The sequence below is a fragment of the Felis catus genome, chromosome X, assembly GCF_018350175.1.
Source record: "Felis catus isolate Fca126 chromosome X, F.catus_Fca126_mat1.0, whole genome shotgun sequence".
Taxonomy (NCBI): Eukaryota; Metazoa; Chordata; class Mammalia; order Carnivora; family Felidae; genus Felis; species Felis catus.
In genome coordinates this window covers 17,578,227-18,089,228 of record NC_058386.1, presented here as the reverse complement: position 1 = coordinate 18,089,228, position 511,002 = coordinate 17,578,227, and the positions used below count along the sequence as shown (strand labels likewise).

Here is a 511,002-nt window from a genome sequence, read left to right as displayed (position 1 = left end):
TTTTATTTTATTTTATTTTATTTTTTAAAGTTTATTTACTTTGAGAGTGTGTGTGTGTGAGAGAGAGAGAGAGAGAGAGAGAGAGAGCGCAAATGGGGAAAGAGCAGAGAGAGTGGGAGAGAGAATCCCAAGCAGGCTTTGCACTGTCAGCACAGAGCCTGACGTGGGGCTTGAACTCATGAACTGTGAGATCATGACCTTAGCCAAAGCTGGATGCTTAACTGACTGAACCACCCAGGTGCCCCATGCCTCCCCTTTTTAAAGTCTATTATTTTTTAGAAGGCAAGTATCATTTTTTAACCATTTTTATTTTTTAATGTTTATTTATTTTGAGAGAGAGAGCAAGAGCAGGGGAGGGGCAGATAGGGGGAGAGAGAATACTAAGTGCAATGTGGAGCCTGACATGGGGGTCGATCTCATGAACTGTGAGATCATGACCTGAGCCAAAACCAAGAGTCAGACACTTAACCAACTGAACCACCCAAGCACCTGTAGAAGGCAAGTATCATTTTAAATGCATAGTAAGGAAAATACTTCAAGGCCAAAATCAGAGCTAGACCTATAGTTTCACATGGTAAGCAGCTGCTGACACTGTTTCCCCCAGAAGAGGAAGAGAGAACTCCTACCTTTGCAACCAAGTTGGTTTTAACAACTTTTCAGGTCCAGAGAAAAGGGTCTGGGACCAGACAAAATGGGGAACTAGAACTAAGAAACTTGTATAAACTTGGGACTCTGAGAGGGCCACAGTGGAGTAGAAAGCAAAGCCATCCATCAGCTGAGGTAGAAAACAAAGAAGCTTGTCTACCCTTGTCTGAGCTTTGAGTGGGGGTGGGGGTGGAGAATACACATACCCCAACCCCCCCACATACACATATGTACTTACAAATATATCCATGGGAATAAATAATCATCGACTTTCCTCAGGGTAGTTTTCAGTCTGAATTTATATTCTATGGTCTGACAGCCCCAAACTAGGAAATTAGTTTAAGAAATAGTTGCAGACTGGAACATTTTCAGGGCTCTTGGAAATAGCAAATGCAGGACTTCTCATGAGGGGCACAATCAAGTGAGACAAAACCATGATTGTAGGGGACTGTGGAAGTAAGTTAAGCAGAGACCAGGTGTTCCTGGGGTGCTGAATGGCTGAGACAAGATGGACTGTCTAACCTTGGGCAATCACCCTGCTCCCTGCATAGTGACTGCCTTCTCCAAGTGCCACTACTCTAAGGGTTCAAAGGTGTACCCCTAGTCTGAGAATTTGCTCAATAGGGTGAGAGTGAACAGGTAACTCTTTTGCCACCCTATCCCTAGCATATAATATAGTTAGAACCTTGTGTAAGAACTTGCATATAGGGAGTACTCCCTCTTGCTGCTTCCCTTGAACTCTGGAGTTGACCCAGATTAGGGGCTGGCCTTCAGCCATTACCTGTAGATATGAGGTCAAGCAGCCAGTACCTCCATGGGAATATGAGTTCATAGGCCAAAATAACCAGACATCTAAGGAGTACAGATACCTCAAAAGGGAAGCAACAATTTATGCTGGAAATCATGTACCAATTGTAGCAGAAATACTAATAAGCCAATCAAGGGTTTTAAGTAAATATGAAAGGACTTCCCGTTCCAGTTAGAATGTAGAAAGTTGCAAGATACTGCCATTCCCACCCTATCAGGAGATTCTAAAGCAACTGCCTATTGAAAGCTACTACTCTGTTCCAGTAAACTGTAGAGCAGTAAATGCATGGGTAAATGTAGACAGGCTAAGTTTGACAAGAATGGTGATCTTTGGTAATATTATTTACATGCTTATGCTTACATTTTATTCAGTACCATGCAATTTTATCTTGAAACTGCTTAGTCAATTAGGGGTAAGTTGGAGGAGATGTAAAGGTGAATACATCACTAACAGAATTATTTATTAATTTGTGGTTCATTTGGAAGACTAAAGATTGTTCAAACAGACAGCTGTGAAATTTTCCCTAATGCTTTGTCATGGAGGTAAAACCCCAAATGAAAATCAGTGTGTCAGCATTGTAGTACTTCAATTGGCTTTATAAGAAGAGCCATCCAAATTTTAATTTATTTAGCATTATTTACTTCACTTGCAGATTGTTTTTTAAAACTGCATTGGCCTATTTAACCTTTCTGGATTCAAACATTCCACGTGGGAGAGCCACATGGCTTTGAGGTAGGGAATTGTCTTGAAAAGCTTTGTGGAAACCCAAGTGTCAATCAAAAACAAGAATTGGTGAGTAATGGAGCCATAGAAAAAAGCATAGTGCGCTAGGTAAACATGGGTAGTGCCTTTCTGTGCACTGTCCTAGGGAGAGAAGCGTCAACAAATATCCAAAATGCCTGATACCTCAAATGCTGAAATTATGTCAGGCTAATAAAACCTGATTTCATTGTGGGGAAAAGATAGTCTCTTCACTAAAGGGTGCTGGGAAAACTGGGTGGCTACATGTAAAAGAATGAAACTAGACCACTTATTAAAACCACACACAAAAATAAGCTCAAAATTAAGACCTAAATGTGAGACCTGAAACCATATAAATCCTAGAAGAAAACACAGGAAGGGGACACCTGTCTGGCTAAGTTAGTAAAGCATATGACTCTTAATCTTGGGGTTGTGAGTTTGAGCCCCATGGTGAGTGCAGAGATTACTTACATTTTTAATCTTTAAATATTTAAAAATATGTTTTATTTATTTTGAGAGAGAGTGTGTGCATGTGAGCAGGGGGAGTGGCAGAGAGAGAGGGAGAGAGAGAATTCCAAGCAGGCTCCACACTGTCAGCACAGAGCCTAACACAGGGCTCAAACCCACGAACTGTGAGATCAGGACCTGAGCTGAAAACTAGAGCAGGACACCCAACTGACCAAGCCATTGAGGTGACCCTTTTTAAAATCTTTAAAAAAAAAAAGGAAAAGAAAACACAGGTAGTAATTTCTTTGACATCGGCCATAGAAAATTTTTCTAGATATGTCTCCTAAGGTAAGAGAAATAAAAGCAAAAATAAATTACTGGGACTACATCAAAATAAAAAGCATTAAAAAGCTTTTGCACAGTAAAGGAAACCATCAACAAAACAAAAAAGCAACGTACTGAATGCGAGGAGATATTTCCAAATGATATATCTGATAAGGGTTTAATATCCAAAATATATAAGGAATTTATATAACTCAAACCAGAAACAAACAAACCAAAACCACACAACCAAACAATGTGATTAAAAATGGAGGACCTGAACAGACATTTTTCCAAAGATGACATCCAGATGGCCAATAGACACTTGAAAAGATACTCAACATCACTCATCATCAGGGAAATACAAGTCAAAACCATGATGAGATACCACCTCACACCTGTCAGAATGGCTAAAATTAACAACATAAGAAACAACAGGTGTTGGTGAGGATGTGGAGAAACTGGAACCCTTTTGTACTGTTGGTGGGAATGCAAACTGGTGCAACCACTGTAGAAAACAGTATGGAGATTCCTCGAAAAGTTAAAAATGGAACTATCCTATGATCCAGCAATTGCACTAGGAGGTATTTACCCAAAGGATACAAAAATACAGATTTAAAGGGGTACATGCACCTCAGTGTTCATAGCAGCATTGTCAACAATAGCCAACCTATGGAAAGAGCCCAAATGTCCATCAACTAATGAGGGGATAAAGAGTGATTGTTTCCAGTGATGTGTCTAGTAAGAAGTTGCTGCCTATGTTCTTTCTTCTCTAGGATTTTGATGGTTTCCTGTCTCACATGTAGGTATTTCATCCATTTTGAATTTATTTTTGTGTATGGTGTAAGAAAGTGATCCAGTTTCATTCTTCTGCATGTTGCCATCTAGTTTTCCCAACACCATTTGTTGAAGTGACTGTTTTTTTTTTTCCATTGGATATCCTTTTCTGCTTTGTCAAAGATGAGTTGGCCATATAGTTGTGGGTCATTTCTGGGTTTTCTGTTCTGTTCCATTGATCTCTGTGCCTGTTTTTGTGCCAGGACCATACTGTCTTGATGACTATAGCTTTATAATATAGCTTGAAGTCTGGAATTGTGATGTCTCCAGCTTTACTTTTCTTTTTCAGGATTTCTTTGGCTATTTGGGGTCTTTTGTGGTTCCATACCAACTTTAGGATTGTTTGTTCTAGCTCTGTGAAAAATGCTGGTGGTATTTTGATAGGGATTGCATTGTATGCGTAGATTGCTTTGGGTAGTATAGATATTTTAACAATGTTTGTTCTTCCAATCCATGAGAATGGAATGTATTTACATTTCTTTGTGCCCTCCTTAATTTCTTTCTTACGTGTTCTAGAGTTTTCAGAGTACAGATCTTCTGCCTTTTTGGTTAGGTTTATTCCTAGGGATCCTATGTTTTTTGGTGCAATTGTAAATGGGATCAATTCCTTGATTTCTCTTTCTGCTGCTTCATTATTGGTGTATAGAAATGCAAGAGATTTCTGTACATTGATTTTGTATCCTGTGACTTTGCTGAATTTGTGTATCAGTTCTAGCATTTTTTTTGGTGAGTCTTTTGGGTTTTCTATATAGACTATCATGTCATCTTTGAATACTGAAAGTTTTATTTCTTCCTTGCTTGTTTGAATGCCTTTTATTTCTTTTTGTCATCTGATTGCTGAGGCTAAGACTTCCAGTTCTATATTAAATAACAACACTGAGAGTGGTCATCCCTGTCTTGTTCCTGACTGTAGAGGAAAAGCTCTCAGTTTTTCCCCATTGAGGATGATGCTAGCTGTGGGTCTTGTGTATATGGCCTTTATCCCTACTTTGTTGACGGTTTTTATCAAGAATGGATGCTGTACTTTTTCAAATGCTTTTTCTGCATCTATTGAGAGGATTATATGGTTCTTATCCTTTCTTTTATTCATGTGGTGTATCACATTGATTGATTTGTAAATACTGAACCACTCTTGCAGCCCAGGAATAAGCCAGGAATAAGCCACTTGATCATGGTAAATAATTCTTTTAATGTATTGTTGGGTTGGATTTGCTAGTCTCTTGTTGAGAATTTCTGCCTCCCATGTTCACCAGGGAGATTGGCCTGTAATTCTCCTTTTTTTAGTGAGGTCTTTGTCTGGTTTTGGAGTCATAGTAATGCTGGCCTCGTAGAAAGGGTTTGGAAGTTTTCCTTCCATTTCTATTTTTTTTTTTTGGTACAGTTGGAGAAGAACAGATATTAACTCTTCTTTTTTTTTTAAAAAAAAGTTTATGTATTTTGAGAGAGAGATAGCCTGCATGCGTGTGTGTGCATGCATGTGCCTGAGTGGGGGAGGAGCATAGAGAGAGAGGGAGAGAGAGAGAATCCTAAGCAGGCTCCGCTCTGTCAGTGTACAGTCCAATGAGGCTCAATATCACTAACAGTGAGATCATGACTTGAGCCAAAATCAAGTGTTGTTTGCTAGGGGTGCCAGAGTGGCTCAGGCAGTTGAGCATCCAACACTTGATTTTGGCTTAGGTCATGATCTCACGGTTTGGTTTGTGAGTTCGAACCTCACATTGGGCTCCATACTGACTGTGTGGAGTCTGTTTGGAATTCTCTCTTTCCTTCTCTCTCTGTTCCTTCCTCGTTTGCACTCCTTTTCAATCAATCAATCAATCAGTCAATCGATCTTAAAAAAAAAAAAAGAGACGCTTAACTGACCGAGGCACCCAGGTGTCCTGGTTATCAGTTCTTATTTTTTTTTAAATGTTTATTTTTGAGAAAGAGACACAGTGTGAGCAGGGGAGGGGCAGAGAGAGGGAGACATGGAATCAGAAGCAGGCTCTGAGCTCCGAGCTGTAAGTACAGAGCCTGATGTGGGGCTCAAACTCACGAGCCGTGAGATCATGACCTGAGGCGAAGTCAGACACCCAACCGACTGAGCCACCCAGGTGCCCCTCTTCTTAATCTTTTTTAACGTTTTCATCTTTTATTTTTGAGAGGCAGAGAGAAACAGAGCACTAGCGGGTAAGGGGCAGAGAGAGAGGGAGTCACAGAATCTGAAGCAGGCTCCAGGCTCTGAGCTGTCAGCATAAAGCCTGATGAAGGGCTCGAACCCACAAACCAAGAGATCATGACCTGAGCCAAAGTCGGAGGCTTAACCTCCTGAGCCACCCAGGTGCCCCTCAATTCTTCTTTAAATGTTAGTAGAATTCCCTTGGGAAGCCATCTGGTCCTAGACTTTTGTTTGTTGGGAGATTTTTGATTACTGATTCAACTTCTTTGCTGATTATGGTTCTGTTAAAATTTTCTATTCCTATTTCAGTGTGGGTAGTTTATATGTTTCTAGGAATTTGTCCATTTCTTCCAGATTGCCCAGTTTATTGGCAAATAACTTTTCATAAAATTCTCTTATAATTGTTTGTGATTATGTGCTGTTGGTTGTGATCTTTCCTCTCTCATTTGTGATTTTTTTTTTTTTTTTTAGTCCTTTCTCTATAACATGAAGGAAGTGAAGAACTGGGAGCAACAATCCAATCAACCTCACTTTCCTTTGACTTTTGGGTCCAGTTGTAAATGCTTCACAGTCTGTTTTCTTACTTTTACATCTTCTTCTCTTGCAGCTTCTCCACTTCTCTCACTGCATTCTCCTCAGTCTTTTGATGATCAGGGCATGATCAGGTGCAATAATAGGGCATGATGTATCTCACTTGCAAGGCTTCATCCATGCTACTGCCTTCTCCTGATGCACTCTTCTGTCTCTCTTTCTCACCCCTACCTTCCTGCTCCCACTCACCACAGGGGATTCACCTCTCCTGGCTGCCAGTGTAAATGGTACCTCCTGTAGGAATGAACTAGTTACTCCTTGCCTGCATTGCCAAAGCTCCAGCACTTGATTTTATCAGAACCTTTACCACAAGACATTGCTTTTTCTTATGTAATTGACTGTGTCCCGTGATTGACTAGGACCTTCACGAGGTCTGTAACTGTAACTATATCATGAACCTGTCCCCAGCACCTAATACACTTAGTGCCTTGCATATAGTAAGTACTCATTTTGTTTTTAGTCAACGAATGTATACCTAAGTGAGAACAAAGAACTGAGAATACAATTTGGCTTGAGGGTCTGCTCAAAGTAATTTATTCTGAAAAGTCTAAGGTATATGTATTGTCCAAAAGACTCAAGGTAATGAAATGTGTATATGGCCTTTTCATTTTTTCAAATTCATCTCTGGTCTCTGCTGCTTATTTTCATTACACAAATCTCCCCTTTGTTAGACTTTTGTCATCTACATACTAAATTGCAAGGTAGCCTATAGGTGACTCTACAAGTTTGAAGAAAGACTTTGTCCTGTGGCTGTAATAAAAAGACAGAACTGGGCTGATAATGTTTGCAACAGTTCAAAGGATGCAGCCAGAATACTGATCAGCTCTTGTGGCCGACTGTATGCCAAGGGACAAAGCATCTTCCCTAGGAGGGAATGGTGGGATCTGCCTTTGTAAGATACACTGCTCTAAGTTATTTGTTTAGAGCCAGAAGACTAATTCTTAATTGATGCATTTCTGAGTGAAGAGACCCAGATGTTACATGCTAATGTTCTCTTTTAGAGTGTGTCAATTTATGCAATTCTGGCTTGAGGGCTGGGAGAGTAGATCAGTCACACCTGACTACCTGCTCTACATGAAAATATGTGCACTAATGTTTTGTCTCTGGAATTGGAGGAAGAAAATTTCATTAAGGACAGGAGCTATTCCTAGTCCCAAATAAAGGGCAAAGAGGCCAATTAAGGATCTGAAAGTGATTGGCTGGTGGGTGTTGGGTGTACATAGGGAGGATGGTGGAAGTCATGGAAGACCCAAATCTTCCAGGTCCCAGCATATGGGTTTGTTTACTTCGAGAGGTGATTGCTGAGGTCTGTGTTCTTGTAGCTCATTTCAAATTCTGATGATAGAGAAAATTATTCCTTTTTCTGATGATGAGAAATCTGATCCAAGTCGCATAGGCTTAGAAATGTCTATGTTAGTAATTTGCTAAATTTAAGGATATAGGATTTCACAATTAGATTCTCATTTAAGAAAAACCATCTTGCTTATTTAGAGAATTAGTCTTTTATTAGTCAAAATGGATTTGCTTCTGAGGTTTAAACTACTTGGACTCATTTCAGGCAAATGTTTTCTAAGGGCTGAGTTCTTAAATTGAAAGAGATACATAAGCCAACATAATAACATATTTAATGAGCTGCATGAATGTCTTGAAAAATCCCATCCTGGCCAAACAGTAGAACAGAAATCATAACCAAAGCTGCCAAATAGTTTCCCCCAAAGGGCCCAAATCATCCTAGGTTACAGTACAGACCCATGCATTTATTTATTTTTTCTATTTTCTGAATTTCTTCTTATATAAAGCTTGGTCCTTTAAAAATGTAGCATGATTTTTTTTTCTTAGCTAGTTTAAGGGTATTACTGGCAACACTGAATTGTTTCCCAGATGAGATCAGTAATCTCTTTGGAAGAGTGGGTTCGTGTGTGTTTGGGAGCAGTAGGAGGTGGTTATAAAGAGACTGTTGAAACACTTCACATGTCCAAGCAGGGATGTGGAGAACTCTAGATTGTATGATTAATCTCTTCCAAAACATCTCCCATCCTTTGTCTTGTGACACTTTATCTTCCAATTATTTCAAAAGTTGTCATGAAATTCTCGGGGCAGCTGCTTGAACTTCACAGTGGCCTTGGAGACTTCCCCTATTCCCAGTTCATTATTCACAGGACAGTGAACCTCTCAAAGTGCAGGTGGGAATTGTTTCAGTGGCCAGAGAGAGGAGCCCAGCAGGATAGGGCCTGGGTGAGGAGTGGAAGTGAGGGAGAAATGGCTGAGGCTAGAGGGAGGGGCTGTTCCTGGATCTGGAGGACCGGAGGATTGTGGATTACAAGGTGAAGAAATGGTTTCTCAATGTACACATTTCCAGGGTTCCAGGAAGAGGCCCCGGGAGAACTTTCACAGATGGATGATCTGCTGACCATGGTTCTCTGACTCACCTAAATCTGACCTCCTTGGGGTTCTCTCATGGGTATTGCTGCTACCACTACCAAGAACTGTTAGAGTTCTTGTAAAGGAACCCGAACCAGTGTGACTGTTCAGTCATCATCAGGGTTTTTGGTTACTATAAGGAAATACTTAATGATCAGAGACAGATGAGAGTTATAGATCTCCTCCCCCACAACCAGGTGAATATCACTGTAAAAGCAAACCTAATTTTGCTAAACATACAAGTACTTAGAGTGAACAGTCACCAAACAGACAAACTGTTACTGTGAGTTCAGTGACCTCACTGTCGGTTCCTTAGGCATTCTGACAAGCACCTGGTCCCAAATGTTTAACCCAAGGCAGACCCAGCACTGTTCTGAAGACAGATGACCAGGCCTTTTAATGAGATCAGGCCCCACTGTCCTTTTTGAAAGGAGCGGACACCAGATCAAATAGAATGGTGTATGTACACGTTAGGGGGCTCGGTTTAGTAGATTCTTATTTTCTTATTTATGTAAGAGTCATGAGGCTCATATAGTCTTTCTGACCCCTCATATACCTCCAACACCACTCATTTCAGCAATGAGCAATTATTTCTAACATCCGTTGAGTTAATATAAAAGCCCTAGGGAAGATTCAGATTCACATAGCTACCCTGGAATGTGGTTCACTGATGACAGCCCTTCAGGGTTCACTAACTGCCCCTGGGGTGTAGATTAAAGTACATTTTCATTCCTGTAGCAATTCCTGTGCTCCACCCCCCCTGCCACTAATCTCCATAAATGATATTATAAACATCATTCATGGAAATAAAATAACTCAATAAAACCCCTGCCACTCACAGTAAAGCAGAGTGCAGGTTATTAAGCCATTGTTCCTCAATTCCATGCTCTTTGTGATGCTGGGGTGGGGGACTCTGCAAACATTTGCTTTGTCAGCTGTCCCTGCTAGGCTCTGCTGTAGGGGCGCTGGAGGGAGACTGCTCCTTCCTGTGGCCAGCATGAGCGAGCAACTACACTCCACACTTTGTCAACAGTGGCATCTTCCCATGCTTCTGAGGAACCAGCCATCCCAGCACCCTCCACCCCTCTGGTCTGAGTCCCAGCTCTGTGGGACCCCTCCTCTTGGCCTGTAGACTCTGGGAACTGACTTCTTCCCTTTGTTTCTTCAGCCGACTATTTCTTGCAGTTATTGTGTTTGTGTTACCTCATTGTTCCCATTTTATGTTTCCAGGTCTCCAGTAACCTGCTTTACTAAATTCCTGTATTAAATTACTCTATAAAATAACTAGTTTGGGTTCTGCTTTCCAGATTGGATCCTAAATGATATAGTCAAGGGTCTAAATATAAGAGCAGGAGCAGCAAAAAAATTCTAGGAGCTTTGCAAAGAAAATTTCAAACCAAAAGGTTTACAAGGAAAGGACTAATAGAATATGACTATCTTTGGATAGCCCAAGATCTGAAATGTCAGTACGGTAGGCCTATATCAGATAAGTAGAAGATTTTACAAAATCTAGTTATCACAATGATCTGACAGCATGTATTGGGGAAGTGGGCACTGAGTGCCTGGGAGTAGTAGACAGTGTGCTAGCTAGTCTCCAAAGATGGCCCCGATAATATCTTATCCCCCCCCCCCCCACCTTTACACACATGCCACTCTCTACATCAGGGTAGAGCTTCTTTTCCCTCCCTGTGAATTTGGGCTTGCTTTGAGACGGGCTTCATGCTGACATTCTGGGAATTCTGAGCCTAGTCATTCATAGAACTACCAGCTTATGCTTCTTCCTCTTGCATTGTGCATTCTGACACAGTTCCTCCCATAACCCAGTCACCATGGTATGAGAAGCTCGAGCCACATGGCAAGGCCACATAAAGGAGAACTGAGGTACACTGGTCAATAGCCCCAGTTGACATCCCTGCAAACAACCAGAATTTGCTGCCAGCCATGTGAGTATGCCATCCTGAATGTTCCAGTTCAGCTAGGCCCCAGATGACTGCAATCCTAGCTGATATCATGTGGAGTAGGAGAACCACCCAGCTGAGCTCAGTCAATCAAGGGACTGGTGAAAAAGAAGGAAATGGTTGTTTAAGCCCCTAGGTTTATGGAGTATGTTGTATGCAACAAGAGAGAACCAAAATAGACAGGAAGCCCAGTTCCCAGATACTGGGAGGCTAAGATCACTGATAGGAAACCTAGAGACATAGTTACTAAGGTTGATCAAACCCAACCTGCAGTATTAAGGCAGCACAGCAGGGTGAACATTTGATTACATCAGCTGCTACCAGAATTTAGGGAAGGGTCTCAAATCCTTTGAGAGGCTGCTTGGGGGGATGGAAGACGAAGCACATGGACAGAGCAAAAGGAGACAACACAGGTACTGACAAAATTGCCTACAGAAGGATGGATGAGAATTCCTGGAGTGAGTGAAGACGGGAGAAAGGAGAAGAAGAAATACAGAGTGAGCGAGGAAGCAAGGCCCAGGGTGGACATGAAGCAGAGAGCAAGAGTGGGCAAGGCATTGGGCATTGGGCCGTAGGCTGAGTTCATGAGAAGTTCCTGGCAGTGAGCAGGTGGATAACTTTGAGAACAAGGTCATCCAGTAGTCAGTATTTACTATAAACTTAGGCGTTTTTGGAATGTTTTCTGTTGAAACTGATGTGGAAATGAGACCACAGTCTCAAAAGTTTTTGAAATAGCAACACCTGACATTTACTAAAAATATTCATATAAGGAGAAAGGAGGAGAGCACCTACAAGCCAGAGTCACGTGTCACTTTGCCTCGGTTCTCAATACATCAGCTCTACCACTTCTCTTATTTATGTGTGTGGTCCAAGACAATGCCCCTACCCTTCCAGCAACTGTGTTGGGATCCACAGGGAATGGAGACTCTTGTATTCATAAAAAAATTTATGCAATTTTGAAAATCAATTCAAGTACACATTTTGAAAAGGGAGTCAAAGTAAACAGAATGAGCGTTCACTGGGGAAAAGATTCAGGTGACTACTTAAAAAAGACTCTTGATCTGGGGTTATTAGTTCAAGCCCCACATTGGGGCATAGAGATTGCTTAAAATATAAAATCTTTAAAAAAAAGAGAACTGCAGTATTTACTAAGAGCCAAGAGATTTAACATTGAGGGAATGAAGCATTAAGGATCTATTTTGTTTGTTGGGTTTTTAACTGTTGGGACATGTAACATAGAGCTCTTTTGCTTTGGGGGTAGCTAATTTCCCTCAACTAGATGAAGGAAAAGGCCTTTCTTACCTGGACAGAGATGAGATGACAGAATAGGGAGAAATGTATGAGTGAGACTCCGCAAGACCTGGACTTTCTACTAAGAAGAAGTCAGGAAGTCATGAGCTCCTAGCTATTTGCAGACATTTGGGGACAGCATTGAATTTCGCACAAGATTTGGGGAAGCTTGAGCTGAGCTCCTTCAAATCCAAAGAACAGACCCAGGTGATAATCAGAAGAGAGTTCCAAGAGGGAATTAGACCCTGGTGCACATTTGCATCCATTGTATGTAATGAATTAACTTCTTTCGTGTACATCTAGAATGGTACTTGTTCATAGTTCTCCTTGGGAGAATTGAGAACAGATCACATGAATCATTTTCTGTGTTCTGGGGTTCAGAAATGGACTCCCAGTTGGGACATCAGGCTTTTTATAGTCCAAATAAGGTACCTTCTGATAGAGTCAGAAAAGTTTAGAGTTTTTAGAGAAAAACTCTGGCAGAGTACTGAAGGCTCTGACTGGTAAAAGGATCCCTATTTTAGCAATCAGGAACCTCAGGTCTCCAAGCTGGAAGCTACCTTGAGCCTTGAGAGTTATGGAATTCAGTCTCCTTATTTTCCTAATTGTAAAATGAAGCTCAGAGGGGTGAAGTGACTTGTCCAAGGTCAAGAGTTTGTTAGGCAGCAGAGCTGGAAGGGGAACCCCGTTTTTTGACTCTAAGCTTAGGGGTCTTCTGAGATATTTCATGTACTTGTGGCAGATTGTATTACTGTTCCCCCAAATAGTCCCTTTTTTTCTTTCTCTTCAGTACCCCTTCCCTGTGGCTTATGATTTCTCTTTTCCTTCTGCCTCAACAGTCTGCGTGAATATGGCAAGGAGCAGAGCTGTGCTAGACATCTGGTGTGAGTGAGCAATATTTTTTGCTGGTTGTAAGCCACTGAGTTTTGGAGCTGTTTGTTACCACAGGCTAACTTAGCTATTCTGACTATTGCAGTTTTCTTCTGCCTTGTAAGCAGGTTGTCTTGCAAGTGAGGGAATGTATTATCCACTGGTCAGCCTGAAAACTGCCTTTCTCCTGAAAGCTATTAATTTAGAATGCTGCTACAAATTTGTTTCCTCTGAGCCTGGGTTGCCTGAGCAGTATCTGAATAGATCTAATCAACCTGGATAACTGGAACATAAGAGCCAAGAGTTTAGTCAAGACAGTGATGTTGAGGCCTTCGCTGATTATCCCTTCCTCCACTAGAGAGAAAACAAGAGAGAGATGTGGGAGAGTGAGGGGAAGGGGGCCAAGCCAAGAAAAGGGGCTGCAGACAGGCAAAATTTCCTGACCTTCATACATTTGCTTAGGGCCAATCCTAAGAGTTAGCTCTGTAACTGACCCTTAGAAGGTTCTTACTTGGTACCATTCCATGTGGCCAACCCTCTCACAAGAAGATCCCTAATCAGAGGCAGAAGGAACTTCTAAGATGGTGGCTTTTGGACTGTATCCTAAATATTAAATTTCAGTTTCCACTTTAGCAGTACAAAACAAAGTCCTCATTCTATATAGCTTATTTTTTCAAAACCAAGGTTTAAATGATCAAAGAGGTTGAATTAGGGTATTCATTGGTGATTATTTCTCACATTATGTCATTAATGTCACCCATCGTGTAATTAAAGTGAATCAGCTTAAGGTGAGGTAATGGTAGCTCCAGAAATAGATGATGTCATTAGGGAGTCACCCTTTGGCTGAAAATATTATATTCTTGCCCTATAATTAACACAATATCTAGAAGCAAATCCCAAACACCCGATATAGGTGAAATATTATTTTTGAGCGTTTAGAATTTTGGTATTCCCTTCAACAGAGGCCGAGTTACCTAAAGGTTCTGCCAAAGTCAGAGGGTGATTGACTTTAATCATTGCAACCCCCAAACCCAAGGTCATGAAACAGTCTGCATATTTTAACTCAAATTTTATATATTTTATAAAGTTGTGAGTGCCCTTTAAAAAGGAGCCATGGAGGAAATCTGTATATATAAACAAACCTTTTTAAAATGAATTTTACATTTGGTACTTCATGGATAAAAAAAAGTCACAAAGCAATTAAAACAGGAGCAAGCTTTGTGTTTCAAATATTGTTACCTCATGTCTCTGGCAGTTAAGACAAAAGCAATTTCATGCCAGCATTAGGCAGGCAGCCATAAAATCTCTTTGAAGTAACTGCATGAGAAACAAGATGTTTTGTTTATGTATCATAAAAAGTTCACAAAGACTCTATTATGTGGGAATGTTAAGTATAACCCAAGTGACAACTACATTCTAACAGAGGCTGTGTCTGATCTTGTCTGGCCCAGAGTAGCCTAGCTACAGAGACTGCTCTTTACACAAATATTTGGATTAGATACTCTCCATTTAGGTTTCTTGTTTTCTTTTTTAAGTTTATTTATTTATTTATTTTGAGAGACAGTGCATGAGCAGGAGAGGGGCAGAGAGAGGGAGAGAGGGAGAATCCCAAGCAGGCTCTATGCTGTCAGCACAGAGCCCGACACAGGGCTCGAATTCACAAACTGTGAGATCATGACCTGAGCCAAAATCAAGAGCTGAACGCTTAAACTGAGCCACCCAGGCACCCCCACTTAGGTTTCTCACTAACACAGTGTGCCACTGTCGAGATGGAGTGGCCCTCACTGCCCATTGGGTGCCACCACAACCTACCACAATAGTACTGGGTAAAGGCACCAGACCCTGGGTGAAAATGAATGAATGAATGAATGACAGTGCCCAGTATTCTTTCTTCGTCCATATGCTTCCTACTGTCTCTGTGAGCTGCATTTTTGCAATGTTTGGTTCAAAGCACTGCAAAGTTTACTTGGATAAGAGGCGGTGTAGTGGTTAAGAGCATGGATTCTGGGGCTAGACTGTGCTACTTCAACTCCTGGCTCTGCCATTTATTAACTGTGTGACCTTGAGTGAGTTCCTTAACCTCTCTGTGCCTCAGTTTCCTCATGTATAAAATGGGTATGATGATAACTACCTACTCACAGGTTGTTATGAGGGTTAAATGAGTTTGGGCATATAAAGGGGATAGAACATACTGTTCCTGGCTCATAGTAAATGCTACATAAGTGTTAGCTATCACTAATTAGCCATCATTGCCTCTGGTTACAGTTGCTGTGATTTGGAATTACATCTGTCAGGAGAGGGTCCATTTGGTTTATCAGAACACTCAGTTGCCGAGGGTTGATGGGGGGTGGGAGGGAGGGGAGGGTGGGTGATGGGTATTGAAGAGGGCATCTTTTGGGATGAGCACTGGGTGTTGTATGGAAACCAATTTGACATAAATTTCACATATTAAAAATAAATAAATAAAAATAAATAAAAGAACACTCAGTTGCCAAGACATCTAGAAAGCCTATTATAGGCACTAATTTGAGGTCCTGGCTTCCCAAAGGCCACCCAAGGAGGCCAGAGTCTTAGGGGGCAGTTTCACTACACTTTGTCACTGGGTGGGGGCAGGGCAGGCTTGGCAGTTCCTGACATGGGTGTAAAGATGGACAGAGAATTGATGGCAGCAGCCAGACTCCTGGAAGGGCATAAATGATGGACTTTGCCATTATGTCTTATATGAAGAGGGCATTTTACACACACAGTTTTAGGTTAAGAGGATTGTTCCAAAACATATGTCTGTGCTAAAGACCTTGAACCAAAGATTTAGTCTCATACAGGCCCTGTGCCATCTGAACAAGAATATTAGTAGCCCCATCCTTACTAGGAAATGGGGGTCTGGAATTGGTCTGGTTGCCCAAGTCTGGTGTCTGGGATGCTTGGTGGGGAGACCCTGGGCCCCAGCATATCCCATCAACCTGAAGCCTCTCTGCCACACTGTGGCAGGTACTGTTAGCTGGTTATCCTATAACTGTTCCTCTTTTTCCTTTTCCTACCTCACGCTGTAGAAGTGCATACTCAAATACTACATGGTTTTGTAGGTAGTCATGTGATACAGGTCTGGCCAATGAGACATAAGGAGAACTCTTCTGAGAAATATTTTTCCCCTACTTTCTGCCTTTGGGGACAGGTATTTGAGGATATAATGCTTATAGCTGTGGCAACCATTTTGTGACCATTGGGTAGCAAGGCCAAGGGCAGAAAGGCCAATCTACTGAGGAATGGTAGAAGGGAAGGATGGAAAAAACCTGAAATCTCTATGTCCTTGTTGAGCTCCTGAACGAATCTTGAGACTGCTTAAACAATAAATGCTCTTAAGGTTTAAGCCAATGTTAGCTGTTTTTCTGTTACTTATAGCCAGAAGTATTTCCAAATTATGCTTTAACTCTCACCCTGTGTGTCTAGTTTGTGTACCTGAACTGCTGTCTTTTCTCCTGATTTGTGTACCCTTTGGCCAGGAGGCAGGCCCTTGTTTGACCAGGCTTTGATAGCTTTACCAGCTTTTACATTTCTCTCTCTCTCCAAGGTGCTGGAGTTGACTATCTTCAGCCACTGGCTGAGACCCAAGGATGCCCTGCTTACCTGTTCTCACATGCAGAATCTACTCAGATATTCCTGCCATGGTGTCCCATTCACTGTGTTGATGTCCTTCTAGACCTAAGGCTTCCCTATTATTTAGAACATTTTGATTTAAACTACAGGCCACCCAAGGCAAGGTCAGATCCCTTAGTCCCAGTCCTGCCCAGTTCTGCCTTACTCATGCTTCCCTGATAGGCCTTTGGCTGAGGCAACATCCCATCATGTCTTGTAGCTAGGCCCACACTGGCTGGGACCCACACAGCTTGGAAAGTTAAGGTCTAGAAACTGCTCCTCTCCATCCTGAAGATTTTGAGTTCAGGGTGCTTTATCCCTCACTCCTCAGAATTTTTCATGCTGCTGACTTGTCATTTTGACCTTAGCCAAGAAACCTGATCTTAATCCCTGCATTGTATCTGTTCAGAACAGTATTTCTGAAAAGAGGCCTGGATTTTAAGAATTAGGAGGTTTTTGTCTCCAGTCCTGCCTCTCCCACAAACAAATCAAAGCAGGCTGCTACTGTTCCTTCCTAGGTTTCTGTTTTCTGTGTACAAAATTGAGTGTCCATCCTTTGCCTGATACTGCCATTCACATATTTTAGGAAGTGAATTTTAAACTCAGGGACACAATAAAAATTACAGAGTACACCTTAAAGAAATTATTTAGAGCACTGAGGGACATTTCTATAAGCACTCATGGTGTCTTTTTAATTTTGAGGTTTGGGGAGTATAATGAAAATTTCACTGCAGCCAGTCTTAATTTTGAACAAATCACATTAATTTTCCCCTAGGGCTTTCTAACACGCCAGAAATAAATTACAGAAAGGAGAGGAAAAAAGCACTACATAGTAATTCTTCCCAGCTGTAAACCTTGCTTTTTATGTGAATTAAGTCTTTGATCCCTAAAAATCCATTTTGCTCTTGGACAAATTCCAGAGACACTGCCCTCTTGGGGAAGCAACGGTGCCAGGGACAGAATGGCTGTTCAGGGACAAGGTTTCTCCTATGATTGTGCTGATACAGAAGGAAGCTTGAAGAATGAGAGTGGGGCCGTGAGCTCTGTGTTCCTGCTTTCTGGCATATGCAAGGTACCTCCTCTCCTTTTAAATTTACTCTGCCGCTCTTCTCTGCTCTCTTAAGAGATGTAGGCCTTGACTCTTTCCCTTATGAGTACATTTGTCTTTGTAACTCTGCAAGGCTGTGGCAGTCCTGCTGAATAAACTCTGCTGTGGAAATGGCGAGGCCTTTAGTGCATGGTCAATTCTATCCTTAGTTAAGCTCATCTGTTTTTCATATCTGTGCACTTCTATGTGCCAACTACTCTCCACAAATGTACTGAGAGGCAAAGTGGGTGCAGGGCACCAAAAGACGAAAGCCCTTTTGGGGTAACTCATACTGGGCTGCTAATAGAGACTTTTTTAAAAATAGTTTTTAAAGTTGTGGTAAAATGTGCATAGTATTTGTCATGTTAATCATTTGTAATTGTACATTTCATTGGCATTAATAACATTCACAATCCTGTGTACCCATCACCAAAACTTTTCATCATCCCCAGTATAAACTATACCCATTAAACAACAGCTCCTCATTCCCTCTTCCCCCAACCCTGGTAACCTCTATTCTGCTTCCTATTTCTTTTTCTTTTTTCTTTTATTTTTAAAGTTTATTTATTTATTTATTTTTGAGAGACAGAGAGAGAGAGAGAGAGAGATGGACAGAGAGAGAGGGGAGGATGGAGGATCCAATGTGGGCTCTGTGCTAACAGCATGGAGCCTGATGTGGGGCTTGAAGTCATGAACCATGAGATCATGACCTGAGCCGAAGTCAGGTGCTTAACCCAACACCTGGGTGCCCCACTTTTTATTTCTTTTTTTTTTAAAGTTTATTTATTTGACAGAAAGAGAGAGAGAGAGAGAGAGAGAGAGAGAGAGATTGAAAACGTGTGTGTGTGAGTTAGCAGAGGAGGGGTAGAGAGAGGGAGAGATAGAATCCCAAGCAGGTTCCACACTATTAGTGCAGAGGCTGACATAGGGCTTGAACTCACAAACCAAGAGATCATGACCTGAACCGAGATCAAGAGTTGGATGTTTAACTGACTGAACTACACCCAGGCACCCCTCTGCTTCCTATATCTATGAATATGCCTATTCTAGATATTTCATATAGGTGCGATCATACAATATATGTCCTTTGTGTCTGGCTTCTTTCACTCACCATAGTGTTTTCAAAGTTCATCCATGTTATAACACATGTCAGAACTTCTTTTTTATGGGTGAATAATATTCCATTGTATGCATAGACTACATTTTGTTTATTCATTTATCTGTCCATGGACACTTGAGTTGTTCCTACTTTTTGGTTGTTGTGAATAGTGCTGCTATGATCATTCACGTATAGAAATCTGTTGAAGTCCCTACTTTCAGTTCTTCTATTTTTTGATTTTTTTAATGTTTATTTATTTTGAGAGAGAGAGTATGTGTACATGCAGACATGAATGTGCACAAGTGGGGGAGGTGCAAAGAGAGAGGGAGGCAGGGAATCCCAAGTAGGCTCCATGCTGTCAGAGCAGAGCCCGATGCAGGACTGGAACACATGAACTGCATGCAAGATCATGACCTGAGCTGAAATCAAGACTCGGATGCTTAACTGACTGAGTCACCAGGCGCCCCATCAGTTATTTATATATTTATTTATGTATTTATGTATGTATGTATTTATTTATTATTTTTATAAAATGTTTTTATTTATTTTTGAGAGACAGAGAGAGAGAGAGAGAGAGAGAGAGAGAGAGAGAGAGAGAAGAGGGGCAGAGAGAGAGAGGGAGACAGAGAATCCCAAGCAAGTTCTATGCTGTTAGTGTAGAGCCCAATGTAGGGCTTGAACTCATGATCCATGAGATCATGACCCAAGCTCAAACCAAGAGTTGGACACTTAACTGACTGAGCCACCCAGGTGCCACCCCCCATCAGTTCTTTTAGATAGATACCTACGAGTTGGGATGCTGAGTCATAAAGATTTTACATGTAGACATGGTGTCATTATACCAACACAGGCAGTGGAGGTTTGCAAAGATAAGACATGTAGCCATGTCTACAGGGCTGAGGCAAGGATCAGAACATATGAAAGAGAAAAAAAGGTTGGGAAGAAATGGGCCATGTGGTTCTCCTATAAGATGCTGAGATTTAGTTAGGTCCATGGTGAAGACAGAACCAGGGGTCAGGAGCTGGGTAAATGGTCCCTTTGTCGAAAGACTGTAGGAGCTCCAGGGAAGGTATAACAGAGCTGACAACCAGAGAGACTGACTAGCCAGGAAGGCAAGAGACAGAGTGTCAAATAGTGACTTTGTAGTAAAGAACCAAAGAATCCACAGGAGCCAAGTAGCTGGGCAGAGTAGGGGTCGGGGGCCAAACTAGTCATCCTGAAGGCAATTTAGGACCTGGAAATTAACAAGTCTTGATCCTGTGGACACTCCCCCTAAGCTAGAAGACCTCTTGTATCCCTCTTGCTGATATAGGATAAAACCCTGTTGGATCTTGGTTTGTGAGGGAGGGCATCTAGATAAGGGCCCATCCTGACCCAAGCACACCTGTGGGAAAAGATCTTTGAAGCAATTTCCTTTTGAGACCAAAGTGAGCATCTAAAGCTCAAGATTATCCATCATCCTGGACTATAATATGAGTAACTATTACAAAACAGCACTATTTTATTATATGTTGCATCCAAGGGTAAATATATTACATATGTACTGAGCACAGTGTTCTGTTAGGAAGCCAAGAAACAATACTAAATTCTAGGTGATGACTAATTTTCAACTACTTGGCTTAAAAATAACTGCAGAGGTCATTCCAGGCCACTGAGGTCAGTAATTCTGTGAGGGCATAGACCAGGTGGCATCCTAATCCTCCGGTCCTACAGCCTGCTGGGAAGGGAGTTTGCACCTCATTTCCAGGTTTATCCTTCGAGTAGAAGCAACAATAGAAAAGGTCATCTAGCAAAGACAGCCAGGAGAACAGCTGCCTGGGACAAATCCAGAGTAGGTGAGCTATCAGCCCAGAACTGTACAGCTATCCACATTCAGGCTCACCAAACAAGGCAACACACATCTTGGAGGGTACAAAACCTACTTGGCTGGAAACCCCAGGTGGTTTTCAAAGCAGCCTTCTAGACCAAATAATTTCTGGAGTCAGAAGGTGCAAAGTCCAATCAGGCCCTATTTGTGAGCTTCACTGGGACTAATTTATACTAAAACTAGCATCCATATATGATTAGGAGAGTTTCCTCTGCCACATCCCTGCTGCAGAGAATTGCACCAGTGCTTTCAGAAAGCACACAAACGCTGCTCTGAATTTGCACAACGCATAAACCAAGTGGGCAGAACCCACATTATGAGAGAAGTTACTTCATGTTCTTTCTCTGAAGCATTCTAAAATAGGCCTCACTAGTAACAGGCCCAGCTGTAGTCATTCTGACACTTGGAGAAAGGCCTGTGCTTTCTGGCTTCTGATGCGTTCATTTATGGCAGCTCCTTTCTCTGGTGGGGTCTCATACCCTCTTCCTGCATGCAATTCTGAACTCCTCACAGCCTTTCATAAAGGCTCACACTGCCTTTTATGAAAAGCTCCCCAGGACTGCTTGCTACTTTCATAGGCCTCTCCCTCCTCTGAAAACCTAAAGTCAGTTGCCATACTCAGTTTTATTTATGTACCTTAAAATCTCCTCTACTGTGTATGATAATCTTCTTGAGGTCACATGGTTTTCTTCATTTGTCCATTTCTCCAGTGTGTCTTATACTGAAGAAGCATGAAGTAGGTATTTATAGAGATAATTAATGAATAAACTCACAGATATAGGAAATTATATTTAGTACAATTTTTTGGAATCCCTATTCTATAAAGTTGTGCCAGCGCATTTTGGGAAAAGTGTTTTTAAGTATCTGACATTCCTAGTGTTCAATATATCTATTTTTCTTAGTAGAAAAAGCACCATCTGCTATACAGTATGACTATATAATAAATGATCAATTAGGTCCTAAATGCCCCCGTGGCTCCTCCTTCTTCAGGGTGGCTATCTCTCATTCTTTCTGTCCTCCATTTTCTGCTGCCTGTGCCTTACTTCCCTTGGCAGTGGAACAGGTCAGTATGTGACCTCACTGGGTTTTTGTCATGAGGACAAAATAATATGGTGATGCAGAAGTGTTTAGGAAAGTGACCAGTGCCAGGCAAGTGATACTGGACTAGGAACTTTTCAACTCCCCGTCTAGAATGACACACTTGACTGAATGGGAGAAGAGAGCACCATAGAACAAGTTATTTGTCATAGCGAGCTCTGGGGAGATGGTATACATAAGAGTCAAGCGAGGAACAGGCAGAGAACAGGACTAAGGACATTTCCTCTATTAATCATGGGACCGAGAACAGAGGTCTCCTGTGTACCCACTTAATCAAAACAGCATACCTTCCCTCCAAAGCAAGCAATACCTAAACCACACAAGTGCATTATTTCAAAGTCACAGGAGTTGCCTTCCAGAACAAGACAGCCTATTAAAAAATGACTAATGTGCATTTCTTCCTGGAAAGAACAAATCAATACCCCTCAGTGGGCCCAGTGCCACACACTAGCCTCCAGTAGTTTGCCTGTATCCACAAGGAGGGGATGGAAAGGACAGCTCTTTGTCCCCCTCCTTCTGGCCCACCCATATTGCTCCAGTGGAAGCATCTGCACTTTACATCTCCTCTCCCCACAGAGGCCGAGTCTGAAGTAAAAGAAGTTTCCCTCCCCTTAATAATACATTATCCATTTCAGCTATGATGGATACTCTGCGGGCAAATATTTTCTTCTAAACCCACACAGACTTTAGGTTCAGATTACTCAGAGAAGTACAGTTGTTCATACTGTAGATTCAACTACAATCTCGTGACGGTTCAATTCAGTTAAATATTTATTTTAAGGTTAATATTTTTGAGCTTCTACTATGCACTAGATACTGTGCTGAGCATTTTCTATGAATTGTCATTTTGTTCTCTTATTTTATAATCAAGGAGAAGGAGATTGATATCAGAGAGGTTTATGGGCACCTGGGTGTCTTAGTTAAGCATCCAACTCTTGGTTTCAGCTCAGTTCATGATCTCACAGTTTGTGGGTTCGAGTCCCGCATGGGGCTCTCTGCTCACAGCGTGAGGCCTGCTTCAAATCCTCTGTCTCCCTCTTTCTGCCCCTCCCCGACTTGTGTTAGCTCTCTCTCTCTCTCTCTCAAAAATAAATTAACATTAAAAAAAGCTTTAAAAAAGGACAGGTTTAGTTATATGCCCAAAGCCACACAGCTGGTAAGTGGTAGAGCTAGCTTTTTTTTCTTTTCGAATTTTTATTTAAATTCTAGTTAGTTAACATATGGTGCAATGTTGGTTTCAGGAGTAGAATTCAGCAGTGATTCATCACTTACCTACAGCACCCAGTGCTCATCACAAGTGCCCTCCTTAATATCCATCACCCATCCAGCCTATCCCCCTCCTCCCACATCCCTCCATCAACCCTCAGTTTGTTCTCTATCATTAAGAGTCTCTTATGGTTTGTTTCCCTCTCTCTTTTTTTTCCCTTCCCATATGTTCATCTGTTTTGTTTCTTAAATTCTACATATGAGTGAAATCATGTGGTATTTATCTTATTTTGCTTAGCATAATACACTCTAGCTCTATCCATGTCGTTGAAAGTGGCAAGATTTCATTTTTTTGATAGCTAAGTAATATGCCATTGTGTGTGTGTATTATACACACATATATATTATACACACACACACACCACATATTCTTTATCCATTCATCAATCGATGGAAATTTGGGCTCTTTCCATAGGTTGTCTATTGTTGATAATGCTGCTGTAAACATCGAGGTGCATGTGTCCCTTCAAATCTGTATTTTTGTTTCCTTTGGGTAAATAGCTAGTGGTACAGTTTCTGGATTGTAAGGTAGTTTTATTTTTAGCTTTTCGAGGAACCTCCAAACTGTTCTACAGATTGGCTGCACCACTTTGCATTCCCACCAACAGATGCTTTCTCCGCATCCTCACCAACACCTGTTGTTTCTTGTGTTAATTTTAGTCATTCTGACAGGTGTGAGGTGGTATCTCACTGTGGTTTGGATTTATATTTCCCTGATGATGAGTGATGTTGAGCACCTTTAATGTGTCCATTAGCTATGTGAATGTCTTCTTTGTAAAAATGTCTATTCATGTTTTCTGCCCCTCTCTACTGGATTATTTGTTATTTGGGTGTTGAGTTTGATCAGTTCTTTATAGATTTTGAATACTAGCTCTTTATCAAATATATCATTTGTAGGTGTCTTCTCTCATTCTGTAGGCTACCTTTTAGTTTTGTTGATTGTTTCTTTCACTGTGCAGAAGCTTTTTATCTTCATGAAGTCCCAACAGTTCATATTTGCTTTTGTTTCTCTTGCCTTTGGCAATGTGTCTAGTAAGAAGTTGCTATGGCCGAGGTCAAAGAGGTTGCTGCCTGTGTTCTCCTCTAGGATTTGATGGCTTCCTGTCTCACATCTAGGTATTTCATCCATTTTGAATTTATTTTTGTGTATGGTGTAAGAAAGTGGTCCAGTTTCATTCTAATGCATTTTGCCGTCCAGTTTTTCCAACAACATTTTAAAAAAATTTTATATTTTATTTTTGAGATAGAGAGAGACAAAGCAAATCAGTCATTTGAAAAATAATTACAAGAATCGTCATTTTGTTGTAGTTGTGATGGTTCTACAAAGTAAAAAAAAAATACCTTTTAAAATAAACATGCCATTTGTACTGAAACTTTCCTCTTAGGAATTTATCCTTGAGAAATAATCATAGTTGTGCCCAAATGTGTGTACAGGAATGTTCCCTGAAGTGTTAAAATAGTGAAAATACCTCAAAACAACCCAAATGGTCAACAGAGATTGGCTATCTAAATTAACCATTTGGCAAAAACTATACAGTCATTAAAAATCATATGGAGAAAGAAATTGAATGACTTTACAGTGTGATCATAAAAGCAATATGTATATTACCGTCCTGATTGGATAAAACATACAAATGCATATGAAAGTGTAGGAGTAGTCTTCACCAACATATTAATACTGTTTATTTCTCTGGTGGGGCAGTGAGAGATTTTTCTTTCTTCTTTGGCCTTTGTGGAGTTTCTACATTTCCTTTACAATGAATATATTTTAGTTTACTATCCAGAAAAAAAGATATATATATATATATATATATATATATATATATATATATATATCTTTTGAGTGAGCTGATTGAATCAAGCTGTACATCATTTCATAATTGTGTTTAACTGGGACAGAAGACAGAAAATGGAAACTTTAGTCCTACAGGATTTAATAGCTAATTTAAAAAAAGTTAGGCCATGTTTATTCTATATTCACTCCTTATTTGAAACAATTAGCATTAAGGCCAAAAGAAACTTAAGATAAATGAAAAAGATAGCAACCTCAGCAACCTGAGTGGAATAGGAAATAATTGTTTCTTCTGTGCTTGGTTGGGTTTGTCATCATGAGTCAGATTTCTCTGCACAATTTGGCTTTGCAACAGCCACATTTTATAAATTCAGGTGCTTTATAAATTCACAGTAAAGGTATTTAATCAAAGCTGGGATCAGTTCTATTACAAAGATTCAAGGTACCCTTCAACAAGATGGAGGTTACTTGGGCTTTATAAATAAGCTACAAAACAAGAAGCGGTCTCCAGTTTTCACCAGCTGCCTGACACCATGTGGCTCATCCTGTGTTTCAGGGGACCAGGAGTTTGGTTCTTCCCTGTTGTACCTGTTTTTTGGGCTGTTACTTCCATGTCCAAGCAAAAAGACTAACTAGGTCTCCTAATGTGACTGCCCAAGGATTTTGTCTTTTTTAATTTATTTATGTATTTATTTATTACATATAATTTTTTGTCAAGTTAGCTAACATACAGTGTATACAGTGTGCTCTTGGGTTCAGGAGTAGATCCCCAGGATTTATCGCTTACATACAACACCCAGTACTCATCCCAACAAGTGCCCTCCTCAATGCTCATCACCCATTTTCCTCTCTCTCCCATCCAATCAACCATCAGTGTGTTCTCTGTATTTAAGAGTCTCTTATGGTTTGCCTTCCTCTCTGTTTGAAACTATTTTTCCCTGTTTCCTTCCCCCATGGTCTTCTGTTAAGTTTCTCAAATTCCACATATGAGTGAAAACATATGATATCTTTCTTTGCCTGACTTATTTCACTTAGCATAATAACCTCCAGTTCCATCCACACTGTTGTAAATGGCAAGATTTCATTCTTTTTCATTGCCAAGTAGTATTCTATTGTATATATAAACCACATCTTCTTTATCCATTCATCAGTTGACGAACATTTGGGCTCTTTCCATAATTAATGAATCTTTCCATGATGGTGCTACTATGGACATTGGGATACATGTGCCCCTATGAATCAGCACTCCTGTGTCCTTTTGATAAATTCCTAGTAGTGCTATTGCTGTGTCATAGGATAATTGTATTTTTAGTTTTTTGAGGAACCTCCACACTGTTTTCTAGAGTGGCTGCACCAGTTTGCATTCCCACCAACAGTGCAAGAGGGTTCCCATTTCTCCATATCCTCACCAACATCTGTTGTTTCCTGAGTTGTTAATTTTACCCACTCTGACTGGTGTGAGATGGTACCTCAATGTGGTTTTAATTTGTATTTCCCTGATGATGTGAGTGATGCTGATCATCTTTTCATGTGTCTGTTGGCCATCTGGATGTCTTCTGTGGCAGAGTGTCTACTCATGTCTTCTGCCCATCTCTTTACAGGATTATTTGATTTTTGGGTGTGGAGTTTGGTAAGTTCTTTATAGATTTTGGATACTAACCCTTTATCTAATCTGTCATTTGTAAATATATTCTCCCATTCCATCAGTTGCCTTTCAGTTTGTTGATTGTTTCCTTTGCAGTGCAGAAACTTTTGTCTTGATGAGGTCCCAATATTTCATTTTTGCTTTTATTTCCTTTGCCTTCAGACATGTGGCAAGTAAGAGGTTGCTGCAGCTCAGGTCAAAGAGGTTGTTGCCTGTTTTCTCCTCTAGGGTTTTGATGGTTTCCTGTCTCACGTTTAGGTCTTTCATCCATTTTGAGTTTATTTTTGTGTACAGTGTAAAAAAGTGGCCCAGGTTCATTCTTCTGCATGTTGCTGTCCAGTTCTCCCAGCACCATTTGTTAAAGATACTGTCTTTTTTCCATTGGATACTCTTTCCTGCTTTGTCAAAGATTAGTTGGCCATACATTTGTGGGTCCAATTCTGGGTTCTCTATTTTATTCCATTGGTCCAATTCCAATTGGTCTATTTTATTCCATTGGCCTGTTTTTGTGCCAATACCATACTGTCTTGCTGATTACAGCTTTATAATAGAGGCTAAAGTCCGGGATTGTGATGCCTCCCGCTTTGGTTTTCTTTTTCAGCATCACTTTGGCTATTCAGGGTGTTTTGTGGTTCCATTCAAATTTTACAATTGTTTGTTCTAGCTCTGAGAAGAATGCTGGTACAATTTTGATTGGGATTGCATTGAATGTGTAGATTGCTTTGGATAGTATTGACATTTTAGCAATATTTATTCTTCCAATCCATGAGCATGGAGTGTATTTCCATTTCTTTGTGTCTTATTCAACTTCTTTCATAAGTTTTCTATAGTTTTCAGCATACAGATCAATTACATATTGGTTAGGTTTATTCCTAGGTATTTTATGGTTCTTGGTGCAATAGTAAATGAGATTGATTTCTTGATTTCTCTTTCTGTTGCTTCATTATTGGTGTATGGAAATGTAACTGATTTCTGTATATTGATTTTATATCCTGAGAGTTTGCTGAATTCATGTATCAGTTTTAGTAGACTTTTGGTGGAGCCTATCAGGTTTTCCCTGTATAATCTCATATCATCTGCAAAAAGTGAAAGCTTGACTTCATCTTTGCCAATTTTGGTGCCTTTGATTTCCTTTTGTTGTCTGATTGCTGATGTTAGCACTTCCAACACTATGTTAAACAACAGTGGTGAGAGTGGACATCCCTGTCATGTTCCTGATCTCAGGGGGAAAGCTCTCAGTTTTTCCCCATTGAGGGTGATATTAGCTGTGGGCTTTTTTTTTTTTAATAATTTACTTTCTTTTTAATTACTCTTCAAGATACACTATCAGAACAGGAGCTATGGTTCAAAGTGGATGAAGACATTTAAAGATTTTTTTAGGAAAGCAAAATGGCCTCCATTAAGGTTGTACCAACTTATGTTTCTTCAAAACTACATAAGCAGATTCTTTTCACAATGCTGAGTATTTTGAACTTCAAACAAAGAGTTACTTGGGTTACCTTGTGGAACAACAATTCTTTGTCAGGCATTAGGGCAGAGAGTGGTTAGAAAAGCAAACCAAATCCCTGGCATCCTGGAGGCTCATCATCTTTTCTTTATTGATTTCTATGAACTCTTCATACTGCATTGTAGCATCTTTTTTTTTTTTTTTCTTTTTTTTTAAATTTTTTTTTATATGAAATTTATTGACAAATTGGTTTCCATACAACACCCAGTGCTCATCCCAAAAGGTGCCCTCCTCAATACCCATCACCCACCCTCTCCTCCCTCCCACCCCCCATCAACCCTCAGTTTGTTCTCAGTTTTTAACAGTCTCTTATGCTTTGGCTCTCTCCCACTCTAACCTCTTTTTTTTTTTTCCTTCCCCTCCCCCATGGGTTCCTGTTAAGTTTCTCAGGATGCACATAAGAGTGAAACCATATGGCATCTGTCTTTCTCTGTATGGCTTATTTCACTTAGCATCACACTCTCCAGTTCCATCCACGTTGCTACAAAAGGCCATATTTCATTTTTTCTCATTGCCACGTAGTATTCCATTGTGTATATAAACCACAATTTCTTTATCCATTCATCAGTTGATGGACATTTAGGCTCTTTCCATAATTTGGCTATTGTTGAGAGTGCTGCTATGAACATTGGGGTACAAGTGGCCCTATGCATCAGTACTCCTGTATCCCTTGGATAAATTCCTAGCAGTGCTATTGCTGGGTCATAGGGTAGGTCTATTTTTAATTTTCTGAGGAACCTCCACACTGCTTTCCAGAGCGGCTGCACCAATTTGCATTCCCACCAACAGTGCAAGAGGGTTCCCGTTTCTCCACATCCTCTCCAGCATCTATAGTCTCCTGATTTGTTCATTTTGGCCACTCTGACTGGCGTGAGGTGATACCTGAGTGTGGTTTTGATTTGTATTTCCCTGATAAGGAGCGACGCTGAACATCTTTTCATGTGCCTGTTGGCCATCCGGATGTCTTCTTTAGAGAAGTGTCTATTCATGTTTTCTGCCCATTTCTTCACTGGGTTATTTGTTTTTCGGGTGTGGAGTTTGGTGAGCTCTTTATAGATTTTGGATACTAGCCCTTTGTCCGATAGGTCATTTGCAAATATCTTTTCCCATTCCGTTGGTTGTCTTTTAGTTTTGTTGGTTGTTTCCTTTGCTGTGCAGAAGCTTTTTATCTTCATAAGGTCCCAGTAATTCACTTTTGCTTTTAATTCCCTTGCCTTTGGGGATGTGTCGAGTAAGAGATTGCTACAGCTGAGGTCAGAGAGGTCTTTTCCTGCTTTCTCCTCTAAGGTTTTGATGGTTTCTTGTCTCACATTTAGGTCCTTTATCCATTTTGAGTTTATTTTTGTGAATGGTGTGAGAAAGTGGTCTAGTTTCAACCTTCTGCATGTTGCTGTCCAGTTCTCCCAGCACCATTTGTTAAAGAGGCTGTCTTTTTTCCATTGGATGTTCTTTCCTGCTTTGTCAAAGATGAGTTGGCCATACGTTTGTGGGTCTAGTTCTGGGGTTTCTATTCTATTCCATTGGTCTATGTGTCTGTTTTTGTGCCAAGCTGTGGGCTTTTCATATATGGCTTTTATGATGTTAAGGTATGTTCCTTCTATCCCAACTTTCCTGAGGGTTTTTATTAAGAAATGGTGCTGTATTTTGCTGGGGACTTTGTCTTAAGAAATAATCCTGCTTCCTTTCCTCAGATAAAAATACTCATGTTTAAGCAGTGACTTAAAGGGGGTTGGCAACAGCTAAAGAGTGCCAGTGAGGGGAAAGAGTACCAAAGGAATCAGGGACCGAGAACTCAGAGTGCAGACCAAACCAAACTGACTTTCTTATCTGCTGTATTATTAGGATGATATACATTTCTAATTGCATGTCACATGCCGCATGGTAGAAAAATAACTATGGCCCATTGGTCAAATATCTGACATGCAGAGATTTTGAGGACATGTCCAATGAGTGGAGGCAGGGATCAGTAAGGGAACATCATGAAGTCTTGGGCAAAGAATAGCTCACCAATGACAATATTAATTGAATATCTACTTTGAGAGGTTTGCAAGATGGCGGCTTAGGAGGACGCTGGGCTCACTGCACGTTCTGCTGATCACTTAGATTCCACCTACACCTGCCTAAATAACCCAGAAAACTGCCAGAGGATTAGCAGAACGGAGTCGCCGGAGCCAAACGCAGACGAGAGGCCCACGGAAGAGGGTAGGAAGGGCGGCGAGGCGGTGCGCGCTCCACGGACTGGCGGGAGGGAGCCGGGGCGGAGGGGCGGCTCGCCGGCCAAGCAGAGCCCCCGAGTCTGGCTGGCAAAAGCGGAGGGGCCTGACGGACTGTGTTCCCACAACAAGCGCGACTTAGCGTCTGGGAGGTCATAAGTTAACAGCTCTGCTCGGAAAGCGGGAAGGCTGGAGGACAAAGGGAGGGAGAGCTACTGAGCCCCCTGAGGACAGAGCTCAGTTTGGTGGGGAACAAAGGCGCTCGCCAGCGCCATCTCCCCCGCCCATCCCCCAGCCAAAATCCCAAAGAGAACCAGTTCCTGCCAGGGAACTTGCTCCCTCCGCGCAAACACCCAACTCTGTGCTTCTGCGGAGCCAAACCTCCGGCAGCGGATCTGACTCCCTCCCGCTGCCACAGGGCCCCCCCTGAAGAGGATCACCTAAGGAGAAGCGATCTAAGCCTGCCCCTCCTGCCCCTGTGCACCTTGCCTACCCACCCCAGCTAATACGCCAGATCCCCAGCATCACAAGCCTGGCAGTGTGCAAGTAGCCCAGACGGGCCACACCACCCCACAGTGAATCCCACCCCTAGGAGAGGGGAAGAGAAGGCACACACCAGTCTGACTGTGGCCCCAGCGGTGGGCTGGGGGCAGACATCAGGTCTGACTGCGGCCCCGCCCACCAACTCCAGTTATACACCACAGCACAGGGGAAGTGCCCTGCAGGTCCTCACCACGCCAGGGACTATCCAAAATGACCAAGCGGAAGAATTCCCCTCAGAAGGATCTCCAGGAAATAACAACAGCTAATGAGCTGATCAAAAAGGATTTAAATAATATAACAGAAAGTGAATTTAGAATAATAGTCATAAAATTAATCACTGGGCTTGAAAACAGTATACAGGACAGCAGAGAATCTCTTGCTACAGAGATCAAGGGACTAAGGAACAGTCACGAGGAGCTGAAAAACGCTTTAAACGAAATGCATAACAAAATGGAAACCACCACAGCTCGGCTTGAAGAGGCAGAGGAGAGAATAGGTGAACTAGAAGATAAAGTTATGGAAAAAGAGGAAGCTGAGAAAAAGAGAGATAAAAAAATCCAGGAGTATGAGGGGAAAATTAGAGAACTAAGTGATACACTAAAAAGAAATAATATACGCATAATTGGTATCCCAGAGGAGGAAGAGAGAGGGAAAGGTGCTGAAGGGGTACTTGAAGAAGTAATAGCTGAGAACTTCCCTGAACTGGGGAAGGAAAAAGGCATTGAAATCCAAGAGGCACAGAGAACTCCCTTCAGACGTAACTTGAATCGATCTTCTGCACGACATATCATAGTGAAACTGGCAAAATACAAGGATAAAGAGAAAATTCTGAAAGCAGCAAGGGGTAAACGTGCCCTCACATATAAAGGGAGACCTATAAGACTCGTGACTGATCTCTCTTTTGAAACTTGGCAGGCCAGAAAGAATTGGCACGAGATTTTCAGGGTGCTAGACAGAAAAAATATGCAGCCAAGAATCCTTTATCCAGCAAGTCTGTCATTTAGAATAGAAGGAGAGATAAAGGTCTTCCCAAACAAACAAAAACTGAAGGAATTTGTCACCACTAAACCAGCCCTACAAGAGATCCTAAGGGGGACCCTGTGAGACAAAGTCCCAGAGACATCACTACAAGCATAAAACATACAGACATCACAATGACTCGAAACCCGTATCTTTCTATAATAACACTGAATGTAAATGGATTAAATGCGCCAACCAAAAGACATAGGGTATCAGAATGGATAAAAAAACAAGACCCATCTATTTTCTGTCTACAAGAGACTCATTTTAGACCTGAGGACACCTTTAGATTGAGAGTGAGGGGATGGAGAACTATTTATCATGCGACTGGAAGCCAAAAGAAAGCTGGAGTAGCCATACTTATATCAGACAAACTAGATTTTAAATTAAAGGCTGTAACAAGAGATGAAGAAGGACATTATATAATAGTTACAGGGTCTATCCATCAGGAAGAGCTAACAATTATAAATGTCTATGCGCCGAATACCGGAGCCCCCAAATATATAAAACAATTACTCATAAACATAAGCAACCTTATTGATAAGAATGTGGTAATTGCAGGGGACTTTAACACCCCACTTACAGAAATGGATAGATCATTTAGACACACGGTCAATAAAGAAACAAGGGCCCTGAATGAGACATTGGATCAGATGGACTTGACAGATATATTTAGAACTCTGCATCCCAAAGCAACAGAATATACTTTCTTCTCGAGTGCACATGGAACATTCTCCAAGATAGATCATATACTGGGTCACAAAACAGCCCTTTATAAGTTTACAAGAATTGAAATTATACCATGCATACTTTCAGACCACAATGCTATGAAGCTTGAAATCAACCACAGAAAAAAGTCTGGAAAACCTCCAAAAGCATGGAGGTTAAAGAACACCCTACTAATGAATGAGTGGGTCAACCAGGCAATTAGAGAAGAAATAAAAAAATATATGGAAACAAACGAAAATGAAAATACAACAATCCAAATGCTTTGGGACGCAGCGAAGGCAGTCGTGAGAGGAAAATACATTGCAATCCAGGCCTATCTCAAGAAACAAGAAAAATCCCAAATACAAAATCTAACAGCACACCTAAAGGAACTAGAAGCAGAACAGCAAAGGCAGCCTAAACCCAGCAGAAGAAGAGAAATAATAAAGATCAGAGCAGAAATAAACAATATAGAATCTAAAAAAATTGTAGAGCACATCAACGAAACCAAGAGTTGGTTTTTTGAAAAAATAAACAAAATTGACAAACCTCTAGCCAGGCTTCTCAAAAAGAAAAGGGAGATGACCCAAATAGATAAAATCATGAATGAAAATGGAATTATTACAACCAATCCCTCAGAGATACAAACAATTATCAGGGAATACTATGAAAAATTATATGCCAACAAATTGGACAACCTGGAAGAAATGGACAAATTCCTGAACACCCACACTCTTCCAAAACTCAATCAGGAGGAAATAGAAAGCTTGAGCAGACCCATAACCAGTGAAGAAATTGAATCGGTTATCAAAAATCTCCCAAAAAATAAGAGTCCAGGACCAGATGGCTTCCCAGGGGAGTTCTACCAGACGTTTAAAGCAGAGATAATACCTATCCTTCTCAAGCTATTTCAAGATATAGAAAGGGAAGGAAAACTTCCAGACTCATTCTATGAAGCGAGTATTACTTTGATTCCTAAACCAGACAGAGACCCAGTAAAAAAAGAGAACTACAGGCCAATATCCCTGATGAATATGGATGCAAAAATTCTCAATAAGATACTAGCAAATCGAATTCAATGGCATATAAAAAGAATTATTCACCATGATCAAGTGGGATTCATTCCTGGGATGCAGGGCTGGTTCAACATTCGCAAATCAATCAACGTGACACATCACATTAACAAAAAAAAAGAGAAGAACCATATGATCCTGTCAATCGATGCAGAAAAGGCCTTTGACAAAATCCAGCACCCTTTCTTAATAAAAACCCTTGAGAAAGTCGGGATAGAAGGAACATACTTAAAGATCATAAAAGCCATTTATGAAAAGCCCACAGCTAACATCATCCTCAACAGGGAAAAACTGAGAGCTTTTTCCCTGAGATCAGGAACACGACAAGGATGCCCACTCTCACCGCTGCTGTTTAACATAGTGCTGGAAGTTCTAGCATCAGCAATCAGACAACAAAAGGAAATCAAAGGCATCAAAATTGGCAAAGATGAAGTCAAGTTTTCGCTTTTTGCAGATGACATGATATTATACATGGAAAATCCGATAGACTCCACCAAAAGTCTGCTAGAACTGATACAGGAATTCAGCAAAGTTGCAGGATACAAAATCAATGTACAGAAATCAGTTGCATTCTTATACACTAACAATGAAGCAACAGAAAGACAAATAAAGAAACTGATCCCATTCACAATTGCACCAAGAAGCATAAAATACCTAGGAATAAATCTAACCAAAGATGTAAAGGATCTGTATGCTGAAAACTATAGAAAGCTTATGAAGGAAATTGAAGAAGATGTAAAGAAATGGAAAGACATTCCCTGCTCATAGATTGGAAAAATAAATATTGTCAAAATGTCAATACTACCCAAAGCTATCTACACATTCAATGAAATCCCAATCAAAATTGCACCAGCATTCTTCTCGAAACTAGAACAAGCAATCCTAAAATTCATATGGAACCACAAAAGGCCCCGAATAGCCAAAGGAATTTTGAAGAAGAAGACCAAAGCAGGAGGCATCACAATCCCAGACTTTAGCCTCTACTACAAAGCTGTAATCATCAAGACAGCATGGTATTGGCACAAAAACAGACACATAGACCAATGGAATAGAATAGAAACCCCAGAACGAGACCCACAAACGTATGGCCAACTCATCTTTGACAAAGCAGGAAAGAACATCCAATGGAAAAAAGACAGCCTCTTTAACAAATGGTGCTGGGAGAACTGGACAGCAACATGCAGAAGGTTGAAACTAGACCACTTTCTCACACCATTCACAAAAATAAACTCAAAATGGATAAAGGACCTAAATGTGAGACAGGAAACCATCAAAACCTTAGAGGAGAAAGCAGGAAAAGACCTCTCTGACCTCAGCTGTAGCAATCTCTTACTCGACACATCCCCAAAGGCAAGGGAATTAAAAGCAAAAGTGAATTACTGGGACCTTATGAAGATAAAAAGCTTCTGCACAGCAAAGGAAACAACCAACAAAACTGAAAGGCAACCAACGGAATGGGAAAAGATATTTGCAAATGACCTATCGGACAAAGGGCTAGTATCCAAAATCTATAAAGAGCTCACCAAACTCCACACCCGAAAAACAAATAACCCAGTGAAGAAATGGGCAGAAAACATGAATAGACACTTCTCTAAAGAAGACATCCGGATGGCCAACAGGCACATGAAAAGATGTTCAGCGTCGCTCCTTATCAGGGAAATACAAATCAAAACCACACTCAGGGGGCGCCTGGGTGGCACAGTCGGTTAAGCGTCCGACTTCAGCCAGGTCACGATCTCGCGGTCTGTGAGTTTGAGCCCCGCATCAGGCTCTGGGCTGATGGCTCAGAGCCTGTAGCCTGTTTCCGATTCTGTGTCTCCCTCTCTCTCTGACCCTCCCCCGTTCATGCTCTGTCTCTCTCTGTCCCAAAAATAAAATAAACGTTGAAAAAAAAATACACTCAGGTATCACCTCACGCCAGTCAGAGTGGCCAAAATGAACAAATCAGGAGACTATAGATGCTGGAGAGGATGTGGAGAAACGGGAACCCTCTTGCACTGTTGGTGGGAATGCAAATTGGTGCAGCCGCTCTGGAAAGCAGTGTGGAGGTTCCTCAGAAAATTAAAAATAGACCTACCCTATGACCCAGCAATAGCACTGCTAGGAATTTATCCAAGGGATACAGGAGTACTGATGCATAGGGCCACTTGTACCCCAATGTTCATAGCAGCACTCTCAACAATAGCCAAATTATGGAAAGAGCCTAAATGTCCATCAACTGATGAATGGATAAAGAAATTGTGGTTTATATACACAATGGAATACTACGTGGCAATGAGAAAAAATGAAATATGGCCTTTTGTAGCAACGTGGATGGAACTGGAGAGTGTGATGCTAAGTGAAATAAGCCATACAGAGAAAGACAGATACCATATGTTTTCACTCTTATGTGCATCCTGAGAAACTTAACAGGAACCCATGGGGGAGGGGAAGGAAAAAAAAAAAAAGAGGTTAGAGTGGGAGAGAGCCAAAGCATAAGAGACTCTTAAAAACTGAGAACAAACTGAGGGTTGATGGGGGGTGGGAGGGAGGAGAGGGTGGGTGATGGGTATTGAGGAGGGCACCTTTTGGGATGAGCACTGGGTGTTGTATGGAAACCAATTTGTCAATAAATTTCATATATAAAATAAATAAATAAATAAATAAATAAATAAATAATAAAAAAAAGGAAAAGAAAAAAAAAGAATGTGACAATAAGAAAAGTAAAAAAAAAAAAAAATGAATATCTACTTTGAGCCAGATGCTGGCCTGGGTATTTTAAATAAATTATTTCATTTGCATGTTTATTTTCAAAACCCTTACAAGGTGAGTCTTTTTTTTTTTCTAACTTTACAGATGAAGAAAGTAATGTTCATAAAGATTATTAATTGGTATTAATACTGCTATTACTAGTGCTACTACTGTAACTGCTGATTAATTTTATTGAGCACTAGCTATGCACCAGGCACAATCTCTGTATATCTTTATCTCATTTAATCCTGGCAACAACCCAATGAAGTCAACATCAGAATACACACCTAGTAACCTGAAATTTATATGCAGGTGTGTTTGACTTCAGAGTCCAACTCTTACCATTGCACCATACAGTGTCATTCACGACCAGTTATTTTTTAAAATGGTAATTAAATGATATAAATGAAGAACAGCTGATGAATGAAGGTAAACTTAATATTTCTTCTAGTTCTAAATTTGCTATAAGTTTCTTTGGGGGGGTTGCTAATATGTCGTCTATACCACTAATTTTTGTTTTCCTTGAGAAGATGAAATTTAGGGGACTTCCATTTATTGCAGTGTTTATTTTCATCCCATTCATTGAAGTAAGAACCTTTGGCTCACTCAATGATTCTTGGAGCGGATCCTCAATCTATTCCCATACTGAGTCTCCATGCCAACCCAGTCCTCAACAAACATGCAGCAGTGTCATTATTTTCCTTAAGAGCTTGTCCAAAATCAAATAGGAAATTATATTCCACCCCAAGCCATGGCAATAGAGATCATGAATAAGTGTCATCTAGTCTGTTGGGTTTATCCCCAATGAGGTAAAAGGAATTCCCAGATCCAGCCATATGTTCTCTCTTAGGCACATTTGTTCTGTTCCTTCCTCTTGCAGACCTTATCAACCAAATGCTCATTAAAAAATTGTTGAGTCTAATTCCAAAGCCTTCAAGAGCAATTCAGATCTTTTTTTTACATTTTTTTATTAAAATTTTTTAAATGTTTATTTATTTGTGTGTGTGTGTGTGTGTGTGTGAGAGAGAGAGAGAGAGAGAGAGAGAGAGAGAGAGAGAGCACGAGTGGGGGAGGGACAGAGAGACAGGGAGGCACAGAATCTGAAGCAGGTCCAGGCTCCGAGCCATCAGCACAGAGCTGGACATGGAGCTTGAACTCATGAACAGTGAGATCATGACCTGAGCCAAAGTCAGACACTTAACCGACTGAGCCAGCCAGGTACCCCTGCAGATCTTTATTCAGTACTCAGCTAGATTTCCTTTTGTTTCTCCCTCCTTTTCCATTCATTGTCAGTCACTTGCTCTTACAAGTATGCATTTCTACCTATTCCGCTGATCACAAGGATACCAATTATCAGAGCAGCACAAAGTAGGGGTTGGAGGGGCATAAGAGTCAGGAGATTGACTTTGTATATTTACAATGATTGTGTCCCTATTACCTCTTCAACAGTGTCTTTGTCCCTTCAAGGTGGTGGTTCTCAGCCTACTGCACATTTGAATCACATGGGAAATTTTTATAAAAATCAGATACCTCAAACCAAATCCAGATCAGTTAAATCAGAATTTCTGTGTGGAAACTCGGTACTGTTTTTTTTTTTAAATTTTAAATTGAAGCATAGTTGAAGCATATTAATTGAAGCAACTGAAGCATAATTTAAGCATATTAGACTAGTTTCAGGTGTACAAATAGTGATTCAACAATTATACACATTAAGAAATGCTCACCACGGTAAGTATATTACAGTATTATCGACTATATTCCTTATGCTGTACTTTTCATCCCTGTGACTTATTTATTTTACAATGAAGTTTGAACCTCTTAATCCCCTTCACCCATTTGGCCCATCCCCCCTCCCATCCTTTGGCAACCACCAGTTAGTTCTCTATATTTATGAGTCTGTTTCTCTCTTTTGTTGTTGTTGTTTGTTTTGCTCTTTAGATTCCACATATAAGTGAAATCATATGGTATTTGTCTTTGTCTGGCTTATTTCACTTAGCATACTACTCTCTAGGTCCATTCATATTGTGGCAAATGGCAAAGCTGGAAGTATCACAACCCGAGATTTCAGGACATACTACAAAGCTGTAGTAATCAAAACAATATGGTACTGGCAAAAAAAAAAAAAAAGCCCACCAAAAAAACAAAACAAAAAAAAAAAACCCAGACATATGGAACAATGGAACACAATAGAGAGCCCAGACATAAACATGCTTATATGGTCAATCAGTCTATGGCAAACGAGGCAAGACTATACAATGGGGAAAAGACTGTCTTCAATAAATGGTTCTGGGAAAACTAGACAGGTACACAAAAAAGCATAAAAGAGGACCACTTTCTCATATCATACACAAAAATAAACTCAAAATGGATTAAAGACCTAAATGAAAGACCTGAACCATAAAACTCCTAAAAGAAAAGTAATCTCTTATACATCAACCTCAGCTGTATGATTCTGTATCAGGCAAAAGAAACAAAACCAAAAATAAACAATTGGTACTACTTCAAACTAAAAAGCTTTGACACAGCAAAGGAAACAATCAAAAAAACAAGACAACATACTAAATGGGGGAAAATATTTACAAATTATGTATCTGATAAGGGGTTAATATTCAAAATATATAAAGAACCGATACAACACCAAACAAAAACCAAAATAATTTGATTAAAAGATGGGCAGAGGAGCTGAACAGACATTTTTCCAAAGAAGACATCCAGATGACCAACAGGCACATGAAAAGATGCTCTACCTCACTAATCATAGGGAAATACAAATCAAAACTACAATGAGGTATCATTTCACACTGGTCAGAATGGCTAAAATTAATGACACAAGAAACAACAGGTGTTGGCAAAGATGTGGAGAAAAGGGAAACCTTGTGACTGTTGGTGACAATGTTAATTGATACAGCTACTATGGAAAATAATATGGAGGTTCCTCAAAAAATGAAAAATAGAAGTACCATACAATATAATTCCACTTCTGAATATTTACCCAAAGAAAATGAAAACACTAATTTGAAAAGATATACGCACCCCTCTGTTTAGTACAGCATTATTTACAATAGTCAAGGAATGGAAACAACCTAAGTGTCCATGAATAGATGAATGGATACAGATGTGGTATATATACACAATGGAATATTACTCAGCCATAAAAAAGAATGGTTTCTTTGTTTTTGATCTCAGGTTATTTTAACATGCAGCCAAATTTTAAATCCTCTGATTTTAAGGGATCTGTGGTTGGATTCTTCTGTTTCATCTATTCTAGGACTTAACAAGTTTCCTTTTTGTCTTTCCTTCCTTTTATTTTATTTTTCATGTTCACTTTTCAACCTTTCACTTTTCCATTCTCATTTGTGCTCTCACATGTACTTTATTTCTAATCAACATATGGAATGACAATTAAAATACAAGTCATTTCTTTGGGAGGTGATCCTAGGAAATTTCACTTTGGGAATGGGGAAGGCAGATAATAAAGGATGCATTATCAAGGGTGTCAGCTCTGGGCAACTAGAGCTTCATTTGGTTAAAAAGGTAAACACATACCTCAGAGTTATGCCATCCATGGAGGGGGGGAGCTAGCGACTGTATCTACCAATTATTGCCAATCTTTGGTTGAGGACTTCTCCCAGGGGGGTCTTAGTTCCCTGCCACTTCTAGCCTCTAGGCAAAATGGGCAGTAGTAACCAGACAAGTCTCTGAAGCCAAGGACTACAGGTACTGAGAGTTGGAAATCTGGCTAGTACATAGCAGAGTTAAGCCACACCATACTCTTGCTCACAACCACTGGTAATCAGCTTCAGGTTCAGCATGTTTACAACTTCTTTAGTGTCTGCATCTAGTCTGTTCTTTCTCAGCTTTCTTCTCTTTTTTTTTCTCAATGTCTTACTTCATACCAGGATACCTCATATTTTCTCTTTCCTCATATTTCTTCTTTTCTCTCTGGAATTCTCATTTGACATTTAAGGTGATGAGAGTCTCCCTCCTGGGCAAATCTGAAGGACATACTGGTGGTCTAAACACTAGTGTGTTTGCAAAACACATACTTGATCATGTCACTTTCCCAACTGTTTGTCCTCAAGCTCTAGCCTTTATTCTCCTCATACCTTTATCATATTTTACATGTGGCTGACTTTCCTTCAATACCTAGCTCAAATATCACCTTCTCTGTAAAGACACCTTGCAGAGCCAAATTAATCCCCCTTTCCTCAGTGCTGTCACAATGCTTTGTGTAAACCTCAGTAACAGTATAGTGCTCATCCCAAAACATCCTAAGTATTTATTTACATGTTGGTTTCCTCATATGGAACATGATTTTTAGGAGAACAGAAGTTATTTCTCTTCATATTCCTTCCCCAGGTGGAGTGTTCTGTGAAATTATGTGTTTGAAAAATGTTTATAGGTTTATACCAAATTCATATTGATTTGAAATTGGTTTTGAAATATGAACATTGTTTTACAGGTATATAACAAACACATTCATGGAAGACATACCTAATGGATCTAGCCAGAGAAACTTTCATCAAAAATGAGTTTGGGAGTTGTTCTGACACTGGCAGAGTGACAATAAAAGTTAGGAAGTGACTGGAATTTGAGGAAATACAATTATTTATAGCCAAACTACACCCTGGAGGACAAATTATGAGAATATTCATTGTGTTTGAATCGTTGTAAGGGTGAACTCTTACTTGCATGATAAAAACAGAATATCAATCAAAGGTACATGGAGTATCACCGGGTATATGAGTCATAATAGCTTTCTACAGCACAAGTTAGAGATGATGGAGAGAAGTCTCGGGCAGTCTTTTACTGAAAGAATGGCATAAAAGAACCCTAGAAAAGAATTTGAATCAGATTTTCCACTGAAATGAAATTATTTTCATTTCAGTCTTGTTCTGTAATTTTACCTGTGTAATATGACCTCCCTGATTTAATCACCAGCTCATTAGCAACTTAATATAATACTTTACCTCCCTGATATGTCATTGTATTTACATTGGTATCTATTTTTATACATTTTAATTTTAACATTCTTGATTCAGGAGGTGGAAATTGGAGGTGTAGGGGTGGGGGTTCAAAGAGGGGAGGCATTGTGTTGGCAAATGGTTTGGAGGTGGACCAAGTAAAATGTTAGGAACTCCTGGCAGATCTGCAATTTATGAGTTGGGGAATATTTCCTTATAAGGAATGGATAAAAGATTATCTCTGTCTTCTATTTGAATTTATTAGCTACCTTAACCTTCTCCACTTTAAATTAATGTCTTTTGTATTTTTTCATTATTTACTTATTTTTAATTTTGACAGTTTTTTAGAAATATGGAAGAGTATGGAGACCAATATAATGAATACTTTTGTACCCACAAACAAAAATTTGCTAATTACTAACATCTCATCAAATTAATTAATTAATTAATTTGAGAGAAAGAGAGAGACAGCATTTGTGTGTGAGCAGGGGAGGAGCAGAGGAAGGGAGAGAGAGAGAATCTTAAGCAGGCTCCATGCCCAGCACGGAACCTGATGTGAGGCTCTATCTCACAACTGTGAAATCATGACCTGAACTGAAATCATGATTTGGAGGCTTAACTGACTGAGCCACCCAGGTGCCCCAAATTTAGGTTTTATATAGAAGAGGTATTATAGCTAAACTTGAAATCTCTTTCCCCATTTTTTTTCTCCCATTCCTAGAGTCAACTGTTTTCATGCAGTTCATATGTATGCTTATCATTCAATTTTTGGTTTGATATATTTAGGTTTGCTTTTTAAATTTTTAACAAAATTTTGTTTTCTAAACATTCTATATCTCAGAACTGGAGAGTCTTTTTCCAGGCTTCTCCACCTGGAAAACTCCTACTCATCCTTCAGAACCCAATCCAAAAATCATTACCTCTTTGAAGTCTTACCTTAATCCTTTATGCAGATTAATGGTGAGTTCCTCAGTACTTCCACAGCATTCAGCTCCTGTTTCTATTGTACCAGCAGTCTGGTTAGGTCTTTCTAACTGGTCTGGTTAGGTCTGTCTGGTTAGGTCTGTCTTTCTCACTGTGAAACCCTCAGGGATCAGAACATGTCTGATTTATTGTTGCATTCCCAGGTCTAATTCACTGCCTGTCAGAGAGGAGAATCTCAGTAAATATTTGTTGAACAAATAAATTGAAGTTTAGAACATATGAGTAGCTAAGGAATGAATAAACAATTCTTTTATTAGAGAAGAGAGATCGTATGGGAGTGGGAAAAAAGAACATGATGTGTTAGATAGTCTTCAAGAATTAAGACTCGTTTGGGGTGCTTGAGTGGCTCAGTCAGTTAAGTGTCTGACTCTTGATTTTGGCTCAGGTCATGATCTCGCGGTTTGTGGGTTTGAGCCCTGCACTGGGCTCTGCACTAATTGTGTGGAGCCTGCTTGGGATTCTCTCTCTCTCTCTCTCTCTCTCTCTCTCTCTCTCTCTCTCTCTCTCTTTCTCTGTCCCTCCCCTGCTCTTTCTCTCTCTCTCTCTCAAAATAAATAAAAAAATAAACTTAAAAAAACCCTAAAAATAAAAAAAATTGAGACTTGTTTGACTTGAGGTTAATTTGAGAATAAAATATGTTTACACAAAAATCAATGAAGAAAACTAACCCAAGTTTGGTAAAAATTTACATTACCTGTTTGAAATTAACTATGCTTATTTTCTCCATGATAAAGTGCAAATTTTAAGCTATTTCATCTAAGGGAGATGTGTAAAAACAGTAAGAATGAAGAAATTATGAATATTCATGAGGGATTATTACTATATTAATAGAAAAATGAGTCAAGTCCAAATTTGTTCAATCTAGGTCATAATTGCTCGCTGACATAAAGCGCCATTACAATTTTTATGAAAGCACATTATCTTTCAAAATGGTTTAATTAAAAGTACTCAGGAAAACACTTAGAACAAATTCAAAGTTTTTTTCCTCCTTTTTTTCTTGTGGGGTGGTCAGGGAGAAAGCAGGTCAGAAACAACTCTGGAGATAAAGAACAACACATCTTACACCAGGCCCCAAAGTGCCAATTGCAATTAACATCTCGCAAACCACGTAGTTCACACTGTGTTGGCAAGTGATTTTCTATCACTCAATTTTCATATTCCAAATTTGTGGGGATTTTATAAATGTACATGTTCCTGAAAATGCTTTACTTTTAATTTTCAAGGACATTCTGGGCATCTGTCTAGTGTCTGACCTTGTTTCCAAGGGCTGTGAGGTGAACTAGACCCTGAAAGATAACCTTGGGGCTTCCTGGGAGCCAAGTCACTGGTCATGGCATTCAACTTGACGAAATGCAGCACAGAAATGTCTCTTACATTCTGTGTATATGTGTGTTTGTTTGTACAAGCTACCTAGCAGTTTGTAAGACTGACATGATACTCATCTTCTAAATTCTACCTATGCCAGCGCTTCTTAACCTGGAGTTAATTTAGGGGCTTAAGGACTTCTTTCTTTTCATGATCTTCTAACTGAAATTTAGTATTTATCTCTATTATGAATATAGGCAATGAACCGCAGCAATATTAGGCATTGATCTGTAACTTTATCACCAGTGGAACAGGTATTTTCCAAGGACATTATAATTATTGCAGTTGTTGAAACACTTTATGCTCATCAATTGGAAATTATGATAGTTAATGGGACTACCTCTAGATTTTATCAGTGAATGCATTAATAAATCAGCATGTATATCACAGATTTATCTTTAATATTTTGATATAATTGATTAGGTTTGTAGTACTATGTGTTTTATTTTATGCATTAAAAGCATTATTCTGAGAAGGGACCCGTAGGCTTTACTAGACGCACAAGGGTCCATGGCAGAAAAGTAAGAATCCAGGGTCTCCAGAAGGATTCAACTTGCTCAAATGAAACGCTATAAATTCCAGCTGTGGTGTAGACCAGTGGTTTTGAATCTCTGTAAAGTTATTAAGCCCTATCTTCGAACAATAGCTCATGTGGAAGGCCAATTATATACAGTAGATCAAAGCATGGCTGCCTTGTTTGAGGTGGGACCCTTAGCCCACAGCCCCATCTTGTGGTCTGTCATTTTGAAGTTGGCCCTGCACAATGTCAGAAAATGAAGTCCATGATATACTCTATACTCTTGGGTGGAGTCACAGAAGGCAATAAAGAACAGAAGAAGAGAAAAAAGTAATGGAGGTTGAGGAAGGCCACTGTAGAAAGCAGACTAACAAAAGATAGGGGAAAGACAGGGAAGCAAATCTTCATGCCATGAGGGAGGATATCTTTGATGTACCAGATACAGCTAGACCTCCTTCCGATTTTGTATTACAGTTGACCCTTGAACAACATGGATTTGAACTCCGTGGGCCCACTTATATGTGAATTTTTTTACAGTACACTACTGTAAATGTATTTTCTCTTCCTTATGATTTTAACATTTTCTTCTCTCTTGCTTACTGTAACGTAAGAATACAGTATATACTACATATAACAAAATATGTGTTAATTGACTGCTTATATTATCAGTAAGGCTTTTGGTGAACGGTACACTCCTAGTAGTTACGTTTTTGAGGAGTCAAAAGTTATACTTGGAGTTTTGACTGCGTGAGGGGCAGGTGCCCTTAACCCCCATGTTATTTGGCTGTAGTTGTAGAAATCCAGTACTTTTATTATGACAAGCCTGTTGGCTTGCTAGAGTCCAAGGAAAATGCATGAAAGTCTGGTCTTGCTGTATGAAGGCAGACTTAAAAAAATGGGGTATTCTCTCAGACCCACACTGGAGGTTCAGGGTGGCTTCTTGGTGGAAATGACATCTGAAAAGGAACTTGGAGGACAAGTTCTTTAAGTCTAGTGAATGCTGTTGGTGTTCTACCCAGATCTCTTTTACTAGTCAGTGCATTAGCCCTCCAGCTCCTGTGAGTTTGGGTGCTCCTTCTCCAGAGTTGCCCTTGGTTCAATGTAGATTCTCCCATCTCAAATCCCCCAGGAAAGACATGGGGGTGCAAATGCTGTCCCTTATTGCTGTTTTGCCATTTTTAGCTCCACAGCCCTTTACTGCATCAGGCTAAAGTTGGTCTCCAGCTGAGACCACATTCTTGCAAAACATCTACCTTTCCTATCCTGTTTCCCTCCCAGCCCTTCTCCCCACAGCACCCCCACCACAATCATGAGACCAGGAGTCCCATCGCAGGCTCTGCCTCCAGGGAACACAAATTAAGACCTGGATTCGTCTTCTCCCCCTCCCTCCCTCTCTTCCTTCCTAAGGCCAGTTTTATTGAAGACAGGAACAAAAAACAAGAGGCATCAGGACACAGAACCTCAGTTTCACGGGCTTCATAATTTTGCCTCGGATTTGGGACAAGGATTACTCTATTTTTATATAATCAGTGCCTTTGCCTAAAAGCTTATCAGTTGCTTTGAAAAGCAATGAGTCTCTCCTACTTATGCCATAGATTTCCTTGGTACCTGATCTTATTAATGTGACGTATGTACAAAATCTTTCCTTATGGATTCCTCGTCTTTTTTAAAAAAGCAAATAACTCCTACCTCTCAGAATTATAGCAAGAATTTAAAAAGGTGGTGTACCTACAATTAGAACATATGATAATTAATTGCTTCTAAGAGCATTAAAAATCAATTCCCCCAATTCTGGACCCCCAGTGTCTTTAAATGACTACAGGCTTTTGTCTTGGAAACAAATATTGCCTCCAACTTCCCACATGCAGAAACAGAGAGACAAAATATAAACGTGTATGTGCCAGAATGTTGGGAGGCTGTGTCACAGAGAGGTTGGTGTGTGCACTGGGGAGTCAGGCTGCCAGAGCATCACCGCTGCGCCACCAGGCTAGCTCAGGCAATTAACTTAATTTCTTGGTATCTCAGTTTCTACAATTCTAAAATGGGAAAAATAACAGTACTACCTACCTTAAAGATTATGCAGTGGAATAAAACACTTAACCACATTCAATATAGAAACATTAGATATGTTTTAGCCTTATTATGTGTACATTCTTTTCCACTTTATTCATGTCTTACGGACTTGATCATAGCTGAAGTCTGCAAACCATTTTTTCTTACAAAGTTGACTATTATGCTTTTGTGAGGATTCCCCATCAGATTCTACGTATCTGTAACAGCATGGCTCTGAATCTGATGGGGACTCTGTTCATTTGCTAGAGCTGCCAGAATAATGTACACAAACCTGGGAGCTTAAACAACAGGGATTTATTGTCTTCTAGTTCTGGAGGCTAGAAGTTGGAGATCAAGGTGTTGGCAGGGTGGTTCCTTCTGAGGGCTGTGAGGGAGACTCTGTACTGTGCCTCTCCTCTAGCTTCTGCTGGTTGGATGGCAACCTTTGTGGGTTTTTTTGGCTGGTAGATACATTACCCAGATCTCTGCCTTCATTTTCACATGGCGTTCTCCCTGTGTGTGTGTTTGTGTCCAAATCTCTCCTTTTAATAAGGACACCAGTCATATTGGATTCGGGGCTCACCATACTCTTGTAGTAAGACCTCATCTTAACTGATTACATTTTCAATGATTCTCTTTCTAAATAAAGTCACATTCTGAGTTAATAGTTCAACATATGAATTTTGAGGGGACACAAATCAATGCATAACATCTATTAATGGGAAAAGCACCAATCATGGTTTTAAAGCTTGGCTATGCCCTAGAAGTAGATTGCTAATGGCTAAACTCTTCAGATAAAGAAAGTGTGGACATAAAATATATTCAAAATTAGCAAGAATATTTCTAGCATCTTTCTCTAAATAAGCAGGACTCTTACTTCCTTTATCCTGAAGACATTCCCCTTCTTTCCAAAATATTCTCATGTTAATGCATATGTTTCTGTCTAAGGCCTTGCTTGGCCTATGCTGCTTTTTGCTTCTATTTTGGGACAATATCAGCCATGGCAGCAGGTGATCTAATACTCCCCAAAACACTCAATGGATGGTGAGTAGAAGAAACTATTGGAAGAGGAGTCACAGACTACAGGAGTGATATGTCCAAATGGCAGTAATGAAGAGGACTGTGAATATTAAGTATCACTATCGTTGAGGTTTTCAAAGCTAAAATTTGCCTAGTTCTTACTTTTTTCAGGGCCTAAGTTCTAGTTCAAAAATAAGCTGAAGGTTTTTTCCTAAAACTACTTCAAATGTCAAGGGACAGAAAACCTGTTGATTCTAGGTGGAGTGATAGTTTTTAGAATACATAAAAAGTACTACTTGGCAGGGAAGAAGAAAGTTCATGATGCTCTCTTCGTGAGGTCACATGGCTGTGGCTGCAGGGTTTTGATGATCACCAAGGCCTATGTGGGACTAATCCAATGCCAACTGATATGTTAGTTTCTTTTTTTTTTAAAGTTTATTTATCTATTCTGAGAGAGAGAGAGAGAGAGAGAGAGAGAGAGAGAGAGAGAGACTGACTAAGCATGAGCAGGGGAGGGGCAGACAGAGAGGGAGAGGAAGAATCCCAAGCAGGCTCCACACCACTAGCAAGGAGTCCAACACAGGCCTTGATCTCACGAACCACAAGATCATGACCTGGGCTGAAACCAAGAATCGGATGCTCAGCTGACTGAGCCACCCAGGCTCCCCTGATATGTTAGTTTCTCATAGAGTTTTTCACTGCTGGATATTTTCTATATTCAAAGATTAAGTGGTAACTGAAACCAACCTTGGGTTAATGCAGCTGTCCCCGAGTTATATTTCAGTGTTCGTGTGGGCTACATTCATAATACGCTTTGTAAGAGCTTAATATAAATTCTTGGAACTCAGATAATACCTCTATGTCTATTAAAAGCAGTTAGAACTTTGGGATTTAAGATGAGGTTGCTTGGCAATAATAAAACAGAATAAAGCAAGTCACCTTAACACAAAGCAATTATTTCTTCTACAAGACAGACTGTCACAATTTAAGGGGGAAAAAAGCTCTCATTTAAAAAAACCAGAAAAAAGCAAGTTACCACATTGTAGAATACATTTTTTCATTTGTAAAAGCAAAATTTTATTTCTAATAATTCAGTAAGATAGAAACAAACAATAATTATAATTCTGTGTTAAATGTATTACTACATAAATATAATTCTATGTATTTTTGGAACAGTTGAGAACATACCATCCCATGTTTTTCACATGATTATAAAGAATTTGTATGAATGAAGGTGGTCATTTTCACATAAGAAAGCAAATACAGTTATTCCCCACAGGGAAAAGAAAGAAGATTTAGAAGAAATGAGTAACCCAGGGAACATGTGAATGACACTATGTATCAGAAGTCAGCAAACTTTTGCTGTAAAAGGCAGATAAATATTTTAGGCTTTGTGGGCTGCACCATTTTTTAAATTTAAATTCAAGTTAGTTAACATACAGTGTAGTCTTGGCTTTAGGAGTAGAACCCAGTAATTCATCTCTTATATATGACACCCAGTGCTTATCCCCAAAAATGTCCTCCTTAATGCCCATTACCCATTTAACCCATGCCCCCAACTACCTCCCCTCCAGCATCCCTCAGTTTGTTCTCTGTATCAGAATAGTTTCTTATGGTTTGCCTCCCTCTCTGTTTTTATCTTATTTTTCCTTCACTTCCCTTAGGTTCATCTGTTGAGTTTCTCAAATTCCACCTATGAATGAAATAATATATTTGAGTTTCTCTGACTTATTTTGCTTAGCATAATACCCTCTAGTTCCATCCACATTGTTGCAAATGCAAGATTTCATTCTTTTTTCATTGCTGAGTAGCAATGATATTACTGCTGTAAACATTGGGGCTCCTGTTGGTCCATGTCATTTCTGTTACAACTACTCTACTCTGCCTTTGTAGGGGAAAGCATCCATAGACAGTATGTAAATGAATGGGTGTGGCTGTGGTCCAATAAACCTTTGTTTACAAACACAGCCAGCAGGACTTACTTTGCCAACTTCTCCTATTTATCTATTAAGGAGACCATTATGATTAAGTAACAAATAGTAGAAATAATACTATAGAATTTGGTGCTTTATAACTTTTCAAATAATTCCACATACATTTTTCACTAGATCACTCTAGATTTCAATTCTTTTCTCACCACTAAGGAGGACAGCTTTGATCAACATTGTATGAGAGCCTCTATCAGCTGTGAGATCCTTGAAGACAGGTGTCAGATCTTGTTCTCCAGTGCCTGGCAGTATGTGTTGAATCAACTCAGTGCATTTCCTGTGAACTCAATGCATGTATTGTACTTCTCTACTTACTTCATTTTCTCTGACTCAGTGATGCATTTTACCCTTCAAGGCAACTGTTCCTGTGACTCTTGTACATTTGCAATCTTCCATATTTATGCTGTTTGTATTCCTAAAGATATTTCAGTTGATCTAAAGAATTAGGGTGGAGTCAGAGGCTTTTCTTCCTCATATCTAACCTGCCTGTGTGGATGAACCTAATTGAGCATCCATCACTAGACACTTAAAAATGAAAGAAGGACTATTCATATGGGCATAGACAAAGAAGGGAAAGACAGAATCCCTTATTTTGTTATTCTCCAGACCTTGGAAACAAGGCAAGATGCTCTCTTAGTCTGGCCATGTCCTTCAGATACAAGAGACTGGACAGGATGAGATGTTATGGTGATGGTTTTGGACCAAGTGTTGACTGCTACTGGCCTCCACTTTGAGTCATTTGTTCCTAAGCAAGAAGTATTTGAACTTACTAAATTGGCTCTCAAAAGTATCATCCAAATAAGAAGATATACCCTGCAGAAGTTTCCTCATTACCTCAGTAAGCCTTATTATTTTTTGCCTTCATGGTGATTGAAAAATACAGCCACATTATTTTGTAGCTTCTTGCATCAAGAAGCAGAGCTTTAGGGGCGCCTGGGTGGCGCAGTCGGTTAAGCGTCCGACTTCAGCCAGGTCACGATCTCGCGGTCCGTGAGTTCGAGCCCCGCGTCAGGCTCTGGGCTGATGGCTCAGAGCCTGGAGCCTGTTTCCGATTCTGTGTCTCCCTCTCTCTCTGCCCCTCCCCCGTTCATGCTCTGTCTCTCTCTGTCCCAAAAATAAATAAATGTTGAAAAAAAATTAAAAAAAAAAAAAAAGAAGCAGAGCTTTAGGGCTATGAGTTTTCCTGTGAATGTGCATTGCTTTCAATGTGGTTAATTTATAAATGGGTTGTACTTGTAATTTTCATTTATTCTTCAGCCCCTGAGTTATTTGCAGAGATTTCAGAGTTTTCCTAATAGTTTTAGTGTTTTCTTGTTGTTAACTTCTGTTTTTTTAGCATCTGGGTCATACTTGGAACATGCAAGTACTAAATGTGGGAATTTCAGGTTTTATTGGTCTCGTGTACCTTAACACTTTTTAAAATATTTCATTGCAGTAAGAAATGAATATAGAATTTACAAAAATTTGTGTGTGTGAGGGCACCTGGGTGGCTCAGTTGGTTAAGCATCCAACTTTGCCTCAGGTCATGATCTCGCAGTTCGTGGGTTTGGGCCCCGCAGCGGGCTCTGTGCTGACAGCTTGGAGCCTAGACCCTGCTTCGGATTCCGCATCTCCCTCTCTCTCTGCCCCTCCCCGATCACTCTGTCTCTCAAAAATAAATAAACATTAAAAAAATTAAAAAAAATTTATGTGTGTGTGTAACATGTATAATCATGTATGTCGCTCTCTAGTCTGTCTACATATCTATACTATATATAGTATAGATACATAGATATAGTATATGTAGTTTATATAGTATAGATATAGATATAGTATATATAGTATAGATATATAGACAGTTGGGTTTAATAACTGTAATACTACAGTCTTTTGTATCCATTTTTAACATTTTTAAAGTCTTTTTTAATCCATTTTAACATTTTCTCCAATTCCAAAGAGGTGTTTTGTCAGAACTTTTGTGTATTTAAAATAGTCTCTGCTTTCTATATTTTGATAAAATGTTGTCAGTACTTAGAGATTCATGATTGGTATACTTTAGTGGCGTATATTTGTATTAAAAATACTCCTAACTTCTTAGAAATATGTAAAAAATGCACGTGTATAGGGGCACCTGGGTAGCTCAGTCGGTTAAGCATCTACTTTGGCTCAGGTCATATCTTGTGGTTCATGACTTCCAGCCCCACACTGGGCTCTGTGCTGACAGCTCAGAGCCTGGAGCCTGCTTCACATTCTATGTTTCTCTCTCTCTCTCTCTCTCTCTCTCTGCCTCTCCCCTGCTTATGCTCTCTCTCTCCCTCAAAAGTGAATAAACATTAAAAAAAAATTTAAAATTCATGTATATAATACATGAATAAAAGAGGAAATCAAAACTGAAATTACACACTAGTAAGAAAATATTAATGAAAATAATATATCTTCAGATGAAAAGTGATCCTGGTCTCACTTGAAATTTATGACCTTAATTGGGCCCCAAGAACTACCTCACAGCCCAACTATGTTTTCCAGGGCAATTCCCTCTCTCTCTCTAAGAGGGCTATTTTAAACCTTCTTGAAATTCCCATACTTCTTCCTTAGTCCTCACTCTTAGCTGCCAACCTGTTTCTTATTTCAGTGCAAAGTTATTCTCCATCAGAAAAGCACATCCCCCTGGCAAGCAAAGCAACCTGCTTGCCTCCGAATCCCATGCCTCATCCCCTCTTGTCACACCAGTCAGCTGTCTTTGCGCCTACAGAGGCCAGCGCCGCCACCTTGTAAATCAGGTCCCCACCGTTTGGAGCTGCTCAGGGCTTAGCCCCACTGCAAAAAGTGTCCCCTCTCTTTCCTGTTTCATCAGTCTTTCTCTCTCTGTGGGACCATTTCAACCTCAGCCTTGAACTCTGATGTGTTATCTTTTGTGTTAAAATAAGCCTCCTTCTATGGCCCCTGTCCCCATTTTTCTGCTGCCTGAGGAGTTAGCCACCTTCTCCATGTTGCCTAACTCATCCTCCTGATGTCTTTGAGCCTACTTCAAGCAAGCATTTACCTCCACCTGCTTTGTTCTCAAAGTCACTGCCACTCTCCACATTGTCAAAACCAAGGGTTAACTCTTTGTTGATTTCTCAGCAGTATTTGACTTGATTGACTCCTCCTGCCTTCTGGAAACACTTCTTTCATTTGGGCTTTTGTACCCGTTTCTCTCTCTCTCTCTTCCTTTTTTAAAAGTTGTAGTAAAATAGATATGACATAAAATTTACCACATTAACCATTTTTTAAAGTTTTCAAAACTTTTTAAAAATTTATTTAAGTGATCTCTACACCTAACGTGGGGCTTGATCTCATGACCTTGGGATCAAGAGTCAGATGCTCCACTGACTGAGTCAGTCACATGCCCCTCCATATTAACCATTGTTAAGGCTATACCTCAGTAGCATTAAGTACATTCACATTTTTGTGCTGCCATCACTTCCCTCCATCCACAGAACTCTTTCCACCTTGCAAAATGGAAGTGCTGGGCCTATGAAACACTAGCCCCCATCCCTTCCCCAATCCTCAGTCTCCCCTGCACTTCTAAATGTTGTCATGCTCCAGGGATCAGCACTTTGACCCTATCTCTGCTCTAGTTACACTCCTTCTCTGGGAAATCTCATCTAACCACCTGGTGTTAAATACTACCTCTGCAATGGTGATCCCCAGATTTGGATCACAGCCTGGACTTCTTTCCTGAACTCTGTATTTGGATGTCCAACTTCTTTTATATCTCCATTTAGAGATTTAATAGGCGTCACAAACTTAACATTGTCCAAGCCAAACTTTGTTTTCTGCCCCCAAACATGCTTTTTCCATAGTGGCCCCAACCCAGAATTCCCTACCTCATTACTCACTTACTTGCCCAGGCTTGGAGCTGGAGGTTCTTCCTAGAATATAAGATCCAAGAGGGCAGGGATTCCTGTTTTGTCTACTGAGGTACCTACAGCACCTAGAATTGTATTTGGTGCATAGCAGATTCTCTAAGGCTTGACATGATCTAACTGTGGATGTTTTTTTCTAACCCTCTGGCTTACTGCTCTAAAACCATTTGGTTTAGCATGACAAGCATATGCCTCCCTTAGAAACTTTACAGTTATTCTTCTTCTGCCTAGTTCTGAGGTGATTTTAAAAATACAAACTTAAAAGAAAGTTCTTACACGGACTTAGGAATATCCAAATTAATCTTTTAATAGTCGTTATCTCCCCCACCCTACCTCCTGATATGGTCCTCAAGGAAACAGATGCACACAGGAGGCAAACTAGGCTCTATTACATAATGGAGTTGTGGCTTCCAACCAAACTGCCAACTCATGGACATCACAGAAACTTCCTTCACCTCATCCAGGTTCACCTAAAAAGCCAGCCTTCTTTTCAAAGCCTAAACCTACATTGACTCTTGGCCCTTCTAAATGCAGAAGGCCACAACTTTCCACCTGTGGAGTAGGAAATGGGGTGAGAGGGACCCAGCAAATGAGCATGTTTGTTTCAGGGATTAGAGTTGCCTCTCCAAACCTTTAAAACTTAAAGTTTATTTATGTTGAGAGAGACAGAGATAGCACAAGTGGGGGAGGGGCAGAGAGAGAAGGGGGAGAGAGAGAATCCCAAGCAAGCTCCACGCTGCTAGCACAGAGCCTGATGTGGGGCTTGAACCCACAAAACCATGAGATCATGACCTGAGCCGAAACCAAGAGTCAGACGCTCAACTGACTGAGCCACCCAGGCACCCCTCTAACCCAACCCTTTTAAAAAATATATTTTTAAAAGGTTATTTATTTTCAGAGGGAGAGAGAAAACATGAGGAGAGCAAGGGCAGTGAGAGAGAAAACATGAGGAGAGCAAGGGCAGGAGAGCGTGAGAATCCTAAGCAGGCTCTGCACTGCCAGTGTGGAGCCCAACGCGGGGCTCAACAAGGGGCTCAAACTCATGAACCATGAGATCATGACCTGAGCTGAAGTCCAATGCTTAACCAACTGAGCCACCCAGGCGCCCCCCTCCAAACCTTTTAATGCAGGACAAATGGCCCTGGGTGGGATGCCATGATGGAGGGAGAACATAATAAAGGGGGAGACAAAAAATTGGAAGGAATGATCAAAAGTTGGGGAGGGGGAGACAGAGACTGACCGAGAGACAAAAAGTGAAGAGAGACAAGTGCAGACAGAGCCACAGGTAGAGACAACTACAAAGAGACTTGAGAGCAGGTCAGAAAGAGCAACATGGCAGAATGCAGGTCTGGGGAGAAAGGTAGTTAGTGATGCTCACAGCAGGAGGAGCCAAAGAAATCAGGACAATAGCTTAAAGTTGTTTATTAAGCTGTGTGTTGTGACAACCCTCCTCCATTATACACTACAGCCTCTTCCCCACACACCACAGACTTTTGTACATGCTGATTTGGAGGTATGAAGGAAGGAGGGGTGGGTGCAGGGTGGGGCCTATGGCAGGGCTCCTGGATATACCTGGGGGTAAACAAGGGGGCAAGTGGAACTGAAAGTCAGCCAAGCATGTTCCATTTGCTAAGCCCTGTGCCTATGCGGCTGTGTCCTCTGCGAGTGAGGGTGGTATATTTAAGACAGAAGGTTTTCATGGAACTCTGTCCCTTTGCTCACCTAGGTTATGTTTCTTCACATTTCTTTTGATGTGAAGCAGCCTAAGTTTGAATTGAGCTCCTACTACTACACTGGGGGTTCCATCATCAACAAAACAAGTGTGCTTCCAGTCTTGTTTTCCAGTTTTGAAGGGGAATTCCTACTCATTCTTCAAGTCACAGCTTAACCACTGTCACTTCCTGGGGGAAGTTGCAGTGGCTACTGTTGATACTCAGCCCCATGTCCCCACAGCTTACCCCTCATCTCCAGCATCCTTTTCTTCCTCGAACTAAGGGAATGTTCTGGCACTGGAGCTTCGCTCAGCTGCATGTAGACAAGGGGACACTTGACAGTATCTGGAGAGATTTTTGGTTGTCACACTTTTGTGTGTGTGTGTGAATGCTACTGGCATCCAGTGGGTAGAGGCCAGGGATGCTGCTGAACAACCTATAATGTCTAGGACCCACCCCCTGCACACACAACAAAGGACAAATGTCAGTAGTGCCTGGCCAAGAAACACTGATGTTGATACAACTCAGAAGTATGTGCATTAATGCTCCTGGGGGCAGCCCTCAAGGAATGGAAGACAGAGCCAGTGGGTAAATACCTGTGGCTTCCTGTCCTCTAGTGGGGTAACCCTGAGGTGTGTTCCCCACGGGTTTCTTAAAGGGTCCCCACCAGGACTGAGCCTCAGTTGCCCACAAAGGCAAGTTGCTCACTATGGTACCTTTCATTGGATTTTACAAAAATCTTTTCATCTCATTCTCCCTGCTCCCTTGTTCCTGTTCCTAGGGATAGCTTCCCAAAGCAACTACCTGCACCCAATTTCTCCCAGGGTCTGCTTTTAATACAGATTCCTTTTCTGATTCTCCAGTTAGATTAGGTTTCTCTGCCTTGAGTGAAGCCACCCCTCTTCGTAGTGACTTTGTATTTATTGTCTTTTTCATAGACTGTGAACACTATAAGGATGCCTGTCTTGTTCAGTGCTTTATTTTCATGGCTTAGTGCAGTTTATGGCACATGGTAGATGCTCAAAAGATATTTGTTGAATGACTGAATGAACAAATGAGTGAATTTAGGCTGTTTTCTTCCTCTGAATTGGGAGCCTCTTTGATATGTTCTTTCCCCCCTGCTTTTTTAAAAATGTTTATTTATTTTTGAAAGCGAGAGTGAGTGAGAGAGAGAGAGAGAAAAAGAGAGAGAGAGAGATGGGGAGGAGCAGAGAGACAGGGAGACACAGAATGTGAAGCAGGCTCCAGGCTCTGAGCTGTCAGCACAGAGCCTGATGTGGGGCTCGAACTCATGAACTGTGAGATTATGACCTGAGCTGAAGTTGGATGCTTAACCAACTGAGCCACCCATGTGCCTTCTTTCCCCCTGGTTTGAATGGCTTAGTGAAACATCTGGGAAAACCTTCAGAAAGAGTGGGAGGTCAAGCCATGGGTGACTTGATGGCAATATTCCTAAGGTTAAAATGGGGCCATTGTGTCAGATTCTTCAGATTTGGGATTAGGACCTTGGAATATGAAATAGTCTGAGAACATTCTCAATAATTTTAACAAAGCAGAGACTCAAGGCCTACCAAGTAACAAAGAGGATTATCTCAAGGCTTCAAGAAAATAGACAAGTTTGAAACAATGGGAGAGTTTAGTGAAGGAAAAGAGAAGGAAAATAACATTGATGGGTCACGTACTATGTGCCTGGCCCTGTGCTTTATTCCTACTGGCTCACTTGGTGGTAGGTGTTATTATAGCTACCCATTTTTCAGATTAAGAAATAGAAATTCAGAGAGAGGAAATGGCAGAGCCCAGATATGAACGTCAACTGCCCCTTTCCAAGGCTTATGGCATTTTCTGTTATGGCATGGGATATGTGTGTGTGGGGGGATGTCTAGACACTGAGGACATTTGGAGCAACTGTGGTGGGGGGGCAGCTATTGGGCAAGAGTTTGGACATGATGTCCTTCTGGGTTCCTTACTATGTTAGGAATGTCTTACTGCACTGACCGCAAGCTGTCCATCAGGCCTCTTTTGTCGGCTTATCAGTTTTAGCTCAGCAGCAGCAGGCATTTTCCCATCATTTACTTTTCTTTTATTGCTTCTTATTAGCTAAGGCTCCATCTTGTAGATATTGAGTCCCTGGCATTTATTGTATTTCAACTGATAAGCTACTGGGTGGATGGTACACAGTCATCTAATGTACCCTAAGAAAGAAAAAGCAGTGGTAAAAATTATTTTAAGATGTCATAAATTGTAACAAGTGTCAATTTTAGAGATGTTAAAATGTAAAAAAATGTGACTCTTTGAATCCGTGAATTATTGCAAACTCAAATTCCCACAACCACACACTCAGTTATCCTCAAAACAGGAGCAATAATCCTGGCTTCCCCCTCTCCTATCATCAATATACACCTAGTGGATGCCTGCTATGGGTAAGGCTCTGGATCAGATGGCTTGAAAGGAATATAAGATAATATGGAACCAGAACCACAAATCATAATCCTGGTGAGGTGGTTTTAAAAGATGGCCAGATGGATACTGACAGGGGCACTTGTTGGAATGAGCAGTGGGTGTTGTATATAAGCGATGAATCATGGGAATCTACTCCTGAAGCTAAGAGCACACTGTATACATTGTATATTAGCTAACTTGACAATAAATTATATTTAAAAAAAATAAAAGGATTTCAGCCTTAAAAAAAAATAACTAAAATATGGCCAGAAATTTTACGGCATTCCCCCCATAGCAAGGGAGGTCCATGTCCTCTTCCCTTGAATCTGTGCAGGCTTGTGACTACTTCGGCCACAGAATACAGCAGGAGTGATGCTATGTGACTTCCAAGGCAAGACGTAAAAGGTCATGTGGCCTCGGTTCTTTTAACTAGATCACTTGCTCTTGGAACTCTGAATCTCCACGTAAGAAGACAAGTACCCTGAGGGCACCATCCTAGAGAGGCCACATGTAGGCATTCTGGGTGTCAGCCCCAACCGACTTACCTTCTAGCCATCCCTGCCGAAGGGCGCCAGACATGGGAGCCAAACACCCATTCTGGAAATAGGGCCTCCAGCCCAAGCTGGTCCAACTCCCAGAAAGATGGCAATAATCCCTTGTATAAGTTAAATGACCCTAGGCCATGCGAGTTACAAGCCCGAATGTCTGTAGACTAACATGGTGAACATTCATTTGTCATTCATGTCAGAGTCCCATGTGGGTCTAGTGATCCTTCTGCAGTTTGCAGCTATGACATCCAGGAGCAGTGGCTTCTAAGATTGCTACAGATGGGGGAGACAGGTCTGGTTTGCACAGGATGCTTTTAAAGGCCAGGCTTGGGGGGCGCCTGGGTGGCTCAGTTGGTTGAGCAACAGACTTTGGCTCAGGTCATGATCTCACGGTTTGTGGGTTCGAGCCCCACATCGGGTTCTGTGCTGACAGCCTGCTTCAGATTCTGTGTCTCCCCCTCTCTCTACCCCTCCCCTGCTCACACTCTGTGTCTCTCTGTCTCCCAATAATAAATAAATGTTAAAAAATAAAAAAAAAAATAAAGGCCAGGCTTGGAATGGCTTAGAGCAGTGCTTCTTAAACCTTCTCAGGATGAAATTTTTAAATCAATCACAGACCAATACTTTTATAAAAATGCAACAAAAATGAATTACTAGGAAAAAGAAATGCTGATCAGATATAGTGGTAATGTCAAATTGCTATAAAAGTCCCTAATTACTTACTTTAAAATTTCTGTATTAGCTTATTGCAAACTGGCAACAATCTGCAAATGGGCACTGGTGCACAGACCATTGAGTACTGTGGGCTTGTAGTAATTGGGCCCATATCCTATTGGCCAGAACTCAGTTACATCCAATGAGTGAGCCTGGAAAATATAGTGTCCTATGTGCCGGGAAGAGAAGACAGAGTGCTGAATTCACAGCACTGCCTCTGCAACATGCTGTAAGTCAGGGGTTTACTCCTTTTTCTCTCTAGGAGGACCCAGTTGTTTACAAGTATATTGTCTTATTTATGTTCCAAGATCTAGGTTAGAAAACCCCAGTTTTGTAGGACAGGAAGGAAAGGAGACTGGGAAACTGTCCTGAACAGTATATGGTGCAACTGTGATTCTCCCCAGTTTTAAAGGTCCTGACCTTGAATGCAATTCCAGTTGGATAAAAATTTTGTTCAAGGGCACACAGGCTGCAGTGAAGTTTCTGTTACATTCCAGATCTCTGGTACTGTGTCAGGTGACTACTGTTACTGCCTCAGACCCTGGAGGAGGACCCTCCCCCATCTACCATGTAACACCAAAGGGAGTAGAGTTACCTCATATTTGAAAAAGAGCTAGGTTATAGAGGTCTCATATGACAATTCTGGAAAAAATAATTCTAAATACATTTATAGGCAGCCAAAGGTCTGCAAAAATAGTCTCTTTTAACACTCATAGAAAATGACCACTAAGAAACAGAAGTGTTCAAAATTGCAATAATATAACTTTGTACGATGGTTTCTTTTAAAGTTTTTATTTATTTTGAGAGAGAGAACACAAGCAGGGGAGGGACAGAGAGGGAGAGACAGAATCCCAAGAAGGCTCACGCCATCAGCACAGAGCCTGACATGGGGCCTGATCACACAAACTGTGAGATCATGACCTGAGCCGAAATCAAGTGTCGGACGCTCAACTGACTCAGTCACCCAGGCGCCCCTGTAAGATTGTTTTAAATAAACTTGGCTTTTTAGATACAAGATGCCAATGTAGTCAGACTTTGCTCAACTTTGCTGAGGCCTATGTGCCATAAAGGACAGCTGTGTTGGGCAGATAATGATGGAACCCAGCCCAGACCCCCTCAGATCCTGTTTACCCATTTGTTGTCTGCTCTTGGCTTCACCAGGCATTTGCTTCCAACACCTCAATGCTCTTTTTGAGGCCTGCCCTCCGGCCTATGGAGCAGGCCTCTACAGCTGGTAAGAAGAGCCAAAAGCCCTGGAAATTTGTTCCCCTGGGCAGCCCTGAAGCAATGACAGACAGGTACAGGAGTATGACATCCCCACTCCTTTGCCTGGTTTAGAACAACTCTATGGCATAAGTTCTTACACTCCAGATCAAAAGGACGGTACCTTCTATGGGACCTGAGATCTCATCTTTGTTCCCCAGTTTTTCCTGGAAACATTTTCTTCATTAATCACTTGTACACAAATCCTCACATCCAGATTTGCTTCTGGAGAAACCCAACTGAAGACATGTGTCCTTTAGAACTAATACCCCTGCAGAGCAGTCACCTTGTTGACAAAGTAGCCATGTCCAAGGCCGCAAGGTTTCCAACCTCAGCTGGATCCTCAACACTGCTGGGTGCTACTTTCAGCTCTTCCCTGTTCTCTATGACTGGTTTCTTGTTCAAGACTTTTAGAAAGGTGAGGCAGGCTGTCAGGTGGCCTCTGTTTTCCCCGTTCCCCTCCTTCCCAACCCCACAGACCCTCTTACAACCTTTTTTGGGATCAGCTTATTTCCTCCTCAGAGGAAAGAACATGTGTTCCTGCCTCTATGGGCAAGATTTCATCTTCTCCTCTGGACTTTGCTCATCAGTGACCTCCTTTTGGCCTTTATCATCCCCGTCACTCTGGCTTCTAAATATGTTTAAATGTTGTTCTGACTGTTATAAGATACAGGCTCCCTCAAATTCTCTCCATATTGGAAATCTCCAAACCCAACTACGATCCTTTTCCTCCATTCTTAGTCACAGGTCTAGAAGAGATGTGTCCACTCGCAGCCTCAACTCTTCATTGGTGCCACAACCTGCAGTGATCTGGGTTTGGAACCATTCCCCACGGTCTGTGGAAATGCTTCCCTCTGATGCCACCACTGGATTTGTAATTCTTCATGGCCCATCTAAGAGCTTACTATGTGTCAGACTCTACGTCCAGCACTTAAGATGTGTCTCATTACTTCACTCCCACTCCCAAAGCACCACATTTCGCTTTTTTTTCCTCCCACATCCAATCAGTTAGCAAGATTACTTTTAACTCTATTAGTAAAATACATTTCAAACCTCTCTTCTGGTCTTTATCTTCACTGTCAATGCCTTTGTTCAAGCACCATCATCTCTAGCCTTTTAATGGTTCTCCCTTCTTCTCTGCTCGTTCTAGTACGGTCCACTTTCCACATGACAGTGAGAGGGAGTGCATCAAAGCTGAAATCAGGCAACTCCACTGCTTAAAACCTTCTAAGCGTTCCTACTACGTTTAGAAGAAAATCAGCATTTCTTGCCAAAACAGCCGATGAAGTCCCTGCTAGCTTCTGCCTCTCTTTCTCACCTTGCCTGATGCTTTTCTTCACTGTGTTGGGACTGCATTGTTTTTGTTTTTGTTTTTGTTTTTGTTTTGAGTCCTGAGAATGTCCTTTCCCATCCCAGGGCCTTTGCACATGCAGTTCCCTTTGTCTGAAATGTTCTTTTCTTGCTCTATCAATCTGACTTCTTGGAGAGATGCTGCTCCTGCCACACCTCCCCCAACTTATTCTCTAACTCAGCCTTTTGTCTGTCTTCATATCACTTAATAGGATATATAATTACTTTGTTAGTTGTTTACTTAGCTTGGTCTGTACCCTCTTTTCCCCAGTGTAAGTACTGATGGCAGGAACATAGGCTTATTCACTCTTTTCTCCCCAGTGACAGTGGGGAAAGAACGGTGCTGGCATTTAGTATAAGCTCAGGACATTGGGCTGAAACATATCCTTCTCTGTGAAGCCCTCAGCACCATGGGAGAGTTAGGGGCACCGTCCTGTGAATTCCCATAGCAGTTTGAATACAGCACATAAATCCAATAACCACCTTGTTATTTATTGTCTCCTCCACCAGACCATAGTGAACAGAACTATATCTTACTCATTTTTAAACCCTCAACATCTAGCACAGTGCCCTAATCATAGTAAGCACTTAATAAAATAAGTGATGGATGAATGTACGAATAAATGAATGAAATCTTATTCTCCCAGCTGGGAGTGACTGAGAGGTGGATGCCAGCATTTTCTCTGAGGACAGAGAAACAGGCACCATGTTTTTGGAGATGGGGGTCTGAATTTCACTTCCAAGGCTAGATAGCTCTTTTATATCTGCAAGGAAAATACTTTGGGGGGAAAAAGCTGTTGAGCTATACAAAGATGAAATGAAGGTCCCTTTTTGAAATGAGGAGTTTGCAGACAAGGAGATGCTAAACTGTTCTGCATAATTATGTAAAAGATTTTTTCATGTGGGTAGAGTTACAACTCTGCACATTACTTCTTTTTGGAAAAACTGTTTTTCCTCTCTGTGGCTACTCACGGAAGTAAGCTACATTCCAAGGGAAGAGTCATAAACATGGCTGCTGTGTCACTGTGAAGGACCGGGGTTAAGGAGACAAGTGGCTCAAGAAATCACAGAGGGAAGAAGTTATCACATAGTATGCACCCAGGGGACAAACCTTGTCACCTGCTCTCCTGGATTAAAAACAAGCATCGAGGGGCGCCTGGGTGGCTCAGTCAGTTAAGCATCCGACTCTTGGTTTAGGCTTAGGTCATGATCTCATGGATTGTGAGTTCGAGCCCCATAGGAGGCTCTTTGCTAACAGTGTGAAGCCTGCTTGGGATCCTCTGTCTCCCTCTCTCTCTGGCCCTCCCCTGCTCGCTCTATCTCTCTCTCACTCAAAATAAATAAATGAATAAATGAATGAATGAATAAATAAATAAATAAATAAATAAATAAATAAATAAATAAAATAATATTAAAAAAGCCAAGCATTGCTTTGTTCATAGTTATAGTGTCAAAAATTAAAATTTAACATAGAAGTAAATGCTATGGGAAAATAAAGTGTTTTCATAGATCACAGCTACTTTCTTTTTCATAATTCTTCCCAGTTAATCATTTTTCATTTATCAATTTTTCTTCTTTCTGTCAGCATATAAAGTTTTTTTGGGTCACATCTTTATACATAATGGTACAAATATTTATTAACTAACTTATTTAAAAATTTCATAATATGATTTATTTTACTCTTTGCCCAAACTATAGGCAGACCTACAATAGAGCAGAACTGAGGAAAGAGGACCCCGAAAGAAGCCTGTAATTTGGGGCACATGATAAGAGTCTTATCCATGAGGACATTCAGGGGTGGGGCAATGGTATGAGCAGCCTGGCTCTTTCTGTTGGCTTGCATAGTGGAACATGAAAAAAACCTCTGGAATTTGGAGGCTGAAGACCTAGATTACGGTTCTGACTCAGACACTTCTTAGTCATATGACTTTACCTTTTTCAAGGTGTTTTTTATAAAGGTGTCATTTATAAAATGGAGATTTTCTTATTTCTCCTTTGCAACCATGAGATATAATTACAGCTAACAAAATGTAAGGGGAAATCTGCTGGAGCTTCTGGGAGAGTTTCTTTCTTGAGAAGAGGAAAGCTCTTTTTCCCACCATCCCTGCTTTTCCTTCTTGTTTGGATGTTAGTGGAAGATCCTGATTCTTGGAGCTGTGGCAGCCATTTTGAGAACATGAGGTAAGAAGCATGAAGATGAAAAGCTGACTTGTTGAGAGTGGCAGATTAAAGAACTAGAAATTGCCTGGGGTTTTTCAACTTCATAAAATTTCTGAACCAATCTGGAACTACCTCCCTTCAGGTTTCTAGACTTGTGAGATGACTAAATACTGATTGAACCACTGCTACTCAGGTATTCCATTACTTGCAGCCTTGTCTCTGTGTCTGGATTTGAGACAATCCAAATCAAGACAAAGAGGTTCACTGGAGTTTCATATTGTGGCAGGGGTGGAGGGGACCCTCAGAAATAACCAGAACCAAGAATTCAGACCTCCTTAGAGAGTGCCAAATCTATTTCTCCAACTCTAGTTTTTAAAATGTCAGGGTTCTGGGGTTCCTGGGGGGCTCAATCAGTTGAGTGTCTAACTTCAGCTCAGGTCATGATGTCACACTTCATGGGTTCGAGCCCCATGTTAGACTCCCTGCTGTCAGTATCCGAGTCTGCTTCAGATACTCTGTCTCCTTCTTTCTCTGCACCTCCCCTGATTGCATTCTCTTTCAAAAATAAATAAGCATTAAAAAAACCTTTAAAATCCCAGGGTTCTAACTGCCCCCACCCTGAGTCCATCACTCAACTTCTGGCCAGGGGCAAGGTCATCTAACATTGGGGTTCACACCTGTGGATGAGGTTCTTTCCCGAGGGGGTATAGCAGTGAGCTGAAGAGCCCTCCCAGGTGTGGTCTCCCAGAAGCACCAAGAAGCCAAATACTTATCTTTGACCTCTTACCACAGCCCCTTGAAATTTCTACTACTGTTGTCACTTTGTCAGTTTAAGGAACCTATATAACAGAAGAAGCCCCAGGCACACAGTAACACGTAAGTGGATTGGTGAGTGACAATTACCAAGTGGATGGGCACAACATGAGTCTATTTCTTACTGGGAGGATACAAATGAAAGGAGAGGGAAAAGAAACAGTCTTTAAGTATGGGTAATTCTGCTGGGGACCTCTGGGAAACTGTAGATCACACTGAGGAATCATTCCACCGGAAGACAGGGAGGTGGAGCATTTACCACCATCCCCATTACTTGAGGTTTGTCCCTAGGGTGTCTGCTCCCTGGCACTATAGGTCATGCCTGCAGCACACCCAGGAAACCTGTCTTGGAGACAGAGAGAGCCCTAAAGCAGAGAGGCAGAGAGATTCAGGCTTTTGAGGTGTGAGGCTGACAGCGTACTGGGAAATGTCTACAGCTGCAGGGAAGCTCAGGAGGGCACAGGTGATATTGAGAAAGGCATCAACAGTATCTGCCACACCCCCTCTTGGCTGAAACTGGTTCACTTTGGGTTTCTGTCACTTATGATCAAAGGAGTCCTGATAATGCAGCTCGCTTCAGTTCTTCCACAGAAGCAGCCATGCCCAAGTCGGGCCAGGCCTGTGTACAAGACACTGCTGCTGGGAGCACTTTCCTTGACATATATAACACCACTGGCTACTGAGGGGTCACTGAAGGCAAAAGGACTGTGGCAGAATTGATGTACCAACTGCAGGGCAAGGGGTCAAGAATGGCTCACTGTTTTATTTGTCCAAGGAGTGATGCAACCTACTGTTTGGTGAAGAGCTCTAGACACATAAGAGTAGCCAAACATGTAGAGAAATAGTAAGGTGCTGAGTGTATTCTGTTCTCCAGTGATAAATAACTCACTTTTTGTGCCACATGTTCTCAAAGCATGATGCTTAAGCTGAAGTTTAAAGATTCTTTTAAATAGCACATGAATGGAATGGAAAGGTGAGCTGCAAACTGAGATGAACTGCAATTATCTGCTGGCCTTCTAGCTACAGAAAGTTTGTTTTCTTTTAACCAACCTGAAAACAAGCTAGTTGCTTCTGTGTGGAATGCATTCAGCTGCAGGGAACAGAAATGTGACTTCAGGGGCTCATATGAACAGGACCTTCTTTTCCTCACGTAATGAGAGAACTGGGCAGGGATGGTGGCTGGCGGTAGCTCATTGGCTGACTACACTGCCAGGGACTCATACCTTCATATAGTGGATGAATTATAAGTGTGCTTGCTCTGTTTGATCCTTCTACTGAAGGGAGCCTCTGTGTAAAGTTCCAGAGACCGAAGAAACAAAGTAAATCAACGGATTAATAAAAGTAGTGTTGGGGCGCCTGAGTGGCTCAGTCAGTTGAACTTCAGACTTTGGCTCAGGTCATGGTCTTGCGGTTCGTGGGTTCGAGCCCTGCATTGGGATCCCTGCTGTCAGCCTGTTGGCGAGGAGACTGCTTCGGATCCTCTGTCCTCCTCTTTCTCTCTTCCCCTCCCCTGCTTAGTCCCTCTCCAAAAATAAATAAAAAACATTTAAAAATGAAAAAAAAAACGTTAAAATGATGAGCACGAGAAAGAAAATCCAATCCCCCTCAACCCCCAAAACCATACAAAACGAAAATAATGAGCATGTGTCTTAGATTTGGTAGTGTTCTGTTTAAAATGTGTTTTGCCTCCTACCTGGTCCTGTCCCCTGTCATACTTAAAACAGATATTTCCTCTTTGTTTTGTTTTGTGCTGTTGTCTCGTATGGTCTGTGATCAAAGTCATTGTCACCAGTAGAGGCTGTAGAGCACAGAAGGCAAGGACTTAGCCTTGGCACCAAATCTGAGTTGATTGATCTGGGACCATTTATGACCTACAGAAAGGGTGATGTCTTTTTTTTTTTTTTAATTTTTAATGTTTATTTATTTTTGAGACAGAGAGAGACGGAGAGAGAGAGAGAACATGAGCAGGGGAGGGGCAGACAGGAAGACACAGAATTTGAAGTAGGTTCCAGGCTCTGAGCTGTCAGCACAGAGCCTGACGCAGGGCTCGAACTCACAGACTGTGAGATCATGACCTGAGCCAAAGTTGGATGCTTAACCGACTGAGCCACCCAGGCACCCCAGAAAGGGTGATGTCTTATAGTTCAACATAATATTATAATTATCATCATTTAGTGGCCATTTATTGAGTACTGATCATGAAAGAAATTTAACAGCTCCTCAGTGACCAAGCTAGGACTTAAACACTGCTGCATGTCTGTGCCCCTGATAGGCAGCTTGGTGCCATGCTGCTTCTCTCTAATTTTTACTTTTATTGAACACCCCTCATCTTCTGGCCCTGGGTGATAATGCTAAAGATAGAAACTTTTCCTACTTTTTGAACTTCACTGTGTCCCCTCAGAACATGTGAGAAAGTGCTGCCAGCATCTTCTGGAAGATTAGGAGGGCAGTAAGATTCCGTAGCCACCTTCCGGCTGACATTTGAGCCCTGCTTTCAGCATGGTCAAGCCTTTTGGAGGAAGCCAGTATATGGTTTGTATCAAACTCTATATTTAGGAAGAACAACTGTGAGCTATGACAGGAATTCTCTTTAACACTTAGCCTGAAACTGAGTTTCCCTCTAGCCCCGAGCGGGGAGCAGCTCTCAGTACTGAGTGAGGCACCGAACACTTGAGCTATTTCAGCCACATGCAAAGCATCGGAATTGAGATCACAGCTCAGAGGACACCAGGCGTCCCTTCCACCTTCTGAGGAGCCTTGTATTCTTGCATCTGGCTGCTTGGGACTTTCCTTAGGCAGTAAACAAATACATAAAGCAGGTAAGCAAGAGGACCCAGCTCAGGGAGCTGGGGATTTCTGAAGGAGATTTCCTTGATACCTAACTTGAAGTGACTACTTAGAACTTTGTAGGCTTGTGACTAGTGGATGTAGCTTCCGTGTAAATTCACTGTTCAGTGGTATTGTTGCTGATCCTGTTTTATAAGTTGTGTGTGTGTGTGGGAGGGAGCTATTTGAAAGAATATTGAACTAAAACTAGTTTTCACCGATGGTGCCATTACAAAAATTTCCACAGTCCAGATAGGATGACTGTGATCCTGAACATCATGTCATTTTCATTCTTATGGCCAGGATTACAGTCAGTCAGCTGCAGAGTGATTCAGGCTGTAAGCCTAGAAATAATCAGGAGAATTTGCAGCAGAGGAAACCTGTAATGCTAGCTCCTTGATTTACCTAAATGCAAACGATTGCCGGAGTTGTTGCACAGTACAAGTTTAAAATGCTTTGCCCCTCTCCCTAAGCACCGGGCTTGGCCCCAATGATAAAGTTCTATCAACGTACGGATCGATTAACATTCCAAAGGCATCTTTTTGAAAGCGCCGCTTTGGTCAGGTGTTCCCGGTGCCCAGCAGGGTGGAGGGCAGCACTTGTCTGTCTCTGTGGGCACCAGGTTCTGAGACATGGCAATGATGAGAGTGTCTCTTGCCTCTCGGCATATTTCAGGCAAAGTGAATAAGGAGTTAGTCAGTTCAGACAGCTGAACATCTTTCTACACTCTTCTCAGGGATTATTTTTAGCTGCGGGACAGAAGATAATTCCCTGTGAGAGTGAGCTTCAGCCATTTAGTAGACCTTGAAAAAGAACAAACAAAGCCCCTTCTATCCAGATATTGATTTATTTTACTCTGAATCCCTTCTTATTAAATTAGTGATATTAATGTTGACAAATTTTTAGTAAGTGTAAGAGTCTTATTTAGAAGTCAGATATTAGGTGCTGCCCAATCAAAACATCAGCAGTGGTATATTGTATATGACTCAGCATACAGACCATTAAAGTTCCCCCACTGACTTGCAGATCTTCCAGGAAAACCCAACTGTGCTAAGCTGGCAAGCATTTCCATTATAGTATAGGCTTTGTAAAAGTCAATATGTCTTGTCAAACTTTCCGTGTTCCCAAATTTTAGCCAGAACCAGGAGACACAGTAATAGAGTGCTTTAAAGAGTACCTCTTTAGATGAAAAGCTGGGGCCAGCTGTGAGTAGACTTGTGCGTCTAAGGCATAGCTTTCTTTTTTGTTGGTGAGACGAGGCGTGCAGATAAAGAAGGAAGGTGCATTCTACACTGCATCCCTAACGGAGGTGAATGCAGGGCCAGGGAAACAGCCAGGGAACACTGTCTATTTTTATTCATCAGCGTGCTTTGCCCTGATTTCTCTGCAAATAATGAGGACAGCGGGAACGGCTTGCAGGACTGATTTACACAAATGTTATATAGCCTGTCTTCAAGGAATGAGAGCTGGGATCTGACCAATTTTCTAAAGATGCTTCTATTGCAGATTGACATATATGTTAAGAAGGAATTCATATGTAAATGAGATTATACAGAGGCTATATAGGAGACAAGGCCCAAGGTAGATCTATCTTTTAGTCTCAGAGGTCCACAAGAAACAAAGCAATCCGATAGTTTAGTGAAAAAAAACAAAATCAGCCTAATTAAAAAAAAATCAATGTCATATAAATAATACAATCATTCATTGCCTTTTTTTTTTTACATTTCAACATGCTATTGTAATAACAAAAGAAATTTCCTACTTCTCATGTTTCAAATCAATGTACAGTAACTTTTTAAAAGTTTCAAGTGATATTGGTTAGACTGTAGCTGTACACACAGAGAAAACTATATGCGGAGATGTTTAAAGTCCTGTGAGAACTATTGCTTTGCATGACTTCTAATAGCTTTTGAGGAATAGAGACATTAAATATTAAACTACTAAGCTTTTCCTTTTGAAATTGAACTATGTATCCTAGATCCAAAAATTAAAAAGCCTTCATTGAATCTTTGACACTGTAGGAAAGACAGAAATCTACATGAAACATGTCATAGAGAAAAATGCATTCCTAATTGTTCAATTTCTTGTTGCTTTTTAATTTTTTAACCAAAATGAAAATAATTCTAACTAGACTCTTCCGGATGGAGGCCATGTATCTATGTATTACCAAAACATTCAGGTGAAACTTTAAAAAATCTCATTGTTTTCATGTATGTGACTCCAAAGACTTATATTTGGATTAGAGATTTAAAAAATTATGTAATTGTTTGACTTCATATAATAGAACTTAAGACTTTGAAAATCTAAAAGAACATGTTTTTCAGAGTTCTCAGCTCTTTTTTCTTTATAAGTGGTGGAGGCGTCACTACATCAATTCCTTTTTTTTAAATTTTTTAAAAATGTTTTTATTATTTATTTTTGAGACAGAGAGAGAGCATGAGTGGGGGAGGGGCAGAGACAGAGAGGGACACAGAATCTGAGGCAGGCTGCAGGCTCTGAGCTGTCAGCACAGAGCCCGATGTGGGGCTCAAACTCATGGAGTGTGAGATCATGACCTGAGCCGAAGTTGGATGCTCAACCGACTGAGCCACCCAGGCGCCCCACATCAATTCTTTTTTTAAAATGTGTACTTATTTTGAGAGGGAGAGAGAGAGCATGAGTGGAGGAGGGGCAGACAGAGAGGAGAGAGAATCCCAAACAGGCTCCACACTGTCAGCGCAGAGCCCGACATGGGGCTCAATCTCACCAACTGTGAGATCAGGACCTGAACTGAGATCAAGAGTCGAACACTCAACTGACTGAGCCACCGAGGCACCCCCACCAATTCTTTCTCCATACTTGAAGCTGTAGATCAGGAAAGTACAGAAAAGTCACTAGCTGTGGACAGTGGCAATAAAACAATAAATATTTGCATCAAGCTTAAGTGTTCACAAGGTAGTTTGGGGAACATTATGTCATTTTGATTCTCACCACAGCCTGTGAATCAGGTAAAATTTGAGGAAGAGGATAGGGGCCTATAAATGTTGAGTGATACAGGCCAGGTTGCACAGAACTTGTAGGAAATGCCCACGCTGCTGTCTGTGTTCATTTATTCACAGGTTAGTGCGTGCATTTACACCAGTCAGTAGAGGAATGTCACTCAACCCATTTTATACTTTGGGTTTAAGTAGCAGTATGTTTTTCATTCACTCAATTTTCACCTTTTTCCACTGGGTCTGTCAACATTTAATAGACCTAGCTATGACACTACTTAGACTTGCGATAACATGCCAGAGCTGGGCTGTTCCCTGTTCCCCTAGCGCCAGGAAAACCTTGGCCACTAGTCACTGTGCTCTAAGCCAGGTCTCCTGATCTGAAAGAAAGCACAAGTCCTTTGGGAAGGAAGCACTGCTACATCTTGGGGAAATGATATAGTCATGTAAGTCCTATTTGCCTTCTGAGGCTATTTTGTTAAGAGAAGAGACGACACGGCCACCTGGGTGGCTCAGTCTGACTCTTGATTTCGGCATTGGTCATGATCTTGAGGTTCATGGGACTGAGGCCTCCATCGGGCTCTGCCCTGTCAGTGCGGAGTCTGCTTGGGATCCTCTCTCTCCCTCTCTCTGTTCCCCTACTCTGCTCCTGCTCTCTCTCTCTCCCCGCCCCCCCAATATAAGTAAATTAACATGAAAAAACATTAAAAAAAAAGAAGACAGGTGAGGCTTATGGCTGCCTGTGTTTACAGAGCCTGGGGTCTGCACACTGTGTGGGGAGAGGTGGCCCCATCCTCACAGCGTCTCCCAGGGCTGTGCACAGTGAACACAGACAATGTGCACAGTGAGCCGAGGGCGTCACAGGAGTGAGAACGTAGTTGAGGCCATTTCTATTTGGGTGTTCGTGGAGAGGAGGAGCTCCCAGTGGACTGACACACAGCCCCGGCAACAGCTCATTCAGATCACAAGTTCAGTTTCAGGCGGAGAGCTTCTGAGGCCCCAAACAAAGGTGTTTTTTTTCCCACAACCTCTTTGCTTTGCTGCTCTTGGCAGTGGGGGCAGGAGGGCAGGGAAGGAGATGATAGAGCCTTTCAAGTTTCTGATTGCCTATCATTCGATCAGGGGCAAGGCGTCTCAGCATTTCTCCTCCTGAATGATTTATCCGGGCGCTCTAGTGTTCCCTCTCCCCAAGGCATTAGGAAGGAGAGTCTCTCAGTAACTTCGGAAACTGAGACGGAAAGAATATATGGCCAGTGAAAGGGGTGACTGCCCAGTTGAATCATGAGTTAAGTTCTAATTTATCAAGACTGAGAATCTCAATGCCGCCACCTTTAACAGTTTCTCACTTGTTTTTTTAGGGATTAGACCCCGTGAATATGTCGAAACAGCCGGTTTCCAATGTCAGAGCCATCCAGGTAAGTAGGCATATTTCTGTTTTAACATCAGCTCTGTGACGCCTAGCCTGTTTGCTTAATAACTCAGACCTTTTGTGATTGTTCACCCCTAACTTGGTAATTAACTTCAAGAAAAGCGCGACTCATAGGGCACAAATGAGACAGGATATAAGGCTGGTAAGGTACGACTGAGGAGGGAGAAGCTATTTTTGCTCAATTGTGCTCAATTGTAAGACAATCAAAGTTATAACTAAGAATCAAATGATTGCCTACCAAAAAATGCAGTGTTTATTTTTTGGACATTTTTCAATCTATATGTTTTTGACATGCTCATGATAGCCATTAACAAAAATCAATTTCCATTTTTATATCCAATTAAATTTGCTGACCCATGTGTTTAGAATACATCCTTTCCTGTCAAGTGTTATTCCCAAGGTTTGGGTATTTATCTTGTAAAGTCTGTATGCTATTATGTCTCCCCCTGTCTTCCCAGCAAACAAATTCTTTGGTTGTTTCCACTGACTTAAGAGTCACCCCAAAAAGGGGAGGGGGAAACAGGCATTTTGGAACACAAATACAATTACGAAGGTAACTTTCAATATTGTTTTTACTCAATACTTAATTTTTTATTTTTTTGAGGTTTCTGGGTTTAACTCTCAAATGGCTCCCACACTGTGATGCTGGGCACACTGCTTTAGTATAAATTTCCATCTTTCTCTTCCATCAACATGGAGTCATATGTGCTTTCTCTAAAGGAGCTTTTAAACTTTTTTTTTTTCCTGGACTTTTCTGAATCCCACAGGACATGAGGCATAGTTCCTGAATATTTGGGGTCTGATGCACTGTCACAGCATAAACATAAACGATTGACCATATTGTGGAAGGGTGTGCATGTGGCCAGATTGTGGGGTTAGAAATCCTAGCACACACTGGTGGTACACGAGGTGGGTGGGGGGACAAATCTTCACCTGTCATGACTAATGCACAGTCTTAAGTGAATGGGCTTCTTAAGTGGAAAGATGTATTACAACCTCTGGAAACCAGTCATAGAACAGACTACCAAGAAAGAGCCTATTGGCAAGGATCCAACTCCGCATTGCCACGTTTAGCCCTGTTGTGTCCACCTAGTGAGTGTCTGACATACCTTGAATTTATTTTGCCTCCCAGATCTGTGGGCATCCTTGAGCCTTTGAATCTTCTTTACATGAGTTTGAATCCTTAATCCATACCAGTGTGGAATCATGGGAAAATGATTTCATCTCTCTGCCTTTGTTTCCACATCTGTAAAATGGGGATAATTGTTATTATCATGTCCTCATGTCCTAGAGCTACACATACAAGTTGTTTAAACAGCATAGTAAGCCCTCATTAAGTGACAATTATCATAATAATTATCATTCAGGAATGCTCTATGTTAACGTGAAGAGAAATAATACCATTTAACCACTGCATTTAAAGCTCTCAAAGTGCTAAGCAGAAAATTTCCTTTTTATTTTGCAGGACAGAAAAACATAGTCTTCTCTCAGGCTGTCTTTGCTTCTTTTCCTTTTAAAGCTAAAAGTGTGTTGATTTTTCTTCCTTAGCGCTTTCTAGCTTCCCTCACATCTACACTGAAAATTCACCAGTATTTTATCTACTAATTTTGACCTTGATATATTTTTAGGTCTGTAATATTTAAAAAGCTGCTATTGACTATTCTCAGTAGCTGTTATTTTACTGCATTTAAAAAATTCCATCCACTCTACCAACAAAGGCAGTAGAGTGATTTCTTATGGATGTGGTATTGCCTCTTTCAATATACTTTATGCCACTCAAAAAGCCTAATTTAAGGCACCTTCAAATGAAATATTATTTCTTATGGCTAAATAGGATCTGCACTATCTGATACTTTTCTATAATTTCTGCATTAACCTAAAGTAGGGTCTATTAAATAAAATATGAAAATGGTTACACTATGTAAAACGGTTTATAGTAACATTATTTAGGGTATAGTCCTGTCTGGAACAAATAGAAACCCCAAATGATGAGGGAATGCTTTTATTGTTTAAATACCACTTAAATATCTTAAATGTTCTATTCAACACATTCTAGTTGCTTCTTCTTTTTTATTTTAAATTTAAAAAATTTTAACATTTATTTATTATTTTTGAGAGACAGAAAGAGAGTGCGGGCAGAGGAGGGGCAGAGAGAGAGGGAGACACAGAATGCGAAGAAGGCTCCTGGCTCTGAGCTGTCAGTGCAAAGCCTGATGTAGGGCTTGAACTCACAAACCTCAAGATCATGACCGAGCTGAAGTTGGATACTTAACCAACTGAGGCACCCAGGCACCCCTTGAAGTTTTTTTTTTTTTAATTTTAGAGGGAGAGACAGTGAGAGTGGGGGAGAGAGGCAGAGAGAGAGAGAGAGAGAGAGACAGAGAAAGAGAGAGAGAGAATCTTAAGCAGGCTCAATGCTCAGTGTGGAGCCCAATGTGGGGCTTGATCCTACAACCTTGGGATCATGACCTGAATTGAAATCAAGAGTAAGACACTCAACCGACTGAGCCACCCAGGTGCTTTGCTTCTCCTTTTTATCAGGATCTTATTTCCAATTCAACTGTCATTTCCTGGGTATACAATTTGTGACAGGAACTGTGCAAAGTGCAGGCCATACAGAGATGAACTGATATCTGATTCCTCTCTTTGAGGAGCTCATAATCTCCAGGCCTTACTAGCTGTGTGACTTTGGGCAAGTTGTTCATCCTCTTTGTGCCTTGGTTTCCTTATCTATCAAGTGGGGAATTAATAACAGTACTGTTCTCATAGGTTTGCTCAGAGAGTTAAGTGAATTAATACATGTAAATACTCAGGCCAGTATCTGGCTTATTATAATTGCTTAATCAATATTAGCCATTATCATCAATCATCATCATCATCATTATCATCATCATCATATCACCACCATCATCTAGTTCAACAGTTCCCAAAGTCTGTCTCTTAGAATACCAGTTTTATGGATGCTTTTTGTTAATTAAAGGATTCCATGATAAAATGTTTGGGAAATACTACATTAAGCAAAGTTGAATAGGATCTTTATTGCATAATTTTTCAGAGTCTGTAACTTGGTAATGGCTTCATGTATTTCCAAGAAAATGATGATGTATGCAAAGTTTTATACATATTGGACCTTTAATTTTTTATTATATTTTTAAAATGTTTATTTATTTAGAGAAAAAGCATGAGTGGGGGAGAGGCAGAGAGAGAGGGAGAGAGAGAATCCCAAGCAGGCTCCATGCTATCAGTGCAAAGCCTAATGTGGGGCTCAATCTCATGAACCATGAAATCATGACCTGAGCCAAAATCAAGAGTCCGATGCTCAACCAACTGAGCCACCCAGGAATCCCTAAATATACTGGACCTTTTAAATGAGTATTTTGCAGGATAGTATTTTGCAGCACAAACTTCTAAAAAATAATGTCTTAGATCTCCATTTTGTCTGGATTGAGCAACTTAAGCCACTGTCAGCTATACTTACAACAGGTGGGCATTTAGATAGTTGCACTATTGCATCTGTGTGCATCAGACATGTTAAGGATTGTTATAATGAATAGCAAGGCCCTGGTTTATAGCACACAATTCCTTAAAAGATCTCTCTCCTTTTAATTTTTTTTAATGTTTATTTTTGAGAGGGGGGAGGGTCAGAGAGCAAGGGAGACAGAGAATCTGAAGCAGGCTCTGCATTGTCAGTGCAAAGCCCAATGTGGGGCTTGAACCCATGAACCATGAAATCAGGACCTGAGCTGAAGTTGGATGCTCAACCGATGGAGCTACCCAGGTGCCCCAAGAGAAGTCTCTTTTAACTCTCCAGGTAGTACATGGAATGGCCTTGGTTTCTTTTCAGCTGGTTCCATCTCCCCCATGCCCCAGATTAATAAGGGAGGCCAGAATTAGGCCTAACCTCTGAGGACATGGACAGTTGTCTTTCATATCCACATTGAAAAGGTGGCTTTGAATTATAAGGGGATTCTATATAAGTCTGCATTACTTTTCAGTTGTATTAATGCAATCACATTTATTCCAGGGACATAAAAATATCCTGCAGGAGTCAGTTGATCCTTCCCTTGCCTGGACAGGGCCTCTGTCTCCTAAGCAGCTATAAGGCTGTATCCCAGATGTTGGCAAATGTTTTCTATAAAGGGCAAAATAGTAAATACTTCAGGATTTGCACATCATTAGGTCTCTATTCTGACTACCCAACTCTGCCATTATAGCACAAAAGCAGATATAGGCATTACATAAATGAATTGAGTGTGGCTGTGTGCCAATGCAACTTTATTTATAAAAACAGGTGGCAGGTTGGATTTGGTCCATGGGCCATAGTTTGCTGACCTTGGTTCTGTACTCTCCAGGCTGCTTGTTAAACCCCATTGTTGACGGGGATGGAGTTGCAACCAAGGTAACATCAGCACACTCAGCATAGTGGGTCTGGTCCCTTCAGATGAAAGAATTTGAGATGACAGGTGGGGAAAGCTAGAGCTGGTGGGAAATCCAGTCCTATCGGTGATCTGCTCAGCAAGTCTCTCTAATGAGACCAAGTGACACTGGCCACTGGCAGCACCTGCCTGTCCTTCCCCTTCCTTCTGAACACACTCCCTTTGGAAATCACCATGGGCCTCAGCTCACCCAGAGCCAATGTTTTCTGGGTCGTCACTGGCTTTTATCTCCACCATTGATCAAAGTGAGCTGAGTTTTATGTGTCCTTTCTCATGAGATCAGAGAGCTTCATGGTTGAATGGAAAAGAGTCCTGTGCCCTACTCGTAGCTCTGCTCTGTGACTTCACCGCCCCCCCCCCCCCCGGTCCTCATGCTATGCAAAAGGAGGGTGTTGCATTATATGGGCTACCAGCCTCTGTGCAGCTTCTAATACTCTATGAACTTCCTGAGAATAACTTCTAAGGTTTCTTATTAGGATGATAATAATAGTCACAGTTTATTAAGGGTTTACTATATACTTGGCATAGTACAGTGAGATCCCCATGGATTATGATGGAAGGTTTAGAGAAGTGAAAGAACTAACACAGGATCACGCAGCTTGTAAGTAGGAGAGTCAGGACCTGAACTCAAGTCATGTGATCCCAAAGCCCATGTGTGAAAGCTCTCTGCAACATGCTTTTGTCTCATTACTTACCAGCCCAACCCTGGCACAGAGAGTGAGAATGGAGGGGTGGGTGGGACCATCTAAAGGGTAATCATAAGTACCAAGGCTACCTCAGGGGACAATTGCCATTTTATGGATGCCAGGTCTTGCCTTTTAAAGAGCTCAAGTGACATTCAGAAATAGTTTCAGCATTTTAGGGAAGAAGCTAATAGCATACCCTGATTAAAGTCATCTTAAACATTAGTTGGCTAGGAGTGAAAAGTACAAAGTGACTCAGTGACACACATGGTCTCAAAGTACAAACAGCCATGGCCACTGCATTACCACCTCTCTGCTTAATTGACTTAACTAAGCTGCTTGTAAAACAAAACCTAACTCTTTTATTATATATTTTAAAGGAATGATTATATGAATGCTGCATCATTAGTGAGTGTGTGGCTTCTTATGGGAACTTGTCTGTTGCTACCCAACCCATGTGTAGAACAGAATATCATGATGCCCCAAGCTTTAATATTTTTTTACCTTCACCACTGGTTATCATTGCTCTTTCACTCCTCATCGCCCGGGGAATAAAGGCTTCATGGAAGAAAAAAACAACCCAACAAAAGTCTTTACAGACAGGCGTCAGGGACTCTGTTTCCTGACTAGGATTTCTAGTTTATTTTTTTTTAATTTTTTTTTCAACGTTTATTTTATTTTTGGGACAGAGAGAGACAGAGCATGAATGGGGGAGGGGCAGAGAGAGAGGGAGACACAGAATCGGAAACAGGCTCCAGGCTCCGAGCCATCAGCCCAGAGCCTGATGCGGGGCTCGAACTCACAGACCGCGAGATCGTGACCTGGCTGAAGTCGGACGCTTAACCGACTGTGCCACCCAGGCACCCCTAGGATTTCTAGTTTAAAAAGTATTACAGGTACATGACAGTCCTTGGCACAAGGGAGTAAACTATAACCACCCATATTTTGTCCATTAACCAAATACAGCGGTTAAAGCTACAAATAATATGATACATATCTTCCTTTAATATTTTATTTAAATTTAAAAGTAAAAATGAACCTTCATTTGCCACTTGTTTTAATGTATAATCAAGGCCTTTTCTTTGATCATGGATCTACTATTTCTTCTTTTTTTTTGCTTTTATTTTTTAAATTTTATTATTTTTTTAATTTTATTTTTTAAAATTTATATCCAAATTAGCTAGCATATAGTGCAACATTGATTTCAGTAGATTCCTTAATGCCCCTTACCCATTTAGCCCATCCCCCCTCCCACACCCCCTCCAGTAACCCTCTGTTTGTTCTCCATATTTATGAGTCTCTTCTGTTTTGTCCCCCCTCCCTGTTTTTATATTATTTTTGTTTTCCTTCCCTTATGTCCATCTGTTTTGTCTCTTAAAATCTTCATATGAGTGAAGTCATATGATTTTTGTCTTTCTCAGACTGACTCATTTCATTTAGCATAATACCCTCCAGTTCCATCCACATAGCTGCAAATGGCAAGATTTCATTCTTTTTGATTCCATGAACATGCTAGAAATCTCAAAATGTCATAGCCTGCTCCATTCAGAGAGGCCCAGGACACTAAGAATAGGAAAGTGCAGAAAGAAATACTGCAAAATGCAGCCCTGTGGGGTTTCCTCTGCCTGTCCCCTGGGAGGATGACATGGTGGGGTGGCTATAGATTCTGGCAGGAGTGGCTAGAGACCTTTGAAAACTAAAGATAGAATCAGTAGTGGTCATCTAAAACAAATATGCAGTGAGAGGAAACTCCAAAAGCTTCAGCACTAAAAGGAGAAACAGAGTGGGGACCAACAGAGAGGGGTAGATAGCAGAACAATGGCTATGGAAAGCAAAGTGGATAGGGATTGTCAGTACCCAGTGTCAGGCAGCTATCAAAATCCAACCCTCTGAGGAAAGATGTCACTCCATTGTAAGTCACATATGAGTGGCTGTGGAGGGAATACTGTTTCCAGAATCCTCAGGCTCAAAACCTGGAGCCAAGCAGGAAAACAGTACAAATAATTAAGGGAGTAGTGGAATTAACTTACAGGGAATTCTTTCTACTTTTCTTCACCTGGTGAGATCAAGTGTAGTATTCATTTCACATCAGATAGGTCTATTATCAGGGAACTGTATCCTGTTCTGGCAAGAGATGATCTAGTAGATTTTTTTCCATTCCAAACTTCAAGGATGTAACAAATTATGTATAGTTTGGGAAAGCGATGCGCTAGGCTTGCTGTATCGGGGGGCATATTTAAAAATGTGTAGGATGAATAAATGTCAATGAGGGAAAAGAAATGCAAGAGAATGTGTTACAAAAGGAAAAAACAAAAGCCTGCTTCCTTTGCATTTATACAGAATCTTTATAGAGAAGGAAGTCCAACCCTTATAGAATAAACAAAGTCTAATAACATCAATGATATGGAGTCAACTCAACATACAGAAAGTCTAACATCAGTGACTTGGACAGACTCCATTTGCTTTCACAAAAATGTACCTCATACTAGAAATCCATTTTGAATAGCAAATACCATACCCAACTTGCAGATGGAAAAATTAATCATTGAGAAAGTATTTTATTTGTGTTGAAACAGAATGAGTTGGTGAAAAACAAGAATATGACACAATTCTCTGGCTGATGAAATGAAAAAGACAGCTAAGGTCTACATATTTCTATCAAATTAAAGTTACAAGGAATTTTTCTTATGGCTATAATTCAGTGTATAATTTGTCACTCAAATATCACCACCCTACAATTACATTAATGAAACATCTCTAATCATTTACAAAGCACTCTTCTGACACTCCCTTCAGGTGTATGTTCATGACTGGATAATTGACGCATTCTTGGGCTGCTTTGGATGCTGTCTATATCTGCTGTCAAAAAACCCATTTAGGTTCCTGGTTTTTTGAGTGATGCCTTAAAGATTAAAAAGCATCAAGTCAGCAAGTTAATGGCTCATTTTTCAATGTGGCCTTTCTTTGACACCTATTTTTGAATTATCCACTTTGCACGCCCATTTTCCATGGCCATTTTCAAAGTGGAAGCCTGCAATTTTTGTACCAGTTTAGAGAATTTTAGAGTGGTTAGAGCTCATTCTGGCCAAGTAAAAAGAGCTCTTTGGACAGGGCTTGAGAGAGTGAAACTGTCTGTCCCTAAGGTGAGGTGGCTCTGATTTGGAATCCTGGCTTTTCCTCAGACTGTTTGTGTGACCTTGAGCAAATCCTCTAACTTCTTTGAGGCTAAGTTTCTTCATCAGTGAAACAAAGGTGATAGTCTGAACCTCAGAAGTTTGTTGTGAGGATGTAGGACCTAGGCTGAATCGGGGCTTGGGGGTGGCTAAAATAGCGTGTAGTGAACGGTGCGTGTGGGGAGGGGTTACTGTCCCCAACATCACACCAGGTTAAGGTGAAGGCCAGTCTCAGGCCCAACTCTGCCACACGTATGGGCATTTGTTAAACACACATTTGTTACCAAGCAGGCATGAAACCATCCAGGCAGGCTGTCTGTGAGCTCCACGAAGCCTTAGCTCTTTTCGCTTTACGTACTCCAAGTGACTGTCACCTCACATAAAAGACTCATGTTGGAAATCCTCATTATTGATGGCTTGAGACAGGCCATTTAGGGATCACTCGTTGAGCTCTGTCTCTAAAGATGCAATCTACAGGCTATCAGGTTCTTACATTCTGTTCAGCAGGGTGGGGATTGTCTCTAAAATATTTTAACCAATCTACATACCCTAACCTCTAATTTCATCAGTAAGAGCCATTTGTAAAGTTCATGCCTCTTATTTCTGACATTTCTTCAAACATCAAAACCTCAGTGTTGGTGGACATATGACTAACAGAAAGACTTGGGGTAGCAATCATGGGAATGTGGTCTTAGTGATATTCTACCATCCAACCACCACCCTATGAGGATGAACTCTCAGAGCAATAGAATTCTCTAGAGCTGTAGTTTAAACCAAACTGAACATATAAAATATCACATGGTCTATGCTAAAGTAAATGACAGATGACTTAACAATGGGAAGAGCAAACGTTTGAAATACATGTCAGTACTCATCCACTTAGGGATGATCTCTATCAAGGGTTGTCAGATTGGGCCCAACACGTTTGAAAGAACCTGTCATGGCTCAGGGTTTGGGGGAATCAGATAGGGTTCTGGGCTCCCTACTACCTTAGCCAGAGCAGCTCTACCTCCACCTAGTTTGCATTTTAGATGTTCTCACAATACTTTACTTAAGGAAGGGTTCCATAGCTGAAAGGTTTGAAAACCACTGATGAAGCCTGATGTTCATATTACAAATGGGAAAGATGAGACCCAGAACAGTTGTCACTTTTTCAAGTACAGAGAATCTGTAACAACTCCTTGCAGTGGGCTCTTTTCACTAGCATAAGCCACCTGTTTACCATGGAGAGGCTACATGCGTTGCTAAAATTAAACTCTAAGCAGGAAAAGGTGGTTTCCCATAGCATGTGCTTTACCAAATACATTACCCTGGATGACCTTTATGTGTTCCTTTACTGAAAACTACAACCTACTGTAGAGTATACACACTTCATTAAATAGGTTAGTTCAGCAATCAAGTCTTTCAGAAACTATGTTAACTTCAACTCACTATTAGGAAGACACCCTCTGTAGATACTCAATAAATGGGTCAGGGTAGTGATGATATAATAAAACTTTTAACTGGTTAACCTTCTCCCCAAAAGTCCCTATATTGACTTTTCCCTTTTTTCATTCAAACTGTAGAAATGGAGATAGATATTGGTTCAATGTGGATAAACTTCTTCAGGTCTTAAATTGTTTAGATCTTATTTCAGGACCCTAATGATATTTCATCCGATCTAAGACACTATCAATTGTAAAATACCATTATTTTATGTCCTGCTAAAAAAGAAAACAAATGTGCCAATGAAATATTTAAGAAACCATTGGTTATAAGACACATTTTGATTTTGGGGGTATTAAAAGAGGTGCATCTTGGAATTCATGAAGTATGCTACCACATTTGCCACTGCATAAGACATATTTTCCCCCTTGTCATATGTTCCTCCCTCCTCCCACTCTAGGCCACTAATATTTCCAATAAACAGAGGAATAGCATAGAAGGTTCAGCCTTAGGCTTTTAGAGGAAATGGCTTTCTCTAAGATTGTGTTGCATTTATATTTTGACATATATAGTACACACTGATCAAAAATACTTCTTGGCTTGGTGGCCCTAGGAATGGTGATTTACCTCTCTTGATACCTGCCACAAACCTTTGGATCTGTTTCCTTTCTGTGGGATCAGCATTATTCTAGTACAAAAGGAAGTTTTAAAGACCCTAGGGGGAAAACGTCACTTCCTTCTCTTGGGAGAACACAGATCTGCCATGTTCCCTGAACATGGACCCTGTATATTTCCTGTGTCTTGAGTTGAACATTCCCCTAGTAACAGAGCTCACATCAGGCATTTCCAAATGGACCTTACCACACTTTCTAGTAATTTTGTTGGATGTGGTACCCAAATTGTCCAAACTGTATCATAAGGTAGTAAAATATTTTGTTTCCTTCACTCAGGCATCACTTTGATGCATAACATCAAAGTGCAATTTCAACTTTTCAAGTCCATGTATCCAGTTATTCATAAGGCAACACTTTATCTTAAGTGGAAAAAATTAGGTTCTATCTTAAAAAAGAAGTTTTAATGCTTGTTTTATGTGAGTTATGCTCCTGGTTGATCTGCATTAAACATTCTTGCCTTTTGATATCAGATGAAATATGGATAAAATTAAAATTTACAAATTCTTTCCCCCAGATTCAAATTACTGTGTCAGTATATATTCCTCACATAATTTAACATTTAGCCTATTTCATGTTTACTAGAAGATGTTTTATGTTTACTGGGGATGGAGATTAGCATGTTATCTTAATGAAGGACAAGAATCTCTGAAGTGTGATACCAGGGAACTTGGCTTTCCAGCACTCTCCTTATGTGCTGACCCACACAGTGGTGTGCTGGGGAGAAGGTAGAGGAGTGTCAATCACAGAGACCACAGAAGTGCCAGGACAGCCATAGGACATTACAGAAAGGAGGAAAGGGTTCAGGAGGTGTGAGTGCACCCCTCCTAGGGTGAATCTGAAGGAACCTGAAGGAGGGGCTAAGGTGGGATGGCTTCTGAGGATGCTGTTTCCTCCTTTCCTATCATTATGTGTTCCTTTTTCATATGAGGGAGAGGAAAATGTAAAGTGCCACAGGAGGGCAACAGCTAGAACAAACTGTCTTGAAATTCTTCTATCCATTAGGGAATCATGAAATCACTGCACAGACCTAAAGATGAGTACCAGAAATCTGTAATAAATGGAAGTCAAATCTCCCTTTGCATATTTTTGTACTGTCATTATTGCAATTTTCTTGAGGAAAAAAGATTTAAAGATGTACTTTTTGGATGCGTTTTTTATCACAGTGATTACGGTCTCCAAGTGTCAATGCAAGTTCCTACTTTTTTTTTTTTTGAGTTAAATCTTCCCTGCTTTTTTCTTTTAGGCAAATATCAACATCCCCATGGGAGCCTTTCGGCCGGGAGCTGGGCAACCCCCCAGAAGAAAAGAGTGTACTCCAGAAACGGAGGAGGTGAGGAAAACTTAGTGGCAGAGCTCAGCCCTGTCTTTCTCCTCCAGACTCCTGACTAGAGTGGGGCAAAGCCAAGGCGAGTGTCAGCTCTCCAGGACAAGGGAGGCATGAATGGATGTGGGTCAAGGAGTCATCACAAAGTACATACATTTCTTTGAGCCTCTTGCTCACTTAGCCATGGAACACACTGCTCCTTACTTCTCTTTAGCCCTTTAAGGGCTTGGCACAGTTACTTGAAGATGCTGAGTTTAACATGTTGTTTGTTGATAGTGTGTGTGTGTGTGTGTGTGTGTGTGTGTGTGTGTGTGTGTGTGGTGGGGGGAGCATAGCCTCTCACATGCTTTTGGTCTGGCAACAGTCACTAGCTCGGTAAGGTCTCACTTGGAACTTATTCTGAACCGAGCAAGATGTATTTAGTACAGCTTCTGAGGAGTGACAAACCCCAGTGGGAGCATAGGTAATAAGCACATTAAATTACTTGTGATTCAAACAAAAAGCCCCAATCTCTGTGTATTTCCTTTGAAAAGAGGACTTTGCAAGGGAGTCTATCAATTTCTGTCTTTTTTTCCTCCCTCTAATTCTTTACCTTTCCTCTGAATTCAGATGCCCACTTGGCTGAAATGAAGGCTAAAATTCATAACAAGTGCATTAAATAGAGAAGGGTGCCTTCCTCAAGGTCTGTATTTATTCTCCAACTGTGACTTTTCTGATGAAATTTGGAAGGTCTAATTCTGAAAAAAAAATGCAGGTTTTGGAGCATGTCATTAGCAGAAGACAAGGAAAGTGGAATTCAACAAAGCCATAGGGCATAGCCAACTGTATTTTATCTTTCTAAAAAGACTTATTTTTGAACTTTTGTAGGTGACCTTTTTGGTATTTGCCCCCAAAGAACACCTATCACCATTTCAAAGTTTCCTAATAAAACTTTGGTTGTCCCTCATCTAACCTTTCTCCTCCCCCTCCCCCTGCCCCCCGTAAATAATTCCTGATATGGTCCCGAGTTAGTAGTTCCAGATTCCTATCATTAGAAAGGTAAGTTTTCAAAGAAGGAGATGGGAGTATTTGAGTGATATCACCAAGTTCTGGAATTTCAGCCACTAGGTCACCTTTGATGAATAAAAAGTTTGAACTACAAGTTGAAAAAAACCCAGCACTACCCTGTTCTTTTGGTACATAATCTCAAACTCTGATGCTACTGACTTGGCTATCCAGTTAACTCATAATCATGGGCTCTCCCTCTGGGACTTTGGTCAAGTATTTCTGAGCCTATGTCTGCCAAATACGATCCACTCTTTTCCTCAGAGGGTTGCTGAGAGGAGTCGGTGACATAATGGACACAGCACAGCCTACCAACCATTCAATAAATGATTGTTCATCATTTGATCTAATTATCCAATTTTCCTGAAGGACTCCTAGGCCTATTATTTTGCATATTGTAAGAAAAAGCCATGGAGAGGTTGAAGAGAGGGCAGTGGAACTCTTCCCACACTTGCATGTATCTGTAATTAGGTTTTCTTCCTGTGTTTCCCTAAACCGTGTCTGTCACTACCATGGCAGTCATTCAGAAGGTGGCTTGACCCTTTTCCTCACTAAACTGATGTATGTAACAGTGGTTTTGGAGGTTTGCATCTCATCTTCCCCTATGGTACAGATGACCTTCAGTTCTCTGTACAACTGGTACTTTCCTCCTCACAAGTGTCCCAGTTAGGGGTTTGGGAAAACATTTTGCTCTCACTCTTGTCCCCAGTCTGATGGTTCCAGCACATTCTAAAATAGACAAGAACTGATACAGCCTGTTTGTGAACACTTACTTTATGACCAGCCACATGTACAAATGGCTAATCAATATTCTTCACAGGATGGAGGGAGTGAGGTATCCACAGAGATCCAGAGACCCCAGAAGTGTTTCTGGAACTGAGGTATATCTTTCTCATGGGCTATATCCCAGCTCATGGGCTGGAAGGGTGGAGCTGAGAATGGTATTCCATTACTGTATGAGCAGAAATGAGCTCTCAGGACTTGTGGGATCTTAGGTAGGGGGAGGATCTGATGACTCAAGGCCTGGGCTGGACCTTAGAGTAAGTTTCTCATGGAAACAACATTGCAAGGGGAGCAGTTAGGCAGCTTGGCTTGGCTACAAGGTGAGTTAAGTAGGATTTTGTGGGTTTGCCACCTTTTGTCGTATAGTTTGAAGGCAAAAATGGAATCTGAATTAAAAATAACCTATACAGGGGTGCCTGGTGGTTCAGTTGGTTGAGTGTCCCACTCTTTATTTCAGCTCAGGTCACGATCTCATGGTTCATGGGATGGAATCCCGAGTTACGCTCCACGCTGACAGCATGGAGCCTGCTTGGGATTCTCTAACTGCCCTATGCATACACATGTGTTCTCTCTCTCTTAATAAATAAATAAATAAATAAATAGATAAATAGATAAATAAATAAATAACTCATACAACCACACTTTTAAAAAATTACCTAATTTGCAAACCTGGAAATGCTTACTTACCTAGTTTTGGGATTTGTTGCCTAGCCTTGCATTAAGATAAGCACTGTATAAAATGGAGATCATAACATACCAACCCTGAACACAACAGGCCACCTCTATCACAGCCAGTATCTCCCCCATCTCATGTGTGAAGAGGTTGTATCCCAGTAGGAAGCCAGGACTAGCCTTTGGCCCTCTGACAAGGCCTGCGAGTGCTGGCTGGGTCTCCAGCCCACCTATGGTCTCTGGGAGCCCTTTGCTTTGCTCACAGAGCTGGAGTACACCCTCCGTCTGCCCAGCCCAGCCAGAGTTTGGCATGTGCCTGACACAGAGGCCTTGCAGCCAAATCCTAATAAATAAGGCCAATCTTTTGGATAAGACAAGGCAGCTGCATGTTTAAAGCGATTTGAAGGGTACTGACAAGGCTCCACTCTGCTTCCCAAATCTCTCTTTTGACTGTAATTCCATCATTATTAAGCCAGAAAATAGCATGTTGGCACTTTCTGTTAATTATTTCCCTCTCCACCTTGTCCCTTTACAAGATGCAAACACACTACTTAATTCTGGTCTCACACTTCCTAGCCATGAGACTATGGGCAATTTTCTTACTCCTTCCCTCCCTGCCTTAGGCCTCAGTTTCCTCAACTATAAAACAGGGATAATAGTAATAGCAAATGTATAGGGTTGGTGTGAGGATTAAATGAGTTAGCATATGTAACTTAGAATAGCTAGCATTGTGTTTGCTGTTATTAGTAAGTCCTCAGTGTCTAAGCATGAATGAGCACATCAGACTGTATTGCCCCACAGAGATGAGGTTAGGGGAAAACTCAATAGAGTGGTAGTAAAGAGGGAAATGAAGGCAAGATAGCTGGAAAATGGTTCACCATTTTGCCAAATTTTACAAATACTCTATAACCGCCCCCCCCCCCACCCCAGGGGAACATTTCCCTTGACAACAGCCATTCCTGACACTGGTAAAGGTGCAGGGGCTGATAAACCTTCTCTCAAGCTCTCTTTATCTCAGTAAAAGAATATCTTTCATGTCCCTTCTCAGTTCAAATATCTACGTACAAAAGAAAAAAAAGTACCACATATTAGCCAGATGGAGCCATCTGGAACCTTGCTTGTTCATGTCTTTATTTATTATAATTCTTACAATAAATTTATAGAAGAAATGGAATCGATTCCCAATTTTTTAAAAGATGAGAGAAGATTCAGTTAAGAATATGTTCCACCATTAAACCCCTTCCTGAGTCAATGTCATATCTACTTATTGAATATATCCACTATAATTTCTATTATATGTGACCATACCAAATCAAGTGCTGAAAGTCTTACCTTATTAAAAAAACACAGTGCACTGAGGTTTTAATAACTTGAAAGTGAGTAATATTAAATATTATCATCCTTTTTTCTGTGTATGTTCACATAAGTCTTTGCACATAGACATAACTATACACATTGGCTTTACATATTAAATGTGCCAACAGAGCGCATTTTGATATTACAAACACAGTGAAGGTGACATACCCAGGAACTTAACAGAAAGAATTGGAAACATTTTTCTTCTTCATGCTTCTTTATTAAGATCTACCCACCTAACCATCATCAGAACATTCATAAGTTAGGAAACATTTTTCATTTCACTGCTGCACGTATTAAAAAACCCCATTTTATAGCCTTGTTTAAAATCTCTTTCCAAAAGTCTAGGAAAGAACATTTTGGAATACATGGTCCTCCAGGTGGATGTTTAATAGTTTTGATTATTGCTTCTAAATCGCCATTTATAAATGGTGAATGTGTGCGCATGACAAAAGGAAGCTGATTCTATGACTGTGTACATCAGCCTGAGGAAAAACTATTTGCCAGATATTTACAACAGGCACAGTCTACACTGAATTACTTTATCATTTTGTGTGGGTTACATCTTAGCTATTTCATCAGTACTGTGCCAAGGTTCAAAGAAAATGACTATAGGAAAAAACTATCAGCCCTTCATAGAAGAACAGTAGATGTACAATGTTTTATATTTGTACTTACCCCTCAAATAGGCAATTCTATAAAGGATATGCCTACAAAATAATTGGTTTGAGGTTGGGAATCTTGAACAGTCTCTTCCCTTTCCCTTTAGGTTCTAGACAATTTGAGAACTAGACGTAGGAGCCAGATGGGGGCAAAGAACAGCATTAGCTTTAATACCCAAGTCACATCGCTGCCTGATTAGGTTGGCAACAAGTATGGGCTTAGGGCTTGAACCAGAGGCAAATGTGCATTGTTTTACTCCTTTTCCCTAGAACTGTATCATTCATTCAGTTGTTGGCTGAGCAGATGAAGCCCTGCCAGTCCCACATTGTGACCATGTAACAGTGGGTCCTCCAAGGAGCAGACAACGGTGGGCTGAGATGTGGAAAATATTTACTGGGGAAACCATTTGTAAGGAAAAATGGGAAGGTGGTTAGACCATGATGTGGGTGAAGAAGAGTGGGACAGAGAGTTGGAGCGAAACCTCTTAGATCTCACTGCTGTTCTAAGGACAATTCTATAGCCGCAGTTCCTCCTCAAGAGTCTTGTCTCCCAGGAATGGGCTGGCCTTAGGATCCTGTGGCACTCAGTCATTGGCCACGAGCAGCCGTGGGAAGTGTGACCTCAGCGTGGTGCGGCAGGTGGGTTGCAGGGTAAGGCAGCTGGGACTGTTATTGAATTACCCTCCTGGCAGAAAGCTGATCCGACAGGCGTGCTCTCATGGCTGCCACAGTGATCAAATGTTCCTCCAACACCTTCCTTCCAGGGCTGGAGAATATGCTCCCCATGTCTAGCATAGGCGTCTAGCTAACAAGCAATTTCTTCTGCAGTAATGACTTTGGAGTTCTAGGAGCCACACACAGCAACTGATCTTATTGTTTTAGTCACTGTTAATATGTATGTTTGGTGTATGTACACAGAGGCATATATTTGTCATTATGGTACATTCTTGGGATTAACGAACTAAACAAAAATCGGCAAGCATGTCGTCTATACCAGGCTCTGGAGGAGCCACAAAGAAAAGTATAGAATGTGGTCCTGCCTTAAAGCTGCAACAATATAAAAACATTAAATAATAAGGAATTTAAAATAGTTCCCAAAGCAGGAAGAGAGAAGTGGGCCTCCTCTTGCCCCATATGTCCCACCCACATTCGAGAAGGTTTTGCTTATGTCAGTGTCAGTTTGTTTATGCTTCCAGGAGACGTTGTTGGAACAAAGGCTGACAGCTACTGCACCCCAAACAAAGAAAATGTTAAACTCCTGGACGAAGTCATTGCTAGAGCCAACCATGCACAAACATTCTACAAATCTCTGCTGTTCAGGCATATTAGGATCCTAAGATACGAAATTAAATTTGATCTCGTAAGGTGCTTCTCTTGGAAACACAAATCCTAACTAGTCATAATTTTTGTTAGTTATCAGACATTGAACAGTACTCTTGTGTTTTCTAAGTCATGTGGAAGTTACTTGTTTTCTTCTTCCAACTTTATTCCATATTCCTCCACAGACTTCAGGAGATCTTCTTGGGACTCTGAGGGTGTCTCAACAGCACAGGAATGCGGCTAGAATTATCCTTTGACAGAGAGACCAAATGCCTTTTTCAGTGAGCTGATCTCTTTCTCTTTTTTCTCTTCAGGGTGCTCCTCCCACCTCGGATGAGGAGAAGAAGCCAATTCCAGGAGTGAAGAAATTTCCAGGACCTGCGGTCAACCTATCAGAGATCCAGAATATTAAAAGTGAACTGAAGTATGTCCCCAAAGCTGAGCAGTAGTTGAAAGAAGGTGAGTGAAAAATTATTTCCTTCCTCTTAAAAAGACCACTGTAAAATGGATGAAGGAAGTTTTCCACAGGAGTCTGGAATTCCAGAAGCATTGATTAAGCGCGAGGTCCTTCAGTTTAGAGTGGTTTTTATCGTGCAGAGGTTTTCTGGGAAAGCAAAGCTTTGTGGCCATTGAGGATGTCTGCCTGCCAACCCCTTTCTTAGTTGGGGGGGGACAAGGTTGGGGGAGGGGAGATGCTTGGGAGGAGGCCTTGAGGAGCTTTTGATTGTGGAGTCCAGGGAGCCCTCCCTCATTCCATGCCTCAGTTTCCCCACCCAGATGCCACAAAGAGTGATGAGCAAGTCCTGAGGAGGGGATAAGAAGAGCAAGGTGCTGAGGAGGTCTGGAAGTGTAAAGGGGGCAGGGACCAGTTTAGGCCTTGAAACCAGTAACCCAGATGTGTGCAAAGCGGACCAAGAGGACCCAGTGATGACTCAAAATGTGCATGAGGGAAGGGTAGGCGCAAAACTGTACCTGCCATCCTCCCGAAGAGGCAGTGCAGGCAGGGCCTGTGACCTTTTTTTCATTTTAACTGGATCTGCTCAATGATGACCCTTTGGTGAGGGCTCCGCCCTGCCCTCCATCTGCAGACCCGACACATGCGGACCCTCCTGCGAATTCTGCCACCAGGGGGCGTATGGAACTGGCCTGGCCTTCCTTTCCAACTCTCCTGTGAAAGCCTGAGAGCAAATCTAATTTGTCTAACATTACTGAATCCTGCCGTGCACAGTTTGTTCCATTCCTTAAGCAGAAGTTTAAGTTTAGAAGAGAGGAATCTATATTGATAACATAAAACAGGTATTTTTTTTACTTCTACAGAGAAATTTATTTTTATTTTATTTTTTCTAATTCAAGTATAATTAATATACCATGTTGTATTAGTTTCAGGTATGATAAAACAGGTATTTTTCTGGCTGACTGCCCATTCATTCGTTTGTTTGTTCATCAAGTCACTCATTTATTCAACCAATATTTACTGAGCAGCTATCATGTCCTGAGCACTAGAAACATTTATTAATCACATACCATGTGCCATTTACTGTGTGAAGAGCATCATATCCATTGTTTCTGTTGAGCCTTATTGATACCCACTTACTGCCCTCATTCTTGAGATGGATCTTCTAGAAAGACTGATTTTCCCCATCTTTCATGCACCCTAAAGAAGAGGTGTGACTTCAAAGTTAGTGCTGTCACTTACTTGTTATCCTGCCTCACCTCTTCCTCCCACTGCACCTTATGAAGGATGGCATACTCCCTGTGGGTGTCAGGGTGAGGTCCTCTGACCATGTAGCTACAGGCACAGCACTGGGGCCCTGCTGTGTCTTCTCCTGTAGACATAACAGAGGACAGAATGTTCTCTGGGGTAATCCCATGTGTAATGGCAATGTTACTTGTGTCATGTTTATGCTGACTTACAATGACATTTGCAAGTTAGTTCTGGGGAAATGATTACTTTATAGTACAGAGAAGGAGGAGTTGTTTTGAGTTAAAATAAAAGAACAGTATCTAGTGTTTTCAGCATGCTTACATAAAAGAAAAGGAGTAAAAATAAAATACAGTGGACTCTATGACTCTAGAATGAATCCCAGGAACCTGGTTGGGAACAAAGTTACATGAGCAGATTTGACCCAAAGTGTGGCTACACACACTTGTCATTATTTATGACAGAATGAAACAAGTTGATGGAGAACATCATTACACTCAGTCCTGCTTATATAGCCAGGCAGAGATGAAATACTCCAATATGCTTGGGACAAAGCTGCAGGACCTTCTTGTAAGAAAGCCTGGGGAAGGGAAACTAATGTTTTGTAATATTTATCATCATCATCATCATCCAACCAAGGCCAGTTACATACATGAATCTTTAATGTAAACTTTAAAGGGTTTGGTTTTATGAAATCCATGTAGACCTAAATTTAACCCCAGTTACAGTTTCAGAAGAACCTGGTTTCGAAGATTCAAAGGAATGCTGTTTTAAAATTAGCTCAGAGAAGGGGCGCCTGGGTGGCTGAGTCGGTTGAGTGTCCAACTTCGGCTCAGGTCGTGATCGCATGGTTCATGAGTTTGAGCCCCACACCAGGCTCTGTGCTGACAACTCAGGGCCTGGAGCCTGCTTCGGATTCTGTGTCTCCCTCTCTCTCTGACCCTCCCCCACTTGCACTCTCTCTCTCTCTCAAAAATAAATAAATATTTAAAAAATTAGAAATAAAAATAACATAAAATAAAATTAGCTCAGAGAGGATCTTGTACTATTATCTGGCAATGATTCTGCAGCCTTGCATCTGTGGGTACTGTAATGGGGAACAATATCAACTCAATAAAATATTAAAAAGTTACCCAAACATCCAGGACAAATTTTTGTTACTTTATTTTTCCTAGAGAAGACTTTAATGATTATTCTCTCACGAAGCAATTCCAATAATGCAAAACCACTCAGAGAGGCCTATTTTTCCTTATTCTTACAAGAATGTGAGAACCTACATTGTCAGAATAATTGATCTGAATTCTAAATGAGGACATTGCCAAGGAATGATCTTTATTTCTTGTAGGAGAGGTATTAAGTTGGTTTGCTTTTGACTTATCAATTCTTCTCCTGCAAATACGTCAGATTTTGAGACTTCCATGGTCATGGTTTGTGGTCACAGAGGGAGAGCATTTTATTTTTAATACTGATTGATTCAGTGGACTTTAAGGAGTAAATATCCTGGACCAGCCATCATTTAGCCCCTCACTGGTTGGATTGATTTCCTCCTTCTTGGGCTACCATTTTGTTACCTATCCTCACCATGTCCAATTCAATGATTCGATCAAACAGATTGTTGTTTGAAGTTTGAGTGAATAAGTCCATAGCATCAAACACTGTGAACACCACGAGACTCAAGGCTCAAAGTCCAGGTTATAACTATTACAATATTTTAGACATGTAAGATAGACCGGCATCTCCTTCCAGCTGAGATCAATGCCTCCTTTTAAGTAGGATTTCAGATTCTTTCCATGTACTATGCCATGGCTAGAATTTTTCACAGAAATTGGTTAAAAACATTACAGGATAGGAACCAGAAAGGCCGGTAACTAGCTAGTTGAGGACCAGGAATGGCTTTTGGCAAAGGACTTAGGGCCTGGACCCAATCAGGAACCAGAGCCAGGCAACACAGGGACAGTATGTACTGAGTCAAGACCAAGAGACACAGTACTGTCCCAAATGGGACCCCAATCCAGGTTGGTATAGTCATGGGGCACGGGGCAGGGTAGGGTGTTCAGTCACGTACCTCTCAAGATTCCCCTGGCTGTGAGTTAAGGTGGCCAGATGGTAATTTAAGCAAGTCCAGGAGCCAGAGGAAGAGACAGGACCAGCGGCAATGTCTGAAAACCAAGAGCCCTCCAATACTCCCATGCTTGTTGTTTGCTGCTTGATCAGGAATATACCATGTCCATAGTCAGAAGCCACCACCTAGAGGATGGCTTAGGGCTGGTGTCCAACACTCTGTGTCCATTTCTGCTCCCTCTCAATCCTCAGATCAGACCACAGATGCTCAGTAAAGAACCTCTGTACCATGGCCATTTTCTTCATTCTGTGCTAAGATATATAGATAGCAACCTTTGTCCCTTGCTCTCAGGATACTTCAGTCTTGGTGGAAAGATAAAATAAAATACTCTAAAAGGTAAAAGGCAGCAATTAAAGAATTAGACAACAGTTCAGTGATTCAAGATATCCAACAGCTGTTTATGACCCCCTAAGTAGGCAGTTATGTTATGATTTATGAGAGGGAGAACTCATGATGATTTTGGGTCAGGGACAATTTGAAGGAGGTGCTGAAAATGGAATAGTTTAACAGAGGCTTAGAATTAGCCTCTGGACATATGGAATGCCCAGAACACCATTAATAGATAAGTCTAGTGAAAGCAAACAGTTCCTCTAGGGCAATATTCTTTTTTTTTTTTTCCAACGTTTATTTATTTTTGGGACAGAGAGAGACAGAGCATGAACGGGGGAGGGGCAGAGAGAGAGGGAGACACAGAATCGGAAACAGGCTCCAGGCTCTGAGCCATCAGCCCAGAGCCTGACGCGGGGCTCGAACTCACAGACTGCGAGATCGTGACCTGGCTGAAGTCGGACGCTTAACCGACTGCGCCACCCAGGCGCCCCAACTCTAGGGCAATATTCTTAAACTTCTGGAGCAGAGCAAAATAAGATCCCACAACCAGCCCATACCATCTCTTCTCTTTTTCCAGCAATAAAAGAACTCAGTGATAACAAAGAATTGGAGAGGAACAAAATAAATATCAAATAAAAATGATTAATAAAGGTAAAGCCTTAGGTCTACAATTATGTTAATGAACACAAAGGGCAGCAATTGAAAGTCCTGGGACCGATGAAGCACTAGAAAGAAACTGTCGTTCTGAAAAAGCTGCAGGAATTCTTCTCTGTGTTGGACAGTGCAGCATGGCCACATGTTGTGTGGCAGCAGACTTCATGATTAGGTACTAAACCAGGGTTTCAGAAAGAGGCAACATTTTAGTGATTCTTAATAACCCACTTAATAGCTTTTGGACATGCATATAAGTGAAAATCTAAGGGCCAAATCCCCATTTGCTGTTAAGGACTGAGGAAAGCACTTGTGCTTTTGCATCAGGAAGACTTCTGAGGTCAACCAGTGGGCACTGGACCATACTCTGAGAAACACTGTGGTAGGGCTGTGAGAGTGAGTTCAAATGATCTGCAATGCCTACGTAGCCATATACACCACCATGATCTCAAGTTAGCCTCAATCCCATACTCCACATCAGTCAACCAGCCTTGCTTCTGGATTTTGTGTATGTGAAAAGAACTATTATGATGCCTGATAGAGGAGATGTGCCTTCTTTCAGCACTCTGTTCCACCCCCGGCATCTTCTGTTTATGTGGTCACAATAGTTACCAAAGTGATGTATTGGTTTTCTTGTTTATAGCTTCTCAAAGGCTAGGGGGCACCTGATAGATCATGCACACACAGGCATGTCTGTAGAATGTCACAGGTGCTCTGACCATAGCAAGTCTGCGGGTCCCTAGAAATGCGTTCTTGTAAACTTCCCACGTCCTTTTATTATCAGGGAGATTACTACTTAAAAGTAAGACTAGACTTCCTTCCAAGGTCTGAAAGCAACAGTGTTGACCACGATCACTTAAGGGCTCAGAAATTTGACTTTAATTCAGATTATAACATTATTCCTCTGGGAAACCGAAAAATGAAGGAAGACATCAGTTTTGGTTCATAGTCTTCAAAGGGGAGAAAACCTTGTAAAACCAGAAGAAAATCATTTAATTATCAAGAGTTATTTGGTTTTACTTTTCTAAGACTATCTAGGTCCAGATAAGACATATTTATGAGATGCCATTTCTGCTAGAAGAGAGCATAAGGTGTTCATTACTCTTAAATGTTAAGTATTATGCATCACCGTTGTTCATGCTGATTCAAGGGCTAATTTTGAGACTGCTGGCAGGAGGGCAAATTGACGTATCCAGACATTTGATGAAGAGTACATTTAGCACTAGACCCCCAAAGTACATGGCACAAAAACTGACAAAATTGAAGGGAGAAATGGATAATTCAACAATAATAAAAGGAGACCAAGACCCTATTTTCAACAATGGATGGAAGAAAGAGACAAAAATAACAAGGAAATTGTTTTAGTCTTCTGGGGCTGCTGTAACAGAATACCATAGACTGGGGGGGGGGGCTCATAAACAGGGATTTATTTTTCAGAGCTCTGGAGGTGGGGAAGTCTAAGATTGAGATGCCGACAGATTCATTGTCGGGTGAGACCCTGCTTCCTGGTTTATAGATGGCTATTTTCTCACTGTATCCTTGCATAGTGGAAGGGATCAGGGAGCTCTCTGGGGTCTCTTTTATAAAGGCACTAATCTCATTCAAGAGGGCTCCACTGCCCTCATGACCTACTCACCTCTCAAAGGCCCTACCTCCAAACAGCAGAAATAGAAGACTTGAATGATACTATAACCAACTAGATCTAATTGACATCTATAGAACACTCCCACCCAGCAACAGAAAAATACATTCTTCTCCAGTGCACATGGCACATTGTCTAGGACTGGCCACAGGTTAGGCCATAAAGCAAGTCTCAATAAGTTTAAAAGGATTGAAATCATGTCAAGTATGTTGAGATTAGAAATGGGATGAAATTAGAAATTGGTAACAGAAGAAGTTTGGGAAATTCATATGTGTGGAACTTAAATAAGCACTCCTGAATAACCAATGAGTCAAAGAAGAAATCACAAGGGAAATTAGAAAATACTTGGAGAAAAACAAACAAAAAATACAATAAACCAAACTTGTGGGATGCAGGAAAAGCAGTGCTTAGAGGGAAATTTATAGTTGTAAACACATTAAAGAAGATCTTAAATCACTTAGCAACCAATCAAATCAATATTAGCCGTTCCATATTTGGGAAATATGCCCTTTATTCTCTTAAACTTAATTGATATCAATCATGGCAGATGATTAAACTGATATGTAAATGGAAATGTCCTTCCTTTCAAATGGTAAGATGTAATTGTAAGTGTTAAAAATAAATTTGTATAGATACCATAACAACAAAATAGAAGGTGGGAAATAAAAAATAATCACTCATAAGATCACCATTTTACCATAACACTCATTTGGATAGCTACCCTTCCAGTCTTTTCCTCTGAGTTTACATATTGGATACAATACAATACAACTGGTTCTCCTTTTACTTTTTCCACTCTACATTTTCTTGGAAGAGCATTCTTTATGTTGCTTTGTGGCCTTCAGAATTAAGAAGATTTATTTCTCACACTGTTTGGCTTATCATGATTCATAACCTTTTCCCTTTTCCAGAAGACAAAGGATTGGTTTATTGTTTTCCAGATAACTAAATTTAAAAAAAGAAAAAAGACTTCGCCAAATATCTTTTCTGTTGTTTGCCAGAAATTTTTGTCTTCAATTTTAAAATGTTCCCCACTTCAACTCAGTTACAGAAGCTCTATCACTTTTTTTTTTTTAAGAAAATGGCTTTATCCTGAGATTTTTCACTCCCCAGTGAAGTCATATTTCTTTTGATTTGTGATGCTCTTTTTTTTCTCCCCACTTGGTTAGGATAAAGATGAGTTTTGCCATGGTTCTGAACTGCCTCAAGGTTTTATTCATTTGTTTTCCTGCAGAAACCAGCAGAGCTATTGTTCTAGGCCCTGGTACAACCTGTGTGGGTGTAAAGTGCTCTTGAGGGTGAAAGTAAGGAGCCTTTGAGCTGATTGTGGCAGTTGCTTTAAGAGCCTCTCCATAGCAAACACACAGAAGCTATCTGGACGGTTTCTATTTTTTTTTATATAAAATTTTTTTTAACGTTTATTTATTTTTGAGACAGAGAGAGATAGAGAATGAATGGGGGAGGGTCAGAGAGAGAGGGAGACACAGAATCTGAAACAGGCTCCAGGCTCCGAGCTGTCAGCACAGAGCCCGACGCGGGGCTCAAACCCACAAACTGCAAGATTGTGACCTGAGCTGAAGTTGGACGCTTAGCCGACTGAGCCACCCAGGCACCCCTGGATGGTTTCTATTAAAACAGAGATCTGGAGGGCTGAGCAGGTGAGCTGGTGGGAGGGAGTTGGAACTGGTGATAGAGTGTTCAGGGACTAGACCTGAGACCAAAGAAGCACAAATGCTCCAGCCAGCTTGGTAGAAGATGGAGGTGACTCAGGACCCAGATCTGTAGAACCCTGGACACTGGCATGTAGATTTCCATGGGATAAAGGACAGTTACAACTGACACCACTTGCCCTGTTTGCAACACAATGGAACTCATTACCCGGTCTCAGTAGTTTGGGGACTGGTGCAGGGCAGCAGGGTCTGCAGACAGCTTGAGTTGCCACAACTGGAGGGAGGTATGGCTGGTACTGTCATCTAGTGGGAAGACCCCAGGGATGCTAGGAAATGTCCCATAAGGTCAAGGACAGCCCTCCCCCTACAAAACAAAGAATTATCTAGTCCCAAATGTTAGGAGTGCTGAGAGTAATAACCCTGATTTACCTAGTTTAAAGGTTGATGCCAGGACCAACTTTTTGCAAACTTACCTTTCGAACAATCAGTGCATTATATTTTAAAGAAATTAAAACATTAATAAAAATAATTAATTGCCTAATATTTATAATCTCTTTACATTAATCAGAGACTTAGGGATAAAACCCTCTTAAGTAGGATTATTTTGTCAGCTGCTACACTAAATATATTTATGATATATGGTATATATGGAATATCCCTGAGTTATAATATTGGGCCTTAAACACAACTACTTTTTTTTTTTTAATTTTTTTTTCAACGTTTATTTATTTTTGGGACAGAGAGAGACAGAGCATGAACGGGGGAGGGGCAGAGAGAGAGGGAGACACAGAATCGGAAACAGGCTCCAGGCTCTGAGCCATCAGCCCAGAGCCCGACGCGGGGCTCGAACTCACGGACCGCGAGATCGTGACCTGGCTGAAGTCGGGCGCTTACCGACTGCGCCACCCAGGCTCCCCAACACAACTACTTTTTGTAGGTTTTTATCTCAAATGTATCAGAAAGCAGTAGGTTATCTTAGCAGTTCATCAAGTCTTTTAAAATATTAATGTTAAGCATTTGCAATCATCAGCACCAACATCAATGTCATCATTTGTATTGTCCTTGTTAGCACTACCATTTAGTATGTGTTCAGGAGATGCCCAATGGCATGTCTTATGCTTCACATATTTCATTCACTCCTCGTGCTGACTACATGGGGTATATACTATCATGCTCGTTCCCTTATGGGGGAAAGAAGGCTAAGAGACTTTACAAATTTGACCAGGGTCACCCTGGTTGTAAGTCACAGAGGTGAGATGTAAACTGTTATCTGCCATACTCACAGCCACTCCTTCTAATCACTATCACCCACTGCATTGTTTTAAAATGTTCTTAGTCCTATCTTCCAGGCTTTGCAAATCTTTCACTGTGTTAGTTTGGAGTACAACAAGCAAAGGCTAAAGAGACTGCAGAAACTGTCACCTTCACAAAGAGGTGACACTATAATTGTGACATGTTGGTTTGTTCATTCATTCTTTCATTTGCTAATTCCTTACTTCCTTCATGTGTGCATTCATTAAGCATCAAGCATGTGCCTGGTGCTGAGGATATCAGTGTTGTAGACTCCAACACGAATCAGTGTCTAGATGGGTTCAGTTGAATGGGAGAACAATGCATGAAGCACAAATAATTGGCTCTTTTTAAAGGTCTTGAAAAAGAGGAAGGGTAAATATCAGAGAGAGCATAACAGAGAAAAGGACTGAAAGAAAGGCAAAGGAAGAGAAGGGAAGGAAGGAAAGAAGGCGGTGGACGAGCAGTTGATAGCGGCTGGGGACAATGTGGACAGGGCTCAGTGCTGACAAAGCTGCACCAGAAGAAGGAGCACGAGGCCTCTGCAGAGGACGCCTTTGCCACGGAGATGAGAGAGGGCTTGGCAGGCATCTCCGTGTCATCATGAGGCAGCCGGCTCCTACCCGTGAAGTCTTTTCTCTCGTTCCCTCTCATGCTGTGTGCAGCCCACACAGAAAACTGGGGAAATGAATTCCAGGCTGTCTAATTGGGCTTGGCTGCATCGTGACAACACTGCTCATTTTAACTCCCTCCACACATTGTGGAATTTGAGAAGGAGAAGGAATCATGAGGAGTGAATCAAGACTTGCACATTGAGCTCATAGTCCCTTGCCACCGCTCCCTGTGGATCATTCCACACTCTCTGGTTTAGGGCTTTATGCAGATGGCGAGGTGGTCGCTGCTTTAATCCCAGGCGGGGTCGGTCAACTAGCTTCTCACTGAGGGAGATTTCTATTAAGCAGTCGACAGATTGGAGTTGCTTTTGTCCAGGCAGGTGGCAGAAAGGGTGCTCAGAATAATTCATCTCGACTGCTGGAAAAATAGCAGAAAGCAAGCATGTCCTCTTGCCCAAAAGTCATTGGATGCCTTCTGTAGAAAGGACAGTGGCACTTCCTGCCATCCCAGAAGACCTGCCCTGACACGTAGGAGGCACGGCCTAATCCTTAACAAGTAATACACATGTTGCACTGCCTAGCTCTTGCTTCACCCTCAATTTTGGATACAGATGACAGGTATCACGACTGCCTTTGAGGTTCAGATGCAGTGATTAATTCCTGTGAACTTACCAAACAGGTTTCTTAAATTCTGAGTGTTCACACATCCATTTATTCAGACTCCATTATTTTTCATCTTCTAATCATTTTGTACATGAGCTACCTGGAATTTGATTCAGCTGAATGAACCTTTTTCTTCATAATGCAAGGTAATAGCATCAACTGGATTTGAATGCGAAGGATTAAAGCACTGGAATAATTTACTCAGTGAGTTAGTGAACATCTGCACACCTACTACATGCTGGGCACTATGTTAGAGGCAGGCGATACAGGAAGGTGCCCCTCCAGGCACTCCCAGTCCAGTCAGGTTAGGATGTGAGAGGCGACATTAGCACATAATGGCTACAGCAGGAAGGACGAGACAAGACACAGCCTTTGAATATAGGTGACGAAGATTCTAGACAGGATGCTGGAAAACAGATATTCTACTGAAATAAGGTGGAAGGGCGTACACTTTAGAGGTGATTCAGGTGTAGGTTCATGCCCTGGCTTTGCAATTCCCTTGGTCTGTGATTTGGCATAATTGCTCTGTTTCTTTTTCTGAAAAATGACAAAAATACCTAGCTCAGAGGGGCGATTTTGCTCCCTACCCTACGGGATATTTAGCAATGTTTGGAGAAAGTTTTGGTTGTCACCCCTCAGGGTAGATACTGTTGGCATCTAGTGGGTAGAGGCCAGTGATGCCACTGAATTTGTCACAGTGCATAGGACAGCTCCCCACAGGAAATGTCATTAATGCCGAGGCTGAGAAACACTGAATTCCACAGTGTGTATACAGTCCTCAGCATAGTGGTAGCTATTATTACTGATGATAGCATGTTAGCATCAGAAGGAACTTAATTGAAGGCACTGGCTGTACTAGAGTAGGTACATCTGCGCTCCGCTTCCAGCCATATCGCATAGTAATTCTGTTACTTTGGGCAAGTTCCTGGTTACTGTGAGCCACATCTATAAATAGGAGTGGTAATACCTATCTTGAGAGGGAACCATAAAGACACTGAATTGACTCAGATGGTGACCTGGCATGAAACAGCATCCAGAAAGTGTTCATTCCCTTTGTGGTCTCCACGTCTTGCTTATGCCCTCCATCCTCTGACCCTTTCTACCAAAGGCAGGGGTCAGTTGGTTGGTTTTTAAATGAAATAATCTCTAAAGAATAGCTCTGCATCTTTTGCCTGGGGAATACGAAAAATCTCACTGAAAGTGAAACCCCATTAACTGTCTGTGACTAAGATGAGCTCACTGCAGCACTTGTAAGCATCGGAGAGGATCTCTTTCTCAGTTGCCACCCACCTTACATCATTTGAGCTCGAGCCAGTTCGTGAGCTGATTTCTAAGGTGTAAGTATGCTCATTCTCCTGGAGGAGGCACTGCGGTCCCATTTTTCAAAACTGGCAGTCGCTCCAGTATCCAGAGCCCTTGTTTCGACAGCAACATTATAAACATTTCATTTGAGCACTTTCATTTTGTTATGGAGACTTCAAGGGATTTCCACCCCTGACCATTTTTAAGTAGCAGATACATCCGGTTTGTAATTTCAGACTTTTCTCTGAAGGCAATCAGTTTAAGAAATATTTAGAAGGTCAAGCTGCCACACTACTATCAAGGAAAAGTGAAACAATGCATTTGAGACACCATTTTACTGAGCATTTAGAATGGGCTTGATGGCAAAAAGAGGCATATCATCTTTTTAGTAATCTTCTGTGCACAGACTATGTACTACTGGAGTCTGGTCTAGAAACTAAAACAAGATCCATGTCAATCTGAATATCCAGAGGTGTCTTCTCTATGACATCCTGTCCTGGCTCATGCCCCATTCATATCCAACTTACACCTATTATTACTCTCCAGGAGTGTTCTCTCCCCCTTTCTGATGTTACTTAACTTGATCATTAAGTTACATCTACTTTGCAATAAGAGTGAAACAGGTAGGCAGTCATTAATACACACAGGCACCAAGCAACATGGCAGCTTAGACACTGTGATCGGCCGCTTAAGGGGGTATCATGAGCCAGACAATGAGGAAACAGAGGCTTATTTGGAGTTTTAAGACAAAAACTAACTCACATCTTTTAATGAGAGGCTAATAGTAGCAATAATATTAACAAGCCCTTGCATCTGATTTTAAGAATTCCAAATTACTTCTGTGTTGTCTTCTGAGGCCCACAACAGTTCCATAAGACAGGCAGGGCATTGAATTTGCAGTTCATTTTTTTTTTTTAGTTTATTTATTTATTATGAGAGATAGAAATAGAGAGACAGTGAGAGTGAGAGCATGCGCAGGGTCAGGGCACAGAGAGAGAATCCCAAGCAGTCTCCGCACTCTCAGCACAGAGCCTGATGTGGGCCTCGAACTCATGAACTGTGAGGTCATGACCTAAAGCAAAATCAAGAGTCAGACACTTAGCTGACTGAGCCACCCAGGTGCCCCAAAATTGCAGCTCATTCTTATGTGACTTCCAACTTCACACAGCATAGAAGATTGTGGAATATATCATCATCTCCTTCCAGAGAAAGTTCATTTTAAGACTAATTATTAAATTAAGCCTAGATAAGTGCATCTGTAGAAAATGGGTGTGACCTCTTTTAATCAGAAAAGTAGGATCATGACATAGTCTGTAGCAGGCACCAAAGACCCATGCATGGGCCACAACTGAACAGGAGGATTTTTCTCACTGACACAAAAAGAAAGCCAGGATTAATCTACCCACTTCTATCTATAGCTATATGTCAAAGGAAATGTACTATCTCAACTTTCATCTCTATTTACTGTTTTATTGCTGCCTAATTTTAGAAAATCGTATTTTAATCCTTTATTTTATTTATTTTAAGTAGGCTGCATGCCCAGTGTGGGACTTGAACTCACGACCCTGAAATCAAGAGTCACATGCTCTACTGACTGAGCCAGCCAGGCACCCCAAATTGTATCCTTTATACACGTATAAACATACAGCACACACACACACACACACACACACACACACACGATCCCAGATTTGAAAATTGGGTTGAAATGTCTTCATTTCAGGAAGACCGGGTGGCAAACAAATGCCCCAGGGAAAGACCTCCCTTTAAGAAACCCCCAAATCATCACCCTGAAGGTAAACTCTCCTGGAAACCTCTTCATTGTCACCAACAGCCAAGAAACGGCATACTGGATTCCCTGTAGAATCACAGATGAAGTTTACTGCTGGTTATCTGTCAGGGGAAAAAGCCTGGGAGTCATTCTGAGCCAAATCCAATTCAATTATGGGCCAATTATAGACCTGCTTCCATTGTCAGGAATGGGCCATACCACCAACCCAGCTGGTTTCAGAGCCCCTGGCTGGCAGGGACTCCCTGTACAGGGGTAGGAGAGATCATGGCCCAGATAAGACAAAATAGCTGAGACAGTGTTTGGAGACCAGCACAGATGGGAAACGCAACTGCATTATAGTATGACCCCTGAACCTCCTCACCATCTCACTACCATTCTTTCACAACTGACTTCAGACTCACTTTTCCCTCCTGGGCGGCACCCTTTCTAATGAGGTGATCAAATTATGACATGTCAAGAGGTGGCAGGTGGGACTTTGCGCTTGTACCCAGGGTCAGCCTGCTACAGTCTTGCAGCCCTGGCCACAGTGCTAACAAGAAACACAGTGCCTGGATATCCACATCCAGTGGCAACTTCATTGAACATGAAGGAGTTAAAATGCCAAGAAACTTGAGTTAGAAACTTGGGTCAGGTAAAAATAAAGCTATCTCTGTTAAAAATCAAAACAACTTTGTGAATTTTGGCTGACACTGCCAGACGAATGACGTCATTTCAGGTCCATATTCTAGCAGCCAGAGTGCAGCTATTCCTCCAGGCTGGTTTCGCATGTCTGATGTGCCAACTGCAGAGGCAAGCTTGTCCCTATCTTTAACTGAGATCCTGAGGAGAGTGGGGACGAGGCAGCACCAAGGACAGCATCCTGTGGACCGTGGCAATTAGAAACCATTCAGATTGCCCTATAGCAGTGGTTCTCAAACTTTCTCGCACATCGGCATCAGGTGGAGGGCTTCCTGAAACTTAGACGGCTGGGCCACACCCCCAGTGTTTCTGATTCGGTAGCTCTAGGGTAGGCACGAGAATCTGCATTTCTGACAAGTTTCCAAGGGCTGCTGCTGCTGGTTTGGGGACCATACTTTGTGAACCACTGACGTAGAGGCATCAATCTAGATTGTTTAGGTCTGGACATTCAAAATCCCCTAACTAACCTACCATCTGGTCCACAGTTTTATAGCTAGTATCCAAACGTATAGTGAGCAACTTGGTTAAACGTCCTTGCCGAAATTCAGATACACAAAGCATCAATGAAGCAACAGTCATTCATGCTTAGAAAAGTGCTTCCAAGGGTCAGTCACTGTGCCAAGTATTTTACCTTGTGATTCTTGTATGAGTTAGTACACATAAGAGCTCCATTTTACAGGTGACAAACCTGAGGCACAGACAGGTTATGTGACTTCTCCCAAGGTGGCACAACTACACAATGGGGCATACAGGATTCAAATCCAGGTCGTCTTTTTTTTTTTTTAATTTAGTTTTGAGAGAGAGAGTGCGAGCAGGGGAGTAGTAGAGAGAGAGGGGGAGACACAGATTCCGAAGCAGGTTCCAGGCTCTGAGCTGTCCGCACAGAGCCCAACATGGGGCTTGAACCCACAAACAGTGAAATCATGACCTGAGCCGAAGTTGGAGGCTTAACCAACGGAGCCACCCAGGCACCCCAGGATGTCTGAATCTCAACCCATTACCCCATGCTAACTCTCCATGTGGCAGATAGGGTAAGCTCCATAGAGGTGAAATGTGCTGTGTAACTTAAGAAGGACATTCCTAATATAACAGATGAGGAATTCTGCCAGTGGCATCAACTTATACCTGCTAGTCACTTAACCTCACTGATTCAACATTAATTTATGTAATTGTTTATTAAGTTCTGACACTGTTACAATCCAAGGGTTGGCAAACTAGGGCCCATAGGCCAAATACAGTTTACCACCTGGTTTTCTTTTTAAACTTTTTATTTTGAAATAATTCTAGATTCACATGCAGTTGTAAGAAATACACAAAGAGATCCCTGGATGCAATGATTTGGAAGAAAGAAGAAAAATCATTTTTCTAATCTCTGTAGAAATATTTCTCAGGAAGGCCTTGCCATGTTTCAAATATATGCAGAGACAAAAAAGCCGGATTTGATACTCTTTATTCAAGCATACTGTTATGGATATCTAGGGATTGGAAGGAAAACACAAAAGAGGTTCTAAATTTGAACATTTTTCAAGTCCAATACAAGACAGGACCGGGATCACAGCTACTTGGCTGATTGATTGGCAGTTGCATAGCTTTTCCCAAATATTGTGGCATAAGAACTGAAGCCAGTTTCTGAACAACGGAGTTGTCCAGCCTTGGGCTTTCAGTGGGAATCACTTTGTTTTTATTCTAGTTATCGTAGTCTTGGAGTCAGGCAGCAGTGAATTGCTGGATACAGCTAGACCTGTGGTTGTAGGTGCAGACTGCACACTCGGATCACCAGGACTTGCCTGAGACCCACCTCTGACCAATTAATTCTTTGAGGGAGGGGTATGTTTCACAAGATCCTAAGGTGAGTATAACACGCAGTTTGGGTCAGAAGGACTGAGTTAGAGAAGGTTTCTCAGTTCCTCCCAGGACAAACCAAACTGAAATGTTTCTTGCTTAGAAAAGTGTTCCTTTGGTTGAATGTCAAGGTTGCTGGTATGAAAGTCCCTAAATGTGGGAAATAGCTAAGCATTCTTGAAAAGCCATGTAGCATAAATATACACTTATTCATAGGGTGGTCCAGTAGTGAGCCACAGCCTCGTTTGGGATAGCACATAGGGAAGAGATATTGTTATCCAGAATGCCAGAGGAGTCCAGAACAACAGTCATATTGAGCTTAGTAGGGGCTGAAGACACTCTGGTCCCCACTAGTGAGTATGCTGTGCCTTGTCAGTGTTGTGATGTATTTAGCCAGCAATACGTAAAGTCATACTCTAATAGGTCAGGGGACCATCCGTGTCACTTAGTCCAACCCAGTCCAGTAGGTCCTCTCTATATTCCCTGTTTTCCAGATATGTCCCCTACCCTGGAGAGTGACTTGGGTTTAACAATGAACTCAGCAACTTTTTATCTCTATCCCAATCCACCTCACTCTAAAAACTGTCAGGGCTGCTGTCCCCTCCAAATAATCCCAGTCGCACCCTTTGGAGTGACTCATTGAGAGTCCAAGTAAGTCCCATTCCATTGGAGTTTCTTTTAACTAGTTCTACCTTTGGGTATAAACATAATATAAGTGGGTTATATTTTTAGTGTGATATGCAAAGTACTAACTGCTGAGTGCTGAAGTGTTGCACTGTAAGCTTTGGTTCAAGATCAGTCAGCTATGTTGGCCTGCTCCTGCAAAGTTGAATCCATGAGTTCTCAGGATGCCAGATCTCTAATGTCTGGCTATCCACCATTTCAGAAATGCCCAAAGCAATATGTTCCTACCCTGTGGCTAAGGAACTGGTTTTTGACATAAATGCCATTTTTTTCATGATTCCTACCAGTAACACCTATTTATTGACACATAAAATATAAGAGCTGGGCTTGGCTTACAGCAGTTGTAAAATATATATATATATATATATATATATATATATATATATATACACACACACATATATACACACATATATACATATATACACACACATACATATATGCGTATATATACATATATGTATATATGTGTGTATATATGTATATATGTGTGTATATATATACGTGTATATATATACATGTATATATATATACATGTGTGTGTGTGTGTATATATATATATATATATATACACACGTATATATATATAAATTTTTTATTTAAATTCCAGTTCATGAACATACAGTGTAATAGTTTCAGGTGTAGAATTTAGTGATTAAACACTTATATACAACATCCAGCGCTCATCTCGACAAGTGCCCTCCTTAATCCACATCACCTATTTCACCCATCCCCCTCCCAACTCCCCTCTGGTAGCCATCAGTTTGTTCCTTATAATTAAGAGAGTATTTCTTGGTTTGCCTCTCTTTTTTCCCATGTTTGTTTGTCTTGTTTCTTAAATCCCACATATGAGTGAAACCATATGGTATTTGTCTTTTTCTGGCTTTTTTCACTTAGCATAATCCTCTCTAGTTCCACCCACATCATTGCAAATGGCAAGATTTCATTCCTTTTTTATAGCCGAGTAAGATTCTATTGTATCAATATACCACATCTTCTTTATCCATTCATCAGTTGATGGACATTTTGGCTCTTTCCATCATTTGGCTGTTGAACAACTGTCTTACCTATTGCTGTGTAACAAATTTCCCCAAACCCAGCAGCTTAAAACAATAATAAATATTATCTCAGAGTTTCTGTGGGTCAAGAATTCAGCAGTGACTGAGCTGGGTGGTTCCAGCCTGGGGTCCCTTGTGCGGTTGCAGTCAAGACATCAGCTGAGACTACAGTCATCTAAAGCCTTGACTAAGGCTGAAAGATCCACTTTCAAGACAGTGCATTCATGCCACTGGTTAATGGGTGCTGACTGTTATCAGGAGGCCTTGGTGCCTTCCCATGTGAACCTCACCACTAGGCTACTTGGGTGCCCTCACAATATGGTGGCTGGCTTCTCCCAGAGCAAGTGATCCAAGAGGGAGCAAAAGTACAACATGCAGTGGCTTTTATGAGCTAGCCTTAGAAGTTACATTCTGTAATTTCTGTAATGTTCTCCTGATTACCCAAGTTAGCCCTATTTGGTGTGAAGGGGACTATACACGGGTATGAATACCAGAAGGCAAGACTCACTGGGAGCCATCTGGGAGGATGCCTACAATATCACCTTTAAAAAAAAAAAAAAACAGTGAGAACACTGAGGTCCAGAGAAGTGAGGTTTGCCCAAAGTCACATAGCCTTAACATTTCAATATTTGTTTTTCTTTCAACCCCAGTGATCCTCACCACCCACACTTTCTTGTATTTATTTAAAACACCAAATGTTGTTTATCTTTGGGAAGATTAGAAAGATTATTTCCAAATGTGAAGCCAGTTTCCCTGAGGTTTTTTTAACAGAAGAAGCCTTCAGAAACCAGACAACGTGTAAGCAAAGTGCATCTCTGAGCACTCAGGAAAGGTTTTTCTTCATTTCCTTGGGTCATTAGGGAGGAAGTGCTACAGAAGGAGGGAGAAAAAAGCAGAACATCTAAGGGAAGACAAATACAGAAGAGAATCCAGTGTTTGAGGGATAAATTTTACCTTTTTGCATGCTCTTCTCTCTCCTCAGCTTGTTCCCATATTGTGATGGTTTTCCTGCTCTTTCTTTTGATTTCTGAGGGTGAAAGCAAGAAAAAAGAAGACAATAAATAAGAAAAAAAAATCAGAGTATCACCAAAAATCAAAGCATTGGCAAGGCCACCCTCCTTAGGAGTTTGGGTTTCACTAATCCCAGATAAAAGACAGTGATCTGGCCACAAGGACTCCCTAGGAAAATCACAGAATTTTTTTCTGTAAAAACTTATGTTTCTGAAAACACACATACGCACACAAAGATTTTTAACTGCAAGACTCAGAACTGATCAATATTATCAGTTCTTTTCTCTTCAGGATCCTCTTTGAAATAGCCATCTCCTAAGAAAGGCAGCAATAAGAAAGAAACCTCTTCCTTATTCTCTATCCCTTTTCAGTCAGTTAAAAACTGACAAGGCCTGTCATCTCTGATCAATGTAATTGTCAGGAGACACAACGGCTTTCTCCCTGCTTGACCTATTTTGTCTAATGGGGCCCACTCATTTGTCCTCTGCCACACTACCTTCTCTCCTGAGTTTCATTTATAGCAGGGTGTATTAATGGTTAAATCGTTAGAAGTGGATCTGTCTCCCTCCCAAGGCTTATTTCCCCTATTCAATAAATTAAGCCACGGGATTGGAGAGACTGTCCATTTCTGCTCTATTTAAGTTAGATTCTTCCTTGCCCACAAAATACTGCGAACCGACAGGTGAGAGCTCAGTATGAGTTCCCACTGCCCGCCCAGCAGTCTGTGGTCACTTGCTATTTGTTTCCTATTTAGTTCTCTAAGAAATGCTTGTGTGGCCCATGGGAATTTTCCTAAGCCCTTGATGGAAGTCTGATATCTGGAGCTGAAGTGCTTTACTGAGGAGCTCTTGGGCATTTGCGCATACTGAAGGACCTCCTTTCTCAATCCTCAGGCGAGAGCCCTTGGACAATTGGTAGGAGGTTCTGATATATTTGATCCCTCTCTTCACCTTGAAAGAAGGTATGCAAACTCCATTCATCCACCATTCTTGTTGCTGTCACACAGGTGACCTCACTGAACAATTGGAGCATTAATGGCCCACAGCTGTCAAAGTGACCTGTGCACTTCCCTTCTCAAAGCCTTTTCTCACTTGTTTGTAGTTGCCAGAGCCCTGCAGTCAAGACTTTTCAAAAACAAAAGTGATAATGTCACTGCCCTGCTGAACATCCTTCAGTGGCTCCCCATTACCCCAGGAACCTGCATTAACTGGCTCACACTCACCAATTTTTCCCCATCTTGCATTTCTGCCCCTTCAGGGCATTCCTTCTCTAACCCTAGTGAACTTCTCCCAGTCCATGGAGGTGCCACGCTGACACGAGGTCTTTACACATGCTGAGAATTTTCTTTGCAAGTCTTTCTCTCCTCCCCTACCTATTAGCTGGTTCACTCCCACCCCTCATGCAGTCTCAGTTTAAATACACTTTCTGGAAAGCCCATGGCCTTTTAACGGGATAGCACCCACAACAGCACCCACAGCAGCTGTCATTTATTTTATTGTCTTACTTTCGTTCTAGATGTTCAATTCCTTGAAGGGGGTAACTTGTCACTTGTCCCCTAGTGTGCCCACAGTGCCTAATACATTTTCTGACATATGATGTAACCAAATTTAAGCCAGGCATTTAAGACCATTTAACCACCAAGCCACATCCAAAAGAAACCTAAATTGATTTCCAAAAACGGCCTCAAAAATGAATGCAAATCTTCATCTAAGAAAGATTTACATTGTAAAACACATAGTAACACTACCCCAAAAGTCTCTTGATTCATTATCAGCCCAAGATTCCTTCACCCTGGAGACTTCTTACCCCAAATATCTCATTATTTACCTAAAACCCAGCTATCCACTGGTTGCCCCAGCCCTTCTTTTTTTCGTATAATTTTGAGTCAGTTTACTCCTTTCAATTCTACACTCCAGCCCTTTAGACCTCCACCAGCTGTCAACACCACAAAAGCTTCAAGCCAAGATGACAACGACTGAATCTTGCTTGGAAGGCAGAGGTGGAGGAAGGGATGTGTTGACTTATAAGCTTTTTGTGGGACTTGTTTTTTGTTTTTTGTTTTTTTTGTTTTTTTTTTTTTTGCTATATGGGAGGCACTCTGCTAAATGCTTTATTAAGTAATGCTCCCAACAACCCTACAAGCTCCATACTATTAGTTTCCTGTACTTCAAAAGAACACTTGCCCAAGGTAGCACAGCTGGGAAGCAGGAGAGCCGGGATATGAAGGCAGAGTCTGCGTTAAAATGTTTCCACACTAGGCGTTCAGTAAACATTAGTTGAACATATAGACAAGGGTCCCACCTGGGAACCAGTTTGGAGGCTGGCAAGGCAAAGGCTTTTAAAGCATTTTCTCTGGTGAATTGATTGCAAGTATACGTGAACGCTTTATTTCAAAGTTGCTTTTAAAAAGGGGGAATGAGAGATACAGCCTTCCAATTATGGAATGTATAAGTCATGGAGACGAAAGGTGCAGCACAAGGGAACACATTCAATGGTACTGTAATAGTAATACGTGGTGAAAGACAGTAGCTATACTTGTGAGCACAGAATATCATACAGACTTGCTGAATCACTATGTTGTACACCTGAAACTAATGTAACGCTGGTGTCAACTATGATTCAATGAAACAAACAAAAAGTTGCTAAAAGAGGCTTCAAAAAGTGAGTTCTCTGCTACAAGGCTAATTTAGTAAGGCAGGTAAATCTAATTTCCAAGAAGGGGCCATTAATCTAATCAAAGTTGATCAGAAAATCATTCATATGTTTTATCACAAATGCCCCAGAAGGGACTGTTCATCACACTAGAGCACACAGCTGTCCCAGCTCAGGTTTGGGATCATTTTCTTTCACAGAAGCATTTCTCAACCTCAGCAATATTCACATTTGGGCTGGATAATTCTTTGGGGGTGTGGGCTGTCCCAGGCCCTATAGGATGCTTACAGCATCCCTGGCCTCTACCCACCAGATACCAGTGGCATCCCCTCCTCCTGGTTGTAATAACCAAAATGTCTCTAAATATTGCCAAATGTCCATGGTGGGGAGGAGCAAAATACCACCCCACACACTGCGAATGACTCCTCTAGGCCCTTGATTCTCAAAGTGTGGTCCACGGACCAAATGCAATAGCATCTCTTGGAAGGTTGCTAGAAATGCACAACCTAGGCTCTACCCCAGAGCTCCTGAGTCAGAATCTGCAGTTTAACAAGATCGCTAGGTGCTTCCTATGGGCATTAAAGTCTGAGAAGCCCTTCTAGACCAGTGGTTGTCAACCCTACCTGCACATAAGAGGCCTTGGGGAGCTTTAAAAAATACTGATCTCACCCCCAGAGACTCTGAAGTCATTGGTCTGGGGCAGCCTGGGCCTTGGGATTTTTTAAAACTCTCCAGGTGATTGTAATGTGCAGCCAAGTTTATGTTTCTTGTTGTGGATAGTTTAGGAACAACCTGCCCTACAACTTTGGGAGTAATTTCCAAAAGCCTGTAAGCAAGACCTCACATCTCCAGAGTGATGCTTCTTTCCTTTCCATGAACATCCTTCTTTTTTGACTTATTATCACTTTTCAGATGATAAAATGAAGGTCCTTTGATGATAGCTTTGAAAGGTAAATTTGCAGCATCTGGGTGGCTCTGTCGGTTAAGCGTCCAACTTCAGCTCAGGTCATGATCTCGTGGCTCGTGGATTCGAGCCCCATATTGGGCTCTGTGCTGAAAGCTCAGAGCCTGGAGTCTGCTTCCGATTCTGTGTCTCCCTCTCTTTCTGCCCCTGACCTGCTCACGCTTTGTCTGTCTGTCTGTCTGTCTCTCTCTCTCTCTCAAAAATAAACATTAAAAATGTAGGATTTGGCCATAACCAAATTGAAATCATGGTTGGAAAGATTTGGAAGAAAAATGAAGTCATTGGCTTAAGTTTCCCCAGATAGCTTTTTAAAGACGTAAAAGCCATATAGTCAGTGATATTGTAATGGTGTTGTATGGTGACAGATGGCAGGTACACTTGCAGTGAGCACAGCATAATGTGTAAACTTATCAAATCACATGTTGTACACCTGAGGCTACTGTAACATTGCATGTCAAGTATACTAAAAAAATTTTTTAAACCCCTTTAATTAAAAAAAGAAGAGACATCAGAATATCTCAAACTCTTGCTAATTTAAAAAAATGTCTGTACTTGAAAAAATTCCAAACATTAAACAGCAAACTCTATCAGGAAAATTGTTTTGCATGAAATGTGCAATAATATAAAGAGCCCGTGAAAATTGGGAAGCAAAACACTAACACCTTAATAGATAAATAAAGGAAATGAACTCACAATTCACAAAAGTGGATGTATAATTAGAGAAGCATGAGAAAATGTGCAGCCTGACTAGTAATCAAAGGGATGCTCAATGGAAAGAGTTACCAATTTTCTTTTTACAATATTCACAAAGATGAATGGGACAATGATCATGGAACAGGCCCTTGCTCATTCCCTCAATAGATAGTGAGTGTCTTCTGTAGAGTAGGCACTCCGCTAGCCTACACAGGCTGTGGGGCTTACTAAATGGAAAAGTTCCAGCCACTGAATTTCCATCTCCCCCAACCCAGCTGGGCCTTGATGGAAGGCATCCTAAAGAAGATGTTCATGTGGGAAAAGTTTTATTCATTTACAATAGCAAAATTGATTAAAAACACAAATGCCCATTAACAGGATTATGATTAACTAAACTTTGGTGAATCCACCTGATGAAATACTACAGACACTATTTGTTATATAATGAATAATTAATGAAAAAAGAATACAAATAGTAGAAAACTGGAAAAATGGTTCAGTAATAAGGTAAACTTTGAAAATGCTACATGGTGTCATCCCCACAATCCAAAACCCACAATATGCATCTGTATATTTAGAGCTCTGAGGAGCCCTAGGGGTGCCTGGGTGGCTCAGGTGGTTAAGCCTTTGACTTTGGCTCAGGTCATAATCTCACTGTTTGTGGGTTCAAGCTCCATGTCGGGCTCTGTGCTGACAGCTCAGAGCCTGGACCCTGCTTCTGATTCTGTGTATCCCTCTCTCTATGCCCCTCCCCCGTTCGTGCTCTGTCTCTCTCTGTCTCAGAGATAAACAAACATTAAAAAAATAAAGCTCCAAGGAGCCCTAAAACTTAGAAAATGGTTTATCTTTGTTTAACCCAGTATTTCTCCATTTATCTGACCATAGAAAGTTTCTTTTTTTTTCCCTCCCCTCCTTTTCTTTCAAAAGTGAAACTTTATTGTCTCTTGGAGCTACTATTTCTCACACCCACCCACCAACCAACCAACCAACCAACCCAGGATATGCTAGCATATACGGTAGTATTTAAAAGCTATATATACACTGGGTGTTGTATGGAAACCAATTTGTCAATAAATTTCATATATAAAAAAAATTTAAAAAAAATAAAAAAAAACGAAAAAAAAATTTAAAAATGAAAAAAAGCTATATATACTATATATTCTTAACTTAAATTTAAATTAAAAAAATAAAATCTATGTAAAAATAAAAGCCATACATGCTATGTACATAAATTAAAAAATTCATCAAGTTGTTCACTTAAGATTTGTGCGTTTACAAAAAATATTAGAAAGAAATCCTGCTAAATTCTGAGAAAGCAAGAAATATTTTTAAGTTAAATTTTGATGTACATTAGAACAAGTACAAGAATGTTTAAGTCAAATTATTGATACACCACAGACAGGCAAGGTGACTCTGATACTGTCAATATGTACAGATTACTTGTGCCCATTTTATATAGGTTTTGAAAAAGGGGTTAGCATAGGGGAAAGAGCTCCAGAAAGGTTTTAAATCCTGGACTGGCCATTAACTAGTTGTGTGACCTTAGACAAGCAAGTCAATTTATCTGGATTTTAACTTCCTAATTTCTAAAATGAGAAGCAATACTAAAATTTTAGTTCTGTTAATCTTCAAAAATAGTTTTAAAGCTTTGTAGTTCTATCTTTGCCTGATGGTACATCAAAAGCCATATTTTTATTTGAATACTGAATCTTTGGACCTCTTGGTACCATCATTGTTACTGTAAAAACAAACAAAGTCAGTCAGCTCTAAGGTGATCTCAATGGCAATGTGTTTTCCAGGATGCCTTATGGGTGAGAGACAGAGAGGCCTATATTTATTTTACAGATTCTGTTAACTTTATGTCAAGAAATTGGTTTACCATTTGGATGTTCCAGAACCTGTGACTGCTACAGACAGTTGCCAGATACTTCTAAGAGGATGCTGGATATTTCTGATGTAAGCACCATTGTCTATAGGCCTTGAATGCTTAGGCCTGAACAACACAGAAGGGTTTCGCCATCTTTGGAAACTTGGAGAATCTCTTGGATGAGACAGTAGTCTACTCCATTTTGTTTTATCACTTTGTCTACCTTTGATGTTTGTGAGTTCTGTTTTGTGTGGGAAGTCTTGGGTCAGCTTTCTCTAGTGAAGTCACTGGCTCCTTTTGAAATAGGGAGGTCTGTGCTCTGGTAGATGGAGAGAAATTGACCACAAAACCAGGAGATGTCAGTGGTGACTAGTCTTGGATGATGCCCTTTTCTCCACTAAGATCTCCCCAAATTCATTGTTGTCTCAGCTGCTGTCCCAGGCCCTTGACTCTGGCTTGATTACTTAATACAACAAATTCGCAGTACAATAGGATTAAAATAAAACCTTCTGAGCTTGTTTTAATGAGATTTGACCTGGACATGCAATTTTCCTTTTCCTTACTCAAACTTTCCACGTCAAGCACAGAACACTATTTGAATCTGGATTTTAGGTGCAGAATTTTAAAAAAATGTCCTACTCTTTGTGCTTTTTCTCATATTCCCTGCTTCTAATAGCTATTGGTAGAAAGATTTCAATTTTCACTTTATCCACCAAAAGCTTCATGATGCATAAAAGCCAATTTGGGTGGATGTTTCATGGTTTAAGAAAAAGATTTTAAAGTTTTTATTTAGAGTTTTGTTTCTTTTAATGAGAACTGTGGGTTTGGAGTTCACCTGAGTGCAATTCCAGGCTGTGCACTTCCTCTTGTTTCCCTGACCCTGGTGTGGGAGGTTCTGTAGGAGCCATGATTATAGCTTGCACTGCCTCCTCTCTGTGCTGTCATTTACATGACACAGTGTGTGTGAATGTGCTTCATTAACTCTGGAGGGCCCTGCCAATGCCCTCTGACCAATTCCAAAGCTTCAGCTAGTTTTCTCTAGGTGCATGGCTACCCCCTGCACATGGAACCAGACAGAATGTGAGATACACCTTTCTCTTGACTACTTTTGAGTGTCACTGTGTTTATGGCTCTATGATTTAGCACCACGCAGGAGGAAGTAATCATTGCACAGTCCCTGAGTGTCTGGTTAAAGGACTAAATGCAGACAAGTGTTGAGTGGACTCCGTTTCATAAATGATGTATGAGGGGCCACAGCCACTATGACTAACAGAGCTATAAATGGATCATGGCAACGTGTAAACATCACATGCTCCTCAGCCCAGACTTAAGGTGACACAAGGGAGGTATTTGGTGTAGCACCCCTGTACTAGCCAAGGTGTGTCTTTCCCAAATATAAACTAGAAGTGGTGACTCTGTGTCTTTTTGATTTAAGTACAAAAGGAGTGTGGGATACCTGGCGAGTGACTGTTCAGCAGAATGCCTCATGTTCCCCATCGTTCTCACAAGTGTCCCCTATAGGAGAACAGGACACAGGAGAATAGCTGACAGCTGTTGTCTAGGCAGCAAAGCAGTGTGGCCCGGGATACCGCCCAACACACTTGCATTCCAACAACTCGACAAACAAGTGTGCTTTGCGGCATGGGCAATTTTAGCTCTGGATCCTTTCCCATTGTTCCCATTTCTAAAATTGAGCCCTGACCCCAGGTCTCTGAATTCCTGCATTCTTGTATTCTGGTAACCGACAGGTACCCCAAGAACGCACTGAGGCCCAGAAGGCTAAGGATGGAGACTCTGGTCCTTTGGAGGCTTTGCAGTGCTGGCAGAACCATATGTGACCTCAGCTATCAGCAGTGTCCTGTGTCCAGGATTGCTGGGTCCTCTTGGATTCCACTGGGACCTGGGAGGGAGAGGGAAAGCTGGGGGGTTGGAGAGGACAGGGTGGTCTGCAGAAGGACAGCTGCCATAACTCCTCTCTGCTCTATCTGCTGCCTCCTGCCTGGCTCCTTCTACAAGGAATAATCAAGTTCACACTGTAGATTAAATGAACTAATTGTGTAAAGTGGCACATAATAGGAGGTCAAAAAGGACACCACCGCCATCAGCTCCTTCTCCATTCCCCTATGAAGCACAGGCCGATGGTTTGGGCACAGGGGCCCTTCTTTCACCAGGTTCCCCATGCTTCCCATGGCTTGCAGGCACACTAAGTGAAGGGGAAGAGCACAGTTCACCTGGGAATAGTGTTGCATAAAGAACTCCAGACATTTGTTTCTTTATATCATATGGCCATCTTACAGGGCCAAGCGTTATCTAGGAAAACTGGGTCAACATTTCCCTATGTTTCCAAAACTGTCCCAAAGATAGAGGTCTACCATCTGAACCCAGTCATGAGGGGTGCCTTAGGGCTTTTAAATACTCACTGAAGGATCATTGCAAATGGATCATCCTATACTGAGAAGTACAGCCATAATTTCAGGCACCTGGGACGTGTATGTGATGGTCAAAGTCCATATTGAGCCTGTTACAGAAATGGTTCCCATTTCTGGGTTGCAGATGGCACTTCACGGTCTGGACACTTCTTGGAGAGAAATCACACCTCATGGAACATGCTTCAGTGACAATTTGCTATGACTCATCACCCCTCCCACGCTGCTCAGAGAAGCTGGAGGAATGTCTCAGCTTCAAGGGCAGATTGTCATGGGCCTCTCACTTAGCCAGAAAGACTGGCCATATGTCACCCAGCACGGTCACCACAGTAATCACATGGCTTGAGTGTACCACATTAGGGCTGAGGGCAGATGTGACAGCACCATGGGGATGTAGCACATCAAATCAACACTTCTGGTTTAGTGTGTCCCCCCTCACTCTTTCCTGCTGCCTCGCACTGAAGAAGGTGGCTTTGGCTGTAACTCCAACTCCAGTTCTCTTCCTGTTCTCACTTCCCCAGTGGTCCCACTGGTCAGTCAGCAGGCCCCTGCTCTGTGTCAGGGGCTGTGATAGGCAGTAGGATGTAAAAATGAATAGGACATGTTCATACGCTCCTAGAGGTCACAGCCTAGTGGCAGGACAGCTATGTGGGAATGACATGAGAGGAGAGAGGGCACATATAACAGATAATTACAGTGCAGTGTGTTAATGCGGAGAGTCACGGGGAGGGACTTTACTCAAAAGTTATAAGCACAGAGGGCGAGGCCTGACAGCTCTTCTCACATTACAAAAGCAGTGAGGGTCCAGCAAACTCAGAGTGTGGGGCGTGTGAGGGAAAGTGGTTAGATACAGACTGGCTGGAAGGCCCAGATGAGGCTGGGAGTTTTGCTGGCCAACAAAATGAATTTCATCCAGAACTCCTGGGCTGGGAAGGGGTTGGTATCTTGCTTCCTCTTGGTGACTGGCTTGGACAGAAAACAGGAGTTTCTAAAAAAAAAGCTAAAGAAATATGAGAGCCTATGCCAACTGCTATTGATAATGTTTTCTGTTTTATAATTATTCATCTTTTCCCATCTTTCCCTCTGGTTTGAGAATTATCCAAACCTTCCCTGTTAGTGGAGTGGAAAAAGCTCTGGAGTCAAAACACCTGAGTTCGAATCCCAGATTTTCTATTCACCAGCTATGAGACTTTGAGCTACTTTTGACTTCTGACCTCTCTGTATTTCATCTGGACAACGAGTATAGGCATACCTTGGAGACATTGTGGCTTTGGTTCCAGACCACTGCAATAAAGTGACTGAAATGAATTTTTTGGTTTCCCAGTGCTTATAAAAGTCATGTTTACACTATTCTGTAGTCTATTAAGTGAGCAATGTTATATATATATATATATATATATATATATATATATATATACACATTCCTGCCTTAAATAAAACACATTATTACTAAAAAACTGCTAACCATCATCTGAGCTTTCAGCGTCACCATCTTTTTGCTGGTCTTGCCTCCATGTTGAGGGCTGCTGACAGATCAGGGCAGGGCTACCGAAGGTTGGGGTGGCTGTGGCAATTTCTTAAAGTAAGACAACAGTGAAGCCTGCTGCATCACATGACTCTTCCCTTCCCTTTAACAGTAGAGGCCACTGTAGGGTTACTAACTGGCCTAATTTCAATATTGCCATGTCTCAGGGAATAGGGAGGCCCGAGGAGAGAGATGGGGGAACAACCAGTCAGTGCAGCAATCAGAACACACCCAACATTAAGTTTGCCATCCTACATGGGAACAGTATGTGGCATCCCAAAGCAATTACAATAGTATCATCAAAGGTCATTGGTCACAGATCACCGTAACAAATATAATAATGAAAAAGCCTGAAGTATTGTGAGAATTACCAAAGTGAGACAGAGACACGAAGTGAGCAAACACTGTTGGAAAAATGGTGCCGATAGACCTGCTCAGTGTAGGGTTGCCACAAACCTTCAATTTGTAAACAATGTAGTATCAGCAAAGTGCAATAAAGTGAAGCACAATAGAACAAGGGGTGCCCATGTAAACAGAGAGTGCATCACGGCGATGCTATAAGCGTTAAATGACATGACAGGCTCTAAGAAAAAACACCAGAAAGCAAAGCTTTCTAAAAGGCCTCTGCTACAGGAGAGATACCCTTTTGCACTGCTGGTGGGAATGCAAACTGGTACAGCCACTCTGGAGAACAGTATGGAGGGTCCTCAAAAAGTTAAAGTAGATCTACCCTACAATCTAGCAATTGCACTACTAGATATTTATCCAAAGGATACAAAACTACAGATTCAAAGGGGTACATGAACCCTGATGTTTATAGCAGCATTTTCAACAATAGCCGAACTGTGCAGAAAGCCCAAATGTCCACTGACAATGAATGGATAAAGAAGATGTGTGGGGTGTGTGTGTGTGTGCGCGTGTGTGTATATATATATGTGTGTGTATATATATGTATATGTATACATATATATGTATACATATACATATATATACATATATATATCATGGAATATTACTCAGCCATTAAAAACAATGAAATCTTGCCATTTGCAACGACATGGATGGAGCTAGAGAATATTATGCTAAGCAAAATAAGTCAGCCAGAGAAAGACAAATACATATGATTTCACTCATATGTGGAATTTAAGAAACAAAACAGATGAATGTATGGGTGTGGGGGGGGGGAAAGATGGAGGGAAACAAACCCTAAGAGTCTCTTAATGATAGAGAACAAATTGAGGGTTGATGGAGAGAGGTTGGGGGGGAGATGGGTTATATGGGTGATGCATACTAAGGAGGGCACTTGTGATGAGCACTGGGTATTGTATGTAAGTGATGAATCATTGAATTCATCATTGAATCCATTCTACTGTATGTTAGCTAACTAGAATTTAAATAAAAATTTGAAAAGAATAAAAAGACCTCTGCTATAGAATTCTCCTCAGGGCTCACTGGCCATGACTGGATCCCACAGCTGCCTCTAGTTTTAAGAGAGACTGGGAGGTAGAGTATTTGCCTATCAGCCTTTGTAGTAGAGAAAAAACAAGGGTGAAGGTAGTTGAGAATGGATACAGAGAGAGACAAGCCGGTGGGTGACTAGGTGGCTCAGTTGGTTGAGCTTTTGACTTTGACTCAGGTCATGATCTCATAGTTTGTGAGTCTGGGCCCAGTATCGGGTTCTCTGCTGTCAGCACAGGGCCTCCTTCAGATCCTCGGTCCCCACCTCCTTCTTTCCCTCCCCTGCTCACACACACTCTCTCAAAGATAAATAAAACATTTTTAAAAATTAAAAAAAAGAGAAAGAGAAAGAGAGAGAGAGAGCACCAAGCCATAGTGTCTGTCACAGCAGTAGCAGAGCTTTGTTTGTGGAGTTTTCTTTCTCCAGCCATTGACAATTAAAAAAAAATGTAGCATTTTATTTGTTAAAAAAGATGCAACATATTCACATAAAATCACAAGGTATGACACCCAGGAATAATGAAAAACAAATGTGTAAATAATGTCCAAAGATCTCTACATACAAGAGATTTTAAAATAAATGGCACCACATCCATGATCTATTGCTGCACCCACCAAAATCCAATGGGTTAGAACAAAATCATTCATTATACTGGCTCATATGTTTGTGGCTCATTTAGGTTGGGATCACTTATGCACCTCTATTAGCTGGGGCTCTGTGCTAGATGGGGCTTTGTTGGGGAATGTTAGCTGGGGTGGCTCAACTGCACATGTTTCTTATCCTTTTCCTGGGATAAGTAGGCAGGCCAATGGCAGACATACAAGAGAGTTAACAAAAAACATGTGATACCTCTTGAGGCCCAGGGTCATAACTGGCAGATCATTCTGCCTCATTCTGTTGGCTGAAGCAAGTCCCACAGCCAAACTCAGACATGAGGAATTATACCCCACCCACAATAGTAGGAAACAAAAAAGTTACATGGCAATGGAAATAGGCAGGGGTGTAAAATTGGATCCATGATTGCAAATTTACCACAGAGACCAAAGGTCTTCAAGTCATAAATGTAAGGTTAGCCTTATATTCTAATCATTTCAGAGGTAAGCCATCCTAATTTAGTTTGGAATTACTTAAATCACTAGAGCTGAAGTTGATGGTCACAGCTTCTACTCATAGTTCATTTTACATTCATGGAATCAAGAGATGAAGTTTCCAAGTGAAAATAAGGTCTTCAATCTTGACTTGTACCTAACATATTGATTTTCAAGTTATCCCTAAATAAAACCATGAAAACAAAACTAACTCTTCCTTTGGTTTTTATTTTGCAGGTTTGATGTGAAGAATTGAAGAGAAAGAGAATGGATTCAAATGAAAATAGCTCATGAAAAGATTTTATATATTTGTATGAAGATTATGAACCTCCTGAATGCCTGAGACTCTAGCAGAAACGTCTTCTTTGTACATTTATATCTCTTCCTTCTAGTTGGCTGCACTTCTTACTTTATCTTCATGTTTGGCACCTTGCAGAACAAATCAGCTCAAGAAGTCACAACTGGATGGTGTGGTTTTGAGGAAGAGCAGGATTTACTGAGAGGGATAGGGCAATATGAGTAACAATGATTTCCATTGGAAGTTCTCTAAACTACTTCACACACTATTTTGGTCAGTTTGGGGAATGTATTTTAGTTCTTCACGTCCTCAATTATATCAATAAACTTTTTATGAGTTCAAATACTTGAGTAAATGTAAAATGTGAATCTAGACTAAATTAATTTTCATACTTTCAGATAGCTACATATTCTGCCACATGGAGAGAAATGAGATATAAGAACCGACCAAATCCCACATTGCTTAAGTGGGGGTTTCTTCTTTTGAGTAACCAGCTACCATGGGTAAAATTATGGCTGACTGATCACTGCAAATGAAGTTAAATATTGCCCTAAGAACTGGGCATTGTTGATATTCCTCCTCCAAGGATGACCTTTATGTTGAATGCATTTTACTTCCATAGAGGCTCAGAAATTCCCTTTGTTCAGGAGGGAAAGAGTTCATTAAAAGGCACAACAAAATAAAGCAGAAGGATCAGAACAAAAGAGAGGCGCAGGTCATATCTTAGTTGTCCAAAGAAAGACGAAACCTATCTCCTGCTGCTAAGATAGAGAGCCCCTATGAAACTTAATCAGTGGTCAACACCATCATAAACCAAAGAGTTACTCATGTCCCTCCAGAGCCTTCTGATCTTCACAGATACCGGGGCAACATCACAGTGTAAAGGTTTGAGGAAACAGGTTCTGGAAACCACAATGTTTTAAAGGCAAGTGTGTCACCTACCAGGTATACAGAGACCCCAGCATCATGAAATTTTCCTTGCTTCAGTGCCTCCCATTAAAAAAAAAAAATCAGACGTTCTTCTAAACATCCCAAGCAAAAATTAGTCTTTAGCTTTCCTGTTTCTTAGAGATCAGTTTCTAAAAGCAGGATAATTGTGCACAAACACGTGACTGGCTATAGATTCAGGAGGGCCTGATGAGTTTAGGTTTTCCTGAAAGGGCACCCGTCTCTGGGCTGTGGTTTAGCCTGGTGATCTAAGTCTAATATAGATGCATGGGAGGAGACTATCAGTCAGAACAAAACCTGCCAGCTTAATCCTGTTAGCAGAACAGGTCCTAAATAATGTGGCATTGTGTTGCCTTGGGCAATTCCACTCCTTCCTAATTAGGGTAGTTGGGAAGGTTTTTTTTTTTTTTTTTAACCTCAGTATTCCCTTTGTTTATATATAAATGATCCATGTTCGTTTCAAAATTACATTCTGGTTGTATGTTATAAAAATTGTCTTCATACTTTCCTGCAGTCTCCCAAGTCAAATGCGTAGCATAATACAGACCAGAGTCATCAAATTCAATGGATTCGTTGACAGCTTTTAATTTACTATGTGTTTTATTTTGTTAAGGCTCAAATTCACTGTATTTGGGATCTAGCAAGTTCCACATTCTATCATTCATTGGACAGCACATATAAGAAAAGACAGCATTTACTTTCAATGAAGGTATTTAAAAATATTCACAAGCCTCATGCTAAATGGCTCTTTAACAATTCATATTTGGAAGAGCCTTATTTATCTTACTTGTTTGTAAACAACCAATTATTATGCAACTTTTCCATGCGGAAGAAACAAGATACAAGTAGTTGAAGGTTCATTAGGAGAGAGAACACAACCAGACATGACATCAGTTTGAGCAATTAAAGTAAAGCATAAAGTAGAATAGCATTTTCAGTGCCAGCACTCTACATGGTACAAATGTTAGGTATTCTGCTAATAGGTGGGGATGCCCCAGTGTGATCTCAGTAGCCCTGCCCACACTGCCTGGCTGCCTACTCTTGGTGGCAGGCTCTAAGCTAAGTGCTGGGAGGAGTGCACATTCTCCCAGAATATCACCTTGCTAGAAACCCTCTCTCACATCCCCTCTCCCCGCTCCATCCCCATATGGGATTTTCTGATACTACAATACTGTGTTTGAGTGATGAAAGAGAAGACCCCACGGGGTTCAGGGCTGTGTGAGACACCTGAAAAGCATCTCCTTTGGAGCAGAAGCCATCTGGGACACGCAAGGCTCTCCAAAATCCTCTCAACCAATCATTTTTTAGGATCTTTATATTTTAAGAGCACAGATTGGAAGGTAATTAGCTTTGCTTCCAAGGTTACTTCCTGAGTAGATGAATGACAGTAGTAGAATTTTAAAAGTTAGGCCCAGGGTATGGGGGATGATAATGACTCAAATGAATCCCTTATTTCTAACTAGAACAGAGGATTTACAAAAAGCCTCTCATTTTTGATAAGGAACAGTACTAATCTGCATGTACCATCCCATGAAGCTACCACACTTACATTCTTGGGCTGACCTAGAATCAGGGCTTCCCGCTCTGAGATAAGACATGGGAAGGTTCATGAGGAATGAGAAGAGGGCTCATCTGGATTCAAGGACCACAGGTTGATCAATTACAACTGGTTCCCCTGGAGGGTGTGTGGCATTATCCCAGGGCTTTGTAATCAACTTGAGATAGAAACTGCATTTAACCTGGTAATTGATGTTCCTTTGGGATTTTAACCTCTCTCTGAATGTAGGCATCGATGTGGTCCACAGCTAGTTCCTTGCCTCGTATACCATTAATGAAATTTCTCTAAAGGAGAGGATATATTATCATCCCATTCAGACACAACTGTGTATTCAGTCAACAAGCCCCACACAGAACAACCACTTGGGGAGAACATGACCTACCAGCATGTTGCTAGGTGAACAAAACCCTTCAAGTTTATGCACTGAGTTCATTTTCTTCTCAAAGCAAATGACCAAATCTGCTTAGATTCTGCACTGAAGGCAAATCACACTGTCAAAAAATATATATACACTGATTATAAAACAGGGAATTCAGCTGTAAAATAAGATTACAGTGGTAACAACACAATCACCTAAAGGTGTTCTTCAGAGAAAGAAAAACAACCTCAATTAAGTAATCATTTTCAGATTCTGGGATGCACTTGGCCTCATATCCCTCAACCCCATACTTGTTTATTAAAGGAGAAAAATCACTCTCATAACATTTGACTTCTGTGCAAAATAATTCAGTTCCACCCTTGACTAGGAGAGACTGCACCATCAGATAGCAAGGCTCTTTTTTATGACCAGCTCTTTCCCTGGTTCGGTGAGGATACATTCAAGACATGGATTCCACAGGGTAAGGGGGCTTTCCTCTTGGGCTTCAGATGCCTGCAGATGATCTGCAAAGCAAAAGAAGGTCTGCACTCTAAAATCTAATTTTCATATGTGATCTTGAGTTGGGTGGAACAATGATGCCTGGGGTGAAGGGGGATATGCAGGCAGGAATTTATCCCAGTATGGGTTGCTTACGGTCTCTAGACATACAAAATGAGAATTCTAGGCTTCTCCAGAAACTATTCCTCCTTTTAAATATTGCTCATGCATCTATGGTGCACTAGACAAAACAGGGTCCTGGAGGAATTTGTTCAGAAACATTCTGAAACACACAGTTCAATCCGTGCACTCACACAAGCCACGCTGCCTTAAAGCTCATGGCAGGCTTTAGTCAAGTGGAAAAAAAGGGGTGCCTGGGTGGCTCAGTCAGTTAAGCAACCAACTTTGGCTCAGGTCATGATCACTCTGCTTACGAGTTTGAACCCCACGTCAGACTCTGCACTGACAGCTCAGAGCCTGGAGCCTGCTTCGGATTCTGTGTCTCTCTCTGCCTCTCTCCCACTTCTGCTATGTCTCTGTCTCTCATAAATAAACATTAAAACATTTTTAAAAAGGCAGGGGAGGTTTTGTACTTACAGGGGTTTAAAAATTTTTTTAAATCTTTTTATTTATTTTTGAGAGAGAGAGCATGAGTCAGGGAGGGGCAGAGAGAGGGGGAGACACAGAATCCGAAGCAGGCTCCTGGGTCTGAGCTCTCAGCACAGAGCTGGACACGGGGCTCAAACCTACCATGAGATCATGTCCTGAGCCCAAGTCGGACGCTTAACCAACTGAGCCACCCAGGTGCCCCATTTTTTTCTTTTTTTGTTTTTTGTTTTATTTTATACTGTGCCTTCTGGCTCTGACCACACAGAGAAAGATTCCTGGGTTCAGGCAATCCTCACCCTCCTCACCCAGCCTGAGATGAGCTTTCCTGAATTAAGTGGGAGGTGATAAACATTTGAAAAAACTAAAGAAAATATCTCAACTCCTAGGGGCCTCAACACCCATGAGGGCATGGATATTTCTGCTCAGTATTGGCAATTAGGCGTTTGGTTGGCATTCTAAAATCTGAGTGAATCCAACTTTATTATAATCTCTTTAACATGGCATGCTGCATTTACTTACATTTGCAGGCAAGGAAATGGGCCTACTGATTACATAATTGTGCACAGACCAAGACTCCTTAAATTGCAAACAAACAAAAAACACCAAAAACCCCCCACCCCAAATTTATTTTTTCCCAAATCTTTAAGTCATTGCCAGGCATTGTGGTTATGATAATGATGGCCAAGGAGGGGGAGGGGGGCGCCATTTGTAATCTAGGTAAACCCTACACACATGGAGTGGGAAATCTAGAAGGAGGAAAAAGCCAGGAGGGATGTCCCTTAGTGAGACCCACTGGTCTCCAAACTCTGCAGTTAGATCCTGGTCAAGTGCTAGAACACCAAACCACAGAGTAAACATTTTGGCCCTACTTTGCTTATTGCTTATTTCCCTAGACTTTTCCCAATATATTTTCTTTACCAGCTGGGAAAGGAACTCTCTCCTCTCTGTGCTCTGGAACCTTCCCATCTGGATAAGTGGACTCTGCCTGCAGATATACTGAAATGACTGTGGCATTAATTTCCTTGGAGAGTGTGCTTCCACCAGAGGCTTTACCAATAAATGCCACCCCGGAGTCATTCCTTCCATTTGGCCCTGGGTATAAACAATAATGCCTATTGCTGGCTTGGAAAATAAACTGTGGGAACTGGCATGCTTTTCAATGAGAGGTCATTGAGAACAGTGCTGGCAATGACCCATTGTATCCCCCAGACCTTTTGTTTAGAGGCTGAGCAAAGGCAATGATCTCTAACAGATGCACCATTAGGCAAGACCTACATCTGAAAGCTTAGTTGATTCAGACACTCAGTAATTAAGTTGTGGGCCAGCGAGCACATTATCTGCAATCAAACATGTCCCCGATCAGTGATTAGACGGGCAAACATGTGACCTCATTGTCTCTGCCAAAGGATGATTATGTAACAGTCTCTTGTCCTCAGACATCATGGTTATTTGCCAACTTTTCATCCCAGTAAATAAGCTGAAATCACTTGCTATGGTTCTGGGAATCAGATTTTTAGGACAACTGATTCTTCCTCAGGAGACTTGACCCATTCAACCTGATAACTGATGTACTAAGAGACCCAGATGCAAGGAGGGTGGGTGAGAGAGCTGGGAGCTGCAAAGAATGTCTGAGGGGCAGCCTGGAGTCACATGACTTTACCCAAAGACATGTCCAAAGGATGTGCTTTTAAACTTCAGAGCTTTCTTGCTGCTTAAGAAGTAGTAAAGAGAAAGGTGTGTAGGAGGGAAGGAGGGAGAGACAGAGAATGAGAAAAAGGACATGAGAGACCAAGAGAGAGAGCATTTGCTTCCGGAGCCTGGTAGTCAGGTCACTGAAGAAGATTCTGTGGCTTCCCAGGGGTCTGGCTGAGCTGGGGAAGCCTATCTGTTTTGTGCACAATCGAACACTCATCATCTATTTTTTTTCTGAAGGGCAAGGAGGATGCATGAGAGCTTCCAAGTGTGTGTGGGGAGCCAAGCAAGGACTAAAAGATAATCTGGCTTGAGGTGACCCGAGACATCTAAATGTCACATAGTCTTGTACATGTGACCTGGAACTGCCCTGGGGTGACTCAGGCACTGGCCCTTTCTTAATCCCTTATTTGCTCTCCTTCCTCCAGTGAGATTAACACAGCCACAGCCCACAGAGCAGCTCTGAGCAGCACTCCTGCTTTCCGGGACCAGCTCCACAGTTCTGCACACAGGAGCATGGTCTCTGAACTCATATCGATTTGCACTGAAATCCTGGCTGCTCTATTAGGGTAACGGTCACTTACAATGCTGCATGTGTTTTCAAAACTAAAACTACGGCCAAATCAATAGGCAATGTGTCTTTATCTAGCACAGAGCCAGGCCCTACTGGAGGAAAGAACGCTGTATTGTGGAGTCCCTCACCCAGACAGTTACAAAGAAGAGTTGCAAAGACTCTGAGGGTGACAGTGAGGGCCGTATCTGATGAGCATATGGAGAGCTAGATTACAGGGAGAAATTACCAACAATGATTTAAGATGAATCTATATAACTAGTGATTTAAGTCATGATCCAAACATTTGGATTTAATTAAAACCCCCCATAATCCAGACTCCTTTACCTAAATCAGAAGTTATGACTTAGGCAAATGTTCAGGGTAGTAAGCACATAAATAAGCATTTTTTTTTTTTTTTGGTTTGCTCTTTGTTTCTTTCCTTAGTAGCAGACTCTGAGACAAGGATTCAAGTGAAGGTAACTTGTTTCAATAGGGAAGGGGATGCCAATAGCGCTCTGGTGAGGTGAGATAAGGCTGGGAATGCAGCTCAAGAGGGAGGCTGGGAAGGCAGTTATAACTATGGGTAACTGAAGCCCAATTCTACAGGGGAAGCTCTGGAAGTCTGAAGAGAATATTCGCTCCAGTTCAAATGAGGGAGCTGGGGTATTTATGCACCAACCCCCATCCATTGTTAATTGAGGGCTGCCTGCGCACCAGCAGGCAAAGCGCACGCTGCAGGTCAGGGAAAGCCCCAGACAAAGGAATGCGGTGATTGGCAGGTTGGAAGCTGAGTTATGTGTGCTAAAATGTACAAGCCAAGAGGTAAGGCACAGGGCCAGTTACAACTTCTACGTACAAACAGAAAAAATTTTTAAAAATATTATTGAAGATCACAGACACATTTTCTACTGAAGATGTGACTGGCTAAAATATACAACATTACTTTAATTCAGAAAGTGATTCATTCCTGCTATTTTCCCACTACAGATGAGTGAAGGGTCAAACACATGGATAGGGATCCTTTTCTCTTTTTTTTTTCCTACAAGGGTAACCATTTTGAAACAGTATTGATGATGTAAATAATTTTAAAAATAGAAATTCTATAGGACATCTTATCGCAATTTCACAACTATCCCCCTCCCCCCTCCTGCATATTTGTCAAACTACATTTTCATCATAAGGATCTAGAGATAAAGCCAGGAAAGCATATATCTATATAAATACATATGTAAGTAAGTATATCTATATAAATATAGATAATTACTACATAATTAATCTTATTTGCTCTCCATATACAATTAACATACAAAATTACTGTAACTGTGAAGGCATGTTTTTTAAAATAGATAGATGTGTCCCTAGAAAAATAGTTAATCAGACCCAGATTTCTCTTTTCTGTAAAAACAGTTTCATCTCCTAGAATTTTTTGAAAGCTGCAAAAAAATATCCTCATGGTTAAACCCCATGGCCCCAAAGCACCCTTGACTTTTCATCATTCTTGTTTATGTGTCATTGCAAAACTGTACATGACTTGGGGCTTAAGTGTCAGTTCAATAAGAAAGCACCCTTGAATAAAGTAATAAAAAGAGCTAGAGAGAGAAAGATGACTTGAACATAATGTGTAATCGGTATTGATGATCTAGTGGGCTGCTAGGCTTTGCAGTGAAAATGGCAAATGAGATAACAGCATCCAGGAGGAATAGTAAGTGAAAGCACTGGTGGTGGAAATGTGGCTGAGCAGATCAGACGAGGTTCTGAAAAGCCTTGAGGTTGAAGGGTGGCAAGCAAGTCCTTTCCACCCAGTGGCTTCCATGCCACGGTGAGTCAGGGTGATGGGAGTCCAGAAGAGCAAGAGGGCAGTTTCCCAGCTGCCTAATGTAAAAATGCCTTGAGTGGCTGAGAGCGGTAGGTGTCCCTCAAGATTCATTCTTCCCTGTCTTCCTCAGCAATAAAACCTCTGAACTTCACCTGCACAGCCACCCCTTTTGCAGCTCACAGGAGCCCCGAGGTGAAATTCTGGCTAAGGGTCATTAAGCAAAAGCAGTGTCTATAATTCCTCGTAAGTATCCCTGGAGAGGTCAGCTACTTCTTTCTTCCCTGCTCCTCCTTCCTTGTAGCTGAGATGCAGATGTAATGGTGAGGTGGAAGCAGCTCTCCCGGGCTAGGTGCTGGAAGCTGTGTGGGCAGGGGCCCATAGAACCACCACACTCCTCTTGGACTGCCTCCATTTCTGAGGGAAAGAAACAGAACCACTTACTTGTACTTTGAGCTTTTTGTTACTCGCGTTGAACCTTATTTTGACAAGCATAATGATGATTCTTCCATGGAGATGAATATGGGAACCTGTGAGTTATTTGCTGGAGTAGATTTCCTGTTTGACCAGCCAATGTGCTCACTTCTTAACATTCAGAGGTTCTGTCATTCTGTATCTTACCCTACCTGCCTGTACAGAAAGGACAGATACTTGTCTCCATGGAGAGCCAGAGCTTGGGCACATGCATTAAGGTAGGCAGGCCATTTGAGAATGGCAAAAGGAACAGTGGACAGTTCAGAATTTATTTAGATTTCATTCCAGATCGATGGAAGTGGCCTCCCCAGTCTGATGGCAGCAGTGCCTGAGGCATGGCTCAGTAAGGTACACTGGTGTCCTAACCAAACTTTTCTGTGGCATAATTTGGTGACACACTCACTCTTTTCTCTCCTATTCTCCTTCCAATAAAGTTTCTCCAGCACTCCCACTGAATATGTGAATTATCCGATATGCTGCCAGTGATGGGTCAGCATCTACTATGTGCAGTCATAAACCTTGACTCATACAGAAATTTCTATCTGGGCATGAGATGTGACAAATAGCCTTAGAGAAACAGAAGCTATTGGGAATGAGTTATTTGTCCTAGTTGGCTCTAAAGACAGTGTTAAGGGGTAGGCATGTGACAGCCACTGGAAAACCAGCAAATTACACATGTATGGTCACTTGGAATAATGTCTTCATTGAAGACTCATTCCCCCTTGAACAGCCACATCACCACTGGCAGCATCACAAGTGAAGCCCTCGCCCAAGAGGTGGGATCGTTTTCCTCCTGGCAGGAGAGAAGAGGCAAGCAGCTGTAGGTTCTCATCTCTCCCACCTTCCCCTAATACTCACCCCTTCACCATCAGCCTCCTTAAGACCACCAGGACTAGTCTCATTGTGTCCTAAATTCCCTTCCTTCATTACAAGAAGCCCAGACTAACATGTCACCCTCCTATTCTCTGCTAGAGTCCCACAGGGCTCTGTATATCCCCATTCAGTTTCCACCTCCCAGCCCTCCCTACCTCCTTTAAAGTGTTCTCTGCAACCCCTAGCTGGTAATCATCAAAAGCCACTCTGTCTTCAATCTCTTCTGTGAACAAACCCAGAGCACTGGGCATGTTGTAAGGAAAACCTGCCTTTCTTCAGAGGACATTACTTCCTGTTCATCCCTCACAAATGGTGGCTGTTTTTATTTTTACTTCCATCTTTCATAGAGTTGGGTTTAACCAGGGCAGGGAAATGAAATGGTTGACCAAAGAAATAAAGCTAAAAAAGGGGGGGGGGCAATGAGGATCAGAAGGGAAAATATGAAAATATGAAAGATGGCAGGATCATTGGCTGTAGGTCCAGTGAACATCAAGGGATTGTTGAGGGCAGTCCTTTGTTTGGTGAGGTCATTCCTATGCCAGCTATCCATTTATCCACTCATTGCCTACCAGAGCCAGACCTGGGAGACATTTCTCCTTTGCCCTCTTGCATGATGTTAAGTGTTGGCAGTAGACACGACCTACAAGGGCACAGCAGAAGGAAGGGGCCTCTCCTGATGCTGGTGTGCTTTCCCTTGCATCTTCAGCATGTGGCAACCAGGGAGGTGCAAGATGCACAGGGGGACTTGCCGTCCAGTAAGCGTCTGTGCACCCCCAGTGGCGGTTTCCCCGGCAAGTGCTACCAGCATCTCAACAGGGAGCTTCCTGATGAGTTTCACTGATGCTCCAGGAGTTGGTTTCCAGCTTGCCATAGCTATTCTGTGGCACCACAGCAAACTCATCTGCATTCCAGGACTACTGCCTTACTCTCTCTACCAAGGTCTGAATCTCAGCCTTGGTTGATAAGGCTTCTTTCATATTTGTTCCTTCCTTAGGTGTTCTGCCTTAGCCTAGACGTAGTGGCTGCTCCCTATATCAACTATTCCTGTATTCTTTACAGTTGTCCAAAGTATTTAGTACCTAATCTCCTGTTACTAGTTAGTAATCCTTTAAACTTTCCCCAAAATTACTATGTGGTATCTGTCTCCTAACTTCCTAAAGGAAGCAATTCAATAGAAAGCCAATTCTTACTCTCTATGCCCCCCACCACTAGAGTCAGACCAGCATGTTCTGGTAGCCAATCGTTAAGTCACTCCAGAATAAGAAGGCTTATACACCAAAATAATTGCAGGATGTTCACTTATAATCAGCAAAAATCTGGGGAAAATGTAGAAATGAGGGTATTAGACCAAAAATGGAAAAGCACAACTTTATACTGGGCTGAATTAATCAACATGGGTCCACTTCCCAGAGATTTTGGATCTAGTAGGCTAGCTTGAGAGGCTGAAAATATTTCTAAGAGTTGACTTGGCTGCTTCACTGAAACCTGTAGTCAGTTGTGGCTTACCTTAAATGATACAGATCCAAGAAATTCATTTGCAAGGATTCTAAAGACTTACAGACATAGTAATGTTTACATTGATTCATTTATGTGCTTCCACTAATGATGTCACTTGAGAACCCCCAGAAGATGCCCCCCCCCATGGTTTTAAGAAATAAATTTGTGATGGTAGAGCTTCTTCTCTATAGGCCAGAATTACTGACAGGATATGATAATGTAGAAATGGGCTTCCTGATATCAATGTGTTAGAAATACATCAGAGTAACAAAGGCCAGGGGACACTTCTTCACCACCAGAACCAAGATGATCATGGCTACCAGAGTGGGAAGCAGAAGATTCTGAGCCACGAGGATCTTTGGCAGTAAAGGACTGATCATGGGATTTCCAGATATGAAGATCCTGGGTAGTCTACTAAAGCCCTATTTAACTTTTAAAACAACAACAAAACCAGATAAGGAGTTAAGCATGTGCCAAAAACTAAAAAATATCTGGTTGAGGCCTCTCATCCAATTCTTTTTTTAAATGCTTATTTATTTGTGTTGAGAGAGAGTGAGAGAGAGAGAGACAGCAGGGGAGGGGCAGAGAGAGAGGAGAGAGAATCCCAAGCAGGTTCCACACTGTCAGCCCAGAGCCTGACATGGGGCTCGAACTCAGGAACCCTGAGATCATGACCTGAACCAATATCAAGAGGTGGACACCTACCTGACTGAGCCACCCAGGTGCCCCCTCTCATCTAATTCTAAAACTTGAGCCACTCAACTCCCAGAATAGAGCTCCTTGAATGAAGCAAGGAACCTGCAGAGACCTCCCGAGAACCTCTTGGGTCTTTCTTCTGGCCCTCATCAGAGAAACCGTATTGTTTACCATAGTAAATGTGCACTGGAAAAAGGGAAACACATATATCTAATGGATTATTGGACATTGGCTCTAAGACAGCCCTAATTCCTGAGGACCCTGGAAGTTACTGTGGCCCATTAGTCAGAATAGTCAGAAAATAAATGGATGTTGGACAGGAGTCCACCTCATGGTAATGCCTATAGGAATCCATCCCCAGGTTGTTTCCTCAGTTCCTAAGTATGGATGAAATACATTCTCAGAAACAGGCTGTGGCAGACTGTTTTTTCCAAGGATGGATACAGAATCTCCCATCCAACAGTCTTCTGAAATGTGGCCTTGATACTTCCCCAATGAGAGGTAGAGTCTATTTCTCTACCCTCTTGAATCTGGGTGGGGTCTGAGGCTGTTATGATCAATAGAACAGGACAGAAGTGATGCCATACCAGTCTTATGTGTAACCCTTAACTGGCTGCGCACTTCCTGCTTCCCACTTCTTGGAAGACAGCCTCCCTGGAAGAAGACCAACTACCTTGAGACCACCACACTGTGAGAAGCCAAAGTCAGTGTGAGATTCACATGGAAAAAGAGGCAAATATGACTTGATGAACTGGTCTGACAATGAAAATGGGCTTTCCCATACAGATGAAATGGAAGACATTTTCCAAACCTTGAATGATTCAATCTAAAGCTGTGGTTCCAAGCTTTGGATGAAAATACAATTTTTTTAAAAAATTTAATGTTTATTTATTTTTGAGAGAGAGAGAGAGACCAAGACAGAGCATGAGCAGGGGAGGGGTAGAGAGGGAGACACAGATCTGAAGCAGGTTCCAGGCTCTGAGATGTCAGTACAGAGCCCTATGTGGGACTTGAACTCACAAACCGTGAGCTCATGACCTGAGCCGAAGTCGGACACTTAACCGGCTGAGCCACCCAGGCGCCCCTGAATGAAAATATAATTAAAGCACGTGGCAATATACATCACAATTTTGGACTTCAAGCTGTATTCAAAGTTGTAATGATTAAGACAGTATGGTACTGGCACAAAAACAGACAAATAGATCAATGGAACAGAATAGAGAATCTAGAAACGGACCCACAAATGTATGGCCAACTAATCTTTGACAAAGCAGGAAGGAATATCCAATGGAAAAAAGACAGTCTCTTCAACAAATGGTGTTGGGAAAACTGGACAGTGACATGCAGAAAAATGAACCTGTACCACTTTCTTACACCATACACAAAAATAAGCTCAAAATGGATGAAAGACCTAAATATAAGACAGGAAGCCATTAAAATCCTAGAGGAGAAAGCAGGCAAAAATATTTTTGACCTTGGCCACAGCAACTTCTTACTTGATATGTCTCTGGAGAGGAAAGGAAATAAAAGCATAAATGAACTACTGGGACCTCATCAAAATAAAAAGCTTTTGCACGGCAAAGAAAATAATCAGCAAAACTAAAAGGCAACCAACGGAGTGGGAGAAGACATTTGCAAATGACATATCAGATAAAGAGTTAGTACCCAAAATCTATAAAGAACTTACCAAACTCAACACCCAAAAACCAAATAATCCAGTGAAGAAATGGGCAAAAGACATGAATAGACAATTATCCAAAGAAAACTTCCAGATGCTAACAGAGACATGAAAAAATGCTCAACATCACTCATCATCAGGGAAATAGAAATCAAAACCACAATGAGATACCACCTCACACCTGTTAGAATGGCTAAAACAGACAACTCAGGCAACAACAGATGTTGGCGAGGATGCAGCAAAAGAGGAAGCCTTCTGCACTGCTGGTGGGAATGCAAACTGGTACAGCCACTCTGGAAAACAGTATGGTAGTTCCTCAAAAAATTAAAAAAAGAACTACCCTGTGACCCAACAATTGCACTAGTAGGTATTTATCCAAAGGATACAAGAGTGCTGTTTTGAAGGGGCACGTGCACCCCAATGTTTATAGCAGTGTTATTGACAATAGCTAAAGTATGGAAAGAGTCCAAATGTCCATCTACTGATGAATGGAAAAAGAAGATGTGGTATATTTATACAATGGAATATTACTTAGGAATCAAAAAGAATAAAGTCTTGCCATTTCCAACAATGTGGCTCAAACCAGAGTATATTATGCTAGGCAAAATCAGTCAGAGAAAGAGAATATCATATGACTTCACTCATATGTGGAATTTAAGATACAAAACAGATGAACATAAGGGAGGGGAAGCAAAACTAATACAAAAACAGGGAGGGGCACAAACATAAGAGACTCTTAAATACAGAAAACAGGGTTGCTGGAGGGGTTGTGGGTGGGAGGATGGGCTAATTGGACAACAGGCATTAAGGAGGACACTTGTTGGGATGAGCACTGGGGGTTATACATAGGTGATGAATCACTGGAATCTACTCGTGAAATCATTATTGCACTGTATGCTAACTAACTTGGATGTAAATATTTAAAAAATTAATTAAGAAAATGAAAAAAATATATTAAAAAATAAAATAAGGCACGTGGCAATATAAAAATACTTCATAAATAATATTGTAACAACAAATAGCTAAAAGGATTTGCTAAGCTTTTCTGAGTATAAAGGCTAAACAAGATGACTGTTGGAGAAATGGCAACAAGTAATGTTAAGAGTTGTGTTGTAAGTCACAGTAATGTCTTTTTAGTATACTCTCTGAAATGGAGAATGTAAATGATGCAAAGAGTAGATGACAATTTATTTCCTAAATCATACAGTTCTAATTCTTTGCTTTCAACAAAACTGAAAAACCTACGAGCCAGGAGCTGATACCTCACTGAAAATAACATTTGTTGTAAGATTACTATGTCACTTTAGCACATACTTGGAAAGAGTTCAACAAATTGAGGGGCAAAACTATTCCATTCCTGTATACTTATTTATATGAGCAAGACTTCTCAGGACTTACATCTCTAACAATGAAAAAACAGAAATAAACTGTTTAATTGCTGCCGAGCCCTGCCTCATTCATATTTATCCACAGATACATGAACTAGTTTCTAAAAATCATCCCCTTCCATATTCTGAGAAATGCAATTTCCATTAAAATTTGCTTTTTTGTGTTTTATGATTATCAATATTTATATTTATGTCATTTTGATCAATTGTGTACAAATAACTAATGATAACTTAATCTAAAAAACATTTAAAATTTTTTTAATGTTTATTTATTTTTGAGAGAGAGCAGAATGTGACCAGGGGAGGAGCAGAGAGGGGGGAGAGACAGAATCAAAGCAGACTCCAGACTGACAGCACAGAGCCAGATGCGGGGCTCGAACCCATGAACCGTGAGATCATGAGCTGAGCTGAAGTCAGACGCTTAACCGACTGAGCCACCCAGGTGCCCCAATCTAAAAATTATTTTTTAACTCTTAGAAACAGAATTTAAAATCCCTGATGACTGATATATATCATATCACAAAAATCTGAGGAAACAGTCATCTAATATTTCAAAAGTTACTTGATTCAGTAAAGCAGTTGCTCACGTTACTGATGAACAAATACAATTCTGTCATATATCTTCATTTTTTCCCTGCCATCTTCCTTGTTAATGCAAACAGAATTATCAACCAATATCCATGTCAGAAATACACTTATTAATGACTTGAGCAACTTCTTGGCCGAGTTGGAGTAGTCATCATGCCTTTATTTGTAGTCTAGTTTTGTCTAATCATGGTTGAACTGCAACCACAGGTTGGCAAAAGAACCCCAATGAGACATTCCAAAAAACCTAAGCTTTGACAATCAACTGCCAATATGGAATTTTCAATAAAGAGCATTGTGTATTTTATTATTATTTTATTTATTATTGTGCTAAACATCCTTTGTGTCAGTACAATTTATAATGGAGAGCTGATTGTTAAATGCTTACCAGCATACTGCTGCAGTCAGCTGTAGTGGGGTTGAGGGTTATGGGAATATGAGGGAGTAATGGAGGAGGGAAGTCCTAAATACCTAAATACCTCAGGATCAGAAACAAGGACAAGAGCCTCTTCCAGATTCTTTTCATCACTGCGCCAAGTATATATTTACACATTTTAAGTGACTGCACTTTCTTTCCTCTTCCTTTGCTCTGCTACTGCACATAGAGTGGGCTGGTGGCTGACAAGGGATTATATCAGAAATAGATATCCCTTGGATGCTATGGGAAGGGGTAAAGAAGAAGTAACCGAGGAAATACTGGGAAATTCTTTGGGAATAGAGTAGCTTGCATTATTTGAAGGGGGAATGTGTGTGTGTGTGTGTGTGTGTGTGTGTGTGTGTGTGTGTGTGTGTGTATTTTTTAGACAAATGTGTAGATGAGTCTCCACCTTGCTCCTTTTTTATGGGTGAGGAATGGCACACAGTCTAAATTTTAGAGGGAAGAACAGTCCTGCCTCCTACTAAGGAAACTAAAATATGTGCTTGTACTGACCTTTGGTAGCTGGAAAGTTTTATTTTTGCCTATTATCTAAGCTGAGAAAAATTAAATCCTTCCACTTGGGATTTCAGATATGGAAGCAGAAACAGGGAACAGTTTAGAATTCTTAGCAGCTACAGTCACAGTCGCCAGTATCCAGAGGTGACAGAGTCAGGGGTAACAGCATTGGTGGCTCAGAGGTGGTTTTGTTAATCCACTCTTGTCATGATATAATTTTAGCAGTGGATCCAACTGCCTGGCTTCCTTTGTTTCCGGCCCATTTTCAGAGCCAATTCTCCAACCTTCCTGTTAATTCTGTGAGCTATTCAATAAATTACTGCAATAAATTAATTTTCTGCTTAAGGTAAGTAGAGTTGGTTTTTGTTGTTGGAGTTAATAAAATATGCCCAGAAGGAAGCCTTTTAAAGGATCATGCTATGATTCTAAAATGCAGGCATTTCCTAATGATACCCTTGCCTAGGTGCTAGAAATCTGTTGCTGGGAAATTGAGAAAAACATAAAGGCTGCAGGTGCATTTGGCTGCTTAACATAACATCCATGGGAAATGACCAAGATAGATTGCTCAGAAGTCCCTACCGTTCTCCTAGGTCTATTACAGAGGAAAATTGTCTTGACGATAGTCAAACCTCTTTTCCAAATCATGCATTTTGAACATTTTTTTTTTTTTTGCAATCTTCACACCTCTGCATCTTATTTTCACAAGAGGCCTGGCTGGGCATAATAAGTTCCAACACCTATCAGAATTTCCCTTTACTATGTTCAGAGGACTTTGTAGAGAGGAACCTCATCCAAGTTGTCATCATCACAACTCATGTTTGGCCAGTCAACAGTCAGGCTAAATGTTCAAGGGGTAAATTGACCACCAAAGCTTGCCCAGTTTTGCATCTGTCAGCGTGCAGTTTGTGCTGCACATTCACTTAGGTTGTTTATTGGCAGGGCAATAGTTCAAAATGTGTCTTGCAGTTACATTAGGTTTCTGTTGTTGCTTTTTAAAGAATCACTTCAAATTAGTAGTTTGAAACCATATGAATTTATCACCTCATAATTCTGTAGGTCAGAAATCTGGGTGGGCTCCCCTGCTTCCCCTGTTCTAGGTGTCAAGGCTGAGGTCAAAGGGCCAGCTAGCCTGAGTTCTTTTTTGGAAGTTCTGGAGAAGAATATGCTGTTGGCAGAATTCAGTTCCTTGTAGTTAGAGTATTGAGGTCTCCATGTCCTTTCTGGCTGTCACCTGAGAACCTCTCTTAGCTCCTGTAGACCATCACATCCTTATCATGTTGCCTCTTCCATTTTCATTGTGTTGATGGGGCACAGAGTCTCTCTCCTGCTTCAGGTCTCTCCTACTTACCCTCTTGCAGTGTCTTTTCTGCCACCAGCCAGAGAAGGTTCTCTGCTTTTAAGGATTTATGTGATGAGATTGGAACTGCCTCAATAACCCAGGATAATCTATTTTAAGGCCTGTAGCCTCAACTACACTTGTAAAGCCCCTTTTGCCAGGTAAGGTGATGGTAGTCATGGCTTCCAGAGATGAGGGCATGGACATCTTTGGGAGGGGTGAGTCATTCTGCCTACCACAGCAATCCTCTGTCAGTCTTAGCCAAAGATTCTAAAGATACAGCTTCCTACCACTTTTATTAAGCTCTGGCTACTTGGGTTGCTAGAAATATCTACAGGACACTGATCATTTTAATTTATAGACTGTCAAGAAATTGTATGGAAATATGGTGCTATGGACTGAATGTGTTCCCTCAGAGTTAATGTGTTCAAGCCCTTAAGGCCCACTGTAACAGTATTAGGAAGAGAGGCTTTTGGGAGGTAAATAGGTTGAGATGAGGTCATGAGGGTGGAGCCCCCATGATGGGATTAGTGCTCACAGATGGAGAGGAGGCCCCAGAGCTTACTCTCTTGGTCATATGAGGACACAGCAAAAACACAGCCATCTGTAAGCTTGGAAGAGAGTTCTCACCAGGGATTAAATTGGCTGGCACCTCGATCTTGGGCTCCCCAACCTCCAGAACTATGAGAAATAAATGTCTGTTGTTTAAGCCATCCAGTCTGTGGTGTTTTGTTATAGCAGCCCAAGCTGACTAAGACCTATGGAGATCATTTTGTCTGCCACACTGTGAAACTAGAACTGATGGAAATTTTATGGCTTAGCCAAAAAAAAAAAAAAAATGAGCATCCTGAATAAAGCTTATGAAAAAGAATGAAATATCTTTGTCTCTCAAGCCTTAGCCCCTTCCAATCTCCCAGATGAGCCAGAGCACAGTATCACCAGTCAAGGTAGCTGTAGCTGAGTTCTCCACTCTGACTTGGAGACGTCTGTCTTTGAATGTCTCTTCCTGGCTTCTGTGGAAGATCTCTGCAATGTGGGTACTCTGTCCATTAGCTCTGCGGACCTCAGACTTTAACAGATGCCTGGGTATAAGGAGTGCCTCCCTCTCTCAGCAGCCAAAGGGAAATGCTATACAGCAGTGCTTCTCCAACAGCACTTGGCTTTGGAATCACCCAGAGAGCTTTCAAAAAGTACCTATACCCAGGCACCACACCCAAAGATCCTGGTTCACTTGATTTAGAATGGGGCCCAACACCTGGCTCAGTCGGTTGAACATCCAACTTCGGCTCAGGTCATGATCTTGCAGTTTGTGAGTTGGAGCCCCCCATCAGGCTCATTGCTATCAGCACAGAGCCCACTTCTGGTCCTCTGTCCTCCTCTCTCTGCACCTACCCTGCTTAGGTATACAATGTCTCTTTTTCTCAAAACAAACAAACAAAAAAAAAACATTTAAAAAAAAGGGAACAGGGCCCAAAAATTAGTATTTTCAAAAAACTTCCTAGCTGCTTTTAATGTGCAGCCTACGTTGAGAAGCACTGCTCTAAGACAGCAGGCTGCAGGTTGTCCCTGGGTGGCTGTAACAGATGAGCAGATTCCAGTTGTCAGGAAATAGGACATTACCCACATTGGGAGAATAGGGAAGGCACAGTTCTCAAAGGCTGACATTTAGGCAGGGAGCACAAAGTGTCTTGACACTTGTGTTACTTTGTATGCAAGTCCTCTCTGCTTCTCTGAGGAGGCAGCATTAGTGGGGGCACAGGGTAGGGACTCTGATGGCAAACTACAGATGGCCTGAATAGAACTGAGGGAGTGAGACACCATCATACCTTGTGCAGTGTGCACGTGGCATCCCTGTGCCATTGGCTGGGAACTGAGAGACCAATTAAGACAGGCTGACCTAATGGGAGACTCACCAGGCACTGCCTCTGATGCCCTCTGGTATGGATACTTTGGTGAACTTTCTAAGGGCTCCCCCAGGCCACAGGTGAGAGAAGCAATTCTCACCTTACCCACTCCTACTGAAATAGAATCACTACTTTCATGAGTTAAAAAGACAGTCTCAAAGAGTATAATAATATTAGCTAATACTGTTTGAGCACGAAATGCTGTAACAATTTACCACAAACTTAGAGGCTTAAAACAACACAATGTATTATCTTACAGTTTTGGAGGTCAGGAGTCTGGTACAGGTTCCTTCAGGCTAAAACTGAGGTGTTGGCTTGGTTCCTTTCCAGAAGCTCTGGGGAAGAATCTGAAGAATTCAGTTCCGGTGGCTATAGGACCAAGGGTGCCACATCCTCATGGGCTGGCAGCTGAGGGCAGCTGCCAGCTTCTAGAGGTTGCCCAAGTACCTTGGCTCATGGCCCCTTCCTCCATCTTCCAAGCCAGCAATGGTGGATCAAGTCTCTCTACACTTTGACTGTCTCTAGCCTCTTCCTCCACCATCATCTCCCTCTTCCACTTCAAGGACCTGTGTGATGACACTGGGAATCCAGGATGTGCTCCCATCTAAGGTCCAGAACCTTAATTCCATCTTCAAAGTCCCTTTGGCGATTTGAGGTAAAGCTTCACAGGCTGCAGGGGTTAGGACATGGATGTTTTGTGGCCACTGTTCTACCTACCATAGAACTCATCAGGTTTTCCTCCTACCCTCGTGGTTAGTCATTTTCATTCTTTTAGCCCAGTTGCTATTCCTTGCTTCCATTTTCATGTTGGTTTTTCTTGAGGTTCAGTCCTGACCCTGTTTCTTTTCTCTCTAAACTTTCTTCCCAGGTGATCTCTTCCATCCCCACTGCTTTAAATAGCATCTGTATACAACATCTCTAATAAATATCTTCTCTCTTCTGTGCCCCAGAATCTTTTCTCCAGTGGCCTACTTGACAGCTCCATTTAGGTGTTTCATGTGAAACTTCAAAATTACTGCATTTTTGGTCTCCTTTACCCATCTCCAGCCTATTTCACACACCCTATTCCTGGCTCCTTCATGACGTCATTATCGCCCATTTGACTACACCAAACACGTGAGGTCCATCCTATTTGCTTCCATCCTCCTCAGCCACTTACTCATTCATCCCCAAGCCCCCTTTCTCCTTAGCCACAGTCAGGAGCTCACGCCAGGCCACCCCGAGTTCTCCACTGAATCCCCTGCTCTCCCCCCAGCAGCAAAGGAGATCTTTCACAAGCTTTAATTGCAAGTAACAATGCTGAAGTTCTACGAGGTTATTTCTGGATGGTGGAAATGTGGGTGGCTGTTATTTTCTTCTTGGTACTTTTTTGCACTTTAAGCATTTCCATAGAAAACTCAAAACAAAATGTTCCATAAAAACAAAACAAAAAATAAAATATTACCTTCTCAGAAGGGCTCCCCACCCCTTCCCCATCCCTACATTATTATCTCTAATAGCATCCTGTTATTTTCCTCTCGGTCTTTATCACGCTTCGCAGGGGTATACATTTTATTCCTTTGCTGCTTTATTGTCTCGCTCTCTCACTAGCTATAAGGCCACGAGGGCAGTACCATATTTATTGTGTTTATTACTATATACCCAGCACCCAGGCCTATGCCTGCCATATGTAAAGGTTTGATTCACCCAGGTATCCCTCATTATCTGAACTCTCACTATCCAACTACTCACTAAAATGACTTACAAAAATGTTTATTCCAGATTTATTGTCTGAATCAAAAACTTGCTATTGCAAATCAGTAAGCAAGTTCCAGAAAGCCTGTTTACATTGCAAGTGAGTCCAGGTAAGAGGCTGTAGAATGTGTTGCAGTCCTATCTTGGCCACTGCCTGATAGATGTTGTTTAAATGTGTACCATCAACATCCAGAGGGTCAGTGTTCCCAATCATTAAATGAAAAATGTTTTCTCACAAAGTAGTATTCATTCAGCTTCATGTTCATCAGCAATCAGAGGAAAGGGAAAAAGAGCATCCAAATGCTGAATCTTCAAAAGAAATTGTAGCTCACATCCACAAAACCAATGCTGCAGTGAGTGTGTACATGATACCAAAGTAAGCACCGTGCTCCAAAAATGCGATGAGAGGCCCGTCTCATGCTGTCTAGAGCTACATAACCTTAAGCAAAGAGAATATGAACAGATGGCCACTTGGAGAACTTTTGTTCCCTTCACGTTGTTAGATCTACAGCTTCAGACTATGGCTCAAAGTCACACCCACTTCAGGAGTCTCACATGCCAGAGAAAGCTAACCCTGAGTTCCTTGTATTTGGACTTCTAAGATGTGAGGCCTCTACAGCTCCACTGACTCTTTTACTAACCCCCAAATGCCAACCTGACTGAAGCGTCCATCTCCTTCCTCTGGCCACCAGACTCTGCTGAGGCAACTCTTCCATTGGCCAATAACCATCATTAGAAAATTGCCCTTTTATTTCATTTTACTAAGTGTAATTTTCATTCGTTATTTAAAGCATCTTAAAGATATTATTTCCACCCTGGTTATCTATATTTCAGCAATGTTCACTGAATGTGGAAGAAGGATGAAATTCATATATACTCTACATGCAGGCTGCAACAGTATCACCAGAAATCTTGTTACAAGTGATAATTCTTGGGTCCCAACTCAGTCTCCTGAATCTGAAATTCTGGGTCACACGATTGTGTGCTTCAGCAAACTCCCCAGATGATTCTGACATACACCAAAAGTTGAAAAAATGTGAGCCTGTTTCTGTCCTTCTGTTCATTTGTTTTATTTGAAAATCAAACGAAAAATGCATTTTTTCCTCTACCTTACTTTGTTGTTAGAATACAGGATATAATATATATGACATGCAAAATATGTGATAAACTATTTATGTGATTGGTAAGGGTTCCAGTCAATAGGAGGCTATCAGTAAGGTTTTTGGGGAGCCAAACGCTATATGAGGATTTTTGACTGTGCAAGGGGTCGGCGCCTGTAATCCCCATGTTGTTCAACAGTAATACTGTATGTCAATTATGAGAAAATGTAAAAAAAAACAACAACCAGAAAGCATAACAGAGAAAATAAAAAATGTCCACATTTACGCATCCAGAATATACTGCTAATATCTTGGCATGTTTGCTCTCAGAATTTCCTCCCCTCTCTCTTCTCTCTCTGCCTCTTCCTTCCTACCCTCTTTCTGTCCTTAGTTTTTCTGTAAATTTTTTTTAACATTTATTCACCTTTGAGAGACAGACAGAGCACAAGTGGGGGAGGGGTAGAGAGAGAGGGAGACACACAATCCAAAGCAAGCTCTAGACTCCAAGCTGTCAGCACAGAGCCCGGCATGGGGCTCAAACCCACGAACTGTGAGATCATGACCTGAGTCGAAGTGGGATGCTTAACCGACTGAAATACCAGGCACCCCTATTTTTTTCTTTTTTCAAAAGAAAAACTAGCCTTCTTTTGTCAACACAATATGTGCTTATTTTATTTATTTGTCATTTATTATTTTTTAATGTTTATTTATTTTTGAGAGAGAGAGAGAGAGAGAGAGAGAGAGAGAGAGAGAGAGAGAGAGAAACAAGTGGAGGAGGGTCAGAGAGAGAAGGAAACACAGAATACCAAGCAGGTCCCAGGCTCTGAACTGTCAGCACAGAGCCCGATGTGAGGCCCAAACTTACGGACCATGAAATCATGACCTGAGCTAAAGTTGGATGCTTAACTGACTGAGCTACCCAGGTGCCCCAATACATGCTTAGAGAATTCAAAAAGTTTAAAAAAGCACAAAGTTAGGGAAGTTCAGAGTTCCCACAAAACACAATCCAAAACCAATTATCACTGATATTAGGAAGATTCCAGATAAGTGCTTAGCCTCATGCAAAAAGATACAGAAGTATATAGATAGACATAGACATGGAGGCTTTAAAGAGGATGCTATTTCTTAATTAAAATAAGAATTAAATCGTATTTTAATTAAAACGTTACTTTTAATTTTACTTGAATATCACAGAAAAAAAGCAACTGAAGCGAAACTAAAGAATTCCTAATCAATATCTCTTCCCCACCAGATATTATTTCCTAACAGACTCCTGAGTTTAAGAAAGAAGATTCTAAAATATTAAGTGGTTGAACCTGGAATTTTTTTAAAGGTTTATTTATTTTTGAGAGACACAGTGCGAGTGGGGGAGGGGCAGAGAGAGGAGACACAATTCAAAGCAGGCTCTGGGCTCTGAGTTGTCAGCGCAGAGCCTGATGAGGGGCTCGAACTCATGAATCACGAGATCATGACTTGAGCTGAAGTCAGATGCTTAACCGACTGAGCCACCCAGGTGCCCCTGAAGTTGTAAATTTTTAAGTACCTGTTCCAATTTTAGACTTCCTGCTATGAACAATGAGGATGCTCATGTTTTCACACCACCTCACACCTCTCTCCCCCCACTTTCCAGTGTTTGGACATTGTATTCTTTTTAAAAACATTATTTTAAAAAACATTTTAAAAAACATTTATTTTATTTTATTTTATTTTATTTTATTTTCAACGTTTATTTACTTTTGAGACAGAGAGAGACAGAGCATGAACGGGGGAGGGGCAGAGAGAGAGGGAGACACAGAATTGGAAACAGGCTCCAGGCTCTGAGCCATCAGCCCAGAGCCTGACGCGGGGCTCGAACTCACGGACCGCGAGATCGTGACCTGGCTGAAGTCGGACGCTTAACCGACTGCGCCACCCAGGCGCCCCTATTTTATTTTATTTTAAGTAGTCTTCATGCCCAGCATAGAGCCCAATGTGGGGCTTGAACTCATGACTCTGAGATCAAGACCTAAGCTGAGATCAAGAGTCAGATGCTTAACTGACTGAGCCACCCAGGTGTCCCTTAAAAACATTTTTAAACTGAATTATAATTGACATACAATATATAGTTGATCCTTGAACAATGCAAGGGTGCTGACCCTTGTGCAGTTGAAAATCTGCATATAACTTTTCACTCCCCAAAACCTAACTACCAATAGCCTACAACTGACTGGAAGTCTTAGTGAAAAGACTAACAGTTGATTAATGCATATTTTTATGTTATATGCATTATACACTGTATTTTTATGACAAAGTAAGAGACATTTACAGTACTACCCTTTATCAAAAAAATCTGTATATAAGTGGACCCATGCAGTTCATACCCACGTTGTTCAAGGGCCAAGCATATATTAGTTTCAGGTATACAATATATTGATTCAAAATTTTTATACATCACAAAATGATCACATCAATAGTTACTAGTTACTATTATCAAAGTTATTCCAATACTTTGGAATACAGTATTGAGTATATTCCCTATGCTGTACACTACATCCCCTTGACTTATTCTGTAACTGGAAGTTTGTACCTTTTAATTCCCTTCACCTATTTCATCAGTCCTGCCACCACCTTCCCCTCTAGCAACTGCCAGTTTGTTCTCTGTATCTGAGTCTGGATCTGTTTTGTTTGTTCATTTGTTTTGTTTTTTTAGGTTCTACATGTAAGTGAAATCATATGGTATCTGTCTTTCTCCGACTTATTTCACTCAGCACTGTATCCTCTAGGTCCATCCATGTTGTCACCAATGGCAAGATCTTATTCTTTTTTATGGCTAATATTCCATTGAATATATGTATCACAACTTCTGTATCCATTCATTTTTGATGGATGCTTAGGTTGCTTCCATGTCTTAGCTATTGTGAATAATGCTGCAATAAACATAGGGGTGCATATATCTCTCCAGAATGGTGTTTTCATTTCCTTTAGATACATACCAAGTAGTGGTATTACTGGATTGTATGGAGGTTCTATTTTTAATTTTTTGAGAAACTTCCATACTGTTTTCCATGGTGGTTACACCAATTTACGTTCCTACCAACAGTGCACAAGGATACCCTTTTGCCTACATCCTCACCAACACTTATTTCTTTTCATTTTGATAAAAGCCATTTGATGGGTGTGAGGTAGTATCTCATTGTGGTTTTGATTCGCATTTCCCTGGTGATTAGTGATGTTGAGCATCTTTTTCATGTGTCTGTTGGCCATCTCTATGACTTCTTTGGAAAAATATCTGTTCAGGTCCTTTGCCCATTTTTATTTATTTTTAAAAAAATTTTTTTAATGTTTATTTATTTTTGAGACAGAGAGAGACAGAGCATGAACGCGGGAGGGTCAGAGAGAGGGAAACACAGAATCCGAAACAGGCTCCAGGCTCTGAGCTGTAAGCACAGAGCCCGACGCGGGGCTCGAACTCATGGACCGCGAGATCATGACCTGAGCCGAAGTCGGCCACCCAACCGACTGAGCCACCCAGGCGCCCCTCTTTGCCCATTTTTAAAACAGGCTGTTTAGGGTTTTTTTAATTGAGTTGTATGAATTCTTTATATATTTTGGATATCAATCCCTTATTGGACATACTGTTTGCAAGCATCTTCTCCCATTCAGCAGGTTGCCTTTTCATTTTGCTGATGGCTTCATTCGTGGTACAAAAGCAGGTATATTATTCTTTTCTCATTGGCAGTTTAGAGCCTTCACATCCTATCCTGTCATGGCTGAATAGTTGGGAAGTCCTGCACCTGACCCTTCCCAAACTCCTCCTTTGAGGGTTTTCGATGTTCCTGGTGCTCCTGCACCAAGTCCTGTGCTTCCTACATCTTCAATGTGTCACTAAAGTCACCAGTATCAGCCACCTCAGCACCACTACCACTAGCCCCTCATAAGCTGGTGGTCGAGTGGGGACAATTTCCTTAGGATGAAGGGAAACTTATTCCCCTTCCAATTCTCTCCTGTATCTTATGTTTCTCAACCAACCAGATAAAGCACCCTTCCAGATTTTGGAGGTCCCAGCATCCTTTTCTTCTGGCACCTTCCATTACTCACAGCTGTGGGCTTATCTTTTTAAGGAAAAATAGGATCATAAGAAGAAATATACAGCTTAGGAAAAGTGTGTGGAATATTTCAAAGGGTAAAAGCAAGCAATTTGCTTAACAAAGGAGATTCCTGAGGAGTGAGGTACAAAGCCCTTCATCAGAGGAAATTATAGGCAAGTGCTAGGTAACAGGAAAATATGTAAGTAGAAAGCACAGCAGGGGTGGTGGGATAGTGGGAAGGAATCCAAGGAGGATGAGTAACAATATTTTTACACTGATGAGTATTTTATATTTACATGCAGCAAAAATACAGGGCATCCCTCTATCCTTCCCCTGCCTCCCTGCACATATGGTCTTGGGTTGAATAAAATTTAGTCCCTAAAGTCTTTGTTAAATGATGATTAACTTGTTAAAATGTATGTTTTAAGAACTATCTATGCTCAAAAATAAACAAGAATGTTCAGCAATCACAGTTTCCCCAAAGTGCTTATGTTTTAGAAAGTCAGGAAAGAATGGTTCAGGGATACCATGGATCACAGTAAGCCCAAGATTTGTTTTCCATCTCACTGGGAATGGCCATTTTTGAAGGGCTGCCCCAATACTACATTCAGAACAGTGTCCCTGGTGTGGGAGTCTGCCTTCTACGATGGCCCCCAATGATCCCCGCCCTCCTTTGTGCAATTCTCTCTCCATGAGTGAGGATGGGACCTGTTACCTGCTCTTACCAAAAAAATATGGCAAAGGTGATAGGATGTCTCTTCCATGATTAGGTTACAAATGATTGTGACTTCTGTCTTGCAACAGACTCTGTCTACTGACTTCTCAGTTTATATGTTTTGATGAAGTAAGTGGTCATGTGGGAGAAGCTGAGAGAAGCCTCATCCAATAGCCAGCAGATAACATAATATTGCTAACAGAATGTGTCACTGACTGTTGGACACCACATGAAGAGCTTGTAAAGAGGGTGAAAATTCGGATGAGACTGAGGACCCTTGGCCAACACCTTGATCAAAGCCTCATCAAAGACCATGAAATAAAGGACCCAACTAAGCCATGCTTAGATTCCTGATTTACAGAAACTGAGACTTTATAAACATGTATTGTTTTTAAGACACCAAGACATGGGGCAATTTGCTACTGTTTTAAGACACCAAGACATGGGGTAATTTGCTACACAGCAATCAATAACCAATACACCTGGAATAGTATATACTACTACATGCTTCCTCCAGTCAGTTCACCCTCATGGAGAATCACTGAGTCAAGAAAAAGCATATGAGGATGTCAAGAGTAGTTATGGGGGATTTACAAAGAGAGAGTGAAGTTAATGTGGATAAGATTTTTAATTCAATTGGCTGTGAAAAACAACCACCATTTAAAATTCATGTTCTATCTCAGTAATTTACATCACATTTCTTTTTATTCCAGGGTCTTACTGTATTCTCAGTATAGTCCCTTTTAATGATTACTGGTATATCTTCATGAATTTAATATAAAATTCTTTGCAGATAAATGGCCCCTCAGGGACAATTAAGAGATCCTAGCTTTAGATAGTAGCATTTGTATGCTTTTGTTGATTTGGCTTCTTGAAGTGACTACCAAAAAAAACCCCATATTTGGGTATATTTTTCTATTTTTTTTTTGCTTGAGTTTTCAGCACACCTTTTATCTTCAAACAGTTCAGCTTTAATACATGTTCTTACAACATTTACTTCAAATTCCCATCTTTCAAATGAGGAAAATAATACAGCTCTCAAACATGTCAAGGGTATTAAAGATGATGCTTAAAGTGCTATGGAACTGAAAAGTGCTATTAAATTCATTTTCATCCAATCTACTCTTATGAGCCCTTACAACATCACACTTTTTCACAGGCTCCAGATTATCTACTGCCACCCAGAGAACAGGGAATTCAGTCTTATTATGTGAATCATTTGGTGCTTGTATCAATCAAGGTTCTTGGCTATAAGCAACAGACACTCTGGCTCATTTAAATGAACAAGGAATGATAAAATGGTATCAAGTGGCTCATAACATCCTCAGTAGGGCCAGAAAATAAGGCTTAGGAGGCTATGCAGCCAAGAAAGATGCACAAATCACACCCCAGTACCGAAACCACATAAACATCATTAGAACTGCCACTGCATTTGGACATCCTATGTATCACTGACTGTTGGACACCACATGAAGACCACTACCCTCCTTGGAGAAATGGCTGATTCCAGGCATGGGGCAGGGAAGGTACAATGTGAGCCTGGAGCATCCTGTGGTGCAGAAAGCAAGGAAGTGCTCAAGGAACAGTGGGGATGCATCAAAGGGGCACAGGCATTGGCTGGAAAGCCAAATTTGGGATAATTTAAGGGCCACAAAGACTAATGATAGTAATGGATTATAACAAGGAAATCAATGATTCTGCAGTAATACTATATATAAAAGGTGGGAGGAGGAATAGCTCTTCAAGAGAATGTCAGCTTAGACATGTAGAAGAAATGATAGAATTCAAAAATCTCAATTTCACAATCAACAATGTAGTTATTGATTTATGCAAATCATCAGTGGATACTAAAACCAATGAGTGAAATGCTGTTGGATAACAAGATATTCATATAATCTCAAAATGTCACCTTCCAGATTACTGATTAATTTCAAAGGTACAAAAGATATCTTTACAGTTGAGAGATCTGGTAGACCCCACCTTAAACAAATGATCAAATCTAGCACCTCCAGTAATGGGACAAATTGATACCATGTTCCTCCTGATATGATGCAGTGGGAAGGACACAGTATCACTTATGTAGTATTCTGACCAAAAACATGATCTATACCTAAGAGTGAGGAAATAATTAGACAAATCCAGAATGTCAGTAGTCATGAAAGATAAATAAACATGGAGAGACTGTTCTGGATTAAAGGAGACTAAAAAAATCCACAACAGCCACATGCATAAGAGCCATATACAATTTTTTTATTAAAAAAATACAAATGGGGCACCTGGGTGGCTTAGTTGGTTAAGTGTCTGACTCTTGATTTCAGTTCACGTCATGATCTCATGGTTGTGAAACTGAGCCCCGCATTGGGCTCCTCACTGGGTATGGTGCCTGCTTGAGATTCTCTGTCTCCCCCTCTCTTTCTGCCCCTCCCCTGCTTGTGCATGCACCCACACACACAGTCTGAAAAAAAAAGTACAAATAATATTTTGGAAACAATTGGAGAAGTTATGAAATGTATACTAGATAATATTATAGTAGCAACATTACATTTCTTCGATGTGACAATTGTGTTGTCAGTATGCAGGAGAATGTATTTAGTAGATGAATGCTGAAGCATTTAGAGGTAACATACTATGATATCTTCAATTACTTGAGTGTTCTGGAAAAAGATTAAGCAAATGTGGCAAGATTTTAAACAATTTGTGACTATAGATATATGGAATTTTGGACTACTTTACAGGGCCTCACATTTCACTTATTCTCTGTTCCTTTTGTTTTTTTCATTAAATAAATTTCCAAAGAGGGAAGAACCATTCCTAAGTAAGCAGAGAAATGCAACTGCCATCCCCTCCAGAGCCATTTACCAAATGTGGGCAAGTACTGAGGAACAAGCTTACCATATGCAGAGAGACATCATAGGGGTAAAAAGAAACCAAGGAAATTTCTAACAGTTGTATGGGCTGGCACAACTGACTGAAATCAAGAGAAGCCCCAAACATCTAGACAGTTTTCTCCAATAGGCCTTTTGCCAAGATCTGGGGCAATGAGAGAGGTTGGGAATAGAGGCAACTTGGTAGACTTAAACCGAACTATATCATAATTATATTAAATGTAAATGGAATAAACATTTTAATGACAAGACAAAGACAAACAAAATATCAGGGAACAGAAAAAATAAAAATAAAATATGGGAAAGATATACTGAAAAGAAAACTCTCTAACTATATTAATGCTGAAGTAGACTTTAGGGAAAGAAGTATTACTAGAGATAAAGAGGATGACCATAATGAAAAAGAGTCAGCTCAACAGGAAGGCACAGTGATCCTAAATGTGAATGTACTTCTAATAACATAGTTCCAAAATATAAAAAGAAAAACTTCACAGAACTAAAAGTACACCCAGATCAACAATATTATTTGTATGAACTTAAACTTTCTCATTAATTGCTAGAACAAGTAGGAAAAAAAATCAGTAGAGACATAAAAAATTTAAACATACTATCAACCCCCATGATCTAATTGACATTTGTAGCATGCCTGCAGAAATCTCATGAAACATTAACCAAAACAGACCAACGTTCTGGAGCATAAATGAGTCTCAATTAAGTCAAAGACTGAAATTGTATAAAGTAAGCTCTCAAACCAAAGTGAATTAAACCAGAAATCAATAAAAGAAATATACTTAGGGAAAGAAATAAGCAAAAACTTCCAGTTTATGAAAAGCATTTGGATCCCTGATGATTCTGCCACGGACCTGAAAAGAGAGTGGCTGGCTGAATGATGCATGTGGGCTATCATTTTCCTGCCTGCCAGTAAGAGGAGAGTTCCTGAGATGGGATACATGGGCAGTATGACAAGATATATGCCTTGGGGCAGCAAGAAAAGAGTGGACTCTAGGTAGCTCCGTTGGGTAACTTTCTGTTGTGACCATCTGAGAGAACTGGGAGGAAGAGTAGTGATTTCTTATCCAAAGATAAGATCTTACCTTTCTGAAATACTTACAAAGTGGAAGTTCAAAATTTTATGGGAAAGAAGATCTGAATGGGTATACAGATGAGACAAGATCAGCCATGACTTGGTAATCAGTGAAGCTAAGGTGGTTGGGTACGTGGGTGTTTATTACTTTATTTTCTCTGGTACATAGTTTAAATTCTTCCATAATAATTTTTAAAAAAGCACAACAAATTGGTATGGATAACTAACTGGTTTGAACCATGGAGATAATGTCTCTTAAAATCTGTCCTGGGCAGGAGGCAAATGAGAAGGAACAATTCCCTTCTTCCCTTTTCCACACCCAGATAAGAAACCTATGGGAGGATGACTGCACAACAATGGAAAAGTCCCAGCTGGCTCTGAATGAGAATATATGGGTTGCATTCAGGATAAACTTGGTTTCCAACTGATTTACAAATTGATTCCAGGGTCAGGAGTTTTAGAAAAAACACCATAAATAACTTGCATAGTAGAACTTTGTATAATAATCACTCTTTTGACATTTTATCCTTTCCAGTTTTTAGTTTTAAATGTATACAAAATTTCTCAGCCATGGGCCTAATGTTTTTCCCCCTGCATCTGGTGCTTGTGGTACTTAAAAGGCCAGTTCTCTACTTTTAACTTTTGTGGGTTTGAGCAGTACTTCCAAGGTCAAGGGATAAAGATTGCTCATTGATATCTGTTTAGAAGATGAGGCAATTTCACAAACCAAGCTATGAAGACCAACAGTGTATAGAATATGATGAAACTATGAATATCAACTCTTGTGAGAAGCATGACTCAACAGAATTATGCAAAATTATGGGTACATTGATATGATAGACTTTATTAATCTTTTATAAACTGCATGAATTATTGGAGCATGTATATAGCATGTGGGCCATGTTTTAATAAGCACACTGTTGGAGGCATTAATCAATATCAAAATAATGGAGATTTCTCTACTTATATTTGTGAAACCAAGAGATGCATTGAATTTAGTGGCTGTATCAAAACAGCCTTCTATTTATTCGTGCTTTCATTCATTTGATAAATGTTCATAAAGTCTCTAAGTAGGCCTGGGGCACCTGGGTGGCTCAGTCATTTAAACATCTGACTCTTGATTTGGACTCAGGTCATGACCTGCACTGCTGACAATATGAAGCCTGCTTGGGATTTTCTCTCTCTCCCTCTCTCTCTGCCCCTCCCCTGCTTGCACTCTCTCTCTCTAAAAATAAATAATAAACTAAAAAAAAGTCCCTGTGTAGGCCAACCACTTTCTTTTTCTTTTTTTTTCTTTTTTTTTTTTTAACGTTTTTATTTTTATTTTTGGGACAGAGAGAGACAGAGCATGAACGGGGGAGGGGCAGAGAGAGAGGGAGACACAGAATCGGAAACAGGCTCCAGGCTCCGAGCCATCAGCCCAGAGCCTGACGCGGGGCTCGAACTCACGGACCGCGAGATCGTGACCTGGCTGAAGTCGGACGCTTAACCGACTGCGCCACCCAGGCGCCCCACCACTTTATTTTTCAAATTAATGTCCAGTTTGCAAATATCTGATACCCTTCCTGAACCCTAAAGAAAATTTTACTTCTAAGGGGAGTAAAATTTCATCTAGGAAAGAACTGAAAGTTGGGATTCAATTTGGAAGCAAAGCCTTCTACAGCATTTGCTGCCTGCTATCCCACACTTAACTCCACAGTGGGTTCATTGGAGAAGATAGATTATAGCCTGGTCCTTACAGAAATCATGATCTTAAAATTGCACAAACTCTTACATATGCCTGACAAGGTCCTTCACAATCTGGTTCCTGGCACCTCATCTCTCCAAACTACTCATCCTACCATCCGTTACCTTTCTGTACTTCCTTCAGGTCACAAAATATACCATTGTTTCTCTCCCTTCCTAGACTTAACACATACTATTCTCACTGCTGGCAACATTTTGCCCACGTCCTCCTTCCAATGGCTGACTACTTTTTGTCTGTTAGGTCTCAGTTAACTTGTGTATTGGCCAGGATAGGCTATCTTGTGCCACAGTGAGAAACACTCAATCTCAGTTGCTTAAGATAACAAGTGTTTGTTTTTCTCTCACACAAGGTCCTTTGCAGGCCTAGCCCCCTCTCCAGGGCAGCTTTCCTCCTCAGGCTGGCTGAGGACTGTACCCTCATATCAGCATAGGTTTCCACACTCACCATAACAGGGAGAAAGAAGAGCTGGTCTCACACCAACCAAGGATTTCTCTGGCCTAGAAGTGACACATGTCACTTGCATTAACAACCCACTGGCAGAACAGTCACAAAGCCAAGGCCCTGCCTAACATTAAGGGGACAGATATGTAAAATCTTTCCAGGTGCCAAGAATGATGAAAAGCGTCATTATCCATAAGCAGCACTAACATTTATCACAAGGTACCACTTCCACTGATAAGCCTTCCCTTGCCCTGTAAACAGATGCAACTGGTTTGTTGAGGACTCTCAGTCTGTGTGCTTGGTTTTTGTCCAATTACTACCTCCCCCTTCTCCACCAGGTAGCAGGTCCTTGAAAACATCTTGACCAGTCACTTTTGCTTATTGGAACAATTCCCATTCAGCTCAAATATTCAGTCCTCTTCACTCTGAAGTTTCAATCTCAAGGTCAACTGAACATTCATCTGATTCTTCTACCCTTAGGTCAGGCTTGAAGTGGGGGATGATGCATGGTCTGTTTACATACATTCCTTTCCTCCCTGTCACAAAGACTAACTTCTGCATGCGTTAGGGCAGAGGAAAGGCAAAAGAAAAGAGCTAATGTCCCTTTCTGTACTGATTAAGTTGACACTACCCTTCTTTTTCTCCCCTCCTCTGACCAACACTAACACACAACAATAGACACCTGTTTCAGCAGGCTCCTTGCTACCTGAGTCTCATGGAGCACATATATGGCTCCTTCACAACACCTGGGTAAATCTTCCCCACTGCATTCTTTCCTGTCCTGGGAGACCAGCCTTCACCAGGACCACTTTGATTCCCACCCTTTACCACAACAAAGACAGTCTACCCTTTGACCTCTTTCTGCAGCATACCCCTTTGGTGAAAGAGACCAGCAACACTACTCAAGCCCAGATACCTTGCAAGGTGTCCACTAAATCCATAGGAAGCTCCCAAATCCTCCCCTTCTGAAATGGTGGGTAGGCAAGCAAGTATGTTGCCAGCTCCTTTCTTAGCCCTGTCACCTTTTGCCTGTTCTCTTTGCCATTGTTCAAGGAAGCCAGGGACTAAATGACAAGTCCAATGGCTAAGCCAGTATCCAATTGGAGATGAAATGTCAGTTGACCTTTCCTGCCAACACTTGTGTACTAGTGACTCTTTTTGCTTCAACAGATTCAGAGAAGAGAAAATAGCCTCTTTTATGGAATGCTGCACTAACCCAAAGGCCTTCAACATGTTCCACTCTTGGTAGAATTATGCAGACTTGGGGGATAGGATGGGTCTGAACTAATTCCCCATTGGCAAGCCCTAAGATGGCTTTCCCTAACCTGTGAAAATTCCTTGACCTCAGAACGTTGGGTATTCGATGTCTTGTCTTTAGAATGGATACTAGTGGGGTTCCTGGGTAGCCCAGTCAGTTTAGCATCTGAGTCTTGATTTTGGCTCAGGTCACAATCCCAGGGTTGTGGGATCAAGCTCTGTGTGAGACTCAGTGCTGAGTGTGGAGACTGCTTAAGATTTTCACTTCTCTCTCTCTTCCTTTGCCCCCTCTCCCCTGCTTGTGCTCACTTGTGTGTTCTCTATCAAAAAAAAAAAAAAGGATACTAGTAACACTCTGGGACATCAGAAAAAAATCCTGGACTTTACAGAGATAAGTGCCTTTTGCAAGGGCTTGCAGAGACCCTATGCTGCTTGGATCTGGGGACCATTACATTCTGTGGCTCTTGCTTGCTAAACTATCTCTCTCCCTCTGATCTAGCCAATCTTGGGATATTCTGGCCCATCCGGGAGAGCAACTCAGTGTCTACCACATGGTGAGAGCTCAGTAAGTATTTGTCAACAAACCAGGAGAGCTAACTTTAGTGTGGGAAGGTTTTAAGATATAAAACTTAAAAGGACTTGAAAGAGATATACCTGTTTTCAAAAGAAAAAAAAATAGAACATATTCTTTTCTTAAAATGTTTTATTTATTTTTCTGGAGAGAGATAGAGCACTTGTGTGAGTGGGGGAGGGGAAGAGAGAGAGGGGGGACAGAGGATCTGAAGCAGCTCTGTGTTGACAGCAGAGAGCCCAATGCGGGGTTCGAACTCACAAACTGTGGTATCATGACCTGAGCCAAAGTTGGACGCTTAACCTGAGCTACCCAGGTGCCCCCAAAATAGAAGATATTCTACATAAAGTAAATAATTGGAGGGATAAGTCTGCAGACAGAAAAATTCTGTGCCTATGAATAGAGTTAGGTTTATTTAAATAGAACAAATGGTGATTGCATACTGTATCAAGAAATGAGAAGTTGCTTTATAGAATATATACTTTCACATGTTAATTTTACAGAATCAAGTGCTTCCATTGTAGATATCTAGTGAAAATATAGCAATCTGTCAATATGAAAACATACGGCCTCAATTGTTACAACAGGACTAATCTTGGCCCACTTCCAGAATTCCTAGAACAGACAAACTTTTCAAGCAGAGATAAAACAAGTATTGCATCATATTACCTCATTCCTTATAGCTATTGATGCAATCAAGGTTTGCTGAACAGTATAATTTCCACTTTAAAGTTACCACTGATTCCCTCTAGTAACTCAATACATGCTGAGTGAATTATGAAATCATTTAGGCTTACAAATGTGGTCACGGAATAAATGCCCTGACCATGGTATATAAATGCCTAATCAAAAGCATTATTCTTGCTGAAATTCTTTGTTTGATTCTGTTTGGTGTTACATGCCTGGGGTCCTTTTGTGAGTATTTCAAGCCAGATGTAATTTACCTGTACTGGATAGGCATTTGTAAGTTATTCTTACAGAGATTTTCTCAGAGTTAAGGCAAATGTGTGTGTTTTGACCTATGTTTATATTTGAAGCAGAAGGGTAAAGCTGATTTTCTGGATCACCTATCTCCACAAGAAATTTTCTCTTGGATCGCTCTACGCTGTTTGACTCCTTTTGAACTTTACATAATCAGTGGAATTCTTCATGACTGTTGTGAGAAATGTCAAGGCTTGAGTACAGACTTGGTTAATGGAGTCTTCACTTGAACGAAGCCAAGTGGTGCTCCACTAGGACAGGAGTTTTCTTTAGACCTGTCCTTAACTGGCTGTGGCTGGTGGTAACCTGCAAAAATAGGTTATTTGAAGAATCTGGTTCATATCAGTTCTGGTTGCAGACTGTCATTCTCTCTGCATTGTTATTTTTTGGAGTGAGAATCTGAGCTGCTATTCCATACAGCCTTGAGTTTTCCCTTGGGGTTTCCTTGAACTGTTTTTTTTCTTATAATCCTAAAAAATCTTCACGTATTTCCCAAAGTATTTCGTACCACCACCCCACGATTTTCCCCCTTTGGCTCATGTACCTGTTCTGTCATGAGGCAGTTACAAATGAGGCAAGAAAGGGGCAGTTTTTCAACCAGACAGGCTCTTTAATGCTGTGAAGGAATTCTTGGCGGATGCCTCTCAGTCTCTCTACATTAATTTTGTGAATGCAGACCTCCCTTGCTATCTGCATCTAATCCATTCCTGAAAACACGTGGGATAGCAAATGTTCAGATAAAGGAAGCTTATACTCTATTATTTTAAATGGCAAGAACAATGTATTCACAGCCCATCCAAAAGCTGCAACCAATTTTCTCAAATATCACCGGAACACTCTTAAAGCTCTCTGGAACCATGGACCAACGATGTAAATGTTAGAACCTTTAAACATTTAAAACATTGACTACCTAATGTTTTGTGTGCATATGCCATTATATGATGGAATGTGTTTTCCTAAACTGTTTGAATTCTTCAAGCTAAGTATGTATTGTGTTCACAAAAGAAAGCTAGTTTTTCTTTAACAAAAAGAAAAAAATAAGAAATTAAAATAGCATTTAACTATTTTATTCTTATTTTAAATAAAAGCATTCTCTTAAAAAGCCTCTGTGTCGGAAACAATGGCTCTGAATGACACACTGGACCAGATGGACTTAACAGATATATTCAGAACATTTCATCGTAAAGCAGCAGAATATACATTCTTCTCCAGTGCACATGTTACGTTCTCCAGAATAGACCATATACTGGGACACTAATCAGCCCTAAGTACAAAAAGATCGAGATCATACCGTGCATATTTTCAGACCACAATGCTATGAAACTCGAAATCAACCACAAGAAAAAATTTGGAAAGGTAACAAATACTTGGAGACTGAAGAACATCCTACTAAGGAATGAATGGGCTAACCAAGCAGTTAAAGAGGAAATTAAAAAGTATATGGAAGTCAATGAACATGAAAGCACCACAACCCAAAACCTCTGGGATGCAGCAAAGGTGGTCATAAGAGGAAAGTATATAGCAATCCAGGCCTTCCTGAAGAAGGAAGAAAGATCTCAGATACACAACCTAACCTTACACCTTAAGGAGCTGGAAAAAGAACAGCAAATAAAACCCCAAACCAGCAGAAGACAGGAAATAATAAAGATTAGAGCAGAAATTAATGCTGTCGAAACCAAAAAAACAGCAGAACAGATCAATGAAACCAGAAGCTGGTTCTTTGAAAGAATTAACAAAATTGATAAACCACTAGCCATTTTGATCAAGAAGAAAAAGGAAAGGACCCAAATAAATAAAATCAAGAATGAAAGAGGAGAGATCACAACCAACACTGCAGAAATACAAACAATAATAAGAGAATATTATGAGCAATTATGTACCAATAAAATGGGTAATCTGGAAGAAATGGACAAATTCCTAGAAACATATACACTACCAAAACTGAAACAGGAAGAAATAGAAAATTTGAACAGACCCATAACCAGTAAGGAAATCGAATTTGTAATAAAAAATATGCCAAAAAACAAGAGTCCAGGGCCAGATTGCTTTCCAGGGGAATTCTACCAAACATTTAAGGAAGAGTTAACACCTGTTCTCTTGAAACTGTTCCAAAAAATAGAAATGGAAGGAAAATTTCCAAACTCTTTCTATGAAGCCAGCATTACCTTGATTCCAAAACCAGAGACCCCACTAAAAAGTAGAACTATAGACCAATTTCCCTGATGAACATAGATGCAAAAATACTCAACAAGATATTAGCCAACCGGATCCAACAACACATTAAAAAAAATATTCACCACGACCAAGTGGGATTTATACCTGGGATGCAGGGCTGGTTCAATATCCGCAAAACAATTAACGTGATTCATCACATCAGTAAAAGAAAGGACAAGAACCACATGATCCTCTCAATAGATGCAGAGAAAGCATTTGACAAAATACCAGCATCCTTTCTTGATATAAACCCTCAGGAAAGTAGGGATAGAAGGATCATACCTTGAGATCATAAAAGCCATATATGAATGACCCAACGCTAATATCATCCTCAATGGGGAAAAACTGAGAGGTTTCCCCCTAAGGTCAGGAACAAGACAGGGATGTCCACTCTCGCCACTGTTATTCAACACAGTATTGGAAGTCTTAGCCTCTGCAATCAGACAACACAAAGAAATAAAAGGTAACCAAATTGGCCAGGAGGAGGTCAAACTTTCACTCTTCACAGATGACATGATACTCTATATGGAAAACCCAAAAGAGTCCACCAAAAAACTGCTAGAACTGATTCATGAATTCAGCAAAGTTGCAGGATATAAAAATCAATGCACAGAAATGAGTTGCATTCCTATACACCAACAATGAAGCAACGGAAAGAGAAATCAAGGAATCGATCCCATTTACAGTTGCACCAAAACCCATAAAATACCTAGGAATAAATCTAACCAAAGAGGTGAAAAATCTATACACTGAAAACTACAGAAAGATTATGAAAGAAATTGAAGAAGACACAAAAAAATGGAAAAAGATTCCATGCTCCTGGATAGGAAGAACAAATGTTAAAATGTCGATACTACCCAAAGCAATCTACATATTCAATGTAATCCCTATCAAAGTAACACCAGCATTCTTCACAGAGCTAGAACAAATAATCCTAAAATTTGTATGGAACCAGAAAAGATCCCAAATAGCCAAAGCAATCTTGAGAAAGAAAACCAAAGCAGGAGGCATCACAATCCCAGACTTCAAGCTATACTACAAAGCTGTAATCATCAAGACAGTATGGTGCTGGCACAAGAACAGACACTCAGATCAATGGAACAGAATAGAGAACCCAGAAATGGACCCACAAACGTATGGGCAACTAATCTTTGACAAAGCAGGAAAGCATATCCAATGGAATAAAGACAGCCTTTTCAGCAAGTGTTGCTGGGAAAACTGGACAGTGACATGCAGAAGAATGAACCTGGACCACTTTCTTACACCATACACAAAAATAAACTCGAAATGGATGAAAGACCTCAATGTAAGACAGAAAGCCATCAACATCCTCAAGGAGAAATCAGGCAAAAACCTCTTTGATCTTGCCTGCAGCAACTTCTTACTCAACACGTCTCCAGAGGCAAGGGAAACAAAAGCAAAAATGAACTACTGGGACCTCATCAAAATCAAAATCTTCTGCACAGGAATGAAACAATCAGCAAAAAGGCAAATGACAGAATGGGAGGAGATATCTGCAAATGACATATCAGATAAAGGGTTAGTATCCAAAATATATAAAGAACTTATCAAACTCAACACCCAAAAAACAAATAATCCAGTGAAGAAATGGGTGAAAGACATGAATAGACACTTCTCCAAGGAAGACATCCAGATGGCTAACCGACACATGAAAAAATGCTCAACATCACTCATCATCAGGGAAATAGAAATCAAAACCACAATGAGATACCACCTTACACCTGTCAGAATGGTTAACATTAACAACTCAGGCAAAAACAGATGTTGGTAAGGATGCGGAGAAAGAGGATCTCTTTAGCATTGTTGGTGGCAGTGCAAGCTGGTGCAGCCACTCTGGAAAACAGTATGGGAGGTTCCTCAAAAAACTAAAAATAGAACTACCCTACAACCCAGCAATTGCACTACTAGGCATTTATCCACGGGATACAGGTGTGCTGTTTCCAAGGGATACATGCACCCCCATGTTTATAGCAGCACTATCCACAATAGCCCAAGTATGGAAAGAGCCCAAATGTCCACTGATGGATGACTGGATAACGAAGGTGTGGTATACCTATACTATGGAGTATTACTCAGCAATCAAAAAGAATGAAATCTTGCCATTTGCAACCATGTGGATGGAACTGGAGGGTATTATGCTAAGTGAAATTAGTCAGAGAAAGACAAAAATCATATGAGGACTTTAAGAGAGAAAACAGATGAACATAAGGGAAGGGAAACAAAAATAATATAAAAATAGGGAGGGGGACAAAACAGAAGAGACCCATAAATATGGAGAACAAACTGAGGGTTGCTGGAGGGGTTGTGGGAGGGAGGATAGGCTAAATGGGTAAGGGGCATTAAATAATCTACTCCTGAAATCATTGTTTCACTATATGCTAATTTGGATGCAAATTTTAAAAAATAAAAAGTAAAAAAAAGTAAAATAAAAAAAAGGCTCTCTGTGTCTATCTACTTATCCATCTTTTTGCATGAGGCTAGGTAGTCACCTGGAACCTTCTTAGTATCAGTGATAACTACTTTTGGATGGTGTTTTGTGGGGGACTGTCAACCTCAAAATAAGTATGTTTCGTGTTGACAAAAGAAGGCTAGTTTTTTGGGGCACCTGGGTGGCTCAGTTGGTTAAACATCTGACTTCGGCTCAGGTCATGATCTCACGGTTCATGTGTTTGAGCCCCACGTCAGGCTCTGTGCTGACAGCTCGGAGCCTGCTTCGGATTCTGTGCCTCCCTCTCTCTCTGCCCCTCTCCCGCTCATACTCTGTGTGTGTGTCTCTCTCTCTCAAAAAAATTAAGAAATGTTAAAAAAATATTTTAATTAAAAAAAGGCTGGTTTTTCTTTAAAAAAGAGAAAATAAGACAGAGAGAAGGAAGGTTGTGGCGGGAGGTAAGAGAGGAGGAAACTCTGGAAGCCAAACATGCCACGATATTAACATTTTATTCTGGATGTGTAAATGTGAACAATTTTCTCCTTTATACTTTCTCGTTCTGTTTTTAGATTTTCAAAAACAGTTGTTTCTGGCTGAGAACAGGGGAGCTTTTGGTCTCTTTTTCTCCCAAAGGACAACTGTGAAGAGCTGGGCCACTATTAACTGAGGGGTGGTAAAATGTTGTTACTTTGCAAAATGATCCTCATAATGAAAGGCTGGGAATGAATCCATAGTTCAGCCTCCTTTAAAGTATTCATGCGAAATTCCAGAGGGAGTCTATGGGTATGTTTTACGGCATGGGGATATAAATAATTAACTGCTCATACGTGTTGCTTCTCATCGGTGAATCTGAGTACATAGCTCACTCTATAGGCTTCCCCTAGCAAGCAGGTGGCTACCTGGGGTCATAATCCAGCAAAGTTCCAAGGATTTAAGCATATTGATCTAGAAACAGTCATGTGGATACGTTTCTGTTTACCTGTGCAAATGCAGTGGCCTTAAGTTTTGTTTTAGAGTTACCCTTTGAGATTTATACCTACAAAACTTGAAGATGTTCAGATGTAAGCCTTGTGTAAATTTTAAATATTCCTCTTGTAAAAACTAAGTAAATGTCAACTTACAAGTTTCTGGTATTGTAACATTTTCTTTGCAGAAATGTTAAGCTTATCATAAAAGGAAATTTGTGAGAAGAAAAAACCCAACTCTGCAGTATTTTTGGAAGGTCACTAAGAGCTGAGGGAGGGTTTTTGTCTTCAATAGATTTTAGGGCATAACAATGTTGAGAGAGAGAGCCCCTTTTGCATACTTCCAGTTTAACATGTTGCTGCACTATGGAAGAAATTCCTAAGACTCAAAAAAAGAAACAGTAGATTCATAACAGACCAAGGACTGACTAAATGACTAAAACTGTTCTGAAATTTAAAATATCACCATGAGAGGCCACCAAGGAGCTGTAAGGAGTCTCAGAAGTCATCACTGGTGTCATCCAACCAGCATGTTGGGACAAAAAAATCATTTCCAGCTGTGAATGGAAGGGTGGACTTTGGACAAGCTGTCATTTGGGCAAGGCCTTGTCGGAAATATTGGGTTTCCACGTGATGGATGAGGAGTGTCCAAATAGAGGAATAGCTCTTATTTCCTATTTGGTGGAGGAAATTTGTTGTGGCAATCCAGGTATCTAGCAGTTTTGAGGAACTTGGTCTTAGCTCTAAATGCATCAAACAGCAGTGATGTAAGACTCATCTGGATGGCTCTGGGGCCTAATTTACTCCCTACTAATGGGAGTTGAGGGACAATCTGGCTCAGCAGGTCTAGTGAGCTCAAGGAAAGGACAGGCTGCTACCAGCTACTGGGTCTGGAGGCTTCCTTTTTCTACCAAGGCCACAGGAAACGTTCACGATGTTACACGGTTCCTGACCCTGGAACTACAGTATGTAGAGCATCACAGGGAGAGGAGGGCCCTCTCTATTGGAACGTTGGCCATGGTAGCAGTGGGATAATGCCACTTTGGGAGGACTGCACATGCTTTCTACTCTTTTATACATTGTCCCTCAATAAATGCTTTTTTTTTTTTTATGCACACCATGTGTCACCATTGATGTGTGTTCTGACAACAGTCAGATACTAGATTTTTTTCAGAGGCCCATTTTACAGATACATTTATTCATACCATGAAGCAAATGGTGCCTATCCAAGCATACAGAGATGCTCTATGTTCCCCTCTAATGTAGCCTGCTTAAATTTATAGCCCGACTGACATTTCATCTGATTTGTAATCCAAGTAAAGATGGTTAATGGTGACCATGAGCAGGTTTAGGAGTTGAAGTGTTCAAAACTTTATTTCTTTTATCAACACATCCCCAGGCTAATTGCTCACGAATAGGATTGGCTGAGTTTTCCAAAAGTCTAGTCAGAGAAACTGACCCCAAATCTTATAACTCTATACTACATTATAAATCTTGCTGATTTGTTACCAGTAACATCTTTTGTATAATTGATTAAATAAAATTTATCATTTTCTCCCCAATATAAAAGCAATACTTGTCACTTTTAGGAACTTCGTAAATGTAGAAAAGGACAAAGAGAAAAAATATCCCTGTAATACTCTGCTAGATATAACTGCTCTTCTCGTTTTCATGTACATCCTTCCAGCCTTTTTTTTTCCCTCCACATGTGCACAGATTTAGTTAGAGTAATACTGTGATTACTTTTTTGTAACATGATTCTTTCACTTGACAATCATATTACGGGCATTTCCCCATGTCATTAAGTAGTCTTTAAAGGTTGCCTAGTATTCTAGCATTTAAATCTTTCTTGAATTTCATATATTTGAAAAAAACGTTTATAAATAATGTATTAAATATCCTTTTATGTAGATCTTGAATTTCTTTTAAATGTTTATTTTTGAGAGAAAGAGAGAGTGTGAGTGGGGAGGAGCAGAGAGAGAGGGAGACACAGAATCCAAAGCAGTCCTCAGGCTCTGAGCTGTCAGCACAGAGCCCAACACGGGGCTCCAACTCATGAACCGTGAGATCATCACCTGAGCCAAAGTCGGATGCTTAACTGACTGAGCCACCCAGGCACCCCATAGATCTTGAAACTCATCTAATTACTTCCTTAGACTAAGTTCCTAGATATAGAATTATTGAGTAGTGGGTATGAGTAAGTCTGAGGCAGCCTGATTATTATTTAACCCTTGTAGCTATTTTCATTTTCTTCCTGGACACTTGAATTTTTTTTTTAATTTCAAAGTTCAAAAGCTTAAAAAGGAAATGTCTTATTGTTGAATGTTCTGCAACACATTTCGCTGGAATGAAATGTTACCTTTCAATCAGCAAGTTCATTTATTTCTTTATTTTAGGGAGATTTTCTTGTATAATACTGATGAGCATACCTTCTTTCATTAGCGGGCTTCTCTATTTCTAGAACATCAATTATTCTTATGTTGGCTCATCATTACCTGTCTTCCACATCTATCTATCTATCCATCCATCCATCCATCCATCCATCCATCCATCCATATGTCATCCATATTCCTGTGATCTATCTGTCCATCTATCCATATATCATCTATATTCCTGTGATTATCCCAAGTACTTCTCTATAGCCTTACCTAGGTTTTAGCTGACAGCTCTATGAATATTAAAAACAGGAGAAAAAATATCTATAGCCATATAAAATTAAATATATAGATGAGAACAAAATTACCTAGTTCACTCAGTTATGATTACTGATCGTATTCTGGCTCATACCCTCCCAGACTTACATTTGCATATGCAAGTACTTATATACATGCCTCCCTTTAAAAAATGCATTCTTTTGAAATCCTGCCATTTGCAGCAACGTGGATAGAACTGGAGGGTATTATGCTAAGTGAAATAAGTCAGTCAGAGAAAGACAGATATCATATATGTTCACTCATATGTGGAACTTGAGAAACTTAACAGAAGACCATGGGGGAAGGGAAGGGGAAAAATAGTTATAAATAGAGAGGGAGGGAGGCAAACCATAAGAGACTCTTAAATATAGAGAACAAACTGAAGGTTGATGGGGGGGGGGCGGGAGAGAAGGCAAAATGGGTGATGGGCACTGAGTAGGGCACTTTCTGGGGTGAGCACTGGGTGTTGTATGTAAGCGATGAATCATCGGAATCTACCCCCCAAACCAAGAAGATCACACTGTATAGACTGTATTTTAGCGAACTTGATAATAAATTGCATTTAAAAAAATGCATTCTTTCTAATCTAGGAATTACATTTGTGGACTTTATCCCAAGGAACTAATCACACAGCAATTCAAAGAGTTTTGTATAAGGACGTTCCTTACAGCTTAGTTTATAAGAATGAAAACAAGGAGGTAACGTAAATATCTATTAGAAGAGAATTTGTTAAACTGCTACATTCATATAAACAATACTACACAAATATTAGAAAGTGTATGTAGACCCATATACATTTGCTTGAGAATATCCCCACAACGTACAATTAAGTGAAAAAGCTGGCCTCAAAATAGCACATGGTGTGATCTCACTCGTGCAAAATTATTCATCCTAAGTCTACATGAATATGAATATGTTCCATTCAGTAATAACCCCCAATGACAGCAGTGGTTGTTACTGAATGGAAGGACTTGAGGTACTTTTGCTTCCTTCATTTTGGCAAAAAATTTGAAATTTCTATATCTTTGAACAGAGATGGGGAAAATTAACAACATAGTTTATTTAAGGGGAAAATGTGTGTAAGTTAGAAAAATGCTAACAGTATTTATATTATTATGCAATGGGTCAATTTTAAGACACGTGCCTCCATAACCTTAAGCATAGGAAGATGGCTGATATGCACAACCCTTAATCTGAACACTGACTCAGAGTGTCGTTACCAGGCCACCATGGCTTGGGATGCACCCTCCAATTAACAGTCACAGGCTTATATGATGTACTCTGTTTACAATGTCAATTTGTTAAACTATTCAATGTTTATTTACTATTAAACATCTATGTCACACAAGCTCATTCCTTCGAGGTTTGCAGCTGAAAGAAATATTTTGTTAAATCCCTTCGTGCCGTTTAGTTTGATCTGAGAACATGACTACAAGGAAGACCTCACATGCTGCTGTTTTTGTGTTGCAGCACTTCCCATCACATTGCAGAATCTTACTCTAGGGGGCTCTGGAAACCTGGGTTCCAGGTCTGACTCTGTGCCTATGTAAGCTTGAGTGCGTTGGAGTGTTATGGAGGGATCGTGGGCAAAATCTCATTACAGGACATGAACTTACTGATCCCTCCCATTTAGTGATTTTTCCTTCCTACAGAAGCATATATTACTAATGAATGGTTGCTTAGTAAGTTAATATATTGTACCATCAATCCTGGCTATTAAATACCTTAGTTCAAGAGTCACTCTATGCTTTTCGGTAAGATGTTTGTATATTTACACCAAGGTTGCATGAACAATATATATGAAAACTCTTGAGTGAAAGTCATTTTCCTAGAGCTATGTGTATTTCCGTAATGTATTTAGGGAGAGTATCTATGTTTATTATTTATAATGTACCAAGTGCTGCTATGAATTAACACACTCCTTATCCCTGTTCTGTGTACTTCCACACTTCCAGAATGAGAAAGCTGAAACTGGGAAGCCTCATAAATTGTCTCATACTAAATGACTTGAGAATGGTAGAGCCACGATTTGAACCTGGGCACAGTGGCTCCAGAGCACCCTTTTAACACTACATTAAACGTTGTCTCTATTTGTAGGTAAAAAAGCACAGAGAGGTGAGTTGCCTATGGAGTCACAACTGGTTGCCAGACTCAGAGGAATAAGAAATATCAATGAGGGAAATAGGGACAGATGGGGATGAGACAAAAGGAGAAGGGCAGATTTACACAGTCACCCTCAGAAATCTTATTTGGAGAGGAGTGTGCCAAGAGTTTGCCATCATCCTTCAGTAACATTGCTCTATAATGTCCTCCTGAAGAGTAGGGGATGGGGGATGCTGGCTGACCACTGCACTAGTAGGTGGAGAGAGAGGGAGCAAAAGTGAGTGTGTTCCAACCTCCCTCACAACACCTGTCAATTTGGGCCTGTGATGTGTCGCTTTACTGATCTTTGGGCATCAAGCAGTGTCTTTGGGTCACCAGTGCTTAGCCATGCAGCCCCTGAGGACAAATCTGTTCATTGCTTAATGGGCAACCAGTCTTCCCAGTATTTGACATTAAGCATTATCTGGGTAAGGTGTGTCTGATCCTCACAATGTCATCAATAGCTGGTATTGCTGGGACCATGGATACACCACCCATCCAGTGTTCTCCTGGGGTGGGAATGCTGAGTTCTCAGAGCCTCCCTATATATTAGTAGATGTTGCTGACCTGTTAGTTTAACATGGGCATAGTAGATGCAGTCAGTGCTCCACGCATATCACTTGCCTTCCTTCACCATTTTTGTGTTTCATTCCCAACAGTAGCAACTGCATCTCCTTGCTGGAGGACTGTCTTTGGCTGCTGGTCCTTGCTTTGCCTGTGTAAAGAGAGAGCTGGAAGTGTCCCCAGGAGCACTTGGTCCTTGACCAATGACTGATATCCAGAAGTATCAACACTCCAGTCCCTGTGCTCCCAATGGGGACAATTCTGAGGTATGACCTCTATTGTCCCAGGGATTCCTCAGGACCAAACCCAAGTTATCCTTTGAGGGATTTGCTGGCTGCTGCATCCTTGTTTGGCGTCCTTCCATTCCCAGGCCCTCTTCACCTCTACTTTAGTAATTTTTTCTGGGCACACTTCCTACAAAATCACTTCTAAGCACAGGAGTGTATTCAAAATTTAGACCATTTCCAAAATTTCCCTGGTGTTTACTTTCTGCCAGACTGTCACATCTCCTCTGCACAGTGCAGGTTCTGTCAGTCAGGGACATGTGTATAAAAATGCCTTAAAGGTTTCTCTGCATATGAAAGGGAAGGCTGAAGACATAGTCATGGAACAAAACAGGGACTCCTGAATTCACTATTCAACATGAAATTGGAAGTTCTAGTCAGAGCAATTAGGCAAGAAAAAGAAAATGAAGCAAAATTGTCTCTGTTCAAAGATGACATGACCTTATGTGTGAAAAGCCCAAAGATTACACACACACACACACACACACACACACACACACAACCAATAAATGGGTACAGCAAAGTTTTAGAAGACAAAATTAACAGGCCAAAATCAGTTGCTTTTCTATACACTAACAACAAACAGTCCAAAAAAAGGGAGTTAAAAAAGCATTTTCATTTACAATAGCCTCACATATAATAAAATACTTAGGAACTAACTTAACCAAGATGGAGAAAGACATGTACACCGAAAAAACTAGAAAACAGTGCCAAAGGAATTTAAAGAAGACACAAGTATATGGAAAGACATACCGTGTTCATGGATTAGAAGACTTAATATTGTTAAAATGGCTATACTACCCAAAGCCATCTACAGATTCAGTGCAATCCCTACCAAAATCCCAATGATGTTTCTTGTAGACACAGAAAACTTCATCCTATTATTCACATAAAATTTCAAGGGACCCCAAGTAGCTAAAATAATCTTGAAAAAGAACAAAGTTGGGACGACTTGCAATTCTTGACTCTAAAACGTACTGGTAATAAAAACATAAAACAGTCATATAGACAATCAGAATAGAATAGAGAGCCCAGAAATACACCCTTGCATGTGTATATGGTCAAAAGATTTTTGACAAGGGTGCCAAAACAATCCAATGGAGAATACAGTATTTCCAACACATGGTTCTGGGAAAGCTGGATGTGCACATGCAAAAGAATGAAGTTGGACTCTTACCTTATATATAAAAATTAACTCAAAATAGATCAAAGACCTAAATGTAAGAGTTAAAACTATAAAACTCTTAGAATAAAACATAGGGGAAAGTCTTAATGAATTTAGATTTGGCAGTGATTTCTTGGATATGACACCAAAAGCACAAGCAACAGAAGAAAAAATAAACTGGACTTCATCAAAATTGAAAACTTGTATGCATCAAAGGACACTGTTAACAGAGTGAAAAAGCAACCCACAGAATGGAAGGGAATATTTGCTAATAATTTATCTGAAGAGGGATTAATATCTAGAAAATATAAATAGCTCCTACAATTTAACAACAAAAACCCAAATAAACCAATTCAAAAATAGGCAAAGGACTTGAAAAGACATCTCTCCAAAGAAGATATGCAGAGGCCCAATAAGCATGTGAAAAGATGCTCAACAACACGAATCATTAGAAAAATGCAAATCAAAACTACAATGAGATACTGCCTCACACCCATTAGGATGGTGGCTAGAAAAACAAAAACAAAAACAAAAACAAAAAACAAAAAAACAAGTGTTGGCAAGCATGTGGAGAAACTCATGCATTGCTGGTGGAAACTCATGCACTGCTAGTTGCTAGTTGCTGTGGAAAACAGTATGGCAGTTCCTTAAAAAATTAAACAGAATAACCATATGATCCAGCAATCCCTCTTCTGGATATATACACAAAAGAATTAAAAGCAGAGACTGTGAGAGATATTTGTACACCTGTGTTTACAGCAGCATATTCACAAAAGCCAAAAGGGGGAAACAACCCAAATGTCCATCGACAGATGAATGGACAAACAAAATGTGCTCTATACCTACAGTAGAAAACTACTCATCCATACAAAAGAAAGGAATTCTGACACACTCTACACAATTGATGAACCTTGATGACATTATCCTAAGTCATACATAAAAGTCCAAATATTTTATGACTCTGCTTATATGAGGTACCTGGAATAGTCACACTTGTAGAGATGGAAGGTAGAATAGTGGTTGGAAGGGGTAGGGAGAAAGGCAATTGGGGAGTCAGTGTTTAATGTATACAGAGTTTGTGTGACATGATGAAAAAGTTCTGGAGATGGACAGTGGTGATAATTGCACAACAATGTGAATGTACTTAATGCCACTGAACTGTATATTTAAAAATGGCTAAAATGGTAAATTTTGCATTATGTATACTTTAATAAACACACACAGACACACACACACACACACACACACACACACACACACACACACAGACACACACACACCATAATCAGGTCTGGCCAGGACAAAGTGCCTAGAGAAAACAGAAATCTGAAGTGTCCTCAACAATGAAATGACACGCATTTTGGATTTCTAAAACAAGTCTGGGAGACAGGGGTGTGGTGGGGGCAGGGAAGAAGAGGAGAAGGGAAGGAGACCGGGCCCTACACAGCGTAATGGCCCCTGGAGAGAATGAACTGACAGGTGGGAAATTTTAAAAACTGGACTAGGTATGGATTTTATCTGCTACTCTATGCTTTGCTGTTTCTCTGTGCCTGTCATACTCAAGTCTTCAGTAAAAGTTTTTATAGACTCTCACAGGTTGTATGAGAAGTAAAGGGGGAGAATAAAGGCTTAGTGACTGTGTTCCATTGGTGGGTGAGCACAGAGTAGAGAACAGGGAACAACCCCAAGAGGCAAAACATGAATGATATGAAGGCATCAGCAGAAGCAGGAATTGGAGCAAAGAGTTACTAGGAGAGATGTAAGTCCTTTGAGTTTCTTCAGAATTACTGGGGCAATACTGGGTTTTCTGCCATTTTCAGGGAGAGGGCTGGTGCCATTTTTAGTGAACTCCTGAAGGAGGCTGAGGCCAGGGTTACATTAGTTGCATATGGTGGTGCATGGACCTCCTACAGTGGGCAGGTTCTGGAAACACTGCTCTTACCCTGTGCCCTCATAATTCTGATGGTAATATGCCCTTTCTAGGGTGAGAGGGCAGGGCAGATCTGATTGCTCTAGTGGGAAATGTCTCCTGCTTGGAATTCAAACTGAAACTTCGTGAGTGAAAGAATTGAACATTGCTCAGAGAACAGTCACTTGTTTAGTTACTGTTTAATGCCCATGATTGTATAGGTGAATCTTAGTAGATACTTTTGCAGAATTTTTCTTTTTTCAAAAATTTAAAAAGTGTTTTTATTTATTTTTGAGAGAGAGAGAGAGAGAGAGAGAGAGAGAGAGAGAGAGAGAGAGAATGAGAATGAGTAGGGGAGGGGCAGAGAGAGAAGGAGGCACAGAATCTGAAGCAGGCTCCAGGCTCCGAGCTGTCAACACAGAGCCCTACAGGGGGCTCAAACCCACGAATTGCAAGATCATGACCGGAGCCGAAGTCGGCCGCTTAACCAACTGAGCCACCCAGGCGCCCCCTACATTTTCCTTAACAAATGGACAAATGCCACAAAATTTTGAGGCTGTTAAGATTATGAATACCTTTAAGAAGTTTATAAGCACTTGAGAGCAAACTATCTGGTAAGCTCCCTCCTGTTGGCGAGATATTGTGCAGAATTTTTCTATATTAGTCACTGACCAGCATCATTAGAAAAAGGTTCTGAAAATAGCAGAAGTAATTGGTGCAGCTGACATGTTGGCCATGTGTCAGATACAGGAAAAGTTCAGGAAAGAGTACAATACCTCTATAGAGGAGTGTTAGTTAACAAAAAAGCATCTGATGTTCCAAGCTTTGCAACTCCTTTAACAGGCATGGGTGATTGGAGAAACTTACTAACACCCCAAAGGTATTCCATGATTTTATTTCTGGTTATGCTCAAATGACATATCTGAGCCACTTTCCATTATATGACTTGGTTTGTACTCTGCAGCCATTTAAAAATTTTTGTTAATGTTTATTTATTGTTGAGAGACAGAGAGAGACAGAGCATGAATGGGAGAGGGGCAGAGAGAGAGCAAGACAGAATCTGAAGCAGGCTCCAGGCTCTGAGCTGTCAACACAGAGACTGATGCAGGGCTTGAACTCACGAGCTGTGGGATCAAGACCTGAACAGAAGTTGGACGCTTAACCAACTGGGCCACCTAGGCGCCTTGAACCATGCAGCCATTTTGAAAAATGCATAAGAGACCCTGATGTTAATGTCAAAATGTGGTTTAGGGGTACTTGGGTGGCTCAGTCGGTTGAGCTCAGGTCACGATTTCTTGGTTTGTGGGCTCAGGTCACGATTTCTCGGTTTGTGAGTTCAAGCCCCATGTCAGGCTCGCTACTGTCAGTGCAGAACCTGCTTCAAATCCTCTGTCCCCTTTTCTCCATCCCTACCCCACTTGTGCTCTCTCAAAAATATTAAAAAACAAACAAACAAAAAAAGAATGTTGTTTCATCTTTCTGAAGAAGGTCCAACCATCAAAATTCATGGGCTTGGGTATCTGTACACAGCTATAAGTGGTTGACAGCTGGCTCTCTGGGGTCAGATGCTAAAAGCCAACCCACTTCATTGTGGGCCGATTGCAGACCTGGTGCAGGGTGTGATCAGCTGACACAGGATGTTCTATCTTCTTCTGAGAAACCCCTCAGCCAGCCCAAGTCTGCACCTCAGCAACAGTCATTTGGGAGCTGATACTAGATTCTCCTACTTAGATGGCTTATTGCCAAATGAAGTAGGACAGGCAAAGACCTAGTGAAAGGGACAAAGAAGGCTGAATTTTCTTGGCAATCTAGAAGACATACTGAAGCACCAACATGACATGGAATCCATTAAGGCTTAAGTTTTTCTAGGGCAGGACTTCTGACTCATTCTCTCATCATTGTGCCATCAGTGCCTAGCATATCTGGAACATAATAGATATTTTTTAAATGTTTTCTTTTTTTTGAATTTATTTTTATTTTTTGAGAGAGAGAAAGAGAGCACAAGCAAGGGAGGAGTAAAGGGAAAGGGAAGAAGGGAATCTTTTTTTAAATAATTTTTTTAATGTTTATCTTTGAGAGACAGAAAGAGACAGAGCACGAGCAGGGGAGGGAGAGAGGGAGAGAGGGAGAGAGGGAGAGAGGGAGAGGGAGAGAGGGAGAGAGGGAGAGAGGGAGAGAGGGAGAGAGGGAGAGAGAGAGAGAGAGAGAGAGAGAGAGAGAGAGAGAGAGAAAGAGAAATAAAACCTGAAGCAGACTCCAAGCTCTGAGCTGTCAGCACACAGCCGGACGTGGGGTTCGAACTCGTGAACTGGGAGATCATGACCTGAGCTGAAGTCAGATGCTTAACTGACTGAGCCACCCAGGTGCCCCACAGTAGGAAGGAGAGAATCTTAAGCAGGATCCCTCTCAGTGTGGAGCCCATCGTGGGTCTTGATCTCATGACCATGAGATCATGACCTGAGCCTAAATCAAGAGTCGGACGCTTACCCCACTGAGCCACTCAGGTGCCCCAACATCTTTGAATGAACGAATTGAAAATTCTACATGGTTCTTGAACTTGAGAGCAATGTTTCTCAAGTCTTAGTGTACACTGGAATGTCCTGGAGGTCTTGATAAAACACAGATGGCTGGACTCCACCTCCCAAGTTTCTGATTCTGGGGGTCTGGGACAAGGCCTGAGAATATGCATCTTTGACAGGTTTCCAGGTGAGGCTGTGCTGCGGGTTGGCTGACCACACTGTGAGTAGTGCTGCCTCAGAGTGTGTGAGAAACACCCAGGAAGCTCATTACAAGGCTGACACTCTTGCTCTGTGCCTGGGGATTATGATCCAGTTGGTCTGGCATGTAGTCCAGAAGCCTGCATTTTAACAAGCTCTGAGGTTCTGATGGTCTGCAACCACATGGTCAGAACCGCGGATGGTTTGTATCTCTCTTACTGAGAAAGTTACCAGAGTCACCAACTGCCCGTTTGGAAACCAAGTCGGTTGCAAAGCTCAGTGGCAGCCAAGTGTGGCAAGCCACATGCACGAACATGGATGAAAGTGGGACCTCAGGTGTGAGCTGTTGTAGAGTGAAAGAATAGACATGAGGCCATCCCCTGTAGGAAGGAGAGAGAGAAGTATTAGAAGGAAAAAGCTGGGCATAGCTATAAGGTACATGCGATGCAGATGGAAGCTGGAGGTGATGAGGCTCATAGGCAGAAGCTGGCCTGAGGAGGGGGGGCATGATACGGAAGAACCGAATCAATCCTACAGAATAAAGATGTCAGGTAAAGCTCACATTTAAATGGCACCTGCAGATGAGACTTCAGGGCCCAGTGATTCCGAAGTGTGGTGTGCTGGCTTTGAAAGGACCCTGGAGTTCACTCAGTTCCCCACAAGATCCCTGAAAGCCCACCTGGGTAGAGGTGGAGGTGCCCAGTCCCAGCATCAGGCTGTCCTGACTCCCAGGCCTTCTGTGCCACCGGACACACATCTATTCACACAGCACATCTGTCGTGCTCCGTACATGGCTGCAAGCGGATGACAGATGGCTCTTTGTGGATATAATATGTGCCACCACCTTCTGAGAAATTTCCCACTTATATATCTTGCGTTGGGTTTCCCAGAGGCAGGGGTTCGTTCTGAGATGAGGACTCCTGTGAAAGTCATTTATTAGGAGGTATTCCTGGAAAAAATAGGTAGGCAGGCGAGACTGGGAAGAGAAGGAAGTCACCACACAGGATCCGACAGAAGGTGGCTTTGGCTCAATCCCATGCGGGATCTCTAGAAACTGTGGGTCACACCTGGAAAGGGAGCTGTCAAGGGTGGCCCTCAGGAGGTGTAAATTTTCCGGTACTTTTTCTTTTGTTCAGGTGCAGTGGCAAGGTGGGCTCCAGCAGCCTGGGGTGGGGGGTGCTGTCCACCAAGGGACCCAGGTGCTGGTTGCTGGGGAGTAAAAGTGACTGGGATAGATGTGCATGGGTGGGGCCCTGACAAGGTCGGCTGTGTCACTTTGGACGAGTTCCCTATCTTCTCCAAGGCTCAGGTAACCCTTCTAATGGCCTGGTATGTTCTACTTCTACTTCTACATTTTCTTTCAAAGTTCTAAATTGCTAGAAGGTTCCCATTTATGCTGTGGCCAAATATCTCTTTGTAACTTCTACTTACTGGTCCTAGGTCTGTAGCCACAAGACCACCACCTATGTCCCTCCTGCCTTTGAGAAAGTTGACAACAAAGATCATTTAACCTCTAAAAGATTCTTTTGTTTTAGCCTAAAATCTTCACCTCCTTTACCTGATTCCTGTTTGAGAGAAAGAATGTTTCCAGACCCTCCCCTCCTTCTAGCTGGCCTCTTTGGACATTACCTGATTCATCTGAGGCATCTTAAAATGTGGCGCCAGATGGGAACTCAGGGCTTCTCATTTGAGTATTCAGTCAAGAGTTTGAGAAACTGGATTGCTTACCAAGTCATCATCTCATGCTTCAGTGATCTGCTGTTAATGTTATCATCATGTAAAGTATGAAAGGCAAATAAGTCCACAATCTATTTTTGTTAATGTGACCAGTCATATGACACGGGGCCACTAATTTTTCCCATCTGGGTCTCTGACCTCTGACCTTTGGGAGCTAGTGCCTCCTCTCTTCTTTGGAAAACGCTGACATCATACCCAGAACAAGTTGTTACGGAGTATGGTGAATTCAGGATGTAGCAGAACAATGCTCGATTCCAGTGCTTCTCACACTTTTTGAAGAAGGGTTTGGAGAAGCATATTACTGGGCTTCCCACTAGTGGAGCTTCTGATGCAGTAGGTTTGGGGGGGGTGAGAATTTACACTTCTTAATAGGTTTCTAGGTGATACTGCAGGAAGATCACTGAGAACCACTACTCAGTTACACTTCCAGTGTGCTTAGACTCTGGTATTAAGAGTTTTCAGAAAGCTTTAGTCAAGGAAGAAAAAAGAAGGAAAAACGCACATTTATTGTGTGTACTTACATCATGAGCAGTCATAATCTAATTTTAACAGACCTGTGAGTGTACAGTTATCATCCTCTTTTTAAAAACAATAAAACAAAAATACCTAGGAATAAATCTAACCAAAGATGTAAAGGATCTGTATGCTGAAAACTATAGAAATCTTATGAAGGAAATTGAAGAAGATTTAAAGAAATGGAAAGACATTCCCTGCTCATGGATTGGAAGAATAAATATTGTCAAAATGTCAATACTACCCAAAGCTATCTACACATTCAATGCAATCCCAATCAAAATTGCACCAGCATTCTTCTTGAAACTAGAACAAGCAATCCTAAAATTCATATGGAACCACAAAAGGCCCCGAATAGCCAAAGGAATTTTGAAGAAGAAGACCAAAGCAGGAGGCATCACAATCCCAGACTTTAGCCTCTACTACAAAGCTGTCATCATCAAGACAGCATGGTATTGGCACAAAAACAGACACATAGACCAATGGAATAGAATAGAAACCCCAGAACTAGACCCACAAACGTATGGCCAACTCATCTTTGACAAAGCAGGAAAGAACATCCAATGGAAAAAAGACAGCCTCTTTAACAAATGGTGCTGGGAGAACTGGACAGCAACATGCAGAAGGTTGAAACTAGACCACTTTCTCACACCATTCACAAAAATAAACTCAAAATGGATAAAGGACCTGAATGTGAGACAGGAAACCATCAAAACCTTAGAGGAGAAAGCAGGAAAAGACCTCTCTGACCTCAGCCATAGCAATCTCTTACTCGACGCATCCCCAAAGGCAAGGGAATTAAAAGCAAAAGTGAATTACTGGGACCTTATGAAGATAAAAAGCTTCTGCACAGCAAAGGAAACAACCAACAAAACTGAAAGGCAACCAACGGAATGGGAAAAGATATTTGCAAATGACATATCGGACAAAGGGCTAGTATCCAAAATTTATAAAGAGCTCACCAAACTCCACACCCGAAAAACAAATAACCCAGTGAAGAAATGGGCAGAAAACATGAATAGACACTTCTCTAAAGAAGACATCCGGATGGCCAACAGGCACATGAAAAGATGTTCAGCGTCGCTCCTTATCAGGGAAATACAAATCAAAACCACACTCAGGTATCACCTCACGCCAGTCAGAGTGGCCAAAATGAACACATCAGGAGACTATAGATGCTGGAGAGGATGTGGAGAAACGGGAACCCTCTTGCACTGTTGGTGGGAATGCAAATTGGTGCAGCCGCTCTGGAAAGCAGTGTGGAGGTTCCTCAGAAAATTAAAAATAGACCTACCCTATGACCCAGCAATAGCACTGCTAGGAATTTACCCAAGGGGTACAGGAGTACTGATGCATAGGGGCACTTGTACCCCAATGTTCATAGCAGCACTCTCAACAATAGCCAAATGATGGAAAGAGCCTAAATGTCCATCAACTGATGAATGGATAAAGAAATTGTGGTTTATATACACAATGCAATACTATGTGGCAATGAGAAAAAATGAAATATGGCCTTTTGTAGCAAGGTGGATGGAACTGGAGAGTGTGATGCTAAGTGAAATAAGCCATACAGAGTAAGACAGATACCATATGGTTTCACTCTTATGTGGATCCTGAGAAACTTAACAGGAACCCATGGGGGAGGGGAAGGAAAAAAAAAAAAGAGGTTAGAGTGGGAGAGAGCCAAAGCATAAGAGACTGTTAAAAACTGAGAACAAACTGAGGGTTGATAGGGGGTGGGAGGGAGGGGAGGGTGGGTGATGGGTATTGAGGAGGGCACCTTTTGGGATGAGCACTGGGTGTTGTATGGAAACCAATTTGACAATAAATTTCATATATTAAAAAAATAAAATAAAATAAAAACAATAAAACAACACTCATAGAATTTAAGTCACTTGCTGAAAGTCACATGGGGCAGATCTGGAAATGAAGCCCAGGTCTGTCTGACCCCAAAGCCCAGTCCTTCCCCATTGCCAGGCTGCTTCTTAAACTGTCAGCTGGGCCAGAATGCCAAAATCACATGTGATTAACACACACACCCCGTCCCTTGAAATTCTTTTGCTTGAACTGCATGTCACAAAGATAAAATACATTTCCTGTGCACAAAAAGTGGTCTTGGAACAGGGGGAAGATGACACGGGAGTGTTTTTCTACTGTATGTCTTTATTGTTTGTGATCATGTTTTCACAGATAGCTAACTTAAATGTGCCTATTTCTAATAACAGGCTCTCTATGGAGGCTGCCAGAAGCCCTACGTAAGAAGGAAGTATATTGGGACTTAAAGGAGAACTGAAGATAGATGATAAAGAGTTAACCTGCCAAAAACAGTATCCTAAATACCAAACGAGCACAGTTTAGAGTTTTGTGGTTTTGAGAAAAGGTTCCCAATGTTATTACTATACATAATCGTTTTCTTCCTCAAAAGTGCACTACAACGGATGAAGCTTGAAAACATGGTAAGTCACAGAAGTGGGTCACAAAAGATCAGGTGTTGTATGACTGCATTTATATGAAATATCCAGAGATAGAAAGTAGATAAGTGGTTCCCTTGGGCTGAGGCCAGGGCTGCTTGGTGGCATAAAGAAGTGATAGTTTAAAGGGCACAGGGGTTGGTCCGTCCTTCCTTCCTTCCTTCCTCCTTCCCTCCTTTCATTTTTTTAAAAATTTACATCCAAGTTCGTTAGCATATAGTGCAATAATGATTTCAGGAGTAGAATCCAGTGCTTCATCCCCTATGTATGACACCTAGTGCTCATCCCAACAAGTGTCCTCCTTAATGCCCCTTGCCCATTTAGCCCATTCCCCCACCTATAACCCCTCTAGCAACTCTCAGTTTGTTCTCTGTATTTAAGAGTCTCTGAGGCACCTGGGTGGCTCAGTCGGTTAAGCAATATGACTTGGACTCAGGTCATGATGTCATCGTTTGTGTTGAGCTCTATGCTGGCACCTCAGAGCCTGGAGCCTGCTTCCCATTCTGTGTTTCCCTCTCTCTGCCCCTCCCCTGCTGGCACTCTGTTTCTCTCTCAAAAATAAATAAAAACATTAAAAAAATAAAAAAAGAGTCTCTTCTGTTTTGTCTCCCTCCTTGTTTTTATATTATTTTTGCTTCCCTTCCCTTATGTACATCTGTTTTGTATCTTAAACTCCACATATGAGTGAAGTCATATGATATTTGTCCTTCTCTGACTAATTTCACTTAGCATAATACACCCTAGTTCCATCTACATTGTTGCAAATGACAAGATTTCATTCTTTCTGATTGCCAAGCAATACTCTATTATATATAAATACCACATATTCTTTATCCATTCATCTGTCGATGGACATTTGGGCTCTTTCCATACTTAGGCCACTGTCGATAAGAGCTGCTATAAACATTGGGGTGCATGTGCCCCTTTCAAACAGGACTCCTGTATCCTTTGGACAAATACCTAGTAGTGCAATTGCTGGGCTGTAGAGTAGCTCTAGTTTTGATTTTTGAGGAACCTACATACTGTTTTCCAGAGTGGCTGCACCAGTTTGCATTCCTACCAGCAGAAAGGGTACAGAGTTTCTGTATGAGGGGATGAAAATGCCCCCAAATTAGACTCCAGTGTTGTTGCCTAACTGTAAATATGCTAAGAACCACCGAACTGTACACTTTAAATTAGTGAGTTATATGGTATGTGGATCATATCTCAATAAAGCTGTTACCAAAGAAAGCACATTACATTTGCAAAGAAATGCTGTGTCTGTTATACGTGGATATTTGCAATTTTTAATTTTTTTAAAAACATACACAATTCTTTTAGAAACGAGGACTATGAAATGTAGGTTGAGCTAGACAAGACTGATTCAGGCCAAGTGGGGCTCCAAGGCTGACAGCAGTGCCACCCTGACGTGGCAAGTAAGGTGTATGCATGGAGGACTGCGGTTCTAGGTTCTCTCACAGGAGGTTCAGGTGTATGGAAGGGAATGCTGACAGGAGGTCACAGTTCTGACAAGGGCTGAAGGGTTCAGAGCAAATTGCAGGATCCCACCAGGCATGCTGGAGTGCATATCTAGGCCTTCAGTAGAAGCCTAGCCACGTGAACTGGGACCCAGAGGAGCTACTGGGGCACTTGGGGCCCCTCCTCCAGGGAGGAGTAGCAGCAGCATGTCTGACTAGATGCCAAGAGTCATGTGGGACTGATCTGGGTAAAGGAGTCAGGCTGCAGGGCAGTGCTGGCTTGCAGTGGGGGCTGGATGAGGTGGTCTGGCCTTTTCTGAAGAGTCGGGTCCAGTCAGGGGCCACCCATGGTTACCCATTTGATTCTTAGTGTTGTTAGCTCACAGCCTGACCAGGATGTGTCTTCAACCCTAGCTGTGTGAATGCAAGAAAGAGAGCCAGAGAGAAGGAACTAATTGTTCTTGTCAAGTTCCTCTTAATAACCTGTTGCTCCTCCCACTGATGGTACCACCAGGTACCTAGATCTGTTCAACCCAACATTAATTATGCCAAAGATTGTGACAGGGGCTAGAAATAAAAAGACCAAGAAACGGTCCTTGCCCCCAAGGAGCTTATAGTCTAAATGGGGAAGGCCACTCATAGCAGATCATTTTTAACATGATGATAATATCCTATCACATGTGCTCATCACCAAGCATTCAGGTTGGGTTGCAGAGCCTGCTTCTAGGTGACCCAACTTAAGACACACATCTAACACAACTAAAAAAAGCACACTGAAATGTTTTTTAGTATACTTAATATTGCACAAAAATTAAAATTTTTACCCTTTCTGCAAACGTTACTCAAAGGACAAAAATGTTCTTGGATGGACTGATAGTTATATTTTCTAGAGAAAACCTAGGAAACACACCCAATATGAAAATTTCCTCAATTAACACAATTCATTTATATCCCCAATGTCAAAACACATTAAGTTGGCACATTGGGCTGGCAATGAACACAAGCTTATCGTGAACAATTGACTTTTTGATGTCAAGATGTAGAGTCTTCCACAGCATCTCTATTTTCAAGTAAGTGTGACATTTTGGATTCAATCTAAATGCATGATGATGGATAGATCTGACAAGATGTGATTGATTCTGGGGTAAAAAAAAACGTGTTTAAAAATTGTATTTAAACTTTACTATTCTGAAATTTGGTTTCAGTAATCTTTGTGTTGCACTATTTTATTTTTATCATACAGAGGTCACATAATATAGTGGGGAGAGAGCCCTGGATTCTCATCCAGACTCTGTAACTCAATATCCTAGTCACCCAGACAAACTGTACTCTCTCTGGGGCTCATTTGCTACATTTGTTTGAAAAGAAAAACAAGAAGTTGCAGAGGAAAAGGAGAGTTTGGTTAAATGATCTATAATATCCCTTCTACCAAATTTCTATTAAGTCCATTTAATTTCACCATTCAGATTTGTGCACACTGAACCAAACTGGTATCTTATTTTTGAACTAAGAAATTTTAGTACTTAAAAAAAAAAACCCCAAAACACCCAGCACCCTGCCTGAATCCATCTGTAGTTTTAACATTAGGAATTCAAATTGGAGTATTTTTAGCCTCTGGAGTTTAAGTAAGCCCTTAACTTGAGCCTCTGCCTGAATTTTATAATTTGGCTAATTTAAGTTATAATGCAGTTCCATCTCTGACAAAGAAAGCAGGATCATTTTACTAATATTTTTTTGCACTTCAAGAATTCTAATTGGAAACGTTGTAAGTACAATGGCATAAGAGGAAGAAAATGATTCATTTTAATCCTTCATTCGACAGTTTTTCTTCTTTTTTATGAAACACAATCCCAACTGTCAGAAATGCAAGTTATTTCAGATGCTCTCAAAAGGTTCACTTAGAACAGATTGCCAGAGGGGTTGCATTAGAAAACAGAAAAATCAATTCTAGATGAAAGCAAAACACAGAAGCTCCAAATTGGCAAGAAAGAATAGTTATATTAATCATTTAGTTATTTAAGAGGAGGATGGAGGAGATGGAGAAATGCTTCCTAATGTCTCAAGATTGGGTGGTTTTAGTCACCATTTCTGTGCTGGGTGCATCTTATAAATAACTTCATGAAATGGGGCCCTATGAAACTCTAGCCTCTACGGAACTTTGTGACCTTCCTTACTGCCCATTATCTCGTCACAGCGTTGAAGATGTAGCAGGCAGTAATCAGATCAGAGTCTGGAAAGTCAGGGAGAGAAACTGGAATGAATCACTTTCTTAAAGGAAGTGGTCATTCAAAGGCAGAAAATCCAAGTCACCTGCAATCTTCTTGTCCACTTTGCCAAGGGATGGGTTGGGTTGGGTCCAAGAACAGGAAGGGAGAACTCAGCTGGAGTCAGGGAGCGGGGGTAGGAGCAAATTCCGCAACGCAGAATGTGAGACGAGCCAGCCCGGGAGACGCGGGCCGCCTCGGGAAGGGCGCAGAGTAGGCCCAGCATCTCGAAAGGGTGAGTCCAGGTGAGGGGCGTGTAACGAAGCGCCCCTGGCAGGGAGCCCCAGATTCCCCCGGGCGTGGTTCCCGCTAGTAGCTCTCAACTCAGCGGCCTCCTGGGTGTCAGCGCGCAAAATCGCCGCTTAATCCCCGCCCCCGCCAGATTAATTAGGGCCTTCCCAAAGCAGAAAGTTTCGAGCCAGGGGGCTTCTTTCCCAGGCGCAAGGGCACCAGGGGGTCGACATTCCTCCGACCCAGCCAGCCGCCTCTCCCCCAGACACCACCAGGTACAGCGTCCCGGGAGACTGGCGCACCTCCAGTGAACGCTTCCCACAGCCCTAGCCGAGTTCCCGAGACCCCCTGGTGACCGGCGGCTGGTCGGGTCACCGGAGTCAAGTCCCAGTCCCGGGCCGCTTCCTCCAGCGCCCCGGCCCTGGGTTCGCCGCCAGCAGCCCGGAGCGCGGGGCGGGGCACGCCGGGGAGGCCGAGGCCGCGCGCTATTCCTGTCGCTGTGAGCTACCGGCATGTTATGTACGGCGCCCAATCATGCCTCCGACGCGCCGCGCTGACCTGCGCCCCCCCTTCTTAATCCCCCAGGCTTTGATTTGATCCTCCGCGCGGAACAAGTTCACCCCCCTCTCCGCCCCGTACCCAGTTGTCCCCGGCCCTCGCGGGTGCCCGCAGAATCCGTCCTCCTCGTCCACCCCCGGGAGGCCAGAGCCCTCGTTCCGCACTCCCGGGACGCCCGAGGCGGGCCACATCCTTGCATCTGCGCCGTCGGAGATCCAGCAACCCCCACCCCGAGTCAGTCCACCCTCAGCTCGGCCCTTCCAGGTGATGGTGTGTGGCCACTGCGGCCCCTGGCGCGCAGGTGTGGGCTTCCCAAACTGGGCCGGGGAGGGGGCTTCGGGCAACGTGCTGGCAGCCTCGGCAGACGCCGGAACCAAATCCTGCACCCTCCGGAAGAATCCAAACTCCGTGCCCTTTGCTACTAGGAGCTTATGGAAACCGTTCCCCGACCGGGTTTGCTCTGAGAGGGATACAGGGCTATCTGCAGGCCTGGATGAAGGAGCCCTGGGCTTTAAGCTGAGCAGGCAAAAATGGGCCCCTGCTAGGGGCTCTGCGGCTCGCGTGGGGGACCCAGGGGCGCGGTGCCCCGAGATGACTCTGGCCGTGCCCGGCGGCCCCCAGCCCCGGCCAGGCCGCTTTCCACCCTGGACATCATGAGTTACTTTCTATCTTACTGTAAAGCTCATGGCGGTGCACTGCTCACCGGCTACCAGGCCCTGCGCGCGGAGGGCTTCCTGTGCGATGTGACGCTGGAGGCCGAGGGCAGCGAGTTCCCGGCCCATAGGTCGCTTCTCGCGTGTTCCAGCGACTACTTCAGGGCCCTGTTCAAGAGCCACACCCGGGAATCCAGGGCGCGCGTGATCCACCTGCACGTGCCGTCGGCGGCCGGCCTGCAGCGCCTGCTGGACTTCATCTACACCGCCTGGCTGCCGCTCTCCATGGACACGGTGGAGGACACGCTCGAGGCCGCCAGCTATCTGCAAGTCACCGAAGCACTGGGGCTGTGCGGTCGCTACCTGGAGCGCCAGCTGGCTCCAGAGAACTCTTGCTTCGCCGCCAACGTGGCGGCGCGCTTCGGCCTGGCGCACACGTTAGGCGAGGCCGAGCGCTGCATCGTGCGCCACCTGCGGGAGCTGCTGGTGCGGGGCGCGGGCCCCGCGGGGCTGCTGGAGCTGAACCCCACGTCGCTGAAGGCTGTGTTGGGTGCCCCCGACGTGGCGCGGGTGCCTGAGACCTGGCTGCTGGGTCTGGCGTTGGCCTGGCTGCGGCAGGAGCCTGAGGCCGAACGCCTGGCCCACTGCACCTCGCTGCTTGAGCGCGTTCGCTTCGGCCTAGTACCTGCAGACGTGCTGCGGCGCGTGTACTCGGGCTCTGGCCTCGTGCTGCCCGCCCGGGTTAAGGGCCTCATTATCCAGGCCCTCAACTACCACACTGCGCCCTCCCGCCAGCCTCTTGTGCAGGGCGAGCAGACCAGCGTCCGGAGCCCCCAAACTCGCATCTTGTTGGTCGGAGGGCGCAGGGCGCGGGAGGCGGTGACCGAGGAGGTCGCGGCCCCACCGCCAGTAGCCAGGGGCAGGGGCGCCATGGCGGAGCCCGAGGAGGAGGAGGGGGAGGAGGAGGAAGGTGAGTTGGAAGAAGAGGAGGAGGATTGGGAGCTCACCCAAGACGTGGTGGCTTTCGACGTGTACAACCACCGCTGGCGCAGTCTCACGCGGCTGCCTGCACCGCTACTGGGGCACAGCGTGTGCACCGCAGGCAATTTCCTGTTCGTCCTGGGCGGGGAGAGCCCTTCGGATGGCGCTTCCTCACCCCTGGCAGGCGGACAGCGGGCCGTCACGGCCCAAGTGCACCGTTATGACCCGCGCTTCCACGCTTGGACGGCGGTGCCCGCTATGCGAGAAGCGCGGGCCCACTTCTGGTGCGGCGCGGTGGGCGAGGCGCTCCTGGCCGTCGGGGGTCTGGGCGCCGACGGCGAGGCGCTGGCGTCGGTAGAGATGTACGACCTGCGCCGGGACCGCTGGACGGCTGCCGGGGCGCTGCCGCGGGCGTTGTATGGCCACGCGGGGGCCATCGGGGACCGCGGCATCGTGTACATCTCTGGGGGTAAGGCGGGGAGAGGCGAGGGCAGCTCGAGCAGCCTCCGGGACATGTACACCTTGGGCCCTGGGGAGCGAGCGTGGAGCAAGAGGGCGCCCATGAGCACTGCCCGCTTCGGGCACCACATGGCTGTGCTGCGAGGCGCGGTGTTCGCCTTTCTGGGGCGCTATGAGCCCTTCTCTGAGATCGAACGCTACGAGCCCGGCACGGACCAGTGGACTCGACTGCGGCCGCTACCTTATGATCGCTTCTGCTATGGGCTGGCCGTTGTGGAGGAGACGGCGCTGCTGCTGGGCGGCCTCAAGTGGCGGGATTCGCGGCAGGTGTCTACCCGCAACGTGGTGGGCTACGACCTCGACCTGGACCGCTGGGAGGACATTGGCTGCGCGCTACCCTGGGCCTGGAACGGCCTCCAGTGTGCAGTGCTGCAGCTGGCTGAGGGTGGGGATGAGGAGAGGGAGGGAGGGTTCGGAGAAACGCCAGATTTAATGCTGGGCTTAATGGGTTAGTGCAGTCTCCGGGCGACAGGGGAGAAAAAGTCGCGCTTGAGCAGGTTTACAGAGTAATACGTGGGCTTTTCCTAAGAATGGGACTCTGGGAGCAGGGCGGCTTCTGAAGTTTAAATATGCAAACAAGGGCTTGGCCCAACAGGAACATTTCCCCTTAAGCTGAGAATGGGAGACAGGATGAATCAAAACAGAAGGATATATGTATCTGCTTCAGTGAGCTGGAAGTCTAGGAAGACTCACGCTGGACTAGAGATGGACTTTTGCAAAGAAGATATGACCCTGTTTTCCCTCTTAAAGTGTTTCCTTAGGTGCTAGACTGATTACTTGTGCCAAACAAGGCCAAAAATGTACAAGAAATTATATACAAAACCCAGAAAATTGTTAGCTATAAAAGCTGTAATAAATAGTCCGAAAATATGGCATTATCTGAATAAATAGTGAAGGGAAAGTGCCTTCATTAAATAGCATGAAATCACTGTAAGGAGAGCTATGATTTTATGATCCAGAACCATGTTTATAGTTCTGTTCTGTTGGTTTAATGTAAATGTAGAACTGAGAGAGAAAAAAAAAATCTCTAGGAAAGCACTTGTTTTTGGAAAAAGTATACTAGGTTAAGTTTTTGTGTCCCTCATCCTTAATCCCTAGCCTGCTTTTGCCTTGGCTTTAGGCCATTCATTGGTTTTATTTCAGCAGTCCTTAGCCATAATAATCAGGCTCTTTTGGTTAAGCAGCACATCTAGCAAAACCCAAACCTGTTTCTTTCATTTTTAAATATTCATTCTGCAGACATGCCATAGGTTATATTTGTAAAAAAAAACAAACAACCCCCAAAAACAATAACTTATTTTTGGTGGTGCACCCCCCCCAACTTCCCAAGAATCAACAGAGGAAGGAAAGAGGAGTATGTGAAATTTTCAAGTTTGTGGCAGTTAAGTGGGAAACCAGCTTGATTTTGCAGGGTCTCAGAAAACATACTTGCATACACTGAACAGCTGCTGCTTCTGGCTTATACCACCAGTGGAATGGCAAAGTTAGAACTGGTAACTAGGGAAGGGGGTAGGGGGAAGATGGCTCTGTGATTAGGTCTCAAAGAAATGTGGTGAGGAACTCTGCATGAATAAAGTAGGTGCTTTGTAAGGATTCATTAAGAGCTAAATTTATTTCACTTCAGTTTACAGTGCTGCCTCTCTCCTAGATTTGAAACTAATGCAATAAAATGTACAGATAAATATAGTGTTAAAAGGTCTCTTTCATGCTAAGCTAGTCACGAGTCTTTTAAAATTCATTAGTTTAATTTTTACCATTTAAAACAACAGAGCTGACTTTACAAAGGTAAAAGCTGCTTAGTAGCAACACAACTAGTCTTTCCATCAACTGCTCGTTGTTTACAGGGTACAACCTTGCTGCTGTATCCATGACACATCCATCAGGTACAGATATTTTTAAGTGAATGTACACATTTGGTCTAGTAAACATCAACAAGTCTAAACACCTGTAACAAGCACACTTCATTTTAGGACAAGAGGTTTTTGTTTTTTTACATATACAAAATTCCACAAATTTAATGTACGTCAATATCCATGCAGTAAATAAATGTTTTTACAAATAGTTTTTTTAAATGATAAAAATATTACACTAGACCCCAAATTCCATACAAACATTAATACATGATTTCTCATCCATTTTGACTAAATATAGGATTACTGAAAATGTGCTGTAGAAAGGCCACTCTCCTGTACAGTGTGCAAAGTCTGCAAAACGATAGTGATTCAATGTTGATTTCAAAAGCAAAGAAAATGATCCCTGCTGTGGAGTTTTTACTTCCTCCCCTACAGCAAAAAATATTCACTGGCATATATCTGAACTCTTAGAGATGAAAGTACATTCACTGAGCTGTACAGGCAACAGTATAAAGCTGATTAGAAGTAGATTTAGGATATAGAATAGTAAAGGAGGGCCCCTTCCTCCTCCTAAAAAAACAGCAAATTGTGACTTGTACGTTATGCAGCCAGACACTAAAAAGCAGCACAGTCATTATCATGCTGTGATCACTTTCAAAAATGAGATACTTATAAATGGAAATATGTGAAGAGTACTTTTTCGTAGACTTCATCCACTCTACAGAACAATTCATGAAGCTAGGAAGAACCTCTATAAATTCTTTCTCTCATGTAATTCATTGTAATATATCTCTGAATGACCATCATCCTCTTGCTCCTCAGGAGAGAGGCACATTTTTATTTTTCAACATTGTTTTCATATTAGAACACACACCAGCCTGTAACTAAACATATTTTACTCCCCTGCTTGAAGTATAATTATGTAAGTTTAATTAATGGACTAGGGGGAAAATTGGAAAAATAACTGGAAAGTTGAGTCATTTCAGTTTATACCTTGTTTTTTAGGAGCTGGAGTTTAAAAACATGAGTTTGGGCTAAAATTATATATATATATATATATATATATATATATATATATATATATATATATATACATACATACATATCTTAGCTGCCTTTCTGGGTGAATTAGCTGTGTTTTAAAAAAATCCACTCTCAAATTCCTCTGTACACAATCAGCATTTCATCACTACAAAAATAAAGGAAGATTTAAACCAAGAAAATAAAGCAGCTCTATCTTCAATTTTGGTCTTAGTTACAAAAACATCTTACAAAGCTTTGCCCTGATACACCATTAAGTGTCCCCATAGATTTGGAATAATACTTCCATTAACCAGCTTTCACAAGTTAATAGACTATTAAGACGAATATTAGATACCTGAACTTTTCTTATGTTGATGCTCTTCTATTTTGCTTAACTCTTGTATGCACATCTACATTTCACAAAAATAAAACTACAGCATTAAACTTTGTGCAATGTTTAAGAAAATTCTTAGAACATTTTAATAAATATAAAAAAGGTTTAAATTCTTTCCCACCCACAAGGATGTCTGCACCTGAAAAAGTGTGATTTACTTTTGAAGTCTTGTTTATATAAAATTAACTTAAAGGGAGAAAAGATGACCTTATATAGAAAACTGCCTTTTTGTGGTTTTACTACTTGAAGACCACCTGTCTTCAGAGTTATTTGCAAAAGTTAATTTTAAGTCATTGAAGACAGTTGATTTTGCACATGGTAAACATAAGCTGAGCACTAATTGCATATAAAATATACAAATGCTCATTAAAGACAGTGGTATAATGACCATATATGGTTTGTTTCATGTAGTTTGGTAACATTAAAGTATAGCTTGTCAAGTGTCCCACACACTGATATAAAACTACCTCATATACTTATTCAAAGTACCAAAAGGTACCAGATGGCCAGAGGGCAGAATACACTTACACATGAGTTTCAATGTATGAGTGAGTGTGTGCGAGAGAGGAAGTGATTACATCTACTTCAGAAGAAATACTTAATGGGTCATTTGGGGTGGTGTTTTGACAGATATCCAAGAAAAGATCGAGGTACATCTGCTTCCATTGTTGGAATTCTTTAGATGTCAAGTCTGGATTGTCTAGGACTTTATCAATAATGGCTACTTCCCCTTCTCTGGCCTGAAAAGCAAAAGGATTCAACAGTTAAGTTGGGTACAGACTTTTGTTCAAGTTTAAAATAAAAAGTTAATATGTAAATATTAAGAAGCCCATATGACACAGTTCTGGTTTGCTCAAACCCAGCTATTTATAATCAAGTCCTAGTGTACTTTTTTCTACACCCAAGGTATGCCTGTATTGCCCACTGTGTGTGGTTAAATTTTTAATCTTGGCCAGTCTTATTTCCTGTCTCTGCCTATGGAAACCTTCCTCATTCTTTGAGAGCCGGTTCAAATGCCTCTCATTTCTTAAAACTTTCCTTCAACAATGGGAAAAAAAGGTTTTCTCCCTCATTTATGTCCTCCTGACACTTTATCAGTGCCACTGAGTGGACTTCTCTCACATTCTGTCTTGAGTTAGTCTTGCACTGTTCTGTCTCTCCTGCCAGATGGTTAGCTCTTCATCCTTGCATGAGAGAAGGCATGGCCCTTCTGTCACTACAAATACATAATTCTTGTTGTATGAACATCATGACTGCTTTCCTGTAGCAATGGGGGTCTGCGATGCAAAGTAGCCCTCCCTTCTCAGCTGGGGCTGGTTCTCAGCTGAAGAATGAGCTCCATTATGAGAGAACTCAGTACAGCACAGCTATCACCTGTGGGAGAAGTGAGTCTTCCGGGTGGGAAGGGGGATGGAAGATGAGGGAGTGAGACAGTCTGAGAAGCTGAGGCTTGTCTTTAAAAAAATTTTTTTTCAAGCATTTATTGGAACACCTGGGTGGCTCAGTTGGTTAAAGTGTTGGACTTCAGCTCAGGTCATGATCTTGAGGTTAGTGAGTTCGAGCCCCGGGTTGGACTCTGTACTGACAGCTCAGAGCCTGGAGGCTGCTTCAGATTCTGTGTCTCCCTCTCTCTCTGCTCCCCCCAACTCTCTTTCTCAAAAATAAACATTAAAAATTTTAAAATAAAATGTTTATTTTTATTTATATTTTTCTAATTTGTTTTAAATTTTATTTATTTTTAAAATTTACATTCTAGTTTGACATATAGTGGAAAATGTTTATTTTAGAGAGGGAGAGAGCACAAGCAGGGTAGGGACAGAGAGAGAGGGGGACAGAGAATCCGAAGCAGGCTCCACGCTGTCAGCATAAAGCCGGACCGGGGGCTCTATCCCACAAACCATGAGATCATGATTTGAGCCGAAGTCAGAAGCTCAACCGACTGAGTCACCCAGGCACCTGCCAGGCGTCCCATAAGTCCCCCAGGCACCCCGTAAGGCCTGTCTTTTAAGGGCTCAAGGAAGAGATAGGGAAGTCTAGGGAATGTTCTTCAGGAGGTGGGTAGGGAGAGCTGGGAAGGAAAGATAGCAAGGTGCCTAAGCAGTTGTTCCAGTTCCAGGTGGGGACAATGGGGCTGCAGCCAAGGATGTTGGGAGTCATCCTGTGCTTGGGGAGGCAGGTCTGTTACAATTCCAGGGACTACACAGTCTATGGCCATACCACCCTGAACGCGCCCAATCTCGTCTGATCTCGAAAGCTAAGCAGGGTCGGGCCTGGTTAGTAGTTGGATGGGAGACAATTCTAGGGACTACACACATCCAAGGTTGCTTGGGCAGTTATCCTTCCCTAATGGGAGATTTGCATTCTCTGTTAATTTCCCACACTGAAAAGTATAGGGTTTCCTAGTTTGGTTTTATCAATGAGGGGCATTTTTTTACACCGACTTTTCATCATCTTTACCCCAGAGAGTGGAGCACAGCGTCACATACCTAGCGATGCACCAATACTCAATGAACTGAACACTGGCAGGAGCTCAAACTCTTTGCTACTGGAAGTAAATATTTTTAGGGAATCCAGAGCGTAAAAGACAGGGGTGAGGTGCTTAGAAAGAAAGACAGAAGCAGGTCTTTAAAATATGTAAGCCCGAACTGCTTCAAAATGCCTGTCTGCTTTCACAACTAGACAGTTTGGATCTGAATGGGGTGGGGTGCTCTATAAGGTGGGAGGGTGGGGTTATCTTTGGAGTAGGGCTGGTTAGCAGAATTATTCTTATGAATATTATAGCTCTTTTTAAAATTCTGCTCTTAGTTACCAAAAGGCTATTAAGTTGTCCCACGGATTTCCAGTAGTGTTTGCATGAATACCAACTGAAAGCTAATTTACTCTGAAAACTTGGCTGCTTGCTTCTGGAAACTTTTTCAAATCATGCATTTTCTATTTTGTTTCTCTCTTTCGTACTCATCTATGCTTTAAAATCACAAAACCTCAGCAGTATACTATGGATGTGAAATATTTCCCAAAGGAGCCCTCTGACCTTTTGTTTCCTGAGATTACTGTACTACATACTCTGTATGGTAGTTCTTTTCTGTTTTTGATTTTTCAAGGGCGCAAGGCCTGCTTATGGAGAGTTTTTGTACAGCAGGCCCTGTCCCCTCATATACACTCACAGTGAGGGGGCTCTGTTTTCTGCCTCCTTCAATTTCCTGCCTCTCTGCTCCTCTCTCTCCACTACCTCCTCCCCACTATGGGGGTGGTATAATAAAGAGACTGGAGATAATGTAAGCACTTACGGAAATGCAGAATAAGAAAGTAACATGTGAGCTGGGAACTGATAGCATAAACAGAACAATTATAAAATTTCTATATGGAACATGAATCACTGTGGCTTCACTCCAAATGTGCTGCAGGAGATAGGCACCAAATATCTCAAAGCCTTTTAGTGCCCACTATTGCATTCTGCATGCATGCTGTGTTCTTTTAATAACTATATTAATAACTACATGGCAAATTTATCTTAGGAAAATGAAAGACCGAGGAATAACACCAGCCTCACATTTTTGAAAAAAATTTAATTACATCCTGTTTTCTCTGAGAATTAAGTCAAATAACATTTAGCCAATGCTTTGATATGATAATGAAAAGTTAAGGTTACTTCCTCTTTATGCACTTACTACCCTATAGGAACAGCTCAGTTTCAGGTTCTTCCTGTTTACTTGCTGTCCACTCCACCTCCCCATTTAGTATTTCTTCATTTAGAGTATCTGGTAATCCACTGACTTCAAGAATGAATATCTTGAAAGGAATTTCTCTTTCCATTTCATATCTTACCTTTAAAGTGCTTTTGAGAATTCTCAGCCTGTGTAGTTTTTCATTCATCACAGGGTCATTACATCTCTTTATAAATGATAGCTTGTATTCCATCTTGGTTGAAATGCGATGTTCTCCCAGTGGTGACAGACTGGCTTGCTCCAATGCCCTGTATAAATCTTGCAATGAATCTCCTAACTTTTCTTCCCTACTTTCACCTGCAATGTGCAAAAAAAGAGAGAAATGAATCTGGTGTAATGAACACTTATCGGATACTCCAAAAATCTACTAAAAAAAAAATCCAAACCATTTGAGAAACAGAATAATGAATGATTGGGAAAACACTCTATTACATTAAAAAAAAACCCCACAGCTGCTATAGTGGGTAAAATTTTTAAAATGGTCAAATAATAAGATGTTTGATTAACAAAATATCTCTTAATAGCAAATCACCATACATATCTTGAGTCCATTAAGTTCAAAGATAGAGTACAAAAGGTACACAACACAGAAACAATCCTGCACATAATTTAATATTTTAACACATTAGTGAATATCCCTTATCATTATACTGAGAAGCACAGAAGTGCTGATTAATAGAGCTTTCCTGGTTTAGCAATACTGAATCAGCTGGTTTTTACATTTTTCCAGACTGCATAAGATGGAATGGCATTCACTGGAGTATATTTGATTATAAAAATCTTCCAATAGTGTACCATAGAAGATCATTAGGTTTCATGTGACTGCCATAGTAATGCCTGCCACATTGTAAATACAGTAAATTATCATATATTACCATTAAAAATATTGCTTTAATTAAAATGAAATATGAGAATATATTTATGTGCAAATGTAAGGAAAAATCTGGCACATACTAAGAGAAGCTACGTAGCATTTGTAATATCTGGGAGGAAAATACTGCAATTAAATATTTTTGAGAAAAAAAATTAGAGACTGGTTCAGGAAAGGAACTTAGATCTATCTGAATAAATCAAACTCCCATCTTCTTCTTTAATTGCCTGAATATTGATGTCATATCTTTCTCAACAATGATAAAGATAAACTCGGATTTTGCTTTGAGTGGTAGACAGGATTAGGGCTATATCACATTTCCTTTAATAGAGAGCCAAAGAATCCTATTTGAGGAATACTAATTATATTGGCTCAAGGAGTAAATATGGAATGTTGTTCATTCTACCATGGTCCATATGAATATTTTAGGTTTGCTGACCTAGTTAAAAAAATGGACTCTCTAATTGCTAATTGATAACAATACTAGTTAACACTTGTATGTGCCGGGCAGAAGGGTAAATGATTAACATTCATGATCTCTTTTAATTTTCACAATACTGAGAGTAGATGTATTTGGTTTTCATTTTACAGCAGGGAAACACCTTGCTCAAGGACATACTTAGGAAGTGTAAATGGTGGAGCCAGAATTGCAACTGGGTAGTCTGGCTCCAGAATCCATGATTTTAACAAGAATTCTACACTGCCAATTTTGCCAGTGTTCATTTCAACTGTGTATTTAACAGTAGGTGTTGATGAATTTGTGAGTATTCCTTAAAAAGGAGCATTCTAAAAAAAATGTTTGAGAGTGTACCTAAAGTGCCCCCAAAGTCCATAAACACAGTACCTTAACTTGAAAGGATCACCTTTAGGGTTAAAAAATAGCTTCATTTCAGTTTCATACTCAAATTTTGGCGCTACTGCTGAGGTTAGCAACTAATGGTAGGTATGGTTATTGAGTCTTTCCATTAGAAAGTTCCTTGTTATCATCAGCACATGCTATCATTAATTCCTCTATAACAAATTTTTAACTTCCTAATCATGTACCTAAATTAAAACTATGAAAATACAAAAGCCCCTTTAAACAACAGCTTTTTAATTCTCTGTTGGCTCATCCTTGAATGTCTGCAACACCTAGAGGATTTCGAGGGATGGGTGAGTGGAGGACTGCGAAAAGGAGGGAATTGCTTTGTGGGTTAAGAACAAGATGAAAGTAATATGGGGAATTATGACTGAGAATAGTTTGGAGCCAGGAAGGCACAAAATCATAAGGTCATTCAGAGTAACTAAATGGGAGTTGTAAAAACAAGGATATATTTGAACAGCATAATTCCATTTCATAAAATCACAGGCCAGGAAAGGACCCCAAGGAATTAGTTAGTAGTCCTCATTCTTTTTGCCTCAGGGCAAGAGTGCATCTAAAGCCAGATGTAATTTCGTACAGCTGGGGTGAGGGGGGATGGAAGGCCTGACTTATGTGAATTACAGTAGTCAATGTATCAGGTGGCCTACTGTATTATTAGTTTTTCAGTTTTTGAAAGAATATGAAGAAAAAAAGGGATTCAGATGAGAGTTTCAGGATTTAAGGGAGGAAGAAGTATTTTTACATTTTATAGAGTAAATTTTTATTATACAATAACCTTCCATAGTAGCTAATACTATAGCACATATATATTTTCTTTAAAAACATTCTTACCCAGTATTCTTTCTCCCCAGTTCTTAAAGTTTGTGGAATACTGGGCTAGGGAACTGATTTTTTTTTTTGGTAAAATTTCAATGTGGTTTTACTTTAAGAAGGGTAAATAAAGATTTCATATTAAAAAGTGACAAACACAGCTATTAAATAAATAAAAATGGAAAGTTTTTTTCCCCCTTCTTGCTGTTAAGGGGGAAAAAGCATTTAAGCAAAGGACAACATAATTTTGCGAAGAATCTGGTTTGACAGCTGTTAAGAAGAATTGAATATAGATTTATCTTTGGGCAGCACATTTGAACAAGGAATCACAATGAGACGGAACACAGAAACATTTCCAAATATATTAAGGGAATAGTGCGGCTCCTATTAGAGATAAGTAAGGCTCCCCTCCCCCCAGTCCATACACGTCATACACATATGCAACACCACAAGACAGAGCAGTGGGATGAGAAAGGATGAGGGATTGAGATGCCAGGCTACCACAAAATGCCACCAATTACTTAACATTTTAAGACCAGACAAAGAGTCCTTTTATTGTTAAAGGACGGGGGTGAGGAGCAAAGTCACATTATAAATCTGATTCACTGTGCTCAACAGTCAAAACAACACAGAACTCAACATTCAAGACAAAAACAGACCTTTATTTTCTTTTATAATTTTCAATTGGTTTCCTTGATTTTTTTTTTCTCAGATGAATAGCAATTAAGTCAATTGGAGCTACTGTTGCAGCTGAAAATATGAAAGCACCTTTATTTTCTTCTCGTTTTGCCCTCTTCTTCATCTCCTCACTTCTCTTCTGGTTTCTCTTTTTTCAACTTTGGCTTTTCTTATTCTAGAAGAGGCTTGCTTTTGAAGATGAGGCAAGAAGTTGTTGACTTCGGCTTCCCAATGGACTTGCCTTCAGTGTACCAGTTCAGCCATTTGGAGCACTGGCGGAAAACCAGCTCTTTTGCAATTTGACAGAATGTTTTCTGAAAGTTGGCAGAGTGCAGAAGACCTCATGCAAACCACAGGATGCGCATAGGAACCTTCTGCAATTCCTAATGAGGAAGTGTATCAGCTGCTACAATGGAATTTTAATTTGTATCCAATTTACTCAGGAATTCTGGGTCTACGGCAGGAATAAATTCCCTCCCAAATTTTATTTGTGGTTATTTTACAATATGCAAATTGATCCTGTGTCAGATGACATACTCTTCCACTTTTATTAAAAGCAAAGTGAACATATAAATTTCCTCTTTCCGATATAAAATTTCATTGATAGATTTGAGGATCACAATAAAATCACTGATGGATTAAACTTGTATTCTGTGTTTGGGGGGGTCATTTCTGGCTGTGTCCTACTTGGTAGGGTTGAAAGAAGACCCCCTATTGTCTCATTTATACTCTAACTACACTATGAAATATGGTGACTCTAGGAATGTGGTATCACAACAGCTCACTGTCCGGCAGTCTCAGGTGGCATGTGACTTCCAGGTGGTGATAAAGAAAAGTTCAAGGAAAAATATTAGCTAACGCAAAATAATACGTTGTTGGAACTTTCTTGCGAGTGGCTTATTAGCAGATGATAATGCATTTCTCATACACTGAAAGGTCTTTGGGTCGACGTATTTCCCTACATTCATGCTTAGTGGCTTCCAAACTTTTTTCATTGTGCATCTTTACCAGTTAAAACACTTCTATTGTTGATAACCTACATATATGTATTACTGTATGTTAATAGATATGCATGTTATAAAAAAGACACAGAAAATAAATTTGAAAGGACGAATTATAAAACCTGAGGAGAAATTCCAATGTTTTTTCTTCCTGAACCTTAATGGCACTGCATGTACTCTCCTTCAGAGACAGACTGTGACTTTCCCGGAGCAGAATACACCTCCCTCTCATTTGTGTTCCCCATTCTTCTACCTGGCACAGTGCCTTTTGCACCCAACGTTTAAAGTGAAGTACTCCAAAGAGGGCTCCCTATCAGGTGACTGTGTAATTTTTCTGACAGTCTATTGTATAATTTGCTTCATGTTTCTTTGGTGAACGTTAAGGAGAGCATAATATAGACTTGGAGACCTAAAATTTCATGCTGGTGTCCTTCCCGTTTCCCTGACTGTGCAATGGCAATGTTGTAAGAGAGTAAAAAATAAAAATAAAACAAAACGAAATGCATATACCAACTGGGCTCTTGAAGAACCAAGCCAACAACAGATAATCAGTTCTGGTACATGTTTTGGAAGGGAACTGTGCTCTTTTAAAATTGGACAATGATGTCCTCGTGGAAACAGTTGTTCCTTCCGCAACACGGCGGGGTAATACAGAAAGCTGGGAAAAGCTAAGTCACAAGTGAGAGAGAAGGCTGGACATAGCAGCATTAGTCACCAGTCAGATGTGAGAGGCATTCGTTCTTGTACAGCCGCAGAGTGCTCTGAGGCTTCCAGGCTGAGGGCGTCACGTATGTGGAGTACTATTCTTGTCATGAAGGGCAATTAACATTTGCATTGAGACTCGGGAATATTTTCTGTGAATACTAATTTACTACCACGCCATAATAAACAACTTATTTATATGTAGGTGACAATTAAACGTTTAATGGGTTCAATGTAGACAGGTTTAATGCTTCTAGGTTTTATGCTAAAGATGATTATGTATTCAGGAGTTTGCACTGTAATTTGAATTGTCTTATAATTAAATATTAGATCTCTTAATTCATGTTTTTATATAAGTCCACTAGTTATGTCTAGCATTGTAAAACTGGAGGGAGGGCAGTTTGTTATATCAGAAAAAAAAAGGCAGAAGATATTAAAAGCTGGCTTTTACTTGTTGCTCTGTACCCCACCATCCTTTTCATAATTAGAAGTAATTTATATTCTTTTAGGCAAAATAATAATGATGAAAAAAATGATTTCAAGTGAGAAAAAACTTTCTTTTAAAAGAACAGCTCGAGTGAATCCTCTTTTTAAAGAACATGTGAAGTCTATTCCTGCAAGAATGACCTTGTGCTTCATCAGAATTAAGTATAGCCCATATTAGTGTCAGTCAATCCCTTCTGCACAACATGAAAGCTTACTTCCTAAAAGATGTGACAAAAGAGACAGAACTGAAGTTTATTCTACACTTCATTCTCTAAGCATGTAATTTCTGCCAAATTGTGTGGTTTACTGCCACAAATATGACAGTGGTCAAATTTTCAGGGCACTACAGTAGTTTTTATGATGAATAGTACAGATGGCAAAATCTTGGTGTCCTTGGCATTGAAATATTGATCCAAAAGGAAGGTTCTTTGAAGGACAATCACAAACATAAATGACAGATTATAGATTTGCCCATAGGATATAGAAAATTTAACTAGTAGAGACATGTAGGTCAAAGTACCTTGCTCTCAGATGGGAATTCATAAAGGGGACAGTTTAAAAACAAAGCTAAGAGATGATTATATTAAAAAATCAATGTGGAGTCACCATATTCCTTAATGAGAAAAAACTAAAATTTTTCTTATCATAACAATTTACCATGACTTAAACAGAGAGAATGACCCAAGAAAATCCCACTAATATTAGATGCCAACAAAAAGCTTTTCAATGGATTTCTTCATACAACAACCATCCTTTATACATATACTTAAAAAACACATTAAAATGGTTAGAGCACAGAGGCAAGTGTAAGGCAGATCAATGTGATTTTATTCACAACACAAATTCCATTTGTGGGAAAGAAGCATAGATTTCTCCTCTTTGGAAAGATATTTACTATCAAGCATACTTAGCAAATTATTTAGCTATCTAAAAAGATTTGATACCAATTGGTCATATTTTTATTTTTAAGTAATTTATATTTTTACAGGTATTCACATTATGCAATACCACACACTGCGGTGACAGGAAGGAAAAAAAACATTTCCAAATACAATGTTAAATTATTTGTTCATTGCACAGTATGAAATATCCATTAATTAGCATTGAAATTATTACAGAGTGTCTTAATCCAACTAAATTAAGGAAATTTCACATCCACTACAGAAGAAAAATAAGCATTATTGAGCCATAGGGGACCCAGTTACATAGTATTAAATAATATCTGCAGCTAGTTCGAAAGACATCCAGACAAAATACTTTTTCAAAAGTGAGAACCACAGCCTATAGATTTGGAAAATTTTACAGAAAAAGAATAGCTCATGCCTGTCCTATGAGGCAACACCATTTGTATACAAGTGCCAAGAAATAAGGAGAAAGTTAGGATTTTAGCTGAGGAATCTAATAAAGCCTGGCATGAGGAATTTTCTTCATTAGTGTCACCGAAAGCAGTCTCTGTGTTGCACCTGAATACACTTTATAATAGAATAAACATAGTAAATTTCAGAGAAGGTTGTGTATACCTTGCCTTAATAGATTACACTTAATTTAGTACAATACAGCACGTCAAGTTTTAAAAATGCAAAATACACTTAATACACAGAATTTGCTTCCTCACTTTGTCTTAAAGAGGCCACCAAAGAGTCCGTTAAATAGCCAGGGTTGTCTAGTTATCGGAGCTGATCCCTCTCCTTTCCTGGTGTCAGGAGAACACAACTGAGGTGTCACGACACACAGCCCTTCCCCGGTCAGTACCCTTCCCCTTCTGTTCTCCCATAGAAACGGCAGTTTTCTGTCACTGTGCTCCATCTTGATAGGCTTTGATCTTACGCTAGTCCCAGTGTAGGAAGCTTGCATTCTTCTTAAGAGTGGCCTGCCCCTCTTAATATCCCTTTAGGGAGGCCCCCAATCCAAAACACTTGATGATCTAACCTTTTTTAAAAGTCATTTTTCTGTTATAAACAGCAAGGACGAGGCCATTTTAGTTGCTTGCAAGAGGTTGATGTTGAGTCTGCGCCGTGCCGACTCTCTCCGATCTAAATTCTCTAAACATTAGCTTATCAATCTGTGAGTCCAATGGGTTGAGTGCCAACAGAAGTGGATCCGATTTGGCATGGAGAGGTTCTACCAACTCTCGCAGTGTATTAGCCTAATATGATAAAGCAGTGATACAATATGATGAAAGACCTGCGAGTGCCATTATTATTTCCAAAGCACATTAGTATTTGTATTAGAAATACCATCATGCAATACCCATGAAAAGAGAAAAAAATGGCTAGAATTGCATATGGTTTTAATACTATCATGTCTTTCTGTTGGCATGCAAGTCTACTTGGCCATAAATGGGACAATTTTTGTTTTTACGCTTGGTTATTTGGAAATGCCAATCTTATGTATACAAAATAATACACAGCGCAGATACATCTTTTCCCACTTCTATACTTGTATATGCACATATATAATTGTAATCAGAAAAGTTTAGGGTAAAAGTATGCTCCATACACATTTAAAATGATCAGTCTTTCAAGAAAATTCAACTGTATTTCTATATGAGATCTTTCCTCGAATTCATCCAATCAAGAAGCATGAGGAAAAATTTTCTGGTCTGCCTTCTACCTAACTGCCCTAATATATATGCTACATGTGTTCATCAGTATGGCTCCAATGAGGAGGCTGCATGCTGACCAATACAAAGTGGAGAGAAATGAAAAGCTCTAACAGGGTAAACACGATGAAATGGTGACTTTACACCTGAGCATTAGCCACATGCCAAGGAATTAAGAAACAACAAAAGACCAAAATTTCTGAGTGACCTGGGAAACTAAGAACAATAAGGATAACATAAACTGTAGTCTTTTTTAGTTCATTTTATTTTGGGTTTTGGGGAATCCAAATATTATCATCAGGCACAAATCAGCCATATTTTTTCTATCTAGCCTGAGGCAGATTTTTATCTCCAGAATCCTATAGCATCCTTTTTTGAGTTATATTAAGAAGAAGGAACAAAGTGGGAGAGGGAACAGATAAAGCATGTTGCTCATTATTACCTCCCTTAGAATGGGAAGGGCACATGTTGCCCATAGCACAGTATCTAGATAACAGAATACAGCTATTTTTTTTAAGTAGGCTTCACACCCAGCATGAGCCTGAACTCATGACTCTGAGGTCAAGACGTGAGCTGAGATCAAGAGTCAGATGCTTAACTGACTGAGCCACCCAGGCGCCCCAGAAGAACTAATTTTTATTTTATCATATCATACCCTTCTTTTGCAGAAAAGGGCCTTGGAAGTAAGTAATCATGTAGGTCAAATGAAAGAAAAGACAATACTACAATTTGTAGAAATTATAGTACTGGAACACTAACTTTGGCTTGTTTCACTTTATTATGTTATGTCATGGAATTGCAAACAGCAAAATCAGAGGCAATCTAACCTTGAGCACAAGGTAATTTCCAAATTTAAACTGTTCTTAATTTGTCTATGCAATTCAAACAGTTTCTAAGTTGTTGTTTTGAACACATCCTTCTTTCCCCCTCAGAAACAGTGTTACATGACAGGTTCAATTTCCTTGTGCACCTAACTAATAGTTAAATTTAGTTCACACTAAACCTGAACCAGAGTCCTGGTAATTAAGTCACATTTGGTTACATTTGTGACATTGTTTCTATAGGATTGCTGAAATCTACTCCCAGATACTGGAAACACCTCATGGGAGCACCTTGCCACAGTGCAGGATGGTGGGGGAAGAAGGATGGCTACTTCAAATGGTTATAGGACCACCTGGCTGACTCGGTTGATTTTGGCTCAAGTCATGATCCCACGGTCGGGATCAAGCCCCCATGTTGGGCTTGGCTTGGGATTCTTTCTCTCTTTCTTTCCTTTTGCCCTCCCCTCTCTAAAACAAAACAAAACAAAACAAAACAAAACAAAACAAAACAAAACAAAACAAAACAAAAACAAATGGCTACAGCTAGTTCCCAGTCAGTATACATTAGCATAAAAGATAACTCCTTAGGGCAAGATGTTTATTCAACTAGCAGTGGTCAGGACCATTGGCTACCAAATCCTAGGGGTGGAGATTTGCTTATTAAACACAGATTTCTGGGCCCTACCCCTAATCTACTGTATCAGAATTTCTGGGTATAGAACTATGGAACTCAAGAATCTGTGTTTTAAGGAAGCAACCCTGGTGATTCTTGTACCCAGTGTAGTTTGTGACCTCCTGCTTCAGGACAGGCACAGAGGGATGGGCTATACTGTTGGTAGGGCTGTTTGAGTAATGGCAATTTTGTACTGCATATACAAGTAGTCTGTAAGTCATAAGTTCTACAACTATAACACTGTATCAAAGCTCAAACAACTTTAAGGTTTTTGCTGAGGAACTGGATGCAAATGTCTTGGTCTACAGAGAATACAGGAAGATTTGGAAAACGGCTTGAATAAATTCTTTAAAACTTAAATTTTATGTAGTGTCAAATAGCTTATTTTAATTTTTGAGGCAAACAGAACAACTATAAAGATACTTCCAGACTCCAGCCCACTGAATGAACTGTACATCTGTGCATTCTGAATCTCCAGTATAAGAAGCAACGGCAGGCAGATCAGTTATGATGGACTAGTACATGGTTAATCTACATGAAATCTCCAAAATACAAAATGAGCCCACTTCATAAATGATACTGCTCCACATAGGCCTATCTTGGACTTCTGTAAATCTCATACTTTAACTTTTTCAAGTCCTTTTCTGATTCTCAACAGTATTTCCTTTTCTTTCCCTTTGTACTTTTGTGGGGCTTTCTCTCTCTCCCTATTTCTACTCTTCTTTGCAGCTGACAACTTCATTTATCCCCAAATAGTCAAAATATTCAAACCAGTTAAAACTAATTTACTATAATGAGACTATTTTTATTCTTGTTTTTTAAAGAGTAGGTGGAAATTACATGTTCTTGTAAAAAAAAAAAACACCTTAAATTACATGGTTCTTTATTGGTGTTTGTTTGTTTGTTTGTTTGTTTGTTTTTGGCCAGTACCCTAACTATAAAAATATCCCCAGGGATCTTGGGAGGGCTCAGCCAGTTAAGTGTCTAACTTCGGCTCAGGTCATGATCTCGCGGTCTATGGGTTTGAGCCCCGGGTAAGGCTCTGTGCTGATAGCTCTGAGCCTGGAGCCTGCTTCAGATTCTGTGTCTCCCTCTCTCTCTGCCCCTCTTCTGCTCGCACTCTCTCTCTCTCTCTTTCTCTCTCACAAAAAATGAATAAACATTAGACAAATTTAAAAAATATTCCCTACTTCCTGCTCTTAAAATAAACTTCACTATTTAGCAAGTTTTTAAACAATTATACTTTGAAACAACAGCAACACACCTGCATCTATGCTGCTTCAAGCACATCAGTAATATTTCTTTTTGATATATTACTTAACAAATATTTATTGAACTTCCACTCATCACTGAAACCTTCAATTGTGAGGCCACCAGCCTAGCTGTATAAAAAGAAACAGATTCTGTTTTACTGTTACTAAACCCCTTGAGAGATCAGAAAGGTGAACCCAGATGCGATACCATGTTGAGTCATGTATAAAATGACTTATTCCAGTCTGGATCCACCTCCTATGCAAAGCTCTTCACAGATTGTATCTATGTAGCAATTACTGAGGAGGGTATTTCCTTTCCTTTTTGTTTCATAAATTTAAAAATCTCCTAAGGATTATTCAGATAATTAGCAGAAATAGAGATTCTAGAAACATAAGTTTCGGAAATGTAATCAGGCTTCTAATAGTGTACCTGCTAGGAATAGCTGATGATCCTTGAATCAAATGCCTGAGAGTTAGATTATATGGTAAGGACATAGGCACAAACATTTGCGAGAGAATGATTAAGTTTGAATTCAAAATAGGTGACAAAAATCTTTTTCTTAATGAATGAAAGAGAAGAAAATATGTGAAAATGGAAATAAGAAGTGCTTAAGCTTCCCAGCTTCCCAGTACTTTTCTCCTTCTGGGTTCTACGGGAAAATTTGGTTCCATCTATTCCATTATCATTGAGATTGAGGGGAAATTTAAGGGCAAAGCTACTGACTACTGGTCTTAAACTGCTAGCAGATAACAAAGGTCACCAAGTGCAGACATCCAAACAACACTGTAGAGTTCTCAGGAGAGTAGAACCGGTTTGTGTGCTTTAAAAAAATTTGTTTAACATTATTATCTGGAGCCTCACCTTTTAAATGTGTGTTTAGATTTAGGTTTTTCTTTTTGAAAAACAGGAATATCTAACACCATGAATTGATAATCAGTGATACTTTTCTCAGTGTCAGTATTGGAAAGAATGGGCTGACACCTTGGTTCAGAATGTTCGAACCAAGAGACTTGTTCATTGTGGCTTGAGTAAGTAGTATCTGTCCAAATTTTGAGAGCTTATTTTCTTGTAAAGGTTTAAGTTCAAAAAGACAGGATATCAGATTTTTAAAAAATTTCTTTGCTTATTTTTTATTTAATACCATAGGGGAAAGGAACTGGAAAGTCTTTATTTTTATTTTATGATTGAGAAGTAAAATTTTCACAACAAAGTATTCTTTTTTTAAAAAATAAAGTGATAAGTAGTAAAATGTAATACAGTTTGTTTTTATACTTAAAGCACTTATGGAGATCTTTAAATAGCAATTCCAGGTAAAATAAAATATTTGATAAACCTAGCCACAGGCAAAACAGATAAGGAAATACTGTTTCCATATAATTAGAATGTTCCTCTAAATTGCCAAATCACAGTTCTCTCTGTGTATAATTCATCAGAGACAGTATTTCCTTATGAAAGTAGTATTTCATTGTAATGTACCTATTGCTATACTATGACATTAGAGTGCACTTAGGCTTAATTAGTTATTATGAGTATACCACTTATTTTGGCTTTTTATACCTGCATTAAAAACCACTATCTGAAATAGAGGCACATCTAAACTACCCTTTAAATGTAACATATATTAGCAATCACTGAAAAGGTCTTTTATATTTAATAGTCACAAAAGTACCTAATATGTTAATTTAGTTTGCCACCAGTTTATTTTCAATGAAGTGTCCATAGATAGTTCAGAAGAATGTACTCTGGAATTTTACCACATTATATTGTCGTCCTAAATATCACCTATCAGACTTTAAAATAGAAAATGGGAGGAATTCATTTTTATAGATACGGATTATTTAATGAGGATTTAATGGATGCCTATGGGTATGTATACTCTATCAAATGTATGGGTATGTATACTATATCAAATGTTAGGGATAAATAAACAAACATGAGAGTCTGATTTCAAAAAGTTCATGGTGTAGTTGTATGACCTTTCTCCATTTGTCTTAAAATTTTATAGTTAACAATTATCAATAAAATAAAGTTCTACTTTATTATATATATATATACACATATATGTTATATATATATATATACACACACATACATGTATACAGACTCAATTATATGACTATAATTATACAATTGTCCTAATAATGTATATTATATGTAATCATAATATATATAATTACATTAATAACATTGTATGGATATATTAATTTTAATTGATAAATACAATTGGAATACATAGAAAGTAAAAATACTCAAAATTTAGGGCACATTTAAAGAAGACAAATAAAACATAACTGTATATATGTATGTGCTGAGTTCTGATGCTTACAATAGACTTCAAAACTGAAGGGGATCATAAAATGCCAACCCAAAATATGCCACTTTGGCATAAGGATTATTTTGAGCTGAAGGTAATTAAGAAGGAGTAAACATAGAAAGACCTTTGGCTGTTCCCTGATCTGCCTAAAAGCAGGACATAAACTTCCCTTTGTAAAGGTGTTCTTCATCTCCTCTTCCATACCAGGAGAAGAACACCCTTATCATTGGAGAAAAAAGAAAACTGACATTAAGATGGTTTGCACAAACACACCTTACTAAAATAACCTTTATCTTCCATTATTTTCCCCCATATGTTTACTTTTCCACAATTCACAGCCTAGAAGCCCCAACCCCTTTCCTTTATCTTGTCACTTCTCTACAATTTACTGTCCTTTGTTAAAATGGTATATAAGCTTCCACGTCTAACTACCTCTTTGGGTCTTGTCTTCACTTCTTTTCTTTGAAGACCTCTGTGCAGATAAAAATTAAAATGCTAACATAGAATAAAATGTATATTTTCTTCTGTTAATCTGTCATTAGTCAGTTTAATTTGCAGGTCCCAGGCAAAAAAATCTAACAGGACAGAGGAGGAAAAGTTTTTTTCCTACTCTATAAAATATTGAGGTCATTCTTTAACCATTCTATACTAATTCACCCATATTTTAAAATATTTAATAGATAAAATTATTTTGAGATTATTTAAAAATCATGTTGAACTCCAATGAGATAACCTTAATAAAAAGACACCCATTCCTAGCAAATTTTTCTTTACAGCAACGTGGGTGGATGGCAGCTATTGCAACCTATTTTATGACTAATAATTATTTATTTTTGGGACTCATGGGTGGCTCAGTTGGTTAAGAGTCCAACTTCGGCTCAGGTCACGATCTCACGGTCCGTGAGTTTGAGCCCCGCGTAGGGCTCTGTGCTGACAGCTCAGAGCCTGGAGCCTGCTTCGGATTCTGTGTCTCCCTCTCTCTCTGACCTTCCCCCAATTCATGCTCTGTCTCAAAAATAAATAAACATCAAAAAAAAAAATAAACAAATAATTATTTATTTTAGAATAATCTCTAAAATTCTCATTTCCAGATGTAATAGCTACAGAGGTAACAGTTGAAGTCTGAGACATGAACCCACTATAGGAAATAGACTTTTTTATACTAAATATTTTTAATTTGAGATTTTTTTTAATTTTTTTTCAACGTTTATTTATTTTGGGGACAGAGAGAGACAGAGCATGAATGGGGGAGGGGCAGAGAGAGAGGGAGACACAGAATCGGAAACAGGCTCCAGGCTCTGAGCCATCAGCCCAGAGCCTGACGCGGGGCTCGAACTCACGGACCACGAGATCGTGACCTGGCTGAAGTCGGACGCTTAACCAACTGCGCCACCCAGGCGCCCCAATTTGAGAATTTTTTAATGGTTTATTTATTTCAGTAAGCTCTACATCCAATGTGGGGACTGAACTCAACGACCCAGAGATCAAGAGTCATATGCTCTTCTGACTGAGCCAGGCAGGTGCCCCAATTTATGAGAATTTTCAACCTCTACTACCACCTTACATGATTATAGTAAAAGGATATAATTAAATAGGTCATATTCACTCCGGATGATAACTGGTATGAAATAGCTCAGTGGTAAGAACTGCCAATGAGGTGAACAGGTAAATGATACTGACAACACTTCATCTGTTACTATATCTGGTCTGCCAAAATGAAAAGGCAAACTGGGGCCAACTATATCTCAATTGGTTTCTTGTCTATTTCTTTCAGTTGGTTTTCTGTAGTACTTATAACCCTTTTAGGAAATTCTCTTTGCTACCTGATAAACACTCTAAAAAGCAGTTCCAATCTTATCTAAACCTGAACCACTTATGTGACTGGATAGTAAAAAATGTCTTTAGAACACTGGTTATACTTCTGTGACCCAACCTATTTGATTTGCCCATCACATTTGACTTGAATGTTCCAAATTGGACATTTTGGAATGAAAGGTAAGGGTATTAAGGGTATCTGTACCTGGGGAGTGGGGGTTATAAAGATACATTTAGCATGTTCACTCCATCAGAATCTAATCAAAGTAAACAAAGGACTTTGCTCTATGGCTTCTGCCAAGTTTCTGATCAGCAAACATGATTGTTATAGATAAATTTTTATGCTATGCAAATTGTACTATTGTCTAAGCTTCTTTAGTAAGTAGGCAATCAATGGCAGAACTTTATTCTTAAAGATTTGATCCAAAATAAATGAAGACATATATATTTTTAAATTAGTAGTAACAAAGATCTTTGTGAAGTTTTGCTTTATGGAGTCTGCCCTATTCTTATTCTAATACTAAACTAATTTACTATCCTCAAAGTGTTGCCATGTTTTAAAAAATATTTCATTTTATCTTATCTTACTTTGTTTTATTTTAGAGAGACAGATGTGAGCAGGGGAGAGGGGTAGAAGGAGAAAGAGAGAGAATCCCAAGCATGCTCCATGCTCAGTGCAGAGTTCAACGTGGGGATCCATCCCACCACCTTGGGATCATGACCTGAGCCGAAATCAAGAGTGGGACACTCAAGTGACTGAGCCACTCAGGTGCCCCAAAGTACTGCCATCTTGATATTGGTGGGATTACTTCTATTAAAAAATATCATTATCAGTTCCAGTATCATGACATCCCTTGAGACTAAGTGAGGGGAAAAAGAGGTACTGATCTGCCAAGGTGAGTAAAATATTAATTTTGGGGGGGGGTAACCTGGGTGGCTTATTCGGTTAAGCTTCCAACTTTGGCTCAGGTCGTGATCTCACGGTTCATGTGTTTGAGCCACGCACCAGGTTCTCTGTCCACCGCCACCCCCCCGCCCCCACCGCCCCCTCCAGCTTGTGTGCTCACAGTCTCTCTCTCTCTCTCTCTCAATTATAAATAATCATTAAAAAAATAAATTCTTTTCAACCAGAGTACATCAAAGCATGTGTAGAGCTGTGGGGGCGCCTGTGTGCACGTTTTGGAGTAGAGGAAGAAAAAGAGTAATTCTTATGTTAAAAATTTAAAGACCTGGGGCGCCTGGGTGGCTCAGTCAGTTAAGCGTCCTACTTCAGCTCAGGTCATGATCTCACAGTCTGTGAGTTCAAGCCCCGTGGGGCTCTGTGCTGACAGCTCAGAGCCTGGAGCCTGCTTCCGATTCTGTGACTCCTGGATTCTAGGGAGGAAGATGGCGGCGTACGAGGACGCTGGGCTCACCGCGACCTGTGGAACACTTAGATTCCACCCACACCTGCCTAAATAACCCGGATTCTGTGACTCCTTCTCTCTCTGCCCCTCCACCTCTCACGCTCTCTCTCTCTCTCTCTCTCTCTCTTTCTCAAAAATAAATAAACATTAAAAAAAACATTTAAAAATATTTAAAGACCTTATCTCCTTTCATGCTATAACATTGTTTATGATTGTAGAAGCTTGAAATAGACTTCTACTTACTTTTTCTGGGTGAGCTTACAATATTACAAGATTTACAATATTCACTTTCCCTCTTTAATAACTTCAAAATGGCTTGTTACTGACCTCCTTGGCATACCAACCTGATACTTGGGATTATTTCCTCATTAACAACACTGGCAAGAAGAAACTGCTCTAGGGGCCTTGCCAACTAAATTTTGTAGCAATAACGATAACCAAAAATACCTTTCCCACAAAAACAAGTGACAAAAAAGGTCAAAGAGAAAATTCAAGGGACGTAGATAAGAACCGAAAATTGTATCTTGGGGTGCCTGGGTGGCTCAGTCGGTTAAGTGTCTGACTTCAGCTCACGTCATGATCTCACGGCTTGTGGGTTTGAGCCCCGCATTGGGCTCTGTGCTGAAAGCTCAGAGCCTGGAGCCTGCTTGGGATTCTGTGTCTCCCTCTCTCTCTGCCCCTACCACCCCCCTCTCAAAAATAAACATTAAAAAACATTAAAAAAATTGTATCTTAACAGTTACTTATCATAATTCCTATTTTTTTTACCTCAAATCTATCACAAATCTAATTTCCCACCTTAATCAATAATAGTTTCATATTCTCTCTTATTTTTCATTCCATAGTTATTACACCATAAACTATTATCATAAATCCCCATTGTTAAAGTCTTCTGCATATTATGATATTGAAATTATGACATTTAAGTACTCAAAATGTACTGCATAAATGGTAAGAAGAAACATTATTTTGGTAAAAATCACTATCAAATCATGTTTCTTAGAAAAATATAGCATGGATAGGGGCGCGGGGGTGACTCCTGGTTAAGAGTCCGACTTTGGCTCAGGGCATGATCTCACGGTTTGTGGGTTCGAGCCCCACATCGGGCTCTGTGCTGATAGCTCAGAGCCTGGAGCCTGCTTCGGATTCTGTGTCTCCTTCTTTCTCTGCCCCTGCCCCACTCATGCTCTTTTCCTGTCTCTCAAAAAAAGTGTTAAAAAATTTAAAAAAAGAAAAAGAAATATAGCATGGATGTAAATAAATAAGCACAAACATCCATCTTAGCAAAAAAATCAGAAGTTAGAATGAGTATTCAAACTCAACCTTAGTTGTCTTGAAATTATTTTGGATCAGCAAACTCATCGTGCATTTGGGATGGAAAACTATAGAATCTAAGAACATATGAAGAATACTTTTCAAAAATGTCCTATTATGTTCTCTCTCTCTCTCTCTCTCTCTCTCTCTCTCAAAAAACAAAACAAAACATAACAAAACAAAACAAAACAAAACAAAACTTAAAGAAGCAAACACTTGGGTGGCTCAGTAGGTTAAGCATCCGACTTTGGCTCAGGTCATGATTTTACAACCATGAGTTTGAGCCCCACATCAGGCTCTCTGCTGTTAGCACAGAGCCTGCTTCGGATTCTCTGTCCCCCTCTCTTTCTGCCCCTCCCCTGCTCATTCTCTCCCTCTTTCTCTCTCTCTCTCTCAAAAAAAAAAAAAAAACTGAAAATTCCCTATTATATAGGAATTTCATTTTTTTCCCTCCTGAAAAAATTGTATAGCACTTTCCTTTTATTTTATTTATTTAAAAAAAAAATTTTTTTTCAACGGTTATTTATTTTTGGGACAGAGAGAGACAGAGCATGAACGGGGGAGGGGCAGAGAGAGAGAGGGAGACACAGAATCGGAAACAGGCTCCAGGCTCTGAGCCATCAGCCCAGAGCCTGACACGGGGCTCGAACTCAGGGACCGCGAGATCGTGACCTGGCTGAAGTCGGACGCTCAACCGACTGCGCCACCCAGGCGCCCCAGCACTTTTCTTTTAAAGAAAGTAAGTTTTACTAAAGAGTTAGAGATATGCTGACTCTCAGCGTTCTTATGGACAAATACAAATGACTTTATAGTTACTGCAAAAGGTTTCCAGCTATATCTGTGTTTAACATTTAGCATCTCATGTTGAATTCCACACTCATCAGTGTAATTACAGAAAACTAGAATCATACAGGGACTTGATTAGGATGATAGTTCATTTTGCAAGATACAAATGTTTGAAATGTCAGAAGGTTCTCTGTATCATACAACTTAATTTGTATTCAAATACAGGAATAAATTGCTAACTTCCTGCTAGTGAACAAAACAAAAAATCTAATTATACTAATACATTTATTTTCCATTTATAAATTAATGAATTCATAGCAACTTTGTGATGTTAGCTTATTTATAATATCCTTAAAAAATTAAGGACAATTCCATATTTCACTGAAGCCAGGCTTTAAAAAAATTCCTATTTAGTATATTTACATGAAAACAAGGACCATGCTACCTTCTCTAGGGTAAAAAAAAAAAAAAATCAAACAAAGGATAAGAATTTGTAAGGATGTGCAAATCAAGGGGTGAATTTGGGATTCTCAAGTTCCACTTAAGATTCCTTTACCATCTCTTTTGACTGGTGCCACTGGGTGGAGGGCATGGAGCAGCTATGGTGTAATTAGTATCTCCTTAACAAATATGATTATCAAAAAACTCTGTAGAACTTTGGCCCTTTTTGTGATACTGGTGTGTATATAACACACACACACACACACACACACACACACACACAGGACCACATTACTACCACAATAAGACAAAATTGAAAAATTGAAAAAAAGGATACATTACAATACAGTTGTACTGGTGTATATGATATGCCAGAAATAATTCACCAGCTCTATCTGGCTGTGTTATACTGGATTTATAGTGATAAATGACACCAATCCTTTCTTGTTAAATCCATGTATAGTTATGATCAAATTTCTAGAATGACTTCTCACACATATTTTATTGTGAGCAAGTGAAAAACTAATTTAAAAGACACCAACACTGGATTTAGAAACAAATTTGCACAATCCCACACTCAAATTAAAAGCAGCATTTTAAGACGACCATAAAAGTATACATTAAGTGTGTCTATTAGGTAAAACTGTCACATAATTTGAAATGAAACATTACTCTCTAGTAATTGACTATGCAGAATATACACCATAAATAAACACAAAACCAGAACTTGACCAAGGAAAGTGTCATGATGACATTTTCTTTCTCTTTATTGTAAATCTTCAGCACAGGACTAGAAGGCCTGTTTTCTCTTTGTGGAAAATCAATATACTTCAAAGGCAGAAGCAGGAACTCTTCTTCAACAAAACAATGCACTTTAATTGTAGAAGGCCTTGGTTTCCAAGGCCTTAGTTTTAGCCATACTAGGAATGGTTTCAGATCTTAGTTGTGTGGGCAGATCTGGTCTCCATGGTAATGAAAAAGTAAACCTGGGAAGTGTAAAGAACTGTGGTACATTGCTCCCCATAGAAACAGACAAGCTGAAATCAAATGCAGCTTCTGTATTTAGCACTGACAAAGCCTGAAGCTTCAGTGTACTGGTACTGTACCTCAGGAGTTGCCATGGCAATCTTCTAAGGAAGGTGGGTTACAGATACCCACATCAGTTACTACTGAAATGTCAAATCAAAAGCCAGTTCTCAAGTAGTAATTTATTCATTAGTTTCTGAATTTGGTTTTCTTAAATAGCATCTAGGAGTTTGATAGAGACCTTGTTGTTTTTAAAAAAGTCATATAATCTAATTAGAACTCCTTTTTAAAAAATTCTAAGAAATATCCCTGAACAACTTTTACTCTTCTTCAGTTTAGTGTAAACATTCTGAAGGCAAATCAATTTAGCTTGTTAGCTTAGTAATAACAAGGACTGTGATACTAACACATTTCTGGTTTGCTTTTCACTTTGTAAAGTGCTTCTACATACAATATTGTAAAAGAAAATGCAGAAATTGTGAGATTTTCACTAGAGTTCACTTTGGTAATTTCCAAATTTGGTAATTTGGTAATTTGATACTACTTACTGTATAGGAAAAGTGAGAAATTAGAAGTTGGAAACATACGTAAGTGTGAATATTGCATGTGTTAATAGTTCCTTGACTGACTTTCTGGATTCGTAAGTGAATAGGAAGTAATGTTTTATCATGAGAGAAGACCAAGTAACCCACAAATCCTCAGACTTGGCATCTGTGAAGAGGAACTAGGAAAATCAGTGGCATCTCCTGACTGTACCCCCGAATCTGTGGCTTTCCTTCCACTCCCTACTTCCACCAAAAGATTCAAAAATAAATAAAAAGATCCATGAGCTGATTTAAAAAAAGGCAGAAATATTTGGATTGTTTCAAGGAAGATGGATAAAGAGGAACCTGGAAGGAAAAACTGCAATAAAAACTTTGGCTACCGTATGAAATACTTTTCAAATTGGTCTCAAGACTTAATTCTTCACAAGTAGCAATTTTTTTCTAATATCCTAATATTAACTTGGCACAAATTAGCTGTAAAAGGAATCCTGTCAAACTTGAATATATGAAAAAAGAATTTTGACTCAAGTGGTGGACTCAAGTTGTTTCACTGATTACATATGTCATGGTACATGATTTTGGGATACTCATAAGTTAAAAATAGAAAGTACACTAATTACAATTTTTAGTAATAAAAGGTAAAGTGGTACACAGGTTTTGCCTTACTTGATAGAGCATATTAATAATGATTTTGACCTGCTGTAATAAAATGTAAAAATTTTAGTTTCTTTTATATAGATCAAACATGACACATTTTGCTAAGTTTTAACCTGAATTAAAGTGATAAATCTGAGGAGGCAATAAGTGGTTGAGAGCATTCACTCTGCTGTCAGGATGTCTTAGTCTGAATCTCAGATCTGCTATTAACTAGCTGGGAGTCCTGGATCATGTTCTTTAAACTGTTTCATCTAGAAGATGAGGACAGTGACAATATTTACTTCTTAGGGTTGTTGTGAGGATTAAACGAGCTATATTATATAAGGAAATCAGTTACTAGTTAGCTCTCATTTAAATCAGCTATTATTTGGATAGATTACTGTTCACTAAACATAGGAGATTTAAACAAAATGCACCACACTATAGATGTATTGGCTTTACCTCAGGGAAGGCAATTGTATTTTAGTGTTTCTTCCATGTGGAAAGATATATTCTCTCTCTACATGGGAAAATAATGAAAGATTCAGATTTATGAGCAAGCCTAGCTTTGCAGATTGCATTTCAAGTCCAGACTATGTAGCATACCTTTATAGAAAAGATAAATCCCTAAAATGTCTTTCATTCAACAGACAAGTATAGTTCACACGAAGGAAAAAAGAGTTTTCCTGAGACACCATTGAAAGTAGAGGGCAAATACATGTAATCAGTCATTCCATTCAGAATGCCCCTGATATCATCTTTAAAATTATTTTATTCAAAGACTGATCAGTTAATGATGCTGTAAACCTGAATGAAGCAGGTTAATTCAAGACTTACTTTAGAGCTGAGGTAGCAAGTTAAAACATCTTCAATTTTCACTTCCTTATAATAGAAGTTATGTTCATCGAATATATTTCACTTAACAAACTGAAATACATAATGAATCATAATAATATAAATGGGATTTATTTCCTATATCAATGGGTATTTTCCTCTTGCAATTAGATAGCTTACTTTAGATACTAATGTGGCAAAGTATTCTAAGTATTTTTTTCTTCAAGATGCAAACATAAAAGTGAGATATTGAAGACTGTTTTGAAATAAGTGCCCTCTTTGTTGGTTCTTGCTGTAAAATCCTAAAACACTACACATTTCAACTTGTCATCATGGTGAATCACGTCACCTCTGAAGTATTACAGTTTTTCTTGATTCCAGTTTCCTCTCCTTCTATCTTTTCTATTATGTCTAATCTTTGATCTCAAGAACACAGCCCTCTCCTGAATTCACTTCCTTATCCAATCTGGACCGCTCTGACTAGACCCTTCAATTTCCTCATCCTCTTGAAAATGTACTATACATACACTTTCCAGAAATCAACCATCTTCTTTCTTATTCCTGCCTGGCCACTAAACAATGCTAGAGAAAACAGTATATCCAAGCTGACTGGCACCATTCTAAATTTGATTTCTGACTTTTGGTCATTCAGGACTACTTGGCAGACCAGTTGTTAGTGGTTGGTTAGCTCAATTTCCAATTCCCCATTGGAGGTGCTCCAAACTTCCATTAGACTCTTCAAACCTTACTGTCTACCTGTTGATCTTCCAGTAGCAGATACCTTTTTGCCTCCACATTTGTCTCTCTCATCTAGACTGATGAAATAATTTTCTAACTGGTCTCCCTATCACTTGCATTCTCTCACATCAATACATCTTCCACACTGCCATCAGAGTGACCTTGCTGAAACTGGTATCTGATTTTGTCATCTTCCTAAGGAGATCTCCACAGGCTCTCCATCATGTTTTTTTGAGAAACATATTCTCTAAATTACTTTTTTCCCCCTCTCCCTCTCTGTGTGCCTTCCCCCGCTTATGCTATCTCTCTCAAAATAAATGAATTCAAAAAAATAAATTATTCTTTTTTTCCATTTCTGCCCTTGTTGATGTTTTGTGTCTTTTTTTTTTTTTACCACATAGAATGCACCCCTCCCTTTTTTTCCCTCTTGGTTAAATTTTACTGATCCAGCTTAGATGTTATATCCTCCTTGAAGCTTTGTCTGATTTCACAAGATAGAAATAATAAAGACTTCTTAAGAGCTTTTGTGGAACTTAACATGTTTATCTTTGAAAACACTTAATATGCTATACTGTTACATCTGGATGTTTTTCTCTCCCATTAGATGACAAACATTGTTTATGTGATTTCAAAAAAATCTTTGTTTTTCCAGCACTTAGCAGAGTGGGTACTCAAAACATTGTGGCTGCTCCATAAACATCACTTGAATTTAATTAAATAATTAAAATACATTTTAATTTAGTGTCTAAGAATATGAAATGTAAGCTGAACACTAAATAAAGAGCTGTATTGAACAACTTGGTAAGAAGCTTTACCTCACTAGATTTTCAATTCTAGTAAGAAGATCTACATCAAGTCTTTGATGTGAACTATGTGGCAGAGGAGAGAACCTTAGGAAGATAGGTCACTGAGGTTAAAGACTGCTATTTATGGGACTGTTATGTCAAGAAAGAATGATCTAGACCTTATATGAAGTGATAGTCTAACCACTGCCAAAGGGTGTTTTCTTTGAATGACCTAGATTGTCAAGTTATTCACATGTCATTCATACTAGAAGTAGATGAGGTGAGTCAGAATCTCACTGAGGATGAATTTTTAATTATAAATATAGCTACCACTACACTCTCTAAAGGTCCTCTGTTGACAGAGGCTGAATAGAAGGAACTACTGCCAAAAAAAGTCTTATCACTTTGCTACACTAAAGAGATATTACAAGGGCTTGCAGCCAAACTGCCTGATAAGGGTTTATTGCCATGTCTAAAATTTACTCCTTAAGAAGATTTTTTGAATGACTAGGTTTCGGTACCACATGGATCAGGTACAATAGACACAATTATGACATAACCATTAGTTACTATTTTAAAATGCCATATTATACATCTATTCATCTCAGTATTTCCATAAAATATTGAGAATTTAACAGAAAAAGAGTAGCCAAAATTTACCCAAAGATTTGAGTGATTTACCCATTTGTTCATTCCTTTTTAACTTTTAGAATATAACATACTTTTATTTTAATAATCTTTGAAAGCTGGATTGAGATCATCTTAATTCTAAATAAGCATTCTCCAATCACTAAAAATATCTGATTTCTTATATCACTGGATCACTCAAGAGGCTTTTCTAAAGATTCAGTCACTTATTAGAGATAATTATAACATAGTTTCACAAACCTAATGGCTTATATCATTCACACTTTCATTTAATTGGGCAATAACTACCTGAATTATGAGCTATTGGGGGTAATATCCAAGCATGTTAGATACAAACAACCTCTGACTTTAGAAATTGAGCAATGGATAGAATAAAAGCTTGGTTAGGCAAATAAATTAATACATCATAATTGTACTTAAGTTGGAAACCAATGGAACAAGTCACGATTGCAAACTCAAGGGCAACCTATTCCTTTTCTGATATGAATCCTTTTCCAGATTGCTCCCATTCTTTATCCTTAAGAATTATAACTTTATAGGCACAATACTCATCATTTTAACTCTGTGAAAGTCAACTGCAAATATAATAAAGTGTTCTTGAGTTTTTACTCATTGGTCAGATATATGATGTGTTAAAAACATCTGGTTTATGACTGCTTTTATGATTCACCTTTGGGATATTAACCAAGCCCTCTTTATTAGGTTTTTGATGACTGACTGTAAAACAAACTGCATTGTCTTTTTTCCTTCTTTTTTTTTCTTTTTCTTTTTTAAACTTAAGACACAGAGTAAAATAGAAGAGCTTTGCATTTTGTAAAAATAGTGTAACTGGCTTAAAGCTCCTGGTTTGGTGTTAATCATCTCAGTATACTAAAAAGATATTTCTGAATATCAGTAATGCGTAGAACTTCCTCACACATTTCACAAGTTGAAGACTGTGATATGATGTCACCAGCGGAAATATTACTGATGTTTAAATAGTGCGTCACTCATGTTATTTGCCTGTCTCATTATCACTGCTGGAGTGTATTTATTAAACTCTAAAAACCTGGGGTGCCGGGTGGCTCGGTTGGTTAAGCGACCGACTTCAGTTCAGGTCATGATCTAATGGCTCCTGAGTTCAAGCCCTGCATCGGGCTCTCTGCTGTCTGCACAAAGCCTGCTTTGGATACTCTGTCTCCTTGTCTCTCTGCCCCTCCCCTGCTTGCATTCACTTTCTCTCTCTCTCTCAAAATAATTAAACCTTTGAGAAATAAAACTTTCTTTAAAAAAACTCTAAAAACCTGAAAGTGATTTATAAACTCACAGCTCAAATGAATAGGTGGAATTACTAAATTTTGGCTGGAATTATAAAAGAATAGTTATTCCATTCTCTTTTTCATTCTCCTCGTTATAGTTGATCAGAAATCAATTTTTGGACACCCATGTCTTTCTTCCTCCAACAGTATACAGTATTTTGTAAGCCATAAATCCCCCGAATAGTTTTAATCAGCATTTGTTTAGTCTTGGTTCCATGACAATGAGGTACAGGCTATAAACCTTGTTTAATACACGCATGCTCAATGAACTATAGGCATGCAGTTTTTGAAGGGCCAAATCTAGTTTGTTTGCTTATTTTTATTTTTATCATGAGCTACATTAATTATTCATTTGGGAGAGGTATATCACTGGCTTTTCTGAAAAGCTCAAGGAACATGGACAGTGGAACTCAACATTACTTTTCATTAAATCATATGTTATAAAATCTTACCATGTATTCCCTAAAAACTGTAATAAAAGAGATCACCTTCAAGAAATAGCCTTATCCTTTATATATAGGCAGCAAATATCTAGCACTGGATACATTATAGCAAGTAACCTAATAAACAAAAATATTCAAATTTTACCCCATAGGCTTTTTAGAGCAGAAACTGATAGTATAGATTTTTACCACCATTATTATTTTATAAAAAGGGCTTAAGATGAAGAGGTGTGAATGCAACTTGCTTCTTTAATTTGAGGCTATAACTCATAATGGATGTGAGTTGGGTTATGCATAGAAATGGTAATTCTTAGGAAACAGTGAATGCAATTGACCAAGAACTATGGCTCACCAGGGACAGGACACTGATCTAAAATAATAAGTTAGTAGAAATCTCCATTCTTCTTTCCTTATTCCTACTGACTTTTGTAGACAGCCAGGGTCTGTATGATTTTAACACTCTATCTTGACACATTCTGGTACTGATTGAGGGATGTAAGAAAAAAGGATTAAAAATCTTGCAAAATGTCACAATTAAGACACCTGATTTTTATATCCACTTTCCCCTTTATTTGCAGAATAAAAACTGGTGGATCAGTATCTATGAAACCTTCCAAAGATGACAAAATAAAAAATGATATAATTTAAGCTCTAATATTTTTTTGCTTGTCACCAATATACTAAGTACAAGAGTACTGTATTAAAAATGAGATTAATAAATGTAAGTAATTGCTGCATGCATTAAAATTCTGATAATTTCATGAATCAAAAATATAAAGACACTAGTAAAATCTATTTGGGATCTAACACTGAACCACAGGGAAGAAGTAAGCATCACTCTAGATGTGAAGGGGACTAGAAAAAGCCCTATCAGTTTGGGTTTTCTTTTTGTTTTTCTAGTGGTGAAGAGAGAAAACACACATTCAAATATGAATCCTAGATGATAAGAAATACTATTTTAAAACTTCAGACAAATACTAGGTTTTGATGGTCAGTAGTTTAAAAAAATTAAATTCCAGTACTACAAATGTAAATTGTCCCTATAAGACAGGGAAAGGAGATGCAGCTGAAGTCAAGATAGTTACAAGGAGATTTTTCTAAGCTTTAGTTGAAGGAGGATTTCTATAAAAGATGGAAGAAGAGGCTACTAGAAATGAACAAACAGAAAATAATCTAATTCCTTATAAAAAGAGTGTCAGGAAGGCAAATGTTCTGTTGAGGCTTATGAAAAACCTGAAGACAGAGCTTCTTTAAAAAAAAATAACATAAGAAAGTAGAAACATACAGCTTCAAAAATATTTTAGGTTTTTCCTGTATGGAGTAAGTCTTCAAACTGGGAAATTTAAAAAGAAGTGTTTCTTGACATAAGGGATGACTAAGACCCACCTTGTGGTCTCTTTGAATGAGCAGAATGATTTTAGGAACTGAACAAACTTTCTGGAAATTATCTTAGGGTCACTGTCAGAATCCCTCAAGACTTATGGCTTGAAGAGAGGTCTCTTATCCAAACAAACAATACTCCGCATGGGTTCTAAGAGAACAAAATGATAAATCTGTTATAGACACATAGAAAAGTTCTAGAATAGAGTATTATTGGGAGGAGTTTCATTTTTTAATTTCAACAGAAGGACCAACATGGATTCAATAAAAATGAAGCATTTTAAGCTGGCTTTTTCTTTCTGGACGGTATCTCTATTTTGGGAGATAAGAGGAAAGCCAAGAGCAGCATGCCTTGCATATGATGAAATTTTGTATGATATCTTTTTGAATAAAGTATTGTACTAGTTCCCATACACTTGGCAAGGGGACACTAAAAGGAAACAAGGTATACAGTTGAAGGTAACCAGAATAGTGAGTTATCTAGAACTCGTGTCAGAAAGTTAAGGTGATTATGTGCATTCAGTTCAGAGATGAGACACACAAACTATGCTAGATAACAAAATTCCACTGTATAGTTTTGGACATGTACAATGTACACAGCACTAGAGTGAGAGTAAAAGCAAGGCCAGTATGTTGAAGAGAACCATAAAACTTTAGAGATGGAAGAAGCCATCAGGTTCAAGTGTCCAACTAGCTTGGGAAGCCCTGACTGGTAGCTGGTTACTCAGCCTCCTCTTAAGCAATGAGTAATGGGGAACCCACTAAACTGACTAGAAGAGATATTCCATTCATGGGCAAATGCAACCATTGGAAAATTTCCACCTCATATCAGTCAAAAAGCGCCCCCCCCCCCCGCCTGTAGCTTCCACCTATTATGTCCTCTGAAACTTCAAAGACTATCTTAGCCCTCTTCCACATATCAGCCATTCAAATACTTGTGTAGTTTTCTAAATTGCAATGTCAAGGTCCAAGAGTGGAAAACTTACAGGAAGTCAGCTTTTGTGTCAGTACAAGGGAGAATTTTTAACTAGAACTGTTCAACATGAATTGCCCTGCCTGGGGACAGTAGGCTCTGAGTGCCTAAAATATGCAAGCAGAGTCTCAATAATAATTTTTCAAGTGTATAAAGAGTATTTCTCTATTGGGTGGGAAAATGAATATTTAAAACTCTAAGTTCTAGGGTGAGATGGCTAATTATTATGCATATTTACATACAGCATGGCACATATTATATGCCTATGCCAGTAAAAAAAAAAAACCTCCATTAAATGAATTATTTACCTTAATATAAAGCATTTAAAATGGGTTCTACAGTATTAACCAGAGAGATACTGTTCGCTGTAGTATATACCAAAAATAAAAAAAAGAAAACAACAACAACAATCCAGAAAAGGTGTTACACATTTAAAGAAGCATTCAAAGTAAAGCCTAACTTTTCACTTAATTATTCAGCAAATATATTTAGTATTTGTATAGAATTATTTTTGGAATGGTAAACATCTTTCCTACCTCCAGTGCTGGGGCAAAAATCCTTCTAATTAGGTTAATAAAAGAGTCTTAGAACCCAGGATGCTAAATCAAGAGATGGCTCCCAGCAACTCCATGTGGTGTAAGAAGACAATAGAGTACAAAGTGAGGGGTGGGACTTACTGTCAGAGTTGACAGAGGGTTGTACTAAAGCCCCACTGATTCCAAGTTGCTCTCCTCCCTGTTCTTTTTAGAAAAGGCATGAAAAAACCCCTGTGTGTTGGCATTGTTAAAAAACAAGGAAAAAACAGCAGAGATGCTCAAGGAAAAAGATATGAAGTTTAAGTTCAGGGATACCAAGTTGTGGGCTATTTTCTGTCACTGAGAATCCTGAAGTGAATGACTGCTTTAAAATACCCATTTTATAATGTTAGAATAGACTCTAAATTAGGCCAAGAACAACCACAACAATAATTTAAGGAAAAAAATATAGCTAAAGAAGCCATTAAACTCATGGGTGAGAAAGTTTGGAGGTCATTGAATAGATCTTAGGCATTAAGTCAATATATTCTATGAATGATTTACCAAACAAGAAAACAGCACAATAAAAATATCAGATTCAACATCACGGAAGATTAGGGATTATAAATGTGGAATTAAGTGAAAAACTGTTTAAAAAGCTAAGGTTGATATTTCCCTAAAACAGACAATAGAAGTACAACATAATTTTCTGTATTAGGCACTCTGCTAATATTAGATTTTTCCGAAAATTAAACTCCATGTTAGTTTGCTGTAAAATTAGGAAGGATCTTATCAATTATCAAAGACATATTAATCTATGATCAGTATAATACTATGCCAGTATAGTATTAGGGCCAGTATAGTATAATACTGACCATAGATTAATATTGCTTTGATGATAGTACAAATTGATTATTAGTAGCTGAGTAACCAGAATACATTTTCCCCCAACCATAATGTTCAAGGAATGAGCCAAAGCAGAAATAGCTCTAAAAGTGATCTGTTTTATCTATTCTAACCAGTTTTATCACTTTTGCATAAGTGATAAGTACCTTAAAATGAACACAGAATATGATGTGCCATCTCTTAAAGAATCATTTTTATAATATTATTAATTGGTTACTTGGGAAAATGACTGGTACAAGATAACAATGATGCTGCATACTTTAAATTCTTTGTTCTATTCCATGTTATCATAAAGGAATATCTTTCTTATTTCTTTAAGAGAATTTATAAATTTTTGTTGTAAGTAGACTTATGGAAGAGCTATAGAAGAAAGACTCTTAACATAGTACCTGGTATATAGTAAATAAACAATAAAAAATGTCTGTCAAATATATGAATATGAATAAATGAATACATGCTGAGAACTAATTAGACTATACATTGATACAGCAAACCAAATGTACAGTATAAAGGTTTAGTTTACATTTTAGTAAGCTACATATAGATATTGAAATGTTAGAGAATCCATGACTAAGAAAGTTAAAGGATTTGTAGCTCTGAACTTAATCCACGAGTTTAATAACTGTCATCCTTACTTTCAAGTATTCTGCAATTTCTCAGAAATTCTGTGAAATAACTCAGAAGGTTCATTTTATTGGCATACTTTGTGCTTGTAATAGAAACACATGCATATAAAATTGTCATATTACATTCCTGAGGTAAGAACCTTCTAGGAGTCCACAAGTATGAGTTTTAAATATTAAAATACTTTTTTATGACAAGGTGTCACTTTTGCACTTAAAATACATAGTAATAAGCACTGTTTTCTTATGAATGACACATTAAGAGTATTCTTCCATTAAAGGAAAAGTTTTAGAATAAAATAGATTGAGCTATTAAAGCCCAACTAACATGTGCCTATGTCCTAACATAAGAAACACCAGAAGAATGCAGCTAATGAGAACACTGGAAAAAATAAGGAAGATAGTTTAATAGAAGGGTTAACGTTTTATAACTTAAAGCCAAAAGCTACAGGTAAACTCTGATCATCAGACACAGTGGTTGTGAAGCCAATCTCTGAGTTCTACATTCTAGCTCTTAGAGGCTAGACTTGCTACGATTTTTAGCTAGCTGTCTCTCGCTTAGCTGTTTTCAGCACAGAGCTTTGGGATAAGATGACATTATTGGAAGACCTTCATAAAGAAGGGTGGGCAAAAGTCACATGGCACCAAGACATGAGGCAGGTAGGCAAGGAGCTTCTGATCAGTGAGTGTGCGGGTGTGTATAAGGGGGTGTAATTGTGCATGAACAGGCACTATCATTTCTTGCTTCTCACACTTCTCCTATTGTTTTTGAAAAGGTCAACAGGTAATTGCTGCATTTTCTAGGGTGATATATGCTGGGGTTGGGGCTGGGTTCTCAGGTGGTAAGTTATCTCACAAGACTGTTGCTTATATTATAAACTATGATCATATCAAAAAAATTTCTGAGGAAAAACTAACTGAAAACCAACTAAACCATACCTTACCTCCATACTCACACTGAGTGACAGGAAAAAGATACATGAAGAAAACAAAGTCATATGAGAATTAATTTTTAAAACCTTAACTTTGAACAGAAATTCTGTAGAATAAGGAGAGAGGGTAGCTTTTTGCTTTCACCATTGTTTTATTTATTTAGCAATAAGAAAGTTATTAGTTTTCAATTAAAACAATAAAAGAAAAACATGGGGAAATTTAAAAACTTCCAAGCTATGTTTTATGGAACAATCCTGTTATGTATTAATCTACCATCTTCTAGTAGTTGGTGACCATATGAGGTAGATTTCATATGTAGAGAGGAAAAAGGGGAAGCATTGATGATCTTCAGCTTTCTCTGGCAAGGTAAAAGGAGACTGAACTTAGGACAGGTTCTCATGAAATAAAATAGAAAATTATTCCACTGAGAAACTGACAATATGCTAATAATGACCTGAAGAAACGTGGTTTGCTTTTCTGATATGTGAAAATATTAGCAAGTAAAACAGTGGCTGAACCTAATCAAGTTTCTTGGTAAAACAAAGTGTACATCATAACTTGTCCTAACTATACTGGTGAGGGCTCGTCATCCTTTTATGTGAACTTCAACTCTTATCTGGCCATATCTTCTACTGGTGTGACTCTGTAGCATCTAGAATTCATTCTTTTGCCATTTAAATCTGGCTTCATTGCTTATTAACATTCCTGAGTTTATTTTCCTGGCCAATTCAGGGCTATTGGTTATTCATTCAAGTACAAGTTGCAATTTCAACACATTTTACAAATGAATCAGGATGAAGCTAGGCGGCTTCATCTACCAAGGGGGCCAGACCTTCTTTCCACAGACAGCAGATTTTGGTAGGAAAAACAATTGCCTAGGGGTGCTGGAAGATCTGGTTTCCATCAATGAACTGGTTATCTCTCATGTCATTTTCCCATGGCTTTCGTCTTTGAAATGCAACTAAATCAGGAAGAGTATGGTTTCAGTAGGAGAGAAGGTGACTATAAATGAGCCATACTAAAAAAAGCAGTAATTACAGTTATTTGCATCCCAGCTTTGTGATGTCCAGCATGAAGACAGTATTCTGAATATGCAGTCTTGTCCTTCTCTATAAAATACCCAAATAAATTTTACAATGGTTTTATTCATGTCTTAAGTCACATGATGGATAGAACATTAACTTTAGCTTTAACCATTATATACTAAAATGGAAAGGCATTGGTGACAAAAGGGGTTAGCTATTATTTATTCATTCACTTATTTATTCACTCATCCAATAGTGTCTAGCCTACCATGGCCATATATCATTTTAGGCACTGGGTGTACAAAACAGGAATAAAATCCCTGCTCTTCACAAACTTATATTCTGCTAGGCAGAGATGGAAAATAAATCAGTGAACAATATTTGGTATTGTACTCATAGTGATAAAGCTGTGAAGAATATAAAATGGGGTAACATAGCAGAGAAAGAATGGTGGTGGCTATGGTAGTGAAGCGGCATCTGGGTCAGACTGGGTTGTCAGGGGAGGACTCTGAGGGGAAAATATTTGAAATGAGACCTTATTGGCAAGGTGTATAAATACATATTTCAGTAAACATATAGAAGGCTGTTGCTATTTGGAATTCTCAAATGTCCAAAGTCAAAAATGAAAGGAGTAGTGAGTGAGTGATAAGAATGTAAAGTGAGGGACATTTCTGTTTTAGCTCCTAGGATACAGTTAATATATTATGTTGAAATGTACAAAATTGCTGCTATTTCATCATTTTGACCTATAAAAACAGCAATTCATATGATTCAACTCAATAGCTAGAACTGAACAAAGTTAGGGCATGTAGTCAGGTAAATGTTATTTATTGAGGTTTGCCAGGATTAATTCACTATTTAAGTATTATAATTGCTCTCACTGCCCAAATCCAAATATGCATAAAACCTACATAAATTATATAGTTATAAAAAATTTATTGGAAGACCTACAGTGTGTCAGATATGGAAACTAAGTGCTTTCTGGTATTACCTCATTTGACTCTTACCTAACTTCAAGTACTGCTATCACCTGATGTAACAATGAAGACATTGAGGACCAGAGGTGTTAAATAGCTTCATCAATCATACCGCTTGCCAATGGAATACTGCTTGGCAATGAGAAAGAATGAAATCTGGCCATTTGTAGCAACGTGGATGGAACTGGAGAGTGTTATGCTAAGTGAAATAAGTCAGGCAGAGAAAGACAGATACCATATGTTTTCACTCATATGTGGATCCTGAGAAACTCAACAGAAGACCAGGGGGAAGGGGAAGGGGAAAAAAAGTTACAGAAAGGGAACGAGGCAAACCATAAGGGACTCTTAAATAGTGAGTACAAACTGAGGGTTGATGGGGGTTGGGGGGGAGGGGAAAGTGGGTGATGGGCATTGAGAAGGGCACCTGTTGGGATGAGCACTGGGTGTTGTATGGAAACCAATTTGACAAAAAATTTCATATTAAAAAAAAAGAAAAGAAGCAAAAAAAAAATCATGTCACTTGCAAGTGGTAGAGTCACAAAGCAAGGATTTAAACTGAGGAGGAATATCTCCAGAGAATATATTCTAAGTTCCGATCACTTAGTGTTTAGAGGAAAATATGCTTATTCATTTCAAATGTCAATAATTATTATATCTAACTTGCTATATTTTCAGGGCTACATAATATTTATTTTATTATTTTTTTAATGTTTATTTATTTTGAGAGAGAGAGAGAGAGAGCAAGAGAGCATGAGAGAGTGAACATGAGTGGAAGAGGGGCAGAGAGAGAGGAAGAGAAGAATCCCAGGGAGGTTCTTCACTGTCAGCACAGAGCCCAATGCAGGGGCTTGATCTCATGAACTGAGAGATCATGACCTGAGCTGAAATCAGGAGTCAGACACTTACAGGGCACCTGGGTGGTTCAGTCAGTTAAGCGTGTGACTTCGGTTTGGGTCATGATCTCACAGTTTGTGAGTTTGAGCCCAGCGTCGGGCTCTGTGCTGACAGCTCAGAGCCTGGAGCCTGTTTCGGATTCTGTGTTTCCCTCTCTCTCTGCCTCTCACCTGCTCATGATCTCTTTCTCTCAAAAATAAATAAACATTAAAAAATTAAAAAAAAGAGATGCTTAACCTACTGAGTCACCCAGGCACCGCAAGGGTTACATAGTATTTATCCCCTTTTATAGATCTAACATTTCGTTAGTGCCAAGACTTAAATGATGTGATGTGATATGGGGTATATGTTTGCATATATATATATATATATATATATATATATATATATATATATATTAAAAGAGTGCCACACTGCTTGAACAAATATATTTGAGGATATAACATACATAATAGTGGACAGGCTCATGTGGATAGTAACGATAAGCAGTTTGGTACAGTTTTTTCTTTATGATCTTAAATCAAGGTTAGTCTCAACTATTCATAATCATTTCACTTGCTACTTGGGCATATGATGAAACCTTGGACAATGAAATATGGAGCTAAGTCTGCTGGAAGGATCTAGGAAAGGCTTTCCTTGTTCTTACAGAAAAAGGACTACAGATAGGGTTCTTTAGATATTGGTCTTTGGCTCTCTGGATGCTGTCTTATAAGAAGAGATGCTTAGAGCTATTGGCATTACAGAAAAGTTAAGTGACAGTCTTACACTGCAGAGCCACAAAATTCACTCTGGAACAACCCCACCTCTGAACATCCTGTAAGTTAAGGTAATAATTTTTCCTCATCATCTAAGCCAAAACTGAGGGAGGTATGATTACAAATCCAACCTATAATCAGTATCAGCATTATAGCTAGACCCTACTTTCTATCTAGTCTTTAGGGTTTTATGTCTCTGTAATAGTATTTCTTCAAAATCAGAAAATATGGTATTAAGAGAACATTTGTTTACTACTTTCTAGAATTTTTTGTGTTCTCTATATATACTTGTTACATAACCAGCCAAGAATAATGCCCTTAAACTTCACAAAAGTGACAAAGTTAAGGTTCTCTGCTATTTTTTCTGACTTTAATGCATATTTTTTATTCATATTGCTTATATATCTTTTCCATCTGTTCTTTTAGGCCTGAACTATAATTTAGGATAATATTGATGATTATGCCCTTCTAAATTCTTTGTGCATAATTTATCTTGACAATCAATAAAATAGTAAAAAGTGCTGTAACACTTTTCTTTATTTTCAACATGCTCCTTTTTATCCTTTAACACAACTTCATATTCTAGGAATATTTTCGCCTTGCCCACATACTTTGTACCTGAATGTTCTTAAAAAAATAAAATTCATAGCTTTTAGAAACTCTTCAGGAAATTACTCTAGGACCCTTAAAATGATTGAAGAGGATTAATCTATATTCTTCTACACTATATTGGCAGTCATTATCTATCCTCTCTGCCTAGATAATTTAAGATATTAGGCCACTGAGCTGCATACTTTGCACAACTCTTAACTTACCAATGCTATGCAAAGGAGGTTAGATTTAAAAAAATAACTTTAAAAACCATTTCTCAGCAAATCTCATTTTTTTAAAAAATTTTTTTTTCAATGTTTATTTATTTTTGGGACAGAGAGAGACAGAGCATGAACGGGGGAGGGGCAGAGAGAGAGGGAGACACAGAATCGGAAACAGGCTCCAGTCTCCGAGCCATCAGCCCAGAGCCTGACGCGGGGCTCGAACTCACGGACCGCGAGATCGTGACCTGGCTGAAGTCAGACGCTTAACCGACTGCGCCACCCAGGCGCCCCAGCAAATCTCATTTTGAGAGCATCAGTAAGTATCTTGGCCAGATAACCTGATGGGCAATGTAGCTACAAGGTTTTATCCACCCTCCACCTCCACCCCCACAAACCCTATCCCCCACAGCTGTAGGTTTTGCTATACATTCCTAAGACCAAGCTAATACATGTGTAAATTAAGGGAAAATACTGGTAAGTTATCTCTAAGACAATGAAAAAGAGCACATTATAACTTCATTGAGTACATGGAGGCACCAAGAATGTATAGCTAGTAAAGAGTATTCTTACAACTGCCAAGAGGGAAGTCAGCAGGATTAAAGGATAAAGCTTTTGAAAACCTCATCTAAACTGCCTAGTATGGCAAAGAAAAGAGATCTATCCCAAGTAGACTTCAAGCTGTATTAACCAAAACAGTATTTTAGTGTTACAGCAGTTGATTTCAGAATGAAGTATATCTTTATATTTTGTCCCACACTTTAATGATTTATACTCCTTGGAAGTTGCACAGGCTGACATAATTTATAATTTAATATAACTGAGGTATTATAAGGCCCACATCTCAGTAAGCTTCGAAACTGCTAATTGGGATAATAGGAAATTATTTGTCTTCTCCCAAATGCCAGTGAAGTAGGTCAGGATAATTAATATGTAAGCTGGCTTTTAAGTCAAAGGAAAACAAGACAGGTCTCATGTGTGTACTTTTAATACCATCCATTTTACACCAAAATGAGTTCTGCCTGTGAAAAATCATAGTATGATTCAGTTAAATACATGAATTTCAAAATAAGAGAAAAAGTAGTCCAACCATGAGAAGACACAGATTGAAGACTGCTCTAAAGAAGGCTACATTTATACCTCATAAGCAGGGAAATTGAAAAAAAAAACACATCTAGATCACCGATTTAGGTACATTTTGCTTTTTAGATTGCTTTGTAAACTTGTAAGCACTGTATAATATAGATCACATTATATAAAGTTAAGGTAAACATAAACGATAAGACAGGGGTTTGGGTGATGACATAATTCTTCATCCTTAAAGCAGAAGATAGGCTATATTTTCACATTTTCTTCCATTACTCCTTCTGCCCACTTGCCTGATACTTTCTAGCTTTAATTTCTTGGTAAGCTGAGAAAAAACGTGTGTAGCTAGAGACACAAAACTTATGTCCTCTGCAGGTCTGTGCTGGATAAGTGCAAATTCACTATAGTAGGTCAAAGCAAATGCTGGCCTTGAGCATGACAGTTAGTAATACATCCCTGCTTGACTCTAACAAGCACAGGTGCTTGCCAACCTGTGGGCAGCATAGTGAATGCTCTGCGCTGGAAGGCATGTCGTAAGCCTGAGACTGGTGGGATGGCCACAGCTTCTTTTGTGTATATAATTTTTGCTCTGTTGACATAATACCCAGCAGCTTGATTTGAATAATAAGCCTGGAATACTAGGTCCTAATGGCCAACCCAGGGCAGCCATGAACATGACACCCCTTAACTAGACCTTAAAGATTCTTTTGAAAACATGGATTTTAAAGCTGGTGTTTCTCAAGTGAAGTGTTTATCAAATCGTACACTCCTAAATATTAAAAACAGTAATGCAGAAAAACCATCATTAGGAAGGCAGACAGACATTCTATTAAATAGAAAGCATCTTCTAGTAGACAACCATGAAACACATGCTCTGCTGAGAATGGTTTGATGAACATTGACACATCAAGCGAAAGATCTGGGGAAAAATGCCCAGAAAGAAATGGGGCCCTGAAATATAGTGCATGGCCACATTTAGTGAAGCAGATCTGACTGAAATAGCATGAAATGCCCCAAAATATTGAACTGTGAAGACAAAATGTGCAATATTAGATTTATAGACACACTTGCTAAGACTGTTCTGCCTTATCACAGTTATTCCACAAAAAAAGAGACACTGAAAGAGATGGAAAGTACCGAAAAATTGCCCACTTGACTCATTTGGGAACCTGAAGGAAAACCTCACCAATTTAGTAGTGCATGTACAAGGTAAAAATAAATTCAATCAAGAAAACAGCAAAGAGACACTAGAAGAACAAACTCGAAAGCCATCTAACTATAGATGCTCTGTGGGCCCGGGGTTTTCCTTTCAGGCCCTAGGATGCGCCTTCTCCTTTCCAGGACTCCCTCCTGTGATGGCCAGAGGGAACTGGGAAGTAACTGGCTTAAGCGAAAAAGATATCGTCGATGACTTCTACCTGTGGCCATGATGATATGTTTTCTGAACAGAATTCTCTATTTCAGAGGGCTGGGCAAATTTCAACACAATTTATCTTAAAATGGCAGAGTTAAAGTATTTTCCCCAATATGTTTGTAGAATACTGAACAAACTTCACATACTTAGTTACAGCAGTTGTGCAGCACATAGATGACAGTCAAAATGAAGTTTCTAACTCATCTTTAGTTAAATTTTAGAAAACAGTATCCTGATTTTGGTAATCATCATAACACTGAAAAATGTATTATCATGCTTGCCAGAAGTCCTACAGTGACCTCACATGGCTCCTAGATATTTCTTCACCAGTCTCTTCCATAATCTCTGATAAATGTGAATGTTGGGAGGGCTTGGCAGGTAGTAGATGGTAATTACCTTTTCCTGCACCAACAGTATACCTTTTGTAATGTTCCTTATGGAGATTATGGCCAACATACACTTCACATGGAAACTGCTTTAACATATGATTTTTATTACCAGCAACTCATATTTTCATGGTATAAGATATAATTCTCCTTAAATAAGGCAATGAAGACCATAAAAGGAATTCTACTGTATTTTCTTGCTAATAATCTCCAAAGTGACTCTCATTTTAAATGAGCCAAGTTTAACATGGGCATGAGGATACTGACCTGCTGGCCCTCTGTGAGCTTTGAACTGTTTTTCCAATTGTGAAGAAGAACTTACAGTAATATATCCCATAATCAAAGTCTCGTATACTTACAAAATGGGTGGATGGCTATAGTCTGCTTATATCCTTTAAAAAGGGAAGTCTAATGCCCTGGTGGGAACAAATCAGAAACTGTGGTTTCATCAACACTAGCTTGGGTCAGCTGCACTAACTGGCCCAAACTTCATTTTGAATAAAGACATGCAAACAGTTTTATACTACTTCTTTAATACTGTACTTTTTTATTGGGGGGGGGGGAGGGAATTTTTACATTTAGGACTTACAGCCAAACCTAGATTTTCTTTCTAAGTAAGGTAACTGAGTTCTAGCCTTTCCCTTAAACTAGCCTGGGTTTCTGGACTGGTGTATCACATTAATTATAAACAGATGCTTGGTAAGGCATGTTGGATAAAGAACTTGAGAATTAGTAAACATATTCTTAATGCCAAAAAGTCAGAGGATTACTTAATTGACTTTGTCTCTCTTCAAAGTTGATTCACATAAATTGAGTTTTGTAATTAACATATATACCAAGAAAATAAATAAATGCTTTTGGCAAACTGGTTTCTAGAAACAATTTTGGCCATTTGGAGTTGACAGAAATGCTATTTGAAATTTCTTCTTGGAAAACTCTTTTGAATTTTTCCTTTAAATCTTTTAATAGTGAAAAGGGAAGTTGTATATGTATGTGTGCGTATGTGTGTGTTTCTGTGTTCACTTACGTATTCAACCAAGGTTCTGCTAACACCGTGCTTGAAGCATTTAGTTTCTTAACCCAAACTCAGGGGGCAATGACTGTGGACCAAAGGGATGATATATACAAGGGAGAAGAAAGTGGATAAGAGGTAGGAGAAAAAGAAATGACTATCATTAACCTTACAAGGAAAATGGGTAACTGGAGAAAAGCATTTGCTCTAGCTTTGGGTGTTCTGGGATATAGGCTTCATTATCCACCTTTCTCCCCCCCATGTTACTCAATTTCTGAAAGTAAAACAGCAAAGGATACCTAACGTCCTGTGCAGCAAGACTATTATTTTAAGAAAAAAGGGAAACAAAATTCTATTTTCTTAAAATAAGAAGTTTGAAAAGGTTAGGACTCTGTGTACACAGGCTAAGGATCTCCAACATACTTACTTTTGTCTCCTATGTTTTCCCCTGCTGCCTCCCCTTCCTCCTCCTCCTCCTCCTCCTCCTCCTCTTCCTCCACCTCTGTGGGCTGCACGTCATCCTGCGGGTCACAGGCACTAACGGGTGCGTTCAGACAGCAGTGGTTGAACCCGCTATCTCGAGGCAGAGTAAAACTTCGAGGTTTGCCCCCATTTCCATTTAACACTTGCATCCTCTCACTCTCAGCCAAGGGGTACGGCCCATAGTGATCCTGTAGGTGGCACTTCTGAGTTGGAAGGGTGGACTGCCGCCTGTGCTCTGGGGAGATGGCCGCGGAGTCAGAGAAGACAGAATCCTCCAGGGGCAGAGTCTGAAGATAGTGTAATCCTGAGCTTGTCAGGGGCGTCTCGATTAAATCCTGCCAGGAGCGGCGCTGACTGGCTGTCTTGCGAATGGGGGACACAGCACTGCTCCCAGTCACTTCCTGGCGAAACTCTTCATGGGAGGACTGTGACTGAGAGGTCTCTGTGGAAGAGAGCCGGCTGTGTTTTGCTTCCACGTAAGGACTGGCACAACTCATCTGTGGAAAGGAGTCTCTGATCAGTCTCTACAGAAAATAACAGACTACTTCTGTTACCAAGGAACACATTAGATTTCTAACAGTTAACATTTACCAGTCAAGTTAATGACTAGTCAAGTTTACAGACATCTCAAAGTTAGGCCCAGCTGATATTTTAAGAGACTGAGATGTGGAGTGTTGAAATGCACCTATACCAGACTCTCATGAAAAGTCTGACATATTAACATGCAAAGTTGCACAACAGTGAAGCATAAGAAAATTTGAGTGCTTATGTAAGAAATATTCAGCAACTAAGAAAAATCTGAAGTTTAAAAAATCTCTAGGAATTTAAAACCCTGAATAATTGCTGCCAAATTCATATTTCTGGATTTTGTGGAGTTTGGGGGTGAGAGCAAGGAGAGAGGCTTTTGGATGTGAAAAGAAGGTGCCTATAATCGGACAGAACCCCTCCTCTTCTTCATAGGTGAATGAATCCTCCTATGGGCCCCAATGAAAGGTGTTCTTGTGGTCTTTTCAATTTGTGGCACTTTGTAGAGTTAAACATACAGGCAAGGTGAGATTATACTCTGATGGGGATGAGCATCTGCCTTGGGCATGGGCACCTCAGGGTACATAAACACAAAAGAAAAATGGAATATTTCTATTCTTGGAATTTAAAGTTTGGGAGTATATATTACAGTACAAAGTACAACCAAGAAAATGGACTGGCATCAAGTGAATGCTGTAAAAGACTTGCAGGTGCTCCTACTGGGGACAAGGCTTACTCTAGCTCTCGGGGCTAACAGAGCAGCTCTGGCTCCTTTCTGGCAGGAGGAGCTGAATTTGTCTAATGTGATCAAGGCAAATGGGGCTCAGGTGGTGGCCAGGACAAGCCTGGCTGAGGTAAAAGCACACGCTGCCCCTCTGGGTAAAGGAGAAGTTAAATGGCATCTTCTGGGGGCAGTTTATCTTCCCACATGTTAATAACAATGTAAATAGCTTCCTTCTTGAAATTCACAAGTTGCTATGATTAAAGAGCTGTTCCCTGAAGCTGCAGTTTCCCTTTCTTCCTCTTTTATAAATATTTAAAAGGAATTATTCAGGCCCTGATGTTTTAGGCAAAGAGGGAAAATATGATATAAACTGTATCTTGTCACTGACTTCATGATTTCATTTCTATAGCTCATCCTTGCATTCTGTTACACTCAGCATTTATTAAAGAAATGTGCATACATATTAGGAACAATTCTTAGCTAAGAGACATTGACATCAAACACTGTTATTAAAAATGTGGCTTCCCTTTTAGTTATTAGTCAAAAGGACCCATTCATTTATTTCAGAAATATTTATTTATTCATTTCAGAAATATTTATTAAGCACTTAATAAATAAGTGCCAGTGCTGTGCTAAGCCATGGGGATGTGTAGATGAATACAGCAGGCCCACAGTCTAGTCTAGTGAGCTGTTTGTAGTCTCAGATATTCTGATTTAATGTCTGGATAGGGTCTGAACATCTGCATTTCTAAAATGTTACAGAAGTGATTCTTATGCACAGCCAAGGTTGAGAAATGGCCTAGAATTTTATCAACATCTTGTGTAGTGTCTTATTTAAAATCCTCTAGAGTAATATGGAGGTGTAATTAGGTTGAGTGCTGTTGTCCCCTAAATTCAGCTTCCATTTCCTATGTGGAAGACTCAGTCCCAAGATAGCCAGAATTAACTCTTATGACGCTGTAACCATGCAATGTATTGTCAAAACTGGGAGACTACTGAGATGGTCTTAATAGTTCTGATGGGCCACGGGCATAAAGTGGGATAGTCTCAAGCAAACTAGGACAGTTGTTTACCCCATTAAAAGATTATAAACTACAGGCTATACACAGAATCATTTACACAGGTTTAAGAAGTCTGGAGCACCATATAAACACATACATTAAACCAGACCCCATGACTATCTGAAGAGCTATCTGTCAAAATATGTTTAATATAGATATAATATTAATTTTTATGAGTCATTTCTGAAGGATATAGGAATGAACTTTATTAGTGTGGGATACATAAAGCCCATTTATATATCTTTTTCTAAGAAAACTTATTTTTGTTGCTGATATTTCCAGGAAGGCTACTCTGACACAAACAGGATTTTTTAAAATAAAACTGGGCAGATATTATGCCTGGAATCTGTGGTGACTGTTTCTCCTGATTAAATAGTCTTTGCATACTAAATTTTTCCCCTTATTGTTTTTAGACTCCTTATGTTCTTTCCTCTTAGGGAACCTGAGGTCTGACGTGCAATTCACTACATGGGGATATTTTGGGTCAAAGAATCTGATGCTAAATAATGTCCATTCCTGTTGGCAACTTACAGAGGGAGGTCGTGGGTATGTGTCGTAAGGGGGCGGAGGGCTGTCCTGTTTGGGTGTTGATGGAGTATCTGCTTCTTCCTTGTCACTCTCACTCCAGTAATCTGTAAATTCACACACACAGATACAACATTCTATTAAATATTTCTAGCCATATTTTCATTCTATTAAATATTTCTAGCCATATTTTCAAGAACACACACTACCAGCTAACACAAAGACATTTAAATTCCACTCCTATACCCTGTTCCACAGCACCCACTACTCCAGGCCCACAAACTTTTATTTTCAGCTGGGTGTTCAAGAAGAAGGAAGAGTACAATCACTTAATTCCAATAAAGCATGCAATTATACATAGCTATAATTTTAAGGAGTTAAGAAAAAGACACTGCAGAAGTCAAATCAGGTTTAGGGTGCTTTAGATTCCAGGCCAAGTTATTCTGATGCTTGAATTAGTGAATAATAACACATGATGCCTCTTAAAGGTGTATCATTTTACCCTAAAGATGAACACTCAAAGAAAAGCAATATATATACAACTGTAGATCTCTACAGATATAAACAGCTCCAAAAATAATGTTCTCAATTCTCTTTTCTGGCTCCAATTCACTGGTTATCTAACAATCACTGTTTCCAGAGTCATGCTGACATGACTCTCTATAACACGATACTCCCACCTCTACTTGGAAACACATGGCAAATCTTGATTCTTGCCAAATGCAAAAGGGCAAATTTGCTGATGTGGGCTGCAAGTTCCAAACTTCTAGAACTACTTAAAAGGGTAGAAAATCTAAGCCGCTAGACTTGGCAGAACTCAGGCAAGAGGGAAAGGAAAAAATTTTGAGACATAAATTAGTTAAGTAAAATACAGCACAAAGACCAATAATCAGAACCCGTTCCACTAATAACGCAACCACTCTTAACTCTGGGTTAATTCCTTATAAGATTTACGAGGAAAAACCTGTAAGTATTACCCATTTTTATTCTTAAAAAATCTAAATCAAAAGAACCATCATTAGGCTTAACTGATAATCAGATTTAGGTGAAAAAACTATGGCACATACTTTTACAGGAACCTCTTTCCACCCAGGAATCTTTTACTGTAATATTTATATATATTTTCCTTGTGGTGCTTATGAATAAGTATAGTTAATATTTATTGAGTACTTACTATATGCTGCACATACTTTTTTTTTTAATTTTTTTTTCAACGTTTATTTATTTTTGGGACAGAGAGAGACAGAGCATGAACGGGGGAGGGGCAGAGAGAGAGGGAGACACAGAATCGGAAACAGGCTCCAGGCTCTGAGCCATCAGCCCAGAGCCCGACGCGGGGCTCGAACTCACGGACCGCGAGATCGTGACCTGGCTGAAGTCGGATGCTTAACCGACTGCGCCACACGGGCGCCCCAAGCTGCACATACTTTTATAGGAACCTCTCTCCACCCAGGAATTATATATATTCTTATATATAAAAATTATATAATATATATATATATTTTCCTTGTGGTGTTTATGAATAAGTATAGCTAATATTTATTGAGTACTTACTATATGCTGAATAGAAAGTAGTAGAGCTGGGATTTGAGCTAAGAAATAGCCTTGCCCTAAACCTTGGAGGGCTATCACTGGGACTCTTGAATGACACACTGGGAGAGTTTAATTTGACATATATTCATGATGCTTTGAGCCCTCCTCCTCCTGCTGTTCTGTAACTCTGGCTATCATGAAAATAAATTCTTTAGCAGTGGAGATTATTACATTCAGGCCTCAAAATACAAAAACTTTGAAAATGCTATTCCTATTTTAATTATTCCCTTTGACTAAAAGGTAAGCAGAAACTACTTAATCTAAATTTGTGTCTGGTATTTATAATGGATCATGCTGGTGACAGCTAGTATACTAAGCTTCCTCTCAAATATGAATTGATATAGTTGCCCAGCGATGTACACAACAAACAATGGTGGGAAAAGCATGAACTATATACCTGGGCAGATGGAGGTTCAATTCTTGGTTGTACCACTTACCATCTCTGTGCTCTTGTGATGGTTACTAAACCAGAGTCTGTTTTGTCATCTGTAAAAGGGGGCTAATAATAACTGACTTTCAGAGTCGTGTATATGTGTGTGTGGGGGTGGGTACTAAATAAGGTTAATACATATTCAAGTGCTTTGCACCTTGAAAGCACTCGATATTAGGACCCCTGATTTTCTTTGGTGGATTTATAGGTAGCATTCTAGGACAGTCTGACCCAGATCACAGAGGAGGTAAATGCCTTGTGTTTATCTTCTTGGACATCAGTTTTTTTTTTCTTGTAGCAAGTTCCAGCAATGAAAAGTGAATTCTGTAGCTCTGGGATCTGGGTTAGGCAGTTTTGTGGGAGTTTGAAATACTATAAGGAAGTCATTGCTGGAGGTGAATGGAATAAGCACCACCCCATCCCAACCCTAAGCAGTGGTTTGCCAATATCACTTTGTTCTTACCTTTCCCACTATTTCCTGTGTTGAATTTCTCCTTGACCTCTGTACTGATACCTTGGGGGTCTCAAGGAATTAGAACCTCAAGGGACCCTTAACAGCATGCTGAGAAGGAGATGGTCACCATTTTATCAAGATCTCTATAGCTATCACTACAAGTGACAGATGTGGGAGATTCTCTCTGCTTTCCCACCTCAGCTACATTAGGGAGAATTCTAGTCCACTACTTAATGTAATTTTTGGTTTACTAAAAAGCACCATCAATCTATAGCTTATTTGGGTTGCCGAATAAAAGACTGAAATTCCCCTTTGTAAATTAACTTCATTTCTCACAGTAAGTTGTAGGTCTTTGAGAGAGCAGTGACAGAGAAGAACCTACATAGAAAACTCAGTCAGTCTTCTTTTGGGGTTGTGTGGAAAATTACAAGCACATTGTTTGCTCAAGAGGCTGAAATGAGTTTGATTTTCATTCTATGAGCAAATTAATTTATTTTTCTTAGCTTTCCATTTAGCAAAAATAAATGGATACTTTTAATGTCTTGCAGTGATATTCAATATTATATGTAACTAATCATGAATAAATAGTGCCATCAGTAGAACAGGAAGATTTCCACTTTATTCTCATGTTGATACAAAAGGATAATTTGAGAAACTTAACAGAAGACCATGCGGGAGGGGAAGAAAAAAAGAGGTTAGAGAGGGAGGGAGCCAAAACATAAGAGACTCTTAAAAACTGAGAACAAACTGAGGGTTGATGGGGGGTGAGAGGGAGGGGAGGGTGGGTGATGGGTATTGAGCAGGGCACCTGTTGGGATGAGCAGTGGGTGTTGTATGGAAACCAATTTGACAATAAATTTCATACTAAAAACAAAAGGATAATTTGAGAAAAATGACTTTTTCATCTAGAACTACCAAAAAATACAATATATTTCATTCATTTTTATGTGATTAAAGCTTTAGGAAGACATTGTGTGACTGAAAATAATGTGTCATGAATGTCTGACTTGCACGTGGAAAAATATAGAAAAATTATTAATAGGCAATTAGCCAAATTTTGATCTTCATGTAATTTAGTGTAACCCTGTTTTCTCTAAGTACAACAACAAATAATGAAAGAGAAGCCCACATCCTTTACACTTCTGGAGCTAAAGATACTAATTCATTAAACTTTTATTTAAATCAATGAAAGAGTCACTTTGAAGCTGCAATGGATATTTAAATAAAAACAGTGTTTTGGAGTTACTCCTTTGCATGTTTGTGAAATATTCCCAACCCTCAACCACCTATATTTTGTATGAAGCTTAACTTCAGTACTGAGAACAGTACTCGGAAGATGTCAAATAATTCTACAGCAGTGTGGAGTAGACACATGCATACAGTTGTTTTCTGTATAGAATACCATGAGACATAATGCAGAAGGTAGGAAGTCTATTATGTTTCTGACCTATGTTAGAGTGCCTGAGAAATACACACTCTACGTGGAAAACCAAATTATTTCAGATATTCTGGTTGCATTGTGCTAGCAAGGGAGATGTGACTTGTTAACTATTATAAGCTTCTGCCAGTGATGGTCTACTACTGCAGAAGGTACTAAAATATGCACTCACATGCCAGACCAGCGCATCATGAATCCATGCATTGAATACTTATTGGAACCTGTATGTACGGTATAACTTACCAGTTCCTTAATCCATAATGATATATGGCTATATAATACCACGTACAAAGAAAATTAACTAAAATAAAGACCATGCTAAACTTCAAAATAAGAAAGTTAAGCTTGAGAATTCAAGATTCCTTCTTTATGCAAACCGAGTTTTTCAAAGATTCATTTCCTATCAGTATACTGTCTATACTTTTAATTTTTGCATCTTAAAAAAATCAGAAACAAACCTATATGCACCTATAAAATACAGTTTTTTTTATGCCTTTAAAAAATGTGAGAAGGAAGGCTAACAGATTTTTTAGTAGTCTTAACACAATTTTAGGCCTATAAATTAAGTTGAAGTATGAAAAGTTTAAATAAACTTAAGTAAACTTTTAACACTGAACAAATGTGGCTTAATAACTGGCCTGACACCCCATAGTCCTGGCTGGGATTCACCTGTGCACCCTGATTTGATGGAGATTGTTTCCTCATTATTTGTGGAAGTATCCATGCTGCTTCCACTCACAGGAATGTTTTGTCACTTTCTAATTTTTAGACATTTATTATTATTTTTGAAACACAGAAAGAGAGTACGAGCAGGGGAGGGGCAGAGAGAGGACACGCAGAATCCAAAGCAAGCTCCAGGCTCTGTTGATACCAGAGTTCATGGTTTGATGCAGAGCTTGAACCATGAATTGCGAGATCATGACCTGAGACGAAGTCAGATGCTTAACCAACTGAGCCACCCAGGCGCCCCTTTTTGTTACTTCCTATCTACTTCATTCTCATCCTGTGAGAATAGGTTCAAATAATGGAGTCAACATAAAGCCTTTCCCACTCCCTTCCTGGAAGCAATCTCTCCAGCTTAATTTCCACAGAACTTGATTTGTACTTTCTTACATTTCATTTTCTGTATTATTATTAAGAGGATCTTTTCTACTAGAATTCAGTGTAATTTCAGGCAGGATGGGCGCCTATTTCACCTTAAGTCAATCAGTGTGCTAGTTGAAGGCCTTACACAGAAACACTTCATACTGAATAAAATATCTTCTCTTTCTCTCTACTGCTGACTTTACATCAGCCTCACTGATCAACTTCTCCAGCAAGTTATTTCCTCATTAATTCTGCCTCTTTCCCAGGTTTTTAAAAAAATTTTGCATCCACTTAGCAAATTTTTAAAAAATCAGTTTCACATTGTGCAACCATTAGTAGTGATTGACTTTATGTTGTTCTTTAATTTTTTTTCTGCTGCTCTTCAATTTTTCTTAAGCAATTTCAAGTGTGTATCTTTTTTTAAATGTTTACCCATTTATTTTCAGAGAGCATGTGTGCACAAGAGCGCTTGAGTGGGGAGGAGCAGAGAGGGAGAGGGACAATCCCAAGCAGGCTCTGAACTGTCAGCGCAGAGCCGGATGCCAGGTGAGAACCCACGAACACGAGAACATGACTTAAGCCGAAATCAAGAGTTGGAGGCTCAACCAACTGAGGCACCCAGGTGCCCCTCAAGTGTGTATCTTTGATATCCTCAACAAGATGATATATTCCTATTGGCAGGAACCATGTTTTGCTATTTCTTTGAAATCTTCCTACCCTAAGTCCTCACCCTTCACTGCCTTAGTCATCGCCATTCCCTCACCCATGGCTCTAAACCAGGGGTTGGTAAACTGTGGCCTGCAGGCCAAATGAGGCTCTCTGCCTATTTTTATATGGTCTGTAGATCAAGAACAGTTTTTACATTTTTAAATGGTAAAAAAATCAAAGGAAGAATAATTTTTTGAAATGTAAAAAATGATATGAAATTTCATTTCACTGTCCATAAGTAAAGCTTTATTACAGCCCAGTCAGAATCCTCATGTGTGTACAGCTGCTTTCATACTATAACAGCAGATTTGAGTAGTTTAGACAGAAATCTTATGGGCCTGAAAAGCCTAAAATATTAACTATTTGGCTTTTCACAGAAAGTTTCCCAACCCCTGCCCTAAACAGTTGCTGACAGATTGGTTTTGGGATCTGGATATCTACTTTAGATATCTCTAACCTTCAGCTTTTAGATGTTTAGAAAAGTTTTGGCTGAGGTTTTACTTGGAGAGGGAACACAAGGTTTTTAGAATTTCCACATAAACAAATAGTTTATGCCCACTGGAGACACAACTAGAAATAAGTTTGTGTATATATATATATATATATATATATATATATATATATATATATATATATATATAAATCTGTAGAATTCTTTTAGCTTTAGGAAGCCTCAAAAGATTTCCAAAAACTGTTGATGCTTCCAAGGGATATACAATAAACACTTTTTGGAAATGTAAAGCAACTTCAGAATGGTGACCACAGCTTTCATTAAAATTTAAATCTGTATAATGACATTGTGTTTTGTATATCTGAGGTCAATACTGAGGCAAGATCCATAAGATCACAGAATTACAGAGTAACAGAACTGAAGAACATAACCAATTGAGATAATTTATGGAAGGAGGAACCATCCATCTGAGCTCTTTGCATAAAAGTCCACTTAAATGTCTATGACACCACTAAACAGAAAAAAAAAAAAAACCTCACCAACAAGGACCTGGACTCTAGTCGATATTTAGGACCAATTACAGATTTTTAAATTTGTAATATTTTTGTCCTCCATTGGAAACAGACTGAGAGAGACAGCAACAAACTCCACATCAGCTGCTCCAAAAATTTTAGAATTTATTCCCCCTCTGTTTAATTTACTAAACCTCACCTTTAAGATGGTATGGTTTGGATTCAAAGTGCAAAAAAGAAAAATAACTACAGCCTGATATATGCATTTTCACTTAACTGATAGTAGTGAATCACTGTATAGGATAACAGCAGAACAAAACAAAACAAAAACCCCAGAACTGTAAAAAAAAAATTCCTTTACCTTGTTCTTGCTTAATCCTCTCTCTTTCTGCATATCCTGCAGTCAGCATGTTGATTCTGTTAAGCCACCTGAAAAAACAACTATTAAAATCAGTAACACTGCAATTGAATTTCGTATATTTTACTTTTTTTTTTTAAATTTTTTTTTCAACGTTTATTTATTTTTGGGACAGAGAGAGACAGAGCATGAACGGGCGAGAGGCAGAGAGAGAGGGAGACACAGAAACGGAAACAGTCTCCAGGTTCCGAGCCATCAGCCCAGAGCCCGACGCGGGGCTCGAACTCACGGACCGCGAGATCGTGACCTGGCTGAAGTCGGACGCTTAACCGACTGCGCCACCCAGGCGCCCCTCGTATATTTTACTTTTAAAAAATATTTATTTTAAGGATAAAGAAGATGTGGTATATATGCAATGGAATATTATTCGGCCATAAAAAAGAATGAAATCTTGCTATGTGCAACGGCATGGATGGAACTAAAGTATATTATGCTAAATGAAGTAAGTTAGTCAGAGAAAGACAAATACCATATAATTTCACTCCTATGTGGAATTGAAGAAACAAAAGGAATGAAGTGGGTAAAAAGAGAGACAAACCAAGGAACAGACTCTTAACTGTAGAGAACAAACTGATGGTTACCAAAGGGGAGGTGAGTGGGAGGATGGGTAAAATAGGTAATAGGGATTCAGGAGGGCACTTGTTGTGATGATTCCTGAGTAATGTGCCGAATTGTTGAATGACTATACTGTACGCCTGAAAGTAACACTGTATGCTAACTATACTGGAATTAAAATTTAAAACTTAATAAAAATGTTTATTTTAAAATGTTTAAGAATATATGAGATAATTCTACATAAAAGATGTGTTCTTTGCTATTCTTGACACATCGAGCTTTCAATGAGCTGTATAATTTGCTGTGGTATAAATTGCTGCCACACTACAGATGATATTTCGATAGAAAAGTCTTAAGCAAACCTGTAAATATATGTAATATAGAGGGTTTTAAGATGATCGGAGCCCTATCAATTCTGTTGCTCCAAATTTAGAAGCAGTCCAAATATTTCTGCTGTTTGTTTCTTCAGAACAAATGCTCTTTTAATATAATATATACTGATGAGAAAAAAAGTTATGGACCTCGCCAGTCAAAATAAATTTCACTATGAAGTATTAGTTTTGATGAAAGTTATTTAAGTTTAATGTTCCAGGGGGAAACACATCTTGGGAGTACTTTGGAAATTTGTCTCTAAATACAATTTGTTTTCTAAAGACCAAATGAGCAAATACAATTTTAACCTCTATTTAGATCTTAAAAACTTATTTCCATGAACAATAGTAACTTAAAAATAAATCTTAGTTCTTTCCTCTCTCAGTAGTGATGCTATTTCCAGTGTTTTAATCTCTATCTTTTGTTCCACCAGGTCTCTCCCTGTGTTAGTTATTCCAGCTCTTTATACTGTACCAGATGATCAAATCACAAAATCTTTAAATTAACCTGACAATTTCCCATTAGCCTATTCTGAGGTATGATCCATATATAATTTCCTAAATCAGAAATTGAGGAAAAACCCCTCTTCCAAACTACCTCAAGTTTGGAATCAATACTATAGTTAACATCATTAAACTGTGGAATAATCTGATCAAGATATATTTTTAAGAAAAAATTGTTTGAGAACTTTTTCTCCCAAGAGCTTATCTACTGTGTCAAATGAAAGATGATGCTTTTTTCAGTGACTCATATATTTCATCATTTATGCCCAGTAGTATTAACTGTGCAACAGATAGTTAGAATATCTTGGAAAGGGAGGAAAGTTGTGTCTCTAATTGACAAAATCACATCCATGGAAATTTAAACTTCAATGTTAATAGTAAGTCACCTAAAACCCAACTTTATTTTGAGAAAGCCTACAATGTAATTATCACCTCAAGTATTTTGGGGAAGTGAAGAAGGAAGTGGAACATAAAGGAAATAAAATAAAGATTGAACAAATAAATTCAGTAGCATAGTATACAGCCACTCCAAAAAATTACAAATTATAAGTTAATAAGTCAACTTCATGATGAGTAACCTTTAAAAAATGACTCTATTCTTAGTAAAAAGGTCAAAATTGAAATTTAGTCTATAGGTCATTTGTAGTGAGAATGGGGTTGAATTTGTACTACAAGACAAATCTTAGCACTCTTAGGAAAGATGTGCCTGGCGCTTTGGGGGTGAAAATGATGATAACAGTACTACAGGAACATATATTAGTGAATTTTAATGAAGTACCTCAAATTGACTATTATTTTTTAATATAGATAAACCTAGACATTGTTTTATTTTTTATTTTTTATTATAATTTATTGTCAAATTGGCTTACATACAACACCCAGTGCTTCTTTTTTTTAATGTTGATTCATTTATTTTGAAAGAGAAAGAAAGCGTGAGCAGGGGAGAAGGGCAGAAAGAGAGGGAGAGAATTCCAAGCACAAAGCAGGATGTGGGCCTCAATCCCAGTAACTGTGAGATCATGACCTGAGCTGAGATCAAGAGTCTGATGCTTAACTGACTGAGCCACTCAGGTGCCCCCCCCTCCTTTTTTCTGAGAGAGAGAGAAATAGAGAGAGAGAGAGAGAGAGAGAGAGAGCGCAACTGTGCAAGGGGCAGAGAGACAGAGAGAGAGAGAGACAGAGAGAGAGAGAGAGAGAGAGAGAGAGAAGTGGGACTCACTTGGGGCTTGTGTTTTTTTGTTTTTTGTCTTTTTTTTTTTTTTTTTTTTTTTTTTACCCTAAGCGGGACTGGAGCTCATCTGAAACGGGGCGTGAGCTCACATGAAGCGGGGATCATGCTCACCTGAAGTGGGGCTCGTGTTCACCTGAAGCGGGGATCATGCTCACCTGAAGTGGGGCTCGTGTTCACCTGAAGCGGGGATCATGCTCACCTGAAGCGGGGCTCAAGCTCACCCAATGTGGGACTTGAACTCACCAACTGTGAGCCGAAGGCAAATGCTTAACGATGAGAACCCCTCATATTGACTATTATAAAAAATATCACTGAAATTTCATTTTGTCAGAAGTTTAAAGAACAATGAGGTCTTTATGAGATGAATTAGGAAACTAAGAAAAAGGCTTCTTTGATTTTTCAGTTCAACAAATTTACTAAGTGCCTGCTATATGCTGAACAATGAGCTATGTTTTGGGGGCACAAAAATGAATAAGACATAATTCCTGCCTTCAATGAGTTCCAGAATTGCTAAATGTCATAAAACAATTGAAAAATTAGCCTACTTTTAGGAAGAAAAATTCTGTTCATGATAAAAACTCTGCAGAAAGTATGTGGATAAACTCAGGTCAGTGTGCATAGGCACAAAAGGCTGAACACTACACAGTCGTTGGTGCTGTCTTCGGTAAACTTGTCCTCAAGGCCTCAACTAGAAGAGGCTTACCTATATACTTGCTGCAGTATAATTTGGTATTTATAGGCCATTATAAACAGCAGATACATATGCATTAACTGAGTCAGGTAATATTTATTGAGAACCTATGTCTACAAGGTACTGTTATTCTAAGTTCCAAGGATAGTGAGGGTGAGGGCAACAGATAATAAACAGGGATACAAATAAACATATGTCAAGTAGTGTCAAGTGCCATTTACAAAAATAGCAACGTAAAAAATTAGAAAGTCAAAGGTGCTAAGGATGGGGGGGCGGTTAATTTAAGAAAAGGTGGTTAGGGATACAAGCACTGAATTCAGTGATGGGGAAGGGCTTTGATATGAGGTCCACATTCAGCACCTTATCCTGTCACTGATGCTTTAAAACAAGACAATATAGGTAAGGGGATATTGAGCCTTCCCATGAAGCCATCAATAACTAACAAAGAATAATGTATTGAGAGGAAAAAAATGAGTACAAACTATGGGAAAAATGTCCAAAGAGTAATTACCAAATAGAAATGAGTGAATCCTCACAATTATAAAGACCTAAGTGCTGACATAATAAGGAATATATAGGCCAAATGAATTCAGTAAATAAGTCTCAGAATACTTGAGAAACATGATATTTTGTTTTCTTCCCACAGATTTCACAAAGACTGGCAAAAATTTTTTTTTCATGTTTTAATGCTCATTTCTGAGGAGGAAACAGATGGATGGTGGGGGGGCCTCCAAAGTATTTTTGCAAATTACCTCACAATCAAACTTACAGTTGGTCAAAAAATAGAAGGTGAGATTTAAATATTTCATGCTTGTGTATATGTATACATATATATGTATATATATATGCATATATCTGGGTATATGTATATACATACATATATTTGGGTATATACAGGTACATGTAATTAAATTTACTTTATATCTCTTGTCAAAACTTGCACTATATTTTTAAAATGTATATGATAGTTTTTTGGAAATTAAGAAATAACCAGATAAAGCTTATATCTATGATTAGCATAATTATAATATCATAAATATAAAATCTCTGAAGACTTAGGTACATTCCTTTAAAAGATTATATATAGCATGAACCAACACCCAAATTATCTTGCTGTTAAGTAACAATCAGGTTCCTGAACAAAATCTTTGGAGGGGATCTCTCCCAACCTCTAATCCTCTATTTATTTACAGCACTGAGTCCCTCCTGTCTATTAACAAGTAATTTTTAAGAACTTGCCTATTGAAAGTAGACATTGGGAATATGATTATAAAAAAAAAGAAAAAGAAAAATATAAAAGTCCATTATACTTAAAGTTAAAAAAAAATTCAGTATTTCAGGACAATTTAATTCTGAAGTTTCTAGTGCACCATAGCAAGGCTTACACAAAACAGCACTTTTAAATGTATGATGTGGAGATGACATATTTGATCAGTTTCACATTTTCACTTTGACTCATTGCTTAGAAAAAACAACAAAAACAACAAAATGGGTTTGCTTTAGCTTCTATGATATCCTGAATCAGATACATCTACAGGATTATTAGGGAAGAGCAGTGACATGACACACTTTTGAAGTTATTGCTAACACAGGGCAGGTAGAGACCAGGCATGGTTTCGTACTTCATAAAAAGACCATGATTAGCATGTTTCATGAATAATTAAATCATGTTAATTCTTAGAGATGGTTGTATTCTAGTGTATCCATCTTGTAAAATAGGATAATGCTCATTTTTACCACTTATTTTCTGTTTGGTCATGATGTAAACCCCTCATATTCATCCCAAAGGCACTGTGCTCAACATGTGATAAAATAAATAGTGAATAACTAGAACAGTAGAATTATACAATTATTAAAACAAAAAATAGAGTATCACAACTTCTCCTTACCCCATGAACATGTGAATAAACATTTTCATTTTGAGAACAAATTAAGGAGAAAAAGCTCTCCAAATTCCAATTGCCTAGTGTGAAATGTCAAGAATGGTAATATACATCAAAAGAAGATTTTGGGAAGTACAAGAAAGACTCAGTTCCCTTATTAATAATATAACATTTTATCAAGTGTTCTCAACACTTTTGTTTGCAATTTCCTTGTATTCATATCCTTGCTTTAGGACAAACCATGCCTGTATTCCCAAGTGTCAAAACACCAAGATCATTTATAAAAGCATATTAAGTGTTCATTTAGTGTGCTCAAGTACATTTATAAAGTTGCTCAATTTTGTGCTTAAAAATATCTGGATACTAATTTTTTTGAGACACATAAAGAAAGGTAAATGGGGGCAAAAGCCCAAAATATATGAAAGGGATATACATTGCTAGCAAACATTTACATAGCACTTATAATTGAGCAGGGACTGTTGTAAGCCCTTTATGTGTGCTCATTTGCTCCCGACAAAAGTCGTTTGGGTAGAGATTATTATTATGTCCATTTTTCAAGGGGTCAATACCTGGCATAAAGAGGTCCAGTTCTATATCCAGGATCACACAGCTAGTAAGTGTGAGATCTGGGATTTGGACAGTCTGGTTCCAAAGTCTATTCTCTAAATCACTATGCTGTGCTGCCTCTCCCTAACTGTTGGCAAGTTATGTATGTAATATGTACTGCCTGCTAAAGACCTGTAAAAAGGAAACATCTGAATCTTAAACGTAATTTCTATAAATCTAGAAAAGAGAGAGGGGAAAGGAAGGAAAAGGAAGAATCAAATTCATAAATGCTAAAGTGGGAAATCTGAAGCAGAATGTTGTAGATGATGGAAATTTATATATACACATACATATATTTTTCCCCCCACAGGTCCAAATGACCATGTAGCCAACCATCTAAAGTTTATTCATTCATTTTGAAAGAGAGAGAGAATCCCAAGTAGGCTCTGTGCTGCTGGTGTGGAGCCTGACACAGGGCATGAACCTACAAACCATGAGATCATGCATCACCTGAGCTGAAATCAAGAGTTCGACACTTAACCGACTGAGACACTCAGGCGCCCCAACCATGCAGCCATCTAATCACTTGGCTGTATAACCTTGTTCAGTGATAGAAGAAAGGTTACAGAAAGAAATATTAACTTTGTTTAGGACTAAATAATTGAGATGGATGTTATGTCATGAATACCCAGCACTTGGAAGAGTCAGGTTTTTGGTGAGTATCTTTTTTTTTCCCTCCACGTGGGAATACATTTTAAGACATATCTTTAAAAATTTTTTTTTAATGTTTTTATTTATTTTTGAAGGAGAGAGAGAGACAGAGCATGAGCGGGAAAGGAGCAGAGAGAGAGGGAGACCCAGAATTTGAAGCAAGCTCCAGGCTCTAAGCTGTCAGCACAGAGCCCAACATGGGGCTGGAACTCAAAAACTGTGAGATCATGACCTGAGCTGAAGCCGGATGCTCAACTGACTGAGCCACCCAGGCATCCCTGAAGACATATCTTGAAATGGACTTCTAAAAAAATCTTTTATTTTTTACAGTGGATTTTTTTGGTCTATATATGGACTCAGGCATATTTTTGGTAAACCTGGTAAACAGTCAACAAGTTTATTTTGACTTTTAAAATGCTGTTCTCTGAAGTTAGGTATGGCTACATGCAGCAATGCCTGAGTCCATTTTATTTTAAACTGATGTACCACAGTGACATTATTCTCTAAGCATTAATATGGAAAACTTAGAATTCTAAGCCTAACTGACTTTCTAAGTACTTTGAAATTTTAGTAACACTTTACCTGTTCATATCATCAAGATGCTCAGCAGCAAAATAAAAGCTTTTGATTTTAGGATGACAGGCTTTGAATGCACTGCAAAAGGAAACAAAGTATATTTATTTTATTTCAAATTGGAAAATAAGTTAGAACCAAATAATTTTTATAGATAAAATTACCTCAACATCTAACCTGAATTCACATATATAATGCTTATGCCATGATGACAGAAATCAGTAAAAAATTCAATTTTCTGCTCATAAAACTGTTTTGTTTTTACCTCAATTTGAAAGCATTAGAGAAGTGACCCATGATTTAAAAGCTAGAAATAAAAAAAAAAACAAAACAAACACCCTTCCCTTCTCTCCCTCTCCCCAAATAAATCAACTTACTATTTCTTGCGGCATTCACTGGCTCTGTCAATTTTAAATTCGGGCAGACTGATGAATCCTTCTGCCTTTTCATCCTAAAGAGGCAACAATCTTGTTCAGGGTGTTATACACATAGGTTTGAAGCTGATAATACTATAGACCTATACCTTAAAAATATAAACTAATAAATTTTTTTACTTAATGTCTTAAATTTGACATTTTAGAGATTAGAGTTCTACTCTTACTTGTTATATTCCATTAAACAAGATATATTTTGAACATTTAGAATAGTACAAATTAAGATACACACAGAAATTCTGAAAAATCCTTTTTATATTAGAATGAAGATAGAAAACTATTTAAATTTTCAAAATGAAACATGATTTATGAGTAATTTTCTCACCAGAATGTATATATACTTTTATAACGTATAAAAATAACTTCAGTCCACATTCACCATTCACAATTTTCTGTCACTTTTAATGTTCATATGTAAAATATATGGATGTTTACTAATTCAATTCCTTTTCTGTCTCCAAAAAATCCTTTATCAAACCTGAATTAAATATGTTGTATAGTCCAGATTTTATAAATGAAATAAGTTGATTTTATCTTCAAATATCTAGCTTGGTATACATGCTATATATATAAAGATCATTTTCCACTTGGAAAATTGAATGAAATCCTTAAAATCTTCCTCTCTCTAACGTGGGATGGAAAAACAAGATAGGAGAATTATCCAAAATCTTATGTTAGATACAAATTATTCCAAGTAGGCTAAGACTACCCTTGGCTAAATCCTTTCATTGTTGTCCTTTTCATGCTCATGACCAAACTCCTCAGACTTTTATTCTCCCAAACTTTTTGATCTGTGCTGTATCAGTTAATGGCTCCTTATATAACAAGTTCAAGTGAGGTTACACCCCCATCTGCTAAGCTTAAAAAAAAAAAATACAGATTCTCATTCTTTTAGTGTGCGTGTATGTATAAATGTAAAACTTAATAAAAATATGATATTACTGATAGTGACTGAAATGTGTCATAAAAAAGAGAGTATTATAACTTTTTCAATATTTTTTTAGTATTTGAGTATTTTTTTCTTCCAATCTTGGTAAATAAACACAATAGTCTCAAATCTCTTTCAACTTTGATTTCTGTTATGTCAACCTTGATGTCTTTTAACTTAAAAATTCTATATTTCAAACAATTTAAAATATTTCGGGGGATAGATACAATCTTCCCATAATGATGTGATGAGAGATTTCTCCTAAAAAATCACACTAAGTTATTCTTACAGTGTATACTAGGGAATTATTCACTCACTTCTCACAAGGCTAACACAGTAATACCTCTGATCGAAACTTAGCAACTGTTCAATAAAAAAGGGCCTCAGTTTTTAATCACTTGAACTTTGAAAGAATATGATATAGCATACAGCAGAGAAATCTACAAGTGACCTTAAAATAAAGGGAAACAGAGGCTATATTTGGATAATACTTGATTGGCATATAAAAAGTATTTGATATATGTTAAATGAAAATGTTGGTAAAATTGTTTTCTATATCTAAAATAAGATAGACTTAGTGAAATCGAAGATTTTGTAGGTAATTATGTGATTGGCACAAATAATATCAAAAGTGCAGAAAATAACCAAATCCTTTTATATAATATAGGCATTTGTATTAAACAGCGAAAGATTAATTTGAGATTTTACAAATGAAATTAGAGGTCAATTTGAAAAGTATTACTAATAGCATATGTTTAGTGAGTATTGAATGTATGCCAAGCATTGTTCTAAGTGGGCTTTACATGAATTGATTCTTTTCATCCATATGATAGCCCAGTGAGCTCGGCTCCATTATTACTCTCCCTCTTTGCAAATGAGGAAATTGATGCATAGTAATTCAGGTGGGTTAATTTTATTCTCTAAACCATAACAAACATAACTCCTCTACATATTTTATGTTATAATCGTAAGCATAATTATATTGTTAAATTATATTTCAAAAATTAATATTCAAATGCAAACTGATGAATACCTTAACATAATAGTATTTCTGTAAGACTAGTCAGCACACTATATTAAACTATGTACATTTTTTGAGAAAACAAGTTAACAACAGAAATTATTGTTAAAAAAACCTTAATAAGGTGAACTGACAGATGGCTATGGCAAAAGAGTGAAAATGAATGCGGAGTCAAAGAAAATATCAAGGAATAAGGTATACTCTTGTGCCCCTGTTGTGATAGGTGGTAGGTTATAATATAACTACTCTGAATAAAGATTTGTTTACTACAAATGAAACAGAGAACATATATAAGAACAATTTAAATATATTATATATACTCCCCATCCCTATCCCCATCCCTCAATTGGGTCAAATGAATACTTGCAGATTTTCAAAACTAGTCTTCTAGTTCACATATTCTTTAAGAAAAACAAATAAGTTCATGCAATATTAATTTACTTAAATTATTAGAGGACATCTTCCAAAAACAAACAGAAAAAAATAGAAAACTTTGAACAAAAGTGAGACATTTAAAAATCTATTTCAAATTTCCATGTATAATCCTTTTAGTTAAGCTATTGCTGGAATTAGTTTGATATTTCTAATTAGATACACAGAATTTTGTCTGTTTCATATAGGCTGCCACATTAGAATAATTGAGACAACTATCTTTCCAGAACTCCCAAAATGCAATCATTTTAAGAAGGCAGATTAAAAAATAACTAGTGGCACTCTCCTGGATTAGCATTAAGGTGGTTATATGATTTGAAAATCTAAGTCTCAAAATGGTGATTCTTTGGGTTAAAGATAGAAAGTGGATCAGAGAAAAATATGTTTTATCTTACCTCCTCATTAATATACCAATATAGAGATGCATCCTTAAGGACAAACCAATATTTCTTCCATTTCTGTGAAAAATAACTCTTTGCATCTTTCTTTTTCCAAAGCCAACCTTCACAGTCACCTCGTCCAAGATCTTTGCATGAAATTCGTCTTTTGCTCTTGCCAGCTATAGGACCTAAAAATAATAGTAGGTAAAAGTGCTCTTTTAATTTTATACAAGTGTGAAGGTAGAAGATTAATCTATAGCTCATTAAAATAAGTCTGGGTATTTAACAACCTTAAAAATTCTTATTTTTACATTGTATCAGAAGAGAAAACTATGGAAATCTTTAATACCTTCCTCCCCCCAGATAAGTGACATGCAATGTAATCAGAATTGTGTAATCCCAGTGTCAAACCCTGTTGAGACCATTTATTGTAAAAGGTACCCCTAGCATCACAATTGAAGGAGGAGCTGGTCTTCGCAGCTCTTACTAGGGAGCTGTGCTCTTGCAAACCACAATGGTCTCAGGCAAGAGAGGATGGGCAAAGTATGCTGGTGACTATCACGGTGCAAAATAAGCAGCTCTATATTTCATTTCACTTCCTTTCCTTACCTTTGTTTTTCTTCTTTGATTTGTGCTGCAGAGAGGACTGCTGAAATGTCTGAAATCCAAGATATGGAAGAATGTTATTTGATACTCAGGATGCCATCCACAGTGCTAACATGCTGCTAAGAACTCTCAAGAGTTGAACGATGACTCTGAACCCAGGTCAGAGAAAGCATTTTCTGTTTCCAAAGACTCAAAACAAATTCATATATATCATGGCAATTAACTTTCTAATCTCACATGAAGCAGGACAGGTTATTATCACTGTCTTTCTTTTGTAGGTAGACAAATCAGGGCATAAAGCAGTGGTGAAACTCAGGGCTCTTATATAAACACAGTACTACTTTTTACCCCTTTTTAAGGGATTTATTGTGTTTTCTCAGGCAATATCTCAATTGATTCTCAGAAAGTCTTATGAAATAGTCAGGCAAATATGACTACCACTTGTTATTTTGAAGTTCATTCTCTTCCATAAGCCACCAGCACCTACTGATCCTCCTAGGCACTCCCCCTCAGTTGCTAAATACTGCAGCACTTGAATCAATATTTTCTTCTCACACCTACTTCTGTCGCTATTACTGGTAACTAATCTTCATGTAAGTGATGTCAGTACCCTGGCTCCTCAGTCCCTCATCTCCAATGATCTTTACTTCTCTCCTCAGCTACCCATCCTTCTGACAATGTTTGTTATCTTAAGCAGACTCCAACCACTGCTTCTATTACCTACATTTTATGTAGCCCAATAGTTCCAACCCAGTAATTTTTAGCAAATTTTCATTGAGGCATCCATTTCATTAACCTTGCCACCCTTTTGTGACTTTATTATTTCTTTTTTCTCAGTTATCATGAGATACCATTATAATCATTCCCTTGAGCCATGCTCTCTCCATCATACTTGCCTAGCTAAATAGGCAGTTTAGCTGCCTGTTAAATCAGTTAAACCTGCCTGTCTACTCCATGCCAACTACAAGAAAAGCTTAATGTCTTAATAGAAAAACCCACAGCTGTATTGACTGGTCTAGCTTTCAATGACTATAAATCACTGGTTCCAGTCAGATACTAAGTCAGATGCTAAGCTACATTGTTGTTCACTGGTATAATAAGGTTAATTGTGTTCATATGATTAGCTAGCTAACAGAGTATAGAGATAACATGTGTAATTTCAATTCATAGATACTCCTTTGAAATGAATTTTAGGTACCTAGAATCTTCTTTTCTTTACAAAGGTATGCCTGTAAGGGGTAATTGGATTTTGCTTACATAAAATTCACTTGTCTTGGTTTTATACAACACATTTGTATTCTGTGACATACTTTCTTGTTTGGTATCTTTGTCCATAAGATAACATTCTACTTACAATAGCAATTTTCTTGTTTTGCATATGGTTTACTTAATTCTCATGAATATGGTATTATGGGTGGATACCAGTCCTAAAGGTAAATAGCATATAATTTGCTGATGTACAGCATAACCCTGAAATAATCACCCAAGTGTCAAAGCAATAGAAACATGTATGCACGTGGTATGTGTGTGCGTGTGTTTACAAAACTTTGCAGGATACATGGCTATGGAAATTCATAATCAATTTTTCAGAGAAAACATAAAAGATAAAACTCATTATGCTGTGTTGATTTTCCTGAGTGCACTTTGCTCCAAAATAATAACTCAGGGTAGTGTGCTTAAGTAAAGGTAACTTGCATATCGTGATTTCCCCTAAATTGTTAAGCTGTAAAATTACTGATTGGTTATTTTCTTTTTGTGTTTCCACAAGTAGTCATTATAATCTTATGGCTAATAATTTTTAAAAATGACAAAGATGGGGTGGTTTGTTTTTAGGAAGCTACATGGACAAAAGACAGCTTGAAAGAACTGAATTATAGAAGGTACCTCCTATGCCTTTTGCATGCTATTCCTTAGATCCTGGAGGTCTATTTTATTTTATTATTAGTTTTTTAATGTTTATTTATTTTTGAGAGAAGGACAGAACATGAGTGGCGGAGGAGCAGAGAGAGAGGGAGACACAGAATCGGAAGCAGGCTCCAGGCTCTGAGCTGCCAGCACAGAGCCCGATGCGGGGCTCGAACCCCCGAACCATGAGATCATGACCTGAGCCAAAGTTGGACGCTCAACCCACTGAGTCACCCAGGCGCCCCATAGAGGTCTATTTTAAAATCTATACAAAAACGTATTTTATGCTTTCTAGGATTTCTTTTTAATAATATTATCTTTTCTTTCCCCATAAATATATATTCATACTGATTGTGATTACAGTGTACATATTGTTGAAACCCAAGAACTCATACGTACACAATATAGATTTATGCAACATTCAAATAAACAAAGCCATAGATGTCTTTTGTATATACTATATATATATATATATATAACAATGAAATTATCTTGAGAGATTTTATTATTTGTCCAAGTGATTAGACATTTTCTAAAGTAAAAAAATTAACTGAAGTACAGTAGACCCTTAAACAATGTGGGGTTAGGGGCACTATAACTATGGGCTCCCCCCAAACTTAACTAATAGCCTACTCTTGACCAGAAGTCTCATCAATAATGTGAATAGACAAATAACACATAGTTTGTATGTTATATGTATTATATATTGCATTCTTACAATAATACCTTTTTCTTATTTTTTTCCAGTGTTTCTAAGCAATGTGGTTTGCCTGTGAGTTTTTTCAAATTGTCACAAATCTCTAAATTTTTTTCCTATTTATTGAAAAAAAATCTACATATAAGTGGATCCACGCAGCTCACATATAAGTGAACACGTGTTGTTCATGGGTCAACTGTATATGCTCTTGAAAGTCATAAGAAAAACAATGAAAACTACAGCTAAGGAAATAGGTCTCTGCAGAAAAGGTTAATACAGCAGGTTTGAGGCTGCTATCTTAGAAGAGCCTGCTTGCAAGGTTGACCCTCAGGTGCCATCTGGGAACTTGGCTGGTAAACAGTTCCCTAAAATGACATGAGATTCACTAAGCAATAAGACGGTTTTGCCCACCCATGGACTAAGCACCTGTTTTCCTTTCAGGAATCTATAGTTTTCTAGTTGCTAGACAGAGGATGTGTACGTGACCAACCCAATACAATCCCTCAGTGCTGAGTCTTTAATGTGCTTCCCTCGCAGAGACACTATACACGTGACCGCATTTTTGCTGCCTGGGTGAGAATGCCCTCTGCATGATCTGTCACAAGGAAAGAGCATAGGAAGCCTGCACATAGATTTCTCCAGATTTCATAGATGTCTTTTTTCTTTGCTGCTCTGACTATACATCTTTGCTGTGTCACTGCTGTAAATCTTCGCTGTGGGCAGAACTACATGCTGACTCTCATGAGTCTTTCTAGTGAATGTGTGTGATCTTGGGGACTCCTGAAACAGCCTCATAATCAAAAGAGTCTTTACAAACTTATATTAAAAACTGTTCATTGTTCATATGCATAAATAAGTTCCTGACAGTGAAGGTTTTATCATATCATCAGCAAGTGTGATTAAGCACTCCTGAGGTGCAAATTTATAATCTTGTGTAGTCTTTTCTAGTAAAACTGATGGAAATATTCATTCTGAGTGACAAATATTTCACTGGTATCACTTTTTTTGTTTCTAATGACATCATGAAAAATTTAAAATAAGCATGACATTAAGAACAGACACATAACTATAATGCCTAATACAGCAGATCATATAAGATGCTATAACTAAAAAAAGAGAGGGTGAGTGAGAGAGGCCTGGAATCTTTGCTTTCATGATGATGAATGCTTTTCTCCTGACAGTGAAAATTTATATTTTATTTTTGTATTTTTCTTATTAGCTTCAGATCATCCTTCTTCCAGGTTCATGCTTAACTATATCCTTTAGAAGTTCTTTCATAACAGACTGTGAGTACGAAACTCTGAGATTTTTATGTCTGAAAATATAAAAATCCTTCCCTCTTGAATAATAGCTTAGCTGGGCATAGAATACTGGGTTGAAATTAATTTTCCATCAGCACTTTGAATATATTTGATTTATTTTAGCATTTATTGCTACTCTTAAGACAACTGTAGCTACTCTCTCATTTGTTACAATTTGTCTTTAGTCTCTCTGTAGCTTTTAAAATATTTTTCTCTTTATCCCTGATAATCTGCAATTGTACTATGAAGTGTATATGTTATAATTTCTTTTTTTTTTCAACGTTTATTTATTTTTGGGACAGAGAGAGACAGAGCATGAACGGGGGAGGGGCAGAGAGAGAGGGAGACACAGAATCGGAAACAGGCTCCAGGCTCTGAACCATCAGCCCAGAGCCTGACGCGGGCTCGAACTCATGGACCGCAAGATCGTGACCTGGCTGAAGTCGGACGCTTAACCGACTGCACCACCCAGGCGCCCCTGTTATAATTTCTTTTAATTAATCCTATTTCACATTCATTGTATTGTACTTGAAGATATTATTTCTTTAATTCTCAAAATTCTCATGTCTTAGGTCTTCAAATGGTCTTTTTTTACCAGTCTTTTTTTTCCCCTGAAGACATATATTGCCACCTCTCAATTATCATCCTTGTATCTTTCATATTTTTTATCCTTTTATATTTCTGCAATGCTTTTTAGGTAAATTCATTCTGATGTCTTCTAACTTCCTAATTCTCTCACTGTATCCAATTCACAGTTTATTCCACTTACAGAGTGTTTATTTTACGGACTATATTTTATACATCCAGGATGTCTAGTTGGTACTGGCTCTCTAAAAAAATTTTTTTAACATTTATTCATTTTTGAGAGACAGAGTGTGAGAGGGGGAGGAGCAGAGAGAGAGAGGGAGACACGGAATCTGAAGCAGGTTCCAGGCTGTCAGCACAGAGCCCGACATGGAGCTTGAACTCACGGACTGTGAGATCATGATTTGAGCTAAGTCGGATGCTTAATAGACTGAGCCACCAAGACGCCCCAGTTTGGCTCTTTTGAATATCCACTGCTTTTTTTTTTTAAGTTTCTTTATTTATTTTGAGAGGGAGAGAACAAGCAGAGGAGGGGCAGAGAGAGAGGGGGACAGAGGATCTGAAACAGGCTCCATGCCAACAGTAGAGAGCCTGATGTGGGGCTCGAATTCATGAACCACAAGATCATGACCTGAGCTGAAGTCAGATGGTTAACTCACTGAGTCACCCAGGTCCCCCGAATATCCACTGTTCTTAATCATCCTGTTATTATTTCAAAATTTATTTTAAGGGCTTTTGTGGATTTTCCATAATTTGTATACAATTAGGAAAGTATCACCCATGTACACGTCATAGCTCTGGTCAGTGGCTGTTTTTTTATTCAACCTCCTTACTCATGGGTGAGGAAGCTCTGCTTGCTTTTCCAGTTGGTTTCACTTAGTGAGTCAATTCCATTTCCTGAAATAGTTGTAGTTCATTTGTTCTCTGTTACCCATTATGGTAGACTCACAGCCATCTCTACCTCTTTCAGGATGCAGAGGCTCTTAAGTATGTGCCTTAGTTTCCATTTATCACTGAACAATTTTGTTCTTTTTTCTGGTCCTTGGAGACTAGCTCTTGTTTTTGACCATGATCATATCCTTCTATGCTTGGAGTAGGGTGAGTGTGTGACAGTGTGTGTGTGTGTGTGTGTGTGTGTGTGTGTGTGTGTGTGTGTATTTAAAGCATAAACTCATTAATGCTTATTGACCACCAAAAATAGATTCCTTCTGTAAGCATATGTGAAGATTATTTGCCTTAAAAATGTATTTTTATCTTATTTCCTAAATTATCATTCAGTCTTTTTAATGCCCTTGCTAATACTTTCTGTTTATTGTAGTGAGCATCTGGGTGAAAGTTCTTTGAACTTTCTCCCTAAGAATGTCTACAAACTCTGATCTTTAGTAATTTATGACTTCATATCATTAGCTGGGACTTCTTGGCTAAGCTGCAGGTGTCCTAACTCAATAGATTTGATGTATACAAAATGGAGTTTATGATATCCACTATCTGTCAACCAATCTGCTTCTCTCTCAGTCTTCTATACCTTAGTAAACAGCAATTCCATACCTCCTACCCTCATGGTGGCTGACATCCAGAATCTTGAAGTCACCTTAACTCTTACATCCCATGGCCAATCCACCAGCAAGCTATATCAACTCTGTCTTAAATGTGTTTACAATATGACTTCTTCTTACTACTTCTACTAGTAGCATCCTGGTCTAAGCCACCATCATCCCTTACCTGGATTATTGAAATATCTCCTTACTGCTCTCCCTCTATTTTTAACAAAAGAGCCAGAGTGATTCTGTTAAAATATGATTTGAGTCATGTCATTCCTCTACACAAAACTCAAATGGCTTCTCATCCCATTCTGAACAAATGCCAAAATCCTTGCAAAGAACTTGAAGACCCTGTATGGCCTGGCCCCTTTGCCTCCTACCCCTACTCTTGCTAACTTTGCTCTAGCCACACTTGCCGTACCTAGAGCATGCCAAGTAAAATCCCATCTCAGGGCCTTAACTCTTGTTGCCTTTGTCTGAGATGTTCTTTGCCCAGATGTTGTTGTGGCTTATTCTCTAAACTTCTTCAAATAATTACTCAAAAGCTTCCTTTTTAGTAAATTATTCCTATGCTTCCCTATCTAAAATTGTTATTCTCATTGCCCTCAATACTTCCTGTTTTCCATCCTTGCTTTATTTTTCTCCTTAGCACTCAGCATTATTAAAGTACTTAGGGGCACCTGGGTGGCTTAACCGACTGACTCCTGATTTCGGCTCAGGTCATGATCCTGCACTGCTTCAGAAGTTTGGGCCCTGCCCTGCATCAGGCTCTTTGTTGACAGCTTGGAGCTTGCTTGGGATTCTTCCTCTCCCTCTCTCTCTGCTCCTCCCGTGGTAATGTTCTCTCTCTCTCTCTCTCTCTCAAAATAAATGAATAAACTTTAAAAAATAAAGTATACTTATATTTCTTGTTTATTACTCAGCCTTCCCTCCAAATGTAAATGGCATGAAAGAGGAATTCTATTTTATGCACTGTTTATCTTTTGGCTAGGACAGGGCCTAGTACAGAGAAAGTGCTCAATAAATACTGGTTGAGTGCAAACCATCAGTAAAGAGCAAGGATGTAGTATTTATTTTAAAGTTTATTTATTTTGAGAGGGAGAGAGAGAGCACAAACAGGGGAATGAAAGAGAGAATCCCAAGCAGGCTCTGTGCTGCCAGTGCAAAGCCCAATGCGGGACTTGAATTCATGAACCCATGAGTCATGACCTGGGTGGAAATCCAGAGTCCAATGCTTAACCAACTGAGCCACCCAAGTGCCCTGGATGTAGTCTTTTTTTTTTTTTTTAAGCCTTATTTATTTTTGAGAGAGCGTGAGCAGGGGAGGGACAGAGAGAGAGAGGGACAGAGAATCTGAAGCAGGCCTATGTGGGGCTCGAACTCATGTACCACGAGATCATGACATGAGCTGAAGTCAGACGCTCGACTGAGCCAGTCAGTTGCCCCCTCTGCCCCCATGTAGTCTTAATTAAAGTCTTAAAGTGATTGTTTTAACCTGAAGAAGTCCTTCAGCAGGGGATATAAACAAGCTAAGTATCCTTTCTCCAGTAATCCATGTATAGGTCTATTCTTTACTAGGCTTTCTTTTGGTAGGTAAGAAGTATTCCTTTTTATCCACTCTCCTTTAGCATTACTTGCACCGAGACAGTCTTAGTGCACTTAACAGTTTATATTTGAATTCAAGATGTGGCTGGCAAAAAGACATTAAATCTGTGTCAAAAGATATATATGCAAATAATTATATGATGAATTATGAATGGACATGTTGAAATCATAATTCTACCCATAAAAATAGAATGTGCTAAAATAAAAGGCCATTATGAAAGTATTGTTGATCCTCTACTTAACCATGGCGATGCATGCAATAGTATTCTGTTTGGCTATAAAAGATCCCTTTTTCAGACATTTGCCTGAAAAGACCATTTATCTTTCATTTTGTCCACAGATGTTCTGTTCAAACTCCATTCCCCCCTCTTTTGGATGAGGAAATGTGGGGGAGGGTAATTTGGGTCATTCTTATCCTGAAACTTTCAGAAGCACTTATTTTAATTGTGGAAGAAAATGACAGTTTCTGTGTTACATTTTGAAAGCTCAGCTACTATTAAATTCTTCTCAAGTTGCAAATTGCCACACTTATGGAAAAATTTGCAATCAAAATACTCTCTTGTTGCAATATAGCAACTTCCTCTTACTGTAATTTTCTGCAAAGTTCCAACATTTCTGCAGTGACTAGTCAAACCAATAGCTTATTTTCTTATACAGAAGAAAAGAAGGTGCTTAGCAATTTGAAACACTTGGGATAAATGATAGCTACTTTCACCTATTTAATTTTTAAATAACAAAGCCTTTGAGAATTAAATATTTCACAAAGAAAAGTATTTTGCCTTACTTTCTCATTAGTGTCCGTTGGCAGAAAAAAGACCTAAATATAAGGAAGTGGGGTGAGATTTTAATCGGACTGAATATTAAATCAAGAAATCTTCCACTTACAAGAAATAACAGCATAGAATTGAACACGTTTCCTGTCGGTGGTAGCCTCGCATTCTGGTGCTTGAGAGGGAAACTGTGAAGTGAGCAGAAAGGGTAAGAGACACTGCTCACACACGAGGTCTCTGAGTACAGTGGGGTGAGGTTGCTCTCGGTTCCGTCAATAAAGCCAACCCGACTTATGTTGGCTCAAAATGATTCCACATGCACTCAAAAAAATAAGAGTGTTTTTAAGAACATTAAGCATGCTAATAAATTATCAGTCAAGTAACAATAAAAAGGCAGTAATTGGCAAGGGGAATCTAGAGGTCAAACTCATTAGGTTGGGCAGAATCTATGTTTCATCAAAAGAATACACTGTACATCAGCCTGTGAAGGGAGTCTTATACAGGGTCTTATACAGGATCCCATAAGGTGATTCCACTTTTCCTATGGGGTGGTAAGGTGGGAAGAAGAGTGATTAATGGTGAGGAGCTAAGAAGGGTAACAAGAATCACCGCCCTTGGGAAACAGGAACTGTCATTCTTGGATCACAATAATTATCATTTACTGAAGGCTTCTATGTCAGGCATAGTATTAGGGACTCTACATCAGTTGTTGATCTTAATCCTTACAATAAATCTTTACAGTTGTTATCATTAACCCCATTTTAAAGGAGAGAAAATTGAGACACAGATTGTGTAAACAACTAGCTCAGGACCATAGAGATAGTGCAGTTAAAATTCAAACCCAGGTCTGTCAATCCTCAAACCTATTCTCCTAAGCACTCTGTGCAATACTGCCTCCCAAGTAAGTATTCTGTAGTCATAGTAACAATGTGAGAGTAAAGAAAAACTGATTCTGACACGATGACTTTCACTTAAGAAAACCTCTCGTGACATGTGATATAAATACACTGCTATGTGAACGAAAGGATTCTACATAACAGAAAGATATTAAGGGTAACACCTTTAAATTAATGGAGATAATTCAAACTGGAAACATTTTATCAATTTCTAATTTTCATGCTTTTGTCAATTTTAATTAGCAAGTTAGATTGCTCTGTGGATTAAAATAAAGATTTGCAGGGTTTTTCTTTTTTTTCTGGCGACCATTAATCAAAATATTTTCATGAGAGGAAGGCTCATGTTAACATTTTAATTTTGCAAACGAGATAGAAACTAAGGTACAGAAAGGTAATAAGGCTCAGCCAAGTTAGACAAGGATGGGACTGCAATAACATTTTATTCAAATCTATTAACAGTGTTAATTGAGCTCAGTGCAATTAAAAAACCCTATGTCAATACTGATGAGGAAATCAGTGATCCAAATAAGGCAAGCCTGCCTCTCCACTAATTCTTTACCCAGGAGAAATCTCTTGCAGCTGATTCATTGTGTTATGCAATTTTTCACCTGATACACTGCTGATTATTATGCAATGCCTAAAAATTACTTGGTTTACTTTCTCAAGATGTGGTTTTTAACTACTGCATTAGTTTCTATGAAGGCAGAAACCATCTGCTTTAGCTCACCATGCTATACTCAGCTCCTAGCACAGGACGTGACATAAAATTATCTGTTGAAAGCATGAAATCAAACAGTTACTAGTCACCTATGTGTGCAGGGCACTGAGGCTATGCATTATGGCATTTCATATGTAATCTGACAGCACATTCTGTCCACTCTCCCTTCAAAACATATCCAGAGTGCAACCTCTTCTCAGCACTTCGACTTCAGAGCCCAGGGGTAAGCCACTGTCATCTCTCACTGGAATCAACCAGATCACATCTTCACTCTCTGTGCCCACACTTGCCTCAGCCCCTTCAGTTTATTCTCAACACACCAGCTGGAGTGACACACTTGGAAAATTTATATTTCACCAAGAATGGAATGCTTTGTACCACTGGAGCAACAATGTGGTAGGAATCAGGAGACCTGACTTCTAGTTCTTCATATTCTAGCCCATATTCCAGCTCCATGATTGCAGTCAAGTCACTGAACTATTCTTGACCTCTATTTCTTCATCTGCAGTGTTGGGGATTTGGACCAAATGCTCTTAGAATATCTCTTAGATCATTAACTGTACATGATTCTGACTTTAAAATGAAGGGAAAAATAGCCATTTTTCCTTAGTCACTAATGTATATCCAATAACTGATGTTTCAGGAATCATGTATACCCATAATCAGTGTCATTCTTAATACTTAATGCTAGATTATTCATTGAAAGGCGCTTAAGTTTACGCTAAAGCTCCACTATGTATGGAAATAACTTCTTGCCAGCCATATTACATACAGCTATTTTGGGGTGCTTGATTAATGTGTATAATGAACACAGATTTTGCACAAGATGGAGGCAGATAGTCTAAACAGGTGAAAAGCAGAGCTAGGGCAGTTCTTGCTCCTGACACTTCCATTTAACAAACTGTCAACATCTAGGTGTCAAAGAAATCAGGGTAGGCTCACCCATATTTTGTGACAAAGAAACCTTTATGATCAGAAAAAACCGAGAGAACCAGATTTTCCTTCTGAAGACTACTTAGTGACAAGGAAATAAATTACATGTAAAAGAAAAGAGAAATAAATAATATAAAAATAGTCACCCCTGTGAAGATGCACAAAGCCTAAGAATCCCAAATGAAGACACTGTATATGGCATGATAATGATGTCAGCAATATTACTGAATCATAATTATTGAAAAATTTTCCTGGCTATTGACTTACTGGCTTAGAAGAATATGAAACTAACCAGCTTTTTCTGGATACTTTTATTTTTAGGTCTGTTGCTCTGATATATTGTAAGATTTTCCCAACATGAAATTTTTGCCGTGTCAGTGTAATGGATTCCAAGAATGCTAGCTTTTATCTAAATACCTTTATGGCTAACAGTATGTTTTTATTGAGCTCTTATTCTGAGATTGTTGCTTTTATAGACTAGACAAACTCTCCAAGACAACCACTTCAAATGTTTCTACATCTGCTACTTTTGCTGCAGTTTCCTTGATCTGGAGATTTTTTTTTGTATCAGAAAATCTTTCAAAGAGAATACTGGGTAAAAATAAAAATTAAATTTAGAAAGTTTTATAAGTCATTCTATATGATAATAAAATAGTTGAAAAGGTAAATCATACTGTTCCTTCTCTTCCATACTGAACCATCTAGTAGGCCATCTAGTAGCACACAATTTTGATAATAAGAAAGCAAAACTGTTTTTATCTAACAGAAGGGAAAGAAGGACTTGATGGGAATTTTTTTTAATTCTGTGTTTGCAGCAGGAATCAAATCATCATTATGGTATCAATTTAGATGGCATTTTCCAGAGTCCTCTCTGCAGTGTTACACTCATATTGTAAATGAGAAGACTGAGTAAGAGAAAGAAAGCAATTTATGCAAGTTCAGATATGAAAAATTAGATTTCTACAGGGCCTGATGTTTGCTGCCACTTCTCTAGACTGGTTGCCTTAAATGTACCTAGACTAGGTTTGGCTTGTTCTCATCCCACTGGTGAGGACATTTTGGGAGTATGGTTGAAGGAAAGATACTAAGAATATTTGTGTACTGTTGCAGTGCCAGATACTGTATCAGATATTTTCCATACATTGTTATCACAGGGAGCCAATGCTTTTAGCCAATTATAAAAACATATATGGGGGAGGACACAAAGGAGTAGAAAACACAGTATCCTTAAAAATATTTTCATAGTAAACAAAGAATTGGATTTCATATGGTTGTTTCTTAGGGTAGTCATCTGATTACAAAATGAGGACAGGATGCAATGCAACTATGTGACGGAGATTCACCAAGTGGCTAAGGTAACGTGGTCCAGGTATCAGCCTTGTGGTACTCCTCCTCAGAGTATGCAAAGAGATTCTTTAAGGAACTGTTAGACATATTGTATTAAGTACAAACCCCTTCAGGTAGATTAGACATGTTATCCTAATTATTACTTCTATTAGTCAATTTCTTGATTAAAGATAGATAAATGACAATTTGAAGTTGGATTTTCCAGTATATGCTTTGGAAGATTAAGTCAGTGGGCTATAGGGATGATACCTTCAGAGAGGTGGGCTGTCCCTTGAGTTCATTCCAGATTTATGATAATTTAGAATTTTTCACTTTACCACTGATGTTCATACGGGCTGTCCCTAGACAATTTTCAAAGAAGATTTAACCTGGTAGGCACCTACAGTGGCCACAGAAAAGGAAACCTCAGTGTGCTGGCTTCCTCCTGTGCCACTTCAGCAAAGCTGGAAGTATGTGTTTCAGAATTCCCTTCTCTATATGGTTCTAGTTTGGGTTGGCCACAAATAAATTTGTGTGAACTTTGGAGAACACAAGTGAGGCAGCAGCCCTTATGCTCTGAAGGTTGGTGTAGGATGTCAGTCACTGCTGTGGCTCACATACATTGTCACTGTTCAGCTGCTTGTTCATATGCATGAGTCAGCAGCTGAGCCCACAACTTCAGCTCCTTGAAGTGCTGGACTGGGAGCCTGTGAATCTCCATGGTGGAAGGCATCAGCTTTGTTGTTGAAGTTGGAGGCAAGGCTCAAGTTTGTGCTCATGGGTTCTAGTTTATCTTGCTCTCCCTGGCTTCACATCCAGATTTTCTTCATGATCACTGGCTGTGCTGAGGCATCTTAACCAGCTCCTCAAATGAGTAAGATCTAGTCCTTTATTCCATGTCACTTAGTGCTTCTTCCCTGATTTAACCCTAACTGCTACACTCATTACTGTCCAAAGAAAACACACGTTTTAGTCCTAGAAAGCTTTCTGATTTGTTCGACAGGAAGTTAATTCCCTTCCAATGTATACAGATTAATTTCTGTTCCATATGGCATTAAAATAGTTACTATGTACCCAGTGCAGTGAAAAAAACTTTATACACAACATATGATTTAATTGTGAAATAGTCATGTTAGGTAAGTATTATCCTCTTTTTACTGATGAGAAACTGAGGTTCAGAAATGTGTCTAGGTTCATACAGCTGACTTTAAGCTCATGTTCTATATGTACAGCATTATTCTTGGCCATCTGAATCTCAGAAAAAACAATTCTCTTCTTTTATCCAGAGGAGGTTAAATACTAGAACCACTCTCTCTTGAGGCCACTCCAAATTTATAATAAAAGGAAATATGAGAAGATAACTTAATCTACTCTTTCTTATAGGAGGAAAGTTTGTATCTAGTTAATTTAAAATTATTTTCACATTAAGAAAAGGAACTGAAACACTGATATATTTCTCAACATGGTTTTGGGTTCAAGCCTATTAGGATCCTGTTCTTGGCTTAGCCTGATATTTGCAGAGATGTTAAAAAACAGATTTAGCAATATAGTTTACAACTGAGATTCTAGGTTGAGTCAGTGACCTTTGGCCCACTGCCAGTTGCTGCCTGAGCCAAAAGCCAATGAAGAGTCCATGAAGGCTGCAAACAATTTAACACTGTTTTTCAAAAAGTTACCTTCAAGAAACTAGAACGGAACAGTAGTCAACAACTGTGCCTTAAACTTCATTGTCATACCAGGTATGGGCCAAGAGATGCAGACATGTAGTCTGGGATATCGGACAAAGGGCTAGTATCCAAAATGTATAAAGAGCTCACCAAACTCCACACCCGAAAAACAAATAATCCAGTGAAGAAATGGGCAGAAGCCATTAATAGACACTTCACTAAAGAAGACATCCAGATGGCCAACAGGCACATGAAAAGATGCTCAACATCGCTCCTCATCAGGGAAATACAAATTAAAACCACACTGAGATACCACCTCATGCCAGTCAGAGTGGCTAAAAGGAACAAATCAGGAGACTATAGATGCTGGAGAGGATGTGGAGAAACGGGAACCCTCTTGCACTGTTGGTGGGAATGCAAACTGGTGCAGCTGCTCTGGAAAACAGTGTGGAGGTTCCTCCAAAAATTAAAAATAGATCTACCCTATGACCCAGCAATAGCACTGCTAGGAATTTACCCAAGGGATACAGGAGTGCTGATGCCTAGGGGCACTTGTACCCCAATGTTTATAGCAGCGCTTTCAACAATAGCCAGATTATGGAAAGAGCCTAAATGTCCATCAAGTGATGAATGGATAAAGGAATTGTGGTTTATATACACAATGGAATACTACGTGGCAATGAGAAAAGAATGAAATCTGGCCTTTTGTAGCAACATGGATGGAACTGGAGAGTGTCATGCTAAGTGAAATAACTCATACAGAGAAAGATACCATATGTTTTCACTCTTATGTGGATCCTGAGAAACTTACCAGAAGACCATGGGGGAGGGGAAGGAAAAAAAAAAAAGAAAGGTTAGAGAGGGAGGGAGCCAAAACATAAGAGACTCTTAAAAACTGAGAACAAACTTGAGGGTTGATGGGGGTGGGACGGAGGGGAGGGTGGGTGATGGGTATTGAGGAGGGTACCTGTTGGGATGAGCACTGGGTATTGTATGGAAACCAATTTGACAATAAATTTCATATTTAAAAACAAAAGGGGAATCTTTGGATGAGATTTGTGTATACGTGGCGAATCCCTAGGCCTATAGTTTTGTGGAATTGGAGGATGCTAAAACCATCAAGGGGGTAATAGATTTTAGGAGCTCAGTGAAGAAAATAATTTGATATAGATTATGGTCCTTCAACCAGGAGAGGCTTTAAAGAGTTCTAGGGGTAAAATAATTTTACCTGGCATTTTATTAGACTTGACATGTTTGATTAAAGGAGTTATGGTGGTGAAGTAATGTGGGTGAGATGATTATCAGAGCGAAAAAGGCCTACTGCCAACAAAATTTGAGGAAATTTTTCTGTGGCTAGAAAGCTGGACGACATAGGTCTACAACATGAGAGAATGGGGCTTCTTTAACCTCTCTGATCAAGGCAGGTATATCTCCAAATATTGACCTTAACAACAAGTCAGAGACCTCGCCTCAGAATTTAGGTTTTATTTTTCCAAAGGCAACAAGGAATTTGTAATAAGATTCAAATTTAATAAATTTCAACTCAGTAATTCCTAATTCATTTGTTTTGTGTCCTGTTTTGCATGATGCCTCACTAATTAAGCCAGATTTGGTGTTGTGCTTCCTGACAGCCATTATCTAACCAGGAACTAGCAGAAGGAAACCTACATTTGTTCAAACATGAAACCGAAAAGACTGGCTTCCATCTAAAGTAGTGGGTCTTAACAGTTTTTGACTGTGGCCCCCTAAGACAGACCAACAGACTCGATGGTCCATTTGTCCCCACTTTATGACTGTATAAGTACCTTGTGGTCTGGATGATTCATAGTATCATTTTTAGAAAATCGTGTGTAATGTGAATCATATGCTAGAAGGTAAAAGAGCAAGCAACCTAAAACAAAAACCAAAAGTGATGAAATCTAATCATAGTTTATAATGAAAAGGAAACAGCAACCAAAAACTACAGATAACTTAAAACAAATCCTAATGACATTATCAATATAGCATTCCACCTGAAAATGGCAGGAACCTGAACTGTCTACATTTGTTCATGCTTGTATAGTAATAGCTCAATTACACCCTCAGCTGCATGGATACCAGGCTTCTTGGAGAAACAGTGAGTTAGAATATTCGGTAAACTCTATCAATACATTATTTAAGATTATTTAATTTGTAACTTTTTACAATTATATTGTAGGTTACTAGTAAGCAATATCCAGTCACAAGTGAAAATGAAAGTCTGTGAAATGTGTTATTTGCCCATAAGAATCACTGCATCAAGCCTCAGCCCGTAGGAGCCCTTTGCCAAGGATTGCCTGTACTTGAAGAATCACTGCTCTGGTAAAATGGCCCAACAGGAAAGGCTTTTCACAGTCCAGGTTGTTCCTGTGCAGGGCTTTGCTAAAACTACTCTTTAAAATAATTTTTTTTAACGTTTATTCAATTTTGAGAGACAGAGACAGAGCGTGAGTGCGGGAAGGAAAGAGAGAGAGGGAGACACAGCATCCCAAGCAGGCTGCAGGCTCTGAGCTGTCAACACCGAGCCTGATGAGGACCTTGAACCCAGGAGCTGTAAGATCATGACCTGAGCTGAAGTCGGACGCTTAACCGACCAAGCCACCCAGGTGCCCTAAACTACTCTTAATATGACATTAACACTCTATAAATAATCAAGTCATCCATAGGGAATCAAAGAAAACATACAAATGGGAATACAATAATGTTTATAATGTATATCTAACATGTCTGCATGCACCCTGGTGAAGATAACATCATGTAACACTGTACTATGGCTGCTGTCCAAGTGAGTAAAGTAAAAATGCAGAAAAAGTGGTTGTTATAAACAACTGTTAGGTCAGAGATGGCTTTTTAGCCACCAAAATTTATTTGTTTCATTGATCCTGAAACAATGCGGCCAAGTCAGGTAGTGATTAGACAAACTAACCTTTATGAATACAGATAAATTTCATTATAAATGTTTATATCTTGACAATATAGCATAGTTTGCATCATTGTGATAATAGGTCTGTCTTCTCTAATAGATGGTAAGACATTTATGAGTAGAAATGGCGTTATTTACCTAAAAATGTGAAATTTGGAGCCACACTGCTTGAACTCACATCTTAAGTCTGCTACTTTCTAGCTGTGTGACTGTAAGTAAGGTAAACTCTGTGTTTCAGTTCTGCAAAATAGACATAAAAATAGTAGCAACCTCACAAGGTCAATTTGAGGATTCAATGAGATAATGTGTATAAATTCTTAGGATAGGAACTGAGAAAGCAATCAATAAATGTTAGCCCTCATTAATAGCAGCAGTTGCATTATTATTAGTTAATATATATTCTACACTATTTAGATTGAGCTTTACACATGGTTGATACTACTAGAATTGCTGTAGAGTTTCTGCTAAATTATGTTATTTATTTTTTTGAGGGGCAATATAGAATGGTAAGAGGCACAGTGCTAATGTTCAAATTCCAGCTGTACCACTTGCTATTTATTTAATCCATGTGCCTCAGTTTCCTAATCTGTAAAATGAGAATAACACCAGCACCTTCCTCATAAGGCTGTTATGAAGATTAAATAAGTTAAGATTTATAAACTACGTAGAATAGTGTCTGTTTCATAATGTTAAGTTAAAAAAAGTCTTTTGACCGTTCTCCACCTCCTTCCTCCAGGAGTTCCACCAAAAATACCTTCACAAGTTGAAGAGGATGGATAAAAGTAATTATCAGAAATAAAACAACAAATGAATGTTTGCTGTTATATCCTAAGACAAACCATATAAATGTTGGAATGTTATGAAAAGATTATCCAGATTTTTGAACACCTACTCTAAATCTATTTTAAATTAATCAGTTTATGAAAGTATACCTGCATGTTGTCTGGATCCATAATCAAATTTTACTTGTTCTGGCATGTCAGCATGTAGATTTAAAATAAATTATTATTTTGTTTATGGATTTAGTACAGCAGCTTTAATGTGACAGCAAGTTGTCATATGTATATCTTATCAAGGAAAAAAAAGACCTGAATCTAATCATTCTTTATCTAAAGGGTTTTATTTTTATTTTTTTTCAATATATGAAATTTATTGTCAAATTGGTTTCCATACAACACCCAGTGCTCATCCCAAAAGGTGCCCTCCTCAATACCCATCACCCACCCTCCCCTCCCTCCCACCCCCCATCAACCCTCAGTTTGTTCTCAGTTTTTAACAGTCTCTTATGCTTTGGCTCTCTCCCACTCTAACCTCTTTTTTTTTTTCTTTCCCTCCCCCATGGTCTTCTGTCAAGTTTCTCAGAATCCACATAAGAGTGAAACCATATGGTATCTGTCTTTCTCTGTATGGCTTATTTCACTTAGCATAACACTCTCCAGTTCCATCCACGTTGCTACAAAGGGCCATATTTCGTTCTTTCTCATTTCCACGTAGTACTCCATTGTGTATATAAACCACAACTTCTTTATCCATTCCTCAGTTGATGGACATTTAGGCTCTTTCCACAATTTGGCTATTGTTGAGAGTGCTGCTATAAACATTGGGGTACAGGTGCCCCTAGGCATCAGTACTCCTGTATCCCTTGGGTAAATTCCTAGCAGTGCTATTGCTGGGTCATAGGGTAGGTCTATTTTTAATTTTCTGAGGAACCTCCACACTGCTTTCCAGAGCGGCTGCACCAATTTGCATTCCCACCTTATCACTACATTTCAATTTCTCTCTCTCCCTCTCTCTCCCTCTCCCACTCCCTCTGTATCTGTCTCTGTCCCTCTGTCTCTGTCTCTCTCTGTCTCTCTGTCTCTGTCTCTGTCTCTCTCTCTCTCTCTCTCACACACACACACACACACACACACACACACACACACACACACTGCTGTCTGGCTTTTCTTCCTGTGCTCTCAAGGTCAGATGAGGGCTTTGGTAGCTAACAACTCCTACATTTTCAGACAGAGAATCAGTGAGTAGGTAAAATAAAATTACACTCTTTTCAAAAAGTAACATGCTTGGCAGAAAGGTATATTGCGACCTCCATAATGAGATGGTAGTGATGAATAAGAAGCAAGAACCAAAGCAGAATTTAGTAATGTGGACTAGATAAACATGAGAGAGGATATTCAGAGTCCTAGGACTCTCCTCTGGCACATGGGACACTGAGCCTATGGTAATAAGTTCCTGGGAATTCCCATTATGCATACATTCCAACTGAAGGCCTGTTTGTGCTGAGCAGGGCTGGCCTACGACATGGAGGTAGCTGTTTGCAGGCTGAGGACAACAATGGAGATATCCTGAGACAGGCAATGAAGTTATTGTCACATTTACTCATTCATTCATTTATTCATCACATGCTTACTGAGCATTTATAAGTTACTATACCTATATTAGGTGTTGAAATATAATGCTGAACAAAATGGGAAAGCTATCCTTTTCTGTCATGCATGTGGACATGTCCTCCCTACTATGTACAAGGGAGAAAGACACTTGGCAGACAATCACATAACTAGGCATATACTTACAAATCATAAAAAAAGGTTTTGAAGAAAATATAGAGAGTGCTAAGAGATTGTAATAGAAGAAGCTGATTTAGTTTAGGGTAGTTAGTAATCGTGCAAAGCCTCTCTGTAATTTCACATTTAGATAGAAGTCAGCCAGGAGGGGAAAAAGGGGTAAAAACAGTTTCAGTATAGGGCACAGCATGTCAAAAAGTAGATGATCAGGGTGGTTAGAGCATAGTGAGTGATTTCCTTTTAAGTAAGTTTAAGAAAAATATATAAACTGGAATAACAAATATATGTAATTAATAAAAATCTGTGTATTTTACAATACCACAGATGTCTCAATCTTCTCTATTATGAAATAAACATTTCTGCTATAATTGCAAAGCGCAATGAGTCAAACAGTAAAACCAAACTGTATTTGCCTTGTTTTGTGTATTTTTATTGAGCTGCCTTCCAAAACAGACCACTGGGGATTATAATCTGGTTCTGCTTAGAGGGAACCCCGTCTTCCCTCTCTGCCACACACACACACACACCATTCTTTTCGTAAATTGTTTAAAGGGTATTTAAAATTGATACAATCCTGCCATTAAATTCAATTAAATTTTCTCTAAATTTGAACCCAGAGCACAGGGAGTTACTATATTACAATAGAGATAGCAGTCTATGAAACTCAGTACTCAGGTTTCATAGTCCACTTCCACTTCAGCCCCATTCCATTCAAAATGGCTGTGCTATCCAAATGAATAACTGTAAGAATGAAGATGAGTGGTTCATCATGAAGGTGATGAAATACTGATATTGATCTTCTGTTTTAGGACAATTTAACATAAGGAAAAATACTTTAATTTTTAAATAGGTGTGTATAAACGAAAACAACCAAGTATTCCTGCAAAATATAAAAAGCAATCATTTAAGTGTATGTTGTTTTGTCTCCAAGGTCCAGGCAATTTTAATTACAATCTTCCACAGTCTCAGCACTATATCATGCCAAATAACTACTTGTGCTTTATAACAGCAGTGCCTCTGTATGTTTTTTCTGAACTTAATGAAAAATAGGAACACAGAGCAAAAGAGAAATCTGGGTACAAATCAATCCAGGTACTGAAAATGTTACCAAAATCAACATATGAACGCACATGTTTCTTAAACTTTTTGAAAATTCATTCAATTAGTTGTTAAAGCATAAATTCATTTGTGTAAGGAATCCTACCATGCACAGAGAAGCAGGGTAGAGTGTGCAAAGATTACTGGAGTAGGTGATCTGGGTTCCAGTCCTTACGCTCACACTTTTTGCAACACAGTTTTGGGTAAATCATATAATCCTTCTGAGTTTGAGTTTTGTCATTTGCAAATGCGGTTGTTATGAGGTTTGAAAGACAATAAATGTGGAAGCTCCCTTGACAACTGTCCTCAAGGGAACTCAGAGCCTAGTGAAAACCTCACTAATAAATGTTTTCTCCTTTGAACGTTGGTTATAGGCATTTGAACATTGGTTAGGCATACATTTTGGGGCTAGCAATTATTTTAAAACAAGGAATAGAGTTAGAAAGTGTCAGTACTTCTACTACGGGATTAGTGGGTCAGTGTTACAATGCAGGACTCCCCTGCTCCCCACCCCCTGACATAATTAACAATATTCCTTACATGCTGTCCCTCTGTCAAAAGTTAGTTGGGATAAATATCACCTGTCTTGGAAATACCTTCTTACAGACTCAGGACACATTAATAAAAGTAGGAGGCAAAAAGGAGACTGATTTCTTTCTTGGAATAATCTTCTAGAAGTGAAGTTACTAGACCTAGCTCTTGATAACATGTAACTAAATAATGCCCTTCAGAAAAGTGGTAACAGTTTATATTCCTCTACAATACTCAATACTCAGGGATATTCCTGATTACCAGTTTGATTCACTTTTTACTATATTCCATAAGGTAAAACCACAATCCACAACATTCATCTATTTTCTTCCCTCACAGTATACTACTGTCCAGATGTGCACGACAGGATGGCACAGGGGGAGTGTTTAAAAGTGCCTTCAATGGCTTACTGCTGCTTTTAGGATAAATCCAACCTCTTCAATAGTTTACATGCTCAGGGTGAAGTGGCCTCTTCTTCCTTTTTGAGTCTCATCTCTCACTACCAACTTCCTTCTTGAATAGATCAGCTGTCTTTCATGTTTAGGATTTTTGACTGGAGCACTAGATTCTAGAGGGAGCCTGGTGTTCAGACAGCATTTCTGACAGTGAGAGCGAAAGTGGTCCCCTTCATGCAGCTAAGATTCAGACTGACTACGAATGTTTGTGGCAAATATAATCATTTGATTTGTCAGTCACTTAGGGGAGCAGGTTTTGAGACAGGCATTATTCTCTTAGAGGGGAAGACGCTTGGAGAGGGTACAGAATGAATACCTAGGAGTGCTAACTGCTCTCCTACTTCAACCCAAATAAATGAAGATATTTTTCTACACTCTAGTTTTATGAGAGAGCTATAGAATAAGAAGATGATTTAAAAGATTTGCTGAGAAAAGTAATTCAAGTATAAATGATTAAATCTTTCACACTTTATATACCTAGATGGTATACCTTCTACCATGTGACAGATTAAAAATTTTTAATATTCTGATCACCAAGAAGAGTTGTTGAAATTACTTAAAAACTTGTAATCCATGTTTTTTAAGGGCTCCTAGTAAGAAGCTACAGTTACATTGGCACAACAAATTCCCTTTTAATGAAAATGGCATACAATGGGTTGATTTTGTTAACTGAATGTTCTGGCTAACAAGATTCTCAGTTTCCACAGTGCTACTGTCCTACTTTCTCATCATCCACCTAGCCTGGGTATAATGGCTTTGACTTTGGCCTCCTACCTCTTCATTAGTGCTATGCAACAGAGGGATACAACAAGCCACTCTCATCATTTCAGTCCCCAGTTCAAAATTCTTCAATAATTTTTTTTTCACTGCAAGAAAGAGCCTAAGTACTTTATCTTGAAATTCCTGATCTAAGCCCTGCCTACTTCTCTAGGCCCATCTACTGCCCCCTCCTCATGTGCTTTCCCTCTGTTTTTAGTGAACTGGTAATTCTGAGCATCATGAAGTCCCTGGAACATACCATATTCTCACACAAGAGAATGTGGTGCACCTCCATATACTTCTCCCCATACTACTGCTACTTATCTTTCACTCTTCACACAAACACTCCCCATTCTAAATCTTTTCTCACTTTCCCAGAAAGCTAAGGCTGCCCCCCTCCCCTAACCCTCCTACACTTCTTGTACCCACCCATTACAACAATCAATTTACATCGGAACTCTTGGTGTTTCTTTCTCTCCATATAATAATGCGCTATCTATATGTTCTCAGTTTTGCCTTGAGCACCATGCTCCAAGACTAATAGGTAAGAGATGCTCATTTTTATTTTTTTAGTTTTTGAAATTTTTAAATGTTTATTTATTTTTGAGAGAGAGACAGAGAGAGAGAGAGAGAGAGAGAGAGAGAGAGAGAGAGAGAGAGAGAGAGAGAATGAGCAGGGGAGGGTCAGAGAGAGAGGGAGACACAGGATCCCAAGCAGGCTCCAGCCTATGTATGAGCTGTCAGCACAGAGCCTGACACGGGGCTCAAACCCACGAACCATGAGATCACAACCTGAGCTGAAGTCGGACTCAACTGACTGAGCCACCCAGGTGCCCCAAGAGATGCTCATTAAAAAAATTTTTTTAACATTTATTTATTTTTGAGGGACAGAGAGAGACAGAGCACAAGCAGGAGAGGGGCAGAGAGAGAGAGGGAGACACAGAATCGGAAGCAGGCTCCAGGCTCTGAGCTGTCAGCACAGAGCCCGATGTGGGGCACGAACCCATGAAATACAAGATCATGACCTGAGCTGAAGTCGATGCTTTAACCGCCTGAGCCACCCAGGTACCCCGTGATGCTCATTTTTAAATGAAATCATGAATATATTAAAAATCCTATCTTTAATTTGAACTTGATAGCCATCCATTTACTGTTTATTATTTTAGGTGATTAATCAACTAATTAATTATCATTCTCTGTCACTTTGAGCCTATGATTTCATTAAAAAATGGAACCTGGTACAACATATGAACTCACTGAACAGATGCACTAAAGAACAAATCAAGCCATCAAGGTTTTTTAAAAATTTTCTAAACTTAGGATCTTTTGTGGAAATCTGGCAAAGGGATAAAGATACAATATCTGGAATTTACCCCCAAAGAGTCATTTGCCAGGCTCCCAATAAAAGCTGTAGCACAGAGTCTTTGAAATTTTACTTACGTGGTATAGTGTGGTCTCCGGCACAGGCGTGCCCATGATGTCCTGTCTCAGTGCATCCATTTGCAAACTAGGTAGCAGTGAATAGTGAGTTGGGCTATTACTCTTATCACTCTTCTTTTTAGACTTCTTCCCTGTGTCCTTCTTGCTGTTTCTCTGAAACATGTATTCTTCTTGAGCAATTTTTTCATTGCTCATATATCGGAGTAGAGAGTTTTCTATATAAAAACAGATAAATACACCAATATAAATATGCAAATATTCCAAATTTACCATTCTCTCTTAATTGTGCTATTAGATGTCATTTCAGAAATGTAACTGGATTATTTATAAAATACCTATGTAGTGAAAATATAGAGAACCTTATTTGGGATCATAGGGCAATCTGAAATAGCCTATAGATTATTTCTCCAGATTTTATCTCTGGACCAACTACATGAGAATCACTGAAGCTTGAATCAGTAGTTCTGGGTGTGTGGCTCATACAATTTTTAACAACTTCCCCCAGTGGGATTCTGCTAAAATTGATGACAAACACTGACTTCTAACTGACTAGGTAGCATTTTTGGACAACTTAAGGCCCACATTCTGAATCAGGAAACTCAGTTCATAAAATCTATGCTTACACTGATAGCCAGCACTTAGAACTTCATAAGGCATTTTCCCCCCAAGATAGCACTATCATATGAACTCCCAAAACAGTGACTCAGAAATGGCATATGATAAGCATTTCTCTTTTTATTTTTTCTTGATTAATTCTATAAAACAAATGAAGTTAGAAACTAAAGTTTGGAAAATGGAATGAATACATAGATGTAAAGGAATCTGTCAATGTTCCTGTATTCACTAACATTTTCTGAAACACTCACTCCATAAAACCAGTGTTGAATAGACTAATAAAGCAAATATTCGTGCTTGGTTATCCCTGTATGGCAAATTCTGTACAGTGGCTAGAAATAACAGGCAAATGGGTTCAATATTTATGAAGAAAGCTTAGTGAGCTGAGGTTCTATGAATACTTTTTTGCTTTGTTTTATTTTTTATCTACAACTTTATGGCTCTCTATTTCTGAAAGCAGAAGTAGCCTACCATATCCACAGTTGGTCAAATCCCACTTAGTAGTGAGACTTTCAGCGGCTCTCTTTACGGCTCACCTCAATAGCAGGACAAGTGAACATAAAAACTTACTTTTGGTAGATACTTCAAGTGTAGCCCACCCCCAAGTAAGAAGATAACCCTGAACAGCAAACAGAAGAGAAAAAAAAGCAAAGCATTTTTTTTCCATTTCTATATGGTTTTCATTAGAGTCACTGGCCCAGTTTCCATTAGCTTCACTCATGTATGTCAATGCTCATTTTAAGATTTTACTAATACAAAAGTAATGAGTTTGCATTGCGGACCAATGGGGACTGATTACAATCTCTTCCTATTCACTGAACTTAACTCTTTTATGCAGTTTCACACTTCTGACCTTGTTTTCCAAATAGTAACTTTCAAATAACAATCAGATATTTATTTTTTAACAGTGTTCTTATCTACCCTGAATCCCTTAAGAGACATTCAGAGAAGATATCTATTTAATACCATATCAAGATAGTTAAATGCTGGTCTGAGTTGGTTTGGGTGTATCATAAAGTCAATGACAGAATGAAGTTTTCCACTGAAGCCATAACATCCTATTTAAAGAACATTTAAATTTGCTTTTTGTTCCAACAACCCAGCCTACACTGAAATTCTAGAACACTTACCTCTTCTACTATCTCTCTTCATCTTATTTGGATCTTCATAGTCCCCCACCCAATTATATTCCACTGGCATAGATATAGGTCGTAGCTTGCCTAAACACAGAGAACAAAATTCACATCACATTGTTTTTCTTCCCCATGTCCGCTCAAACTTAACACTGATTTTTAGCTACAGTCTGCAAAACACACTCACCCATATGCAACGTTATGGTTGGCATTTGTGTAGATGAAAAATGTGTGTTTTGAGCCAGAAGGTGAAACTGCCTGTAGTAATTGGCCAGATGATAATGCAATCTTAAGGCATTCTTTTATAAATAATTAAGAATAGCCTAGGTTTACTTTCTTAGGAGCCCTTGACTTTAAGTGTATGGTCCTTTACAAAGAGTACATTATTTTAGGGATTTTACTTCATCTTCTGTCTTGTTCTGCAATGCCCAAGTGCCTACATCTTGATAGCCAATCTCCAAGATACTAGCCCCTTGCGTTTAACCTGCCTGCAAGGACATTAATCCACTGTTTCATGTTGAAACACTACAATGCTAACTTCCCATCTTGTCTGCCCCCAACTCCTGTCACAATACATTCTGGATATACCACCATGCTTCAGCAATATGGTTAGATTCCCTTTTATGGCCTATAGCTGTCTCTCTCCCCAAGCATCTCTTTTGCTATTGGGAACAAGTCTAGTTTCCATTTCCAAGTAATCACTGCTTTGGTCTATTCTGCTTCCCCTCTAGGTCTATATTCTTACTAAACAGGATTTTACTTTAAGCAAGCAGAACTCATGGCACAGACTTCAAGGATAACTTTTTGGTGAGGCTTCAGTGTATTATTTTTGACCAACTTGAAATTCCTGAAGCACAAAAGGGCCAAAGAAAATCATACAAAACTTTAAAAAGGATACCGAGCACAATGCCTGGCATAAAATAATTGCTAAATACACTTTAAATGAAAAGCAAAGACACACACAGGACTGGATCATAACAATGATTTTGATGATCATGACAACAGTACTAACTCATATATCAATACTAAGGTGCTTTTATAAGCATTAAATTGTTTGATCCTCATACTTATGAGAAATATATTATCCTTACCCTCATTTTACCAGATGAAGAAATTGAGACAAGTTATGTAACTGGTCCAAGGACACACAGTTGGGAAGTATGTACTGCCAGGGTTGACACTTGTGCCATGATTCTTGGGGACTTCAATATTCACCCTCCAATACTCTGGTCACTGAGTTTCTCGAGGTTCTCTCCTTCTCCCTTTCCCGTAGTCATATGCTTAATCCTGTCCTCTCCCAAGGCTGTAATCCCTTCAAGTATCCCACTTTTCACTACCACCTTCTGTATTTCTAGTGCATCCCTACAGCACTCCAAGTCCAAATATCCTCCCCCTTAGTCTACTGATCTTCTCACCTTGCGACACCTCTGGGTCACTGTATATCTTCTTCATTTCCCTCCTTGCCCAGCTAAATTTCATGATCAATTACTATGATCAGTCTATGTATTAAAAAAAATTCCATTAGGAGACTTCTAATTCTGTTCCTACAGAAAATGTAACCTTATGGATTTATATTATGTACAATGAATGATAGAGTTTACATAGTATATTTTGCTAAGCTCCTGGAAAATCTGAAAATGAACTAGATATGATAAAATTATAAATGAGCCAAAAAAATGTAGTGTTTATTTAATGGCTTCTTTTCAAAGTATGCAAATGAATTTATAGACAGTCATCTAAGATTGCAAAATTCTCATGGAGTAGATCTCTTTACAAAGGGAAAGCTTAGGGAGAGCTGATGCAGGTCGATATATTCTGTCCTTCCAGCGTGGTGTAAAGGTTTTAGGAAAGGTCTCCTTTGTCATGTCTATTCAACTGCTTGGCATATTCAGTTATCCAGATTTTCAATATTCTGAATTCTGTGTTTTCAAAACTACAACTTATTCCTTCAGAATTTGGTTTTTAAAATAAACTCAATTTCATCATGTGCACTGAAACTGAAGCAATTAACAAGTCTAACACTGTTTCTACATGTCACCAAGAAAATCTTTCAGAATGTGAATAATGCAATAAATAAGCAGTTGTTTTATGTGCTCTATATCTTATTTGAAAGTAGTTTGATGCTTTTCAAAGAATTGATTGGTTGTTTAAAGTCAAATATATATGTACAAAAACAAGAAGAAACATACTTCACACACAGAATATGAAATACATAATTGTATTTGTTGTATTTTGGGTCATCTTTTGAGATTCTCAATAAGCTAAGTCATTGAGGTATGTAATTAAACCTTTGATATGTCTGGTTCTATTATTAACCACAGGAGAAATTTTGCAGAAGATTAAACACTTTTTGGTGATTTTTAAATAGAAGTATACTATATATTGCTAACATAAAATTGAGAAAAAGATATTGAATTAAATAAAAAACATCAAAATCTTAATTAAAATGTACTTTTGTAAGACATCAGGCTTTTGCTTTTACTGATCATAAAGCTATGAATTTAGCAATGCAAGTAAAAATAACCATTTTTAGAAGTATTAGTTAATAATTAAGAAATCATATTCTTATAACTTTGCTCCTTTTATAATTTTTTTTATTGTGCTGCAGTATTGAAACAGACTTAATAAGAGAATGAGGTAACATTCTTACATAAATAGCAGTCCTTGGCAAGTTGAAAAAGAAACAATAGCTTAAATTATTTCTAATTCCAAATACAGAGATCTTTGAGTGCAGCTTAGAAATGTTTGCTACTGCATGTATAGCAGTATTTTAATTTCACAAGACAGCAAAGTTCAAATGGAAAAACAACTTTACGGCTTGTTGCTGTAGTACTACTGGCTAAAAATAAAAGGATACTATAAACATCATTGTTAGATTTAAATCAAATGTACACTACTATTAATATATGTATTTTAATACATACAAACCTAAAAGTATTTTTAAATAAAATAAAAGTAAAAATACTTGTAGGTTTGTATGGTTTGTAAAGGCTTATTAAACACATTTGACTCATTCTTTATGTAACTGTACATAAATTAATAATATCTCTAAAAATAATCTGAAAAATTTTAAGACATCTCTTTAGGTAATGACACTTACATTTACTAATTAATGATGAAAATTAATAATTATAGCCAAGAACATAGTAAAAAAAAAAAGAGTCCATTTAAGAATTTTGCTGACCACTACCTCATAATTTTTTTACTCCTCTAAGCACAAAGCATTTATTAACTGTAGAGTACATTGGATACCCTATCATAAGCCTTGTGATATCTCTGTGCTAGTGTCACACAGTTAAACTACTTTGTTACTTGGCTTTCATATCTATTGCACATCTGGACTTTTAACTTGGATTTACAGACAGGTGAGAATTGTGCACTGTGTATCTGTATTCTAATAAATGTAGTAGAGTTGAAAAATCATTATGTTTAGATTTTGTTTGAATTTTATTCTGAAATTAAAGGTAAGCAGTCTTTTTTATTATGAACTATATTTAGCTGTAATTAAACACAAATAGAACACTAAATATAATTTTAAGAACACTGACAAGGATGAAGTACTTTATAATGATCTAAAGTACTTGTTTTAAAATGGAATTGCTATGTTTTAATACTACTGTACAGAATTGCTTGAAAATAAACTAACTTCTTCCTTAGATAATAAAGCATATTTAGTGCAGTTGCAAATGCCACAATGCCCTTTGGCAGAGCTAATTGCCCACTGTCCTGGGCTCCTTCCTAGTGCTTTTGGTATATTTGTATTATTATATATTATTAAACTGTATTATATATATCTGTCTGTTAGAGGTTTTTCTACTTTTTTTTGCAGAAACTAGGTCTTAGGTATCTTTGTTATAAGTGCTCCTGGCAAATACTTTGACCCAGAGCAGGTATCGATTAAAGTTTTTTTTTTTTTTTGAATGCTTGAATGGAAGGATACTAGACATTATGGATATTCCAAATTACTGAGCTGTTCACTGGATCCTAGTCTCTCTTATTTACTCAAAGGTATCTCTTGAACAATGTTCGTTTCTTTCTCCTGCAGCATCAATTTTTCCCTTTCTACCCAATGATTCCAATTAGCAAAGAAACATGCTGTAATTCTCCAATTTTGAAAAACCAAAATGCCACCTCTCTTCACCCACAAACTACCACTCTACCACCTCATTTCTCTGTTCCCCTTTACAGAAAAAACTCCTAAAAGCCTTGTTTATATTTTCAGTCTCTAATTCCTCTACTTCTTTCTTCTGTAGCTTTATTGAGGTATGATTGACAAATAAAAATGTTATATATTAAGGCCATATATACAAAATGATTTTTAAGGTGTGCAACATGATTATATAATATACATATATGATATGAAATGATGACCAAAATCTAGGTAACACATCCTTCACCTCGCATGGTTACCATTTATATGTGTAGTATATGTGTGGTGAGAACACATGAGGACTACTCTCAAATTTCAACTTTAAAATGGAAAACAGTATTGAGGTTCCTCAAAAAAACACAGAACTATCTTGTGATCCAGCAACCCTACTTCTGGGAATATATTCAAAGGAAATGAAATTAGTATCTTGAAGAAATATATCAACTCCCATATTCATTGTAGCATTATTCATAATAGCTAAGATATGGAAACAATCTAAGTGTCCATTAATGGATGAATGGATACAGAAAATGTGGTATATGTATTCAACAGGGTATCATTCAGCCATAAAAAAGATGGAAATCTTCAATCTGTGATAACATGAATGAATCCAAAGGACATTATGCTAAGTGAAATAAGCCAGACACAGAAAGACAAATAGTGTAGGATCTCACTTTTATGTGGAATTTCCTCCTCTTTCTTGAACCTACTCTGATTAGGCTCTTGCCCCCCAAACTATACCAAAACTGCTATTTTGTCAAGGTCACTAGCACCTTAATGTTGCAAAATCCAGTAGACAATTCTTAGGTCCCTTGACTTTTCTGATCTATCTTAGCTTTAACACAGAGGACTACTCCCTTCTTTGTAAAATTATCTTCATATGGCACCCAGGACTCTGTCCTCCTCTGGTGTTCCTTTCCTCTTGCTAAAAATTCACACCCACACCCTTCAGAGCTAAGCAAAAATGTTATTTCTTCAGGGATACTTTCCTTGACTTTACTCTTGGTTGGGTTTCTTTGTATTTGTTCTCATTTTCTGTTGTAGTTTTTCTTCATAGCATGCCATTTATAGTCCAATAAGTATTTATTAAATCAGTTGCTTGAATTCTGCCCCTCTTCTAGAATGTAAATTTCACAAGGAAAATTTCTCTGTTGTTTACTGTGGTATCTCCAGCCCATAGCACAGCGCCTTAAACATAGTAACTGTTCAATATTTACTGACTGATAACTTGTTAAAAGGGAAATGGGACATTCCGCACACACTGGACCGAAAAGGGTGGGAGCTATATCATCAATTTTTTATTTTCATAGTTCCCTTCTCCTCCCTCTTTGTCAACTTTCCATTCCCCTCCGTCATTTTTCCTTCCTTTCCCCTTCTTCCCTCCCTTGCTTCCTTCTAACCAGGGATGTCAACCTGACTAAGCTCCTTCATTTTTAACATATTAAACCTTAGAGAGCTGTTTGGTAATCACGTCAGAACTAGAGAAGTCCTGCCTCTGGATATGTAGAAACATTCCCATTTTAGGCTACCCATGATGTCTGTTGAAATACTATTGAATTGCTGCCTTTTTCAATTGTATTTATCCCCCTATCTTTTAAACTCTCTCTTCAAACATGCTAAAATCATTAAATATCAGGGTGATAAATAGCACCTTAGAAGCAATCTTCTCTCTAACAGTTACCAAAGAGTTTAAGAAAAGACTAAACAGAAATTTCTCCTTAAGTCTGACAAACCCTTTAACACTCACAAAAAAAGTTTTCTCTAGAGTCTAAGGAGAAAAAATATATATACATACATACACACATAAACACATCTGTTTTGACTATTTTAGCCAATATTTTGATGAGAATGAGAGTAGTAAGGAATGTTAAGCTACAAGCATGCCACATACACACATCAAACTCCCTACATACCAGACAGAAAAATTACTTTCAGATGGTTGACTGCATTTCTATGAAAACATCCCGAGGTAATTTAAGGTAGACAATCACACATTTAAAGAGAATAAAAGGAATTGAATGGAAAGTCAGTAATTTTTTAAGAAAAAAGGCAATATATCTGGATCTAATAAAGTAAGTAAAAACAGGCACTTTGATCTTTAGGGCCATATTTTCATTTTTGGATAAAAGAGCTTGAGAAAAAGTTGGATTGTAAACATTGCAATGTGATGATTTAAGTATTGGCTTTAAAGCCTTCTAACAATCTAAATCAAATAAAACCAAATTATTATTAACTTCAAGCCTTTTCAGTTTCATTAATGGAGGACAAAAACAATTAAAATCTCATTTCAAAGAATAAGCTACATCTTATTTGTAAATTTTCCTATTGCTTTCTAAAAGTGATCTAGGCTTTAAATGGGGATTAACATAAAAACTATTGAAGGAGAAAATTTTGAAGTGTTTCAAAAATTATATGGAGCTTTTAACACTTGATTCCAAGGCTAATTATATTTTGAACCAAATCACCTTTTGTAAACATTCTACCAAGAAAGCACATGTGGAATACAAATTGGAGTTTGGAAAGATAGGTTGTTCCAAGTTGAAATGTTTGCCACTGTGCATAGAATCAATTCTTCTACAGTAGAAGGGTATGTGAAGACTAGGAAGGATTCAGATGGTTTAAATATAGTTTAAGTGGCAAAAGAATTCTGCATCCTCCTCTGAAGGCTCTGGTGGGTAAAAAAAAATGAGCTATGCTAAACTCTTCTTGCTCTGTGCTGTGCTCAGAATTAATATAGTAGTGGATAAGAAAGATTACATGAGTATGCAAACATTATTTGGTTTAAAACAATGCATTTTGAAGTTAAACAACTACAAATTAAAAACTATTCCATTTATTTTATTTTTGTAGTTTCAAGTTTCTATTTAAATTCCAGTTAGTTAACATACAGTGTAATATTAGTCACTCTACTTAAAAAAAAATCTTAGTAAAGCAGTATCTTGAAAATCTTTATCAACATACGGAAAAGAGTCAACTTTTTTCATGAAGAGTAAAAAAGACAATGATTAAGACTTGTCACATGAAGACTCTCTTTTGAAATAAACCAGAATGACATCTTGTAATAACTTTATAATTCCTTTCAAATATATTTCTCTTTGGGATTATATTACTCAGTGAAACTAGCAAGAAAGGGAAAAATGAAAATCATAAGACACACTGAAGTTAATTTCTCTAGATTTCACTGGTAGTCTGTATTAGAGTCAGCCCATGAATATACTTAAATTTTTTTTTAATGTTTATTATTTTTGAGAGAGAGAGAGAGAGAGAGAGAGAGAGAGTGAGAGAGAGAATCTGAGCAGGGGAGGTGCAGAGAGAGAGGGAGATACAGAATCCAAAGCAGGCTCCAGGCTCTGAGCTGTCAGCGCAGAGAGCCTGATGTGGGGCTCTGAGATCATGACCTGAGCCGAAGTCAGACGCTTAACTGACTGAGTATACTTTTAACTTCCGATCAGTGTTCTCTTCACTACATGAGATTGCCTTGGTGATGAATTCAAGACCATTGCATTACACAAAAATCCGATTCATTTTTCTTCAAAAATAATTTAATGAGATGTATGATTACTGCTTTTGTTTAAGTGTCCTCTCTGCCAGTTTGTAAGTCTTGTAAAAAAATTCTTAAAAGCTATGTGAAGAGCTAATGGAGGATAAGAACATAAACTGTGGATGTAACTTTGTATTTGCTGTCCATTGCCTTAAACAAAGATGGAAAATACATTGCTGTGAAAAGGTGTGTCAACTTATAAGCTTAGAGACTTATAAAACAATGCTATGTTACCATATGTATACTTGTAAGTGGTTGTATATTGTCTTAATTATTTGCTCTAATGTCTCTAGTCATTAAGCTGATCAATGTACAATTTTTAGTTATCTCTTTTTTAAGAAGATTCAATGTAACAGTTGACATTTTCTACCCCCACCCCCCACCCTCGAGGATCTATTTCCTCTATGATTTCTGGTAAATTGTTTTGCAGTGATACCAGTAATTCTACAAGGAGCCTGGAGTATAGAACACCATGCACTGATCTTTTCAGTTAGTATTTATTACTTGAGTTCGGACTTTTATCAAAAATAAGATTTACTCTAGAAAATGGCTTTTCTGGAAGATAAAAACGAAGATGACATTCAACAATTCGTCTGCTGGGGTAGGCTTCAACTGAAGAATAGAGGCTTTTCCAAATGCTTATCTATTAAGTCAGCTGTTTGGAACTTAAAACACAAAGAGATTTTTATCATTGGTGTATGGGTCTTAAAAAATTTTTTTTAATGTTTTTCAATGTTTATTTATTTTTGAGAGACAGAGACAGAGCACGAACGGGGGAGGGGGACAGAGAGAGGGAGACACAGAATCGGAAGCAGGCTCCAGGCTCTGAGCCGTCAGCACAGAGACTTATATGGGACTTGAACTCATGAACTGTGAGATCGTGACCTGAGCCGAAGTCAGACGCTTAACCAACTGAGCCACCTATGCACCCCTTAAAAAATTTTTTTTTAATGTTTATTTTTGAGAGAGAGAAAGAGAGAAAGAGACACAGAACACAAGTGGGGGAGGAGCAGAGAGAGAGGGAGACACAGAACCTGAAGCAGGCTCCAGGCTCTGAGCTGTCAGCACAGAGCCCGATGCCGGGCTTGAAACCACAAACTGGGAGATCATGACCTGAGCCTAACATAACATGAGACGCCTAACTGCCTGAGCCACCCAGGTTCCCCAGTATATGGGTCTTTAAGAGGAGCTATAAAAGTCTATTTCAGCATTTTCCAAAATATACTCTATCAAACATTAGTTCATTGGGAGGTTAATGAGTATTTTGTGACCCAAACCAAAAAAGATTCAATGTACAAATACATTTGGGAAACAATAAGCTAATCCAAATTCAAGAAGACCTTCAAAGCCTTTAGTATGCTAATGTGGACTTATTAGTTGCCAAGAAAGAGATAAAATATTCTGAGTTTCTCAATTATATTTAACCAGATAACCTCTTTCTTTTACAAACATCCTCTTTCAGAACTAGAGATCTAAAGAACATATTTGGGAAAATGATGGATCCTTAAGCCACATTGTGATGTGAAAGCTAACACTAACCACTCTATTTAAATTTTACCTTGCTTCCATTTATTACATTTTTTTTCCATAGGGGAAAATGCATTCTGATTTCAGCTAGGGACAATAGGACTCCTCCTGCTCCAGGGAATGTCATGATTAGGTTTTCTATGGTACAGCAGGGTAGGTCATCCCAGACACTCACAACATTATACTACTTCTGCCCAGAGAATATGCTAATTGTGAATAAATGTAGGTCTATCTTTCCAGGGCAATAATTTCATTGATTTTTTGAATTAAAAAAAAAAGGCAATTGGCCCTGTGTCATACAAGGGCTCTTTGATTTTCTAGTCTTATATACCTGCTTCTGTATTAAATCTGTCTACAGTTGATTCTTAAATTAGCTAAGGGTTTCTTTTTATTTTATTTTATTTTTTTGCTAAGAGTTTCTTAAGAGCATCACTGTTGACATTGTGGACTGGATCATTCTTTATTGTTGAGAGCTGTCCTGTTCTTTGTAGGATGTGTACTAGCATCCTGGGCCTCTACCTACTAGATGCCAGTAGCATTTCCACACCCAGTTATGACAACTACAAATGACCCCCCCCCCCAAATTACCAAATGTCCCCTGGAGGGCAATACTGATCCAGATGAAAATCACTGAGTTAGATGGTTCTTATTCTTGGCTTCCCATTTTGTCTTTAAGGGATGCACTATTTCACCTTCATATCTTTTTGTCAATTAATTCATTTGAAGAGTTACTTTTTTCCTCTGATAGTTGTTGCATCGGCTTTGTGGACTTGGTTTGTTAATCTTTCCATTTTATCCACATATTGATACTCTGGAACTTGGTTAAGAGCTCCTTTTTCTTAATCTTACTATTTTATCCATTACCTAGTGATTTAATTTGTTCAGGCTATTCTTTTTCTCTTGCCTGGTTTCATTTTTTTTAAGAGTCTCCAACTATTTTATATATTATTTTTGCTCTCCTTTTTTCCCCTAGCAATTAATCTTAAATTTTAAAAAAGGTATGGGGTCAGAACTGTTTTCAGAGTTCTGATGCTGTAAGGTTATATTCAGGCTCTTCTGCCCAGAGTATGAGCTAGTGGTTTCCATAATGGAACTTAAAAGAAGGCTTGGATCAGGGTAGTTTCTAGTGTTATTACCTATTTGAACACTCTTCCTTCTGCTTTTCAAAACCAAACCAAAAGAAACAGATGAACTCTTTTCATATTTATTTTGAAAAAATTTTTCAAAAGTTTGTTTTATTTATTTTGAGAGAGGTGTGCGGGACAGAGAGAGAGAGAAAGGGGGAGAGAGAGAGAGAGAGAGCGAGCGAGCACACAAGCAGGGGAGAGGCAGAGAGAAAGGGAGAAAGAGAATCCCAAGCAGGCTCTATGCTGTCAGTGCAGAGCCTGATGTGGGGCTGGATTCACGAATGGTGAAATCATGACCTGGCTGAAATCAAGAGTCGTATGCTTAACCAAATGAGCCACCCAGGTGCCCCATATTCATATTTCTTTTAATTGCTGGGATTTAAGTGCTCGCTTCGGCAGCACATATACTAATTGCTGGGATTTAAGTGGCTAGTTATTGGGTAGCTAGAGGAACCAAACCAAGGAAATACTTCTAGCCCTGTTGTCCTTTATTAAATCCCTCCACAGGGAGAAGAAGAAGTGCTAATTTGATCCAAAGGCACTTGACAATCTTTGGTATACTTTTATTTATGAGCAGGAGTAATATATTATGGCATTAAATACTATTTCTTGAGCATTTTCCACGTGGCAGGAAGACTACTAAGTACTAGACATACATTATCTCATTTAATCCTCATAAAAATACCACAGGTAGTGTTGCTATCCCATTTTACAGGTAAAGAAAAAACATAGTGAAGCTAAGACTCAAGTTCAAGGTCAATCAGTTATTAAAAGGCCAATCTGTACCACCAAATTCAGATCTATAGGACATCAAAACTCATGCTCTGGTATTTCTATTTGTAAAATTACACAAATTAAAGAAGAGTGCCTTCCCTTGCAGATTACTCTGATTTTTACATTAGGAACAGAAAATTTTATATTTCTCTCAAAATACTGCTGAACTACTTTTCTATCCATTACATGGTCGTTTATCACCATCAGCTTGATACTGAAAATTATTTTGTGAAACTGATCAACATGCAGTCTTTATGAATTGTATTAAGTCCAAAGGAGTAAGAATTCCTATGAGTAGAGTATACATCTCATATTTCTACATTTTTGATTCACTAATTTCTATTTCTACGGTTAGTTCTGCCTTGGAAGTGGTACATTTTACTTAAACAGAAACATTTCCTGTGGTGAGAATCTCAATTTCTTTTCTTTCTAGCATAGCCGATAAATGACAGCTGAACTTTTATCTGATTAGAAAGACAATTTACATTTGAGAATCACAGGAAAAAGCAGTGTATTACATGATCCTTTAAGAAATTTTTTATTTATTTTATCATTATTATTTTTTAATATTTGTTTATTTTTGAGAGAGAGAGAGAGAGAGAGAGAGAGAGAGAGAGAGAGAGAGATTGTGTGAGCGTGTGCATGTGAGTGGGGGAAGGGCAGAGACAGCGGGAGAGAGAGAATCCCAAGCAGGCTCCATGCTGAGCACAGAGCCTGATGCAGGGCTCGATTTCAGGACTGTGAGATCATGATCTGAGCTGAAATCAAGAGTCAGACACTCAACCGACTGAGCCACCCAGGCACCCAAGAAATGTTTTAAATAGTGCTATTAATTATAATTGAAATGGCCAAAAGTTGGAATGATGTTGTACGACAAAGAGAAAGATGATGTTGAGGTATGATAAAAGACTCTGGGGCCTACAAATAATTTCTTTTCCTCACACTGATAAAATAGTTTATAGTGTTATTGCCCATAGGTCCTTCAATGCTATTGTAAGTCATTTCAAGCCATTTGCTATTTATGTGGATAAGAGGGACATGGTAGTTAGTTTTCTCTTGTCCCAACTACTTGAATGGAAAACGTGCAGGTATGTAACAGAAATTAATTTTCCTCAATGCACAATGTGTACAAATAACATTTATGAGGAGCGTTTCTAAAATAACAGCTTTGCACTCATTCGTGTGTTTTTTTTTAGTGAGGTCCTGGATTCTCAGTAAGTCAGAAAAGGTCTAGATTCCTTCAAGCCAATACTATTATGTGATATTATTGTAAAAAATATGTTTTCCTCCTATTATTATAAAATATGCCACATTTTATATGGCACATATTATAAAATATGCCACATATTATAAAATGTGCCACAGCCACAAAGAGCCTCAGCCAACTGTGACTACCTTTCAGCAGATTTCTATGCATAGGAATGTGGTATGATGGAATAGCAAGGGCAAAGAGTCTTGAAGAGTGAAAGAGAAAGCTGATGGGGATTATTACCATTCTGAAAAGTTGCCAAGCAAATGATCTCATCAAATTTGAACCTTTGCCTTTGAAGCATGAGCAGATGAGACAAAACAGTTAAAGTGATTTAATGCTGTCCTCTTTTCCCTTCTTTTAATTTTCTCATTAAAGTTTCTTTTTAAAATTGAACTGTTTATTCACCCCATCTTATTCTTCAAATAATTTCAAATGTCTGATATTATTATTTACTTGTTGGGATCTTTAAGTTATTTTGTGTTTTTTCTCCACCTTTATTGAGGTATAATTGACAAATAAAAATAGTATAGGGGCGCCTGGGTGGCGCAGTCAGTTAAGCATCCGACTTCAGCCAGGTCACGATCTCGCGGTCCGTGAGTTCGAGCCCCGCGTCGGGCTCTGGGCTGATGGCTCAGAGCCTGGAGCCTGTTTCCGATTCTGTGTCTCCCTCTCTCTCTGCCCCTCCCCCGTTCATGCTCTGTCTCTTTCTGTCCCAAAAAAAATAAATAAAAAACGTTGGGGGGTGCCTGGGTGGCGCAGTCGGTTAAGCGTCCGACTTCAGCCAGGTCACAATCTCGCAGTCCGTGAGTTCGAGCCCCACGTTGGGCTCTGGGCTGATGGCTCAGAGCCTGGAGCCTGTTTCCGATTCTGTGTCTCCCTCTCTCTCTGCCCCTCCCCCGTTCATGCTCTGTCTCTCTCTGTCCCAAAAATAAATAAATGTTGAAAAAAAATTAAAAAAAAATAGTATATATTTAAGGTATACAACATGATGATTTGATATACATAGAATTTTGAAATGATTACCATAATCAAGCTATTTTAACACATCTATCACTTCACATAGTTACTCTTTTTTTTTTCCTGTGGGGTGAGAATACTTAACATCTATTCTCTTCACAATATTAAAGCTTCTATGCAACAGTGACAACAATGAAAATAAATACCTAGCACATGCTAGGCACTTTCTAGGCAACTTACAATGCACTGTCATTAAATTCTCACAAAAAGTCTATGAGGCAGGTATTATCATCTTCATTTAACCAAGGAGAAAATTGAGACCAACATCCCCAAGCTCACACTAGAGTAATTAGATAAAAGACAGCATTACCAAGTAGGGCTGATGATACAGCCAAGGCTAGTAACCACTTATCTAGGCTGCTTCCCCTACTGTCTCCATGTTTCCAGAAATTATTCTCATCTATCTTTTTAGCAAAGTAAAACCTATTTTATTTTCTCTGATTTAAAAAGGACATAACACATTGTTACTAATTTTACCCCTCAATTTAGCTACCTTTTCCTAAGGTCTGTCAGGGCCATGTCTTTGTAAAAACATGTTTACTTTAGTGCCACTAAATATTAAACAGCATATACAAGCATAAACAGCACATACAAAATCAGACCTACTTTTGCTTGCCTGAAATTAAATGCTTGGATTTGGAAGGAATAATACAATTTGTGAAAATTATTTCTCTATAATTTAGCAAATTACTTTCATCACATTTAGTTAGCTAGTATCACTAACAGATTCCACAAATATCCATGGGTACTTAATCCAGGCTCTACCACTTACTAGTTAGGTAAGTTACTTAACCCATCAGTAAAATAAGGATTCTGTTAGCAACTACCTCACTGGGTTATTGTAAGGATTAAATGGGTCAATGCCTTTTAAATGTCTAGAACAGTGCCTGGCATATATAAATATTATTTACTTATTTCCAGAAGGGCCATCCACTGTCTATCCATATTATACTTGTCTGATAGCTTAGAGCAAATAATTGTTCTTTTTTTAAACTCACTCTTAGCAACAACTAGTAGGTCTACAATATAAAATGAGAACCTTCATTAAAAATGTCTTTTAAAGCCCACAATTAGGATATTTTCAGGCATTTTTCTTTACATCTTTTCTTTGTCACTGTCCAAAAACAGAGTTTCCCTAAATATTTTTTCCTTAGGTATCTAACTTTATTACTTATTTTTTAAAGTTTATTTATTTACTTTGTGTGTGAGAGCGAGCGAGCAAGCAAGCAGAGTCCAAGCTGGAGCCCGAATTTCAGAAAATATGAGATCATGACCTGAGTGGAAATCAAGAGTCAGACACTTAACCAACCTGAGCCACCCAGGGGCCCCTTATATATCTAACTTTAAAATATGAATGCACTAAGAGAATATGACAAGTATATACATATTTAACCACAAGCACATAATAATAACTGAATCATGTTTCTTCTTTGCTTCTCAAAATCCTATCTATACTCTTACAACGTTAACTCTAAACCTCCTTGAATAAACAGGTAATCTGGGGAGTTAATAGGAAAGAATGGTGGCTAAGCTCACATACTTCAAGATAAGGGTATTTGCGACTAAGAACTAAGTTGAGCACTGTAAGCCTGAAGGACTTATTCATTACATTTTAAGGTATCATACAAGTGCTAACACGTGAAATTACGGTCATTTCCAGAAAATATAAAATATGAACTTTTTTGTACTCTATGTTTTTTTGCAATGTACTTCAGCAGAATCATGTATTTTTATTATCATTACTTTTTAAACCTAAGGAAATACTGTCACACTTGGGAGTGTATGCAATGGGACCACCTTATAGGTTAAATAAAGAAGTTATTGATAATTGCTTATAAAGTTTTGGAGTAATTTGTACTGGAAACATCAGGGTCTGGGCTGAGAGATTTATATGAACCCTCAGATCTCAGACCTATGTTTGAGAAGCTGCCAGGTATTTGGTGGGGATAACTAACATTTAGAAACCATAGAGGATGACTATTCATCATTTAAAACAGCGTGTCACTTTTCAGCTCCTGGGCTATAGGTATTACTTTGCTCACATTTTCCTACTTTCCTAAAGTGATTCCAACACATCTCTTTATTTGTTTCTTCCCTCTAGGTTATGAATGCCTTCCAGAGAAAATTTATGTTTTATTCACCTTTGAATCCCCAGTGACTGGATGACTTTATGTACACAACAAATATTAGCTGAATGAGTTAAAAAAATTAATCTTTGGAAAAATTAAGGACACAAATTCATGTGTGTGACAGGTAGAATTTAATATTTACAATCTGATTTTAAAAATGTTTTAATACATTAAACCGCTAGTGATCTGGAGCAACCTACAGGCTGTGCTAGAAGATCTTCACTGAAATATATCTGTAAGAATCTCCACTGAAGGTTCAGATTATATTTCATGTTGGAAAGTTAAAAAAAATTCTGGATCAAAAGTAAAAGACTTTTTTTTTTTACTTTGTATCAATCTTTTGGGCATATATACATTTCTTTTCTCCTAAGTTGTTTATAAAAATATATCAAATATCTGTAAGATATCTAAATTTTCTAAAATTTAAACAGTATTTTATTTTATTGGGAGAGAGAGGATTTGTGAACATGATGACACTAGGTGGTTTAAACTGTAGCCTGAAGAGACTAACAATTCATATCCATTCAAGTAAGAACCAAGTAACCAATTTTTTATAAAGCTATCAGTAATCAGCTTCATCTGGTGACTATAATTTCCCCTTTAAAATTCTAATCATACTTCAAAATAAGCAGAAAATAGCCAGAGAATTCTAAGACAGAAAAAAAGAGTTGATATACATTACTGCTTATCCAATAACAGGCAGTCAATAAGTATTTGTGGAATGAATGAATAAAAATAAAGATCTTATGTTATAAAGCAGGGGTAGGGATAAAAAAGATGTCAGGCCTCTACACTGCTCTCTACTGCAGAGGTTTATAGTATAATAGGGGAGGAAAGCAACGGTGCAAATACCTTCAAATTATGACAGTTCAAAATAATTGCCACCAGAATGGTATAATTGAGGAGCTATGCTAAAAAATATCATTACTTACTGTTATGATAAAAAAGCACATGTACAGAGAATAACACAAAGTAAAGTAAGTATGGTTCCTATTTTTTAGGACCATTTTGAGTAAAATTTCTCATATATAATTATTACCAAAGAGCTGTAAGGAAATAAGGCATGTGTAGTAAGGTACATGATGACTAATCATTTGGGACCACAGGAGGGAGGCATATGGCCATGCTGGGCAAGTAAGGAGGGCCAGTGGAAAAAAAAGTTAAAACAACCTTCCTTCTGCTCAGCTCCCATTATTCATCTGTATTAATCATCAAAGATCCTATCTTTCCCCTTCTCTATGCTCCTCACTAAAAATGATTAGTTTGAAAACTAGAAAATGAGGAGCACAGAGTTCCAAATAAGTCCATTCTTTCTTGGAATAGGATCATAGCTTTACTATTTTAACTTTAGGCAGCCTTATCTGCAAATCTTTCAGATACAATGTATCAAGTGAAAGCATGTGTGACCAGGTTGCTTTCTTGGTCATGCATGGGAAAACAGAAGTCAAAGATGAAAAATGCTAGGTATGTTGTAACTGTAAGGCCATCTCTGATTTAAATATGGTGTGTACTTCCTAGTTAGAATCCACTTCATTCAAATTTTCTAACTTCTTAGAAAAAACAAAAATTGAGGTGAGATTTTCCCCAGAATGTATATCTAAAGAGTTTTTAATCCCTGAGGAATAAGGAGTTTATTTTATATAAGTCATGTTAAAATTTTTTCCAGGGTTACTTCAATGAACAAGTCAGAGCACACCTCCTGGAAAGTCCCAACCACCACTACAAGTAGGGAGCTAAAGCAACCAGAGTCACAACAGAGAGTACACAACACATTCCAAAAACACCTCCTGAAGGGCCAGGCCCTGGACAGTGTGTGACCACTTTTTAATATAGTAGTGGTCACAGGTGCAGAACACATAGCAAGCTATTATATAAGTAATGTTAGTAGGAAGCATTCATCGAAAAAAATTAATCCTTGAATGATTCCAATTTGGCAAAATCTGACATGATAAAAATTACATGTGATTCAAAAGGGTTTCCATAAATCATTAAAGAGCTAAAATGCTACTTATTGCTCTTACCCATCTTTGGAAATTTTAGAATACTGTTTAATGTCATGCTTCGTATTGTTGCATTAGAAGCACATTAGAAGCACATCAATGTAATTCCATTAGAAGCACATGACAGGCACAGATCAATTATAAAGATTCAAAAGCTATCAAGTAAATCAAGTAATTTTCATAACCCAAAAGTCTATGAAAAGAAGTAGAAGTTCTCATATGAGACATATGTTCTTATGTCAGTGTAAGAAAAGAACTCTTACCATAAGTCGGGGTGCTTTCTCGTCTTCCTTGACTACTGGATCTTCCTTTTTCATATTCATAGCAATACAAGACAGTATCTTCCTCAACAATATTAAACCTCTTTCGATATTCCTGATCCAGAAATGAATTTGGTGATTCAGATCCCTTATGCACCGGCTTGCCAACCATATGTCCTCTGAGGTCTTCACAAGGAAGGTTTCCTTTTTCATCCCTAAAAATAGGGAAATGTAAAGGAGAAGAATGTAGGGAAGTGTTAGGGTGGTAAAATGGCAGAGAGGGTCTAAAAAAGTAGTCATATCCTTTCCATACAATGTGTCCTCTAATCTTTTCAAACTTTCTTTGAGGCTTCTAGGGCAGTTTTTAATTATTGCTATATTGCAAGAAAATAAATGCTGAGGATCAGAGAGGTTAAATGACTTGCCTAAAGGTCACACAGCTAATAAAGGACAATGCTAGACATGGACCATGGATCTTCTAACTCGTGCTCTCGTCCATTTTCACTGTACTATGTCATATAAAGAAAATCATCTTGGCACATAAATTACTTTTAGGGCTCAAGACAGTAGGTATAAGGTAAACATTGCTAACAACATAGCTTTCTTCTGCCACTGTAACTAATTGATTCATAGTAACATTAGCACTGCTTAAAAACAAAGATGTGTTTAAGAACTACCACCTCTGTAACAATATTTGCTGCCTTAAGAACCAAATTAACATGATATAAACTGATACTGTAAGAATTTCAAACAGCTTGTTATTAATTTAAAATAAACCTTACTGAAAAGAATTACTTAGAGTATTTAAACTCTATGCATCTCATTTAATAGTAAAAATATAAATTCACAGAACTAATTCTAAATGGATAGATCAAAATTTCATTACACATCAGCAACATTTCTCGTGAAAAGAGAGTAGAGAAACCTGATAAAATATGGAATTTAAGATGATGGCAAGGTGATTTTTTTCTATAGTATTCTAAAATAGAAAAATACAATAATTTATGGGATCCCTAAAACTGTTACTGACATATAGTATTACACAGTCCAGGCAATTGGGCCCCTTATGAGTGGTATTTTGGTAGAAATACTCCATTAGGATGGGCTAAATTGAACCCTGTTTATTTTATGATGTTTCACTGACTAGCTATGAACTCTTTGTTAGAAAAGCCTGTCTTCTAGAATACAGCTATGAATGTAAATGCAATATTTTCTTCTCTTGAAGGTCATTAATTTTATTTCCTACTACTTCTTAATTGTTTCCAGTTCTACACTGAACAGTGCCATGAATGCTAAAAAAAATTAATTTTATGTTAAGTACCAAGACTGAAATCTTAAATCAATAGAATAAAGTAAATTATAACAAGAAAGATAAAAAGAACAAAATTTTAATTTACACTATGTCTTATAAAATGGTGATGAGCTTATAAATCTAATGTCAATTCAAAAATATGAGTTATGTTTCAACAAGAACACTATACTTCCATACTATCATACTATGGTACAGTACACTTCCGTAGGTATATGGGAATGTCTAGATTAGGTCTCTCCAAATGAGAACTACATTGCCAGTATTTGAAATATATCAAAAGTAGAATAATATTATTGTCAAGACTAACTGAATCAGCAAGCTGTCCCATGTATTTAACTCATCTGAAGTTACGATTGTCAATTACATTGCTAATTCACTCTTCTACTTTTAAAAATAAAAGTATTGCTTATTGCAAAGTTGTAACTGGATAGCTAGGTCTTAGGCAACATGAAGAAAGCATATTAAAAAAATGCAGATAGAATTTTATTGACACTGCAATTAGCTTGAAAATAGCCCTAAGGAACTTGTGGCACTGGATTAAGGTTTTGCCTATCTATAAATGGGCAGACATTTCTATCAGGCCTGTTACGTGAATGTTAATGCAGCTGAGATGAGAAGGTGATTCAGCCCTAGTTAACTCACCATGCTCTATTTATATGGATATTCCTGTGGCAGAAAATTGGAAGGGCTGGTATTATTTACTCTGTAATGATATGAAAGGAGGGACTCATACCAACAAGGAAGATTTATTAAGCATGTATATATGAAACGAATACAAATAAAGCTAAGAAATGTATGCACCAAAAACAATTTTTGCAGTAGAATGAAGTAATACATGCATTGCGTATATAAAGTATGTGCCCATTTGTGTGTGTATCTCTGTATGTGTGCTTGTATGTATGTACTTACATCGTGAGTCCCTGAATAACTCAATGTATTAATTCGTTCTGCTGTACAGATTGAAGGAAAACTTTTCTTAATGTTATGTATGTAATAAATCTACACTTTTACTCTGAAAAGGATTTAAGGAAATGGATGAAAAGTCAGAACACTGCTTTAGTGGACTTTCTTTACATTTAATGGCTCAGAGTAAAATTAATGAGAGAAATTAGTGCTTAAACTTCAGAGTTGTGCAAAGACCTACAAATTCTTGATTTTTATCATAGAAAAAGAAATTTGGTTAAGTATGTAATGCAGTATATACTATGAAAATGAAACTGCATATAGTCACAAGACATATAATAAAAAACTGATGAATTTTCACTCACTCTACATACATGAGTGTCTTTGAGAGAAAAAGGTACTTCTTCTGGAATAAATGTGTTTAAAGAATGGTAATTACATGAAAAAAATTCTATGTAACTTGACAGCTAGCCCTGACATTTTTATGTATTTTTTGGTTTTAAGATGAGAAAGCTTTTATTATTTACAATTAAATTAACACTAAAATGCCTATCCTACATAAACAAAATTTTTTACTATATGAAGAAACAAATGTTCAGATGAGTTACATTAGGTGAACCACATTAAACATCAAAATGAGAAAATGGGACAAAAGTTCTGGGGCTGTATCTATGGAAAGAATGACAACTGCAACAGTTTTATGGCCATAACTTCAAGTCAAACCAGAAAATGCAGATAATTTATACAGGCTGGTGTAAAAAGGGACTCTGATGCATGCGTTGTTCTGATTGTGCTATATCAAACTATTGTGTAACTTGGATAACTAATAATTTGACTCAAAATATAGTTAGAATATTCCATTAAATTATACACTAGACTAAGAATCAATTAAAGTGAGATAACACCTCTAATTATGAATTTTCCTGAAAAGTATGAAGCAATACTGATAAAATACCACCATGTTGATACTTGAACTTCTTATATTTTTAAGTATTTTTAAATAGCATGTTCAAACTTTTCATTGGTCTCAATACATTGCCGTAATCATAAGGCCACCACACTGAGAGGACAGAACCCAATTACTTTATTCTTGTCTTCTGAAGCGTATTTTAAATATTTTACGTCTAGGAAATATTTTCTTTATCATAAGTTCCTCCCTACTCAAAAGAAAAGGAAAAAGCATGAAAAAACTGCAGAGATTTGATAAAAATAATTTTCTGATGTTTATCTGTACATGTAGCCCTTGGAATAAGGTCTCTTAAATAATCATTTGCACTGAAATTAAAAATTTTTCCAATTAAAATGAAAACAAAACAAAAAAGTCACTATTCAAAACACATATTTTTATTGCTCCTCATGCAGGAATATTCAGAAAGTCTGACACTATCTTAATAGAATTAAAATGCAACTTGCGTTTGACTAGGATATCAAATGAATCTGTACATCTGATTATAAATTTAACATAGGACTATAAATTATATACTTGAAAGATTTGTGAAATGACAGCTCAGTAAGTTAAATCTTCTCATAAACCATGTTCCCACAGCTACATGTAATTCTAAAAATTAAAAACTAAAATGTTTATAAAATGGACTACAGTTTTATTACCAGACTATATAGTATTTGCAGACACACCATATTGTCATGTAGCATTTAAATCATAAAATGTCAGTGCCATCATACCTTAGAGAATGAAACATTAGGTGCCCTAAAGAATGATGAAAATTAATTAACACAAGAGATTTCAGTTCTTTTATATACTGAAGAAATTTAATATTAAGTGTGGCTTGAAAATAAGAGACCTTAATCTACTGTTTTTGAATGACTGCACAACTAATTTAAAAATGGAACCAAATTCTTTGTGATTGGTACTAATTATCCCCATTTAGTGTGGGCCCCTTTCCATAATTTTTGTATTCCATGAGGCTGGGTATCAGAATGCTTTTGGACAGAATGCATTATGGCACAAAGTTGTATTCTTTCACACCTGCCAGGAATTTCAAATAGAAATCTGGAAATGAAAAGGAGATATAGCCTCAAGAAATCTAGAAAACAGACTTTAAAGGCAACTCATTCTCTTGCAAATTGTCTCTACTTCCTGACAGAAACATTAATGAACTGATCCGGTAGAAACTGTAGATACATAAGTATTAGGGGAAACAATATTCTCCCTTCTCATCATCTATCTCCCCCCACCAAAAGTTCCCTCACTGCATACATTTAAGAGGGCATAAAAGTTATCTGTAACTTTCTCTTTTAGAAAAAAAAATGTATGAAATGCTTCAAAGTAACTTGAGATTTCCTGGGGCTTCTTAGCTAAAGACCCTCGCTTATTCCTTCCTTATTAAAATAATCCTAATTGTTATTTAACATTACTTTCCTATTGTTTTCTATCATATGACATGTTTATGAGATATTTAATGCATAGTGTTTAATACACATTAGTTATTGTTATTATTATTATTAACCAAAACGCATTCTCTACAATGCAACAATTTTCCAGAATGTGTTCAGAATTCCTATCTAAGAAAATATTCAAGGTGTTCCCTGAGAATTTACTTCACAGTTTACATACGGTTAGGTTAGTCTCTGGATAGAAGTTGCTCACAGCAACATGATAGTTGGTACTGTACCTGGGAATATATGGTTCTGCAGGAGGAGGGGGGATGTAGAGATCCTGGAGAGCAGAACTGTCTCTTTTAGTTGGTGTACTGATGGTGCTGGAAGGCGTGGCAACGCTGCTTGTGGGACTTCTAGGTATAAGAGGCTGGTTAAAATGAAAAAGAAAATACATACACACACAAACAACACACAAAACAACAACAACAACAACAACAACAACGACATATAGTTATCATTTTAAAATTATCTATTTCTGCAAAGTTTCTGAACTTGGCTGAAATCAAGAAGCACGTTATTTAGCACATCGATATTCCTCTGAATGTCCAAAAACAAGTAATTTATTATTTTAGAGGCTTCGCTTAGTTCTCAACTCACCTTATTCTACAGCATAACAATGTAAAAGCTATTTATAAGGTAAAAGCACCATGCAGTGTTTCATAATGGTAAGATTTGTTTTATAGTCAGAAACTTTTTAAATCAAATTTGCTTTGTTGGAATCCCACCTTTGAAAGAAAGATAATAAAGAGGAACTTTCAAAAGAATTAGCTCACTCACATCCTGACTGATATACAAGAAAGATATTTCATTTTTTTCCCCAAAAAGATACACCATACTCTTTAGTTAGCAGAATGTCACACATTCTCAGAAAAGGTTACAAAAATGGAGGATGAAAGGCCAATACAAGAAAATACTTTCTTTTTTTGTATTTTGTTTTTTTAAATATAAACACAATGAACTGTCCTCTCAAGGTCATTTATGGTACATCTTCAAAAGTATGGTGACTAGTGGAACACAATCGTTTCATCCTTCAGAGGTACACACATTTGTCACTGTTTAAATAATGTTTAGATACAGATCTATAGATTCCATTTTCACGCCTGCTTAAGTATTAAATACTTTTAAAAATTAAGATAGCATGTATACTGAATAAAGTGATACATCAGGATGCATTAACTTAAGACCACTCCCAATTCTAAGCTTCACAGCATTTGAAAATGATCTTGTGGATCAAAAAATTATTCTAAAGTGAGACTAAAATTCACAAATTTTCATGTTTATCTTACAGACCTTACTGATTAGCTATGTATACAATAACAATAAAAATAAGAATTTTGGTGCAATTGCAAACACAAACGTAATGATCACAAAATGAACTGTATCTTCACATGACAAGATGTTGCCATTTTAGCCAATATGAAAACACTTTTAGCAAATCTATATAGACCCGCAGTTCTATTACTTTAACATGTATTGCTAGACAAAATGGCATATTACAACTATTTAATATTGTGACAATGCTTTTGTACAGATAAGCAAAATGTTCAAAAAACCAAGCATAAATACAATGTACAATGTAGGCCACTGGGGAAGGCTACATAGTTTATGATTCAGTTCACAGTTTTTGACCTTCCTTATTACACAGCTCACCTTAACAGGTTGAAATCACACATCCTGCCAAAATGACGGTTAAGTTTTAATCTATGTGAAATAGAAATTAAAGAGAGAGAAGTGAAAAAAATTGATAACTTATCTGGGGACTCTACAATATTCTATCTTCTATGATGTAAAAAAAAGTCAGATATTTTACATGTTTAGGAATTTTGAAATATTATGAAAGTATGCAGTAGACTTATGTTTAACTATGCTGATTTTGAAATACTGTCCACTTAAATTATATGTGTCTTTTAGAAACAAAAATCTTGGCAGTGGGAAATTATTAGATTATATAGGCAATCAAGAATCATTTGTATGGATGGACACCATGAAGCCTGAGGAAATGAGAAATTGTATTGTTTCTAGTGATACCTCTACAATAGATCTTTGAATTAATGATAGGTTCTTTAGATAAGTCTTTAGACACACTATTTATATAGTCACTGTGATATGACTATAATTGCTTTTCATCAGGACATCTTGGTATTAAATACAGATGACATAAAAAAAGTCTGACTAAGTTTCATTATTATAGAAATATAAAGAAAACCCCATTATTCAGTGCATTACTTTCCAAAACTGTCTAACAGATGTACTGTGAGAGAAAAACGTATATTCAGTATGCTTTTTAAGTGCTCTAGTATCTTTTATTTTAAAATATTCTAATACTGCAAGTGAAATTAAAAACAAGTTCTGAAAACACAAACAATTAAAAAATAATCTAACAAATTTTTATTCTTTTTCTTTTGTTTTAGGGTCACTTTCTATTCTGAAGACCTCTCTCTCCTTTTATTTTACCATCAATAGAACTAAAGATAATCTTTCTTGGTTAGTACCTATCTCTGCCTTCCCCAAACAAAGAGGAAGAAAGGAAAAATGGAAGGAACAAAGGAGAAACAATAGTGGTTACAAGTATATTTTAAATAGCCGTGAAGTGTGAGGTAAATATGAACAGAATATTTTATTTTGCCTAGACTACTACTAGGATTCTATCCAAATTATTACCAGGATTATTTAGGGTACTTGTGCCTTTCCCCTTCCAGTAAACTTAAATATTAGCCTTGTCAGCTTCCTTCAAATTGCTATTTTCTCTAGGTTTCTATTTTCAGGAAAGAGTTGCTATTAATATCATCAGTTAGCATGATTAGCTAAATTAGCAAATACACAGAAGAAAGACTCTTAAATAAGTTTAAATGGATAACAGGTTTGATTGTGCCAGCTGGTTCAATAAATTGAATTGGTTAAAAAAACACAACTTATTCTTTCAAAGAAAATGGAAATTAGTTAATCCTATTGTTCAATTCAATTGGCTAGTTATTGTATTAACTGATAAATCATAGAAAACATTTCAAATGGTTTATCATGCAGATATCATCTGGATAATCAGAATGCTTTGTACCAAATGAAACACACAGTAAAGATTAAATATATTTGGCATATTTTTGTCTATTCATTGTGTTACTTCTGTCAAGCTAATCCACACTAAAAAAGTAAACATTGTTTTTGAGAATCTTATTTTAAAAAATACACATTAAGCAGTGAGAAAATAAAGTATGGTAAAATAGAAACTTCATGGGAAAATGGCAATAGCTACTTAACCGAAGAGGACGTCTTTGTGATAATTTAAAATTATAATCTCTTAAAAATTTTTCTACCTTTGAACAAGAACTGAAAGAATACAAAATTAAATGATTAAAAGAATGAAAAAAAGGCATTAAAGAGCATTAGAAAGATAGGCAAAATTTGACTAAATCAAGCACAGAATAAATGATGCTATTAGCTGAAATCACCAGCAAGAAATTCCTAGTTGTAACAAGTGGCATTAAAATTACAACCACCACCAATAACAATTTAAGTGTGTGAAAATACCCAAAAAGTGACAAATACAGCTTCCCTCAGATCAAAAAAGGACTTCTTTTGGCATCCAATTCAAATTTTAATATACATATTTCTTAGTTTCAGGAAAAATATCCAAATATGTTGGCATGAAAATGCAGAAAGATAGCTTCTCCCATCTTGACAAAATTTCCTTTCAATAATTGTTCATAACATTGTAAAAGAGCAGTTACCACTGCACTAAGAAGAATTTCCAATTTAAGGCAAAAAGTACAAATAAAGGGTAATATTTTTTATCTTACCATTTTGCTACTTTGCTACTTTGTCCATATTGGCAAAATATGGAAAGAGAATTAAGAATTATCATCATTTAAATACAAGGTTATTTTCTTTTTTTTTTTTTTTTTTTTAATTTTTTTTTTCAACGTTTATTTATTTTGGGGACAGAGAGAGACAGAGCATGAACGGGGGAGGGGCAGAGAGAGGGAGACACAGAATCGGAAACAGGCTCCAGGCTCTGAGCCATCAGCCCAGAGCCCGACGCGGGGCTCGAACTCCCGGACCGCGAGATCGTGACCTGGCTGAAGTCGGACGCTTAACCGACTGCGCCACCCAGGCGCCCCAAAATACAAGGTTATTTTAAGGCTGCATCTTGTTACTCAAGTAAGCATGAAGCTTCTGTATAACTTGGTCGACTACAGTATGTAATCAAGTATGATATGGATCCATTTTGGATTCTATGCAAACAGGTTTATTTCCTGGAAGAGTCTTGCCAAAATATTTAGTTTTCATATATAAATGGTCCTACTGACCTAAAGCTCTCCTTTCACAGATCCAGTGAGTCTCCAGAAGGGAAGAGGCATTTGCATGTATGTCATTACTCTGCTAAAACAACTCTGATAGATATGTGGGGGCACAGGCATGCATCTCTTAAAATATCCAGGTTCTAAATAAAATGATCATATGCATGTCTTTAAATATACATTGATAAACTTAAGTCAATTACTGATAACTTGCTACATCAACAGGACTACTACTAGAAATCTACTAGGTAAAACATATGTACATTTTTTCATATTGTCAGTTTGAACTACATAAAATACTTTCAAATTGTATCCTACAATATGGTACGGCACAAATCTTCCTCTGAATCATGTGTGATGACTTTAGTAATAATACCCTATTCATCCAGTTTAAAAAGCATATGAAAGATTGTGATTAATGTAAAATAAAGTTTTCGGCCTTTGTAAGGGATCACTGAGATCTCATTTTAAATCCTCTGATGGCTCAGGTCTTTCCCTTGTGTCCCCAATTCTAACACGTGAGCACATCTGGAAGGTATACCTCTGAAACCCCTACGGTCTTAAAGATTATGAGAAAAGAACTTCCATACTTAAACTACATTTTACATTGAGGTTTTACTTGAAACATTTTTCATTTTAACAACTTGTGGCAAGCTTATCTTAATTTACTTGTCCTTCTGTCTGGTAAGTGACCTGGCTTTCATAGAGCTATAGAAAGTCTTGAATGATACCAGTGACATAAAGACAGCCCCAGCATTAAAGATTAAAACAGTGTGTTACACATTATGTGGTTACGTCTAAAATTCACTACTGCAAAGATCACAAAGAGCTTGCTTTGCCTTTCGGGGGGAACAGACCCATTGAAATATGCATGATTACATCAAGTATAAAACCTGGCCATTTATTTTATTCACTCTTGGGAATAAGCACAGACTCAGAGGGATCACAATACCCCATTATTCTAGCACAGAACATTCACACAAGTCCTTACTCAGTTCAAACACATTTTTATTATAATTACCAACATAAGTACCAGAATATTGTTTATGTTAGCAACTCTGTTCTTAATCATCTAAACACTCCAGAGAAAATGTATGCTGGATTTTGGGAGGCAAGACAATGCATACATGTTTCTTGACCATATAAAAAATGCTAGATATAATTTGGAAAATTTGGGGCATACTTTTCCCTGGGAAAATTTTTTTAAGTAGTAACTTATCTGAAGGAAGTCTAAGCAAAGGAAATGCATGTATTTAAATTCTCCTACTCTGTGTTTTCACAGTTTTTTCTAGGATCTAAATTCATAAATACAAAAGATTTGAGTCTTCTTTTATAAGCATGTAATCTTTCCTTTCCTATAAGACCACCAAAAAAACAAACATTTTTTCCTGACCATTAATGTGATCAGGAAACCATATCTGTATAGGTTTAAAAATACAAGATATACAAGAAATATAGACTTCACAGTCACACTACAAAATGGCTTTATCCACCGAGTCAACATATTTTGCACATTATACTGAGACTACGACTGTATTTACTCTTGTGCTGTCCAGACTTATTGGCATAGTTAATACTGCAACATTAAAACTGGACTTCCAATTTTTTCAAATTACAGTAAACATCATTTTTAGAATATTAATTAAAGAATAAAAAAGTAAAGAATAAAGAAAATAAAAAATAATTTTTGCATTTTAGGTGATCATTTGTAGTCAGTGTAACACTTGAAAGCATTTGGCTGAAAAACACAAATGTCATTTAGATACTTTAATTAATTTGCTTAAACACTGCTGACCAAAAATTTGATGTGACAATTGCTTGCAGCTATTTACTAATTTGAGCATGTAAAACATATAATTGTTTCTGCCTCTCAGTCAGCACAATTACATTTTCAGTTAAGATTTATTTTTTTCTTTAGTGTCATACCTAATATTGGCTATCTTCCTCTTCAAAAAATGCTTTTAAAACAAAACTCTCAGAAACGTAAATTTTGTTAGTAATGGATTTTTCAGTCACCCTGACCCATAACTTTGATATTAAAATAAATTTTATTATTTCTCATGTTTCGGTTTTTACAGAATGAGTTTAACTATTCATATCTGTAGGTATTTGAAATGTAACACAATCAATTAAGTGTTCTTCAGGTGTTACACCAGTTGATAGACAAAATCGACTGTTATGACTATTTGCTTTCCATTTCTTTTTCTGCTCAAAGTTAAATATCCTGTAAAAATGGCATCAATGTAATGCTAAGCAATAAAATTTTAAATGAAAAGCACAAAACCACACAAGAAAACTACCACATGGATGTATGAGATTTATGGATCAGAATGCAGTTTAGGAACATAATTCTAATGATACAGCTTGATATTATTTCTTATAAAAATGTGTTTAATGAAACCTTTATCAGTATGTTGAATTCAAACACTAATTATAGTGATCATTTGAGATGCATTCCTACCAAAAAAGCTGGGTTCTTTAATGGTTTTAAAAATGCTGATTCTCAGTGATGATTTCAATCAACATTCTTGGTAGTATCCAGTTAATTCTCCCATGCATCTCTTGTAAGAAGAAAATGACACCACCTACACATGCTTGTGACCTATACACACTAACGTAAAACCACAAACACCAAAAATATACCTTGAGATTTATCCAGAGTTCCCTGGGATTTTTTTTTCATTAAATTGTTAAGAACTTGACCATAAGCAATCACCAAGCTCACCAAAATGCAGGACATGAGAAGTGCTACTAAGAACATGTTTTTAAAAACAAGTTATTGGAAAGCAGGGAATCCCTCATTTGCTCTCATAGAATAAACGATTTTATCTCAGGTAAAACATCTCTATTATTTATAAATGGGTGCAGATGACAACAGAATTCAACTCCAGATTAAATCTGTTCACACTATTTGACTAAGGTATCTTTAAGTCTTTCAATTCCATTGTAAAATATTTGACAAATCAGGAATTTTAAAAGAGCTGCCAAATTTCATGAAATGTACTCATGAAATTGCTCTGTGAGCATGAAGTTTAGTTGTATGCTTTTGTTTATTTTTATTTGTTTATTTTGCTATTATTTCATAAATAATTTTCAAAAGAAAATCCAAATATAAATTCATCATTGCAGTTGATTATTAATAGAAGTTACTATCCTTTCACAATATTTTTTAGGAATAAAACTTCTTTCATTACAATGTGGTATTCCATAACAATCTTCTACCTTAGGGTCGATAAGGTTAAATTTTGTGTAGGTACAAATTATTTCCTTGTTAGTTTAAAAAAATAATTATTCCTTACATTAGAATAAAGTTGTTCTTTTTTAAGGTACATGTATTAGTGTCTATTTCCACACTACATAAGCTTTGCCATATTTTATTTGAAAATGCTAGTAGGTAAGCCTGGTAGAGAAGAAAAAGTTGAAATAGACATATCAAATTAAACAAATTACATAAATTATTTCTTTTTGTAATATCTAAATAATTCTTAGTAGAATGTTAGTATGCCCAATGAAAAAAGAAATAACCTAAGGTCCAATTCTTCAGGTGTGAACACTGAAGATTTATACTTAAGTGAGTTAACGGGCATTTTAGTACCAACGTATTTGTACACATACCAGAAGCAAGAATACAGTAACACTGGTACTTATGTCTGCATAGAGGGTTATTCCTACATTAAGCATTTTATTTCACCTCAGGTCCTTTCTCAGCCACTAGGAAAAAATATGTGGCCTCAGGCAAAGTCACAAAGGAATCACAAACTGCCTGTAAGACCTTCTTATCTCATGATTTCTTTGACATTTCCTCCTCTGGAGGCAGTCTACTTTTAATCTACAGATTCTGGTACCATCCGGTTTTGTCCATCTTTGGTTAATCTACAGTTTAAAAATTCTGACCAGGTAGGTCCCATTATGCTTCCAGTGTCTTAGTATTTTAGAGTAGGCCAAAGCTGTACGATCAAGAAACAACTCTGTATTGGTACAATTTCAGGTCTTCAAAATTTCAGGGATATTTGGTGGTGGTGGTGGTATAGTATGTTACAGGACTTATCCATTGCTCTTTAACACCAAGATGTTGTGTTACCACTACTACGAAGTATTTAAAACTAATACTCTTCCTTTTGCTCTGTAAAAGGTCAACCACTGAAGCAATTTGTAAAGAAACAGAAAATAAATCCCCCACCTTCCCAACAGCATTGTTTATCGTTAAGGAGTTGAGCTTTGACAATACATTTCAGTTGAACTAAGTTCAGCTGAGATAACAAATTTACAAAAATGTTGATACATATAAGCACTTATGGAAATGCTGATTTTCTTTTTTTCTGACTTCAGCAATCTGAAACAGTAAATTTATACTGAGAGTAACTGAACAGACAATGAGGAATAAATATAATTAGTGATCTGGTGAGGCATATTTCTTGGCAATTAGGAATGGACCTAGAAACAGTGTGCTAATAACCTATTATAATTATAATTTTAAAATGATGTGGGATAATTTAAAAAATTAAAGTCTTTGTTCTCCAGCACTGAATATACACATCAAATGTGTAGCAAAAAAGAAATGTTGGTCTTTCAATTATTTCAGCATTTTATATGAAAGTGACTAACTGGATACTGTCATTACCTTAATTCTCCAGTTTGTGTTTGTGGAAAAGAATCTAAAAAGGGACCAAATTATCAATTTGTTTCCTAGAGATAGTCCCTCAGTGTCCATGGATCAACAAGAAAACAGTGTCTTTTTTGGCGTTCAAGGTGAAATAGAAGGGATTAGAGAGAAGTTGTTAACTTTAACTACACATATACAGAGAAAAAACCTAATGGCTGAAATTGTGGGACTCTTCTTCAGTGTTCCCACTTCTCAGGATCTTTGAAGAAGACATGCCAATAGGAAAACTACAGGTGGAACAACAAAGCAACTTATAATACAGCAAGAAAATAAAATGATATGATGGTAAAGTCTGTTCTGCTTATCTATGATTTAATGAGTCAAAAAACATTAAACTCTGAACTTTAATGACATTAAAAATATTTGATAATAGACATATACTGCAAGTCAAATATATTTGGACATATTAATACAGTGTACATGTATTTATTTGAAAAATTAAATATTAACATCAACAATTTAAACACCTTAATGTTAGAACATTTTAACGTTTAATGTTAATAACATTTTATGTTATTTAAATATAATGCAACACTGAGGCCAATAAGTAGTAAAGTTTTAAACAATAAGAAATCATTATAATCTATAAGGCCATTCATGTGTAATGGAGAATTTAGGATTTTAGGGGAAAAAAATCTAAGAATGGTATAAGGTACTAATACAGGACTTAGAAATAATTTACAAAGCAGTGATAGCAATGGTACTTACATATATTGCTTTTCTTTTTAATCTGAACAATTGGCAATGTTCTAGTTCAACAGGCAATTAAGTTGTTAAAAAAGTAGACTTCTAAGAAAGCTAATAGTTTCCTATTTTAAAAATGCATGTTTTGTGAAAGACAATTTCTTTTATGATGTGTTTAAAGATTATATTGACTGAAACAGAAGGAAACGTATTACTTCCTTGTCTTTCATTAATCAGAATCATATTTTTATAACTTCCTAGATACTCTGCTTCTTAATGAATGTCATTTACCAACATTCAGAGTAATATTTTAGAGTGGTTTCATGCTGAAGAAAAATGTAGAAATTCTAAAGCAATAACTTCCCTATTTTGCCACCCTACAGGGTGGAAAAGAAAAAAAAAAGATCAGTCAGAAGGAATGTAGTAGGTACATTTTAATTACTAAATAAAACTTTCTTTACCTACTGTTTAGAAATAACTATTACTATCTTATGACTTGATTTAAAAGAATTCTACAAACTGTCATCTAGTTTCTTCAAAGTGTACGAGTATAACTTTGAAATAGAAGATTACATCTACAAATGAAACGTCTCTTTTCATCTCTATTCACATTTTGGTTTGAAATAACTTGTGTTCTTTTGTAATTATGCTTTAAATGTTTACAAATTAAGGCAGAGTTCTTTATAATTTGGGTTTTAGTTAGAGTAACTTACAGATTTCATCACATTAAGCCTATTAGGATAAGCTGTGAAGAGATAATTTCACAAACAAATTTTCAAAAGCATACAAGATTAATCCATATGCTGCTGAGATGAGGCACAATAAAGAAGCATTACGGAGATAATCTATGGCTAAAATGATGGTGTATGACTTATGATTAAGCTTCATTACCTGCAGAGCAAGGGGCTTCCATCTCATATTTTTCAGTAAAGCTGGTGCTGAGGTAAGCATGCTCTGAGGTCGCTTTTTCAAAGTTAAGATAACACCACTCGGGTCCTCTCGTAGTGCATTCACCAAATTTTTCAACTGCCACCCCACCTGGTAACCAGCAAAATCATTACAATAAAATTGAGGTACAGTATTCAAAGATTTAATGTTCTCCCCCTTTAATAAGATTAGTAAAAAAAAAAAAAAGAAAATCACATAATTGGTGTACCATCCTATCAATTTTAAGGAGATATATACTCAAAAGAAATTTTATCTCTGTATTGGTTAACCAACCATGTTATTGCATTAGAGTCCATGTTATTTATTATGAGATAACATAATGGACATTTACCATGTCAAAGGAGAGACTAAAACGGTATTCTACCAATGGAGTAATTTAGAGTTTAAAGAAATTATGTCATTATCAATGCTGTTCAAGGTCTAGATCCAAGCTCTGCTGACACGTACAATTTAAAAATCCACAAGGACTTGGCAATGTCCTGAGCTTACAACCTATACCACATGCTTTCTCATCACCATCTTTTAGAGATATGTGGTACAAGTGTCTCTAAATTAGAGTGACTTTATACTACCATTAGCTGGTACTGACAAACCAAGGCAACATTCTGATGCATGGAAGACAGCATCAGTAAAATCAATCCTTTCCCATGCTATAAGGATAAAAAAAAAAAAATGACAACGTAACACTACTCCCATGCTGCGGCTATTGGACATGTGTTCCAAACAACCCTATAAACTTAAAATGTGCTGAATTTAATGAAGCCATTCTACCTGAATATCACCTCAAAACATAATGTATAATTAAATTGAAGTATTTGATAAATGTCCTGAAACCTGGCTCAACTGTTATCCATGTTAAATTACTTCACTCGTCATCCCTTTAAGCTTTTAAACATAGAATAATTTTAGTTTGCTTCAAGATGGACTAGTTACGCAGTTATCAGGTAACTGAAATCCTCTAACTATGCTTTAAAGAAACATATTAAAAATAGCTATGATTCCAAGATTAAAAAAAACACACACTTCACACTTAAAAGAGAGAACCTTTTATCCCAACTTTAATGGATTAGAAATTTCCAGGATGTTATATAAATACATTGGATCAAAATTTATCCTGGATTACAAGTGGGATTTAGCAAATCATCTGAACAGTACTGTCGTTTTTCCTAGGCACCCAACTGTAAGGGAATGGGTGCCTTTGCCTGTTATTCATCATGTTTTTTGCTGGGAAGATAATGATCAAGCTGAAAAGAATAAGTACTTCTACCAAAAGAACCACAGATCCTGAGACTATGATGAAGAGGTACTCTGGATGGCAGCCACTGTAGGATAATGGGTGACTCTGGCTTATCTAATGAGTGGGCATTCATTTAAATTATAACCTCTTTTGCAGCTGAATGGAGTGATGGTGAAGAGAAAAAGGACAGAAAAGAGGTGAGATGTTACAATGCTTAAAAACTCAGGGGTCTCAGATATGAATCAAAGTGATCATTATGATACTTGCCTAACATGAATAAGAGGCTGCCAGTTAAAAAATCACATTAATGCAGATCACTAAAGTAATGAAACTGGTCAAATATCTCCCATTACATATAAGTGAGGATTATTATGTGCCCAAAGGTATATTACATTGAATCTGATTTCTCTGATAGCCAACTAGTGTCTCTATAAGCCATTTTGATAAGCCAAGAGTCAAAGCAAAGTGAATTCAAATCCAAGTGTTCATTTTGCTTGTCAAAAAATATGTGAACAGATTTTTGAGTTCAAAGTTTGGATGGAGAAAACATACTGTTTATACAAAGAATTTATGAGCAACTTATTAATAATAACCACATTTTATCATTTATTTTTTTCAAAGAATTACTAACTATACTAAAGCACTGAATATGATGGCCATATTTTCCTTTCAGCATATGTATTCTCAACAACAAATTACACATTTCTATCCACCAATTTCTTTCCATTTTATTCTGATATGATCATGGTGACTAGTTGAAAATTTCTAAGGCTAGATGGCGTTTTCCTGTATAATATTCACTGTCATTTGATTCATCCTGTTCTTTTAAACTTTCTCTATGCTCTTTTTGAATATGAAATTCTCCAAAATGGAATTGCTTTTTCATGAGAAATTGGAATTGTTTATTGATGAGAAAGTAATAACTTGGTTAGAGTTTAATTTTATAGCTGAATATTATTTAATGGCAGAAAAGTACATAATTTTAGTATTTTTTTCAGTGTTTTTCCAACTTTTTATTTAAATTCCAGTTAGTTAACATACAGAGCAATATTAGTTTCAGGTGTAGAATTCAGTGATTAATCACTTACATACAACACAAATTTTCTGTTTTAATCAGCCTTCCCATTCTCACTGAAATAACATTAGTAGTACTTTAAACAAAAGTAAACAAATATCCATGAAGACTCATTAAAGTATGTATCTCTGGCCTCCCAATTCTACTTCCACTACCACAAGGAAATGATTTGAATAAAAGCAGAGATAAATGTGTAACATGTGTGTCACAGTACTGTTAAAACCAACCAAAATTTGTACATTATGTAAATGTCCATTAGTAAGGGAAATAAAAATTTTTGTGTGGAAAAAAGTTCCAAGATAGCAAATGTAACTCAACTCTATTTTGTAAAAAAAATTTATATAAATGTAGAAAACATAGATATACAACAGCGCTAACAGTGGTTATGCTAAACGGAAGTAAGGACTGAAATATACATTTTCTTCTTTATACTTTTATTTTCTGAACTTTTAGTGATAAACACAAATTATTATAAACAACAAAATCAGCAAAATAAATGGGCTTAGCCCATGAATATAATATTCCAGTTATAAAATCATGAATTTTATTAATTACTTCATGAGGACTGTTTGTTATGGAGGGACAATTTCCACAAAAAGTATAGAACTAGAAAGACAACACTATTTAAAAAAATGAAAGGTGGCAATGGGGTAATCACGTCTGCTGTTAATTATCCTTTCAGATGATTAGCAAAAAAGATTATTAGCAGTGCTTACTAAGTCAAGAATTATATTATCTGTTGATTTTTGATTCAATAAATGATTTCAGTAGATAAACTTAAGTGTTAAGTCAGGTTCATACGTTATTTACTGAATGGGAATGAAGCTGGCTAAGTAATTCACAGCCTATGTGTGACATTTTTTTCTATGAACACGGGTAGGCTATAGCTGTATCAGTCCCATCCAGTGCTTGCTAGTTGCAACTAGATCTTTCATCTCTCATTCAAATAGTCCTTTTCCTTAGTCCTATCTGGAACTCTCTAATTTGGTTCATTTCTTCATTAGTTTCTATCTTGTCTACTACATACAATTCTTAACAATTGTACCCATTTATTGCATTGTACCATGTTCTATTGAAGGGCAAATATGACATGGTACTACAGTTCTGGGGAAAATGATTCCCAGCTTTGGTTCTATGATATCCTAACATATCTTTAGCCATATAATTAAGTGTAGTGATTTCTTGAAATTAACTTATTTCTCTTTAACTGTTATTGAGATACTTATGGTTGACAGATTATAGGTGGTATGATAAAAAGAGGCAAGCATGTGAGTTACAACTTCAAGAAGTTTGGGGCCTCCATGTTGGGATCTAAAGGTAATGGTACACACATGTGAACATAAGTAAACTATTCATTTTTCAAGATTAGTTTTTCATTTTCTCATTTGTTTCTGGCTATAGTTTTAACATATTGTGTGACAGACCCAAGAAACCATGTAAAGAACGATTGTATTCTTTACATTGGCTGCGATGAAAGCCTTTTTGTACCAGGAGATGGAGCTTTGAAAGAAGGAAGAAGGGATCCTAGTGGTGGCTAACACAAGAGACTAATCCACTAATATGGAAAGGAATTAAATAAGGTACAAAATTTTAAGAGTAATGGGTTAAAGATATATATGAAGAAAAACATTCTAATAATCAAAGACATCCAAAACAGAATCAGCTAACTCATGAAATAGTGAGCTCAACACCACCAGAAATGTTTCAATATTCTTGCAGAGGCTAAATGATTACAACAGATTTCCAAAGCCACGATACATTCCAACTCTAATGCACAGAATGGGTAGGAAAATGGAAATAAATGAAACAACAGATTAGGTACTGGTATATTCTCAGATTGCTCATTCTCCATCTTTTCTTCCTCCTCACAACCAATAAATGTAGGTATTTACCCTAGGCTGTTAGACCCCTAATACTGCATGCTGTCTTCTTACAATGATCTCTTCTCTTCCCAGAGATTCCTTTAACAACTTTGTGTATATGACTCTCAAATCTAATCATCTCTGCTTCCTCGAAGAACTCTAGTGACATACTTGCAAGAGTTCAGTTCATCCATACTAATAGCTACTTACTAATCAAGCAACAATAATTCACTATGCTATATTCTTCATATCTATATTACATTGCTTTTATTTATATTTTAATTCTTAACAGCTCTATGAGGTGAACTATTAAACCTATTTCACATGTGAAAAATCTGAAGCAAAAAGAGATTAAGTTTTCTCAGCTACTATTACAAATATGGTTAAGTGGCAAAGCCCGAATTCATATTCAGGTCAGTTTGATTCGAAAGCACAAAGCATTATGAGAGCAAGCATGCCCCACTCCCTAAATATCCCGCTGGTAGTTCAAGAATGCAACATTTTGAAAATCAAACTCAGTATCTCGCTGCCCTCATTCAACATCAATAAAAAGTTCCTCCTCATCCTCTCAAATTTGGAGTATGGCGTTACCTATGACCACTTCCCCCTTTTTTAATCCATGTGTCCTAACGAATAGATCATAGCAACTAATGTCTTTTCTTACTGCCTTAGTTCTGGTTTGCTTTGCTTGCTAGACTTAAAATAGGGTCCTAACTGGTCTTTCTGTCTCTATACTTTTGCAGCTCCAAAATACTGCTACAGTGAAAAAGTATTCTTCCCTTCTCTGAAGGCCCAACCAAAGAATCAACTCCTCAAATAGTTTCTTTGTCAATATGGCCATAGTTGTCTATTATTTCCCTTTCATGTGGTTCTCAGACTTCATCATGTGTTAAAATCACCTGGATTCTAAACATTTCTAAATAAAACTAGAGTCTTATTTGTCTGGATATACATGCAATCAATAAGGTGCTTTACAAATGGCAGACACTTAATATATGTTAAAAACTCAACTAGTGACATGATATAGTAACAGGAGAATGTGTTTCAGAGACAATAAGGTGCCTTGAAACTCCAATGGGAGTTTAGTTTTGTGTGTAAAACCAAGATGTATTGAATTTTTCTGTAAATGAATATACTTGATGATACTTAAGTTATAAGAGACTTTCTTTACACCAAATTACCAAATAAACTTTCTTATAAATGAACATTTGAAAAAAAATAGCATTTGCATCTTGGATACTCCAGACCTAAAGTCATAGTGATGTGATTATGACAAGAAATGTAACCGTGAATAAAGTATGTATTTGTCATAGAAAGACTCTGCTTTATCATACACATTATAGAAACACTTTTAAGAAGGTTTTTTTTTAATCAGTAAAATGTTTATAGTGGTTGTAAGTAGTCCAAGTTTCTCTTTCTCAACATTAGAATATTTCATTCATATTAACTTCATGGTCTGGAATGAATCTTTTAAAAACCACCATATGCATGTTATACAAATTATGTATTATTATAAGTTATAGATAGTATATTTTTCACATGTTGAACTACTAATATTATCTTCCTGACTGTCCAAGGTAGCACAAGCCAGTGTCTCTAAGCAATGGCAAGTCCTACCACTTACTAGTTTAGATGTAATCTCCAACTTGCACACTGAAATGTATTTTACATGCAACACAAACAGGATTTAAATTTCCCAAGAGAGTCTTTAAGGTATCCCAAGTGTTAAAAGCCAGAGGTTCTGCTTTCTTGTAGATGGGGCTTGTAATTGCTTTGATCAGGCTTTAGCAGACACCAGGGGTTCCTTGGGTGAAGGGCACCATAAGTGGCAGGTCCTTGGACAATGGGTTGCCCAGATTAGGTGCATAAGAGGTTTTGGGGTTGGTGCTGAAGAGATGAGTGGCTTCCTTTCCTCTTGGTACATAGAGGGAAGAAGTAGTCTCTGATCCCTTTAGTACATGACCTAGCCTATCTGATTCCCAAACACCTGGTGAATTATTTGACCAACACATGAAAATAATCTCTATACCAAGAAGCCAAAGTTAAAATAAGCATAAAGGAATAATTTAGGCCTATCAACCCAGAACTTCTTTACCTTTGTCACAGCTGTATTTGAAGTTACAAGAAAGCATCTCTATACCTAGACAGGGAGATAGGACATTTCTTAAACTATTTTTAAAGTTATTATCCTTCACAAGACAAAGTAATAGATTCATTAACATTTACACATGCTCTTGTGTATACACACACTCTTACTCACAAGTTGTAATGTATAAATTATACCTCTTCACAAGGGATATTTCGAAGAGATTTGAGGTGTGCCTATATGAATGTCTGATGACATCAGCCATGCTATACCCAAATGTCCTGCTCTTTTTAAAAGCACTGAATAGACTTAATTCAATACACAATCCATCATGCTGTGACTGATGACACTCTATTTTTACCAAATCTTTTGTTGCTGAGATATTTATTATAATGTTCTATTCCTTTGCATTACTAAAAGTTACTGAAGTAACTTAAAAAATGTTTTTAATGTTTATTTTTGGGAGAGAGAGAGGGTGAGCATGAGCAGGGGAGGGGCAGAGAGAGAGGGAGACACAAAATCTGAAGCAGGCTCCAGGCTCTGAGCTGTCAGCACAGAGCCCAACGCGGGGCTCGAACTCACAAAGTGCGAGATCATGACCTGAGCCGAAGTCAGATGCTTAACCGACTGAGCCACCTAGGCGCCCCATGAAGTAACTTTAAACAAAACCTTAGTATTGTTATTTTTACAAACATTAGTTTAGGAAAGGTAATATAGAGAGAAGATAAAGGGAACAAGCATTTGAAAAGAAGGAATATGGGAATTAAAAGTTTGACTTTTATTAGGGGAAAAAATTCCACAATTTTACATCTTTATTCATTGAACCATGATTCATCTCATGTCCTCCTTAACTTTACAGGTCACTTATCCAGTGAAATAAGATGATGTCAAGGCATTTGTTTTTTATGTGGCTTAATTTTAGTGTGAAACTTGGACCATATTGAGTTGCTCACAATTTGATTTACATGTATGTTTTAGTACCTAGTATTTTCATGTGAATCTCACAGATAGTCATATACACAATGTGTGTAGTATATTTAAGGAGAAAGCACAGAGAACACAATTTCTCACTGCTACAAAATGAACAAGTAGTCCAAGACACAAAGCCAACTTAAGGACTACAATAAACTCGTAGTTTTACCTACTGCACACCACCTTCCTGGAACCTTTTTCTCCATAACCAACAAGTCCTGAGGGCTACATCAGAATTTCTTGGTTGGCTCATGGGGAAGCTCGCGGGAGGAAGAAAAGTCATTTTTTTTCCTGTAAGTTTTACGAATCACCCACATAGTTTTCACCAAGAGTGACTGATTTACATATCCTGTTACTTGCATAATTTCCTGTTTCTATTACATATACTAACTGCAACCTTTCTGTCACTGGTGTCTTTGCTTCTGTGGCAGGCTTATTTGAAAACTGTGGGTACAGTTTAGCATCTTGAGCATAAAGCTCTCTTTCCCCTTTTCCATTTCCATATGGTGTTTGGTAATATTGTGGTTTCTGAAGGCCAAAGGTTTATTTTGGGGGATTAATGGTTTGCATTCATATATGCTATAGAAAATTCAATAAAAGCCAATGTTATTTTTATTTCATTCTAACATAAAATTGAATGAATCTGAAAGCCTCTGCTAGGGAAAGATGGAGGAAGAAGACAAGTCACATTCACTTTGGGGGTGAATAATACCACAGAACCTCATTCTCCCCAAAATCAATAACATATTTTAAAAGAACCAGAATAATATAGGTTTTTAACTAACATTTTAAAAGATATTTACATGAGTTAAATTTTAAACAATTTTATGTTTACATATTAAGAAATTATTATATCAGCCATTCCTTCCTATATTCCATTTCTGTTCTTCTTGTAAAGATGTTGGAAATAGGCATTTTAAAACAAAGAGTCTTAGTCAAGGAAACTAAGGAATAAAACAGAGCATTGTTACCTAAAAATCTACAGCTCCTATTTATAAGAATTTTGAGAAGGAATGAAGAAAACACGTGTATTTATGAAAAATCATGTTTAAATTTCATTTAGGAATCCAAATGGAAAATATAATTAAAAGTAACCAAACCCCTACTATTCAAAAAATAACAGGTTTATAAATGTACAACTTTTGCTATGAATAATGTTTATAATATCATTTACTGTTAGACATTTAACAAAGACACATTTACTTGAAAATATAAGCAAACAGTGCAATAGTTATCTATATGTAGCAAAAAAACCCCAAAGCATGTGTATATATGCAGATATAACTAAATAAACAGCATTTTAAATCTTTATTAATAAAAAATATAGTTTAAAAACTTCCATAATGGCTGTAAATACTTTCACTGCTGCAGTTATCTTTAGAAATAATTTTGTCAGAAACCTAATAACTCAGACAAAAAAGGTAACTCAATGTCAGCTCCAAATGGGGCCAGAGTGAACTCTCTAAGCCATTTGTTCCAATTAAAAAAACTCTTTATTGCCCAGTATTAGGATAGTAAGATGAGTGAAATGTAAAAGTAATCAGTTGTTACATTACCTAACATTTCAGCCACCAGGCTGACCAGAATATTAATTTAGTGGATGAAGTCTACATTTGAATCCTAAGGCTAAGTAACCTAAAAAAGAATTTAAGATTATTATCATTATCTCTTGAATTCCCTATTTTGTGATACTCTAATGTGTTTCCCTGCGATAAGTTTTTCCTTTATCAGGCACTTAAATGTTATCTACTAATTGCCCACCTCTATTACAGACAGACAGTGAATGAGGCAATTGTCACTGGCTGACTTTTGCCTTTTTGCTAGGGGTAGGAAAAGGGCTGCAGGTATTGATACTAATTTGCAAGTGAGTTGCACACTTAGTAAGCTTAGTAAGTAAGAACATCAGCCAATAGATACATTTGAAACACAAAATAATCACTTATAAGAAAATCTCTTAAAATTGCATGTAAAAATAATGAGATCATATTAACTGTATGTTGAAACCAAAGATGTATACTACTAATAAAAACAAACTGGAGTAACCATTTTCAAAAGCAATTATGTTTTCCTGGTGAAGCTAAGAAAAAAATGTCAGGATGTAGAAATCTGCAGAAAAAATAAATTGGTTAACAGGAAGTTATCATTACTAAGGCATCATACAAATTATCTCCTTTATATAAAACTTAATATAATAAATTTCAGTTGGTAATAGAAAACACATAAAGTATTATGTTGGATAATAAAGTAATGAATTAATTTCTCTAGGCAAAATAAAATATATAGCTTAAATCAATATGTGGAACTTTGAAACCAGTTTCCACACATTCTCATCAAATCTACAATGTTTAATGCCAAAAAGAAGAAAAAATCTATTATAACCTCATAAACTACCTATTATATAAGGTGATCTGAAATTCAATATTACTATGAGTAACTAAAATTCATGATGCACTGGATCCTTTAATTTTTGGTAAATGACTCTTCATGATTTTTTTTTTCCCTTAGAAAAGAGAACATTCACGTCCTGTTTTAGAATACCAATTCCTTAAAATCTTAACAGAGTTATTTTATGGTATTATCATAATCATTCATTTAGCAATATGTGAAACACCATGCTAATATATTCAATCTCTGTATTCCAGCAACATCTTGTGTTTACAGGGATAAGACATGAGGTGCACCAGAAACACTACCATTTGAGGTCTCAGTTTTCCATATATTGGGCATAAGGAATTATAAGGTAAATACTTTCTCATCTTAGAAGGAAGAACAGGAGAAAATAGGCAAGAATAAAAAAAAATGAACAATGTGAAGAATGGAGGAGAAACAGTCAAGTGAGAAGTGATGAGGATGGCAAAGGAAAGGAGAAGAAAATGGAATTAGAAAAAAAAACCTTAAAAAATAAAGACAATAATTTGGTAAATTAAAAGATAGAGAGAGAGAGAGACAGAGAGAGAGAGAGAGAGAGAGAGAGAGAGAGAGAGAGAGAGAGAAAGAAAGCACATCTGGTGTTAGTCAATACCATGGTATTGATTTCACTGACTAAGCCACTCCTTGTGGAAGTTCAGGGGCTGGGTGGTAGGGTGAGAGGGAGGAGAAGGGAAAGCTTGGCTTTAATGGGTCACCACATTCTGCATCCGTTCTGAATATGCTGGCTTCCCTTTTAAACAATACTCTCCTGTTGTTATGGGGTTGAAGGAACAAAAGGGTGAGGACAGAGTCAAAAAGGAGAGACTAGAGGTGAGAATAAGATAGAATAAGGGAGACATCTTTGAGAATTATATAAATGAAGTTAGAATGACCTTTCCAGATGATTCAATAGTTCTTTAATATGTTCTCCTTCCCCCAGCCCCCACTGCCACCATCTGCAAATCTTGTTGAGCAATTATTTACCATTTAGGGGGTAACAAAGACCACTAGCTCATAGAATTCATCTTCCATTTCTCACTAATCAGTGTCCAACATCCCAGCTATTTATTAATGTCTATCTTTTTTACTATCCCAACCTAGTTATTTTCCATTCCAGTAGCCTTATAAAGGCCACATATATTATAAAAGCCACATATATTAAACCATTTCTTGCCAGAAGGTAGTCAGGTTCCAGAAGACCTTTCAAAATAATAGTGAATATGTTTGAATATTTACACAAAATGAAAGGAAATTTTCCAAATGTTGGATTCAACCACCACATACCCCACTCCTTTTAACTGATATTTGTAAGAAGAAAATACTTGTTTTTAGTATGGATAGAATCTTTAAAACACTTACACACCAAAAACAGTATTAACATAAAATTTAACAGATTCATTAGGAATATGCCCAAATAGATTTAATAACTATAGTCTCATCAGCTAAAAAAGCGTGTTAAAAGTGCATCATGAGGGCAGAGTTGCTGGTTCAAACTATGCCGAGGTATCTCCCAGAGAGAGGGATGTAGTGGCAGATGAAGTGGAAAAAATCTTGGGAGATTCCAGCAGCTGTGAGGAGTTGGATCTTCACTGGCGGGCAAGACATGCAATAGGACTCAGTCTGCTTTGCTTGGATGTTCATGATTTTTTCTTCTTTCTACCTGGCAGCCACAGTTTCTCAGCCACAGAAGTGTGTTGATTTGAAAAGCTTAAAAGCCATTTATAATAAAGAATATAGCAATATGAAAAAGGACATAAAACTTCCAGTTTCATTTCAAATAAGAAAATATACTTTTTAAAAAAAGAGCAAACTAGAAAACACATACACCTAATTGGACATCTTGAAGATATACCATACTAGCAATTTCAAAAAATAGTATTAGAATTCATCTGTGAGTTATTCAACTTTCTCATATCCTTAGGGAAAAATTTCAAATTGCTTTTCTATGGGTTTTAAAATAAGAAAAGTTGTCCGATTTTATATTGTACATTACTAACTTTAGCAGTAGAAAATTTTAGAATTACAGAAAAATACTAACTGAGGTAATAACATTCAAAATATAAGATTGAACATTACTCTTCATTATTAGGTCTAAATTGGTTTGGAACAATATTGGCAATATCTCACTATACTGGTCAATTAATCACTGGATTAAAAAATAATATTAAATAAGTATTTCCAATGTTTTAGGTCATACCTTAACATAATTATTAAATCATAACCAACCCCGAATATCTCTGTTAATTAATGTAGGGATAGAAGGGGAATTTGTAGACTACAAATAATTTATATCTATTTCAACTAATTTATCTACCTACCAAACCTTTTATAGTAACAAAAACAAGATAACTTCCATTTTATCACCTCTGTATATTATCTAGTAAGAAGTTAAAAGCATTGTATAGACCACAAAGGAGGCAACAGCAAGAGAGGGCAGACTAGGCTGCCTTTAATACAATGCACCATTCTTACATAAATATGCTTCTCATTTGAACGTAAAGAAGAAAATCTGGTAATTGATCACGTTATTAAGGAAGTCTACTTTCAGGGAATTCAACGTATTCTCCTGTCAGGGAATGTCTCTGTTACCCCCCAGAATCAATTTGTAGGCTCTAGTAGCAGTTTGTCAAGAAATATGACTCCAATTGGTCCAATAGCTGTTGTAGGTAAAAGGGAGGAAGGGAGGTCGGAAAGTTAATTTTTATTCAGTTCTTAATGAGTGCCTGGCATTGTGACACGTGTTTACATATCTATCTGAAAGAAAGGAGTGAGGAAGTAACAATACAGTTAAATTTCTTACCTTTCACCCCTGCTTAATCTCTCACTGAATCCTGAGTTTTACTTACATGATCCTTAGAATTCTTCCCCTTTGTTTAATACTTTTATAATTTGAGTTTGGGGAGGGAATGTAACAAAATTGAAGGCCCTGGAGTCAGAGAGCTTTGAGTTGCAGGTGAGTCAAACATTCTGAGTCTCAATTTCCACAAATACCTTCTTCATATAATTATTTTAAGTAGTAAGTGACATAAAATACATGAAGTACTTAGCATGATGCTTGGTACTCTGTAAGAACTCAGTAAGTGTTGGCTATGGTTATTATTATTATGAAATGGTAAGGTGATGCTTAACTAGTTACTATGATTTGCTTAAAGCCATAAGTCAATTTCAGAGCAAAAACTAGAAGCAAGTTTCCCCAACCATCATTCTCTGTCATTTTCAATATTCTAGAATATTCCTGTGATGCAAAGATGTATTTATACATTTTCACAGTATTTACGTATTGCCAATCTATATAGATTTTATTAGTTCACTTGTAGTCCTTTAAAGACTTTCATATTCATTTGTAAACATCAGAATCTTTGCTCCACAAAGAGTATCCTTTGAACAATTTTATTTTTCATCAGAGACTAATTTCTACTCTCTTAGGATTGACCAACTTGATACTGGTCCAAGTATTGAAAAGATGTCATGTTTGTTAAGGTCACATTGCAAGAATGGAGGCAGCATGAACATTATAAGAGGAAGAAGTTGCCTGTCTACTGGAGTACCTGCTTTATCCCACTGCCCAAATCCTCAGTCTAGGGGACAAGAAACTTTAGTTAGGACGGCCACTTTGTATAGTTTCTAGTAATGACAACTTTCTCATTATCAAAATTGTTATAGTGTGGAAAGGTTTGCTGATTACCAAAATTCTGCATTAATTAGTATTAACCTTACACCTATACGTTTAATTTTTTAAACTTTTATTAACTTTTATTCACTTAGTGAATTCATTGAAGAAACAGCATAAGTTTGATTATCAGTGTTCAGGAGCCTCTCTACAATATCACAAAGTTCTCAGTTCACTCAAAGCCAAAAATGAAATGGCTTCTGCCTCGACATTAGTATCAATTAGAAAGACTGGAGTTTTTCACGCCAGTCTTCTTATCCCCAAAATATAGCCTTTCTTTTTAAAAGTTTCTTCTATGACTAGAATAGGCAAAAAAAATTTGGTTAAAGGGTACAATAAGAAATAATTATTAATTCTAAAGGATTAGTGAGCTATAAGTAAATATTTACCACAAAAAACACATTTTTTTCCACATGAAGCTTATTGTATTAACAATTATTATTTTAACTTCATTTGTTTTAAACAATACACTTTATTTTGGCAGATATAGAAGAAGTAAGTAAATCAACTGAGACAGAAAACAAACCAAAGTGAAAAGTCACGATGTTCATTTTCTAAACCTAACATTAAGAAAAAGGCCCTTGAAAGTCTAACACTGACACAAAAGTGCCGCTGTCAAGATCTTAGCCTAGAAATGGATTCATGAGGTTCACAGAGCAAGACAATTTTAGGAACTTATTTAGTTAAGTGCAACAGTTTTAAAACAAAAACTGTAGTCTCCTTCTGGGAAATGAAGAGCCAATTTAGCTATTAATGTTAAAATTAAAAAAAAAATTGACATTTAAAATAAACCATTCTACCAGACACTTCAGTGAACAAATCAATGTTAAAGTAGTTGAATGAATGTATGCTGTTACAAAACATACCTACTAGGTAATTCAATAGTTTGTAAGGTAAAACTTAAAAAGTTTTATCAAGAAAAGGTTGAATTTGTATGCATTTACATTAATTTCTATCCCAAAATTATTATCTCAGTTCATGGGGTGTATAATGTTATCCCATACCTGCCCATGTAGAAATGCATATGTAACCTCAGTCAACACCAATATTTCCAAGCCTTATATTAAAACCATGTTTTTTAAAAAACTATGCCTTACCTTCTATCAAATATGAATATTTATTCAGCTATCTTAAGAAAGGCTGTTCATTTTGTACACAACAGGTGTTTTATTTCAATTGGTATTCTTTTAAAGCTTTAGCAAATATTTATATTAGTTCCTCCCATTGACTCATAAGGTAATTATACATACCACAGTCTGATGGTTAACTTGAATCACTTCATCGCCAGCATGGATTTTCTTGCACCGATCTGCAGGTGACTAAATTTAACATAATGGAAATGATAAAAAACACAAATTTTATCAGTCATTTCCTTTTCCTGAAAATACTACAGTAAGTCTACATCTTTAAATTAGATCAAGACTTCAATTATCTTCTTTAAAAAATTAAGCTAATACAAATGACTACAAGTGTTTAATATATTGTTTGTATTCTATAGATAACTAAAATAATTGAAAGTTAAAATTTACTTGAAAAGTGATATCCAGTTTATTTTTTATTCATTTCCAATTTCCAATTATTTCAAAACAAAGAAGTCTTGAAGTATTACTAACCTCAATTCAACAAATTTTGAAATTCGCAAAAGAATTATCTGTCATAGGCCAGAATTCAAGGTAAGATGATATCTCAGACAAATCCAGTTACTCAAGTTATAATACAAGTAAACTCTTAAGAGGGTAGTTCATCTAGGATATTAACTCAACCCTAAGAATGGTATTGTAACAAGAAAAAAAATGTATTTTTTCATAGCACCTTTAGAAGGTAGGCTTATTACCAAATCAGACAAGTATGATGCAGTAATTCTGACAAGTTTGTAAATCATTACTGTAACAGAGTTGTAACTATACTCAGTTCCTGTGCTATCTGATTCATAACTGATCTTTTTAAAGGAGAGTATAGAAGAAAAACATCAAGCCAATGGCTCTAGTCATGGTGTAAAAAGAAAATGATAGTTGGTATATAAAATTGAAAGAAACTGAACCAACCTCTTTCACAGATAAGTAAAAAAAGGAATAATATAAGTTATAGACTTTCAGTGTTAAATGGGACTCTAGAGATAATTTTGTCCAAGCTTCTCATTTTACCTATGAGAAAATTAAGAAACTAGGGCAGAGCAAAGCAAAGTAACTTAACCACTTTAGTGAGCAGCTCTTTACTAAGACTCAACACAGATCTCCTAATGATAAATGACTAAGGATACCAAAAAGTAAGAAATACTTTCAAGAATAAAGAATTAAGTGATGAGCCATTAATATATGGTTCATATCTGAACTACTCACAAAATCAATCTTTCTGTGATCACTCACCCATTTATCAAATATTACTGAGTAATTAATATGAGCTGTACATAGTGTTTAACTTTTTTACAGACTTCAGACAATATAGAGATGAATTCCTATCAATTTCTTCAAGATATAGTTCCACATCAACATTTCTGTGATTTCTTCTCTGGTTTTATTTGGCAGCATTTATGATTCTTTCCTTTGTCTGTCTATGCAAATTTCACTACCTGTTTACACACATAAACCCCTAGTTGCATTCTTTAGGAACAGCAAGCTAGTTTAGTTTAAAAATTCAATACTTAGCCCCTTGCCTGGAACACAGCAGACATGAAGCAAAAGTTTGTTATAAGAACAAATGAATAAATAAAGGGTCAGAGGAATGTACAAAAAAATGAGAACGATTAATCAGTGACAGGAGTATAGTTTACAGTATATCACTGCATTTAAATTTTTTAAATGGTTGACAATAAGCATATAGCTGATATTTCTGATCCCATATAACTTATACTTAATACCAAATGTGAAACCAGTACAGGAATCCAACTGCAATCTATATAATGTGTTTCACTATTCTCAAGAAACCAAGAGAAGTGAGTAGAAAAAAAAAACCAATAAATGATTAATAAGTGAATTAGATGAAGAGAATGTTGATTTTTTTTTAAAAAGAAAATGCTGGTAAGATATTGAGATCTATAATAATTAGAGATTAACTAACTCCGCCTCAGTCTTTGAAGGAACACAGAATTAATATGCAGTTAGTCAGAATTTCTAAAAGAAAAACAATTCATAGCTCAGCACCTACTTAAGAGTAAGATGGAAATCTGGGACAAACAAATATGGGAATAATGATTTATTACACTATTCAAATCTATTATACTGATAGTGTTCAGGCTCAACACGATCATTTCACATTTCTGTAGCTCTTTACAGCATAGCCTTACACATTTATTAGCTTATTTGATTTTCGTATCAACTTAGTGAGGTATGTAGTGCAGATAATATTTCCAATTTACAGCTGAAGAAACTAAAGCAATGATAGGGTAAGTGATTTGCCAAGAATTACACTGCCATTAAGATGTAGAACTAATTGTGGGACTTAGGTCTAGGGACTCTGACCCATGGCTTGCAGAGGTTCTCAAATTTGAGCATGTCTCAGAATCACCTGTTAAAACATACTCTCTTTTAATAAGAAACAGGGTGGTCTGCAGAATTTGTGATTCAGTAGTTCTAGGGTGGGGTGTGAGAATTTGTATCTCTAACAAGTTGCCAAGGGAGAGTGATGCTGCTCATCCAGAGAGGGACCTCACTGTGAAAACTGGTGAGCTATACCATGCTGTCTCTCCAATGAATTAAGCTGAATTATAAAGCAGTATTCAGAAAGCCTGAATTATCTGATGCTTCTTTCTTACATAAATTTTTTTAACATAACTAACCTATTTGACAGATGGAAGTGGATTCTTTCAGATGTCACAATAACTTGTCATAAACCAGAAAATACTTAAAAAGGCAAATATCTGGTTGTAAACAGAAAACATCTGATTTACTCTAAGTAACCAATTATTCTAAACTAAATGAAATGACTGAAATTCTTTCCAAACCAGCACTTACTAACTCAATGTGTCTTATTTAGTTTTTTCTCCTAATCTGTTCATGTCCTCAGAAGTCAACCTCAATTATGTGTGGTAAGTAAGTTGTTTAACAATAAAAAGAAATACACACACCAAAATCTGAAATGTTACAATACTTACATTTTCTGTAGTTCCAGTAATTACATGGAGCCCATCATATGTTGATTTAATATACATACCCTAAGAAAAAGACAGCATCATAAAAACAAGTGAAGTGACTAGAATATTGGAATATTCAAGTATATTATAACCTCATTTACACACACAAAAAACTTATCCTATCAAAATGCTACAGGCCCAATGAATCCTTATTCAATAATGATGTCTTTAAACTAGTAAAAAATTCCTAACTGAATGTTCTGGTTTCTAAAGTTTGGCTGAAGAAGCCTGTACTCAACTTAATCAAGTAACTACTTGTTAAGTAAATTGCCTGTAAAATTTATAAAATGTAGCATGGTAATTCAATATCCTGAAGAAAGAACACAGCTCACTCCCCCAACGATTCTTACTATTTTTTCTGTGGCAAAATAAAAGTTATAATGGGAAATTCAAATACTGGTTATTAGCATATTGTACTTGAAACAAATTACACAATAAAAAATAGGTTTCTACAGAGCCACTTCAAGTACAACTAACTAGAGACAGATGAGTAATAGAATACTGTTAATGTAAACTTTTTTCTCCAGCTCTTTTGTGGACCCCTGTATTTCCTGCCTTCATTTTTATTGATGAAATTTTAACAATTATATCCAATCACTTCTATATCAATAATTAAGAGGTAATGTGTGGCACATCCTCCTCCAAATAAAGAGGGTGAGATTACATTTTCCATTAAAAATTTTTTTAATGTTTGTTTATTTTTGAGAGAGAGAGAGAGAGAGAGAGCGTGAGGTGGGGAGGTACAGAGAGAGAGGGAGACATAGAATCTGAGCTGTCAGCACAGAGCCCGATAGCCCGATGTGGGGCTTGAACTCAGGAACCACGAGATCATGACCTGAACCGAAGTCAGATGCTTAAGGGACTGAGCCACCCAAGCAGCCCTCCATTTTCCATGTAAATAAGTCCATTTTAGGGATATCTGGGTAGCTCAATCAATTAAGTGTCAAACTCTTGATTTCGGTTTGGGTCATGGTCTCATGGTTGGTGGGATTGAGCCCTGTGTAGAGCCTGCTTGGAATTCTCTCTCTCCTCTCTCTCGGTCCCTCCCCTCATTTGCACATGCTCTCTCACTCTCTTTCTCTCTCTCAAAAAAAAAAAACATTAAATATGGAAATGCTCTATTACAATTTAAAGTTATCTAGGTATCTTGAAATTGTACAAACTGTAAAAACAAACAAAAACTTTAAATTATGGATAGTGATAGAACTTGAAGGGAAAAAATATCACAAGAAAATATTCACATTATAAATGGGGGCACCTGGGTGGTTCAGTCAGTTAAATGCCCACCTTTTGGTTTTGGCTCGGGTCATGATCTCATGGTTGGTGGGTTTGAGCCCCATGTCCAGCCCCGTGCTGATGGTGCAGCGCCTGCTTGGGATTCTCTCCCTCTCTCTCTCTCTGCCCCTCCCCTGCTCTCTCTCTCAAAATAAATAAATAAACTTAAAACAAAATTAAATATTAAAATATTTAATATTTTATGGCCCTTTTCCTCTCTAATGAAGATTCTGTCACTTTTCTCTTTGGGAAAATAATTACATGAAGTTTTACTAATACAAGTGCTTTGCATTTCAAAATATTGATTTCAAAAATAAAAAAAAATACGAATTTTAATGAACTTGAAGTCTAAAATATAATGGACTTAAAAAGAACCAATAGGGGCACCTGGATGGCTCAGTCGGTTGAGTGTCCGACTTCGGCTCAGGTCATGATCTCATGGTTCGTGAATTCGAGCCCTGCGTCGGGCTCTGGGTGGACAGATCAGAACCTGGAGCCTGCTTCGGATTCTGTGTCTCCCTCTCTCTCTCTGCCCCTCCCCAGCTTGCACTCTGTCTCTCCCTCTCTCAAAAATAAATAAACATTAAAAAAAAGAACCAACAATATCTTTTCAGAAAAGCACTTATTCTAGCACTTATGTAGACAGTTACTATATGTTAATTTCTCATACCTTTAGGTTAACTGTGTATTTAGATAACTGAATGTACATGTATTTCCATTGAAAATAAGTACGAAGTAAAAACAAGAAGAAGAAAAGTTCATGGGATAGTACTATTAAAAACTGGGTAGGTTTGGGGGTGCCTGGGTAGCTCAGTTGGTTAGGCGCCTGACTCTTGATTTAGGCTCAGGTCATGATGTCACAATTTGTGAGATTGAGCCCCATGTCAGGCTCTGCACTGACAGTGGAAGCCTGCTTGGGATTCTCTCTCTCCCTTTCCTCCATGTGCTCTCTCTCTCTCAAAATAAACAAACATTAAAAAAACACTGAGATTTGAATTAAGAAGTCATTTCAGTAATGTCTTCTGCCTAAAATGTTGAGGGGCGCCTGGGTGGCTCAGTCAGTTATGTGTCCAACTTCAGTTCAGGTCATGATCTCGCGGTTTATAAGTTTGAGCCCTGCGTCAGGCTCTGAGCTGTCAGCACAGAGCCTGACGCCTGCTTCAGATTCTGTGTCTCCCTTTCTCTCTGGCCCTCTCCTGCTCACACTCTGTCTTTCTCGCCTCAAAAATAAATAAACATTGAGAAAATAAAAAAAATAAAATGTTGATATCTGTTCCAAAAATGGCTGAGCCTGGATCACTAATGTGAAACAAAATGAATATAACTTAAAAGGTATGTATTTACCTGTGAACTCTAGTTCCTTAAATGAAAGTTCATTACTTCATCTAAAATAAATAACTAACCTCAACAGAAGTGCAAATAGAAATTCATTAAGAAATTGGCTAGTAGTTGTTGCCTATGACCATATGGTAATATTCAACCTTACACTGGTGGCAAGTGTATACCATACTCACTTTCTAAGTTAATATTTATCTCATTATTTATGGGAAGGTAAATCTAATGGTGTTATTATAGAAGTTAAAAGAGGACAAGATCCTTGCCATCATTTTTCTCTAGGCATTAACAAAATTACATCAGATTAATAAAGGATCTGAAGTATATTTGTAAGAGATAAACATTAAATTTTGTTTTAGGTTTTTTACATAGAAGTATTGTGATTAGAATAAAGTGGGAAAAGACAGTGAAAGAAATAATATATATTACTTGGACATACAACAGTCATCACTTATCATTCTCTATCACAATCATCACAAATACCTACTTGTTAGCATGTGCCAGGGACTGTTTTAATTGTTTTCTATTCATTTCACAATAGCCTATGTGGTATAAACTATCATTATTTCTGTTTTAGAGATAAGGAAACTGAGGTACAGAGAAGCTAGGGAGTCTGTCTAAGGTGGTGAAGCCAGGTTTCAAGCCTAGGCAGTCTGACTCCAGATGACATTCTCAACCAGTAGGCTCCTGACTTACCGATTTATTAACAGAAGAGTTGTGCACCTTCACTTTTATTATAACATAATATTTGGCAATTGTGGATATTCAATTCAACCATTGACTGTTTAACACATATTCTGAAGACCTCTTTAGCCCACCTGCACAATGTGCAATGTGGTTATAAAGACTAACGGGCATTTTACAAACTTATTTTATTCATCTTTTCTTCTGAAAATGGTAAGCAGAAGTTGACTATATTTATCTCTACACTTCTTTCAATATTGTTCCTTACTGATTACAAATTAAGGTGTCTGACAAGAGCTCTAAATAGTTTCATTAATGGCTAGGGCATAGAGAAAGTCTAATATTCTAAGATAAATGTTTAGAAAAGGCAGTACAGTCATGCAGATAATAAAAATTCATGGACATACTCTAGTTGTGCCTCTGGAAACAAAATTTTGAGCAATTATTACACAAACTAGGAACTTCAAGACTGGCAATTATAAGCTAAAGCAGGTATCTGTTATTTATAGGAAGAAAATCTCACCATTAATTATATATAACTGTTACACGATTTATATTAACGTTCATTTGTTCAGAAGGATAAAAATATATATTTTTCATTTTTAATGATTTTTTCAATGTTTCCTTATTTTTGAGAGAAAGAGAATGCACACAATCAGGGGAAGGGCAGAGAGAGAGGGGGACATAGGATCTGAAGCAGGCTCTGTGTTGACAGCAGAGAGCCAAGTGAGGGGTTTGAACTCATGAACCATGAGATCATGACCTGAGCCGAAGCTGGAAGCTTAACTAACTGAGCCACCCAGGTGCCCCGCAAAATATTTTTAAGATGCTTAAATACAGAAGGATCTAGTTATGTATACAGAGTTTAATTCTAGCAACTTCATGGAAGCAATAGGATACAAATAAAGCACATTTTAAAACTGCCACAAAGAATGAAGATATTGTGTTATGCAATATTTTCATTTCAAACCTAATACGCCATTTGTTGTAACGTCTTTTAATAATAAAAACTGACTTCATAGTTTTTATCTCCCTTTGGTAGTATTAATGAGAAAAATGGCCAAAAAAGTCAGGTGCCCAAAGAAAGTAAAAGAAGCAAGTTGCTTGGATGAGTTTCAAGTTAATCATCTTCCAAATAATGAAGAGTCCACAGAAATACATCTGATCATTTGTTCACCTTTCAGAAAGGGTCAAACAGTAGGAGGACATGTAATTCAAATGGCTCTATTTCTGGAACAGAGACAAATCTGGTCTTCCATTTCATCAAAACCTTCATTCTTCCTTATTCTTTTTTTCTTTTTTTAAAACCAATTAATTAATTCCAGAGCTGACTTGAACAGTTCCCTCTCTCCTGCTTAGCTTGCCAAAGTGACATTTGCTTCACTTGGTCTCCAAATGTCAACCAATGGGAGCCAGAGCAGCCTCACAGTCAAGTCAATGGAGTAGGGCATATTTGAGGATAATCCAAGTGTCTAATAGCAAAAGGACACTCTGAGGCCAAGAGGTTTCCCCAAGGATGTCTCCCCCAAGCCCTTTCTTCTCTGTTCAACTCATCTCTTGGTTCTGATCTAGTCTTGATATGTTGCAATAGTTCTCATTTTGCCTCCTTTAATTTTCTGCTAATCATTGTTGTTTAAAAACATTTTAGAAGCTAGTTTCATGTTTTAATCATAACTAAGTATGTTTCCCATCATTCCTTATAATGCTTATGACTCTCAAAACTAAGAAATCCTAGGGAATTTGACTAATTAGGTATAAAGTTGATGAACAATTTATCTAGTTCATCAGTGGAAGAACCAACCAGTTACCCTTTGCCTATGAAAGATGTTGTTTTGAAACTGGCAGAAGACCTTCTGCAGATGTTGTAAGCTAATTAAACTTCTTTAAATCTTGGTATACTCTCACCTCTTTCTATTTCTCTCCTTCAAGTACCATTTAGACATTTCTTATGGCTAAGCACATGCTAAATGTTACCAAAATTCTTAAATCTATTTATTTCAAATGTGACTGACTAAACTTGTTTATGTGGTGAATGATTTTTTTAAAAATTAAAAAAAATATTTTTAATGTTTATTTAGTTTTGAGAGAGAGAGAGAGAGTACGAGCAGGGGAGGGTCAAAGAGAGAGAGGGAGACAGAATCTTTAGTGGGCTGGGCTCTAGGCTCTGAGCTGTCAGCACAGAACCCGACACGTGGCTCAAACCCATGAACCATGAGATCATGACCTGAGCCAAAGTCAGATGCTCAATCTACCGAGCCACCCAGGCACCCCAGTGAATGATTTTTAAAATGATACCTTGAATGAATCATATAAAATTTATATTTAGGCATCTCTTTAATACGAATCACAAGAAATAGTTTTTACTTAACTTTTTACTAATATTCAACATTTTGGGTTTTTCTTTTCCTCCTTTGGAAATATTTTCCCAATGAAGTGCTGCCAATTGTCCTTTAATAATGATTTCCCTAGGTGCTTCCAGTTTTAAAATTACCCTCTGAGGGGCACCTGGGTGGCTCAGTTGGTTAAGCGTCTGACTCTGACTCTTGACTCTGGCTCAGGTCATGATCTTAGGTTTGTGTGTCCCTCTCCCTCTCTCTGTCCCTCCTCTACTGGCGCTCCCCTTGCCCTGCCATCTGGCTTTCAAAATAAATAAATAAACTTAAAAAAATAAAGTCACCCTCCTAATTCTCTCACACTTCCGTTAAGCAATTTCAGCTTTAAATGTGGGATAATGGAACAAGCTTTGCTAACGTGTACTTCATTGAGATTTACCTGGACTTAAACCCTGGCTCTATTACCTATGTGATATAGGGCAAATTGGTGAAGATCTGTGATTCCATTTTCTCATTTGGAAAATAAAAAAGTACCTACTCTACAGAGTTGTGAGAAAATACTTGGCAAATGGTAAACACTCTTTTTTTTCTCTTCCAGTCTTTCTCAGACTAACTGAATCTGGTTGTTAGCATTTTAAGTTTATGACTGTCCCAAAGAGCAAACCCATATCTACCTCTTTCAAATTTAAAAAATAAAAGACCTGTCCAGGGCTATACCTTCCATTAAAACAAATCAAGATTTTGGGGCACCTGGGTGGCTCAGTCAGTTAAGCATCTGACTTCAGCTCAGGTCATGATCTCATGGTTAGTGAGTTCGACCTCACATCAGGCTCTGTGTGGATGGCTCAGAGCCTGGAGCCTGCTTCAGATTCTGTGTCTCCTTCTCTCTCTGATCCTCACCTGTTCGCTCACTCGCTCCCTCTCTCTCTCGGAAAAAAATAAACATTAAAAAAATTTTAAAACATCAAGATTTCATAATGTCCATTAATTAGCACTGTGTTGACTCACTTCACAAGGTTACTTTCCCCAATGATTTCAGGGGAAATTGGTGGGGGAAAAAATCAGGCTCTTTTCTCCAAATACTGTCCTTAGACCCACAGGCTAATAGAGTTAGAGGAAGCTTTAAAGATGATCTAGTCCACCCTCCCTTTCTTCCTCCAACATTCTATGCATGAAAATAGCAAGGCCAAGGAGGTTAAATTTACTCCTCCACCTCCTCAAGATCACACTCACGGCTATATTTTATGTAAGTGATTTGTAACTAGGTGTCCTGACTCCTAATCTAAAAGAATATATACTAATTCCTAATCTCCCACTCCACAAATCATGCTGAGAGAGCTTCCTTTCTTTATAACTACTGAAAAACGGGGTGCCTGGGTGGCTCAGTTGGTTTAGCGTCCAACTCTTGGTTTTGGCTCAGGTGGTGATCTCATAGCTTGTGAGTTTGAGCCTTACATCGGGCCCTGTGCTGACAGTGCAGAGCCTGCTTGGAATTCTTTCTCGCTGCCCCTTCCCCTCTCTCTCTCTCTCTCTTTCAAAATAAATAAACTTAAAGAAATATAACTACTAAAAAGGGAAACATAAAAAGGAAAATCTTCAATACTACAGGTTGAAAGATGCTTTAAATGAAACTGGACTGTGTAAAGATAGCCAAAGGGAACGGTAAGAATTTAAAATCATAAGTATTACTTCAAATAAATTTATAAATATTAAAAATAAACTCTTAAAACTAATTAAATTTAGATACTATACTTATAGGCTATGATGATGGTATACTTGCTGGCTTTCTGGTATACTGATTTCCATCTTCCTAGGAAAACACTGATAAAAGGTACAAAAGCAGGAGAAACTATAGTTATCAAAAAGTAATTTGCCAAATATCAGGAGAAAAGTCATTCATAATATAGATGGCTTCACAGTGAAAAATCACTATTATGCATTGAATAAAAGCCACATAAAAAGCTAAACTTGCTTATAGATCTTTAAGAATATATTACTTGAATTATATTATTTCCAAGACTTCTATTTTCTAAATATCAATAATTATATCCTATGAAAATTCATCTGCAAGGAGAAAGGAGAAACACTGGAGCACCAAACTAATAATTTACAATTGTGTAGGGGGTAAGATGTTCTCCAGTCAGTTTCCTGTTTTTTGTCTCTCTCATTAATATTAATTTTATATGCTTTATTTCTAGAGGCCCATTAAAGAAATTTAACCTCTGGGTTAAATTTAGAACCAATATAATTTTTAATCAAGTGAATAAAATATAGAAGATGATTATTATTACATAATAAAAATATATCTCTAGATGTCAGCCTAGTTTTGGCAAAATCCACCTGCTTACTCACTCTTTTAAGAAAGAATGGATGTGAGTTATAAACAATATTGGGTTTGTTTAGCTTATACAACCTAAGAGAAAAGAGTCCTATTAAAACCAGTACAAAACAAAGCAAAACAAACAAAACACCTACTGGCATGGGCAGGTACCAACGTAGTTCTTAGTATAAAACTGTTAAACTTCCTTTAAACCTAAGGAACTTTGGTAGGGGGGGTGAAAGAATGTAATACAAGCTAATTTATCACAGGATAATTTAGAAATCGCCATTTTAAATTCCTTTTCATTTTCACTTATCTTCATAAAACTTCTTTTCACAACAAACTCCCACTACTTTAATTTACCTCTGGAAAAAAAATACCAAAATATTCTAAGTTTGTTAGAATTTATGGATTCCCATATTTGGAGGCTACTTTGCCCACATCATTAGCCATCCAATGATGGATGGTGGCTTTGATAAACATGGTAGCTCTTACCAGCCCTTCACTTGGTTTGATGTTTGCCAGCTGAATCACTTCTAGGTGGGCAGACTGTGAAACCAGAGGATCTGATGACAGGGATATGATGTGGTCACAGACTCCAGAAAGAGTTTTACACTGAAAAAAAAATTAGGATGAACACATGTTGTATGTAACACGTGAATCACTTTTTGTTATAACTTTCTTACAAGAAAAAAATAAAGAAACATAAGCAGGTGACTTTTTTTTCTCTAAAATCTGCATAAAATAGGTATTCAGGTGAAAAAAACATAATACATACACAACACACCTATATTCTAAATTATGGATACAAGAACTAAAGATCAAAATACAAGAAAGTTATGGTTTTGTTTCTCTTGTTTGATTCATCAGACCTAAAATCAAATCATTATTCCTAAATAATCTTAATAACCACACAACTTCTTGATAACAACCTCTGGATGTAACTAAACTCAATAATTTCAAAACCACCAATGATATGATCAGAAAAGTTTAAAAACAATCCAGTAAACGACCAAGAAGATGAATGTTCCAAGTCTGCTCAGTGAACTTCTCCTACTTATTTGTATATACTTTACTGTTCAAGGTTACCTTTCTATAAATTTCCTATGTCCTTCAGGTAAAGTTTGCCACTTCTTCAATACTGGTTTCTCAGCATTCTATGAAGTCTAAAATTGCATAAATTCTAAAATTGCTTCATTCTGAATCCCTTGAGGCAGAAGCCATGTCCTACTCATCTCTGACTTCTCTTCCTCCCCCTTCCCCACACCTCCACACCAGGTAGAGAGATCTTACAACATATAAGGTACTCAGTAAATACGAGCTGAATAAACTAAGGAACAAAGGAGCTTTAGCACTTAGTAGAGTGGCTTGACTGAGGACAGAGAGCTAATACTTTAGGTTAGGATAAATCTATTCATGCTGCTATAGAACAGATATAAATATGTTAGAGTGAGACATGGTAAAATCATGAAGAGTGGAACATAAGTGAATGACGCTTGGAGTATACTTTCCTCAAATATGCTAGCCCTTAGAAACTTCAGACTCTCACTGTGCTTACTGGAACCAGGTGTCCATCATTTGGTTTCTTCTTCTTATTATTATTTACCTTTATTGTAGGAAGAGCTATTATTTTTCAGCAGTCAAGGTGTCATTTTCTGTCCATTTCCAACATGTTACATTTGTTCTGTGACCACTACATTACTCAATTGTAAGGGAGACAGTTCTCTCTGTCTGGTCAAGATAATAATGACTCTCTTCTTAGTTGCTACACTCTTTGTACATGGCCCGTGGCCTCTCATTCTGCACTGGGTTCAGCTTCCTCATACCAAACAAACTGCCAAACTAAATTTCCCTTGCAATTTCACTCCTTTTTGCATCTACTTCTCAAGGCTGCACTTTTATTGCAGCTATCAGCCTCCAAAGTGAGACATTAGCTGGTAAGATACCAATAACCATGGAAAGAACATAGGCTTGATATAAAGATAGATGTGGGAGATCATCACAGTGCCAGTTACTTGCTGTGTAACTGTGAGCAAGTTATTTTATATCCTTGAGGCTCAATTTCCTCATGTAGAAAATGGGGTGATAAAAATTGCTCTATATGACAAATCAGGTTAAGGTATAAAGAAAGAGTGTAATATGGCTCCAATCCAAACAAGACACTATATAAATGCTTATTTTTCCCCTGTTGCTTTCTCTACCCTCAGAGGGCTTAATCTTTACTCATGAGATGAATAATCTCATTATTCTTCATCACATGGCCGTGTTGACCATTTTACAATGACCAGTGATCACACTGCATGGCCATAATGGGAGAGTTCACATCTCTTTACTATTTCTGAGGTTCAAATCTCAATGCTCAGATACAATGAAGGTATTTACCCCGAAAAGCTGCTAAACATAGTGCCAAGAGGAATACCACTTCTTAGAAATTGGGAATTCTACAGGGCCTGATGTATTTGACCTGTGCAATTGCATAGGGGGCTGTACTCAGCATTATGCTCTGCTGTTGAGGTCTTGGAATTCTCCATTGTTCTTGAACAAGGGACTTGACATTTTCATTTTGCACTAGATCTCACATGTTTGTAGCACATCTTGGCACCCTAGTTGTGTGTGTGCATGAGCGTTTTAATTCCTCTTGAAAATATTCATCAGCAGCCATGGGGGAAAGGACAGAATGGCAGTACTCAACATACAAAAACTGGCTGCATTTCAAATTGTTGATGTTTACAGGAAAGAAAACACTTTTGGGCAGATTTAAATCTTTTAGCTATTCCTTTCCTCCCATGTATGGCTACATTTTCATTCTTATTTTCTCTTTATCTCAAGAGGGTGATAATATTGTTAATTCTTAAGCATTTCTAAATAGGATACTTGGATTGCATGATAATCTAAAGGAGATATAATCTAAATCAGTACTAAATCAGTATACTAAAAAGAAACCTTTCTCGTTTCTACAAATTGAATTATTTTAAAAGTCCAATGCATAAATAAATAGGAAAGTAATGGACATATTTAAATGGCTCAACATGTGTACATGACAACATTCAGGGCCTCATACGACACACTGGTAATGAGCAATAGCAGCTCTCCAATTCAGGCACTGGAAGCACTTAGAAGTGGGGTAGAAGAAGGAAAGGCAGAAATACTAGACTGTAGACATGTTTACAAAAAAGAAAATACCAATTAAATCCACCGTATTAAGTTGCAAATCATTTTCTCAGATTCCTCTTCTTGAGTAATTTTGTTTGCCAAATACTTGCTATGTGCAAGGTCTGCTGGAATACAAAAGATGAGTAAAACAATGACTTTACCAGAAAAGCCATCAGGATTTAACAGATTAAAGATCTTGAAAAAAATAATAAAAAGACTTAGAAAAGAAACTCCACTAGAACCTTGCTGCCTGTTTTAGAGATAATGTACTAGAACCTTTATATTATAGTATTTGGCACTTGACTTAATAAGCCAATTAGAAGGGGTATAAAGCCTGGTTTTATATGCTAATTCTACACTCATTACTGCATCATACATCAAGCCACTGCAGGAAACCACATTAAAAGTACTAGGCAAAGTTCCAGGGAAGTTATTTGACACATTCTTGTAAAAAGCAAATTTGCTCATTCAGTAAAATCACGAGATATTATGTTGTTAACATTTTAAAACGCAGCATTATCTACTGTTACCTAATTTCTAGAAAAAGAAAATTATAAGATAGCAAGAAAAATACATCTTCTATTATTATAAGTGAACATCAATATTACAGAGCACCTATAGCATATCTGGCACAATGCTAAATAGATGACCTTTGAATGACATGGGTTTGAACTGCGTGGGCCCACTTATACACAGAATTTTTATAGTACAGTCCTGTAAATGTATTCTCTCTTCCTTAGGATTTTCTTAATGACATGTTCTTTTCTCTAGCTTAATTTATTATAAGAATATACTATAAATACATAAAACATACAAAGTATGTGTTAATCAACTGTCTTATAGGTAAGGCTTCTGGTCAACAGTAGGCTATTAAGTAGTTAAGGTTTTGTGGAGTCAAAAGTTATACATGGATTTTTTTTAACTGCATAGCAGTTTGGTGCATTGTTCAAGGGTCAATTATACTTCATATTCATTATCTCATTTATCCTTATAACAACTTCCTGAAGTAGATATTATTATAGCCAGCATAGCAGAGGAGAAAGCAAGGCTAAATAAACAGATCAAGGTCCATTGCCTTGGAAGAAAAAGGACTTGAATTCTTCATTGTTATGCTTAACATCTCTCATTTCAATCCCTAAGTTGGAACTTGTTTTGATCAATTTCTTTTTATATTGCTTAATCCTATGTCTGTATGAAATGGATGTTACATAGTATGTTTAAACTATATACTATAATGAAATACAAGGCAATTCTGAAAACATTCTTGCAATCTAGAATGCCATTTAGATAAGGAATAGTAGATCTGAGAGTGTGAAAGACACAGCTCTCTGGAAAAATGTAAAGCCATATTTGCAGCAGCAGGAAAACTCTATCCTAGCTAGAAGATGACTTGGTAACCACCTGTATTAAGGGGATTCTTCTGGTATTTCTGCAATATTCATACCAAAGAATTTTTAATTCTATTTATCTTTAGTTCTAAAAACAGAAAGAAAATTTGAACCTAAAATTAAACCTAGTAAATAATATGCCTTTAATAAAGTTAAGGGGAAACTTAAGATAGCAATGAATATTATAACTGACCTTGTGGATTCTGTTATGAGCTACCCATGATGGTAACAAAAAATAGTGACTAAATAGCAGGTGACAGGGCTAGCTAGGACTTAAGAACCTTTTAAAACAAAAGAGGGTCATGGGCTAGAAGTAATGGTACTGTGACTTTTTTCTCTCCAACTGTTCATATTAATTTCAACTATGAATTAATAGAGCATGTTCTCAGAGTGAAATGGGAAGTTTTCATATTCCATTCTATATACATCTTATATTTTACATACATTTGCACACACACACACACACACACACACACACACACACACACACACACGTGGTTCACCCAAATCTAAAAGTTCAAAATGGAAAAAACACCTGAACACAGCAGGTTTAGTATAAAATTAATGGTTTTAAAATAGTTGTAAAAGCAACATTTTAGTCACTGTGGAGATTGAAAAAACAGCACCCTTACATTAACATATTAACTAATAATAACAATATTATTTCATTATCACTGAATTTATCAAATAGTTTTTAGATTACTATGTAAAGTTTCAGTGATTATGTTTTACAAAGGGAACACAAAAAGTATTCTAAGTACAAACAATAGTGAAAACCTAAGGGAAAGGAAAGAAGTCTTTCCTATATTAGTTACCATCAGAACATACTCAGACATGATTGAGCTACTTAAAGTATTTTTATTTGTTTTTCTAGATAAGTGAAGTGCTGTAATCAGTTATTCTGAATGTATTGGAGGAAATGAATGGAACTATCTTTAGGTTAAAAAATCAGAAATTCATTTCAATTAAGAAAGAACTTCAGGCTCATAAGCTGAACAAGAGATTCTACCACCCCCCAAAAAAAGATTTTACAAACGGACATTTCTAGAAACTCTTCAGGTATATACATATATACAAGGGACAAGAATATAAAACAAAGATAAAATGAGGAAACAACAAACAGATGCATATACATTTTAAAATAGCAACATTGATGTAAAAGCTACGATTTAAGAATAGCTTAAATGATTCAGGTTTATTATCGATAAAATGGAAAATAGTAGCAAAAGTTTTATTCTTTATGAACTTTTTATTTTATTTATTTTGAGACATAGAGAGACCATGAGCAGGGGAGGAGCAGAGAGAGAGGAAGAGAGAGAATCCCAAGCAGGTTTCACACTGTTAGCACTGAGCCCAGTGAGGGACTCGATTTCAGGAACCATGAGATCATGACCTGAGCTGAAATTAAAAGTCAGATGCTTAACTGACTGAGCCACCCAGGTGCCCCAACAAAAATTTTATTTTGATAGTGTATACACAGTAAAAGTATTAATATAACTGATATTTCAATTAAAATAGTCTGGAGGACAGAACACATTTTTACTTTGGTTTGTCTATTAGTATAATTCAGTATTACAAATCATGTAATCCTGTGACAATTTAGGATGACATCTGCATTGTATTTTGTGAATGAGAGGTTTTGTTTTTACAAAATAGTATACATTTATTCTAATATTAATAGTGAGAACTCTAAATGATATAAGCCTCATTCAGAAATATAGTATTCTTAGTATCTTAATACTTCCTATATCTCTGTTGAGCTAACAATTTTGTAGTTCTAATTATGATGGCTCCCTAATAAGATACAAGGAGTAAAGAATCAGAGGTAACTTTGAAAGAATAAAATCCACAAACAGAATTTAAATTGGTATTCAAAAGCATTATTCTATGTAAATATTCCCCAACCCAGGAAGAATTTCTTGCTCATATGAGTAAACAGAATTGAAGGAGAAACAATCTTTTAACCCTAAAAAACAAATAGAATGAAATTTCAATTTTAACACAATGTAAAAAATCTTATCTATATACAGTGAAGATTAAGAGTTTCAAATAGCTGCAGAATACAACTGTAGGAGCAAATAAATAAAGGTTTTATGAACTTTGTTCCAACAAGGCCTAGAAAGCTCTGCAATTCCTTTAGGTTTCAAATTCTGATGGTGGGGAGAAAAACACAACAAAACAACTAACAGAATGAAAAGAAACCACCACCACTCTTCATACAGCCACTCATTCATTCAACAATCACTGAGTATCTGCTAATGATTCAAATGCCCACTATTACATTCAAGGATTTCACAACCTGGTGTTTCAGGTAATCTATTTGGCTTTGTCCTTAATGTCACTTACATTAAACATGTTGTCCTTGTGTTCCTGATAATGGAAAAGAGGCAATAACACTTTAAAACAACCATCATTCACGAATGATGAGGCTATGAAGGATGAGGTCAGTACCAAACAGTGAGAGAACATCAGTGCCAAATGTGTACCTGCTTTGATGAGCAAGAAGTGGACCCATGACACTTCCAAATTATTTCCAACTGCATCTCTGAAGCATCCTGGTCTGAATTAAAGTTGACACAAGACGCTCCACTCTCTGGTTTCTGACAGGAAAACAGTCAGCTGGAAACCAGTATTTAATCTAGGAAAATCTCCATTATATTTGCCTGCTCTCTCAGGGGCGAGAAATAGAGCCAGACAGGCTTGCAGTGAGTCCCCAGATAGTTGAGAGAACACTCATTAGGGTGAAAATTTCCAGGCTCAAAATTAACAAGGGTCTGGACATGCTAGTGGCTCAACTAAGAAGTGGGTTATTAGGAAGAGGATGCCCTTTTACTTTAGAGTCAAATAGCAAGACTGAAGGAGTTCATTATAATTAAATGAACTGCTGGAAAATCCAGGCACTGTGTGTGTGTGTATGTGTGTGTGTGTGTGTGTGTGTGTGTGTGTGTATGTGTGTATATATATATATACACACACACATACACATATGGTATAGGTATACATACACACACATATACATACAGAGAGAGAGAGAGAGAGAGAGAGAGAGAGAGAGTTAGTTTATGGGCAAATATTGAAAAATAGCAGAGACCTGGAGGGTAATGTCTTCACTTACAGCTGAGAAATTCAAAATTGCCATATGTGGGTTTTTTTGGAGGAAATAACTAATTGCACTGTGCCAGTTATGACTTTACTGGCTCTCAGTTCCAAATTCACCCTTCAGTGCTTGCTCTGTGATAATGGCTGGGACTTGTCAAGAATTTCTGCTTTACACCAAGCATTATGTTAAGCTTTTATCAGTAGAGGGCACTAAAGAAATGTGACCAGGGGAACGAGGCTTCTCTTTCAGGTTCCCTTGTGCTGCATTTTTGCTTGGTCTTGTTACTGCTGCATGGTCCATCAGTGATGGATGTGTGTGACAACACCCAGTGGTTCCATGATCATGCAGTCCCTCAGTGAACTCAAAGTCTCAGCCTGGGCTCAGTGACCATCATCCTGGGGCCCTCTCAGCCTCATACCCACAGCAGCACTCCACTCTCTCTATGAGTCTCCTACCAGCAACAGTTGCCTATATCTTAGAAGGCTGTCTCTTGCTTGCCTGGAAACTGTGGACCAGCTCTGGCTTAGGCAACCCTCTGGCTCTAATGAGTTCTGATCCACCTCAGCCTGGTGGGAGGGTGTTTGCCTATCAGCTGTCCTTCATTGTATATACCACCCTCCTTCATTCTAGGGAATGTTTTACAGTGTCTTTACATAGGTACTTTTCTATGATAGCTTAATAATTATTTAGATTAAACTTCTGTTGTTTAAGTTATAGTTTGATTTCTGCCTCCAGACTGATCCCATTGCCTTGATGAAGAAATCTTGATATTTACAGTGACTGTAACTGTAGTTAAAAAAATTCATAGTGTCAAAAACATCCATAGTGTCTTCGATCACAAAAAGAATGGTCTCAGATGAAGATAGCCCTTCAATTTACCACTTCATGTGACCATACTGTTTTCTACTGATTTTCTGAATTATCACCAAAGAATTATGGCATTTAGATCTTACTCCTATAACCCAACTTAATGAGAAAGGCTAATTTAGTTTCTTCACAGCTAGTAAGTGCCAGAATGAGGTCAGTCGGGACACCAAATCTCTTTAACTCTCAAATTGATACTCTTTCTACTACATTACTCTTGTTTCACTTGACTCCTCAACAAAAACAAATATTCTCTGAGAACAAGGATTGCACACCCAGTCTGCATAAGCATTTTATAATGTATAATGGGATCAGCAAATGTAATGTTAGCAAGAACAACCATATAAATATACTGATGTACATACTGTCTATGCAGATCATAATAAAACATATTAAAAACAGATTATCTTAATTTGTTATGTATGGCCACATTCCCTTTAGTGTATACACATATTTTCTTTTTGTTTCAGAAAAGACAAAGATTTTTTTTACCTCCATGATATTCTATCTGATTTCTTCTTTCCTCCTTAAAACATTGATTGTGGAAGTTACAGTTAAAATAATTTATAAGGCAATTAACCATCAAAATGTCAAAACCTGAAGATAATCTAATAGAACACTCAAGAAATCAATGCCTATTTCAGTAATAGTGTTAGCATGTATCTTCAGGGTGACCACAAAAATGACAGTGAAGGGGGCCAAGACAGAAGGGTCACATTAACTGTGACAGCAAAGAAATATCTTAATTCTTTTCATCTATAAAACTGTTAGAATTCATGTTTTAATGAGATGGCTCAAAATTTGCATGTCCAAATGCTACCATTATAACCAAAATGTCAACCATGCAACAAAACAAAACAAAACAAAACAAAACAAAAACCCCTCCATTTGCAATGGCTCCAAAACACAGCTTTAAGAGTCTAGCTATAATTGCCAAAGCTGCCTTTTCAAAGCATTAGGGACCTTTTGAAAACCAATGTAAAATTATTTTTATGGTGTCATTTGAGTGCCACTATTTTCAAGAAATCTCTAAATTTAAAATATTAATATCATTTTTATTTTATTATAGGGCATGCTGCTACCTGGTACCTATATCCTCAAGGTTTGACACAATCAGAAGAAAGCTATGCTTACAAAAATGATATGACATAGATAGTGGGGAAAAATCTCAAATGAGCTCTTTATTTTCCCCTCCAAGCTCTTCCCTTGGATCTGTTGCTTCTGTGTACTTTTACCCATTTCAAGACTAGATATCAGAGAAGGCATAATACTTTCAGTCCAGATGGAGTTTAGGAGTGAAGAACTCATACATGCAAAGACAGAAAAAAATTACACAGAATGTTTATGAAATAAAACAATTAGTTAACATGCCAAAATAAGCCTAATTCATGATCAAACCTAAATTAGTAAAGAAAAAAAGTAGCTTAGAGGGAAAAGAGAAAAGAGAGAAGAGAGCATTCATGAGAATTTCCTTCCTATAAACTGTAAAGTACTGTATAACAAAAAGATAATCTTAACACTAACATAATAAAGTAGGCATTCACTGTGTTTATTCTTCCCATTATTTTTATGAAAGCAATAGGGGATAAAATGCCACTACAAAGCAAGTGCCATACACAAGACCACACAGTTGGTCAATGTAAAAGGTGCATTTGAGCTCAGTATAATCTGATTTAAACAATGTAACTTAATGATCTTGCCTGGTCTGAGATTTCCATGAGTTTATCAAAGCTGGCAAGTGTTCCAGGCTCATCAGCGAGAGCAGCAGGGCTATGACAAGCACAGTTTAAGTCTGCTGAAGCACAGCGTCTAAAATAGCTTCCCAGGAGTGCTCCTCTCTCCACATTCAAAGACTGTAGTGAAAGGTGGGAGTGAGGAGAAAGTAGGGTACGGAACTCAAGAGAACTCCAGATTCCTTATAACTGATTTACTGTGTACAAAACAAGCATCTGTGCAGAGCAAAAACAGATGAGATGGGCTGCAACCTATCAGAGAATGTGTAATCAGGGCCAAGGCCTAACTGAGAGGGAAATACCAGATCAACAGAGGGGAAATACCTTACTGCTTATCATTAGACAACAATCACGTAGATACATAGTGCACATATGATCTGCATTTCCTTTCTGTCCTTTATGGCTGCACTGTGCCATCAGTTCCATTATACTTAATGACAAATTAAAGGAAACCCAAGTTGTCATTTCCTTTTGCTCCTTCTCACATTTCATATTAACAGACATCTCCATATACCACTGCAACCAACCAACCAACCAACTTTTTTCTAACAAGTCTTTTGGTCTTCAGAGTCTACTGCTTTTGAATTTTAAGCATTAAAAAAATCCTATTTCAAAGATAAAAACAGTGAACATCAAGAAATCTAGCAGGTGTATCATAAAATTATCCATTTAAAACTATCAGAATTATGAATATAATAGAATATATACTTGCATAATTTTCCACTATAAAAGCAATGCAAACTAATTGAAGAAAATTGGGAAGATATTTGAAATTAAAAAAAATCAGCTGTTACCTTACCAAGCAAACACAATATTCATATAGAATATTTTTTCAAAGTTTCAACAGTGATGATTTGTTATGTTTATAATATTTTTAATCTGGTTTTTACTTAACATTATTATTTAGAATCTTACTTTTAACTTTGGAACATATTTTATGTATATTTATAAATATCACTTATTCCTAAATTATATAATCAGATACAATTTGAAACAGTAACTATGAATAATAAATATTTCATCCTGTAATTGCACCATAATTTACTGAAGCATCACCCTATTATTTTCTGTTTTTCACTATTATACATAATGCTACTCTAAATACTTTCTGTTGTATTTTATAATTTATTTTAGACCAGATTCCCAAGATACTTTAGGAATATAGACTCTAGAGCCAGACTGCTTGAGTTAAATCCTACCTTAAATCCTTTCCATCTGTGTCACTTTGGGAAAGTCAACTAACCTCTTTATGCTTTAGTTTCCTCATCTGTAAAATGGACATGATGGTATTAATACGTATTTTCCAAGGTTGTTATGAGGACCAAATGATTAGCTTATATTTAGCACTTGAAATAGTACTTACAGCATACTATAAATACTACAAAAATATTAGCATTAATGTTTTTGAGTCTTGAAATTGCCTAAAACTTAAAAAGGTTTAATGAGTGCACATGCTTAGCAGTAAGGTACGTCCATTCAATTTCATTAGATTTTTGCCAGCATTTGACTATTTTTAGTCTGTATTTGTGTATGTGTGTGTATTTGTGTTTATTAATTGATAGGTGAAAGTTTGAATTTCATTACTGTGTTACAGGGATTCCTTGTTTTCTGAGGAAAACTGCCACTGGAAAGTAATGGTAGTCTTTGTGATTTAATTTAGGGATGCTGAGCTTGTGTCTTTAAAAAATATATAAATGCAATGATATTTGCATTATCTTTCTGATTTATCCAATGATATTTATCTATTTGGTTTATTTAACAACCCTCATTTAAAAAACAGCACTCATATATTTTTTTTATTCTTCACTATCTGGGCAGATCCAATGTTTGTGCTTCCCCCTAAATTCTTATGTTGAAACCTAACCCCCACTGTGATGGTTTTTGGGAGTGGAGCCTTTTTGAGAGGTGACTAGGTCCATAAGGGCAGAGCCCTCTTAAATTGGATTAATGTCCTTATAAGAGATCCCAGAGGACTCCCTGACCCCTTCCATCAATGTGAAGACCCTCAATAAATCAGGAAACAGGCTCTCACTAGACACCGAATCTGCAGGTGCCCTTATCTTGGACTGCCCAGCCTGCAGAAATGTGAGAAAAGTGTGTTGTTTAAGCTCCCCAGACTAGGGTATTTTTGTTATAGTAGTGTGAATGGACTAAGACACCATAGCATCTGGTTTTGTTCTTCGTCTCCAGCCCTTTGCTACCACAAGTTTCCTATTCTAGAATTTGAAACTTTTGCTTCATTTATTTAGTAAACTTACTCAAATCCATTTTTCAACAAGGTACTTTAGTGACCTTGCTGATCTGGAAATATCTTTTTGTTGCTCTCACACATGAATGATAATTTAGGTATAAACATTTTGGGGCATTACTTTTCTTATGGATTTTCAATCAGACCACAAAAAGAAAAAAAAAGGAATCCAAATCAGCAAGGAAGAAGTCAAACTTTCACTCTTCAGATGACATGATACTTTATGGGGAAAACCCGAAAGACTTCCCCCCCCCAAAAAAAATGCTAGAACCGATACATGAATTCAGCAAAGGAGAAGGGTATAAAATCAACATACAGAAACTGGTTACATTTCTATACACCAATAATGAAACAGCAGAAAGAGAGATCAAAGAATTGATCCCATTTACAATAGGACCCCAAACCATAAAATACCTAGGAATAAACATAACCACAGAGGTAAATGATCTGTATGCTGAAAACTATAGCAAGCTTATGAAAGAAATTGAAGAAGATACAAACAAAATGGAAAAAACATTCCATGCACATGGATTGGAAGAACAAATATTGCTAAAATGTAGATACTACACAAAGCAATCTACACATTCAATGCAATGCCTATCAAAATAACACCAGCATTCTTCACAGAGCTAGAACAAACAGTTCTAAAATTTGTATGGAACCAGAAAAGACCCCAAATAGCCAAAGTGATGTTGAAAAAGAAAACTAAAACTGGAGGCATCACAGTTTGGGACTTCAAGCTGTATTACAAAGCTGTAATCATCAAGACAGCATGGTATTGGCACAAAAACAGATATATAGATCAATGGAACAGAATACAGAACCCAGAAATGGACCCACAAACATATGGCTAACTCATCTTCGACAAAGCAGGAAAGAATATCCAATGGAATAAAGACAGTCTCTTCAGCAAACGGTGCTGGAAAAACTGGACAGCGACATGCAGAAGAATGAACCTGGACCACTTTCTTACACCATACACAAAAATAAACTCAAAATGGATGAAAGACCTGAATGTGGGACAGGAAATGATCAAAATCCTAGAGGAGAAAACAGGAAGTAAACTCTTTGACCTAGGTTGCAGCAGCTTCTTGATGTGTCTCCAGAGGCAAGGGAAACAAAAGTAAACACAAACCTTTGGGACCTCATCAAGATAAAAAGCTTCTGCACTGCAAAGCAAACAATCAACAAAACTAAAAGGCAACCAACAGAATGGGAGATGATATTTGCAAATGACATATCAGATAAAGGGTTAGTATCCAAAATCTATAAAGAACTTATCAATCTCAGCACCCCAAAACAAAATAATCCAGTGAAGAAATGGGCAAAAGACATAAACAGACACTTCTCCAAAGAAGACATCCAGATGGTTAATGGACACATGAAAAGATGCACAACATCACTCATCATCAGGGAAATACAATCAAAACCACAAGGAGATACCATCTCAAACCTGTCAGAACAGCTAAAATTAAAAACTCAGGAAACAACAGATGTTGGTGAGGATGCGGGGAAAGGGGAACACTTTTGCACTGCTGGTGGGAATGCAAACTGGCACAGCCACTCTGGAAAACAGTATGGAGTTTCCTCAAAAAATTAAAAATAGAACTACCCTACGACCCAGCAATTGCACTAGTAGGTATTTTCCCAAAGGATACAAAAATGCTGATTTGAAGGGACACATGCACCCCAGTGTTTACAGCAGCACTATTGACAATAGCCAGATTATGGAAAGAACCCAATGTCTATCCAATGACAAATAGATAAAGAAGATATGGTATCTCTGTGTGTGTGTATACACACCCAGACACACACACACACACACACACACACACACACACACACACACACACACACAGTGGAATATTACTTGGTGATGAAAAAGAATGAAATCTTACCATTTGCAGTATCGTGGATGGAACTACATTACACTAAGTGAAATAAGTCAGATAAATATTTATGATTTCACTCATATGTAGAATTTAAGAAACAAAACATATGAACACAGAGGAAGGGAAGGAAAATTAAGATACAAACAGAGATGGAGGCAAACCATAAGAGACTCTTAAATACAGAGAACAAACTAAGGGTTGCTGGAGGAGTGTTGGGTGGGGGGGATGGGCTAAATGGGTGACATGCATTAAAGAGGACACTTGTTAGGGTAAGCACCAGGTGTTATATTAAGTGATGAATCACTAAATTCCACTCCTGAAACCATTATTATACTATATGTTAACTACCTTGGATTTAAATAAAAAATAATATAAAGTAAACAGAAAAAAACGATTTGTGGATTTTGTTTCATTGTCTTCTGGAAGTTATGGTTTCAGAGTAGACATTTGAATATAACATAAGTTTAATTTCTTTGAAGTGAAACTTCTCATGTATCTCTTCTTACTAGTTAAACGTAGTTGCTTCTTGACATAGAAACTGTAATATATTAACAGAAAATATCTTGAAATCGTGATCTTTCCAATTCACTTTCTTAATTTGTTGAGAAATTCAATTTTCCCAATTTTTATTCCTAAATTATTCTATTATATCCTTAATTATTTCCTATTGTTTTCTTCTTTAGAAACTAATAATTAGTTGAAGGTGGGCTAACCATAATCTATCCTCTATAGCCATTATCTTCTCTCATTTTTTGTCTTTTTATTAATTTACTAATAATCTGAGCAATAAAAAAGTTTATTTTGTGTCTTACTGTTTCAATTTTCTGTAATAATTAATATGCTTTTTACTGCTTTCAGCATGGTTTAATTTCTATTTCCATGTTCTCAGTTTTAAAGACTTTTTTAAGTTTATTTTGTGTTCAGTTTATAGTGGCCTTACTTTCTTTATAGTATGGTATTCTATTTTAATGCAAACAGTATTCTTTTGATTCTTACTGAGATCATTAAATAGATGTTCTTAATAAACTTATTTCATGGAAAAAGATTTTCTTCTGACATATGAGGGACAGTTCCCCTTCTCCTTCCCATTCTTTTTCTTCACTCATCCCTAAATAAAGATCTATTTCAGGAAAAGATACACCTCACAACTTTCCTAACTATCTCAGTTTGCGCAGCTGTTGAAGAATACTCTGATACTTGTGTTGCCTATGTAACTCCCAAGATAGAGCAGATTTTCATAAATGATAAGTTATACTTCCTCTTTATAAATGCCTCCCCTAGCCTCCAGACAAAATACAGATATAGGGAATGGGTCTGGGCTGAGACAGTTGATGTTCTAGTGCCTATCTCAAGTTACTGTAATCTCTACTCATTTGTATGAGCACTCTGACTCAAGTCTCATAGGAACAAGGAGAACATTCAGAGTCAGTAACAATTTGATTCTAAACAAGTTATATCAAAACTCAGGCTTTTTATTTTCTGGTACACATAAAAAAGAAAAAGGGAAAATAAAAAAAACATAAATAAATATTGGAAAGAAGGTAATGAGACTATAAACAATTGTACTTAGAAGAAATTAATATTCTCATTTTACATATTAAGAACAAAGTCACCTACAAATATCTAATCATTATGTTATATACCTGAAACTAATATAATGTTATGTGTAAATCAACAATAAAATTTTTTAATGGTTAAAATTTACCTTAAAAATATCAAAGACAAACTACTTGACTAAGGTTACTGAGATACAAACTGTTAGAATTAGGGTGCAGGGATGCCTGGGTGGCTCAGGTCATGATCTCGCAGTTCTTGAGTTCAAGCCCCATGTCCAGCTCTGTGCTGACAGCTCAGAGCCTGGAGCCTGCTTTGGATTCTGTGTGTGTCTCTCTCTCTGCCCTTCCTCCACTTGCACTCTGTTTCTCTCTCTCTCTCAAAAATAAACATTAAAAAATTAAAAAAAAAGAATTAGGGTTCAGACAGTCCTTTAGACTTAACATGATTTCCTCTACATTACAGGAAATCTGGAAAGATACTTTATGAATATTTTGTTTTCAAGAAAGTATTCTAGCATCATATATACCAAGTGGTATAGTATACTATTTTATTATTTTTAAAAAAGAATTCTTATTGTGAGAAAAGTAGCACACAAGAATATAACCTTCTACTAAAGGCTAGCCCATCTTTACATTAAAAGGCTGGGAAGGGAGAAGTGGAAAGAGACAAATACCATGTGATTTCACTCATATGTGGAATTTAAGAAACCAAACAAAGAGCAAAGGGGAAAGAAGAGAGAGAGGCAAACCATGAAACAGAGTCTTAACTACACAGAACAAACTGATGGTTACCAGAGGGGAGGGGTGAGGGGGATGGGTGAAATAGGTGATGGGGATTAAGAAGTGCACTTGTGATGAGCAGCGGGTGATGTGTGGAAGTGTTGAATCACTATTTTATAATGCCTGAAACTAATACTACACTGTATGCTAACTACTGGAATTCAAAAAAAACCTTAAAACAATGTTAACAAAAAAATAAATAAAAGAATAGGAGAACTGTAAAAAAAAAAAAAGAAAGAAAATACAAGTGCTTTCTGAGCTGAGCTATTTGGTTAATGCCATCCACAGTCTCAATCATCGTCAAACAGGATCTTTAAATTGTCACTAGCTTGAATGCAAAATTGACAAAGTAAATATATAGCATTCATTTCTAAACTTCTTTAATGTTACTTATGTTGTCACTCATTTCTAACAGAGGTGAAGAAGTTATCAGGACAGATGAGCATCAACCAAGATACGGATTTACAAAGAAAAGCAGTAAACTGTTCATTAACAAAAAAGGAGATACTTTTCTATAAAAGTATAGTGTATTCATACTCTGTTTCTAGTAATATCTACAAAATGATTAACTGATTCAACAAATATTGCCAAATTAAAATTTGGAAGGAGGTTTGGGGAGTATAGAATCTGATCAAAGGCAAATTGATTATTTTATTAATTATTTCACCCAAATGATGATAGGTTGTTTACCCCATTATACAACCAAATACTTTTCTCTGATATCTTTCTCAAATGAATGGTAAAAAATACTGACTTCAAGTTCTCTTTTTTTCTAGATTCTTCATTCCAATCTTTCTACATACTACAATCTCAAAATTTTTATCATATTATATGATATTTTCCTATTAGGATACAAAAGAATGATTTTAACTAATATAACCTGTTCTTTTATACTTTTTATGTTCTTTTGTAGTTTTCCTATAAAATATACAGGTCTCATTTTTTATAGGCTATAGCTTTTTATTTAATTACTAGTTAAACAAAGAACCATTTTCTAATGAAGATGAAAATAAACCCAAATAAACTTACCACATGAAGAATTTTATTTTCTGTTTCATACACAGTACAATCCTTTAAAAAAAGAAACATATACATTAGTTTTCAAAACAAATCAAGCATTCCTTTTAAAATACCTTCTTAGGAAATGTACAACAATTTGAAAAAATCTTGACAATTCAAGCAAAACCAGCAATAAGAATGTGAATAAAATCTGGAAAGCTATATACCAAAATATTCATAGTGGTTAGCTCTGATGGTCAGTTACACAGATATTCTTATATTTGCTTAACTATATTTTCTAATTTTACACAAAATACAATACAGAATAATATACATCAGAAAAAATATTGTAACCATTTTCTATCTAAACTTTTACATCTGATAAATACATTTCATTGAAATATTTCCAACATTTCAAATACTAATTTATTATAGATTGGAACATTAGGAAAAATACTAATATTTACTTCTATAGTCGTATCTTAATCTCAAAAATGCTTTTATATTTTCAATTATTTCCAGCTATTAAATATCCTTAATATTATAAAATTGGTACATATCAAGTTCATAGTTCTTAACATAAATTTGAATCCTTGAAATTGTAAAAAAAATTATTTTAAAAAATCACCATTGTTTTTTTACCTGCAATTGCTAGACTTACAATGAGCAAACATATAGCAAAGTGATCTTTGCTTAGAAACTTCTGTTTCTATGGCTTAGTTTCCTGAAGAAATTCATAAAATGGGCATGACATTAGTAGTAACACAATAAGGGTGTTGTGAGGATTAAGTGAGAAGATGGATGAATGGCTTAGCACAGTATCTGGCATACAGTGATAAATACATTTTAACTATGAATTACTGTTGTTCTGTGTCTTTATTTTTAAAATGTAAACTAATTACCTTTACTTCAAAGTAGAAAGTTAACTAATTATTATTTGGCTATCTAATTTTGAAAAAATATCCATGTTTCACAGTACTGCATATTTTAAGGAATGACAGCCCATTTCATCTCTTTCCCTGAATTTAATTTTAACAAAAATGAATACTGTTGAACATAGTTTTTGATCATGCCATTTCACCACAATACCTTGTCAGAAGTAGTACATATTCTTACCAGGCGTAAAAGTTTTAAGGTTAAATATAGGTCTGATTCATTTCATAGACTAAATGAAATACTTAAGGATTGGGTCTTGCAATTCTGCAGGGCTTCTGTGCCAAAGAAGAAGTCTGTTACAAATATAGCCATATCTATGTCTTTACAAATTAAGTATGAATTATGTGTACAGAGGAAGAAAGGTATAGATAAAGCATTTATGTTGGAAAAGTGCACTGTACTTACATCAGAATTTGGAAGACTACAATTTTATAGAATTAATTTCAGACACAATTACATTGGTAAGAGATGAGTTGGGAAAAGTTGGAAAGTTGCCCAGTTTCCCCAAACTGCCTCTACAACTTGCTTCAGCTATAATGGATACAAGTTTGATTATTTACCTACCTTCCCAGAAACAGAGAATATGATTAAATGTTCAAACTTCAAAGGAATTTTCCTCAAGGAAAAAAGTAAATATGATCTAAATGTATATCCTGCCAGTGATCACACAGCAATAATCACACAGAGAATAACTATTTCAAGTTCTTTAAAATATAATACTTTACTTGCATATCCCTAGTATGACATAACAAAAGAACTATTAAACAAAATCTTACACTATTGGCAGCAATCATATTGTTGGTTAGTTATTGTTAGTCTGTTATTGTTTTGCTGAAACTACTGCATTCCATAGGATAAAGCAAATGAACAATTATGTGATACTACTATCATTCTATCATTTTTTGGTGTCCTAAGTAATTTTAGCATGAGACAAAGCAGATACATATATAAGAAGGCCAGTAAAACCTAGAGTCTCTTAATGCATCATGTACACATGTGTGTATGTATTTCTTAGGCCCACTGAAAAGACATAACTGAGTAATAAATAAACTCCTCACAGTTAGTGATTTTCAAATACTATTTCTTGGGGCTTTGGTTAAGGAAAATGGTGGATTCCAGATCTGGGATATGAATGTATAAGATGAGCCTGGATTATACTGTGACACACATAGAAAGAAGCTATCAAACTATACAAGGATTGTTTGTGTCAGTAGGACTCAGAAGTCAACATGAAGAGATTTTCACTGGCCAAAGATGGAGCAATTTGGGAATCTAAAAAAATAATAGTTGCAATAGATGGAAACAGTAAACTAAATATTAGTTTTATTTATATGCATTAATACATTTGATACTAAATTAAAAATCACTTATTAGCTTTACAAAGTCCTTTTTAAATTTTATTTTGAGAGAGAGTGTGTGTGTGCATAAGTAGGGGAGGGGCAGAGACAGAGGAAGACAGAATCCTAAGCAGGCTCGGTGTTGTCAGTGCAGAGCCTGATGCGGGGCTTGATCCCATTAACCATGAAAACATAGTCTGAGCCGAAATCAAGGGTTGGTTAAACATCTGACTTTGGCTCAGGTCATGATCTCACGGTTTGTGGGTTCAAGCCCTGTGTCGGGATCTCTGCTGGCAGCTCAGAGCCTGGAGCCTGCTTCAGATTCTGTATCTTCCTCTCTCTCTGCCCTCCCCTGCTCACGCTCAGTCTCTCTCTCTCTCTCTCAAAAATAAACATTAAATATATAAAGTACATCCAAATATATTTACTAATACTTGTGTAATACTGAATATATTAAGCAAATTGGACAATGCATAATAGATGTACTTTTCCCCTTGCTTCGGCGAATATTAATCAACTGTCTTCATGATACAGAGATAAATAAAACATGTCCCCTGACTTAGAAAAGCACAGTTTAAAGAGACAGGCATTCACATAAGTAAGTTAAAATATGTAGAATTCCAAAGTCTTCATGAAGTTTGTTTCAATAACTTTATAAGTATAAATGTGACAAAAATATACAAATCCACATGTGAAAGGTCAATTATTTAAAATTTTAAAATATTGACATATTTCTCATTAAAATGCAAAGTGACCACTGTGTTGTGCTATACATTGCTCAAGTCAAATTTCAAACTTTGTAGAATTTTTCATCAGCTGCTGCTCCTCAGTGACTAAAAGAAATACATCTATAATCCAAGCTTTAAGATTATTCAAAGAATGAAGTACTGATCCATATGTGATAATTCTGACATGACTCCAAAAGACAAAGTCTAAAAGAGATACATCAAGTGACTGAGGTGGCCAAGGTTTTACATCAGTCGAAAAAACTGTCACAAATATTAAAATTAAAAACTATTTGAAATAAACAATACTAAAGGACTATAAAATAAATTGAAATAATTAAATTTGCAAAGGATGTGTGTGTTATATTTATAGCATATTCACACATGTGAACCTATTAAAGCTTAAATCTGTACTAACATATTTGGGACACTCACAATTACTATAATAAAGGCAGGATCATAGGGCTGGGCAAGCAGAGAAGAAAACAACTAGCTCTGCCTTAAAAAGAAATTAATAAAGGCAGCTTTAATTGGGTTTTGGAAAAAGTATGTTTTTGGGCAAAGAAAATAAAGGCATTACTGCAAAAGCAATAAAACTGCACTCAAACACTGTTAAACTACTGCAGTAATTTTCAGATTTTACTCTGTATACATGTAACAATCACTTGGAAAGTGGGTTAAAATGCATATTCCCAGGTTCAGCCCCAGATATACAGATAGGGTAGACCTGGAGTGGGGGTCCTAGCATGATTTTGATAAAGATGGTACTGTGAAAAACAATCTATTTTACGGGAAATACTGTGATAGAAGAATGCCAAACAAAAAATGATCAAAAATATAAAACCTGTAAGACAGCAGACTGATTTAAAAATAGTATCTGGTGGCTCATTCCAATTTTCAATTCCTCAGAGCTTTGTGCTTTTGTTACACATTCCCCCAATTTATTGGTTGGTTTCTCTTTTTTCCCTCCTATTAAACTTATTTCTTTCTTTAATCACTTACTACTCTGAATAACTGCTTCTACTTCTTTATATCTCTGCCTTCTTTCAGCCAGACTGGCCTGTTCATTACTGAAAGCCAAAGGCTTTCACAAAGGCTGGACACAGCATAATAAAAACAAAACAGAACAATACAAAAAAAGTATATATTAACCTGCTATTTTATATTAGGGAGAAGAATAGAAACTAAATGACTGTGTTTTATTTAGTTAAGCTATCATGTTAAGGAGTTCATTTTATCATGCTAAGTATTTAAATAGCCCTAGGTACCTTAGGGGATTAATTTTATTAATAAGTTATTTTATTTCCATCCAGATGTGAATTTAAAATATTTGCTTCTCAAGTATGGTTTTATTAACACTTAGGGCCAAATATTTTCCCAAAAGATCATACCCCACGTTTTACAAAGAAAATAGCACTGAATATGGAGAAATCCACATTTTTAACAACCTATTCATGCTAAGGAAAGGTACACCTCTGACGTTCTACTTATTTTTAGGTTAGGATTAAATTTAGATTTTCAAACCTGGATTTAGAGCTATGCCACTATATACTCCCAGGAATTCTCTTCAGAAGCTCATGCTGTCTTTTACTATGCATGCAAAATGACAGTTGCAATTTCTTCTTTATCCTTTTATATATAATGCTTCTACAAACCATGTGATGCACATTTAAATGCATCAAATTCCTAACAAGACAATATTCATAAAAATGAGTGTTTATTCAGTTTTCATCATTTTTTCTTTTTGAAAAGTATAAGTGTGCACAGAAACTGTCTCCCACAGATGAGCTATGTGCTCACACAGGATCATAATCAGTTATAGTTTTTGTGAAACAGTGATGCAATTGCCATACTGAGAAAAATACAAAGAAACACTTCTATCCTGTATGTTATCATTGATACTCCATACTTTGTCAACAATTTTAAGCAACCTGGGGTCTAGATGTTCAGTAAAAGTAATATTTCTCATCAACTGTGTATTAGAGTCATAGGAACAGTTCACAGGTTATTAATACTGAATACATAAAGCAAGAGAGTGAAGGGAAATAGTGTATGTCTCAAATGCTGTATATAATTATATTTCACAAAACTTTGGAACTATAAATGCCATAAATTTTCATATGTCTCTTTTTGGTATATTATAGTATACTTGTACAAATAATTTAAGAATATTGTTTTGCTTGCATGTAGTATTTAAATGATTCATCTATGCAAAATTTTAATAATGGTACCGTCATACCAAATACTTCACATATTCTACTGCTAAGCTATCAAAATGTCTTCAATGCTTAAGTAACTAATTCATGAGTTACTGTTACTTTTATTCATTCAGTCATCCATTTACTCAAGTCACAATTCCATTCACCAAAAAAGGGTATTTTTTGCACATCTTCTAAATGCAATTCACTATCAGGCACTATTAAGGTGATCAAAGATAAACTTGGTCCTTGGCCATCATCACTTAATTATTTAATGGAGAAAACATTCAAATAATAATAATATAAGGTACATGACAAATGCTAACAGAAGATCCCATAAAAAAGGAGATAAATTCTAACTTGTTCACTCTGGAATGACCTTCTAGAGGAGATATTTTACTGACTTTAAATAGCTTTTAAATCTGTAAATTTATTAGGGGTTCACAGGGAAAGACCATTTCACTTTGTGCAAACATGATTAACAAGGCATAATCAGAAGTAAGCATGCCAGGCTATAGCATAAGATATGTGGAATGAATGCGACAGGAAAGAAAGCCTAGAAAATAACATGAGGTCATATTGTGGAGAGCTGCCAATGCTAACCTGGAGAAATTTTGTTTTGAAGGGAATAAAATTTTTATTATTCTGTAATAATTTATTTTGAAGTCCCATTCCACCAGGATTGCACTTGATCAACTGATAATTTCTTGTGATTTTATTTTGGGAGGGGCTGAAGTCAGGGTAGCTGACTTCATAGCCATGGTGCCATGGCTGGTGTTAAAGAGCAATGATAAAATGGTGAGTGAGTGTATCAGGGTAGGGGGTGGAGAAGTGAAGTCCAAACTCTCTGGTCTAGCTAACAACTCTAATAGGTATCTCTTCTTATTCATTTTCTAATAGTTCTTTTTCCATTCCCGTGGAGGAAACTTTCACGTCATGTCTCAGATAAGGAATCTCTGCAAAGCTGTGTATCTTCCTAAATATACCAAGTAGACATTTCATCTCTAGGGAAGATGGAGGAGTATGTACTTTACTCTGATACAAGGAAGCGCTCAAAGATGTCTGAACACGGGAACTATGTGATCAAATACATGTTTTATGAAAACAATGGGGAAGAAATTGTGGATTTGGAAGGGAAAAAAAACTGAAGGCAGCAAGATCAGTTGGAATGTTCTTTCAATAGAAAATATATAATCAAAGCTTGAACGGAGGTTATGATGGTGGAAGGGGAGATGAGGAGAGGTGGATGTCATACATGTAGCCAGGAATGAGAATTGGGTGACTGATACATTAGACACAGAGAATAATGTGGAGAGGAAAGTTAAACATTACTCCAGGGGTTCAAACCTGAGCAAATGGATGAATGGCTGAGTAGAGATGGTAGAAGAAAATTTAAGGAGAATAAAATAATTATATTTGGGGCATGTGAAATTAGAAGTGGCTGAAAGGTCATTTTATACAAAGTTGTCCAGTAAGCAAGTAAAAAGCTGATTTGGATCTAAAATAGAGTCAGATCTGGGAGTATTTACACTGAAGTGATAGTTAAAGGTACAAGAAAACAACAACAAATCCATTAAAAAAGAAAATGTATAGTGAGAAGATAACTGAAGACTGCTCAGACAATGCTAGTATTTAGGAGCAATAAGGAAGGGTTAGTTGCATAGCCAGGAGTAAATGGAGAAAGTGATGTTACAGAGACATATTTATTAAAACTTACAGTGATAATAGAATTATCCTAATTATGTTCTATGTCTGTGCTGCCTAAAATTTAGTGGTTTCTAGGCATATGTGGCTATTGAGCAATTAAAATGTGCAAAGGAGAAAGTGGATTTGTAATTTTATTTAGTTTTAATTAATTTATATTTCAATTGCCACATGCAGTTAGTGGTCATCATGCTAGTCAGAAGGTCAGGTCTGGAGAAATATACTATGGTCCATCCAACAGTTACAAAATGGGAAGCCATTTAACAAGAATTTCAATCAAATAACAATAAAAGCAATATCTGAAAAGAAAAACATGCAGAAATTTAGTTCCCAGTTATTGACCAGATGATTCGCTTTCTTTTCCCTTTTGCAAGAGCAGATTCCAGTCTATTGTGACATTTACAGTAGCAGCATAGTATCATGAAAGCAATTCTCTTTGTAGGATAATACACAGAATAGAGCTATTGAAAGGAATTCAAAGTAGTCATCACCTAGCTTTGTGGACATAGGGAAGCAGTGCGAGGGATAAAAGATTTGCAATGGATGGAAGATGAAAGTCCAAACTAAATTTGGATTCATCAAAGACCAAAAGCTGACTGGGTGCTCTGAGTGAAAAGAAGAATATCCATAGTGAATAGAGAGTCACTGGTCTTCTTAAATGTGTTTTCAAAATGCTACTGTTTAATTTCAGAGCTATAAATGTCCTTGGCAAACAAGGTAGACAGAAGCATAATCATCCCACAAGTACATCCCTGGCAAACCCTTCAACATTTTACTGGCTTAATGACCACAAACTTGTTGGAACAGTCTTCTTGCTGTTGTTTTGGGAATGAGAAGAGGAGAATTCATGAAGGATGGTATCTATTGAAATTTTAAAATGACCCATTTTGAAAAGAATTGGCTAAGATTTTCATTAGGTCAAATAAGGTATCAAGTTGTAACATAAAAAAGAGCAATAAGCAAGGGATGGGAGGAGAATGTGAGTGGGTATGACCTTAGAGGTTGTCTATAGTCTTTCTGTCAGTGAACATAGCCATATTCTTCTGCACCTTGCACCATAGTGCTCTTCAAAATTCTGCTCCAGTTCTGCCCCAAGAGGTCATCTAAAATGAAGCCCCATCTGGCTTTAATTATTCTAGCCTTTCACTTGACAATGAAATACTACTGTCCCAATAGTTGAATGGGTGTAGAAACTAATCTTTTAGCATTCAGGGACTTGGAAATGCAGGCAGAAGTAAGGCTGTTGTTGCAGCATCCAAATGGCTCTTTAACAAATCCAAAAACCACCGAGGCTTGCAAAGATTCAAGTGTCAAAAGGAATAAAAAGTAAAAATGTCAAGTCAAGGTATAAATGACCAGAAAACTCATTAGGGTTAGACTGTGATCCCTGTAACTTTAATCACTTTGTTTTGACAACCTGAAAAGGCAGTGAGCTAATCCCTATCATGAGCTAAGTTTGTTTATTCTGCATGTCTTGAGTCAAGACCCAAATATTTTTGAAAGGCCTATCTGATAACTACTAACTGTACATTTTTTAAGTTTCCACCAGTTATTTATTTGTTAGTCTCTCCCATTAGACTGTCAGGAAAGGAACTGTCTCCTTAATTTCTGAAGGTGTTCTGTACACTCTATATTGTCTGAATTTATCAGTTATGAATACTTTATTCCATTAATTATCTATTTTCACATTCCATAATACACATTTCACATTGGCTCTACAGATTAAATACACAAATGAAACATTTAAAGCCATTTTTTCAAAAACAGAGTTTCTAATTGCCAAACTAGCACAGTACATTTAGTTTCTTTACACTCTCATTTTGTACAAAAATAGACTGAGTTTCAGTTTCAAAATAATTTTAAATATGAGTTTAGTTTTAAATATTAATCTGCATGATCTCAGCAGATATTTTCAACAAAAATAGATTTTCTCTGCATACAGACTCATATTATGTAAAAGATATCAAGAATTTATATTCATACAATAAAGCTAACATTTTGTTGTAATAAAAAGCTAAAATAGGTTACAGATGTTCAAGTTACTTACTATAATGACCATCTAATATATCACAAGGGAAAGAAAATCTATAGGGTCTAAATGACAAGAGACAATTTTTCCCCCATGACAAATTCAACTAAGGAGTTCAAGCAAAGATAAATACCATGCCACATCATAAATGAAAATATAAATTAAACGTTAATTCATCAGTTCAATATCATCCACTTGGCTGCCAGAAAATAAATGGAAATTATGGTATATTTGAAACAAATTCCAAGTATTAATTTTAAAAGTTCCTTAGCCTACATACTTTTGTCCTTTTTATCTATTTACATTGAATTTACTTTGACAAAATGGAAGCATTTCTTTTCATTATATGCAACATCTGAAAAAATAACATTTGTACTCAGGCACTCAATAAATATTTTTAGATCACTGACGATAATAAATTATTTGAATCCTAATGAATACTAAATTGCCCAAGCAACAGTACCAGCCCACATCTAGGCTTAGTTTTGTATATACTCAAAAGTCATTATCATAAATAATCAGTATCCATTTAGGGTTTCCTGGTAGTAGCACTGCGTGATTTATAAAGAAAATTTTAAGCTTTGGAAAACCAAAAGGTCTTCCCCTCCCACCACTATTGCAGTAGAATACAGTTAAATTACTAAGAGACAAACCAATGCATATAAACACACCACTGAGGAGAGAAGAAACTCTTCAAACTCAACCTTTACTAAGATATTTTTTGGGATGTTTAAAAATTTTTTCCACATAATTTGATTTTATTGTGCTTTCCTTATGTTCACATAAAAAAGATAACTCACCTTAAAATTCTAGTATAATGCTATCCTGGAATTCTTTATAGATTCATTACTGTGTCAGATTTGTATTATGATTTCTAAATATACATTCCATTTTTTTTAAAGAAAAAAATAAACATCCTGGAGCCACCGAAGTCAGCCATGGCTATATGACTTACTTTGTCTAATGAAATGCAAGCAGAAGTGATGTGTCCCATTGGCATGCAGAAACATTAAGAACTAGTGCATAGTTCACCATGCTCTCTTTCCTTTCTGCTGTGATGACCAGCAGTGTTCAAGAAGAGGCTACTCTCGGCTTTGAAGTGAAGAGGATGTGGAGTAGAGCTATAGTAATCCAGAATGGACATGGAGCATGAGCACTGGTCATGAATGATACTAAAAGCACAAATATTTCCAGGTTGTTGATTATTGCAGCATAATCTAGCTTAACTTGACGGATACAATCTTCCACTATATGCAAGGGGCAAAAATAGAACACACATGCAAATGAAGACCTAACCAAAGCAGAATTTAATGCAATAACTATTACATGAAATTTTTTTATGTAAGCTCTACGCTCAACGTTGGGCTTGAACTCATGACCCTGAGATCAAGAGTCTCATGCTCTAGACTGAGTGCCCCTCCCCAAATCCATGAATTTTATATCCTGTACTTCATTTCAGGAAATGTGCTACTTTTCTGAGGTGCTATGTCACTCCTCACACAATATAATTCGCAAGTCAGCCTCAGATAACATTCTGTCACCTTCATGCAAATCTAGTCTTTTACCATCTTGAATTTATATATGATTTTTGCCTCATTTTATAAGTCTTATTCATGCTCACTTATCCTAATTACTTAATTCTGATTAGTTCTTCAATCTGCCACTTCCAGTTATAATTTCAATCCATTATTTCACTTGTGTTAAGGCCTAATTTCATCTGAATTACCTATCTGATGTTGCTGGTCATGCTGACCCAATCCAAGGGGCCTGGGTTATTAAAAACTACTTTGAAAAAAAAAACTATTTTGTCAGCAGAGACAAATGCCTTAAAAAATCACTGTCGACAACCAGTAGCTCTATTTTTTTTTGGTATGCTTTAACCTTTTATAAGTATGAAAATCTATATTTATGATGATTAGATAACATAATCCATGTAAGGCATAATGATTCATAACATGCTAAAATGTTATTATTATTCCTCCTTATTTTATTAACCCTAGTTCCCAACACATTAGTTTCTAATACCAATCCTCCCCTTATGACAAATGGCCAATGACCATTTTCATTAATATCTTACATTTGATGTTTTAAAGAACACATTTAATCCTTTTGGATAAGCATTTATGGCACAGATAGACTATGAACAACTGATAACTAGAGTTACATATTCAAAACTTTAACTAGCTTCCTTTGTAAATGTGTGGCCTCTGGGCTGATATCACCTATAAATAGTTGAACCTGCTGATCCATAGGACTCAGTCATTCAACCTATGGTGGAGTCTGAACAATCTGCATCTTAACAAGCTTCCCCAGGTGAATTATAGTCCATGGCCCTGCTTTTGAGAAAACACTGTTCTTGAACACATACATTTTCTTCTCACATCACACTCATCTCATAATAAACTAGTTAAGTATGAATACAGTGGCTCCATGTTAGAATCAATGGAGCCATCATTTAAAAACTCCTGATGCCAAGCCCCACCATCAAGAATCTAATTTAGTAGGTCTTATGGGGCACAGATATCAGTACGTTTAAAAGGCTCCTTACTTCATTCTTTTTTTTATATGTTTGTTTATTTTTGACAGAGAGAGAGACCGAGCACAAGTAGGGGAGGAGCGAGAGAGAAGGAAACACAGAATCCGAAGCAGGCTCTGGTCTCTGAGCAGTCAGCACAGAGCCCGATGTGGGGCCCGAACTCATGAACTGCGAGATTATGACCTGAGTCAAAGCTGGACACTCAACCAACTAAGCACCCAGGTGCCCCAAAAGGCTCCTTACTTCATTCTAAGGTAAAGCCAATTTGAAGAGCAATGAGCTGAAAGTATTACAATGTCAAAGCATGGATCTAAGTCCTGGCCATGACACTTAATGTCACCCTCCCTATCTTAAATTTCATTTACTCACTTACAAAATTGAGATAATGACATCTGGTCTACCTACTTCACTGGATTATTGTAAGAAACAAATCTGATAATATGTTGTAAAAGTACTTGGCCAACCTCAAAATATCAATGTTAATATTCCCTGCCCATTAAATTTTATATAGACCCTTTGTTCTTGCTAATAATTTTTAAACATCATAAGGAATAGCATTTAGATGATATGGTTTAAGGGAGGGGTTACAAAGGTGAACAGAAGAGCCCAGGGCAGTATACATTTCATTTCTAAAAGGCTGTTCAGAATTCTTGTGGGGAGAGACAGCAGTAAAATATTTGTGTAGAAAGTTTAAATGTGAAGAAACAGAAAGCCTAGTGACATATTTAGTAGGGTAAGGAGGGCTATAGAAAACAGTGAGACATTAAAACAAAAATTCACAGTTATATTATTAGTAACTGCTAAATAGCCCAACTATAGACAAAAAGGCATTAAAAAAGTTTGGGGATGGCACCTAAATTGGAGTCAGATACATAAAATAGTTACAGAACCAGAACCCATAAAGGTATCTAATCAAACCTTTTGATTTTTCCAGCTTAGGTGTTTTATAACTCCCACTCTAGCATTACATAGTCTCACAGCATTATATTATATATTCCTTTACGGCTCAGGTTTCCATATTTGGTATCAAATCAAAATTGAAATTTTTAAGCTACAAAAGCATGCTTAATGATAGTCAGAAATGCACACATGGGTTTATTTGGGGAGAGTTTGCAGACTAGACAGTAATGGTACCCTTTTCTAGCTCCAACACCAGCCCTTTCCTCCTAGGCTCTGGTCCCCTCCAAAGTAACCCCTCAGCCCACCTCTCCCTCCTCAAATTCACTAGGGCATTACCTGTCTCATGGAGAAGACTGATACTATCACCACTCTTCCTTCCCACCCCCATTCATCTCCCTGTAGTTGTAAGAATTAATAGGAGAAGAAATAGGAACGAGCAACCTTAAAATGTAAAGCACTAATTGTATATTTGTAATACTTACAATATACCTGGATTTCATCAATTTTGAAGGATCATTTCTTTTTTCTGTTTAGCTCTCTTTAGATCTTCACCAGTATCACAGAGAGTTACAGCAGCTAAATCAAAAATCTGTAGCCTCTTTTTGGTGAAATTTTAAGGGGAAAATGAATTATTTCAACAATCATTTATTTTCGAGGCACTAGAAACACAGAGATGCATGATATAGATACCTGCCTTCACTAAGTCTCCCACAGCAAATATTTTCTTAAATGGATTGGTATTACTTTTGGCTTTATTCTTTAAAGAGAATAATCACAGTATAATACAAATGGTAACATATCAGGACTCTCTTCTGAAGTTTATGTTATCACCTATAGGGTTAAGAATCACCTAACCCACCTTTCTACATGTTTCCATGTACACAACATAGCAATAATGGTAAAAGTTCTATCTTTATAGGGTCTTTGTGAGAAAATTTTAATAGCCTCTTGAAAGGTGAACTCCATCATAAGACAGCATGATGAACAGACAGTACTTCAGACAATGAAAACAATGAAAGTACATTACATAAATGAGCAATAAAACTTTCAGAACAGGATGTGGTACAATTATAAAGATGAGCATGTACATACTGTACAACACAGCAATTACACTATGTAATACATTTAAAAGTAGGTATATGTCCAAATATTCATGGTCACAAAAAGGGATAAACATATTGGAGTATATAGACACAATTAAGTATTATATGAAGTAAAAGTGAATGAACTACAGTAACTGGGCAAAACATGAATGAATTCAGAAACACAAATCAAGTGAAAAAGGTATTATGCACAGTGATACCATTTTTACAAACTCAAAGACAAGTATAATTAAAAAGGGTTTTAGAAAAGTATATAAAACTATTTTAAGGAGAAAAACCAAACACTTTGAGAAGAGGCAGCATGAGGAGATTGGGGAGGAGCACAAATGTAAGTAAAATAATATTGGTAATGTCCTATTTATTATATGAGAGATTCATGAGTATTCATTGTTATGCTTCATAACACACACAAACACACACACACATCTATGACATGCATTCTTTTGTATATGTATAAAATACTACATAAATTTAAAAATATAATCCTTTGTGCAGAAAGTTTAAATGTGAAGAAACAGAAAGCCTAGTGAGATATTTAGTGGGGTGAGGAGGGCTCAATGGGTTAAGCATTTGATTCTTGATTTTTGCTCAGATCATGATCTCATGGTTTGTGGGTTGGAGCCCTGCACTGGGCTCTGCAGTAGCAGCACAGCATGGTGTCTGCTTGGAATTCCCTCTCTCTGCCCCTCCTCCCATGCATGCACTCTCTCTCAGAATGAATAAATAAACTTTAAAAATATAATACACAGAAGAAAAAAGATGTCTCAGAAATAGTAGCCTGCTATTTGCCATATAAAAGAATTTGATTAGTACACAACACCTCTAGTTCGTCTTCTGTTATTGGTGATAGTGATACGGTCTACATCTTTAAAAGTGTTTTGGCAGGATGCTCACATAATATAGTCTAGGTGTTTTAAAAAAATAAAGCTTTGAAAAGAGTCAATTTCAGAATTCATTTTCATATAATTTACATAAGTTTTTAAGTTTTTGTTCATAAGTCAGGCCAATGTCAGAAAGCTGGAAGAATAATAAATGATTATGTCCCAATGTTCTAAATAGTGCTTTGCTAAAGTCTTAGCATGTGGTAATTTCATCACTCTTAATTACCTTTTCATTCTGAGCCTTCAGAAAATTTACAGCTACCAATAAACATTTTATATTTTATATCAAGAATGAGGATTTCGGTGTGTGTTTATATTTGTTTTCAGACTACCTTCTAGGTCTTTTAAGAGATACAGGCATACATATATAATATAATCTCGGCTTTGCAAATTCTATATCTTTTTAGTTTTGTATTTGTCTTTAGAATAAAAGTCCTCAAGTTATCTGGCTACTATGCCTAATAGTTCTAGCTATAACTTCTGATTCACTGTATTAGGATTATATACAGAAGTTTAAAAAAAAAACACTAGTTTTGCTTCTTCATGATCAACTAAAACAGCGAAAGCAAACAAAGGATTAAGTATAATTACACTGAATTAAATACGCTGTTTAAACACAAAATAAAACAGAATCACCTTTTATGTTTCCATCAACAAGTGTACTAAGTAATATAATACATATTGTTTAAAATTTACATATAAAATCTGTCCTGGTTTTTGATCTGAAATGTCCCAGTTTTAATCTCAAAAGCCCCAGTCCAATTTTCAGGTCACCTAGAATGTCTCATTCAGGAAGGCTTAAACACTAACCCTAATATAGCAAATATATTATTTAAAGTTGTGTCTGAGATGAATGAGAGACTCTCCTAGTTGGGCTTTTATAGGTTTTAAAACTGACTATACGAACCATAGAATATATATATAGTGCCTACCCCAGTAATTTATACCCCCCACTTTAGAACTTTACATATATTTACTACCTGAATCTTAATATCCCTTCTACAACACACATTCTGTAGGACTGAGTATTACACACTGGCATTTTACCTTTATATGTTTTGAGTTCTCCATTTTCTTTTTTTTTTTTTTCAACATTTTTTATTTATTTTTGGGACAGAGAGAGACAGAGCATGAACAGGGGAGGGGCAGAGAGAGAGGGAGACACAGAATCGGAAACAGGCTCCAGGCTCTGAGCCATCAGCCCAGAGCCTGACGCGGGGCTCGAACTCACGGACCGCGAGATCGTGACCTGGCTGAAGTCGGACGCTTAACCGACTGCGCCACCCAGGCGCCCCGAGTTCTCCATTTTCAACTCTAGGTAATTTGAATGTGTAGGACAGGGATGGCAGGTTCACAGGTGATCAAAATTTGTTCCAGTTTACGTCAAAATATCTTCCAGAATATGAAGCACAGTAATCAATTTGCATTAAAATCTAAAGAACATCCTAAATTAAAGCAAAGTCCTTTTTAAAAAAGCACTCCTTCTAGAAATAGGTCTTTCTTCACTGCTACTCAATACCAAAAGTAAGCATGGCAACACTCCTTTAAGTATCTGCAGAGCAAAAACTAGGTAAGTTTAGAGTTTCCAAAGGCTCTTTTGCATATAGGGTTAAGTAAAATGGCCATTTATTAAGTTTCCACTAAATGCCAGATTATGGGCTAGATCTTCTACTAATTCACTGCAACCCTAAAATGATCCAACAAGGTGTGATGCTCTTTTACATATAAAGAGTATCGGAGATGTGAAGCCATTTGTCCAAGTTCATATAGCCTGTCAAAAAGCAGAGCCAAGATGATGAACTCAGATATACTTTATATCAAAGCCCACTACCCTATTTTGTCATAAAATGTAAATGATATAAAATGTCCACCAAGAAGGTAAAGGATGTACCATTCACACAGATAAAATGTAATGAAGCAAAATATAATAGCTATTGTCAGAAAACTTATAGGGAATGTTTCCTTGCGTAAATACTTAATGAAGGGAGCCTGGGTGGCTCGGTCAGTTAAGTGTCCGACTTCAGCTCAGGTCATGACTTTGCTGTTCGTGAGTCTGAGCCCTGCATTGGGCTTGCTGTTGTCAGCTCAGAGCCTGCTTCAGATACTCTGTCCCCATCTCTCTCTGCCCCTCCCCTGCCCGTGCTCTCTCTCAAAAATAAACATTAAAAAAATCTTTAATGAAATTGTATTTTATTATTTTTTAATGTTTATTTTTTAATTTTTCATTTATTTATTTTGAGAGAGAAAAAACATGAGCAGGGAAGGGGTAGAGAGGGAAGAGAGAATCTCAAGCAGGCTCTGCACTGTCAGCACAGAACCCGACACAGGGCTTGATCCCATGAGTGTGAGATCATGACCTGAGCTGAAATCAAGAGTCAGATGCTCAACTGACTCACCCAGGCGCCCCAAATGTTTATTTATTTTGAAAGAGAGAGAGAGAGTGAACAGGGAGGAGGGGCAGAGACAGAGGGGGGAGAGAGAATCCCAAGCAGGCTCTGCACTGCCAGTACAAAGCCTAATTCAGGGCCCAATCTCATAGACCTTGAGATCATGACCTGAGCTGTAAGAGTCAGATGCTTAACTGACTGAGCCAGGCACCTTTCCTTAATGAAATTTTAAAAATCACTTCTAGGCTATCGGGGTGCTTGAGTGCCTCAGTTGGTTAAGTGTCTGACTCTTGGTTTCGGCTCAGGTCATGATCTCACAGTTGTGAGCTAGAGCCCCATGTCAGGCTCTGTGCTGGGTGTGGAGCCTGCTTAAGATTCTCTCTATCTCTCTGACCCTCCCCACTCCCCACCTCTCAAAAGAAAAAAATCACTTCTAGGATATTTATTTTTACAAAATTCTGCAATCTTTATTTTTAATTTTTTAGTATTCACAGATAATGTGGTCTAAGAATTTAAACCACCAATACCAATTCAATAAATCCTAGAAAAGCTCTTCTTTTCTCTCAAGCATTTACCTTGAGTACATAACAACCTGATTAAGATAAAACGGGTCGGATTAAACAGCAGTAATACATTTTAAAAAGGGCAATACACTCAATATAAATATGCTTATTTATACAGGGGCACCTGGGTGGCTCAGTCAGCTGAGCATCCAACCTCGGCTCAGGTCATGATCTTGTGGTTTGTGAGTTCAAACCCCACACTGGTCTTGCTGCTGTCAGACTGTCAGTGCAGAGCCTGTTTCGGAGCCTCTGTACCCCGCTCTCCACCCCTCCCCTACTTGCATTCTCCCCAAAGTAAATATTAAAAAAATATGCTTATTAACACTTTTTTTTTTGAGAGAAAGAGAGCATGAGCAGGGGAGAGGAGCAGAGGGAGAGAGAGACAATCTTATGAAAATTTTTATTTAAAAATGTATATTTAGAAAATACTTCATAAATAATTTATTTTTATTGATTTGTATTGAAAAAAGTATAACGGATGGGTGCCTGGGTAGGTCAGTTGGGTAAGCATCCAACTCTTGATTTTGGCTCAGTTCATGATCTCAGGTTTGTGAGAATGAGCCCTGCGTTGGGCTCCATGCTGAGCAGAGCCTACTTGGGACTCTCTCTTTCTCTCTCTTTCTGCTCCTACCTGCTTGCATGTGTGTACTCTCTCTCAAAATAAATGAACATTAAAAAAATAAAATAGTATACAGGTAAGAAAAATGATTAGAAAACAAACATACATAATTTACAGGGAATTGTCCATCAAAAAAAAAACAAAACAAAACAGTTTCAGGGCACCTAGTTGGCTCAGTTGGTTAAGCATCTGACTCTTGATTTTGGTTCAGGTCATGATTCACAATTCCTGAGACTGAGCCCCGCATTGGGCTCTGCACTGACACTATGGAGCCTGCTTGGTATTATTCTCTCTCCCTATCTCTCTGCCTCTCCCTAGCTCGCTCGCTCTCTCTCTCTCTCTCTCTCAAGATAAATAAACATTAAAAAATAAACACTTTCAAAATTGATCTTTGAAGAATATTTTTTCCATTTTCTTCAATAAAGATTTAAAAATAAAATAACACTGGTCAATTTGGCTATTACTGAGAAGACAAAAAGTAACAAGTATTGGTGAGGATGTGAAGAAAAGGGAACACTCATACACTTTTGGTAGGAATGTAAATTGGTACAGCCACTATGGAAAACTCTATGGAGGTTCCTCAAAAAATTAAAAATAGAACTACCATATGATTCAGCAATTCCACTTCTGGGTATTTATCCCAAGAAAATGGTAACACTGATTCAAAGAGATATATGTACCCCTATGTTCACTGTAGCATTATTTACAACAGCTAAGATAAGGAAGCAAACTGTCTATTGATGGATGAGTGGATAAGGATTTTGTATACATACAATGAAATATTATTCAGCCATAATAAAGAATGAAATCTTGCCATTTGCAACAACATGGAGAGACCTAGAGGGCATTATGTTAAGTGACATAAGTCAGAGAGAAAAAGATAAATACTGTATGATTTCTCTTATATGTAGAATCTAAAAAAGCAAAGAAACAGGGGTGTCTGGGTGGCTCAGTCAGTTGAGTGTCTGGCTTGGTATCAGCTAGGGTCATGATCTCATGGTTCATGGGTTCAAGTCCTGCACTGAGCTATACACTGACAGCACCAAGACTATTTGGGATTCTGTCTCTCCCTCTCTGTGCCCCTCTCACACACGCATATGCTCTCTCTCTCTCTCAAAATAAATAAATAAACTTAAAATAAAAACTAAAAACAGAAGCAAACAAACAAAACAGAAACAGACTCACAGATATAGGAAACAAACTGTTGGTTACCAGAGCAGGGAAAAGTTGGGAACACAAGCAAAATAAGTGAAGTGGATTATGAAGTACAAACTCCCAGTTATAAAATCAGTAAGTCATGGGGATATAGTGTATAGCATAGGAAATACAGTCAATACTATTGTAACAACTTTGCACGGTGACAGATAGCAACTAGACTTACTATGGAGCTCATTTAATCATGTATAGAAATGTCGAATCACTTTTCTTTATGGTTTTCTGTATTTTTAAAAATTAATGAATACTGTCATGTTATAAACTTTTTTAAAAAACAAAGTTCTAAGGAATACAAAAACATGAATTCAAAAAGATATATGTGCCCCTATGTCCCTTAGTTTATTTCAGCTTATTTACAATAGCCAAGATATGGAAGCAACCGAAGTATCCAGTGGTGTGTGTGTTTGTGTGTGTGTGTGTGTGTGTGTGTGTGTGTGTGTGTGTGTGTACATGCAATGGAATATTGCTAAGCCATAAAAAAGAATGAAATCTTGCCATTTGCAACAACATGGATGGATCTACAGGGTATAATGCTAAGTGAAATAAATCAGTCAGAGAAAGACAAATACCGTATGATTTCACTCATATGTGAAATTTAAGAAACAAAATTAACAACAACAAAAAAAAGAGAGACAAACACTCTTACACAGAGAGCAAACTGGTGGTTACCAGAGGGGAGGTGATTGGCAGGGGGAGGGAGGGATAAGTGAAATAGATAATGGGGATTAGAAGTACACTCAGCATGAAACGAACTGAGTAACGTATAGAATTGGTCAATCACTGCATTGTACACCTGAAAATAACGTAATGCTGTATGTTAATTATACTGGATTTTTTAAAAGTCCTAATATGGACAATGCAGTAAAATAAAAAAAATTCTGGAATAATACTAAATGAAAAAAACTATATTCAAAATATAACAGGCTGAAATAAAAAGGGAAAATAACAGGATTTTCTTTGGGTGGAAGGATTAAAAACAATGCTTTTCTTTTCATTACTCCAAATTTTTCTATGAAGAAGATATTACTTTAAAAAATGTAGAAAAATATACTGCAGCATATACTACATACAAACGTTTATATTTATGGCATACAGCATCAGTGGAATGAATGGAAGCAAAGATCATAATCTCTTTCAATATCTCTTTCAATAAACTCTTTCAATATCTAAGTAAACTTTCAGTTCTTGGTGATGATTCTCTCAGTTAAGATTTTTTGAACAGTACATGACATTTCTTCAAATTTTAGAGGGTGGGGAAGGAAAGTGTGGACTAAGCAGTAGGTAACAATTACATACTTAAAATAGGATGTTTTAAGAACTTTTTCTAAAATTTCCTTCTACTCTGCATTTCTTTTCTTTTCAAAAGTTAATTTAAACAATCTCATGTGAAAGACTACTAATCTTTTCTCTTTTTTACCCAACTTTTAGGTGGGAATGGTAAGCTAAAGTAACATTTCAAATACTATTAAAAAAAACAGTGATATCTAAGGACAGGGAAAATGGATGTAAAAAGGCTAAGAAATGAGTAAGCCCATAAGAAAACAGCAAGACATTTTAATATATACAATTTAGAGGAGACATTTCAGGTAAAAGTATATTACTGGAACTTGAATTTTAAAAGGAAGTTTTCACTCTGGTATATTATCATTTCAAAATCTGATCTAAAATGTTTCACATCATGTTGAAAATTTTCTCTCAGCATATAATTCAGATTTCACTGAATTTCACTGCAGCTGAAGAAAATGAACACTAAAATGTATATTCATTATTTAAAACAAATTCCTTTTATCAAGTCTGTATTTCTTACCAATTTTATAAATATTACTTTTGTTTTGCACTTCACATTTTTGAACAATTTTTAACACATCTAATTTGATACTCACAATAGAATTATTTCTGTTTATAGATGGCACAAGTAAATGTACATGGTTGTCCAAGGTGAAATGCTCATGAAGCGATGGGCCTAATTCTCAATTCTTCCAATAGTCACTATCCCTACCCTCTGTCTCTTTTCCCAAGTATTCTGAATTCCACCAAAGCTTCACTTTGCAAACTGATACTTTTGTGTCAGTTTCTTTACTAGTGACAATCTAATCATTTTTGTGTTTGAGGTAGAAAATAAAAAACCGTTATAGTAGAATAATTTTAGGTCAAGCTGCAACCCATTAGGGCAGGCATCATGGCAATTATTTCAGTACTGGCATGAAGTGTGTGGGTACCTGCCTCATTTTTCTGCTGACAGTGCTCTAAATGAGGCTTCAGTTCTTTGAGAATTCTTTCTATTTAAGATTTTAAACTATTTTCCCCTTTTTCTCAAATGTGGTATGATAACCAATCTTATGTGGAAAGGAAAGTACTGGGGGAGGGATCTCTTTAAAAGACTTCAACTATAACTATCTAACCCCATCACAACTGTAAATAAGTAAAATAGATATAAAGGATTAAATAAATCACTCCAAATAGAGCTTGCTAAAAGAAATTTATATTTTTTTCACCTCTAATGTTAGTACCACTTTAAATATAAGTAGCCAATACCAAGAAGCACTTTCCACTTACTTCATAGTACCACCCCCTTTGTGTTAAGAAGGGAAAAAAGCTATTTGTGACAGTTTATTTTTAGATATTGATCATCTCCTCTTGTTGCAATGGGAATAAAAATAATTAAAGTTGAGTGAAAAATAATTTGAAGTACAGCATATTTCAAAGCATAACTATCATCATAACTGTTCAGATGAGATTTCTTGAAAGCCTGGCAATAAATGCATGCCCTAGATATATATATATATATATATATATATATATATATATATATATATATATTTTTTTTTTTTTAAATCTACACTTTGCTTATTCAAATTGGCCTCTTTTACTGGTAGCTTAAGTTTAATACCTATCTTCAGATACTGCATACAATTCCAAGTGAATGCAGTGATTAGTGTGTATACAATGGCTGAATGAGACCATTAGATGGACACTGACTGTAAACTATGTCATTTAAAATGTAAGTATTTGTCCATGTTGTGCTCTTTTATCAAAGAAAGCAGTATTACTTTATATAACATTTTTTTTTCTTGACAACTTGAATTCATTTTAGAAAATTTGGAAAATACAGAAAAGTAGAGTCGAAATGAAATAAAACCACTTATAGTTTCATTATCAACTTAGCTATTTTATTTCATTATTTTATCAACCTCATTCCTATTGCTATGAAAGGTAGTAACAGACTAGAGCCCAGAAAAACTTGGTACCAAAGATACGACATCACCTAACAGTAGAAAAATAATAGATTATTTTAAGAGATGATTTACAAACACTAATACATCATGCTTGTAACTGTTTCCTCAAAAGATATTTTTTTTAGCATTCTATATTTGCATAGTGTTTCAGAAGTCTTGTTTGCTTTCATTCTACCTTGGAAAGTAGTTATGAGGATCAATACTCGTATTTTAACTCAGTGAATAAACTAAGACGTAAAGTGATGGGTATCTTTCGATATCTCTGGGGTTCTTTTTTAAAAATATATTTTAAGTTTATTTTTATTTTTTTAATGTTTATTTTATTTTTGAGAGAGAGAGAGAGAGAGAGAGAGAGAGCAAGCGAGCAGGGGAGGGACTGAGAGAGGGAGACAAAGAATCCAAAGCAGGCTCCAGGCTCTGAGCTGTCAGCACATAACCCAATATGGGCTTGAACTCATGAACTCCAAGATCATAACCTGAGCTAAAGTCAGACGCTTTAACCACCTGAGCCACTCCAGGCGCCCCTAAGTTTATTTATTTTGAGAGAGAGATAGCACAAGCAGGGGAGGGGCAGAGAGAGAGGGAGAGAGAGAATCCCTAGCAGGCTCTGCACTGTCAGTGCACAGAGCCGGTTGCAGGGCTGGATCTCAGAACAGTGAGATCATGACCTGAGCCAAAAGCAAGAGTTGGACACTTAAGTGACTGAGTCACCCAGGCACCCCTCTCTGGGGTTCTTTACATAACTAGCAGAGAAAGAATGACAGCTTTTACACAGGAGATGAAATAAATTGAGTACCAATTCAAGGATCTAATACCAAATTTTTCTTGGAAGAGTACAAATGAGCATGTGCTAACCAGAGGGGATAACTGGATCTCAGGTCAATTTATTTTACCAAGTATGTAATGCGCACCTACTATATATGAAAATCAGCAAGACACCATTCTTGTCTTTAAGAAGTTAATAATCTAATGGAAGTTAGATAATTATTATTCAAAGCAGAATATAACTTTCATAGGTAAGATGTGAAATGCTATGTAAAGTAGTATTTAGTATTATGCCATAGTTTTTAAAATTTTATTGTGTTTTTCATATTAGGACTTTAAAAAAATCCAGTATAATTAACATACAGCATTACATTATTTTCAGGTGTACAATACAGTGATTGACCAATTCTATATGTTACTCAGTTCTTTTCATGCTAAGTGTACTTCTAATCCCCATTATCTATTTCACCCATCCTCCCCTCCCCCTGCCAATCACCTCCCCTCTGCTAACCACCAGTTTGTTCTCTGTTTAAGAGTGTTTGTCTCCCTTTTTTTGTTGTTAATTTTGTTTCTTAAATTTCACATATGAGTGAAATCATACGGTATTTGTCTTTCTCTGACTGATTTATTTCACTTAGCATTATACCCTGTAGATCCATCCATTTGTTGCAAATGGCAAGATTTCATTCTTTTTTTATGGCTTAGCAATATTCCATTGCATGTATATACACACACACACAACATACAACAAAGAATTATAGCTAATGAGTCATCAAACAGGACAAAATGGAATCATAAAAAATAATTAATGAAAACATACAGAAAAGAAAAAGAATAAAGAACATATGGTAAACATAGAAGACAAACAGCAAGGTGGCAGTTACGATTCCAACCATATCAATAGTTACATTAAATATAAATGGTCAAGTAGGAAGAAAGTACAAAGAGCTGTGGGATATAGTGAAAGTTTCATGAATGAGGCACTTCCTAGAGGCCTTAAAGAATAGAACATGATTTTACCAGGCTGAGAGAAAGATATATAGGACATGTTCTGAGGAGACCACACACCATTAAAATATGAGACACAAAATCTATTTTATTAACAGTAAGTCATCCACATGAAGTAGACTACAATTAAGATATATGGTAGTACTGGAAGGTAAAACTGAAATTATGGTAGGACCATACTTGGAATGCCCTTGAATTCCAAAGAAAGGAGTTTGTAATCAATTTGGAAACTAGAGGAAAATTGCTAAAAGTAACAAAATTAAAGCTGGGCTTTGGGATGACTAGTCTGAAAGTGATCGATTCTATACTTATAAATAAATTACATCAGGATGTCAGGAAGATGTATTTTATGAAGAGAAATTGGTATCTTAACATTTCCCTTAAGATACAACAGAAAGGATATAGTTAAAGTAGATGAATTAAGTAATCTGGTCAGGTACAAGTTGGGAAGGAGTGGGCAAGGCAAGAACCAAAACTACCTATGTATAGAGGTTTTTGTTCAGAAGCATCTTAAAGGTGATGAGTGGAACAGGACATGTGATAGGAAAATGAGAGTGAGGTAGAAGGAACTGTGGCAAAAGAGCTACTGAACTTTAAAAAATAGAAACAGGTAATGTTAGAACAAAATGTCCTAAGAACGGCAAGGCATCCTCTTTAAACCAGAGTGTACAGTGGGTGGAAAGTACAGAAGGTCCTTCTACATCTGAGTATATCTGGAATATTTCAGTTATTTGGAGTGTTTTCAATAATTCTGTATTTGGGCAAGACAGAATGTACATCAAGTTCAACTTCTGAAAGCATGTCTCTATACTCTACCATGTTTCCTGAGCTATAAACAGCAAAACTTAAACCGATTAGTGTCTTAAAGTAAATTCCTAAGGAGAATGTTGAGCCACATAGTACATCTGTTAAAGGTTGCGTTGACAGCACAAATAAGCCTTTGAGGGTAATATCAGAATGGCATATGTTTGTTATGAAGTAGTTGTCAATAGCAGGTATTCATACATTCTGGAACAAAAGCTGAATCACTTGTTATTTAGATGGTATGTTCTTAAAAATAGCAGAATAGGTGGGAGTTAGTCATATCTGACAGAAATCGCACTTCCACCACTGGACAATTTCTCTACAGGAAATCTTAATTCACTGAAAATCATTTCAGCCATTCTTCTCAATGTAACATCTGAAGGTTAGAATGACAAAGGTATGTTTTGGAACCTGTGAGTTCTAAACATAGAAAACTCTCCATATATGATCTCACTGTACACTTAAAGGTAATTTTTTTCAAGATCACTTTGTTGATCCCTTTTTGATGTGAGAAAACATTATGCATTAATTAACGGAAAATGAATACACCTGAGTACTCTTCTTCAAGATTTTCAAGAAAACATCATAATTGCCATTTAGATTTGCAGTCTTTGTTTTTAAGGCAACAGAGAGTCAGCCAATTACTCAAAAGTAAACTTTTAAATAGGCTATCCAGGTCCAGATGTTTGGAGGAGACACAAGAACTGAAAAATTCCCACTTTCTGTCATAATTATGCTTGGAAATGAAGTTACTTGGCAAGATGATATCAGATGGATGGCATTCTCATAGAATTGACAATAGGAGTTTCTCAGGTATAAAAACTTGAAAAATAAACTTTTAATTCTCACATTCAACTTCACCATCTGTTCATTGTTTTGGGTCTCATGTATAAATAAAAAGCTTAAATAACACACATAATACAGTTATCACAGATCTTCTCATGTAGCAGTTAATAATTCTTATATTATTATGATTGTTTAATACAGATTGCTAATGAGCACTATCTATATTAAAAGGTATGAAGAGTACTATAAAAATACTGTGTAATATGCATCTCTAAATCAGAGAGAATTTCTCTCTCATAGTAAAAGAAAGAAACTAATACACTGTTGTCCATATCTCAAATCTTTGGTTAAGTTTAATGCCTTTAAAAGAAATCGAGTTTTAAAAAATACATTTTTAAAAAATGTCATGGGTAAGAATAATAACCCATAAGTTATATTATTGCTTTTTTACCCCTGGGGTCATAATGCTGCTGTCCGCAGACCACACTGGACTAACAATGCCCTTGAACGTTCGCTTGTCAGCAAAAGATGGCCCAAGGGGCAAATTCAATCTGCAGCTTTTTTTTTTTTTTTGCAAAACAAGTTTTATAGGCACATAGCCACACCCATTCATTTACACATTGTCTAATGCCGCTTTTGCACTAAAACAGCAGAGTTGAGTAGTTTCAAAAGGCCCTTATTGCCTACACTACACAGCCTACAAAACCTTAAATACTTAATATCTTCTACAAAATGTTTGCTGAGTCTTGTCCTAAAACGCCACTCTTCTCCCCATCATCCAGTTGAGACCTTGTAAATTCAGAAATTACATTTACTGATATCAAATATAAAGACATGCAGTGAGACTGTTAGGGTATCTCAAAGCTCATAAAAAATGTTCACTCTCTCCATACATGTCTCTGAGTAACAAACAGTTGTTGACTTTATCATTGCCATGATATAACATTGATGAATGTCTGATGTGTTCCACAATTAAAAGTCACAAAGTTACCCTCCTTCCTATAATTATCTCTGGTAATAAAAGACAGGGAGTAGAATAAAAAATTAAATCATCAGTTTTCCCCCAAATCTCCTGTATCATCTTATTTTATTGTCTGCTTTCTTTCTGAAACACTGGATAGGTTAACAAATACCAGCACCCAAGAAAGCAGCGTCAGCAAGAGGCTGCCATCAGGGCTTACACAGCACGGTGGCTGCAGGCTTCAGACTTCTCAGATGTGTTTCATTATTAGATTTAATTAAGTTTTATAAAATATGTACTAGTCAATTCATCACTCTATGATTTCTCCATATCTCATGCCTGGCTTGATTTATATTAGTGGCGGTACTCCTGAAGGCATCTGATTTGGGGATCCCTGGTTTGGATAATATTCAAAGTAAAAATAAAATCAGGTCACATAAAGGGATCACTGTTAAAAGCTATTATGAATATTTTTTTCATATGTGCAATATATAAATGAAACTAATAATTGTACTAATAAAGAACAGTGTCTTAGAGCAAAAGTCTTAGACTGTTATCTAAATGGGGAAATTTAATTTTGTGAAAGGCAGTACAGTCCTCCCCACTAAAATGTGAGATTACCAGACTTATGATCTTATAATGATTTCTCTAGAAGTTCAGTATACTTTTACATTTTTACATCTTCTGGTAAATAAAATGCTTGTTTATTGGGATATATGAATAGTTTCCCAAACCACATATTTGGTTTATTTAGAACCATTTGTCTTTAAGAAGAAACTCCCAAACCAGTATCTTACAAACTCTTGGTAAAAAGGAATACTATTCATTGTTTGAATATGAAATAGATAATAAATTAAGAGAAGGAAATGTTGCCAGCTAATACCTGTTGCACAATTGTTGTTAATTCCAAGCACAGCTGTATGACATTATTCCTTGTAACTGAATAGTCTGTGACAGCAGCAAATGGTGACCTATAAAGGGAAAAGGAAAAAAAAAATAGTGAATAATAGGAACAGATTTTGAAAAGTCCTAAAATGCAATGCCTAAAGTTAAGATCTTGAATAATAGGAAATGAGTTGTTCTGAAGTTTACGTAGTGAAAAACAATATTCAGGACATATTTAAGAAAAAAGATTCAGGAAATGGCTTAGAACAGAATTAAATTCAAGAAACATAATGTTTGCTTTCTATCAAATTTCTTTTTTTAGTTCTTAATATTTATTGGTTCTTCGGTATGTAGAAGGCGTCTACACTACGTCTACAATAAAACACCAAATAAAGGAGTACTTTAGGCAAAGACAACATTTTAGTTTATTTTCAAATGAAGATTTTCAATACATTACCTTCTTGAAATACTCACAATTCAGGGCTAACACTGACAGCCAACACTGAAGACCTATGTGCCAGTTACTGTTCTGAATGCTTTACATGTACTAAGTTATTTTCACAAAAACTCTTATGTCAATAGGCACTATTATTATTCCCATTTTACAGATGAGAACGCTGACAAAAAGGGTAACAACTAGTAAGTTGTAGAACTGCTATTCAAACCAAGGAAGTCTGAGCCCACAAGTCAACAGCGTTAAACACTAATATACTGCCTCTATCGACTTACCTAGGTTTTATCTTGTACTAAACCAATCATTTATGTCACTTCATAGCCTTTTTAAAACAACTTGGTACATATATAATAAATATATTCTGATATAAGGTTTATATTTACAAGGCTGTTATGAACAAATAGCAGCAAGCAAGCAAGCGTTTTGTCACCAAATGAATTCACAATGACTTTCCATTACTTCTTAGCCTCTCTCATCTGTGAATGACAATGAGGTTTTGTAAGGCCAAAGCTTACAGGATTTAGGAGGCCCAGTTTAATGAAAAGAAAATAAGTCAGTAATATAAAAGAAGGTATGGAGGTGAAAATTTAGTAAAATTATTGAATCCTTAGTGCTTTAGGCCTACTCTTTGATATCTCTTCAGGCAATTTACTGGGAAGGCTTATATGGAACCACTTCCTGGTTACAAACAATTTGTTTCTTCTAGGAAACTACAACTCAAGCACCTCCCACTCTCACATGGGTTCATATAAGAGAGAAGTCCTTTATTTGCTATTTTTAAGCTTATATTTCACTCATGTATTTTTCATATTGGCCATTCTATTAGCTATGTAATTATTTTCCCAAGACAATTTTTTCTGGTTTTATTTTAATCACCCACTCATCATGACAAGTGCACTCCTTAATCCTCCCACCCACCTCCCCTTTGGTAACCATCAGTTTGTTCTCTATAGTTAAGAGTCTGCTGGGGGTACCTGGGTGGCTCAGTCAGTTAAGCGACCGACTTTGGCTCAGGTGATGATCTTGCAGTAAATTCGAGCCCTGCATCAGGCTTTGTGCTGACAGCTCAGAGCCTGGAGCCCGCTTCAGATTCTGTGTGTGTGTGTGTGTCTCTCTCTCTCTCTGCCCCTCCCCGTCCCCCGCTCATCCTCTGTCTCTCCCTCTCTTTCTCTCTCCTTCTCTCTCTCTCAAAAATAAACATTAAAAAATATTAAAAAAGAGTCCGTTTCTTGCTTTGTCCTTTTTTCCCCTTTGCTCATTTCTTTTTGACTCTTAAATTTCATACAAGTGAAATCATACGGTATTTGTCTTTCTCTGATTGACTTATTTCACTTAGCATTATATCCTCCAGGTTTATTCATGTTGTTGCAAATGACAAAATTTCATTCTTTTTTATGGCTGAATAATATCCCATTGTGTATATATACCACTTCTTTATCCATTAGATAAATGGATAAATTTATCCATGAATGGATAAATCCATGAACACTTGGGTTGCTTCCATGTTTTAGCTATTGTAAATAATGCTGCAATAAACATAGGGGTGACTTTATCTTTCTGAATTAGTGTTTTCATATTCTTTGTGTAAATACTCAGTAGTGGAATTACTGGATCCTATGGTAATAGTATTTTTAATTTTTTGAGAAACCTCTATACTGTTTTCCACTGTGGCTGCACCAGTTTGCATTCCCACCAAGGGTGTGGGAGTGTTCCTTTTTTCCCCACATCCTCACCAACACCTTTTGTTTCTTCTGTTGTTGATCTTAGCCATTCTGACAGATGTAAGGTGATATCTCATTGTAATTTTGATTTGCATTTCCTTGATGGTAAGTGATGATGATCAACTTTTCATGTGATCATTGGCCATCTGGACATCTTTGGAAAAATGTCTGTTCATGTCTTCTCATTTTTTTTTAATTGGTTGTTTTTTTGGTGTTGAGTTTAATAAGTTCTTTGTATATTTTGGATACTAACCTTTTGTTGGATATGTCATTGGCAAATATCTTCTCCCATTCAGTAGGCTGCCTTTTAGTTTTGTTGTTTCCTTCACTGTGTAGAAGCTTTTAATTTTGATGTAGTTCCAATAGTTCATTTTTGCTTTTTTTCCCCTTACCTCAGGGGCATAGCTAGAAAGAACTTGCTATGGCCAATGTCACAGAAATTACTGCCTGTGCTCTTTTCTAGGATTTTTATGGTTTCAGGTCTTACATTCAGGTCTTTAATCCCCCAAGGTGTTTTTTTCTATATTTACTTAGAAATCTATTTATATTATATTTATATCTAATTTATATTTATATATATTTATATCTAAGAGTTATCTGTATTTCCTGAATGGTTTCCTAATCGGTGATGCTGAACATCTTCATGTGCATATTTGTGCATATATATATGTGTGTGTGTGTATATATGTCACTCTTTAGTGAAATGTCTCCTTAAGCCCTTTGCCAATTTTCTATTTGGATTTTTGGTATTCTTACTATGGAATTTAGAGTTCCTAACACATTTTGTATACAAATTCTTTGTTGAATAGGCGACCTGTAATATTTCTTCTCAGTCCCTAGAATGAGCCATAGCTTATCTTTCCAACCCCTTAACAGGAACTTTAGCATACCAGGTTTTTAATTTGAGGTCAAACTTGATAATTTTTCTGGATTAGACCTTTAGGGCTATATTTGAGAAAATCTTCACGTGACCCAAAGTCATATTTTGTAACGAAATTTGTATAGTTATATGTTTCACCTTTAGCTCTGTAATTCATTTTAGTGTCAACTTTTATATAATGTGTGAGGTCTGGCTCGAGTTTCACTTTTTGCCCTGATACCTATCCAAGTGTTCCAAAACCATTTGCTGAAAGGCTATCCATTCTCCACAATCAAAAATCTAGGTGTTGATTCTGTCACCAATACCAATTTTGATTACAATGGTTATATAATACTTAAAATTGAGTAATTTATTTTTCAAAATTGATCTATTCTTGTTTCTTTGCTCTTTAATATAAATTTAGAATCATATAGCCTGTGGCTATTAAAAAACCCCTGTGGGAATTTCTATATGAATTTCCTTATATATGTAGGGAGACTTGAGAATTGACATTTTTACTGAGACTTCCAACCTATGAATACAGTATACAGTATGTGTCTCATTTATGTCATTTGATTTGCCACATCAGTGTTTTATAGTTTTCACATACTGATCCCATAGATATTTTGCTAAATTTATATGTAGGCAACTCACTACTTTTGGAGCAACTGTAAATTGTACATTTTTAATTTTGGTTTCTAGTTATTCATTGTTAGTATGTAGGAATACAATTAACTTTTGTGTGCGGACTTTGTATCCTACAACCTTGCTATTTACTTACTAGTTCTAACATGTTTTGTAGATAGCTTGGAATTTTCTACACAGGGATATATATGATCTGCAAATAGGGGAAGTTTTGTTTTTTCATTCCAATCTCTAGTCCTTTTAATTCTTTTCTTGCCTACTGCACTGAATGTGACTTCCAACAGATTATTAAATAGGAGAGGTGAGAGCACATAGCATTACCGTATTCCCAGTCTTAGGAGAAAACCATTCATTTTCTTAAGGGAAGTAGAAGTTTAGCTGTTCCTTTTTATATATGCTTTATATCACGTTCAGGTATTACCAATCTGTTGCTACACTTCTGAGTAGTTTTCTAAAGAATGGGTACAGGATACGCATTCATTACCAATTACCAAATTACCAATTACCATTACCAAATGCTCTTTATACATTAATGGTTACGATCATATGATTTTCATTTTTTAACCCACTTATGAGGTGGACTACACTGATTTAATTTTAAATCCATTTATGTACTTATTTATTTTTAGAGAGAGAAAGAGCGAGGGAGGTACAAGAGAGAGAATCTTAAGCAGTCTCTAATGCAGGACTCTACCCCACGACCCTTGGATCATGACCTGAGCCAAAATCAAGAGTCAGATGCTTACCTGAGCCAACCAAGCATCCCCATAGTGATTTATTTTTAAGTGTTAAAGAAGCCTTGTATACCTGGAATAAATTCCACTTTGTCACAGTATATAATTTTATTTATATATGGTTGGATTTGGTTTACCAATATTTTGTGGAGGATTTTAACTTGTAGGTTAACAAGTTAACATGTAAATTCATGAGAAATGTTGGTCTGTAGTTTTCTTTTTTTTATGGTCTTCATCGAGTATTAAGATCAGGATCATGATCATCTCATAAATTGAGATGGAAGATTACCTACTTATCCTTTTTCTGGAACAGACTGTGTAGAATTGGTGTTATTTCCTCTTTAAATATATAGAGTTCACCATGGAAATCATCTGGGCCTGGACCTTTTATACCCCATTACACAAGGTTTCTAAGTCTAATTCAATGTCTTTAATACTTACAGGATTATTCAGAGTATCTATCTGATCTTAGGTAAGTTTTGATAGTTGGTGTTTTTCAAGGAATTGTAATTGGTCGATTTAATCTAAGCTGTCAAATTTATGTATAAAGAATTATTTGTAGTATTCCTTTATGATCCTTTTATTTTGACTGACTTCTCCATTGTGTTTCTGTTTTCAGTTTCAATGATTTTTGATCTTTTGTCATTATTACCCTCTTCTGCTTGCTTTAGGCTTATTTTTTTTCTTATTTTTCCATTTTCTTTTATTTTATTGTAAGAATACTTAACACAAGATTACCCTCTTTACAAAACCTTAAATGTACAAGAAAATATTGTTAACTACAAGTACAATAAAAACTACGGGTTAACTACAGGTGTAATATTTTATAGAAGACCTCTAGGACTTTTTCATCTTGCTTAACTGAAAATTTACACACAATGATTAGCAATTACTTTCCTATTCTCTTAAGATGGCAACTTAGCTGATTGATGAGATCTCTTTTCTGATATAAGCATTCAGTCCTATGCACATCTCTTTCATCACTGCTTTATCTGTGTGCCACAAAAATTATGATTTGTTCTCTTCTCATTGTTTAACATATTTTTTTACTTCCCTTGAGACTTCCTCTTTTATCCATGGATTACTTAGAAGTGTGTAGTTTGATTTCTAGTTTGATTCCATTATAGTTATAGAATGCACTCTAACTGGATTTTAATTCTCTTAAATTGTGTTGAAGTATGCTTTATGAGGCAGATATTGTCTATCTTGGAGAATACGCCAATGGGCACGTAAAAATAATTTGTATTCTGCTCTTGTTGGATTAAATACTCTAAAGATGTCAACTATATAATGTTGTTTGGTGGTAATATTCAGTTCTTCTAATTCTTACTGACTTTATGTCTGGTAGTTTTATTAATTTTGAGAGAGTGGATAGGAAGTATACGATTATACCTGTGGATTTGCCTTTTTCTTCTTGTTCTATCAATTTTTACTTCATGTACTCTGAAACTCTATTGTTTGGTACATACATCTTAGCAATTTGTTTCCTCTTTTTTCAAATGTCTATATGTTATCTCTTACATTTTGATATTAAAAATATGCATGTAATATTCACATAGTACACATCAATACTCTGCTTCTCTCATATGTTTGTTGCAAGTATTTATTTTTTCCAGTTTGTCATCTGTCTTATACTTTGACACATTTTTCAGTTTTATGTAGAAGTTAATTAGTATGTTCATTTGTATTTTATTCCATATTTAAAACACTTAAGTCTTTGTACATCTAGCAATTATTTTTTGTCTATATTTTCTATAATTTTCTTATGGATTTGTTTTCCACTTAAATAAATTATATATTTAAAATGATTTAGTAAACAAAAGGTAGTGTTTTATTATTATTTTCCAAAGACTTTACCTAGTGTCCCATTACTATTTGTTAAATGAGTCTTTCTTTTGTCAGTGGTTTTAACATATTGTTTTCTAAATGATTCTATATAGCACAGCCTATTATGGGCTGTCTTCCACTAATCTATATTCCAAAACTCAGTATATTTTTCATCATAATTTACTAAAACAGAAAGAGACATTAAGAATTCAATTGGAAAAAAATGTATGTAATTGATTAATCTATGTTCTCAGTTAAAAAAAATTAACCTCTTTGTGAGGAACCAACTTTAAAAAATCTATTCTCATGATAGTTTTATAAAATGGATTGTAGAGATATTTACTGCATAGGTGTATCTAAATTTACTACAACTCATTAAATTGTACACCTAAAACAGGTGAATTTTACAGAACGTAAATTAGGCCTCATTAAAACCATTTTTTAAAAAATATGTAAAATATAACACTTCTAAGACAAAAATCATTAAAAAATAACTAAAGTCCATTTTTACTGCACTGAAGCATACAAATTGGCATTTTAATTAAGAATTCAAAATTCTCTGGCATGAGTACAAAGAGTTTGGGTTCCTAGGTTCGAAAAGGTCAAAGTCTGTTAATAAAATTTCAAAACTTCATTCAAAAGTGATAAGATGAAATACAGCATGGTTTTTCCCTTAAATTTGATCTTCAAAATATATAAAACGAAGAATCTATTTGATGACAGAATGCCTGTAGCAAACTGAATTCTTAGGCGTTTTCCACTTTCTTGACCACACACATTTCATGTAACACAAGCTTCTTGCTCAAAATTAAATGTCAAAAAATCTGGGGGAAAACTAGACATAAACCAAAGAAAACACTGATTTTCTATTTTAGTGAATTCCCCTAAAGTTTTTATTTCAAAGGCAAATCATGTACAACCATACTAAAGAACTATTCTTATTGTGAAGATATTAATGTTTGGTATGATGATTTTTGGCTATACACATACATAAATAAATGAAGAATGACAGAGTTCCAATCTTTGTGAGTTACCAAAGATGATTACTCTATCATGACTTAAAGATCATCTGAGATACAGAAACAGATCTTTGTAGAGTAAATGAGCATGATGAGTTCATAAACAAAACATAAAAAAAAGAGAGGAATTTATTCTTCAGTCTGGAAAAAAAAAAAACAAGCTAGAGCTCAGCCTACTTAAAAAAAGAACATAGTGACTCCAAGTAAAGGAAATTAAATTCATGGCAGGAAAGCTTCTTGAGGCCAGAAAGTTAAAAAGAAATTCTTGGCTCATTAATAAATGGCCACTACAGGAACTATCCTATTTAGAACTTAAAAGTTAAGCAACTGTTCCTCTTAAATCATCATATAGATAATACAATGCTTATACCTCTTGCAAATGCAAATGTTGATGACCCTCTAAGACAGTATTCTTTATATGTTCTTTTCAAACAAAAGTATTACATTTATGGAAAAGTTATTAATGGTTCAGAAATGCTAAGCAAATTAGAAGCCAATAAGGAAAGTTAAAAAGCTAAGAAGTTAAAAAGGACATCTGGAATGCCTTACTATTTCTCAGGCTGGCACTGCTGAGCCTGAGGGGCAGTCCATGAACAGCAGCAGTGCTAACATTAGTGCTTCTCTCTGGAACAAGTACCAAGTGAGAGCAGTGAGCACAGGAGAGGAAAGAAGACCAAAGAATAGGCCACAGTATGTGATACTGTTTGTGGTAGTTTGGTTTTTATAATTTTTTTCCTGGTATAGAATTCATTTTTGTCCTATAGTTTCCCATCATGAAAGAAATCAGTTCAACCATTTTTTTTAGACAAGGCTAAAGATTTCAAAGAAAATATTTTTTCCTTATCACCCTACTCTTATGCTTTAAACATTTAAAAGGTTTTCAATGATATAAAAAGATATCTCATTGATCACTTCAAAACAGAATGGTCTTGAAAGGTATTTTAGAAACATTAGAATTATATATTAATACTAAAAATGAGAGAAAATAATAAACTTTCAGTATAAATAGCAAAATAAACTTTTTCTATAAATAATACTTAGAATAGTTAATGATGTTACTGTACATCGTGATAAATACAGTAATCCATAAACCCGCAAGTATAGATTGACTTGGCAAAGCCATATAAAACTGTAGGAAAGATGAGGTGTGAAGAACAGCGGGATTCAGGTTAAAAATAGACAAGTAAACCATGCATTGAAAATAAACACTAAAGCTACCAAATGTGATTCATGTCTGAAGCTTTTCCTCTGGAAAAGGCTGCTGCTTCATTCAAGTTAATATTTAAAATGGGAGAAAAAAAGCAATTTTGTCACCATTTGATTTTATATGATTTAACAAATGTAGGGGTGCGTGGGTGTCAGACTTCGGCCCAGGTCATGATCTCATGGTTCTGAGCTCGAGTCCCGCTTTGGGCTCTGTGCTGACAGCTCAGAGCTCGGAGCCTGCTTGGGATTCTGTGTGTGTGTGTGTCTCTCTCTGCCCCTCTCATACTTGTGCTCTGTCTCTCTCTCTCTCTCTCTTTCTCTCTCTCTCTCTCTCTCAAAAATAAATAAACATTAAAGAAAAATTTTTAAGAAGAAATGTAAGGAGCTGGTTTTTAAAAATGAATTTTATTTGAATGAAAGCTCCACTGAAATTGAAGTTTTTGTGAATTGCAAACATTTTTTCTGTAACTTTTAATTCTTAAACATTCAAAAGGTTTTCAACGATTTAAAAGATATCTCACTGAGGACTTCAAAGTAGAATGTGAACTACACTTTATACAAATAAAAATTCTATATAGTGATTTTTAAGTATCCAGGCAAAAAAAAGAGAAAAGTTGCACTCTTGTTCAGCACTTGAAGAGCAATACCAAAATGAAAATAAATGTTTATTTATGCAGCATTTCTAAGAATAACTTCCTCAAAGTTTCTGAGAATTAGTCAACATTCAAAAGCAAACAAAAATAAACAAGGCACAGTCTTACATTTTATAAAGAAAGCATAAAGAGATTAGTTTTGTTCTAGAACTTAAAAATATTAACTAAATTTATTTAGAGAAGAGGCAGGGAGTTAAATCATGATTCTATAAGTAATTAACAAATGTTGTTAGTGTTCATTCTTTGATATTATTTAGAAGGAAATAAGTTGGATATATTGCTCATATAGCTTTGGTGAACAAGGTCAATGAATTATAGAATATTAGTGCTTAGAAGAGAACTTCAAATTCTGCAGGTTTTATATCCTATTCTAAAAAGAAAATAAAAACAGAAGTTAATGTTCAAGATTACCCAGGAATAGAGGGAGAGCTGAAATTCAACTCTTTCTCAGCCTTCTACTCCTCTGCACTATTTCATGATGCATTTTGGCTGGGACTCAAAATAATGGTAATTTAGAACACTGCTCTTGTGGCTATTCTAGCAATGATTATGTGTTTTGTTTCCTGTGTAGCTTGTAGGACATAATGAAACAAGAGGACATGTGAAGTGTTGTCTTGTGTTCTTGTTGCTACCTAGAAAACATTTTTTTCTTTGAAAGGAATAAAAATATAACTTAAATACAAACCCACTAATAATCTCTGACAAAAGTCTGGGTTACTTGTCAGGAAAACAAACAGCCTAAACATTTCACCTGGCATGGTTACAGATAAAGTTCTATTACATTTAAATTGATTTCAGGACCTTCTGAAATTTAGCCAAGGAACAGTTAAGATATTCATACAATCCATGGCAGAGGAGGAAGCAAAGTTAAGCTCCCAAATAAAGAAGTAACCATTCATCATTTACCTTTCCTCTTTCCTAGCACCACTATGGGATTAAGAATTTATGAAAAGGGGAAGTTAATATTACACAAAACTATTCCAAACTACACACCACTTCAAAGAAAAATTTCTTCAAAGAGGAGATCTCACTTACTTTTTTTTTTAAACGAAACTAATGTTTATTTATTTTGGAAAGAGAGAGAGATAGAATGTGAGTGAGCAAGGGGCAGAGACAGGGAGACACAGAATCGGAAGCAGGCTGCAGGCTCTGAGCTGTCAGCACAGAGCCTGATGAGGGGCTCAAACTCAGGAACCTTGAGATCATGACTTGAGCTGAAGTCCGAAGCTTAAACAACTGACCCACCCAGGCGCCCCATAGAGGAGTTCTCACTTTTAACTCATAACCAACTCACGCATCCAGTTTTCATGACTTCTAAATAAAACCACTAAACTGGACAACACATATATCCTGATTCCCTCATGCACCACACACTTTCAGTCCTTACCCTATCTAATCACTTAGCAGCATTTGATCTTACAGACCTCTTCCTTTTCCGCATAAAATTCTTTACTTCCATCTTAAATGTTCTCACTACTCGCACAAAAAAAGGTGATGGATGTATTAACTAATCCTACTGCAGTAATCATTTCACAATATATATGTGTATCAAATCACCATGTTGTACACCTTAAACTTACACAGTTATATGTCAATTACAGCTCAATAAAGTTGGAAAAAAAAAACCAATACTGAATTCTCAAAAAAAAAACCACAAAAATATAAGAAAACCTCTTTGTTCCCTTGACTTCCATGACCCCACTCTCATTTAATTCTCTCCTACCTTTTCGGTTATGCCTTCTCATTTTTTTCCACAAGCAGCATTTCTACTCAACCTTCAGTTGTTGGTGGTTCACAAAGCTCACTCCCTATCCCAGTTCTCTTCTTTTACTCAAAATATTTATTGAGCACCCACTACAGGTCAGGAACTCTTCTAGATAATTCTGACAGCAGTGAACAAATCAGATGAATATCCCTGCTCTCTTGAAGCATACATCATATAATCAGAGAGAAACAATAATATATAAGTAAATTATATAGTCTTAGAAGTGTATAAGTGTTATGGAACACAAATAGAGCAGGATAAAAGGAATCCATTCTAAAAAGCTCCTTAAACCACCATATTAATATATCCATGACTTTATCATCTCTATTTTAACTATTCCCAAATCTCTATTGATCATACATCTTTTCTGAGCAGCAATACTCTAAAGACCTTTGCACAATTTATCATGCCTGACACTCAATTCAACATTCATCTTCCACCATAACCTGTTCCTCCTATATTGATAATGGCGTCAACATCAACTGGGCCAGCCAAGTCAGATACCTAGATGCCTCCCATAGTCTCTAGATCTTACCTGTCCTGGATTCTTATTTGTCTGCATAAATATCTCTGACATTATTCCATCTTCACTGTTGTTTCTCTAATTAAAAACTTCAGTAAAGAACAGGATCAACTCTGTAGTCAGATGCCTGGACTGAATCATGGCTCCACCACTTACTTGCCATTTGGTTTTGAATTTAACCTCTATAAGTGCTAGTTGTCCTATCTATGAAATGAAGACAACCCTCCTAGGATTGCTTTGATTAAATGAGTGTGGCTGGAGGTATTAGCATCAGAATCATCAGCATGATTAACTGATGTAGCAGCAGCATGATTAATTCCTAAAATAGCTTCTTAAGTTAGTTTTCCTTCTTTCACCCTTACTCTTCTTTAATTTTTCCTAAAACTACAGCTCTAGTAATTATCAAAATCCACAGGTCTAAACACAATGACCCTAAACAGGTTCCCAAGGCCTTCAGCATAAGTCCAAGTGCCTTAGCATGGCAAAAAAATTTTTTTCTCCTTCTTTCCTCTTTAAAACTTAAGCTTGTTAAAGGATCATCATTATAGTCAAGCCAGCCTGGACCTGAACTTTTCTGTGAAAGATCTTCAAAATATAAACTTCAGTTTCTTTTTTCAATTTACAGTCTCAGCAGATGATTTTAAAGTTATCATAATATTGTCTTTTTTTTCTTCCAAGTACATATTTCATTTTTACGGTCAAAATGTTAAATGGTCTTTGATTTAATCAATCATCGTGGTATGATGGAATACAAAATAAGCATTGTGAAAACCTTTGCAGCAATGAAAGCCAAGCAGATGATTTAAATTATTTCCTTCAGGCTTTTTATCATGTTTTCTCTTTCTATGAAACAAACTCAAAACACCATTGATGGATTTTTATGCATGTGTTTATATGTGTTTTTTGTATGTGTGTATGCACTCATATGTGTTTGTAGGTTAACTGGCATTTACTAAAAGCATCTTCTTACATGATAAAAATAACGTTACCATAAAAATTATGTAATACAATAAAATGTGAGAAACTATCGTAGTGTTCTAGAAGCTTTTTGTATGTTTTTATAAACAGCCATATCTGCCACAAAAAAGGAACAACATTCTCTAATTATTCTTTTTATTAATATATTTCACAAGTACCAGTGTAAAAAATATATATAATGAAATTTACTAAATACAAATATTGAGACCGAGCAAATTCACAATTATAGAGCAGATGATAGTTTAAGAGGATGTAACAAAAATTGAGTATGTGTTCTTTACACTTTCTAATTAGTGAGAAGCCTTCTGAAACAAATATATTACACTGCTTAAGGACTAAGCCGTATGTTAAATATATTTTACCTAAAGATCATTATGAAACTTGTAGAATTTATATATTTAAAATGTAAACAATTTAATCAGTTGATAAATGTAGTTTAGACAATGATGAGAATTAAGTTTTAATCATGTCATAATGGAAAAAAAAACGCTGTCCACCAATTAATTGTCAAAAAGCTAATAACACAGAGCTTAGTATTAAGATCTGGATTTATTATCATCATGCTGTATGTTATTATTAATATATATAAATTTAGATAATATAGAATAAAGTTAAATTATCTTAACTTTTACTTTACAAATACAAATACTTTATTTATAATATAAGGCCTCATATTTTTAAAAAGCCAAAATGTTATATATAATATATATCCTACTGACATTTACTCAAGAAAGAATTCTGGTAAAATTTTATATTGCTGGAGTTTCTTATTAGAGATAAAATGTTTTTTAAAATTTGGTTATGTAACCATTATAACATAGTACATATCTCTTACAACAAAATTCTAAAAATGAAAATAAAGAGCTTAATTTTTTAAATTGTAATTTCTTTTACCATTACAATGTTTAATCACATATTCAATTTTAATCTTTTTCATTTTATATCATGAAAACTTTTGTTATTTTATGTGTTCCAAGACAAATAAAAACTAAACTAGAAAAAAAACCTAAAACTATGTTTATGATATCTAAGATTGTGCAACGTGGGTAATAACAAAGGATGAATAAAGCAAGGGTAAGAAAACATGCAATGCAATCTATGAAAATGTCACTGTCTAATTACCTTACTTAAAACAACAAATAGAATCCTAATGGTCACTTCCTTAAATATGACCAATTAATTCAAAGAATAAAGAAAATTAGGAGACAAAACAGTTCTATAAATCTTGTTATGACAGGCGAAAATGACTTTGCTTATAAAGCAGTTAAGATATTCTGAAAGTGTCAGGGACTAATTATTAATTGGCTACGTAGATATAAAACTTTACAAACAATTAATATCTATTTGATGATACCCTTATATTGTGGTGAATCATAATTAGACACTTGTCACTTGATATTCCTCTACCTGTCCAATCCTTTCACAAGAATACATGAAATAATGTTATATTCAAGCTAATACCTGAGGAGGATTACTTATGAAACATGTGGAAGATTTTACCTGTCCAACCAGGCAAGCAGACTCTTGGCTGCTCCTATCAGGTCCACAACTGAAGTCAAAAAGTCATTTGGCAATTTTCGGCTGGTTCTCCCATCATAATGGCCACTCCTTCTCCTCCCTGTTATAAAATTCTGTAGATTTTTGGCAGATGCATTCAACTTGTGAGAAAGGGTTTTTAGATTCTCTGTTTCCAAGCCATAATTCTGAATTATAAAAAGAAAGAAAACAAACTTAAATTCAGTATTACATTCATTCACTAAAATATTTACTGAGTACGTTACTATGTACAGGTAACAAAATTAGTATTTAGAATTACAAATGACTAAGATAGTATTCCTGGCCTAGCAGAACCCACAGTTAAGTGAGGATCTGGGGAAATGTCAGATAAACAAATCACAACAAAATGTGTTAGGTGCTAATAAGAACAAGCAAAGATGAGGGCATTATATCTTGGAATTCTGCCACGCAAGAAAGAAAGATCACTAAGACACATAAATGTTTTTCTTTTAAACCAAGTCCATTTAGTTGTGAAATTCATTTTTACCAATAATTATCTTTAGTATCTATTATATTAGCACATGCATAGTCATGAATGTAGATGCTATTAAAAATTCTGTAGTCTCAAAGTGAGTAAAGAAAGCACAACTCAACTATAAAATGAAAAAGCAAGAAATAAATCATATCCAATATAGCTTTATTCTGTGTCCTCTCCATGACTCACATAAAAAATTTCTTCTATAATATGGTACAAGAAAAAAATGATCCCTTAGTGAAACCAATAAATTTTCTCCTTTTTATAACAGAAATTATGAAACTAAACTTATTTTTATTTTTGTCATGGTTACATTAGCTCACAAATATGAAGCATATCTAAAGCAATTATACTGATTTTTTGCTAAGTATGTTTTCTTACTTTCCTCGGTCTCACTTTGAATTTCTAGTAATATTTATTATTTCACCATAAATATTGCCTATATATTAATGTGGAAAGAAGTTATATGAATAAATATTTATAAATAAGCTTTTTTCTTTTTACTGCATTCAATAGGAAATACTATAAGACCTCCACAAATAAACTTTAGGGAAAGATTTCATAAGTTACAATTAAATTTTTTTTTGACATTTTATTTATTTTTGATAGAGACAGAGCACAAGTGGGGGAGGGGCAGAGAGAGACAGAGACACAGAATCCGAAGCAGGCTCCAGGCTCCGAGCTGTCAGCACAGAGCCTGACACAGGGCTTGAACCCACAAACTGTGAGATCATGACCTGAGCCAAAGTTGGATGCTCAACCGACTGAGCCACCCAAGTGCCCCAGTTACAATTAAATTTTAAAACAGCTAATTGTGACTTGTAAAGCATCTCCAAAAAAAGCTTGTTAACCTGCCCAAAGGATGACCTTGATCAAACTATTCAGCAGCATGTACATTATTGTCACATATAAATAAAAAATGTTATTTATTACCTTATAGAAAATCATAAGACCCAAAGAATTTTAGATAGCCTCTGAGGCCCAAATAAATTCTAATTTTGACTTACACTCCTTTTACAGTTGAGAACAATGTGGCACAAAGAGATTCTCCCCTGTGTTCAGAGAGCTTAGAGTAGACAGAGTTCAGAATGGAACTACAAGTCACCAGGCTATATGTGAGGGGATGCATAAGCAAAATAGGAGATAAAATACTAGGGGTATGAAAAAAAGAAGCAAATGGCAGAATAAATTTAGCTGTATTATTAAGTCAACAAGCACTGGGTACCTACTTGATATGAAATTTCGATTTATTTCTTCTATAGTAATTTAAGAAAAGTAACTCAGAGGAGAAAAAGGAGGGATCAGAGGAGTTTGCACACTTAAACATTAAATACCAAGTTATGTATGTTACCAGTGAAGATTTAATAGTGATATAAGCCTAAATGTTCTTTGCTAAGAATTTAAGAACATTCCTTTTGGAGTCATGGGTTTGTTTTTTAAAAAAATAGTCTATTCAACATTCACTACTAAATATAAATTGCAATATTCTCTCAAGTAAAAAGGTTTTGTTTGCACAAATAAAACAACATTCTCTTCAGATTCTCTTGCATCTGAGTATGGATTATCTGTGAAGCATTTGGGAGATTTTGTCCAGTGTGGCAGTATACTAAGTAGGAAATCTTTTCATAAGGTTATTAAGGATACTCTCTAGTGGCTAGATAAGAACAACTTATAATTATATCAAATTATTTATTCACTTATTTGGCTTAAAACAACAGAAATTTATTTTCTTGAACTTTGGAGATCAGAAATCCAAAATCACTATCACTGGGCTGAAGTCACAGTGTTGGCAGGTCCATGCTTCTTCCGGAGGCTCTAATCTTGCCTCTGACAGCATCTGGTACTTGTTGTCATTCCTTGATTTGTGGCCATTATAACTCCTGTCTTTGCTCCTGAGATCACATGGCCACCTCTTCTGTGTGGGCCAAATCCCCCTGCCTCTCCCTCATTAGGACACTTGTGATTGGATTTAGAGCCCACAGGGTAATCACAAATAATCTCCCCTTGTAAAGATCTTTAATCACATCTGAATATGCACATTGCTCACTCTTTGGAGGAAGGATAAGGCCTTCTGCAAGTTGAAGGACATGTGCCGGTCCCCTCCAAAGCTCATTCCCAGCTGCCCTTTGGAGACTATATGAACTAAACTTAAATGATATATGTGAAATGCTTTCCTGACATATTTTTGGAAGTTTTCCCCTGTATTAAAGCATTTTTCTTGAAGTAGAAAAGTATTTTCATTTTTAATTTTTGTGTATTAATGATTTTCATGAAGAAATATTTGTTTACAAACACATTATAATAATTTTTTAGAGAAGCTCAATGATAGTAATAGTTCATTAGAGAGGAACCTAATCAGGCCCTGCCTGTGCTCAAGGGACTGTGGTAGGGGGTCTTCCAAGCTCTCAGTTCACCTCCCAATGGTCAACAGAGTCCAGACCTGGGAAGATGGTGGTGTAGGAAGACGCTGGGCTCACCGTGTCCTGCTGATCGCTTAGATTCCACCCACATCTGCCTAAATAACCCAGAAAAATGCCAGAAGACTAGCGAAATGCACCCTCTGGAGCCAAGCGTAGACAAGAGGCCCACGGAAGAGGGTAGGAAGGGCAGAGAGGCGGTGTGTGCTACACAGACTGGCAGGAGCCAGCCGGGGCGGTGGAGGGGCAGCCCGCCTGGCAGGGCAGAGCCCCTGAAGTCTGGCTTGCAAAAGCAGAGGGGCTGGACTCCATGAGTTCCGACAGCCAGCAGGGCTTAACATCTGGAAAGTTAAAAGTCAATAGCTCTGCTCTCAGAAAGCAGGAAAGGTGAGAGGATGCCAGGAGGGAGAGTGTTGAGCCCCAGAAGACAGAACTCAGCTCAGCGGGGGAACAAAGGAGCTGGCAAGCACCATGTCCCCCTCCCATTACCCAGCCAAAATTCCAAAGGCAACCAGTTCCCTTCACTGAACTTGCTTGCACTGTGCAAATGCCCAATGCAGTGCTTCTGTGGAGCCATCCCTCTGATGGGCCTGCCTCCCTCTCAGTGCTGCAGGGCCCCTCCCACAGGGGACCACCCATGGCAAAGCAAGCTAAGCCAGCCCCGACCACCCCTGCGCACCTTGCCTATCCACTCCAGCTAATACGCCATTGGCCAGATCCCATGGAAGCAGCACCACAACCCTGGCAGTGAGCAAGCAGCCCAGAAAGGGGCCACACCACTCCACAGTGAGTCCTGCCCCTGGGAGAGGGGAATATAAGGTACACACCAGTCTGACTGTGGCCCCAGCGGTGGGCTGGGGGCAGACATTGGGTCTGATTGCAGCCCCGCCCACCAACACAAGTTACTCCCGAAAGCACAGGAGAAGTGCTCTGCAGTTTGGAGCCACCGCAGGGACTACCCAAAATGACTAAACAGAAGAATTCTCCTCAAAAGAAACTCCAGGAAATAGCGACAGCTAACGAATTGATCAAAAACGACTTAAGCAATATAACAGAACAAGAATTTAGAATAATAGTCATAAAATTAATCACTGGGCTTGAAAAAAGCATAGAGGACAGAGGAGAATCTATTGCTACAGAGATCAAGGGACTAAGAAATACTCGTGAGGAGCTAAAAAATGCTATAAATGAAAGGCAAAATAAAATGGAGGCGGCCATAGCACAGATTGAAGAGGCAGAAGAGAGAATAGGTGAATTAGAAGATAAAATTATGGAAAAAGAGGAAGCTGAGAAAAAGAGAGATAAAAAATCCAGGAGTATGAGGGGAGAATTAGAGAACTAAGTCATGCAATCAAATGGAACAATATCCGTACCATAGGAATTCCAGAAGAAGAAGAAGAGAGAGAAAGGGGCTGAAGGTGTACTTGAACAAATCATAGTTGATAACTTCCCTGATCTGGGAAAGAAAAAGGCAATGAAATCCAAGAGGCACAGAGAACTCCCTTCAGACATAACTTGAATCGATCTTCTGCACGACACATCATAGTGAAACTGGCAAAATACAAGGATAAAGAGAGAATTCTGAAAGTAGCTAGGGATAAACAGGCTCTAACTTACAAAGGTAGACACATAACAATAGTAGCAGACCTATCTACTGAAACTTGGAAGGCCAGAAAGGAATGGCAGGAAATCTTCAATGTGACAAACAGAAATAAAAAAAGGCAGCTGAGAATCCTTTATTCAGCAAGTCTGTCATTCAGAATACAACATGAGATAAAGGTTTTCTGAAACAAACAAAAACTGAAGGAATTCATCGTCACTAAACCATCCCTACAAAAGATCCTAAGGGGGATACTGTGAGTGAAATGTTGCAAGGACCAGAAAGTACCAGAGACATCACTACAAGCATGAAACCTATAGACATCACAATGACTCTAAACCCGTATCTTTTCGTAATAACACTGAATGTAAATGGATTAAATGTGCCAACCAAAAGACATAGGGTATCAGAATGGATAAAAAAAACAAGACCCATCTATTTGCTGTCTACAAGAGACTCATTTTAGACCTGAGGACAGCTTCAGATTGAAAGTGAGGGGATGGAGAACTATTTATCATGCTACTGGAAGTCAAAAGGAAGCTGGAGTAGCCATACTTATATCAGACAAACTAGATTTTAAAGGCTGTAACAAGAGATGAAGAAGGGCATTATATAATAATTACAGGGTCTATCCATCAGGAAGAGCTAACAATAATAAATGTCTATGCACTGAATATGGGAGGGAGTCCCCAAATATATAAAACAATTCATCACAAACATAAGCAACTTTATTGATAATAATGTGGTAATTGCAGGGGACTTTAATACCCCACTTACAACAATGGATAGATCAGCTAGACACAGGATCAATAAGGAAATAAGGGCCCTGAATGATATATTGGATCAGATGGACTTGACAGATATATTTAGAACTCTGCATCCCAAAGCAACAGAATATACTTTCTTCTCGAGTGAACATGGAACATTCTCCAAGATAGATCACATACTGGGTCACAAAACAGCCCTTCATAAGTATACAAGAATTGAGATCATACCATGCACACTTTCAGACCACAATGCTATGAAACTTGAAATCAACCACAGGAAAAAGTCTGGAAAACCTCCAAAAGCATGGAGGTTAAAGAATACCCTACTAAAGAATGAAAGGGTCAACCAGGTAATTAGAGAAGAAATTAAAAAATATATGGAAACAAGTGAAAATTAAAATACAACAATCCAAATGCTTTGGGATGCAGCGAAGGCAGTCCTGAGAGGAAAATACATTGCAATCCAGGCCTATCTCAAGAAACAAGAAAAATGCCAAATATAAAATCGAACAGCACACCTAAAGGAAATAGAAGGAGAACAGCAAAGTACCCCAAACCCAGCAGAAGAAGAGAAATAATAAAGTTCAGAGCAGAAATAAACAATATAGAATCTAAAAAAACTGTAGAGCAGATCAATGAAATAAGTTGATTATTTAAAAAATAAAATTGATAACCTCTAGCCAGGCTTCTCAAAAAGAAAAGGGAGATGACCCAAATAGATAAAATCATGAATGAAAATGGAATTATTACAACCAATCCCTCAGAAATACAACCAATTATCAGGGAATACTATGAAAAATTATATGCCAACAAACTGGACAACCTGGAAGAAATGGACAAATTCCTAAGCACCCACACACTTCCAAAACTCAAACAGGAAGAAATAGAAAACTTGAACAGACCTATAACCAGCAAAGAAATTGAATCAGTTATCAAAAATCTCCCAACAAATAAGAGTCCAGGACCAGATGGCTTCCCAAGGGAATTCTACCAGACATTTATTTTTTTTTTAATTTTTTTTTCAACATTTTTTATTTATTTTTGGGACAGAGAGAGACAGAGCATGAATGGGGGAGGGGCAGAGAGAGAGGGAGACACAGAATCGGAAACAGGCTCCAGGCTCTGAGCCATCAGCCCAGAGCCTGACGCGGGGCTCGAACTCACGGACCGCGAGATCGTGACCTGGCTGAAGTTGGACGCTTAACCGACTGCGCCACCCAGGCACCCCTCTACCAGACATTTAAAGCAGAGATAATACCTATCCTTCTCAAGCTGTTCCAAAAAATAGAAAGGGAAGGAAAACTTCCAGACTCATTCTATGAAGCCAGCATTAGTTTGATTCCTAAACCAGACAGAGACCCAGGAAAAAAGAGAACTACAGGCCAATATCCCTGATGAATATGGATGCAAAAATTCTCAATAACATAATAGCAAATCGAATTCAACAGCATATATAAAGAATTATTCACAATGATCAAGTGGGATTCATTCCTGGGCTACAAGGCTGGTTCAACATTCGCAAATCAGTCAATGTGATACATCACATTAATGAAAGAAAAGATAAGAACCATATGATCCTGTCAATCGATGCAGAAAAAGCATTTCACAAAATTGAAAAAGCATCCTTTCTTAATAAAAACCCTCAAGAAAGTCAGGATAGAAGTAACATACTTAAAGATCATAAAAGCCATTTATGAAAAGCCCACAGCGAATATCATCCTCAATGGGGAAAAGCTGAGAGCTTCCCCGAGATCAGGAACACGACAGGGATGTCCACTCTCACCGCTGTTGTTTAACGTAGTGTTGAAAGTTCTAGTATCAGCAATCAGATACCAAAGGAAATCAAAGGCATCAAAATTGGCAATGATGAAGTCAAGCTTTCACTTTTTCAAGATGATGATACTATATATGTAAAACCCGATAGACTCCACCAAAAGTCTGCTAGAACTGATACATCAATTTAGCAAAGTCACAGGATACAAAATTAACGTACAGAAATCAGTTGCATTCTTATACACTAATAATGAAGCAACAGAAAGACAAATAAAGAAACTGATCCCATTCACAATTGCACCAAGAAGCACAAAATACCTAGGAATAAATCTAACCAAAGATGTAAAAGATCTGTATGCTGAAAACTATAGAAAGCTTACGAAGGAAATTGAAGAAGATACAAAGAAATGGAAGAACATTCCGTGTTCATGGATTGGAAGAATAAATATTGTTAAAATGTCAATACTACCCAAAGCAATCTGCACATTCAATGCAACCCCAATCAAAATTGCACCAGCATTCTTCTCGAAGTTAGAACAAGCAATCCTAAAATTTGTATGGAACCACAAAAGACCCTGAATAGCCAAAGTAATATTAAAGAAGACCAAAGCAGGAGGCATCACAATCCCAGACTTTAGCCTCTACTACATAGCTGTAATCATCAAGACAGCATGGTATTGGCACAAAAACAGACACATGGACCAATGGAATAGAATAGAGACTCGAGAACTGGACCCACAAAAGTATGGCAACTAATCTTTGACAAAGCAGGAAAGAATATCCAATGGAAAAAAAGACAGTCTCTTTAACAAATGGTGCTGAGAGAACTGGACAGCAACATGCAGAAGAATGAAACTAGACCACTTTCTTACACCATTCACAAAAATAAACTCAAAGTGGATAAAGGATCTGAATGTGAGACAGGAAACCATCAAAACCCTAGAGGGGAAAGCAGGAAAAAACCTTTCTGACCCTAGCCGCAGCAATTTCTTACTTGACACATCCCCAAATGCAAGGGAATTAAAAGAAAAAATGAACTATGGGGGTCTCATCAAGATAAAAAGCTTCTGCACTGCAAAGGAAACAATCAACAAAACTAAAAGGCAACCTACGGAATGGGAAAAGATATTTGCAAATGACGTATCAGACAAAGGGCTAGTATCCAAAATCTATAAAGAGCTCACCAAACTCCACACCCAAAAAACAAATAACCCAGTGAAGAAATGGGCAGAAAACATGAATAGACACTTCTCTAAAGAAGACATCCAGATGGCCAACAGGCACATGAAAAGATGCTCAATGTCACTCCTCATCAGGGAAATACAAATCAAAACCACACTCAGATATCACCTCACGCCAGTCAGAGTGGCCAAAATGAACAAATCAGGAGACTATAGATGCTGGAGAGGATGTGGAGAAACGGGAACCCTCTTGCACTGTTGGTGGGAATGCAAACTGGTGCAGCTGCTCTGGAAAACACTGTGGAGGTTCCTCAAAAAATTAAAAATAGATCTACCCTAAGACCCAGCAATAGCACTGCTAGGAATTTACCCAAGGGATACAGGAGGGCTGATGCACAGGGGCACTTGTACCCCAATGTTTATAGCAGCACTTTCAACAATAGCCAAATTATGGAAAGAGCCTAAATGTCCATCAACTGAAATTGTGGTTTATATACACAATGGAATACTGCTTGGCAACGAGTAAGAATGAAATCTGGCCATCGGTAGCAAAGTGGATGGAATTAGAGAGTATTATGCTAAGTGAAATAAGTCATACAGAGAGAGACAGATACTATATGTTTTCACTCTTATGTGGACCCTAGAAACTTAACAGAAGACCATGGGGAAGGGGAAGGAAAAAAAAAGTTTGAGAGGGAGGGAGCCAAAGCATAAAAGACTCTTAAAAACTGAGAATAAACTGAAGGTTGATGGGAGGTGGGAGGGAGGGGAAAGTGGGTGATGGGTATTGAGTAGGGCACCTGTTGGGATGAGCACTGGGTGTTGTATGGAAACCAATTTGAGAATAAATTTCATATTAAAAAAATTAAAATTAAAATTAAAAACAAAACAAAAAAACAAAAAAAATAAAGTTAGAGTCCATTTAAAAAAAAGAGAGGAACCTAATCAATCAACCTGTAATGTAACATTGACTCTATAGCCATTAGCACCTATAAAACATTAATTTGTCTCTTTATATATAATACATTTCAAATAGTTTTTTTTAGAAAAGGTCAGAATAATTTAAAAAGGATAATACAGTTGTTATAAATAAAAATATGAAGGCAAAGTAAAAATACTTTGAAGCCTTCAAAATTTAAGATAATACTCAAATTACTTTTTTAAATGCAACTCAAGAATTAGAGAATAAAAAATCTTCTGGACAAAACCTGGAAGGATACCCTGAGAGAACTCCTTAACTGAAACCTAAGGGAAATTGTTGAATTTTTATCTTGAATGGGTGTTGTACTTTGTTAGATGCTTTTTCTGCAACTATTGAAATGATCATAGGGTTCTTATCCTTTCTTCTATTAATGTCCTGTATTAGGTTGATTGATTTGCTAATATTATACCACCCTAGAAACCCAAGAATAAATTCCACTTGACCATGGTGAATGATTTTTTTAATCGTACTGCTGGATTCTATCTCCTAGCATTTTATTGAGAATTTTCGCAACTATGTTCATGAAAGATATTGGCCTATAGGTTTCTTTTTTTAGTGGAGTCTTTGTGTGGTTTTGGTATCAGGGTAACACTGGCCTCATATAATGAATTTGGAAGTTTTCCTTCTTTTCTAGCTTTTGGAATAATTGAGAAGAATAGGTATTAGCTATTCTTTTAATGTTTGATAGATTTCACATGTAAAGCATCGGGCCCTGGACTTTTGTTTGTTAGGAGTTTCTTGATTGCTGATACAGTGTCCTTGCTGGTTATCGGTCTGTTCAAGTTTTCTATTTCTTCCTGTTTCAGTTTAGGTAGTTATATGTTTCTAGGAATTTTTCCATTTGTTCCAAGTTGTCCAATTTGTTGGCATATAGTTTCTCATCATATTCTCTTATAATTGTATTTCTGTGGTGTTGGTTGTTATTTCTCCCCTCATTTGTGATTTTATTTGTGTCTTTTTTCTTTTTGATACGTCTGGATAGAGGTTTATCATTTTTATTGATGTTTTTCAGAGAACCAGCTCCTGGTTTCATTGATCTGTTGTTTTTTTAGTTTCTGTGTCATTTATTTTGGCTCTATTCTGTATGATTTCCTTCCTTCTTCTGGCTTTAGGCTTCATTTTTTGTTCTTTTTCTAGCTCCTTTAGGTGCAAGGTTAGACTGTTTCTTTGAGATTTTTCATGCCTCTTGAGCTACGCTTGTATTGCTATATACTTCCCTCTTAGGACTGCTTTGTTGGACTCCTTTGTTTTCATTTTCATGTTTCCATGTAGTTTTAAATTTTTTCTTTGGTTTTCTGGTTAACCCATTTGCTGTTTGGTAGCATGTTGTTTAACCTGCATGTATTTGTGGTCTTTTCAAATTATTTTCTAGTTGACTTTTAGTTTTACAGTGTTGTGGTCAGAACAGGTGCATGGTATAATTTCAATCTCTTTGTACTTGTTTAGATCCATTTTGTGATCTTATATGTGATCTATTCTGGAGAATGTTCCCTATTCAATTAAGATGAATGTATATTCTGCTGGTTTAGGATGGAATGCTCTGAATATATCTATTAAGTCTATGTAGTCCAGTGTGCCATTCAAAGCCACTGTTTCTTTGTTTTTCTGTTCAGATGATCTCTTCATTGGTATAAATGGGCTGCTAACATCACCTAGTATTACTGTGTCATCTGCTAGGTTGTTTTATGTTTGTTATTAATTGTTTTATATATGTAGGTGGTCCCATTTGGATGCATAAATACTCACATTGTTATTATATCTTTTTGTTGGCTTGTCCCCTTGAGGACTATATAGTGCCCTTCTTTGTCTCTTTTTACAGTCTTGTTTTAAAGTCTCGTTTGTTCAATAGAAGTATTGCTACTCCAGCTTTCTTTTGAGATCCATTTGTACAATAAATTGTTCTCTGCCCCCTCAATGTCAATTTACAAGTTTCTTTAGGTCTAAAATGAGTCTCTTGTAGGCAGCATATAGATGGCTCTTGTTTTTTTTATCCATTTTGACACCTTATGTCTTTTGATTGGAGCAGTTCACTTACATTCAAAGTAATAAGCGGTAGATACAAATCTATTTAGTTCCATTTTATTACCTGTTTTCTCATTGTTTTTGGAGATTTTCTCTGATCTTTTCTTGTCTTTGTCATTTTTGGTCTCTCCTTTTCACTCAGAGTCTCCTCTAATATTTCTTGCATGGCTGGTTTAGTGGTCATGAATGCCTTTAGTTTTTGTTTGTCTGGGAAACTCTTCATTCTTCTTTCTACTCTGATAGCCTTGCTGGATAGAGTATTCTTGGCTGCAGATTTTTCCTATTCAGCACTTTGAATACATCATGCCATTGCCTTCTGGCCTCCTAAGTTTCTGCTAGGAAATTTCCAGCTACCTCTATGGGTGTTTCCTTGTAAGTTAGGGACTTACTTGCTACTTTTAAGATTTTTTTCTTTATCACTATATTTTGCAATTTAATTACAATACATCTTGGTGTTGGCCTGCTTTTGTTGATCTTGATGAGAGTTCTCTGTGCCTCCTGTATCTGGATGTCCATTTCCTTATCCAAATTAGGGAAGTTTTCAGTTATTATTTATTCAAGTAAATTTTCTGCCCCCTTTTCTCTCTTCTTCTTCTAGGACTCCTATAATATGAATGTTATTAAATTTGATGGGATCACTGATTCCCTAAATCTATTCTTATGTTGCATAATCCTTCTCTCTTTTGTTCAGTTTCATTCTTTCCTATTACTTTGTGGTCTAGGTCACTAATTCATTCCTCTGCTTCTTCCAGCCTGCTGTTCATTTCATCAGGCCTCTTTCCAATCCTGTTTACTGCATTTTTTTCATCTCCGATTCTTTTTAACTCTTTTATCTTTGTGGTAAGGGTCTCACTGATGTCTTCTATTCTCAAGCCCAGTGAGTCGCCTTAGGATTATTATTTTAAATTCTCCAACAGGCATGTTACTTTTATTGGTTTCACTTAGATATCTGGCAGTGGACTTATCTTGTTCTTTCTTTGGGGATCAATTCCTCCATCTTAGCCTTTTGTCTCAGTCTCTGTCTTCTCTGTGTTAGAAAAGCCAATATGTCTCCTGCCCTTGAAAGTAATGGCCTTATGAAGAAGAGGTCAAGTAGTGTCCATATCTTGGTGCTTCAGGGGGTGTCTGGTGTATGATGCATGTACTCTGCTGTTGTGTTTTGGCTGCTCTATCCTCAGGCCAGTCATCTGCATAGGCTCTTCTTGCCTACTGTGGGCAGTGTTTGGTCCCTGGCCTGAATGTGACAAATTTTAACTAGGTGTGCTCTAGTCTGCTTGTGAAATGAGACCTGACACTAGCTCCACCAGAACTGAGGCCTGGCAAGGCTCTCTGGTTGGGCAACATGGTGGGGGCAGGGGTTTATGCTGGTCTTCTGGGGCAGGAGCCCACTGTGTAGGGACTGAGGCAAGCTTGACTGAGGAGGGCAGCCCCACTAGGATGCAGGGGGTGGGTAGGGCTTGGTATAAGCAAGTTAGGCAGCCAATGTTCATTCTTCACTACTTCCTGCAAGTATTCTGGGTTTATATTGAGGGATGGGCAAGGGAAATGGTACCAGCCAGCTCCTTTGTTTCTGGGGAGACAGCTCTGTGAAAGCTGCCTCTCAGGGATACACTCTGAGTGAATACTTTCTCCCCTGTCTACCCCACGTGTTCCTCAGATCATTGTTTCCATGCTGTCTACCCCTGGGTTGTTTGCCTACCTTCTCTTCAGGAGCAGTAGAGTGCCCTCTGGACCCTATCACAGCCAAGCCTGCTGACCTTTAAAACTTCGGGATTTAAGCCCTGCTGTTTTCAAGAAGTCATGAAATTCAGCCCCTCTTATTTTCCAAGACAATGCCTTTGGGAAAATGTTTTTCTTGTGTGTTCCCATGTGATTCTCTCTCTCTAGTCTTTCTCCATGACCAGGGCTCCTGCCCCTCTACAGCACTGCCATTTGTTTCTCACCTAAACCACATCTCCACACTTCCTATGTTCCTTGATGTAGTAGTCTCTTTTCTCCCTTTAGTGGTGGAGTTTGTTCTATCCATCTTCAGGTCAATTTCTGAGGTATTTAGGATGATTTAATAGTTATCAAGTTGTGTTCTTGGGACAAGACAAGGCTAGGGACCTCCTACTCTGCCACCATCTTCCTCTCCTGCCTATTCTCTCAACTTTTAAAAAGTGCAGATTTATTCATTACAGACTTGCTTTTTACTGGATATGCATGGGGAAATTATGTATTATTACTGATATAGAAAGGACTACATCACGAAAACAAAAGCTTAGCCCTGAAATGTAGTTAGCTATTTTCTTTGTCCTATATGTTACCTATTTGTTTGCCAGGAAACAATTGTGGCTACGCTGATTTAACACAGCCAGTCTATTCGTACTGTTCTTCCTTTTAATTATATGCATGTGAAAGCACAGGAAAGAAAGAAATGAAGGATATATTTAACATTTTAGAAGATCACATTTGCTATATCCTCACTAGTAGCAAATTCTCTAAACACTTAACAAAATATTCAATATTGGCACCACACATTTTACAATGTCAATGCTATTTTACTCAGAGCTCTTAATTTGATTGCATCACATAGCAGGTGTTTAGGTTTTATAATACTTTGCTTTATAAATATGAGTGAGTCGTAAAAAGATTGCTTTAATGAATATTTTTTAGAAATGAATTATTTTGAGATGAACGAACCAAGCAATTATGTTGCAAAGAAACAAATCCTAGCAATTTCAGACATCTAAATTTTCATGCAAAATACCTATTATATGAAAAGTAAATGAAGAATCAAATGGAAGCTGTTCTTATCCTGTCATAAACGATCCACTTACACTTCCCAATAACAAGGTGTATTGTCAGAGCATAAATTAAGGGCTATACATTAAGCTATATATTTTGTTTATGCTTACTCTTGCAGTTAATATACAAAGCTCTCTATTGAGGCATACTAAATGAGAGCATAACAGCAGGAAAGAGTTAACATACCTCCAAATCATGAACAGCTTACTTCTTTCTAGAATAACATGGTACAAACAATATAGCTGGTGTTTAAATAAATACATGTTGCATGAATGAACATGTTACTAAAGAAACCTTTGATTTTCATCAACTGCCATAACATTTATTCCCCATCAGTACTAACTTTAAAATAAGACAGATGAAAATATTCCATAGCTTGAAAGAAACAAAGAAATTTGGTGAATTTTTTGTGTCTTCCTTATATTAGGAACAGAAACTTCAGAGTCAGAGGCAAGAGAAAAATTTACAGTTCTCTGGAAAACGGCAGAGAACTTCATTCAGTAAGATAACATTAATTTAATATCTTCTCCATGTAAGCACCGGGCAGAAAGCATACTGAAGAACCAAAATAACCCATCTAAGTGAAAAATTATAATGTGATACAAAATGTAAGTTGCCTTTCTTCCTTTCACTTCCCTCTCTGCACCAACCAAATCAAAATTCTCATTTTTCTCTGAATACTTCATACTCTTTCACATTTCTGTATTTACATGATATTTCTTCTGCCTAGATAACTTTTCCCCGACTTTTTGTCTGGCAAACATCTACTCATCCTGCAAGTCCCAAAGCAAATCCCACCTACATTTCCTGGATCTCTGGATTCATTATTTCCTTCTGCAATCCTCTGGGATTTTAAAAAATCTGTATTATCTTTTAATGACTATTGTCTTATTTACTGGACCATATACATCTTAGGAGCATGGACTGTGCCTTTTTCATCTTTGTAATTCCCATGGCATCACTGTTTGATCATGAATATATAATTGTTAAAATAAGAAATAAAACCAGTAGATGTAAGGAAAAAGTAGAAAGCCAGTAGAGACATTAAAGTTTCAAAGAGATATTTCACAATACCCCATTCCCAACAGCACACCTCCTGGTCTAGTCAACTCAGCTTGCTGATGAGGGATCTCATCCCCTAATTTTATAATGGTATGTAGAAGTAAATCAGAATTCACTGCCTAGAAATTTACTTTAAATTCACTGGAAAATATCCGTTCGCATAAATTAGAAGGTATCTGCACTTCTAACTTCCTGATGTATAGTCATTAGGAAGTGGTAGAAGGGAAGTTTGATATTTGACCTCCTTGGGGAATGTAACCAATTTATTGCTGAATAAACACAGAAAGAATGAATTTAATGTGTTTTTTCCCCAAGAAAATGATGCAACACTGTAGTGCTTAAACCCAGAAGTGTGGAGGAATTAAAACTCAGCATATGAAGAGATTTACCACAGCTCCATGGTGAGAACATTGAAATAGTCTAAACATATATCTCTGATGCCATCTTTCTTTTTTTTTAAATTTTTTTAACGTTTATTGATTTTTTGATAGAGACAGAGCATGAGTGGGGGAGGGGCAGAGAGAGAGAGAGAGGGATACACAGAATCCGAAGCAGGCTCCAGGCTCTGAACTGACAGCACAGAGCCTGACGCGGGGCTTGAACTCACAGACTGTGAGATCATGACCTGAGCCGAAGTCGGATGCTCAACTGACTGAGCCACCTAGGTGCCCCTCTGATGTCATCTTTCTAAGTAAGTTTAGGTCAGCAGAGATTGTTAATAACCCAAACTCCAAAGCCTGTAGGTTCAGACTATTTGTGGGTAGAATTGTAATCATCAATCTTATTTCCTTCTTCAAACTGACAGTGTAAAGTTCAGCACGTGAGTGGTTCATCTGTGGAGTCCTGCTTATGAGATATAACACCCTGAACTCTGACACACCCAATTACTTACTGTTATAAAAGATGTGGCAGATAGAGGACTGCTAGATGGTGTGCTCATGTCCAAGCCACTTCCAGTGCACCTTCATGGCCACACTGACTCATATTTGGAGACTAGTATGCAAAACCATGGAAGACTCTTACCTTACCCTGAGTACCATCTCTTATATCCAGCATAATTTCTGTGATCTGATTCTGATAAGGGATAGAGTGCAAGTACATGCTCGAGTCTAAACTGATTTCTCTTATCTCAGCAATAGGAAAATAAGAAGATCCCCAAACTATCATGTGAAAAATGTCTCAAGACTTTTACAATGCCACTTTCAAAAAATATTTATTCAGCATCTACTATTGCCAGGGATCTGTGGTATACACGAGGTGTTTAATAAGCATAGTTACTTTTGCCACAAAGCTTACAATCTAGCAGATGAAACAGACATTAAACTGACAAATGTGGAATTACAAAATGAGATGAAGGTTAAAAGAATAACGGTAAGGGGCTAATTTTAGAACAGTCAATGGTGAGAGAATAATTAGAATGTCTTTTTGAGGAAATGACAATTAAGGTTAAGACTGAGATGTCTAAGTGGAAGGTAATATTCAATCAATCTGGTTTCACATTGTAATCTTTTTTAGAAACTGTTTTCAGTCAGGTCTTTTTTTTTTTTTTTTTAACTAGGCTCCACACCCAATGTAGGGCTTGAACTCATGACCCTGAGGATCAATAGTCACATGCTCTACCAACTGAGACAGCCAGGCACCCCTCAATCACGTTTTTACTTGCTCATTCTAATGGCTTTTAGTGAAATTTGATATTATTGATGTTCCTTAATGAAAAGTACTCCCCATTGCTTTTCTGACAATTCTTTTGAAGTTATCTTCCCGCTTTTCTGACCACACCATAAGCCTCCCCTGCAGCTTCCTCTTCTTCCTTCCCAGCCCAAATGTGGAGCTGAGTCCTTTGTTCATTATATTCTACAGACCCTCCTTGGGTAGATCTGCTCTTTCTCTATGGATTCAATCCTTATTTCCTGGAGACTCCTAAATCTCTATCTTTAGCCACTTCTCAACCTCCAATTTCGTTTGTTCAACTATGTGATGAGCATTTCTTCATGGATAACTCAGAGATGTCTCAAATTCAACAAATCTAAAACTCAATTTATATTCCCAGCTAAATCTATTCTTGATACTACTGTCCATCTTCATTATTGCAAAATCATCTACTCTATCTCTGCAGCTAGAAAGCATGGAATCTTTCTCAACTCCCTTTATCTCATCCCTCATATTCACCACATCTTCTCTATTCCTGTTCCACATCCTTAGTTTAAGCCCTACTGGTAGCCTAAGTAGAGTATTTTACACATTACCAAACAGTTCACCTGGTCTTCAGATTATGCCCACTCCATCCCATCCTTTTCACTACCATCAGTTACCTTTTTAAAATAAGTATTCGATCATTCCTACATGGTTTTCCAATATCCACAAAAGAAAGTACAAATCTCTTACCATGATGTTTAGGTACTTTATAGTCTGGGCCTATTCTATATTTTATAGCCTAATCTTCTGCCAATGTTTCCCATGTATTTTTGTCCTCTCAAAAAGTTAACCACAGTTCAAACCTACCAGGTATGCTCTTTATTGTGTGTGCCTGTGTAGGTGTTGTTTTACCTACATGGAAACCCCTTTGTTCTTGTTCTTCCAAACACATGCTCATCTTACTCTAGGATGCTTTTGCAATATGAACCCATCTACCATAGTCAAAGCTAGCTATTTTCTCTTCTGTGCCCTCATAATACTTAGCTTATACTTTTATTTTGGTAATTATACTATAGTATTGTGATTGTGTGCTACTCTCCACCCCTAAGGCTCTTCAAGAGGGCAGGAACTTACATCTGACACACAAGTCCTGGGAGTATTAACTGACAATTGAATTTTTAAGAATTATCTACTCATTTCTTATTAATTATCATCTTAATAGTTAACTACTTATTGAATGCCTACTGTGGGCCAGGCACTGAATTAGGCACTATATAAACACTATCTCATTTGCTTTTCACAACACATCCAAAAGGCAGTTGTTATTATCAACATTTTAAATAAAAAACTAAGGTTGTGATGAAATTACTTGCCCACAAGTGTCAGTAACTGAGCCAAATGTCAATCACAGATGATTATATTACAAGACTCACGTTTTCTTTCTCACTGTAGCTCTAGCCCCCTTGCAACTATCTACAAAAATTTAAAATTAATCTGGTGTCACCTTACCCAACATGGAAAAAAAATGTTCCTTTCAGAATATATAATGTGTTATCAGACTCCTGAAGGATTATTTTGACATTGATTTCTCTTGTAAGTTGACAAAATAGACCATATAATGTATAATATTCAATTTTTATTGGAGGTACACATTTAGAACATTCAAATAATTTGATTATTTTAACAATGATGTTTCTAATAGGATTTCTTAATATTTGTGACACTAAATCAAAACTTTCAGAGGGGAATGGACTTTATAACTGATCATATTCACCTGCATACCCCAAATGATGCTGTGAACACTTCCTTGGTGAGCTCTAACATATGGTTTTGAAGTAACTAAATGTAATGTCACTAGTTGGGTTATAAGCCTCTTTAATTTGTAATTTGGCACTATATAATATACCAAATTTAATGAAGGAGGAAAATACCACTTCTAGTCAGTTGAGAATTAGGAGAGTTATAAATTTTTAAAAAATTAAATTATTTTAAATAGAGAAGAAAAAAGAAGGGAAGAAACAAAAAAAGGGAAAAAATTTTAAATGAAATAAAACAAGTTTCAATTTCCACCAGTTAATATCCTTACCAGTGCACACAGAAGATCAACTGCTTCCAAGATCAATTCCTGATGGCCAATGCGGCTGACCCCCAGATCTTCTAGTTCCTGATGTGTAATGCGCAGCAGCTGGTCTCCACTGATCTTCTCCCTCTCAAAGTTCTTAATATACTGCTGCAAACAATCATCAAGACCTACAAAAGAAAAAATATGGAAGACAAGAATGAAACAAACAGTTTAGCCAAATAGAAAAAATAAAATAAGCATTAACTCCTACCAAGTAACAAGTTAACTCCATTTCAACTCTGGACTAGTCCACTTTTTTCCAACCTACATCTTGGCTGCAGGAGGAAAAAAAAACCCACTTCATCATATCCCTAGTTGTTAGGCTCCTATTTGAATTTTACTCAGTAATTACTGGAAATCTTTAACTCACTTAAGCAGCTCTCTTTGTTGCTTATTTCATAAAGTGTGTTAGTAAGCAGATTGTGCCCACTTCTAAACTTATCTGCACCTCACTCCCCCTTTCTTCTTCAACTCCACTGCAGAGGGAGAGGCATCTTTCTTCCTATATAAGACTTATTGATCTTCCTGTGCTCTGGAATCCCATCTTCTGCCACATTAACATTACTTCAACAATTAAAAAATTAAACACTCTATTTCAACCATTTCCTAGCCAATGACTCCTATATTCGAACCTCTGCTATCTTAAAAAACAAAATAAACAAAACAAAAACTTTTCCTTGTTTTCTTTGATCCTGTGTTCCCCACTAGTTTGTTCTTCCCTACACAGCCAAGCCCCTTACCTCCCTCCCTACACCTGCAATAAACTCCCTAATCCACTAACATTTGGATTTCATCCAAATCCAAAAGTGGAATCCAGAGTGGATACATTTTTCAGGATTACTCAGGGCACTTCATAAGTGATTAGCTTGGCTACAGATTGGGTCAGCATCAATTGCCTATGAATTTCATACATATGATACAAATGATGAACAAATGATGAACTGGAGTAACAAGATTACTTCTCTCTAGATTTTTAAGTAAGAGATACCAAGAAAATGAGGCAACTAGCAAAAACTAACAGGTCTTGATTTTAAATCAGGCCATCTAGATTAAATATCGTCCATCTAGATTAAACCAGTTTTATGGGTTTTTTGCTGAGTCACTCACTATCCCCTCCAATTCATCTTCCCCAACATAAAAATTCTTTAAAAAAATTTTAAGTTTATTTATTTATTTTGAGAGACAGAGAGAGAGAGAAAGAGTGAGAGAGAGAGAGAGGAAGTGAGAGGAAGTGTGAGGAGGGGCACACAAAGAAGGAGAGAGAGAGTATACCAAGCAGGCTCTGTGCTAACAGCAGGGCTCAAATTCACAAACCAGGAGCTGAGCTAAAACCAAGAATCAGACTCTTAACCAATTAAGCAACCCAGGTGCCCCTAAAAATTTTTGTCATTTTTTTCCTCAAAACTTTTCAGTTTCCTCATATTTATGATGGAATAAAATCTGAACTCCTGTATATAGTGTTCAAGGCCCTTTCTGATCTGGACCTTGCCTTCCTATACAGACTCCACACTTCCCAATCTCCCAGTCTACAGATCTCCATTACAAAAATGTCAACATTGTATTAAATTTTGTTCTCATCTCTGTGTGCCCAATACATAGCCTGGAAATTCCTTGAAGTTTGGCAGTGTATCTTCTAAATGAAAACCCAGGACTGAGCACAGTGGCTAACACAGAGTAGGGCTCAATAAGTGTAAAATGAACAAATCAGATGTGTAATTTTATGCTATATCACCTGGTTGGGGAAAATCAGGAACATTTTATTTTATTTTTTTTAATATGAAAATTATTGCCAAATTGGTTTCCATATAACACCCAGTGCTCATCCCAACAGGTGCCCTCCTCAATGCCCATCACCCACTTTCCCCCCCTCCCACCCCTCCATCAACCCTCAGTTTACTCTCAGTTTTTAAGAGTCTCTTATGGTTTGCCTCCCTCCAGAACATTTTAAATAAGAGCTAAATCTAAAATCAAGAGTGGAGAGAAAGAACATTTGGTACATGGCATTTTGAGGCACTCATGTCTTGATACATTGCAGAATAATATGAGACAAAATGTTATTATTTTGAGTGGATTTTTCTAGATTCTTCTATGTAAAGGAATGATAAAAGATCTCCTAGAGCACCAATGCCACCAACATCATCATTAAGGTTACAGACCAAGTCACATAATATGTGGCAGTGTAGAAATAAGGGAGAGAGGCTTATCTTACATCTCATTAACTGGTGCCTAAGTTAACTATCAAGGCATACTACTCCATAATATAGCATTTTGGCTCCCATATTTAAAATGTAAAATATATGACAAATATACAGCTAGGATATTATAATACAATTATAGTAATCCCACTTTGTGATAATATGCATATTTATAAACCAAAAGGTACTTTTATGTACACTTTTTTCTTACTTGAATTACAAATAATTAATGACCTTATAATTTTAGAGTTTTGACTGAAAGGCCAAAATCAACATCTGAAATCTGTATATGCATAAAATATGGCCCAAACAGGGAGGAGGGCACTTGTTGGGATGAGCACTGGGTGTTGTATGGAAACCCATTTGACAATAAATTATATTAAAATAAAAAAATAAAAATAAAAGTAAAAACAAAAAAAAATATGTGAAAAAAAGAAAGAAAATACGGCCCCAAAAGCTATCTACAAAAACCACAAAAATCAATACATTATAATATTGGGCTATAGGCCTGAATGTCATGATTCCAGAATCTATACAGCATACATGCAATAATTAAATCTCACTCACTCATACACAATTTTATTTAAAGTGGAACTGTCCCATTTTCAAGAATGAGAAATTCTTTAGGGATCATATGACTAGTCTTCAATACTCTAATATTTATTCACTAGATAAAATGAGAATATATACCAAATTTTAAAAATATTGTCTACCCTTTTTTTAAAGCTCTAATGTTGCATGAATTATTTACTCACTTTCCATCAAATTTTACTCTTTCTTGTTGACATATTTCTAAATAATTATAAGTAAAATTTATAACCTCTACTTAAAAATTCCTATTCTTCTTAAGAAAACATACAGAAAATAAATTTAGATCCATACTCTAAACCACACAAGTGTATCGTGAAGAAAATTGTGCATTTTTGTCAACTGAAACATTAAACTACATGCATTATTGTGTCTAAAGCGACACCCTAAAACCATTAAAAAGAATGCTTGAAATCATTACTATGACATGTGTCTCTGACTTTTTCAATGAATTACACTGCTTTCCATCATCTTTAGGGAAGAGGAATGAACATAATCATGGATCTAGAAACATGTTCCAAAAATAATGAAATATTTACAAAATGATGACATTTGAGAGATGTCTTAAGGATGTACACATTTCCACTAAAACAATGATATTCCAAAAGATTGAGTAAAATAAATTAATCCAGTATATTGTGGAAGTAGATACGGGAGGTGTAAATTATTACATTTAGTGTTCAAAATATTAAAAACCCATTTAAAATGGTATTAAGACGATGACTCTATTCCTACTACAGGAAATTTTACTTTATACACCATTTTATACATAATATATGTGCTCGTATCTATAAACTGAACACTCTCTAATATTTACAGCAAAAAATAAAAATGTAAATTCATTTGTTAGAGTTCTGTTGCCACTATTTACTGTGAAGAATAAAGATCGACATATGAAGATTTGTGAGGATTCTGTCCCTTCTGCAAAATAAGGTTAGGAAATTAAAACAAACACATATCAGTCCGATTTCCTTTTGCTTACTCAAATACATGAATGATAATTCGAGGCAGAAGATCCGTCTAGTTTTAGTCTAGTTTTCAGTCCCCTTATTTTACTTGACACTGCTTTTTTCCCAAGATCACCAATGACCAAAATCACACCAGACTCAAATGCCTCATTTACAATCTCATTCTCTATAAGCAAGTTATTTATCTATTTCTACAACCATTTTTACAGTCTTAGAACCATCTTAGAAGATTCCCCAATTTAATCTCTTATCTTGTCAGTTAGAAACATAATTTCTTCATTCAAAATAGCTCTTGCTCTGCCCTTTCATTTCTGATCTCATTGTCACCAGATTACTCATGCTGTACAGCCTGTCTTGATGCCCATCTACTCCCCCTGGCACCAGTCTGTTCAGTATATCACTGTCAGATCTCTAAAAACACTCTTTGATCAAGCCATTTCCCAACTGAAAAATATCAAGGACTCTTCCTGCCAAAAGGTTAAAATTCAAAAATGTTTAATTTTTAAGGCTTTTTTAAGGGAGAGGTCTTGGATATCATTATCACTTAGCATTCATGTATTAATTGCAACAACTACTACAAGACAATAAAAGCGTTCTATACATTATAAACAGCCAGAAAGTTCATATTACCATGTTTTTCTTCTATGCACAAGTAGTATATAATGATAATTGATCCAGCAAAAGACAATTCCCATTTAAGATTTTGTGATACTTCAAGCTCTGACGTCGCTCAGGTCATGATCTCGTGGTTCATGAGTTCGAGCCCCGCATCAGGCTCTGTGCTGACAGCTCAGAGCCTGGAGCCTGCTTGGGATTCTGTGTTTTCCTCTCTGTCTGTCCTTCCCCCACTCGTACTCTGTCTCTCTGTCTCTGTGTGTGTGTCTCTCTCTCAAAAATAAACTAAAAAAAAATTAAAAAATTAAAAAAATAAGATCTTGTAGTACTCCCTAAAGCAACTGAAAAGGATGAAATTATATTCAACAGCATGTTGGCACTAAATGACTTTACTGTATTCTAATTATTGGAAAAATCACTAACCTATGTATGTAATATACAAACTATTTAAAAGATAACCAGAATATTTAATAAATCAAATTCCTGAAGTATTTTAGAAAAATGAAATTTTTCTCTAGAACCTATAAAGTTAAAAATCTGTTTAATAATTCCCATGCAGTTCTGGGATGATACAGCCTTATAGATTCTTGATTTAATTCAGAGATGAGCAGCCCATCACTCTTACGTAGTAAATAGAAGTATATTTACTCCTTGATATTCTTTTAATTATACTCCAGTTTATATTTTGTTCAACCAAAAAGAAAATAAGAAAAATTTTTCCTCAAAAACACCTATGCCACTAAACAATTCTAAATTCCAATAAAAAAAGGCAGTAACTGTTTTAACAAGTGAGAAACAACATGAATAAGAATAACAAAATGTGGGCAACCATACTTTGAAATACTACCCAGCAATAAAAAAATGATATATACTTGGATGGATCTCAAGGATCTCACTGAGTGAAAATTGCAAATCTGAAAGAAGTTACTCAATGATTTCATTTATAGTACATACTGAAAAAGGCAAAACTATAGCAACAGAAAGGAAATCAGTAGTTGCCAGGGATTGGGAATGTAAAGAGGCTATGACTATGAAGCAGCAGGAGGGAGTTTTTTGGGGGTGATGAAACGGTTTTGTATCCTGACTGTGGTACTGGTTACATAATTCTACAAATATGTTGAAACTCATACAACCCTAACACCAAAAAACTCAATTTTACTCTGTAAATTAAAAAAAAATTAAATTACAAATGGATTACAGGCTATCAAACATTTGGAAAATACTATTAAACTCAAAATTTAGTTAAAAATTTTTCCTTCTGGCATTTTATCATGGCATTTGATATAAAAGACCCAGACCAGGGAACAATGTTTCTGGCAGTGTATTCAGCAACTACATATTAAGCACCTACTAAGATTAGTGTCATGCATATTAATGCATTTAACTACCTTTAAAAAGACTGCTTTGCTCTGCTGTCTGGCAGAGCTGAAAGCTATAAACAGAATTCTGAGAAGCTGTATATGACGTAGGGTATGCAGACTAATGCATTAGAAAACGAATCACTGCCTGTTGTCTCTGAAGACGTCTTATAAGGCCAGGCCCTACTCTGCTGATCATTGCCATTTCTACTCTTCTCAGACCTAATTTTTTTCTCTAACAATATAATGCTGTCTTTAAGATACAAACTAAAAAAAATCAAGACTGGGAAACAATATGAAATTGTTCCATTTTGCAAAAATAATTCAGCCTCCTTGCAATCTGTTTCTGGTTCTTCATTTTAAACCAGAGTAGATTTTTAATGCCAGGCAACTTTAAAATGAATTTCAAAAAAATACCTGGTTGAAAATTCCCCTCTTTAGAAAAGACCAACAGAAAGCAAAAATAAAGAAGAAAACTTTATCAGCACTGAAACCAGGAGACATTGCTAACCACCTAAAAGACAGATTAAAGATGCAATGTTACAAAATAAAAAAGGTACTAGAAGAAATCTAGGTTATGTATCAAACCAGAGCAGGAAACAGTGAAGAAAAAAGACAGATACGTTTGACTACATAAAAATTAAGTTTTTGTTATGACATATCAAATCAGAATATTCACAAAAAAAGTACTTAAAATATATCCAGTGATACACTACATGAAGGCCAACTAAAGAGGACAAAGTAACCCATGGACATACTATCAAGCTGCTTAAAATTTCTCAGTTTTAAAATACTGATATATGGTAATCTGAGATTGCAACCTGAAAATGTGTGTCACACAAAACAATGTCTGAATGGTTTTATAATTTTGTAATTTTTAAAGTTGTGTATCCCAAACGTGGTAAAGGAGCTGGACAAGCAGTTTTTCTCAAAGTGATTTTCAGGACAGCTTGCAAACAAACTTTTAAATGCTCTTTAAGTAAACACAAAATAAACTCTAAATCTTATACGATTATTCTGCACTTTCATATTTTAATTTTAAAAACAAAGTCTAAAATGATTTTAATGACATGCTCAGTAAACAAAGACTGACTGCTTTTATAGTGAGGCTTAAAGCTATTAGATACCTAAGAATTCACATAGAATATTTTTCAAAGATCACACTTTCTCCCTCAAATTAATAGTCCATTTCAGGGGTGCCTGGGTGATTCCATTGGTTGAGCATCTGACTCTTGATTTCGGCTCGGGTCATGATCCCATGGTCATGAAATTGAGCCCTAGGTCTGGCTCTGTGCTAAATGTGGAGCAAGCCTACTTGAGATTCTCTCTCTCTCTCTCTCTCTCTCTCTCTCTCTCTCTCTCTCTCTCTCCTTCTGCCCCTGTTCCCAGCTTGTGCTCTAAAATAAAATAAAAAAAAAAAACAACAGTCCACTACAGAGACGGTTGTAACTAACACTGAAACTATTTGTTTCTTTGCAAGTCTTTACAGTCTTTGCTAATAATAATTTATTAACAGAAAAGTGACTTTCATAAAAAAGGTAGACCAAGCATAAGGAATTAGTTGCAAATCTAGAGATTAGTGAAGTCTTTCATTTTACAACTTAATAGGTAATCATTTTTTATTTGTTTGTTTGTTTAAGGAAGCTTAAGGGCATCTAAGCCTTACATCTTTCATTCTAACATTCAAGAACCTCCAAGTTCAGGCCCCAACCTATTTTTATAACATTATCTCTAACACATTCATATATCCTATTCTGCAGCCAAAGTCAACAACTCAACTATTTCCTTAATGTGATTATTCCTATTACCCAGAATAATATTTACATATTCTACATACTTAATTGTTGAAATCATGCCAGGTTTTGATCACTGAATCAGGTGGATCTCTCTTCTCTTTATATCTATGGATTTTACACTTATGGCATTTATTTATTACTCACGCTGTTTGTTATAATGTTTGTATTAGTATCTTATTACCCCCAACAGATTATAGAACCCTGAAGGATAGCATCACTGACTCCCTCCATACAGCAATGGGCAGAGCAAGCATCTGATACATATTCAGTCATTCCTTTATTTAATTAATATTCACAGAGGTAATTACTATGTGCTAGGCACTGGGAATCAAATGCCGAACAAAAACTAACATGGCCATTGACTTTATGGAGTTGGTATAATACTGAAGGTGACCATTAAACATTAATTATTTGATTGACAAAATAGATGTATAAACACAAGCTATGATAATCATCATGAAGGAAAAAAAATACACAGCGCTATGAGAAACAAAAAAGTAGACTTAACCATATACTGAGGTGGCAAGTCAAGAATGGAAGGCTTACTTGAGAGATCGATGACTATATTATGATCCACAAGCTTAAAAATGGTTAAAGGAGGAGGAGTGGAAAATTCAACCAACAGAAACAACATATGCAAAGATTGTGTGCTACAAAAAGAAACACCACACATTTGAAAAACTGAAAGAAGTTTCTGTGTCTGAAATGCAGAGATAAGTCAATGAAGCAAGAGGGGGTTAGAGAGATGGGCCAGAGGCAACATGATGCAGGATCTTGTAGTCCATGGTCAGAATCCTAACCATGACCCTAAAAGCAATGAGAAGGCACTGAAGGATTTGAATGAGACAGCATTAAAAGTGTTTTGTGAGCATTACTCCAGCTGTAGTATAGTAAATGAATTGTAGGCTGCCAAGAGAGAGAGGCAGGTTGGATGACATTTTTTTGTTAATTTAAAATTTTTAAAAATGTTAATTTATTTACTTAGGGAGAACACAAGCAGGAGAGGGGCACGGAAAGAGGGAGAGAGAGAATCCCAAGCAGGCTCCACACTGTCAGCTCAGAACCCAATGCAGGGCTTTAACACACAAACCGTGAGATTGTGACCTGAGCTGAAGTTAGAGGCTTAACTGACTGAGCCATCCAGGCACCCCAGGTTGGGTGACATTTGAAATAATCTAATTATCAAAAAGTAGTTGTTTGTCCAAGGATGATGGCAGGAAAGGAAGAGAAGACTGGAAAGAAGATAAAATCATGCAGGAATTGGTGCTGGATTAGATGTGATGGAGGGGAGACCATGGGAAGGAAGATGACACCTACATTTCTGAATTACAGAAATGGATTAATGGTGACATTATTCACAGACAATGGAAATACCACAGAAGTAGTTTAGGGTAGCTGGCTCTCTTCTGGACATTTGGGATTACAGTTGTTTTGAGACAAGCAGGTATCAATGTTGAGGAGTCAGTCAAAAATAAAGGTCTGCTCTGGAGAAGTATATTTAAAAGTTATGGGTATACAAGTATAAAATGGAAGCCATGAGTATTACTGAGACTAAATAAGAAAAAGGAATAGAGTGAAAAGAGGATTTAAAATTGAACCCGAAGACTCCAAAATGGAAACACTTGTTACAGAGAAACCTACAAAGAAAACTAAGGAAGTGCAGCCAGAGAGGAATGAAAAAAAGACATGAAGAAAAGTGGTGTCATGGAATCCAACGGAAGAAAATGTTTCAAGATTGGCAGTAAAGGACAATGGTAAAAACACAACAAACAAACAAACAAACAAATCTTACGGGTCAGATTACTAGAATTCAAAGCCTACCAAGAATTTGACAATTAGGAGATTATCAGTGACTTTAACCAGAAAGTATCGTAATGACACAAATAGAGTGCATAGAAATGTGTCATGTTGGGTCAAAGAGATTATTGTTGTAACAATTTGAGACATGAAGGAAAAAAACCTTTGTGAGATTAAGTAGCTCCCTAAATCTACACAGTACGTAACTGATTGGCAGAGCAAGGATGAAAACCTAGTCCCAGAGGATTCTTAAATCCAATCTGTTTTGACTATATCAGACTTTTTCAAAACTAAAAAACATATATCTTAGCAATCAAGTGGATTTATATGCTTGCAAAAAAGAGTAAATTGAGCTCAACTGAAACATACAGTTATTAAAACAAAGAAGGGATAACACAGGACAGTGGCTAGTAAAATCATAATCTTCCAGACCTACAAGAAAAAGTATTTAAAATTACCAAGGATTGAGGTGTTAAGATGGCAGAGTAGTATGGGGGCCCTGAGCTTGTTTCATCCCTGAAACACAGCTAGACCAGCATCAAACCATTCTGAACACCTAAGAAATAGATATGAGGATTAACACAACAATCTGTATAACTGGAGCCAGAGAACTTGGCAGGTATGTGGTGTGGAAAGGTGAATTGGGGAGAGAAAAGATGTAGAGGGTAGGGAGCCATTTTTTGCAGAGAGAGAACAGAGAGAGGACGGAGAAAGAAAAGAGAAAGGGGGAGAATGTAGTACATCAGGATCGCACAAGAAAAGCACCCCCCCCCCCAAAAAAAAAGTAGCTGGAGAGAAAGAGTGAAAACACTTGCAGGGGACTGGACAAAATATCTATTTCCCAGAACCATTGATGAGGAGAAAGGAAAGGGTTTCAATACCACCAGGATTCTATAAACACTGGAGTGCAGAGTCTGAAGGTTTGGAGCTCAGTGTCTAGTGGTGCTCTGGTGAGGAAATAGGTCAAATCCCCAAGAGCAGGCAGCGAAGTATGAGGGGTCTGTGTGCCACACAAGGAGAAGTGGATCCCCTGATTAGAGTGCATGTGGTAGAGACCATACGGCTTCCCTGAGGGCAAAAGCCCAGCAGACCCCAGAGAGCAGCCACGTTTACTGATAATGGGACAATGATGCCAAAGGACAACAAACCTTGACACTGGCTCTGTGTTGTGATTTGCCGTAAACTCTGGGCCTCTGCCACTGTGCAATCACACAAATTTTTTCTGGGACAAGCTGACACCCAGCCATTGCTCGGTGAGACACTTCCCCAGCTGCAGGGGTCTCTGAAGTGTGGGGTTTTGAAATATAGTTCCATCTGAGATAAAACCCTGGAGTGAGGTGCCACCTGGAAGGCAGACAGCTTGGACAAGGACAGGGTCGAGGCAGGGAGTGGATGAGGGCCTGAAACAAGGGAGGGGTGCTTGATCGCAGGTCTGTGAAGGTGCAGGGTTCCTTCCTGCGCCAGAAACTAGGAAGTAGGGTGAAGTCATTTTCACTTGTAGCATGCACATGTGTCCCCACACAGAAATCATACCCAGTAAGCCAAGCAGGGCCACCAAGTGGAGAATGGAGCAGTTATGTCAAGCCCTGCCCACTTGTGACCTCCAGGCACATCCCCCAGAAGACGGGTACAAACCCTTTCCACCTGCTTATTAGTCTATGGACTATAGAGTGCTTCAAAGTTTCAGTTTGAGGGGAAACTGGATGTAACTTCATTTGAGTTTCATTCTGTTTGCTGGTTGATTTGTTCATTTTCTTTGCTTTTGTTTTTGCTTAAGTTGTTTTTTTCTTTTTCTTTCTTTTCTTTCTCTTTCTTGGATACAGAAAGAGCAAATTCTTTTTTACTTATTTTTATTTTTTTACTATATTTTATTTTATTCTATTATTTAAAATTCTTTATTAAAAACATTTTTAACCTTTTTTTTCCTTTCCTTTCTCTTTTTTCTCTATTCTATCAAGCATTTCTCAACAAGTAGACTGAAACACACCTAGGATCTGGCTTCCTTTACTTTGTTTTGTTTTTAATTTTTCAATTTTAATATTTTATTTTATTAATCTTTTTCTTCCTTCAAAATTAAAAGATGGAGGAATTCACACCAAAATAAAGGCCAGTAAGAAATGACAGCCAGGAATTTAATCAACACAAATATAATTAAGATGTCGGAACTAGAATTTAAAATGATTATAAGGATACAAGCTGGGGTTGAAAAAAGCATAGAAGACACCAGAGAATCCCTTTCTGCATAGATAAAAGAACTACAGTCTAGTCAGTCCAAAATAAAAAAATGTTATAACTGAGATGCAATCTTGAACGGATGCCATGACAGCAAAGGTGGACAAAGCAGAGCAGCAAGTTAGTGAGAAAGAAGATAAAATTATGGAAAATAATGAAGCAGAAAAAAAGGGACACAAAGGCAAAAGATCATTATAAAAGACTTAGAGAACTCAGTGACTTATTAAAATGGAGTAACATTCAAGTCACAGGAGTTCCAGAAGATGAAGAGAGAGAAAATGGGGCAGAAAGTTTATGTGAGCAAATTATGACTGAATCTGGGGAAGGACAAAGACATCAAAACACAAGAAGCACAGAGAACTCCCAATGGATTCAACAAAAACCAACCATCACCAAAACCTGTTATAGTCAAATGCACAAAATACAAAGGTAAGGAAAGAATTATAGAAACAGCAATGGAAAAAAGTCTTTCATATACAAGGGAAGACAGATCATGTTCACAGAAGATCTGTCCACAGAAACTTGGCAGACCAGAAAGGAGGGGTAGGATATATTCAACGTGCTGAATAGGACAAATATGCAGCTAAGAATTCTTTATCCAGCAAAGCTATCATTCAAATAAGAATGAGAGATAAAGACTTTCCCAGACAAACAAAAACTAAAGGAGTTTGTAAACACTAAACCAGCACTGCAAGACATTTTATGGGGGACACTTTCAGTGGAGAAAACAAAACAAAACAAAACAAAACGGACCAAAAGCAACAAAGACTAGAAAGACCACAGAATATCATAGGAAACACCAACTATACAGGCAACACAATGACACTAAATTCCTTTCTATCTTTCAATAATCACTCTAAATGCAAATGAACTAAATGCTCCAATCATAAGACATAAGGTATCAGAATGGATAAAAAAAACAAGACCCATCTATATGCTACTTACAAGACACTCATTTTAGACCTAAGACACCTGCAGATTGAAGGTTTGCAGACTGAGGAGATGGAGCGCCATCTATCATGCTAATGGATGTCAAAAGAAAGCCAGAGTAGCCATACTTATATCAGACAACTATCTCTCTCTCTCTCTCTTTTTTTTTTTTTTTTTTGCATTTTTATTGAATAGTTTTCAGGAAAATAGTACTATTGTTTGCACACAGCAAATCAATATGTGTCAGCCACCAGCTTAAATTACACTGTATAATCAGGTACTCAAACTTGGACAAAATAAATATACACCACCACAGTGACACTTTGCACTAACAACAATGAAGTTTGCCCTCAACAATCATAACATTACTGGGTTCTGTAAGGAAAAATAAGTTGCTGGTTGACAAGTTGAAGGGGGATAAAAATGACATCAGGAATTCAAAAGGTTATTTCAGGTGCCGGTCACCACATTTAGGCACTGAAGCATAGCAAGGTGATAAACTTCCTCCTTAGCTTCCCCCTTTACTTGTGCCATATGAGATATAAAGGTAAGAGAATGAATAAAGATTATGGGATTTCTTTCAAAAAACTGTGTACAAGCTAAGCACAGACTCACTTTAGAAGACAGTAAATGAATGCCTCACCAAAAAGGCCACCATGCCAAGTTCCTTTTTACATTCTGCCCAAAAGTATCCATAAAATACTTTCATTTTCCTATTAATATACAAATCAACTATATTAGTTGTTTCTTCACATTTTATAAGTTGTAAAACAACAACTTCAGCAAGGTTTTGCTAAAGACAACTTGGCAAAAATATTTTTTTTACATCTTGTTTTGCAAACTAGGAACAGCAAGATTTTTTTAAGAGACCAGGTAAATAACATTGAATTTAGGATGGGCAATCAGATCCAAAATGAAATCAGATAGCCTGGAGAGCCCAAAGCATTAACACAAGTTCAAGTGCACTAAAGTAACAAGGCATAGGAAGAAAAAAAAAAGATTCTCAGTTAAGTTCAAATAAATGCATGGTGTCAATGGTTATGTTTCAATTTTGTGCTGAGCAAAGTTATCCTCCCAGCTACATCTAATTTCAAAATACTCTGAGAAGCTATCTAGATAAGCTATATGTTGAAATTATATTCTAATATGGCCACAGGATTTATTTTTAATTATTATAAAGTTATTTACAATAGTGAAGTAGTACAAATGTGTATTTTTTCCTCAGGTGCTAACTAGCTAAAAAAGTTAATTTGGGAAGTGGGGGGAAGAAAACCCTATGTATTTGAAATACAATTGGCAATGGAAGCTAATAACCAAAAGAATATATATAAGCTTCCTATCACACAAATATAATTTAACATTATCCATCTTCTAAGTAAGTATTCACTTTTATTTACTCATGTGACAGTATTTGTAACAACACATTATGATTGAGTAGTGAATAAAAGAATATGAGCTTTACTGGGAAACTGGCATAAAGTCATATATATATATAGATAGATATATTTTTTTTCTTTTTTTACAAAACAAGAACACTAAAATTAAAGTCATAAAACTCCTACTATGAACTATTAAACTTGAAAAATTCATTTCAGAAAGATATGCCATTTGAATTCTAAAAACACAAGAGTCAAAATCGCAACTGTCATTATTCCCCTAAGAAGCTGCCAAGCAGAAAGAAATCTTAATATTGAAGATTTCATAGGTCATGTTCCAACCTGGTATGGATGGTTCCATGGCAGAATACTCAAATTTGAAATAACAGTGGTACAAAATCACTACTTGACTCTTTAGATATTGCAGTAAAATCTGGCTGTAGCACTACTGGCTAAAAACTATCATGTCTTGCTGCCCAGACAACTATACTTTAAAACAAAGACTATAACAAGAGATGAAGAAGGGCATCATATCATAATTAAGGGGTCTATCCTCCCAAGAAGACCTAAAAATTGTAAATACTTATGCCCTCAACATGAAAGAACTAAAATATATAAATCAATTAATCACAAACATAAAGAAACTCATTGATAATAATAAGATATTAGTATGGGAGTTAAACACACCACTTATACCAATGGAGAGAACATCTAAGCAGAAGATCAACAAAGAAACAATGGCTTTGAATGACACACTGGACCAGATGGACTTAACCGACATATTTAGAACATTTCATCCTAAAGCAGCAGAATACACATTCTTCTCCAGTGCACATGGAACATTCTCCAGAATAGGTCACATATTGGGTCACATATTGGGTCAGCCTTTAACAGGTACAAATGATCAAGATCATACCAGGCATATTTTCAGACCACAACACCCCGAAGCTTGAAATCAACTACAAGAAAAAATTTGGAAAGACCACAAATACTTGGAGTTTCAAGAACAGCCTACTAAAGAATAAATGGGTTAACCAAGAAATTAAAGAGGAAATTTTTTTTTAATTTTTACCAAATCTGATTTTTTTTATATATGAAATTTATTGACAAATTGGTTTCCATACAACACCCAGTGCTCATCCCAAAAGGTGCCCTCCTCAATACCCATCACCCACCCTCTCCCCCTCCCACCCCCCATCAACCCTCAGTTTGTTCTCAGTTTTTAACAGTCTCTTATGCTTTGGCTCTCTCCCACTCTAACCTCTTTTTTTTTTCCTTCCCCTCCCCCATGGGTTCCTGTTAAGTTTCTCAGGATCCACATAAGAGTGAAACCATATGGTATCTGTCTTTCTCTGTATGGCTTATTTCACTTAGCATCACACTCTCCAGTTCCATCCACGTTGCTACAAAAGGCCATATTTCATTTTTTCTCATTGCCACGTAGTATTCCATTGTGTATATAAACCACAATTTCTTTATCCATTCATCAGAGTAAATTAAAAAGCACATGGAACCAACAAAACTGAAAAGATGACAATCCAAAACCTCTGGATGCAGCAAAGGCAGTTGCAAGAGGCAAGTATATAGCAAGGTACGCATTCCTAAAGAAGGAAGAAAGTCTCAAATACACAACCTAACCTTGCACCTAAAAGAGCTGGAAAAAGAACACCAAATAAAGCCCAAAACCAGCAGAAGGGAAATAATAAAGATTAGAGTGAAATCCATGATATAAAAAAAACAGTGGAACAGACCAACAAAACCAGGAGCTGGTTCTTTGAAAGAATATACAAAACTGATGATAACCCCCTAGCCAGATTTACCAAAAAGAAAAAGGAAAGGACCCAAATAAATAAAATCACTTATGAAACAGAGATCACAACCAACACCACAGAAATAAAATCAATAATAAGAGAATATTATGAGCAATTATATGGCAACAAATTGGGCAATCTAAAAGAAAAGATAAATTCCTAGAAACATATAAACTACCAAAACTGAAAGAAAAAGAAATAGAAAATTTGAACAGCTCCATAACCAATAAAGAAACTGCATCAGTAATGAAAAATCTCCCAAAAAAGAAGTATCAGCAGCTGGATTACTTCCAAGGGGAATTCTACCAAACATTTAAAGAAGAGTTAATACCTATTCTTTTGAAGCTGTTCCAAAAATAGAAATTAAGAAAACTTCCAAACTCATTCTATGAGGCCAGATAACCTCATAAACCAGATAAAGATCCCACTAAAAAAGGAGAATTACAATCTCCCTGATGAACATGTATGCAAAAATTCTCATAAAGATACTAGCAAACCGAATCCAACAATACATAGCAAGAAGTATTCACCATGATCAAGTGGGATTTATTCCTGGGCTGCAGGGCTGGTTCAGTATCTACAAATCAATCATGATACATCAAAGCAATACATCACATTAATAAAAGAAAGGAGAAGAACCACATGATCCTCTCAATAGATGCTGAAAAAGCATCTGACAAAATATAGCATCCTTTCTTGATAAAAACCCTCAAGAAAGTAGGGATAGAAGGAACATACCCCAAGATCATACAGGCCATATATGAAAGGCCCACCGGTAATATCAGCCTCAATGGGGAAAACCTGAGAGCATTCTTCCTAAGGTCAGGAACACGACAGGGATGTCCAATCTCACCACTGTTGTTCCACATAGTGATGGAAGTCCTAGCCTCAGGAATCAGATAACAAAAAGAAATAAAAGGCATCCAAAATGGCAAAAAAGAAGGGAAACTTTCACTCTTTGCAGATGACAGATACTCTATGTGTAAAACCAGAAACTCCACCAAAAAGCTGCTAGAACTGATACATGAATTCAGAAAAGTCTCAGAATAGAATTTTTTTTAATGTTTATTTATTTTTGACAGAGAGAGAGAGAGACAGAGCATGAGCAGGGGAAGGGCAGAGAGAGAGGGAGACACAGAATCCGAAGCAGATTCCAGGCTCTGAGCTGTCAGCACAGAGACTGACGTGGGGCTCAAACTCATAGACAGTGAGATCATAACCTGAGCCGAAGTTGGACGCTCAACCGACTGAGCCACCCAGGCGCCCCAGAAAGGTCTCAGAATATAAAATTAATACAGAAATCGGTTGCATTTCTATACACCAATAATGAAGCAGCAGAAAGAGAAATCAAGGAATAGATCCCATTTATAATTACACAGAAATCCATAAAATACTTAGGAATAAACCCAACCAAAAGGTAAAAGGTCTGTATGTTGAAAACTACAGAAAGCTTATGAAAGAAACTGAAGAAGACACAAAGAAAGGAAAAATATTACATGCTCATGGATTAGAAGACCAAATGTTAAAATGTTGATAGTACCCAAAGCAATCTACATATTCAATGCAATGCTTAGCGTAATAACAGCAGCATTTTTCACAGAGGTAGTACAAACAATTCTAAAATTTGTATGGAACCAGAAAAGACCCCAAATAGCCAAAGTAATGTTGAAAAAAACGAAAGCTGGAGGCATCAGTTTGGAACTTCAAGCTGTATTATAAAGCTGTAATCATCAAGACAGTACGGTATTGGCACAAAAACAGAAACACAGATCAATGGAACAGAATAGAGAACCCAGAAATGGACCCACAAACATATGCCCAACTAATCAGTGATAAAACAGGAAAGAGTATCCAATGGAAAAAAGACAGTCTCGTTAGCAAAGTGTGCTGGGAGAACTGGACAGTGACATACAGAAGAATGAAAGTGTACTATTTTTTTTTAAACAATACAAAAAACTAAATAAGAAATGGATTAAAGACCTAATGATGTGAAACAGGAAACCATGAAAATCTTACAGGAGAAAACAGGTGACAACCTCTTTGACCTCGGCTACAGCAACTTCTTAGTAGACATGTCTCCAGAGGCAAGGGAAATAAAAACAGAAAGGAACTGCTGGGACCTCATCAAGATAAAAAACTTCTGCAAAGTAAAGGAAACAATCAACAATACTAAGAGGCAATCGATGGAATGGGAGAAGGTATTTGCAAATGACACTGTCGGACAAAAGGTTAGTATCTCAGATCTATAAAGAAAGTATCAAACTCAACACCCAAAAAAATAATCCAGTGAAGAAACTGCCAAAAGATATGAACACTTTTCCAAAGAAGACATCCAGATGGCTATCAGACCCATGAAAAAATGCTCAACATAACTCATCATCAGAGAAATACAAATCAAAATCACAATGAGATACCACCTCCCCCTTGTCAGAATGGCTAAAATGAACAACTCAGGAAACAACAGTTGCTGGTGAGGATGCAGGAAAAGGGGAACCCTCTTGCACTGTTGGTGGGAATGCAAACTGGTACAGCCGCTCTGGAAAACAGTATGGAGGTTCCTCAAAAAATTAAAAATAGAACTACTCTATGACCCAGCAATGCCACTACTAGATATTTATCCAAAGGAGTGTGCTGTTTCGAAGGGGCACATTCACCCCAATGTCTATAGCAGCACTTTCAGCAATAGCCAAAGTATGGAAAGAGCCCCAGTGTCCATTGCTGATAAATGGATAAGAAAGATGTATTGTATATATATATACACATACATAATGGAATATTACTCAGTGATCAAAAAGAATCAAATCTCACCATTTGCAACAACATGGATGGAATTAGAATGTATTATGTTAAGCGAAATAAGTCAGTCAGAGAAAGAAAAATACCATATGATTTCACTCATATGTGGAATTTAAGAAACACCACATATGAACATAGGGGAAGGGAAGGAAAAATAAGATAAAAATAGAGCGGGAGACAAACCATAAGAGACTCTCACAGAGAACAAACAAAATACAGAGAACAAACTGAAGGTTGCTGGAGAAAAGTGGGTGGGGGGATGGGCTAAATGCTGATGGGCATTAAGGAAGGCACTTGTTGGCATGAGCACTGGGTGTTATATGTAAGTTAAGAATCACTAAATTCTACTCCTGAAACCATTATTACACTATATCTTAACTAACTTGGATTTCATAAAAATAAAAACAAAATCAAAGAAGAAAACAACAAAAAAAAATACCAAGGACTGAAAACCATGCTACTATACACTGATGAACTGAACACAATGTACAATACCCAGATGACATCTGATATGAAGTTGCATTCAAATGAATGAAAGGAGAAACAATGCATAACAGTTTTTAGATGTCACTGAAATCGATGAAATACATGCTGAGTTGAGAACTCTTCTTTCCATCTTCCCATGTTCTTCAACGCAAATCACCCACCTCCTACAAGCAAACAGTTGCTCTATAACAAATAGTGTATGAATTTTTTGATGAGGGTGCCCAATAAAACCAAATATAAGAGAAAAGAAGGACAATTTTCTTCTGGGTGTGTTCTCATTTACTCTGTCCTAATTTCTTTTAGAAAATGTTAAGCTGGCAATAATCTTCCATTATTTCCAAATGGAAGAATTGATGCTGATTAACAGTAATACCTTTCATTTATTTTTTGGGCTCACCATGTGCCAAAAACTTTTTAAGCACTGTATAAATATTCTCATTTAATCCTTAGAACAATCTTACGAATTACATATTGTTATCTTGATTTTACAGTTTTAGAGACCATATCCAGAATCCCACAGCTTATTAAATAGTAAGGCAGGGTCTCAACCCAAGTCCTTCTGACTCCAAATCCTTGCCCTTACAGCCTACACTAAATTAGAGGAAGTTGGTGAAGGGTGTAAAGGGTTGTTTCCAAACCTCAGAATTGTTCTTAAACTAATCATCTGTACCATACCAAAAGATGTTATGCCAAAAATATTGTTTTCATTTTCCATTTACAACTTTAAATACAATGTTTTACAAAACACTTATTTAAATTACACTTTGCTTCAAAATGGATTTAAGTATGTTGTTTACACAAACACCCACACACTATTCACCAAGGTAACACAAATTAAAAGTAGATGAGAAAAATACGGTTAAAGGAAAATACAATTAGTAATAAACCAGAAGCCAGAAATAATGGTAATACAAGAAATTCATACCAATGAAAAATATTACACTTGTGAAAGTGTGGGAAGTGCTAGAACACTGGTTGTGAGTTAGCTAGAGGCTCATAAAGAGGAAAACAGCAGTAGATACATAGTTAATAACATTCATTAGATAAAAGTAAGCCAGTTTCTCAGAGAAACTCATCCATTCCTATACTGAAACCAAAAAAAAGAAAGAAAGATTTCTTAAGAAATTCTTGTGTAACATAACGAACACTACCTTCAATAAACAGTTTCAATAAATATATGTTCCCATTGGACTACTTTTTTTGTTGTTGTTCTGTTTTTCTTTGAGAAAGAGAGAAAATGCACACAAGCAGGGGAGAGGGGCAGAGAGAGAGAATCTTAAGCAGGCACCACACTCAGCCCAGAGCTCAATCTCAGGACCATGAGATTACGACCTGATGTTTAACCAACTGAGCCACCCAGGCACCCCGCCCCCCCCCCCCACATACTGGACTTCCTACAGTGATGCTGAAATATATTTTTTCCAATAATTATATTGTATTGTATACCAAATAACAACTCGTTATCATCAAAAATATTTACAGTTTACTGGCTTTAAAGAGGTTTCAATTTATCAACAGAGGTTATAATTCTATGGGGAAAATAGCTAGCAGTGTTTCTCTTTTATAAGGGTAAGAAACAAAGAGGCACAGTGTATTTGAATCATCTTTGGAAAATTGGTAGTTTGTCAAAAGGTGCCTAAAATGTTTTGAAGATACATACTATATGTTTATTTAATACAATGGCAATTCGAAATGAAATATTCCTGGGGCTCCCAGCTAGCCTGGTCAGTGGAGCATGTGACTTTTGATTTCAGGGTCATCAGTTCAAGCCCCACAATGGGTGTTAAGTTTACTTAAAAAAATAATAAAATAAAATTAAAGAGTCCTATTGTCATACTTCTTATCTTGAAAGGCATGTTTAAAGATTTTGAATTTAAAAAGTACAAGTTAGGGGTGCCTGGGTGGCTCAGTTGGTTAAGCATCTGACTTCAGGTCACAATCTCACAGTTCGTGAGTTTGAGACCCACACTGGGATCTGTGCTGACACCTCAGAACCTAAGCATGCTTCTGTGTCTTCCTCTCTCTGTCCCTCCCCCATTTGCACTCTGTCTCTCTCTAAAATAAATGAACATTAAAATAATTTTTAAAAATTAAAAAATAAAAAGTACAAGTCACAGGTAACAAAAAATAGATAAAATGGATTTTATCAAAATTAAAAACTTTTGTCCAGCTAAGGACACTATAAACAGAGAAAAAGGGAATATACAGAATAGGAGAAAATATGTGCAAATCATTAATTTGATAAGGTATTAATATTGAGAAAATACAAAGAATTCATGTAATTTCATTTAAATAGCAATGAAAACAAGAAACTCAACTAAAAATGGCAAAAATATTAAATAGTTACTTCTTCAAAGAAGATACAGATGACAAATAAGCACATGAAAAGATGCTCAAAGCCACCAATCATTAGGGAAATACAAGTCTAAATCACAATAAGATACCATTTCACATCCATTAGGATGGCTACTATCTAAACAATAACAACAATAGCAAACACACACACATACACAAACCCAGAAAATTACAAGCATTTGCAAAGATGTGACTAGACTGGAAGGAACACTTGTACAGTGTTAGTGGGAATATAAAATGGTGTAGCCACCAGGTAAACAGTATGGTAGTTACTCAAAACAAAAAAGTTGCAACAGAATGACCATATGAGCCACGAATTTCACTTCTTGATGTATATACAAAAGAAATAAAAGCAAGGTCTTGAAAAGATACCTGCACACCTGTGTTCACAGTAACATTATTCACAACTGCCAAAAAGAAGCACCCCAAGTGTCCACAGACAGACGAATGGACAAACAACATACAGTGTGTATGTGTGTGTGTACAGATATATATAATGAAATATTATTCAGTCTTAAAAAATTAGGAAATTCTGACATATGCTATAACATAGATGAACTGCGAAGTCATCATGCTAAGTGAAATAAACTAATAATAATTAGTTTATATAATACCTTATATGAGGTACCTGGAATTCACAACTACAGAAAGCAGAATGGTGGTTGCGAGGGGGAATGGGGAGGTATTGTTTAATGGGTAAAGAGTTTTAGTTTTGGAAGATGAAGAGAGTTTTGTGGATAGATGATGGTGATGGTAGCACAGCAATGTGAAAACACTTAAACATCATTGAATTGTACATTTAAAAATTATTGATAATAAGTATGATGTTATGTGTACTTTATAATTAAAATTTTAATGGTAAAAATAGTAAATTATACATATTATACCACAATGAGAAAAGTACAAGTTACCTAATAGCCTAAATTTGCTACTTTCAAATTTTACTTAGACTTAGGCATCTGGGGAAGTATATGGGTATATGAACATCACAAATGTAAATTAGTATTTTATATATGATTATAAATGCTATGTTCAAGGGTAAACAAATTTCTCTGACAGAAACACAACTTTCCTTTATACTGACTACAAAGAAATCATCAAAGGCTATGATTTACTAAATTCAGTACATCTTACATGGAACCAAAAAAAAAAACAATCTTACACAGAACTTATGAATAGGACATCTCACCCAAACGAATTCATCATGAAAAAATAATTTGCCTAAGGGTGTCTGTCTGGCTCAGTTTGTAGAGAATGCAATTCTTGATCTTAGGGTAGTGAGTTCAAGACCCATATTAGGCATAGAACCTACTTAAAACAAATAATACTTTGCCTAATCACAATGGGACTTATTAATAAAGCTGCCATCTTTTTTATTTTTTTCATTTAATGTCTAAACAACACTGTTGAACGTTAAGACATGCCAAAAACTTTTCAGCAAGGTGGGAATTTTAAAACTTACAAAAAACTGTAAATCAGATATACCAAGAGGGAAAAAAAAGAAATTTTGTATCCAAATGCCATCTAGAAAAATTGTGAAGGAACAGTAGCACAAAGGATTAATCAGTCATCTTTGTCTGAATGCTAGGACAGAGTCCCTTCCTCCAGGCAGGAAATGCCCATGGGTAGAAGGACGCTGTCTCTCATGGGGAGTGAGAAGGGGCGGTAGAGTTGGGTGATGGGGATAACTCTTGAGTCATGTAATTGAAAAAGAGCAAAACTTGATGATTCAACCTTTCTTCTGGAGACACATCTAATCCTGGCTTATTCAGTCCCTGTCGTCCCTTAGTACCCTTAATTTCTTCAGATTTTTAAATTTAAAAAAAAAATTAAGTGGGCTCCACACACATTGTGGGGTTTGAACTCACGACCCTGAGATCAAGTCACATGCTCCATCAACTGAGCCAGCTGGGTGCCCCTTGATTTCTTCCTAAATCAGTAACCATCCATTCCTTATACTTTTACCATAGTACACACCTCCATGTGACTTGGGTCTTACCAGCTAGCTTGCTGAGCTACAGAAGCCCTCCCTTCCTGTCCCCTATTCAAGATATCTACACCACTGATTTTCCAATTCCTGATACCAACTTCTATTCATTCATTCAACAAATATCTATCAAATGCTTAGTTATGAGGTAAGCATTATTCTAGGAAGTATGAATAAAATGGCGAGCAGAAACAGATGTAGTCTCTTCCTTCGATGAGCTAGTAGTTTACTGGGAAAAAAGTACAATTAGTAAAGAATCACACAAGTAACCAAAACAAGTAATCTGAAGGGAAGGAAAGATGCCTGTGCAGAGTGCTCCAAAAGTCTGTAATGGGAGGATTTGACCAAATAGGACAGATTAAGAGTAGGTGTTCTGGGAGAAGTATGGCAAGAACTGAGGTCTGGAAAAGAGGGAGTCAATAAGGCAAAGAGGGAGGGAAGAGCATTAGACTCTGGAAACAGCAAAGACACAGGGGTAGGAGACAAGATAGAGTGTGAGACACTGAAAGAAAGCCAGGAAGTCTAAAGGTTGTGTTCAGAAATGTGTTCTAAAAAGCCCTCTGGTTTTGATGTGTAGAACAGTCACTTGTGGCCAGTTTGCTTTCTTACATAGAAAGGATCATCCTTGGAGGAAGAGTTAATATGGTGGAGAATTAGGGGGATCCAAAGTTACCTCATCTCTCAAACACAGAAGCATTGAGGCCAGAAGACTAGGAATTCCAGGAATCCAGGCTACAGAGTCACAGAAACATCTGCAGGGGCCCATGGGGAAAACAGGGCCATAGGTGCGTGATTGAAAATTGGGAGAGACAAAAAGGGCAGCATTAGCCCAGATGGGAGGGATCCCCTTCTGTGGAGAAATAAAAGGAAGAGAAAGAGAGGCTGTGGAAGTGTAGGATTGTATTTGGACAAGAGAAATAAAAGGAAGAGAAAGAGAGGCTGTGGAAGTGTAGGATTGTATTTGGACAAGAGAAAAAGCATGGACCACAAAACAGAAAAAATGGAGAAAGAACCAATTTCTTTTTTTTTTTTAAATTTTTTTAATGTTTATTTATTTTTGACAGAGAGACAGAGCCTGAGCAGGGAAGGGGTGGAGAGAGAGGGAGACACAGAATCTGAAGCAGGCTCCAGGATCTGAGCTGTCAGCACAGAGCCTGACATGGGGCTGGAACCCACAGACCGCGAACTTGTGACCTGAGCCAAAATCAGACGCTCAACCGACTGAGCCACCCAGGCGCCCAAGAAAGAACCAATTTCTAACACGATCCAGAAAGACCCAGGTCTTTCTCCAAACTGGGGCCTGCCTCTCTGTACACGCACCTGGGGGCGGGGAGGGGGAGCCAGCCCCAGCTCAGTAGTGAGCTCAGAGGCGAGGTTGGAGAGAACAGTCCCCTTCCTTGAGTGCTGTGGGAAGAAGGTATACAACCTCTCCAAGGACAAAATCCCTACAGATGCCCACCAGCCAGAGGCTCTCTGTCGGCTGGGTGGAGTGGCTCTATCCCGGATCTGGAGCATGTGGAGTAAGACTCTTTAAGACATCGGGGTTTGAATCCCAGCTGAGTGCCTGGAAGGTGCAGGCGACTGTGGAAAGGACAAACTAGCCTGCTTGCACCTTCAAGGCACTGCGTGGATGACCTGAACAGAGCGGTTTGGGACACCCGGTCAGGAAGGAGGGACTGGGGTGACCCATTTTTATCCCAATCACCAACAAGGCGGGGCTTCAGAGAATGGATAGCAGACCCACAGTAGAGGCAGGACCTACCTACACCAAAACACACCCCTCTGTGCCTGGTAAATGCATATCTACCAGAGCAAGATTGACAGTGACCAAACCAGATGGACCCTCTTCCAGACCAGTGTAGCCACTAGTTCCAAGGCAACACCAGATATCAGTCCAGCAGTTTTGCATTTTCTGATTTGATTCTTGAACAGTTCTTACTATTGAACAGTTCTTACATATATATGTATATATATATATATATATATATATGTATAATATATAGTATACATATTATACTATACATAGTATACCTATATATATAAGTCATTTTACATAGTATACATATACATGTATACTATGTAATTTTATAGTATACATATATATGTAATTCTATAGTATAATATACATATATACTATACTATATATAGTAAATATATATATATGTATATACGTATATATATATATATATACACACACACACATATATGTATACATATATATATATAATTTCTTTTCTTCCTCTTATTTCTTCCCTTCTCTATTCTGGTTGTTGGTTTGGTTAAGCGGACATTTTTAATCTATTCGTTTATACCTCTTTATATTTCCTTCTTTATTTTCCTCTCACTTCCTCGATTAAGCCGTATAGTTTCCCTGATTCTCTGCCCTGCCAATTTTTTTCTCTTCTTTTTCCCTGTCCCTATCATTTCTGTCTTTATATGGGATAAGGCTTCCACCACCACCATCACCACCACCACCACCTTTTAAATTTTTTCCAGGGTTACTCCAATGAACAAATCAAAGCACACCTGGTGGAAGATCCAAACCACAACTATGAGTAGGGAGATAAAGCAACCAGAGTCACAACAGAGCACACAACATACTCCAAAAACACATGCTGAAGAGCCAGGCCCTGGCTCTTTGATCCCTATGATCCCTATGATCCCTTTTTAATATAGTAGCGCTCACAGGTGCAGGACACTTAACAAGCTATTAAAACATGTAAAGGACAGAAAACTAGCCAAAATGACGGAATGGAAGAATTCTCAAAAGAAATTCCAGGAAGAAATGACAGCTAGAAAATTGCTCAAAACAGATATAAACAATATATCTGGTCAAGAATTTAGAATAATAGACATAATATTAATAGCTGGCTTGAAAAAAGCGTAGAAGACAGAGAAACGATTGCTGCAGAGATAAAGGAACTAAGAAATAGTCACAACGAATTAAGAAATGTTGTAAATGAGGTACAAAATAAACTAGATGCAGTGACAGCAAGGATGGAGGAAGCAGACAGGAGAATAAGTGAAAGAGAAGATAAACTTAGGGAAAATGATGAAGCTGAGAAAAAGAAAGATAAGGAAATACTAGAATTTAGTATTTTATTTAGTAAAAATCCTAGACTACGAGGGGAGAATTAGAGAACTAAGTGATTCAATGGAATGTAATAATATTTGTATCATAGGAGTTCCAGAAGAAGAGAGAGAAAAAGGGGCAGAAGATTTACTTGAACAAATTATAGCTGAGAAGTTCCATAATCTGGGGAAGGAAGCAGACATCCAAATCCAGGAGGTACGGAGAACTCCCTTCAGATTCAACAAGAATAGATCTTCACCACAGCATATCATATTGAAACTGCCAAAATACAAAGATAAAGAGAGAATTCTGAAGGAAGCTAAGGACAAATGGACCTTAATCTACAAGGGGAGACACAAAGGGTAGTAGCAGACCTGGCCACTGAAACTTGGCAGGCCATAAGGGAGTGGCAGGACATATTCAATATGCTGAATAGGACAAAAATGCAGCCAAGAATCCTTTATCCAGCAAAGCTGTCATTCAGAATAGAAGGAGAGATAAAGGCTTTCCCAGGCAAACAAAAAGTAAAGGAGTTCATGACTACCAAACCAGCCCTGCAAGAGATCCTGAGTGGAATGCTGCAAAGACTACAAAGGACCAGAGACATCAGCACAAAAATGAAACCTACAGATAATACAATGACACTAACTCCATATCTTTCAATAATCACTCTGAATGTAAATGGACTAAATGCCCCAATCAAAAGATACAGGGTATCAGAATGTATAAAAAAAAACAAGATCCATCTATATGCTGTCTACAAGAGACTCGTTTTAGACTTGAGGACACCTTCAGATTAAAAGTGAGGGGGGGATGGAGAACCATCTATCATGTTATGGAAGTCAAAAGTAGCCATACTTATATCAGACAAACTAGATTTTGAACTAAAGGCTGTAACAAGACATAAAGGAGGGCACTATATCATAATTATGGGGTCTATTCATCAAGAAGAGCTAACAATTGTAAATGTTTATGACCCCAACTTGGAACAACCAAATATATAAATCAATTATTCACAAACATCTTACTTATAAGAATATGGTAATTGCAGGGGACTTTAATACTCCACTTACAACAACGGATGGATCATCAGGGCAGAAAATCAATAAACAAACAATGGCCTTTAATGATATACTGGATAAGATGGACTTGACAGATATATTCAGAACTTTTTATCCAAAAGCAGAATACACATTCTTCTCGAGTGTACATGGAACATTCTCCAAGATAGATCACATAGTGGGTCACAAAACAGCCTTCAATAAACATAAAAAACTGAGATCATAGTATACATATTTTCAGATCACAACACTATAAAACTTGACATCAACCACAAGAAAAAACTTGGGAAGCCTCCAAATGCATGGAGGTTAAAGAATCCTACTGAAGAAAGAATGGGTTAACCAGGCAATTAAAGAAAAAAATTAAAAAATATATGGAAGTATATGAAAATAAAAACACAACATCCCAAACCCTTTGGGATGCAGCAAAGACAGTCCTAAGAGGAAAATACATTGCAATCCAGACTATCTCAAGAAACAAGAAAAATCCTAAATACAAAACCTAACTGCACACCTAAAGGAATTAGAAGCAGTAAAGAAAACACAAAGTCAGCAGAAGAGAAATAATAAAGATTAGAGCATAAATAAACAATATAGAATTAAAAAAATAGTAGAACAGATCAATAAATCTAAGAGCTGGTGTTTTGAAAAAATAAACAAAATTGATAAACCCCTAGCCAGACTTCTCAAAAAGAAGAGAACCCAAAGAGATAAAATCATGAATAAAAGAAGAGTGATCACAACCAACACCACAGAGATACAAACAATTATTAGAGAATACTATTTGAAATGATATGCCAACAAACTGGACAGCCTAGAAGAAATGGACAGATTCCCCACACTACCAAAACTCAAATGGGAAGAAACAGAAAATTTGAACAGACCTATAACCAGCCAAGATATTGAATCAGTTATCAAAAGTCTCCCAACAAATAAGAGTCCTGGGCCAGATGGCTTCCCAGGGGAATTCTACCAGACATTTAAAGCAGAGTTAATATGTATCCTTTTTTTAAAAAAAATTTTTTTTCAACGTTTATTTATTTTTGGGACAGAGAGAGACAGAGCATGAACGGGGGAGGGGCAGAGACAGAGGGAGACACAGAATCGGAAACAGGCTCCAGGCTCTGAGCCATCAGCCCAGAGCCCGATGCGGGGCTCGAACTCACGGACCGCGAGATCGTGACCTGGCTGAAGTCGGACACTTAACCGACTGCGCCACCCAGGCGCCCCAATATGTATCCTTTTAAAGCTGTTCCAAAAAATAGAAGCATAAGGAAAGGTTCTGGACTCATTCTATGAAGCCAGCATTACCTTGATTCCCAAGCCAGAGACCCCACCAAAAAGGAGAATTACAGGCCAATATCCCTGATGAACATGGATACAAATTTCTCAACAAGATACTAGAAAACAGAATTTAACAGTATATTAAAAGAATTATTCAGCACGACCAAGTGGCATTCATTCCTGGGCTGCAGGGCTGGTTCAATATTCATAAATCAATCAATGTGATACATCACATTAACAGAAGAAAGGATAAGAACCATATGATCCTGTCAATAGATGCAGAAAAAGCATTTGACAAAATACAGCATCCTTTCTTAATAAAACCCTCAAGAAAGTCAGGATAGAAGGAACATACTTAAACACCATAAAAGCCATTTATGAAAAGCCCACAGCTAGTATCATCCTCAATGGAGAAAAACTGAGAGCCTTCCCCCTGACATCAGGAACATGACAGGCATGTCCGCTCTCACCATTGTTGGTTAATATGGTGTTGGAAATCCTAGCCTCAGTAATCAGACAACAAAATGAAATAAAATGCATCCAAATTGGGAAAAAAGAAACCAAACTTTCACTTTTTGCAGAAGACATGACATGGAAAACCTGAAAGACTCTACCAAAAAGCTGCAAGAACTGATAAATGAATTCAGCAAAGTCTCAGGATACAAATCAATGTACAGAAATTGGTGGCATTTCTATACACCAATAATGAAGCAACAGAATGAGAAATTAAGAAATCGATACCATTTACAACTGCACCAAGAACCATAAAATACCTAGGAATAAACCTAACCAAATATGTAAAAGATCTGTATGGTGAAAACTATAGAAAACTTATGACAGAAATAGAAGAAGACACAAAGAAATGGAAAAACATTCCATGCTCATCAACTGGAAGAAAAAATATTGTTAAAATGTTAATACTAGTCATGGCAATCTACACATTCAATGCAATCCCAATCAAAATCGCACTTGCATTCTTCACAGAGCTAGAACAAACAATTTTGTTTGGATGGATGTTTGTTTGTTTGTTTGTATGTTTTGTATTCCAACAAAAAAATTGTATGGAACCACAAAAGACGCTGAATAACAAAGTAATGTTGAAAAAGAAACCCAAAGCAGGAGGTATCACAATGCCGGACTTTAATCTCTACTACAAAGCTGTAATCATCAAAAGAGTATGGCACTGGCACAAAAACAGACACAAAGACCAATGAAATAGGATACAGAACTCAGAATTGGACTCACAAATGTATAGCCAATTAATATTTGACAAGCCAAGAAAGAGTTATCAATGGAAAAAAAGTCTCTTTAGCAAATGGTACTGGGAGAACTGTACAGCAACATGCAGAAGAATGAACCTGGACCACTTTTTTACACCATACAGAAAAATAAACTCGAAAAGACCTAAATGTGAGACAGGAAACCATCAAAATCCTGTAGGAGAAAAGAGGCATAAACCTCTTTGACCTCAGCTGCAGCAACTTCTTATTTGACATGTCTCTGGATAGAAGGGAAATAAAAGCAAAAATGAACTAGTGGAACCTCATCAAGATAAAAAAAAAAAAAAAACTTCTGTACTGCAAAGCAAACAATCAACAAAACTAAAAGGCCACTGATGGAATGGGAGAAGATATTTGCAAATGACATATCTGATAAAGGGTTAGTATCCAAAATCTATAAAGAACTTACCAAACTCAACACCTGAAAAACAAATAATCCAGTGAAGAAATGGGCAGAAGACATGAATAGACACTTTTTTCAAAGGAGACATCCAGATGACCAACAGACATATGAAAAGATGCTCAGCATCGCTCACATCATCAGGGAAGTACAAATCAAAACCACATTGAGATACCACCTCACACCAGTCACAGTGGTTAAAACTAACAACTTAGGAAACATCAGATGTTGGCAAGGATGTGGAGAAACGGGAACCCTCTTGCACTGTTGGTGGAAATGCAAACTGGTGCAGCGGCTCAGGAAAAGTGTGGAGGTTCCTCCAAAAATTAAAAAGAGAATTATCCTATGATGCAGCAATAGCACTACTAGGAATTTATCTAAAGGATACAGGAGTGTGCATTCCAGGGGCACCTGTACCCCATGTTCATAGCACTATCAACAATAGCCAAATTATGGAAAGAGTTCAAATCTCCATCAACTGATGAATAAAGAAGATGTGGTTTATATATACAATGGAATACTACTTGCCAATTGGAACGAATGAAATTTTGCCATTTGCAACAATGTGAATGGAACTGGACGACATTATGCTAAGTGAAATAAGTCAGTCAAAGAAAGATATCGTATGTTTTCACTCTTATGTGGAACTTGAGAAACTTAACAGAACATCATGGCGCGGCGGGGGAAGGTGAAAGACAGTTTCAAACAGAGAGGGTGGCAAACCATAAGAGACTCTTAAATACAGAGAACAAACTGAAGGTTGGTGGGGGGGGTGGGGGAGAGGGAAAAATGGGTGATGAGCATTGAGAAGGGCAGCTGTTGGGATGAGCACTGGGTGTTGTATGTAAGCGAGGAATCATGGGAATGTAGTCCTGAAGCCAGGTGGACACTGTATACACTCTATGTTACCTAATTTGACAATGAATTATATAAAAAATGATAATAATAATAATAATAATAAAATAAAAAGAAAGGATCATCCTTGGTAAGAACTCATCTTCCTGCTCAGCATCTTCACTTTGTATGCTATTTCAGCTATGTGAGCTGAAGCATAAAGATTTCCCAAACATGTCCTTTCTTTGGCCATGTTATTCCTCTGTGCTAATCTATATCACTCTTACTCTTTTCTTGGTAAAAGAAGATAAGGAAGAGACCTACAAGTAGAACCTATTCCATATGTTATGTTGAGCTAAATCCATGGTCTCCTTAAAAACAAATCAAAATCAACAGAAAAATGTGGTAAGAAGATGGGGCATGTGGGTGCCTCAGTTGGTTAAGTGTCTGACTTTTGCTTTCGTCTCAGGTAATGAGCTTGAGGTTCATGGGTTCAAACTCTGCACGGGCTCCATACCGTCTACTTTGGATTCTCTCTCTCTCGCTCTCTCTCTGCCTCTCCCCTGCTCATGTTCTCTCTCTCTCTCAAAATAAATAAATAGACCTAAAAATTTTTTTTAATTAAAAAAAAAGAAGAATGTGATAAGAAGATTGAAACATCTTTTAAACTGGTGATTTTAGAAAAACGGTATGGCAATAGCTAAAAACTGCTTTTAGAAGTTGCACTAGATAATTTTAATTCAGACACAGGCAACTCATGAATTCTGACTGAAATAACTTCCACAAAAGAAAACTAGCATAAAAGTGACTATAAAAACAAAGGGTACTATCCACTATTAAACCTAATTTCAATACATCTCCTACGACTGTTCCTTAATACAAGACAAATCCTTTTCAGCATTTCATATCCACTGTTTGGAGCCTCCTGTTACACACACACACACACACACACACACACATACACACACACTTTCCCACTATAAAACAATGTCAGCATTATTAACCAATAATTTCACAGGATCAAGCAAAAAAGAAACCTTTGGCGCTTTAAAATCTTTATGTCTCCTAAAACTGGTTCTAAAATACTAGGCCCAATTTAATTTTCAGTCAACATGTATTTTCCACCTAATATTTTTGTATCACTTAGTTTTACCTAATATTAAAATTAAAAGCTATGAATTTTGGCCTTCTAACACAAAGTTAAAATGTTTTCATAAGGATTTATTTTCAAGATAAAAGGAATCCTACATTTATTCCATAGCCATTTCTAGGTTGTCTAATAAAAACATAAGTGGTGATATTGAATTTTATATTCATTTTTCTTCACGTGTCAGAATCAATATGTAATAGCATATAATTATATTAAAAGCCAAATAATTTTTATTAGCCTATGATGTAAATTTTATTTGACCTAGGAAAATAGGCTATATGGAGGGGCTGACTTTTCCCCAAAAATTCCTAAGACGTTTTCAAAATGATTCTAATAATTATAATTCAAAACAACACCAGTTTTCCACTGCTTCTCAAGTTTCATGTGTACACAAAACACCTGAGGATCTGATTAAAATGTAGATTTGATTCAGTTGGTCTGGCATGGGGCCTGAGATTTGTGTTTCCAACAAGCTCCCAAGTAACAATGGGCATTACCAGAGAGCAATGCTTGTCAGAAACAAAAAGAAACTTGATTTTTTTCCTACAAGTGATGAGGTCATGATGAAACAAAACAATTATGATGACTGATAATACACATAGACACAAGTAGGTTTATGTTGCTAAATATCTAGCCAAATTCATTATGGGCTTACCAGTCCCAATTTGGATACCCATTTATAAAGATACCCAAGGATCAACAAATATTCATTATAAATTTATAAACCACAGAAAAACAAATTTGTCAAACCATAAACTAGGCATATTATGTTAACTAAGTGGAAAGAAAAAAGGCTATTCCAAACTAACTGTAATTATACTTATTTAAATAAATCCTTAATTGCATGTTTTCAGGACATACATTTAGAAAACTTCCTAATTTTCCAAAATGTGAAGCCCATGGAGAAATTCATCAGCCTAAAAGAGCACAATTAGTCTCATCCATAACAACTGTTATCAATTAGAAAAGAGTGTGTGGTGGAAGTACTTCAAAAATAAAGGAAAAGAAACCACAAACAATACAAACTCATGTTCCTTATCATTAAGCATTTCTCAAAGAGCTCCTAAAATGGGAGAATCTTCTAATATTGCTCATAATTCCTCTCTGCTCAGTAAAATCCTCCTTCACTATGATAGCATTCTATGGCAATCACAATCTGTTAGGAAGCAGGGTTTCTCCTGTCACCAAACTGGAAAAGGGTATCAGCAGGCATTGCTTTCTCTTTGTTCCCTCCAGATGTCAAATTCCTTTGTGTGGGTCAGAATCAGAAGTACTGGAAAAGTAGAAAGGAGAAAAAAGTTCTAAAGACACGCATATGAATCAGAAAAACAGTGGGCAAGGGAGGGCTCCAGGGCCTTGACTAAAACTGTGTCAAATCATTTGACAGGCGCACTTTTAAAAAAATTTTGCACTCACTCCTTACTGAAGAGACAACATGGCTTCTCTAGTCACAAATTAACCTCCATAACATCTGTTTCTTAGCAGATTGCAAGAGCTTGCCAGGAATTTAAGAATTAACTTTTAGATGACATTTGCAAAGTTCCAAGTCATAATTTAATCCTAGATCCATATTGTTGTCAATCCAACAGTTAATGGAGTTTAATGTCCTTGTGATTCTCTTCATTAAATTACTGTTCAAAAGCCTAGTTTCATAGACAGCGGTTCATAAAAAAAGAAATACATGGACATCATCTTCACTCAGTTCTGAGAATTTAAAAACTGTCTAACATGAAATGTAATTTAAGATCACTAGATAGGAGAAGACAGTTTTTAAAAAATTACCTCCAGATGACACAAAGCATAAACAATTATCTCTACAAGGGAAAGGCAACTAAGAAAGAAAGAAAAAAGGAGTGTGGGGGTTGGGGAAGTTTGGGCAAGGGCAAAAGACCCAATACATGTAATGACTTCATATTATGCAAAGTGCTACCCCAAAACTTCCGAGCTAGGACCAACAAGAGCATATTCACTCACACTCCAATGAGACTCTGGTGTATGCCTGAAAGCAGCTGTGCAAACAATCTTTCATCAAGCTTGTATTTCAATTCAGTCTCAAGTCTCTCCATTCGTGAATTTCAATGGAAAGATCCCGAGGGATTCAAGATTTGCACGTATATAAATATACTACCATTGACTGCATCACAGGCCTATATTCTCAACAGCTGTATGTCCACCTGTGAAAGGAGCTAAGCACTTACCAAGTCATCTAGAGTAGCCACAAACTAAGAGCTATTTCCTGCACTGTTTCGCAAATGTTATAAATATAAAAAGTAAAAGTGTAATAAGCACTACAAATAATCCAAGTGAAAGATATAAAAATATTGGTAGATATTTCTAAGTGTGTAGGATTAATATTGTCTATTTACTTTACAGTTGAGTCAAAACTGCTCCTTTCCCAAAGGCAATAGTTCACTATTCATAACCTTTAACAGCAGGCTACTGAATTGAAGGTATTTTTCCAGAAATGGAAAGTTTTTTGAAGGAACCTAGAGTGAATAAGAATTTCACATTTGAATAAAGAAAATATGAAATATATTAAAATATATAACAACGCAAGAAAACCTACAATTAATTTTTATTGTCAGCAGCCTCCTAGGAAACATGTTCTCTTTAGTTACAGCATCAGAGATTAGAAGTCATTTAGGAAGAGTGTGATTCATTCAATAATGATAAAGACAACTTTAAATTCCTGTGAAAATTTTGGACACCTCTATTTATGAACAAAGCACACTGATCCTGACCTCCCAGAGCTGTAAGTCAAAAAAAGGGTAAAGAATTCAAAATGAAACTGTGCATTTCTATTCAAAACTGAGTCATGTCATCCCAGCAAAGCATTATATAGAAAAAGAGCTGATTTCATTACTTTTCATGGCAATCTTTAACTTTGTCAAAAAGGAGGAAAACCAACCGAAATTATTTCTACTTGAATAGCAGGGGCATGTAGTTGGTGATACCTTGCAAGAACACAGCAGTGGTGAAAAAAAGAAACTAAAAATTATAAAAGCCTACCATAGGAAACAGAGTGGAACTAATCTGGAGAAATTGGTCCTCTGCAGCAAAATATGGTTTATACTGTGAGTCTATCACAACTACTCCAATGCTTTACTATGCCATCTTTTCTCCAATACATACACTGTATTCCAGCCTTGAGGTTAACTAGTTCAAACTTAGGCAGATACTAACACCTAAATATTGGTGCTAAATTAGGGGCATTTCTTCTGAAGTCAGATTTATTTATTTATCATACATTTCAAGCTTCTAATCATTTTTACGAGTACAATGTTAACTACAATTTTACATTTGTTTCAAAATATCTTACAAGTCTTAAATTTATTTTAGAAATTAATAAAGTTCTAAACCATGTTCCACAACTAAAAGTCTCACCAGAGTCCATCAAATGGAAAAAGAGTACTGTTACTCTATGACCATGATCTAGTAAAGTTACAAAATCTAAAAGGGTTACAATGAGGAGCAGAAGCAATGACACTTTTCAATTTATGGTTCTTTACACAGTGTGATTATTAGGGAAAAAATGGAGGATAATACAGACAACACTTCGCTTTTCTTTTTTATTTTTATTTAAAACCTTTTTTAATGTTTACTTATTTTTGAGAGACAGAGACACAGAGCATGAGCAGGGGCAAAGAGAGAGACACAGAAGCAGGTTCCAGGCTCTGAGCTGTCAGCACAGAGCCCATGCGGGGCTTGAACCCATGAACTGTGAGATCATGATCTGAGCTGAAGTCGGATGCTTAACCGACTGAGCCACCCAGGTGCCCCTCACTTTTTTTTTTTAAAAGCAGGTCTTACATTAGCAATAAGATTAATATTCCTCACATATTTAGAAGACCTCAAGAAGATTGGACTTCAAGCTTGGACTTGAAATCACCAATTCTATAAACTGAAGAAAGACATAATACTGACTCTTCTACTCCCATGTCTTCTTTCTTCTTGCCTTGAAACAAAAGAATAGAGTGGTCCAATGGTCTCAATTCTGCCCTTACTCTCAGAGGCTTGCTTTATGAATTTCCAGAGGAATACAAAAAACAGTTTTCAGAAACTCTGCACATAATAATGGGGGCACATAGTTAGGGACCCTAATGGTTCAATTATTTAAATATTAATGATACCATCAATACATATAAACTGAAATCAACTCAAAATAGAATTGTTTTACAGCTAAAATTGCATTTTTATCATAAAATCTGAAAGCCAGTTACTTGATAAACTAAGTGAAAATGTGTATAAATCATCCTCAACGTAAATTTGCTTCCTAGGAGATAGGAAGCAAATTCCTTAACTGTCAGAGACCATTAATGATCATTTCCTTAAACTTTTCTAAATCAATTGTTAGGATTTATATATGGGATACTTTTTAATTAGAAAACTTACTTATAAACTTAAATTTAATGTATCAATTAACCAGACCTTGTCAAATGCAGAGGCACAATTAGAACAATTCAGAATCATATGATCAATATAAAAATGAAACTCAAAAAGTATTCTAAGGACAAGAATATTCAACATCGAGCAGTGGCCCTAGCCAAACACAAAAAGGAAAAAAAATAAGAGTTACAGACAGTATGAGAAAAAACTATCAACTACTTAGAAAATTCAAGAAAATCAACTGCAAAACTATTAGACTAATCAACAAGTTTATTAAAGTGACCAAATATAAGACCAGTATACAATAATTTTCCTAACCCACAGCAAAACCAATTAGAAAATATAATGAAAAAAATTCCATTGACAATAGAAATAAAAATAAGCTACATAAGAATAAACTTAAGAAGAAATGTAGAAGACATTTTCTAAGTTTATTTATCTTGACAGAGAGAGAGAGAGAGAGAGAGAGAGAGAGAGAGAGAGAGAACAGGCAAGGGAGGGGCAGTGATGGAGGGGGACAGAGGACCAGAAGCAGGCTCTGCGCTGACAGCAGAGAGCCTAATACGGGGCTCAAACTGCAAGATGATGACCTGAGCCATGACCTGAGCCACAGTTGACACTTAATCGACTGAGACACCCAGGCAACGCAGGAGACATTTATTTCTTAAAAAGCTATCAAATTTCACTGAAGACTATAAAATAAGATCCAAGTAAATAGAGAACACATACATTCCTGGATGTGAAAACTCAATAGCAAATGGGATATGAATTTTCCCCAAATTAACCAAAATATGGGTTGGGGGGAAGCCTGCCATTCAGACAGCAAATGTTCTATAAAGCAACATTAACTGCACTGAAAGAAAACAGATAAATGCAACAAAATGAGAACCCATAAACAGACCTATCCATATGAATTTTAGTTTACATGACTGAGGTTTATCATTTTAATTTCTTATAAAGTTGGCAATTAAAATAAATGGGAGGAAAAGAAAGACTATCCTATCAAGTTGTGTTAGAACAAAGGGCTATCCATTTGGTAAAAATATAAAGTCAGACTCCCTACTTTATGTATTGTACTTTTAAAATTTTTTTCATATTGAAAAGCTAAATTAAGGTTCAAAAAAATGAATGTAGTGGAACAATATATAGAAGAAGATTTAAGAATAGTGGAATGGAAAAGGTCTTCCTAAGCAAGATACAAGACCGAGCTGTCATAAAAAGGGGAAAATAATGACAGATACAGCTACGTTAAAATTTAGTATTTTTCTAATGAAAGATACTTAGGGGACTTTTTCAACTACACACATGAGCCCTAGCTTCAGACAAAAATCTCATCTTCCCTTTCTCCTTTTAGTCCTTTAAGAAGCTAAGCTTTAGGGGCGCCTGGGTGGCGCAGTCGGTTAAGCGTCCGACTTCAGCCAGGTCACGATCTCGCGGTCCGTGAGTTTGAGCCCCGCGTCAGGCTCTGGGCTGATGGCTCAGAGCCTGGAGCCTGTTTCCGATTCTGTGTCTCCCTCTCTCTCTGCCCCTCCCCCATTCATGCTCTGTCTCTCTCTGTCCCAAAAAATAAATAAATGTTGAAAAAAAAAATAAAAAAAAAAAGCTAAGCTTTAGCGAGTCACTGTTTCTTTTAGAACTGTTGCATGTTGCATTTGGATCCCAGAATCAGTCTTTTTTTTTTTCTTTTCTTTCAAAGCAGACTCTGTGAAAGGTTAGTGATTAAGTGCACGGATTCTTTAACTAATTAAGCTAATCTTGCAATCTAGTTGACTTTAGGAACATGTTGCTGTATGTTTCTATTTATGAATATAGAAGCTACCAAGAAGGACCCTACATGGGGGGTGCCTGGCTGGCTCAGTTGGTGGAGCAAGTGACTCTTAATCTTGGGGTTGTAAGTTTGAGTGTCACATTGGGTGGAGAGAGTACTTAAAAAAAATAGTGTAAAAAAAAAAAAAGAAAGACCCTATGTGGAATAGTATGTTACATAATGCTATTTTCTACATGCAGTGAAAATGTACCACAGTTTAACCTTTGTTATGACAAGCAGCATGTGGTTTAAGTAAAATATAGCAGCTAAGCAGCTTTATTCTTTACAGCATAAAGAATGGAAAGTCATATACTGGAGTCAATATAATGACCCTTACTTAGGATATGATTCTACATTTAATTTTAGATATTTAGTAAGACCAGCTATGGGACTACATATACCATTTCTGTATTTCTAGAGCAGAACTTAGCTCACAGAAGGCACTTAATACATATTTGCATAATGAATATTTCTTCTGCTTTATTTTAAAATTCAACACAGATTTCAACTAAATTTTATCTATGATTTTCTCCTTCTGAAACCTTTATATACTGAACAATCACCAGTTAACTCCTTTTTAGAATTCAACTTTACACTCATTAGCCACAGTCACATAATTTAACATACATTCCCTGTCTCACCATCATGGAATATGAGTTCTGAGTTACCTTTGATGTTTTATGTTGTTAGAAAAGCTAACACCAGGGGAGCCTGGGTGGCTCAGTCGGTTAAATGTCCCACTTCAGCTCAGGTCATGATCTTGTTCCTTAGTTCAAGCCCCACATTGGGCTCTGTGCTGATAGCTCAGAGCCTGGAGCCTGCTTCAGATTCTTTGTCCCCCTCTCTCTCTGCCCCACCCCTGCTTGTGCTCTGTCTCTCTCTGTTGTTCAGAAATGAATAAACATTCAAAAAAATTTTAGAAAAGCTGACACAAAGTTCATGTAAAAAAAAAAACAGGGTAGAATTGCTAATGTATGCAAACCTATGTTGGTCATTGGGAGTGAGTCTAATTTTAAATTAGTACCAGTGTGAATTCAGTTTTGGTAGTGATGTTTAAAAAAATAAAATACATGTACTGGGTTATAAGATTCAGAATACTGAAGGAGAACAGATTTCCACTATGTCTGTTACCTGACAAGGATGACATCTGCAAAATGAGGGGGAAAATGTCCAATTTTAAGAGAAAATTTTCCTAATATATGGAAATTTTCATTAAAAATGAAGACTGAGGTAAAATCTTGTTTTTTTCTAGTACTTTCGTGCTTTCATCTTTTACATTTAGATTCTTCACTCATTTGGAAGTTATTATTGTGAATGGTATGAGGTATGAATCTAATTTTACCTTTAACATATAGTAAATTTCTGTGTGTTTGGGTCTAGTTTAGGTTTTCCATTCTATTCCACTGGTATATTTGTTTATTCATGTGGCAGCACCCTGCTATTTTTATTATAGGAGCTTTATAATGTTTTAATGTCTGGTAAAACTAATCCCCTCACAGTTTTTCTTTTTCAGTGTTTTCCTACCTCTCCTTTTTCTTTATAGGTTTGAAAGGTTTATAGGTTTGATGATTGATATACTCAATTATAAGCTTAAGGATTTAACAGATTAATTTAAGAATTATGTCCTAGGGGCGCCTGTGTGGTTCAGTCAGTTAAGTGTCCAATTTTGGTTCAGGTCATGATCACACGGTTCGTGGGTTCGAGCCCTACACTGGGATCTGTGTTGACAGCTCAGAGCCTGGAACCTGCTTCTGATTCTGTGCTCCTTCTCTCTCTGCCCCTCCCTTGATCACACTCTGTCTCTCTCAAAAACAAACATTTAAAAAAAAAGAAAAAAAAAGAATTATGCCGTAATCATAAACTAAACATAAACTAAGCACAAAAAATTAAGTTGTTAAATAAATACGAAAATTTCACTGTCTACTACAATAGCATGATCTTCTAGTATTTAAGAGCTAACTAAATGTCAATTATTTTCATGTTCTGGGATACCAAAAAATGTACATTTGTAAAATGTTATAGTATAATCTATATATTCATTTTCCATTAAAATTTCAGATTAGTTGCTAGATTAAAAACAAAATTATACCAACATTGTTTTCTTTAAAAATATTAAATCTGTTAAGTATCATTAAAATTCAAATACAGCCTTTGGCATAAGCATTTACCTAATTTAAGTATGGACTTATGCAAAATCATTCTAAAATATAATGATTTATTTGTATTTTCTCAATTTTACTGGAAAAGTGAAATCAATAATTTTATGAAGTTTCCTTTACTTAGCCAAAGACATTCAAGTTGTGCAGTTGTGCACTGCAAAACCTGCACAACCATATACAGTATAGTAAAAAGCTGCACAACTGAATGCAGCAGCCATGTGTTTGCCTTTTTTCTCTTATCAGAGTAAAAAAAGCACTTCTTCAAATGCAGCAGGGTGTCAGAGAATTCAACTCAATTCTGACACTACCCAGAGTGTGTAAGAGATAGCATCAGTTTCCACATGTAAAGGGCTTAGTCTCACAAGACCACTTTCTACTTCAGAGGCTAACTGCAAACCCAGTTTGTTGTTAGCTGTGCTTCTGGCTGAGCAGTTACAAACTGGATGTTCCAAAAATCCCCTCCAAATCAGGATGCCAATCCCAAATTCAGGTTGTTACCTCTACTTCTGATCAACTGTCTATAAATTGGAGATTCCCATGACCCCCATTATCCTTGGGTTTGATTAATTTTCTACAGTGGTTCACAGAACTAGAGACATTTTACTTACTAGATTACTGCTTTATTACAACTCAGGAAAAGCCAGATGGAAAAAACGCCTAGGACAGAGTATGGGGAAAGGGCATGGAGCTTTCTTCTTATCCCTGAGCTGGCCACTTTTCCCAAATCTCCACGAATTTAAAACGCCAAAAAAGTTCTCCAAACTCTGTCCTTTCAGATTTTTATGGAAGCTTCATTACATAGGCAGGGTTGATTAAAACACTGGCCACTATTGGTTGAACTCATCTCAAACCCTCTCCCCTTCCAATAAGTTGGGGGGTGGGCCTGAAAGTTCTGACTCTCCAATCACATGGTTGGGGGTCCACTGGCAACCAGCTCCCATCCTTAGGTGTGGACCAATTCAGCTCATTAACATAACAAGACACCTTTAACACTCTCATGGTTTAGGAAATTACAAGGGTTTTAGGAGCTCTAGGTACTAAAATGAAGGAAGAGCGAATACAGATTTCTAACTGTAACACACTTTCTGAACCCACAAGTGATTTGTCTGATCATTTAACCAAGTTTTCCAAACGTACTCATTCTAATACTATTAGTATTGATAACATCCAGGCTTGTAATGGAATTCCTAACTTAACTAATCACTGCTCATAAAAGATACGTCTTGCCAAAAGGAACAAGCTTGAACAGGTATAGCTGTACGTTTCAATTCTAGGGTGTTCTTAAAAAGCAGAACTAAAAGATTTAAAAACTTATTTGCATTCTTGTACTGCTGCAAAATACTTGTAAAGACCTAAGAAAGAAAGGAATGATAAAATATATATTAGTTTTAAAATGTTTCTTTCATCTACTCTTTCTTTTCATAATGAATTTTCCAAATTTAGGTATCTGCCCAAAATTAATTAAGAAAATGTATTCATTTAAAAATGTTTTCTGGGGTGCCTGGGTAGCTAAGGCGGTTAAGTGTCTGACTTCCGCTCAGGTCATGATTTCATGGTTTGTGAGTTCAAGCCCCATGTCGGGTGGAGAGATTACTTAAATAAAACTTAAAAAAATAAAAATGTTTTCTTTATATATTTTGATCTGATTTTTCATTCAGACAACAAACTTTGAACTTTTAGTTCATAGAAGAAAAGCTCTCAATAAAACGTTTAATCTACACAAACATAAAAAGGGGAAATATCTGCTCTTGAAATAAAAAAAAACTATCTTTCTTAGATCTTTTATTTTTTAGCATTTATTTATTGTTGAGAGACAGAGAGAGAGCACGAGTGGGAGAGGAGCAGAAAGAGGGAGACACAGAATCTGAAGCAGGCTCTAGGCTCTGAGCTGTTAGCACAGAGCCCCATGCAGGACTCAAACCCATGAACTGTGAGATCATGACCTGAGCCAAAGTCAGACGCTCAACTTCCAGAGCCACCCAGGTGCCTCTTTCTTAGATCTTAAAAAGAGACGAAAAAAATATTCCTGGTCCTGTCCCTAAATTTACATATGAAACTGAAATTTAAGAGTAGACATTATCGTTATCTTCAATTGGGTTATAATAGGTAGGTTGATTTCATTAATTCCTCCTTCATTTGACAAGTATTTATTACACAGATATGCTAGATGCTATTCTTAAAGTCTTCTAAAACTCAGATATTGGTAAGTCTGAACAAAATATTTCCTATAGCAAAATGAAAATATGTAGAGTTCTCCATTTCAGAAGTATGGCTTTTTAAGTGGTTAGAACAGGGTTATCCAATATATCAAGACATGAGCCACCTAATGAGAAATTTTTATATGAAGTCATGCTGAGTTGGTGGTCCATTCTTTGAAGACTCTTGATTCTGACTCCAACATAAAAGTACTTATGGAATCTTTAGGTCTATGGTAATCTTTTATTTTTCTCCAGTTTCATTCTGTAATTTCAATGAAGTTAAATTGGAGTGGCTCAAAAAAATCTCTTTACATTTATCATCAATTACAGTAATTGTAGGCCACTGGCATGACACCTGGCAGTAACAAATAATAATCAGTACCTTTCAGTACCTACTATGACCTTTGCATACATTATCAGGCCAACTACAACCCTCTTTTATAGGTGTTGTTGGTGGTGATAATAACAATAGTCAGTGTTTATTTAGAATTTACCAAGTACCAATGACTGAGGTATATGGCTTTTATATAGATCACTTCATTTAAACCTCAACAGTCTTTAAGAGGTAGGTGCTGTTATTCACTCATTTTATAAAGGAGGGGCGCCTGGGCTAAGCGACTCTTGAATTTGGCTCAGGTCATGATCTTGTGGTTCATGGGATCAAGCCCCACATCTGCCTTGTCAGCGCCTGTGCTGTCAGCACAGAGCCTGTTTGGGATCCTCCCTCTCCTCTCTCTGCTCCTCCCCTGTTCATGCTCGCTTGCTCACTCTCTCAAAATAAATAAATAAGTAAACAAGTAAATAAATAAACTTTAAAAAAAAGGAGAAAACTGAAACTCAAGAGGTTATTACATGTCAAAATCCATACAACAAGTAAACAGCAAAGCTGAAATTTAAAGCTAGGTATAGCTGGCCTAGTGTATTTGGCTTCAAAGCCCAAATTTTCCCCAATGTAATGTAGTGACTACCAGAGTGGTTTCTGTAAAAGAATGACCACTCAAGTAGATAACTAGAGGTGGTTAGTTACACAACCGTCATGGTGTTCAGGCCTGACAGGAGTTCAAATTGATGTGATTAAACAATATAGAAATTCTCACAAAGTTCAGAATTGGAATATACACATTCTGATCACCTAAAGAAAGAATAACTGCACTATCCCTTTTTTTTTAAGTAAACTCCACACCTAAAGTGAGGCTCAAACTCAAAACCTTGAGATCAAGAGTTGCATGCTCCACTGACTGAGTCAGCTAAGTGCCCCTACCAAACTGTCAAAAGGTTGTGTAGGCTCCAATGTATAGGGCAACTTTTAAAAATACCTAACTATGGGGATGCCTGGGTGGCTCAGGCGGTTGAGTGTCCAACTTCGGCTCAGGTCATGATCTCATGGTTCCTGAGTTTGAGCTCCGGTTTGGGCTCTGGGCTGACAGCTCGGAGCCTGGAGCCTGCTTTGGATTTTGTCACTCCCTCTCTCTCTGCTCCTCCCCCGCTGGTGCTCTGTCTCTGTCTCTGTCTCTCAAAAATAAACATCAAAAACATTTTTTTAACACTACCTAATTATATAGCAACACATTATATTTTATTATGAAATACTAAACAATCCATATATAAATATAAATATTACCCAAACACACAGAAAGAACCCTGTTACAATTACCAAAGTACAAGTTTCAAGTGCGACTATAAAGATAGACGGGAAAATGTCTCTAAAACAAATTTCCTTTCATTTGAAGGATATATAATTAACTTTTACAAACAAAAATACAATGTAAAACTTGAGGATACACGTTCAAAAAGAAGCCATTCCTTTAAAGGGTTTGGTCTTATAGGGCGCTTATTTTCATCATACTGATATTGACAATCTTATTAGTAAAATACTCCAAAATAGCTTTTGCGCTTTAAGGTTGTTTGAATAGGTGGAGGTGGACACTTTCTGTGATTCAAAATTTTACTGGTATTTATCAGGGCAATCAACTATGTTTTCTAATATTGTATTACTATTCTTCATACTTGTATAAATACTTCAGAAGTCCAGCAATTATCTAGGCTATATTAACAGTCTAGATATAAAATATAAAAAATGTTAAGTGTCACAGTGCAGTGTTGTCTAGATTATTAAGACTAGTAAAAAAAAAACCCTAGAAAGTGAAAAATTAAAAAAATAAGACTGGTTAACACATGAAAAACTATAAAAACAAGACTCAATTATTTAGCTTTTTACTGTACAAGGTGCTTTAAGTTTTACCATATCAAGCTATAATATAAATTTAGCTAAGTTAAAACACAACTACAAATTTTTGCAACTAACATACCTAAATTAAGAATTAAACTCTACTGGTTCAAAGTAAGTTATAGGCTTCTGTTTCTATACTCCTTAACATTATTTTTTGGGGGGGGGGAATCAGACATTTGAGAAACTTTTCAGTAACACCATGTGCCAGTTTGCCATTTGTCATGGAACATGAAGAGCCCAGGTGGCTGCCAATGAAGCAAACTTTTCCTACTGACCCCAGAAGTATGACTCAGTGCTTGTCCTGAGTTGACCACACTTCTTATAGTGGCAAGAAAAGTATTATTACTCCATCTTTGACAGCAGCTATCAGAAAAAGTACATAATGCTACATTTATTCTCAAGTAATTAAGTAATATAATTTTGCCTTTCTTAAAGGAGACAAATCTCAACAAATACCTAAAAAATAACATGTAAAAGAAAGTAATTCCTGAAGGACAGTAAATGCCATTATAAAGAAATTTACACTAAAAAAAAGAAATTTACAATAGAAAACATACAATGATATTTCAGTAAAGGAAAAGTACTTTCCATTTTTATCTACTTATTGAATACTTGACAGCACACATAAGACCCACACACATATTAAACTTGGAAAAATCCATTAAACTGTTTTTAAAATATCCATTAATATGTTTGCTTCCATTTTGTTAAATACTTTTATTTAGTCACCTCTCCCTATTTGACATCCATATATTTATTAACAAATAATTACCAGAAATCTCACTATAGTCATGTAATTTACATACCATATCAAATCACTGATAAATGCTTATATCACACTGCTATACTCTACATTTTATTTTTTTAATATTAAAATTATTTTTTAATGTTTATTCATTTTTGAGAGACAAAGTGTGCACAGGGGAGGGGCAGAGAGAGATGGAGACACAGAATTCAAAGCAGGCTCCAGGCTCTGAGCTGTCAGCACACAGCAGGATGTGGGGCTTGAACTCATGAACCTTGAGATCATGACCTGAGCTGAAGTCAAACGCTTAACTGCCTAAGCCACCTAGGTACCCCTACTCTAGATTTTAAATAAATAAATAAATAAATATTCATTGAAATAAGAGATTCTAACTGTTAAGATTTTAACTCTGAAACATAGGAATGCTGGAAAGAGATAAGAACAGCATCAATAAAAAAAAAAAAGAACAGCAACAATGATGCAGTATCTATTATATAGAGGAAGAAAGCAATATTTAAAACAGTCCAAAGGAGGATATCATAGTAAGCAAGCTCTATGAACAAATATTAAAATAATTCAATGGCCTGATCTTTCAAACATATATATATGTGTGTATATGTGTATATATATTAATATATACATATATATATGTTAATCAGAATAACAGTGTAACAGTATTCGACTTTAAAGCTTTTGAGAAGTATCTTTCACTATGATTTTGTTGTTATTGCTTCTTCCATCCTTTTGATGTTGATATGTTTCTGAATGATGGGTCAACAATATGCCACATTTTTTCTTTCATTCAAATTTTGAAGATCATTTGGATTGTTTTTAGTTGGCCCTGAGCTATATATAACTCACTTTTAAAAAACCATGTAAGTTTTTAACTAAATGAGTGCCTTAAAAAATGGTATCATGAGACAGCTCCACTTCTATCAGTTACCTACGGAAAATAATTTGAATATCTGGTTTTCTTTACTATAAAAGAAAGTTGGGTGATATGTTCTCCTTTAAAACTTGCATTTCTGTGGTTCTAAATTTTTAATGCATTCTCATATTTGTTTTAGAAGCAATGAATGATGAGCCTTCTTATTTTTTTATTTCCATTTTAATTATCCCTAGAGATACTTGGACCTTCTGAATTTTTAGAAGGTATACTTTTATTTTATCCTATAAATTCAATGCCAATTAACTGTAAGCACTGTTATATTACATAAACCATGATTTTAGCAAGTATGATTTTTTTCAAAGTTTATTTATTTTGAGGGAGACAGCATGAGCAGGGGAGGGGCAGAAAAAGAGGGAGAGAGAGAGAATCCCAAGCAGGAGCCTCACTGTCAGTGCAGAGCCCAACATGGGGCTTAAACTAATGAGCCATGAGATCACAATCCGAGCCAATGTTGGATTCTCAACCAGCTGAACCACCCAGGTTTCCTACAAGTATGATTTAAAAATGAACATCAAGAACAAAATGCACTGGTTTTTCACAGATTCTCTACAATTTACATTTACTACTCTGTTTTCCTTGCTCTTGTGAGTGCGTTTATAATTCATATTTTTATTTTTATATAGTAGGACTTTAGAGCCAACTGAAATATTTTTAAAAAATATTACCAAAGGCAAGCAAAGAAAGACTTACCAAGTCTTTCCAAGAGAAAAAAAAAAACCAAAAAACTACTGGTAATGAAAAAAAAAAAAAAAGCCAGCATACTAGCTTCAGGAAAGTACATTTTCCAACAACCATTCTATACAACATGGGAACTAATTTGTTCTCTTAATGCTTTTCAATTGTCCTCAATCCAAATACTACTTGTGACACATGAATAAGAAAAGGCATTGTTTTGCCAGTGATTCTCTCTAGTTTTCAGTGATCCAAGCTCAAATGAATTGGTTCATTTGTTTCTTACAATTGACTGTTTCTCCTATGAAAAGTCAATGTATTCTTATCACTTAAATGGAGCTCTAGTGCTCAGAAGTGCCTGTAATTTTCATTGCACAAGTCAGTGTTTAATAATACTGATCACCATTTATATGCCTGTGATGACAAAACTCTTATATTCCAATCTTCTGACAAAGTCAGTGAAATGAGATTTCAATGATCGTGAACCTTCTGATTAAATAATGCTGAGAAGTATGAGGAACTATGATATGCAGAGCCTACTACTGAGATGAGGCTTACACCGGTTCAGACTTAGGCAGCAATGGCAGTAATCAATAGCAACACCTTAGGGGGCCTTCGTACTGCCTTCCCTCCCAGGAATAGTGAGATATACCATTCCAATAATTAGGATGAATTACTTAAGTAACCATTTGACTCAAGAAAAAACTCGTCTGGTTAGAAATGCTCCAATAAAGCTGTTAGAGAACTAGCTACCTGAATCCATACCCCACACACATTTTTTAATCAGTATAATCTTCTTTGTTATGCCAAATATTTTTTAATACTTTTTTTCTTTTTTTTTGTTATTTATTTTTGAGAGATAGAGAGAGACAGAGAGTGAGCAGGGGAGGGGCAGAAAGAGAGGGAGACACAGAATCCGAAGCAGGCTCCAGGCTCTGAGCTATCAGCACAGAGCCCAACACAGGGCTTGAACTCATGAACCACAAGATCATGACCTGAACTGAAGTCAGATGCTTAACCGACTGAGCCACCCAGGTGCCCCTGTTATGCCATGTCTTAAAGCAAACACATGTGAGCTATATCCAGTAATTTATTTCTAAACTGAAATTTAATTCTTAAAATAACCTTTACAGAAAGGTCATTTTAAAATCATGTTCAGTTATTAATAAACTATTATTTGCCAGTATCAACATGCTAACTCCATTTCTATGTGGACTGCATCCTGACTGACTATTCTTTACAATACTCTATGAAGCACATTTTCCTTATCCCATTTTTAAATAAGGAAACTGAGGGCTTGAGAAGAAATGAATAAAACACATAAGGCAAATACAGGACAGAACTGAGGCTGGGCTACAACTGGAGAGACTTTCAGTTCCAACTCAATACTACAGACAATTTGTATTGTCTTTTACATAAAGTGCTTCCTGCTAGATACTTGTCTCTTTAATCTTTTTTTACCCATGGGTATGAAATATAGATGGAGAGAAGATTGTAGGTAGGAGACTAAGTCTTTTGATATGGGTACAGGTGATAAAGATAAAGGTGATAAAGAGGTTTTCAGCAGCCCTGAAAAGCATCATTTGGCATTTTTATTTGGGACAATAGAATACTAAATTCATGGCAACCTACACGACAATGGTTACTATACAATGATTATTCTTAATTAACTTCACTGAAGAACTCATGTCCATCTGCACTCTGAAAAAAGTTTCCAAGTCTACTTCTAAGCCATCTGTATTTCATAAGTCATGCAAATGACACAAGTTGCTTCTAACATTGGTTTTAATTATTATAAGACTGTATTATTGAAATAGGTAGTCATCCTAAATCTATACATTTTGTTATGAAAAGTATCATTGAAAGGTTGTGAAAATAATTTCAATGCAAATGTTGCTCACCTATCTTGAGACAGATTCTATCCTGGAATATATATTGAAGAATCTTGGAAAGTTAAAACATCCTTTCCAGTCACATATTTGAAGATAGCTTCACTTGTACCCCAATGTTTATAGCAGCACTCTCAACAATAGCCAAATTATGGAAAGAGCCTAAATGTCCATCAACTGATGAATGGATAAAGAAATTGTGGTTTATATACACAGTGGAGTACTACGTGGCAATGAGAAAGAACGAAATAAGGCCCTTTGTAGCAACATGGATGGAACTGGAGAGTGTTATGCTAAGTGAAATAAGCCATACAGAGAAAGACAGATACCATATGGTTTCACTCTTATGTGGATCCTGAGAAACTTAACAGGAACCCATGGGGGAGGGGAAGGAAAAATAAAAAGAGGTTAGAGTGGAAGAGAGCCAAAGCATAAGAGACTGTTAAAAACTGAGAACAAACTGAGGGTTGATGGGGAGTGGGAGGGAAGGGAGGGTGGGTGATGGGTATTGAGGAGGGCACCTTTTGGGATGAGCACTGGGTGTTGGATGGAAACCAATTTGACAATAAACTTCATATACTGGAAAAAAAAAGATAGCTTCAAACCCTTGATACTTAGTGTATAAACTACACAGGCTGGTTTTTTTTAAGATTTTTTTTTTTTTTTTTTTTGCACGCAAAGCATTCTTACCTTACTAAAACAAAGCAGACAAACAAAACAAACTCCTCTTCATTCCTGTGCATGTAGCTTAAGAAACACCACTTTGTACAAAAAGCAGAAGCATTTCACAGAGAACACATTAAGGCTTATCTTGGCTCCTAATCATAGAGCATAAAGTTGGAAAAAGAAGAAGACATTTAGTAGCAATCCAGGAAGACAATTCTAATACATTCACATCAACATCAGCAGAACTTCACATTTTTACAGATGTGGATTAATAACAAAGAATCAAGTAAGTTGAAACTGTGATAATTATAACATTTTGATATTATTGTGGCAAGAAAAGTTATCAGGTTAATGCATTAAATTCCTGGTCAGTTTTATCTACTTATTACCAGAGCTTGCTCCTTTTAGAATGTTCACACTAGTAAACTAAGAAACATGGAAGAGCTTAATCAAAAAGATACAGGAATAAAGTGCAAGTATTTTTTTCTTAATTTTTTTTTCAACGTTTATTTATTTTTGGGACAGAGAGAGACAGAGCATGAACGGGGGAGGGGCAGAGAGAAAGGGAGACACAGAATCAGAAACAAGCTCCAGGCTCCGAGCCATCAGCCCAGAGCCTGACGCGGGGCCCGAAATCAGGGACCGCGAGATCGTGACCTGGCTGAAGTCGGACGCTTAACCGACTGCGCCACCCAGGCGCCCCTAAAGTGCAAGTATTAAAGTAGTTCTGTTTTGGGGGGCTCCTGGGTGGCACAGTCGGTTAAGTGTCCAACTCTTGATTTCAGCTTAGGTCATGATCTCACCGTTCGTGGGATGGAGCCCCACACCAGGCTCTGCACTGAGAGCTCGGAGCCTGCTTGGGATTCTCTCTCTCCCTGTCTCTACCCTGCTCAGCTCTCTCTCCCTCTCGCAAAAATAAATTTTAAAGTAGTTCTATTTTGAAATATAATTTCTTAGATATGTGACCAAAAGAGGCCTTAAGTTACAACCACCCTAATTTCCAAGCCTAGCTACTAACACACTACACGATCCCATAATACAATGAAAACAAGGTGTAATATTTAATGACAAAAAGAAAAATGTTGACTTCTTTCCAGAAAAGCAATGAGAAAAGGTCATTTAGCTATATTCAATTTCAGTATATCTGCCCCAGGCAAATATATGCCCTAAGTAAATACGTGCACGTATTTACACTCGCATTTATATATTCAGCTTAAAATCCATTGTTATAACCTACAACATTTATTTGCTCAAAAATTTTCATGCCTTGTTTAACATTCCTAGATAGTGTTTGCAAGACTCAGAAACTACAATTAAAAGGAGTATTGGGAATCAGGTTTTGTTGACAAGTTTAGAAATAGCACACTCTTATGTCCAAGGATTTCTCTGTATGGGAGATTTTTCTCTTTTCCCTCATTTCTTTATTTATTCAGATGTTTATTTACATCAGTATGGATTCATGGATATTTGTTTTATATACTGATTTATAATCCAATACTACTTTCTTGCTCACATTGTTACAGTTTTAACCAGTGAGACCTCCTTCAGAATGAATCCCAAGTCTTCAACATGCTCTCATTGTGTTTTTGAGCACTTCCTTACTTTCTGGCACTGAAAGATGCTCCAGGCTCACCTTAAATATTCTGTCCCAACCCCAGAGTCTGCCATTCCTCCCAAAAGCTGTGGTTCCTTCCCACATGACTTTTAAATACTCAATGGGAATTATTAGGATGACATATCAAACAAGCCTAGCTTGTACTACTTCTCCTAATAATCACTTTTAGTCCAGTGTCTATCATGTCATCTGCTCTTCCATATTCTTGTATTTATATGGAATGACTTCTGAACTTACTACTTCTCTTAAATCCAGAAATGCTCATTATAAGTAGGGAAATATATCAATTAATTTCTCCTGATATAGTTATATTGAGCACCTACACATAGAAATCTATTTTATTTTTACAAATTATTTTTTATTACAATATGGTCATTACAGTAATTTTTAAATATTATACTAATAGTTAGGCTATATTATTTACGAGTTTTACTTCAGGAGACATTACATAAGGTAATTGGGTCCTAAAGAATTGATGTAGGGAAAAAATAAGGTACACTACAGTGTTTACACTTTATTTTCTTCCTGATTTAAGAAAAACACTGTAAAAATGTTTATAACATTGCTGAAACTAGAAATTTGAACCACTAGATATTTAATGATATAAAGAAATAAATTTTGGTGTGCTAATCTTGTTATAGGGGTGAATGGGTGTGATGCATATATTTTTAAGTCCTTACTGTTTAGAAATACATACCAGCTTTAATTTTTTGTTTTCTAATTACTGGTGTGTCACTCAGGAGAGAAAAGTTATTAGATCCATAGCTATTATTCTTATATATTTAACTTCTTTGTGTATTGGTGACAAATATAAGAATAAGGTGGCAAAGCAGCCTCATGTGAAAGAAAATCCCCAACTTAGAAACCATTTCCTTTAAACATTAAATAAGAAACATCTTAAAATTAATGCAGATGGAGATTCATGGTGTTAGCATATTTAAAAGTCTATCTCTACCAGAATGCTTATTAACATGGAATGTCAATAATTATTCCAAGGAAAGTAATAAAATTCTCAAACATCCCCAAAGAAAATTAATGTTAATTCGTATGTATTTTAAAAGATAATGAGCACTTTAGAAAAGGTGCTTTACATACCCAATGGACAAAATACTAAGGCAACTTCAAAACAGCTGGTAATTACCAGAGTTTTTTTTTTCTTTTTTTTTGCTTATTGTCCTGGGTACTGTCATAACTTTCATAGTGAGAAACTGTAAATTATTCTCTCCACAAGCAATGAATAATTTAAGTTGTTTTCCCTTACTTTAATACTTCCAGTCTAAAGCAAACTCACCTCAATTCCATTAAAGAAAAACAAAGAAAAATAAGAAATATTATCTTTGTGTTTTTGCTCCGAACAAATCCAACTTTATGTTCCTAAATACATGCTACAATGAATATATACATATGTATATATATATGTGTATATACACATGTATATGTGTGTATATATAGGTGTATGTGTATATATATATATACACACACACATCACACACATGCAAAACCATGTATATCATTTTATTTTCTTTTTCCAAAATTTTATTTCAATTCTACTTAACATATAGTGCAATATTGGTTTCAGGAATAGAATTTAGTGATTCATCACTTACATATAACACCCACTACTCATCACAAGTGCTCTACTTAATGCCCATCACCTGTTTAGCCCATCCCCCACCTATCTCCCCTCCATCAACCCTCAGTTTGTTCTCTATGGTTAAGAGTCTCATGGTTTGCTTCCCTCTTTGGTTTTTCCTTCCCATATGTTGATCTGTTTTGTTTCCCCTGTGTATCATTTTAAAATATAATGTAGATGGAATTTTACCTTTCATTACCATTTTATAAGTACTCAACTGATCAAACATCTCTACCTCAACTTGACCACTCCATATTTTACATTGATTTCACAGTAGCTTTTGACCAATTACGATTAATTTGTGATTAACTATGCTAGCATATCATATCACAATTTCGTTGATGATAAAGAGTTTCCAAACAAAACAAAACAATTTGGGGAGAAAACCTACTATCTGATAGGTAGGTAAGGGTTTCAAAGCTATAGGAATGCACTGATTAAAGTCTTCTGTTCAAAGACACACTAATGAAATGCAGATAGCAATTGCTAACCACTGCTAAGTAAAGCTGAACAAAAGAATATAACAGAAGCCATTACTTCTGGTATAATGTAAAGCTGTTATGAACATCTATTATAAGGCACCATGTATTTTTATTAACAATACCTTAATTTTTTATTTAAATTTTAATTACTTTACATATTATAACCTAACAGTGCAATATAGAACAAAGCATCTAGCACTGGGTGGGTAGTAGCAGTGGTCTTAAGTAGATCTTTTGCCTAGGTCTAGACTAAGTAGAGGTGAGAATCAAACTCCTGAGGTTTATGTCAAATCAGGAAAATGTCACCAAGACTACAATTATATGTGTTATCTTTGTCACTGGCTAAAGTCCTACTTGAAGCAGAAATACCTCAACACACACCCACCTACCTCTAGAGGCCAAAAGGACCCAAGAACCATAGTCTATCTTACCACACACAATAGAAGGTAGGTCTGAGGGAGAGGACATGCACATCTTTGAAAGTATTCGCAGGAGTCCTCTCATTTCACATCTATCTCTGGTAGAAAGCCAAGGTGGAAATATTATATGTTTTGGAACCAGTTAGAAACCTATTCAAATTCAAATTCTGTTTCTTCCACTTATTATTTATTCATTCTTTAAAATATTTATTGAACACGTGCACACTAAGTAATTGAGTACATAGAACAAGTCATTCAATGTTTCTAAGCTAAAGTGTCTTCATTTGTAAAACAGGGATAATTCCAACCTTTCAGGGCTAGAAGAGGGATAAAATAATGCAGAGAAAGCATCTAGCACAGTAAATGGTATGTAGTAAGTACTGAATAAATACTATCTATTATTAGTTGTGCCTCTGAAGACTACCAACAGAATGCAAAAAAAAAAAAAAAAAGCTGACATTTACCATGAACTTACTATGTACCAGGCATTATTTTAAGTATACCACAAACCTTACAAGGTAGGTAATATTATCACCCCTATTTTACAAAAATGAGAAAATCTGGCAATTAAATTCTCCCTCAAAAATCACACAGCTAGGAAGTAATAGAGTCTGGATATATCTAACCCAGGCATCTGATTCCAAAGTGCTCTTTACTGTATACTATATGGTACCAATTTTTACAGGGTGGAAAATTTAGGAAATTTTTTAGAAATCAAGTCTGGTATGGAAGTGTTCAATCACTATATTGTACACCTGAAACTAATATTATACTGCATTTTAACTGGAATTTTATTTATGTATGTATTTATTTATGTATTTATTTATGTATTTATGTATTTATGTATTTATTTATTTATTTTAGAGAGCATGAGAGCAGGGGAGGGACAGAGAGAGAGGGAGAGAACCCAAGGAGGCTTCATGTTGTCAGTGCAGAGCCCCACGTGGGGCTCAGTCTCGTGAAGCACAAGATCATGACCTGAACTGAAATCAAGAGTCAGATGCTTACCCAACTAAGCTACCCAGGCACCCCAATGAACTGGAATTTAAACAAAAACTTAAAAAACATAAAAGTCAAGTCTGAAGATAATCATGTACAAACCTGAATTGTGTCCTTGAGCTATTAAAGTGTAAATCCAATCCAACAGGGGGAAAAAAGTTGATGTCCAACCTCATTCCATCACTGAATGCTTGTACAATCCCTGTTGAGCTCCTTAACTTCTCTGTACCTTACCCGTAAAAAGGTGTCAATAATGGTTCTTTGTTTTAAGGACTACTACTAAAAATAGACATGAAATCTTCCTAACTTTGGAGAATGAGAGGAAGAAACAAGCTGTATCACAGAATGTTTACAAAAATAGTCTGAAAAAATTAAAAATCATGACTCCAAATATGCAGAAATTCTAATTAAAAATACAACTCACTTCTAGTTAGCAGATTTCCAGTATGGAAATGGCTCCTGGCAAAGTACAGTACTTGAAAACACTGTATCCTCCAGGGTCAAACAAATTCTTTCTAATCTTGTTTGCATTATTGGATTGATCAGCAAACACTTCCTTCACATATTAAATTTCAATAAGAACCTACTACAATTATCACAAATCCCAAATAGATGAGATATGAATTAACATATTTTTACCATAAATATACTTACAGCATTATGTCTAGAGACAGAGTAGAAAGAAAAATTATCTACTCCTAAATATTTAATAGATCAAGCTTCTCTGTGTGTGACAATTCAACATCAAACTGAAAACCCTGGATCTGACAGGTAGAAGGAAAAGAACAGTCTTTTAGATAAGAAAACCTCTGTCACTGATTTAATACAACAGTGATGTCAACAGAGACTGCCACAGACTCACCATGGAGTCTACTATGGAGGGAAACTGGGAAGGAGCGGCTAAGCCCTGTCATGCACAATGGATATTTACCACATTGAATTCAGCATCCACGTAGGTTCTGGCAAGTGGGAAGGAAAACCAGCAACTGAACTACATGTCTGTTTTGAGCACCATTAACAAAAACTCTGTAACACTTTCTCTTTTATATGTTTTTAACAGCTCAGTGGTTTGCTTTGAGAGTTAATATATAAATGAATTACATGAAATTAAAATATGAATTTTCTGTTCAGCCAAGGAAAAAAAATCACAACATCCCAGGACTATCAAACATTTTGAAAACAATGTAGATGGTTGAAAGCAAAAAAAAGTATATACTAAAATTATAATAAGAATTCAGCTAATGTTGAAATTAATCATTCAGTGTAATTATTTAAGGTCAGTATTTTAAAGGTTTTTATTAATAAATCACATTATAGGAGCACCTGGGTGGTTCTGTCAGTTAAGCATTCAGCTTTGGGACAGATCATGATCTCACAGTTCGTGGGTTCGAGTTCTGTGTCGGGCTCTGAGCTGTCAGCTGGAGCCTGCTTCAGATTCTCTCTCTCTCTCTCTCTCTCTCTCTCTCTCTCAAAAATAAAATAAATAAACATTAAAAGATTCTCTCTTTAACTTAAAAAATAAATCACATTTAAATAAACATTAAAAGATTCTCTCTTTAACTTAAAAAATAAATCACATTATAAATCTAATGACTTGCTAGAAAATAGATTTTCATAATTTTTGGTAAACAAGTTGAAAAAAGTAAAATCCAGGATCAAAGCCAGTCTTCAACTGATTTGTTGTAAATATTATTTGAGAAAACATGTTGCAAGCCCATTTTAAAAATAGCAGATGTAGCTGACATAAAATAAAAAATCCAAACAAACAAAAAAAGGGTATTGGGCAACACTTTAAAAACAACTAACAATGTGGTTTCTTCTTATCTATCACCTTATCAGAAGACTTTGTAACCCACCTAATGAAACTAATTTCCAAGAACATTAATGTCAAGTAAATATAAGAGATTGTGTTATACTTGATACTAGTTATGTAATGCTTTTATGTGTTTTAAAAATTTTTATTATTGAAGTATAATTGACATGTTATATTAATTTCAGGTGTACAACATAGTTATTCAACAATTCTGTATATTATGTAATGTTTACCACTATAAGTATAGTCACTGTGTGTCACCATACAATGTTATTACAGTATTATTGACTTTATTCTTTATGCTGTACTTTTCATCTCCATGACTTATTTTATAACTGAAAGTTTGTACCTCTTAATCCCCTTCACCTGTTTTACTCATCCCCCAACTCTCCCCTCTAACAATTACCAGTTTGCTCTCTGTATTTATGAGTCTGTTTGTGTTTTCTGTTAGTTCTTTTGTTTTCTAGATTCCATATATAAGTGAATTCATATGATATTTGTCTTTCTGTGATTTATTCCACTTAGCATAATACCCTCTGGGTCCATTCATGTTATCATAAATGACAAGATCTCATTCTTTTTTAAGGCTGAGTAATATTCATCTGTGTGTTTGTGAATGTGTGTGTGTGTGTGTATCACATCTTCTTTATCCATTCACCTATTGATGGACACTTAGATTGTTTCCATATCTTGGCTATTGTAAATAATGCTCAAAAAACATTGGGGCGCATATATCTTTTCAAAGAAGTATTTTTGTTTCCGCTGGATAAAAAGTAGTGGATATAACAATCTTTTTATCTTGGCAAACTATAATACCTTTTTTTTTTTTTAAATTTTTTTTTAATGTTTATTTATTTTTGAGACCAAGAGACACAGAGCATGAACAGGGGAGGGGCAGAGAGAGAGGGAGACACAGAATCTGAAACAGGTTCCAGGCTCTGAGCTGTCAGCACAAAGCCCGACGCGGGGCTTGAACCCACGGACCGTGAGATCATGACCTGAGCCGAAGTCGGACGCTTAACCAACCAAGCCACCCAGGTGCCCCGGCAAACTATAATACCTTAATGCCATTTTGAATTTGGCTTATTTAATAGTTTTTAAAACAATTTTATGTTGTGACAAAGTATTCAGTAGATGAACACAGAAAACTAAAATAGCAGTTATCGTACTCAGTAAATTTTAAAATTCAATAAATTTATGCAAATACCCACTACCCTTTCTTTCCTGAAATTCCAAGAGTAAGATTAATGAAAACTTTTATTAGAAATTAATTACTGGGGGTGCCTGAGTGGCTCAGTCGACTGAGTGTCCGACTTTGTCTCAGGTCATGATCTCAGAGCCTGGAACCTGCTTCGGATTCTGTGTCTCCTTCTCTCTCGGCCCCTCCCCCACTCACACTTTGTCTTTCTCTGTCTCTCAAAAATAATAAAGGTTAAAAAAATTTGTTTAGGGGCGCCTGGGTGGCGCAGTCGGTTAAGCGTCCGACTTCAGCCAGGTCACAATCTCGCGGTCCGTGAGTTCGAGCCCCGCGTCAGGCTCTGGGCTGATGGCTCAGAGCCTGGAGCCTGTTTCTGATTCTGTGTCTCCCTCTCTCTCTGCCCCTCCCCCGTTCATGCTCTGTCTCTCTCTGTCCCAAAAAAAAAAAAAAAAAATTTGTTTAAATAAAAAAAAATTAATGACTGTAATGTAAATTAAAACCAATCAGAAATTAAATACATCTTTAAAGTTTAAAAAATTCTATCATATTGTAATTTGTATTTGCAATTTATTTGTATTTAGTGTATTGTACATTATTTGCAATTTAAATCAGGGCACAATTGCAAAACATTGTTTTATACTAACTAGAAAGGTTAAGTCTAAAGGTGGTGTTTCTTAAGAGTTAACAGATATACAAAAAGCTATGTTAAAGTCTTAAAATTTTCACTTATTCTAGAGTGCCTGGGTGGCTCAGTTGGTTAAGCGTCCAACTTTGGCTCAGGTCATGATCTCATGATTAGTGAGTTCCAGTCCCACATTGGGTTTTCTGCTGTCATCACAGAGCCCACTTAGGATCCTCTGTCTCCCTGTCTCTCTGTCCCTCCCCCACTCGTGCTCTCTCTCCTTTTCTCTCTTTCTGTTTCTCAAAAATAAATAAACATTTTAAAAAGTTTAAGAATTTTTTCATTTACTCTGATTTATACTGTAACCATTGTAAATTTGTAGGTAGGGGCTTGCTTTATTAGAAAAATCTCCTATTACTTTCTATTTGATTATCCAGTAACATGTAATTAACAAAAAAATCCAAATGAGGCACATATATTCAAAAAGTTACGCTTCACAATAACTCTACATAGGTTCTTAACAAGTGCCCTTCAAAAATTAGTCCAAATTTATATTTACTTTAAAAAGTTAAAATTCATTTACCAAAATCAGGAGGGAAGGAAAATTATATAAAAAATTCTGATTTAAGATGCATTTTTAAATATCTGAGTTTTATTCCTATTAATAAATAATATAAATTCAACATTAAATGTAATAAACATAATAGTTCTTATTAAATTAAAAGCAATTTTTCCATTTTTATCCTCCAAGTTAACAAATAAAAGACATTTTCTTCTCACAAGAGAAAAATACATTTTAATTTGTTACATGAATTTTTTCTTTTCATAAGAGAAACTTAAAGCATTTATCAATTTCACTCTACCATGCATTCCAAAATGCATAGAGTTCTTTTAAAAACACCAAAATGAAGAAACAGTTAGAAAATCTGCATAAAAAATAAATTTAAATTCTTAAGGGGTATGTTTTAATTTTTTAAGCAATGTTTGCCTATTGTGTTGGCCAATTGACATCAGCAAATAATATTCACAACTTAAAAACAGAAGTGTCGTAGATTTCATTGAAATTATTAACATTTCTTAACAAAATGAATCTAAACTATGATTTAGGCCATAATGAATCTAAACTATGAATTGGCTAGAGTGATACAACTATGAATTAAAGCAACCCTTCCACTCTATTCTGGCACACAGTATACAACTTGGCACTGAAGTATTCATTAGAGTATTATAAGGGACTTTACATGCATCGTCATTTAGGAGAGCAGATTTGCTGACAGACCAGTAATTTGTGAATACGTATGTATTTCTTCACTCAACAAATATTTCCTGAGTGCCTGCTTTTCACCAGATACTTTCTTCTGAATTGTTATGCAAATAAGATGATGTCCCTGCCCTCAACAAATAACCATAGAAATTAATGTAAAAATAAAACTGGCATATGGGACAAAGATACAAATGGTACCAGGAGAGCACACAATTGAGGATTTGATGTGACTGTGGCAATGGAGAAAGCTTTTCTGTGGTGTAGTAGGGGAGGCTTGAGATGTATCTGATGGATGAGTAGGATTTAAATGGATGAAGAAAAGAGGCAAGAGAAACTGTATTAAGTGCAAAGGCTCAGTGGTAGGCAAACAAAATTGAAAGCCAGTATAACTAGTACCAGGAATAAGGCTTACTTCAAAGGCAATAGTCAACCTTCAATGGTCTTACATGCCATATTAAGGACTCTGATCTTTATCCTAAAAACAGGGAGAAGCCATTAAAATGTTTAAGCTGATGGGGTGAGAAGTGAGAGGATTGGATAAGATGAAAACATTCCCAAGAAGTTTATTCTGACTACAGGTTTATGGATCAAACACACACACACACACACACACACACACACACACACACACACACACACACAAAAAAGTAAGATACAATAATTATCATGACCTTGACTGAGTTTGGTACCTTGCAATAGGAGAAAAAGAGGAAGGACATTAATTTTACCTTTCTTAAACCCAAACCAGCGCTTCTCAAACTTTTCCACTGATGTATCCATAATTGCTGAATGAAGTATACTCATAACCCTGGAAGGTCTGGGAAATGTGGTTTGAAACAGCTTGCTGCAAGCTTAAATTCCTGTAAAGCCTCTGGTCTCATCTTTAAAATCATGCCAACTTTGCTTTCTACACCATGAATATATATTTTTAATTTTTTTAATGTTTATTTATTTTTGAGACAGAGAGAGACAGAGCATAAGTGGGGGAAAGGCAGAGAAAGAGGGAGACAGAATCTGAAGCAGGCTCCAGGCTCTGAGCTGTCAGCACAGAGCCCAACACGGGGCTCGACCTCATCAACCATGAGATCATGACCTGAGCAGAAGTCAGATGCTCAACCAATTGAGCTACCCAGGCACCCCCTACACCATGAATATAATATCTATGTTTGTTTTAATACAAAAACAATGTTTTAAAATACTTAGCAAAAATCAACTCTTTGTCTTCTTTTGATCATTTAGTTCCCACAACAACAGAAATGTTCCATTTTGGGGAACAGAAAGCTATGATATGCATGAAAACTGTGAATTCACTCAATGAGTGTTATTCAACACAAAGTTCCTGTAGTGAAGACTATTTGCTTTTCTTTAGCAGACACTAAACTATGGCAAAGTCTTAAAAAATAAAAAGCTTTTGGGGTGCCTGGGTGGCTCAGTCTGTTGAGCGTCCAACTTCAGCTCACATCATGATCTCACAGTTCGTGATTTTGAATCCCACGTTGGGCTCTTTGCTGTCAGCAAAGAGCTTGCCTTAGATCCTCTGTCTCCCTCCCTCTCTCTCCATCCCTCTCTTTCTCTCTCTCTCTCTCTCTCTCTCTCTGTCTCGGCCCTTCGCCGACTTGTGTGTCTCTCTCTCCCTCTCTCTCTCTCTCTCTCTCAAAAGGAAATAAAATATTTTAAAAGGGGGTAACATTTACAAAAATAAAAAAAATTAAAATCTTTAGACTGTATTTTTTTTCAAATTACTTACTCTCACTTCCCTTTCTTAAATTACTACAGATGATCTATTCTTCTAGCACTCTTCATAAAAGCTAATCCTTCATCTTTCACAATAAACCTTATGTGTTGAGGGCTGTAGTGAAATCACATAGAAATCTAAAAGTTATTAAGAACAAATTTAAGTCCTAATCTGAGATCACTCTGTTATACATGAAAATGAAAATTTATCATTGTTTTAAGAACAATAGCAATATTTAAGTCTATCTTCATTTTTCATATCAGAATTTGGATGAGTAAAATTCTAAATATCCAACAACATAATGTTAATGATGTAATTAATTTTCAAAATAACTCACTTAAACATTATTTCCAAATTATTCCTAAGAAACAGATTTGAAACAGCTGTACTAATTCAATACACACTCTTTGTGGGCTTATTTTTGGCAGCCAAGGTTTTATAATGTGGTATTTATTTAAACTCAGGACATGATGAGAGTTTTATTGTCTTTGTAAAATGCAGATTTGTTCTTGTACTTTTGTGCCACCTACTCATGGCTCCACCCTCACTTTCCCTCTACTGCCCACCTCTCTCCTTCAACCAGACAAACTTAGACATAACCCCTCTGGTTAATAACCTCATTTCAACTCTAGAGTCTCCTGCTGTGTCTCTGCATATGGACTAAATCCATCTAAGAATATAAATTAGTTAAATAAATTGTGTAAAAAGTTGTTAAAACCCCACCTTCCCCATGGATTTCTCCGACTTACTAAAAGCATCATCTTGTCTTTCCATTGGTGCTTGTATACATAATGCAAATATTTTTTTTAAATTTAGCAAATGTTGTAGTTGGCACCGGTCTCTGTCTTGGCTTAGGCTTGTCAATGTCACTGCCTTCCCTTACAAGAGACTAATTTCACCAAAGCAGAGAATAATTTATTTAAAACAATCCATTAAAGCCCCTTCCATGCAGAAGTACTGAGTAAATAATCTCTAAGCACCAGAATATACCTACATAAATATACTTTTTTTTCCTAATCTGCACTAAATCATGAATGTTACCTTAAAGAACAAATGTTAAAGATAGTATAAATAAAATGATGTTCCCTGTGAACTAAACTCTATGTACAGAAAAGGTAAGTTTCTTCTTTGTGTGAAATGACAAGTATTCAGTTTCAAAAAATGTCAAATCCAAAGCAGGTGATTGTTGTTGACTATGTAGTCATCCTGCAATTGAGAAAAAAACCTAATTTTTCAAAAGTAAGTGATACGACCAGTTTGATCATTTGAGTTTAACATATTTTCTTCTTACATATGCACTGTATGCACAGTATGAACTTCTCAAGTTCCTGCCAGAAATTTTTTTCCTCTGTTTCTCTCAAGACAGTTTAATTCAAAAATTTGACATTTTTCTTTAATTAAAATAAATTTCAACCTCAGCTCTAGGTCCTATGGTGGGGGAACTACTCGAGAGCATTGTGCCTGTCAAAATTTCTTTATCAGATACATTCTCCTTGTAGCATTTAACTTTAATAATAAATAGGCCTTACTTCATCACTGCATTTTCCTCTTTTGTAGGGTTGTATGCAAAGTGTTGGTTTTATCTTTGTTTGTTATACCTAAAATAATGTGTTTCATTTTCTATCCTCAAGATGGCTGAGTCATCAGGACAGAAAGTAGAAGTTAGGGAATGGTTTTTAAAGAAAATGGTTTATAGTAAACAGGAAAGAGCAGAGCAGTTAACTGTGGGATGGTTTGCAAAAAGCTATCTTAAAATTTAAAATTTTAGGAATCATATTACAAGAGTAGAAAGAGTTAAGTCACAGAGACCATAAGAGGAGACCAGCAAAGCAGGGCCTGTTGATTGACTCCAATTTTGTTTGATCAGAAAAGGGATTAAAGAGCACTGGAAAAAAAAAATGCCATGAAGGGAGCTGGTCACAGAAAATATCTTAGTCATATGGATATTCTGAAGGAGTTTCAAAGTTGGAAAAAGTGTGAGAAGAAGAAAATTGAATTATTGGGTGTGACATGGACAAGGAAAATTAATAATGAAATTAATAATAGGGGCCTGAAGTGTTCAGACGTTTTTGCTATATTTCAGTTGGCAAAAAAGTAAATCAAACAACTACAGATTATGAAGTATTTCTACAGGTCCTGCAAGTCAACAGATAAGAACTGAGATATGATGTATTTCAGAGTAAAACACTGAGCAAAAATTAGAAACCATTACTGGCCTACTTTTTAACCTATACCTTCTTCCAATAAAGGCTTGGCCTTTACTCTAAAAAGGTTTACATTTCACAATTTTGTCAAAACTATAAGAGGATCGAATGCAATTTCCTATTGAAAAAAAGGGCTGTTTCAAGTGCTAAATGATGAACACTTGATTTTCTCAAAAAATACTTTTATAAAATGAATTAAAAAAATTTTTTTAACATTTATTCATTTTTGAGAGACAGAGAGAGATAGAGCATGAGTAGGGGAGGGGCAGAGAGAGAGACACAGAATCCAAAGCCGGCTCCAGGCTCTGAGCTGTCAGCACAGAGCCTGACGCAGGGCTCAAACTCACGGACTGTGAGATCATGACCCAAGCTGAAGTCGGTGCTTAACCGAATGAGCCACCCAGGCACCCCTATAATTAATTTTCAAAATTGATTTTGAGGTTATTTATTTCCAAATTCCCTGAAGTACTATCAAGATTTCTGGAATGTAACTGCTTATTTTACTGACTTATGAGGAGTTCATATATTTACAGTAACTAACATTGACAGTGTGCCACATCAAATTTTTATTATCAGGAGAAAATTCAGTGAGTATTGGATTTTACAAAGAATGGAGTCGGGGGTGAGCAAAAAATAATGCAAGTGTTTCCTTGTATCTTTAATCATAATTAATATATAAATTTAATATTTGTCTCCCTCAAATATATTTTAATAAAAAAGATCAAAATGAATTGCAATGTAGAAATGGTCCTTCATGAATAATCTTGAAAATATGCTACCAAAGCTTAATAATCTCATTAGCTCATTTTTTCCCCTTCATTTCCCTCTCTGCTGAGTTTCTATACCATTTGTATAAATTGTCTAGAAGCATGAATATATGGCCATGCTATTTTTATATGCTCAATGGCTCCTTTCCTGTTTAGTAAAGAGAAAAATACCCTAGAAAGAGCATAAACCATGTACCTTACTAAAAAAAAAAAACAACTATTTATGATTGTGACTAGCTGAGAGCATATGCCATATATTTTAAATGTTAAGGATGATGAAACTGTCACATAGGAGCATGCTTTGAAGAACTCCTACAATGTTGCAGTTGTTTAAAAGTCCTATTCATTCTTTGTTACTGTTTTTGTAACACAATATCTTATACAACAGCAAATGAAGTTTAGTCATTCCAAAGCTACAGCCTAAATTAGTTGAGTTTTAAACATTACTGCATCTGAGAAAAGGGGGAAATATTTTTAATGTGTTTTATAAAGCTTATTTGAGGAAAAGGGTAGGGAGAAAAAATTAAGGTAACAATGTAATTACAACTTGAGGAAATGTTCATTTTATCCAACTATTCTTCAAAATCTTATTTTATGATAATATCTTAAATCAAATTTATATGAATATTATAGAAATTTCAGCAGTAAGCAATTTGGGACTTGAAATATACAGATAATGACACTGGTTTTTTCTTCCAGTCTAATGTGTTCAAAAATACACAAATTATATCTTGGCTACTTGCTTGATCTTTTCAAATAGCTCTAAAATGCATCACCAACAGGTATGAAAACAAGTTATTCAACTTACATATGACAATCATTTAAAATCACAGCTAACAATGTTAGCCCAACTTCAAAGATGCTCATTTTAGACTGGAGAGATTTTTAAAGGGCTGGAGAGATCTTTAAACAGGTAGTGTTCTGGAAAACTAATAACGCGTGTCAGAATATGTATATCACATGTTCTACTTGTTTCAGTGGACCTAAACTGTAGATAAAGAAGAACTGCAAGATTATACTGGGAGAGTGGAGGCAAAGAAGATGGAGTATGCATCACTCACTACAAGCATCATGGGAATTTGTGAGAGGTAGTCTCTGAAGGTAATCAGACTCCCATGGAGCCAAGATAGCTTTTTGTTGAGTATTGCAGTATAGATTCCAACTAAAGTAACCTTTTAGGCAAATTGAAAAAAAGGTTTTAATTAAGCATTCTTGCTTCTTGCGTGTAGCCTGGCTGTTTATCCCATGACTGAAAAACAGAGAAGGCAGATGTTTGTCTCTGACAATCCAAAGGGGGTGGGGGTTGTTGGAAATCTAGGAAAGCAGAATTTCAATAGCAAATATGAAAAGAAGAAACAGAAAAGATGAGCCACTGCAGGACTTTGTCTTAGTCATGGCACCCATGGCACCTTAGCACAATGCACCGCACACAGGGGGGCAGTCGATAATTAATTCCACTTAATTCAATAGACTCTCAAGTGTACTGTGCTTTGCAGTTACGAAGCACTTTCACATATAATAAAAGAAAAAAACTAAATGAGGAATAAAGGGGCAAGCAAGGGAATAAAAAGAAAACAAATGTAAAAAGGAAAATCCGTAAGAATAAGCAAGAGGCTGAAAAGGTTCGTAAAGGGGGAAAAAAATAGACTTTCTCTCTGTCGTTCTTAATCACTTCCAATGATCCTACCTTTCGTTCTAAAGTACCCAGAGCTTAGAAAGTCAGTCGGCTAAGCAAGCCCTCAGAAGGGGCTCCCTCATCTCTGCAACGTGCATTTTTACAAATAGTAATCTCTTGGTCCTTGACTAGAGTTTGTGCCTAGGAATAACCACGAGCAAAGCTCTAACATCTCCCAAGTGTGGTCAAGAGTCTTTTATTTCAACCCATCCATCCCCGTCAGAATTCCCCAAAATTTAGGAATCTGGGTGATGAGGGGAGGAAGTGCTCATGGGGAGGGGGCAATCCTCTACAAGCCCCTTAACTCAGACAACAGAGGGAGATAGTGAGGCAGGAAAGCCCAGGGACTAAAGAAAAAGCCCACGTTTGCGACTAGGAGGGCGAGTGTCTACAACCGGTTATTAGAAATTGCCAGGGAAAAAAAGGAGTGAGCCCTCAAGATGGAAGAAATGGGGGGGCACTTGAATGCGTATCACTTTACACCTGGCGTCGAGGCCCCAATAAAAAAGCCATGAGGTCCAAAGCCTCAACGGGTCAGAAGAAGCGGCGGCAAAGGACGCTAGGGTTTGCGGGGGTGGGCAGGGGTTTGCGCAGGAGGGAGCCAACAGATACCACCGCGGATGGTGTCCCAGGGGAAAGCACGTTTTCCTTTCCCCCAAAGTAGCGCATCCGCCCAGCATCCTCGGCTCAACCTGGGTAAGCTACCGGAATCCAAACCCAGGCAGCCGCGTCCTGACCCCATTATATGGGCTTAAAAGTTGTAGGAAGAGTTGGCGCTGGAAAAGGCACCTGGCAGGGGCAGTCGCTGAGGGGGCGTTAGGTTTCCCGGGAACAAAGGGGCCCGGGAAGGAATGAGCAGAGGAGCTGGTCCCTGGGGGCTCCTCCCTGAGGGGAAGAGACAAGGGTGGCCACGTCCTCCCAGCCTATGGGCGACGTGGGGAGCGAGAAGCGGGCGAGATGCACCGGGATTCCGCGGCCCGCCTTCTAACCTCCTATCGGGTAGCGCCGGCAACCCCGGCCCTCTCCGCGCCCCTCTGTGGCTGGGGAGCCACCACTGAAGACAATAGGAGATCGAGATCCCGAGCCCCCGCCTGCCCTGGAGGACCCCGCCGTCGCCTCGGCGCACCACAAATCAGCCAGTGGAAGCCCCGATGGCGTGCTCGGCCCTGATCTGCGCCCCATCCCTCTGGCGCTCCGGGACCACCGGCCCCAGAATCGCCTCGCCCTCCGCACAGCGGGCATTACCTTTCATCCAGTCCACTACTTGACTCGGAGACCATTTGCTCACGGGTTCCATGATCAGAGCCATGAGCACGGGGTCGCTACCGCGCGGGGCGCGGAGATCAGACACAAAACGAACTCGGCAGCCCGAGCCGCCCTCAGGTGGGGTCCTTTGCTGGCCGTTGCCTCGCTGGGCGGGTGGCGAGAAGACGGCTTTTGTGTGTTGGGTCTCGCGGCTTCAATGTCTCTTAACAAACGGCCGACAGCGCGGTGGGAACGGCGACGGGAAGAGAAACGCGCCGGGGTCGCGGCTCAGTGCAGACTCTCTGCTTGGTCCCCGCAGAGACGACTGCTGCTATTGCTCCCCGACTCCGCTCGGGTCTCCGTCCTTCCTGGGCTTCAGTTCATGCCTTGCACCGCCGAGGGTCGAGACGGTGAGGAAAGGAGCCGCCGCCGCCTCACGCCCGCAACCAACTTGCTCGCTCGCCTCGAGCGCGGGAGTGAAGCCCCGAGCACCACAAGCTGCCCGGCGGAAATGACGAGGGGCCTCCTGCCACCCAAAATATCTCTCCGCAGCCCTCGGGTGCGGGGCGCGCGCGCCACGAGCCCCCCGCCTGCTCGCTGCCGCGCGGTCCCGCCCCCGGGGCCGACGGCAGGCGCGCGAGGCGTGTGCGCGTGCGCGCTCCAGCACGAGGCCCGAGCCCGGGGTCTGTCAGTCAGGCAGGTGCGGGCGGCTAGCAGCTTCGTGTTCCCGCCCCGCGAGCCGCCCCGGGACAGAGGCGCGCTAGGAGCGCGTGCGCAGCGGTGTCCGCGCGAGTCCCAGCCCTGGGTCAGTCAGTCAGGTGCTGGCGGCTCGGAGGGGATTCTGAGCGGACGTGGCGGCTGCGGGACAGGCCGCCCACCAGTTGAACGCTGAAGGCTGAGGCGGCTGAGGAGGTACCTGTGGCCGCGCTGCCGAGGGGTGGGGGACACCGCCGAAGCGCGGGGGTTACAACGACAGCCCGGGCTTTCCTCGCTCTCGCCCTCCCCACTGCTGAGTGGGCTTCCGAGGTGATTCCCGAGCCTCGCGCACGCCTGCGGAGACCTAGGCGGGGAATGCTGCGGACGGTGACCGGCTCCGCCAGCCAGAAACGCAGCGATGACGAGGCAGGATGGCCAGTGCTGTCGGACCGCCCCTGGTGGTGCCCCGGGCCTGGGAAGTCAGGCGTGGAGCCTGGAACCTGCAACTGCTGGTCGTGGTGATACGGAGACAGGTTCGGCTCCACGTGCCTTTTGAAAGGGCGCTGTGTTGGGTTTTTGGCCAACTCCTTCAAAGCCGAGAGTGCTCAGTACCTATTTTAGAGGATGTCCTTTTGTTTTCAGATAATCTTATGTAAGAACCAAAGGGTAACACTGGTATTTAAATGAGTAACTAATTGTAAACATGATTCTTCGAAACTCATGTTCTTCAGAAATGTTTGGAGGCTACTATGAACCCTTAGTAAAAGACAGTTTGTCTAATGAGACCACTGTAAATGACAAATAATCCTGGAAAGTATAGATGCACACTCTCTACCACCATTATAGATGTTTTCTCTTTGTCATTCTTAAATAGCCCCATTGAGTAAAAGAGAAACATTTTATTTCTGTAACCATTTCAATAATGTCATTTGTTTTTGCCAGTTCCTGCAGTAACCCATTTTCTCTAGTTCTATTGCATGAGCTGCAGAACTGCCACTTTTCTCAACTGACTTGAGTTGCCATCCCTGCACACACACACACACACACACACACACACAAAGAACTCAAACCACAGTAGTTAAAATATTTTGATGTTTTCAGGCTAATGATATAAACCAAGTAAAACTTAAGATGGCCTGTCTGTACACTTATTTATTTTTCTAATAATCCAAACTTAAAAGTATATGCGAAGAAATTTAGAAGATTATCTAGACAAGTCTAGGTTCAGAGATATAGCACCTTCCATTCACAATCCAGATAATAGCTGTGATTTACAATTTTTTTTTTAGCTAATCAGGTGTGCAAGATATTTTGGAGTGCTTATGTTCCAACTGAGTTTCAACATTGCATCAGTATTTTCTAGAAAAGATCATTTTTAGCATCAGTAATTTATGGAGTAGCTTTATGTTCAGAAGTGGAATGGATGCAAATCCATCATGAATCAGAGGTTACAGTCATAGAGAGACGTTAAAAGTAATTTCATCAAAGTAATACTGCTAATAATAACATTTTATTGAGCAGTGTGCTAAGTATGTTACATACATTTTATCCTCAAAACAGCTCTGTTATTAGTCACATTTTACAGATGAGAAAATCTTGGCTATCACATTCACCTCCTATTCCCAGAGCTTATTACACATTGTTCAATACATGTTGAAAAAAAATGAATAAGGCTTAAAGAGGGTAATTTGTTTGAGGTCATGATACATGATTGTAATACCAAGTTAAGGTGATTCCAGAATATGAACGTTAAAAAATTTTTTTAAATGTTTATTTATTTTTGAGAGCGAGAGAGAGAAAACAAACAGGTGAGGGGCAGAGAGAGAGGGAGACAGGAATCCAAAGCAGGCTCTGTGCTGACAGCAGACTGTGAGATCATGACCTGAGCTGAAGTCAGACACTTAACTGAGTCACCCAGGCGCCCCAGAATATGAGCTTTTAAAACTAGTAAGAACGTTTATGTATCATAAGACGAAACAGTACTTTGGAAGGAGAAGGTCCATTGAATGTTAACTGAATATGTCTCATCAGAAAGTTAACTACAAAGGAGTCTGTCAGTCACCATAAATGTTCCTGACCAGCAACTGTGAGAATGTAGGAAGTGACCAAATTTGACTGAAACTCCAAACTGCATATTCTGATTGGGTATGCTTAACAAGCAACCAGCCTATATATTGCAAAGAAGTTTAGAGTGAGATATTGTTTGCATAATGAATGAAATATCAATCAAAACAAATGCCAAAGACCAGGATGCAGTAAAATTTAAAAATACGTATTTCATGAAAAAATTGGTGCTGAAGAAGATTCCAGGGAGAGAGGATTTTAAGGAAGACCCTACATCAGAATTAAGTTGTACATATTCTCCTATTTATGTTACAGGAAGGAATTTATTTAGTCTAATTACCTGAAATAACTAAAATAATTCTAAGAACTAAGAATGAGCGAAAATGTTGGTATGGAGTTACACTATCTTACAGAGTTCACCAAGGCCTTACATGTTCTAAGTTCTCCTCCTCAAGACTTCTACAAAACATTCAAAAAATCAAAAGAATTGCCTTTGATTTTGACAATATAATAGGCATTAATTATTTCATTGAATTAGTTCAGAGCATAACTGGCTTTTCACTCAAATATCCTTAATTTGGAGAAGAAAAACGATTAAGTCATCCCTGCTTTCACTCTTTTATTCCTAACTCCGAATGACTCAGCTAAATCTTTCCTTCACTTTTCTTTCTACAGCTTTTCAAATAAACTAGGCTTTATATTCTTTTGCCTATTATTTAAAATGTCGATACCTGGCCCCATGTTTGTAAGTATAATACAATGTGATTATGTACAAACTTTGGCAGCCTAACTTTGCCTTCTCTTAATGCACAACACAATCCCAAAGATTAGGGGAAACGCTATGTTGTCATAAAATACACATCAAAACATAATGGTCCAAATTATATGATATCACATACACTTCAACAATGTAGATATAAAAGCCAAACTGATTCTTTGGAAACAAACTTGGATTCTTTTTGGAAGCAGGCAGAGGGTAAATATACTAAGTTAAATTAATTGGAGACATAAAACTTGTGAGATGTTTGCAACCATATCAAAACAAATCATTTAAAATAATCTTTTCATCCAGCTGTTCTAGTTTTGCCTTTTTATTCTTCTCCTTCTAGATGTGAATAAAAAATTAAAATCTCTTGACCAAAATATTTTCAGTTAAGATTTTATAGTATATATAATAAGTCTAAGTACTTCAGATGTGAAATTTACAAAGGTTCTCAGACTGGAATCTAAGTGCTTAATGGGTGTGACTCTTAGGGTTTGGGTCAGATAGGGAGGAAGTCTTCCACTGGAAGGATCTTCAAGCCTTTGTCTCTTTGTGGCTGTAGACAGAAGTAAATAATGTGAATGCTTCTTCTGGAACTGCAAGCTGAATATCTCTAACCTCCACACATTCCAACCTAGGTTATCTTATAATGGCCTTAATAATCATTTCCTATTTCTTTTATTAAGAAGCTAGCTCTGCATTAGACCTCAGACTTGTCATGCAGGACATATTTTAATGTTTTTAGTTATTTAACATTTAGAGAAAATGTCTTGTAGAGCCTTTTCTGGTGATTTTTCCAGTTTGCTTAGATTGTGTTTTTGCTATAGCTGTCTAATTTTTAGACTTCTTTTTTAATGAGTGATATTTTATCATAATTTTTTTCTCTTACATCTTTCATTTTTTAATGATGAGTGAGAAGTCACAACACAGAACAGCTATGAGGGTAGTCCATGTCGTAAAATACAGGAAAGGATAGGAGCCCTTTTTTTCCACTTAGTTTTGCCCAGACCTTTACTATAATTTCAAAAGCAGGTGTTCTATGCTGGCACAAGTTGTATACCCTGATCAGAAAAATTAGCTAAGCACTTCTGGTAAGACTGGTAGTGATAAAACAAAATACAAGTTATTTTCAAGAACAGTATATGAAACTTGCTTTAGAGAAGGCTTAGCACAATTTTTGGAACAATGTTTTCATTTTCTTGCAGTGCAATTCAGCTATGAATAGCTAATAACTAGTCTTTGATATAACTGAGGAGATAACAATCTCCCCTGCCTCCAATAGTCAGAGATTGAAGTAGGAAGAGACCTTGAAATGTAAATGGGGCTATAAACTTGATGCTCTGGTCTAAATCTCCCTTTAGATTATCAGGGAGAAGCACCCAGAGACTATAATTAAATTAGTAAAATTCTTTCTTTGCTGCTCTGCCACTAGGGTAAACTATTAAATCAAGCCTTGTCCTTTGCAGACCAAGATTCACAGCAGTCATCTCTAGGTAAGGAGAAAATGGCTTGAGTTCAGGTTATCCCAATAGGGTTTTTTAAGGATTCTTTCTAGGTATTCCCTGATATACTAATCATAGTCTAATAAAAATCCCAAAGCCCACCTAGATTAGGAAACCTAGGTTTTTTGTTTTGTTTTTTTTTTTAAACACACGAAGCCCTAGCCCATCAGGGAAGTTTCTAGTGTACTTTGCAGCCATTAATTAAGAGCATATAAAAGTATTCAACAAAAATTGTTTAAACACTACCAGTGTGCTGACTCAAGTTGTATCTTTTGATCAGAAAAATTAGTTTGATTCTGCACATGCAAAGATAACCCAATATACTCAGAGACTGGTAGGGGAACGGAAACATTCACAGTTAATTCAATAGGATAATGTGATAAGTGCAATGATAGATGTGCCCAGTACTATGTGCTGAGGAGTATGTAACTCCTTGGAGGAAGACTTTATAGAGGAGATAATGACTATTGTAAGTCTTAAAGGATAACAGCCAAACAATAATGCAGAAAAGACCTTATAGGCAGGACAGTATGAGCAAAGTTACAGAGCACTATGTAGAAATACCTGGAAGCCTAAATTTGAAAAGAGGTGACAGTAGATGGACTGGGAGAGGTAAAACACCAGCAGATCAGGGGAAGAAACTCAAACTAAAATATAACCTAAAAAGATAGAGCCATTTAAGAATTTTAAGCAATGAAGTGCTCGTATTTATATACTTATGTTTTATATTGACTGCCAGCTATGGAGAGCATAGATTTGAGAGGGACAATACTGAGGAGGGAGGTCAATGTGGAGGATGTGGCAATAGACCAGTGAATAGATGTCTTGGGTCAGCAATAGAATAGTAGAGGTGGGTATGGACAGAAAGGGATGGATTTAATAAATATTCAGAACTTGGTGATTGATTAGAAATGAGAGGTTAGGAAAAGAGCAGTATCAAGAATGATACCCAGGATTCTAGACTGGGTGACTGAATAAATTATTCCTTCTCCACTTAAAATAGAAGCAGCAGATTTGGGAGGCAGAAGTAATCTGAGAAATTAGTTTTGTATTGGACATTCTAAACATGAGATTCCTATGGACAGCCAAGAAGGAATTTCCAGTGGGCATTTTCTGCATTCACATATATGAATGTGAAACTCAGTTTGGGCTGAATATAAAGATTTGAGAGTCACTACTAAAACAAGAATATGAATAAGACAGGAAGAGTGTGAGATGCCCCCTGGAGGAAGCCCATAGAAGAAAAAGAAAATAAGTGAATTATAAGAAGAACCAAGAGAATTGAATGTCATGATAGCCCAGTGAGAAGAGAATTTCAGGTAGAAAGGCATGGAAAGCTGTGGGAAGTGCAAAAATGATGTCGTTCCAGTAAGAACTGAGAAAAATCTGATGGTTTTGTTAGTTTGGATATCCTTCATTGCCTTACTAAGATCTGCAAAAGAACTGGATGTCAAAATGGGGAGTGTTGGTATATAGGGCATTAACTTTTTCTTGAGTCAATTTTTCTTCTTCCTCATAGCCACCTATGTGTATATCTAATTCAGATGGCTCCATGATGAATGCTAATGATCCTTCAATTTACCACCACCACTTACATTTCTCTTTTCTGATGAAATTCCAGACACTAATGATGATCTCTACTCTTACCTGATTATATTTTTGCCACTTATAGAATGATAGCATCTTTTAAACTAGGCGAGGTTTGAATTCCTCTCCTCATCAGATTGTAGAACATGTTTGCCATGGCATTCTGGCGATCTTGCACATCTCTACATAGGCCATGTAGGCAAGACTCAACCTCAGTAAGACACATTTCTTGGCAAAATGCCCTGTGATCTTCCTTGGAATGTGGCAATAGAGTCTTGTGCAGAGCTATCCCAAGTCCATTTCTCATTTGCCACCCTGGTTCCAGTGAGGCATCAGCTTCAGGTATAAACAGTTCAGACTAAAGAACTGTTCAGCTATAGCCTAGAGTTGGCTCCTTGATGACAGAGCAATGCATCACTTGTATCCTCTGGCCCCTCTGGTTTGGTATCATCCTGAGACTAGGGACATTTGGAGTTGAGACATGCTGATCTTGCATTGCTGTCTGTGTAAATAATACATTTTCTAAATCCATGTGGGGTTGTTTTCACCTTACCCAGTGAATCTATGGAAGTGTGATAAGCCAGCCTAGCAGCCGCCACCATTCTGTTGCTCAGGTACTGCTTGACCATTTGGCACAGATCTGATCTAGGAAGTCCATAAGTACTCCCCAAAAAAGTGAGCTCTGCTGAACCTCTGTCTGAATAAAGTAGGGCAGTCCAGCCCTGGCCTAGTAAAGTAGCAGCAGCAGCAGCAGCAGCAGCAGCAGCAGCAGCAGCAGCAGCAACTTGATTTCAAATTGGGAAAGACTGCATTTTCCCTAATTATTTGAGTTCCCTAAGTTAACCCCATAATTAATTAAAAAAACTCTATTACTGTTGCATGATAAAAACAAAACCGTGATCTAAACACTTTCTTCTGAGGTTTAACATTATTTTTTAATAAAACACCTAGATTTTAGGGAATTCCTTCATATTCAAGATGTTAGGTCCATTTTCCTCTGAACATTTATCAGTCTTATTTTCTAGTGGAAAATGTGAACTGGCAAAACTGGTGCTAGATAAGTTCATAGGTCCTGTTTATAAGGTAAATGGTACATCCCTATAGATCATATTTTTTAAATGCAAAAAGTACTTAAGGTAGGAGACAAATTGTTTAATCCTTGTCTAATAATTGACAGACTACAGAGGCATAAAGGTGGGGAGTGGGAAAGGAAGATTGCTTTCTTTCTCCATGGATTTTTGTCTTTGTTTTCCTGAAATGGGTCTTATTTACTTCTAGGAAAATTGGCATATTAAGGATGCTCATACCAAGTGGAACAAATGACTTATTTTCACTGACCAGGAACTATATCCTGAAGGAGAGAGAGACGTAAGTTTGTCACTACTTTTGACATTTTCTTGATTTTGAAAGGAAATTTAGTGATTTTGATGATCTAATTAATGAAAATATTTTCCTTAGTTTCTCTTCAGCACTGTTTGAAATACTCTGTAGCACAATGCAAGGTACCATTTATTGATTTTTCATCAAGAGCATCTACTCTGTATATATTTTGTGCTAAGCATTATTACAAAAATGAGTAAAATATGGTTGCTGTCCTCAAATCCTATAAACCAAAGCATACCAGTATATATTTTTGATAAATATAGTAAGCAAAATGACAGAGACATACAAAAGTATTTTGAGTGTATTCCATAATATGGAAATATGAATTCATACCAAATGAATAAATAAGCATCTTTCTAGATTATAAGATGGCAATGTAATTTGTACATTGTACAATAGGCTAAGCTTTGTGGATAAACTAGTGAATATAATGGATATGGCTCATGACCCTAAAGAGTTACAACATAGTTGTAACATAGTGAGAAATATACAATATACAAGTAGACAAAATGCAAATTATGAAAGTACTGATATGAAATGTACAAGGTATAGTGATAGAGAATTATTGAGATGAGGAAGAGAGGAAACTCCTAAAGGTGATCAGAGAAGACTTTTCTGACTAGGTGACTTCTTAGGCACAGTTTTAAGATGTAATAATATAAGCAGGCAAAGATCAGAAATAGCTCATTCAAGGGGGAAGTAAAATCATGTGTGAAGTCCAGGTGGCAATAAAGAATTTGAGGTGATTGAGGAACAGAAAGGAAATTACTGTGGCTGAAACATAGTGAATGAGCAAAGGCATAAAGGAGGCTAGAGAAATAGGATGGGGTTGGAGAAAACAGGATCTTGTAAGTGTGTGGTAACTAGTTTGTAGTGCAGTAAAAAGACATTAAGACTTGTAAGCAGGTCAGAAACATGGTCTGATTTATATTTGTAAATTGAGGGGGACCTCTTTTTCCAGAAGGATCAAGTAGAGGTACCTTTCCCTATTATTCCCACTAAATACAACTAAAACCCCTGGACATTATGTATAAAACAAACATAAGACTTTGAAAGAAGTAAAAGGGGGATCATTACTGCCTGGCAAGGATGAGTGTTCCAGTTCCCACTTGGCCTTGTCTGATACCACCATGGCAGGGGCACTGGAGTGCTATGCTACATCCTAGCAAAGTAGAAGTGTAGGCTCCCTACTTTGCCTTTGCTGGCATAGGTAGGAGTAGGGTCACAGATCTTTTCTGTTGTTATTTGGCTGGAGCAGAGTGGTTATTATTTCAATGTTTTCTACTTTGCTAGGCTGCCCCTTTCCTGGTCACTTAGCTAGAGAGCAGGCTCTTCCTGAGATTTTTTTGTTTGCACCTTCCAGGTTTCCAGGGTGCTGCGTTATTCAGCTCTGTAATATATGAGCAAAAATGTAAAAACCCAGAGAACTCACCAGCATGTCATTCCTTGGATATGAGTTCCATTGCTGGTTTTCTTTCTTCTCTTTTTGAAATAATAGATATTACCAAATCTAGGGGCACCTGGGTGGCTCAGTTGGTTAAGCATTCTACTTTGGCTCAAGGCATGATCTCAAGTTCAAGACTTTAAGCCCCGTGTCAGACTCTATGCTGTCAGCACAGAACCTTCCTGGGATCCTCTGCCCCACCCCCCCGTCCTCCCCCTGCTTGTGCATGTGCATCCGTACTTTCTTTCTTAAAAATAAACATTAAAAAAATTACCAAATCTGAACAACAAAGAGGATATAGATTTTAAAAAAAGAATAGAGCCTCAGGGACTTGTGGTACAAAAATAATAGATCCAGAATTCATGTCATTGAAGTCCTGTAGGAGAAGGGAAAGAAGGCAGGGTTGAAAAAGGACTCAAAGAAATAATGGCTAAAAACTTTCCAAATATAACAAAAGACATAAACCTATAAATTCAAGAGGCTGAATGAATTCCAAACGGGATACCCAAACAAACCCACACCAAGACATGCCATGGTCAAATTCCTGAAAACTAAAGGCAAAGAAAAAAATCAGCCAGACAGAAACAGTACCTTACTCATAGGGGGAAAATGATTTAATAGCTGATTTCTTATCAGAAACCATAGGATCCAGAAGGATGTCAGCCAAATGGCTACCTGGAAGCTCCAAGTTCTTGTTCCCCACAGAAACATTAAAAAACAACAGCAACAACAACAAAAACCCCAGAAATTCACATGCAAGAAAATGAATATGGATACTTACCTTATACCATATATAAAAACTAACACAAAATACATCAAAGATATAAGTGTAAGAGCTGAAACTATAAAACTCCTAGAAGAAAACACTGGAGACAATCACCACAACATTGAATTTGGCAGTGATTTTTTAAGTCTGACAACAAAAGCACAGGCAATGAAAGAAAAAATAGATAAATTAAGAACTTTTGTGCACTAAAGGACATTATAAAAATAGTGAGAAGACAACCTATATAATGGGAAAAATGTTTACAAATCACGTATCTGATCAGGAATTAATATCCAAGGGCGCCTAGCTGGCTTGGTTGGTAGAACTCTTGATCTTGAAGTTGTGAGTCCAAGCCCCATGTTGGTTGTGGAGATTAAAAAATAAAATCTTAAAATATAAAATCTTAAAAATAAAATCTTAAAAAATAAAAATGAAAATCCAGAATATAAAAAGAACTCTTACAAGTTAAAAACAAACAAAAATAACCCATCTAAAAAAGTGAACAAATTCTCACCATCATTAATTATTAAGGAAATGTACATGAAAACCACAATTAGATACCACTTTACACTCATTAGGTGAGCTACTACGAAAAAAAAAAAGAATTGGTGAAGATGTGGAGAAATTAAAACTCTTATGCATTGTTGATGCAAATATGAAATGGTACAGCCACTGTGGAAAATGGTTTGGCATTTCCTCAAAATATTAAAAATAGAATTGTCATATGATTTAGCAATTCTACTTCTAGGTATATACCCAAACGAATTTAAAGCAGAGACTCAATCGGATACTTGTATACCAATGTTCATAGAAAAATTAGTCACAATAGTTAAAAGGTAGAAACAACCCAAATGTTCATCAACAGATGAATATATAAACAAAATATGGCATATACATACAATGGAATGTTATTCAACCTTAAAAATGATTGGAGTTCTGGGGTGCTTGGGTGGCTCAGTTGGTTAGTGTCTGACTCTTGATTTCGGCTCAGGTCTTGATCCCCAGGTTGTGGGATTGAGCCCTGCATCGGGCTCCGTGCTCAGCACAGAGCCTGCTTGAGATTTTGCCTCTCTCCCTCTGCCCCTCTCTCCTGCTCTCTCTCTCTCTCATTCTAAAAAAATTAAAATTAAAAAAAATATTTTAGGGGCGCCTGGGTGACTCAGTCGGTTAAGCATACAACTTCGGCTCAGGTCCCGATCACGCTGTTTGCTGTTCATGAGTTTGAGCCCCGTGTCGGGCTCTGTGCTGATAGCTCTGAGTCTGGAGCCAACTTAGGATTCTGTCTCCTTCTGTCTCTGACCCTCTGCTATTTACGCTCTGTCTCTCCCTCTCTCTTAAATATAAATAAACATTTAAAAATTTAAAAAAATTAAAAGAATATTTTGAAAAATGGACTAGAGTTCTGACACATGCTGTAACTTGGATGAACCTTGAAAACACTATGCTAAGTGAAATAAGCCAGACACAAAAGGACTGCTATTATGATTCCACCTATTTGAGGTACCTAAAATAGGCAAATTTATAGAGACAGGAAGTAGAATAGTGGTTACTAGGTGCTGGGGGAGGGTAGTATGAGGGGTCGATTTTTTAATGGATGTTTTAGAAATGGGTAGTGGTGATGGTTATACAACATTGTGAAGGTACTTAATGCCACTGAATTTTACACTTAAAAATGGTTAAATGGTAAATTTCATTATGTCTATTTTATCACAATAAAAAAATTCTTAGAAAAGGCAAAAAAAGGAGGAAACTGTAAAGTCCAGAAAGAAATGTTACATTTTTCACATCCTGAAAGAGCCATCAACCCAAAATTCAGAATTCTGTGTTCAGCAAAAATATCCTTCAAGAATGAAGGATAAATCAACACATCTTCAAATGAAAGACAAGAAATTTTGCCAGCAAGTCCACCCTAAAAGAAGGACTAAAGGAAGTTCTCTAAACCGAAAGGAAATGATAAAAGAAGGAACATCCAGATGGAAGAAAGAACACAGTAAGCAAAAATATGGGTAAATACAATATAATATAAACTTTCCTTCTTCTCTTGTTTTTTAAATTATGGCTGATGGTTGAAGCAAAAATTATTACACTGTCTAATACAGTTCTCAATGTGTGTATAGGATATATATATATATATATATATATGATTATTATAGTATAAATGAAAGAGAGTGAAGTCATACAAAGAGAGGTAAGGTTGATGCTAAGTGAAATAAGCCATACAGAGAAAGACAGATACCATATGGTTTCACTCTTATGTGGATCCTGAGAAACTTAACAGGAACCCATGGGGGAGGGGAAGGAAAAAAAAAAAGAGGTTAGAGTGGGAGAGAGCCAAAGCATAAGAGACTGTTAAAAACTGAGAACAAACTGAGGGTTGATGGGGGGTGGGAGGGAGGAGAGGGTGGGTGATGGGTATTGAGGAGGGCACCTTTTGGGATGAGCACTGGGTGTTGTATGGAAACCAATTTGTCAATAAATTTCATATATAAAAAAAAATAAAAAAAAATAAAAAAAAACAAAAAAATAAAAAAAAAGAAATTGTGGTTTATATACACAATGGAATACTACGTGGCAATGAGAAAAAATGAAATATGGCCTTTTGTAGCAACGTGGATGGAACTGGAGAGTGTGATGCTAAGTGAAATAAGCCATACAGAGAAAGACAGATACCATATGGTTTCACTCTTATGTGGATCCTGAGAAACTTAACAGGAACCCATGGGGGAGGGGAAGGAAAAAAAAAAAAGAGGTTAGAGTGGGAGAGAGCCAAAGCATAAGAGACTGTTAAAAACTGAGAACAAACTGAGGGTTGATGGGGGGTGGGAGGGAGGAGGGGGTGGGTGATGGGTATTGAGGAGGGCACCTTTTGGGATGAGCACTGGGTGTTGTATGGAAACCAATTTGTCAATAAATTTCATATAAAAAAAATAAACTTCAGTTTAACTGGTAAAATGATGATACTAGTATGCTGTAATAAGTTATGTATATATAATACCTAGAGCAACCACTAAAAAGTTGTACAAGATATACCCTTAAGGGGCGCCTGGGTGGCTCAGGCAGTTAAATGTCCAACTTCGGCTCAGGTCATGATCTCATGATCCGTGGGTTCGAGCCCCACATGGGGCTCTGTGCTGACAGCTCAGAGCCTGGAGCCTGCTTTGGATTCTGTGTCTCCCTCTCTCTCTGCCCCTCCCCCACTCACACTCTGTGTCTCTCCCTCAAGAATAAATAAACATGAAAAAAAATTTAAAAAAAAGATATATGCTTAAAAACACTATTGATAAAATGAATTTCTAAAAAATATTCAAGTAACCCACTGGAATATAGGAAAAAGAACAAATGAAAAACAGAACAAACAGAAAAAAAAAATAAAATGACAAACTTAAGTTCCAACAAAATAATTACCTTAAATATAAATGGTCTAAGTACACCAATTAAAAGATATGTGGAGTGATTTAAAAAACATAACCCAACTATATGCTATCAGAAACTCCAAAGATAACAATACAGGCAGGTTGAAAAGTAAAAGGATGGAAAAAGGTATTTTCAACAAATGTTAAAATTAAAAAAAATGCAGGGGTGGCTATATTAATATCAGATAAAGTAGATGTCAAGGAGGGAAAAAAACTAAAGGAGAAAAGTAGAGGTGCTGGTTTATTCATCTTACATGGGAAAGAGTGATGGGATATTTTATATATTAGATGGTAAAGAAAATAAACATGTAAATATATTCTTTAAAGTTACAATGGTAAGCAACACACGAGCTGAAAATAATCATATTGGAGGGAATGGATGAGCAGTATAGGTATGGTATAGATCAGTTAAATCCTGTTTTGCCCTGGAAGAAAGTCCATGGATAATGTCCTAAATTAGCAAATCTATTAATAGTAACAACAGCTTAAATGAGTTAAAATAGGAATACGGGAGAGTGGGGCAAAGTACTATGGCTTTCTCATTTAAATCCTTCTATCCTACTTGATTGTTAAATCTCCTGCATGTATTATTGTAGCAAGCATTTAAAAAATATTTAAATAAAACCAGAAGTGTCTACTGTGACTGACTAGAGCATAAAGACTGAAATTCCATGCATGGTGGTTGAAATAGTTTATAGCCAATTTAGTTTTTCTGGTCATTTCCTAGAATACTTTGTTTTAGCCACATCAAAAAATAGTCTTGTGTGTCTTATCATCTCTTCTTCAAGTACACTTCTCACCCATCTAGACCCTATTGAAATGTAACTTCCTCTTTGGAGCCTTTTCTAAATCAGCCACTCTCCATCCCTGGGGACAGAATTGTTATCTCCTTTCCAGCATGTTTTTTTTAATTCTACTTTTGTATGCAATGGGGTATACAACCTTTTGAGTTTTAATAAGTAAATAGAACATAAATTCTGGGAATTCAAAATAGAAAGCATTTCACATATTCACAGGGAAAAAGTAAAGGAATTGTGTATATAATAAGAAAATATGGGCACAACCACATTAAAAAGGGACGTTTGTTAGTAGTAAAGTACAGTCTGTCCCCCTGGCAATTCTAATGGAGCATATTTCATGAGAACTCGTCCTCTCTCCCTGACTTCATGAAGATTCACCGTATGTCTTCTAAGTCAGAAACCTTATATTTAGAACAATATATTATTTCTGAGCTTGACTGAAGCAGCACATCTTTTTAGTTATAGCAGGTAAACTTTTTCCCATGTCATTAGTATAAGTTAACACAATTTTCATGGGATTTGGAATGTGATAGAAGAAACTGGAATCAATTGATAATGAGATTCTGACAGCACTTTCTTGTTTCCCAAGCAAATAACTTTTAGCAGAAGTCCTATATGACAGTATAATTACCAAGCCTTTTTCCATTGGTGAATGGCTACTTTTATATTCTACAAAGGAATCTTAGTTTTTGGTTTATTTCATGGTAGATTATGACCATTAAGAAAAGGGTGAACTATAGTTTATTGTCCTTTGAATGTGTCCAGATTTTAAATTGGTATCAAGGATTGGTTATTCTAATACAATGACTTTTATAGTACCAGATGTCCAGAAATTTGGAAATGACAATTTGAGGTTTTACATCTGCTTAGGTATTAATCTGAATATGTGAATTCAAAGGCAAAGTTAAGTATGTTTTCAGTAGCAAACATTAATTTTTATTGAAGTATATGTTCTCGTCAAAATTATCTCAGAGCAGCTGCATAATTACGTTATTGAAACTTATATTAGAATAAATTTCATATAAAATTATGAGAATAGTCATAAGCTTCCCAGGATATGTAGAATTGCAAAGCAATATGATGCATTTAGAAAGAGAGCTAAATTAGGAGTGAGAAGAGTTGGACCTCCTGTGTAAACTTCAAGTTCAATGCTCTGTAATGTTGGGCAAATCATATAACTCTACTAACCTTCAGTATTTTTATCTGCAAAATGGGTATTCCCGTCTCTCAGAATTATCATAAGGCTCAAATGAGAAAATATATTCAAAATCACTATAAACTATACAAATATAAGCTAATATTTTTTCAGGTTGCATAGAATTCATAGCACAGTCTTCTAAATATCTTCAAAATTGGCAACCTTTTTTTTTCTTTAAGGATAACTTTACTAATCAAAATTTATGTGAAACCATGTCTGCCCAGTAAAGTTGATGCTGCACTTAGCTAATACTATTTTTGGTTAAGGAAGAAAAAATAAATAGCTATAAAATGGACATTTTTAGAAGCATGCCACATAAAATTACTGAAGGCAATTTTTTAAAAGTTCCCAAAATGTTTTGAGTTGTATTAGCATCCAAAAGATAACAAGGCTTAACACTAATAGGTTATACTTCTTTGGTTATGTTTCTTAAAGGAATATGTTTATCTACATTTTACTAATGTTTCCATATAAGTTCCTATGTTATTTTATCTTTTTAAAAAATATTTATTTTTTAATTTACACCCAAATTAGTTAGCATATTGTGCAACAGTGATTTCAGGAGTAGATTCCGTAATGCCCCTTACTCATTTAGCTTATCTCCCCTTCCACAACCCCTCTAATAACCCTCTGTTTGTTCTCCATATTTAAGAGTCTCTTATGTTTTGTCCCCCTCCCTGTTTTTAAATTATTTTTGCTTCCCTTCCCTTATGCTCATCTGTTCTGTGTCTTAAAGTCCTCATATGAGTGACATCATGTGATATTTGTCTTTCTGTGACTAATTTCGCTTAGCATAATACCCTCTACTTCCATCCACATAGTTGTAAATGGCAAGATTTCATTCTTTTTGATTGCCAAGTAATACTCCATTGTGTTTATGTACCACATTTTCTTTATCCATTCATCCCTCAATGGACATTTGGGCTCATTGCATATTTTGGCTATTGTGGATAGTGTTGCTGTAAACATTGGGGTGCATGTGTCCCTTAGAAACAGCACACCTGTATCCCTTGGATAAATACCTAGTAGTGCAACTGCTGGGTCATAGGGTAGTTCTATTTTTAATTTTTTGAGGAACCTCCGTACTGTTTTCCAGAGTGGCTGCACCAGCTTGCGTTCCCACCAGCAGTGCAAAAGAGATCCTCTTTCTTTGCATCCTTGCCAACATCTGTTGTTGCCTGAGTTGTTAATGTTAGCTATTCCGACAGGTGTGAGGTGGTATCTCACTGTGGTTTTGATTTGTATTTCCCTGATGATGAGTGATGTTGAGCATTCTTTCATGTGTCAGCTGGCCATCTGGATGTCTTCTTTGGAGAAGTGTCTATTCATGTCTATTGCCATTTTCTTCACTGGATTATTTGTTTTTTGGGTGTTGAGTTTGATAAGTTCTTTATAGACTTTCGATACTAGTCCTTTATCTGATATGTTGTTTGCAAATATCTTCTTCCATTCTGTTGGTGGCCTTTTAGTTTTGCTGAGTGTTTCCTTGGCTGTGCAGAAGCTTTTTATTTTGGTGAGGTCCCAATAGTTCATTTTTGCTTTTGTTTCCTTTGCCTCCGGAGATGTATTAAGAAGTTGCTGCGGGCAAGAACAAAGAGGTTTTTGCCTGTTTTCTCCTCGAGGATGTTGATGGCTTCCTGTCTTACATTTAGGTCTTTCATCCATTTTGAGGTTATTTTTGTGTATGGTTAAGGAAGTGGTCCAGGTTCATTTTTCTGCATGTTGCTATCCTGTTTTCCCAGCACTGCTTGCCGAAGAGACTGTCTTTATTCCATTGGATATTCTTTCCTGCTTTGTCACAGATTAGTTGGCCATACGTTTGTGGGTCCATTTCTGGGTTCTCTATTCTGTTCCATTGATTGGAGTGTCTGTTTTTGTGCCAGTACCAGACTGTCTTGATGATTACAGCTTTGTAGTATAGCTTGAAGTCAGGGGCTATGATGCCTCCTGCCTTGGTTATCTTTTTCAAGATTGTTTTGGCTATTCGGGGTCGGGGTCTTTTCTGGTTATGTACAATTTTTAGGATTATTTGTTTTAGCTCTGTGAAGAGTGCTGGTGTTATTTTGATAAGTATTGCATTGAATATGTAGATTGCTTTGGGTAGTATCGACATTTTAACAATATTTGTTCTTCCTATGCAGGAGCATGGAATCTTTTTCCATTTTTTTGTGTCTTCTTCAATTTCTTTCATAAGCTTTCTATAGTTTTCTGTGTATAGATTTTTCACCTCTTTGGTTAGATTTATCCCTAGGTATTTTATGATTTTTGGTGCAATTGTAAATGGGATCGATTCCTTGATTTCTTTTCTGTCGCTTCATTGTTGGCATATAGGAATATAGCCGATTTCTGTGCATTGATTTTATATCCTGCAACTTTGCTGAATTCATGAATCTGTTCTAGCAGTTTTTTTGGTGGAATCTTTTGAGTTTTCCATGTAGTGTATCATGTCATCTGCGAAGAGTGAATGTTTGACTTCCTCCTGGCCGATTTGGATGCCTTTTATTTCTTTGTGTTGTCTGATTGCAGAGGCTAAGACTTCCAATACTATGTTGAGTAACAGTGGTGAGAGTGGACATCCCTGTCTTGTTCCTGACCTTAGGGGGAAAGCTCTCAGTTTTTCCCCATTGAGGATGGTATTAGCGTTGAGTTGTTCAAATATGGCTCTTATGATCTCAAGGTATCCTCCTTCTGACCCTACTTTCTTGAGGGTTTTTATCAGAAAAGGATGCTGTATTTTGTCAAATACTTTGTCTGCATCTATTGAGAGGATCATATGGCTCTTGTCCTTTCTTTTACTGATGTGATGAATCACATTGATTGTTTTGCAGATGCATCCCAGGTATAAATCCCACTTGGTCGTGGTGAATAATTTTTTTAATGTATTGTCAGATCTGGTTGGCTAATATCTTACTGAGGAATTTTGCATCCATGTTCATCAGGGAAATTGGTCTATAGTTCTCCTTTATAGTGAGGTCTCTGGATTGGAATCAAGGTAATGCTGACTTCATAGAAAGAGTTTGGAAGTTTTCCTTCCATTTCTATTTTTTGGAACAGCTTCAAGAGAATAGGTGTTAACTCTTCCTTAAATATTTGGTAGAATTCCCCTGGAAAGCCATCTGGCACTGGACTCTTGTTTTTTGGCAGATTTTTGATTACTAATTTGATTTCTTTACTGGTTATGGGTCTGTTCAAATTTTCTATTTCTTCCTGTTTCAGTTTTGGTAGTATATATGTTTCTAGAAATTTGTCCATTTCTTCCAGATTGCCCATTTTATTGGCATACAATTGCTCATAATATTCCTTTATTAATTGATTTTATTTCTGCTGTGTTGGTTGTGATCTTTGCTCTTTCATTATTGATTTTATTTATTTGGGTCCTTTCCTTTTTCTTTTTGATCAAACTGCCTGGTGATTTATCATTTTTGTTAATTCTTTCAAAGAACCAGCTTCTGGTTTCATTGATCTGTTCTACTGTTTTGTTTTTTTGTTTTTTATTTTTTGGTTTCGATAGCATTAGTTTCTGCTCTAATCTTTATTATTACCTGTCTTCTGCTAGTTTGGGGTTTTAGTTGCTGTTCTTTTTCCAGCTGTTTAAGGTGTAAGGTTAGGTTGTGTATCTGAGACCTTTCTTCCTTCTTTAAGAAGGCCTGATTGCTATAGACTCCCCTCTTATGACCGCCTTTTCTGCATCCCAAAGGTTTTGGGCTGTGGTGTTATCATTTTGATTGGCTTCCATGTACTTTTTAATTCCCTCTTTAATTTCTTGGTTAGCCAATTAATTCTTTAGTAGGATGTTCATTAGTCTCTAAGTATTTTCTATCTTTCCAAATTTTTTCTTGTGGTTGATTTCGAGTTTCATAGCATTGTGGTCTGAAAATGTGCACGGTATGATCTTGATCTTTTTGTACTTGTTGAAGGCTGATTTGTGTCCCAGTATGTGGTCTGTTCTGGAGAATGTTCCATGTGCACTGGAGAAGGATGTATATTCTGCTGCTTTAGGATGAAATGTTCTGAATATATCTGTTAAGTCCTTCTGGTCCAGTGTGTCATTCAAAGCCATTGTTTCCTTGTTGATTTTTTGATTAGATAATCTGTCCATTGCTGTGAGTGGGGTGTTTAAGTCTACTACTATTATGGTATTACTATCAATGAGGTTCTTTATGTTTGTGATTAATTGATTTATATATTTGTTGTTTCCACATTTGGCACATAAATATTTACAATTGTTACGTCTTCTTGGTGGATAGATTCCTTATTTATGATATAATGCCCTTCTGCATCTCTTAATACAGTCTTTATTTTAAAATCTAGATTGTCTGATATAAGAATGGCTACTCTGGCTCTTTTTTGTTGATCATAAGCATGATAGATGGTTCTCCATCACCTTACTTTCAATTTGAAGGTGTCTTTAGGTCTAAAGTGCATCTCTTGTAAACAGCATATAGATGGATCTTGTTTTCTTATCTATTCTGTTACTCTTTGTCTTTTGATTGGAGCATTTAGCCCATTGAAGTTTAGAGTGAATACTGAAAGATATGCCGTTATGTTATTATGTTGCTTGTAGAGTTGGAGTTTCTGGTGGTGTTCTGGTTCTTTCTAGCCTTTGTTGCTTTTGTTATTTATTTATTTATGTATTCATTCATTCATTCATTGATGCATCCATCTCTTCTCCCCTCAGAGAGTCCCCCTTAAAATTTCTTGCAGGGCTGGTTTAGTGGTCACAAACTCCTTTAATTTGTGTTTGTCTAGGAAACTTTTTATCTCTCCTTCTATTTTGAATGACAGCCTTGCTGGATAAAGAATTCTTGGCTGCATATTTTTCTGATTCAGCACATTGAATATATCCTGCCACTCCTTTCTGGCCTGCCAAGTTTCTGTGGATAGGTCTGCTGCAAACCTGATCTGTCTTCCCTTGTAGGTTAAGGACCTTTTTTCCCTTGCTGCTTTCATGATTCTCTCCTTGCCTGAGTATTTTGTGAATTTGACTATGATATGTCTTGTTGATGGTCGGTTTTTGTTGTATTAATGGGAGTCCTCTGTGCTTCCTGAATTTTAATGTCTTTGTCTTTCTCCAGGTTAGGAAAGTTTTCTGGTATGATTTGCTCACATAACCCTTCTACCCTTATTTCTCTCTGTTCCTCTTCAGGGACCCCTATGATTCTGATGTTGTTCCTTTTTAATGAGTCACTGATTTCTCTAATTCTTAAATTGTGCTCTTTGCCTTAATCTCCATCTTTTTTCTGCTTCATTATTCTCCATAAGTTTGTCCTCTATATCGCTGATTCTCTGTTCTGCCTCATCCATCCTTGCCACCGTGGCATCCATTTGAGATTTCAGCTCAGTTATAGCATTTTTTATTTCATCCTGACTAGCTTTTGCTTCTTTTATTTCTGCAGAAAGGGATTCTAATCTATTTTTAACTCTGGCTACTTTTCTTATTATTGTGATTCTAAATTCTGGTTCAGACATCTTGCTTATATCTGTGTTGTTTAAGTCCCTGGCTGTCATTTCTTCCTGCTGTTTCTGTTGAAGTGAATTCCTTTGTTTCGTCTTTTTGAAGGGAGAAAAGGTATTAATGAGGTAAAAAAATTAAAATTAAAAAATATTAAAATTAAACACCCACATGCACACAAAATTGAATAAATGATGCTAGATCCTAGGTGTTTTTGGTCTGGGTGTTGAAAGAGGCTTATAGATTAGAGAAAAAAATGAGAAAGAATAAAATAAAAAAAGGAAATCGTTTGACAATTTGAAAAATTAATACACTGAAGGAGACCCAAATGAAATGATGGAAGTAAAATAGAATTTGTAAAAAATTACACAAAAGTAAAAAATATAGTAGAAAAAATTTAAAGAAAAATATTTTTAATGACAATTGAAAACAAAAATGTTTTTTTCTCTTTCTATATTGAAAAAAAAAAGAAAAACGAAAGAGAAAAAAAAAAGAAAGAAAATTTAATAGATGGACCAGTTAACACACTGAAATACGACTGAAGTTACTTCATTTTCCCCTAGAAATCAAACTATGAAGCACTTTATGGTCCGTAAACTAGGTAGGCAGAAAGCCTTATGTTCCTTAAGAGCGAGGTTGGCCCATTTTGGCAGGGCTTAGTGTAATGGCTCCATTCTCCACTGGATGGCGCTGCTTAGTTTATTGGGGTGGATTGTTGTGGTGCTTTAGGTGTGTATGTGCTTGCACGGGGAGAAAATGGCGTCACCCAGCTACCCAGTCTCTAGTATTGGAATTCTGTTCTCCCTGATCAGCAATTGCACACCCATCCTTTGTCTTAGGCTTTTGTCCCACCCCGCTTCCACACAGTCGGTGACCAATCCCCAGGCAGCAATTCCCTCCTGAGTTTTGTCTCAGATGCAGCTGTTTCTCCTGACCCCTTACCTCCAAGGGACTGCGGCTTTGACCCGTTCTTCATCTCTGCGGGAGGGTCTCACCAAGCAATGGCCGGCCATACCCAGGAACTTTTGTGGGACAATGCTGCTGCCAATGCCCAGAGACTGTGGTCTGGTGCCAGCCTGCCCCAGAAAAAGTTCACATGATCGTGTACCAGCAGCGTTTCAGGGATTATGGAAAATCACAACACACATCTGGTACCAGGCTTCACCCTTACCTACCTTGTTTCAGCACCAGCAAATGTGGTTGTTCTCCTGGGTCCACTGGTGCCTTGCCTTTGGGGGATCCACACAGCCTCTACCAGGTGTCCTCCCAGCAGGGGAACCGGTTCTCCCCATGGATAGGGTTCTCCCCCTTTTCCTGTATTTTCCCCCCATCAGTCTTGGTCCTCTCTCTGCACGCCAAAGCATCTCCCTGCCCTCCACTGGCTTCTCTCTCCCCCAGTTCACCTCTCTGCGCCACATAAATGCTGAATTCTGTGGTTCAGGTTGTGCAGATTGTTGTCATATCCTCAGATCGGTTTTCTAGGTGTGTAGGATGGTGTAGTGTTGGTCTGGCTGTATTTCATGGACACAAGATACACACAAAACTTCCATGCTGTTCCTCTGTCTTGGCTCCTCCCCCTATGTTATTTTATCTTAAATCTACAAGTTTGTTTTAAGATATTATTCCGTAGAATTTTAGATATCTTAAATCTACATGTTTGGTTTAAGATACTACTCTATGAAGTTTAAGGTAAAGCACAAAATAATCAAGTAAATTTATGTTTGTTTAAAATGAGACATATAAATTATTCAGTAATTATGTATTTTATCCTGTGTGGGTATATAGGAAGGTAAATAATTGATCACCTCCTGTAAAACTATTTCTTTTGTCAGGATTATGAGTAAAGATTTGAAGAGAAAGGAAGAGAGTAGAAAGGAAAATGTTTGAATTACTGAAGTACTGATTCAATGTGAATATATTCAAATGTATACCAGCATAAAACAAAATTGTCTTAAAAGGGTATACCTTGCTTTTGTTTTCCATATATGTAAATACACTTTCTTCAGGCTGATTGAAAGTAAACTGTGGTTCAGTCTTCCCCATTTCAACCTAGGTACCTATAGTTCCTACAGAGCATTGTCAGAATCCTCACATGGCATGGGGAGACAGACATCAGAGAATTATGGTAAACAATTTTTTCAGAAAAATATTGTGCCATGCTTAGAAAATGTAGAAATTCACTTCCTTAATGGCACAGCTTCTGGTATGCATTATCTCATGGAAAAAGACTGATCACATACAAAATATATTCCTGAACAGGAATATGAAGTTGTAGTTAGTAGGGAAAGATAGGTTATAAAGATGATGGAATTAATGAAAACCAATATTTAGTTTAAAAAATACTATTCAGAAATTATATGAGGTACCCATTGTGATCTTGTTTTGGGGGAAGTGATATTGTTTTCTGATATGCAGTATGTTTCTCTTTTATCATGGCTTTTTAATATAGTATTGATTACCCAATTTTTCTTTGTTCATTGAAACATAAATATGTAACAAATAGAAAGGCATTAAGGCTCTTTCAAAAACTGTTTAGTGTAATCAAAAGTATTCTAATAACATGCAGTGTACCTGATTTTTAGTATTAAAAAGATACTTGGGTTCTAATGGAATCTTACCAAAGTTTGGTTCAGCAGCCATATAAAAATAGAAAATCTTTTAACACTAATTTATCTGTTTTGGTAAATCACAGAATAAGCAAACTAAAGCAAATATTCATACAAAGATTTCTTGTATCCATTTGACAAAGATGACTCCAACTGATACCTGCCATTTATACAATTGTGTTTTGCATTCACTTTGAATTAAGAAATTAAATCATTTGGTAACACGTTAGTTATGCTTCTTACAAGTTGGTTTCTGCAGATTTAATATAGCTGTGATTATCACTGTAGGGGAGGAAAAATAATTTTCCCTCTACCCTTCTGAGGTCTTAGCTGAGACCCCTATAACTAAAGGCAAATTAATAAAAGAGGTAGCTTTAGGATTCAGGACTAAATACTATCTTAATAGGGAAAGAGGAGGCAGGTCATAGGCTTTTAGGGGCGACTAAATGATTTTTAGGGAAGGTAGGCCCTTAAGAGAATAATTGAGAGGTATGATCATTTGTGACAGAGTTTGCATGAGTGTAGTGTGGACTTCTAGTTTTTTCTCCTATGATGAGTCGGTCCTATCAGATTGATAAAACTTCTGGGGAGGGGATTGACAATTGAGTTCCTTTTGGAGGATTTATCTTCATAGGAATTTAGGGGAGTTCAGAGAAAACCTTTCCCTGCATTTTCCTCTTTAATCACTTTAGGTTAAAAATAATCAATATACCAAGCAGCATATTTTGAGGTGGCATATTTTGCTACCCTTCATCACCTTAGATATTTCCTACAGTGAAGGCTTTTGAAGAAATCTATCAAGATTGGTAGAGAAAATAAAAAACTTAAGGTGAGTAGAACTTATGTAAAAATTTTCCTGTAAACTGATTATAAAAATATTCTCAAGCAAAAACATTTATGACAATTTGACTTTGATTATTCTGCTTTAATGACCTTTGTTTTCCCAAATGAGTAATCAAAACCTATTGTTTCCCTATTCACCAATATCTAAAGATTTCCTCAGATATAGATAGCAGCTAAGCTCTACCATCAAGTAATTTGGGAGGAGTACCAGTATCATTAGTGATCATTTGAATTGGGATGGGCTGCTTTATCAGGTAAAGACACTTCTGGTTGCATAGATCTGTGATTAAATGCAGTGAATTTGCATGCCTCAAATCCAGACAAAAAATGTGGCCAAAACATTTTACTGTTCAAGATAACTGAGAGTTAATGTACAGACACATCAGCATCATGAGCAAAAGGTTTATTTCAGAAGAAAATCTTGCTGTCATAACATCGTCATTCCAGAAAAATTTTTAGCTACCTATAGAGATACATAAAAGATTTTTCCAGAATGTGGGGCACCTGGGTGGCTTAGTCAGTTAAGCATCTGACTTCAGCTCAGGTCATGATCTCAGAGTTTGTGAATTCGGGCCCTGTGTCAGGCTCTATGCTGACATGACAGCTCAGAGCCTGGAGCCTGCTTAGGATTCTCTGCCTCCCTCTCTCTCTGCCCCTCCCCCACTAGTGCTCAGTCTCTCTCTGTCTCTCAAAAATAAAAAAAAAATAAATAAATGTTTAAAACAACTAAAAAAAAAGATTTTCCAGAACAAATAAGAATCATTGAAGTAGAAAGCAAGCCTCCTAGAAAATTGTTTGCACAATCAAACCATATGCATGGGCTCATTGAAACAGAAGAAATCACCATGCAAGCTGCTCCTTCCCATATAGTTATCATATAAAGACTTGAGGTATTTGTACGTATATAACCAGTGAGAGTGTTTATGATAGTTGGCCAAAATTTTCAGTTCCGTTTAAAGATATTGGAGAAAAGCATGGAGGTTAAAGAATACCCTACTAATGAATGAGTGGGTCAACCAGGCAATTAGAGAAGAAATTAAAATATATATGGAAACAAACGAAAATGAAAATACAACAATCCAAACCCTTTGGGACGCAGCGAAGGCAGTCCTGAGAGGAAAATACATTGCAATCCAGGCCTATCTCAAGAAACAAGAAAAATCCCAAATACATAATCTAACAGCACACCTAAAGGAAATAGAAGCAGAACAGCAAAGGCAGCCTAAACCCAGCAGAAGAAGAGAAATAATAAAGATCAGAGCAGAAATAAACAATATAGATTCTAAAAAAAACTGTAGAGCAGATCAACGAAACCAAGAATTGGTTTTTTGAAAAAATAAACAAAATTGACAAACCTCTAGCCAGGCTTCTCAAAAAGAAAAGGGAGATGACCCAAATAGATAAAATCATGAATGAAAATGAAATTATTACAACCAATCCCTCAGAGATACAAACAATTATCAGGGAATACTATGAAAAATTATATGCCAACAAATTGGACAACCTGGAAGAAATGGACAAATTCCTGAACACCCACACTCTTCCAAAACTCAATCAGGAGGAAATAGAAAGCTTGAACAGACCCATAACCAGTGAAGAAATTGAGTCGGTTATCAAAAATCTCCCAACAAATAAGAGTCCAGGACCAGATGGCTTACCAGGGGAGTTCTACCAGACTTTTAAAGCAGAGATAATACCTATCCTTCTCAAGCTATTCCAAGAAATAGAAGGAGAAGGAAAACTTCCAGACTCATTCTATGAATCCAGTACTACTTTGATTCCTAAACCAGACAGAGACCCAGTAAAAAAAGAGAACTACAGGCCAGTATCCCTGATGAATATGGATGCAAAAATTCTCAAAGAGATACTAGCAAATCGAATTCTACAGCATATAAAAAGAATTATTCACCATGACCAAGTGGGATTCATTCCTGAGATGCAGGGCTGGTTCAACATTCGCAAATCAATCAACATTATACATCACAGTAACAAAAAAAAAAAAAAGAGAAGAACCATATGATCCTGTCAATCAATGCAGAAAAGGCCTTTGACAAAATCCAGCACCCTTTCTTAATAAAAACCCTTGAGAAAGTCAGGATAGAAGGAACATACTTAAAGATCATAAAAGCCATTTATGAAAAGCCCACAGCTAACATCATCCTCAACAGGGAAAAACTGAGAGCTTTTTCCCTGAGATCAGGAACACGACAGGGATGCCCACTCTCACCACTGTTGTTTAACATAGTGCTGGAAGTTCTAGCATCAGCAATCAGACAACAAAAGGAAATCAAAGGCATCAAAATTGGCAAAGATGAAGTCAAGCTTTCGCTTTTTGCAGATGACATGATATTATACATGGAAAATCCGATAGACTCCACTAAAAGTCTGCTAGAACTGATACATGAATTCAGCAAAGTTGCAGGATACAAAATCAATGTACAGAAATCAGTTGCATTCTTATACACTAACAATGAAGCAACAGAAAGACAAATAAAGAAACTGATCCCATTCACAATTGCACCAAGAAGCATAAAATACCTAGGAATAAATCTAACCAAAGATGTAAAAGACCTGTATGCTGAAAATTATAGAAAGCTTACGAAGGTAATTGAAGAAGATTTAAAGAAATGGAAAGACATTCCCTGCTCATGGATTGGAAGAATAAATATTGTCAAAATGTCAATACTACCCAAAGCTATCTACACATTCAATGTAATCCCAATCAAAATTGCACCAGCATTCTTCTCGAAACTAGAACAAGCAATCCTAAAATTCATATGGAACCACAAAAGGCCCCGAATAGCCAAAGGAATTTTGAAGAAGAAGACCAAAGCAGGAGGCATCACAATCCCAGACTTTAGCCTCTACTACAAAGCTGTCATCATCAAGACAGCATGGTATTGGCACCAAAACAGACACATAGACCAATGGAATAGAATAGAAACCCCAGAACGAGACCCACAAACGTATGGCCAACTCATCTTTGACAAAGCAGGAAAGAACATCCAGTGGAAAAAAGACAGCCTCTTTAACAAATGGTGCTGGGAGAACTGGACAGCAACATGCAGAAGGTTGAAACTAGACCACTTTCTCACACCATTCACAAAAATAAACTCAAAATGGATAAAGGACCTGAATGTGAGACAGGAAACCATCAAAACCTTAGAGGAGAAAGCAGGAAAAGACCTCTCTGACCTCAGCCGTAGCAATCTCTTACTCGACACATCCCCAAAGGCAAGGGAATTAAAAGCAAAAGTGAATTACTGGGACCTTATGAAGATAAAAAGCTTCTACACAGCAAAGGAAACAACCAACAAAACTAAAAGGCAACCAACGGAATGGGAAAAGATATTTGCAAATGACATATCGGACAAAGGGCTAGTATCCAAAATCTATAAAGAGCTCACCAAACTCCACACCCGAAAAACAAATAACCCAGTGAAGAAATGGGCAGAAAACATGAATAGACACTTCTCTAAAGAAGACATCCGGATGGCCAACAGGCACATGAAAAGATGTTCAGCGTCGCTCCTTATCAGGGAAATACAAATCAAAACCACACTCAGGTATCACCTCACTCCAGTCAGAGTAGCCAAAATGAACAAATCAGGAGACCATAGATGCTGGAGAGGATGTGGAGAAACGGGAACCCTCTTGCACTGTTGGTGGGAATGCAAATT

At 37.7% G+C, this 511,002-nt stretch overlaps 3 protein-coding genes across 11 annotated transcripts; 2 read left to right on the top strand and 1 right to left on the bottom strand.

Moving 5' to 3' along the window:
* Positions 1–17,666: 17,666 nt before the first annotated feature.
* On the top strand, positions 17,667–121,289 carry SMPX (small muscle protein X-linked). Of its 3 annotated transcripts, none has more exons than XM_045050900.1 (5): positions 17,667–17,792; positions 71,301–71,357; positions 83,006–83,092; positions 89,238–89,382; positions 120,886–121,289. In XM_045050900.1, the coding sequence occupies exons 1-4, from the start codon at positions 17,682–17,684 to the stop codon at positions 89,370–89,372; spliced, it is 390 nt and encodes a 129-aa protein (XP_044906835.1). In that variant the 5' UTR covers positions 17,667–17,681; the 3' UTR covers positions 89,373–89,382; positions 120,886–121,289. The 3 variants fall into 3 exon arrangements, with proteins under 3 accessions (XP_044906835.1, XP_044906836.1, XP_006943684.1); XM_045050901.1 differs by lacking the exon at positions 17,667–17,792 and adding an exon at positions 66,746–66,963; XM_006943622.3 differs by lacking the exon at positions 17,667–17,792 and adding an exon at positions 70,763–70,951.
* Positions 121,290–182,399: 61,110 nt separating this feature from the next.
* KLHL34 (kelch like family member 34) lies at positions 182,400–196,267 on the top strand. Of its 2 annotated transcripts, none has more exons than XR_006593309.1 (2): positions 182,400–182,701; positions 195,804–196,267. XR_006593309.1 is itself a non-coding variant. In XM_011291629.4 (2 exons), the coding sequence occupies exon 2, from the start codon at positions 183,909–183,911 to the stop codon at positions 185,859–185,861; it is 1,953 nt and encodes a 650-aa protein (XP_011289931.1). In that variant the 5' UTR covers positions 182,412–182,701; positions 183,283–183,908; the 3' UTR covers positions 185,862–188,312. The 2 variants fall into 2 exon arrangements, 1 of the variants encoding a protein (XP_011289931.1); XM_011291629.4 differs by lacking the exon at positions 195,804–196,267 and adding an exon at positions 183,283–188,312 and having other exon boundaries at positions 182,412–182,701.
* Positions 188,357–482,929, bottom strand: CNKSR2 (connector enhancer of kinase suppressor of Ras 2). 6 transcript variants are annotated; one of them, XM_011291630.4, is made up of 22 exons: positions 482,806–482,929; positions 415,026–415,189; positions 396,182–396,384; positions 382,296–382,383; positions 354,750–354,791; positions 337,502–337,621; positions 329,021–329,080; positions 326,181–326,249; positions 311,563–311,709; positions 301,263–301,396; positions 296,418–296,629; positions 278,635–278,724; positions 276,890–277,104; positions 253,161–253,209; positions 252,567–252,739; positions 249,734–249,807; positions 249,366–249,437; positions 242,235–242,302; positions 235,208–235,308; positions 232,311–232,863; positions 192,504–192,700; positions 188,357–189,418 (listed from the first exon to the last, which is right to left on the bottom strand). In XM_011291630.4, the coding sequence occupies exons 1-22, from the start codon at positions 482,867–482,869 to the stop codon at positions 189,203–189,205; spliced, it is 3,111 nt and encodes a 1,036-aa protein (XP_011289932.1). In that variant the 5' UTR covers positions 482,870–482,929; the 3' UTR covers positions 188,357–189,202. The 6 variants fall into 6 exon arrangements, with proteins under 6 accessions (XP_011289932.1, XP_044907102.1, XP_044907103.1 ...); XM_045051167.1 differs by lacking the exon at positions 278,635–278,724; XM_045051168.1 differs by lacking the exon at positions 311,563–311,709.
* Between the last annotated feature and the right edge of the window lie 28,073 nt (positions 482,930–511,002).

Bases quoted from the DNA above. Each gene is read 5' to 3' on its own strand.
- SMPX (XM_006943622.3), top strand. From the start codon at position 70,778: ATGTGCACAGTGAGCCGAGGGCGTCACAGGAGTGAGAACGTAGTTGAG. The intron at 71,358-83,005 runs GTAAGTAGGCAT...TTTTTCTTTTAG, and splicing joins CCAATGTCAGAGCCATCCAG to GCAAATATCAACATCCCCAT. The intron at 83,093-89,237 runs GTGAGGAAAACT...TTTTCTCTTCAG, and splicing joins GTACTCCAGAAACGGAGGAG to GGTGCTCCTCCCACCTCGGA.
- CNKSR2 (XM_011291630.4), bottom strand. From the start codon at position 482,869: ATGGCTCTGATCATGGAACCCGTGAGCAAATGGTCTCCGAGTCAAGTA. The intron at 354,792-382,295 runs GTATTAGCTGGC...CTTTTTTTAAAG, and splicing joins TAACAACAATTGTGCAACAG to GATTGTACTGTGTATGAAAC. The intron at 235,309-242,234 runs GTAAAGGAATTT...GTGAATTTACAG, and splicing joins GAGGATTAAGCAAGAACAAG to ATTACTGGAGTGAGAGTGAC.
- KLHL34 (XM_011291629.4), top strand. From the start codon at position 183,909: ATGAGTTACTTTCTATCTTACTGTAAAGCTCATGGCGGTGCACTGCTC.